This window comes from Lutjanus erythropterus, chromosome 18 (assembly GCF_056507025.1).
Source record: "Lutjanus erythropterus isolate fLutEry1 chromosome 18, fLutEry1.hap2, whole genome shotgun sequence".
NCBI lineage: Eukaryota > Metazoa > Chordata > Actinopteri > Lutjaniformes > Lutjanidae > Lutjanus > Lutjanus erythropterus.
Genome location: NC_139334.1, coordinates 9,022,919 through 9,537,249, shown reverse-complemented (window position 1 = coordinate 9,537,249; position 514,331 = coordinate 9,022,919). Strand labels below are relative to the sequence as shown.

The window sequence follows — 514,331 nt, the reverse complement described above, 5'->3', positions numbered from 1 at the left end:
TCAACACACTTATTAACACCATATGGGGGATGCACAGACTCTCAAAGATGCAGTGATTCAGATCCAAGCTGTCCACTCCCATGCACAGTACAGAGACCTGGAGCGTCTCTCTTCAAAGGACTCCAAAGGAGACTTTGTGGTGTGTATCAGGGCAGCACAGTCAGCTTCAGAAAACTGAGCGTCTCACATGAATAAACCCTCTCTTTGATTGCTGAAATACCAAGCAGACAACCTAAGGTTCCTAAATGTAACTCTGGCTCTGTGAATGGATGTATTTAATCCTGCAGTTTCCTCATTGCATTGGGCATGAAATAAAGTTGGCTGAGGATAAAGCTTGATTAACATTTTTACAGCTTCTTAATTTTCTCCAAGGCCAAATGGCTAGATTTGTCAATTCATATTTACCCCAAACTGTGATGGGTTTTGTGGGTCTGCCCCCATTCGTCCATTAAGCCATTAGTAACCAGAAGAGTCTTATTCGCATGAAGCGGTTGAGGAGCGAGTTTGTAACATTAGTGATTTTTTTTTTTTTTAAATTGGAAGTTATTTATTCTGTTTTGAAGAATGAGGTTCTACTGTGTTGAAATAAATTAACAAAATTTAAATTCTCCTTGCTGGTTGTTCAACACATACACACACACATACACATATATATGTATGCATGCATATACACGTGTAATATGTATATATTTAAAGAATTAAATTAATAGCCACATGACTTGTCAACTACTGCTTCAACTGCAGACTACTAGATGAAGACTATGAATTTTGTATCTAGCTTCTTTCTTTCTTTTCTCGTCCCTCATGTAAAATATCTGACCACAATACAATGCCCTGGCTGTAATCACTACCCCTGACTTAAGAAATAACTTCCTCACTCATTGGCATTCCTTCGACAGTACCAGGTTAGCAGGAGTGCCAGCGGCAGCCTGAGGCCCACACAAATAACATTCCAGCCACTGCGGGGGTCCTCCTGCAGGACTTGGATTGTCCCTCAACTTGTTATAGAATGGCATTTCATATCACATCACTCAAATCCCCACATCATTACACTCTTTAGCGTAGGAGGTGAATCTGTCCTCGCTGTCTGCCATTTCCTGGTGTGCACAGACTTAGCAATTTGTCATTTTGTTCTTCTTGTTTACCTCAGCAGAAACCCTCTTAATGAGGTAAAATGGTACATTGGTTTCTAAATCCAAGGTTTTCCTCCTTCTACCACTCAGAGAGGCATAATGGTCTTGCTAAGTCAAAGCCGTAGTACATTTTTAACCTCACTAGTGGTGTGGCTCTAGAAATGGTGATAATGGTTGTTCTGAGGGTCCACCACTTTGGTCTGGAATGAAATATCTCGACAACTACTGAATGGATTACAGTGAGGACAAATTATAATATATTGGTGATGCCATGACTGGGTCGTTGCCGAATACCTGCAAAATGAACGACACTCCTGTTAGCCTAAGCTGTACTTTGTGTTTAGTCCATTTCAACTAAGAAGTCATAATTTCTGAGTTCCCAGTTGTACATGTCAACTGGAACACCTCCTGATGTCAGATTTTGGAAAGCCAGAGAAACCTCACAAAACCATCTTGAAAATCCAAGATGGCTGATCCGCAGCATCACCAGTAGTGAAAGTTGTTTATTAGTACTCATGAATACATAAGTCAGTTGAACACACGGTACTGTCAAACTTCATGCCCAGAAACATTTTAGGTATTAATTTTTGTGTTTATTGCTAATTACAGCATACCAGAATGCCAAAGCATGATTGTGAACAAGGCAAACATTGTTCCTGTTAAACATAGGCAACTTAGCAGTAGCATAGTAACCATGTAACAATGTGACGTTAGCATGTACAGTCTGAACAGCCTCAACAGGCCACCATGTAGACTTTTATTTTTAGTGTCATTCCTATTTTGTAGTGTTCTATGATAATCTTAAACAGTCAGAAGACTTTAAAGCCAGTGTGCGGGGAATTCAACCTGAATAAACCAGCTGTTAAGTCTGAAGCATTTTTGTTTTTCGTTTTTTCAGAGCAAAAAGCGGATAGGTTGAACCATCAGTGATTACGTTCACAAAAGCATTTATTAATGATGACAGGTAAGGCATTGGAGAAATGAGAATATTCCTGACTCACTGATGACTGTTATGTGGCTAAGTTTAGGTCTATACACACACACACAAACACACACACACACACACACACACACACACACACACACACACACACACAAAGAATGGACTTGTTCTACCTCTTGACCTCAACCGGTGGAACAAGTGAAGCCTGCTAATAGCTTCTAAATCGAAGCAGGAAGCATTTTAATGGTACACTCAGAACTCAGAGTGTGGAGTAAACATGGACTCTGCATCACTATAAATAGTAGATACGGTCTGTTGTGGCCTGTTTTTGGACTTTTTATGGGTGCAGTTTGGTATGAAATGTGACGCACAGTGGGGAAGAGCTTTGTGATGCTGTCTGGTCAGAATAAAACGTATAGTCTTGAAAAAAAACAAAAAACAAAGATGCTGCAGCATTTCTGGTAGCATACTACCTGACTTGGATATACAGTATATGTATGAGAATAAAAGTATTATACCTGGAGGTCATTTCTATGAAACAGTGCCAAATAGTGGTGCAACGATGCCTTGCTCTCTCTTGCCAAGAAAACCGAAAACTTCCTCATTAGATATACATCCTAAGAGTATCCGACCGCCTGCTGAAATATCGTGTTCAGCTCAGTATGCATAAGTAATGGTCATTGATCCAGTATTTAACAGTGCCCCGTCTGTGAGTGAGGACAGACCAGGTAGCACAAATCCGTCCTGAGCCTCCATACTGAGTGCAGAGGCGGACATGTTGAAGGGTGGCTTCCTGCAGGTTCTCTGGCACCTGGCCATCAGTGCTCCTGTGCACTGGCTCCATACACTGGCACCCACCAGGCCTCCCAGTCATACATAACCTTTTTTCTACACTCTCCTTTGGTTGCAGAACAGCTGCTCTGTACAGCAGAAAAAGAAAACAGCGCGTGTGGTTGTGTTTGTGTTTGTGGCATTTGTGGAAGAAAGGGAAAGAAAATGAGAGAGAGACCAAAAGAAGACGAAGGCAAAACAGAGACGAGTCAAAGCAAAGGAGGCAAAGGACACCATGTGTGTCTGCGTGGTGAGTATGTATGATGTGCAAATCAGCCCAGAGCTTTTTGGCACAATGGATCGTGCATCCTGTAGTCAGCCCACTGACCCATGGTTAAGATTCCTGCATACGTGAGGACCTAAGAAATGCTTGAATCATTCTCTGTATCAGGCACTGAGAGAGAAAGAAAGAGGATTATAAATGTTCACATGTAACATCTGACTTCGTAACATGCAATCTGAAATATTTATCAGTGTGTCCATGTCAGAATACAACCCTATCCATCAAGCATTTGTTAGATGTACACATCACTTTATTATGCAGTATACTATAAAATATAACAAGGTGTACTTTTATTAAATTAGGCAAAAACTACAAATAATGTGTTCTTTGTCAGACATTATTAGACCTTGTACGAGACCCTTGTATACATTCTTGAAGTTTAATTAGGGACACATTACAACAGTGTATTGTAAAATAAAGTCTGACTTCATAAGGTATACTGCAGAGTAGACTTCCCTGCTTTTTGTTTATCCAGTGCCTAAAGCTTTTCTCCCCTGTGATTTTAAAACAAGTAGAAACTTGAATTACATCTCCTCTCCGATGAGAAATGATGAATAAGATCATTAGATGAATATTATGATCTGCTTATGGACACCCCAGTGGTTTTGGCAGCTGCTGAAGGGAATAAAACGATAACGCCGAATGCCTCTGGGCATTTTTTTTTTATGAGCGACAACAACATTTCATTAATGCCCCATCATTTGGATAATGATCTGGCTATAAACTGATTTTGCTCTTGTATGAAGAGTTTTCTGAGTATGGGTCTGTGTTTGTCATTGTTTGTGCCTCCAGGTCGTCGATGTTTTTCCCCAACTCATAACATGGCCAATTTTCTCTATGCTGATATTACATTTGTCTGCAAAGACAAAGGGAGTTAAACACATAAATTGCACCAAGAAAAATGAATGTGACCTGAGATTAGTTATAATCAAAGTGTAGCAAGTGAATACTGAATATTGCCTTATTTTCATAAATGTATATATATATTTTATAACTTAATATTCTATACTTTTATGTTTGTGTATTTCTATATTTGTGTATTGTGCTCTATTTATTTTACATATCTTCTCTTATACCTTTTCTAATCTCATCGAGTGTAATCCTAATGTTGTTGCACTGTTGTCTGCAGCAGAACGGTGACAATAAAGAATACTGAATCTAGCAGAAATTCAAAATTAAACAGAAATCTGAATTTAGTGATGTAAACTGAAATTAAATAGTCATCAGTATCAAGAGTAATCAATATGGAGAGGTTTGCTCACCCCAATCAAAATAAATAAATAAATGACAATTCAATTGCTGTTGAGACTAAGCAAGTAAAAGAGGAGGGAAGCTTGTTAACTTTCAGCTGCTCTGTAGCTAGTCAGCAAAAAAGTTGAACAAACAAACTAACAAGATTTATCGTGTGCCAGCTAGCTAGCAACAAAAAACATACTGTTTGTGAGCCAGCTAAAAAGTAAAAAAAAAAAAAAAGTTGTATTGTATGCTAGCGAGCTAAAAAGTTAACAAAACATTGCATTCTTTTTTTTTTCCTAGCGAGCTGGTTAATCCATTCATGACGGCGCAGCAGTTCAGTCCATCTGAAGTTGGATTGAAGTTGCCATTTTAAAAATTAAACCTCCTCAAGAGTAAGTTGAAGGTTGACACTGGAAATTAAATCTTGGTTCGGAATAACAACTAAAATGCGATTTATAGAAGGGTTTAAATTAAATCGTTCTCAATTTTAAGCTAAATGTTTTGTGCAACATAATTTAAAGTTAAACCATAATTTAATTTGGGTTAAAAATGAATCCTTGGTGGTGTAACCCAGCCATATGTCCCACTTAGGGAAGACGCTTAATATTGCGCAAAAACAAATAGACAGTAAAGCATATCTGTGTCTGAATCTCCCTCTCTAGCTACTATCTCATCTTGATAATATACTTAAATTTAGCTTGCTGGCATACTGGATATGAAATCAGAGCCAAATGAGAGCAGGTCTGATACCGTAGTGTATCTCTGCTGGACAACTCCCAAACCACCATTTACAATCCTAAAGAATAGCACTTAAAGTAAAAATTCTGCACAAAAACAATCAAGCCTGGTCTACAATCTGGTCACGATTTTTTCTTACCCACCATACCATTACTGTCTTATGGCAGCTACTTCGAAGAGCAGCACATTTCTACAATCGTTGAAACACCTCAAAAGATCTGTAGGGACTGGATGGATTCGTTAAAATCACGCTTCACTGCTTAATCCTTCCTTGTTTTGTCGTTTTCGCCTAATCAAAGAGAGGAGGGGAAAGGAGGTGAGACCTGTGTGGCTCAGCTTTTGAAGAAAAATATTGATTGTTCTGTTGAGTGAGGAATAAAAAAAATAGAAAACCCAACTCTAAGAATCATGCAGTTGAAATACGGATACAATTTTGAAATTCTGAGTATTATCAGATGTTTTAAAGGGTGTGCGATAAAACTGGATGTACTACTCACAGGCAAAGAGTGTCTATATAAATAAGTGGAAGATGGATGAAGGTTATGGAGTGTATAAAATATTTCACTGTGTAAAAGGCACAAGGAGATTTTAAAATGAACCTGATGTTTGATCAAATAAATACATCTCCAATCTCATGTGTGACATTTTCTATACACCAAGTCTTCCAGAAGAACAGATGCACACACATCTTTCCAGCAGCACATCCTCAGTTGCTTTCATTAAGGTAAAAGGCTACATTAAAAATACATGCTGAGACCTCTCAGACATGCACTTGTGCACACATGACGCTATTTCCCCCTAAATCCAGGTCATTCCTTTGTGCATTCATCAAAAAAGTGCACATTCAATCACTCATGATTCTCTAGAGACTGTGAAACAACAAGCCACTGATGTAAAGGAGAACACAAAGAGACCAAAGATACTCACAACTGAGTTTTCATTAGATGTCACAGTCCTGTGTTTAAGGGCAGACTGTGTCTCCTGCAGAGAGCAAAGTTCATAGTTAATCCCTTTGTTTTGCCTGGGAAGCTTTCGGGTCAAGTGCGGCACTGAGGAACAGGATCACAACACAGTTGGAGGGAGGACTGAGGTGGATGAGAAATCCTGCTGACTTGACCCTCGCATACCAGAGGGGAGCACAGAGGCAGAGGAGAAAGAGGACGAAGAGGAGGAGGAGACGTGGACACCAGAAGACTTCAGTCATCCCTGCTCAAGAGGCGCAGAGCACAGCATCACGATCCCCATCAGCCGTCCAACACAGCCAACACACAGTCCAACACAGTGTGTCAAGGAGAGAAAAGTATCCTCAAGTTGCAGATCATCCTTCCCTCAGTCATTCATAAATTAGTAGAATCTGAAAGAGACAGGAGAAGAGAGAACTTTTCCTCCCAGTGTGAGCACAGCTGCATGAAGTGTGCCGCCTCTCAGTCAAGTTGGAGCAGAATGTCACTGAGAGGCTGCCTGACGCCTGAGCCAAGTCACTGCTCCTGCCACACTGCTGCTGCCACACTGCTGCTGCTGCTGCCGTTGCATCCACTCTGGCTGACAGACACAGATGTAGCTGACGCTAGCTTGCTGGGAGGAGAAATTCCCATAGGGCTGAATGGTTCATCATGTTTCGGGACAGTGAGCATGCAGCTCAGACCACAGAGTGTGAGAGAGAGGGAGGAAGGAGAGGGGTGGAAAAGGAGGTGGCCGGGTGGCTTCATGGGGCTTGTTTTTTTGGAAGGTGTGGAGGTGGTAGGATGTGTGTAGTACTGATGAACATATGGAACATATTTCTTTTATCTGAATCTACTTCTCATTAATCAGGAAAAAAAAATTAAAATATGTAATGTAGTAATGTTCAGAGTACTACTTTTTACATCTATTTTATGCATTTTTACATGAATACTTATTTTTAAAGGTGCTGTATATGACATTTACATCCTCTAGAGGTCCCAGTAGACATCCGGCATCTCAGATGAAAACAAATGCACGCTTCCTTTCGTCTGAAAACACACTGTGTTACGGCTGACAAAGTGGAGGACCCAAACGCAGGCAATGCAGGAGGCAGAGGAGAGCAGTTCAAAAGGTATATTTAATCCACACAAGGGTCAACAAAACTTACATGAAACGAGGCAGGTGAATCCCAAAAAACAGGCTAGGAGAAAAAACCCAAAAAAACCATACACAAGACAACACTAGGGAACACTGGTAAGCACGGAGACAAGAACAAGCGAGCGAGTGAGAGAGACAATGAACCGACAAAGGAAGAGGACAAGACACAGGATTAAATACACTAGGAAGGGGAAGGAAAACAAGACACAGGTGAGGGCAATCAGGAACAGGTGAAAACAATCAGAGATCACAAAGGGAGGGAACACAGACAAAGACAGGAAGTAAAACCAAAACACATGAGGGAGGAACAGAAACTATCAAAATAAAACAGGAAACAACCAACCAGAATCCCAAACCATGACACACTGTTCACAAAACTCAGATCAAAATGTTAAACTAGCCACTGCTGATGAAATATGAATCAAGGTTATGTTACTACATTGCCTATTTCTAACATATTTTCTAAAATGTTTCTTTTTGAGAAGCATATTTTTTACATATACATATTTTTACACAGAGACTGGAACCAAGCGGCCACCATTTTGGCTCTGGTTTCCAACGGAGACTCCCAGGACTCAGTTCAAACTCAATGCTGATAAAATGTGCTGTTTAGCTGTAATATGAGAAATGTACTCATCAACATTCACCATGAAGACAGACGGCATGAACATGCACTCACACATGGACGGATGTGCATGCGCCACCTCCCAGATAAACAGAGAAACAACACACTCAGAGGGAGTGTGATGTCATTTTGTGTTTAGGATGCCAGGAACACTTTTTTGTGGCATTTTTTTTTTCATTTTATATTTCTAATTTAATGCTCTACACGAGTGACAGGTGCTGCTCTGTGATGCACTCAGCGGCAAAATACAAACCCACTGAGCCGGAGGACGGTGCACTGAGCCGGGAGGAACAAATGCGAGTAAAACAGCCTGTAGAGCCCATTTTCACATCTGACATGCTGAATTAAGGATTTATTTCAATGGAATCACATTTTGTCATTGTTTTAACAGTGGAAAGACCATGATAGCTGTTAAATGAAGTGTGTTTTAGAGTTAACAAGCAGATTAAAGCTCATTTTAGTTTGGTAAAAGAGGGAATTCAGAAGGTGTTAGGGTTGTATTTTTCTGTTTAGGAAATGTGTGTGAGAATATTTCCTTTCTTGACATTTTGTGGCTTCATTTGATTTATTTTGTTGCAGCTCGCACACAGCTCCCAGCTTTTGTCTTCACTTTTTGTGACTAGCAGTGACAGCTGGTATGTGATAAAACTTTAATTTTGAGGCATCCCTACTTCAATTCTGGTACACAACAACACAACAAGATGACATTTTCACTTGGTTATGTGGCCCACTACTCAGAGGTGATTCCTGGTTTTCCTCCAGTTTTTGCTTTGTTTTGCCTCCAGCTAACACTGTAACCTAATCATGATGTCGGCATTAAAAGTGTCTATACAGAGACTGAAAAAGATTATTTCGTTGGTTGAACAGATACAGATGCAGAAAATGACATCTCTGTGCATCTCCAGTGTGTAGGAGGCAGAGGGTGGTGTCCTGTTTTTGTGTGCTTGTATGTGTGTTTGTGTGTCACATAAACCATTAATTGCCTCCAATGGCACGTCTTTTGTCAGTGTTGAAAAGCGAGCAGAGACAGTGACTCTGGCTATCACCACTCTCTGTGTTTGAACTGCATTGAAGCTGAAGCAGTGCGGCTATCAGCAAACTCATCTGCAGAGCACAAAACACCGCTGCTGTCTTTGTCCACACATGGGCGAGCGCTGACATGGCTCAGCTAGATAAGCAGACTACTGGAGTGACAGATGTTTTTCACTGGGACCTTTGTGTGTGCGTTTTGTGTGTGCGTGCATGTGCATATATGGCATGCATGTCATTGTGCTGATTGGGGAATTATTCGCTGGGCATTAGGTGACTGCCCTGGACGGGTGTAAAGTCCTTATATGTTTTAATCCGGATGATGGGAGCTGATCTGTCCCATGAGCTTCCATCAAATCACCAGCGAGATAGACTAATAAATCCAGTTGCTGCCAATATATTAAACTGTATAATATACTGTAGGTATTTTCCCTCATTAAAGTTATAGCACTGGCTCATATTCACAAGGTCACAGGACAAAATTGGCTGTTGATGCGGTACTAATTCATTGTAGAGAATTATCAAATTACTCCCATTTTCTAAGCTCTGGATACACAGTGAGGCTGTTACAGTTTATAGTCTAATAAAGCTGTTCCCAGCCCAAGGGTCTGGACCCTGCCAAGGAATTGCAAGATAAATCTAATGGGTCATGAGATAATTAGCAAGCGGGGAAACAAGAACAAAAAATATTTCTGCTACATACAGTGTTTATTTTCCCTGACTTTTCTCTAATTTCTTGATTTTCTTTCATGTAAAATACTAGATAGTTTTACATTTTCAGGCCTCTAAACTCTATTTGACTGAAACAAATGAAAGGTCCAGTGTGTAAAAGTTAAGAAAACTCTGGAACACAATATTCATAAGTATGTTTTCGTTCCCCTGAAAATACGAATCATTGTGTTTTCATTACCTTAGAGTGAGTCATTTATATGTAGGGAGAGGGCTGCCATGTTGAACCTCCATGTTCCCACAGTAGCCCAGGGTGAGCTTTAATGTTTTGTGCAAGTTTTGTGGCCACTGTAGGTTCTCCTAAATGCTTGGACAAGGAAAGTGAGACGAGGTGTTTGCAATCTGCACATTTACTACTAGATCCACTAAATCCAACACACTGGTCCTTTAAATTGCATCAGTACAAGCTGAGACAGAGGTGTGGGATGTAAAAACTGCTTTACTTTGATGGGTCACAAGCCAAAAAGGAATACAATAAATGAGTAAAAGAATAAGTAAAATGTACTTGGCTGGCAGCTTTTTAGATCAGACATCACAAAGTGCTTCACAATAAAAGACAAAATAAGTACTGAGTAAATAAAATCCAATAATGGATATTGGACTTCCTTACGAACAGACACTAGACAGCTCAGATTGGCGGTCTCACCTCCTCCACTCTAGTGCTCGACACTGCAGCCACCCAGGGCTGTGTGCTCAGCCCCCTTCTGTTCCCACTGTACACCCATGGCCAAACCCCCCGACACTATTGTAAAGTTCACACATGATTTCAAACAACAATGAGGCTCCATATCAGGAGGAAATCGAAAGTCATGCAGAAGTGTGCGCAAAAAACAACCCACTGCACAACATCAGCGAAACCAAGGAACTGATTGTTGATTTTTGAGGAAGGACGCCGAGGCTGATTTTGGAGCTGAGGTGGAGGTGAAGGCAAAATTTCTGCGCCAATGTTAACTTCAACGGAGGAGCAAAAGAAAGCATCCTGACTAGAAACATCACAAACTGGAATTGGATGCGCACAGCCCCAGGACAGAAAGACTCTTCAGTGGGTCATTAAAATGACCCAGAACATCATTGGTGCCCATCTACCGAACATCAGTGATATCAAGGAGAGAGGATGCCTGTGCAGAGCCCAGAGGATACTAAAAGACAAACCCCACTGCAGCCACAGCCTATTCACTGCTGTACCACCAGGCTGAAGAGCAGCTTCTTCCCTCAGGCTGTGAGACTGCTTAATTCATCCTCACCACACCACCATGGAAAATCACTTTTATTTTTTAAAATAAAATTAAATAAATATTTTTTTTTTCATTTATTCAATCAGTCAACCAATCTTATGTGTATATACCTTGTACCTTGTAATAAAAAAAGTTATATATATATTAGAGAAAAAATAAAAAAAAATAGACAATGATAAGATGGAGTTACAGAGATAATAAGATCCAAGGTGTTGCAAAGACCACTGTGTCGATATTCTCAGAATAAAGAGCTGCACTTTGCTCCATGGAGCAGCAGAGGAGATGGTTAGTGGACAGTAAACAGACGACACTCCCTCCTATACTTCATATTGACATTTGTCATAATGCAGCTCTCACACCGAAATGATTTTGCGACTGGGTCAGAGCTATATGCCAATGACATGATTGATGCGTTTCATGAAAATCCCCCTAACGTCTCTTCCACGGAGCACCGTATAACTCCACCCACCCTCCCGCTAACACCTCCACCTTCCACCCCGCCTGATCTAATGCCAGTTCCGGGCAGCTGGCCAAAGGACACCTGGCTCATCATTTCCGTTAAATCGCTGACCAACACAAAGTTTAGAGCAGAGTCGTATTTTTTTATGTGATACATCTACACATTAACACAAAAGCGCTGGTGCACACCGATGTGCTATTGCTTTACAAGCTAGTTCATATTGATTATATTTGCAGGACATTATTGATTAAATCACAAAAGTCTATTAGAGATAATTTAAAGCTTATGCGCCATTAACTTTCTAATCAAATTTTCTGTTAAAATTGATAAAAGATCAGTAACTGAAATGAAGCGTGTGACCTTTAGCACTAAAGCCAAAAAATGATGGTTTTCCAGTATACCTCACTGAACCCAGAAGTTCCTTTTTTCCACATATCTTTTTGATTTTCATCATCCCTGCCTTAACCTCTCCTGAAAATCAGATCCACACTAATGATAGCAAAAGATGGCAGATGTCAGAGATCATTCAGGCATTCTCCTCTCTACTCATCTGCATCCTAAAGGCATGACATTTTTTTTTCCACAGGTCACTGTCTGATCACCGCACGCCTGTTGGAGAGACAGGATGGGGGGAGGACATCAACACAGCCAGAGATGGATTACATCTGTCCACGGTCCACAGGGGCTTGCTTATCTCCTGACCCAATTGTGCACCCATATGCTGGCAAAAAAGAGATCACTCTCTACATGGTGCAATTCCAATATCTTTTTCCTGTATTCTTTTTTCTTCCAGTCCACGCTCAGTCTGAAAGTATTTGTGCTTGGAGTTAAGGACTGTTCCTGGTTGGGCTGTCGTGATATCAGATTCTCATTAAAATATTATAGCAGATAAAATAATTCACAATAACAATATTATGGTGGTATCTATAGACATTTTGAAGTATAATAATGCTATCAGTGTAGGGAGAGGGAGAGAATTGCCATAACTATATAAAAGCGTACAAAATGTGCAATTGAACCTTTGCTTGGCTGCTCGCAGTTGCTTTAATACTCTTCTTACAAGCTAGTTCATAATCAAAGTCAGCCCACAGTGATTCATCTTTCTCTAATGATATTATTATATGTGCATTATTAACATGACATTAATATTTCATTTTTTTTAAATATTGTGGTTATCGTCAATACTGGTATGTTTTGACACCCTTTGTTCCTCCACACTTTGTTTGTTGTTTATATGCTTACTGCTTTCATACTTTGTTGATTTGTTATTAGCCAAAAAAGATCCCTAATCACTACAAATATCCAGCAGAATAATCTGTCTGACAGGATCAATAGCTCACTTTGGAGCCCCCTTTAATCTAGTTGATCCCTGATGTACATGTCTCTCCACACTGGCGGAAGGAATTGACTCTCCTGATGTCCGTCTCTCTTCAAGGCTTTGATGCTTCAACAAAATGTTTATCTGCAGCAGTGCCTGCCTATTCTTTTTTTTTTTTTTTTTTTTCTGTCTCCCTCCGGCCCTGAGCAACAACTCCTGTTTGACATAATGATTTGCCAATACCTTGTACTGTTTCAGTAGATTTACACATCCCCCCACTGTGGAGCTCCCTTTTATCCCTGTGTAGAAAAAGACTGGTTTGTTTTCAGCCTTTAGATGATAAAATACACAGGGGTTTCCTGTTTCAAGCAATTTGCTGCACAAATACCTCGTTTAAAACCTTTTGATGATGGCGTGATTTTTAAGAAACTTATCCAATAATTGATCAAAGCCTCTAAATGAAAGCTATGTTTAGGCTCATGAATGCATAAGTGCTTACTGGAATTAGAATACAGAGGCAGTATCCATGTCACTAACAAACAGTAAATGAGTGAACCGCCAGCATTGTACACCTAGTCTTGGTACCAATCAGTTGGGGCTCAGTGGCACATGAGCTCTCCCTCTCTACAATGCAACTTTAATGTTGCCTTGACAGAGGAGATTAGGTGGTAGACAGCTCTGATTGAGCTGCTGGTTTGCACTCCTTTAAGGACATCCAACACCGACTCCTCAGACACTCCTGCGTCAACAACAGTGACCTTGTCTGGCCGAGACCTGAGCTAACCTGTGCATGTGTGAGATACCTGTGTGACTGACTGTGTGTTGGGAATAAAGAATAGGCCTAGGCCTATTGGTAAAGCTTTAAATCACAGCACATGACAGTGTAATTACTTGGTACATAATGCATGTCCTGTCATATAGCCAGTTCATTACGGTTAAGTAGCTGAATACACTTTCACCACAAAACAAAATTAATTAATATTTATTTATTGAGCAGGATACATTATGTAATTGTGTTGTGAGCTTTTCATCACAGCAGTTTACATTTTAATAAGTTATGGGTTTGTTTGTTTGTTTGTTGTTTTTTTCCTTGTTTGTTTGTCAGTCATACATGAGTGATGCCTGCTTAGATGCACAACCATCAGGACAAACCATTAGAAATGTGGGTAAAAGCTCCTTTACAGGGTTTCAGTACATACAGGCTGTAAAATAAAGCAGTCAAGAACAATAAATGGCAAAGAATACAAATGAAACTTGAAGAAAATGCTTTTCACTAGGGTGGTGGTTCAACATTTTGGGAAACTAGTGCCAGTGCCCACGTGGCCGCTTGGGACACATGTCTGTTTGCAGCAGGCTGTTTGCGTGGCTACAAACAAGCACGTTCTGAACATGTGCATTTGGATTGCAGATTCAGAGAAGACTGGTTTTGTTTCTCGATAGCCGTTAATCTGATCGACAAGCTGATCGCATGGATGGTTTTCGAGAAATTCAGAGGACATACATACAGACAGACAGACTAACTGAGATTTCATCCTTTACAATTAGATGTGCTTACTTGTTTTCTTGCTGTGAATTAGAAGCAAAGATTGATACCACTTTCATGTCTGTTCAATATAAAGGTAATGCAAGAATATAATTAGCTTAGCTTAGCAGAAAGCATCAAAACAGCTAACCAGGCTCTAAATGAAGGCGCCAAAATTCCCATAGAATTCCCATACTATGTTTTGTTTAATCCATACAAAACTCTAGTGGTCTGTGCAAATAGAGAGAGAAAACTTGAGGGAAAAATCTATTGCAGGACTTTTGCTGAGTGTTGTTTGTGGATGGACAGGCACAGCGGAGGGACACAACCAACAGCTGGGTATTCACACTGGATTCAGCTCTGATGTGGACGTTTGCCGGGTGGGAATAGTTTGTTTCTACAAACTTTTGAGATTAAAAAGTGGATTTATCTTCACTGGCTTTTCTCAGAATGTTTGCAGCAGAGGGACACAGAGGAGTCACAGACTCGTTTACCGGCGGGAGGAAAGCTCAGTTTGCTTTTTAAACTTTTGTGATTAAAAAGTGGATTCATCTTCACTCTCACTTCTCAACCTGTCTGCAGCAGCGACCCACAGAGGAGCCAGCCTCGCTTGACTGTTCACTGTAAGCTAATTAGTCTCTCTGTCCATGTTGACTGCTGACTGGAGGAGAAATGTGATTTAACTTTACTTAATGAACATATAGAGAGCAGGGTGGAAGAAGAGACAGAAAGAACAGAAAGAACTGGAGTCTCTGGTGAGTCAGTTCAGTTAGAGGCTGAACTGAACACAAACACACAGCCTGTCAAGCCAGTGCTCACTAGCTGTCGGTATGTTGCATATTAGCTTATAGATGGCTGTTCGGAGTGAAAAAACACACTAGCACAAGTAATGTGTAACTAATGTCCACAAATATCCCTAAAATAATCAGTCAAACTCAAGGGAGTAATACAAAGCAAAAAGTTGCTTCGATTTTCATATAAACACAAGTATTAAACAATATTACATGAGAGGCTGCACTTTTACTTTCACTGAAGTGCTAATAAACCTCACTCTTGAGTATAATATTGTGATTATGCAACAGGTCACCAATAAAATGAAAGATAAAATCAACTTTATTCATGTTGTTGGGCAATTCACTCTCAAATATTTTTGGCTAGTGCCATTTCTAATAATTCATCTGTAAATATTAACTGAATTGAATCAGCAGCCAACTTGAGTGAACAATAACGCTTTCCAGAGATCGTAGGATTTCCCAAACTGAATAAACATCACACATATAAGATGTATGTGTGTTAAAGAGACAGTCTGCTGTAATCTGGCAGCACCATAAATTATATTCATTAAAGGAAGTTGATTTAATTATTCTAGAAATATTGTTTTTACAGCTGACAGAAATAGCCTAACAGTCTACAAAGGCCAGCTGTGGTTTGTGATTTCTTTTCATGAATTAAAACACCCCTCCTCTGGGCGGGTGTGTTGTCATGTTTGTTTGACCACAGTCTAAATATCTAGTTGACCAATCAAATTGCTTGGTTGGAACTACCTGTTGTGTAGTGTATAATTGGTTTTACATGGGGCTTATGTGCGTGAATTCTTGACCAGGTGCAGTGACTCCCTGTGACATCAGGTACTCATTTCATTGGTATGTACAATAACAATAAGGCCAAGTCTGTAATAGTTACTGCCATGTTTATCTCCAGCTGAAGAATTTAATTAAAGAACAAAAGAAGCAAATAGAGGGAATAAAGAAACACGGGTGAATGAACACCTTCACAATGGCATATCTGCATAAAGAAAATAACAAGTAAACACAATGGATTTAAGTTTTTCTTTCCAATTAATGCCGCTGAGTCATAGTTGTCCTTGTTTATGCAGGTGTGAGATATGTGGATGTGCTCATGTGCATACTGACGCAGATCCTGTTGTGGACACTGTGTTCAAGACACTATCAGTTTGTCCAGTGACCATCCATCTGAATTATTGGTTGCCTAAAAAGGGTGTCAAGGCTTCAAATGAGCTCGGCCAACGCCGCGGAGAATCTTATCAGCAGCAGCCAAATTTCCACTGTGTGAGGAGAGAAAAAAAAATGAAACACCTTTCAACAAAGCTTGCCCCGGCCTGACCTCTGAGAGAAAAAATGTGTGAGAGAAAAGAGACTGAAAATAATTGATAATGGGTGTTCAATATCTGATCTGTCACTCGCTGTGACTCTGCTCGTCTGTCTGGGCGCTGGCCCGCTCTCATGTTGGGCTGGCTTCGCAGGGCTGCCTGTGTCTTTTTAATTACTGTAATTCAGGACCACCCACTGGACTCCTCCATCTGCCTCTCTCGCAGGTGAGAAATGGGGGGAAAAAAATCCTCAAAAAGATGAGGTCCAACCTTCCAAACAGCGGTTAAATAGATCCATCATGCTAATAATCACTCTCTGTGGACAGGGAGAAGTCTAGGCCTATTAAAACCTCCTCATTTTTAAGCTGATAGTTAAAAACAGGATTCTGCTGTGTCTCTTTAAAGAGAACTTGAACTCACAGTTCATTCCAGTAACTCTTCTTTCACCCCTGATGAGATGAGTTCTTGTGTCCATCCGCAGGACATTGTTCTAATCTGCTTTATTCACACGCAATGTTAACCCCAATAGGAGGGCAGATATCTCACTGAATATCCCGAGGTATAGTATGTTTCAGCGAAACACACTATGGTGGATGAATCCACTGTTTCTCTAAGTGGAAAATCTGTTCCCACCAGCCACAGTTTCTACTAAAGCTGCTGATGAGAGTTGACAGTTTTCTCCACAAGGGGAAGTTTTGCAATCATGACTTCTGTCAGCTGTGAACGTAAGGATATGTAGATAATTATAATATTTTTATGAAATTGGATTGATTCATGTCTGTATTCATCCTATAATATTTACTGTCTGCTGCTGTCTACCACAACTGAGATTTTTTGTTAGTATAATCATAATATCTTTGCACTGATTTTATGTAATACAAACTTCAGTTATGCAGGGGAAATATATTTCAGAGTTCAGCTCCATCAGATGGAAAACAGGGTTCATGTCTTATGGACAAAATATAGTCATAGTACACTTTTAAATCATAATTATATTTGCTTTGATTTACAAAGGCTACAGAGCTGACTTGTTATGGTTGAGCAAAATTGATAGCAATATTATTTCATGAATTTGTCAAAAAATAGAAAGTCTCACCTTTTCTTAAAACCAGGAAGTGAGACAGGGGTATAGCTGATTCTGTTTGTGCCTGATTAAATCACATTTTTGTGAAAAATCTGACAGAGTTGACAGAAATCTGGGACACAACTTTAGGGGATAAATTTCCACCAGGAATTAGAGTATTGGTATTTGATTTGATTAGCATATTTAGAATTTTATTTAGAAATAGTCTTATAACTGGGTGCCCTTATGTTGTTAATTTTGTGATTCAAGTGCTGTGATAACACTGCAATTTCCCTTTTATTAATAAAGTATACTATCTGTCTTTCTCTGTCTATTAGTAGTTTGACATTTTGGTAAATATGCTTATTCATTTTATGCATTTATTTATTTATTTTATGACAGGGAGACGAGAAAATTGACACCACCCTTAATTATGCCCATTTGATATGAAGCCATATCCAGGGAAACAGCTGGCCTATTTCTCTCCAGAGGTACAAAAGTCTGCAAGACCAGCACCTCTAAAGGTCACTAATTAGGTTATTGCCTGGAAAACTTCATAGTGACAACAAAACTCAGTGGTCACCTAATTTGAGCAAGGAATAGTCTAACACATAACCCCTTGAAAAACACATTTTGTTGTGTTTGCAGTTTGTTTTTGTATGGATTAAACAAACAAGATTTAATGTGTTAAAAAATGCCCTTTAGAGGTGCTGATATGCTAAGCTAAGCATTAAAACTGTCTTTCGGCCCCAGCTTCATATTCAAAGGAAAGCTACTGGAGTGGTATGAATCGTCTTACTGAGAAGGTAAAACACAGCTACCCTGGAGCTAAAGGTGTGTTGACTGGACCATGGACTGTATAAGAAGTGAATGACGCCACCGTGACGTCACCCATTGGCTTGTAGACTAGTGGAGTTTTGGCCTGTCACCATCAATTTTCTTTTGGAGCCAGAGGTGACCATATTTGGACGAGAGGTCAGAGCTGTAGACGAGTAAGAAGCAAGGGTAAGGGATGCTAATTTTGGTTGGCCAAAAGAAGGCTTGAAACATAATGTACTTACTGGAGAATATGAATAGTCGACTCCTTGGAGTGTCTTTTCCACATCCAAAAATGAGATCACATCTATTTAAATGTCCGTGGATATGCACTGAGATGCGTAGCTCCTGTCAACTTTTTGCTCCTGTTTCAGAGATTTTAGCCTGTTTTATGTCTGTCTTTCAGAATTTCTACTCCACTACAATATAATCAGAACCTTGCGTGTCTACTTCAAAAAGAAAATGCACTCAAAATAAACACTAATGGCCGATGGCCACAAGTGTTTGTGGGTAAAATTATATCAAGTAATGCTTCAAAGATCACATCCAAGCTCTGAAGTAAGACAACACACAACACATCAAAGCCCTTCTGCATTTGTAACTTGTTACTGAATCAAAGCCTTCAGTTCAATTGATGTTGAACAGAGAGAATCAGTCACTTGTTTCTTGGAGTCGAAACTTTTCTAATTTGAACATTCACATGCAAAATTGTGTATGAAGCCCAAAAGACTGTTAGCTCCTGATACCAAAAACAGCCTGACCCAGTTTTTAAAATGTGGGTTTGAACAACCGACACAGAGTTTTCTGCCTCCAACAATGAGAGCGCCTGCTGACCCACAGGCCTAGTTCAGTATGAAGAGACTTAAAATTGCTCTGATGCTTTGAATCACGAGAAAAATCTGTTTATATAAGCCACTGGTACACGAGCTGTGAGGTGGACCTGTGAGGTGGACCTGTGAGGGTTTAGTGTCACCCAGTATTGGGTTTGTGCGAGAGTCAAAAAGACCCAGAGAAAATTAGATACTTCATTAACCTGTGATTATCTGTGTTTCGACACTGCAGCTCTGACATACAAGAATGATGTTCAGAGGGCCGTCATCTCTTACGCCTTCACCAGCGCTGCACCAGCTGCATTCACAATGATGAGTCAGATGAAGGGCAGGCAAGAAGTGCATGACAAACAGAAGTCTGATGACACATGAATGAGAATGTGTGAGTATGAATTAACAGTTGAAAGATAACTGGCAAGGATACACCAGAAAAGACTTAGGAATGTTTTTGCTTCATGACGAGATAACAAGGGATGCAATGGAGGCTGGATGCATGTCAATGCTGTCTACCCACATTTCATTTTTTGTTCTAGTCACATCCCTTCCAACCCACATTTGCTGAGATTTTTGAACGCTCCTAAACGCCTCATGCTATTCTCTAATTTGAATGAGGGATTGTCTTATAACACAATATAATAATAATTATATATAAATAATTTATAACACATCATTTCTGTTGTTCCCCTCATTTGAGTCCACCCACCGCCTACTGTTGCTTGCGCTGGGACTGTCTGCTTTACAAAAACAAACTGTCACGGACACAGTGCTGCACACCACTCACTGTCACACAAACTAGAAACAAGTGAACAGCCCCTTTTTATTCAGATAATGCAAACAATATGGTGTTAATCATCATATGTCCAATTTAAACCAGCATATAAATGAGCATTACGTTACATTCAATTCCTTGACAAACAAAATCTCTCTGCAAGTGTGGGATCTGTGCCAACATTCCCTCGCTGGTGTACTGGTCGAGATGTGTTTTATGTCAACCAAAGATGATTGGTTTGGCAGGGCTGAAGGGGGGAGTAACCGTTGCGATTGAGTAGGCAACAGAATGGCAAAGCCTGTAGCAGAAAACTGTAGGCACACATTATACTGTCAACACACTAATATAGTGTTTGTGTATTTACTTTCAAGAGGGGGAGGCAAAAGGTCCACGCTGCAGGTTTAAACAATTATTTTTGAACTGCAAAACAAGTTTTGCATGATTGAAGCCATTACTCCACTGAATTCAAGTGTTTATTAAATCTTATGAGTTGTAAGTGACATTAGCTAAACAAGGAAAATAGCTTGAGTATTGAAAGGAATAGTTTGACACTTTGGAAAATATTGTTCATTTTCTTGCCAAAACAGAAATCAATACCACTCTTATGTGTGTCTGTTAGATACAAAACTACTGTCAGCAGCCACTTAGCTTAGCATAGATGAGTCCTAAAACCCAGAAATGAGTTAGCATATTAGTACTTCTTGTTGACTCACCTGAAAGTCAATGGGAGTTTTTTTTTTTTTTTTTTTTGTCAGATGCTTGAAATGTTTGCTTGAGTGTATTTTCTGCACGAATCTAAACTCCAATGGAAAAATCCCATTGACTTTTTGTTGAGGGAACCAGTGTACTGATATGTGAGTGGTATCAATTTTGTCATGTAACCCTCAGACAGAAATTATAGAAATGATATGCTGATAACCAACAAATGTTTAATTAGTCAGTCTACATTTACACTTTGCAGTTACAATATATCACTTTACTTTAATAGTCATTAATAAAGACGACATCATAACAAATGCCTTGAAGCAGTTATTAGGTGTCTTTCAATTGGGAAGGAGTTAACAGAGTCTGATTTTATGTTTTTGTTTGTTTTTAAAGAACATCATAACACAATTAAAAGATAAGACAAAGATAAAAATCAATGCGTGTGATAGGAGGTGGTGAAAGTGGATAGCATATAAAGCATTTACTGCAACAAGTGCAGTGCTGCAATATTTATTTGGTGGAATTGCTTTTTCTCTCATACACTCTGAGCATATAATATATGCTGAGATGTCAACCCCCAAAAGGGCCATATAGAACAGATCCCAGCAGACACATATAACTGAGCTATAGCAAACACATCACACATAAAATGAGAAATGCCCTCACCAGGTATGGTGATAAGATGGAGTTTGGAGGGAGAAATAAATGACACCAGCCAGTGAAAGAAGAGTGTGGGAGGTAAAGCAACAAGCAGCAGAGAAATAAAGACCAGAGTGGCAGTGAGAGTTTGTAGAATTGCAGAAAACTTTCTCATTATCTTGATTTAATGTGATTGAGAAGTGTTTAAATGTGATTGGTAATCAAAGAGTCAGCTGAGACTGAAATGAACTGCAAGAGCTGATGAGATTCTTCATTTGTCATCTGTAATCAATGATAATGAATGATGTCTTAACGCAGCTCTGTGGTGGCAAGAGATCAACAGCTTCAGGAGACGAACTAAACTTCTGGCCTTTATCACAGGTCATAATTATTGCATAGATCCTTTGCAGTTGCCTCAGCGTTTCTTCAGACTTGCATGCTTCTATCTCAGCCATTAGCATTGTAGCTCACAGCAAACATCCCACAATGCTGTGCAAGACAGCAGCAGAGTGCAATCGGATGTTTGAAGCCATTTAAAATGAAATTCCTTTATCATAAATGCATCTTTGAAGTTCCATTTGGAATCACTGCAGTGGATTTGAGCCAGCATTGCTTTTTGCTGAGAGTGCAGCATTCAGGAATAAGGTCCAATTGTTTCAAATGGATTGCCAGATGATTTAAATAAGTGGCCATTTCACAGTAAAATATTTTTCACTTTAAAGCAAATGCATATCGATCACTCAAGAGAAATGTCCATTTCCTAAGCTCATTGTGTTGTTGCCATACACTGCCGCTGACTGTACTGGCTTTTTAAACGTTTAAATTGATATTTTGTGCTGGATCCAACAAGTTACTTTCAGAGAGAGCCTGCAGGTTCTTATTGGCTCTTCTTGTTATCTTTCTTGGTGTAATTCTTGTTGGGTTTTTTTTAATCCATCAAGCTATTCCAAAATACAACTTCAGCATCTTCTTCTGGTTGTGCAACCTCATAGGCTCTTGTTTGTCCTGCCTAATTTTCTCTTTCTGAATATTTTAAATTTACTGTTGTCAGTATGTGACATGTTCAAACCCAAGACACCATGTGTTTTTATGAGTGCACATCGGTGTAAATATTGTAGATGTGTAGTGTATCATTTAATATATTGTTCTCCAAAATTCAGTATGATGGGGCTTAATAACAAACTAAACTTGGCCTGTATGGTTTTTCAGACCAATGCCAGGCTGATAAAAGATGCCCCAAACCTAAAGCTGACGCAAACATGAGTGATACTAACTTCTATTTAACACTTTTTATACCTAGTGGAAATGCCTACAAAAAGTCATAAAGCATTTGTGAATGCTGTGCTTCTTTGTTAACAGTATTCTTTTTAATCAATAATTAATTAATAATTAACCATTAATAATTAATTTAATATTTCAACAGAACTAGTCTTTGTGGTGAAACTGGAAAATTATATGTAGAAAATCCTAACACACTATTTTGACTAGAAAGTTAAAGCTCAAACACACTGAAAGTGCCTGATGTGTATGTTTTGAAGTGCATCTGTTGTTTTAAATGGCCGAATGCAGACCAAAACCATTATGAGGCACATCAAACTGCCTTGACACTACAACTTCGACCATGTTTCCATTTTGAAGCGTCAAATGAGGACCTAAGCTTTTTTTCTGCTGCCACAATGCCTGTTTGGAGAGAGCTGAAAGGAATAAAAAAAAAGGCATGGATGCGAGAAGTGGGTGCTGATGGGGCTGCAGCACCACCTAAACCAGCTTTAAAAAAAAACAACAACAACAAGTGTGACAGGGACTGGCAGCAGAGAGAGAGAAGGAGGGAGAGAGAGGGAGGGAACATGCGTAAGCAGAAGTGCTGATATGACATGAAGATTTAATTTGATTCGACTGTACTGTTCTGTGGTGAGTGATTTTTTTTTTTACTCCAGTTAGAGAGAGAATATGGACAGACGTGTCGACATGATATAAAAAAATTTTTGATCTTGAATTCCGTTTCTGTGCAGTTCTGTGGTTTAAACCGCAGACTAGAATCTCTGTTAATAGTGACAGACAGTTATATGCGCTTTATATCTCCTTTATGTCTCCTTTATGAAACATCTGTCACCTCACTGCATTATTATAAACTGTGATGTCCAGATGCTCTCTCTCTCTCTCTCTCTCTCTCTCTCTCTCTCTCTCTCTCTCTCTCTCTCTCTCTCTCTCTCCATCTCCTTGGTGTGTGTTGGTGTTCAAATTTCCTATCTGCTGTAGTGTAAAACATTCTTAGCTTGTTGAAAGTAACTAAGATATCCTGGCTGCTTAATACAAAAAACATGAATATCACCATTTATCACAATTCAGTCATTATATGGACTGATCAATTATTAAAGACATAAATGCAAACCTGCACATACACTGTAAATTGCAATATTTTCCCGAGGTACTGCTGGTTGTGTGATACTGGCGTTTTGAATCTGATGCCTGCAGTGCACCGTAGTATCAATTGATCCACATCACATGAGGAGCATCAGTTATCGGTTTCGGTGTGTTTGGGCTTTTACTACGATCCTGAAACCCAAGTCGTTTCCTGAGTGTAGAAATGTTCAGTAACTTCAGCTACAATTGATGCCGCATGCCCAGCTGAGCACTGTGGGACTGGTGATGTTTTCTGTGTTTGTAAGCTTACAAAAAAAAAGTACTGTAAAAGAAAAGGCAATTTTCTGTATTTCAGTTGAAGCTCCTTTTGTTTGTAACAATGCCCAAACAGGATTTATTCAACTAAATATCAACAAAGAACAATGAAGAACAGCCGCTGAGCTCAGCGTGGAGCAGCTGGGGGAAATGGTGAGGTATGGACAACCATGACTGTTTACTATAAAGGCTGAAATCCACCTTCAGGCATTGCCTTTCCCCCACAGCTGAACATCATTATTCATAAGCAAACCTGTGGAGACAGAACATTAAGGGGAAAAAGAAAGGAGAGAAAGTACCATTTAAAAAAATGTGCAGCCCATAGACACTATAATATGTGTGTCTGAATCATATATTTTGCATATTTAGATATTTATTGTGTTTTGATCACATTCAATGGAAAAAACCTAAAGAGGTTTACTATTACAGACTGGATCTAACAGTGTAGTGCTAGGCCAGCTTGCTTGTTGTAATTTTGTAAAATAAATTATCTTGTTTTCCAAATTGAACTGCAGTTTTTTTAGGTTTAAAATATAATGAATAAATGTCCTTTATTCACCAATATGAACAGGTGTAGTGTTGTTATTAAGACAGTAATGGCCTGAGAGCACCAGAACGTGATGCCAAACCCTGTCAGAGAGGTGGATATTGAGCTACAGCAGCTGTCAATGGAACAGTCTTCCATGCTTGTGCCCAAATCACAGGCCATAAGGAGGCTTATAGCTATACGGCTGCACAGAGGGCTCTCGTCATGCTCTTTTGGGCTCACCAGACCAGACATTTTCTAAGAAGTTAAAGGACCAGTATGTAGGATTTAGTGGGATTTAGGAGTGAGCTTGCAGCTTGGTAACACCTTCTGCACATACATACCTGTAAATCTTAGAACTGGACTCTTAAAGTCTAGAATAATCATCACAAATTGAATGACATCTTCTCAAATGTGGCTTTTACAGGATATTTGACCCATTTTAAGGCAAACATCTTACGACATTATGACAAAAGGAAATGTCAAAAACAGCATTGTACATTAATCCGCCGTGACTCATCCACACAAGAACAAAAGAATATGTTTTGTGTTCTACGTGGTGACTCATTCACTTTTCCCGCCTCCTCTCCTTCGTTCTGTCACTTTCATTCTCCATCTCTCTCCCTCTCTCCATATCTCTATCCGCATTCCCTGGAAAGCATTTCATGCCTGAGCAAAGTGCATCTGCTTATCTCCATCCATACCCCACTGCCCTCCTTATGGCCTGAGGTCCACAAGCTTTGAGTTTTTCCGGTGACAGAGCCACTGAGGCTTACCTCAGTTCACGCTGATGCACCTGGGGAGCCATGTCTTAAAGCACCTACAGTGTGCAGAGACAGAGCAGAAGTACAGAGAGGCTACACAACATTTCCAGCTCCCTGAAGGCCTAAATAACCTGCTGGATATGCCAACATACCATCCATATAGTTAAACATATGCACATCTGTTGAAACCACAGACAGATGACAGACACATATAACCCATAAAACACAGCCCAGTCTTCTTGTCATCTTGTACATATGCTGTCTGGCTCCTGACATTTGTTGTCCAGCAGTGGTGGAGCGGAGCTGTCAGAGCGCATCTCATCTGCTTTCTGTCGCACTCACACAGCATCAATCCTCCTGCGACTGCACACAGCTCAATGGCAAAATGCCTGCAGAGGAAGGACACAAGGAGTAATTCTTTAATGGCTCAGTCGAAGGCAGCAAAAATCTTTGCTTCAGGTTTTAAATGAACAGCGTGGAATTCATGCACTGTAACCTGCTGTATTGATTGATTTTATTTTATTTTTATTTAAGGTAAGGGCAATGCAACGTCCGTAACCCCAAACCACCACATGCATGTCATACAAACTCTGAAAGACCCTGTAACTTTGCAATCACATTAATGGAGACATTTATGAAAGGCAACGTTGTGGCAGGTTTTGATTCAGAAGCTGTCTCCTGCTTGTCCACAGATATTATGAGGTTTGTTGTATTTCTATTGGTAGGAAATACCCTTCTGTAAATAATATGCAACATTTATGGACTCATGCAAGCATAATCTCTCCAAGTCATCACTTATGAGCCACTCGAAGTGTGTGGTGGTGTCTGTGTCTGCAGAGATCCTGCCCTCTACCTCATGTTTTCCTACACCTGGGACGTCTCTTGGCATCAGCCTGTTTGGCAGTGGTGTGTGGCCTCCAGCCAATAAATCACGCAGGTTTTGAGGTCGGAACTCTATAAAAGTGTAGTGACCAACGGTTAAACTGCATTCTCTGTCTCTTTCTCTGCTGAGAGCTGCAAAATGAGATTAACACACATGTACAAACACAGGCAGAGCAGATTGAGGATCGCTTCGTGTGGGCGTGTTTATTCAGACTTTAGAAAGTAATTGCCGTGAAACAATCAGAAAATAATGTTTTAATTCTCTGATTCACTGCTTCGCGCTCCTAATTCACACTCTGTCTCTCGCTCCCGCTCTTATTCATTGGTACATTTACAAACAATGTTGCAGATTCTACCTTTAATAACATCTTGACCAAAAAACGTCATTTATGCTCTTATATATCCATGTCCAAGAATTTGTGGCATAAACCTCTTGAACTTTAAAACTATTATTAGTCATCATAAATCTGCTGTCTGAGATATTTCATTGCATATAAACATAACTTACAACTAAACTGCACTGGAACAAGGGAGGTATAAACCCCACAAATGTAAATTCTGTGCCACTCTCTGGAGCTTTAATGAGAATTTTGAGCTTAGCCTTTGTCTGTTCTTTATTCATGGTTTTGCTTCAACAGATTATTTTAGGGGAGCAATTCAAGACCATGCTGATTATATGTGTAAGCAGGTAACCAGCTCAACTTTTGTTCTTTTCTGGAGGTAATGATGGGACTGAGCTAATTCACTGTTTGTACCTGTTGTGAGGTAGAAATGCTGAGAATTCTTCTTCTACTGAAGGAGGGCTGACACCCAAAATGTCTCTCTGTGTATTATTTCCTGGCTGCCCTAAAGAAGTAAACAAGACTCTCTGACCATGCTAAGTAATCTGTGAAGCTGTAATTAGGCCCAGTGGTTTCCATCCAAATGCAGCACAGATTCTAACTGAATTTCTAGAAAACTTGCAAAAGACAGTGTTTTGTCTTTCATGTAAATACATGTTTGTTTGATTTATTACTTCGAGGATTGTCTCTTCATCACTTCTCACAAGTCTGATGGTTCTTTTGAAACTATTAATCTGACAATAGTTCAAATAAATTTGGAATTTCTTTGAAAAGTCTGATCTGTCTAATCCCAGTCAAATGTAAATTCATTAATCATGAATTATTGGAAACTTTATTTTTCATTTGTTGAATTATATGCTTGTTGGTGGGCAATTTCACACTTTTACATATTTAGCTGCAGGGCAATGACTAGGAGACTCTCTTCGTTAGGCAAACAAATTTAAATGAACTAACTGGAAGAGTACTAAATGATGCTTGCTAATTTGGTATATAAATATATACACACACATACATACATACATATATATGTATATATATATATATATATATACAGTTTTGTAATCCATTCAGTAGTTGTTGAGATATTTCAGTGTGCACTAAAGGGATGCACTGACCGGAGACATCGTCTTAAAGCATTTTATACTGTAAGTGCAGATCTTTTCAGTCCTCTTTTTGAGGTTATGGTCTGTAAACTTGTGTTAACTGAATCTATTAAGAAAGTGTATCCCCATCCATGACATCTGGGATCTAAGCCTCCATTCCCCAGCAGGAATTTTATGATGTCTGTTCTGCCACCTCTACCACAGACCTAAAAAAAGGTTGTTTCTGTACTTGAAAAAAACGAAAGAATGATTAATTATGTCCAGAGGGAAACATACAGCTGCCTTTAGGTGCCAGACAACAGCAAAAGAGAGCATCTGAGCAGCGGCGGAGAGGTCTTTTGTGTGACTTTTATATTGGGGCATTAGTGCTGTGGTCAGAAGCATGTGTGCAGAAGCAAACTAAAGGCAGCATGGAGGCTTTTGATGTCAGGTTTCTTTTGTGTGCAAGCCTCATGGCTTTTAATGAGGCAACCTGCCTCATTATCAGAGCTCTGCGAGGCCCCGACACAGCCACATGGTGGGACCGCCTCTTCTCACTGTTCTGAAGCCACAAATTACAGCAGCTTAGCCCCTCACTGGGACTAGAGGCCAACCTAGTCAGCCTCTCTAATGGCACCCAGGGGACACAGAATTGTATACACATAAGTTTGTCCAAAACTAGCTTAATAGGCGATTCTTTTGTCAGTCCCATTAGAGTGAAACTTTGAGATGTGAGGCGTGAATTTGGGATGTTGCTGTCCCCATCGATTGAGTGGAAATATTCAGTAAGCACTGGCTCAAAAGGCAGCAGTCTCTTCTTTCAGCTCAGCCTATGTTGTGACTTCTCTCTCATTTTGTTTGGCAGGAATTTGCCGGCACAGTTAGCTGGAAATAAAGGTTTTTCACCAGTCATGCCAAGACCGCGGCCGAACTTTAATTTCACCTGGGGACAGTTTAAAAACAGCACAGCCCCAGCAGGGATGGAAATATCATCAGCAGAATCAAATTAATATGCTTCACAGTCTGTTCAATTCAGATTAACAGTATTTCATTACTACCCGTTCTGCAGCTTTCCTTCAATTGCTTTAATTGACCTTTTTAAATGGGGATGAACTTTAATATGTAAATATCAGTTTGTTCTTTAAACCAGATTATTTTCTCCAAGCTCTTTACACCAACACCTCAATTAACCTTCCTATTATTTTGTTAACAAAGGATGAATTCAGCTAGGATTCAGTTTTTGAATCATAAGCTCATAATGAAACAATTATGCATGTTTTTTCACAATCCAGTGCCCCTCTTTTATGTGTTCTTTTTCATTTTCTCTCCCTATTTCTTATGACTCAGACTTTTGCTTTATTTAACAGAATGAGAATAAGAGATTAATTTAATGAGGGGAAAAGGGATGAAATAATTTCCATGTTTGGGGAAGTCAGGCCAGGGAAAAGGGTATTTGTGATCAATATAAACAGGGCCAGGTTAGAGCAAATATTATGGGAGACGCTGCAGACAAGACAATGTACAATGGCTTCCAAAGACCTCAGATTCTGATTTTCAGAAAGTACCAACTGCTGAACAGTCAATATAACACGTTATATTGAGCCTTGACACATTTAGAGAGGTAATTCATCAGAGAGACACATACATCTGTTTTATTTTTGTGAAAGTTCTGTTATCATCACATTGCAATGCAGTGCAGCCAGGAAATAATAACCTAACCTAATAATAACCTAAATAATAAGTGGAGCCTTTACAGACACTCTATCACCAGGTTGCACATCCTGTGTAAGAAACCGACAGATTTCTTTGGCGTTTTCAAAAATTCATAGGTAGTCTTTTGGGTACCATTTTCTTTAAAGCTGTTGAGTCACACATTTTGGAAGCCTGAGCATCCTTGATCCCTTATGAGCAGATTCTGTGGCTACATGGTGTAAACACAGCGGTGACATATTATCATATCATATTATAACACTGATTTGGCTATCTTGTTAGCAAACAGTTGCTTATTTACACATTGAGGAAGATATGGAGGAACATAAGTATTGATTTTCAGACGTTTTTTGCCACTTGATGAATGTTTTGGTCTTAATAAGACCAGCTCCTCAGGGAAATATGTGACTGTTAGGCAATAAATCCTCCACTGTGTTCACCAGCTTGACACTAATTGTGTCCGTCTGCTGTTTGATGCAGGTAGTGTACAAAGGGTTTATGAGACTTTTTGTATTCAAACAGCTGCCTGCAATATTAAACGCACAGTATGTAATTTCTGCTGCTCCTAATCAACAACAACAAGAGATGGACTTTGATGACATCACGAAATGGAATCATGGGAGTTGTTGTCTTCATTGTTAAACAACCACCATCATACATTATCAAGTCTTGAAGGGATTCCTACGTTTGTGAATGATTTTTATGAGTTGTTTCTTCATTGTGCACATTGTACAGAAACTAATTATATTTTATAATGTGGCAAAGTTGAGGTTAAAATCTGTCAAAATGAAGGGACAAAATGACACTTGGTTAGGGTTAAGGATCATGGTTTATGTTAAAATGATCACTTCAACAAAATCTCATTGATCTGGGGTTTACTTCTAGACTAGACACAACCACCTGACATGACTCAGACAGAAATCATATTCATGGATGAGATGGTGGATCAAAGTTTATTCACATTAGGTTTAGTCATGTCCACAGTCTTTCTTCTTCACTCTTCTGACATATAATTTGGTGTTTCCTTGTTTTTTCAGAAGTTTTCAATCAAATTAAACTTACCTTTACCTTGTTATAAAATTGTGGATTTCTCTAGGTTAAGGTTGTAAGTACACAGGTCTAGTTGTTTTTAGACATTTTAATGTGGAAATGTTATATATTATACCTTTAATGGCAGAGGTGAGAGTGAACCAAAATAAAAAAACATTGCAGGCCCTAAAGCCAAAGCAATGGCATGATCTGAGCCATGTTAATGTAAAAATAATGATTAGCACAGATTTAAGTACACTGTTAAACAAGTCTTCCAGAACAGTCCCTTCTTACAACTGCATTATAATACAATGATACCACAACTTTATCAAAACAAATTTCGGACTCTGCCAGTTGATTCTCCTATCCATCATTGTATTTAATCCATCTTGATTGTTTTCATTGTCATCATCAGCTGTAATCAACTGACCCTTAACTAGACCACTTCTCCAAACAGCAACAGTCCAATCATAGAATAGCAACCGTAACTAGGCACCGCAGGCATGTTGAGATTTCCTTTGCTTTCTCTACATGTTGAAGTGGTGTGCATGGGGCTAAGAAGAGTGATAACCATTTCATGAATTTGTGGTGGTGTCTTTTTTGTAGTTTTTCAAAAATCTAATCTAATCGAACATGTGGAATGGATCAAACTTTGTCTTTTTCTGCTCTGATGATGGAAACTTTAGTACACCTGGCTAACTTGCTTAATATCTGTAGTAACAGCCAAACTTGTGTTAGTTACCACTTCATCTTACAAACACATGGCTTATTTCCACCAGGGGTTACTTTGGGATTGTCACGTAGGGGGTTTGACAAGGAGAATGAGGGCTGGTGCAGGCTCAAAGTGGGCCGACAGTGATGCATGCTAGTGTGAAAGTTGATTTTAAGATATGAATATATGTTGCTTTTACAGGTCCCCAGGTACATCAGATTAACCAGCTTCAAAATATGGTTTTCTTTTCAATGAAGATCAGCCCAATTTATAGCTTATGAGTAATTATGGCAGTAAGTACAGGAACAGGAACGGAGAAAGCTGACCAAGGTTCCAAGTTAGCTCAATTGTTATTGGAGCACAGTGTAAAAAGGGGCTGAACTTGTATCACAGAAGATGCCATTTTGTCTGTGTTTCTTATGCATATTCAGAATGTACACACTGTTAATGAGAGTCAATAAAATATCTTCAAACTGTGTGGCTGCATGTGTGTTTGTGTTTGTGTGTGTCTTTTTGGGGGACTTGCCTGAGCTTGCTTTCAATCTATACTTAGCACTGACAGAAGTCACCCTCTGCTTTCTTGACAAAAACTGCACTATATTAAAATAGTGTTTGTTGCCCAAAGCAGTTGGCAAGGTGCCGAATGCTAATTGGGTGAGATGTCTGTCAGGAGTGCCTGTGGGCTGTTTACCCAGCAACACCCCAACTCTCTGATAAGGTGTTTATTTTAGGCATACAGCCAGTGCCCATCATGTGGTCCTTCATCCTCCAAACAGACAATTTAGCATCCCGCCATACAACAGCAAATCACCTGCTCTCACGTACGCACCCTATCCCATGAATTTGGCATTAAATCACACAAGCCCTGCTGGCTTCCCCATCTGGGGATAAACCATGCTGTGTTTTGCCTAAAGCAAGTCTTTCTATATTGTTCCAGCTCTGTCTTATATGCAGATGCATGAGTCAGAAGCACTGTTGCTTGACTTTGTTGTGATGGGTATGTGTATTGGCATGCTAAATCAGTAATTACAGTATGTGAGGCTCCTTGTTGTTCATCAGGGAGATCAGCCCACTTCAATAAATGAATAATTAATTGATACATATAACGTAAAGTGTATCCTTGATGAAGAGAGAGATGAGAGAGGAGAGATGAGAGTGCCACTCCTAATGGAAAATAAACACAGATGGCCTCCCCGACTGCTGAGAACTCCTGATGCATTGGCTGTCAGAAGTATGGCCTCGCACAGCTGGGGCATTGAGTAAATATTAAAAGTGACATCTCTTCAAAAGTTTGGGGATGAACCGAGCCTAATTCATAAAGTGCACTTTGATGGTTTGAAGTGCCATACTTGTCTTTTCAGGAGTCTCAAGCATGAATCTTTAATTTCCATCCTAAATAATGTGCCATGGTTTATTGATGAGATTCACTTTCCTGTGGTGCTGTGTGCTAATTGGTCAAAGTTGCAGTAACCTCCTGAGTTAAGTAATAAAAGAATAAAGCCAAGATAGCTGCTTTGGATAACATACACATATTGTGCTTCTGAAGGTCTTGCATAGTGTTGCAAGTGTTGAAAGCTCTGACAGAAAAATGCACAGTACATGGACAAAAACAGTGAAATCCTGCCTTCCAAAATAAAAGAAAACAACTTATTTCTAAGAGCACAAGATTTGTCTGTGTTTTGTTTCATATTGTGTTTATTATTACAGAAATTATAAAGCCTTTTCATAGTTTTACTAAAGTTTGAAAGTACATGAACTAGTAAGCCAGTTAAATTATCCCAGTGCACCACAATTTTGTTGGGTGCCATGCAATTTTTCTGACAGCCCAATACTTCAAAATGCCAATAGTCCAAAAAATGTCCCGTCGGACCAAAAGCCAAATTTGTCCTGAAAACAAATGCTCACTGCTCCAAACGCTTGGGGGCAAACACCAGCTGAGGAGAAATTCTCATGATTTGTGCTGAGATTGGAAATTTTCGTGCAACTGTGAAATCACTTGAAATGTCGTTTGGTGTAAAGCCAAAAAGTTAATGACGACCCTGTATATTCAGCACCATGGACAGAGGCAGCAGAGACTCAAACAACCAAAGGGAGAGAGTGTTTTTTCGGAGCAATGGAACTTAGGAACCTTGGGTGTTCGTTTTTGGGACCAGTGGGACATTTTTTGGACTACTGGGGTTTTTGGAACGATAAACAGCCCCCATTTAGGCATTATTAGAAAAGCAATTAACTTTACATGGTTGGCTTTGTTAGTCTGAAACAATGCTGTACGATAACGGTGTGTATTGCTGTAATTGCAATATACAGTGCAGTATAAGGTAAAGGATGCTCGTGTTTAAGGTTTATCATGCACCAAAAAGTGACTCATTATTTGATTTAAAGTTACATATGATTAACGGTTGTTTAATAATACAATATCTTAACTTACTGTGTAATATTACTAGCTGCTAATAGCTACTTCAATGAATTTGTGCATCATAACAGGACATGAATATCTCAGGGAAGCTCTAATATTCTGCTTCGATCATTCTCTACTCGTGACTGCCGTTCCTGTGTGCTGGGACACCACTGTGTTAAATACAAGCATCCTGCTCAGTAAAGGTTTGCACGTCCCCAGGTTTGGAGATTGCCAGCTTGGGGCTGAGGTCGTTCCTGCCAAAATGTAGAAGTGTTTCAGGCAGCCAAGGATAGAGACTGCAACTCCTGCTTTGCTTTGCCCATGTTAGCTTGCTGTCTCAATTATTACTGCCTTGCTTTTATCTTTATTATGCTTTGTATACACCGTTGCTTTTTTCCATTTAATGTAATAATGTGTTTTAATTCTGGCTGACATTTCATTGCATTTTAGCCTGAACTGACCAGAATCAGAATTATATTTGGTTACTGACAATTTTTACTAACTTACAGACTGTGTTTGCTCAAACTCTAGTTGTATTCTTGAGCGGTCGCAGCTGTGTTAGCTGTGTAGAAAGTGTTCATACACCTGAAATGAGCTCATGGGCCTAACCCATCTGTTTTATTTATTGCAGTGTTCTTTCATGTGGAATCAGTGGACCATTTGCCTGGCAACCACCCCTTTTGCATTCAGCTGTAGCCCCGCACAAGTCAAGTATTAGTCTTTTCATTTATTAAGATAATAATATATCCATTCTATTGTGGTTATTTTTTGTTATTTTGTTTTAAGCTCATTGCATTTGTATTTAAAATGTATTTCAATATTGGTAAAGAAATGTGATTCTTCTTTCTAAACATTTTTACTGACTCAGAATAAATTGTCCTCTGACTGGTTATCAGCTCTTGTCTCAGTCTCTATTTTTGATTTGCCTGTTCTGATGGAAACCCTCTTGTTTTGATGCTGAGAAACTCAGTGTGAAACTGAGTTTACACTTTGGGTGAAAGTCCCACAGCGGTGTAACTGATAATTTGGCCTCTAATGAGACCTCTTCCTGGCTTGGTCGCACTTCTTGCGGTGTGTTCACAGACCGTTCATCCTACATTCTCACGCATATGTCATCTCTGATCCCAGATGCCAATAAACCAGGTTTATTGACATTTCAGGTGTGCCACAGGTTTGACACGTGTAGCACCTACAGCTGGACATGTGGGCATAAAATGGGTAACCTTACATGAGTAATGGAGGTCATAAATTGCCAGCTGTTTGTTTCCAGCCATTGTGGATGAAAAGGCAGCCCTCGTCTCCCCCACCAGTCGAAGAGAGGGGAGGTTCAAATCAAAAGTAGCAGCAGCGGACCCAGAATAGCAGTTATTACAAGCAAAATCACCGTGGGCCGTTCATCATCTGCAGAGATGTAGTGGCTCGCCATCACATCACATCTCAAACAATGATTGCAGCCTTGTGGTTGCCGTCATATTACAATCCCAGTGTTTCATCTGCAGTCAAAATAACAGAATTAAAAGATTCACAAGGTGGCTAATACAGCTGCGATTGTATCTTTAATCAATAACTTATTGTTCCATTTATCTCAGTGAAAGATAAGTGTGGCAACATAAAACCCATTTCAGATAACAACAAACTTTAATACTGGCTTTGTGCTCTGGTGACAACTGCCCGTGTTGTTTTTATGTGCACAATAACCTAAAGCTGTCTAAGCTAACAGCCAAGTCCTGGGGCACAAAATTTAATAAAGCAGAGTGAAAAACAACAGTAAATTGCCTTTATAAGCTTGTGTCGGGTTGAAATTACCTGTGGAACGCACTTGAGGCTTCCACACAGGATCAAATGACATTATTATATCTGTTTTCCCTTTTCAGTGCCATCTAGAGCAAAATGATATAATCGCACACCTCTGTATTAACTTCAGGGTAGCCAGGAGATATACTGTAGAGGACTATGAGTTTATCCACTCTGTGTTCAGGTTGCCAGCGACAACAGCCTCTCATCAGACATCACTCACTCGTTGTGCCTCGGGTAGCAAAAGCGACTACAAGCAACTGCGTTACAAAATCAATTTTGCTGATGTTCATGTTTGAAACCATAAAGGGATGAAAGTAACGCTGGTTTCAAACAGTGAGCAGTTGCTGCCTGCCAACATCAGTGTTCTGTCATCATGGCAGCAGGGCACAACTCCAGCTGAGTCTGAGTCCAGCCTGATGTACAGGCTGCTTCTATCTATTATCTACAGAGTCTGATCTCTTCATCCAGCTAAACAGAGCAGGTTGTTACTCAGAATAGCAGAGATGATCGATCAATAGGATTGAGACATGATGGGCATGTGACTTCATTGTAAATTATTTATTTATTACAATTTTATTTTATTTTATTTATTTATTTTCCCATTCTCTTAGGATACAAATTCCTTCTAGTCTACATACAGAATTTTATTTATTATGTTCTGTCATGTCTTGTCATGGGGATTGTCGCATTAATAATGTATGTAATATATTCATGAGTTGCGAGCCACTCTATGAACAGGTTGACCCCTCTCAGGTTATGGGTGTGTGTGGGGGTGTTTTGTTGTTGTTGTAGTAACAGTGTGTATTATGTATGGATGTGACTGATTTGAATAGTTAAAAAAAAAAGAAAACAAAAACTAAAAATCATTAAAAAAAAAAAAAGAATATCAGAAATGATCAGCAATATGACACAATTAAGATAAGTTCTGATAACCAATATCATAGATGTTGTTTATTGTCCAAGACTGGGTAAGACCCTTGTCATCGTCACATGATGACGTGATGACGAGCGAGCAGCCACAGTGAACACATGACTCGGACCACCATTATAAGAACAAGCAACCAAAGGGCAGACGTTTTTATCCACTGCTGTGCACAGGCCCACAACCTATGACAGACGGTCCACTGGGACTCCCATTTCACTTATTCAATATACCCACTACTCTGATACTCCAAATGACACACGCTGACTCTGGCTAACATCCAAGGAAGAGTAAATGGGCCATGAAGTGGAAATCCAAAACTGCTCTGAAGAATGGAGGGCGATCTTGAAGAGCTTTTGAGAGACTTACCTCTGCGTCCTGCTTTGACTCGCATTAGTCAGCATCAGTGTCAACCCCACTCATACTCTGCATTGATAATAACATGTATTATTCATAGATAGGAGGAGCAAGCCAGATTAAATTATACAGTCACAATCTTCATCATCATCATCGTCATCGTCGTCTGTGTATGCTTGTGCCAAGCACTGTTGCAAATTTTCTTTCTAGTTTCATGGCTACTCAGTAAATATGAATCAAACCCTAATTATTTTCATCTTCATAAAGAGCTTGCATCCTGCTTTGAAAAACTAAACTCAGGAAGCTTGAGGCGCTTTGAATGACAAACTGGTGATTGAAAACAAATGGCTCATTACTGTACACGATTATCTTGATTAGAGACATCCATTTGTCTGTGCCAGGAAGAGGATGTTATATTTCTGTTGGCTTAATGCATTAAGTGGGACTGAACTTTCAACTTTTTTGCATGATTTACTGTGTAGTTGAAATTGTTTTTTTTGGTGAAAAACAGCAGGAAGAGCTGGTGTGAAGTGATATTAAAGGTAAGATGGTGACACCCTTGACACATTTCAAGCGCTTTATCACTTTCTCTGCCTGACATACTTTTTTTTTCTCATATGTCTGTCTGATCCTCTGTGTAATGCTCTCATCTTACGCTCCTCTGCGCTCCAATTCATCTGCAGGCTTAAACCCACCTATCCTTGAATCTTATCTGAGAGTTCTTAGCCTGCAGAAAACTTAAAGGTCCAGTGTGTAAGATTTACAAGAATTTTTGGGGCAGAATATGACAGAAATGAAATACAGTATTCATAAGTACGTTTTCATTAGTGTAAAATCACTTGAAAATAGGAATTGATATTTTGTTGCTTTAGAATGAGCATGTTATATACACAGATGCTGCCACGTTGCACCGCCATGTTTCTATTGTAGCGTAGGATAGTAATGGCTTTAGATGCCAGTAGACACACTGGTCCCTCAAGCATGATCAGATCTGGGTTCTGGAGTATAAAAGTATCTTTTCAGTATAAGATAGAAGGACTAGTCTGATATTTTGGGGAAGAGACAAATTTACTCCCTGGTTGAGAGTCAGATTATAACATTGATACCACACTGAATACAGCCAGCAGCCAGTTAGCACTTACCCTGACCCTGGCACATGAACCAAACCAACACTAACTTAAGTTTTTGCACAGGTTAAACAAACCAGATAATTAGTGAGTGTTAGAGGTTCCAGGGGGATATGTTTACTTTTATGACAAAGCCACCTATCTAGTCATGCTAGCTAGCAGCTTATCACAAAGACTGGAAACAGTGGTTAACGGCTTGCCTGGCTCTTGCAATTTAATCCCTGTAAAACCACAACTTAACACTTTAACACTGCGCTTTTGTATGGCTTAGATAAACTAATTAATGAATGTAATGGCATGTTCAGACAGATGTTGGCTGTAAGATAGCAGGCAACAGATGCTCCAGACATGTTCCTCCTGTCTCTGTATATTAATAAAGCAGATTCATTAAAAGTTCATCCATTTATTTACTTTCACTTATCCAGGGTTGCATTTCAGTTGCATAAAGTTAAACGAGATAGTCCAGATGTCCTTGCAATGTTTTCCAGCTCCTCCTGGGGGATTCTGAGGCGTTCTCCGGACATAAAAAACATATACTATATATAAACATATACATACTGATCTTCTTATCTTACTCTCAACAAGAAAGGAAATAAATGTATTTCGGAAAATGAAAACCTCTTCATTCAAGAGCTTTGATACAGATCTTCCAATTCTAGAACAAACTACAATCAAAAGTTGATGTGTTCACATAATACACAGTACAAGCCTAGAAAGTCACATTTGCACACTCCTCTCTCGTCCTCTCCAGGTATGTTTGGCCCGGTGTCAGAGCTGGATGTGCACTTGACTTGTCCCCTGCCGTATCAGCGCAATAGAACACCCGTGGAGTACGAAGCAGCCTGTTCAGCTCGCTTCAACCCTCGCTCAGCACCGTTCACCTCACATCACTGTCCGTCTGCACTGCTGGCCCTGCAGCATTCGGTTACTCAACAGCCACGGGCTAAAGTGCCTCTGTCTGACCTTGGATGTGTAACATATCCCCCTGGACAAGAACCTAAGACCTGGTTCTCTGCAGAAATCCAAGGACAAGACTGTCCATTAAACCAGAGATGATGTTCAGGTACTTGTTACGTGTGGAAAATATAAATTGGTGGTTTAATCTGTGCGGATTAGTGCAACAAGACAGTTTGTGGTTTCATTTTCATGTAGAACATTGTTTTGGGAGTAGCGCACATATAAAGCGCGTTACTTCTTGTACGGAGTGTATCTGAATCTGTCTTCGGACGATGAATTGAATGGGAGTTGACAGAGGAAGCTCTTTTCTGTCTTAGACAACAGTGAGTGAAGGGTTTCCCACTCGTGTTTTCTAAACCAAAACGCTGTGAAAAGTGCTTCAGTCCAGCATGCATGTCCTAGAAAAACAACAGAAGTAACTTTACCAACTGTGCTGTGCACCCTCAGACTTTGTCAATTTCACCAACCCAGATCTATCAATCCAATTGTTTCACAGTGAGAGAAAAGCCTTAGATGTTGGAGATACGAAACACTGGGGTCATTTAAATGGCTATAAAGGGAACTGTGGTCCTCACACAGTAAAGGCCACATCAAACCTCGCCTCAAGCACCCCAATAAGGGTCAGTGACACCAATACATGTAACGATTTATCCCCAGTCCCACTGGTTTCTTATAAAAGCTTCCTTGAGTAGCAGGACTTGCAGTCCAGTTCAATTAGGTCTTACGGTTCACCGACAGATGTCTCAATTTACAGTGTTCAAGAATGAAAAAAGACATTTTGAAGTACAGACTTTAAAGGGTTTTATCTTTTATCTCTGTCTCACACCCACACAGACACACACACACACACACACACACACACACACACTTAGAAATCGCACATAGCTCAATTGATGTGAGGAGTGTGCTTCAGGGAGGAACACATCTGTCAAAGAAGTGGATGCCAGTACTGCAGTCAGTGTGTGAGCTGAGGACAGAGGGTTTTATGTTAGCATAGAGAGCGCTTACTGCATACCCACACACACACACACACACACACACACACACACACACACACACACACACACACACACACACACACACCACATCCACACTAATTTTAACCACTTTCAGGTAACAGTGCTCTCCTATTTAGTGTACACCTCTGTGTTGCTGGGTCCATCTGTTCACTTTATGCCCTGGACAGATTTAGCTCCCTGTGTTTACTGGCTCTCACCATCCTCACGATGCTGACTGAGTAAACACTTATTTGATACTATTTCCAGGTTGCTGTACCTTCCAAATACAAAGATTCTTAAAAGAGAATCTCCTAAATGCACAACATCTATTGTATAATTTCACCCTGGTGTCACATACCAACGATTTATCTCGTCTCTCTGCGACTTATCTCATACATACATGGTAGACGTTAGCTGAAAGTGACACAGAGGTTTTCAAGTGACTTCAATGTAAACCCTTTCGCAGCTGTATATGAAGCCTCAGGCTCTCGATATAGCATTAAGAGCAAGAAAATCTGCACATGGCAGAGGTGGGGTGGATGGATGGCTCAAACAAATACAGGACTTTCACCAAGGAGATCACAGTTCATGTCGCATGTGAAAGTTGAGTGACGTGACTCTTGTCATGCAACTTCTGTGTTGCCAGTCACTTCACTGAGATCATGTGATGTATGTACTGTTATTGTTATACCAAACATGGTCTTATCCAAAACCTACCCAAGTAGTTTTGTTGTGTAAATCTACTCAAGCTGCAACAATTTCATAGCATTAAACACATGGTAAAAGAGGCTTTCAGTAGAGCCACTAAAGTGTACCTTGTGCTTCAGTGACACACATGGAGGTGCGATAATAAAACATGAGTATGTGACTAGTTGGAATAAGAGCATGTTGGACTTCCTCACAAATAGACTCCAGACATTTTGGATTGACGGGCTCATCTCCTCCACTCTAGTGCTCAACACCGGAGTCCCCCAGGGCTGTGTTCTCAGTACCCTCCTTTTCCCACTGTACACCCATGACTGCACCCCATGACACGGAGAAAACTCTGTTGTGAAATTTGCAAGTGACACCACCATCATCAGCTGGATTTCAAACAACTATGAGATGTTATATTGGGAAGAAATCAGCAGTCTTGCAGTACGGTGCACAGAAAACAACCAACTGTCAGCAAAACCAAGGAGCTGATTGTTGATTTTCATAAAAAAAAGAAGACACACACCCGTCGACATCAGTGGATCCGAGGTGAACAGTTTTTTGTTCCTGAGAATCAACATCACAAAGAACTTGTCATGGACATCACAGGCTCAGAAAAGGCAGTATTTCTTAAGAAAACTTAACAAGGCAAAATTCCTGTGCCACGTTCTTGTTAACCACAACAGAGGAGCAACTGAAAACATCCTGACCGGAAATATCAAAAACTGGCATGGGATGTACACGGCCAATGACCGAAAAACTCAGTGTGTCATTAAAACTGCCCTGAACATCATCGGTGCCCATCAACCAAGCATCAGTGATGTCGTGGACGTGAGGTGTCTCCACAGGACTCTAAAAGACAATATCCACTCCAGCCACAGACTGTTCATCCTGCTGCCATCAGACAGAAGGTGCCGACTGCTCAATTCATTCTCACCCTATAAATCAGCTTGTTCTATATTTTTATTTATTCTTTGAACTAATTCCAATCAATCAAGGCCGTTTTCCTTAAATGATAAATGGCGTCTTTGTGTTTGAGTGTAAAACGGTTAAAATGATGAACAGTTCTGTTTTCATCATGACACTATTGTTTTAATCAAATCGGCTTTAAATTAATCAAATCACTTGACAATTATCACTCGATTTTTCATTCCACATCCATTTTTACCCCTTAGTTTTTCAAATCACCACCATTATTACTGTGTAATCTGTGTTACTTCCAGCCCAGCAGGCTGAACTCAGTGTCAGAAGTGTTTGTCTGATAATCAGTCTGATGATTTAATAACACTTCAACATCTAAACACTCATCAGTCTTGAAATTCAGGTCTGATTGCATCTCATCCAGTCTCGACTGCTTGTTTCTCTTCTGACAAAACAATCACAACTCGAGATCTGCTTTTTTTTTTTTTTCCAGAGCTTTCAACCACATCACATAGTCTTCATCAGTGGATGGAGCTGCTCAGTTGTCAACTGAGCCAAAATTATTAGTTGATTAATCTACAACTATTTTGGTAACCAAGTAATAGTTTAAGTCATTATTCATAAAAAGTACCAAACATTGATCCTGAGATTCTTCCTGTGGAGCAGTTGTTTTTTTTTTTTTGTCAGTCAGCGTGCATTAGCTTACATTTGCAGAGTGAAACAGATAGAAGGTTACAAAAATGCACAAGGAGAACACTTCAGTGAGGAGCAAGAAATAAGGGGAATCATGGTATGGTGAAATGAGGTTGGTAAACAAGGTTATGCTCATGGTTTTTAGCTGCGTCATTGCACACAGAGATATGCAACAGGCAGGTTATGAATTTTGATGACAATTACATCATCAGCTGAAGGTAAGCGGCATGCTGTTTGACAAATTTGTGAGACAAAGTGGAATTCAGTTATCCATTAATGGCACAATCAGATCTGATTAAGCTTGTTTAATGAAGAGGCAAATTACTCAAACTGGCCCTCTTCCCCCTCTCTCTGTGTACCTGGTGTAGCTGTTAAGGTGTTGTTTGTTGTGTGATGTTGCATGAAAGGCTCAAACGCTGACAGGATGCGTCACCGGGACCATATGCAGTGACTTGTCACCAGTTGGAGGTTTCTCTGCAGGTCGCCAGCTGCAGGTGACAGCGCGGATTGTGACTCAAGCTGCTCTCTTTTTTTTTTTTTTTTTCTCCAGACGCATCTGTCACTCCACAGCGGCATGCGCCATGCGGGGTCCTGGATGACAGGATGGATACGACTTTCAACTGCATTGCATCAGCAATACATTATTTGTGAGAATCACAGAGAGAGAACAGGGGGGTCAGGCATTAAAGCAAGCAAATCATTTAGCATTTGTTGGAAGATTTCAGCAAAATATACTGGATACTGCAACACAGATAGGGGAGCAATATCGCCAAATTAGCACTCATTCTAAACTACAGATGTTTATCTACACAAAAAAAAGGCAAAATGTATGATTGGAAAGTTTTGGAGTAATGTAAATCATAAAAAGCAGTCAAGTCTTCCACCTGCAGGCCATGTTTCCTGTTTTATGATTGCTGTGTGTTGGAGATCAAGTCTCTGGAGTCAAACAGGTTGCCTACTAAATGACCTCTTCTCCTTATCTTGTCCCATTTCTTTTTCAAACGGGTAACATGACGGAGTTAGTGTGTAAAGGGACTTAAATACATCACTTCTTCTCAGGGGAGTTTGTTGTCTGTACCCTGTTATTGCTTTTATTTGATAAATTACATTTAATACAAGAGAAAGGAAGATGGACAGTTAGGGAATAAGCATATTTACTCTCTTACCAAGTTAGATGGGAAACTCAGTCCCACCACCTTATCTATCAGTGCAGCTATCTATCTAGCTAACTCTATCTGAAACTAACGCAGAGCCATGAGAAAGACTGGCTCTATATGTTAGTCACTTCTAAACAAATCAGATATGATGTTCTTGGTGAGCTTTAGTTTGTGATTGGTAGATTTTTTAGTTAATAGCCTCTGGCTGCAGCGTTGTATTAAGTGGATAACTAGGGTGTCTATTAACTTATCTAAGTCTACTCAATGTCAAACTGTTCTTTTAAAATTAGAAAGACATGAGGATGCTGTAAATTTTCTTGTACTTACATAGAGCAGAATATATTTATAGCTTGAGTCATATTAACATCCAAATTTAACAATGAGGTGAGAAAAACTGTGGGCAAAACTTCATCAGACGAAATGTCAAGTGTCCAATCTGTGGCATAGATGCCTGATGCTATATCTTAAAATGAACGGACATTATGGGAAATATGCCTGTTTGCTTTTTCGTGAGATTTTAATGAGTAAATTGATACCCTAGCCCAGCCATTCCCAAACTTCAGAATGCCTCACCCAATTGCGTCATAACAATTGTAACAGTGCTTTAAGCTGAACTGTTAGACCAAGGAGTACCCAAGACTGATCATCGCATCAGATTGCAGATGTTGTGTTCATCATTTTGATAGATAGCATTCAAATCAGTCCTCGTCATTTAAGGAGAACATAGGCTGGCTGCAATTTCACAAGCGATTGGATTTCAGAGATCCTGGTGAGATTGTTAACTTCATTAGAAAAGTATTCGATTATCTCATTATTTGGAAAATTGACTTTTGAAAAAAATAATTATAAGCATTTTGGTTCTCTGCTTCCATGCATAAGCTAGTTTTGCATTTTATCAAAACATTTCAGGCTTGTTTAGTTGGTTGAAAATATAATTGATTGTTGTCCCGACACTTAAAAGCATGAGAAGTCCAGTATTTCTAGTATTTGCTGAAACACAACAAAGCATGTGCACAGATTCTGTCAGTGAGTCATTTGAGAGGGAAATAAAAGGCCTAACCTCATTTTACTTCCACCAGACTTAACAATGGGGAACTAGAATTTAATGGGTATAATATGTCTCCAGTTATTTGATGACTTAATTGTTGCAATTTCATGTTGAGAATTGCTCCCCACAGCTTTCATTATGTCAAATAATTGAGAATGATCATATCAGCGATTTCACACATTATTGTTTCCTCCCGTTGCTAAAATGACCATATTATATGCTAAATAATATTAGAGCTTCTTTGCTTGTTAGAGCGCAGAACATTATATCTGAAACTTTAAATTGAGTTTTCGCTGATATTGCCTTTGCTTTTCACAGTGCACTCAAAACAATACTAAGGATTTACTAAACTATGACAGCCATCGGTTTGTAAAACAATTAGTTGAATGTTTTTTTTTTTATCTTGAAGTTACAATTCATTGTTTGGAAGATTTATGTCATCACGCCACGTTTTAATCTTACAAATGAATTTTCCTCACAGTACTGGAACCCTAAAAAAACGTCAACAACATGGAGTTGTTGCAGGCGTGCGTTTAGGAGTTAAGGAGTTGAGGAGGCAGAGCGGCTCTCAGCGGCAGGCTGCAGCACTGTGTGGTGCCTGAGGTGTGGTGACATGATGTGAGCTGACAGGTGGCACCATGGGTAACAGGGCTAAAACTCCCATTATGCAGCCTGCTGAGGCCCCGTCCTACCTCTCCGACCAACCAGGAGTGCACATCCTCTCAGCCACACTGCCTCTTCTTACCACACTGCTGGACGGTCACAGCTATGATATAGCTCAGAGGTTTGGGATGAGTCAAATTAACTTAGAACTGAAGCCAAAGGCTGCTTGCACACAGGGGGTATCTTATTTTGAAAAGATCTGGATTAGCCGTGGAGACAGATGTTGCATCTTGTTGATTTTGGGACTTAAATGACTCACTGTCTCAGAGGTTTAGGATCTGAAATAACTTGCCCTTGTGTGACTTGTGTCATGATGCTGATGTGAACACGTTGAGGGACACTTTTAAAAGTTGAAATGCATTTTTTGTGGTTTTACACCGATAAATATACCACTACTTTAAAAAGTTATGAATTTTTGATAACATTTTATTTGAAGGGGGGGTGCATAAGGCTGTCATTACACTGTCATAACCATTTCATGACACTGGTCAAGAATATAATCTTTATGAGTGTTTATGAAAGTTGTCATTAAATGCCATTCTGTCAATTATGTCATTTTCTTGTTGGGGATGACTTTCCTATAACAAGTTAACATTTATTAGGCCAATAATGTCTTTGTTACGGCAGCTTGTCATTATCAAACTTAAGGAAAACTGTTTAACTTTATGTTTTAACATTAAATTAAATGATCATATGTGTTTGGTTTGACACTGGCCGTTGTGAGACCATTATAAGTGTGTCATGATTTCCTTGACAGTTGACAGGTAGCGTATTATGTTAATGATAGTATAATGATAGTTACCAATCTGGTAACACTATTATTAAATAGTGTTACCAGATTGTTTTGCATTATATTACCATGTAGAGCAAGCAAGACTACAAGTCTTACTTTGCAAGTCAACTTAATTCTTAAGAGTTTTAAATATCTATTTTTAGTTGAAACCTACTCGTTTTTTTAAATGCCACATTATTTACTTGAAGAATGATCTGCTTTGTTTTTCCCCAAATGCGCTGGTATCAAATGGGTATAATTCGTCATTTGCCGTTCTTGAGTCCAACTGGTCATTTGTGCAAAGTTTAAAGACATTCCCTCAAGGTGTTCTTGAGATAATGGGTTCATAAGAAGGGGACGACCCAAAAACATAATGCCTGTAGCCATGGCCGTCGCCAGCGTGGAGGCATAAAAGAAAAAGGGTTTTCAAGGATTTTTAAAAATTGTGACTCACAGAGGTCAGTGTATTTAGAATATCAAATATAAGTCCATAGATTCCAATGAATTACATAAAAATTAATACTTCTTGCATTGATTTCTTTATTTTTTCCCATCAAAAGAAATGCACAGATCAGCAAAGCTACTACATACAAATGGCCATACAATAGCAATTTAATTTTTGTTCTTGTTTGAAGTTGTTCGGTAAATTCTGATGTGTCGTTTTTACACTTTATACCTTGAACATTTGCAGTTATGCTGCATTCAGCAAAAAAATCAGTCAAATCAAACCAATGCTGTTCCTCCAGGTTCAAATGAAAAAGTTCAGCCACAATCTACATACTGTATCTGGACAGCTACTCCAGGAAAAATACTGTACTTACATACAATAAAGAAAAAACAAAAGTTTTGCATAGCTTCATTGTAATGTAGATACAGTACTGTAAGGCACTTCATGAAAAAATTTAGGCATTTTTTTATCCTATATAATAAACCTTTTTGCCACTTCATTCTAAAACTTCATCTCAATATGCAAGGTTACAACATCTGAAAGAAAAACTTTTCTTGTATCACATTTTTGCGCACTATGTAAATCTACCGTCCTTCCCCACTTTTCTTTTGGCATTAAGTCTCAAGTTCAACATTCTCAAAATATTGAAGTTGGGTTCTTGTGCATAATATGACTGACACATTGTCCCATAACCCCACACAACCCAGTGTTTCTCAAAAAGACAAAAAAAAATTGTGCAATGATTTGGGGTTATGTGGAGTAAAAGGCAACACGCTGTCAAGAACGAGTCCCAAAACTAAAGAAAACAAAATCTCCGGGCAAGTTACAGGTCATTTCTTGTTTCTTCACAGACTGGCACTGTACCGGCGGTGACAGGGGTACATCTGACATGGAGAGGAGACGTTTCTCTCTCTCCCTTTTTTTTTTTTAAGATAAAAAAAGTCGTTTTCTCTCCTCAGGCCAGTCTGAAACATTGGTGGGATGACTGTGTGTTGTTGTAGTCCAGTAGCTGTATGTAGGACTACATGTTCCAGCAGCCCACTTCATACGGACAGAGGTAAAGAGGACACGCTCTAACCAAGCTGGTCTTCATACTGTTTGCGGAAGCAGTCTCCAGCTGGGAAGAAATCCCAGCAGCGCTCCTGGTACATCTTCCACACATATGACTCCTGCAGTCAGACACAGAAACGGACACTGAGTTTTGCTCAAAATTATATTAATTAATATATATAATTAATATCTACAATATAATATATATTAATTTGCATCTTGGACATTAACCAGTATATACATGGATACTAATATAAGCTAAGACTAAGGCTGTACAACTAATGATTTTTACATCAAAATTGTGATTTTAAAAAGTGCAATTTTTGTGTCAAGCTGGACAAAGTGAAAGTTGATGACAACTGACTTTGCTGTCAAACTGCCATTATAGTTGTCATAGTAAAATTAGTTATTATCAGTCATTTTAGCCGTCGTTAGAGAAAAATGTATGTCACATCTATGTCAGATTTACTCAGCTGCAGTCTAATAACTAAAAGTAAGTGGCTGATGACTGGTTATTATGCTCAGTCTGTCTCTGTCTGTACAATTTGGAAAAAGTCACTTTTTAGAAGAAGAAACATCACTCTTTTGAGCATTTTATTACTGCCATCATCTTTTAAACATCTGCTGCTGCAAAGCATTTTTTAAATCACTGCGCTTCAACAAATCAACCTGGAGTTAATGATGAAAACATATGACAGATGGACTGACAACAAAGTCCAGGCCTTATTGAGCACTTACTGTAAGCAGAGAATGAACTTAAGTGAAACCAATGCATACTGATGTTGCAGTGTCGCACAAATAGTGATGTCTGTCCATTGCTTACTTTGTATAAACGCTGTTGTCTAGGCATAGTCCCAAAATCTTTTCATATGTCAGTGGACTAATTTGCCTAATCTTCATGGGCTGAAGGAACCTTTTAATGCCTTGAAAAGTAGTTCCTGGACCAAAAGTTGTGGGTATTTTGGTCAGAAATGTGGCTTTTTGTAATGATAAATAGATCACAAATGCAGCTCTGTAGTTTAATAAAGAGAAAACAATCATAATTTAAATTCAATAGCAATATTGGTCAGAAAAATTACAATTAGATATTTCTCTTAAATCATTCAGCTTCATCACAAACAGTATCTCAGACAGTGACAGGATCATAATGTGTCTTTGTTTTTGATTGGCTGAAGATCCTCAGAGAAACGTCATTGGTATAGAGTTATGCCGTACCTGGCCTGTGTGCTCTGTCTCGTCCTTGTTGATAAGGTACATCAGGAAAAACCTTTAGAAAAAGGCCAATGAGACGAAACAAAAATGTCAGACCAGAAAACTTTCGCATTCATTTACCCGAGCATCAGATGGCAGTTAAAACACAAAACAAAGAGTAGAAAAAAGGCAGGAAATGTCACATTCTGTGTTACGAGGGAGACAATTTCTGACGCAGGTGTCAGACAAAGTAACACCACCCTGTCAGCATCACAAATCACCTGTTGTTTCACAAATCAAGTGTAAATGGCAGCGGGCCGCTGTATCTCTGAGGGCATCACAGCTTGCCAAATCATGATGAATACTGTATGAGAGCACGCCATCACAAACCTATTTTCCAATAAAGTTCATGGCATTAAATAGTAATGAAGCAACATAATGAGGTCGCTCTCATATCCTCCGGCCAGCTGACTGTGCGTGCAAATGGACTGTGACTTTCTATTGTCACGGGCATTATACAGAAACACTGGATAAGCAGGGAGTGCTGGGGAAACACAGAGACAGATGGAAAGAATACCTGAAGGGATCTACCGTTCTGGATCATTGCAGCTATTAGTGCCTTTGGCCCTGAGGCTGCGCTAATGTGATAAAACCATCAATCTCGTGGTTAAATTACAGAGAAGAGGCAAAAGATGTTGGTGAAAGATGTCGATAATGATTAATATATATGTAGCAAAAGCTAATTTAAAGGGATATCTGAAGCGGAGTTGTATTAGGCTAACTGCCTCATCGTCAGTGTATTACCTACAGGAGATGGTGGTTGACATGCCCACAGTTTGGAAAAATAAAAAGGATTTCAACCACTTAAAGAAAGGTACACCTAAAAAAATTAATGTAGTTAAAGTGTACTCAATATTTAGAATATTTTCACCGCTTTACTTTGCCGTCAGACAGCCTTTTCTGATGAGAAACTGCTATTACATTAGCTAAATATTACTATTTCTCATTCAACCAGAAAACATTTTACCTCATTTTACCTCACAGATCATGGGAGTTACTGGTTTACCGTTGCCCTGATCTCTTAGTTAGTTTGTGTTATTGTGTAACTTTGAATCCAAATTACCTGTTTAAAATACCAAAGTCACACAATAACACAAACTAACAGATCAATGCACCAGTAGACCAGCAACTCTTGTGCTCTGCAACGTAAAATTACTGATTTTTCCAATGGAGTCTGGCTGGTTTGAACAGAGCTATGTTTGGCTTATATATAATGTAATTTTATTTAGGTTGTCCTTTTTTAAGGGGCTTAAAGTATGTTTTCCTGCTGACCCTGTCCAGAGCAGTACATCTACTGTAGCTACAATAGAGACGATGGATAAGAACCTCACACAGCTCCATTATCCCTTTAAAGGCTATATAAAATGCTGGAAGGTGAGATACTTACAGGTAGTTGGCCAAATTGTGCTCTTGTAAGGTGTGAGTCTCAAAGCCGTGAGGTGTTGTGTCAAAGTAGTCATTACCGATCCCACAAATGAAACATTTGGTCTGAGGACAGAAAAACAAATTTAATAATAATTGGGAGCACATGCTCTCTTTGGTATAGTAATCAAGATGACATTTACATTACCTTTAAAGGAGCATTCCACAGATTTTACACATAAATATCAATTTACATATCATGGTTAGTACTGCTCAGCCTCTGAACAGTTGTGTAACATCTTCTGAGCTTCCTTTCTTTCTGGAAGTGAGTGTGACAGCAGTACATTTACGACTTTACTGGGGTGTTTTTTCCCAAGATCTTCATGATTTTTTCGGCCCCCTCCTGGGGCCTCAGGGAGAATTTGTCAAGGGTTTCAGGAACATTATACTCAAATCACATAATAAACTAAATATTTATTTTCCCATCATTAAAATCTCATAAATACCAAAAAATGGCCAAAAGTGAGCTGTGACCCTCATCTGGTCTGAATGACTGCTGCTTGAAGGAATCTGAAGAGCGTCAACATAGTCAAAAAACACAGAAGTGGGTCACATGTCTCAACTCAAGATGTCCTGAAAAGAAAGGGATCGCCTTTTCTAACAGACATGTTAAAGTTAAGAGACTTCTTTCTAAATTATATCAGACCATGTATGATATTATGGCCATTTAAGAAGAAAGGGTGCATCCAGACAATTAAGTCCTCTTTTTTTCTTTGTTATAGATCAATATATAAACATGTAATTAAACAATTGGTTTAACTAAATTTTGCAGTAGCTTGCTAATAGTTCAACAACAATCATATTTACATAGTGATTCTAGTAGCTAAATGACTTTTTACTTAACTATTGAACTTTTTATTTCACCACTGCTTCTCTACTGAAATCGTATATAAAACCAAAGCTGACATTCCCTGCACTTTCCCATAAATAGTGGGGTATTTCATTTTTTTGGTTTATGGACCTGTGAACAGGTGGGCACTTTTACCAACATTTCGGTCTACACGACCTTCATCAGGTATACTGGCAGCATATGAACATTTCGTATTAATACTTAATACTTCCTCAAGTATTAAGTTATTAGTATCTTGCAAAGCTCTGCTTTTAAAGTAGCTTCTCCATCACTGTATATATACTGTATTCAGAGCACCTCATATAATATATGATAGTGATATGATTGTATTTCTAGCTAGTAATCTTATACATTAAGGTAAGAGATAAAGATGTAGCTTTTACCATCGTACATTAAATAAGGCCTCTAAGCCGTATTATGTTCCTTGTGAGGACAAAACCTCCCAACTTCAATCCATCCCTGCTTCTCTGACCTCCTTTAGTTCTCCATAGGTGAGAATTAAATTTACTCTCACCTCCATGTCCTCTTTGACTTGTTCCTGCTGGTCTCTCAGCTCTCCAAAGGCATCGATGATCAAACCTGAGACCACAAAGATATTGTTGAGTATATCACATATACTGTATCTGAGTAATCAATACAACCACAATCTTACACCCCTCACTTCACTTACTAAAAATACAGCATGGAGTATAATGTGAATATACTACAGTGATGAGAAGGATTTCAAAGTTTGTTAGGAGTATCAGTGTCTTTGCTTTCATGGTGATGTACTCAGATGACTTTAAACTTCTTTAGACACCACATTAATTAAAATACTTATACAGTAACTTTTACTGAAATAATCTTAGATGGAGATAAATGATCCTACCCTGGATGATGGCCAGGAGGATGACAATGACGAAGAAGAAGAAGGTGATGTCAAAAAGGATACGGTAGAGCTCATAGGGGTCACCAGCTGGGTCCTCGATCTCGTCCCCAATTCCCCCTCCTGCTCTCACCCCGACGTACATGTGGAACAGGTAACACTGTGCAAACAGAGGGAGGGTGACCGCAGACATCTGTAAGCCAGAGTACTGGTGTCTTGGTGGCTACAATTAAAAACAACGTGATTGATACTTACAGTCATCATGTCATCACACTTCATATCTGGCTCGTCCTCGTCTTCACTCTTGTTGTAGAACTTCCTGAAGAAGTTGAAGGCCACCACAGTGTAGAGATAGACCACGACTGCCAGCAGACCCACTGTCAGCACCAGCTTCAGAGGAACACAGGCAGTAAAATGTCATAATTACAAACTTCCTGTCTGTTTATAGATGTGAGGTGGAAACACGTTTGAGGCAGTGGAGTTAAAACCCCCAGCTCCCAACTGTTTTCTATAAAAAGCAGTTAAACCCTCATGAGGAGCATGATGGGATTGCCAGCAGTGAGAGAAGAGCAGGCAGCACAAAGGGAAAAGGATAAGAGAGTTCAGCGTAGTAACCAACCGACCAATACTAACGTAAAACGTATTCAGCCACAGTCCGATGCAGATCCTGAACTGATTTGCTTGTGAACCTAAACAGCAACAACAATAGAAGAAGGAATGAATTGCATTGACTATATTGAGCGGATTGACAGCATGATTGATCTGCCCACAGGCAGCTGCGTGTGGGCGGCTGTATTTCCACCCTCTGAGAATGAGGTGACATTAAATTGTGATTAGTGCCTCTGGTCAGTTGACATGAGAATCCCTGCAAGACCTGACAGTCAGAATCGGGACTGAAATGAAGGCAATTGAGCCATTTCAACTCAAATGTCAAAGGAGACTGAGTGCATCCAAATTCTGATTTCTGTATGCTCACTCCCTTCACTTGCATCTCCTCTTCATTTTGCCTTGAAGACATACTAAGTAGGATTTTCCTAAAAGAAAAAAGCAATTAATAGACTCATAGAAAAATAATCTCTCCCAATCATCCCACTAGAAGTGTGTGGTGGTGTCTGTATCTGTAGAGATCCTGCCCTCTGCATACATTTCCTTATTTTCTCATTACTTTTCTGCTCTCTGACCCTTCAGAGTGTCAGCCTTTGATCGGTAGTGTATAGCCCACAGCCAGTTACAGCACATAGGGTGTTAGGTCAGGACACTATAAAAATGCAGTGACCGGGTAAGGGCTGCAGGTCTGTGTGTCTATTTGACTGATGGTGGAGCTGAACTATACACACACACACACACACTCCCAAGCAGAGGAGACTGAGGACGCAGCAAACATGATGAAGCATTCGTTTCATATTCATTCACCTCACTGTAGGGTTGTGCGGAGGTGTGGGTGTATTTATTTGTGCTTAACATAACCACGAAGAAACTATCAGACAATAACATTTTCTTCCTCTGATTCACAGCTTTCTTCTTGTTATTATTCTTAATTATTCAGTCTAACTCACTCTGCTGGTCTATCTCTCTCGCTCACCAAGCTGGGGACAAGTGGCAAACTTTGACTAGTGTGTTTACAAACAGCAACTGACAAATCCTGCGTAGTATACCTTTATTCTCTCAATTATCTAATGAGAGAGCGGTGTGGATGTAAAGATAAAAAAAACTGACACAACACATTACACAGTATTAAATAGGTCACACATTCTTGCTCAACCAAACATTATTTTAACATCCATTATCTATCGCAACATGTTGTACAGAAGGTGACACAAGAGAGCCATGTGCAGAAAATGAAAAGAAACAGATAATTCTCACATGAGATGAAATCAGAGTTAAAAGGCAAGTAAGGTCAGTCAGGAGAACAGACACACAAATCAAATAAGCTGCCCATGTTGCTTTGTGTTTGGCAAATAGCGTACAATTTGCTGATATCTTAGCCAAAAACAACAGCACACCAAAGTTTTGCTGCCCAATTTTTGCTTTAAAGTCTTTGTACCTGATTGTCAAAAAAAGCCTCAACCTCATCCAACACCATAGAAAAATTCATGCTGTGATTTAATCAAAAACTGCAGTATGAATTGCATTTTTTGGTGAGCAGATGGTGAGCATTTCTGTTCTGGAAATTGCTGAGAAATCCCCTAACTGTCAGTATTCCTAGAAAAGTCATACATCCTCTGAATCCCCCAGGACTCTGGTCAAGTAAGGGACCCAAGTATGCTGGAATATTCACATAGACCATTTTTAGAGTAGGTGAAAATAACACATTTACATTGCAACCAAATGACTGTATGTTTTTTTGCCCAAAACTGCATGGCATTAGCATGAACCAATTTTGACTCAAATATCTTGAGGTTCAAGGTCAAAAGGGACCCTTTGAAAATAGGTTTTCACTAAGACACTTCTGCCCGCTGAGGACACAGCCAACCTAGTGGAGTTTTTAAGCAGATTTATACATGTGAAAAAATACACAAAAATCTGAAGCTCAGAGTTCTGTTCAAAGTTTTTGGTTCCTTTGATCTTATTAAATAGTAGATCACAGATAATGGACCATGATTATCTTTTGTGTTGCCATCTAAAGCAAATGAGACATAATTGGTAGTTTCTTCAGTATTTGGCAGAGCTCACAACAGCTGGAAACTTGTGTTACCCAAGATGCCATCAGTGGGGCAGCAGCATGGAAACTGTGATAAAACTGGCTTGTGGTTGCACATCAGGGAATAAACAGGCAGTGGTTAGAACCCATCCCCAACCATTAACTCTGCAGCGACCCCTGCTGCTTGGAAGAAGACCTGCATCCTCCTCATCCTCACCTGTTTGCCGTTATGTGTGACAGAAGACAGGATGGTGCGGAGCGTTTTGAAGCCCATGGCGATGTCCAGCAGGTGAGCAGCAAAGAAGAAGTTGTTGTAGTGGCCCAGGATGGACATGGTGGTGTACCACACCAGATACAGGAAGGACTGGGACAGAAGCAACATGAGAATCAGAATCCAGCTATCCAGTAAAAATGTCATCATTCAACCTGTTCATCCATCAAATCCTTCAATCAGCTGTCATAAAACCACAAGACAGAGCAATTAATCACCAAAAACTCACATTGTCTGTAAACACCACTCCCATTTTCCAGACGTGGTACTTTGTATCGATTGAGCTCAACCTGGAGGAAAAGACAGGATGATATGAGGGGCTCATATTTTTTATTTGACCTCTATTTCTTCAAGGGGTTCTGGCCTGTCTGCTTTTTATCCGTTTGATCTCTCACCATGACACTAGTGAAGCCTCCTTGGCGACAGTTTCCTCCGTAGGGTTGAAATCCAGGGCACTCTTATCCAGGCCCAGCAGCTCTGCTATCCTCTCTGCTCCATACAAGTCTCCGTACTTTTTAATCACCTGTAAACAGCAGAAAAACAGAAACAGAGGATGACAATGTAGCTGACATTTAATAAATATCACCAGATTGTGTGCATAACAGATTACACAAAAATGACAAAAGCCACTTACTTTGCGTTTGACGAATTTATCCCAGTAGTTGTTGGGGAAGGAGCTGGTAAAAACAGCAAAAAAAACCCCAACAGTATAAAACCTTTATTTATAAAAGATTAGGACTCAGAGTTTAATAACTGTATTCTAGCTGACTCACGGAGTATTGATGACCAGTCTGTCCCACTGCCCTTTGATGTCATCGTCCGACGGCTGCTCTGTGATGTAAAGGCCGGCAAATTCCAACTTCCTCGCTATCTCCTTCTCACGCTTGAACACGACCAGGGGCACCTTGGGACACAAAGGGAATTACGGTGAAATAGGGCTATTAACGGGTCAGTTTGGATTATTTGAAGTGGGGTTGTATGAGGTGCTTACACAGAGTCAGTGTATTACATACACACATGCAGAAGATCCAGCATGGATGCTAAGCAATTAATCGTTGTGGACAGGATCAGCGGCAAAACAGATTCTAGCCACCTGAAAAATGCCCACCTAAAAAAATCATCATCAGTTTAAGTGTACCCGATATTTAGAATATTTTCACTATTTCACTGTCATTTATGAAATATTGCTCTCTCCAAGCCAACCAGACTCCTTTGGAAATATCTGTAATTTTACCTTGCAGAATATGGGAGTTGCTGGCGAACAGCTGCTTCGACTGGCCAGTTTGTTTGTGTTATTATGTGACTTAGGTGAATCCAGACTAAACCTGCAAACACAGAAGTTACACAGTAACACAAACTAACAGATTGAGGCAGGGGTAGACCAGCAACTCCTGTGTTCTACCAAGTTAAAACGACTAATTTTGTCAATGGAGTCTGGTTGGTTTGGAGAGAGCAACATTTGACTTACATAAGGGTAGTGGCAGCATTTCCTGGCAGAAAATGCTGGCTGATGGTAAAACTGTAAAAATATTCAAAATACAGCCTTCACTTAAACTGGTATAGATATTTTTATATGGCTAAAATACATTTTCCTGCTGATCCCTTCCACAGCAGTAGAATGCTTAACTTCCATGCTGGTGCTCCTGCTGTTTGTCCAGACTGAAGGCATGTCACCTGCCATCTACTGTGGCTCACTGACTATGTAAGTACTTCATATGATTCCACTTCAAATAATTCAAACTATCCCTTTAAACAAGGTACAAACGTAAAAAAAAATGTATATATGTCAAAAATTTATTGATCCTATTTTTGCTCATGCTCAGAAATTATAAAGCAGTATATGCAAAGACAAAAATAACAGATCTAAAGCATGAAACAAAACAAAACTTAAGTCTTTTTTCTTGTCAGCTGGTGTCACTGCACCTTCAGGTAGTAGTATCCCACGACACAGAGGAAAGATATGATAGTGTGCAGTATAGCCAGACAGCGAAGTGTTGGGGCCATGTAGCCTGTGCTCTCTTGCAGGACGAAGTACTCAAGCGCTCCCTCATCTTCTTCCTCCTCCCCTGCCCTACCTCGACCGTTCCAGGGGTCTTCGTCATCTGAGTAATCACCGGTCACCTGAAAGACAATGAGACATTTGATGGCATTTACCAGAAACCACCACAACAACGATGTTCAGTCCTTATATTGTGTGGTACTTTCATTTCAAGCTTACTTTGTAGAAGAGCAGAATGAAGTTGATAGCAAAAGCAACAAAAAGTGCCAGGAAGCGGAGATTGTAGAAGTTTCTGGCCAGGTAATTCTGTGAAAACAATAATTTCTGTATAAGTTGTACATATGCATCAAGCTGATTTGTCCTAATGTAGATAAGCTCATAGTTTTAATCCAAGAAATATCTGACCAGCATCTTTGTCTGGTAGATTTCCAAGCCATCAAAGAAGCTGGCCATGAAGGCCTCTGGTGGGTCTTTCTTCTGTCCAAGCCTCTTCTTTGGCGCTTTCTTTTCCTCCATCAAAGACTCTGGAGGGGCTTCATCTTTGGCCTTATCATGGTCCTTCTTCTCACCATCTTCTGAACTGCAACGATAATTTTTTCATTAGTGACAGACAGATACATGCTGTCTACTCTACTCAATCAAACAAGTTGTTAGTGTTGGAGTTGGTGTAAAGAGAATTTACTTTCTTGACTTTTTATGAGTTTATTTTGTTTATTTATTGAACTAAAAAGCTAAGACAGCTTGTGGAACGTAGCCAGCTTGCCGCTTGCACACATCTTCCTGCTGAAACTGGTAGACCTCAGTTATACTAACGGACTATCATCTCTTGAGGCATGAAGTGGTTTTGTGAGACAGAATGGCTTATCTTCGTAGCATGCTAACATCTGTAAATATATCTGCAACACAATACATAGATGTCTTAGACAACGAAAGAATATCAAAACTGTTATTTCTTCACATTGTGTTGATAATTTTAGTTATTTTGGAGTGTTTTAAACAAAAATTCTTACATGCTACACCTTTAAAGCCACTTTTCAAAAAACATGAAATTGTTTGACCATCAAGCTGATATTCTCAATATGACAGAAAATGTTTAAAGATGCTAAAATCATCTAAAAATATAGCAAAAATAGAAATATAAATAAATAGCAATTCCTCTGAGGACAAAAGATGAACACTTACTCTCCTTTCTCTGAATCTGACTTGTAGTCTCCATTTGAAGCCCTCTTCTTTGCAGCCATCTGTAACAAACACATTGTTTTGACCATCAGTCACTTTAACAGTTTGTTGTTCAAGCAGTATGATAACAAATGTGTTTCTGTCAATACTAATGCTGCAGTGTCTCTGGAATTCAATTGGATTTAATACAATTACTGACCTGAGCCTTCTTTTGCTTGACAGCACTGGCGATGGACGGAGCATCTCCCACCACCACCTCCGACACATCCCCCAAACCTGGCTCAGTCCCGTGCTTCCCCTCTTTCTTGGGCTGTATGTTCAGCAGCTCAGCCATCAGGTCTGCCTCCCCTACATCGCCCTGAGCCATCTGACCCATCTCCGCCAACGCTGACGCTTCGCTCGCCTCCATCTTCTCCATCTCTAAGACGTCTCCATGGATCCCGAACTGCGTGGGGTCTGGCATGTTTCCCAAAATATCCGTCACCTTCATGTTCTTGGCCCCTTCAACGAGGCCGCCCCCAAACATGGTGGTCCACAGGATATGGAAGAAACCCCACACAAGGCTGTAGACGAAGTGGAAGAGGCCTGTGATGATCATCCAGAAGAAGGAGAAGAAGCCTCGCACCATTTCCCTAATGCTCATCTTCCTGAACTTCCTGTACTGCCGCCGCATGCTCTTGAGCGTGAGCAGCTGCCGGAAGTGGCAGAGGCTTTTTCTCATGGAGATGCAGGCGACCGTAAAGGCAGAGGAAGACTCCAACATCACGCTCTCCTCCTCTTCCTCTTCCTGGGTTTCTGCCACACTCTGGTTGTCGTCCTCGTCTTCCTCTGGGCGCTCCACCGGGTCCGGCTCTGAAATCTGAGAGGCTAGCTGCATCTCAAAGATGGTGTCCTCACAGAAGTTGACAAACAGTTCCATCTTCTCACTCTCGCCACCTTCGTTGACAACATCGAATATAAACTGCCGCTTTGATTCTTTCACCTGAGGCTTTTCCCACTGGGTCCGACTCGACTCACTGATCTCAAAGTAGACTCTCTCGATGCGCTTGGCGCCACCCATGATCTCAATACGACCTAAATAGGGCTCGAAATAGCTGAGGACGCTCTCAGCCAGGTCAAGGAACGTCGAGAGGCGAGTGTCATGAGGCATGTGCTCAGAAAGATTGGTCAGCAGCACGGCTACGTTAAAGCCGATGTCCTTGGCAGGTTCATGAAACCTCTCCACAAACTGCTCGTAGTTGAACATGTCGTTCTCGTCTGCCTCGGCACATGAGAGAAGAAACTCGATCTCAGACTGGGAGTACTGTTTCTGGTTCTCCATGGACTTCTGGAAGTCTTTCTTTGAGATGACCCCTTTGCTCTCGGGGTCGTACTCCTTAAAGGTGTCTGAGGTAGTCAGGTCTTTCAGCTTGAGGAACATGTCGAAGAATTTTAGGATCATCTCCACGTTGCTGGAAGATTCCACCAAGGTGTCCACCATCTGTTTGCCAATAGTACCATTGACAACATTACCTGTGAGGTAGTGGAGTCCAAAGCAAAGTTAATCAGTACACATTATTATTTTGTGTTTTTCCAAAGATTATCAATGATTTTTTACTAGTAATAAACAGACACTAACTCATTCAGTGATCATTAGGCATTGATTTTAACTCTAATTAACATAAAATGGGAAAACAATAACACTTATTCTGGCCTGGAACAGAAATTTCAAAGGAAGACATGCTAGCTGTAGCATTGTTGTCGAAGGGGTCGGTATTTGTCCTTTAAATAAAATGTTTTTTCACACCTAGTTTTAGACTTTCATTTAGTTTCAGTTAACAATAATACTGGTACACACAAGGACAAGCAAAACTCCATGCAGATTAATCCAATCGGCTTTGGGAAATATTTGATTATGTTCCCTCCAAACAAATCTGTTTAATGAACATTGTAAAAGAGATAATATCCTTGCAAGGTACTGTAATGCTGCTCGTGCAACTCATATGTTGTCAGTGAGTTATCAGATAGGAAACCTTCAACACTACTACCAGGTAGTAAAAAAAACAATAACCAGGAAACGGCTAAAGAAAGAGTCTCCTATAATAGTTGAGGAAAAATTGACTGTTTCTCTGCGACCTGCAACTAAATTGTAAAAAATACTGGGAAAACAAAGAGTTGAATCCAAAGTGATTTCTTAACTCATTTTCATTATTATTATCATCATTATACTTTCATATACTTTTTATAATATTCATATATTTTGTTATTGTATTCTGTACTGTTCCTCTGTACCAACAGAATGGACGTTAAGTTATGAATGAGGAGATCCTATCCTTGAAAATACCCTGGCTTTGTATGAATCAAAGTTATGGATCATAAATAAATGACCAAGAGATCTTGATACTACAACGCAACCCAGTTCAGTTTCACCTCATTTTTATTTTACATGATGTTAGGTATTTAACATTTACCTATGACAACCCTGTCTGTTGTTCCCTGGTGTGCCTGTTCTGTTTTTATCAAAAAACAGTTAAAATAAAGTTAAAGTAAAGAAGCAAACCTTCGAGAAGAGACAGCATCATGACGATCATGTCCTTCTGCAGGTCCAGCAGCTCCTTCAATAATTCAATCTGACTGGAGTCCTGTTGGCAGAAGACAAAAAAGCAAACCTTGTGACTCAGACTACAGTATATCACACAGACTACTGATGGCCTCCCTGTAAGAATGCAGCCTCCTGTCTAATATCCCGGAGAGATCAAGGTTGCCTCAGATTGTGGGGACCCACAATAGCCTTGCTGGGCCCCAGAAGGCCCTTCTGGGTAACATCCATCCATCAGCACCAGGGTTAATGTTATTTTACTGTCTCGGAGCAGATGGCTAGGTCAGCCTGACTCATTTAGGGTCTCTATGGAAACTGTATTCAGCATGCCATAAATCTGTGGGGCACTTTGATGCGCTAAAATCAAACCCGTCCACCTGTGCTCTCTTTCATCCTGGCTGCCTCTGTCAGACCAAGCCTATTCCTGCTGACCAGAAAATAAGGTTAGGAGGTTGGATTTCATCCCAATCCTAGGTTACTGGGCATAGAGGAAATATCATAGATGGAATCATACATCATACAGCTGAGTGGAGTGACATATGTAATTGTACTGCAGTAGCCTGAGGTAATCCATGAGCCTGGAGAGACCTCTAGTGGCTACAGATATTATAAAGGAGCCTCTGGCTCATGGATGAAGTATTAAGACTTTTCTTTTTATTTTAAGTACATTAAATGTAGCACTGATAATACTCAAAAGTACTTGATTACAAGTACATTTTTTTTAACTGACACTTACATTAGTTTTGTCAGGAAATATATACTTAGGTATTAAAGTTAAAGAATACTCATCATATAAGACAGCCTCTTTCAGTGTTAATTATATAACATGTTTTATGATTATTATCACTGGCATATTAATGTATTATCAGAAATTTAATCTTGGGGATGTCTGGAAGCCAAATACTTTAGATGCAAAACATAATACCCTGATATTAAATTTCATCTTATGCATTAAAGGAAACCCCGATTTGATTCCAACAGGCTTCCTCCACCTTCATACCTCCCTCTCTGCTCCTGTAATCCCTTTCTGTATCTACAGTATACTGTACAACTGTCAAATGAAGGCAAAAACTTAAAAGAAATTTAATCTTTTAAATTAAAATTGAGCTAGAGGAGCTAATTTTGACCACTTTGTATACTGATGGGCAATCTATAATACTGTACCATACTGCATGATATGATCATATGGAAAAATGTAAAAGCAGGTATACTTTAGCTGTCAAATACTTGAAATGAATTAAAAGGGACAATATACCCTCAGTAACGTAGTGGAGTAGTAGAAGTAGAAGTATAAATTAACACATAATGCAAATACTTAAGCACATCTTAAGTCAGCACTGGTGTTGAGAAGTAGTGAACTCCTTAGGATGGCTTTGCTGTAGTTCAACTTCTCCCAGTGTTAAGTTTTGTCATCTTGCAAAGCAACTTCCACAACACTGGTCAAAATTATACTTCAGTGCAGTACAAATACATATGACAAAAGTACACACCTGGGATAACTTCATCTGCATGTTGGCAAAAACGTGCAAGAAGCCCACCACTGCGTCCCACAGCCTGCTGTGAGCCAGGCTCTGCTGGTTTCCAATACATGGACCCTGGAGATAATCACAAAGCACTAAAATCAGTCTTTTTAAGCTCAGGATGTGAATTAGAACTTGTTGTGCAGTCTGTTGTAATACAATACCTGTATATACTCAGTTAAAGAATTGAAGACCTGTTTGGCCACTGCCAGTGCTCTGGAGAAGTTCCTCTGACCTGCCTCATCTATAACATCCTTACCAGAGTAGTACCAGTAGAAGTCACTGATGGATTCCTAAAGGAAGAATGATTTAGCACATAAAAGAAGGTAAACATAAGCAGATGAGATTAGCAACCAGGTGTCAGCAGCCAACAATAATATTTGCACCCAGGGTAGAATAGCCAACATTTCTATTTACAGTCACATGGCAGAAACAAACCATCATAATTTCCTAAACCTAACCAAGACAGTTTGGTGCCTAAACCATAAACAAGTAGTTTTAGTGCCCAAACGTAACCAAGAAGTTTTGGGTCCTACACGTAATCAAGAATGTTTGGTGCCGAACCTAATGATGTAGCTTTGTTGCCTAAACCTAATGAAGTACTTTTTGGTGCCTAAATCTAACTAAGTAGTTATGGTGCCTAAATCTATGCAAGTACTTTTGGTTTCATCCACCACAGCCTTCCTACTCCTTACATGGAATTTGTCACTCTTTGTAACTTAACTAGGGAGTAAATAGACGATTAGCTGCTGACTATTCTTACCTGAGTGGAAATAGACACTGTGTAGTATCATACCTGAAGTCTTAGTAGGTAGTCTACAGTACTAATGATGATGTTGACTGTTGTTGTATTTCCTGTCTGAGTCCTCAGGAAGTTCTGAAAATCTAAAACAAAATAAGGTAATTTTCAACAATAATTGCCTGTAGAGGAGTACATTCACACCACCCAGCCTACTCCAAAATTGTGCTGTTTAGAGACATGCATCTTCTTTACATCTTGTTTATGCAAATTTGTCCACCTACCATTGTTGTGGCCCTCACAGAGAAGCTGCAGAAACCTAAAGAGATCCTTAGTGAACTCATCATTCTGCAGTACCTTGGAACCTGAGGACAGGAAATGAGATTAACTGCCCCTTTCAGTGATAAGAAGGTCAAAGACCCATCATTTTAATGTCAGTACAGGCATCAGGGCTTGCATAGCTTTCACTTCCTCATAAAGCTGCTGTCTATTTGTCAAACGGCATTAAATTATGTGCACTATATGTGTGGTTCAGAACACACGGGCAGACAAGGTATAGTGCATCATTTCACAAATTAAAATAAGGTTTATAATAGGAATAAAACGGAGCTTTATTGCAAAAGCTTTGTTGTTTCTGACAATCAAAGCTTTGGGAGATTTATTTCTTATTATACGCTGGTTAGTATCGTGGAAATTAATAAATAAAACAAACAAACAAAAAAAAAGGTCCCACATAAATGACAAGCACTGACTTCTTATAAAAGAGGAAGTATAAGAAAAGTGGAGAGATTTGAGTCAGTTTGGGGCACCCGACCCTGGACTGAACAATCTATCCAGATGTCAGAGGGGCATGCATGCGTTCCTTCAGTCCGAGGTACAAAAGAAGGTGGTTGTATTGCATTCAGGGCAAGGGAGGAGGAGGAGGAATGGGAGAGAAAAAGATTGGACAGGGGATGAGGATAGGGAGGAAGGAATTGAACGAAGAGCAATCAAGATGTCAGCATTGCATAGAATGAGTAGAATCTAAACCATGTATTTACCCCGCTCACTCACGTTGACTGCGACCGATGAGATAAAAAACATGATCAGAGGAAAACAAACAAACAAACAAAACAAAAAGCAGACATAAGCAAAGGAGAAGACATTGAGATTCAATCAGAAGAAGTAGGAACAGGAGAGAATGATAGCGCTATAGATATATATTTACATACTGACATTGATTTGCAACATTGACATGCGACTACAATTAAACAAAGTCTTAGAGGACAGTCTGCGCACTAGGCAGGTGTTTAGACTACAGGTTAGACAGAGTACCAGACTAGACAGTTACCATCACTTATGCCTGAGCTTATGGGGTGAAAATGAGCTGAAATATGCATGAGGAAAATATATTTATATACTGTATGCTACCCATCAGATCAAATAAAGACCTCTGATTATTAATGTGGATGCAGTTGTGACTGTGAGTGCTTTTAAGTGGCAGACACGGCCGAGACAGGACTTAGGCATACAGTAGCACAGGTTTACCTGCATGATGATGACATACAACATGACACACAAGAAACACACATGACATGGAAATGAGCTTGTACAACAACAAACTAAAGAAGATGTTAATGCTGCATCATTTGTCGAGCAGCAGAATACAAACCTGACTAAAGAACAATGAAAGAAACGCCATGAGACACATCATGTCACAAAAAGATTTCAACATCGATATCACACATAGCTTACACTGTGGTTTGGGACACATGTGTAACACTGAGTGGCTGAAAACTGAAGAAGCAGGTCTGTCTCCTGCACAGAGGAGGCTATGAATTCCATAATCTCAGTTTTATTGCCTTTGTTTCCAAAAATACTTTCAGATCTGCAGAAGATCAGCATTTAGCAACAACAGATTGTAGCACATAAAATGCTGAACATTTCGTATCGAAGTTCTGCCCATACTGCATTTATTTTTCTATAATGATGCAAAGCACAAAATCAGTATCACTTTAAGCTCAAAAATATACCATGTATTGCTCTTTGCATCAGCGTTATTAAAAGTCTCCTGGTAGAGGGCAAATCAATCACTTGGATTGTTGATCTGTTTACCATGTTTATCATCCTCACTTACTTGATCCTTCTTCAGTTACCATCCCCAGACCTTCAGCTTTATTTTGCCTTTCAAAAGCATTCAAGTCCAGGACACTATAGGAGAGAAAAGACAAAGTCAGATCTGTTTCTTAGAAATATGTTTATAAATCAATAACTTTCTATGTCCTATATTTTAAAGGGAACTGTTATTACAATTTAGTATTTGGATTCTCATTAAATCAGGAAACTCACATGACACAGTTCCTAATATATTTATCAACAAATGGTCTATAATATCCTGAGTCAAGAAAGAGACAGTGCAGTGACAGAGTCTTGATTCATATTTGAACAGCAGTGTGATAAATGATTATAGCTTCATTACCTGCAAGACATCATCAGTCCAGACAAACTTTTGAAAAAGCCAACATCTCTTTTCTCCTTCAGGTAGTCCAGCATTTTCTGCATCAAAATAAAAGCACTGTTAATAGAGGGCTGATGCTGTATATTGTACAAATTCTGCATGCGGATTGATAAGTACCTGCTGGACCAGTATGTTTCCCCCATTGAGGATGGAGATGCCCAGTTTGAGGGTGAAAGTCACTATAGCACCAAGTCGACCTGATGACCACAAGTTATATATTATACAGACAATACAGGTGAGGTGGCAGCTGTAAGAAGGCAGACAGGTGAATATGTGTATTTCTACCTTTGCTGGCACTGATCATCTGAAGCACCATCTCTGCAGCTCCTCGATCATGTAGTCTGGCTTGCTGATACAGCATCTTTTGCTTCTCCATTTCCTTTTCCTGTATGAAATGATGATACAGTAAGCACTAGGAATGCCACGAGAACTGATGCTTTGGTACCAAGTTGACACTAAAATTCTGAAAATGTGACGGTACTCGCTTTCCTACAGTACCAAAGGTACTGGGGATGCAATTCTTCCGAAACAGGGGCAGCATATACGCCTAAAAGTATTCTGGACTGCCATCAAATGCCAAAGTAAGAAGAGGAATGCCTCTCAGCACGGAAGCATAACAACATGTTGAATATGGTGAACTGGGATAGACTCCAGCCTCCTGCGACCCTTCCAGAATAAGCGGTTATGTTCATGTTAATGCTGCAATTGTCACCATTAGTTTTGTTTGAGACAGCTGGTGTTACTGTGTAGCCAACTGTAATATAACCATAGCTCGTAGTAGCAGGCTACTGTCCAGACTCCTTACCTGGTAGTCTCTGTCATCTGTTATTAAAATGTGTCATTTGTGACAAAATGTGACATCCTTAGCAAGCGCCGCTTTCGAGTATGGATCAAAAACAATGTGAAATGCACAACAGTAGTCCTGAGAAATCAAGAGCACCTCAAAAGTTTTCTCTTTTCCTTCCTCATCTTCCTCTTCTTCTCCTTCAGCACAACTCTGAAAGAGAAAGCAGAATGTCAGACCTGCAAGATGTTGCTGAATGGCACATTTCAGTAAAAGCAATTTAGAGAATGACGTACCTTTGCCATCATATCTGCATATGCAATGTACAAGGGGTCCTCATCCAAAGAACTAACAAAAAAGGAAGAAAAATATCTGGTGGTTAAAGCACAGAGGCTCATTGTGGTGCTCAAAGAACCAAAAATACAACTGAACACAGGTCATTGTAGGAACTATTTTCTTTCTCAGTAGAAATTTGAGAGAATGCAGATGTCTCCACAGCCAATATCTTCAAAACACTGCAACTCACACCAAAACAATCTAGATGGATAAACAGCACTACAGGTAACATATTTTTGATGTTGGGGAGAACTGTCCTTAATAATAATAAGCAAGTTTCAGCAGTTATATTTACTGCCACTGCAATGTATGTACAGTAATCGGTAAGACTACAGGGAAATAATAAAAACCTGCATGTTTTTCCCTCCTTGTATAAAATATGTGGTGATAATTTTGCTTAATGCGGCTCTTTATTAGCTAAGAGGCAGGCCAGAACTATTATGTAGCACAGATGGAGCACAGTGTTTTGGTGCCAGGTGGCCAGGTGTGTGTGTGACACTGTGTGTGTGTATTTACCTGCACTCAGTCAGAGCGTTGTGGCTGAAATGCAGAATGAGCTGGTGAAGAGGGTCTGGCTGCTTTCTCTCCTCCTCCTCCTCCTCCTCTTCCACTTTGGACTGCGTTTTCTGGACAAACCCATACAAGTTAAACCATGGAATTCGGACGTGTGGGCTCAAGATCAACTAGACATCTGAACTGTAACACTCTGTATGCACAGTATTTACAGCTACTAAACACCACTTACCTTAATAGAATCAGCTAGTATCAGAATAAATACAGTGATGGGATAGCATGCAGGCCATAAACCACAAGCACGAGCAGAGACTGTAAACTCCAATTCAACCACTTAAAAGTTAAAAAACTTTTAATGTGAGCAGTAAATCATTTTGAACTGGTTCAACCTAAAAATGTAAAATCAATTAATTTAATAGTGTCCGTCATATATGTTTTCTTCAAACTATAAAAATACACACTTGTCTCTAAAAAAAACAACCTTGCTTTGACTCATTTTTACTTATTAATTTGCACAAGAAAATAATAAGTTGGTAAAATGCTACTAAACTTTTTTTGTGTTCAGCACAGCAGCTCTTGTAATAACATACTTTTGCTACACAAATTATTTAATTACCCAAGAAATTGACTACATATTATATGAACATAAAACATTTAGTACATATTTTTATCATAATTTTTAATTAATTCTGCACAAAATCGCTAAATGCAAAATGTATCTGTTGTCAAGTGGTGTAATTAGGATGTCTTGACTTTAGACATTTAAGTAAAATGAACTCAAAAATCAAAACTTGTTGACTCCAAAGTGAAGCTTTCCAAGCACCTTACAGCTGTGGTGAATGACAAATGAATATCAAAATGATGAGGCCCCATTTCATTTCTTCATCACATTAAATCAGATGTTACTTTGCATGCAAGTCTCACGTGGAGTCATCTTTATTTTGTGTGAAAGGCAAAAACAATTAGGCTCTGTCTGACAGAGAGCAATTTATTTTGAAAGTAACGCATTTACAATTTCAGGCAGTTTCAAGCACTTTCTCCAAAATCCAAGCCCTTTCAAACCTTGAAAATGCTACATTAAAACTCATTTTCAAGGACTTCCAGCACATGCAAGGACACTGGATTGAAGTTTTCATGTCATTTTGACAGTCCTGATCATTTGGATCATGAATGATTTGGGGTTTACAGTGTGGAGACAATGACCGGCACTTACACACATATGCAGCCAATGGTGTTCAGCATTGTTAAAAGGTGGTGATTGGAGTTAAGCATGAAACTCCATGAGCCCCGTGCACACTTTCTCGTAGACTTCCTGTGATAAACCACTCATGATATAACTGACACATTGGAACTATTTTTCTGTGGGGTTTACTAAAAGTCTGTGTGCTCAGCTGGCTGAATCATAAAGTTCTTCATCTGTCACACCCTTAACTTCTTCTGTGGTGCCCTGTGGCTTCAATTTCAAATAATGGGGAAAAGATATGACTATTAAAAGGGCCAGAGGAAGATTAGATTCTCAAAAGTTGTATTAATTCAAATTTTTATCCTCATTTCATTATTGGAAAAGAGTAAAAAAAAAAAAAAACACACCCATTGGCGGAGTAGGTTATGTCGAGTTCTAGTTTGCCTTCATGATAGTCTCCAGATAAGAAAACTGAATTTATTAAACTCTATTTCATGAATCCTTCAAGCACTTTTAATCAAGTGATGCATATTATGCTGTAGGTTATCACAGACTACTTTTGTGAAGTTGTAAAGAAAGCAGTTACGTGCTGTATTTCTTCTGCTTTCTCTACAACACAATGCATGATTGGGATGTTTCATGATTATTAAAATTTAAGAAAGACACCACAACTTTCAGAAATTTCATTGGTAAGTTGAAGCATCATGACAGGATGCCCTCTTACCGGATGTTTGATGGGACACAGTGGGCAAAATACATCAGCTGGCTCTGACATCAGTGGTGATGTCATGCTTGCCAAAGTTGAAAAACATTGTGAGGACGACTCAGTGGCACGTGATGAGACTGGGACGTTTCCAAGCACTTTGACCAATGACACAAGTAAAGGACGGTGGTGCTGTAGAGCCGATGCTCAGCTCCCTACAGCACGAGCACCAACAAGAGGGCACTGATGGACGACACAAGTACTTACTGCAAGATCCTGCACTAGTTTCTCCTCAAAAGAGTATTCCTCTGTTTCTATCCATATTCTCTGATAGGCCAGGAGGAAGAGGTTAATAGAGCGATGCCTAAGGAAGGGTGAGAGGAGATTAGCCTGGGTTAAATAGGAGCAAAGCAAAGGAGGGGAGAGGTCCTTTTCGGAGAGGTTAATACTGGTTAGTTCAGGGCACTGGTGCATCCAACTGGTCACCTGGGAGAAAACTTCCATGTTGCTTGTAAATACATGGTTGTGATGTACAAGCTCTCTGCCAGACCGTCAATCTAGTTTTTAAATCTGGTCCCAAACTCAACAGCTGTAAGAATTTTCCAGAATTCCAAACTAAATTAATGAGTTTGACAGTTAAGGAGACTTATTCGTCTTCTTGCCAAGGTAGGTTGAAAGATTTATACAATGATTTATACAACTCTCATATCATTATGCTATATCTAAACCTACAGCCAGTATACAACTAGTTTAGAGACTGGAGGCATATGAAAACAGCTGGCCTCGTTTTGTCCAGAAGTAACATCTCGTGAGCGTCACTTGAGCATCTCGCTAACATGACAACTGTATTGATGCCACACAGCATTTATCTATACTGGTTCCATCTTGTCTGCACTTTTAAAAGTGTCAGCAGAGCTGCAAAACTTTATTTTCAGTGTGCTGTTGTCCTTTCATGTGTGTGAGTATATCTATTTTTCCATCAACATGATGTATATGATGGTTGCATAAGCGTGTGTGTGCGCATGTATAGTCAGTGTGGTAGGGAAAAGAGACAAAGTGCTAGTGGCTGCACTTAGAGCAGAGGCACTAATGTACAGTAAAGGTTACAGATTTGCCCATGAATAAACACTGCAGAAGAAGTTAAACAATATTTCATGTCTCACTTCCCAGTTGCTGGGTAAAGTTAACAGAGAGTATGCAGGATTACAAACCGGAGCAGAGTGAACTGCTCTCTGTGCATACTCTGCTCTGTCTAGCTTGCAAATGTAAATAAATATATATACATTCAGTACCTTTTTTGGGGCATCAACCTCGTGTTTACACATGTATTTACAAAAAAATAAACTTGAAGCCTGAATAAATATGCAGCTGAGATGCGAGACACAGAGACCTTGTGCAGGCAGCTGCACGGACTGAAATGAGAATGTCTCTATCGCCTGAGATATGCAAGTGAAATTTGTGCCCGACTCACTGATGGTCAAGACGGTGTAAATTTGTCCTTAGTACAGATTAAACAAAACTTAGGTGCTGCTGGGTGGTTTTTTACCCTTCTGACAGAGCCTTTATGCTAAATTAAGCTAATTGCCTGTTGTCTCTGGGTTCATATTGGCATACAGACATGAGAGGGGTGTCTTCTCCTCTAACTCTTGGCAAGAAAGCAATTTAGAATAGTTGGCCTATACATTTAAAGCATTATAAACATGTTAAATTTGTAAATTCAGCTTGCTGTATTACTGTACAGAGATGGACCAGTGGAAAAACCAGTAGGAATATCTGAATGGAAGTTAACTCTGCAGCATCAACCGTGTCTGGAGATTGAGGGGTAGTTTAGAGAGGTATGCAAAGGACATACAGTAGCAACATTTGGACAGCACTACGTTACCGTCAGCATGGAGAGCAGACTGTCATAGTCTGTGTTCTCATGCATTATCTCCAGCCAAATATGTCGGTAGGCATTCAGGAAGTAATTATTATTTATGTGCCTGAGGGGATGAGGTACAATAGAGTGTGACATTGAGGAGACAAGAAAGGCTGAGTACAGAGACAAAAGAGAAAAAGATGACAACTGAATGTGTGAAACTCAGGCAGAGTCGACATTATCCAGAGCCTTCACATCCACCCCTCAAACACAAATCTATTACTCCAAACAAAAACAATCAATTCAGCTGCATCGTAAATACGGTCTAATAATTATTAACTATGCTGTGTCATATTTCACTGTCAACAACTCTGAATAAATGAGTCATGCTGTCAGCAAGGGGGGCGGCATCATCTGAGCACATATTGAAGATGGCCTCCCCCAGGTTGGGCCTCATAATTGTTTTCCTCCCAACTGTAGCTCTCTGCCTGACTTCCTGTGATTGAGTTACAGAGCAGCAGGGCATGAAATTGCTAGTGTCCCTTTTTTTCTGCTCCTTGATAACAGCTGCGGGCCAGACATTTGTCCTACAAATGCAGGGAGAGAGGCTGTGCATTAATACAGGGTCAGAACCCAGGACAGAAATGAGAGTTGTGAGAAGAAGAAGAAAGTGCGGTTGTATTTGGCCAGTAAACACATGATGTTACAACACTTGCATAGTTTCAGTTTCCCCATCTGCTAGTAGTACCACAGGGAGTCTCTCCGCTACTGTTGAATGTAGGGTGTCATCTTAGATTCATGATTATACAGCAGTTTAACATGTGTTTAGGCTAAAAACAGTGAAGTAGAGGGTGTAGGTGTAAGATATACAGCCATACCTCGGCAGATTATAAAGAGGAGCCATGCGGAAGCAGGCGACGACTGCTCGTTTCCTCTGCTTGGACAGCAACTTCTGCCACACACATTTCTTGGATCTCAGTGGCTGCTCCACCTGGTGGGAGTGTAAGAAGTCAGTGTTAAGACAATGTGATTAATCAACACATTCACTACCAGACCAAAAAAAATACCACCTGATAACTGAGAACTGGCATTTTTATGAGGTTTTTCTCCTCAGGTATTTTAGTGACTCATCATGAGCCTGACTGTGTACAAGTGAAAGGAGAAGTGCAGTAAAGTGGGAGTCAGAAATGGTCGAGCTGCCCAGTGAAACTTTGCTCTCAACAATCACTGCAATTTGTGTTTCATCACCCACATCAAACCAAGAAAAAAGCACATGGTGTAACACTGAGTTGAGTCTATGCTTTTTGAGGCAAAACCACTGACTGTATAAAGATGGACAACATGGCTGCTCCCCAAAGTGAGCCAAAACATCTTGATCTCCCCCTGGTGGCTGGCTGCAGTCATGAACCCAGTCTATAGATTGGCCATGGGCCAAACTAAAACATCAGTACATGTTCAATCTCCCCAAAGATGGTTGGATTCTGTAATTTTAGGAAATTCTTATCACATTGTTACTGAAGAACTTGTCTCATTTGAGACAATAGTTGTTCAGTCTGTGAGCGCTGAAAGTAGAATTTGAGACATTTGGTGGACAATAAGGGAAAAAGTTCATTTTGAGCTGTGATAGTGGCAGGAATTGGAGATGCCTACCTTTATACACAGTCTATGGTCCGAGCCAACTAAAGAACGGAGGAAAAAGATTGCTTTGTGATCTCACAATATACTCTACTGCTTTCATTCTGTGCTATAATGATGGTGAGGTGATTGTGGAGGTGACCACATCCTACACAGACATCCAGGGCTGACTTATGGATGCCCTTGTCTACATTGGGCAACAGTTCTCCAGGGATCCCATAATTACTGTAACATCATTAGCCTTTGGCAGCGTATTTGCCATTATAATTGCCATTAGCTGTTTGTTTGGTGACCCTGCACCTGCAGTGCAGGTGTTTAATGAAACAAACACCCTCAGTGTCATTTGCAGCTCATATTATGTTTAGGTTTGTATAAATGTTTTGAGTCTGACCTGCTCCAGATTGAAGACGGCAGCAGAGATCCTCTGGATACGGTCCACCACCCTCTCAGGGTCTGGAGGCCCCTCACTCCTCATTGCGATGTCCTTGTACAGGTTTAGTTGCCACCTCACTGCAGGGTCTTCTGACTGAGTATCACAAAGAAAAATAGGAAATAAAATAAAAATTTTGGAGGCCAGTAACCACTTATGGTCGTGACATTAATATCAACATGCTCACCTTTTCTCGAAGATGCAGATTCTGCCGAATGTGATCTTTGACCTCTTCATCTGTGTCTTTCTATTAAACAACAGCAGAAACAGAGAGGCTTATATGAAGCTTTATTACTGTGAAATGTTTCCAATAAGTGTTGGTGTTTGATTGTTGTAAGGATACTTCATAGTCACATAAGAGATATCTCACCAGCAGGTAACGAGTCTTGGCTAGAGAGATGAGCTCTTGGTCTCCCGGGGTGCACATGTTGAGGCCAATTGGCAGCATCTTCTTCAGAGCAGCCACAATCAGCGAGGTCTGGATAGAGTAGAACTCACCACGTCTTTTCTTGTGTCTCCTCTCCTGGTCTTGTCCTCCAGACTGAGAGAAGTCACAATATTAACCTCAGAAAACACAAACTGGTGAATTAAAAAAAGGTACAGCTGCTTAACAAGCTGGACTTTTAAAGTAAAACATACTATTTTCAGTAACACTTCATTTAAAGGGGTTATCGTTACAGTGTCATAACCACATCATAACACCTGTCATGAACATGAATGAGTCTTCACGAATGTTTATGACTGTTGCCAGTAAGCATCATTCGGCCACTTACGTCATTTTTAATGCAAATTTGACATTGTCTTACGTCTTTGAAACGACATTAATTGAACTTGACATTAATTCTTGCTGGGTTTGGCTCCTGGCAACACAGGTCTGAGACAGCTAATAAGCTGCCCAGCCAATAAAACTTAAAGACTTTGATGGGTTACGTTGTCTTTGTTAATATCAAGGAGTCATAACAAAGACATTTTTGTCGTGGTTAATGTCAAGTTGTAATAGACATCTCAAACAATATCAGCTTAACTGACCAAATGACACTTATTGACATAAACATTCATAAAGACCCCTTCATGTTCATGACAAGTGTCATGACATGGTTGCAACAGAGTAAGGACAGTCTTATGCACACACCTTCAAAAAAAAGTGTTTTCCTTTTTTCCTCTTTTTGTTGTATTTAATGCTGCACTAAAGCACTCCCTTTCAACATTTAAACTGATACTTTAACATTATTTTATTGGAGCTTACTTCACAGTGGGAGCAGCACTCACACTGTATTTGAACAAAAGCCAGAGGCAACTGAGGCATTTTTCAGCCCTGGCAAAATCCGTGACCAGCCTGAATCTGTGCCACTGAAGCATTAAGAAGTTTCACACCTCAGCTGAAAAGTAGAGCTAGCAGACTGCTGCCCGTGTTAGAACAGCGTGATGTTACCAGTGAGCAAACAACTCACACTTTTGAGCCAAATTGAAGCAGCTGGCTCAGTGAAAACACTAATTTCCATATTAATACACATACACTGACACACACATACACACTGATCACACACATCGACCACAACATATATAAAGAGCTAGAGGTAACTATTGGCCAAACACACTTGGGAACTACAATCCATCAACTGCAAACACACTAGTAACACGTGATCACATGATTTGCTACAAAAGGGCCGACCTTCATTACTCCAGATGAGGCGTGTTCTGCCCATAAGGGAATGAGGAATGACCAAAGTTACCATGTCACGCATGGTGATGAATGGAGGCCACAAATAATCAGGTGACATGATATATAACTACACTATAGATTCTATAGCACATCGCCACAAGCTATTGGCTTTTCTGCTTGGCGACTGGAGCACATAAGCCAATAAGCTGGCAGGTAAACAGCTCATGCACTGCATCACTCTACCTTCTCCTTAAAGGACTGTTTGAGACAGAGAGAGAGAAAGACAGAGAGAAAGAAAGACAGATGGAAGAAAATGATGAGAGGGCAGTTGTTAATGGAGGCAATGAAAAACATTTGTTTGCCTTTAAAACAGCTAAACCAGGCAGACAAGAAATCAAATGTTCTAACCCCCATAATGCTGAGAGGGGCTGAAGATATGGAAGAATATTCTTCTACTGAGGGATGAATGTTAGTCTCAGTCATCTATACCAATGAGCAAGCATGCATAAACTCACACACACAGTCATAAGTCAAAGTCAGTCATGGTCCTGCTTATTATATATATATATATATGTACATACGGGCATGCACACATATTTGACGGGTAAAGCTGCCATTAGACACGACTAAAGCCTGATTTCCATTGCATGGTAGAGCTCAATTCAAATTAACTCAACTTGCTTTTCCCAGAGATTGTGTTAGACTTTCTTGTTGCCTGTATTTCCACATTCATAATTTTTACCTGTCATTTTAATTTTATTTTTTTTAATGATAATGAGACACAGACTATTTAATAGCACTGACTAGCAGTCAGGTGAGGTGTGTGGGGCAAGCAGGTTCTCTCTCACTCTTTCTCTCCAATATTTCAATAGTGCATCTGATCTTCTCCCTCCCTTTGTGGATTTTTTATTAAAATAAACTTTGTCCTTTAAGTGAGTTTGTGCTTGTTTGACTAAAGATAACTCTATCTTTTATCTGTGCTTAAGGTGATGTTTCCCTCACTGCCACTGACACAACCACTCATTACGACAGATCACTCTTTGTGTTTAAATCTGTCACAATGATGGATGGCCTTCAGATTTTCTATAGTGATATGATTTCAGTGAATAATTTCCAGTGAGAAACATGCTGTCTTCACTTCGGCAGTATTTTTTGAGAGGAGTACAGAGGACTGATAGAGAGATGACCATAATCATGTTACAGCAAAGGTGATGAAAATCTATTCAGTTCATCTTTGAGTCCAAGTGGATGTTTGTGCCTAATGGAATTAAATTCCTTGCAGGAGTTCCAGAAAAATGTCAAAATGATGTATGGCCTTCAAGTTTTTCCTGACTTAAAAAAAAATTCAATCAATGATGGAAAATATTCACTTAACCCCTGAGTATTCTCTCAATGTAGGCGAGATTCTTAGCTGATCATCAAAGTGAAAGCATGTGAAAATGCCACATCATATTTAATGTGACACAAAGACGGGAACAATGGAGGATAAAAACTGAGGGCAGCAAGACAAAAGATTGCTGAAAGAAATGTGAGAAATTTGGGAAATCAGAGAGCAAACAAGAAAATGACTCTGTTGCTCAATTCTAGTGACGATTCTCTCTAACCAGTTGGTGGTCTGCAGTGTTTTCACTCCACCGTTTAATATCAGTTCAGCTCACGTGGAATTTTGACCGGGACGATACCAAAAAAATGCTCCAAGTACTATTTACAGCTTTTGTCAATGGAAAAACAACAGAAGAACAGTTCCAAGGGGGGCGAGCCGAGCTGATGTTCAAGCTCATACCATGCAGTGGAAATGCTGCACAAAAGGGTATATATCTGCTGCCAGAATAAAGATACAGAGTTGACAGTGTTGAGAGGTGAAGTTGTCTGCAAATACAAAACCTACCTTTGACATCTTGGTTTTGTTATCTCCAGTCAAGAAGGACAGGTTGTTGATTTCATTCTGGACCACAAAATTCTGCTCTTCTCTTTTGAAATTCTGGAGACAAATGCCGCAGAAAGATAGCTCTGTTTTATCAGTGTTCTAATCCATGAAGGCTGTCAGTTCTTCTGTAGCTAAAAAAGCACAGAGATAAGAGAACTTACATGCGATTTGCACCAGAGGATAAATATCTCAGCGACCATTCTGAAGAGCTCATTAGAGTCTGTGTCTGGTTCTTTCAGCCACCTGGACCTGCAGTAAAAGAGATGAATAAAGCAGCCCCATTACCTCCTAAATACTCTTTAAAAACAACTGCATCATCCACTGCTCTGCCAGCTGACCTGTTGTTGTCCACATAGCGGATAAGCATGGGGTAAAAGGCATACAGGTCCCTGCAGAGAACAGCAAACTCATCCAGGATGAGCAGCTCAGCCTCCTGAGTGTCTCCTTTACTGTCTGCCTTCAACAGCTCTTCCTCAGCCACCACCTTCACCGTCTTCTTCTTCAGCTTCTCCAGCGTAGGCAGGAAATGACTCTTTAAAAGGTCTGCACGGGCCTTGCTGATGATGGGTTGCACATACACTGAACAGTGAAATAGAGACAGAGTGTTACTTTATTGCTGTTGGTCATTTTTATGTACAGGTTTAACCGAGAATTGTCAGTACTTTAGTCAGATATTACAGCAGCAGAACATGGTTAGAGTTTGGCATCTAGGCTCTGACCTCATCACTCCCCACAGATCATGTTTACACAGAGATATTGAGGAGTGAAGAGCAAGTATCTTAAAGCCCCATTGGAGCCTGCAGGTAAATGCTGGGGTGGTGGTGGGGCTGAAAGAACAGGCAGCAATACTGATGTGGTGGCAATGACAGGCAGAGGGAAAAAAGGGAAATATTTGCAGTTTAAATAGACCGCCATGTTGGGAGTAGCAGTGCGGCTTAAGTTGACTGCCTGCTCCCTGCTCCAGTGTTGACTGTCAATGAAGTCGCCTAAACCACTTTTGAACCAGACGGTGGTACAACCTCTTCCACTGCCATCCACTGTGATTGACTCTTTGACTGACAGCACTGCAGCAGCCTGGAAGGAGAGACACTCTCTGGTGTGCTGGGATTTTTGTGAGAATTCTTTTCACATCACAGATGACATAGAAAGGCTTTAAAATGTGAGGTAGGCTAAAACATGAAACTCACTTAGGCTGAAATAGGAGTTTAGTGTGGCACTGAAGTGAACAAAAAACACAGAATAGCCAAATATTTGTGTTGAACAGCCAAATCCAATTAGACTGACAAAATTCTGAGTTGGGCACAGATCTACTAGATACAGTAAACCAAAGAAGCGAAAGTGTGGCAGTCTCCCTTAGCATCACGAGCTGTTATAGCAACCCATGCTCACCAGCAATCCTCTTCATCCAGGAGGCCTCGTCGATGCCCAGGTTGTTGTTGAGGATCTTGAGGATGTTGCCCAAGATGAGGCTAAGGTGCTCTGAGGTGACAGTGGTGCAGCAGACGCTGGCCCCACTGGCCGGCTGGTTCTCAGGCCCCCTCTCCCACCAGTAGGACAGGTAGTTACAGAGCATGGGCAGCACCACCTCGATGACATGAGGCATCTCTGCGTACCGCGCCCCAGACTCAGCCATGTCATTGATGTCCTTTATCAGACCGTCCAGCCGCGGCATCCCGGGACACATCTCCTCCACTGAGTCTTGTATGCCGAGGACTGAACACACAGCAGGTGATTCAACATTCAACATTCGCTGTACATTATCATATATATTTTTTATTATATATTTTATAAAAGGGAGATGTATCTATTGAAGAATAGTAAGCATGCTGACATTTGAGAAGATTTTACACAAGTACAGTGCAGATATACACAATGTACAAAATGTATGATTAAATGAAGAAAAGCTTGTTCTCATATTGCAGAACATCTAAAAATGATAAGATGGCTATAAAAGAGAGACATGTTCATTATCCAGAATAATGGCTGTTTGATTTGCCACTTTGGTCCACCCCTGGTAATGAACTCTTTTATTTTAGAATAATTACATATGACTCACTGGCTCGTTCTCTGGCGCTCTTGGTATTAAAGACAGAGCAGGGGTTGTACATGTTGAGCATGGGCTCCAGGAAGGCTACAGGCATGGCTCCAGCCAGGGTGGCCAAACACTGACCGAGAGCTGGGAGCTGTCTGAGAGACACACAGAGGAGGAGAGCCGGTGAAAAATGCACTGAATATCTGTGACTTTCTTCTCTGTGCTTTTAAACAGTTAAAATACAGTGTTCAAGCTGAGATACCTTTCTACATAGATGTTTTTCCCAGTTCCCAATGCATAAAGACTGGTCAGGATGCGATAGCAAGACACTTGGACATCATCCACTGAAAGAAATAAAGAAAATCAGAACAAGACTACATATAAAGGCCTCCAAGTGCCTCTGTGAGGCTATGATTAAGGACAGCGATGCTTTTAGCTGAATGATAACATCAGCACGCTACCATGCTCACATAGACATTGTTAACATGCTGATCTTAAGCAGATATTTACCATATTTACCAAGTTTACCATGTTCAGCATAATGTAGTGTATTAGCATATTATCTACTGTTCATTTTGCAGCTATTTTGTCATTAACTAAGGTAATGGGCAAAGTGAAACTTGACCCTGGTGGTGCTAAAAAAAAGTCAGAGGATCACCAACGTAATTGTCATACAACATCTTGTAACCATGAATGTACTATATCAGTCTATTCAAAACAGTATAAATGCAACACATTTTTCATGAGTTGAAGTGAAAGGTGTTTCTCTCATATTTTGTTCACAACACAAACTTAAAATCTGTGTTAGAGAGCACTTTCCCTTTGCCAAGATAATCCATCCACCTGACAGGTGTGGCATAGAGATGCTGATTAAACAGCAGGATTATTGCACAGATGTGTCTTGGACTGGTCACAACAAAAGGCCTCTCCAAAATGTGCAGTTTGATCTTGAAAAAGGACAATTATTAGGCACTGTGCTATAGCTATTACACATAGGGCTGCAGATAAAGATGACCTGCCCTCCTCTGCCTCTGTAAACTTGTTGCCTTCATTGGTTGGGATGGTTAGGTTTAGGCACGAATAGTGATTGGTTAGCGTTAGGGTAAGAATATCAGGGGATGCCAATCGGAGGCAGAGTAGGGCGGTTCATGACTTTGCTTGTATCTGTGGCCCTATGTGAAATAGCCATAGTTCAGTGCATAATAAATGTCTTTTCTCAAAATAAAACTGCACATTTTAGAGAAAGGGATTTCCATAAATTTGTTGGGTGAGTTGAGAGAAATAAGCCCCTTTTGTTTATTGATAAGGTCCTAGATTTTTTTACTTCAACTCATGAAAAACTGATGCACAAACAAAAAGGGTTGTTGCATGTATATTCTTGTTTAGTATATATATGTTAGAGGTCGAGATACTTCAGTGGATTAAAGTTAATAGGATTCATCTTCTGGAGATTGAGAATTCATGGCAATCTATCCATCAGTTGATATTTCAGTCTGGATGAAAGTTGTACACCGGCCAACCTGAAATGTTGACGTCCTACAATAGCCACCACACAGGCTCTATTATGATGGACTAAGTATTGTAAAGGATTGTGTTAAAGTCTTAGGTTAACTTTGCTGTACACTTGTGTAAGTAAGTGGTAGATATGTCCCTTGGTGTCAGGATGTAAGCAGTGGTATTACACACTGTATTACAATAAAACTTGACTCCAGTTTTTTTAGCAAACTCTCACACAACATGTTTGATCTCTCCTCTGCTGTCAGGACTCACAGAGCAGGTCGACTCCAAAGTGGTGCTGAGTGATGTGTTCAAACAGGGCGGTTAAAATGGGGAGCAGAGCCACGGTGGTGTAGTTGATATTCTGCGACACCCCTTTCATCTGCGAGCGAGAGTGAGTGAACTTCCCCAGCTTCAGGTTCTCAAATGTCTTCTCCAGATCCTCTGCGGCATTCTCGAAGAACGTCCTCAGCCCCACCCTCACCAGCTCGGAGCCGGACTTCATCACAGTCCTGTTGGGTGGAATGAAAGGGATTGTGATAAACGACTGAAACCAAATGAGGAGATACTATGCAAGGGCAGAGCTATAATAAACCACTGGATACCCTTTGGTATGCAAAGGACAACACTGTTTACCCCACAGTGGGACACACTCACTGTGAAATTACTTCAGTCTCACAGCCTGTGAAGGTTTTCATCATGAAATATGAGACATGAGTATCAACCTGACAGCCCTTACACTGAGACATAAATGATTTGTTTAATGAATTAGGTGGATATTTAAATCCAAGGTGAGTTTGCCAGTGTTGGAGCGTAGACACATCACATGACACTAAAATAGCACAATGCATTAACATGATTAGTCTGTCCATTTTCAGCATTTCACAGTTCATAACATTGCTAAATGAATTACCCATTGTTAAGCCTTGATGTGTCCCAGTAGGAAGGAGAAATGAAAGACAGAATCTGTGGGCATCAGCTGTAGCTCTTCAGCACAAACACGACACAATTATATATTGCTGATTTAGCCTCATTATGTGCGAGCTGCATTAACAAACAGTACATTGTGTCTAAAGAACACTACAAGCCTTGGGCAACATGTGGTGCATGAAATTTGTTTTGCTTATTTAAATGCCAGAGGATGCTCTTTGTTAATGCCAGCACCTCCCAAAAGACACCACAGTAATAACTGTTTAAAAAGAAAATGTTCATGACAAATACGCTCCTCTTGAGGGTTCACAGAGGTTAGATTCTGCGTCGTTGCTTTACACGGTAAAAAATGAAACTGGTTTCTCAAACAATTATTGTTTAAGCGCAGTCTTTATCAAGCCAAAGGCTTCTGTTAAAATTTAAAATTGTTCATTTTTTCAAGTTTTCCTTTCAAAGAGAAAACTTAACAGTAACAGGTTTCCTTGTGAGTTTTGAGTGCTGCCAGATTTGTTCTCACCTGGTGTCCAGCGTGTGTGCCAGGATGTGCAGACAGCTCACAATGGTAGTAGAGTCACTTCCTACAAGACAACACAAAAGCCATCAAGATGACGTGAACACACACGCTGTCAACCATGATTACAAGACTTTCTGGTCCTGAACTGGTAGCAATCAGGGCTGAATAATTGATTGAAATATTATCCAAATCGCAGTATGATCATATATCATTCAGACCTGAGTTTGTCTGTGTATATTATTATAGTTTTGTATTTTTAATTAGTTTTTATTTTTATTTTGTTTTAAATTTTTGTTTTTGATTCAGTTTAATTTAATTTAGTTTCCAGAGTAGGTGTGCTCAATTCAGTTTAGTTTTAACAGTTTAAAAGATTTAAGAAGAATACGTACCACAATACAAACACAACACTTTGTGAAGGCTGTTGACTCACAGTAATGTAGAAATCTCAATAAACATATTCACCACTGCCTCCTCATGCTTGTTGTGTCAGATTTGACAACACTGACAAAAACTAAAACTAAAGACATTTACCGTATACTTTTATTTTGTGTAAGTTAATTACACAACATCACTTCAGTTACTTTTTGTTTTTTCTAAGATCTATTTTTTTATTTTTATTTCAGTTCATTTTAATAACCTTGGTATGTACCATACCCAGCAGCCTCGAGACAAATAGATTTGCAGGTTACGGGATTAGTTAGATAAGGTTAGTGGATCAATAACTAGTTCACCACCTCAGCTGGATGTGGGATGTTCATTGTGGTTAACGGCATGATGGTTAATGTAATCAATTCAGTGGTTTAGGTGATTGAACTGAACTGTCACGGTCTCAAAATCTAAATAATCAATCATCATTTCTGTGGCAGGGGTTCAGGTTACTATTTAACGACACAGTGTGCAAGTTCTGCCACTAGGGGTCTCTCTCACATTAAGACAATCACAAAAGACATACAGTAATTTAATGACACTGTTAAGTAGTGTCGGACAATGGGACTTATTATTTTTACTGTCAAACAATAACTACTGCCCATGATAATCTGACATGACTCAAGCAGAGTTACTGTTCCTGGACCAGATAATGAAGTATTATTTAGAATGTTTGCCAACTTCCTTCCTCACTCTCTGATGTATCCGATGTACTCATGTTTTCCCAGAAGTTATAACAACTAGTGGCTTGCAGGAAAAAGCACCATTACCATGAGTAAATTACGTATTTCTCAGGGTTTTGAATAAATCATGTAAAATGTGTTTCTACATGTTTTAATGTGGAAATGTTGCATGTTATAGCTTCAAAGGAAGAGTTCATTATTTTGGTAAATATACATATTTTGTTTCTTAATGGGAATTACATGAGAAGATTGATACAACTCTCACATCTGCATGATAAAGCTACAGTCAACAGCAAGTTAGCTTAGCTTAATGCAGCATAAAGCCAGGAAAGAGGACAATAGCTAACCTGGCTCTGCTGTCCAAAGGTAACTAAAGCTCACTAAATTAACATGTTGTAGCTTTATGAAACTATATCATGACATGGACTTACTTTTACACACACACACACACACACACACACACACACACACACACACACACACACACACACACACACACAAACACACACACAGACACACAGACACACAGACACACAGACACACACACACACACACACTGCTGACCAGTCAGTTGTACTCAGCTTACCAAAGAGAGAAATCCTATGTCTGACAAGAGCTGCCAGTTTACAAAACAGGCTGGAGGTGTGATGGACAGACAAAGGGAGGAAATGAGACAAGTACAGTGAGTAAATACTTGGAGAGAAGATTAGTAATTAAGATTATAAGTTTAGGATTTTAAGTACGGAATGGTAAAGAGTTATTATCATGCTATATTGCTGGAGGTAAATGAAACTGTTCTCATCTTGTACCTGGTGACCATCTCCTTCTCCTTGTTGGATGCGTAACCGCTGCTGCTCAGGTTCTTGTTGGGGGAGGAGAGGAAGTAGAGAGAATGGTTCTTGAAGTACTGGTCGATGAGAGGAAGGAGAACCTGAAGGAGGATATTGATAACAACAGCATCAGATCAGGGTGATGGAAATTTCATTTAAAACAGTTAGATATATTTACAGCAGCTCTGTTTATGATCATATCCTTACTTTGGCAAAAAACTTGATTTCTTGTTCATGAGGGGACCGGTCTGTTTTGCCACTGGCAGCCATGGCCTCTGGATTGAATGTAAAAATACATATTTAATAGTAAGTAATGAGACTACTTTAACATACCATTTACACCTGATATTAAAATGCATTACCCAGATAAGAAAAAAAAAGTGCAACAAATTTTTCATTGGAAACAATACCTTCAGGAAACAACATCACAAGTCCACAAAAGTGGACAACACTTGTCAAGTTTCACAGTTAAAGAGGTCTGTGCTAATTTGCATTAATTTACCTTTTCTGTATTATTTTTACATTTGGGCCACCAAAAACATACTTTGGCCACCAGATTTGGTGATTTAGTAGCCTGTAGGGCCGGGGCATTAAAATTTTCTTGCTTATTCCTGAAATTAATGTATTACATTCACAAAGTTACAAGAGGAGACAAATAATTAAGAATATGTCATAGACAGTGTTTCACAAAGTTTATAAAGTTTCCCTGAAGTCATATTATTAAAATAAATATTATTAATAATAGAAATGCTGGGTGTACACGCAAAGGCAAGATTGGATCGTTTATTCTCTAAATAATGTGTACAAATCACATTTTATTACCAGGTGTAAACTAGGTGTAAGTCTCAGGTCAGATCCTATGTAACATTACCATACCCAAGTGAGCGATGAACTCCTGAGCTGAGTCGACATACTTTAGCAGCTTCTTCAGGAACTTGTAAGCAAACCTCTTCTCCATGGAAGAGGAATCCTGCTCCAAGTCCTTCAAACCTCTGCAACAGAATAAGATATTAGCTATAAATCAACACTTTAATACCACTATATTTTCTTTTTATAGTATTTGATAAAGGACTCCACTAAAAGTCAAATGGAAAAGTTATAGAGTAGTATAAAGTGTCTGCGAGACATCAGCATGATAATATATGACCCACATCATGAAATATTTGACCTTGTGATGCTGTAGCCGTTGATCTGCAGGAAGCGGAAAAGGTCCTGAGCCTTCTCTCGATCACGGGCCTTCTCTTTGGCTGTCAGCGTGTCGTAGGGCACCAGCAGAGGGTGTGTTCCCCCACCTGTAACCACAGACTAGGTTCAGCGTTCAGTAACACTTGATCAGCCACAGCTCTTTACTGTGTGTCTGTGTGAAGACAGATGGTGGCATGAATTGGATGTACCACTCAGCTGAACGTATTTAGTCAAGACCGACGAGGCAGACACGTGCATATGCTCACAGGCACATTTAAACACAGCGACAACCAGGAGGCACTTTACATCCACCCACATGCACATACTGTCTCTTCCTCTCTGTTTTGCAGGTATTTCTATGTAATATGTGTCGACTATAATTGAGTTTATTAGCAAATCACCTCTGCTTCCAAGGTCATTCTTCTTCTTCTTGGCCCAGATGTTATGGTAATTTTCAGCCACCACCTCCACCATCCCCTTGAACCAAAGACAAACAGAAGATCTCAGTGAGGGGCATGTTTCACCCACGCTACTCATTCACATTCAGGAAATATTGCCTTTCATCTCGTATTCAGACTGAGAGATCGTTTGATGTTAAAAGAAAAAAGTACAACAAAGCAAATGGGTAGTCACTCACCTGCAATTCTCTGGAAAGCACCACGTTGCTTGTATCTATTGGGCTTGGATTGAAGCCATTTGCCTGGAGATGTTCAAAAACATGCAGATTTACAGTGAGACTGTGTTATTAGTTATAAATCAACACTTTGATAACACAAGATTTTCACTTTAATAGCATTTGTTAGAGGATTAGTCTGTGTCTTTCGGCTTTCAGTCTATTATGCAAGGAGATTAGCAACAAAATCAGCTTTGTTTCCACAGTAAATAACTGTGTGATCTGATTGTTTACAACTGTACACAGTAATTGCTGACTGAGTGGGACTGTCCTAAAAATGAGAAAATGTGAACTGATAGCAGCTGCAAGCCTAGAGTACTGATTTCCAAAACTCAAATCTTAGTCTGAAGTAATGCTAATGGTTCAAATGTTCAAATATTAGACAGAAGTAACAATTGAAACAGTTAATGGTAGGTAAAAGTATAGTATCAGTATCAAATAGTTGACTAAAAGTAAGGAATAAACATTTAGAATAGCATAAAGTAATAAATAAACTGTTAAAAATGTTAGGACAACTAAAGTTAAAACACTAAGGGAAAAGCAAATTAATGTTATCTAAAAGTGTAGTAAATATTTAAAAGTAAATAAACAGTTTAAATTACACTAATTAGCTTAAGGTAGCAGTTGAAATAGCTAATGATAATAAGTATACTAATGAATAAACATTTGAAATAGTTGACAAGAAGTAATTGCAAAAATAAAAAAACTAACCTATAATAGTGAGTAAAAACTAATGAAAAACAATTAAATTAGCTAAATTCAGTAAAAAAGCATTAGCTAAAACACAGTATATAGTTGTGAGCTACTGGCTAATTGCTAAATGGCTGAAAGGTCCAGTGTACCGCTGATAGAAGTACGAATGCAAACTTTTCATGGCAGCCATATTGATATGAACTCATCTAAACACAGATGTTACCAATGATACTAATTAAGTTTGGCCTGAACAGACCCTTAATTAGTATCATTGGTAACACCTGTGCTTACTCTTTTACTATTATGTCAAAATGGCTGAATATGAAAAATATTCATGTTGTAGCAATATCCACTTTTATATAACAACTGAATTCTAGTCTATAATTAATGCCAGCTGAGATGATTTGATCAGTGGCATGTATAAACTTGATGGCCAAATAGGCAAAAAAAACATCAAAAGAAGGAAATATCTCATAGAGGAATAAATTTGACTTTATTTTCAGGTATCAGATTTGTCATATTCTTTGCACTGTACCTGTGAAGCCTGAGAGATTTTTCGCATTTTCTCACTCTCCCTCTGCTGAGACATACTTTCTCCATCCTTGGTCCTGTCGATACTCCAGCCCATTGCCAGCATACTCTTCAGGGACTCTCTAATTGGCCATCTGTAAATCTCTTTCTCCTGAAGCACAGAGACAAAAATAGGGGACAAGCACTAAGCCCAGAAGCCTCAATCTACCAGTTATCTCTTCAATGTTAATCTTTTTTCACAAATCTCACATCCAACAATCTGTACCTTTTCTGTCAGAGCTTTGTAGGTCCTGAGCTGAGGGTGAATCTTGGCCTTCTCATCCACACAGTCTCCATATTTCCATCCCAGCAGCACCTGAGGCATAAGCACAGAGGGATGTACAGGGGTGAAAGCAATCTTCATTGCCTTCAGAGTCCCTTAAGGACATGATTTATTATATGGAAGACTGGGTAAGAGATTAAGTACGCCTAACACATTAAGGAGCCATGGTACATTCGGTTCTTGCTATCCTCAGCTCTTGTTAAATTTTTTGACAGATGCAACAATGCAGGCTAAGCATTTGGCACAAAAGACAGCAAGGGCCTTCTATAGAAGACACTACCACAATTATTGTCAGCATGCCCAGAGTATCCCTTTCAATAATAACAAAAAGGAAGCATCACCAAAAGACACAATGCTGCGATATTAGAAAAAAAAAGAACAAGATCAAGATTTTGATCTGAACTGATTTTGTTCACTTTGAAATGTCTGAAATGCTTTCCTGATCATATTTTTGTGCAGTATTTCTTCAAGGAGAGACATTTTAAGTGTCCTCCTTACTCTTACAGTTGTGATTTTTTTCAAGTTGAACACTTTGTAATTTAATAGCCATTTTCCCAGGCAAAAGCTCTTATCTTTGGCCTTACCTTCTCTGCTGACCATTTCTCATGGGAGTGCTCGGCGTATTTGTTGGCAAAGTGCTCGAGCTTCTCTGGAAGAGCAATGCTGGAAAAAGAGTGTGACAATAATTCAGCTTGTGTATGCAAATGCATGTTACTGGAGTCATGTACAGTCATGTACTGAGCATGCAATGATATAGCAAGTCAAGCTGATACTGCATTTCTCAATGATGTCTGGCTTGAACATTGCTTACTTAGCAGTATTGATGGGTTTGGGGTCGAAGTTGCCCTGAGCGTCTATAGAAACAGGCTTTTCCACAGTTGTGCATATCGAGGCATCCACATAGTCCGGTGGCAAAGCTCCAGCTATGGCACTGAGGCAAGGCATGGCCATCTTGAAGAGCTCTGGGTCGTATTTCTGCATGGTGAGGGAGAGAAAGCTACAGAGTAAATGCAAAACTTAGTCTGCAAACACTTTATAATCACCATCATTAATAAATGGTTAATTGTTGCACCTATTATAACATTTTATATACAATATTAAGTATATGTTAATGATTACCAGATGATTTGTAAACCTTTAAGAAATCATTGCATAGAGAGATGGACCAGATATTTGTAATACTTTGTTAATGGTTAATAATTGTAACAAACATATTTATTTCTTGAACCTACCCAAGTAGTTTTAGCGCCTTTATTTTGAAAGTCTACACACATATTTGGCATATTTATTAATGCTAACGTGACTGCAGAGCCCTGCAAATTACAGGCGCCAGATGGTTACCTACAGCATCATAGTTAGAAGAGCAGGGCTGCCATATTTGATGAGGTAGGAGTGAGCTGTCTAATCAGAAGGGTTATTTTGAAGTTACAACTAATGTTTATAATACTTTATAAATAGTCAATAAACACTGTGTAATGAATCTATAAACGTTACTTGGATGGCCATTAATAAATGGTTTATTAAGCATGTATAAACATGATTTGAACACTTGTTAACTCTAAAATAACTATTTATTGAAGTCTAAATAATTTATTAACCATTTACTAATGACTGATATTTTAAACTGATACCCTTAGCTCTTAAAGGGTGACTTCCCGGTAGTGTTCACTGTACATTCAAATCAAAACATTCAAATTTTGTTAGATGTATTTACATTTTGGCCTCAAAACGCTATTTTCCGGACCTTTATAAACACTTTTTCCTGTGTGACATGGCATATTTTTCTGCATGATGAAATTTCTTCATAAATCCTCGAGGATGAAGCAGGAGTAGCATGTAAAATATGGCCACCTGTCAAATTTAACTGCAAACAAACAGGGGGCAGCGTATCACCAGAGTAACTCCTAACTGCTGCTCATTATACTCTATGTTGTAACCCTCTGTAACAGCAGCTAGGAGGCTAGCTGCCATTAGCCCAGTTAGCTGTGTAACTAAAGGCCCTAATATGACTTGAGTCTGTCTGGACCTGCAGTTTATAGCACCAGTGGAGTGTTTATGTTGACACCATGGGCAACTGAACTGCACTCAGCAGCCTCTGAGTGGATGTGGCCCACAAAAGAACGGGCCTTTAAAATCTTGTTTAAGTGTATTTGTGCAAATTGCATTCGTATTAAACAAATACAAGTAATTTGTTTTGTTGTTCATTTAAGGTGGGACTTAAATAAAGCTGTACAGCCTCTTCAGTCTAAGGGTATCAGTGCAGGGGCCAGCGGAAGAGACGTTAATGAAGAATTATTCTAAAAGCTGGAGAACCAGCATGCTAGAGACTTTGGATCAATGATGGCTGTCGAGATATTGATGTTTTCAGGCCAGCCCTTTGCACAGCCTCCTTTCATGAGTGTGCATTTAGAGAGATGTGTTGAGTCCGGCCATCTGCATCACAAACAGACCTCAAGATATTTGTGGCAAAAAATCCCTTTAGGTTATATTCCGTTGTTTATCACTTTTGTAGAGCATTTGTGCTATTGCACTCTCTCAGCCTTTTGCCAAACACATGTTAAAGAGATAGTTCGGATTATTTGTGGGGTTGTATATGGTAGTTAGTCTTTTAGCTTCAGTAGGTGGCGCTTGGCACACCCCCAGTTAGGGAGAAACTGAGTAGGGGACGAGCATGGACAATAAGTAATACTCCCGTGGACAGGAACAGCAACAAAAGGTATTTTAGCCACTTAAAAAAGGTCCACCTAAAAAAAAACCAAAAACAATATTTGTTGCGTAAGTGTACCCTATATTCAGAATGTTTTAACAGCTTTACTGTGCAGCGAGGCAGCCTCTTCTGGTGAGAACTGCCATTATGTAAACCGACCGTCGACCACTGCCTCGATCCCCTTGTTTGTCTGTGTTACAATGTGACTTTGGTGAAACCGAACTAACCCTTTCGTGGTGTTGAAAATATTCTAAGCATAGCATTCACATGCACTGATTTTTTTTGATGGATCTTTCTTAAGTGGCTAAAGTACATTTTGTTGCTGACCCTGTACACAGCAGTTTATTGCTCAGCTTCCTTGCTGGTACTCCTCTCTGCTTCTCCAAACTGGAGGTGGGCTGACCATCATCTACTGCAGCTAATACACTTAATATTGATAACTGCCTCTTACAACTCCACATCAAATAATCCAGATTATCACTTGTTACTGCTTAAGGAATGATGCAGTCACTATGAAACCGTAGGAAGGAAGTATCCTGATAAGAAAAAAGCGAGCGCTCACCCTCTGTGACAGAGAATCAAAAACTCCCCAGAAGATTTTCTTGGTGAGCAGTAGTTCATCCTCAGACGCTGTGCCGTAGCTGCCCCAGCCTGACGGGAGGCAGTAGTACTTCCAATTCTGCTCATAGTGGTTGGTTAGTAGCTGGAGGACAAACAGAGGGCAAAGGTCAAGACACACAGAGTGTAAAATATACAGAATTTAAGCAGGCAACAAGCACACAGTCTGTACACACACTCACAACACTGGGTGATGCATGTATAGCAAAGAGCTCAAATGAAATTAGCTCTCCCTCACTCAGCACAAATGAAATCCAAATGTGTTCATGAAACTATAGAACAAGTGTGTCCACCATTTCACAGATCAGTCACAATTTATTAGATTTGCAGTATTTCTCTCATGTGGCCAGACGGATGGAGCAGAGCAGTGGAGCAAACAAGCCTGTAATCACACAGTCCAATACTTCATCCCCTTGTTTTCCCTCCTGTAGCTGCCCACTTCTTCCACAACAGATGATTAACACCATGGGTGTGTTAGAAATGTGCCTTTTTGAATGTGCGTGTGCGTGTGTGAGAGAGAGAGAGAGTGAGAGAGAGAGAGAGGTGAACACTGGTGCATTAAAGGTACCCCTGCATTAGAGTTAGTGGAAACCCACAGAGCAGAGCTGACAGTCTAGTAAATTAAGTGTTGCCAAACAGAGACCAAAGTTTGGATTATGAAGGAAAGGCAAGGCAAAGCAAGGAAAGGAAAAGAAAGGAAAGAGTGATCACATGGATAAAACAAAGATTATATTATGTAGAAAAGAAAAGAAAAGAAAAAACAGATACAGAAGGAAACAACTAAAACTGAGGCATGCAAACAGAGGCAATAGGCAAAGTGAGGTAAAGGCAAGATAAAGGATGGCAAAGATATTTAAAAAGGGGTTGGAAAGTGAAGAAAATCATTGCCCACCCTGAGAGGCATTTTGCAGTAATCACTGAGCAAGGGCACATCAAAGACGAGGCGGCGCAGGAGCTGCTGCAGCATGGAGGGACGAAGGTGCCTGCAGAAAAAGGTGAGACAGAGATAAGAAACCTGCCCTGGGCTGTTTTAGCCAGAACATCTTCAGACTCTGACCAATTTTGTCTCCCTGATTTAGAGGGAAACCAGGCCCCGAGCTGGAATAGAGTTTTGTTAGAAAGCAGATAAAATGCACTGTTGATCTTTCTACTCCTGCCAGCTGAGATACCACAACCCTTTGGTGTATTATCACTGGTCAAAAGAAGCCCACAACCTAGAAAAACTTTTACCTCTACTACTACTAGGCTATTAATACAGAGTTTTTAATGCTCTCACTTGCAGACAGCCAACAGGCACTCCTCTATAGCATCTCTCTGAGCTTTGGTGAGCGAGCGGCCCTTGGAGAGGCGGTAGATGGTGTGCAGGGTGGAGTCGATGAGGGTGGCGTAGTGCTCGGTGCCGGCGAAGAGAGGGGCACAGCGGGTGAGGAGGGGTAGCAGGGCTGAACCTATGTAGCGGTTCATGGCCAGGGCAGTCTCTGTGGTGCACAGACCCTCCTGTAGAAAGATAGGGGCATAGACTTAGAAAAAAAAGGCTATTTGTAAAACAGCACAGAATATATAGACACATTAAAAGCACATCAGATAAATAAACAGTCTAAGATCATTTTTAGCAGCCATCATGAATGTCACCACAGGCCAGGCATGCATTAAAGTGCATATCAACAACTGTCATAAAAATAAACAGTCAGTGTGCTGCACATCTCCTATGTATCCACATATTTCACATTCTTTAGTGCATGTATTTCCCCAGAGTCCACATGGCTACTGAATCTTGTTAAACTGAGTTATTGACATGGGAATAAATTATTTATTTTTTTTTTTGTGCTCAGTTGGTTCTGATCTTGTGGTATCTATACTAGAGCCCAATTGATATCTTGGTCAAGATATCGATTATTGGGCCCTAGTAAAGAGTATTTTTTACTGAATAACTGACATTACCAAGTCAGGTAATGAACTAATGAACTAACGAACTTTATGACTCTTGGAGTATAGACCTTTTTCACAGCAGCCACATTGACATGAAATAGTAGGATAAACACAGGTGTTACAAATAATACTATATAAAGCTCCATTCCATTCAGGTCAAATTGAGTCAGGGTGCAACACTAGATGGAATTAGCATCTTTGCATTGCTATCAATACGGCTGCTGGGAAAAAGGCCTATAGTTACTTTTGGTCAGATGGCAGAAATTTCCATCTTCTTTCTTTGAAATGAAAATGATGAGCATTTTAGCAGAAAGAACAATATTAATGATCTTGTAAATGAACTTGCAAATCTTGCTAGGCTAAAAAAAGCATGGCACAACCACAAACAACACAAAAAATGTTCCCAGATATCAGGCTGCCACACATGCTGCACAGATTAAATTAGCATGTGCATCCATCAGCAGTGTATTTTGCCTGATGTCAGAGATGGTAACCAGGGGTTGAGTGATATTCTTAGTTTGTGACACATCACTGTTGACTGAGGCAAAGACCCCCAGAGCATCTCTCACACACACACACACACACACACACACACACACACACACACACACACACACACACACACACACACACACACACACACACACACACACACACACACACACACACACACACACACACAGCTGACTTCACTGCAGGCCAGGTGCTCAACATGACTCCCTTGTGTGCTGCTGTGCTTTTTAACCAATCATGTGATGACAGATTAATTTTCGCCAAAAGTCTGCGCCTTGTGGATCTGAGAGTTTAGTGTTGAGCAAGCCAGATTTTTGTTGCAAACGAAACTGACTGAAAACTCCATAAATGTTTACTTGACAAGTAAGAGTAAAGAGTGATAACATAAATCAACCTATGAGAAACTTGAACCAAGGTTTAATGAAGATTTTCTCATTAGTATAAAAGGTTGCCCGATATTATTGATCCTGAAATCCGTGATGAAGTTCACATAACAGTGACTGGCTATTCGTTACCTCTCTTCTATGCTGTTGTCTGCTTTACATACCGTATCCAGAGAGGTAGCAGCCCTCAGGTCAGGGAGGAAACCCACTTCAAGCAGGTGGAGCAGAAAGCTCTGGTCCTCGATGCCGTACACGCGGTCCAAAAACAGCACCATGGGGGCCTTGTGATCTGGACAGAAGCTGGCGGACATGTCAGGCTCAGTCACCGACCCATCTGAAAGAGAAAGTGTGCATTATTTATACCAGAAGTCACATAAAAGACTTGTATTTTCTAACCCAATATTCATTGACAGTGCAACTGTAGTGCCTTCAGAGCACTATGTTTAAAAGAGAGAGAGAGAAATCATAATTTCAAAGCCTGCCTTCACTACATTTTTAAGTTCTGTATCAAGTTCCAAATTAGACAAAGGTTTGCCAACCTATATTCTTCAATGTTTTGTTTAGATAAAAAGTTGTGAAAAAGTTTTAAAAAGTTTTACCAATTAATACTGCTTTGTTGATTTAATTTACTTTTCTTCAAATAAACTTCAAAAGTTTTAGAAACCTATTATTTGGATGCTTTGAATTGAAAATATTAAATTATTAACCTTTCTTCACTTTTACTTTTGAAAAGGTTCATAAAACTCAAAGATTCAAGTTTATCTAAAGAGTAAAGAAGAAAAGTAACTTATCTCAACAAACTATTAGTTGTTAAAACATTTTCAAAACTAAAAAAAATAGTTTTCTCAACTTTTCTGTGTTTACAGTAAAGTGCGCTGCCACTTTAAAGAAATTTGATTCAAGGAAAATGTAGGAGACAAAAAAATTGATAAAAAAAACTAAGTCAGTTTAAATGCACCTTAAACATTACCTTTTTGAAATTATTGTGTGTGTGTGTGTGTGTGTGTGTGTGTGTGTGTGTGTTTATATTACATGTAAATAAAATAATAATAATGAGCAACTTTGGGTTTAAAAAATATGTTATTTCTACTTTCCCAAATAATTTGTATTCAGGTGCATCCCTGGTAAACACAGCGCACAGGTGTGAAGCAGTGAAACACCCAGAGAACAGCCTACAGTACATAATGGCAAGTCTTTTCTGATTAGGGGAGTCATGTGTATTCATTAGGCTGCATGCAGCAGAATGTGAATGAGAGTTTTCTGGTGCTGCAGCCACGGCTCGCTGTCTTCGCTCCTGGCCTGCTGACAGAGCCCGAGCGGTGGTGCTCCGGGCAGCAAATTTAAGAGGTGAGTGTTGCCATGCTTATGCCGATCAATCAATAGAGCAAGACAGCTCGCTATAGAAATGATCTGGCTTACTCAGAGCGGTGGGAGTGTACAGTAAAGCGTTGTGCTCATTAAAAAGGCATGAGCGGTGAAATGAAATCAATAACCCTCTGCCCTGCACTGACTGTGCAGACTTTCGTAACCATTGTAACTTCATGTGAGCTGGTAGCATGCAAATGAACCAGATATGTCCTTTACAGAATCAAATTGTGCATATGTTTTAATTTCTAACCAAATATTCACTGCCAATGCAATTGTTTTAAGAACTAAGTTTTAAGAACTGTCTGATCCCCACCACCACTTCCCATTTAACTGTGGGATGTTGAAAAATCTGAAACTGAAAAAAAAAGCAGACTTTTTCTGATTAATGATGGGAGATATCTGAAGAAATATCTTTTTTCTTCGCTTTATTTGTGCTTTCCCCATTGTTGACCAGTACCTTTGTTAGTGATGGGCATTTTGAGCGGTATGCTGATAATTCCCACAAGGTCTTCAGTGGGCACCAGAGAGCGCAGGATGGCACGAATACGCAGAGCTTCACCTTTCCCCTTGTTGATAAGCTGAAGAAGAGAAAAAGGAAGTGAAAATACAGAAAATCTGTTGGGGAAAAAGGTAAACTGACAGTTTCTACCACCAAACATACATGCATCTCTGGGGCACAACGTCCTAGCAGGTCTATGAGCGCAGAGTAGAAGGACATGATAGCGTTGCCCATGTGTACCACCTCCTCTTCATCATCACCGTCGGCGGACCTAACAGTGAGAAAAGTGAAATGAGGAAACAGGAGAGAGGAGAAACATTTTTTTTAAAGGACATCAGAGCAATGACGCAGAGGCAAAGTGGGATAAGCAGCTAATCTTAAGGGTAAGTCCTCAGCATTGATTTGATAAGCTTTGCTTGATCTTTATGGCTTACACGTCAGAGCTGACACCGTGCACAGAGCCTGGCAGGTCCAAAGCTGGCGTCTCAGAGATCTTGATGGCTTCCTTCATGGCAGCCAGCAGGCCGTTCCCTCCCTCTCCTCTCAGAGCGGGACCAAAGCACTCTGGACGACGGATGAGCAGCTTGACCACGACACTGGAGTTCTCCTCCACACTCTCACCTGAAACACAAATATAATATAAAATCAGTACAAACAAAAAAAAAACAGAATTAATGTCACATATCAGGGTTAAGACTGCTTAAGAACATTTTAAGACCATTATGAACACAATTTAAGAAAGCAGAAAAGCATGTTAAAGTCTACTAATTAATCTCTTGTTAATTAATTAATCTCTTAATGAAATCTACCAAACTGTGCGACGTTCTTGTCCTTTCCACACTTGAAGATGGAGCATAAGCTAGGTGGGTGGCTCCAACAATTTTTGACTGGGCTGTAGTTGTTAAAATGTGATCAATGCAAATTCTTCCCAAAAACATATTTAGATGTGAGACTGAAGTTAATTCAACTTCATAAAAGTAATGTTAACTTCACAATCCAATCAATTCCTGTCAAAATTTTTAGACACTTACCGTTGACAAAAACAGCAAAACGCAAGAAGGAAAGGTAACGCTCCCCCTCAATGGGGTTCCAGCCGATGTCTGGGTAACCTTTAGCCAGGAGCATTGGACAACTCTGGAGACCGCAGCCTGCGAGGTAGGTGACCACCTACGGGTACATAACATCACACATAGATCAAAACTGGTGGTTCAACAAAAAAATCTTCACTTTTTTTACCATCTGTCCATTATGATTTTTTCTTACTTTTCAACATCTTTTTAAGAATAAATATCACTGTTGTGCCCTTGTCCTACACCCAGACCTCCAACATTCAACCATGAAAACTAAAGTTTAAAAATATATATTTTTTTAAAACTTATAATGTACCTGAGTAAAGTGATACTCAAAAAATAAAAAAAAAAAACATTGAAATACTCATTTTGAGACAATTGTTTACACTATTTTTTTTTACACAAAATATAGCTGTCATACAGTATCACCACATTTCCACCACAGCAATGTAATTTCCTGCTAAAACATCTGTACAAGATTGGTTGGGTGGTCGCTAAAGAAAAGGACTGTGCTTGGTAAAAAAAAAAAAAACAAGACAGAAAATATAATTTAAGCAGATGAAACATGTTGTATCTCCACAGAAGATCATTAAAGGATAGATTTTTTTGTTAAATAAGTGTATTGTGCATACATTGCATGCTAGCTAACAAGGTTAGCTTGCAGTTTTTGTCTAATGACATGGTATAAATACTAGCAGCAGTTTTTGTCTAATGACATGGTATAAATACTAGCAAAGTCCACATCAGGGGAAGGCTGTGGTGGAAACTTCTGCTAGTTACTACTAGTCACAATCCTCTCACATCAAGCAGATACACACAATGATTGCATTCAGCCTTACTTTGTCCAGATCAGGTTCTTCCAGCGCCAGAGCCAGGCCGTTATTGTCCATCACAGAGGAAGCAGCCACATCTAGAGGAGTGGAGCCCCTCATAGCTGGTGAGGCTACAATAAAAAGCAAACTCATTAAGTCAACCACATACCATTTACACCAAACAGCAGGGGGCAGTGTTTCCACTCCCTCCAAAATATGACTAGCAGCTAATCTGGTTAACGTTAGTGTGAAAGGAAAGTTTCCTCTACCAACGGAAAATAACACTCATATTATATTACACAGGGTTTATGTAGAAACTGTACACACGAACACAACATTTAGGATAGTGTGGTTACAGCTTGTATGTTTTTTGCAGAACTTAAGTAATGTATTGACTATATTCTTAGGTTTCATCTTTATTTTGCTTATACTGTCACATAAGTGAGCAATTTGTGAAGTGTGGGTGTGTGTGTAAGTGTTCATGACTGGCTGCATGTGTGTGTGCATCCAGGGGCGACACTCTTGGCGCAGCGGGGTGCTCGCTGAGACTGTGGCACCGCCATCTTCTAACAGAATGAGAGATGACTCGATAGATTCGCTCAGCACTCAGACTCACGATTACACACACACACACACACACACACACACACACTTCTTCTGAGGTGCCAGGCTAATATATGTGAGCTCAGAGGCGCAGAACGACTCCTATGGTGGCAAAAAGGTGATTGCAATGTGTCACCCATATTAATGAGAATGACTGCAGTTTTTAGAATTTATCTTTCATCCATCCTAGAGCTGGTTTTACGTGTATGTTTGGCCCTTACAGGTATATGACACTGCATCTTCCTCTAGCATGTCCTACAGTTTTGTTGATTCCTGCTCAAGTCAGGTGATCTTCATCCAGTAAAATAACGTCATAGCACAGCAGCTGCCCAGTGAGCACCAGCTAGGAAAACTGGGTGAACATGTTCGGTCTGAACATCTAAGACTTCTTTTCATCCTCTTTTCTACCAGCTAAAATGTGGTTACAACATCAACGTGTCACAAAACATAAATTTGTTTAATCATTTTCAGTTGTTAGTTGAAAGAGAGACAATATTGATTAGTGTGAAGACATTTCTCCAAAATCATATTTCACTAGTAGGTGAAATGTGGTCTGCATGACGGCATAATCATCTATATCAGTGCCTGTAGCCTAATGTACATGTGCAAGATGACAAATGTCACTATAACAAATCCTGGTGAAACATGGTCTAAATGCGAAGATTCAATCAAATAATCAGTGTAAAAAAAAAAAGCTCACAGGGTGAAGTCCTTTGGTAAATCTCAAGGCAGCATGGTGGATGAGTAGCAGCTAAACAGAGAAATAGAGAGGTGTACCCACCGAGCCCCACACTGCTATTCTCCAGCAAGTAGCTGAGGTGGTCGAACATGGCTTTCTGGTTTTGACGGCTGATCCGGCAGAAGTAGCACAGGAAGCGACAGCAGCTGGCTACCATCTTGGGGAAAGCAATTTCCTGTGGAATGGCACACAGAGACTAAGTCGTGTCAAATAATTTCTCTGGTTGGATTTTAATCACAGCAGCGTTTTTCATATTCTTCCACATAAAATAAGATCTGGTTCAGGTGATCACCTCATCAGTGTCTCATTAAGTAGAATGAGGAGGCTTGTGTTGGAATACAACAAACACTGGAATGGACTGGCTGCCACACATGTACAGATGCTGACTTAATAAACATTTGTGAGAGTGGTCTCTTAATTTTTTCCACAGCTGTAACAGTGGTTTGCCATCTGTATGACAGCAAAGTATAGTGGTGAAAATATTCTAATTATAGCGTATACTTAAACTGATTTTTTAAGTGGACCCTTTTTAAGTGGCTAAGATCCCTTTTATTTCTGACACCGTCAACAGCAGTTCATTGCTTAGCGACTGACATCTATTGTAGGTAAATCACTGACTGTCAAGAAGTATCTCATACAACCGCACTTAAAATAATCTGAACTATCCTTTTTATCCCAAATTGCAACACACAAGTAAACTTTGTGTTGATATTTGTCCAACATATTCATAAACACAAATATCAGACTATCTTCATGCTAACATATTGTCATCCCGCAAAGAAAACACTGATTTGACACCAAGGGGCTTTGAAGAGGTCACTGCCTCATTCTGGAGTACTGAGTTTATTGTAATGACTTTTTCCAAGCTTGTCACTTTAAAGTCCCCCCGAATGTCTTTGTTTCTAATTAACGTCTAAAAGGCCTGACACCTTCACAGAGCCTGCCAGCCACACTCTGCCCTCGCTGCCCTCTCTCCCAGACTCCGACGCTGTCAGCCTGAGGAGAGAGCCCACCTACTGGGACCACATCTTCATTAAAGCATGCTCACCCTGTGACCATACTTCACACACACAAATGACAACATGAAAAACAGGATATAAACACAAACTTTCTCAAGAGCAACATCATTTCTGGCGAGGTGGAGCAGTGGACTCTGTTCTATGCAGAGATAAATTAGAGGTAAAAGTTATTAAACCTGGGACTTGTCTCCTCCAAGCACATTGACCATGACTTCCATGACAGTCTCATGCATGCCCAGTATTCTCATTAGGTTGGGGTGCTGGTAGAACACTTTGTTGTTCATTATGTCCCTGGGGAGGAAAAAGATATAAAGGGTATGTTGGAAAATCTATGAATGAAGACAACTTTAATAACTTTAATTAGTACCTGACATAGTTTGCCTGACAACCTACCCAAGTCCATCGATCATGAGCTTCTCCTCCTCTTTCCCCATACGAACAGACAGCAGAGATCTGATCTGACCCAGAGAGGCCAGGAGGTTGATGGTGTCCTGGACCGAGGCGGCACTGATGGTGTAAGTCTTTCTCATGGCCCGAAGCAGCTCCCCAATGCTGTCATACTGCCTCCTCAGTAGGCTGAACATCTTGCGGACCAGCTCTGGGTCCTGGATGTGACACTCCTGGGCCCAGCTGACCATCGTCTGGGAGATCAGCTCCTTCAGGTTGGCTGGAATCAAAGTTGGATGAAGATGACGATAATATAATTTTATGACAGGAACAGCTGGAGGGAATCCTTGAATTACAAGTCTTAAACATAAACTGTTTATTACCACTTCAGTGAAAGTGTGAAGTAAATCAACTAAAAACAGACTAGGCTGGGATGAGGTGCAGTTTGCATCATTTGCACCACAAAACAGAACAGAAGAGTGATTTAGTTGCAGTCACAAAGTTGGTGGACTTGTAAGAGAGATTAAAAAACAGTGCTGCAGAGGTTGAGACATCCTTTTAGAACAATTTCTTTGTGTTCTTGTAAACAGTATATATTTTGTATTCTCCTGATTTTCTAATTTATTGATGATGTAAATATTTTCTTTTGACTCATGAATTGATGTTAAATTTATAGTAAATTTATATTCTTCAATTATTTTAGGATATTTTGATTAATGAAATGATGATCAGCTGTGACAGTGGGAAGGGGCGGGACTGAGACTCAGCATGCATGTAAGATCACATGTGTAGAATGGAGCATCAATCTTTGTTCTTTCAGTTTATTTTAAACTGTGCCACCCTAACAGGGCTCCGACTCTGTTGCCTTCATTTAGCGGATTTATTGTCACATTCACACTCAGAAATGTTTTCTTATTTATGTCCGAAGTGAGATAAATCAAGCAGCGGTGCCCTGTCACCGTGGCACAATTTAAAGCAAGTTCAAAGAACAGGCCATGACATGTCCTGATCATTGGTCCAAAAGTCCCAAAATACTGGATGCTGCACTCGTCACATGGAAAATAAGCAGAATAGCCCTTTATCCTTATATATTATGAAATACCAGTTAATTATTTACTATTTGTTTCATGGACTCCTCCTGCCAAGGGCCCAGTCACTTTACATGTGATGAAAATGACATCATTCAATGTAGTTAAAGCTGCGACACTAGTAATATTTGGTCGATGGCATGTAGTGGGTTTATCAGGACATTCTCACTGAAACAGCTTCCCTTCAGCCAGATTCAATCAAAACAAGAGTTGGGCTACAAAATCAAAACAATGTAATGAACGACACTCAGATGCTCAGCAGGGGAACTGCAGAGTTCGATAATAGTTCTCTCTGGGTCCATCAATACAAATGAGCGCCTTCACATTGCACAGAGTAATTTGATCAATTGTAAAATGAAAATATTGATTAGTGCAACTTAATGTTGCATCGTTAAGTATCCCCTGACAGTATGCTGCTTGCAGAAATCTTCCAAACTACATTATTGCCCTAAACTTATAAAGAAGATTGTAATGAAGAAAATAGAGCTGTGTCTGATTATACAGTTATTCATTAGGAAGGGGATATTAGTTAAAACAATATTATTGCATATCTTAGCATTAAAAGGAAAGTATACTATAACTTTCCTTAAGTGAGGTCACACCAGGACAAAGCAACCCTACTCACGCCACACATAAAGACACACATACACGCACTCAACACAAAGCTCTGATACAGCGATGTTAAGGGCCTCCACTTGACTGGCTGCTCCCATTCTTACAGAAGCCATAAGAAAGAGAGACGGAATTCAAAGTCCCATTACCAAACTGGCTCAGTGATGCAGATAAGACCTTGAGCAGAGAACAAGAAAAGACCGGCAGCCCCTTCAAAGTCTTTCGCGTGGCTTGAGTCAAGCTAACGGGACTGCACGCGTGTATCAGCCACTTCTACAAACCTGAGCTTCGAAAAGAGAGGTAATCAGCTGTGTTTTGACAATGTGAGAGTTGTTTTTCTCTACAAAAATATAGTTTGTGAACTCATTCATGAGAAGGCACATTTTCGGCAGAGCGGAACGGAAGCCCTGTTATGTAACAAATATGGGAGGGGAAGTGGACAAGGTATTAATAGCTCCGTACAGTATGATATTTGGCTTCTGTGGTTAAACGGAGACATTTGTTAGGACAGCACAGCTGTGGGTTACCCTTAAGGCTTCATTAAAACTGGATCAATAGGGTGTGTGGGTGGGTGAGGGTGTGCACATATATTTGTGAGTCTCTTCCTGGGGTATGAATAAACAAAGGAGGGAGCGACATCAATTAAGCAACTCGGAACCCTGAAAAATGGAGCCATTTATACGTGATTGATTTCCTTAAAAGTATTGCAATTAGGTGATTGTGTTTTTAAGACCCCCACGTCTGTGTGGTTGATTGGATCTGTTGGATTTCCAAAGACTATTTGACACCAGGCTGTCAATCAATGCGTGTGTGTGTGTGTGTATGTTTTGTGTGATGGGTGGGGAGCCAGCAGAATGTCACAGTCAGCGGTAACCGATGCTGCTGCCGAGAGTTGCGTGGGTGTCAGAGAAAGGGCAGAAGCAGCAGCTTGCTCCAAAATGAGAAGCGACATTTCTTCCTCTCAGCCAAGATGCTTCACAACACCTGACTCTCATTCTGTCACACCATCAAACACACGCGTTCGTTCGCTCTCCTTCTGTGTTGCTCTTGAATACACCCCCTCCTGCAATTTTTCCCTTCAGAACACCCCAACAAATAAATCTGACCAGTCTAGTGTTACACTGACAGGAGCCGGCGGTTTTTATGGTGTAACAGTTGACACACAATCCCCATGATCTCACACACACACATTTTTGCCGGGCAAGTCATCATGTCTGAGCATTAAATGCTCCTGGTGGATAAACCATTCATCAGGGGAGGAAAACGACTTCTCTATGCCGCCTTTTACTTCATTCCCATGAAATAATGGCAAGGATGACGGCGGTGCCTATTGTATCTGCAGGGCCTCAGTGAGCAAGATGATATGACAGGAGGAGGAGTTATAGCTGAAGTGTCAGTGCAGGATATATGATGTCATCTTCACTCCAACCATCCTCCTGCCAAAAACTCTTCTTATATAAGATTTGATTTGAGTTTTCAAAATATCTACCAAATATACACGCATACACTCCTCACATACAGCATTGTACCTACAAAGATATCAAATTTCAAACTATACACTGTATATACATATATAACAACATGACTAAACATACAATATACAGCATACTTAAAGCTAAGCCAGTTCCCAAAGTTTTTCCTTTAAGGACACCTTTTTCATCATGAGTAATCCAATAACCCTATATTTTATGGATATTTCATATTATATTCGATGCATAACAGTAACAGAACAAAACAAATAAACTGAACAATTAATCCAAATAATAAATGCAATAAATGCAAATGTTTGTGTAAAACAAGCGACTGGGATGAATCCGGAGCTGATTATTTCCTGTGGGTACTGCATCAGAGATGAATATTTCTGATATTTTTTAGTTCTGACCAATGATATGGCTTCTTTTTTTGAAAAATTCTGTTTCCTTCTCCCTTACACTTGCCAATTCTTCTACTAGCTCGTTGGTCGTTTTAACTGCATACTTACTCTAATGCAGATAGCACTGTTTAGTCATTTATATCTTAAATAATAATCCAAACTTTAAACTTTAATGATAACAATTTCATTTAGAAATAAAGGGAAATGTGGAAGGCTTACTGTATTTCTTCTTACACCCCTTAAAATCGAAAAGGTCTCGTAACCCCCATGAAGTTTTGGTAACTCCATGTGTGCATTGTCAACCTGAGCATGTTAGCATGCTGACTTTAGCATTTAGCTTTAAGTACAGCCTCATAGAGCAGCTGTGTTTGTCTGTAGCCTCTTAGTCTTGCCGTACATCTCGTTTTTGGAAGCTCTTGTAGAAGATTAATCATACAATATAACCAGACACTGCGTCTTTATTTACTATGCAAAAGCCACTAACAGAAAAACAGAAAAAATTACCACTAAGAAAAACAAACAAATATGGCTTTAACATTTACTACAAATATACAGTATACTGTATTTAATCACAAAATGATCCAAAGAAACACACTTTTAGCAGATAAAAGACTTTGCCTGGAGAGATTCTAAATTATTCCACTCCCCTCCCTCGCTTTCTGACACCTCCAGCTGTTACAGAAGTAGATGTGATGCTCCTGAACTGCAGCTGCCACCACAAACCAGCTTTCTAATCAATCATTCCTCACACAACACCCTGCAGAGACCACCACCGACACCCAAAGCACTCTTTTAAGGGAAAATACACAGTCCTCTATTTTCATCCTGCCTTGCTCCTCTGAGATCAATGTGGTGGTCTTATATGGTCTACTTCAGGGTCACACCGAATCCTAGTGGAGAGATTGCCTTTCAGCATCTGCAGTCAGCAACACATATTTCAGCCCAAATTTATCCATGTGCAATTTGGCCACTTCTTGTTGCCAGCATTGCTTTCAAGAATAGACGGGGACAGTATGGCGATGGCCAGAATCTCAGAGGGGTTTTCAGAAGTAATAAAATACCCTGCTTCATATTAGTTAGTCCCCATGTAGACAATTAAAGGCAGGCTCACATGTCTTGTTTTATTATCAGGACAGTGTAGTTCTAAGGAAAGGTCATGTATAAGAGAAAAATTGCTGCCATAAATGGAGACATTCGCTAATAAATAACACCCGAAATATAAAACAGTGTGCAGCAGTTTCAAATAACACACTGCTTTTCTCATTGAAGGCCAACAGAACAAAGTAGAATGCCTTTTTTTTTCAACCAGTTAGGTAATAATTTGCAATCAGCAACTTGATTGGTGGTCCCTTACACAGAGTGCTACTTGAGATAGAAAATTAGATACAACTTGTTCTGCATTTACACTGTTGTGGCACCAGTTACTGAGTGCTGTGATTGAAATGGTTTTTGTTCGTGTGTGTGTGTTGTGCCCGTGCATGTGCGTATGTGTCTATGGATTTAATCAGGCGAAGGATTTAGCTTTATCACCGATGTGTTTTCTCTCTCGTCTCCTCGAGCTAGCGGCTGACGGAAGATGCTCTTCACTCTGTAGCCTCTTCTCCACCCGGCTCCATATTACCATAATGAAATTGAAAAGAAATTGAAATGGAAATGACTGCCACCCGGTGACTCAGTCCACATGACACCGACAGACAAATAGAGGCAAGGCTGATGGTGCTAGAGCTGCAATACGGGAGCTCCTGCTTTTAGTTCTCCACTTGCTCTAAAGGAGGAACACGGACAGAGAGCTTGTACAAAAAGAGGTGAAAGACACTGTAAACAAGCAGAATGGAGAGGCGAGTAAATGGATAATGTGTGTGTGTGTGTGAGAGGATCTGCTTTTATGGGAAAGTAACAAATGTTGTAGAGGCGGGATAGAAACAGAATACAACAACTTTAGCTTCAGGACAAGTTTTGGACATTTGGACTTGAAATCTTAAAAAAAAAAAAAAAAAAAAAGTTACCAGTTTCCAAAGTTTTAACTGTTCAGTTAATGTTTCCATATGCATTGTAAGCCCTAATTCATTCACTAGTTTATTGTAAACAGCTTGCACACAAACTGTTAAATGTGCTCTGGAAGTAATTTTGAGCTGAATGTAATTTAACTGAACTTGGGTATGAATAATTAATGTTAGTAGTCTTATTTGAGTTTTGTAAAACTAACTGAGTTAAGTGAATTAAACTTGAGAAAATACGTTTAATGAGCTTCAGATATTAAGTTGAACCAACAAATGTTCAGCCACACTGATGAACATTACAACCAAATTTGATCCCATTTTACATTTTCTCAGTTTGAAGAGTCACTTCTTCATTTCACACAAAGAATTTACAGCTGCAGCTGCTCCTGTTAGAGATACTTTGTTCCAGCTTTGGCTCAAAGACACTTCTCCCAGTGAATTTATTTCATTTGAAGTGTAAGGTGGTAGGGACTTAATTTTAATTTTTGATAAGTCATGGTTCACGACCACAACTTAACAAGCTCCCGCGCTCTAAATATAAATGTTGCTTTGACAATTTTTTATTACACCGCGTGGACAAGACAATAATAATAAGATGGTAAAAGTCCACAATGTATATGTTGAAATAAACAAGCTAAAGTTTACTGAAATGTAAACTCAAAAATCAAAACTTGTTGACATAAAAATTATGTCAGTCTCACAAGGAATGAGTGTCTGCATCAAGTGAACATAAAGTCATTTTGACAGCCCTGAACATTTGTGTGGACTCTGCACTACATTTTGTGTCATGGATGAATTTGGGTTTACAGTATGTTGCTATAGTTACAAGGACATAATTGGATCAAGGCTTTTGAGAATATGGATTTAGATCTGAAATTAAATATGAGCCAAGAAAACCATGAAAGAGCTTTAAACCACATCCTCCAGCCATCAGAAAAACATTTATCACCCAGACGCAGGTATTACTGATACAGCAGCTGCACTACAGCATCGCTAACATTATTAAGTAATACGATAAAACAGTGACTTCCTCACATGGTGCGGCTTGCTCCTTCTCTGTGGGCTCCTCCGCTTTGTGAGACTGGCCTTTGATCTTGTTCACCAACGTTAGCAGGCGGCCTTTGATAGATGTATCTTGTTCGTCTTCGTCTTCCTCCATAGGGATTCCTGCACGACACAAACAGATAGACATACTATATACACAGAGAGGAAAGCATATTAAAGCAATACCTCTGCCGAGCGTGGCTTCCTGCGGGGTTAACACACATGTCATATGTATAAAGCATGGAATGGGATGTACAGAATCTCTTATTTCTTTGCAATTTCAAATCGTTTTTTTAATGCTCAGAGGTTGGTGCTCAGCTGAGACTGCCATTAGGTTGGTTGTACCACGGAGGGTTGGGTAATTCAATTATTTATTAAAACATCAAGATGTCAGAGCAATCTGAGAGGCACTGAACTGTAACTTGTCTACCGAGAGACAGAGATGCAGAGAGGGAAAAAGAAAGCATCTGAGAGAGGAAGTGCTAGAACAATTCAGCCGATCTTGACACAGTGACACAATGGTGGCTCAAACAACAGATGTAAAAGGCCTAATTACTGTAAATGTTTTCTACATTTTCTATTTGAAAAATATTGATGTTTCTTCTCTTTTCCAGTGTGGTGATTTACACCCAGGATGGCAGAGACAGGCACTCAGGTGTCTGTAGCCAACAATACTGTTTGCACCTGGGTTGCAAATAGCCCAGTGTTTCCTGAACTTTTTTCCTGAAGATCCACTTCTGTCACAGTTCTGCAGGCCCAGTTTCCCTCCTCTCGCTCTGCCTTGGTAAATTTCCACTCTCCCTGCTTCTGCTCCACTCTACCTGCCAGCCACTCCCACCTCATCAGCCCAACTCTACCCACCTGCAAGCTCAGCTGCAGCTCATCCCCAATCAGCCCAGTATTAAGCCTCTCCAGCACTCTCACTCCTTGCCAGACCTTTCTTCAGTATTTCTCTGCAAGACTCTCCAGCCCTTATTCCTGGATTGTTTTCCCTGTTGCCTACCCTGCCCGTCTCCGTTTCTCCTGTCTTGCCTGGTTTCCAGATTTTCACCACAGCCTTCTGTCCCTGGCCGTGAGATCATTCTCTACGTTCCTTGTTTTGCCTGCCTGTCCCTGTGGCTGCTTGGTGAGTCTGTCCATCTTCACTTCTCCACCTGGTCCCAACTTCCCGGTTGCTCGTCCCTTGTCGGCTGGTCTGCCTGTCCTGTCAGTTCTCTCAGCTCCGACTCCTCCACCTGGCCCTGACTTTCCTGCTGCCAGTCCCTGGTCTGCTCTCCTGCATCAGCGGCCTGCTCAGCTCAGTGACTGTGTGTGGGCTCTTAGCCCTAAGAACTAATACCTGTGTGTCTTCATCCGCCCACACTTGCCTGTGCTTCATTAAAGATCATTACCAACTGTCCCAGTTTTCCAGAGTTCTGCTTTTGGGTCCTAAGAACACCCATTACAACTTCGAAGAATGACAAACCATCACTACCCAGTCCACAACAAACCTTATTAATAAATCTTGGTATGACTTAATTTGTGCATAAATGAATGTTCCTCACCATTTTTATTTTCATTTCTGCATCACTTTATCTTGACTAGAACTTCAAAGATTAGTCGATTATTAAATTAAATGGCAGCTATTTTCACAATCAATTCATAAGTTTGAGTGAATTAAAAAAAAGTCCAAATTCTCTGATTTCAGCTTCTTAAATGTGAGTGTTTGAGTTGTGGACAAGACATTTGAGGATGTCATCTTAGACTTTGGGGAACACTGTTCAATATTTTCTGACATGTTATGGACCAAACAACTAATTGATTTAAAAAAGGACAGGATTACTTGATCAATTTTCAGTATTTTTTGACATTTTATGGACCAAAAGAATCAATTAGTGGAAAAATTATTGCCAGATCGATATTTAACTATTGTTCACCAACAACAGATCAATCATGAATATAATGGACAGATTGATTGCCAATAAATTATTTAACACCCTAATCTTGATGGATGTTATTGCAAACATATACATGTTTATAATATGAGAAATTATATTTTATAAATGAGAGAAATGCATTTAGGCTGAGTTAACAGGACATCTCATTGGTTTTATTTGCTCTCATCAAGAAAACGAAATGGAACATATGATACTACTAAATTTCTTCCATAGTCTTGGTTCATCTCACCACAGTGGAGCTGCAGCTGGTTGTGAAAATCATACAGTTCCTCCTGGATGTCTGGTGGACACGGACAATCTTCGCCCATACTGAAAGTCAGCAGCATGTTGATCTAAAAGATAGAAACATGAAAGCAGACACTTAAGCATAAACAACATCTGCTAATTCTCCCTTTCTTTAGCTTCAAATGCAATCTGAACAAGTTTTGATTTCATTGTTGGATTCACTAGAAAACAAACAGCTCAAGTGTCACATTCTCCCTCTGCACTCAGACCGAAGGACACCATGACAAGTCATTAAAGTAACTGTGAAGCACTGAACTCCATCTCCAGCTGTGACCCTAAAGGGAACTGTGTGTGTGTGTGTAGTCTCACTGGAGCAATGACACCGCAGACAAGAAGAATGAATTGGCCTTGAGGCTTTGCTCAGTACACACAGACACAGAAAGAGAGTGCTTTAGGAAACATTTGGAGCAAGGACCAGCTCTCACTCACTCTGGGACACTCTGGACCAAAACGGGCAAATTCAACAAAATAAAAACTAAAAAAAGGGAACCCGAGGGTGGGGAGAGAAATTAGCCATGTATGCGGGAAAATTACATAAGTTATGTAACATCTCTCCCTGAATTATCCAGTTACATGCATCATTTGAGGCAGTGAGCCTGCAGGCTTCCTGTGTGGTCAGATATTATAGATTCATGTGTACATTATTGTAACATTAATCAGCTCTAACTGATGCACAGCTCCAGGCATTTATCCTCTACAGCTGATTTGCACCTTTCTGTCAAATAAGCATCAATGCGGTCACGTGGCAGACATGTGGAAGCTGTCAGAATCACATGAACAGAAGTGTGAATTGGTGTGAAACTGCTGAGATGAAGATGTCACCGCTGCACTGTAAGTAGGCGAAAAGTGGTTTTACCTCACGTTGCCCCCTGTTTGGAGTGGCAGTCTGCAGCAGCTTTACCAAAGAATTAATCAGCAGAAGCCATTTTTTATAGCTGAAAATGATCAGCGGTTAACAAAATTTTGAAACCAGGGCATCCCTTCATTTTTTTTATGGCACCCCTACCTACAGTATGATATAAATGATGAAGTAATGTCTACATTAAGTGAAATAATACAGGCCTATTCATAATCAAAAATCAGCTGCTTTATGTTTCTGTGCAGATTTGCAGATAAATAATGAACTTAAAATTAACAATGAATAAAAACTTAAAGGCTCTGCACACCCATGCAGCTCCCACACAGGTGATCTCACTTGTTTTGGATGATTAGAGCTCTTGTCAGGAGTGTGTGGGAGTGTGTTCCTCTCTCTCCAGTTAGCGTTGTTGCTGGCAGGTGCGACACTTTTATGATTCTCCTTGGTGCATGAAGTCTGATCTGCCCACCTTCAACCTGAGCAGCAGTCTAGTCCAGTGTTTCCCAACCCTGGTCCTCAAGGCACACTGCCCTGCATGTTTTAGATGTTTCCCTGCTCCAACACACCTGATTCAAATCATCAGGTTGCTGTCAGGCTTCTGCAGAGGCTTGATGACAAGCTGATCATTTGAATCAGGTGTGTTGGAGCAGGGAGACATCTAAAACATGCAGGACAGTGTGCCCTGAGGACCAGGGTTGGGAAGCACTGGTCTAGTCAGCCAGGATGAGTGAGAACACCTGTGCAGGTGTGTGGGGCCTTTAATGGTGCTAACAGAATAAATGTAATCATTTTGCTATATTTAAAAAGTAAAATTAGCTGAAATTTTAAATATTGTTGAATTTAATGTTCTATTGTAACCATTTTTTTACACGACTCTACTTGTATAACCAGTGAGAGAATAAGCATCTTGAATCCTAAATCTTGACGTTAGCACCATTGTAAATGAGACTTCATGTGTCGTTAGAGGATTTAAATAAATAAAATCATTAATAATTTTTCATTTTGATACGAGTCACCCACTGGCGTAGATACATATAACTAGGTGGTAACCTGAAACTCGTCCTGAGCTAGTTTGGACAAATCAGTTACACTGGTGGTTTTCAAATTGGCCTCCAGGGAACAACAGGGGTCCTTGAGTGGTTTGTATGTAGTGCCCAGCAAAAGGAGGAACAGAATGTTTAAACGTTTACTACATCTTTTGGAAGTTTGAACAAAAAAGGGAAGAAACTGGCTGTTTTGATTGATTTATAGTGACCCTAGTTTGATCTCTGATTGACTATGAAGATGTTACTATCTTTAAATTAAAAGATACTCTCCAAATCATCTCAAATTCGGGGTCCGTGGTCCAGTGTGCATCCGCTGTTTCATGTCCTTAGCTCACCTGTTCTTGAGGGGGCGACCTGAACTCTTTGGTCTTCTTCGCGGTGACGGCAGCGGACATATTGAGGGCAAGCATCAGCTCATTGTAGCGGAACTTCTGGTTGAACTGCAGCTTGGAGACGAAGCTGTCGGAGAATGACACGATGGCCTCGATTCGGTGCTTCAGCTCGCAGTCGCAGAAATAGTGAAGCAGCTCGCACATCTGGGGAACAGACAAGGGGAGGAGACAAACAACAACAACAAAATGCAGTTGCATCACTGTTGCACACTCAGACGCAGCTGTTACGAGCAAGTCTGTTAGGAATACATACAAACAGCCTTATGGCTTCACATAATCCCACTTATTAAAGAGACATTTTTAGACCACGAGATCATTTGTTCAATACGAGACAGAGCCATTTCATGTCTGACTGACTTCTGAATGGGTCTATAACAGTGCAGCAGTTATGGAGCATGTGATTGAGAGCACAGCTGTGTTAGTCTTTATAAGTGAATTGGCACTTGTAGATGAAGATGTTCATTGATTTTACATGTTTTGGTGATTTACCCTCAGTGGTTCACACTCATATACGGCGATGCCACATCTGTTTATTTGTGCTCATTATTCACCTGACTCAAGGTGGGGGAGTAATCGAATACAAGTATTTAAAATATGTAGTTAAGTGTATTCTGTTTCAGTTTAAATTGTTGGTATTCTGAACATAAGAGGCACATATTTCACATAAACAGATTTGTGTGTGTAAAATGTTGTTCCACTTTGCAGTCTTTTTTTAATGCAAAGTTAAAAACGGGGACATTTCCAGGGACATCTTCAGCCAAGGACTGGATGTCTGGCGCATCAGCTCCTCCAATGTTTGTGGCCATTCTTATTTAATTAAAGGCATCTCTCCAGTGAGGTCAATCCCAAAAGCAAGTGTTAACTACATCCACAGTGACTTAGATAAATTAGCTCAACAAGATGATTTTGAAGTACCTTTGTATTCCAAAAGTAATCCAGAGTATTTAGAATACGTAGTAATCTAATAGAGTATATTATAAATTATATTTCATGGCATTTATTTATCATTCTTTAGGGGTATACATTTTAAACACTCACCTGTCGTTTGACAGGCTCTGGCAGCCTTTTCTCCAGCAGTCCTTTCAGTGGCTGCTTTGTCTCTTTGGCTGCCTCCTCCTCTCCAGCTTCCACCGCCTTCTCCTCGGCCCCTGTGAGTCCTTCTTTGTCTGTGGCCCCCGTGGCTCCATCCTCACGTGTCTCTCTGAAAACATTTGGGTCAATGAGCAGTAAGATCTGATGAACGTCCTCGCTGCCCAGCACACCCATTGTCAGCAAGGTGCTAATGAGTTTCAGGATTGGCACAAACTGGTACTCCACGCCTCCGCCTACGGGATCTCGGATGTGGTGCCCGCCACCCTGAACAGCCTCTGTCAACATTGAAATAGCTTTCTCCTTCAGCGCGTCCAGCGGGATCTGGGGACTATAGAGGTGTTGTTCCCGTTTGGTGCTGATGAAACAAGGCGGAGCAAAGTTGAGGCGGGGCTTGAGCGAGGTGCTGAGCCCCACGCCTGGCGGGAGGTGCTTTTTGGAAGCATCAGAGAAGAGGCGGATGGAACGCGTCTCTGCCGTGACGGGGATGATGAACTCGTCTTTCATCATGAGTCGTGCCTCTTTGGCTGTCTCCAGGTGGGTGCTGATCAGGATATTGTAGAAGCCCTCGCGCAACATGCCCGATAGATACTGATTGTCGATGGTGTATAAGAGCTGTGACTGATCCAGGTGGCTGCAGAGGGCGTGGGCCACACGAGTGTTTCCCAGAGCGCAGAGGGCGCAGTAGAGCTTCAGGGTGTGGTAGTGGAACATCCTCATGTCCTCCTGCTCCGACAGCTCCATAATGTCAACGCACCTTTGAAAATAAGTGAGAGAAGATTAGCAACATCATCTATTTAGAGGCCTGACAGGTGTTGTTTACTGCACAGGATAATAACAGAAGGGTCATTAAAGGTTTCCTGTGGAGTTTTTGACCTCTAATGTGCAACAGAGCTATTTTTCTCTGTAGGATTTACATACTTTTAAAAAAACAGGTATTTTATGAGGAAGGAAATGCATTTAGCACATTTTTTAGAGCTCAATGATACACACAGTGAGTTCTGGTGAGTAATACTAAATGTGTTTTTGATGGTTTACAAAAAAATCCTGAGTATGGATATATTGCTTAAAATTCAGTCAAAAATGTTGACTAAGCTCCTATGTATCAAACTACTGACTAATCTTTTTTATGCACTATGAACTAATATACAAAAACAAAACTTAAACTTTTGGGAAATATATACTTCTTTGCTTTCTTGTTGAGTTAGATGAGAATATTGATACTACTCTCACAAATAAACACTACATTTTAAGCTAGAGTCATAATACCACTTTAGCAAGCTCGGTACCTATTTTTCAAGATATTGCTGGGGACCTGTAAAAGTGACATACAGTCATTCTTTAAGTTAACTAATGTTAAGAAAACACAAGCTGACTCAAGGCCAGTCACCAGGCTGGTGTCCAGATCTATCAGACAGCCGATCATTAGCTAGGCAGTTAGTCAGTGTTTTGCTCGACTTTATAAAGGCTTGGAAGTTGTTCGAAGTTATCTAACTGTCAGCAAGAAAGCGGAAATGCAGACTTAAGTTATTCCTTTGAAATCAACTAAAACCCAGTGAACAGCAAACCCTCTACTGTACCTGTTCTCCTCGGGTATATGTACTGCCAACATCTGCAGGGGCTCCACGCACTGGACCACCCAGCCATGTCTCTCACTGACTCGGGCTGTCTCCACCTTGAGGAAGGTGTTAGGCATGCGACTCCACAGCACGGCATTGATGGTCTGCACATCTAGACGGGGTGGACACTGCGGCACTGGGTTCTTATGTTCACTCTTAAAGATGGCTGACGACAGGGGCATGGCATTCTGGAGAGAACAAACAGGAGTTATTAAAGGAATATTACCCTTTTTCAATGCCAAACACGTGGTTAAAAGGATTTGTACTTTGTGCTCTTACTCTTTAAAAAAACAAGTCACACTACATCCTCCTCTGGAGCAGAAACTCATTTTGAACTGCAGGAACAAATAATGCTGTCATTTTTCTAGGGAAGAAGACGGCCACAATCTGTCTTAGAGTTATTTGTCATGTTTATTGTGTCAGTGCTACCTTTCCTGCTTAGTCACACAATCTTCTCTTTTTGTCTCCTCAAAACAACTGACACAATGATCCATCTTGTCGCTGATGCTCTCACTACCTTTGGCGCAGACATTCGCACGCTAAAATATTAGCCTAGTGGACGAAGCTGGAGGGTGTGTAGCTGCATAATCCTGTGCGGGGGCTGCAGCTCTGAGCCTTCACTGGAAAAAAGGTCAAGAATACTCAGAATTTAAAGCAACTTCACTACTTTTCACTTAATAATTTGTTTTGAATCACTCAAAAACTCAAAACTCAAGCTCTTAAGTCTTAAAATAAGCTAAAACAACTAACCTATAATCTTTTCTTGAGGTAATTTACTTGTCTTCTTAACAACAACAGCAACAACCATCATCATCATAATTAATATTTGAGTTTAAAGAAATAAAAAAAAATATTTTTAGCATCATATTTCAAGCATCCAAAAGAAAACAAATTATGTTCATCGCTCATTGTGAACAATTTCTGAAATACAGAACTTTTGGGATTTCTGAACAGTAAATTATCTCAAGAGGAAAAGTTAATTTTCTCAGGGACTCTACCTTTATTTTAGCCAGCTCAAACTGAAAGAGGTTTGGGCTGGTGGGTCGCACAAAAACAGCAGGGAAAAGTTTGGTGTTTGGTTCCACCTGCAGCAGAGAAAACAGACACCATTTACTAACAAGTCAAAACAGGAAGTACACATCAGAAGATTGAGGAGCATCAAGAGAGCATGACTTGCGGAAAGCAGCTTAATGATGCATCACGAAACGCCGCTACTTAATGTGCATGTGTGTGTGTATGCATGATTGTTCAAGAGTGCCGGCTGGCGGGATGACTCAGCGGCCGGGTGAAGCCTCGCAGAGTTCCAGTGAAGGAGAACATAAGAAGATTAAACCCTTCAAAAGGTTCTTTAAGATTTAGCTCTCAGAGTACATCTGAACAGGCAAAGTCTAAATCTGAAATTCGACAATGCAGACGTCACTCTGCACTCTGTTTGGAAAATATGCAAAGACCGAAGTCGAGTTACTCTCAAGGTCAAGAGCATAAACGGCAGACTGATGGAAAGAAGAATGGATGGACAGTTGGACAGGTTAAAGCTTACAAGTGGATGGATCATTATGTATTATGTATTATGTATAAATGACAGAGGGCACAACAGAACATGTCTTCTTCATGTCTATGGAAATCATAATGTTTGTTCTCTGGACATTCTGCAATTTGTTGTTTCTAAACTCGAACTGAATTTGGAAAGATTTTACGTTAAAGACTAAAGGTTAAGACAAAAATAAAAATGTCAGAAATCATCTGATTCTGCCTAGTTCATTCCCTCAGGTTGTATAAAATATGTGACTACCTGGTAGGATGTAGATATCTCTTTGCCATTTACGGTGAATGTCACCAGGCCGGTGGCCAGGTCTATCAGACAGCCGATCTCCAGGTCCACGTTGCTGCGACTTGAGCCATGAGCAGCGTTTGTCACATCGCCTCCCCACATCATGTAGCAGTTACTTCTCCTCACGCTGTCAGAGTGAATATATCAGTCATTCATCTTGTCTTGACATACAGACATACTGATTCAAAAAAGCTAGCGCTTCACTCAGACCCTCCCCTTTAGTATTTAAAAGCAGTATAAACTCAATATCTGTTTATACAGCAACTCTGATGTATTGGTGCCCACAGGAAACGTTAGTAACACAAACAGACTGCTGCTAACTGCAGCCAATGTTAACTAGTTAGCTTTTTAGCTGAGGCAGCACAGAAACAATACTTTCATATTTAACTCAGAGAATTAAGGATTTATTATAACCAAACCAGCCTTGGTGATTGTCAAAACACTGGAAAGACAGTTTTATTTTGTTTCTCTGGAGTTTGAATGTGTGTTTTATGAGGAGTTATCAAGGCAATTAAGCTTGTATTAATTTAGTAAAAGAGAAAAACTTAAATTCAGAGGATGAACATTGAATTTTTCTCACTAAAGCAAAATAAAGGTGAAAATATTTCCTTTCTGTTTCTTTTGTGAGTTTATTTTTGGTTTTTAAAAGGTAATTAAGAGCTTGTGAAACATAGTAAACTAGAGGCTAGCTGGTAGCTAACTTCAGTGGATATTTCTGCAACACAATACATCTTTGATATAACATGAGCATGAACTGTTATTTCTTTACATTGTATTGATATTTTTTGTTTTTATGTGCACTTTCTTTAATGTTTTAAACTCTTATTTATCTGAGATACTATCTTATCTACATGTGTAGCCAATGTTTTCCAAATGCTTCCCTAACAACGGTCTCACCTCTCATGTACTCGTCCCCGCTCGTCACCCAGGGTTACAGTGACTGTTCGGATTTTACTGAGGTTGAAGTTGTTGCTATAGTAATGGTAGTCAGGGGTAACCCAGCCAACCCACACACCAGCAGGGTCCTGACCAGCGAACACCCTTACCGAATGGTAGTACTGAAATGATACATATTAAAGTTAGCTATTGGTGGTGCAACCAAATGGTCATCAAAAAGAAAAGGCGTTATTCAATACCGTAGTGATGCTGCTGTAGTCCACTCGTCGGCTTTCATCACTGTGCCTCACGGATCTCAACGGATATCTGTCAGAAACCACAAACAACAAGTGAACATCAAGTACAGACCAGCTGGCTGATAGATCTGATTGGCTGAATCACTATAAGATGTCTGATGAATGAAACATCTCAAACCACATCACCATTACGTCAAATCCTTTCATAATACCTGAAACTGAACATGAATAGATGTGGGATAAACCAACATTATTCAGGTTTTGAGAGCATTCTTTGGATACGTATACAACGTATTCAGGATATGCATCTTAACTGGGACTTCACTGCAGACTTCTTGCCCGTTTATGGTCAGCTCTGTGCTATGAAAACCAACAAAACAACTAGCCAACAGTTTGCAAGACTGGGGTAGAGATGCACACACAAAAACAAAAGCCCACATTTCTGGTTGAAAGGAGAAACACAACAACTTTAAAATATTGTAAAAAAAAAATCAGCAGGTGTTTGGATATGTGCAAATATCGCAACGCCAACCTTATTAAGAGGGTATTTGAATGGATGAAAGCAGGAGGCAGTGTTTGCATGGCATCCTATTTTAATGCAAAGAAGCAAAATGATTCAATCAGCTGTTCCACTTTTTTATAATCAGCATATTAATTTTCATTAGCCATGTAAACTGTTTAATAGTAATATTGGGTTATTCAAAATTAGGGCACAAACCAGAATATTTTGTGCATAAATTGTGTAAATGCAACTTCCTGATTTTGAGGAGCTGAGTACCTGTGTTTGACTTTGAGGGTGTCCTCTTCGTGGACTCCGTTCATGTCTACAACAGGACTGGATTTGAAGATGGAGTGGAACTCTACAGGCATGCTGAGACGACAGAACACCATGTCAGCGTTACTGTTCTGGGTGCCGAATGTCTTGTGGGTGACTTTCAGGCATGGGGGGCTGTCGATGGTGCCGTCAATCCTGGTTACCTGCAGGGAGGAGGATAGTCTTTGCATTCATCTTATCACCAATTCTGTGATTTTATACCTACAAATACATCATTGCTTTTATTCTTACTGCAATGTGGTTGTGGTCCTTCGGCACGTTGACAAAAGTAGGCAGCCGTTTGCTGAACCACATGGTGACCTCTCGATTCATGTTGACAGCAAAGGGTTCAAATCCTTCTTGAAGGCCGCACATGGTGTAGTACTTGAAGGTGCTCGCATCTTTCCCCAGATTCATGCGACCCACCTGAGCCAAGCCGAGACTACACACTGGAATAAACCCTGAAGGACAGACGGACAGCGAAGAGAAGGAGAGGGGGAGAGAATAAAAAGCCTCTAAGAACACACACAGCAGGAGGCGGAGGGAAAATCAATCCAGCTTTTTCAAAAAGGCAATTTACAAGTGCCACATTAAATAAGGGTGATTTCGTTACAGGGAGCCACTTATTCTTCACTTACATCCCCAGTGTGGTCATTCTAGGTTAATTTGTTCTGTATGCACAGGCTCTATTAAAAAAAATTACCAACAATTCTTTCTACAGTCACCTTATCAGTCTGACCTAAAGCTTCAACAACTGGCTCTGTTACCACTTATTTTCCTCACCATCCTCAGTTTCAAAGTCAGTGAAGCAGAGTTCGGAGCCCTTGGTGGTGATGAGGATCTCTCCATTAAGGGTGAAGATCATGGACTTGTCCTCCATGTTGATCATACAGCCCACAACGTCTCCAGCGTGCCAGCATCGCCCAAACAAACGGCTGCCCATGTTCAGACAGTGACCCTGTATGCAGTACATGTACAAGCATCAAATAAAACACTCAGATTATACCATATATACACAACAAAAAATGTCTATCCTAAGTCATTTATTCTCAGTTTTAGCCTTTACACTAATTAATTCTACCCAAATTAGTTACATTTTAATCCTTATCTGTTTATCAAAACATCAAGTATTTGAATAAAGGGTCATGTTAATACAATAACATAAAGAAAACAACCAGAGTTCAAAAAATGTTTGGTGTTAGGGTTATGAATCCTAATCAGGGCTGCCTGAAGACCAACAACACAAACAGCAGCCAACAATTTGGCCTTCTGACAGACCGCACTTTACATACCTAAATACAAAATTCACAGTTTGAGAATTCAGAGTTTGCTGAGATCATTAACTGCCACTGACTCAGTTTATCATACAATACTTCAGCCTCTTTATTAGTGATAATACATATAATAACTACCATTAATGTAATGTAACTTCCAGTTATGTTCATGTAATAATAATGTAATCAAATTTTGGAACCAATAATGTAACAACTTGTTGCACATAATGTATGTAAGTTATTACATTCTTGACATTTTATTACACTATGGCTGGGTTAAACTAAATCAATAAAAACATAATAATTTGGGCCAATGATGTAATAATATACTTACATCACTATGTTTCAGTTCAATTATCAAGTGTCAGACTTCCATGATACTTACTCTTACTTACCTGCTCAGAAACCTGACCAATCCTGACTCCTGAATCTTGGTCCTATCTCTGAGTAACTTGTCAATGTCAAAACTAACTCAGGTTTTCGAGCAGGTATTTGAAAGACGTAGCAATAAGGGTAGCTGTTATGGATGCGTAACACGATATAGCCAATAGATAAAACTTAAATAAAGTGATACCTTTTACCTTAACCATGTAGCATTGCATTTCAAGAGACAATGCTAGCAAAATAAAAGTTCAGTTAGCCAGCATTTACCCACTGTGTATTTCACATACAATTCCAACTCACTGTTTTGACCCTGGCTTTGTGCATGCGTGGGAACCTAGCTAACGATCTTTTTTCTGTGGAGTAATCAACATGAACTGCACCACACAAAATGAATGATTTTTTAGAGATCGATCTCGGTCCGGTGGACAGCTCACCCTGTATCCGTCAAAGACAAAAGCAAGCTCATCTGTGCCGAGCTCTACATCTGGCTTGCATCCAGGTCTGGCCCAGCCCACTCTCATGTCTCCTCCCGTCACAGCCTCAAACTCAAAGTACCACTTCCCGGTCTTCACTGCATATGTCCTCTCTACTCTGAAGAAGCGGACCTTGTCGATGCTGACCCGCTCAACCACTTGTCCTAGTGGGTGGAAGGGACAGTCACAGTGTGAGGTCGTAGAACCATCAGAACGTCTCCAACAAATATAGAAAGAGATAACAGAGCCATTAACTGCAGAACAGCAGGTTTAAGTCAATCATTTAGCACCATTATTCTTTCTCATTGTGAACTGAAATATGGAGAGAGGCAGAATCCTTAATCTGGACTGGAAAATTAAGTTACACTTATCAGGACGTAACATCGTAATAAGAATTTTATCACGTACTATATGATGTGAATGCCTGTGCATTTTGACAGACATATGTCCATGAGTCAAACTCACCGCCTTCCTGGTCTGAGGGCTCAATGTTGTATCCGTAGCCAATCAGAGTGCGGATAGCCTCCCGCAGGCTGTCCCTGTTGGACTTCTTGGTGCGCTCGTCCAGCAGAACATAGGGAACCAGACGAGGGTTACGCTTACTCTTCAGATCCTGCACGGAGAATCAAGCAGCTGTCAGAGAAAACTGTATGTACAGTGTAGGCCGGCGTATGGGAGCCAGCTGTTGTGATTGTTACAATTGTGCTGTCAGTCCCTGTAACTGAGACGTTAATTGGCCTTTTATTGCCATCGGGCAACTGCTGTCCATTACTTCCTCTATCTTCCCTGTGTTATTTCCCAGAGCAGCAGTCCCACTGGGGCACAGCCATGGATGTATCATATTAATAGTACTTAAGCAGATTTGTGGAGCTTAATTTGAAATCTTGTGCTGTTATGAAGATCGCAGGATTGTTTGTTTGGTCTCTCATAACAGCTTTCACTGAAATCACCAAAGGGCTTAAATGAAAACCTTCTGGTATTTTCCCAAGGTCAGTTACTTAGGCTCAAGTTATCAACTATGAACCTTGATCTACAAACTGCACAGAAAATGAGAAAAAAATTTTTCATCTAGGTAATTTACACTGCATTCCAATCACACATTTACTTATATATCTGCCAGTAAAAAGAAAAAATATGCAAGTTGGAAAGCAACATTAAAAGAGCTGTCAATGTGATGTATCTTCTGCAGCGCAGAGGATTGTGGGTCAGAATAGCCAGAACAGCTTGCTGGCTTGCATACTGCAAAATAACGTCTGCATGCAGTAGGACATCCTGGTATTGTTGGCCTATTGCATTTGACTTAATATGTATTGGGACATACGCTTTTCTGGTAAACTAAATGGTATGGTAGTATGAGTATTGGAAAACACCTGTAGTTCAGGTAAGGGTCAAATAGAAATTTCAGTATATTCTGTATACAGTTACTTCCAGATGATTTTTGTAAAAATATTATTTGGCATGTAAGTTTGACCTGGTTAACATGGTAGACATGGCAAGAACACAAAGTGTCTACTAAAACACAGCCTAGGGTCCAGGCCACCCTCAGGAGGACAGCAAAAATCACAGGAGGACATTTCTTCTGTGTCTGCATACAAAACCATTTAATAAGATAGATTTTTGGCCTCATTCATAAATAGTCAGCTAATTAGTAGGGCACACCTCTATGACCTCTAGCACTGTGATAATGAATCATTATTCTTTTGGTAAGGATGATAACCCTCCTCTGTCGAGTTTTTAAAAGAAAAATGTTAAGCTTATACTAGAAAAGAGACATTTACCAAAGTTAAAGGTTTGAAGAAAGTATAATTGATTTGGGAACCACTGTTCTAAATTGTATATCAATAGATGATTTCAGAAGTCTTCGCTCTGTCCAAAATCTTACATCCGATTTTCCACACTAATGAATGAGCCTTCACTCACTTCATGCAGGAAGAATGATTATACTTATAAATATAATATTTTGCAAAATGCATCAAATAATTTCTCATTGCACGTTTTGAATTAATGTTCCTAACTGAAAAGCAAACAAACCAAACAGACAGCCATGCTTCTTTTCACTTTGTGGAACAAACGCTCTGTGACCACATTCAACATCACACTGTGGGAGAAAATAGCAGTGGATAATTTCTGATTTCAGGGGAGAGTGTTTTATCCAATTTCATGGCAACAGTACCAAAATACACCTAAAGCCTGATTAACAAAAGCTACAGTAGCAGTCAGCGTGTGCAGTTTTAGCTCAACAGATGAGGAGGAGATGAAAGTGTTCTGTACAATATGTTCTGTGTCTTGTTGCCCTTTACTGCAGAACATCTTGCTGAATATTGAATAATGACATACAGCGAGGAAATGTCAGGCCAAACAAACCGTCTGATACGTGCGCTCGTATGGTATGGACAGTAAGAGAGGTGAATTAATGAACCATGAAGGAGAAACAGTGAACATGTAAAAAATACAACCGCAAAGCTGAAACAGAAGAAGAAAAACTCACCTCTCTCTTATACATGCTTTATGTATTCTATACAGTATACATAGGTTTATTAAGGTGAAAATTCTTTCCACCAAAGTTTAGATATTTATATATGCTTTTGAAGGTATATTTTTTCACCAAAATAAAAGTTCAAACATACGCTTTTTAAGGTGAGACACTTTTTTAACCAAAATGAAAGTTTTTATATATATGCTTGTTCAAGTGTACCTGCTGTATACCATAGGTCCATCCCTGTTTGATGCGGTCCTTGGCCCACACATTGTGTGCATTCTCTGCCAGTTTGTCCACTAGCAGCTCCTGGCCTGGACTCAGTTTGATGTCAGACAGGTCCAGAGGAGACGGCTTGTAACCATTGGACATCATGTAGCTACAGGAGGAAAGATGATGAAAAAGGGTTCAGTCAGACAGTTGTTTTCGTTTTATCATATACTGCATTAGGGCTGTACCAAATGTCATTTTTAAACATTCAAAGCTTCTATTGAGTTTTAGAATGAAGTTTGGCATCTTTGTCATCATAACAAAAAAAAAAAAAAAAAAAAAATCATCCTTGAAAAAAATCCTGAATTTGAATAAAGTGATTTATCAGATGAAATGAGTTGTTCTTTTTCTATCTGGGCTGAAATAAACTTTTTGTTATTGTTGTATAAATGCAATTTATGGTTCAGTTAGATTGCTGCTAGACCAGCCCCTTAATACAAGTGTGTATGTGCAGTAAGCAGGAGAGCAAATTTTTTTAACTGCAGTGAAAATGTTTTTGTTGTTGTTGCTGCTGTTTTTTAGAGGCTAAAATGCAAACAAACATGGACTGAAGCAGAATATTGTGTTAGATAAAAAATTTGCAAGTTATGGAAAAGACTGCTTCTCTCTTTTTCTTGTAATGGATTTTTTTTATCTATCATCTTTGCTCTTACTATAGAAAGACCTAAAGTATGATACTGCATGTTTCAGTTGATGGTGAAAATAAAAATCATCCTCCTTTTTAATCTCAGTGTCTCTTATTATTCTTATTACAATCAGTCTGAACCAAGCTACATTTACATAAGAATGAATATACTAAAGGAATTTATACAAAAAAACTAAACATGCAGACTTACTTCTTGGGGAGTTTTATCTTTTTGAGCGAGCCCTCTGCATTTGGGTTGACCTGAACGACACGGCAGCCCAACGCCAGCAGGGTCCTGTGGGGGAAAACAGCATCAAGTGAGTGAGCGAGTGAAGCTTGTCTGCAGATTGTGTTTAATCCACACCTTGACAGTACATGTAGATCCAGCAGGAGCCATAGAGGGGTTGGGAGAGTTCAAATGGAGCAGTGATGGGTTCAATTGAGCATGTCCTAATTTGACAGGAGGAGAAAGGCCAAAGAATACCCAGAGGAATGCACTGGGTGTGAAGAGCTTTTGACAAATTTTCTTCACACCTTGTGAGAGGACAAAGTGACAGGAAAAATGAGTTTGATGTCACTTGGGAACCCATCAGTGTCACCCAGATGTGCCTGCCACTGCAACAGATCAAGATTAATCACAGCAGACCTCAACGTTCTCATGTATCATTTAAAGAGCATTTATGTAAAGCACGTCTGATAATAAGTTTCACTGGGAGCTTTATGAGCAGAACCAAGGGTTGTACTGAGCGCTGACGAGTGAAAAAGGAAGAGGGAGGCTTGTTGGGTTGAGCAACACTGAAAATGGAAATATCCTACACCTGCAATGAGGGTCATATCTGCATTTATTGTTAAGTATTTCATTTTAATCCTTTCTAGTCTGTACACCTTCATTTAGATGATAGATGACAGCATATAATTTCTTTTGACGTGGACATAAATTGAAATGATCTAAATTAAAACTTGTTTAATCATTTCTCTTATTAATCTCCTTTGTGGTTAATGTTTTGATTAAAGCTAGGGTTGGTAACATAATGAAACCAGCAAATGTAAGATAAATTTTGAAAATATCCAACTGAAGAAATCCCACCCACTCACTACAGGACTTCCTCCAAAACACATGAAGCCACACTGCTTGACAGCAGCTGGGAAAAGGGGTTTGGGGGAGGAGCACAGCACATCGTTGTCATCACTACCTGTGTCCAACCAGCACATATCTTACTCAACATGGAAGAAAACACTGATCGTTATCATAATGAATGCAAACAATGAACAGGGCTTTTGTTAGTACTCACAGTTGTTGAGCTAGCATGTTAGTACTGGGAAATTTTGGTTGCACCTCCTCTGCCATTCTCGTGTGACGCTATAGCTTTAGCAATACATCTGCCAAGCCCTTTCAACGGGCAGAGTGGACATACTGTAAGTCGGCAAATTTGTCTGGAGACACAGGAAGACAAGTCTTCCAATCATTTCATGGGCTAAGATGGACTTCTACAAGCCTGCAACCCTTTTTCTCTTATTTAAAAAGCATTTGATACTTGATTCATGTCAGGATGTAAAGAACAATACAACAAAAATGCTTCTGAAATTGTATTCATTACCTACTTTTGCTTTATCTATGTGTCTTAGTATGTCTGGTAACTTACAGTGAAAACAACATTCAGTGCACAGCATTGTTTGTCCTACCACCAAATACAGTTATACAGAAATTAGTGCAAGACCAAGCAGGCATGGAAATGAAGTTACAAGCTATAATTTTGGTTATGTGCTTTTGCAATTTTGATTTCCTTTTTCTGTGATGCATTTTGCAACAAAAACATCCACAGCATGGTAATAATTAAATTATTCTGTCAGGCTGAAAATATTTCAGTATCGCTGTATCAACCTTCAAAACTAATCTTGTCTTTTTTGTTTGTATTTAATCTGTCTGTTTCTCTCTATGACTCTATCCCACACTTTCTTTCTTCTTCTCTTCAAAAGCCAAAATACAGTGGAGAAAATCAATCCATAATACTCAACGTACTTGAGAGTTTCTGTTGACATCTGCAGATTGTAGTTCTTTTCTGTCTCTGGCAGCTTGGAGAAATCCACCAGGCACGGATGCTGCCGCTTATTATCATCCCTTATCTATGAGAGAAAGAACAGCCACAGAGACAATATTTCAACTTCCCTCTGTTGTCTGCAACAGTAACTCTACACCATGTGGGGAAGTTTACTAAATATATGCATATGAAAGACACAGCCTTGTAAGTCAGTGTCATTGTGAACCAAGAAGGAGAGGGGAATGTGGTTTAAATACAGGCTGCTACTGGTTGCAGTGATAAGACAGTCTACTCTAGTGAACATGTTATGAAAGAGGAACAAGGGAGCATGTTTTCTTGGGGGAGATAGAAAGGTGTACGGCTGGAATACCAAGTGAGAGGTGGAAGGCCTCTCTTGAGGCTGCACCTTATGCCAAATAATCCCTTTGGCAATGCTGCTCAGAGGAGGCGGCATGGCAATGGCGGATGTTTACCAAGAAAACATGCAGGGCTGTGTGCAGATATGCAGCTGTGTGTGTGTGTGTGTGTGTGTGTGTGTGTGTGTGTGTGTGTGTGTGTGTGTGTGTGTGTGTGTGTGTGTGTGTGTGTCCAGTGAACACCAGCCAGCTCTTTTGTGAATAGTACAAGAACTCTATAGGAAATCTGTTCTCTGGCAGCTCTTCCTCACGCAGAATTACATTTGTGGAACGAACAATAAATTAAAAAGGTATTTTTATGCAAGCAGAGCTAAATAACAAACGGTACTTTGCTTATTCCCTCTGCTGTAGGGCATCCTCTGTGACTGCTGCTGTAATTAATCACAATGAAAGACAACTACAGAGCACAAAATGAGCTGCAGTGTAAACACGTCCAAAATACATCTAGTACTATGTGCACCTCAGCTGTCTCTCAACATGTGTTAAAGCCTATGACCCCCTGAGCCAAAGTAAAAAAAACCAAAAAAAAACAACAACAACAACAAAAAAACTAAACGACAAAAATTGAAGTTTAGACTTTGATATTTACTTACTAAATTAAAGATTCGATTGAGGAGTTGGGAAGGACAGGGGCCTGGATAAAAACTGACTGGTAACAGAGGGAGGACTCTGATAGGTACAGTATGTTTGTATTATAAACATAAGAGCTGTGTTCCATATTGTTGTTCGTGTTGTCTGTTCCTTTAAGGGCAAAACAGGTTACTTTGGCGCGATCCTTTAGCTAACGTACAATAAACCAGAATATTAGTCTTTTGCAGGCAAAAAAGACAAATTGCGAATATGTTTGCAATATAGATCTTATGGTATAGAACGATAATTGAAGAATTTGGTTGATAAATGCACAACAATCCTTTTAAATTCTTTTTTTTTACATAAGTGTATTCCTGCCACACCAGACAAAGTAATATGGATCAGTATCATGATAACATTAAAAGTTTATTGTTATAACAATATATTTTCATGTTATTACAACACACAAACTTATCATGTTTCATGCATATCTTGTTATAAAAGTTTCATGTTGTTATAACCCCAAACATTTCATGTTATACCATAATAACTTACTGTTAAAACATAAAACATTTCACATTATTACATTATTTATATTGTTATAATGTGACATTATGAAATTGGAAGTTACTATATTGTTATAACAAATAAAGTTTCTTGTTATAACATAAGTTTGTATGTTATAATAACATAAAAATATATTGTGATAATTTGAAAAACATGAAACTGATCCATTTTTCTCTTTCCTGCGTGGCAGCAGTACACTACCATAGTGTTTGACTGATAATATTGAGAACATATGCTAGGCTTTCTATTTCTCTGTTTACTAAAAATATGAAGAATGATGGAATATTTTTGGAAATACACTTGTTCACCTTCTTGTTGGGAGATCTGTACATTAACTATGAAGCTATAAGCAGAAGATGAGATAAATATGAAGCTGCTTAGCATAAATACTGGTAGAAGAGGGAAACATCTAACCTTACTTTCGCCAAGCAATTTTCCCCAGCATCAAGCACTTATCATAAGCTAAGCTAAGGTAAGAGAGTGGTATTGATCTTCTCATATGGTATAACTCAACAAACAAGCATTTTTCCCAAAATGTCAGACAACAATAAAAAAGCATGTGTTGGGTTTACATCTGGATGACGGATTATGTCTTTAAAGAATCAATAAAATGTCTTTTACAATAGGAGAAATTAAATGCAAACAACAATGCAAGAACAAGTACATGCTCACTTCTTGGTTTATTGCTGCGCTGAATTTGCCAAAACACCCTGTTCTGCCCTTTGGTGAAACAAGTCTTTGTAGTTTATGACTTATACTAAAACACAGACACAATGACTCTGCTACCTACAAACAAACTGGAATGAATCATCTGAATGAATGGTATGAAAAGCATCGAAAATGGTAAAATGTGTTCTTTCCACTTACCCTCTTTTTTGGTGTGAACCGCAAATTATAAAAGAGAAAGCAAGATGACGTACAGGCTTTTGATGATTCACTTCTAATACTGCTAACAACGAATGCACTTTAAGCTGGCATTTAACTAAAATCTGTCAAGATAATGTGTAAATGTTCTCCACAACATGGCAAAATGTATGGGTTATGCTTTTATTTTCGAAACCAGAGTGATGATTTTGCTGCAAAACTTTCATAGAAGAAAAATCTGCGTAGTTCTCACCTTGCCGTACGACCATCCCAGCTCAATTTTATTCATGCCCCACAGTTCATGGATGTTCTCAGCTAACTTGTCTCGAACCTTCTCTAAATGAAGCGGCATGACAATCTGGGGAAACAGGGATGTAAAAACTTAAATAGTGGGAGGGCACTGACATGTTTGTCGTAAGGATCTTCTCCTGTTAGTTTACCTGGCTAGTTTCAACAGGTGTGGGGATGAAGGAGGCCTGAGACAAGAACTGTGCGGTGCCCAGCAGATCTCGGACTCCATCCACATCCCTCTTGTACTCTTTCACCGGCTCCACCTTCATCTTCTCTTTCGGCAGCAGGGCTTCATAACATGGAGCGTAACTCGATGGAGGCAGGAACTTGAAGTCACCATGTCGACCGCCCAACAGGAAACGTACCCTAATGAAATACCATAATAACATTATAATCTGTTGGCTTATTCTAGTCTCTACTTGCACAATATAGTGCTACGCATATCCATGTTTACTTCCTGTCAACTTAACAGTAACATTATCGCTGCCTCCAACCTTGATTTTTCAGCTTTTAGATTGTGACTTCACTTTTCACTCTTAGCTTGGTACACATTGTTAAAAGTATTTACCGTTTGTCTTTTTTTGATTATCACCACAGAGTCTTAGATAGCCATTAAAAAAGAAACACCAAAAACATCCTGGCTCTTTTTCCCACTGCTTCAACATGAACTAACTCTGGTTTAGTTGAAACAAACTCTTAATTCACCAAGTGAGATGAGAAAATACGGGAGAGGAGAAAATTGGAGGTCGGTTATTAGAAAAGCAGCTTGGAGAAACAGCGTGTCGAGCCAGAATATTTTCACATCTAATGCAGTGAATTAAGGGTTTATTTTGACCAAGCAACATGAGGTGCTTATTGTTGGAACAGCTGAAAGATAAGCCAAGATGTTTTTTTGTTGATTTCTATTGTGTTTTGTTTTGAAGTTTGAATGAAGAAAAAGTTATCCAAGTTGTAAAAAGTTGTAGGCAAAGATAACATCACTGTAGCTTTAAAAGGCAGTAAGCAGAGGTGCAGCTTGTTAAACGGATATATGTTGCACTATATTGTGCAAGTAGAGAATCATTCTATACGTTAAACATGTAGGAGAAAAAAGTTGATGGGGGTTAAAGTGTGTGTAAATATAAACTGTATATTTAATCATAAGTCATAATCAGACAGCTATTAATGAACGAAGCAGCCAGTGAAAATAAAACCAACCATGCGGCTAAATGTAACTGCTTTTTCCTCTTCAATCCGCTCCAGTCTCTGCTCTAACAGGGACAAGTTTAGCTCTGAGACTGGAAAAAAAAAAAAAAAAAGGAAAAAGCGTCTCAGGCCATCACTGTGAAGAGGCTCTCCTGAGGCCACCCAAAAATAGCTACTCAAGTAGTAGTGGTGACGCAACCAAGCCCATTCTGACTGCAGCCCTCAATTATTGAGCAGTGAAAGATGTGAGGCTGTCATTTCCTGGCACGTTTAAATCCGTGGAGATGTTCACCCTGTTCACTGGGTCAGGTTCAAGTACAAGCTCGCGAGGTGTCATTATCCACACAAGAGTGGTTATAAGGTGGCACTTACCAAATAAAATGTAAACCATCAACAGTAAGAAAGAGATGAAATAGAAGCTGACAAATTTAGTTTTGGGGATTTTTAGATCATTTATTATAAAATTAATGTTATGTTGCATAAAATAATTGTAACAGCTTTTCGATTTTAATGCTCGAGTTGTAAAAAGAAACATCTGGCAGTATTATAGGATAAAGATGGCTGTCTACACACTCTCCAAGCAAACGGTGGGGTTGGCAGTGGCAATGTCTGCTGTACAGGGGAATTTCTTAAAGCAGATTGACACTTGCGTGCCAACTCCCACCCCTGGAACTGTGATTTCTGTTGTCTCCAAACTGAAAAACCTCTTGAAGCTGGGTATAGGGGGTATATTCATATCCCATCAGGATGAACTGTAATAAACTTTGGTGATTGCCTGACTTTTTATCTTGCGTCATCCTTAAATCATTTTAAAGCAACATTATGCAATGATTCAAAATCATTTTGATGCTACACTGACTTGTAATGTAACACTTCACAGCACTAAGTCATACACCACGAACTATGTCACTGGTCATATTTTATGGAAAAAATGTTTTCTGGTTTTCCCTCCGTTTTCCTCTGGCTGCCCTGCATCAACTCTCTGGAGCCTCTTGATGCTTAAGCTGCTAGTTAGCTAGATAGCCATGCAGGTTCCTGTTTACCACCTTGGAACTGCGATGAGGAGTTTTTCGTGGCCGCAGGAGGAGTCTATGCTGTGCAAAATTAGAAGGTAGCAAGACAGATGCCAAGCTGGCCTTGTTGCTGTTGGACTAGTTTGGTTGTGTTTGCAAAGTTGCCAACTCCCTAGTTTTTGCTCATAAGTAATGGAATCATAACAAACACAAGTGTACAGCTGTCCATATATACGAGTGAGAGTGGAATCGATCTTCTCATAGAACTCTCAAACAAACAAGTATTTTTACCAAGATGTCAGAGAATAACTGCATCAAAAAAAAAAGCATCCGCTGAGTTTACATTTGGATGTGGGACTATGTCTTTAAAGAATCAATAAAATTTCTTTTAAATGAGGAAAGCTGTACTCTGAATTCCAAAATCCAAATCTCAAAAAATACCAACTCTTGCATAATGGTACTTTAACATGTCCCACCTGCAAAACTAATGTCATTCCCATCAGCCTCAGCTGTACTTTGTGACAATGATCATTTTGAAATGTTCACATACTGACGTGCTAAATTAGGCTTAGATGAACAATGAAACATTATACCTGGTTATATATATGCATGATACCATACTCACATTAGCATTTAGCTCAAAGTACTGCTGTGTCAAAGTACAGCCTCACAGAGCCAATACAGACTCTCTGTTCGCAGATGAAACAAAGTCTAAATGGCCACAGGAGATTCCAGCATCTTTGACAGACAACGACATGTTGCTTTAACCATGATGCCTCTATGAGACAATTTTCTGAATCATGTCCAACTCTCAATTCCCTTTCCACTGCTCATACGCCATCAGATGCGATGTAATATATTCTGAGAATTAGTTTTCACCAGGCAATAAAGATTGAATTCACTTTCAAGTGGCTTACATGACCAAATAAAATCAGACTGGTGTCTCGGTGTCAGGTGTCTCTGTGCTTCAAGGAGTAAAAAGCTGCTAACGCCAAACACCGCTTTGCTCCACAAAGTCGGAGTCAATCAAGGAATTGTGGAAAAACCGCTGGAGCTTGAAATTCCATTTTAAAGTCTTGTCAATCACGCTATCTGTCGTCGTCATGGCAACAGAGCGGAGCATGAAGCCAGCCTATTTTACCTGTGTCCAATCTCAAGGGCTTGAGGATTAATGAATTTTGACCAGAATGAGTAGGTGGATTAGATGGATTTCATGCAGGCGGTGTTTGTGTGAGTGTAGGTGTTCGGTATACACAGGGCGCCGCTGCATATTTCTTTTGGCTTGAGCGTGTCTGTCTCGCCTGATCTGTGCTTCTGTTTAGCTCATTCATCATCCAGGAATTTCAGACAAACAAATAAACACTCACTTGACCCCTGCTGAGAAGCTGACGACAGGGAAGAAGAGTCCGTCTGTGTTGAAATTTTCGAACATGCCCTGAACAGGCTGTCCGTTGATCCTGAAAGAGATGCTGGGAGCTCCCAGGTCCAGACAACAGCTCACCACATCCTCTGAGGTCAGGATGTGCTGGTTCATGGACGCAACCGCCCGCGGGATACGACCTGGTTAGGATACACACACAAACACACACACACAGTTATGTGAAATATGACCCAGTGAGTGATGCTGGCACAGATCACATCCGTCTCTCACACACATACACACACACACACAAACAGGACTGAACACACAAAATGCACACAGATACACACACTCTGGGCAAGGAGATCGTCCCTGCAGGGTACTGGTTCTGTCTAGACACAACCTGGCTGTAGCCCAGGGTTAACACTCATCTTTAATACATCAGCTTATTATGATATGAGCCCAGTTACAGATTGGGGGAGAAAAAAGTTGCACACTTGTAGCCATGATGCAAAAATAATATTTTAACAATTTACCAATATTTTCACATGACAGTCTTCCTCGGGGTACTGAAGGACATGACAACTCAACTGACATTAAAAACAGGATGAGACACAGGTCAGTTACTGTCATAGGAGGAGTGAAGAAACCAGAAAAAAAAATATGCCTATTAGAGGGGGTAATTTTGATGTTCTTGTTTATAAGATGATTTTTTTGGGGGGGATATAAGCCCTAAACACCCTGGTCCCTAATTAGTATTTTGTATTAAAAATCATTGTTGGGCAAGTATATAGAGTTTATTGTTTAAAGTGCACAATCACTTAGATGTCTTCCCTCTAGTTCTGTCCTCAGCCATATTTTACTTCTGTTTTTCTACAAATCTTCATCTATGCAAAAATGTTTTTTCCTCACACAATGTGTAAATGTAATTAAGGACACTCCTTCCCCATCAGGGATCACACCTGTGTCTCGTGTCTCTACTGTCATGTCAAAACCTTGGTAAATTATTAAAATATTATTTTTGTATCATGGCTACAAGTCTGCCAGTATTTTCTCCCACAAACTGTACTTTTTCATGGTCAGAATCTCTCCAATACTGGTGTGCATCCCTCCTTCCCACTCATCATGAGCTGAGTTACACACACAGAGAAACACTGAATTTTCTTCCTCCCACTGACCTGACCAGAGGTGGAGTCCATCAAATCCAAACGAGTAGAGGTCATCTCCAACTCCGTTGCCTCCCCAGCCCTCTCCTCCTCCCGGGTAGGGAGCGTACCCTTTAGTGTTGGCCCAGCCCACCCTCAGGTGGGAGGGCTCACTGGTCACAAAGTGGTCCACCTGGTCAATCATCAGCTCATAGTACCACTTCTTATACTGAGCCGAGCCTTCGCTTACCCCTAAGAAGATGTTCGGCCTCATACTGGCAATGAAGTGAAAAATGAAATCATTAGTTATCCCTCAGAGGGAGTTAGATGTTCTCATATTCATTTGTGATATGTTTTCTTTTTTCTGAAAACTAATGAAAAAAATACGGCTTTAGGACAAGATAATTCAATTTGCCTCTAATATATTTGGTTCAGGAAGTTTCTAAAAACTGTCGATATCTTGAAACAAAGCAGAGCAAAGTAGATCATTTCTCTAAGGGCAAGAAAATGAGCCAAAGAGATTTGTGAGATAAAATTTGACTTAAAATGATCTCACCCTCACCAAAATACTTCTTTTTCATTGTAGAAAGTCTACAGTCAAAAGATAATGCAAAATAAAAGGAGATTTATATGCTAAGTACAAAATCAGTATACATACAGAGTTTCATAGGCCAAACCAACACATTGTGGCTGAGCGTATGTGGTCCACAAAGCAATTTAAAGACCTTGTTGTTAAGTGTACATGGCCTGTATTTGACATATAGTTTTAGGTGTTGACCATGTACACTCACTCACAATGGACTGGTTGTTGCTCTGGACGCAGTTACACCAGCTGTTCGTACAGTCAAACTGAGTCTTGTTATAACGTGAGTATTTAAAGAACACAATCTAAGGTAGTCTGCAAACACCTTGTCCATCCAAGTGTGTAGGACAACTTACTGTCACCACAAAACTTACACATTCAAAAACGAACAAACAAACAAACAAACAAAAAAACACCAGAGCCACTGTTTGGTTTGTCTGTTCCGGGCGACTGTAGAAACACGGTGCTGGAAATGGCAGACTCAACTCTGTTACTTTAGAATGAGCCATTTATGTCACAAAGAAACTACAACTCTTATTTTTTAGGTGACTATACACTAATTAAAATCTACTTTTAAATATTACATTCCATTTCTGCCATATTTTCCAGATAGATCCTTGTAATTCTCACACATTGGATGTTTAAAAGTAGAGGTTGCCACATCACTGCGTTAGAACAAGCTGCACCACACAAACTAGTTGCTAGACAGAAATAAAACATATTTAGACTCAGTTATTACAAGGTACAACAGTTGTGTAGCTAACTGTACCAACTGACAAAGTTAGCTTGCTAATATATAAAGATGTTTAGACTGAAGAGTAAAGGAGTTAATACGGACATCACGTGTATAATAATAATGTAGACTGGGAAGATTTCACAAAAACAGCACTTCATACCTCAACTTTGAAAATGTCACGTCAACAACTAATTGACCAAATAAAGTACTTTACACACAAATTAGTGAAAGATTCACGAGTAGCTGGTGCAACCTAGTCCTGTACACCAATCACAGACTAGTACTTTAATCACTTGGTAACAAATGAGATCGTGGTACCTCACTTTGGATCACTGCATTTTTACATGTAAGTTTAAAATGTGGATTAATCTAAAAAAGCATGAAAAGCGTGATGTTGAAAGGAGGCGTGGTACTTGGATGGCTTTCTAACCTCTGGACATCATTGACCAGCTGGGTTTGCAGCAGCAGATCTCTCTTGGGCAGCAAGTGATCACAGATTAGGTTCTGATTGGTTCGCACAGCTACGCCATTACACACACACAGTGAGCAGAGCACATCCAGAATCTAAAAAAGAAAGCGGAGGCACCAGGGGGGAAAAATGAGCAACAACATCGAGAGGAAGAAGCACAACAGTTCCCCTAAACTGATTACACATTGACCTCATTTGCCCTATTAAACCCTGGATATGAATCCATACCTCTCCTGAAATGACTTATTATCTCTGGCCCTAATCACTTTCCAGGTTGTTGCTCTAGGGAAAAACTCTTTCCACACAACCATTGCATGATTACTCAGAGATGCTTATTGGGGGCAAAAACATGTCCAATAATATCCCTTTGATGTTCGCTTAACAAAGTCACAGAATTAAATTGGCCGAGAAGCTCAGCCAAGGGTGACTGGCCAAAACACACTACGCTTTATCATCGGCCCTTTTCTCCCGCTTCCATTGCAAAATGATACATCCAGGCTGATTTATGACACGGGCCAGCTGACTGCTTGCTCCTGATCTCATTTCACTGTTAAACTGATTGATTCATGATGAGGACACAGGGCCACCAAACCCCCAGGAGCCTTCTGTCAAAGATGGAAGTTTGTATGCTGGTAGAAGGTAAGCACAATGAATTAGTAGCTAAAGAGAGGAAGAGGTGACAAAGAGGCCCAAAGGGAACTGTTATGGAAATGAATGTGCATCCAGTGAAGCATTTTGGCAAGCCTAATGAGGAAAGAACTGGAGATGACTGGATGCAAGATAAACAGGCACTTTTGGTGGTTGTTGTGTGCTTTCTTGCTTGACTAAAAGTTTCTGACAACATCCAAGTTACTGTTGTTATTTCAGTACACAGGTTCAAAGAATAGTTTGACATTTTGGAAAATACACTCATTTGCTTTCTTGCCAAGAGTTACATGAGAAGATATATACCCCTCTCATGTCTTTGGGTAAAAAGGAAGGTGGAGCTAAGCTAAACTGGTTGGCTTAGTTTAGCTTAGCTTAGGTTAGGATGAAGAACAGAAACAGAGGAAATGGCTAGCCTGAATCTCTCCAAATTATTTCACAAAATCTACAGATCAGCACCTCTAAAGGTCATCATATAATTAATGTTATAACATTATATCTACTTTCTTTAATCATACAAAATCCAAAATCTATAAATGATAGTTTGCTTACTCAAGGGAATTCTGTGGCAAACTACTGTTGTCTTCAAACGGGGCTGTGATAACTGCGTTCACGAGGGGAGTTCATTTGATTTCCATTTTAAGGCAGCATACTATTTGGTCAGGGGCAGTTGGCAGGCAAAAAAGGGAGATTTCAGGAAGTTACATATATTGGTCAAGATGTAGGTGCTGGCAGGCAGATTTAGTTACTTTTGTACGTAGCCAGGGCAGCTCTTTGCCCCTCTTTCCAGTCTTAAGGGCTAAGATAAGCTAAGCTAACTGACTCCTCTTATGTTCTGCTCTTTTTTTCTCTGTGCTCAAGTAACAGTTGACCAAGCTTAGTACCCAACAGAACCTTCGTCAACTTTCTCCTGTCCAGTTTTCTGTACTTAGATATGCTGTGTGTTTTGAAAAGACCCATAAAAGGGAAGTAAACACATGCAGTCATATCTTAATTTAGCTAATGTTAGCAAAACACTAGCTAGCTAGGTTACAATTGATGTGAGTTGTATCTGAAATCACTCACTCATTCACCACTTCCTACTCACTATCTAGGGATTTCCATGTAGAAGAAGAAACTCTTTTGGACACCACTCTCTGCGCCATTATTAACATCACTGTCGTCTTTTTTCTTTTAGTGCAATGCCTCATGGGATATAGTGCTTGGTTAGTGACCATCGGATGTGTGATACATTGAGCCCACTATATAGGGTAAAATAACTTTCAGTATACATTCAGACAGCACTATAAATGGCAAACCCACTATATAGTTTTAGTTATAGGTTTTGGCAAAGCATATTTCCCAAAATGTCTATTCCTTTATGAATATACTATATTTCATTGTTTTATTACTCTATTTCTTCTCTACTTTGCTTATTTGGCTATTTTATCTGTTGTACTACTTCTGTCTTTTTCTTAGACCCAAAACTTATGCTCACCCTTATGCTTACTTGGGTTCATTCAACATTCTCTCACCTCAACCACATTGTACATAAACATGTAAAGCTCAGATGTGTCATTATCTTACATCACAGCAGAGATAATGCCCCAGAGTAACACTCCACCGTAGCAGCACTCCTTGCCACTCACCTTGTGGTTGCGTCCGTGCTTGTAGAGCAGTGATATGATGGACTTGATGTGTCCTCTCTGGATGATGTTGAGGGCCTCAGGGCTCTCAATTAAAATGCAGTGCAGAACTTCCAGGATGCCTGCACAGCCGCAAATTCATCAATTAGTTAATACCCGCAGAAGAGAAAGAAACACCAGAGGACACTCATCAGAGACATCCAGTCCGCATAGATGAACAGGGAATGCGCAGCATTGCTGCTGCTGCTACATTCTTTATCATACATTTAAAAAGTAAAGGTATGTAAAGAATTTTTAAGCATGCAGCATCATCTTTTTATATCTTTTAAGACTCATGACTCCATGTTGAGGAGTGCTCAATTACCATTAAAGAAGCTGAATGCAAATTGTCTCACAATGCTGTTTCACTGGAGGCTCAGTACATGAACGAGAGAATGGTAATGAGCATACCTGACGATGACTCCAGTCTCTCCAGTTTGCTAACCAGCCAGTCCAGGTTGTTGGAAAACTGGGTGCAGTTATTTCTATTTCCTCTAATTAGCGCCGCTGCGGGGGAACAAAGAAAGTGTGCACGAGTCAAATTTTACAGGAAAGAAGACAGTTGTTATTCAAAGTTATTTAATGGATCCCCTTCAGCACAATGTCAAATCTCACTTATAATACAACAGCAAAAACAATGTCACCCAAAGGTGGACACCTTAAATGCACGCCGAAAGCCAAGGAACGAGAGAGGTTCCGCTTTGACACCCTTATGCATATTAATTTGGATGATGCTACATAGAGGGAGAGAATGATACAAGGAGAAGGAAGACATAAACACACAGGGACAAACACACCCACATACGTCCTAGCAAGAAAAAAAAAAGACAGGGTCACCCAACGGAGACAGACAGTGAAGAAAGGAGGGAGGCATCCCAAATCCACTTAGCGCTGCGCCAGAGCAGGTGTGTGGAGGAGGGAACGGGGGAAGAGCGAGACGTGGCTGGAACACTAATATGAGCCAGGAGGTGAAATCAGTGTAAATAAGAGTGTGAAGGACACACTTGGAGGGCAGAGGGGCTTCAGAGGGTGAAAGATACACACCACATACACACATCATAAATGGGCTATCCATATTCTTTTCTTGGGAATGTGACATGATGGTAAGAAATTATGTCACAATTTCCTGCTCGGAAATGCATCTCTTGTGTCACAACTGGTGAAGGAAATGTTGAGGCCAAACATCAGCTACAGACGAAGACAGCAGTGTTTTCGCACAGAAGAAATATCTATTTTTCCTGCCAGATCACTTTAGTGAGATGCGTCTCTATCTGACACAGCATATGTTCCCAGTGCAAGAGGTTAAAGTGATTTTGCAGACGCAGGCCTGATGACAGTGTGCTATAGGAACACAAAGAGCACAGCAAGAACAAGTAAACAAAACAGAAAACAGCACAATGATGAGAATTGACATTCAATGGATAAAAAGCCATCTGGCCAATAGGGGACACCAGACATTTTTGAGTGTGTATGTGTGTGTGTGGGGTGTGTGTGATGACTGATCTTGGAGGCACATCACATAAACTGGAAAGCTCTTTTGTATGCAGGGGGCTACATAACACTAAGTCTTTTCCCTACAATGTGAGTATGTTAGCGAGTGTTGGAGAAGGGGTATTCATGGTGTGTGCTGTCTGTGTGTGTATACAAAGGGAGTAACAAGCCATTGATCTGGATCAATACATCAGTTCAGTGGTTAACAATCCATTACGATCAATGCAAAGTGAAAACACTGATCTTTATCATCATATTCAAGACAGCCTTTATTTTTAAATTCCCCAGCTACATGTCTGTATCAGATTTTTTATGAAGATATAACAAAGTTTTGACAGTTTAACTGACTTGAATTTCATTGTGGAAACAACTTTGTCGCTGCAGTCTGTTTTTTTCCCCTGCATTTCCGACATGAGTATGTTGCTTAAGGAGTACCTGGTGCTACAAGTCGGCATTCCCAGCAACAAAAAAAATAGAGTTTTATACACAGTAATATCACTGTATTGTAGGCTTATTAGCTCCCAGTTTGTAAAGCCAGTTAAGAGTTATAAGCTACAACTTGTGGTATGGCTGTACTGCTGCTGGGACAGAATGAAAGTTAATTAGGCACAGCAACAAAAATCTGTTAAATTCTCACAGCAGGGATTACATGTCAGTCAGAAAAGCATAATAATTTTATTGTTTGCCTTGTGTGAAGGGAGGAAGCAAGAAAGTTAGAGATGATTTTGTGTTTCACATAGACAACCCTGTTGCACTGTTGGGAACTGATTGTCTGTATTAACTCTTCTCCCACCTCTCTGACTTTTGCCATCAAACCTGTTACTGACAGCTTGTATTTGTAACTGCCAAATGATATTGTCTCATATCGATTGCAGGCCCCTGAACTGAACTGGATGCTGCTCTGTTGTCAAAAGAACAGATATAGATTGTACTGTGACTGTGAAATCACAAGTGTGAATTACGCCACTAGTGTGTACATGCTCATATCTGATTTCTGGCACCCTCACAATTCAATCCTCCACTGTGAGGCGTCTGTAAATGTCTGGTTAAATACCAGGTCAGCACAGTTCCTCATCATCACTGAACCACCACACTCACAGCTACTTCATCTTCAAACAACATCTCTGGTTTCCGTGATTGATTACAGTCCCAACTCAGCAGGAACATTTGGGTTTGTTTGTTCGTGCGTGTGTGCAGTTGATCGGTGTCTTACCCAACAGCTCATACAGCAGGTTGAGAATGTCTTTCCAGGCTGCTCCGGCCTCTGACCCGGCACACTCCCCAAAGTGGGCGGCACTGTTGTAGACACTCAGACGGTCGATACAGTTCGACACCAGAGTCAGCATGCCCTGAAAAATGCACAGATGTAACACATGAACATACATATTAAGTACATGCATTTTACACCCTTTACACCAGTGGTGCCCAACCCTGGTCCTCAGGGCCCACTGTCCTGCATGTTTTAGATGTTTCCCTGCTCCAACACACCTGATTCAAATGATCAGGCTGTTGTCAGGCTTCTGCAGAGGCTTGATGATGAGCTGATCATTTGAATCAGGTGTGTTGGAGCAGGGAAACATCTAAAACATGCAGGACATGGGTCCCTGAGGACCAGGGTTGGGGAACACTGCTTTACACCTTTAAAAAAAAACAAGCTTGAATGCAGCCTGGTGGCTCTCTCCTGCCTCATTTGGTGGTTGTGTCACGGTGATTTATACTACAGAGACATATCTTTAGTGATCAGATATGCTAAATGGGGGGCGTAAGAAGACAAAATGGAAATTGGAGATGATTTATAATGCCAGGGAAAATCCTGAGTCAGCTTCCTACCATGACAAATTGACCTTCTAAATGTAATACATCAAGGGGTGGGACAGAGATGTGCTATTTTGGTATATTACCATATGAAGGCAGGTAAGTAAGATGAGAGAGAAACTGCTGAAATATGCACGAAAGGATGCACATTAATTCCATTTAGCTAATTCACACTCATGTCTGTAAGCTTGTCGCTGTAGCCTGTTAGAGTTGAGGGAGGTTTGGATAGTTGACATCTCAGGCCCACTCAGTAAGGCAGCTGACATTTCATAATTGATGAAAGCAATTTAGGTCCTAGAGGCTTAGCGGAAAGCTTCAGTGCACTCGGGCCAGCAGGCTCGGGAAAACTTATAACACCAAAAAGTGCTGATGCCTTCAAATGCAATGCCTCCAAATACATGATGGCATTCAAACACACCACAAAGAATCAATTGCTTTACTCTTTCACGCACTTTGTCTTGTGCGAGTTTGCTGCTGCTCTCTCATATATGCAGTCACTTACAAAAATTGTTTCAATCACCAAACTCTTTTCTCTAGGGGGTTTTTAATATTTTGCTGCACTGCAGAACAGCTCGTGGTGTTATTAATTGATATTTCATGGACTGTCAGATAGCTTGTGTTATTTTATGGCAGGGTTATAGCACTCAAGAACAGTCTTGGTTTCAAGACCATGTTCTGAAGGTCTTGGTCTCCGACTCATGATTTTTTCAAGCCCAGTCAAGACCGCAAACATCACTGCTGTGATTGGATGTAAAACTTCCTGCTTCAAATGCAGCCAAAAACTGTACGTTGAAGGGCACTAGCTGCTCAGTTGCTTGCCCCATATTTGCCAGCTAGGTGTGCAAGCTGCCTTATGCAGCTAACAAGCATTGAGGAATGTAGATAATGCAGCATCAACTTTGTGAGAGACTGAGGGGACTGAGCACATAGCGGCAAACTGTTGTAGGCTAGGTCAAACACTTCATGCTGCATGGTCAAAGAAGGTTTTTACGCCATATCACATCAACACCTCTGGCTATATTTGCATACTCTCTGTCTCTCTCTCTGTCTCTGTCTCTGCTGAGTCTGCATCACCCTTTTTTTAATCAGCTGACAACACAAATGTTGCTGAGTCTCTCAGGAATGAACCACACTCACATTCACATTTTTTAGTTGTAAAGCAATTGTTCAGTTCACTGTTTACCAAAAACATTTGCATGTTCAATGTACACATTGCATCTTGACTCAGTTTCCCCCTGCCCTAGGTCTTGGTCTTGATTTGGTATCAACCTCTCAAAGTCTTGGTCTTCTCTCATTCTCAATACTTTCTTGGTCATGACTTGGTGTCAGTTTAGGTGGTCTTGACTGCAACACTGCTTTACGGTGAAACTCACTTCCTGTTTAAATAAGTTCTGTCGGTTCTTGAGCGAGCGTAGCTTGATCTGCCTCTCCTCATGCTCCAGCTCGATGTCAGGGAGCTGGAAATAGGCGATGAGGTCATTGAGGGTTTGGAGCACCTCCTCAACAGGCAGCGAGACCAGCGCCCTATTCTTAACACCCAGACAGTCCAGGTCTCTGGGAGGGAGACACACAGAGAGGACATCAATGCTGACAACACAAAATTTCACTCAGACATGTTTGTGATCATGCACAGTTCTCCAAATAGTCCTATTCATCACAGATGTATTGCCCTCCTGGTAGATATGCTCTAACTGGGAGGCTGAGTAGACTGGAGGAGAGGGAGGCTGTGATGACTAACACGATGTTTAGCCCACAGGTTCATCCATGCTGAAATGCTGATTTCCGCTGGCTGGCTAAAAATAGCTCCTGTCGTAAGCGTGGGAGGGGTGCGGGGAGATGTATGTGTCACCACCGTGGGAGGGAAGCTGACAGACTCTCACATGTTACCGCCATGCGTGCCCCCGAGTCCGGCCCAGGGGACAGCGGGCTGTTTGATAACAAATAAGGGTGCTGGAAGCATCCACTTACGTGCTTCACGAATTCCTTTTTTCACAGCTGGCCGTGCGTAGCCGTGACGCTGCTGCAATGTTTGCCATTCGGAAACGCATGACTGGACCACTGAGTGAGCTGTCTGGGGCTTTGGCGCCGCACTCAGTCAAAACTCACAGGCCCAGAGCTTAACTCTCCACCGGGTGCATTCACAGTCTGGAGGGATGTTACATCATAATTTGTGAGGACTGTGTGAGAGTCTGCAGGGCTTTGAGGAGTCTGTTTTTAGATTTCATCTGTGATTTAGTGATGTTCGGAACTTTTTTTATCATCTCTATTAAAGGGATGGTTTGGATTATTATTGTGGGGTTGAATGAGGTACTTATCAATAGTAGTTTATCAGCTACAGTAGATACTGGTCAGCACGCCACAAGTTTGAAGAGGCAAAGGGGAGCACCAGCACAGAAACTAAGCAATGAACTGCTGCTGACAGACAATAGCAATAGCAGTTTCATTGTAAGCTAAATTTAGAATATTTTTACTGCTTTACTTTGCCATCAGACAACCTTTTCCAACAGGAAACTGTCATTATATAAGTCAAATATTGCTCTTTCAAAAGCTACCAAACTCCATAGGAGAAATCATTATTTTTACCTTGCAGAGCACAAGAATTGCTGTTCTGCCGCTGCCTCGGTCTGTTAGTTTGTTTGTGTTGTTGTGTGACTTTGGTGTTTCAAAAGGTTAGTTTGGATTCACCAAAGTCACACAAAGACGGAAACAAACTGATTATGATAGCAATAGAACAGCAACTCCTGTTTGACTTAAGTAAAATGACTGATTTCACCTTAAGAGTTTGGGTAGTTCAGAGAGAGCGATATTTGGCTTATGTAAGGGCAATTTCCTGTCAGAAATAGCTGTCCTCACTTTTTTTTTTAGGTGGACCTTATTTAAGTGGCTAAAATACCTTTTGTTGCTGACCTTGTCCACAGCAGTACATTGCTGAGCTTCCATGCTGGTACTCTCCTCTACCTCTTCTAACTTGGGGCACACTTCATACAATCCCACATTAAATAATTAGAACTATCCCTTTAATTATGCTCTATCATCATCAGAGTGGCACTTGCGCAACGTGTACCAGTGACAGGACATTTTGCAGATTAGCCTCACAGAGCTGTTCAAGACAAATGTGGGCTGTAATTTGCCTTAATTGAGCAATTTGTGCGATCACGTCACTGCGTGCATTAGTGAGGAATGAGCAGTGTTGTGTTACAATGTTTGGCATACCTGATGAATCGGTTAAAAAGCAATGTGGTGTTGCGGATGATTCGTGCGGCACGGGACTCTTCGTGTTGACAGCGCTGCAGGGTCAACCCGTCATCCATGTGACCTTCAGAATGTAGGCACGCCTTGAGAGGACAGGAGGAGGAAGAGTGGAAGACGCTGTTGTAAGACTATTTATGTGGAAAAGGGGAAAAAATTACCAAAAAAGGAAGAGAGAGCCTTTTCATCACCTTGTAATTAAAAGGTTCTATCAATCTAAATTGAGTTACTGACGGATATTATTCCGTGACAACTTATTAATATTATGTGGGGATTTTTAAGAAACCTGAAGATCAAGTTTTTTTGAAGGTCTTGTGAAGGACAGCTGTACAAATGACGTTTTTCCCCATTATTTTAGATCTTGCTGAGGAGTTTATTTGCATTGTTAGCTATCAGCCATGTTAGCCAACTAACTAGTTTGCAGCTAATGCCAAAATTAAGAGGCAAACGCTAAAAACAGGTTTTCCAGTGACTGGAATAGAGGTTACAGACTCCAGCCTTTATTTGGTGGTCATTTGCAAAAAAGACTGAACTTGAACAAGAGAATGTCTAAGTTAATAACGCAGCAACTTAACCGTTAATTTTTAAAGTTTTAAAATGTATAAAGCTTTGTGAAACACAAAAACATGTCTGTCCTTTTGCAGATCTTTAACAACTCTAAAACCGTCTTAATTTACAAATCTTAAGGCTTCAAGGTTATTTCATAGTCTATATAAGAACTGATGGGGTCTTTAATATGACATACTAATTTCATTCACCCAAAATTCCCCCAAAATAAGACATATTTTGGTCTATCAGAATAAACATCTCTAATACAAAACAAAATGTCACAAAAATATCATAGAAAGCATTCAATTTAAGTTTTTCAAACACATAGCATTAATTTCATGGTTTGAAACAAAGAAATAAACTGAAATGGTCTTCCTTGAAAATCATTGCTTCTTTTCATGTATTGCAAGACAGAACCTCAAAATTCTAAGCAGAATTCTTGGGATTCTTAGGATTTCTATCCACAGATCACCTTTGCTTTTAATATCTCAGAACGCACATATAATGCCAGGGTGCCATTCACTGGAGAGAAAGTGTCCAACTGTCTTCGGCCAGCGCTGAGCCACAATGTCTGGGACACAGGTGCTGACACTACAGGCTATCTGGCTGTGTTTACATGGAGGACACATTGTCATGCACATTATCGCGCGCACACTTCTATCACTTCTGCCACAGTAGCCAAGGGACAAGGTTTATATTTAGTCGAGGCAGAGATCCAGACTAACAGACAATCATCTTAACTCAATCAACTCATTATCCTCAAAATAATTATCCGCTCCGAGGAATCTCATTTATTTATTAATTTGGTTTGTTTTTGTGTGTGCTTTGCATCTGAGGACAGGACGGTGTGTGCTTGTGTTTTTGTCTCCGCTCACTCGTCTCTTGAGGGGACCCAGACGGGCAGATTTGACATCAGGTGCCTGGTAGGAGAGCCACAGTCCCGTGGCCACGTGCATGATGAAGCAGAGCGAGTCCCCATATTTAATCTCTGCCACCCCCATGCCCTCAATGTCCCGCTTGGGGCTCTGCTCCAGCTTCTCCTGCACAGAGGGGAGGGAGGAGAAAATGAACACGTCAAAGCTGTCAGATTGAAATGCCTGAGCACGCTAGTGTAATCACAAAATGTGCACATTCAGACATACTGCATGCAGATTTGTTCTTAATCAACCACCAACCAAATGTCAACTGCATCTGCTGTTTATGGCTCCATCCATCAACTTGAGATGATTGTATTTGTTTTGCTATTAGGATCAGATATAACTGCAACCCATAATCGACACGAGGACCTCAGTGATAAATGGCTTCACTTATATTCTATAATGTGTGCTTTAAATCCACATTGGAAGGGTCACTAATTGGCTCACAATCACCGCCCATATCTAAAAATTCCATTACACAGAGTAAGGCTAAATGGTCGGTTCAGTTAGAGTCTGCAAGTTCAGCTAAATTAACCTCTACGGCATAGCTTTCACTGGACCAATAATTCTTGCAATTTTCATTGTCCTTGAAAAAAACGGTGATTTTCCAGTCCAAGGGGAAGTGGGCAGTTCATTTGTAAAGGTTTAGAGGTGATCGTTTAAAACTCCTTCCCAGTGGTGTTTAAAGGCATAGTTCGGATTGTTTAATGCAGGGTTGTATTAGATACTTATTGATAATTAGTGTATTACCTGCAGTAGATGCTGGTTGGCATGCTTCAAGTTTGAAGAAGCAGATACAAGTACCAGCACAGAAGCTAAGCAATGAACTGCTGTGGACAGGGTAAGCAGCAAAACAAATTTTAGCCACTTAAAAAAGTCCATCGAAAACACAAAACATCACATTTAGTGTACGCTATATCTAGAACATTTCCATGGCTCCAGACCAACCCAACTCTATGGGTAATATCAGCAACTTCACCGCTCAAAACATAGGAATTGCTGGTCTACTCCTGCCTCTATCTGATCCTTCTAAAACACTAAGGTCACACAATAACACAAAGAAACTAATTGGCAGCAGTAAACCAGCAACTCCTGTTTTCTGCAAGGTAAAATTACTGATGTCATTCATGGTCAGTCACATTCAATATTCAAATAATAATGATAATAATAATGATAATAATGATGATGATAAATAATCTACTGTAGTTAATACAGTGACTATCAATAAGTACCTCATACAACCCCACATTAAATAATCTGAACTATCCCTTTAATGAGGAAGCGTGTGGTTGAGCCCATGTGATACAGGTCACCTTGAGAACCAGCAGGGATTTAAGTGCATGCATCTTGCGCCCTTGCATCTGTGTGTGTCCTCACCTTGGAGGCTCGGAAGCAGAAGGCGGTGGCGACAGTGTCGGACCTCTCCCGGTCCTGCAGCACCAACCCCCTGTCCTCCGTCAGGGCCAGGTAGTGACCAGTGGTCAGGTGCCGCAGTCGGAAGGGCTGACCCCAGCGGATGTGGCTTCCACTCCAGCTGTCAAGGTCACATTCACACGTGAAAATGAAGCACACTTGCAAACATACAAGGAGAAAAAGTTGCCTTTCAGGAGCCCTGGAAGACTAATATCCGCTAATTAGTTGATCTAAACATTGCTGCCAGCTGTTAATTATCTAGCGTGGCATGTGGTAGAATAATTATCAAATAGCTGAAAACATTTCTCTGATTATGCATTTTGTTTCTGTTCAGGAAATTCAAAACAAGCCCGGGTCAAAAAACACCGGCAGATGTGACAAATATCATGTTTGACACAGGAAGGGAAATGGAAAAACGGAGAAAGGCTGCATCCCTCTGAGGCTGTAAAACAGCCACGATCAAAGACTTGAAAAAGGAAGGGAGAGGAGGAAAGAGAGAGGGGGATGGAGGCCACAGTGCAGCATTAAATCATAGGTAGGGAGAGGGAGGAAAGGACAAAAGGGTGAGGAGAGGAAAAAAACAAAGAGGAAAAAGCAGATACAAAGAAACAGGTGGGATGAAAAAATAGGAGAACAACTGAAAATGAAAAACTAAAATTACCACTTTGCAGTCAAGTTGCAGTTTACATCCATGTCTGTGTTCAAACTCATATAGTATCTGTAGTGAAGACTTTGAAGAATATATATATATATATATATATGTATATGATTCAGGTGAATATACATTGTTGAGCTGATTAATGAAATATCATCATTGTATCAACAGGTACACATGAAGGTGATTATGATGTAAAGATGGATTCTTACAGCTACACAGAATGTGGTATTTTTGTTTTCTCCTGGAATTTAAGTGAAACTCAGTCCCCAACTCACTTACATGATCACTATTAACGGGGCGTACTCTGATTGTGATGCATCGTGATTGCGATGATGCTCAAAATTCAGATTGAGGCAGCGAGTGAAAGGGAGAATAGATGATATGAAGGAAAACCAACACTGTGCTAGTTACTGTTTACTCATTGTGTCTTATCGGTCCCCCTGTGTGACATCTGGAATCATCCAACTCATTCTTAAAGGGTTCAACTCAAAAAAACAAAAATATGTATTAGTCCTCTGCCGGTAGTGCTATTTATCCATCTTGTTTTGGTGTGAGTTGTCAAGTTGGCCGTGGAGATTTGAAGAATATATTTGAAACTTGGCAGCAATGTCTGTTTCCAGAAATCATGACCTGGTTACTCAAGATAATCCACAGACCTTGTGGTATGGCCAGTAACTCCAAAATTCAGCAACTCACACCAAAAGAATCTAGATGAATAAATATTTTATGTTTTATTTTTGATGTACTGCCAAAAACCTATTTTGAGGTCACAATGACATTCCAATCTTTAAGTCAAAAGTGTCACCTATCAGTGTCAGCCCCACAAAATACAGCAACAATGTCTCCTCAGTTCAGTTCATCATCAAGCATTTAACGTCTGAGTGAAGTTTTATCAAAATTACTGCATCAATTCTTGAGTTATGACCAAGAACGTGTTTGTCAAGGTCATTTTGAGGTCACAGTGTTACCGATTCACACCAGCCAGACTAAGTGTTAAATATGGTGATGGTAAAAAGAAATGTGTTTTGTGAGGTTATAGTGACCTTTGACAACCGAAATCTAATCAGTTCATCTTTGAATCCGAGTGGATGTTTGTGCCAAATTTAAAGAAATGCCATGAGGGCTTTCTTGTTCACAAGATTCAGATGGACATGAGGTCACAGTAACCTTGATCTTTGACAACCAAAATCTGATCATTCATCATAAATCCAAGAGGATATTTGTGCTAAGTTTGAATGAACTTGTTCTTCACTTTCATAACAATGGGAGGACATGAGATCACAGAGACCTTGATGTATGACCTCCCAAATCCAATCAGTTCATCTCTGAGTCGAAGTGGACATTTGTGCCAATTTTGAAGAAATGTGTTGCCAGTGTAGAGGTATAAAAAGAATAAAAGAGGTAAAAGAGGTAGTGAGCAATAGGGCGGAAAGGAATAGATGACAGATCAACCCACCTGATTCGGAGTGGCTCCAGCCTCCACAGCGACCTGGCCTTGGCTCCGGCTTTACCCGTCTCATAGTTGACTATCCTGGTGGATGCCAGAGAAGCATGAGTGGGTGGTCTGTCTGCAGGATGCTTTAAATGTCTAGCCACCACTGATTCTGTCAAGGTCATTCATCTTGGCTTAGAAGAACACCACCTCTTTGCTCTCATTTGTCACACTGATATTCACTGGGTGGATTCAACTCAGACACGTAAAAACACACACACACACACACACACACATACACTGAAGCATGGGCTGTATTTACTCTCCCGACTCCAGCATCACATCCTTCAAACAGAGACATGTGCGCCCTGATAACCCACAGCTACACTGTCTATCAGTGATATGGGTGACTGAGTCCAAAGATAAAAGAAATCGCTCATCACCCTCCCGTTGACAGCTTGGAGTGTGTTTGATCTGCTCCAGAAAAATGTAAGACCTCTGAAAAGATCACTCCGTCTGTTGGATTTCAAGGACAACAGTAGGAGAAAAGCCAAAGCTGGAAATTAATATCTAATCCCGCCTCCCATATTTGCCACGCTCTGTTCTAAAAATAGCCACCATGTGTGTATGTGTGTTTGTGCCTGGGAGGAAGACACATCTCCTGGCACCTGGCGGACTGTGAATGGGTCTTGCCCGCTGCTTTGACCCACTTCAAGCCCAGTGTGCCATTTTTCTGCAGCCTACCTTATCTGTGTTGGCACCAAGCTGCTACGCTGACGACAAAAATAACACAGCAGCCATTTTGGCTCCCTGGAGAGCCCAGTGTCACGCTGGTCAGAGGTATTTTTATGAAAAGAGCTGGGAGCTGAGGAACCATGGGTAACTCACAGGTCAGTTAGCTTCTTGTGTGCTACATAACTGCTAAAGTGTGACCCTCTAGTGCTGCTGCGGTGTAATCTAGTTTGTTCAATACATGCTGTGCTTCACACCTCTGCTGCTCTTCACTCTGGTCTGATCCAGGGATGGCCACCACCTCATCATGTCCGTGGAACAGCCGCATCACATGACCACCCAACAGGTAGCCTATAGGAGGAGGAGGGACAGAAGCGTTAAATTTTCAAACTGGCCCAGGGACCAACATGTGTCCTTGAATGGATTGTAGGGGGTCCCTGGTGAAAAGAGGACTCTTAATTTTTTTTGCATTCTAACTTTTTATCTTAACTTTTGAACTTTTAATACATTTTTTGTAAGTTAGAATAAAAAGGAAGGTAACAGGCTGTTTTGATTCATTATACCCTAGTTTGATTATTGATTAACCAAATCAAAAAGACGAAAAAAAGAGCAGAGCAGAGATTGCATTAGACAAAATCCTCTTAAATTGGGGGTCTCTGGTCTAATGTACATCTACTGTGCGGGGTTTTGGCATGAAAAAGTGATCACCGATCTTATAAATGGGTTATAAATCTATTTTTTCAATTTGTCTGAATTAAACAAAAACTGAAATCCAGGCAGATCAGATTATAGAAAACTTTGGCCACAAGGAGTTTTAGATTAGGAAATTAGGATTTAAATCGATTCTCTACATTTCAAAAAATGAGTGGCCTTTTATGAAACAAATGTAACAGCTACATACATTTAATCCTGAAAAAGTGTAGTGAAGTGTAGCAGTAGCTTTCCTTGGCTAATTAGAGGAAACTTGAGATATATTTGTTCTGTTTACTTCTGTTTTTTGTTAGTTTGTATGTTTTGAATTTGCAAACTTGAATAAATACAATAAAAAAATTACGAAATTTGGGGGAAAAACTGTGATCAAATCATGGAAGCTGGAGTTTTGTGTGTGGTCTCTACCTTCTTCTATGTTGCTACCAGAGCAGATAGGATGAACGTTCCACAGGGTTTGCATGAAAGAAGCATCCACCTGGATGTTACCATTGGAGATGGATAAATGCTGCAGGAAAGAAGGAAAGATTACATACAACATTTAATTATTTGTGCACATCCACACCATTGACAAACCTGGAAACATTTTTTTTCACCTACATTTCTGCTTTACAGAATGAAATGATTTAATACAATGAATAAGACTGCATAAAACATTTTTGTTTGTAAATATATTTCTGAAGAGGATGAACTGATAGCAAACAAATGTGTTTTTCTAGACAGATCGGCACTGGATTTCCAAAAATATTCCTTCGACAGCAAGTGTTGACTTTTCAGCTTGGGCTCAACTAGAATTTAAAACTCTCTGCAATCACTGATCCAGAAGATGACTTGAGCCTGAAAACTGACTGACAGATGCCATGAGAGTTTGGGGCTTTATACCATCTGGGGGGCTGTAATGTCGTGCATGTCTGTGTTTGTGTGACTGTGTTTGTATATGGGTGTCAGTTTCTGCGTGTCAGACTCCAAAAAGCAAATTCTGTGGCAGCTGTGTCCTGCTCATCGTCCCTCCCCAGAGTCCCTCTGCAGCCCTTAGGCACTGTCCCCACATACCACTGTGTGGGAAACAGCGGGGATGGACTATCAGATTGACATTGGTGACTGTAAGGCGATAGTGGTCATCTGGCCGTGCCCCTGCTGCCACTGGGGGGTAAACACCGCCTGGCTGCTGTCACCAACTTCATGGATCATAGGGGACATGTTTTCCAGGGTTAACATACCACAGTGCTATGATGCTAACCTCAGAGGGGATGAAGGTCTATGAGGAAAAGAAGCCAATTGCTGAAAAGGTCAGCAGCTCAGAAGAGCAATAAGAACAGAGTCATTATTAATGGCAGTTTGACAAGGGTGATAACAGTAGAGGCTCATCTGAAATTCAACTGGCAGCAGTCAGAATCCACTAAAGCAGACTTTTCCACCACAGCTCAAATGTTGCTTAATGTAAGTGTTAGCAGTCTCACAGTCTTCCAAGAGCAAAAAGTTGTCGCTTTTAATGTTAAGCCTTCTGCAGGAGAGAGGTCATGGCGAGAGTGCAGTACGTGGTAACTGGATTGGGATAATCTGGAATTTTGTCACATCAGGAGAAGCAGAGTTGATGTGCTCCGACTAAGACCTTTACATAATGCACATACACATACACGTAGACACACTCGAGCTACAGCTTCAGGGACAAAGGACTAACAATAAACTTACAAGGTATCGCTCTGAGGACAAGCTGACGAGGATGAGGTCATCACCAATCCGCACCTTCTCTCCTTCAGATCTCTGTTTGGAGGCAGGGTGGATCGTCCACCAACAGGCCTCACCTACAGTGATACACACACACAAACACACATATATACACTATGTATGCTGCCTCCATATTTTAAAATAAAGAGACAGTTCACCCCAAAATAAAAAAGAGCTAGATGGCGTTCGGCTTGGGGAAGGCACACATCTGTATGACCGATATCTCTAAAACTCACACTAAACAATCTAGATGGTTAAAAGCACTAAAGGTATGAGGAAAAATATATATTTTTGGTTTGGGGTGAACTGTGCCTTTAAACTGATATAGAGAACGGTTTTGAGAGCATGACATTGCCACTGTCACAATGTCATTTGTAATTACTACTAATGCAATAAGGCAGCCAGGCAGAAATGAGAATGCAGACACGTGGATGCACCATGGCAACAATCTCTTTAAGTCATATTGAGGTGACTGCTCATCTGCTGCATGGTATGAAATAAATAATAATGCAAATAGGAGGTCCAGATATCAGATACCACAACAAGACTATTGAATGTGCAGCAGAGATCTAATCAGCACCATGTCTACTGCTCTCCACAGGGAATATTACCCGAGATGCTGGAAAAAAACACACGCTCATGAACAAATAAGTTTCAGAGAGAGAGATAAAGCGAGAGGGGACAGAGATAGACTGAATGAAAGAATCAGAGACAGACAAAAGAGAGGCACAGCCTGAAAGAATGAAAGAGGGAAACAGGTGGATGAAAGCAAATCGTGCCAGAGGTGTCCTTTTACCTGTTGAATCCTCCTGCAGGCCGACATCAAAGGACAGCTTATCTGTCTGTGACCTTGATGTCTTCAAACAGGCCAGGTACTGTGGTCAACACACACGGAAAAGAGCGTCACACACACACCTCTACTGCAAAAGACCTTGCTCACATGCTGCTGTTCATGTGAACATTTAAATCCTGCTAATCAGGTCTGAATAATGTCGTTCTTATGATGGTGGCACTGATAGCAATTGACCCTTCCTAAATCCCCCAGAAACATCTTTTAACATCTTTAAAATTTGGTTTCCTAGCACAAAGTACCTAAATGCAGAACACATAAGGAGGTTCCAAAATGAACTGGACTTAGGAAGGGTCAACTGCTAAGATTCTCTTACCATAGAGCTGAACGAATGCCGCAGGAGGATGGCGTGTCCGTACAGAAGAGTCTTGTGTCCGCCACTTTGCGCTGCCTGCCAGAGATAATTCACACACACAAAAACACACACATGCACACAGATACAAAGTTACATGTCAAGCTCAAGCTCCTGACAGAACAGCCCCTGTGGTCTCCCTCCAACTGCTTCAATCTACATCCGACCTCTGGCGCCGAACGCTGACCTCAGCAACGACCTTCACGCCATCGATGATGACCTCAAGCTTAAAGCATACATCTCCTGGGGAGGTTTTTTGCCCCCCCATCTCGCCAATGAAGACATGCAATCTGACTTGCCACAGGAGATGGTGTTTTCTGGTTCCTGTATCCGTGAGCGAACAGGATACGGGGTCATCTTTCCAGCACTCCGACTACAGGAATGTGGGAAGGATGCACAACTACGGTCAGTCTCCGATGCAATGTCAACATTAGCAGGGAGTGACACTGCTTCTTATGGGGTTGGGTTAAGATGCAGGAGGGGAACAGATGGTATCTCTACTGTTAGAGATGCAAAGGGGATAAAGAGAAGTTTTTGTTGGTTTTCTTCGGCAAGCAACTCCCATGTTACTCACCTTCCTTATGAGCCTCTAGGAAGCATTAAGGTAAGAAAGAGTGTTGTTATTCAGAAATGACTATTCTTGTTCTCCTGAGCCTTTCTGTCTGCATCTGCCTTATTTTGGTAGAATTTATTAAGGGAATAGTTTGGATTATTGGGAGTGTTTAAAGAAGCAGATAGTGGCAGCAAGCAACAAGTGGTATATTAGCCACCTAAAGGTCCAGTGTGTAAGATATACAGGGGTTTGGCAGAATCTGGCAGTAATGGAATATAATATCCATAAATATGTTTATTTATTTACAATGGGTCCTCTTCCACAGAGACCACCATGTTATGCTGCCATATTTCCACAGTAGCCCAGAAGGGACAAAAGAAACACCAGGTCTAGATACTGTCTTGAGTGTTTTGTGCGAGTTTCAGGGCCACTCACTGCAGGTTCTCCGTAATAAGGGGGGGGGGGGTGGTGTCACTACATCAAATCATACACACTGGTCCTTTAAAAGGGTCAAAATAAAAAAAAGGTAATCAGTTTCAGTCTAAGCTCTATATAGAATATTTTCACTGTTTAATTTAGCTGGCAAAGAGCCTTTTCTGATGGGAAACCAGCGTTACATATGTTAAATATCGCTCTCTCCAAACCAACCAACCTCCACTGGCTTAATTGGCAGCTTTACCTTGCAGAACATGGAAGATACTGGTTCACTGATTCCTGAATCTGTTAATTTGTTTTTGTTATTGTGTGAATTTGGTGTTACAAACTGATAGGTTGGATTCACCAAAGTCACGCAATAACACAACAAAGCACACAACACGAGAACAGTTTGGAGGCACCGGTAGATCCGGTAGACCAGCAGCTCCTGTGTTCTGTGAGGTAAAACTACTGATTTCGCCTATGGAGTTTCGTTAGTTTGGAGAGAGCAATATTTGGCTCATATAATGATGTTTTCAAACCAGAAAAGGCTGTATGAAGCCAAAGTAAAACAGTGACAATATTCTAAATATGAGGACCTTTTTAAGTTGTTTAAAGGTGTTTGGCTGCTGATCCTGTCCAATGTACTCCTGCTGTTTCTCCAACCTGGGGGGTGTTGACTGCCATCTGCTGTAGGTTATACACTGATTATCAATAAGTACCTCATAAAACCCCATATCAAATAATCCGAGCTATCTCTTTAACATCTTGGGGCACATGTGATTGTCAAAAGGAAATTTTTTTGAGCGGGATTCAGGAAAAACATTCTTTGGAATTGGTAAAAAGCAATGCCACTGGCAAAAGATCCAGAAATGATTTCTGAAACAAAGCCAAACACCATAAAAATGCCACAATAAACTGAAAGTACAACCACTGCAGGACACTAATGATATGTACACAAGACTCAAAATCTACCAAAGCTGAGTAAGTCTTATATTTATCCGAGACATACATGAATCATGGCAGTGGGCTGTGAAAACATCCTACCATGCACACAGCCTCTCTTTGGTTCTGTTTCTTTGTCTCTATCTTTTTTCTTTCTCCCTCTATCCCCCTTGATTGGCTACAGGGACAATAGCCGGCCTGTGATTTGATGCAGTTGTGTCGTGCAGACTGCAGCACTGGCTTCCAGGCTTCTCCTGTGCTCCTGGCTACTGCTATATGCTGGCTGAGGTACTGAGCTTAATGCGGCGAGGCACATCCAGCTGCAATCACCACAACCAATAAACCCCAAGTCCTCCGCTCACTTCCTTATCCCACGGCTGGGCGCTGTGTGTTATACAGATAGAGCAGAGGGAGAGAAATTGTGGCTCATATCAGAGAGAAAAAGAATCCTCTGCATGTGGAAACACATTGCAGCAAAAATTCAATACACCTTGAGCAACTGAAATGAGTAAAACTGAATTACCCTCAGCTCACTGAACCATAACGGAAAAGACTATTGGATCAAAGAGGTTTAAGAGAAGAAACAAGCTATGCACTCTATCTCCTGTCCAGCTGTTGACCACATGCAACATCCTCATATCAATGTGAAGGTGTGACATTTAGCAGGATGCAGCCTCCTGGTGTGTGCGCCCTGCAGCAGATTACATGTGTGGTCACAGTGGTGTGGTTTCTCTCCATAAAAGGGGGTTGGAAACAGCCACAAGCGAACACCAAGCTAAAACAGAAAGAGCTGGCAGTAACAACAGAGGAAAAGAAACACAAGCATGGCAGATGTTGTCAGACTTTGACCGAAATGTACGCTTTTGACCAGCGACCCCCAGATCAAATGGGTCAGCGCCTTTTGGATGAGCAACAACAAATTCACACAGTGATCACTGGTGGATACTGAGCTAAATGGGGGTTTCACATTTACAGTGCACTGGCTGCAAGTGTTTTGTCTCTGCAGGTCCTCTTCCTCAGTGTCTTCTGGCTAAGACAGCCAGCACTACCGATTTGCTCCAGCCACCGGCTATTGATAAGGCCATCCGTTCAAAGACATATTGATTTCAGAGCCTCAGCCGAGACATATTCAACCTCCATTTCCCCTTTAATGGCGCTTCCTCCAGTGGCATTTCAGCGCAGGCGAAGAATGATGAATAGGTAGACAATATCGAAAACAGATAAATGTGAGCAGGGAGGAAACACTGAAGTAACAGTAGAAATGGCCAATCTAAGCCATCTAAAAGCCTCTGGGGGATTTGCCACAAAGGCACAGAAGGTGCAAAAGGTTAAGGATGAGAACTGTGAAATAAGCAAATCTTTCAACCAGTCTTATAATAAGTTTGAAACTCAAGAACATTAAAGTCCAACTGAAATCACATCTAGGGATTGTTAGTGCCAAAAATCATTTTTATAGTGGTGAATATGCTGGTGTTTTGGGGATCAGAAATGCTCCTTTTCCTCTCAGCTGTTGGAGGGGCGTGTCTTTGTCTGTGTTTGACTGACAGTAGCTTGCAGGCTGAGCCCCAGCAGGGGAACAGAGAAAAACACATCAACTTCTAAAAGGACCAAAGTGACATTTAAAGGTAAGTTTACTCTGTTTAACGTGCTGCAGCTGAGCAGTTAAGTAGCTAGTTAGCCCAGTGGTTTTCAAACTGGGGTTTGGGGACTAAAAGAGGTCCTTGAGCAGGTTGTGGGGCAGCCCCGGCAAAAGGAGAAAGAGAATATTGGAAGTTTGAACAACAAGAAATAGGGATGGAAATGAAGTGATCCTAGTTCAATAATTTGTTGACTATGAAGACTTAATTATGTTTAAACCTAAATGTTAAAAAAAATACTCAGAGGGGATTCTACAAGACAAAATTCTCTCAAACTAGGGTCTGTGTTCTAATGTGCATTTATTATGGGGTCTTTGATATGAAAAAGTTTGGGAACCTCTGATCTAGACCGCATAACTGATGTTAGTGATGCACTGTTTTCCTGTCTCGTTCAACAAGTTAAGGCTCAGGGGACGACCTGTGTTTATGTTTGAGTAACAACCCTTATTAGCTTTCCTGCTAAAGTCTCTCTATTATCTAACAAAATCTGTGGCTCTGTTGTGTAGCAGGCTGCAGTCTGTCTGTTAGGCAGAGTGAAAGCTGATGTTACTGCTTTATGCAAATATGGTTCAAAATGAGGCAATTTGTTTGGCTGTGTGGAAATAAGTTCTCTAACTATGTAGATAAATACCCAACAGGAACTGGATTTTGACAAATTAATTCAGAGGTAGGGGGTACCATCATAAAACCTAAAAACCTAAAATATAACTGCCTGCCTTTTGGTTTATGATATTCTCCCAGAAAATAATACAGCATGAGTGATTTACAGAATACATATGCTGTAGCACACAGAAAACATGCAATGTAATAAGCACTGTCCCTGAAAGTCGATCATCAGTCGGAGATCCCTCAGTCTCAAAGTTGTTTTTTTATGACAAAACTAACTGTGATGGACGCAATGTTTCCACATCGTAGATGACGAAGGAATGTATAAAATGTCAGGTAGGCCAAGCCACGAGACTCATGCAGGCTGATATAGGCGTTACGCGTGGCACTGAACCGAAAAAAACATACAAATTGTCAAATCTTTGTATTGATCAGTGCGATCCAATTCAACTGACAATATTCTACGTCAAGTAAAGCCCTAAATTTAATTTCAGTTGGATTTTAATGTTATGTTAAGGCCTTAAGAAGGTGCTGATGCAAGAGGAATGAGGCTGGACTAGCAGTTAAATATGTCCATTTGAGCTTTAATGTGGCGTTAAATATTTTGAGCACCATTTCTCTCTGCTGGTGCTCATAATTCCCTGCCAGCTAGCTCTTAGACTCCCCGCAGCGGCAGTGGAACCAATGATTTTGACTTCTGTTCTTCTGCTGCACAGACAGTGAGTCTACTGTGGCCACAAAGCTGTACTGCTGAAGCATCCATTTTATCTCAGAAGTCAAGTCAATGAATATGAGCCTTAGCAGCTGAGGATTTATGGAAATTCTTGACATCATTAGCCCTAGCCTTAGCTTTTTTGACTAAATCACTCATCATTTCCTGTCTTGTTGCAGAAATCTCAGCCTCAGCTGTTTGCATCATCTTATAGCATCTCATATCATACAGCCAAAGGGTGAGTGAGTAAAAGACGATACTGTGACGAATTAGACCTTATCCTGTGTGGTAGGGTTTACATAAAACAAATGATACTGCAATGAACATCCATCTGAATGCCCCGAGGACGAAACTAATGTTAATCTGACACTAATCCAGCATTGGTGCCGCTCTAGTTCTCAAGCAAAGGAGAGTGAGTTGTGTGAGAGCTGATGGTTGCAGGGAACCTTATTGGGAAGTCTAAAGAAACTCTATTTGTCCCTGTCAGCTCGGCAGGAGCTCAGACACAATCTTCTCACCAAAAATCCATACGATTATTAGTTACTTCAAAGCAAGGGCTCAGGTGTTTGCATAAACCATGATTTTTATTGATTTCTGATGTAGAGACAAATGTTCAGCGATGATGTGTTATAGTAGACATATATAGGACGCCAATGGGGGGAGAGTAAGAGAATAAATTGTGGATTGTGACTAATCTACTGCATCATGCATTAGAGATGAGAGGGGAATGGTATGAGTGGTGAACATACCCATCGATCCGGGCCACGTGTCTACCGTGCGGAAGATGGAGATTATACACAAAAAATAGAAGATAAAGATGGCAGAATTACACATCTGTCACAAAGTGAGGAAGAGAAGCAAAGACACTGCAAGAAGACGACTGAAACAGTGATTACATGTGCACATTCCCTCCAACAGACCCTCCTCTTTACTTATACTATATGGGACGTTATTGAAAAAGCCAAATATGCTGCTCCAATTTGTGAGAATTGGGACAAATCAAGTCCTGCCAAAAACCTTAAAAAAAATATTACTACTAACACTTTGCACACATTGCTGAAAAGACAATGCATAGTGAAAATGTAGAGGGATATCTGGCCATATTTCAAACTAAAACAACATATTTGATAACTCTACCACCTACCATAAGAAAACAGTTAACGTCAGCATTCATCTACTTCTTAGCTAACGTCACCAACATCGTTACTGCCATACACAGCTAAAGTGCTCGTAACACACTTTTTTTGCATGTAGTTTATATAAACAACACACTGATATATGTGTTCCTGTGAGCAAAAATGTTACATAATGTTACTGACTTAACCAGACCATTTCTGAGGTCAGGTGAAGAAACAAACAAGACAGTTAGCTAATGTTACATTACAGGCTGGAGTGCATCCAGTGGGTTTTACTTCCAGGCTGAATAAACGTATACAAGATGGGAGTTGATGTTTCAGAATTAATTCACACCTGATAACGTTAGCAAGAAGTGGCTGAATGCTAATGTTAGCTAAGGCAGCTAATGGGTTATAAAATACTAAACCATAATTTAATCAGGCATAAAAAGGTTTACTCTAAGGACCCCTGTGTCACTCACTGCTATTATTTTGAGTAAAAATATATCAAACTTTTTGATTACACAGCTAATTAAATATTTTATAATGCCACAAAATCATTAAACATTTCCTATATGTTTTATATTATAATACTATGACTTTTTGTTTGTCTGATGGAAGGTTTAATGGCCAAGAGATTGATCTTTTAGGATAATCAAAGAGTAAAAATCAAAAACCCCTAAAAACACAGTTTTGTCCCAGTTCTCAGAAATAAGTGACTGCCAGCTGCTCTCTTTGCTTGTAGGATGCTTATTTTACAAAGGAAAATATGTAGCTAAATTAAGCTGTTTTCCTTCAAGGCTTGGTGTTAATCAAATGGGCAAAAGTGCACACATCACTTGAGGAAACGCTGCAGTAAAGCCCGGACATCCTCATTAATATTCATAGGGGCCCAGACCTCACTGCAGTCGGGGTCCCCAGGCCACTGTAATGGGCCTATTTCACCCATTAATCTCTTTATAGTGACGGTACAAGTTAAGAGTGTTCAAGATAGCTGACTGCATTCATCACAATAAACTGTTTAACAACCTCTCTTCTGAATGTCTAACAGGATGGGACATACAGTACATGACTCAGAGATGGCGTATGAAGAGTTGAAGTATGGATTGTCAGGCTGCTTTGTATCTGTGTATGTGTGTGTGTGTGTATGTGTGTGTGTGTGTGTGTGTGCGCATCACTCACCCCTTCACTGTTCTGTCCGCTCTTAGCCAGCATCTCCTGCAGGGCCCGCACTGACAGAGACTGTTCCAGCACAAAGGTGCAGATGCACAGGTCTGGAGGAACATACTGTAACAACACAGAAATGGGTTAGAAAAAAAAGGCCACTTTTATTTACTTTACATACAGTATTCACAGTTGTGTGCTCACATGTGTTTTTATTGTAATAGTTTCAAGCTGTATGAAGTAGATTTTTAGAGTCTATAAAAACACAGTTCTCTTCTAAGGCTGTATAAAAAGTTGAGACCACAGAGGAAAAGAGCACCTCGGAAGACAAAGGGTTCATTGCTGAAGCTGGGTGTTGTCAATATTTCCTCTAATTTCCCCAAAAAGCTGGACTCACAAAGGACTTTTTTTTTTACACCATACCCACTCTCTCTAACCATCAAGATTAAAGAAAAAGGCTTTTAAGTCTAAGGAGTGTGCTGCTCATCTACTTCTGGGTAATGAAATCTTTAGCGCTATTAGCATGAGACTAGTATTAACCTGTGGACCTCTATTAATTGGCAATCATTGTGGAGGTCGTCTGTGATCTTAGTCCCATGCAAATTTGGCATGTCTGTAAATTGTAAAGAAAAAATTTCACCACAAATGACCATATTTCACCAAACACAGAAATCCTGTGATAATATTAGTCCTGTGTGAATCAGCATTTCTGTGATTTGGGGTAGTAATTTTTTAACATCTGTCAAATGTATATTTATGTTTGTAATACACATAGAAAGTGGGCAAAATAACTCCAAACTATATTTTTAATGTGGCTACTGATAAACAGATGCACCGTTTTGGTAATGTTGGTGTTATGCAGAGTTTGCTTATCCTGACTTAATGTGTCAGATGAAACAGAGATGTGGGGGTAATTTCTAAATCATATGAGGTGCCCTGGTAATAATAGTCCTGTGTGAATAGGGCTTTTGAAACAATTACCTTTTAATCTTCTTTGTACTCTTTTTTTTAATTTGGTATGGCAAAATTGTCTGCTAACAGTGGCTCATTTACATGTAAAGGAGCAACAGGAGATACAGACATTAGAGCTGCGTTTATGTCCACCAAGCAAATGTAAGTCCAATATTTATTTTCCTTTTAGCTCTGTTTTTGGTCTCCACCACCTACAGCTTGAAATTTCTGGCTTTTTAGCTGCTCCACTATGTTCACTAGCTAGTTATGTCTGCTGTTTGGAGCTGGTCAGGTAGTGTAAAGTACATTTATCAGAGCTGAAAATAGCTGACTGTTCCCCCCTGGAAACAATGCCAATGAGAGCAATGGCAGAGGAGGAGCCAGAAAACCAAAAGAAATAGCTAAAAGATGCAAAAATACTCCTTAGAACTGAGGGAAAGATAAGGTGATAACCACTACAGGGGCCCCCTTCATATTACACATAGTCATTTGATCCAATGTCAGTGAGAAATATTGATTATAGCCGCTTCAAATGGATGTCACTGTTAGAGCTGTCATAGTAGATTCACAACACACCATGTAGGCCCATCATGATGAGGTGCACAGTAAATGCATTATGTAATGCCTGTTATTTTCTTCTTGGTCATCATGAAATGAATACCACAGCCACCTGTCCAGTTTCCCATCAATACTGATTGTGATTTACAGCAGTATCCAAAGACCTTTATGCTGCATAAGCAAAACATCCACATATAGCCAGAAAAATGAAGGCTGCCCCCTGAGTCTTCAGGGATATTCTGATTAGATGCCCACTCATAAAGTCTATGCTGAGTGCTGCATTTTTACTGCTCTTGAACCAAGTTCGTCTTAATCAAGTGGGCGATATTCATTAAAAGGTACTTTAGAAACAGATTAAGTGCTCTCAGGTCAGTCTCTGCTCAGATAAGCCAGGTCTTGGAAAGAGGAGCGATATTAGACAAATGAAGAAGACGCCAAATTGCATCTCGAACCAGGGCAGCACTGGACGAAGACAGGAGAGGATAGAGGAAATTCACTGACAGAATGAGGAAAGCAGAGGTATGGCTACAAGATAAATTATAGCAACCTAAACACCCATCCTGGCCTCCTTACAGAGTATCTCAACTCCTCCCAAACTGGTTCATTCACACAGGTATATCTAACCTCATTTGCAAACTTTCATACAACCCAAATTCGGAGTGAAGTACTATGGATTTAGTGCACAAGCACAGCAATCTGATCATTAAAATCTGAGTCATTTTGAAGTATCACTGCTGCAGGCAAGACTGTGTGGACATGCTTCAGTGAAAACAAACAGAGATGACTTGATTCATGGCAATACATGCCAGTGTGTTGGAATCTAACAATAGTGTTTCCAGATTGTCTCATTGGCCGACTATAGACACGCTCCACAGTTGCTTAATTTAGACATCAACTTGAAATATTTGTTTTATTTTGAGAGATGGCATGAATTTGTTTTCATCCTAAATGCCTCATTTATGCTACTGCTGTCCAGACATGCAGAGAAACATTTGACACTCCCATAAATAAGTAGTTTCCTTCAGTAGTTTGAGGGAATATACCATTTCACTTTCTTCAGTTTAATGAGAAGATATTCCATGTCTCTCCCATTTCTGTTCATTAAAAAGCAGCTATAATCATTTTTTGAAAATACAAACAAAAGATCACTAATTGTATATGAAAGATATTGCTCAAAGTGATGAACCCACAGAAAATTATCACATGACTCTGCAGTTTTCCTCAGCTCTACAGAGTTACAGCATCTCTCAGCTCAATTTTTTGGTTTTCTGGCCCACAGACACACCATCTCTCAAACTAAAAAAAGTGATTCAAGTTGATGTCTAAATTAAATGACGGCTTTAGTGTGGTCTCAATGCTCTCATGCTGTTGTTTTTGGCCTCACCGAGAGGCTTTCATTAATGTAAATAAATAAAATAAAATATCTTAAGAACAGCTGTACACTAACTGAAGAAAACCAAATAGCAGACATAGTTAGCAAGGAATATTTAGCAGTTAAAAAACAGACCAAGAAGTGTAAATATTTTACTTCTATTTTACATAGCATCTGCTATATGTGCACATAGTTAGCAGGAACTGATTTCTAACTTGCATAATTAGCATAGAAGTTGACATCAGTGTATTGCTTGTTTCTGTTGTCACTGGGCTGATAAATAAAAAAAAACCCTGTTTTGCAGGTGCAATTATTAAGATACAGCCAGGAGATGGTTAGCTTAGCATAGTTTATCTTAGCATAAAGACTGGGATTAGGGGAAATAGCCTGACTCTGCCCAAAGGAAACAAAATAATAATTATTTGCCTACTAATGCATCTGAAGCTCATTTAAAAATGATATCGTTTTTGTGATATTCAAGAAACAGTCTGAAACATAACTGCTCATACAACCACAACTTGTATGTTACACTTATCGTGCAGATTACACAAACAATAAGAAGGCACTTTTTGTTAGGGCTACACAATTGCACAATAACAAGAAAATCACAATATGGCCAAGTGCAATATCCAAATTACAGAACCAAATCACAATTATATAATTATACTAGATACTGTAGTGTTGCATAGATGACCTGATGCACTAATCTTATCACATATTGTAAATTGCAATTTCAGTCAAAATAATCACAATATGGCTTTTTCTTTTTGGTTTTGGTTTTGAGGTTTCTTTTTGGTTTTGTTTTACTAGTTTTGCAACCTTTGGATAGTGTGACACTATTCACATTTAAATGTACAACACTTGCACATGTTTCTCCCACAGTCTGTATGCAATTTAACACATTTTCAGCATACTGTTTGGATCAGTGATGCCTCTGCACTAGTGAGCCTTCTCTCTACCAGTGTCACTGCAGTGAAATCATAATAAAGGGTCTGGTGGGAAGCAATCCATCCCCACCCTCAGCTCTCTGGGTGACTAACAGCTGACCTTTGCTCTCTCCAGGCGCAGGACTGTAACAGTTTGTGTGGAGGGGACTGTGAGCGAGCGAGCAAGGCAGTGAAATGAAGGTCTAGAAGAGCCGGCGGGGTGATGAGTAGCCAGCCCTGTCAGGATGTCCTCACGTAAGACAGAGCATGGGGACAGCTTTACAACGGCTCGGCCATGCCCTGACGTTTGGTTTATGACCAATAGTTTAATGAGGGAAAGAGCATAGCTAGATGGTGGGCAAAGATAGATCATGTCTTTATTTCTGTCTCCAGGGGAAGGGTCAAAAAGGGTTAAAGCTGATTTCCTTGAGGAGGTGACCTCAGACTCTGCCATTCCTTCTTAGCTTAATTGGAGGAGCTACTAAAACTGTTACGTGGCGGCGTAAAGAAAGAGCTAAAACAACCAATTTTGCAAATATCAACTGGCCACTGTTAGTTTCTTGATTCACAAAACAAAGGCACAGCATCACTGCCATTATGGTATGTGGTCATCTACCCTCCAGTGGTCGTAATATTGAGTCGCTGACAGGCAGGAACTGCTGGTCGTATATCACAATCAACCAGCTTCTCACAGTCTGATTGATGTTGCCATTTAAACTGTGCACACTTTAAATCAACCAGATCCTGTCGCACTGGTTCTGTGGCCCATTACTGGACTAGTTCACCAAAGAAAGGAGGCATCCCATTCAGTCGTCTGGGCCCACTTCTAAATTGCTGTCTTGGGTTTTTTCAACCTCTCCATCGCTGATCCCAAAGGTGGGGTGATGGCTTTTCATAAAAACGGCAGGCAATGAAGACAAAGTGCAAGATAGGGAGAACATCCATCACACCTGTCAGGTGTAATTACCATCCAATATTGGGTGAAAGCCTTGCCTCCTTCTGCGCACAATAACCCACCCCAACATACACACACACATTCTTTGTGAGAGGACAGAAGATACTAAATGCCAGGAGTACATGGACCTTTCATCCGTTCTTTCAGCCTCCTCATATTGTCCCTCTTGTGTCTCTTACACATGTGTATGCCTGGAGTACTGGTTTGAAATTAATCTTAGGCCACACTAATGGATTATGATTAAAAGACAATGGATGGGGAAAAAGGCCATTCACCATATTCACATGGCAGCCATTTTCCTGACATCACGCTCAGGGTGGGAAGCTTAAATGTTTTCCAGCCGCATTACCAGTCACAAGCGGTACAAACCTAGAGAAGTGTTATCATTTCATTGCTTCCTGATTGATCAGCAACTGAAAAGACAGTGGATAGTGAAAATCTGGAGTGACGTAAGGTCATAGCAAGCTAAAACTAACCCATTACCAACATATAAGTAAAATGCAGTGGATATAATCAAGCTTGTAATGTAGGCAAATGGTAAACTTAACTGTATTGCTGTCTCTGCACTCAACCTCAGCAATGTTCTAGTTAAGTCATTATGCAGCATTTTTTCTAACTGGAACACAAATATCTGTGTTGTGTTCATACAGATTACATCCAGCAAGTGTTATAAACAAAAATGTGAGAACAGACTGTTATTTTATTTTTTACCTAACAAACCACTAACCCAGTTTTAGCTGCATAGCTTACATACTTTACAAAAGAAACATGTCATCTGAAACATGATGATATGGACAGATATTTTCACTTTGAATCAGTCATACTGGATCGTTGAACGCTGAATCAATATATCAACCCAGGATACACCCCTACTTACCAACTCCCTCCCAACAGGAGCGTGACATCAGAGGAAAATGGCTGTTTGAATATGGAGAATTAGGCCTGCTGCCAGCAGACTTTGCTGGAGAAAAATATTCCAGATAAGCAGCAGAGCAACCATTGAAAGTGAGAGTATCTTGGGATTGTGACAGTTCTCTCCAACAGCCCATCAGCACTTGGATATTTCTACTGAAGAACTTATTGAGTAACACGTTGGAGAAGAAAATGTTGAGGATGGGCTTCATAATTCTCATAATTTGATAAAATGCATTTAAGTGGCAACCTGCTGATTACGAAGGCAAACAATTAAATTTAACACGACTGTCGTAATTAAAACTTTGCACTTAGTCGCACAAACCAGCAAATGCGTCAGCAGCTACAACTGTGCTGCAATAAAGCTGTAGGCAATTAAAGCCAATGACAGCACTGTTTATGAAACAATCCATCAAACACGTACAGGGGCGTAATTTCAGAGCATTATCATCTTACGACTGGCCCACAGAGATGCTACATCGTCCCTGAACACTCAGAAGGAAGAAAAGCTCATCATGGAGACTGCAGCGGATGTGAGCTGTTGTTCATGGTGCGCTGAGCTGCCTTTCTGTGCGTCTCTGCTTGGCTTCACTGAGTCTTTGCTGGACCTAAACACGGATGAGCTTAATGGATGTCTAGTTTCCATGGAGCTCTCGCCTGGGTGAACACATCCTTTCATCTCATTCACTTTCCTGAAAACGGCTTCATGTGACATTTGCTGAATATATTAGTGTCTGTACATGAACCTAAAGTTGATTATATAACTGCAGAGAAAACAAACAGATGACTTTTGATCAAGGAGCTGAGCAGAGACTCCCCATGCCAGTGACATGCGTCTCTGTGTTCCCCTGAATGTTTGTCAGATCAGAGAGGATCAAAGTGTGCGACGGTGGACTTATTGTTCCTACCTTTGCCTCAGATGTGGGCTCCAGGTAGCACAGCCGATTGCCCAGCCCCTCAGCAGCCAGGCAGAACTTGCGATTCTCCTTCTGGATGCAGGCCACGCACTGGAGCACCACTTCATCATCCTGTCAAGACAAAACGGACTTCAGTCTGTGTCCCTGCGAGTGTGTGCGTCATGTCCTGAGAGAACCCACATTCATCCATACGCATGCATGGCCATCCTAGTCCATTGATCTGGGGAGACTCTTCTGCCACTAAGGCCTTGAAAGTGTTTTCGTCTCTCATCATTCAGCACCATAGTGGGAGAGGAACAACAGAAGTCAGAAACAGACTGCAGGATGCAATAACAAGACTCTCAAAATATAATGACTATACTAGAACTGCTGTGTGGTAGGAGTGGTAATCTCGTGGCAATTTATGACTTGATTTACCGTCCTCCTCTACTAGATGGAGGACAGTGACAGGATGGTATTTTTTTTCTCCTGCGTTGGGTTGTTGGAACTGAAGTGAGCTGAGGTGAACTGCTGGGCTGATTTGGACTGAGCTGCTAAAGGTACATTCATAGCTGACTGTTAGGGAGGGGGTGGGGGTGGGGTTGTTCGTGGGTCAGTTCGTGGGGCTTATGCAGTGTCGGGGAACCATGGCTTTGCACATAACCGAGCCACAGGTCCACCCAAAAGATCCTAAACACAGAAATCATGGACAGTCTACCAGTTTAACTCAAGAATTCAGAACTACACAGTTGTCAGCCTTTTCAAATGTTTTCAGCAACTATGTTCTAACATGTATAATGTGTTCAGAAAAAACTCCCCTTTTTCCTTCTTTCCTTTGTAATGCACCATAATAAGTTTATCCTCACAAAACTGTTACAGGTGATCATGATGTCCAGAAGTGGGTTTAAAATTTCCAATAACTGACTTTTCGGCATCCATTCATAATCTTTAAAGAGAAAACCACAAAGCATCTAAGAATCGTTTTCATTATTACTGTTTGTGTTTGCTAGGAGCATCGTAAGCAACTGGACTTGGTTTCCTGAGTTAATCAGTTCAATCATTTAAGGACTGAAGAAGCCTCTTGGATGAGAGGTGAAACGTCTTCAAGAACCTCAGGACACTTTCAAACTAAGAGAAAAAACTGACTTGTAGGGCTGATCCAAATGCTTCGAAACTTGCCATGGGGAAAAGCTCACTGTCAAGTTGACTTTTCAGACTTTGGAGGCAAGAGCGGAAAAGTGGCTGATGTCTCCCCTTCTGTCCTTGTCTCTCATTAGACTGATAATTACAATCACAGCAAAGTATGTACGTAATTAATTACCACAAGGTTAAGGAAAGTATAATAGTTGTTTTGTGCCCCCTCACCCCCCTGTCAACACTTCAAATATTTACAAGTGATTCTCACTGAATCTTCAAAGCCCCAAAAATGGTAGTTTGGACAGCATAATTTACATAGTATTGCATTTTGTGTGGTTTGACATTGAGTTTGGCAAGTGTCTTCTCTGAGGCACTTTGGACTTTGCATGCACATACAATATTCAAGTAGCATATTGTACTAAAACTACAAGCCTAAACAGTCAAGGATCCATTCTAATAACTAAAATATTTCCCTCTTTTACAAGTTATCCTTTTTTCTCTGTCTCTGCCCTGCTAATTGGGGGGTTTTCCCCTCAAAACGCGACGATCAAACAGAGACCATCCACGGCTGCTCCCTCTGAGTCAACCCAATCTTCTTTAGGCTGTTTACAGTATTCAGTTTATGTGGTACAAATGAGGCAATTGATCAGAGCATTATATGATTAAACAGCAAGTAATAGTCTCAGTAAATTCATGCATTTATGTATGTAAGAGAGGCATTGCATGGCTTTGATGCTGTATAAGTAAGTACGTATGCATTTATGCATGCATATATATGAGCATGTATGCCTATACTTTACTTACTTACTTTTATTTATTGACATATTGAACTAAGAAATAACTTGTTCGACTTCTCACACTTCAATCCAGTAAACCTAAATACAGTGTTACAAATGTCATGTCATATGCTGATATTTTCAATGAAGAATTATAAGAGTGAACTGAGCAGAGTGCAGACCTCTGCCAGGCAATGGTGGCGAATGATGGTGAAGCACCTACTGCAATGTATCTACAGCAGCTAGATGCAACTAGTGGATATTTGCAGAGTTTTTAATAAAATTTATAATATAGCATAGTATAGTATAGTATAGTATAGCTGGATGATATAAATTGTTTTACAGCTGATTAGATCACCACCCGTAACTGAAATAAATTCCAACAAGAAACCAACAGCATGCTCAGTTTCTCACATCTATAGCAAATTTTTAATCAAGTTTGCACCTCCCATTTGTTCAGTAGCAGGTCTTGAATGCTCTAATATGATGACCGCATAAAGGCATAATGGAAATGGCGTTGAAGCTAGGTGAAGGTCCTTGAGTACACAGTCATAAATGTGCACAAAAAATATTAGGTGGATGGGTCCAATAGTCTTGCACTTGCTTGTAGTGAACAAGCTATTTAAATACAATATTAGCATCAGTTACAATCAGCACAAACAGCCACTGGCACATGAATTGAATTACCATTAAATGATCATTATATATTGTACATTATATAAACATTATCCATAACATTTAAACACTGTGTTTTATGTTAAAAAAGGCATAAAGAGGAGCCATAAATAAATAAATGATTTAAATCTTTAATGCAGATGAGCCATGTGGGCATTTAGCCCGTTTTCTGTCTTTGTGATGGTGTATCAATTGTAGCAATTATATACATCAGCCATGGCAGGTGTAGTAGAGAGTAATTCCCCCAATATGCATTCTTTTGGGAGAACAACAGCTGAAAACAAACATCTGATGCTGCTGCTGTGTAAAATGGGCTGATTGTGTTTATAGTGTTGGCCCCGTAAACGCTGAATTGGACATAGTTACTCTTCAGGATAGCAGGGAGCGAGCGGAAATCTGCTGATATGGGCTGCTACGGGATAGGGGGAGGGGAGGGCGGGCTTCTGCACAATGGCCAGCTGCATTATTTAATGTAAAGGGGATTGTGCAGAGAACAGAGTGCAGCAGTAGTAGTAGTAACAGTGACACTCTCCATTACAGTGCAGCATCATGCATGAGAGAGACAGAGAGTTAAAATGTCTAACATCTGCGTGTCTCTGAGTGTGTGCGTGTATGCATACAGTTTTTTTTAACATTTGAGTTGCACCGCATGAAAATCAATATGACGAGCCTCAGGGCCGTCAAAACGCATGCATGGCACTCGTTTTCCCCAGTTGATGCTCACGTGTGCCTCAGATGTGGTTCAGGGAAAGAATCTAATGCTAAGCACACTGTGAATCGCTTTCTATGAAGAAAAAAATATTGTGTGCAGTAGTGTGCTTCATGATAATACCACAGCTATTTGTTTTAACAGGCTTGTCATACGATATTAATAAGTGATTAGTAACATGTATTGACGTATTTAAGGGTTCAAAGATAAGATGACATTGGTGCATTGCTGCATAATAGTGTTGCCTGTACCACTGCCCTATACTGTTGGGATTAGAGGTCAGATTAGGTCATGATTGAGCTTTTGCAAGAAGAGGAGTGCAGTTGGAAAAGTTAGAAAAAGGATATCATACAGAATGGCCTAAATGTGTGTGATTTGATTACATAAATAGCTCAGAGATACAGTAGTTTGGGGGAATTTTACTGTTTTTTCCACTTTCCTGGAATCATAAAATAATAAATGTCTTTGGACAGACCTTTCTCATGCATTTTTTATAGTCTGAAGTTATGTAAAACAGCAATATTAGGCTATCTTGGCTACATCATTGAGTGTCTGTGTCCCATTAGCCTCGACAATGAAAAAGCCATCTCGAGGCGTCTCCAGGCATGTTTTAACAATATAAAATGCTGTGCAAGAAATAATAAATTATGTCTATTCTGTTTTTTCAAAGTAAGTTCAAATACCTTGTTAAAATGGCTTACATGTAGCTCCACACCTTGCCTTCATTTTGTATTGAAGGATTCATGAATATGCAAATAGCCCCCACCCTCTCGACACACCCCACACAATCTTATCTTAATCATCTTATTTTAGGCAGTATCACTCACTGTTTGTGTATATTCACACTGACATCTACAGTCCATCTATACAACATATACAGTATGAAATATATGCGTACTGTCTGTGTAGTAGGAAACAGATATAACTGATTTAATACTGACTGGTGGAATTGATTGTGCAATTCATGGGACTGTTATGGGAAAGACTTTGGATAATGCTAACAGTCTTGGATCAATATGAAAATGTTATTCAACTCAGATGCAGATTGAAATGAATAGCCCTCTATGGTACATCAACACTTGGCTGGACTGGAACATGCAATCAGTCTCCCTGTTGAGGGGGCAAGCACAGGGTTGATTTGGGCCCTATAAGGACAGTATCGATCCACGCATCGTATCCTGCCTGTCTGAGTGCCAAGATGCACACACACGCAGGTGGGCACACACACACACACACAAACCCTATCTTTCATCAGAGAGGCTAACTCTCATGCCTCTGCCTCCGTCTAGCCCACGACTGGACCTTTTCCCCCCCATTTCACCCCCACACTGATGTACAATTATGCATCTGACATTGTCCCTATGTCCCCTGTCGCACCTGACTGTTACAGAGGAGGACGAGGAGGAGGTGACCATAGGGGCGCTCACTCCTATCAATCATTCATAAAGTTGAGCACTAAGTGATGTCAGCCAGACTGGAAGGAGAGATGCTGCCCTCAACTTGGGACGGGTCAGTTTACCAAATCTGAAGAAAACATCAGACTTTAGGGGATTCTGATATTTTTGGCTGACTGTTAACAAAGATCTCTATAGAAACAAGTAGAAAGTCAAGTAAAATCAGAGTGCTGCAAAGAGAGCCAAAGTGTGAATGTAAGTGTAGGTAAGAAAATATCATTATTTTTAGTAATACAAATTAATTTAATGCAAATTAGTTCAGCATAACCTTGCTCAACATTAGTCTATTGTTTTTTTTGTTCGTTTTTTGTCTAAACAGGGATGGTAACATTAAAATAATGTTGTTTATTTAATATTTAAGTTTTAAGAACACCATTTTCCACAATTTCCAGTCTCTTTTATTTAATCACAGAGTTTCCTGATGGACAGATGGCTTTAGCTTTCTTGTTGCTAAAGTACCTAAGCATAACTGTTAGCTGCTGTTAGCAGGCACCAGAACTGGGCTCAGCAGCTGCCTAATCAAAATGACCAGTCACAGTCTGGACGAACACGGCCTTCAAGACCGAAGGGGAATACAGATGAGTTTCCTGATGGAAAGATAGCTTTACTTGTTGCTAATGTTGCCATTAGCTCGGTTAGCCATGACTCACCCCAGGGTGCTGGAAGTCAAACCCATCTCCGAAACCACCTCTGTACTGTAGCCTATTTCCAGATTAACATGGGTGATGCATTTTGGTCATTTTGCTTATAAGGGGGATTGCATCCCCCCTCAAATTACCTACTGGGATCATCCAAGTCATTATAATTCATCCTATGGACATCCAGTAGTTTCAGGCCGGCTATGATTTCCACAGTAAGATTGCATTTAAGTATAGAAGAAAGAAGAACAACTAACCACATTGTGACGTCAGGGCTTTAGCTCTCTGTAGATTAAAGAAAACAATATTTCATTCCTCTGTCCTTAATGTGAGAAGTGAGTTGAGTCTCCAAGGGCACCTCGAGATTGAATTTCATTCTATCATAATATTCCCTCTCTCTTATTCCTTTGTACTGTGTAAATCCATGCGTTTGTCATCTCCACTGTGAATATGTGTGTGTATATGTGTGTATATGTGAGCATGTGTATGCACAACAATGGCATAAAACTCCTATGAGACTTGTGTGAGTAACACTGAAGAATATCAATGAGCGAGCCATGATGACAACTCCACTTATTCTCCTGCTTTCAACCAATTAGGCTCTCCAGATACACAGGGGGAATAATGACATTGGTGGAGATTTCTGCATAGTGACACTGACAGCCAGGCGTACCAAAGGTCTCCTAACCACAGCTGCAGAGAGCCAATCACTAGTGTGAACTGTGTATGTATTCAGGTTGAGATGAAACACACTTTCTCCTGTGAAACACCAGTCCTGAGAGTGTAAACTGGCCAGCATTGCCCTACAGGCCTGACCTTGTAGTACTGTTGGCATGGACTGCACTTATTCACTGACAATACTGCTGCTAAATAAATTATTATTATTGATGATAGTAAGGAGTGATTACAGAGTTTAGAGGCAAGTAATGGGTTGTTATAGCTTGTGAAAACATAATCCTGGCATTAGAGCCCTTACAAGCGTGCAATTATTTAAAGAGGATCTCTTTTTCTCTTCTTCTCGTTTCTCTCCAGCTCAGTTTTTTCATGTACACTTCTGCATAGTTTTGGCTACCGTTCACATTTAAATTCAGTACCAGTACAAAATGGTACCTTTTTCCGATACATTACTCTTTAGGATAACAAAAATACAATGCCAACTGTATAAAATAAATCCAAACTTTTTCCAAACTATCCCTCCTTACTTCCCTCTGCCCCTTCTAAACTCTGCTGAGCGGGACTGACGCACCAAGTCAAACTGAGTCAAGCCACGTAGCATGTGTGTGAAAAAGGAGCAGAAGAGTTGCAGAAGTTACCGATGAGGTGACAGGCCTTCATTGCCTGCATGTCCACCTGGGCGTCATGTTTCCATCCCTGCCAACTGGAAGTCACTGGACCTGGGAGTGAATGTCGATTGTATCCATTCCAAGTGATGACAAAAGCCAGACATTAGTGGCTGTTAATGGGATTTTTGTCCAGTGAAAAGGGGGGCTTTATTTTTTCACCCACATATTTCTGTTAGTACCATTAAAAGTAAGTTTCGTACCCAACCCTGCTTCTCAATATATAGTTTTTATTTACAGCTCTCCAGACAACAAAGATGAAAAATCCAGGGTTTGTGGAGTGTAACATTTTCTGGTGAAAGCTTCCTCTTAAGTCTTTGAATAAGTACCTGAACCAAAATGCTCTCAGGAGGAGTCTGGAGTATCTAAGCCTTTGGTTTGAAGAGATGTCTGCAGCATTACAGCAGGTAGTGCAGTGCAGTGCATGCCATCAGCTTGTGGAAAGAGACTCTTACCACCTTATCATGCACTGCCCAGGGCTGCACTGCTTTGGCAATGTAGTTGTATTCTCAAGTACATCCTGGAGGTGCTACAATACCTACTGTAAAGCTGGAGTCACAAAATATCTTACAGGCACAAAAAAGCCAAAGCACGAGTGGAAAAGAGCAAAGTATCTCTCTGCAGGAAAGCAGAATATTTGCTGTGTTTGAGCACTATGACTCTGGGTGTAATGGCAACTGAATTGCTCCAGTATTTCATGTGTTGCTCCAATGCCTCCCATAAGGCTTTTGTTACCACAGCTTGCGCTATGTCAGTCCCAGCAGCAGTCTTTTCTCATGATATTACCATCATTCATCTTTGTTCAAGTGAGATACTCCACCTAAAGTTTAAATCATCAGTGCTGCAGAGAGAATAACAAACACTGCATAATAAGGACTATGGGAGTACAGTGTTACAACTCCCAAAGGACGGCAACAACATGACAAGGAGTGTCATCATTAATTTGCCTCCAGATTTTGGCTTCTCAGAAGCCTTGACACCTGACAGAGCCACGAGCTGTGCATCCATGACAACAGCATATCCTGTCACTTCCTTAAAATGTGGCATGTAAAGCTTGCACATGAAGCTGAATTGCAAAAATTGCATCAACCCAAACTGCCACTTGTCTGTGTGTACAAAAACGCAGTGATGCAAGAGGGTGTGTAAATATCTAAAGGAGTTCATAAAGAAAAGGCAATTACACCTCCCGTTAGGAAGAAATTACCATTGCCAAGTATACCCCATCAAAGTAAAGACTTGTGGCGATAAAATCCAGACTCCACTCCTGCAGCTGCAGCAGTGTTCAGCTCTCTCCCTCGCTCTTTGAGGTCAGATTTGCTCTGTCTTCTTCAGCTTGATCCTGTGCCAAAGAATCCGGCGAATCAACGGCAAACTGATCCGAGGGTGGCACCGAGCAGCCCACTGGGAGCAGGTTGAAAGGTATAGCACCACAGGCAAGAGGAAAGGAGAGAGGAAAGGATGTAGAAAGGCAATGGAAAAGATCTTGCAAGCCAAGTCAATGCACCACACACACAGCACACCATTACACTTGCCTCCACTTGCCTTTGTCCCCGTGTGACACCGCTCTACGGTGTACTGGGTAATAAGTCTCCATCATCACCAGGGGCCTGCTGCTGCCCGTCAACACTGTGCAGAGGCTGGCTCACACATGGAGACTTTGTTCTAGACAGATTGATACAGCTGGTCGGGCACTGCAGAACAAAATACAGCTGGGCAGTGGTTGCACCCCCTACAAGCTTTCTCTCCCGCCTTGCCTTTCTCACTCATACAGTGTCTGGATACAGAAAAAGAGCAGGTGTTTCCCAGGTCTATTAGAAGGCTGTCCACAGCAGTAACAGAGGACTGCAGTCTATAATGACGCATTATTAAAACATAGGGGAGTTATCAGCCTTTCCATCTGTTAATGCCTCCTGGTCATGTTAGGTGTAGATTAAACATGTTAAAAAGGATGTAACAACTCACAGCAGACTTTTATTTCCTTTAGGAGGGATGTCATTTACCTCTGAATCATCTGAATCCAAAATGATTTAGGACGTGGTCAAACTGTATTTGTCACTTTGGGTGAATTCAAAGTGACTTAATGTTGTTAAGTGCATGAGTAATTATATACAGTAAGTGTGCGGTGAATACCATATTCCTCTCTTGGCATCTTTGTCTACAGTACAATGATCCTATAAGATGAAGCACTGTTAGGCAATTAACTGAATTATCAAAACCCAAAAGGATGAATACCCTGGAGCTGGTTGCATTAGCGTTTTTAAAAGTTCAAACATAGACTCAGTATGTAGTCTCACATTGTTGCCAACTGAATCAACTAACAAAGATGCTCTCCCATTGTCCAAGGGCCCATTATTCCAAAACCCCAGTAGTCTGAAAATCCCATTTGTCTGAAAGCCTATAATCCTGAAAAACAAACACAGACTTGACTGACATGACTAACATACTAACAAACTACAATCTTTTCCTAAACCAAAGCAAGTATTTTGGTAGCTAAACCGAACCAAACTGCAAACATTTCACAATATTAACCACTGGCAGTCCCTTTGATGAAACCATTAGCTTGTACCAGTGGTTTTCAAACTTTTTGTCCCTGTGGTACACCAAAGGGCAAGCCAAAATCTCAAGGCACACCTCTATTCATATCCATGCAAAATAGCCTTTATAACCAACCTAACCAGTGAACGAGTAGCCTATTAGCCAATCAGAAGGTTAGGGTTAGTTCTTGGACTGTGAGCGGTAAAAAAATCAAGTCAGTCAATGACAGCCTTTGATGTGTCACAGTCTAACAAATCCCACCATCCAGCATCTGCATGAACTGCAAAAACTGAGATTCACTTTGACAGATTTTTTTTTATGGTATAGTCTTTGACTCTGCCTTGGGAAATTACTTCAGAGTACTGATACTGCACATTTAAAATTCATTCATAGCTTTCTGTGCAGTCATATATTGCAATAATAATGTATGGTTGTCACAAAATCCCAAGGCACACCTTGGCACACCACTTGGAGACCTGTGGCTTACACGACCCATCTGACGCCACACAAAATAAAAAGAAATTAAAAACAGACTTTAAATGACATTTCACAAAACTAACACAAGATATCTCAAGTAACAAACTGTTGTCAATAACATTTTACTAAATGGCCAAATAACATCTCTTAGCTTAGTGCGATTAGATATTTCCCGCTGTTGCTAAACTGTATGAATGCATGAAACACATATTTCTTCATACTAATTTACATATTGCTTAAGTCTTTACTAGCTGAGACATTTCATAAATTTTAAATGATACAACTGATTTGTAAAACCCCTTGTTTGGAAAGTTACTAATGAATGAACATCTATTCCGTCATACTGTATTTGTAAATGAGGATCAAAGTTTACTTTATTAGCATGACTGAACTGAAACGATCTACATGACAATAATTATAGGAAGGAAAGTATATTCCTCTATTTTCCTACAATGGTCCTCCAGTATTAACCGAAGCACTACCAGACAAGAAATGTTTGTTCCAGAATATTCTGGTGGAGATTACCCATGCTATCTATTTGCTGGTTCACTGTTAGAGTGATTCATAGACTTGAAGCTTCATGCTCTCTCTTATACTGTGGTGTGACACCAGCAGAGATAGAAAGAGAAAGAGAGAAACCGTTGGATGAGAGCAGCGAAGCTTTGTTCTCATGACTCAGTGTTTCTGTGTAAATGGGAGCGCTAATGCTCATCTTGAGGCACACTGCTGAACATGCTGCCCCCAGAGCACAGACAGAGAGACAGAAAGAAAGAAAGGCAAACAGAGCTATAGAGAGCACACATACACACACATCATTAAAATCCCCAGGCCAGAGTGACACGATAAATTAATCTCAACATCGGCTAAAATTTCAGCCTCCTTTAAAGGCTTTGCTAAGGGTGCTGAGGATGACAGCTTTACAGCTTGTTATTGAACAGTGTCAGTGGCCAGTCGCTGGCACAGAACGCATGCAGCTGCGTTATAGACTGTACTGGCATGGACATGGTATGCTGTTTGGAGAATCATTAAACACATTCACACACACTGTGCTCTAGATGTGAAGCTTGAATCTGCAATATCAGGTCAGGTAAGTCAAGTTTATTTATATATAGAGATGGGAGAAAAATCTGATTCTCTTAAGCATCATGATTTTTTTTTAAGCAATTCCTGGTTGATTTTATGAATGCTGAATTGATTTTTACACATAAATAACTAGCGTGTAGTCTGATAGCTCAATTGAAACACATAATGGGAATTCCCAATAATGCGCTAACAGAAATCAGTATCGCAATTGCAGTAATATTATATTAACAAATGGACTCATTTTACTTCACTTGCTTAACATGAAACAGCAGGCGTGGTCAGACTTCCAGCCATATATTTAATATGTTCTGCGGCAATAAACTAAGTAAATGCTTCAGTATGTTGATGTTGCTGCTGAAATAAAACTCAGACTGACCGACATGTAATGTGTATTATTTTCAGAAGCATGACTCATGATATACAGCCTCTAGATGTGTATGATTCAACTTTTTCCTGTGGTGTAGTGTTTAAAAAGCAAACAAAAATCTCAATATATTGTAATATTGAATCGCAGTACTTGGTGAATCGCGATACCACCACCAACATCAACACCAGTCCAATCTCTTTACACCAACGGCGACTCTTTGTATCAGCAGATTCTTGCAATCTGAAATATGACAAATGGGACGGAAAAAGTACTATTTTATCTTGGTCTGAGGTAGGTAATTGGCTGAAAAATCCATTGATGCACAGCTGACTTTCTAAGAATAAATAAAAGAGAAAATACCACCAAGGCACTGAAGATAATCTAATCTGTGGTGGTTCAATAGTCCCATCCATATTTGATCCTCTCAGGTTGTTTGTGTGTGTGTGTGCAACAGTCATCCAGAGCACACTGTGCTTCAGACATGGACTGTCTAATCACTGTAGGCAATCTAATTACCCAATCACCATAGACTCACACTATACAGCTGTGAACAGCAGCGACCATATGGACCAGGGCAATCCATCTCGAAGATTGGACAGGTATGGCGATCACTGCAAACCGAATGGCTTGGGGTGAAAAATGGCTGCATCTCAAATGACATAGAATGTTTATAACTGCTGTTAGCTTTGTAGAGTGTATTAGAGTGCAGATATTACAAAACAGTCAAAGTATTAGTCTATTAAAAATGAAGGCTGTTAGAGGTCATGTGCGGAGAAACAACAAAACCAAGTGTTACTAAGTGAGCCCTGCAGGCAGATCAAACCGCCCCCCAGCCCTACAGGTCTGGAATCTGTCTATGTGCTTCAGTACCAAGGGAGCAAAGGAGGGAGGCTGTAAAGAGTTTCATTGCACCTTGCAGCATTGCTTCTCCTCCCCGGCGGTGACTTTAATGTGAAAGGCTAAGTAAGCATTTTCATCACTTCCTTGCTTTAGGCTTCCACTGTCCATGCTACTGAACAAAAAAAGGAAAAACCTGGCTGTAATGGTTTAAGTGCTTCGCAAACTATATATATATAAAAAAAGAAAAGCTATCTGCATATGAGTGCAGAATCTGTAGGCAAGGGACAAGATTTTGTTATCAGAAGCATTCTGGTTTGTGTTTGTGGTCTATTCGAAGTCAGAATGGTATTGACCAGTCATGTTTGAGCGTGCTTTGGTTGCATGCAGGTAAACAGTCCGAGTGGAGAGTGAAGCATGCAGAACGCGCTGCTCTGAATGCAGTCTTGGATGGGGTTGGGTGCCAAAGCCCCCGTATGACCAGTGCTCACCAGACCAAATCATGACGCAGATTACATGCCTCATTTTGGTGCCATATGCCTGAGCTGTCAGTAGAGATACTTGCTCTCTGGTGCGGATGTCATAGATGCATCACCAAATGTGCCTAGTTGACATTACAGCCTCATGCACTCTACATGGCTGTGGCAACAGGTATATTGCTGTAACTTTTACTTAGTGTTAAATTTGTGTAGTTCAGTTACGTTTTATTTGTTATTTTAATTGTTATGTGTTTGACCTAAGTGTTTTCTATTTCTATATTAACATATTTAAGTATAATTGAAGTTTACAGTTAATATACCATATTTCAAGTATAGCCTTACAATGAAAAAAAACTGCTCTTTATTGTCATTGACCATCATTTTGTGCTTATTTATTTTTTTAATGTGTATTAATATTTAGACTGTACAACATTAAGATGCTTGTGCTTATCACATAATGTTCACTTACTTTAGTTAGTTTGTTTATTTGCTTTGTTGCATGTAGTTTAAAATTAGCAAAATTTACAACTTTTTTTCAGTGCAATGTTCAAAACAGGCAACACCAAACTGGCCATGTGGGTGGTAAGAAAGGGCATTATGGTCACACTGTGGGGCATCCATGGCACTGGCTATTTGGCTGTAGTATAATTTCTGCCCTGGAGTCAATGACTGTGGAAGAAAATAGGGGTGATATTGCATTTTTGCCCCGAATACACGGCGGCATTGTGGATACTCCAGGGCAATATGTAACAGCACTATAGCTGGGGCTTGCACCGGGGAACAAAAGGAACAAACCTCTCCATCTGCTTCCTCTCCAGAAAGTAGCCTCATGTACCAAGGGGATTGAGACTTTTTGTGGCAGAACACAGAAAAAGGAAAATAGGCTGCTTCTACTTTCTGACAAGCAATGTGTTGTATTTTTAGAGGAAGAGCCTTCTTGGAGGTCCGAAGGGAGTCCAGCACTAACAGGTGCTTTTGTAACCATCCTGCGTCCAGGAAGCGAAGCATGAATTTTGACTCTATTTCAATGGTGCGACGCTAAAGAAAGACCAAAGGGGTGTGGAGATTTTGGGTCAAGGAAGTGGGACTACTGTATATGTGACCTAGAATATTAAAGAGAGCACTGGCCGCAGGTACTTCAGCAATGTCACAGCCTGCATCTAATTCACAAGGAAAGGATGTCATCTGCTAGCTGTACTTCATACTAGAGAAGTTCAATGTCTACAATTTAGGGATGCATCGATACCGATACTGTCCTCATGTACTTGTACTCATAAAACTACTCCGATACCAAACACCCAATACCACGTCACGAAAAGTAGTTGCTCGACACAAAAAACATCTAAAGATCCAACAGGACGCAGAGTTCAAGGCGTTTGCCGATGCTTATGTGACCTCTGTGTGTGATGTCTTTTTAACAAATCTCTTGGAGCTGTTTCTTTGGTTCTAACAGTCAGATTTATTCCATTTATCTGCAGTTAAGACAAGGGATGATAGAGCATAATCATCACTGCTTGTGGACAACGGCGCATGCTCTCTCTCTCTCTCTCAGTGCAAATCATCCGTTACTTTTTGGATTATTGCTTAAAAACATACATACAATTTACAATAGATCTCATTACTGGACTGTTACTTTCTTTTCTTTTAAACACAAAATTAAATTCAACATTTTCTTAAAAAAAAAAAAAACATTACTAAATTTCCTGAAATATAATAACAACAATATAAAACAATTTGGGACACACGTACCTGCAGTTAAGACAAGGGATGATAGAGCATAATCATCACTGCTTGTGGACAACGGCGCATGCTCTCTCTCTCTCTGGAAAGACGGCATACGTTACTTTCAGCTAGCGGTATTATTACTCGAAATAAAACACATAAAAACCCGTAGCTGACTCAACAAAGATTTTACACAATTAAAATTAAACATCTAATATTAAACGGAACACAGTCAGCTTTAAGTTTGAAGTGCTTTTACAAGTTTTATGGCCGTTTTGTCCACAGACATTCACAGACACATTACCTCAGTGCAAATCATCCGTTACTTTGAGGATTACCCATAATCCTTTGCTACTATCATTAACTGCAGGTACGGATGAAAAACAGTAGATGGCACTGTGTTCCGTATTTAACTATGTTACACTTACCCTCTTTTTTTGGCCGCGTCTTCATCATCTCAACATCATCCACTAATGACCGAAGCGACTTTGGAAACTGTCCATTTAACTCCATGTAAGTCCATGTAAAACTGAAATTTATGCACCGAGTGCACCTGTAGACCGCAGCCAGCCACTGTCCATTAAGTCCTGGCGGGTGTAAACTAGTTGATACCTCGGCAAATTAATCCAAAGACAAATAAAAAAAACACCGCCGCCACCAGTCTGTAACCCGCTTTTCTTCATAATAAGCTGCTACAACTTCTCTTTGTGTACTTATTCTTCATCAAAACGGCCTGACAGCAGAAACTTCACTCTTTGAGGTTCACAGCGGGGTCAACAAAACTGTTGCACGTGGTACCACACTCATACCTGTCCCCCCTAAACAACGACAGGTAGGAACTAATTAGCTCTTAGATAAGAGAGACATGAAGAAGAAACTTAAATACTACACATGTAAATGTTAAATTAAAATACTAGGTAAAATGCTGTAAATGATAATGAAATAATTATCATATATAACAGCATTTATAATAGTAAACTTAATTCTGCAAGTTCATAATAATGTTGTGAAATTATTATACTGAAATATACACAGTAAACTGCACAGCTTAATAGGGGACACAAAACCAGTAAAGTAACTTACTACAAATAACCTAAAAATGTAATGTGTATTGTTAAATATGATTACCCTTGTAGCAATCAATCTTCAACTTTTAGCAGTGCAGAGTTAAAATTCACTAGTTAGTTACCTAGAAACAGTACAATGGTTTGAGTGTTCACCACTTCAAACCTTGCTCTATTTCCCCAAAATACCGTGGTTATAGCTAGAGTTTATTCATTTTGGGGAATGTGGTATGAGATCGCTCATTCAGCACTATAGCAAAGTATATATAGTTATAGCAAACTCTGTCCTTAGCTGCTTTCTGCTTCATCTGTACTTTAAATATTACACTGGGGTCAAGAGAGAGTTAGCTTTGGAGGGGTTAGTGAATGAAATTTTTTTTGTAACATTTGGTAAGAAAACTAAGTGTATTTCTCTAAAGTTCAGTATTTTTGTTTGTTTAATCCAAAAACGCAAAGTGTATGAAAAGTGAGATTTTAAGAATGACAGTTAATGAAATTAAACAGGGTTATGTGCTGGAACTATGCTTTGGTGAGTTCATGGAGCCTCAGGCCATGGTGGTTAGTAGAGATGTGATCCAATCATTATATATCCCACAATTCCAAAGCTCTAAAGGGAACATTGCCCTCAACACTTTTAGACACAGTTTTATAACTAGATTATTCGTTCAGGGCGGCACGGTGGCACAGTGGGTCCTGAGTTTGAATCCCCCAGCCGGCTGGGGCACTGGGAAGTTTCTGGCTGGGCAGGGCCTTTTTGTGTGGAGTCTGCATGTTCTCCTCATGTCTGTGTTGGTTCTCTCTGGGCACTCTGGCTTCCTCCTACAGTCCAAAAGCATGCAGCATAACAGGTTAATTGGTAATTCTAAATTGCCCGTAGGTGTGAATGTGAGCATGAATGGTTGTTTGTCTCGATGTGTCAGCCCTGCGATGAACTGGCGACTTGTCCAGGGTGAACCCCGCCTCTCGCCCAATGTCAGCTGGGATAGGCTCCAGCCCCCCGTGACCCTTCAAGGATAAGTGGTTAGGGACAATGAATGATGAATTAATGAATATTCATTCACCAATTTGAGAAATAAATGTTCTTTTAGTCTGTTGCAGAAACCTTATTCCTTATTACTTCTATATGCAACAACAGTGATCACGGTGTCAGCTTCTCCGGGATAAAAATATCCATTGTCCTTTAAGGCCTGACCTGACTAAAATTCTTCAGAGCGCTCATCCACATGCTTTCGAATGCAGCTTCATTGTGCCACTGGCACAGAAGGGAGCTGAGATTGAACTGCAGCTGAGACGCCGCTGTGTCAGACTCTATTTGTTCAAAGACCAGTGACGATGCCCAGGTGAAGGGTTCTGGTGTCAAAGCTAAAGCACAGCTGAGACTCACAGGAAAGTATTGCACAAGAGCAGAGAAGGCAGATGGAGGCAAACAGCGAGTGCTGGAATACTTGGTGACGACTGCCAAATTTAGGGACATATCACCCTGAGCAACATGTTGTGAAAAAGCAGGTGTTAAAAAGAAAAGCTGAAAAACAGACATCTCACCTCACCCAAGCTCAGAGTCAGAAGACAGCCTATTGTAGGGCAATTTTTACTGCATCAAATATCAACCTGCAGCACTCTGATTTGTCATACGCTTCAGGGAAGAGGCCATTAAGAGCTTGGTGAGGCACTTTTGAAGTGTCAGCTCGTCAGCTATACTGCCACAGAAACACTTCTGTAAGTTGGGAGGGAGTGCTACCACGGGCTGAAAAAAAAAAAAACAAAAAAACAAAAAACGGAGCAGTGCTGCAGAGACACTCAGCTCAGTGGAGGTATAAAAAATGCTCCACTATATCTATGCACTCCCTCACCTGCAGGGTTAGACATAGACCCAGCTATAAAACCTCTCCACAGAAGCACTGCAGAGCCCTTAAAGAAAGTAGATGCTACAAAAAAGCTACATTATAATACCATGTTAGCAGGACATGCTCTCGAAAAGTGGTAATATGTTGGCATCCATGAGTATCCTCACTTTATGTGCAACCCCCATGAAACTCTGACCCTCCTTGCTGGTGAGGCAGGATAGTGCATTTCTTTATAACACACATTGTTGACTCTGCAGCAACAAGGCCCAATAAAAAGGGTGATATCTCCTTGCCTGTGTTGGCGTGGTGCAACGCACAGGTTGTTAAAGAGGTATGAATCTTTTATGAGGTGGGAAACGCCACCGTTGTCAATATAAGATGAAAAGTCAAGACTCTGGCACCTGGCCGGGGGGGGGGGGGGGGGGGGGGGGGGGGCATCACTGGATTTTCTCAACACAGTAATTGTTGTAGCAGCGGATGCACCTATGTGTGAAGATCCTGCAAATTACTCAATTACACCCCCTCATTTGAGTCAATAGGATTCTTCCCTAACATGAACTGGTGGCATTGAGGGTACCTTGTCCACAGTGTAATGATCCAACATTAGATTTTCACAGGACTGCCAAGGTTTTGCTTAAAAACAAGACACTCAACTTTCTTCTCTAAAGCGAGGCTCAACAGAAGCAGATTGCAGCAGTAAACACTCCTCTAAATGGTCTATTAGGGGCACAGTAGGGAGACAGAACATTGGACATAATTACGGCAGACTACTTTATGTAGGAGGAGAATGATTCACAAGCACAACCAAAGTAGTGAGAGGTTTAATGATTTTTATCTATGATAAAATGTTAGAAACATTGACAATGTTTCTGTGGTAACAAGGCTGTCAGTTGGACAGGTAGGTAAATGCTAACATATTTCAGCTGCACAGTATTCACTGTCACTTTACAAAGGTATATGTTCTAAGGAAGTGAACAAATACATGTGGTACTTATTCTATGGTATGGTTAAAATACACCATCTTCCACATCTGCCCCACTACATGAGTCTGAAAGCTGTACACCCGAGGCTACAGAATCAGATTTGATCCGATTCATCCGGCAGAAACTTTTAAATGAGCCAAACTTTTTCTAACTGGATGGATGTGATGCCATCCCTGCAGCTAATTAGAATTTAGGAGGTGATTCTTTGGTTTGTTTTGGGTAAAATGGCAGCAAACAGTGACACCTTGGAGGGGAATATAATTGATGCAGAGCAGCATATTCCCCTTGTGTAGCAACTCATCATCAAATGATCGAGAAAACAAAGATAAAAGAGCCAGCTTGAGAACACCTGTAGAAATAAGCCTACTGAACTTACTTTCTGAAGATCCACTATAAGCAAAGCTACCCTAGAGTCTGTGTTTTTCTTCCTATTGTGCGTCTGCCACACCTACCACCAGGGGTGGGTGAGCTGGCTGAAAAGTAATATCACAATCTAGTTAATTGCAATTGCATTTACACCTGCCAGGGAGCTCGTCTTGTCCTCATAAATGTTCACCATTGTGCTAAATCTAAATCACCACAAGCATCGTTTTCTGCATTAAACGTTCTGAAAAAAAAGTTTTCATATTGATGCATATCGATAAACATATATGTCAACAACAATATATCCTCTATAGGCCCTTTTTAAGTACTCACAACATAATTGGATTGTTGTATGTACAGTAACATGTTGCCCAAGGAAGAGCCACATTCAGCATAGTCAGCAACCTCCCAGCATGGTCATGTAGTTGGTTACATCACTCTACTGATTTGTTGGTTTGTTCATGTAGCATGGATCTGCTGGTCAATGAGGTTTTGTTAAGTTTGGAAACAGAAGTACAAGGACACTAAATGCTGCGATCTCTATGGTTTGTCTGAGAAGTAGATTGTGGAAGCCTTATATCACAATCTCAACCAAAACTTACCTACCCACCCTACCAACCATATTTATGTTTCAAAATAAACTCTTCTGGCATTTTGGGAAATATGCTTATTCACTTTCTTGCATCTCGCCCAATGTCAGCTGGGATAGGCTCCAGCAGCCCGTGACCCTTACAGAATAAGTGGTTACAGAAAATGGATGGATGGATGGGTGTGGTGGTAGTTCATTTTATGTTATCTTTAAACCCGACCATGAGACAGCAGTGTTGTTGTCTATCTTCACTGTTTTTATTGACTCAAAAAGTTTTTTTTAAAATCTCAGATTTTATGCATATGGTGGTGTGTTCTTTACTCTATGACATATTACAACATATGACATTATTAAGTTAGAGTTAAAAAACAATATATCACCTTGCTTACAGTGTTGCAACATATATTGAATCGTAACCTTTATATCATAATACATATCATATTGCCAGATTTTTTCAATACACAGCCATAGTATTTAACAGACAGATACAAGAGAAAGTAAATAAGCAAGCAACTATCTGTTTACCAGGCATCTACACTAGCTGTCAAATGTCACTCAGGTAAACTATGCTGTATTTTTTAACTACAACTAAACCATCATCAAAGTCGGTGCTGGGTTTAATGAAAATACCAGCACTCAACTGCTCTGAGGCATAGCAATTTTGAAAAAAAGAAGACTTTACAGGGAATGCATGACTAAAAATTTGAGGAGGACACACAGATTTACTACAATCCATGATAAATGGAAAGCCACCACAGATTTGGAAATACAGCCTTGCATATGTGAGCCAACATTAACTGCCAAGAAGCGATGGCAAGGAGAAGCAGAGATGCAGAGATGGCCCTGCTAGCTACGGAGGAGGTAGAAGCTAACAACGGGCTAACAGTGGCTGCTGGAGGTGGAGCCTATGTGGCAAGTGTACACTTAGCCTTATGGTGTTTAAGTATTTTTTTGGGTTGAAATTAAACAAGATGGCAAGAGGTGAAAGGAAATGGAGAACGGCACCAAATCTCTGAACCACACAGCGCTAGGCTAATGTACTGCAAGATACAGAGAGCTTAATGGCTGAGTAAATATGTAGACACTGTGCTCAACATATGTTTCAAACATTAATGTGGGAAGTGTGCTGTTACACAGTGTGCCGATGGCATAGACAAACAACTTGCTAATATATCCTCCACTGCCAACAAGATAAGCAGTCCCGTTTGAGAGCATCAGAAGTGGTGTGCAACAATCTGATGGTTGCATGTTTCTGTATACTGTCAGTGGAGCTTGCAGGATTAATTGCACTGCATTGTTGTTGGTCCAAAGCAGCCAGGCAGGCATGGAAATCAGGAGGTGGCCGAAACACAAAAGAAGTTACAGAAAACGAAAAGGGCTGTGACTCATCGACATCAGAGCTATTTGTAAAGATAAGGAAGGATATTCATTTTGTTTCTGAATAAAGTGAACTGAAGCAGAGAAGGATTGGTCTGGGTACAATAGCTATTTTCACCCTGGACTGAATAGCAATGAATACATAAAGACAACAATGAAGGAATCAAATTATTTGATTATTTATTTGAACAGAATGAGAAATACACTATACATTTGAACAGGTATGTTAGTCCAATCAGTTGTCAGGGAACCTTTCTTTATGCAAATGCTAACATGATATTATTAAAGTTTCACAACTTTTGATGAAGTGTGAGAATAATTTTTTGCAAAGTAATGAAATTGCAATCAAATTTGTCAAATTTTTACCTCTGATTACAGGCAGACAAAAATGAAATGTTACTATAATTCACTTCAGCAAATCTGGTTACTGTCTTCATTCATGTTATAATTAGATATACACACTATGATGTCTTTCCAAGTCTTTCCCAAAGGTGTCTTGACACTAATCATCACTGACACTTTGCACTGTAGATGTGTAATATACTGTACATGCAGTGTATAGTGTATATAGATGTAGAGAGGATGCAGATGCTTCAATAGCCTTTAATGATTAAATAATTTAGATGCTGACTACATGAAAAAACTAAACGTACAAGTTCATCCAGCCCATATATGTTTTTGCACATTCATAAATCTTGTATATGAGAACACTTTGTATATGATGAAGTGTTCTCATATAAAAATGTAGCATTTTGAGTGTTCTACGTATTAAAAATTGGTTTACACGATGGCTCTCACAATATCATTTTCACTACACAAACATCGTGGCACAAAAGAATTCACAAAGATATGATCATGATATATAACAAATTTGAAAAAAAAATCTTAGTCAAATTAGTCTTGTTTGTTGTGTGTTTTGTCTCTTTTGAGAAAAGACATAAGAGCATACTTCATGTTTGTTTTTTGTGGACTGCACTGACTAATCATTGCACCTCAACCATGATATAAAAAAATGAAATATTAATATCATGTTAACAAAACACATAACAATGTGTAAGTAATCCATTGCCTCTCAATTGACAAAATTAGTTGCCAACGAACTTAATTGTCAACAATTTATTGGTTACGTCACTGCACATTTTTAACACTGCAGAGCTGAACTAAACATTGTTTTTCCGGAGCTGATGGAAGTGGCAAGTGAGCCTTGTTCCTGTTATTTCACGTCTCTACTGAGAAGTGTGCCTGTGCAATAGCAACCAGGAAGTGTTTGGTAAACAAACCAACCAAAATGGTTCAATTCTGGGAGCATTTCACCTCAATGCAGCAAAGAAAGGAATTACAACCAAGATTTGTCACGTGGGCCTTGCTTATCATGGGAGCACGTTGGTAATGCATGAACATTTGAAGCATGTGGAGGATGCGGACTCAGACTTGCCTCAGTAAAATGAGGATGGCTGAGTGTGAACAACTGCAGATACAATCCAACCAGCAACCCCTGGCTTAAGAGCTTAAAATTCTGATGTGTCAATAAACATTTTCTAATCAAATTGAAGCCCTCTGAATTGGAATCTAATTGAATTGTAAGGTCCCAAGAGATTCCCACCCCTAATGATGACACCTCTGAATTAATTTAGCTTTGTGCGTTTCTTGTTTTGTGTGTTCGTTCTAGATTTGCTGATCATTTACTTCTCTTGGGAAACTGCCTTGGGTCAAATAATGAAAATCTTTATTCAGAGATCATTTAGATAAATGGGTTAAAAGTTTACATGTTTTCAATTTAAAATACATTTCAGCTTCCCCTGTGTGAGGATTTGATGCTTTTGTTTCACAACATTGTAAACTGATTTCCTTCAGATACTGGGTTGCTGATTTGGTAAAGTAATTAATTTAAAGACAAGGCTTTGGGCTCTGGCAGCCAATTTTTGACATTTAACACACTAAGCAGTCAATCAATTGAAAAATAATAGTTATATCAATAATGAAAATACTAACTTGTTGCAGCATTAAACCTCTGCAATATGATATCCAACACCTTAAGTAGATCCTAGTGTATAAACCACAGCAGCACGTCAGTAATGAACACATAAGTCAGTACTGTCATATCAAGGCTTACCACCCTTTGAGCTGAAAGCATAAATGGAAGACATGTCAGAGGTCAAAGAGAAAATAACAACAGGGTTGTCTTTTGGAGGAAGGGTCCTGCGCTGCCTCATTAAATATTCATGCTCTGAAACAGCAGATCAATCAAGTCCGCTTACTGCATGCCACTGACATTACTGAGGAAATTTCTTCATTTGGTGGCACGATCAATAGCTCATTACAGCAGCTTTACACTGGGTTGTCTCTGGGCAGGCCTGCTGGCTTAATTCCCTCTACATCACAAGCCTATCTTAACTGTCCATCTTCATCACGCAACACAGAGAAACAGCAACACTTCCACTTTAAACCTTACACCAACGTACATTTCTGCAAGTTGAGTTTCTGAAAGTGTGATATAGAGAACAGTGAATAAGTCTCAGGTGGTGCTAATGGGACATATGAATGAATTCAGTACTGCAACAGCGATGTGTAGGTATGTATGTGTATGTATGTATACAGTGCAGAAAAAGATCATCTGTTTGAGAAATACAATGCCTCATACATGACACATTTTTGTATTTTGAGTGGTTGAAAAGCATCTCGTCCAGGAAAAGGCCGACAACAAATCAATTAAGATTTGCCCTTGACAGTATTTTATAAATAAAAAAAATATACAGAGATATGCTAAGTCAAGCATTCACACGCTGCATCAGTTTTCTGCGTCTCAGAAACAGCTGGTAAAAACATATGCCAGAAACACTAGACAAGGTGATGTTCCCCATGACAATTTGCATGAAAGGAAGATTTTTTTTCTTGGTTTCATGAAATCACTTCTTGGTCACAAAGCTGTTTCGGAGTAAATCTCTGCGCTCAAATCTGCACCATTATGCTGAAAATGCCTTTCGGTCGCTAATGAAACTGAGCTATTACTTTTTTAATTCAACCATGAAATGACAGCGGAGCAGACCTCATCATAATAACATTAAAGCTCCCCCTCCTTAGTGTCAAGTAGAATGCGATGATGTGCTGAACTGAATTCCCATCAGTGGGAATAATTTCATGGTAATCTCTAATAATTATATGCAGGGCAAGTGACAGAGGAACAGGAGGAGCCACGTCTGAGGCGAGTCAGGGATACTTGTGGCGCTGAAACGATGTACAAACAAGCATCAAGTCAGATATAGGACACACTGTAAAGACGGAGAGGTTATTTTTAGGCGTGTGATGAAAGGTCAGCAATAACCTGAAAAACTTGTTCTTCATGGTCTTGTGAACTAAAGATGCTTACAGTTTCCTACTAATAATAATACATCGGATCAAGGGCACCTTTGGTTGCCTCTGGGTCAGTGTGGATGTCCACCCTCACAGGATCTGTCACTGTTAGATGCCACAGTATTGCTTGTTTCCTCCTGAGCTCTGCTGTTCAGGTTCTGCTCTCTCACTCTTGCAGCAGCAGTGACTGATTGATGGCACATGTGATCGATCAGCAATCAGGCCTAAAGTTTAACAGTAGGGAGCGTGAAGCAAGACAGGGCTATCTACTATCAACCATATATTTCTGAAACAGACTCATTAGTTTAGCTTTAATGCATTTAAGAGAAATCACTGATAATTTTTCTTTCACATCACTGCACACTGCCTTCCCAACATCAGGACTCTTTTCAACCTAAATGGATGGGACAATAATACAGAAAAGACACAAGACAGACACACACAAAAAAAACTACATAAGAGATGTAACAAGATGAAACAGACAAGGGAGTCAGACTCAATTGCATAGAAAATGTCAAGTTCAGTTAGCTTTGCACAGAAACAGATGGTAGAAATGTCCTTCAGGGGGCAACTTTTTCCTTTTATACTTTGAGTACATTTCAGAGCCTGTACTTTTCCACTTTAACACGAGTAAAGAAGTTTAATCAGTACTTCTACTTTTACCAGTCTTTTTATACACTATGTGTACTTCTGCTTGAGTAAAGAATGTACTTTTCCTACTTCTACTGTCACATCACTATCTTAAACTGGAGGTAACATCCTCCAGCAAACATATAGTGCTGCAGCATACAGACACACACATGCCTGCTAGCACCTGTTAATGACATGCCAAGCCACAACACATCACGACGGAGAGGAGAGGAGCCAAAGGGAGATGAGAGATAAAAGAGGGAGATAAAAGTGAAAAGCAGGAAAAAGTGAAACGAAACATGACGAAAGGGAAAGAGGAGAGGAGCAATGCAGAGCGAAAAGGAGCAACAGCAACAAAGGAACAACCCAGCAGGGTGTTCACTGAGACATGAGTGGGTGAGGAGGCAGCAAGCTCCTGCGCTGCTGTCACGGGCATAGCCAAAATTAACGCTTTACTGCTCTATGCCCTCGTTTTTTCTCAGATTTGGTTAATTTTCTGACTGCTGGAGCTGGTTGGCTCGTTGCCTCAGAGACAGCCATCGCCTGGACGCAAAGTGAGACCGGTGCTTTCACATAAACAAGCCAAGCGCTGCCACAGTGCATTAGTCAAAGCCCCAGTCTGGCCTTTTCAAAGTCCTTACTCCCACTCAAACTGCTAATAGATCACCAGGTTTTGATATTCGCCTTGCAGGGGTCCTAGCTGTGCGTGTGTCTGCATGGATGGCTGCACTGCATGTTGTATCATGTTTTTACTAATAAGTGGTCCTCTGACAGGGTGGTTATATGAATTAAAACCAGAATGAGACAAGAACAAAAGTTTGTTACTCCTCTTCCTCCACTTTCATCTGCTCTAATGACACAACGCACAGTAGGCAAGCAATTCATTTAGAAAACTGCTCTTACATAATGAGCCGCCTGAGCTGTGTAACCATAAGCTGATATTTTATTCACTATACTGCTTATAATGAAGCTTGTGCCGCTTGAGCTGGTGCATCTGAGGACGTATCCAATTTCCAAACAGGACGAATAAAGTTCCTGTAGAATTATACAGCCTTATTAAACTCTCCGTGAAGCCCTCTTGTCCCCCTCTGACATGAAACAGCAGTTTGGGGGGAGCTTTTCTCTGAGTCTCCTGGCTCACAATCAGCACCGTTCTTCTTCCTGTAACATCAAATTACCCGTGGCTGAGATATCCACGCTCTTAGACCCTCTCTTCCCTTCCTCTCCTTCCTCCCACTGAGTTGGGTTTATAGGCAGCAGTCCGGCAGGGGTAATTTCTGCTACCACTCCAGGGAAATTACTTCGCGTTGTTAGAGAAAAGGCAGTTTGTGAACTGCTTTATCAAGCTCCCCGACTCCAATAACAAGCAACATTTGGATGCCAGCAAGAAATACAGCCTCTACACATATCCTCACTTACTTTTTACCATCTACAGTAGAGCCACACTCTGAGAAAGAAAGGGCTTAAGTGGGCCCTATGACTTGTCCTCAAAGGAGAACCCTTTTTGGTTCTTAGTAAAATGTTTTATAAAGGTTCCACTTGGAACCCTTTCAGAGGGTGCCACCTAGATCACAATACAATGGTTTATACCTAGAAGCATCTGTGAAAGGTTTCACCCAGAACCCTTTATGGGGGTTCTATCCAGAACCTTTATCCTTTCTGAGGTATTCCAAGGGTTTTATTTAGAACCTACCCATTGGCTTCTACTAGAACCCATTCTGGGTGTTCAACCAAGAACCCTTTTATAATCAAAGTGTTTTATTCATAATCCACCCAGGACCTTCTACTGAGAACCTTTCATATTCAAATGGTTTTATCTAGAAACAAAACAGGGCGCTCTACCAAGAACTCTTTTGTATATGGGTGGGGGGGGGGGGGGGGGGGGGTTTAACTAGAACCCACCCTGGGGTTTCTGATGAGAACCTTTTTATATTATGGTACAAAGAACTCTTGAGGTGTTTTTTTCAAGAAATTCGACAACCATCTGTGTGGTTCTGTCAAGAGTCTTTCTACAGTTGTTAACAAGAACCCACCTAGGAGGTTCTACCAAGCACCCGTTTCACATTCCATTGATTCTTCTTCCAAGGAGGATCTGCTTGGAACAGTTTTACACAAAGAACCCTTGATGAACTCAAAAAAAGGCTCTTCAGAGGCAAACGGTTTAGAACCATAACCCTCAGAGAACCTTTATTTCTAAGAGTATATATCTCTGTAAAAGCAAATTTAGAGCCAGTGTTTGTGTATGCATGCATGTGGTTGAATAGTCACATGTGAGCAATTGTTTCTGCAGGAGTGACTTAAGTCATGTACTGGATAAATGTACAGTATGTCTGTGCATATACAATACATGTGTGCATGTACTGTACATCCTCGTGTGTGTATCTGCTCTGTTCCCCTACACTGAGTAGCTCAGCTGTGCCTTGCTTGGACTGATGAATAATTTCTGCACTGTGCTCTGCTGTGGCACGTCTGGTGCAGCCTGACTGCACCACACAGCTACAGCTCTGCATTTGCATTCAAAACACACACACACACACACACACACACACACACACACACACACACACACACACACACACACACACACACACACACACACACACTTTTACACTCATGAACACCAAACCCGCTCACTCACTGCGCCCCCATCCCGACACCATCCAGCCTGTCAGCTGCTTCCCTGTGTGGAGGGATGCAACAAGCTGCTGCTAAGCCCTTTTTAAAGCAACAGCAGTTTCCTATTAGTCAATGTCATCTCACTTCTTCTCCCAGGGTTACATCTGGGGAAAAGTGTTCGCTGTGAATCCAACAAACGGGACAAAAACAGTCCAGCAAGCAAAAACGATTAAATCCACAACTCTCATGAAGGTTGTTTCTAAAAAATCCTGATTGGGGACCGGTGGCATTTAAGTTCAAGCTCAGAAAAGAGGAGAAACTGTGCGGAAATGTCAGCTCTTTTTTAGAGTGGCAGGCATGCTGATGTAGTGACCTCTAAGTGCTGTGGTTAAAAGGTTGAGGAGGCTGCAGGACAAAAGGGGAGAAGGTATCAGCTTTTTCTGAGTGAAGGAAGCAACATTTTAAAGATCACTGGGGAAAGGTGAGCTTTCCAGTGCAAAAAAATATTGACTTGGTCAAGAATCCATCACTTACTGTATGTTATTTATGCCTTTTTGATACCAGCAGGCAGGGTTATGAAGCTGCATTGTGTCTGCTTAGATCTTTGCTGACATTTTGGCTACGCCTAACGATTATTTGCACTGTTGATTAATCTGTCAAATATTATTAGCTAGCCTTTCGCCAAAATCACTTCATTTAAAATGTAACAATATGTCTCTTGCATAGGTCCCTGAGCAAAATCTTTTAACCATCTTCAAAATTTGGTCTTCTTTTCAACACAGACAAGCCTAGTACATATCATATTTAAGTACAGGACACAGGAAAGGAAAGTGTTAACAGAGGGTCCAAAAGAAAAAACTCCGCCATGAATCAAAGTTTACAACTGTGTTTTCAAGAGTCATTATTTATTCAAGGATTGAAAAGGGGTGGGGGGGACAAGGTATGTAGAGGACTCCATGCCTCTGTTTGCCTCAGGCCCAAAATGACTTAATCCACCCTTGGTTATTTGTTGGATAAATATAATGATTGATTCCTAAGAAACACAAGTGACAAATGTCTACTGAAGCGTGTCAATCGACCCTAAAAAAAATGGACACGAATGAGAAGCTTAAACAACAAATGACCATGTTATTACAATCTATATAAAAACAAGAATATCCCCGCTCCATTTACCTCAAAGTACAGCAGGTTGCGCATCTGTGAGCAGCTTAATAAAGGGAAACCACAAGCGGCAGTGCCAGTGATATGTGCAACCAAACACCTCCTACTGTCTCGGGGTCTATCTGGAAGACCTCCAGCACTCTGCTGCTCCTTCATCTATCCTAGACGAGTGTGTATTTTCAGACATGATGTGTCTCTCAATGCCTTTTTTACCATAGATGAGCAGATCGTGTCATTGTCTATCTTTGTGAACAGTGGAAAGTGTTCCCCTCTGTACAGACATTTCCAATTTCAAGCACTCATTTTCAGCTTAAGAAATGCATTTTTATTAAGTGACACATATTTCCATTACAGTGTAATGCTAGAGACTAAATCCTAAATTATAGCCTCTTTTTTTATGAGCGCACAACACAAACTGTCTGCATTGGCTTTATGTCCAACAAGTAAAACAGCATCAGTAACTGTGTTTATTACAAAATGTTGTCCTCAGTTCATTTGCATAGACCTTTGGTGCTGCACTGGAACCCTGGGGTGACTGTCTGGACAAGCTGCCTACACTGTCAGGCTACCACGTTTAAATACATTATACATCAGCATGCACACTGCTGGCTCACAACTCATTTTATCCCCAAAGACAGTTGACAAGAAACCTTTTGATTTTGTGCGTTATTTAAAGGCTAAATTAAATCACAACGTTAGTGCCGTCTCCTGAAGGTGCATGTTTAAGTTTGACATGGCATGGGAAATAGAGCTGTCAACTTCTTGAGACAGGGACTGCAGAAAAGACAATAGCTGTCAGTGAGCGATGCGCAAAACAATGGAGCACTATCACCGCCTGTAAGATCTGCAACAAGGCAGAGGGTTATCAAAGGCTACAGGATGAAATAACATCTGTGAGGCAAGACAAGTCACAATCCCACACACACCACAAGGTAGCATGAAAACGAGAGCTCCACATATTTCCACATATTTCCACAGAGCAGCGCGTCCAGTGCAGGAAAGCAGCGGTACTTACAGTCCTGAGGAACTGGATCTCATCCTCTCCTTCTCCACCTTCAGCCATGGCTGCAAAGGAGCCTGTTCAGACTCGGGAAGCCTCCGCTGGCTCCTCTCTCCTGTCGATATTAGCATATAGCTAATCCACGGCCATACAGCGGGGGAGACTACCGCAGCATGTGTGCTCACCGCCCGGAGGAGGAGTGTGTGTCAGCAGCATCGGTGGGCTGGAGCAACTGGGGACGGTGTGGCGGGGAGACTGGGAGAAGACGAGCGGTGTATCCGAGAGAGAGACGGCAGCAGCGGGGTCTTTATCTGCCACGTCACCGGCAGACCTCATTAATACAGACGAGAAAGCGCCAATATTCAAACATTAGAACAGTAAATACCGTCAAATAACCACCACCCGCCTTGTGTCATTAGTTTTTGTTTTCACTCCCTGTCTCCTATAGCTACCGACGCACAGGACGCACGCTAATGTGTGACGAGGAGCGTTATTGTACAGTATGCAGGATATTCATGGTGGCTGCTGATCAGCACCATGGTCAGCGCCACACAGCACCGACAGGCTGCTGTATGGACGACAGGCTATACACTGTAAACCATAGCTTAGTGTTACTGCCCGTGTATTCCTATGGAGATCAATATTAATGTCCCAATATTCGCCTAGCAAAGCCATATCAGTCTACATCTGTATCAGTGTATATGTTGTAAGACATTATTTTTCAGTATATAATGCGTTTTTTTTAGTTTTATAGGCAGCATTTGAACTTTCATGTTAATTCAAGTTGTTATATTTGTGTTATTTTATATATAGTTATAGCTAATTATTAAAAAATAACAGTAACGCTTCTCCATTTCAGTGTCTTGGTATCATTTCAGATTTTATAAATATAGAATAACAGGGTTAGGTAAGGTCACAATTCAACTGAGATTTTTTTTTCCATTTAAACATTGTATAAGCACTAATGGTTATGCTGGCTATGCCATTTGGTCTTGATTTGTTCAGTGGATCATTGGTTTTATACCCTGACAACTAGAGCCAGACTGATATATCGGCCAAACAACACTATCGATCAGATATTGGCCTATCGAAGCTATATCTGTTTGGTTTTGTTATATATATTATCTGATATACACCAACAAGAACCTTTTTCTCTTTACAGAACATGAAGCACGTTTTTTATGTATTTGTAATTAAGTATTTTTTATATTAAGTATTTGTATATGTATTTATCTCATGCTGGCATACTGTTTAATATCTATGAAGTTACATCTGTTAAGTTTTTTTATTCTGTTGTCAAACATTTGATATCTTTGTGTTATTTGCTGGCTTGAAACAATGAAGCTGACATTTCACAAACATGCAAAATCTTCAGGAAAAAATTAACTGGTATTTGCTATGATGTAGCTTTACTATTACATTATTTGAGAAAATCTATTTTTAAAAAAAGGTGATACCATGAACTCAGTTTGATTAATAGTGCCATCCCAGCCTGTAAAACTGACAATTGTACATGTGTTAAACCAGTGTTTCCCAACCCTGGTCCTCAGGGCCCACTGTCCTGCATGTTTTAGATGTTTCCCTGCTCCAACACACCTGATTCAAATGATCAGGCTGTTGTCAGGCTTCTGCAGAGGCTTGATGATGAGCTGATCATTTGAATCAGGTGTGTTGGAGCAGGGAAACATCTAAAACATGCAGGACATTGGTCCCTGAGGACCAGGGTTGGGCACCACTGTGTTAAACTATTTAAAACATTATGATTGGATGAATAGCCATTAAATTATTTAAATGGAATTAAATTAAACTCTATAAAAAATGAATAACTGCAATGTGAGTTCATTTCACATTTTCTGTGGACTGAATACTGTGACAACAATGATCTGTTCAACACACAGCTGAATCACAATTGATCCACAGCCTTGTTATAGCCTACTTATCGTTACAGCTAAATTAAATAAACACATATGCTCCTTTATCATGAAGTGATGCTGCCCTCTACTGTCTACTATCACAAATTATCCTCCTCCCTTCCTATTTTCATTGCCCCATTAACACCATGTTGAAACAAGAAGGCTGATGATGATATTCATATTTTAGTACCCTTTTGAATATTATCTTCCTGAGCTAACAAGTGTCTTATACTTAAAGCTGTACAGGCCTCTCTGGGTCTAGTTGTGAGCCATCTGTGGTAAAAGAAAGTGAGTAAGTTTTGTTATCGAGTTATAGTTTTGAAATTTTTATTTTTTTATTTTAATTCCATTTTGTTATTGTTGTTGTTTTTGTTTCAGAGTTGTTTTACTTAGTTTCCAGAGAGGGTTTCAGTTTAGCCTTTTGTTTTTTATTATAATGGGGTATTTGTCAGGGGCAAGATTTAAGAAGTTCTGAAAAGGTATTACAGAGACAAGACTTTGTGAAGGCAACTGACTTAGACACATCTCAGTCGCATCAATGCGTCCTCATGCTTGATGTCTTGACAGATTTGACCAAACTGATAAAGACTTGATTGAAGATCTTTTGTGTATATTTTTATTGGATTTTACTTTTCTAGTTTTCTAAGTACACAGTATTGTTTCAGTTGGTTATTTGTTTGTCCATTTTTTTTATTTTTATTTCAGCTAACTAAAATGGTACCTTTTCCTATTACATTTTTCACAGCAGCCAGTTTGAAATGAAATAACAGGGTAAACACAGGTGTTACCAATGACACTAATTAAGGTTACATTCAGGTCAAACAATCAGGGTGCTGCCATTGTACATGTGGGCACGCTGGAAAGGCTCTGATACACTAAATGGACCTTAATCAGTATCATTGGTAACACCTGTGTTTACTCTACTATTTCATATCAGTATGAGTTCTGTGAAAAAGATCTATTTTCACTCTGTAATCTAAGTTATTGTGGCTGATGTATGTGAATAAGGCCAAATTCAATAAAATATTGTTCACAAAAATATGAGCTATCCTGCTCCCTGAAATACAAACATAGCTTGGCTGGAAACATGATCTCCTTGGTACATAACATACATAATTCAAGAAAAACTCTGTTTTGACTTGACACTAGTAGTGTGATGCACATGTTGACCACTAGGTGTCTCTGTTTTGTAAGAAATGACGCCCCCTCGGCCCTTCAAGGAGCAGGTACTTTTACACACACTTACCTTTCTGATGCTATAATGCTATTATTAGCCCGGGAAATACTGAAAAATGCTGCAACAGATACATGAAATGAATGTCAGACACACTTTGCGCCATCTCTTCCCGCTGCACAGACTGAAACGATCACATGGCCTACCTGCAAGCCGCAGCTGCAACGACTCAAACTGTGGCGTGTGGGATTCATACTGAAGAACCAATCGGAGAGCAGTCAGCCGGCGCTGGGCTTGCCTATTGGTCCAAAGTCCTGTCAATCACGGCCAACGAGCCCAGTGAGGCAGCGGTGAGCACCGGCTGGCTGCAGCACAGAGATGTGAAGAAATATTTGCCATGCCACTGAATCCGGTAAGTAAGTGTTTATGTTTTACCAATTGCTGCTGTACTTTCACCTGCTGCAGGTGCAATTGACCAGAACTGACTTTCAGCTTCAAATTAAATATATAACATCAAACTGAAGCTGAAACGAGCCTAATGCGGAGCTGAATGCGGTATATTTTAATTTAGGTTAAATTAGGCTGAATATTTCTCGATTTGAGTTGTAGTGGGCAGCAGTAACCCGCAGGATAGTGTAATTATGTATGCTGCCATCTTGACACTCACTATAGCACCCGTGCTGTGCAAGGTGACAGTAACCCACGGGATTATGTTATGATGTAAACAGTTCAGAGAGGTTGCGAAATGTTCAGGGTATATTCAGTGAAGCACATTCACAGTAAAAATTTGTTCCTGTTTGGCTTGTAAACATGCCAAATGGCAGCCATAGCTTTGGCTTCTGCGTGTGTCGTCACCTTGTGTGACACTCTCAGCTTTTATGCGGCAAAGCTTCTGAAATGTTGATGAAATGCGGCTTAGAAATGTTTCATCCACTTATACAACAAGGCCCGGAGAGAAAAATGAAGATATGATAGGTTTAGGGACGTAAATATATTGTAGAGCCACTGTCCTGTTAATCACTGCAGTGTTGGATTTATTTATTTATTTATTTATTTTAGTTTTTAATTGAACGGGTTTGACAGTGAAATATAGGGTGCACGTGTTGGAAAAGGAGCAATTTGTACTTTTATACTTAAAAACTGCAGGGTCATTTAAATAATTTGAATGTGCGCCAGCAGTAAGTATGCATTTTATTTTGAACATTTTTAAGTAGCCCCCACTGTTTCTGGAGGGAGTTAAAAAGTGTTGCATTGCAATGCATTGTGACATAGTATGTATAGTATGTGTATATAGCGTAGCATGACAAAGACAAGCATCCAGATGTCCTAGCCAACAATGCTATTTGCACTCAAGGTGTAAACAGACATTATGGCTATTTTCACCAGCATGGCTGAGACAAACCATGATCTTTTAAGTCTAATCAACTAATTCAGTTTCCTAAACCAAACCAAGTAGTACTAACCAAACTATGACTGAAACTGAAAATGACAATATATTAAAAAAAAAAAAAATGTAATTATAAAGTCAACTAAATTTTAAAAAATGTGTCAACACTGACCGAAAAACCTCCTTTCGCAGAACACTCTTCCATGGGTTGGTGCTGTACTTACCCCACTCATCCACCATAACTTCTTATCAACTGAGAATTTGTTGCTTGTTATAGCTAAACTAAGGGGGCATGAATAGCTGCCGTATTGGCATATATGTTTTAGACAGAATAGAATAAACAGTATATGGAATAATAACATAAACACATTTTATGCAATGATGCTTTAGATGTGGATGTCACATCACTTGAGACAAAGATGTGTTATGGATGCAACAATTAACTTTATAGTCCAAATATAAGGGCACTGAAACATTAAACTTTCGCCTGTATTTTTAGTAAATTAAATTACTATACATGAAAAACAAATACAGTAAAAATGTACATATATATTAAACATACCAGTTTCTGTACCAGAACTGTGTGCAGGTTGTTAATACAAAAAAGAGAGAAATATTGTCCCATTTTGTGTGCCTATAACTTTTTTCTCTTTGCTGTGGTATCAAAAAAGGTATCAAGTATAATTTTTCTATATTAGTACTGTATCAGAGTTTAAAATTCTAGTATACTGACAGCCCTAGGAATGTATAAAAGTCACAAATAGGACTAACATGTTCTTGGACATACAGTATCTTGAGATTTATAGCTGTGTGCTGCTTTCTTTCTGACAGTATCTGGACAGGCCAGGTGATGAATAGCCAGGGATCCTGCTCTGCAGTTCAAGCCCAGTCACTCTGTCTGGGGCCTGACCACTTACTCAGAGTGCTTGAGTGATTAACATGGCACCCATCATGGAGGGCACACACACTGTGTTGCTCCTGTATGCACCCATCCGTGAGCTCAGCCACATCAGCTTGTATTTCCCCAAGAGGCGGGCCCCAAGCTTCAAGTACAAGAGCCGCGCCCCTCATTCAGAAAAGGCCGGTAATGACCATGACTTGGGCAAGGAGGATCTTGCAGTGTCCGAACAAAGAGGCCAGTCTTCCGACTCCTCAGGCAGTCTCCTCAACTCCCAGCAAGCAACAAAGGAAGCTGTTGCAGAGCTCTGCTGGCTGGCGGCTGAGCACCACCAGTTGCTTGCGGATCTCTTATCACTGTGTAGGGTCTGCGCCAACAAAGTCAGGATGGGTAACCAGGATGGGAAACTCCAGGATTACATGGAGGGTCAGGAGGTTCACATTGGGAGTCAGGTTCTCAGCAGCAGCAACAACGACTATTCTCCCACTGAGCCTCCAGAACAAAAGAAAGCTGCATCCAAGAGCAAAAAGCTGAAGAAGTTGGGGGGCAAGAAGCCTGACAGTGCTGAGGATTTCCTGCACAGTAAGATGAAGAAGAAGGTTACAAGTGGAACTTCATCTACTGAGCCTCCTGCTCATAATGGTATATCCAGTTCTTCAGTAGTGGAGCAGATCACAGGTATTCCACCTTCTGTCCTTGTCTCTGACAGCTCAGTCACTGGCTCTTTTGTCAGCGCGGTCAGTAATCCCATACTGCCTATGGAGGAACCCTTCCAGATTGTTCGTGAGGGTTGGGACTTCATGGAGGACAACCGGACATTTGACCCCGACATGGATTTCTGCAGCGACTTCTCTGAGTATGACAGTGAGCTGGGTTATGAGTCGTCAGTTTGCAACCTGATGGAGGGGGGCTTGACCCGACGGGAAAGTGGCAGCAATCTTCGACCACTTAAGAGGTTTGATTCTTTGGCAGAGACGTCATCTGAGAATGCATCAGCAGTCAAGTCCGCTCAGCAGCTGTATGGTGAAATCAACCAGAGCAACACGGGGGTCAGGGTAGTGGCCAGAGTGCAGGATGTGGAAGGGAGAGTGCAACATGTCAACCATACAAGCCCAACCAGAGAAGGGCCTGTCATGCTACATCCAGGGAGTAGCAGCTGCCAGCAGTGGAAAGGACCAAACAGAGAAAAGACGACTAACAAGCTTTCTGAGGGCCTGCGGTTGCCCCTATCCCAAACCAGTGAGCCTTACCCCCAAACCAAGTCCCACACAAAAAGCCCATCTTCTCCTTCTCTGGCTGGGGTCTTCAACAGCTCTTTCCCTGCCTCCAACAGCCTCCAGAGCATGTCCCCGGTCCTGTCCCCTCTGTCTTCCAAGCAGGCAAGTCCGCAACTCAACCACCGCATCGTACTCCTCTCAGATAAGGATGTGGACCCTGAACAAGACAGCTCCAGTAACACGGACGAGCCCAAAATCTTCACAGAGGTCATCGACAAGAACGGCAACAAACGAACCGTCACCCGTCTGGATCTGAACCTCAGCAGGCGGCCCAGCAACTGCAAGTGGAACTCCTCCAGCAACTCCACAACAACAGGTGAGTTACTAGAAGTCACGCTGCTCCCGCTTTGAACACACTGATTCATGTTCAGACTGCCTGCCTTGATGTAAATGTTGACACCAGTGCTTTTATCATCTCAGTTAGCATGAAACATTTGTCAGAATGCGCCCTTCATCTGGCATTGCTGGATTTCAAAGAACAGAACAAGAAAAAAAGAGGCTTCGTTGAGAGAGTTTCGAGTGTGTGTCAGACCTACTGCCTGAGGTTGTTGTTGTTGAAATGCTTCAGCAGTTTACTCTGCAGCATTGTAACTGACACATATTTTCCACAAACAGTTTTACCTGTCACTCCAGCTGCTGTGAAAGGCCATTTCTGCCAGTGTGATGTGAAAAACAATTAACCTTTAAGTTATTATAATGAGAAACCTTGAAATAATGTGTTAGTATCTCAAAATAATGAAAAATGTTCTTTAAATAATGACTTAGTATGACTCAGTATGTCATAGAAATCACTTACATCTTAAATAATTACTTAGTATCTCAGTAAAATTCAAAACAGTTACTCATTATAGCAACTTACAGGATCTTTATTTTTTTCTACAAGTTGTCAGAAAATATCTGTCCATAGTTATCTAATAAACTAATAAAAACAAATCAATAATTATTATTTAAAACATATCTCTATTAGTTCTGTTAGTCATTGACCACAGTGCTCGTCCTGGCTTAGGCGTGTGACCACAAATTAAAAAACTACCCAACAGATTTGTACGAGGGGCAAGCAGGGCCTGAGAATAGTTTCACTGATGATCCATTTTAACTCCCTCCGCGCCGTTAGGAAGGCAGAGATTAGTGGGAGTGTCCGAGATCAAAGGCTCAAAGTTGACACAGGGTTTGACCTGACCGGGATACTCGTGAGCGGAGTGTTAACTGAAGCATTGCCAATTTGGACTCTGTGGGATCTGTTGTCCCTCCCTTAAACCCACATCCTATCCAGTTCACGGGAACCTGACAAAGGATCAGGGACCTGGTGGGCACAAGGGTTACAGAAGGAAGGATTAGAGTTTCCTTATTTGCAGAACTCTTTTCCTCTTTTTTTAATAATCCCTTATCCTTACAATGACAGAGTAAATGGTTTAAAACATCTTTGCAAACCCATAATAATGTCACACTGTATATCATTGACCATTGGTGACTTAAGCTCTCTATTTTCCACTTTCCAGTCACTCATCTTGCCTGTCTCACTAGTTTGTATTTGGCTTAACTGTTCATGCCATTCTGTTGCTTTTTGCCCATTGAGGAGTAGAAGACGCTTCTGTGTTCATTCCAAGATCAAAATACAGATTTTCATCTTACATGTAGTGCTACTTATCCATCTAGTCTGTTTTGGTGCGAGTTGCCGAGTTTTGGAGCTATCAGCCGTAGAGATGTCTGCATTCTCTCCAGTATAATGGAACTAGATGGCAGTTGGCTTGTTGTGCCCAAAGCACTAATAAAACACATGAGCAATTCTTTCCAGACTCACTTACAGACAAGAACTATTTTCTTTCTACTATCTGCCAAACTTACCACCATGCAGAAGAAAGCATGCATCTACTCATGGACAAGAGGCTCATACCGGTGACATCTTCCCTACCCACATTGTGACCTCTCTGAAAACTTCCCTCTGCACAGTGATGCAGTTGGCGGGTGACTCCGGTGGAAAGAAAAGAGTTCCTACAAAAAAATCGAACACAACAAGGTCACGATCAAATGATTCTAATGTATTATTTTTGGCACTTTAAGAAACACAAGCTGAATGCCATTTAGTTCCATGATATCGGAAAGAAGGCAGAAATCTCTGCAGACAATATCACCAAAACTCTCACACCAAAACTGTCTAGATGAGTAAAAAGCACTACAGGTAAGAGGAAAAATGTATGTATGCATTTTTGGTTTTGGCTTGAACTTTCTCTTTAAAGTTTGTTTACTGTGACCACTAAATTCCAAGTTGGTGCTGTTGCTGTGGGCCTGATGCTTTTGAAGCATCACCATCATAATTACATTAGCTACTTCTGTAATGTAGTTAATCATCCCTTTCAGTAACTGTAATCTTTCCTTTAATCTGTTGCAGCAAACAAAAGACCTTCAATTGATTATGTAATTTCTTAACAGACCGTGGATAATGGTTGGAGCTTTTTTTAAAGTCAGTATAGACAGTTTTACCCCTAATTAGAGAACTATGCTGCATTTTTAAGGAAGCTTGAGAGCGTTTTAGTTGTTACATCATAGACCAGCACGAGCTGAACCAACACAGCCAGCAGTGCTCAGCTCAGCAGTAGCCGCAGGGAGGAGGAGAGCTAAGCTATCTGTCTGGTGCTGGCTTTACTCATGTGGAGATGATTTGGATCAATTCCCAGTGAAATGACACTGTCCCTATGTGTCCTCACCTAGGTGTTCACACACACAGATGCCACCATTAACATTTAAAACTATCAGACAAACATAATATACCTCTTTTTATCAATTCCAGTGTTTCTTTTTTAATTTCCTGAGCATGGTCCCAGATTAATATCATAAGTCCTCATCAAATATAACTGTGTGATATTAGAATCCATAAGCTCTGCGCATGATTCTGTGAAAGATACACTTTTAATGCTTCCTACATCATGCTAACCAAATGCTGCATGCCGCACATCACGGTGAAGGCTTAAACCTTTAATCTTAAAAGAAAAGTCCCTCTGTCGATTTTGCTGCATCTCAGCTGTTTACTAGGTTGCACTTGTGTCGCTTGATAATTGAATACACTTCAGATGTTAACACAGATAAATGAACATCACAGAGTACAGCCAAAAGGGCTAAGTGGGTCAGTGTGAAGCCCGGCCTTCCGTGGGTCAAACTAATTATGATCCGGGCTGTTTAATCTGCGCTGTCTTATTGAAGCTCAGTGGTTATTAATGAGTGTTATTATTATGCAGACAAAAATGGTAATTTTAAAGTAACAAAGTCTCTTGTCTGCTTCATGTGCTAATGCTCCGCCACTGCAGTGTGTGTGCGAGAATAGCTTATGTGTTTACTAACGGTGTATATGTGGTTGTTTTACAAGTGTTTACCCTGTGGTATTTAATGTAGTTACTTTCTCTTTATGTTATCATTTGTGTTGCTTCTTCTCTTATACTTACCACCTTGCTTTGAATAAATTGTGGATTTTTCTGTACCTGAACATTGTTGGAAACATTAAGTATACTGAAAGTACACAACTCAAAAAAAACTTGGGAACTTTGTTAGGAATAGGGTGCATTATTAGTCGAGTAAAGGATTAAACGATGGCCACCCTCCCTAGTTGGCACCAGAAATACTAGTCAGTTAAACGAATTACTAATATTTTGTTAATGTAAACAGGTTAACTGTTGCATCTAAATGCCACCAGGTGGGCGCTAATGTAATGTAAGCAGTGAGGTGGAAAGTAAAGATGATATCTCACAAAAAAACATTGTGGTCTGGCATTATGTTGATCTAGAAAATGAAAACAAGGTTGTATGTAGCCTGTGTCAGAATAAACTGGCAACCAGCATAACCACACAACCAGACCACTGAGTAACCACATTCAGCACAGTAATGTGGACATTTACTGCAAGAGGAGCAGGCTGCTGCTGCTAGCACTGCTAACATTAGCCACCCTTGGCAAATCAATACAACATAATTTACTTACAGTTGCCTATATTTACACATCTAGCTTATGTATAGCAACATTAGGATTCATTTTGAGTCATGTTTCTGGACACTTGGTAAATGTCTGTTTTTGCTTTTCACTAGCCCCCACAAGAAAACATCTCCCCTTTATCTGCTAAATTGTCCACACTGTTAACCATCTGTCTGTCTTATAAGTCCACTATCATTATGTAAATATACTGATTATAGCAGTTTTAAAAAAATCCCTCTCTCTGTCTCTCTGTTTATCCCCCACCCCCCCCCAGTTCCCTACTCATTTTATTGTCTGACATATGGCAGGCAATACCATAATCAGATTACCCAATACGCTCCAGCAAGGTCATATGAAACTGATCAGTGCAGAGCAGGAGTGTATCGCCCTGCTCTTTCTGCTCGCTGTCATTCAACACGAAGTGCCCTGCCATGCAACATTGTTCTATCCACTGAGGACAAGGCTCAGCTCTATTCACATAATGAAGTGGATTCTAGCAAAACAACTCAGTCCGTCTCATGCTGTTGCTCTGAGCTGCATACTTCATACAGACAAACAGGGCACAAAGGTCCTTCTCAGATTAAGTGTAACTTGTTTTCTTTAATAAATGATCGCTAAACCACCACCTTGGCAAATGTTAGCTATGTTCCATCTAATGCCTTTTAGCATGAGCAGCTTTAAATGTCTTCCCCTCCCACTGTTTTAAACATACATTCACCAGTGGACTGAAGCAAACTTAACCAAATTTCTTGTCTCCCAGTCAACGGCCTGCCAGCCCCAATGAAAGCTCTCCTCCCTCTTCCTCAGATCTGTATATACCCATCAGCCTCTAGAAATACATTTCAAATGACTAATGATGACTCTGTGAGCATCATGTCATGCTACATTACGGCTCTGGCCCTCAGAGCACCGCAGCACTCTTCTCCGAGTTCCCACATGTACTACCCCTTACACAAGCCTTAGCACTGACAGTCAAACCAGTCAGTCAGTCAGCCAGCCAGTCCGACAGCCCTGCACAGCCGACAAGCCTGCGCGGAGAGACGGCTGTGACAGGCGCAAAAGAAACGGGGTGATTTATAAAGCCTGCATTTTTCATGACTTGTATTAAAGTCTATGATCCTTCTTCCTGGCTAAAAGTGATGGAGGGGGGTGGAGGCTGCCAGATGCACTCACCAGGCCACATGGCCCAGTTCTTGTACTTTGAATGATGAGGTTATGGATTTTTGCTGGATGAAAGAGGGCACACTGAGCAGAGCTGTTGCATCTGTAATAAGAAAGAAACTGCAGAGTGGGAGGAGTGAGACTAGGGTTAATATGTGAAAGCTCTGTATTTATAGATATGCATATAGATAGAGCTGGGCAGTGGTGCAAAAACTATTGTCACAATAAAAAGTTCTTTCTTTGTACTTTAGTTCATTTTTATTTATTTTATTATTTTTGGCTTGCAACTAGGATGCACATGTAAATAAATCAATTAAGGCAAACTGTACTGACAGAAAAGGTGTAGGCTGAAGCCTTAGCTTATTATGTGTATCCTTTTTACTTTAATTAGTATGCACAGATCACGTTAGATTTATACACTGAACGAGATGACAAACACTTGCCAAAAAGCTGCCAACCAGTATGTCTTACTTTTATTCCTGCCGCATGATTGGCTGTTAGGGTTGGGACTGTTACTTTAAAAATGTGTCCTGATACAATTACTAATTACCTGTTAAAAAAAGTAGCCAGTAATCTAATCCAAGTGTAATTATATTAATGTAATCTAACTGGATTACTTTCTGTTACTTTTAGATTACCTCAATACCAAATATGGTGAGTTGGAGAGTTATGGTATAGTTTGGCCTAATATAATGTAATGCATGTTCGTTGAAGGTTCAGTAGTAGTTTGTCCAGCTATCCCCTCCTTTTTATGTGTGAAAATGCATTCAGATTAGTAGCAGTAATTATGCACATTTAAATTTACTTTGTATGCTAGCGAGTATACGAACATTTCACAATCAAAGTAAGTAAACTGACATAAGAAGAAGTAATATTGACAAGTTAGCAAACTGGATATGTGTGTTGCTAATGTCAGCAACTGATCTGTGTAGCACTTTAGCAGTTGTTCTGTGTAGGATGTTAGATGCTGTTCTGTGTAGCTTAGATGATTCTTATTCTTGGGTGATGATTATTTTCACATCTGAAGGTAGAACTGTCAGTGTACTGTGATGTTGTTCCTCTTTTTTGATTTAAAAACACAAACTATTGTTGAAATTTCCACCCAGTGAACCATTTTTCCCTAGAGGCCGTGGCATTGAATTGTTTTTTTTTTCTGTTGTTGTAATGGAATACAGGTACCTTTTTCGTATCCTCCAAATTACATAAACCTGTGACATGTAATCTGTTGGATGTCCTCTTTTTCTTCTTCTTTTGTTTAATGGTGGGCAGCAACCATTTAAGATGCACCTCTCCTGGTTTGTGGGTGGTTAAATCATATCAAACATCTAAAATATGTAATAGGCCTGTTGAGGAAAATCATATCACCATAATTACCATAATAGTGTTATTTTTCAACCCTACACATACTGTAGATATTTCTGTCTGTTCTGTTCTGCTGTAGTCCCTGATCAGATTAATTTATTTCTGCTTATAAACAAAATGACAGAGTCAGTGCCTTTAAGGGTATCAAGAATAATAGTGGGGTTTCATTTAAGTGCTTTGTTGTGTTCGACACAGCCTCCACAAAGCTTTCTCTGACCGCGGGATGAGTGAGGACCGGCCGTCAGAGTGACAGGTGGTTTGATTCATCACCGCTGACAACACCCACCTGTCAGGATCAGACATTAGATGGGCTGTGAGCTGCCCCCAAACACAGATACTTTATTGTTAAAATGATAATGCTTACAGCAACTGAGAAACACCCATGCTGTCATTTTGACAGCTGCTAACTCACACACTGTGATTTTCACTGTCAAATTGCTGCACTGTCATTCAACACCTGCAGGTTTGTTCTGAGGAAACACCTTCATGTACTGTAGATGTCTCTGAGTCTCTATTAAAGTACATCAACTTTGCTGAAGTGTATTATGTAGTATGGACTTTTACGGTTCCCACTCACCCTGGAAAACTGACAAAACATTTGACCAGTTTTCCATTCATGAAAACACATAAACAAGATAGAAAAACTTTAATGTTCCTTGAAAATCTTGTTTTTTCCTGGAAAAATTAGTTCGGCATTTTCCTTTTTTCCTTATCTATCTGTCAGAGCTCCCCAAACAGATAAGATTGCCATCTGAAAGGGCTAAGTTATGTTCAAGATCATATTAACGTTCAAAGGGTGGTGTATTGACAAGAGTATTTTGAATAGCCTGCTCTTGGTTATGCTGTGAACATCTCTCTGAAGTAACATCACATTTAGGATGATGTTGGATGATATTACAACTTCGCTGAAACATCAGAAGAATATAAGTTACATTATTCACGCGCTGGCTGGGAACTGTGGCAGTTTTTATTCGGTGTATAGATTAACCTTGCTTATTCTCCCAGCTCCTTTTAAATGGATGAATAATGTTAAATTTGTTAGCATGTCTGGTTCAGTTTCCTGCAAAGGTTTAAGGTTAGCTATTTAACACAGTTCAACTAGTACTGGTTTCAAATGTGTGTTAGACATTGTTGAGAGAGTTGGATAATGAATGAATGGGAGGCCAGGGTCATAACACGGAATTAGACAGTGACGTGGGACGGTGACATGGGACCGTGACCATGACAGAGAACCGTGACATGGGACTCCACCAATATTACGGGTAAAAGGGCTTAAGTATGGAGTGATAAACTTGTTAGAGTCGGTGGCAGTTAATGATCATAGCAAACTCAACTCTAACTTTGAATCGTTTAGGTACATTTGTGTATGTAAACGTCAGTCTACATTTGTCAGTTGGCAAAATTTGAGGGTGTTGTTTGTGTTATTGGTGTTCAGGCAGCACTGGTTACAAGAACTTATAGAGAATTCAGTTTATAAATGATGATACATGTTTTAATAGCACTTGCCAAGCATAGAGCACAAAGTCCTTTCCAAAAACAATAATACTACATAAAATAACAATATCAAAACAGAGGATTAAAACATCTCAGGAAATAAAAAAAACAACAATGGGAGGAGAGACAGGAGAAATCAGCATTATATGGTGTTTATTATTCTATAATCAGTTTGTCATCATTTCTAAGCATGTGAGAGTTGATCTCATCGATAAGTTACAGCCATAGACTTCACATCTTTTAAATCAGACTTCCACAGAGAGGAACGTATAAGGTCATGGTACGATCTCTGTCTGTCATACTGTCTAGATCACCACTGAAAGTGTTGTGGAAAAGTCCTGGGAAGTCGAGGACCCTGCTGCTGTTGTCATGGGTTGGGTTGATCCAGTTAGCATTGCATCACTTGCTGTCAGACCAAAAACACAGTCCCATCTGCACCCTGTGTCCCCTCAGTTATGGACACTGTGATTTGGTCTCAGCTTTTAGAGCAGCAGGGAGGGAGATTAAATGGCAATAAGCACGCAGTTTTCCCCAGGGTCAGTGAACTTAAGCTCACTGTGTGAGAGTGATGTAAGAGAGTGATACATCAAGTATCGAATAAGTAAATGCAGCGGTGCCTTCATTACCTAATGGGTCTAAAAGAGTTGCTTCTCCACATCTGTTTACTGTAACGACACTGCAGTGTTGTGCATTACTTAACAGTGTCTTATTTCTAGCATACAGCAGTGACATCAGAGCTTTACTGCAGTGTGTTTGACCACAGGCATACAGACATTCCTCTTCCTCACCCTGTCCAGATGGTGGCAGTGTGGGCCACTTTATGCATATTTAATTAAGTGACTAGTTTACTGTTTATTAGGCTAAGCATAGGCACACATGTACAAGCAAGCTCTTAAGACTGTTTAACTTCTTCATTTGAAAAAAGTCCACTTGACAATACTACTAAAACATTAGATGGAAAATAAAACTCACCAAAGAAAAATAAAAGTGAAGTTAAAAATAGAGTGTATATAATAAAATAAAAACAATGAAAATACAGCATTTCAAACGAAGTGTGGCAGTGTGTAAGTGCGAAGCAAAATGTAAAATAGAGTTTCAAAAACATAATTGCTTTTTCAATCCTTTTGGCATATAGAAGAATCCTAATGCATTTTAACTTACCTCACTGATCTAGGGTTCTCTCTAAAATTGGGGAAAAAATTTGCTTCATTGACGTCTTCAAATCAATCAAATCTGAGGTCCAAACTTAGAACATTTTGAAAAATGTAAGAATCTTTCTAGTCATTTTATGCACCTTTTTTTAAGCTTATTATTTGGTCATGTTATGTTAGATGTTGGGCTGGGCAGATATTATGTTTGTGTTTTTTCTTTACTTCCCTCATGCATTTCATTTATTTACTTTGTGTGTTCTCCTTGAGTTATTAATACTGTAAAGTAGGGATGTACAATATTGGATTTTTGTAGATATCCAATATGTTGATGTTTTCCTACTAATTTTGGCCAGTGACAGTATGTGCTCACATTATTTTCCACCTAACTGCATAGAACATTAGGTCTCTCTTGTAGTGGAGTTAACATATTATTATGCCTACTCTCATCATGGTAGTTAGGTGGTATACTTGAGTGGGAAAAAATGGAAAATTGCGTGCATAGTGTATGATTGTGTACTTTGTGATTCTTGCTATACATGCTATACCAGAAGCAGGAATTGTGCGGAGGGCTGTTTCTGGTCAGTAGTTTCTTTCTTTGGCCCTGACTGGGCTTCACTCTGCATTTGGAAGTGGACCAGCCTCCAGTCAGCAGTTCCTGCTGCGGGACCATGCAGCGCAGCATTATCATAATGAAAAGTTATTAATCTCATCCTCCTCTTTTTCCTGCAGTCCAAGTCCCAGATAACTGGACGGACTGCAGGCATTGCTGCTGTCTAATAATGACTGATTGTCGTAGAAAACTGAAGCTGAATTTCAATGCTTCCATTTTTAAATGAAGCCCCCCCACTTAGTTTTGTGTGTGTGTGGCCTCTCATAACTGAATTTAAAAGCATTTGGCTGAGACTCAGCCTCTGGGGAGCAACATAAGGGGACTTCCAAGTCTTTAGAAGTGGTTGCTGGACAGTAATACAGTAATACTGTATGTCCTCTACAGGGATACTCTTTAAAAAAAGGGGTGATGGGATATTTTAGCAGCGTATTGAACATGAATTGTATAGGAAGTGGTATAATTTTCTCTGTTGCCAGCTCATTTTTCTGCCTAGGTGGAGGTGTTGTCTTACAGCTGGAGGAAATTGAGGTCACCAGGCTTCAAGATCTCCACCCACCCACCCCCCCCCCCTCACTTGCACATCTCTCCTCTGTCTCTACCTCCTTTTCTTCCTGCTTATTCATTCAACTCACTGTTCCTGCCCCATATCCCTTAACTTGTATGACTTGCATGGCTGACTCTCTTGAGACAGTAAATGCATGCATCAAAACAGGCTATATATCATGTTGCTATGCACGTGAGAAGAATGCAAAATTGTGTTTCTGCTCTGCGCCTCAAGTGCCCCTCATGAGCTGGCACCAGCTTGGTTCCTGAAGTTAATGCCATGTGATTTGTTCAGGACACATAAGAAAGGTTCTGCAGGTTGAGGCTGTTTCTGCAGTGTGTCACCGAGTAGTAAATATTTAAGGCCAGGTGCTCTTAAATGCACAGAATGAATCCAGCCTCCGCAGCATATTGCAGCAAAAACAGCAAAGAGGTTTTTTTTTTTTTAAATATATACTCTGCAACACTTCTATTTTTGCTCCCACTGTTCATGTGTTGAAGTAAAAGATCTAAAGACTTCTTCTGTGCACATAAAAGGTTTATTTCTCTCAAATTTTGCTCACAAATTTGTTAAAATATGTTAGTGAACACTTCTACTTTGCCAAGATAATACATCCACCTGACAGATGTGGCATATAGAGATGCCTCAGCTCATTGCTGCAATCCGTCAACATTGCTGCCATATTGGTCCTGGAAAGACTAGCCTGTCAGCAAATAAGTATGATATTCATGAGTTATGTTATATTTCAGGTTTTTTTCTACATCATAGGTCTTAAACTGCCGGCCTAGGTGCCATGTCTAGGTGTTTTCTAAGGAGTTTTTATAATTACTGTTCACTCAGCTCTGTGTGACTGCCTGGTCAGGAGAGGGCAGTGTTTCTCAATCTAAATTAAGGTTAAGTCCTCCCTCAGGACCTCTGGATGAATAAACACAGGCTCACACATATCACATACGCCTATCTGCAGCTGACTTTATTGTAGTACAGTCACTGTGCTGAGCAGCGCCGTGTCCTGAATGCAAATCAGTATTAGACAGTGGTGTTTGAGGTGAATGTTCTGCAGCTGTTTTCCTTATTGGACGTGTGTGGTTTTCTGCTGGTGTTGACGACGGGAACAGGGCCGGCTAAGTGCAGATAAAAATAGCTGTGCCCTCGAGCCTGCATCAAACAGGGGTCTCTCTGGCTGCCTGTTTGATGCTAAAAGATTCTGATGTCCGCTTTCTACCTTGTTCCACTTTTATCACACATGCAGGTTATACAGGAAACCCACTTACCACAGTCAGCAACGCTTATTTAGCCCCGACACACATGATCACACCTGTTTTTGTTTTTCCATTCTATGATTACTTGCAACACATTGAGTGCTAATTAGACTGTTATTGTTTGTTTCGTTTGTGTGTTTCTATAGAGGATTCTCTCTTGCGTCAGGATGACATTTGGATGTTGGACGGCGATGACCCTCAGGAGCCCATTTCCCGCGCTCCACGCCCCGATCACCTGGACTTCCTGCGTATCACACCGCCGGAGGATGACATCATTGGGGACACACCCTACTGCCCTAAGCTGGAGTGCACGGTGAGGGTCCTCAAGCATCAGCAGCACAAACACTTAAAGGGATAGTTCAGATTATTTGATGTGGGGTTGTATGAGGTACTTATTGAAAGACAGTAGATGGTGGTCAGCATGCCCCCAGTTTGGAGAAACGGAGAGGAGTACCAGCATGGAAGTTAAGCAATGAACTAGAAGCTCCTGTGATTAATGGATTACTTAATTAGTTGTCCACTATTAAATTAAACACCAACCATTTAGGTAATCGAGTAATTTTCTAAGAAATGAATGTCCAAATTCTCTGATTTCACCATCTCAAATGTGAATATTTCTGGTTTATTTGGTCCTGTATGACAGAAAACTGAATCATTTTGGGTTGTGGACAAACAACATTTTAGGAGATCAAGCGGTAATGAAAATAATCATTACTTGCAGCCTTACAATGAATTGCTGATACTTTACTTTGCTGTCAGACAGCCTTTAGTGACCGCTGCTGTATAAGCCAGATATCATTCTTTCTAAACCAACAAAGTTCCATAGGCAAAATTGATCATTTACTTTGCAGAACACAGAAGTCCCTGGTCTAACCATGCCCTGATTGGGTAGCTTGATTGTTTGACTTTAGTGAATCCGAACTAACCTTTGAAACACCTTCACCTTCAACCACCTTCAAAAAAAACTATCCCTTTAAAATAGCTGTAATGCTAATTTTCACACACAGAGCAGTGTACCATATCACTTTTTTACCCTCGTGGTACTCATGGGGATTTCTCTCCACTCGGGCATTTAACCACCTGATCATGAATTCTTAGAAGTGGATTAACGGGTCCTTCTTAAGCCAAAACTGACTGAGATCATTCCACTCAAAACTCTTTTTCACTCAGAGCAAAGACAAGAAAATCTCTCTTTCTCCTGCAAGATTTTTTTAACTTTATTTTCAGCGATGTAAGCTGTTAGGAGTAATTAGTGTGATTTCTCGCTCCTGTTACTAAACAGAAGTTGCAACATGAGATATTTAGTTTGCCACAGAGCATGTGACTGATGTAATCCCACTGTTACAATATGTGTCTCTTCTAAAAATAAGCCTACAGCAAACAATGCCTTGTTTGTTTTCAGGTTTTTGTAGGGTTTAATTATGCTAAATAAGTAGCGCAATTAAGGAACTACCAGACTGCAGGTCTAAATTATCTGATAAACTGATACAAAAACTGTTTCCATCTATGAGTCTGTGTAGATTCCATCATGCTGTCTGCCAAAGGCGTTCATTCCTGTGGCAGATGAGGGAGATTACCTGGGTGTGGTTTAAGGCGGGTAGTGTATCAGTGCAAGCCACACATTGTTTTTCTCAAGACACAATTACTGCCCTGACAGTCAGCATAATGGGTTAACATACCAGCACAAAGGCCATGCTGGGCAGAATTAGACACTCTGTGTTGTTGTGAACGTGACAGTCATCTAACATTCTGGCTTCATTGTCCCTGGCATCCATTTTTATGTCATTAGAAAAACACACACCTCTGTTAAAGATGTTTTCTCAGTGTGTTCTAACAGCTGGATATCCAAAGGAAAGGTTGTGATTATGATTTAGTCCAAAGCTGTAGGCTAGATTTGCTATTTTATTTTTAAATCTGGAGTGTTTGCATGATCTGCAACTTTTAAATGAATGGTTTCACCTCTCTTTTTAGCTTATATGTGTCAGATCTGTGTTCATATCACAGTCCTGTCTATCAGTGGTGCTTCGTTCTAGTACAGCCCCTGGGGGGATTTACTGTGTGTGTTTGAAATACCACTGCTCTTACATAACTTAATTTCCTCAGTCACGGAAGCCCCCCATCTATGTGACTTTCCTCAGATGAAGGAAAAAATAATCACCAAACACAGGAAAATGAAATTACAAGTGGTATTTTTTTGTTGGTTTTTTTTTGTTGGTAAGTCAATAAAGCATTAAATTAAAACAGTGACAAATAATTGCTTTTTGGAGTTACGGTTTTACAACAGAATTTCCATCATTCAAGCAGTTATTTTGCTGGGTTCCATTTTCAACATCACCATTTTGAGTCTTTCCATCAGGATTTCTTAATGGAAAAGCAATTAATTACTAGTCATTGGTCCTGTACTGGAGGAGACCATTGTATTAAAAAATGTTGGTACCACTTCACAATAAGACTACCTTTTATAAATTATTTATAATGGTTTATAGTTAGTTACTAATACTTATAAACACTTAATAAATGATTAACAAACAAGTTATAACAGTTTTCATATATTGATGTAGCTTTACTATCCAAAAGATCCAATTATTGTTATTACTAATTAATTTTACAAATAAGTTTTTATAACTGACAAAAGCCTAGTGTATGAATCTGGTAATTTGATATGACAATTTGATTTGAAATGAAACTTTTCGACTATTAAAGACATCATATGTAACATTTCTGTATTAAAATGTCTAAAAGACGTATACATATGTTATATATTTTGCTGAGTTGTGTACTTAAATTATCCCAGATGTGTCCATCAATGTTCAAACTCAGGGAAATCAGTAATTTGTTCAAGGTAACGGTGCATTTCCTGATAGCTGTTGCAAGCTAGTTGCTAATTGCTCTAACTTAGAGGAAAACAAGATCTTCAGACAGTGAGGAAGGAAGTTGCCGCATGTGACTAAATGTAAGGTAAATAAATCTTTAATATGACATAGGCCATGAAGATTATTTCTGCCTGAGGCATATAAGATGGATTTTCATCAGCCATGGTGGTTGTTTAATAGTGAAGAAAACAGATCCCATGATCCCACACCACTTACTTCACAACATCATCAAACTATGTATTTTGTTATTGTATTAATGTGAGAGAGACATTAAGCAGCAGAATATACATGTTGTGCATGTAAGGTACGCTGATGGTGGCGAATTAACAAATATCTAATAATGCTTGTAGGTATAAACGCTGGCTGATGGAGAAGACAAACAAAAAACGTGGGCTCACTATTTGGCAAACAACAGGTCATTGTTGTCATTGTCTTTTTAGTTAATGTGTTGTAACAGTTTATTAATTATTTATGAAGTGTTTCCAACTAATTAATAACTTACTTATAAACTATTTATAAATCATAGTGGTCGTTGTGTTGGTAGTCTTATTGTAAAGTGGTATGATTAGTTTAAGGCAGTCATAAAATTGGATTAAAACTAAAGCACACTTTAAGCAGTCTTGTACAAGAGTGCCCTTTCCAGCTCAGACGGTGCTCAATCAGGCAGTTTGAAGGAATGTAGTCAAGGAGGGTGACCTTTAGTTGCTAAGGGCAACCACAGTTTTAAGAGTTTTGTGCTTTGCTAACAACTTTCTTGACATTTATACCCAAATCTATAAAAGGTTAGAACAGGTTAAATCAAGGCTAAGCTTAAAAAAAGGACAAGTTAAAACTCCACAGGGTTTTTTTTGTTTTGACTGTTTTCTCATAAAAACAATTTAGATACTCTTCTCTCTGAGAGAGATTGTATTCCCTTTTGTTAGCTTGTAAACTTATGTTAGCTTGCTAATGTTTTAAAGCTTTTGTCATATAAAGTGTCCTCAAAACTCACCTTCCAGTTAGTGAATAGAGACCTGGGGTAAGTAAATGAAATGCCATTTCTCTTACTGAATTCAGTTCTGCTCTGTCTGTTTGTTCATGAGCTCTTAATCACACATATTAGCTTCTTAGCATGTTAGCTAGAGCTGGCTATGGCCAGACTTACTAATCACCACATCTTAAGCCCTGTATTTCGCTAACCTCCAGTAATACTGGGTTAATGGAGCGCTGCAGCTCTCCACCTGACCACAGCCTGACTCCCCCTCTGTGTTTGCTCTGTTACCTCTGCAGCCATTTTACGGAAGTGAGCAGAGGTAATCAGACACCTGCGGTGCCGGGCTCTGCAGGTCCCCTCCCAGGAAGGGAGGAACCTGAAGGGAGGCGTCCCCAGACTGGGTAGACCAGTAAGACACATTTTTTTCCCAACCTGAGGTTTTTTTTCTCACACAACAGCACACAGGACTGTAAACTGAGAGACAAGTTAAAGAAGACAGACCCTAAGTAGAGGAGCAATTTGGTCATGGATTCCACACCGTATATCGGTACACAGAGGAGGATAACCCCGCGACTTTATGGATAATACCTCCGCTCAACTTGTCGGAACAGTTGGAAGTACTTTAGTGAAAGGCAGGTGAACTCTGCTCTGCTGTTCTCCCAGGGAGATTACAGCAAGACATGCTTCCAGCCACTGAACAGCTTGATTTCACTTGCAGCGTCATGGGAAACTTTCTCACACAGAGGAGACGGAACTGCACTACTGACAACATGCTATACAGTCAGTAGTACACTTTATGTCATATAATGAAAGTCTACTATGTACAACCTGTTTGTCTGCCACTAAACAGGAATACAGGATAGTGTTTTTGTAATTGGCACCCTTCTGGAGAAGGTAAGAGGAGCTGGGGCGATTTTATCCATACAAAGACCTTTTGTTCCCAGCTAACGGTAGAGGTGGAATAGGAGCAGCTTGGATAACTGGAGGTGGGGGAGATGAACCTTTTGTGACATTTTCAGTGGACACTCCGCTATAGAGCTGCTACATATTCTGGTTTGCCTCGCTTTGCTATCAGTCGATGTTAAACTTTGAACAAAAATGGACAGTGCAAGTAATAACTCAGATGGACCGGGGAAGCAGCCCACTAGTTCCCTCCTGAATGCATTCAGCGGTTTCTTCAGCCGGGACAGATCGGCCTCTGCAGACATGCAATCAGCCGTGCTGATGTCTTTCAAGGATCTGCCAGATGAGGAGAATCCAGTTCCTGAAGGTGATCAGACTTCTAACAGTGAGAACAAGCCCCAAGATATGCATCAGGATAATGTGACTGCCTCCAGCGACACAGGGCAGAGGGCTGAGTCATCGGAAACCTCCAAGGAGAATGGTAAACAGGTTAAAAGAGCAGCTGGACCCTCGGTCGACCCAGATTTGGTCCAGGTCACTAGGGTTGAAACGTATAGTGACACAGAGGATGAGGAGGCAGCCCACAGCAGCACTAATCTGTCAGAGAAGCTTGGGAGGATCAGGGAACCCTCCTTACCTGAGGAGGATAATACAAAAGTGGACCCTGGTGTTGGAGACGAGCTAAAAGATTGCAAGGAGGCAGAATACAAAGTGCCTGTGTTTAGAACACACCAACTTAAGAATAGATCACTCTTGGAATCTATTCTATATTCAGACAAGTTCGTAAACAGAACTAAATCAAGAGCGGTCCTGGTCTCCTCTGTTTCCAAACAGAGTCCCAAGGAGAGCACCACCACTATGTCCGTTGATATGAAAGCGTCAGATGCTGCGGAGAAAAGTAGCAACAATGTGGTAACAGATGGGAGCGACGAGTACACTGGCATAGATTGTTCTCTGCCTGTTCCTTCCATCGTCTCTGGAAATCTGGATTCAGAGGCAGGTCATAACGATGCCACATTAAAGCAGGTAGAGGACTTAGATAAGACACAAAAGGAGGAGACCCATGAGGAAAAGGCTAAGGCTGAGGAGCTGACCAGCCCAGTGTCCACCTCTGTTCCCTCCAGCCCCAAGACTCCTGAATTTTCAGCCAAATCATCGTCCAGTCCAAAGAAGGAATCCCACTCTGATGGTATCAAAAATCAAACCATGTCACTATCATCTACACCTGAACAGTCCTCAGGTGACATCGAGCTAAGTGCCAGTCCTGCCTCACAGCACACAACTGCTTTAAAAACACCAGAAACAAAAATACCACCCACAGCTTTGTCCTCCCCAGCCTCTTCCACCTCATCCCCATCCAGGGGCATGGCACCCTCTTCACCCCCTTCCTTCCAGATGCCAGCTCTCTTCAGTGGATTGCGAGTGCTGAAGAAAGGAGCAGTGGGGGAGGACAGGGAGACTATGTCAGAAATCAAGCAGAGGGAGAAGGATGCTGACCTGGCCCTGCTCAGCCTGAAGAAGTCAGTCAACAAAGCCAAGCTCTTCCCTGAGCAGAAGACGGTCACACCAACCAAAAAACATGCAGAGCCTAAACCTGTTACAGACACTAAAAGCATTGTAATGGGACAGCTCAGTCACCTGCTCAACCTAGAGGATCAAGACGGGACCAAAAAGTCAGATGACGGGCAAGACGCTGATCCAAACGGCAAAAAAGAGGCTGAGAATGGAAAAGAGGTTTTGGGTGAGAAGAGTCCAGGTCCAGAAACCCCCACAGCCACACCGGAAAGAAAGAAAACCTCATCAGACCTGGCCTATGAGACATTCAAGAACATCTTTGGCTCCAAAACTGCCAAAAAGGAAAAAATTGAAGATGTGGATCTGGAGGCAGTAAAAAGGAAGATCAAGAATGACAAGGAAAATCTGAGGTCTATTTTTGAGAGAACCTCCAAATCCCCTGTGAAGGAAGTCAACAAAAGTCCTCTAGAGGCTAATGTATGAAATCATTTTAAATCTCAACATCACAGAATTATTTCTCATCTTTATGTAGTCAGTTTAAGTTGCACACGATGTGCCTTAAGGGGAAAATTGACCCTTCCTAAGACTTTCTCCTTTCCTGTTAGCTGTACTTATATATGCTACATGCCAGGCTCATCTGTATTGAAAGAAATTTTGAAGGTTAATGATGGTTAAAATACATTACTTGGGGACCTGTAAAAGATGCATATATCAATTATATATGTCACATCTTAAGTTAGCTAATGTTGGCAAAAAAAATAGCAAGCTAATCTACAGCATTCATTAACTAGCTAAAGATAAACTTATCTCAGGTTATCTTAACGCTTTTACAGGTCCCCCAGCAACATATTTCAGTCATCTTCAATTTTTTCTTTTCAACAGAGACAAGCCTAGTACACAGCATGTTTAAGTACAGGAAAGGAGAAAGAGTACCAAGCTTGGTCAATTGTAAAGGGGCAAAAAAGGGGCAGGACTTATGAGCGATCAATTATGAGAAAAATTGGTGCTAATTTATTACATTGCCAGGATACTCACTGACATGTTGCATGTGTTTTTTCTCCCTACAGACAGAGGTCACTTCCCCTACAGACAGTGAGGACCGAACTCCAGGGCGTCTGCAGGCTGTGTGGCCTCCACCCAAACCAAAAGATGAGGAAGAGAAGGTGGGGCTCAAATACACCGAGGCAGGTAAGAGCCGCAAGCTTGTTGCTTTAGACACTGTTGTCTGTTTTTAAATCTAGCACCAGGAATGCTGACAGAGGATCACACCAGTCAAGCTTACACTGACACACCTCATACTGATTGGCTTTGTGGATAAGGGTCATTGCAGATATCGTAGTCAACGTCTTACCTGGGTTTACTGCTTTGGGGGGTACGGAGGGGACATTTGGACCAGAAAAAACAGTTAAAGGAGTCATATTTTGCAAGTTTTCCCATATGGAACACTTGTATTTTAAAGAAACAAAGTGTTCAATATTTCAAAGCCATCTTTCTCCACGTTGGCTTAGAACAGACTGCTTTGAAGAATTTTCCGGTTCTGTTTAAATGAAAGTAAAAGTGAAAAGGTCAGGTCCAAATGTTCAAAGAGGGGCATTTTGGCATCGGGAACACAAAACTGTGATAAACCCAGCAGCAGAGTTTCTGGCATCCTCGCCACTGTCGTCAGATTCAGATCAGCTACATTTAAAAAAAAGCTGATATTTTAGTTAGTTTAGTTTTGACATTTGCGGTCAGTGTCTGTCCATCCTTGGTTATAGACTAGTAATTAATATTTTTTCTGAAAAGAAGAGACATGTTTTATTCTGGGAACAGAGTCACATTATCCTGTGAATCCTGGAAAATGCACATGTTTGCAAGGTGTAAGTTGAACTACAGTCAAAACACATTAGTCATATTTCAAGCAACAGTAAATGCTTTATGGAGAGATGGGTTCCCAAACTGACTGCGTTAGTGTGTTGTTTTGTGCAGCGTTACAGTAAATGACAGCAAAACGCAGTAAGGAGTCTCACACTCAGCTGGAATTAAAATGAGCGCACATAAAATAGTTAACATAAAAGAAATGTTTTTTATTACTTTCAGATGTTGGGGGAGGAGGTGGGGAAGCACTGATAGTATTTTTGAATGGATCTCTTGTAAAAACTGAAGTAGAGTCGCCAATATAACACTCCTAAGCACTCACACTTCGCTCTAAAACAAATCATGCAGAGCCATTTAAGTATCAGCAGCAGGGTGTAAGACATCCTTTAAATCCATTTAAGAACACAGTGAGGCTGTGTCCGCACCTTAATGCTGCTGTTGGTGTGGCTGCTGTTTTGTAACACCACAGGATAGCATGTGTGTGTTTAATGGAATCAAGTACACTCTGGGCAGCACGCCATGTTTCGCCCACCTTGTACTCCAAAAGTGTAATGACACACAGATTGGTTTAAAGCACACACGACTGTCCACGGGCTGATTGTGTTACAAAGTAAAAAGGTCTCTGTTTTATGTTCTGGGTACAGTGAAATGCTGTTGACTTAAACTGTACTGTCAAATTTTCAAGCCAACTTGCTTAAGTAGATTTTGGAGTTTTAAGCCCAACTCAAGCTCTTAAGCTTTAAATATTTTTTCCGACTAATAATGTTTTATTGAGATAATTTACTTTTCTTCTTTAGATAAACTTGAATCTTTGAGTTTTAGAAACCCCAAAAAATTATATTTCAGAAATTATTGAGTGTGAAAGTGAATAATGGTTAATATATGTAGAAAAGTGTAGACTGTAAGCCATATAGAAAACCCAACACAAGCATGCATCCATGTCTCATACATTTGTTTCAAACACATGTATCACCCTTGGTTAGAATACTCATTAACTGGTATAAATAATGACTGTGTAATTTTTAAGACTGATTCTAATCATTGACTCAGATTAATCATTGCTACAGGACGATGTTACTCATTACATAATATGGCTCTGTACCGTAGATCGTCTATGCTACAGTAATGCATCGGTTCCAAACAGGATCATCTTCTTCATGTGATCTTGGTTTTAATCTTAACTGTAAATAGGAATAAAGACACAAATGCAAAAATGAGCCTCAAACCCATCAGTCTAGTCCTCAAATAAACTGAAATGAAGGCTTGGCAGCAGATGATGAGACACTGTGAAACTTTGTAGGGTGGGATACCAAGTTACACAACATAGGATAGGGTAGGATATTGCAGTTCATCACTTACTTTAAGGTAAAAATGAGCTATTCATGTTCCAAAATATATCTGTGCCATCATAGACATGAGGTGAATTATATATTGTGAGTCACTTTTTCACTTTTTCACCTCCCTTCATCTTAGAAGTAAAAGTAGATTGTAAGTTTTATTTTTGTCGTGACCTGAGAAAATGTCTCGTTCTGGCAAACATTTCAGCCGGCAGTATGATTTAAAACTGGTTGGTTGAGTTGTAAATATGACTCCTTACAATGAAAGTGACCCACCCTTCTGCAGAAGTTAACCACTAACAGAAGTACACCTTGATGGAATGTCTCCTGTCTTATTGATTGGCTTGATAATGATTTAAGAAGTTAATCTATTGGCTAGTAGCTCATGAAAATGTAATGCTAATCAAATAAATTCTCTTTTCATCTGCAGAGAAGCCAAAACTGAGAAGTGTAGCTGAAAGATGTATCTGTTTCATTTCAATGTAGAATTATTGATAATTTTTAATAACCAGTAACCAAACAGTTAAAACGGTTGATTTAACCACTTACTTATTTATCTAAATTATAACTTATTATTTATCAAGCCACACAGGTATGTTGCCATATTGTTGAGCTGATCTGTCGTTTTATATAATTTCCTTACTGTCTGCACTCATTTTTTCACTTGATGCTGTTTTTGTTGTTGTGTCACATGTTGATGGTACAACTGAGCAACAAACCTGTTATATGATTGGCTGTTTCAGTGTCATTCATGGCACACTCCACTATCAAGGGATATGATGGGCTGTTTATGACCTTGTGAGGGCGTATTGGTTATATGCTTTCATGGTGGTTTGCATTTAATGCATTTAAGTGAAACTCCTGATAGTTTCGTTCAACAGTTCTCATATTGCCATTGATGAAGTGTCTATTGCAGACACTTATCTCTTGTGTTTTATTGCACAAGCCTAAGAAAAACGACAGCACATGTGCTGTGATTATTAAACTGATAGCTGTCAGTCAATGTATATTCATAAAATCAAAACTGCCAGCAGAATGAATTTGTGTTGTCATACAAGTTTCCTTGTTCTGCCTCTTTTCAGAGCACCAGGCTGCCCTCTTGCAGCTGAAGAGAGAGTGCAAGGAAGAGCTGGAGAGGATGCATGTAAGTCACTGTATGACTTTAAGAGACGTGTTAAAATATTGACTGAAAATATATGATACACTGGTGAAAACTAGCCCAGGCTTCTCTGTGAGGGTAGAGTAGGCAAGGCAACAACAAGACAATTTAAAGTGCCAACTTAAATTGAAACCACTTAAGTAAAGACCTTATGGTTTACAGCAGTGTTCCCCAACCCTGGTCCTCAGGGCCCACTGTCCTGCATGTTTTGGATGTTTCCCTGCTCCAACACACCTGATTCAAATGATCAGGTTGTTATCAGGCGCCTGCAGAGGCTTGATGATGAGCTGATCATTTGAATCAGGTGTGTTGGAGCAGGGAAACATCTCAAACATGCAGGACAGTGTGCCTTGAGGACCAAGGTTGGGGAACACTGGTTTACAGTATTACACAGTTATTTTGGATTTTATCAGAAAGTTTAACAATACATTTGTGACAATAATTCATGTGTCTGAGATATGCATGAGTAACTGATTTGGTCACAATTTTAAGGCACTTGGAATATGTGGTTTGTCCTAGCAGTTGACTCTCCTGAACACAAGATGGCACTAAGTGAGCATGAAATGCTCAAGTGCAGCAGCTGAACTGGTGTAAAAACCCCACTGAGCATTTAGATAGAGCACTACAAGCTTTAAATGCCACAGGTTCTGAAATTGCCCAGTATTGTGTATAAACTGTCTTTTAAGTATAAATTGTTAGTCTCAAGTAAGTTTGTTTTTAAAGTTTTAAAGTTAATTTTGCACATTTACATTCTTAGAGAAACACTACAGAGCAGTTAAAATGAAAAAAAAAAAACTTAAATCAGAATAAAATTTAAAACTTCTGCCAATTTCATGAGAAAGGGAGGTTCTGTTAGTCATATAAGTATTTCATTAATTAATTAAGGAATTATATAATTAATAATTATTATTAATTAATTAACAGATTTGTATTAGTCTGAGATTTTTAATAATTCCTAATTCCATGATCTTTAGTCCCATGTACCATAAGTTCAGTATTCCATTGATATAAAATATATTAATTAAAGAGAGGTGTCAATTTAAAGGTCAGAATTTCATGTATTATGTCTAATAATGTTACTTTCAAGTGATCCATCCTTGCCACACAGAAAGTTCTACATTGAATGATAGACATGTCTTTTGTTTCTTGAAATTCATTTTAAAGGTTTCTGTTTCATTCATCAAAAGCAGAGGTTAGGGGCAGTGTTTCCCTTTCATTTTTCATCTGCCAACTTAATCAAGAGTCCAACTTAGTGTACACCCGTGGAAAACCAAAGGAACATAACCCTGACCATGTTACATAATTTCTACCACTGATAAATTGCTTTATGGGCAGTTTCCTTGAAAAGTCTGACCTCAGAACTGGTTTTTCAGCCTGTCTGCTTTAAGCCTTTAATTTGATGTTGACCTTTAGAGGACTGATGCTGACACTGAGAAACATGTACCGCAGTCAGCCCACAAGAAAGGGCAGGAACGTGCCTAATACTATTTCTAAACCAACACGAGTTAACAAGGAACATGTGTAAGGTTTGTTGCAAAACAATTTCCTTTCTGTATCAAATCAATACTCATACTCATAAATCAATGCTTTGCTTTGGCTAGATTATTCATTGTTTGAAATGTCAAATAAAAACTGGAGTCACTGGGTTTTCATTGTATGAGTCAGTCAGATATTAAACTCAGATTTGGGACAATTGAAAAGGGAATTAAAGTTAAAAACAACGCTGAAAAAGTTAATATGATTGGTTACCGAAAAATCACGTTCATGTAAGCCCCTTGGAAGAATAATTACACTTTACTCCAAGTTCATCCAAGGAAATGCATTGTCTACCACTGAATATGGTTTATTCTTTTATATGATGAAAAATGACTGAACGCTCTGTGCCCGTTTGCATAAACCACCTTAACTTCCAAACTTCCCTGAGCTAAGAGGTGCACGTAGGATTGTTGCATAAAGCCACTTAGGTTGTCATCTTGACTAGACAAAGGCTTTCACAGCAGTTACTGTCATAATACGGCACATGTGCACTTCAATTACCATGGTTACACGTCACTTATATTATTCTTGAATAATCCTAGATTGAATTTGTTTCTGCTGCACCAAAATTTTGAACTCGAACATCACTTTGAACATCATGAGTAGGCTAACTAAGGCTAACTTTTTAGCTTGCTACAAAGAATGTAATGTTTTGTGAACTTTTTAGCTAGTTAGCAAACAATGTAATATTTTGTTAACTGTTAAGATAGCTAGCAAATAATGTTAAAATGTTTAATTAAGGAACATAGAGCAGCTAAGTTAACAGTTTTACCTCCTCTTTTATACCTAGCTATTAGGTCCTGACAGGATGCAAATTTATTATTTATTTATTCATTTCAATTTGGTCAAGCAAGCATCTCCATATCAATTACATGGTATTTAATTTCAGTTTATGTAAATAAACTTGGATTTACTAAACAGAGATTAGCTTTAATTGTGCAGTAGAGCTCTGCATAATATTAAGTCATTAAATTTACTTATTTTCAGCCTAGCTTTGTTAAACTCTGATTCAAACTAATCTTTAAAATGAATCTAAATTAGACTTTGTTGGTGCAACCCAGTCTTTGAGATGAAAGGGTTTTCCCTTACTAGAGCTTAAGGAAAACTGTAGGAAAATTTCATGCAACTCCTTTTATTCTAAGATACCTTTAGATGCTAAGGAAAGGGAACTTTAGCCCAAGTTATGCGAACGGGCACTGATATTCTGGGTTTGTTTTTTTTCTCTCTCAAGGCTGACTTTGAGCTTAAGATCTTCCAGCTACGAGGTGAGAATGCCGTCTCACTGTCTCACCTGGAAGGAGTCATTTCCAGGATGCAAAGAGACAGGTCATACAGTACGGGCCAGGAGCGAGCTGAGGCCCGCGACGCTGCTGTGTCCACTGCAGATGACCCGATCATCAAGACCTGCCGCACAGTGGGAATCCAGACAGACAGGGAGACCTTCATCAAGAGCCCCGAGGGTGATGGCAGCGGGCTTGCTCAAAGCCCCGGCCAGAACGTGCCAAAAAAACTCAACTTGGACTCTATTGGACTAAATCTCAAAGCCGAAACGGCCGTAGGGCCTCCTGTACCACCGCCACCTCCTCCCCCTCCCCCTCCCCCACCAGGCCTCTCAGGTCCACCACCGCCACCACCCCCTCCTCCCCCTCCTCCACCGCCAGGCAACATGGGAGCACCCCCACCACCACCACCACCACCACCCCCTTTCCCTGGTGGTGGTCCGCCACCCCCACCACCTCCGCCTCCCCCTCCTGGTCTACCTGGAGCTGGTCCACCTCCTCCTCCCCCTCCCCCAGGCTGTGGCCCACCACCTCCTCCCCCTATGGGGGGCTTCGGTCTGGGCCCGAAGGTGGAGAAGGCCCCACGGAAACCTGCCATTGAGCCCGCCTGTCCCATGAAGCCTCTGTACTGGACCAGGATACAGGTACAGGACAACAAGTAAGTGGAACATTGCTTAAAATTCACTCACTTTGATCTTAAAGGATAATTGTGGTTGATACAAATGGGGTCTCATTTTCAGTGTTTTTCTGGGAGTAATAATGACCTTAGGCTTAGGTAGTTCCTATCAGGGATCTGGGATTACAGGAGTTTTGCTATAAATAAGTTCCACAGGGCAAGAAACATGGGCAGGGATAAAATGATTCCCCAAACTATCTGTTATAAACATTCATCACAGTTTACAAACTGACTTCATGGTTCAACTTTGACCTCCTGTACCTACCATAGTTTTTTTTAGTTGGATATTGACGGAGCCTGACACAAATCACTGTGAGGGGAGCATGTTGCCATTTCTGGAAAGTAATGCAAAAGTGATCTCTGTTCAGATATTAAGTGTGTTTTCATTTATCTCACTCATTCTCTCCCTCTTTTTCCCTTCATATTTTAATTGTTCATTTTAACGAAATCATAGTACACATCTGTAGGTCAGTATTGTATGTAAAAAGAACAGTCCACAGTTTCAAGATTTAACCTATTTTGTCGAGCTTTGAGCACCGATCAGCTGAGCTGACAAAGTGCACTCAGTGGTGCACACAGCAGCTGCTGTGTGTGTGTGTGTGTGTGTGTGTGTGTTTGACTGAGAGGGAGACAGGGAGAGGGAGAGGAAGGTAGAGGGAGGACTATTGCACACAGTGTTTCTGGTAGTCATTAATACTCCGACCGCTGCTTCGTCACTTGACCCACCCATCATAACCCATGGTATTTTCTAGAAAGTTGATCCAAACCCGTTGTCCCGTGGGTTCACTTGGTTGATCTGCTCATCACTACTTATTCTTCTGGACGAGTCGAAGTGGAGCTCTTGCTGAAGCTGCACATGTTGTTATGTCACATGTGTAGTTGTTGTTGTTGTTCACTTCACTTGTAAGTGATGGTGTCCCTGCCATGTCCAGAAGAATTGCATTTCTCGTACCTCTGGTACTATAAGAAAACAAGTACCGACATATTTTCAAAACTTTGGCATCGACTTGGGAATGAATTATTGGTTCTCGTAACTTGTCTACCCTGAACTAATTTAAACCCAAGGCTACACAAGGTCCAGGACCAATATAACCTCAGTTCACATTAATATTTTTTTATTACCATAACACTGAGTTAGGGAGTAGAGCTAGACTGACATGATGACTGATATTAGCTTATTGGTGTATCTGTGTATACCTCAGCTGATGAGTAACAAGAAATTGCAGGATACAAATACCTAACTAGGTTTTAGATAAATCAGAATCAGTAACATCAACACAGTTTTTCTAATAGAGGGCACTGACATTTTGATTTTTCAAAAGGTTAGAAAAAAATACTATCACCCAATAATGGTTAGTTGTTGGTTTTTTTTTGTTTTTTTTTCATTTTTAAAATCTGGGTAAACCAGGATAGACCTCCAACCAATCAGAGCAATGAAACAAGTGACGTAGCAGTGAGTGACACATGCAAGTTTGGTTGGTGCTTTGTCTATTTTCAAACAGGAGAAAATGGTGGACTGATGAAAAACTGGACTGGTGAGGCTCTTCTGTCAGTCATTGTATCAAATCTGACTCATAATTAAAATTAAATAAAATTAAATTGTTGTGATTGGCTAGCAGAGATCCAGGACAGGTGGAAATCTGTCTGAACAGAGCGTGGTCAGACATGTCTGCCAGAGCAAATGAAACATGAGCTTGTGGATTTGTCTGGTTCCAAAGCTACAAAATTCCAGTATTGCTCAGCCTGTATGAGGGATACATACTTGAAAACCTTAAACAATTGTTGAAGTCCTCAGAATGCACATGACATGTGCCTTGCTAACATTTGAGGTGACGATTATCATTTCCTTGCTTTTTTTTTTTTTTAAAGATTATCTTTTGGCCTTTTGCCTTTATTGTGATAAAACAGCTTGAACAGCAAATGGATTGCAGGTGAGAATCGAACTGGCAGCCTCAATACATGGTACAGATGCTCTACCAACTGAGCTATAGGGGCGCCCATCATTTCTTTGCATTTGATCATTAGTTTAGTTCATTCTGCAGAATGTCATGAAAGTGAGGTTTAGACAGCCCTGGCTGAGATTAAGATATCCAATACTTGAAGCTGCAGGAATGAAACTGTTTTCCCAGAGATGATGAAGGTCTAAGCTTCATTGGTCCTGGTGTGATGGGAGATTTCCCTGAGCACTGCTGTTCAGAGAGATATCATAGATATGGTTGCTGCACTAGATACTCTGTAATTGTAAGTGGATTATCCAGCCCATTTACAGTGGCTGTGGTTGTTGCCTCTGAGTGCCAGGCTTCCAGCTTTATGGCCTTGTATTTCCATGGCTGGATTAGTGGGGGGAAGCTGAGTTGTGGTTCACACACACTCTCTTTAGTCCTGGCCAGCGCTGGAGGACTGACTGACTACACTACAGCAGTTTCATGTCAGCTATAAATTTAACTGTAAAGGGCCAAGTTAAGGGGCATTAAATGGGTCAGATGTTTAACTATAGCTGGATCAGCTGTGTGATCTCTGTTAATGGTGTGAGGTTCTGAGTTATGAGGGGGAACAGTGTAAGGTTTGAAATGATGCCAGCTGTCTGAATGTAAGGCCAAATACAAAGTACAGTTGGCAGCACGCGGGACAAACTTTCTTGGGAAAGGCAACAGAGCTTTAAGGGATTCAAATTCAGTTATAGTCATAATCCGGTCAATTAGAAAGTTGTCTTGCATGGAAATATTTCTTGAGGTTTGGATGTAATTTTCTTTTCCGAGCTAAATTCCTGCACAGTTGGGTCCAGAGTCAGAGGCTGGTTATTGGACTTATTTTCCCAAGGAGTGCAAAATCAAAGGAAGATTTTGGGACAGTATCATTATGTCCTCAACAGAAAACCTTCTTGGCTTTCCCAGATAAATACTCTCACCACTGCAATAGGAAGCCAACTGCATGTAGAAACAATTGGACTCACTCAACCCGTATTGAGTCACTGGCAATTGTTCTGGTATTTAAGCCGTGATAAGCCTGCCAGTGCTTGTGTTAGTGTGTTGTGTCCAGGTTCTCTTTCTCGTTGTAAATGGGCCTTGACTCTGGGGAGTTTGACCTGCCAGTCTCATGAGCCACAGATGAGACATAATGTCAGTAAACTATGACCTACAATGTGTGAAAAGATACAGGAAACCAGTAATTACACTCTTGGAACTCTGCACTTAGAAATCAAGGTGCTAAGTAGAACCATAAAGAGTTCTCCAGCTTGTCCCTATAGGAGAACACTTTTTTGGTTCCTGGTGGAACCTTTTATAAAGATTCCACTTGGAACCCTTTCAGGCAGTTCTACCTCGACTCCAACATAAGGGCTTATATGTAGAACCATCTGTGAAATGTTTCACCCAGAACCCTTCTATGGTCCCAAGAACCTGTTTATATTACACGGGCTTCATCTAGCTGCATCTACAGAGAACCCTATATACTCCCTGAGTAGGTTCTAACAAGAGCCCTTTTATTTTCCAAATTTTCATCTTGAACCCACCCAGGAGGTTCTACCGAGAATCCTACTGTATTTCAAAAGGTATTCTACAACCCACTTAAGGGGTTCTACTTACAGCCCTTTTGTACTGCAAGGGTTTTATCTAGAACCAACCTGGGGGGTTCTACCAAGAACCCTTTTATATTCCAAGAGTTTTATCTAGAACCCATTCAGGAGCATCTACAAAGAACCTTTTTATATTGTGGTACAAAGAACCCTTGCTGGATCTAAGCAACCTCTTTTCTTCCAAGGAGGGTTCTTCACAAGCACATGGTTCTGAATAGAACCTCAGCCCTTCAGGAAGAACCCTTTTGGAACCCTTATTTCTAAGACTGTAGGCATGTGTAGTGTATTGTTGATTTTTATCATTCCAAAATCTTTCTTTAGAACAACTTTATTTCTTAGTGAACCTGTTGATTGTGCTGTTAATGTCCGTTTGATTATCAGACTAAAAGCAGAGACAGATGTGTTGAGTTTCAGTGAGCAGAAAAAATAGATTTGTTGGTAACATAGCAGAGTGCTTACATCCTGAACATCCTCTTGACTTCAGACACCTCTTGTTCTCATTTCGCCTCTGTTTGTTTTTTTCCATGTTACTCAGCAACTTCTGAAACACAACATTGCCTCCCGTGTTCTCGATCATTTGCTGGAAATGGCCCTTTATTACAGAAACAATCCTGTCTTAAACTTCTGTTATTTTTATCACCTAACTCATAAACAGTGCTTTTTAAAATTGAGATTGCAGCCATTCCTGCCAAGTTGTTGCCGGACAGTGAAATGGAAAAATTAAAAACAGTGGGCAGGTTGAATAAACATCAAACAAGCTTCCACAAATAGAGGACACTATTTGTTTAGCTCAAGGAAAGTATTTGGATGTTTCATGCCTGCTCTGTCATTGTGACTGTGATAAAAACTTTAGCACCCTGTAACCTCAGTTTTGATCCATAGATTTAAAGGGGCTTGTTTTGGTGTGAGTTGCAGTTTTGTAAATATCGGCCATAGAGATGTCTGTCCTCTCTCGATTATAATGAAACTAGATGGCACTCAGCTTGTGGTGCACAAAGTCCCAAAAACACATTTGAAAAACTCAACAGCAGGGTCTCTTTGCAGAAATCATGACCAGGTTACTCAAGATAATTCACAGACCTTGTTGTGAGTAGTTTCATGTAGGAACTACTTTCATTCAGAGAGAAGTAAGCATGCCTAAAAATGACTTCAATCATCTTTGGGAAAAGTTTGATTGACATGTACTTTGATGTTTTAGTACGATTCATGCCCCGTCTGTCAGCATTGGGGCGGGGTTCATGACCTATACTGTAACCAGCCACCAGGGGGCAATGGATATGTTTTGATTTCACTTTTGGGGAGCTGTCAGTTTTCCATCTTTATATATGTCAGTGTTTGAGCATCACAAGCCGAGTGCCTTCTAGTTCCACTATATTTGAGAGAAGCAGACGTCTCTATAACTGATGTCTCCAAAAGTCACAGCACTGCAGGTAGGAGGAAATACATGCACTTTTGGTTTTGAAGTGCACTGTCCCAACATGAAATGAATCAGAGATTAAAATCTGCACTTCCTTTTCCAGCAACAACACACTTTGGGGTTCTCTGGAGGAACCAAACATCATCAACACCAATGAGTTTGAGGATCTTTTCTCCAAGGCCACACTTCAGCCGAAGAAGAAGCCCCTGTCAGACACATATGAGAAGAAAGCCAAAACAAAGAAGGTAAATTCAGCTGCTCCACTCACTCCTCCTCCGTTTGGGTTATTATCTCTTTTCGTCTCAGATTTTCCTTGACGTTGGTTGTGTGCGAAGCGTAATTGATTGCTTGTTTTCTGTATTTGATCTCGCTGCAGCCACCTGAGGGCGTTGTTAGTTTTTTATCGAGCTTTGTTTAAAAAAAGTTTTTTTGTCTGCAGTCATGCTCAATCATAAATCAAAGAAAGAAATAACAAAAGGTGAAGCATTGAAATTGATTCCTCCAGATTGTTGCCTGCAGTTGCCAGGTCCTGCTTCAGGCCAACACAGGCTATCAGTTTATGAGCTCACTCCCTTGTTTTTTCTGGGCAAGCCAAGCAAACTGCAGAATTGTAATGTAGGTGGGGGTTCAGAATCATGTTGTTGTTTCCATTTGTGCAAGCTTCAATGTTTAAAAGGGATAGTTCAGATTATTTGATGTAAGGTTGCATGATGTACTTATCGATAGTGTATTATTTACAGTAGATGCCGGTCAGGTCGCCCCCAGTTTAGAGACACAGAGAGGGGCATCAGCAATGAAGGTAAGAAGTGAACTGTGGACAGGGTCAAAAACAAAATATATTTTAGCCACTTCAGAATGGCGCATCAAAAAAAAAATCAATATCAGCTTAAGTGCGTGGTGATTGAGGAAGTGCTAGACCTGCAACTACTGTGTCCTGTGCGATAAAATTACTGATTACTGATAAAATTACTGATTTTGCGTATTGAAAAGTATCTCATACAAAACCACGTCAGATTATCCAAACTGTCCCTTTAAAGATGAAAAGAGTTCAGCAAAGATCTGCTTTTGTACCAGATTGATTGACCGTCTCCCCCTACCCACCAAAGACACTTGTTGACATTTTGTCAAATGCTGCAACTCTGCACCTCTGTTGCAGCCAGCGCCACGTCAGCACCCTGGCTGCCTTGTGGTCCTCACTGTGGCGTCCAAGCAGTTAAAAATCGGCCACTGCCCCAGACTGTCCCCTCTAAATCCATACGCATCCCCTATTCTGATCAATTTGTTAAGGCTCCACTCCGCTCCAGAGGGCCACAGTGTGTGTATGTGTGTGTGTTCCTCTGTCCCCGATCTCCATCCTTAGATCTCTCCGTTCAGTCTGGTCACCCTAAAGCGGCAAACTGTCCAACATTTGATCCAACTCAGACAGCCACATCCAGACACAGATCCTGCCAACTGTCTCCTGTCTGGGCTTACATCAGCCTGGAGGAGGTTTGACCCCACTAATGGAAACACTGCTGAAACAAATTCATATCAATCAAAAAACTCCATGTCCAACATGTTTTTTATAGCATTTGAGCGGAGGACCTGTATGGTACACTGGCTGGGGTTCATATCTATGTTTAGACTTTTTGTCGCCAGCACTGTGATTACACAGGAGTCTTATATTTAATATAAAGGTCTGTGTTTAGAGCCAGTGAGAGCATTTGGAGTCCAAGTCTACGATTAAAGAGGGAAAGTGAATACGCGAAGGCATGGTTGTTTTCATCCTGCTCAGGAGTCCAACTTGCTGGAAAGGTCGTCAAAATAAAAGAAACTTGTTTACGTAATCATTTTTTATCCTTGAAAGTTTATACTCTGAGTTAAAGAGAGAGAAATCATTTGAGCAAGAAATCATCTGAATCACCAGCTGATGATGACTTCCAAGAAATTCAGCTGGTTTAACGGGTGGGAAAGTAAGGAAGCGAAGCAAAGAACACAGAAAAAGATTTTTGAGGAGGGTTGGGTGGAAGGGATGACAGCAGAGATGAAGACAAGGTGCTACTTAGTTGAGGAGGATCATAGAGGTGGGAAAAAGTGAACTAAGGACTAACTGGATGGTGAAAATGGCAGGCAGTGGTTAGCAAACTGCTAAAAATAAGTCCTTCATTTTTAATTTGATTCATGCACTTGTTTTTTCACTGAAAAATCCGGAGTTAAAAAATTAGCCAGGCCACAATTTTGGCCAATGTTCACGTATTCCAAATACATATCAGTAGCTGCATTTATGTTGGCCAAAAAGTACCAAGAAATGTCAGTGTACAAATACTGAAGAGATGTTTGCGGTAATGTAGAAACAGTTCCACTATTAAATGTCCGTGAGTGATTCTGGAGAAAGATATTTTTGATGCTCATTCCCAGTTCATCAGAGTTTTGAGTCTCATTTCCAGGCCGGTGAATACTTAACAAATAAGGCTCAACAATCAACTATCTTACCAACCTGTGTTTGGCCAAAGTCTCCTGTCATGTGCGAGACTTCCTAAAGCCTGAAAACAGAGCAAAGACGAGGAGCAGAAGTCTAGTTTTTGATCAGACCACCTTGTGCTTAAAGATTATTATAGAACTGTTCCCAGTGACACCAAAATAAATCTACATCCCCAAACCTCCCTACCCCAGTTTTAATTTGTTTATCCAGCAGAAAGCACTGACAAATCTGTTTTCAAGTTACAAAATGAACTGATAATAACAAAAAATAATGCAAATTTCAGGCATCCTTATTAAAAATGTTTCTTTGTTGTTAGTTTCATGTAAAAAAAAAAAAAAAGAAAGAAAGAAAGAAACAGATATATCAAAATTGATGTTTTCTGAACTCTCAAATTTCAGTTGTGGCATCTGCCCCAAAAACTATTGAAGCTATCCTGGCATGCTTTTAGGCAGAACTAAGGAATTAAGCTTGCGTTCATTCTGGCTTTTTCCATTCATCTTTTGTGACTGCACTTGTCATTGCACTGCTGTATTCTTTTTATTATATTATTCTAATAGGAGACTTTTCCAGACGCTCCAGTTTTGGGCTGCAACTGACAATTATTTTTATTATCGATTAATCTACATATTATTTTCTTAACACGAGTTATATTTATTAGCAAAACACTGTCCATCACAAGGTCACAGAGCCCATGGGGACATTTAAAAAAAAAGGTAATTCATTTTTTTTACACTAGAACCATTGAAAATGTTCAAATCTTGCAAAAAAAAAGTATGTCAGTAGTTGATTATTAGTATAGCTGCTGATTAATTTTCTGACAATCTTACTGATTATCCATAACAAAGTCAGTTGAGAACCTCTCATACAAGTGTAAGTAGTGAGTCTCTTGATAAATATGTCTTCTTTTTCACGTTTTAATGAAGGACTTTTCCTTATTTGGCCCTCTTTAGAAGTTTGCTAAGTTTGTGCCAGAGCAGAGGTTAAGGGCCTCAGCATGACTGTCTTACTCTGCAGAATCTGACCAGACATACTTCTGTCTCTCTGCGTGATGGCCAACACCAGTGGACACTCATGCAGACGACCTGCCTCCTGTCCTTGTCAGCACACTTTCCTGCACAGAATCCGCTTTTGTTTATTTGTTTCTGTGTGTTTGTGTATGGGTGGACATTTGTTTGTTTCTGTATGTGTGTGGATCTGTGTGCTTGATCGCACGTGTGTGATGACGGCACGTCCTCGCGAGTCATTATGCACTTGCTCAGAAAGTGTTGCCAGATCATGCTAACACCACAGCCTCGGGGGGCTTTGCGTGGCGAGAGGAGATGAGTGGGAGGGAATGGAATGTGTGTGTACATTATGCATATGAGCCACTTCCCCGCTTTCCAACAACTCCACACGCCAAAAGTTGAAACTTGGGGGATGCAGCCGATGCCTACATGAGTAAGTTAATCTTTATCATGTGTGCCATAGAAAAATCAAAGCTCTTGTTTACTCTGGAGCCCGTCTCTCTCTGCTGATTAGCATATCAAAGCGGAGGAGATGACATGGAAGAGTGCTCTCCCACCCGAGCAGACCAGAGCAGACCGGACCCGACTGGACCTGCGCTATAATTGCAGGCATGTGGCTCCACTCCACTGGCTGTAGAAGGCGATGGAAACGGGGCAACTATAGGAGTGGGGGGCAGAGAGGATGGGCATGTCGGTGCATTCCTGATTCAGGCATTAGGAGGGAGGGAGAGGTGGATGAAGATGAAGAAATCAATCAAGCTAAATGTGCTGTTGAGCGTTCATGTGTGCAAATATGTAAATGTTGAAACAGCAATTTCCTCTTCACCCTTTGAAATAAAGGTGGTAAATAGAACCATATAGGGCTCTTTGGCTTGTCCCCAAAGGGCAACCCTTTTAGGTTACTGGTAGAACCTTTTCTAAAGGTTCCCCCTGGAACCCTTATACAGGGTTCTACTTAGAAGCCAACATAGGGGGTAATACCTAGAACCCTGCAAAAACTAAACTTAGCAGTAAGTTGTTATCCTGGCAGTAAAATTACAGTTCAGGTTACAGTGTGTCAGTTAATAAATGCTGCAGCTTCTCAACACTAAAAGGTTTTGTCTTACGGTGACTGCAATGAGCTCAACCCTGCAGTAGGCATCACCTGACCGTGATATTGCAGTATTGTGGTAATGCAGTAATGCGGTTATTGTCACATCCCTAACCCACCCAGAGGATGAGAACCTTTGTACATCTGAATGGTTACACATCTAACAGTCTTGTCTTCTTATCGTTGTAGAAAGAACCATATTTAAGACATATTGTGGTCATCCATTATTTTGATAGTCTATGTTTAAACTGACCCATTTGAGTCATGGGTAAGGATTTGAGGTTGTTTGAGGTTGTGGATCACCCTTGCCTTCAACAATCCTTGAAGAACTCTTTACTTAAAATGGAATTCTTTGGATGAAAAGTGTTCTTATTGGAGCCTTTAATGTTACAAAGAACACTTGATGAAAAAAAGGGTTCTTCAGGAGCAAATGATTTTGACTAGAACCTTTATTTCTAAGAGCGAACCCACATACATCAAACACGTATCAAGTTTATACATAGTGGATCTCCTTAAACAAACAGCAGCTTTAACCAGTTTATAAGAATAACTTATGAGCAATCATCGAGCGTTTATTAAAGACATATTTGAAGCTCGGGCTATGACGTGGGAGAGTGGGTGTAAGACTAACACCGCTGGGTGAGACTGGGGTTGTTGAGTGTATCGTAGGTGGTTATTGATGGGAAGTCTTGATCCAGTTGTTATTGTAACATCTGCCTGGGTGATTCCAGACAGATAGTCAGACAGACAGTCACCGAGGAGCAGGCTGGCTGCTCAGCCGTGGCTGTGTAAACTATCCGCTCGGCTCTGAACCTGCATCATGAACCCTGCCCACCTCAGCCTAACATCAGCCACCTGCTTCAGCTCAAACTGCTGACACTCCGAGTGTCTCCTTCCATCATTTTGTTTATTTTCATAGGCTGCACGCTTTTTCTTTTTCTGCTTCTTTCCCTTGTTTTTTCTTTTCAACCCGTCTGTCTTATCCAGGTACTTTAAATGAAAGCCTTAGATTCCATTCGGATTTTTGTCCACAGGAGGGAGCCGTTCACTATTCAAGTCTACCTGTCTCAGCATCAGCATCACCCCTCCGCTTAAAGCCGAGCTGTTTGCGTGTCTGAAACCAAGCATCCAGCATCAGTTGTCTTTTCCCATTAACGTAACTGTTTAGGCTAATTGGCGTGTTCTGCAGCCACAGTGAGCGGGGAAGGGTTCCTGGGCTGCTTTTAGTGTGGCCCGTCCAAAGTGGTTAATTAGAGGTGTTGGGAAAGCCTGGTACTCAGCCGTCTCAAGTCCTTAGAGTGGGAGATCCCCAGTGATCCAGGTAATAGAGCTGGAAGCAGCATGGCACCCACTAACGCCCTGTAATGCAATACCCACTTCTAAGGCTTCTGCTCTCCAGCTCCCACTGGACAGCCCAGTAGCCGACAACGCCATAATACCTAATGAAGAAGCCTGACACATTAACTTTTAGAGCGGGGCTTTACCTTGCCAAAACTCTCTCTGGCTTTACGGCTAATTCAGTCATAAGTAATTGTGACCATGTGTAGGCACAAATAAAAATCCTGTGAATTTATAGTTTGTTATAAAAAGCCCTGCTTCTCTCTTTGCCTTGCTCTTCTAGACTGTCCTTTTATGGTGCCACTGTTGCCTTTGTACTTTCACTGCGACTTGATATTTTTTGATTATATCTCACACATGTTCTTCGGTAAACCGGAGGGAGGTGCTTTTCTGTTTAACTTTGCTCCCTTCGTTGATGTAACTTGACAAAGTGTGTCCCAGCGATGTGTGCGTGCCGAGCATTTCCCCACCGTGATGATGGGTTATGACAATGTGTGTTGATTAGTTGGTCATTCGGGTCAATCCAGATGATTCCCAGGCTACTTTAGACTAACTGGGGCTTCAGGCGTTCTGCCTCGCTCGTCATCCATCATCTGCTTCCACAGCTGGGGAAGTGACTAAGTGATTTTTACCCGGCCTCACAGAAAAGAAGTTTTTATTCACCATCTGTTCCTCAGTTTGTCTTAGGTCAGCGTTTAAACGATAGAATTGATGATGAATGTAGGTGTGAAATCTAAGCTATCATTTGGAGTTAAGCTGTGAGGCTGTGTTAGATTTAGGTTTGTAAAGTAATTAAAAAGGGATTACAAGTTGTTATTGCAGTGAAATTCTTAGTTCATTATGTCTCTCTACCTGGTGCCATCAATTATTCTATTTGCAAATATTAAAATATACTAGAAATTTAAGTTTAATGTTTATGGTTGTTTTATGTTTTTATCAGCATTGACGTTCGATATCTTTTTTACAGAACATAATGCAGATTGTTTCTAATGTTGAATGTATATTTCAATTTCAGTGTATATTTATACACACATACATATGCAAATAAAGAAGAAGAGTCCCATATTGTCGGCCTGATATTGGCCTATCGCAGTTATCAGCTTATATCAGTGTCAGCATATATGTTGTGAAACCTTTTTTAATATAATGGATAATATATATTTTTTCTTAATTCGGGTTCGATATAAACATATATTTTTCTCTATTTGTGTTTTTTTAAATTAATAAGTTATTTATAATGATTAAAAATATAATACATGTTCAAACCACTTTTGAGGAATAATAGAAAATGTATATTGATATGTCTCTGTATATTTTGTATATAGACTGTCACCTGGTATCAGTATCAGAATTTTCTTTCTTTCTTTCTTTCTTTCTTTCTTTCTTTCTTTCTTTCTTTCTTTTTTTCTTTCTTTCTTTCTTATATCAGCATCGGCCACAAAAATCCAGTATCCGTCGGGCCCTAATTAGGAATATCGGTCGATACATTGATGTTGTATTTTTTTTTTACTTTCCAATAATGGTACCGGGCCCAAAGAGTCCTCACATTGGACTCAGACCAAGATACCCAATATTGGTCGGTAGATTTTACACTAAATCCCATTAATCATACATCTTAACAACATTAACTCCTTTTTCTGTTTTTCCAGATTATCAAGCTGCTGGATGGGAAGCGCTCTCAGGCAGTCGGCATCCTCATATCGAGCCTGCATCTGGAGATGAAGGACATTCAGCAAGGTGAAAAATATTTTTTGTTGTCAGTCCATCATGCATGTCTAGAGGGTTGTGCAGATTGTGATTTCATTTAAATCTGATTCTACAAAAGGGGCTCTTGTTTGTATTCAGCAGTAACAAACTGAATTTACGGTCCCATTTAATGAAAAATTGAGGATGTCTCTTGATGAAAGGCAGATGGAGTTATTTTTAGAGATGAGATAGCGAGCCCTGCAGCGGAGAATAATTTCCTACCTCTTTCTTGACAGCTACTAATTTGTAACTAGAGACAACTTATTTGGGATTAATTTGTGTTTCAAGTGGAACGTGGGTGATTTTCCCACTTACCACGGTGGGAAAGAAAATGCCTCGATTTGTCAAAATGTGAAGACGGCAACACTGTAATGAAAGTGGCCTCTCAGTTTTTTCTGTCAGGCTGCTTGAAATCCCTCCTGCACTGGTTAAAATCAAATTGCCATCTCCCTCATTTAAAGAGCTGCGTGGATTGATTACAAGCTCGGTTGTGGAAAAATGCAAGCGTGTGTGTGTTTAAGTGGCTGTATGTGTGTGTAAACACACAATATGTGTGTTGGGGACAGCATAGATGGGCCAGGAATCGGTCCTGTCCTGGGACTGTGGCGGAGAGTGCCTGCCGCCTGCGAGTCTGAGCATGCGGCCAGCAGATCTGTTTATTGTAGCCAGTGACGGTTTCCACAAGCCTAATGGGACTGACACCCCACTAATGATCTAAGCATGTACAAAACCACCTTCCACAGTTAGCAGACACTGCGCTACCACATAAAACCACCTCAAACACAAGTCAAACAGCACACAGCACCAGGACGCCCATTTTGTTTAGATTTTTATGCCTCCACACCAGTGACAGTTGTGGCCAGAGGCATTAGGTTTCAGGTTATCTGTCTGTCTGTACATCCCATTCTTGTGAATGCAGTATCTCACCCTCAGACAGTTTCTTTGTATTTGGTACAAAAGTCCACTTGGACTCGAGGATAAATTGATCACTGTGACCTAAAAAAAAACATGTTTTTGGCCATAACTCAAGATTTCATGCTCTAATTGTGACAAGATTTATATATCTAATAGGATAAAATGATAACATGCTGACATTTTATATCCATCAAGTCAAAGGTCATCTTCACTGTGATGCCATAATGTTAAACGCTTGAAGATCTCTATCAGTCCCCTGTACTCCTCTGTAAGAATAATCTCATAGTGATAACTTCCTTTTTGCAAAAATAAAACAAAAAACTTTAATTTTATTAAATTCCTTTAAAGTCTTCAATACATACGGACTTAAACTGTAATTTGATTGTTTGAAGGAATACAACTGCACAGCAGTAATTCTATTCCTTTTCTTCCTTTTCTTTCAATCCCTTTCTCTCTCCTCCAGTGTCCATTTGTAGAGGTGGTTTGGTTAAAAAAAAAAAAAAAAAAGGCCGCTCACACCCAGCGTGAGGCTGCTTCCTTGTGCCTTAATGGGAGGTGTATGTGAAATTAACAATTTGAATCTGACAATGAAGGACAGCACCTTAATAAGCACTTCTAAGGGCTCTAGTCCCTGGCCTCGCCTGCTTGCCTCCCCTTTGTTGCCAAATTAAAAGGACATGGGACATGTAATGTAATTAGAGCTACTAGGGAGGGAGAGGAGGGGAGGAGAGAAGGCAGCACTCTGGTTAAGGGAGAGAGGGGGTCAACTGCACCCGCCGGAGTGACTGGGGGACCTCAAGGGCCACCATGGTTCAAGGGCAAAGCGAGGCTCTCCCCCACACACCACCACCTCACCACACACACACATATACACATGTTCACACACCACACATGCCCTTCCACACCAAAGCCGATGAGTGAAAAGTGGAAGGAGAGGGTGTGAGGCGGTTGGCAGGCAGGCTTTGATCTGCCGGTGTGGAGAGATATCCGGCTCCCCTCGGATCAGAGTGCTCCTGTGCACACTGGAGCAGGCCCCCCTTTGGTGTGTGATTGACGGCTGCATGGCTGAGGGACTGAATAATCCACTCTAATAAGATGTAGGAAATGGACCTCCAGCGCTCTCTCTGATCCAGACGTTGGGACCACATTGACAGCTTCTCTGCAACAGAAACAGCTGGGAACCAGAATGAAAAGTATTGCCTTGTTAGCTGGAAGCAGTGAGTGATTGAAAAGTCCTGGGCTGCGTGGTAAAAAATGTGTTACCTTTACCTGTGCCAGTGTAATTCATGACACATGATGGTTTCTACCCCTTTCCCCAAAACTTAAACGCTCTAGTGTTTATACATTATAAATAAATGCAGGACAAAATAAAAAAAAAATAGGATTTTAATCCTAATATAATTTAGCATGACAGGAGAAATATTAAAGCAAGGCTATAGTTTGAAAAAAGTAACAAATTCTTCCTCCTTCAAATTAAATGTTTAATTCCTGAGCAATAAAATACATCCTTTCTCAGTTCAACATACTCAGTGAGTTTTAGTGATGGATGGTCTGACTTGGTCTGGCGTGACCACTAAGGTGGTTAATGTTAGCAAACTTAGGTGCTGCTGTGAGTACCTGACATTGTGCTAACTTAAGATACATTTTACTGTTTTATAGTCATCATGTATTCGTCACTTGGGGCCACAGTGGCTTTTATCAAAAATTACCTAGTTAGCTTGAATGTTTATAATACATATAATACATATTATGTTAAGAAGCTAATCCATTATTAACTAATATTAGCAAACTTAAGCTAGATTTTGCGGTGTCTCTTAGCAATACTGAAGTCAGTTTGTGACTTTTCTCTACTTGTGCCGTTACACTGCATCATACTATTCACAGTCTTTTTTACAGTCTATTTACAGTGTGCTTGGTGACGGTGATTTTTTAGTTGCTTTGAGTGACTGATCCCTCCCATCGTGTCCTCCTCCCCTCCTCGCTCACTGAGCCATAAACCCGTGACACCTCTCAGACAGAGACAGAACAGGAGTCTCTCTCTTTTTGTGTCTTCCCCTGCACTTTAGTTTTTACTGAGTGAATCAAGCTAAACAAACATGCAGCCTGCAGTTGTATAAGGCTGAGAAATTACCTTCTTTTTCATAATGTTTCTCAGTCCCTTGGTGTCTAAAACATGATCTCTTACAGATTTTATGAACCCCTTTCTCTCTATTTTCTTTTTACCTCCTGCTGCATCCTGTTTCTTGCATGGTGCACATTCTCCTGCCTCTCTAAAATCATTACAGTCAGCTGTGGTGGTTCTCACTGTGGGCCCAGAGGTTAAGCAGTATCAGGCTTTCTGTTTTGAACTACAGTGAGGGGCTTCATCCCTCAGTCTGCTTTGACTGGAGGAGAGGAAATCTGTGGTCTTAGACCCAGTCTGCCCAAAGCCTGGCCACACTCCCAGTTTCACCACTTCAAGCTAATGTTTTAAATTAGGTGTATCATTAAACTACATGGTAATTGAATGAATTGAATTGAATGTTTTGGTTGTTTGTGCACTTTAGATGCAAGTAGACACAAATAACATCCTGGTTTTGGTCAAATATTGCAGTTTTTCCTGGTTTTATATTAGTTTTTTATTATACTACAACAAATAGTATGATTGCCACAACTATAATGTTCTTTTAACCAAAGTTTAACAAAATTACAGGGCTATCATGAGTTTATGTCCATAGTCACAAAAAGAAGTTTATTCTCCAAGCATTGGAAGGAGTTGAAGCAGCATGCTTTGTCCAAGATCGTATCCATTTATAAGACTGACTGCTTACACTGAGTATCTTTACTGTTCCAGCTGTTCTTACTGTGGACAACTCTGTGGTGGATTTGGAGACCATTGAAGCTTTATATGAAAATGTAAGTATGAAGGAGCAGTCTGTCTCAGGTTGTAAAACAAGGAGAAACATAAGGCAGTAAGATCATCTGACAGCTTTATAGAAAATAGAGAAACCATAGTAATTTATTTGTACAAAAAAGTTTTACTATACCATGTGACCTTTTAACAGTGCAAATATTTTTTTGGTGTTTTTGCAGCAGCTTGCACTGCAACAACTGCAGTACCTCTTTAGATTTCTTCTGCATGTCCTTCTTTTTACTGAACATGAGCTGTATTGATGTCCGTATTGATCTTGTTGTTTGTCTTTATAGAGGGCCACCAGTGATGAGATGGAGAAGATAATGAGACATTATGAGAAGTCTAAAGAAGATGAAGTCAAACTGCTGGACAAACCTGAACAGTAAGATCACTTCTTATGTCTTCTCAAGTTCCTAAATAGTTACAATACAAATATTTACACTGTTTTCTGAGATTTTAATTTCTTTATAGTTATTTTTAGGAAACCATGAGATCTCCATATTGATAACTGGATACTAAATGCTCTCAGTTCCCAGTTCACTGATGAGTGACGGTTAAAATCTGTAATTCCAGAAACATTATTGCAGAAGTGAGTCTTGGGATCAGGAAATGTTAATCAGCTTAAATTGGTTTTGGCACTATTATGCTGTTACACTGTCCTTGTGAATATGACACCTACAGTAACTGGTGGTAACATCAAATTAGTTTAATACTTCAGTTCACAGAATTCTGCCAGCAGGAAAAGGGGTTATTTTAATAAAGAAGTCAGACAATAACTGGCCCTTTTCCATCCTTCTGTGATCTGATTTTTTATGCACATTTCATGAATCTGCAAACAGCAAAAGTGAAAGGAGTTTGTTACCTCAAAGTTAGCAGCCTGTTTCCTGCTGCTCTTCATCTAACAGCCCACTGTGGCCGCTCCCGACTGTTCCATTGCTTCCTGCAATATGTCTTGTTACGTAGACTTACTGACAAACACGTGTCTTATGACTGCTTCATAATTAAAGTCAACTCATGTTTTGCCAGTTGCTTTTAATGATTTTAATGTGAGGCCGCAGCAGGAGGAAATTTTCAGTTTGCATTAGAAGTAAGTTAATACAGCATTTTTTCCATGAATTTTGCTGCAGACGCCCAGTTCGTAATACTGAAAATGTATAAATATTACCATAGCCTGATCCGTGGTCATTCTGCAGACCACATGCAAAGTCCTACATTTTTGACAACTTTGTGAGTGTTATTAATATGCATTAATGGATATTGCTTCAGTAGTTCAGTACTTCCTGTCAAGGTTAAGTAGTCCGGGCCAGTTAACGAGGCCTGGACCCAGCGGTGCCACTCAGCCCGCCCTTTCTATTTCCATGTTTGACCAGAGCTGTCACTACGGATACCCGAGTCATCCCAACTCAGTGTCTCCCTCCATCAGCAGGGCCTAATCACACAGGATGTTACTGCTCCGCTCCCCTCTGACACGGCACTGTTTACATAAGTCGTCCCGCATCAGGCCAGAGCTACCTTTGATCAATCCCTGTGTGCCGCTCACTGTTCTGCCTCCACCCGACCCCGCGGACCTTTCAAACCCAGCCGAGCAGCACTGCTCATGACTATCAGCTGCCTTTGAGCAGCAACATTGACTCAGTCGGCCTGCGTGGGGAAAGCACGGCCTGCCAAGGCCCCAAAATAGTTCTTCCTGTTAGACATTTTGTTTAATTCTGTCATAACACATCACACCCCATTCTCTCCCACCTCCTCTTCCTCCTCCCCCTCCTCCTCCGCCTCCTCCTCCCCTTTTGTTTTCCAGGTTTCTTTATGAGCTCTCCCAGATTCCAGACTTCGCAGGTCGAGCCCACTGCATCATCTTCCAGTCAGTATTCCTCGATACCATCTCGTCCATCCGTCGCAAGGTGGACGTCATCTCGAATGTCTGCAAAGTAAGAACATCACTTCAACAAACACTGCTTCAGAGAAGTGAGATGTTTTGAAGTGGGATTGTATGAAGTACTTATCCACACCAGTCGGCACGACCCCAGTTTGGAGAAGCAGCAGAGTAACCAGTGTAGGAAACAAAGCAATACACTGTTGTGGACAGGGCCAACAAAATGTATTTACCCACCCAAAAAATCAGTATCAATTTAGGTGTATGCCATTTATAAAATATGTTCAACACTTTACCTTGCTATCACACGGCTTTTTCTTTTTTGGCAGGAAACTGCCATTATATGAGCCAAATGTTGCTCTGTCTAAACCAACCAAACTCCATAAGTGAAATCATTTGAGTCATTTTACCCAGCAGAACACAGAAATTGCTGGTCTACCTCGATCTGTTATTTCGTTTGTGTTACTGCGCGACCTTTTAAAAGTTCTGATTAATTGTAGCGACAATAACACAAACTAACCAGACAGCACAGCAGTACACCAGCAACTAACATGTTCTGAGAGGTATAATTACTCATTTTGTGTATGGAATTTGGCTGATTTTGAGAGAATGATATTCTAGAATTTTATAATTAATTTTATAATTTTTGGAATATTATTTAAGCTTTGTGAAGGTTTACTAACCCAAAGGTTATGTGTGTGTGTATTTATGTATGTCAGGATCTGCTAGAGTGTAAACATTTGCGGGACATACTGGGTCTCGTTTTGGCCTTTGGGAACTACATGAACGGAGGGAACAGGACAAGAGGTCAGGCTGATGGCTTTGGACTGGAGATCCTCCCCAAACTAAAGGACGTCAAGAGCAGGGTAACGCACCACTTCTAATTTTACACTCCAAGTGCCATCATCCCCTGGAAAAAATATCAGGTAATTAATCATAATTTGTTTCCTCCTCAGGACAATCGTATGAACTTGGTGGATTATGTGGTTTTATACTACCTGCGTAATTTTGATAAGGTATGGTCCTGTCAGTCAAATGCGCAATATTTTACACTCTTAAAACATCTGTTACTCAACACTGAGATGCTTATATGCTCCACTGTTTTAGCATGCTGGCACAGAGAAGAGTGTGTTCCCTCTGCCAGAGCCTCAGGATTTCTTCCAGGCTGCTCAGGTGAAGTTTGATGACCTCACCAAGGACATCAGGAAGCTGAAGAAAGACCTGACTGGTGGGACATTTTCACTGTGCTTATCGAGGCTTAATCTGCACACCACATTGCATTCTGTTGCTCTGGCCATCTTTGTTTCATTGTAAATCACTCACAGTACTTGTGTACATCACTGTCTTTCAACAGAGCAGTTTAGATGTAAATGTACGTCTAGTGTACTTTTCCTGCCCTGTGTACAGAGGTTTGTGGGTGTATTCAAGACCTCGGATAGCCTCAGGCTGCTTTTCCCAGTTTCCAGACATTTCATCTTGTGTCATCATAACAGCATAACCTCTCCCATTTTGGGACCAATGATAGAACCACTTCTTCCTCCCAAAGAAGCATCTACATTTTTTTGCTCAAGAGCATTTAAGGAGGAAATTAACAAAAAAAAAGCTAATTCCAACTCATTGATGAAACTAAGGCTGGCTTTATTTTGCGTAACTTTTACACAACCAGTTGTAAGTTTCTAAATTTCCATGCAACTCATCAGTTACATGAAGCAGTTAAAAACTATCAAAGTCTCATGCAACACAATCTAATATTTAAATTCACTAAATGCTACATTATAACATAACATTTACATTTATAATAACAATAACTACATTTGCATCTTTGTATCTTACTTTGTATCAATTTCTCACCAAATAATATTAATTTGGATGTGCTGTGTGCTTTTTCTTCTGGCACTTGCACCCTGTTTTATTTAATAATGGCTATCCTTAAGAATAGGAAGACAGCTATCAGTGTGTTGATGCTAATTGATATGCTTGAGGAAAAAAAACACAACCTACTGGCTACTCTAAAGAGAGGCAAATGGATCATTTTAACTCTCTACTCAAGGAGCTTGATCCAAAGAGCCTCCAGTGAGTGCATCTGCCCTTTGATTCAAGGAAGATAAATATAGAAATATCTCTTTGTTGCCATCTTGTGACATTAGTATGAAAGTGTAGCTTGATATATGACTGTATTTTAGATAACAGTTCTTTGTATTGAAGCAGAGCTATAACTCAGCTTCCAGTGGCATCACCTGTTAACTGCGAAGTAAACAAACTTTGCCTCGCTCATGTTTGTTTGTTGTGTTGTTGTGGTTGAGTTTCAGACAAGTTTCAGGTGTGCAGCAGACGGTTTTAGACCATGCAACTTAATTGTAACTTAGGCTGGTGTTACACGGTGAAACTTTGACGCAACTTTAATTTGTTGAATCTCAGGTGAAACAAGGTTTTAGACTCTCCTTATTGCTAGCTTAAAATAAAAAAAAATTACAAAATAAACTATTGGATCATGGTGCATGATTCTACTTATTTTTGAATGGCTTCATGTAACTGTCAAGTTACTGGAAATTATTTTCATGCAATTTTCAACCTGCAACTAGTTTCACTGGTTTCGCTGTGTAATCCCAGCCTAATCAGAGGATAAATAAGTAAACACAATTTTGGTGTTCTGTGCTCAAAGTGTCGTGGGCGCCGCACCGCTCAGTAACCCAGCCAGCCAGCCAGTCAGTCTTGGCCAGGGCCATGTTGAGGTTAAAGGCGATGCCCCCCAGTGCCCTTGGTGTCTGTGGTTATTTAAATCAACCAATAATATGGCATATGAAAGCAATTAGATATGCTCGGCAGCTCTCCCCTTACGTTTTTTAGATTGCTGTTAAAGCCCTCTCCTCTCTGACCCGGGGGAAAAATACAAAGAGTCTACTAAAGTACCCAGACCCACCTCAAGCTGTCACTCATTTATTAGGAAAAATGGAAGACCTGAAGACAATAAATGCAACATAAGGGCCCTCGTATTTGATCTCTGCTGCAGCACAGTCTGGCACAGTAGTCCTCGGGGGTATTAGCATCACAGGGCGAGCGTTGGATTGTGGATGTTTGATGAGCTCCACCTCTGACTCCCACCTTTTTTATCCTCTCCAGTCGCCAGGAATAAATATTTATGCCTGGCTATTATAAACCAGCCTAAAGAAAGCAAGTGGTCTTAATTATGAAGCTAACACAGATCGCTTCCATCTACATTGTGAATTGTGTCTAACACTGAATCACACGTTGGATTATTCACTCTTGTTTGCCCACCCCTCACCTGATCTTGAGGTGCTGACTGCAGTGTCTTGCCCTCCGGGCTCGGGTCAAAGGTCAGGAGACTGGGTGTTAGCAGTCACTCCATATCTCCATGCTTAGCCTCCTCCTCAGTCATAATCTATCATACAAATCCCAGCAGACTGTATGCAGTGTGTTTGCGGATGTAATGACACTTTGTGCCTTTGCTATGTGTGTGTGCATAGTCAAGACATCAGTGATGCTCAGGAGCGCGTCGTCGCCTGGCTTTGTTGCCCTCTCCTTCACTGGCTTGTGCAGAAACATGATCCTCTTTTGATGGGGCTTCCTGTTTGGGGAGAGGGTGATGACCTCTCTCTGTGCTCCTCTCAGGGGGGAGAGGGATGAGTGGGAGGCCACGAGGACCTAAACTTACTGTAGGACTCCCATAAAGATGAATATCTTCTTTTCTGTTTAGGTCTCAAATCATTTATAGCGGTCCAATTAGCTCTGGAACCAAAGACCCAAACCAAAGATTATCTGTAAAACCCCAAACAACTTCAGCTCTACCACGAGGAGCTGCTGATCAAACCTGGAAGATTTCGGGCCGGTGAGTACCGACATAAAGATCTCTTTAATGGCCGTGTAATTGGACTGGACAGAGAGGCAGGGACGCTACCGAATGAAATAGGATCAAATAAAAAGAAACAGTCAGAGCTCATTTGCTGCTCAGGGGAGTTTAGTGTTTCACAGAAGGCCTGGTCCAGGTTAGGCATTCATCACTGTGGCAAATCAGACAGTGTCCTGATTTTAAATGGCCTTTAATGTCAGGTTCAGGCAGGGCCTTTAGCCTGAGCTCTGTTTTACGACAGAGGCTCCGCTCAGAACGGCATGTGTGAAGTCAGCACACTGGAGTACAGTCGTCTGACCGAACAAGACAAAAATAATGTTAGATGTGGAGGTATTTGTCGTTGATTGGTTGTAAATGGTGTTTCAAGAAAAGTGTGAAACTATTCTATCTTTTAGGGCTGTATTTATTGATTAATCTCGTAATTATTTTTATTTTAATCAGTGTAATGGTAAACACAATCTCCCAGAGCCCAAAGTCATGTCTTCAGTTTGTCCAACCAACAGTCCAAAATCCAAATTTACTATTATAAATCACAAAGAAAAGCAACAAATCCTCACATTTAAGATGGAACCAGCAAGTGTTTGACATATTGTTTGAAAAATTACTGAAATTATTAATTGTTTGGCAACTAATTTTCTTTAGATTCACTCATTGATTAGGGCTGCACTTAAGGATTTTTTTTCTCGATAATATAACAATTAATTTGTACAAAATAAATGTCAGAAACTTGTCTCATTAACATTTCAATATTTTATTCAATCATAATCATGAAAAGTAGACACATAATTGCAGACGAGGTGTATTCGCCGCAGCTTCTTCTCTGGGTAAATTCATGCTTTGGTTGGACGCAGCAGTTCACTGCAACACGCCAACGCACATCATACAAATCAACATGTTTTCATAAATCATACTTCCATTACGCTGATGAATCACCCCAGCCCTAACATCAATGAGGATGATAGATACATTTACCATTGTCTAATCATGGCATTATCCATTTTCTCATGTGGCAGCATCAAAGTGATTTTGATGCTCCCCTGCCCTCAGATTTTAACAAGGGTTAACACTCTACCTCAAAGCAAGTCCTGTCTGATGTTTCTACCTGTCAGCATGGTATTCTCCTGCAAAAATTTAAGAGAAAAGATATAATTTGTTGGATACAAGTTGATTTATGAGGAGTGGAGAGGGGAGAGAGTGTCTCACCTTTCCTTACAGAGGCAGCCTCCTGGCTGGCCTCGCCTAGGAGGGAAGCGTAGGCTTCATCCCATAGAAAGGGGAGCTGGAACTCTGACAGTCGACTGGGTTTGGAGATAATTGGAAATCAGTGAGAGAATTCACTTTTCCAGGTATAAATAACTGGAATATGCCAGAGCTGGAGCAGTGCACTGGTTTAACCTCTGATGAAAAGTAAAAAGTAAAATATCATCAAAACTACTAAAAATGTTTTACAACAGGGTTCAAGAGGTTCACCATCTGATTCTACATACAGGTATTATTTATAATGAATTATTGCCTGGGACTGTATTTCAGCTGGAAACCAACCTTTTTAACAACAATACAGAAAAGATAGAATCACAACAGTATTGTTCTGCAGTCTTCTCTTTATACTAGTTTACTCCCTCAGTGTTACAGTGATCTACAGCTACAGAAACAGGAGGTGGCAGGGCGTTAAGGACACATTTCTGAGACAGACACATTCATCAAACAACTAGTTGCCTCATCTTGTGGCTCCCCATCTACTGTTTAAGCATAGTCTCTAATCCACACACACAGTCATGCATTGTTATGGTGTGCTGTGATTTCCTGGTAGCTGCTGTGGGGGCTCTTGCTTACTGCGGTAAAATCAAAAGTACATATTGACATCAAAGTCACCCATTTCGCAAACCACACAGGGTAAATCCTGGAGCAGAAGTCTGGCTCCCTTGTTTGTTTTTCTTCCCATTTTCTCCACCGCAGCTTATTGTCATGTTACCTCATATTACACAATAGCAAGTCCACTCTCTCTCATTCAGATGTGATGGATTGAGTGAATCCACTGAAGATACTGATGCATGTTTGAAAGTGTTGAGTCTGTTTCTTCCCACTGTGTGTGGCTTGCTGCACCTGTGGCTCTGGTTGCACGTGTTTGCACATAGAAGCTGAAATCTGGCTCAGGAAAAGTTGGGTTTTGTTGGTTTAGCACAGTCCATAAAAACACTTGTTAATCAATCTGTTCATGTCCATCAGGGTGCTGGTTTTCTAGCCAGTCCTCTGTTTAGTGATTGGCTGGAGAATACATCAGCAGCCCAGTTCAAAAGCTGCCGAGTTTGCTGGCTGTAATCCCATCTGTTTTCCTCTTAGAGTGTCAGTGGAATGGCTTTAAAGATCGGTGCTGTGGCTCCCAGCATGATCCTGTCTGTCTGTGGTGGGAAACCCATCCTCTGTGGCTACATGACTGGACAGAGAGCATGATGGGACGAACTGTGCCACCAGCAGCTGAGGGTTGACACTGTAAAATAGTTGTTGATTATTATCAACGTAGATAGCCATTTCAGACATTACCTTATCCAAGGCAATCTATGATTTGCTTATGATAATATTATATATGCAGTGTGTCATTCTTGTGTGACTGGTGATTTTTAACCCCAAATTAGAACATTAAAAGATAAATTCTATATCTGCATATTTCAGCATTGATCAGCCATATGGAAGCCTTTTATCTCTTACCTTGACTATAATTGACTGTAAATTTTACATGAAATTTTACAATTTGTAATACCAAGTGTCAGTAATTGTATTGTGACTTTGTATATATTTACAATAGAACAGTTAATTCTTTTTTTTACATCAAAATTGTAATTATACTTTTACACATTAATTTTACACACTAGCTGGAAAGTAGTTTAAGGTATCTAAAAGTGTTTATGCTTGTTTGGATACAAAGGCCTTGTGAGGAATGTTATGCCATCTAGCCAACATTACATGTTTGGTCCGTATTTTAAGAAAAACAAAACATAAAAAGTACTTCAAACAAACTAGGGCTGCAACTAACAATTACCAATTAATCTGTCAGTTATTTTCACAGTTAATTGATTAGTCTATGAGGTGTTTAAAAAACTGTGTAAAAATGTGTATCAGTATTCCCCAGAGCCCAAAGTGACGTCTTTAAATCGCTTCCTCTGTCCAACCGACAGACCAAAACCCAAAGACTGTATTTACTGTCATTAATGGCTAAGAAAAGCAGCAAATCCTTAGAAGAAGGTAGAACCAGCAAATGTTTGACATTTTTTCTTGAAAAATGACTGAAGCAATTACTATTAGCCAGTAAGACAGGTGTATAAAGGACACATTTTCTTTCTCGTGACTTTATTTTCTCCATATTTATGCAGCCTATCAAAGCAGAAACTTTGTACAATTGAATACAAACTTTTTTTTTTGCTTTAAATTGCTTGTAAAAAAAATGTAAGACATAAAACAAACATATGAGACAGCAATGCCACAACTTTCTCTCTGGCTGAATATGATTTCTCTTGGTTTATCCCATCAAAGTTTGTGGGACTATTTGTGCACAAAAGTAAAACAATTACATTCACTGCTCCATTGACACACATTCTGGTTTTATTTGTGACTAATAAGTAATATTTGATATTTCAAGCAAAGGCCTTGAGGGTCCTTTGTCTAACCTGACACATGGCGTCAGTCATTGATTCCTTTTGAATGCACTCCAGTAAAAAATGTATTATCACTGCGAGACAATGTCTCAAACTGGAGCTTTAGTTTTTATTCTTTACAGCTGCTGTGTTTTTGTGGGTTTCCTCCTTGTGGCCTTTGCTGTCTGGACCACATTTGGAAGAGAGCCGCCTCTAAATTGTAGACTTGCTGTTTTGAACACTGTTTTAATGGGTCTTTTTGAGTTGGGGGATTTCTGGTAAGGAAACGCGGTTTGTCCAAACAGGATATTTTGGTTGTCATGTTTGTGTGGTTGCTGATTTCTGTTTTGTATTTTGATAACTGCCGGCTCTCACCATCCGAGAAATGTCCTGGAATCCAGACTGTGAGGCTGTACATAGTTACTCCTCAATTCTAATCCTCAGACGTTGTTTCCTGTCTGATTTATTAAGACAGCCAATAAATAAAAGATGTAATAGAATGAGTTTACGGAGCTGCAGGTGCAGCGGCTTCACATGCAAACACATGAGAGCCAAACTAAAAGTGGATCTAAAAGCAGCGACACAGTGAAGTGAGACAGCGGCGAGACCTGTTAATGCTCTTGTTGTGTTGCAGAACTACTTAGCTATGCAGTCATAAGCAAGTGAAGGTATTTATTGCAGCCATTAATGACTTACAGGTTGGAGGAATGTGTGGCGTCTGTGTGTGTATAGTAACCCAGGCTTACAGTGGAGAGGAAATTGGGAAGGTTCGGCTGGAACACGCTCAGTCACGGCTGTTTCCTCTGAGCTCGTGTGAGCTGGGTCATTTGGCGCCGCACGGAAAAACGCGTCGACAAACAGCAAACACATCTGCTGCCCTCACGTGTATGATATTAAGACATCACAGACAGCAACAGCATGTAAAACAACTTTCAAGTGTTACTGACTTGTAAACCATGGGATGCTCTAGAATCAGTTGATATGAGTAGATCAAGGGGGAAAAAAGGCTAAATAAATAAAATACAAATCAAGTTTAGTGTTCAAAATTTCAATTGAATGCACGCAAGAAATTTAATTACCTATTCTATTAAACCCATTTTTGTGTCATTCATTGCTGTTGTGGTGTGTGTCTGTGCTTTAAATTGTAGCATTATTACATTTATTTTTAGGGTTAAAAAAAAAATAAGACACAGAAAGAGAAGATAAGATAGTTAAGATAAGATAATAAAACAGAATATATAATACAAAATACTTCTGGAATAATATGCCTTTTTTACATTAATGAACATCTCTTATTTGACATGATTTTTTTGGAGATTATATTTTTGGGGCTTTTTGCCTTTATTGGATAGGGACAAGCGAAGAGCAGACAGGAAAGGGGGCAGAGAGGGGGGTGACAGCCACAACCAGTACATGGTGCACGTGCTCTACCCACTGAGCTACAGGAGCGCCCCTTACTTGACATGATTTTGTCTATCTTCTCACCACATTTTGATTAACCTAATTTCCCAGCATTTAGCTACACCATATTATTAATTCGTTTTTAATGACTTGTTCCTCCACTCCCATAATTAAGAGGCAGTTCGCCTGTTGTATCATTAATGGTTTCCCTCCGTTCTCTTTCCGTTCTCTCTGCCAGCTCGTGAGAAGGACGTGCAGAAGGTGTGCGCCAACTCGTCATCAGAAAACCTTCAGCCCTTCAAGGAGAAGATGGAGGGATTTATCTCTTCTGGTGAGTCGAGATAAGATTTTTATCTGTGGCAAACCTGTAGGCATATGTACTGTGTATCCCCTGTCACACATGCACTGCAACTCTGCAACTATCCAGACTCTAACCGGAGGAGCTGTACGCGTTTTTTAGCCCGAATTTGACCCTGCCAGCTCCCTAGTCCAAAATCTGGTTGAGCCTCATGTGTGAATGGAGCAGCTCAGTGTCCAGAGTGAGCAAATAGGCATGTTGATGATGTTACACAGTGTGCAGCTGCTTCATCTCCCCTCTGCTATCCTGTATATTACTTTCCACTCTCTCATTGATCGTTTGTTTTCCTTGCAGACTGTTGAACAGTGTCAGCCTATATGAGTCAGTCACGTTTAAATGGCTTTTTTCGTGATCTGTGGTGTGAAAATACCAAATTATTTTGAAACTCCCGTTGATATCAGCACAAGAACAGTCATCGTTATGGATGAGTCCTTCTCATGCACGCTCTGCAGCCGCCACCCCTCACCTAAAAAAAACTTAGCAATGACCCTTTAGCACTAAAATACAGGGAAAAAAATGGAAATCATTGATTACCACTTAAACAAGATGCATTCAATCATTTTTCCATATACTCTTTCCGTATGCAGCCCAGAAACGCACATATACATACACATATGCTGTATGTGTAACCTTTCACTGATTGTAATCACTAAATATTTTCCACCCCTGAGATAATTGGATTGAACTCCATCAAGAGAAGGCATAAGTCTCGCCCACTTCCCCCAAAGCATGTGCAATGACGCACGCAAGTTCTGGCCGATGTATGTTTGCCCTCTGTCCTGCTCATGAGCTGGCCTGACTCATGTAAAGTTGTGAAGAAAATCCTCTGCGTCTTCAAAGATGAAACATATTTGGTCAGAGGATTTACAGCTGAGGAGATGGTCATGAAAGCAAGCTTACAGAGCAAGAAAAACCCCATTTTCACCCAGACACACAGCATGGGACCTTTTTAAAAAAGGAAGGTATAATTATGTTTTTTGCCATGTCAGACAGTCAGCTGGGTGGTGGAGAATCTGCCTCTCAGTGTGTGTGTGTGTGTGTGTGTGTGTGTGTGTGTGTGTGTGTGTGTTTGTTCTTGCTGGGCGAGGGCGTCTCGGTGCGCTGTAAGACAGCATGAGGACAGGAGTCTACAGGCCTGTAGAACGGATCACATTGCCTCTAACATGGTTCTCATGTACTCTCGGCTGCCATAAAGCTGGCAGGACATCTCTGGCTGCGGCCTTGTAAAGACTGGCCGGCCTCAGCGGATCAGGCCTGGGGACCACCGGGACAGGGGCAGAGCTTCCCCGATGTACTCTGATGATCATCTTGCCGTCTGTCCCCTTTCTGACCCAGACACTTGTCCTGTCTTCTTCCTTCACACCCTTTAAGCTACCAAGAAAGAAGGGTTCCCAGAATCCCTCTGTATCTAAGTCACTTTCAACCTTCACTTTTCATCTGTAGGAAGCAAATAGTGGAGCGTAAGAATTTGTGAAGGTGACTGTGTACATGTTTCCCTGAGTTATGGAGCTTTTATCATTGAAGTGATGGTCCATGCTGGTTATTAGAGAGCCATCTGCTGCTCTACATTTGTTTCACAGAAGCTTTATTATACACAAACCTTCCTCTGCATCTGAGAAGATGCCATTAAGGCATCTTAGTTGGCCAGAGATGGCTCCATGTCTTTATCCCACTGTCACATTACTTGATTCACTTGTGCCTGGATAAACTTTTAATGTGGTCATTTGGCCACTTTAGAATCCACTTGCTTGCAGTTTCTGTCCTGGGTTTGCACTGATGCCTTTGGGCAAGAATCCTTTCACATTTTGTGCACAAACTGATGAAATCCAGTTAGCCTGCAGGCTCTGATTTTAAATCAGTATTTCAAGAGAATTGCCTTATTGTGCCAACTAGGCTGATATTTGATATGCTGATATTTTCCAACTTTTAGCCAACTGCAGATGTCTATATATGCACAAATTTTTCCCCATCTAATTGCAGAGAACATTAATAGGACGTTTTCCATTAGCGTGCCAAGCCAAAACTTGTCATGCAAATTTGCATTTCCATTACCAGCTTTAACGCACAGAGCTGTGTGTTCAGCTCTCAGTACTTTTGGTAGCTTCTAACTGAATCTCTGTTTTTTTGAAGTTAAGTTTTGCTCCTGTGTCACTGTTTGTACTTTCAGATATCTGAATTTATTACTGCTCAGGAAAACCCAACATTTCCTGATTTTGCGGCTTCATAATAAAAGCATTTAAAAAGGGGGACTTTTATTGTAAAGAATTTATAGGAAGTGTTCATTCACCATTTTACAGCCACTTGAGTTGAGCTAAGCTCATCATCAGTTAAAAGACATATCTTCAAGTGGGTAGCCCTGTTGTAATGGAGATCCAAATCCCTGCTGTGCTGGGCTGGCACACCGAGTCAAACCGAGTTAAGTCAAGCCAGTACATGTGTATGAAAAAGTGGTACAAGTCTCTCCTGTAGTGTAACATATTATTATGCCTATCATGGTAGCCCACTGGCAGACGCAAATAAAACGCTTTTCAGAATGTTCACACTGAAAACAGACTGAAACATCTTTTCCACCACTTAATGACAAAGGAAAGTCTCCCTCTCACATGTGGACTAGACCTCATTAAAGGACTATTTGCCTGCATTACTTCACAGAGTGGTGAAACAATAGACTCACTCCGTCATAAAGAGTTAGATCAGGTATCTCACAGGGAGACTGTAGCCATATGTTCACGGCGCAGAGTGAAAATTTGTGGTGAGACCATTTTTGCGTTACAATTCCTGAAAATATGTTTATTTAATACCAAGTCTGCATTCCTGAGAGAGAAATGTGCCATGACATTGTTCCAGCTAGTTTATCCACCTTAACGGCTCCTGAGTGCCAAAGCTTTCCTTGGGCTTTGCTCAGTGTCACAGAATATTTCAAAGGTTTTAAAACCACTGCAGTTGCCACTGGCTACAAAATGGCATCAGTTGGCGAAGGCACATCTTGAGTATAAACTTTCCAGTGGAATACTTGTAAACCTTTCTTTCATAAACAGAATTCCTCGAGCCGTGTTGTCCGTGTGTCGGGAGGAGCAGTGTGTAATCATCGTTTGTGATGATTCCATGACTTCAAAAGGCATAACAAAGCAACGGTGCTCACATCAAAGAGCATCTGAGGTTCTTAAACCTTGACTCATCAGTGAATGAGTGAATTTCTCACCCAGGTAAATTCTCAGGAGGCTGACCACAGATGCATGTGTTTGACACGTGATTTTCAGATATTGAAATTAACCGGCAAGTAACAGTGATGGGAAATGAATCATTAGAGGCCTCAGAAAACACATTGTGGAGTTTAACTTCTTACTCATACGAAAGGATCAAAGTCTACCGGTGAATTAACAGATAAAAACTTTCTGCTGAGAGTTTCTGAGTTGCACTGACCCGTAAGCCAGCCTGTGGAGGAGCTCACAGCAGGGCCTGCAGGTGAACCCAAACGCCCCACACTCTGCCTCTTAAACTTGCCTGCATGATCTCTCCCAGATCTAACGGGGGATACTGCTGAAACCCACTCATCTGTTCTCCTGTAAGGCTGTTCCTCTGCTTGTCCTGTCACTGGTTTTGCACCAAGTCTTTCCATCCCTCTGAAAAGTTTTCTTGTATTTTATTTGTTCTGTTGATTTGATCTCATTCACTAATTATCTGCCGCAGAAAATCTTTGCTACAATCTATTTCTCTCTTTGAAGACATGACCCTCTTATTCAGACCTATGCTTTAAGAAGGTGTTCACACCAACCTTGTTTAGTCCGGTTGAACCAGCCTCTGGAGCGTTTACCCCCTTGGTTTGTGTGCGTTTGGGGTTGCGTGAACTGCGAACTCAAGCTTTGGTCCAGACCAAACAACTGCTCTCTCATACACCTCGAAGGGGTGGTCTTGGACTGCTGTCACATTAATTCGGGAGCAGTTCATTTCTGGTGTGAGCACCGTTTAGTACAGTTTCTGTGATTGGTTCATTGTGTCATTTCACTGGTTAAAAAACATTTTTTTCTTCTGTTTTCATCAGTACTTTTGTAGCCAACTGAATCTGTGATTTGAAGTTTAGTTTCTCTCCTGCATCTTTGTTTATACTTTCTAGTATCTTCCCTATTTTACAGTTTCATGTTCTCTTTCAGCTGTATCAGATTTGTGTCAAGGGACTTTCAATGTTTAGAATTTAATTAGGAAATTAGACGTCCACAGGTTTAATGCCATTTAACTGAAGACAAGTGCGCAGTATATGAGTAGGTGTATAAGTTCACAATGTTTGAGTTTTAATTTTGTGAACACAAACTGGACCCGTTGGAAAATTGAACCAATGTATCATTTTCACATTGATTTGATTCAGAAACTGGACCCTTAGGTGTGAACCTGCCCTAAGAGTGTATTCACACCTGTAGTGTGGTTCATTTGGTCTGGACCAGGGGAAAAAAGTGATGCATTGTTGCATTTTAGTTCTAGTTGGTTCTAGTAGTTGGTTTCTGTTCTAGCTGACTTTGAACAAATGAACCAAGAGGAGTTAACATGATGTTTTACAGACTGACATTTAACTCTGTGACCCTGTGACCAACAGAAATTTATGCTTCAGTGCTAATATTTATGTTCAGCTCATGAAGAAATAACTGATTTTAAGTATTCTCATCATCATTATTATCATTATTATTATAATTCTGCAAATAGACTGCACATTGTGAATATTTACTGACAGAGAAAGGATAAAAAGAAGGTTTCTTGTACAGTCATCAGCATTTACAGATTTATTGCTGTGGAATCCCTGTCACACACTGTTTAATAGACTTATTGGCCTGACAAAGTCCAGTAGTAGGATACAAGCACAGCAGTTTGAACCTTTTGACCCATTAATCATGGAAAATCCCCATGCTGATGTGCATATGTGTAACCGAATGATTTTCCTGAATACATTCATGGCTTATACAGATCAATTGTTCATTTTTTTCATAAACAGTCCCCCAGTTAAATGTTGTTCGTATGCACAGGAATCCTTGTCTTTGTTACTTTGTGCACAACAAATTTCATGTGACAGATTCAATAAAAAGTTTATCACAGATTAAAAAAAACAGCCTCCCAGATCAGCCGACTGTGTTTGTTTCAACATCTAATCAGCCACCTTTTAGTTTCCCTTTTTAATAGGAGCTCTTTGAAACCTCTGGGGATACTCTGACAGGCATATTTTTCATCTTGAATACAAGCCATGACTAATTGAAAACAAATTCCTGCTTTTAATCTCAGCTTGTGCAAGCCTCACTCCACCAGCACTCTTAGGAAATACATGTGTAACATCACATCCTTGCACTTTCTTTGTTGTCAGTGAGTCAGACCCCAATAACCAGAATTCCACAAGTTCAGATGACCTTGAATTACGTATGCCAAGTACAATTTGCAGATTAATGACTGTCCAAACAGTCTGTTTTTGATGAGGTCTCTAAGATACACTGTGTATCAGTGAGGGATGCTTTGTGAAAATCCTCACAGCATCCCTCTTCCTCTGCTTTCCATCTCTTTGTTATCTAGTTGCTCAGTGTAGCAGTAGTTTGGAAAAGTGTGTCAGAGTTTTAAAGCCCTAATTTATTGTCCCTCTCAGCATGCACATCTCATAACTTTCTAGTTAGCGACTACTGGTTTCATGTTTACACGGCGAGCGGAGGAAGAGAAACTTCACACATCCTCTCTCTGGGCCGCTTTCTCCCCCAGCCTCTCGGCTCCAGTGCCACCTCTGCACAGTCGCACCAGAGGGGTACCTCAGGCGCCAGCCTGACCCCCACTGAGACTAACGCCATTGGTCACGGCCCCTCTACTCTCCCCCCCCTCCTCTCTCTATCCCAGACATGGCCACAACCTCCCTTCATTAGGTTTACCTCAGCCCCCTTGCCCACATACATGTAAAAGAAAAAAAGAGTAAAAGTAAAAGGGGTGGTTGGTCGGAGGCTTAAGCTCACCTTCTCCCAAAAGACCCCCAAACCTGCCTTTGAACAATTTTTTGGAGACTTCCCGCTCTTAAATCTTCAAGTAGGAAAGGTCCCCCATCATTGTAAAAAGGATGAATCTGGAAAAATGCAATAAATCTGAGATCACAGGCACTCTCTGGCCCTAGATAAATTCTTGCACCTCGGCCTGGCCCGCTGCACACATCTGCCTTGCATTTAGACACTTTTACATGGCAGGAGTCCACAGGAGCCTCCAGTTCCCAAGCCTCTCTGCTCAACCCTGCGCCCCTGCTTCAGCTCTGCTCACAACACGCACATGTATGTCAGCACTCACACACCTCTGCAAACAGACCACTGCTCCCCGCCCCACGCCCGACCGTCACAGGCTCACACTCTCATGCGTCAACGCACAGAAGCACGTCAAACTTTACAATGTGCTTAACTGTCACTTGGATAACATGCTTGCTGCACCAGTCACATCTCAACCCAGAGCCCTTCTTCTTCTTTTCTCCTCAACTGACAGGATGGCTAATGGCCACAGCGCCCCCCTCTGGACTCCTGTTAGCAGTTTGTAGTGGCTGTCAGTGAAATTAAATGTCACCAAAACCCCCATAGTCTGCCCCATGATCAGTCTTAATCCATTATTTTTTTCTTTTTTACAGCTCAGAAGGAGCACTCAGCTGAAGAGGACCGACTCAATGCAGCACAGAAAAGGTAGGAGACCTACTTGAAGGGATAGTCCTCATTATTTTATGTGGGGTTATATGAGGTGCTTATAGGTAGTCAGTGTGTTACCTACAGTAAATGCTAGATAGAACAGAACCCCAGTTTGCAGAAGCAGAGAGGGGCACCAGCAGTGGTCTCGCAGACCTTTCCCTACAGTGCTCAGCGCTAGAGAAGGGTCTGGCTCCATGCATACACATTCTGCTATAACAGAAAAAACATTGTGCCTTGTTTGCATTTCGGTGCTCATGCAAAGTAGTGTTGAGTAGGAAATTGTTTTGGTGGAACATCGGGAGACGAGCTCTGGCGTGAAATGACTACATCACTGCAAAAGAAAGGTAACAGCTGTTAGCTTATTTTCATTCGTACCACGAGCGTCCCAGGCACTAATTTGCTGTTTTCAGGGTGTAGGTGTTACAGCTAGCAGGTTGTTCTTGTTTCCAGGGACTTTCATATATCATGGACACTGCAATTCCACTTGATGCAAGCAACCAATGGCAGGACTTATACCTGCAGTGTGTATGTGGTATGGTATAAAAAAATCAGTATAAGTATACACTATATTTAGAATATTTTCACCACTGCTGTCAGACAGCCTTTTCTGACAGGAAGCCACTGTTATATAAGCCAAATATCGCTCTTTCTAAACCAACCAAACTCCACAGGCAAAATCAGTCATTTTACCTCTCAGATGACACGACTTGCTGCACTACTGCTGCCTCACTGTATTAGTTTTCTTGGGACATCGTGTGACTTCTTTGTTGTAAATGGTTAGCTTGGATTCTTGCTTGGATTAGCTTGCATTGAGTTCGCTCGTGGAGTTTTGTTGCTTTGGAGAGAGTATATGGCTTATGTAATGGTATTTCCCATCAGAATAGGCGGTCTAACAGGAAAGAAAAGTGGTGAAAATATTCTTAATAAAATATACACTTAAACTGTTTTTTTTTTTAGGTGAACCTTTTTTAAGTGGCTAAGATATGTTTTGTTGCTGACCCTGTTCACAGCAGTTCATTGCTTAGCATCCATCCAAATACTCCTACCTGCTTCTCCAAACAGGAGGGCATGTCGACTAACATCTGCGGTAGGCAATACACTGACCATAGATAAGTATCTTATACAACCCCACATTAAATAATCCGAACTATCCCTTTAAAAACCCATAGTTATGATGCATTGAAAAGTATGAGTGAATGATCATGTTTGGATAGAAAATGTTTATAATTTCCTTGATTTCATCTCTCAGTTAGGGAGTCCTGCCAAATGTTTAGGATTGCAAACATCACATGTTGAATTATTTAGCTTACTTCACACAGATAACATAGTTGGTGGTGTCTGATAGTACTAATGCTTCTTATTTGTGTAGTTGTATACAGTCGGCATCAGCTGATAAAGGTTTCTGCCATGTTGAGAAATTCTGAAATTGAAAACCAACTTTGAGAAGACAGGGTTGTTAGATGTTAATTATTTTACAGGATTTAGCTCAATTTTATTCATGCCTGCCTGTCAGGAAAATTTCAAATCAGTGTGCCAAAATTTTCATGTGAAGCAATGGACTGTCTTTAGTTAATGAAAGAAGCAGTGCATTATTGCATACCCAAGGTAGGTCATTCATGTATATCAAAAATAAGAGAGGTCCAAGAATTGAACCCTGAACTACCCCCACAAAGTAGCATAGGTCAATTGAAATTTGCCTGTTAATAGATACATACTATTGTCTTTTCTCCAAATAATCACCCCACCATTTTAGAGCAACATAATGAAAAGCAGATAAATCAAAAAATATCAAAAATCATGTTTGAATAAGAACATTTCGAATTTTCTACATTTCATCCCCCAACGAGGGAGTTCTGCCAAGTGTTGTGGACTGCAAACGTCACATGTTGACTTATTCAGCATGCTTCACATAGATAACATAGTTGGTGGAATCTGATAGCCCTAATGGTTCTTATTTGTATAGTTGTATCTAGTTATTAGAGCCAGCTGATAAGGTTTGGACATGCTGAGAAATTCTGAAACTGAAACCCAACTTTGACTTGACAGGGATTGCTGGATGTGATTTATTTGCAGGATTAAGCTTCATTTTATATATGTGATATTTTAAGTATTTATACACCTGTGTTCACTTGCAGGCCTTTTGTGATTTGTCTCAAAGACAGATAAACAAGACGAACTTGCCTTCCAGAAACCACAGTGAATTTCTACACACCCATAATGTGCAGCATACTGTATTTTAAGCCTGAACGCCCTGTGTTTCCTCCCCTACAGTTCCTATCATTCTTATCTGCCATGTTTTGTGCAGAAGACTCCCAAGAGTTTTCTGAGAGGCATCTGATTTATAGGCGTAAGACACACTGGCAGCCGCGGAGCTCGCCTGTCCGAGTGAAAATCATCTCTGGAACTTTTCATATTGGAAAAAGATGGTGGAGCAGACAAACAAAGCAAATAGATTATTTTTGCCTTGTTTGGATAGAGAGCAGAATTGTTTGCTTTATATCGTAACGCTCCCACTTCCAAAATAAATCATGAACGCACATAAAGGAGAAAGTGAAAGACGCCGGACGCAGGAAAATGGAAACTATAAACAATTAGGAAGTTGATTGCTTTGGACAAAACTATAACTCAGCAAATGGTTCCAAACTGTTCTGTTTCATGTTTCTGTTCCTAAGCCAAGAGAATCGCTCTCTGTTCTGGCCCTTCACCCCCGCCCTCGCCAAATAGTGATATCTCTATCCTCTGAACCGGACTGACACGTGCATGTGGACCCTCTTGTGCGCGGGTGACACCACTGTAATGAAGGCATTGAACTTGGAGGGGAATATTGATCAAAAGGGCCCCGCAGCTGACAGCACCTTTGCCTTTAATGAAGTTTTCCTTTAATTTCATCTAAAGAGGGGGCTGGCTGGCTGGTGCTAGGTAGAGCAGGAGGGAGGTGGAGGAGGAGGAGGAGGAGGGACACGGGGCGGGGGGCTCTTTCTCAGGTTCCCACAGAGCCACCTCGTAAAAGTGACACGCTGTTGATGAATATGGGCGTCAGCGGGCTCACCGGGCCCTGGGTGGGCTCTCACATCTGCACTGGATGAGGGATCCTCGTACAAATACACATGACAGCAGCAGCGGCCGCAACATCATGGCTCTGTGTTAATAAAGGAAATTGACAACACATCTGTAGTGTGACTGTAGCGTGACGTCCTCCGCCTCATGTGGAGTCTCAGTTTAGACGACTGAGAGTCAGAGTCAGTCAGTGAGTGGGGTTGGATGACGTGAAGCAGCACCTGGGTATATTGATAAGAGTTAAGGCTGGTTCCAGTGTCTGAAGCACTGAGTATTAAAAACTGTCAAATAGCCAATGTTTTTTTTCCATTATTTATTAATCTGACAACTACTTTCTTGATTTATTATTTGATCTTTAAAATGTGAGAAAATAAGGAAAAATACATGTGTCCATGGCAATTTCCAGAGACATTTTCCAGAGACGTTGGTTTCATCCAACAGTCCTTAACCTCAAATATATTACATACAAAATAATTTTAACATGAGAAATTACTTAAACAAATAATCAGTTAAAATAACTGCCAATTAACTGTCAATTGACCAATCAGTTCATTGGCTAATTGTTTCAGCTCTGTTGTAAATTACAGAAAATTGGAATTTAATGTCTGGTCAGATTCATTCTCTTTTAGTTTTTCATATTTGTGATTTTGGGCTGTTTAAATAACACTGAATATTTGATTGGACAGTTGAAATAAATTGGACTTTTGCCATTTTAAGACTATTTTATTCAGGCAAAGGTCATGTATGACTGCTTGTGCTTAGACATTTGAGAATTTGAATTTCTGTTTTTCAGTATATTTTTATATTCTTCAATGTAGGTTATTGAAAAACGTATGGATTTAGTATTAGTTTTAAAACTCAGGTACCAAATTGGCGCTACTATCGAACATTCGTATCCCTAATCATTTTTAGCCATGCTAGCAGAATGGTTCTGTCATTGTCAGTTTTTAATTATTTCAAAAGTGGAGTTTGCTTGTATTAAATATATAATTAAATATATATCAACATGATGTTTTTTAAAAGTTGGGGTGGATACATTCCTGATTTCTTTGTATTCTTAAATCAAAATCAAAATTTTGTCCCTGCAAAACACAATGTGTGTGTACATAGGTTTGAACTAATCCATTTCAACTTAAATATCATGACAGCACTTTATGTCAGGTTATGACACCCTGACTTTTCAACTTTCAAATCAAAGTCCTTTCAGTCTTTTGTCCTGCCTGTCCATCTTGTTTCACTCAGAAACATGTTACGATAGCTTGTTACTCTTTAATGCCATTTGATCTAGACTGTAGGAGATGTTAGCGCTGTGACCTTCTGCATTACATCAGACAAAACCTTTCACACGTGCTGTAAAGCAAAAACCTCAAAGGCTCATTTTGTTCATTTTTAATTACGGTTTGTTCATGTGGATAACTGAATGTGATTAGTGATAATATTCAGCTATTGCCCAGCTCCACTGTTGAGAGCCCTCTGTGCGACATGCTGTATGAGGTGACATTTTCATTGAGCCTAATTATAAAACACCAGTGTCATTCTAATGAAAATTTATGTTTGTTTTTAACTTTTTGCAACAGTTCTTTGGGCAGTCTGGCCCATCCATGGCGAGAGCTGTTGCCTTTTCCTCCACATGCAGTCCTAATTTGTCTGCTTCATGTTTGGGTTCCACTGAGGTTTTCTGGTTCTGTCCTCAGTTCCGTCTCATTAAGTTCCCTTCTCCCACATCATGCTCAATTTCATTTGGCCCAACTGCCTCGTCTACAGTCACCATGCAGTTATGGTTTCATAGATGCCAGTCGATGCATTATTCTCCTCGGGTATTGTATGACAACAATGGCGCAGAACGACTTAGTGCCTCTGCTGAATCAGCCACCAACATGGAGTTTACTTCTGTAATCTTTTGACTGGGGAAACAAAGGAATGCACAGTTGCCTGTCCAAATATTTCCCTGATTCTCACGGCTGCTCATGGTTTTGTAATGGGTCTTTTTTATAGCTGTCAGTGAGGAATGCCGGCTGTGGGTGCCTCAGTAAACCCTCTCACGGCAATGGCATCATAGCATCGATTACAGAAGTGTGTGTTTTTTAGTTTAATTGTTCTGCACTCGCAAGCGAACAAAGATCTGCTTGATTTTGTTTATGTCTCATAGGTATACTGGCTTGTGTGAGTGTGTTTGCATCTGTTTCGAGTGAAGCTTTGTATATCTGGTTGTTGCGCACGCTTGGGAGGGTGAATGGGGAAAGAGCAGCGTTGCTTGATTTGTGCATGCTCTGACATGATGACCCAGGGTCAGGATGAGGAGCTGATGGAGTTCATCATGCCAGACCAGGCCAGCTGCAACAAAGCTACCTGGGACGGAAGGTCTGTTTGGTGAATCTAAACATACCAGAGCCTCTGATTTTTTTTTTTTTTTTTTTTTGGAGCATACAGGATGATCTACAGCACTCATCCCAGCAAAATGACGCATCCCTGGGAAATGGGAAGCAGGCTCATGCAGCTCTTTCACAGGCCGTCTGGGCAGCATATTGCACCATTTCACTCCGCATGAACATGTCTTAGATTAGCGTCGCAAAAAGCCACCTAGCATCTGGAGGTCAGAGCCTATCTGGGTGTCAATGGGACAGGGAGCATCGCTTGAATCATAGCCCCCTTTTATCAACCCTCTGACAGGCAGGGCTAGAAAATGTCTTTCATGTTTGGGTTAGGGAGGGAATCTGAAGCAGCAGGCTGCTTTTCATGCCTTGTGTGTGCTGCTGAGAGCCTTGCAAAGAGTTCAGATTTGGTTACAATTGAATTAGGCTGAGGAGCTGGCCTACGACAGTGCTAAAATTTGTCCCAGTAAATAGAAAAATCCAGAATCAGTTTATTCACATACAAACCCCTATAGCAAAAGAGTTTGGAGACTGTGTAAAACATAAATAAAACAGAATGCCATGATTTTCAATTCCGTTTGACCTGTGTTCAATTGAATATAGTACAAAGACAAAATATTTAATGTTCAAACTGCTGAATGCTCAAAAAAACATATTTGGAACATTGAATGTCTGTGACCTTGTGTTAGTGGAATGATAAACAACTCAAGTCTTATATCAAGCAAGAACAGGAAAGAATTTCACTTTCAAAACTTCAATAGTTAGTATCCTCAGTTACCAAACGCTTACTGAGTCAGAATGAGTTTATATTTACAAAAATAAATTAAGTTTAACAGTTTAAACATCAAATATCTTTGTACTTTGTACTGCACTCATTTTAATATGGGTTATATGGATTTATTTACGTCTTCCACAGTGTTCCAATTTTTTTGGAAATAGGGTTTGTAGATCTGTTTTGTCCCTGTGTTCTCATGTGCACACGTTGCACATATAAAATATTATATATATTCACATCTTCGATTGTCTGCCAGTAAATATGTTCCTGGAGCTTTAGGAGTTTCACAATGGTGTGTGTGTGTGTTGCTGTGTCTGGAGGAGCAGCAGCCTGTGCTTGACTGTCTCCGTCTCCTCTTGCCGTCTTTCCCCTGCAGGCCGTGGAGGTCAATGTGATAATGGAGCCACCGCCACTGGCTCTCCCTCGTGGCCCAGCAGGGTGGACACTCTCCGTCTAGTTCTGTTTCTCACCTCTTGGCCTGACTTTACATCCATCATTTTCTACGTGCGCCTTCACTGTGTTAGACTGTTCCTTACTCTCGATTTGTCTGTGTTTCCTAGACGCACACACCTTTGCTTCCTTGTACTTTTTGACCTTGCTGTTTATAGCTCTGACTTGTAAATCTAGAGCGGCACACTGCAACACACCATTTATTTATGTCTGAGATAATTTATAAGTGTTTATGTGTGATAAGACAACACTATTTGTGCCTCTGTTCTGTTTTCCTCTACAGTTTCCAGGACACAGTGAGCTACTTTGGGGTGAAGCCAAAGGCCGGAGAGAAAGAAGTGTCCCCGAGTCACGTTTTTATGCTTTGGTACGAGTTTTGCAATGACTTCAAGAACGCCTGGATACGACAAAGCAAAAACATCTCCAAAGAGAGGTGAGTGGAGTTTGGTGGGATTGTTTCATTTCTTTATTCCTCTGTTGAAGACACATGGAGACTTGATGGGAGGAGTACTACTGTATAATGTCCCCTGTGGCTCTGACGAGAGCTCCCAAAAGTCTCTTTTTCAGATTCTTTTTAACGGAAACCTTGTGTTATCAATTTGAGATGTGGAGTTTGAAAACATAGGTATTTAAAAGGCAGAAGGGGCCCAACAAAATTTGCAGTGGAGTTGCATTATGCGAATCGTAGGCAGGGATCATAAATGCTAAATTAAACATTTATGCTTTCAAGGTACAGAATATGATTAAATAAGTTAAATAAAGCAGCATTATACACTGATTGCTGTGGATATAAAGGGATTCAAAATTGCATTTAGTGTAATAATTCCAATGTGATTATAAAGGTTGTAGCTACCCTCTGTCCGATTCAGTATTTTTTAAGCTTGACCCATTGTAGGAACTAAATGGCAGGATATCTCTGCGTCTGCTGCATAGAATTTGGCCATTCTTTTCTGAATCTGCCTCTTATTTGTCCCCAGCTTAATTAAACTGCAAAGCTGAATTGCTGCAGTGTCCTTTTAAGTGAATGTCATAGAAACCTGACTGATATCTGTGAAGCCAAACTGTCCAGGACCTTGTGTCTCAGTCAGTGGCACTTTGCAAAACACAAACTGAGGCTTAACCGTTCTATCCTCAGGTTAGACTTCTTGTCTCCGTCACCTTCGAATAGCCGCTTAACGACCTCTAAACATTGTGTCAAATTAGCACTAATTGTACAGGAGTGATGTGAAGACGCTCAGAGAGGGAGGCCATCAAAGAGGAGGCAAACGTGAATAGCTGAGGCCTCGGCCCTCCATCTGAGGGACTGGGGCCTGAATTTATGATGTTTCCTCTGACCCGAGGCGTCATGTTGGGGGGGCATTCCACTGAGGGGACGGCAGACCCTCCTGGCGGCCGCCTGGCTTTACTAGCGAGCGGACAGGGGCCTGTGGCCATTAAAGGCAGCGCGTTATGGGAGAACTGATAAACACTGTAATGATGCTGGACATGCAGCCCAAAGGGCAGGAACACTGCACGTGTGGAGACAACAACAGGACTGAGAGTTTGTTACTGTCCAGCCAAAAAGGGTGGTCAGTTTGAGTTACAGTTTTACACATCATGTGGTGCATTCATGGTTCTTCACACTCAGAAAGTCACATTTAGCGTCCTCCACATTTGAACTGCTGCTGAGTATTCTTCTCTCAGTGAGACGGAGGAGGATTTCAGAGCCCTGCCGTGTATCCATGTGCTCTCTCTTAATTGTTTACTAGGTAATCGTGTCCCACATTACTCACAGCTGATTGTGCTTATGTACAATTAACTTTATTTTAAATACTGTTTGCACACTCATAAAAGCCAAGTGCTTTTTAAAGGCTGCCTCATTATCTCATCAACCCACTGTCATTCTCTACTGCTTCTCACTTAGAGGCCTGTCACTGACCACAAACTCCTGAGAGGATCCGTGTGTGTGTGTGTGTGTGTGTGTGTGTGTGTGTGTGTGACTCTTCGTGGTACCATGACACAGGGTGCCCCAGGGAGATACTTAAACGTCTTGCTCTTACAAATAACTTCACAAGGTCACAGTGATGAGAGGCTTCTGACTTTATATTGTTTTCACGAGTACCGTTTTCATGATTTAGGTCCAAAGCTTCCAGGAGCTCCTCTCTGTCTGTTCCCTGTAATTATGAACAACACAACCACTGAAAGTGTACATGAGTACAAGTACCTATGGGCACTATTATTGATTGCAAACTGACATGAATTGCTAACACCAGTGCTCAGTTTGCAAAGGCTCAACAACGTCTCTGCTTTTTAAAGAAGCTCAAAAGTTTTAATGTGGACAGAAATACAGATATAGAAACTTAGACACCACTTTCATGATATGATGTGCATCTGTCCACCATATTGGGGAGTTCAAGATTTGCTAGTAATCAATAAATTTTGCATTGACAGATCCAGACTTCGCTACAAATTGACTGTAACTCACTTAATTCTGAATTGATTTTCCTAAAAGTTGGTTTATTAGAAACTTGAGAAAGCGAACACGATGGTGGTAACTTGTTGGAATTAAATGACAAAATATTACCCTTCTAAATCCTCCGATATATGAACAGGCAACATCAAGTGTAATTTTTTTAGAAATAAATAAGTAAACCCACCTTTTTTGATTTATATAGTTTATCTGAAAATAGATGAGTAAACTCTCAATCTCTTTTCAAGAGGTGGATAAACTGAGTTTACTTGGGTTCACCCCCCCACTATGCCCCTGGTCTCGGAGTATGTAGATAAACTGCACTGATCTTTTTCTCTTAACTGGAGTCTGGGGAGCAAAAATAGTCTTGTTTATTTTATTGATGAATTAATTTATTTATCAATACTACATTTTTTCAGTCATAAAAGCTAAAATTCAAAATATTTATACTTTTATATACTTATATACTTTTATACTTTTTTAGACTATTTATACTTGATGTTGCCTGGATGATCTTTAACAGTTGCGGCTGTTCAGAGGATTCATGTTTTGGCACGATCTGATTAGATCACCTCCAGTAACAAGTGACAACTATTGTGTTCAATTTCTCACATTTATAATGAACCAAAGTTCATGTCCTGACCTACAAATTTTGTTTTCTAGATGCAGGAAAAATGTCTGTTTGGTACAGACTCTAACAAAACTTATATCATCATGACTTTAATAGGTTTTTTACAGCAAAATTGTGATGCAAAAATGATTACTCCTACTAATCATGAATTACAATCAGTCAAAATAATTGCAATATGATTTTTTACAATATCTTGCAGCCCTACTTGTTTTATGTTATATTATATGCTGTTATGTGTGGTTATTGATGTCTTTTTATTCTTGCTGTGCATATCAAATTCCCAATAAGGGTTTCATGCATTCATTCACTCTAGTTTTAAATGATCTGCAATAATCAGGTCAATGTGGATTTTTTTTTTTTTTTTCTGTAGGCTGAAGGAAGCTCAAGAAAACATCAAGAAGATCACAGCGGAGAAGAGAGTCGAAACCAAGAAGATCAACGCCAACAGTCTGGTAAGAACTGATACAGCAGGAGAGAAATGGAATTTCCTGATGTTGTTTCAGGACAGAAATCAATCATCTTTTTGTGGTTCTCGCCAACAGAAAGAGAGGCTGCGGCAGAAGGAGGCCGGTGTGTCGTCCAGCTGAGTGAAATGACACAGCAGAACAAAAAAACAAGTGGTGGTGGAGATCAAAAAGTGTGCAGGCCTCATCTCTCAGCGAACCTCGCCGGACTCTTACTGCTACTCCCACTGCCATATCTCTGCCCTACTAACAGCTCTGGACACCCTCCACCAATCCCACCCCTGTTCTCCACCACCACCCTGATGGACGAGCTCTTTCTGCCTGCTGAACAGATAAGCAGCCGGGCCTGCAGCGAGGATGCATGGCTGAAGCTGCCGCAGTGATGAGAGTCTTAAAGGCCAAAGGTTGATCTCATTCATCCAGCGTGACGTGACCTCTGAGTGCCCAGCTTGTGAAAGGTCTCAAGGGTTCAGCGGGACTCACAACAGCTCCAGCTGACATGTCCACGAGGGAGAAACCATTTCTTTCTGAACTGTAGACAGCAGAATGATAACTCTCCAACATATTTAAAGTGTTAAGACGTTGTGGCTCTGATATGAACAGAGATGGCTGCCTGGGAGGACAAAACAAATCTCTCTTTTTGTAAATGATAGAAAAGCAGTTCCCAGCGTCCTTTAGCTGTAGCGAGTAGCTTTTCATTCACCACGGCTCATTAAGATTCTTGTAAATACGTCATGTTGTAGAATCGGCAGGGACCGTGCAGCAGTGCGATAAATGATCTGCGCTGAGGCCTCACGTGTAGATGAAGATGTGTTCTGTATAAATGTGCGTGTAGATTTGTATGTGGAGGTTTCACTTTATTGTGCAGCACTGCACCAGACTGACCCCTCCTGGGTGACAGCCAGAGAGGAGCAGAATTTGGCAGCGAGCCTCAGGCCCCTCACACACACAAATGTGTTCGCAAAAACAGAAGAAGAAGAACAAGTTTTAAACCCGAGATACTAAATATACGTTAAGCATTATATTGTGTCCAGTCACACTTTTAAGCACTTTACCGCCTGCAATAGCTGTATGTTGTAGCTCGCTATAGTTCTCACTCCCCTGTTATGCTAAATGTGTGCATTTTTTCAAATATCTTGCACTTTTTTGCACCTCTTTTCCTATGCAAGGGTATGGTATGAGATTTATTCATTGTATTGCTTCATGTAGAAATCCTGTGAGATTTTTTTGTACCTCTTTACAATAAGACTCCCCTTAAAAATGATTTATAAAAGGTTATTAATTAGGCTATAAATTAGGTTGTAGTTATTAATAAGCTGTTACAACACACCAGATAAAAAGGGCAACAGTATCCTGTTGCTTGCCAAATAGTGAGCCACACTTTTCAGGGTTGAACGCTGTTGCTGCTTTTTCAGAAATCTACTTGCCTGAAATTGATTTTAATTCGCCCCTGTAAAAATTGTTTTATTTGTTAGGAATTATCAAATAGCAAGAAAGACTAAAGTTTCTGTCATGTTCGATCTCGAGTTATAAGATGTCAGAAAATAGTGAAAAATTTCCCTCCCAGTTTTCATTCTTTAAATGTCTCGTTTTGTCAGTCAGAAGACAAAGATATTCTGTTTCTTATGATAATGAACAAACAGGGAATCTCCATATTTTGCAAGAAAAATCACTTTACAGATTAATTGATTATCAAATTAGTGTAATTCTTTTTTACGACCTGCCCAGCCGGGTGAGTGAGTTGCCAGATTTACTAGCCCAAAATGGTATTTTTACTTGTCCGGGGTAAGCGAGCCCACATTTGTCTAATGTTTTCATTGTTTCCCATTGTTTACTTTGTTTACTTTTTCTTCTCCGTAAGCAGCATTTATGCATGTCCACTTCATCAGATATTTGTTATTTACAGTAGTAAGTTACAAGAATTTAACCATCATCATTTAACCACCGTCATCATATCTTAGTAGTCAAAAAGTTTCATTTGGCACAATTTAACATATCAACAAGGCTCCCTTTTGTTCAGTTATAAATGTTAGTAGCTCATTAGTAAGATTAATTAGTATTAAGCAGTAACTGCCTCTTGACAGATCACAGCTCACATTGGCAAAAACTGTGTTATAACTTGTTTATAATTGTTTATAGCTTTTTATAAAGCTTTTACAGCCTAATTACCTAATTATAAATCATTTATAGATCAGTTGTAAAGGTAATCTTATTATAAAGTGGTACAGATTTTTTTTTTTTTCATTTCTAAGAAAGTGTATTAAGCTCGATGTTTATTTTTCACAAATGTAAGCTGTAAGCATGCTCCTGTAACATTGAAGAAAAGTATATTTATGTAAGGAAAGATTTATTTTATGCCAAAAAAAAATACATCTTTGTTCCCTTTGAGGTATTTTTATGAGTTGTGAGAAGCTGCCTGATAGGTCTACAGATGAAAGATATATTTTCACACCAATATTACTTGTATGTTGTTCCCCCTGATTTACAGAAACTGGAGTAATTTGCATAGAATGAAGAAAGTTGCCTTTTCTGTTCAGTTTTGGAGAGATGAGGGTTGTATTTTGAGAACATTTAAGCATATCACCTGAAGCCATGTGAGTTGTTATACCTCAGACTTACTTCCATTATCAGAGTACCCATCAAAATGCACCTTGAATTGCTTTTATACCCTCCAAAGTCGTCCATGTGTGCCATTTATTTTGTATTTAAAAAATCTAGATATTTCATACTTTAAATTGCATTGTTTTACTTAAGAGGAACAAAGGCAATGAGCTGATACTGACCAAGGACCTGCTGTAGCCTCAACTGTATGTACGTTGGTTCATGTAACCTTCAGTAGCTCTCATGTAGGTGCTCTGTAATTTTATGGAATTGTTTTAAATTTCAAGAATAAACTACTGGATGCAGAACAAAATTTTTGTCTGTCAACACTTCACTTTAGTGCGGCTTGTATAAGCCAGTGGTGAACCGAGCAAATGTGATATTTATTTAAGAAAGCTGACTCATCAGAGAGGATTTGATGATTCATAATTCAGCAAGGCTGCACAATAAACTATGAGGCAAAGTCAAGACAATAAAACTCATGTCACGAAGTTTGTTTTAAGAGATTTTAGGAATGTGAAATTTAAAGGCATACTATGCAGGATTCTCATTAATAAAGAAACAACGTATAGAGTCATATAAACATAATCTCTCTTAGTCATCACTTATGACCCACAGAAGTGTGTGATGGTGGTTGTATCTGCAGAGGCTCTGCCTGTACTTTTTAATTTTGTTCATTATTTCTCTGTGCTCGAAACACTTTACCAACCCAAAACATCAGTATTTGATGAGCTCGGAATGAAACTCAATGATCAACTATCTTCCTCAGAATACCACATCTTTAATTGGGGAACGGTTTCTTAAATCACCTCAAATATCTCAGTGGTATTCATATAATCCTCTATCTGAAATAAGCAAATATTGCCAACATAGTGACCTGTGCAATTTATTGGTCCACCTCCAGTGGAAGTAACCTGTTACAAGAAAGCAGCAGTTAGAACTGGTAAGCTAAATCTAGCCTTTCTGAGTATAACATCTTTCTGGTGCATTTACAAACAGTAACGGACAAATCCTGCGTATTCTACCTTTAATGACATACTCATTTCTGTTTGTAGCCTATTTCTTATTTTACTGAAATTCAATTCTTTGCTTTACACTGGAAATTTAGGACCTGGTTTTTCACATTTACAGTTGTTAAAAAACTAATTGAAACTGCATTACATGGTGCGTTTAAGGTCATCAAACAAGGATGAGTAAATCACCAATTCATTCAGATTTTTTTTTTTTTTTTTTTTTTTTTTTTGACTAGATTAAAAAAACTAAATTGAAGTTCAGCAAACAAGCATCAATAAATCACCAAATGACTGGTTAAAAAAACAGTTTTTAGGAGATTTAAACCTGTGGCCCCTTTAGTTCATCCAATTTTTTTATTCGAACACCAAAATAATCACACAGATTGAGGCTTAAACCATAAGTTATAAGGAGGATAGTTAGTATGGGCAACTGAAAAATAATGTTTTTACTAAATAAGAAAAAAAAAATCTCCCGACATTTGCGACTTATTTATTAAACGTTTAAGTTTAATAAATTTCGGTATTCATTTGCACATGAACACCGCTCTGACAGATTTCCGAGTCATGTAACAAAATAGTGAAGTTAAACGACACCATTTCAAAGGATAATTGGAGCAGATAACCGCTTGTTTGCTCGTAAAACTGACGACTTTTACGATGATATGTATGTTAGGATCTGAGTGTGAATGTCTCCGTGCAGGAGGAGAACAGCAGATGATTTAACATTTGGTTTAAAACACCTTTCTTTACATCAAGTGTAAAGTAAAAGATAGTATACACAGTATTGCTGTTTTCATGGATAATTTAATCAAAGGGATAAACAAACTGGTTACATCAAAGATGGCTTTATATTTTACAACTATTTAATCTTGACTGTACATTATCCATTTGACTAACTAAGAATTAAGACTATTGTTTCTACAAACTGAGTAGGAACCCAACTTATAAAAAACTGATGGACTTCGAAATTCACAGAAATCAATTAACCTTGGAAGATTCTTGAAATATCACATTTTTTCCATTTACAAATATCATCTACTCATTCATCAAATTCCACACAGTGGAAACCAACAGTTTAAACAAAGACACTATGCACACAAAAATACAAAATTTAGCAGGAGTGTTTCCTGTCACAATAAGAGTTTTGAACAGTGAATTATTGTTAAATAAACCGGGGTTAATGCAGTCTTCTCGAGGTGAGGAAGCCGTGCGTAAAACGTGCCCATTCCAAGTCAGCGTTCCCGTGCAGTGATGCTTGTTTTCAAACTTGGCAAACTGGTGAGGAGTAAAATGTTCAATGCAGTCCGTCGTCGGTTTATAAGCTGCATTTTTGTCCATATTTGTTCACACGTTGTGCAAGAAGAGGAATGGTACATCTAAGAAGCCTTTCCTCCTGGATGGAGACAGACACGTGTTCTCGGCTGTGTGACAGCCTCTCTTCTTTTTCTACCAACAATCCTGTCCGTGAACAATAACAGTAAGAAAAACACACAAACACACATTTCTGCGCGTGTTTAGTCTAGGTCGATGGATATGCAGCGGCACTGTTTGACGCGCTGGATGCGTTTCTTCTTGGTGGGCGGCTGCTGGTCCGGACAGTTCAAAGTAAACGTCATGGTGGTGAAGCGCTTGGGTTTGCAGAAGGAGCAGGACTGGAAGGCGCCCTCCTCCCTGCGGATGTGCCGGGGGATGTAGAAGGAGTTGCACTGTCCGTAGCAGAAGCGGTTGATGATGGTACGGCTGACGCAGCCCTCTTCGTGGATGGTCTGCTTGAGCGGCTGCGTCTTACACCAGTCCCGTTTTAAATACTGGCGCTCCGTCACATGCAGAGCCTCCTGGCTCGACTCCAGCACCTCGTCAGCCGGCGAGGATGCGCCCTGCCTCTGCCGGGACCCGGAGGAACCCGCCTGCGGAGGCTGCGGCTGCTGCTCCGATTCGTTTGGGTTGTTCTTGTCAGGATGAGGGATGGCGCCTTGTGAACCTCGGTTTCTTTTGGAATCCACAGGAAAGTAGAGCAACCCAATGATGAAAACCATACTGCAGAGGATACGCGTCGAGTTGGCCATCCTTGGGGAGAAGAAGAAAATAATTCATCACCCACACCGTTTTACGCACAGCGTTCAGAGCTTTTACGCTGCGTAAAAACGCACAGATATAGCTTATTTTTTGTAAAAACCACGTGCAAAACGAGACTGAAGAGCAAAAACAATACAAATGTATATTTAATAACGTCAATATTCATACTGTATCAGGATGTACAATAACCATTAACCATTATACAAAGTAATTCAAAGCTTTTACGCTGCGTAAAAACGCACAAACCGTCTTTCTTATTAAATAAAACCGCATGCAAAACGAAACTGCAGCGCAAAAACAATAAAAAATGTATATTTGAATAACTTTTGTTTTAATATCAGAGGGAGAAATAGAACTTCTCGTTTAATATGTGCCATACATTATTACTTTATTTAACCATTATTCAAAAGAGTGGATATCACGCATACAATTATGTAATTTCTATAAGCAAAAGAGCAAATCAAGTTCAGATGTAGACTTTTTCCTCAGAAAGTGTCAAAATCCACTCACTGTGCGCCTCCACTGCTCCAAATGCGCTGATCTGCTGCTGCCAGGTGTCTGAGGGCACCTACTGCTGTCTGTGTCTGTATCTGTGCGCTGGTGGGACTGTGGATGGGTGGGAGACTGAGCGCTCCATAGACAGGGGCCAAGGGGGTTTAATACAAATTGCTCCAGCGCCGGACTGTCTCCCTTTTAAATGTCTGCCAGCTGAGATGTGCACAACAGCTTCCCTCGACATTATTGGCTAAGCGCGATGTAGAGAAAATCAAAACTATCCGCCCCCTCAACACTTCCCTGAACCCACTTCAAGAAAACAGACAACGCGAGGAAGTGCAGAGGAGGAGAAGAAGGAGGAGGAGGAGGAGGAGGAGGAGGAGAGAGGAGCTGAGAACGGCCAGGCCGGAGGTTTGTGCGCACATGGAAAAAGTAAAGAAGTTGATATATTTTATCAAAAGAGACAGGATGATGAATCTGTGCGATTTATCAGAATTTTAAAACTGAAAGGAGGCGTTCACGGTCCTCAGGCAAACTATGGCCATGCAAATCTAAGAATGAACTCAATTAGAAAAGTTGACACATCACAGCACTCCTGTAACTCCTCAGTAGAAACAGTCGTTTTTATACAATGGCTTATTAATGGGTCCATTAAACAGTCATAGCCTTATAGATATTTACTGTGCGTGTCCCCAGTATAAGCATGTTTACACATGCCGAAATTAGTTGGCAACAAAATGAGCCACATGATAAAATTAATTAAAACAACGTTTCTATTTTCTAATAAAGCACGTTCTAAAAATGATTTCTAAATTGTGACAAATTTGATTTTTATTGGTTATTAAATCATTTAGTAATGCTTTATAAATCAGTTCAAGCCACTATTAAGGGCGACTTTCGCGTTGCCAGGTTGTGCAATATCCCTCTGGTTGATATTATATCCTCCAGTGATTATATATTTTCCATATTTGGTGAAATGCAGTTATAAATATTGCTAATCTATTATTGCACTCCAATAAACTGCAAGTTATAATTTGTTGATTTTAGTCCAGATACTCCTCAAGTTTTTCTAGAAGACTGTTGGTCCATTAGAGTGCGCATTTGATCTGCGTCCTGCTAGTGGTATGTTTCACAACCTGGCAACTCAAAATTAATGGATCCTAACTGATTTGTAAAGTAGTTATAAATCATATATTAAGGCATTAGTTACAACTTAAAATCCTGTTGTAAAGAGTGACTTATAATATATATGAAGCGCTTCCTTTTGACTTTCTTTTTTGAAAGTCACATTTTCAGCTGTGATGAAATTCTGGAAAATAAAACTTGGGATCTCAACTCAGGATCAGAATATCTGGGCCAAACACTCGACGTGCCGTATCTTTATTCGACTTAAATGCGAGCTGTCTGTTAATGAATTTTCCGAATGCATCTCTTCAATAAGTTGATTAGTTTCATGTTTCAGAAAGATGAAAATTTGGTGCCCTAAAATCGCACCGTCGTCTCTCGCCATGAATTCATCTGCTGAACACATGGCCTCGGCCCAAACGTCCACCGTCCAATATTTATGTATCATAACGTTGCGCCACAAGGTGGAGGATCAAAACAATATAAATAAATACACATTGCGCTACCGTCTCTGCAGACATGACAAGCTGCTGCAGTAAGAGAGGATTTTAACAACCTTTTTTGTCCAAATCCAATCTATCCAACTGCACATGAAAAGCGTGCGAGGCTCCTAACGGGCTGAGGAGAATAAATCTCCAGAAATGATTTTCACCTTCACCCTCTCACTGTCTACTCTTCAGATTCTTTACTAAAAGAAAAATGCCTGTGCCATTTACTAATACAATGACAACAGCAGAACTGAGCCAGATCCATACTGTCTTTCTTAATAGTATTTGGGTTCACTGAGCAGAAAGAAAAAAATGTTTATTATGAAGGAATCTCCACATTGTCTCTTTTCAAATTAAGAAATGCTGCAAGCAGTTAACAAGTTGATCTGGGTATAACTGCAACTTCTGTTTTTGAGTAAATCCCATTACAGCGTGTTTCACTTAACATGTCAGTCTAATGTGGTCTCAACAGTGGTTGTACGACTCCCCCTCCTGGCTCCAGTGAGTGATAACAATTTATCCAAACCAGAAGAATTCAACTGCAGAGAAACATCTATATTTCCTGTTTGACTTTATTTATCTGAAACAGTTGACATGGCAAAGCATTTTACTGCCTGTTTGAAATAAATGGACTGAGATAGACAGATGATCAATACTGATTGGCTTTTTTTTTTTCATAAAATCCAACAAAAGGTGCTTTTTTCTTCTTTCTATTCATCACAAAAGACCATGACAAAACATTCTGTAATAAAAGAAAAAGCTGCAACTTAAGCAAACATTTTTTAAAAAAAATATCTAACTAAGGATTAGATATAAAAATGCATAAATAAAAGCATGAGACTTGATCTAAACATTACCAGTCATACTGTCAATCACATTTTACATAATTTGGCCTGCACACTACACTCTAAACTCTACCCAGCATACAATCTTATAGGCATGATATGTGTCAATATTTGACATCTAAACTTGCTTTACTGAAGTAAAGCAAACATAAGGCATATGAACATCTCCCAATAAGGCCCTAACACAACACAAACAGCACCTATACGGTATACTACAGCTAAAAATAAATTAAGACCCCTGAAATTATGGATAACATAAGAGGGAATGTTCAATGTCAGGCAGTCCGACCACTAGGGCTGGGTATCAGTAATCAGTACCTTTATACCAAGTAGCATCTAAGCATTTTCCAGTCAACCGATATCAGCACTCAATCCTTTTTGTACCCAGATCTACAGAACGATTATTTGTATGGATTTGCTCACAGCCAATCACGACATTCTTCAATTTAATACAACATGTGATTGGCCCACTAACGCAGCTTCATACAGCAGCTTCATACAGCCAGTGGTGGTGAAGTCGAGCACAGTGCATTCAGCAGAACTGGCAGGTCAGCATGCCAAGATACCACCGAAATGAAAGAATGTATCAAATGAAGTACTGTGTTGGTATTGACATCACTTTTACAGTGCTGATATTGGTACTGGTATCTTTTTTTTATTTTTTTCTAAATGATACCCAGCCCTACTGACCATACAGAGACCTGCATAGTAAGGAGGAAAGTAGGCTTGGGCGGTTTAAAGGTATTAACATATATCTGGGTATCACAAAATCCCAACAGCAGGGATAGACTAATAGCTTTAAGCACTGGCCCCACAAGCTACCAAGCCCCAGAATTTGGTGGCTAAAGTGTAACCTCATGTTTAAACAACACAGAAAAGGCAATTTAACTCAACTTAACACAGTCTTCCTTAACCGTGACACTTGTGTTCTCCATTTTTCCCATGAATCATGGTGTGGTTTCCTGAAGATACTGTTTCAGATGAAAGTGAGCTCGACTTCTTAGCTGCTTGAGGAAACTGGTCCTTACATGTGTCATATTCTAGCCACTTAAACTGCTGTGTCCCTTCCGTCCTAAATATTCATTTCCATTTGGGTTTTTTTTCACAGTCTGCCCTTTGTGGTTCTGGTCCTTCTGTAAATATCATGTTAGCTGTTTGAGTAGCTGGCTGGTCGACAAGTTCACTGTTTTTGTAGAATGTTGAAACAGACAGCATGAGGGAATCAAGATGTTTCTGTTTGCAAATGCTCGTGGTTTGGGGATAAAATCTGGTGGTCACACAGGGCCACCTGCATGGAATATTTGGTGACCACAGAGCAATGTTGTGCAGCCACGGGCCATGGTCATGATAAAATACTGCATACCCCTGTAAAAAATCTGGCAAGTATGAATAAATAGATGCTGCCCAAGCCTAAAGGAAATGTAAAAGGCAAAAAAGTTGTTGAGCTATAAATCTACAGGCTTGGTGGCAGACAGCAGTCGTCCTTGGTTGAGAGGGTTTCTGGGTGACCCTCTGTAATGGCTCATGTCCTTCTCCACTACCTGCTGCACCAGAGGCTTCTGAGCTCCTGAGGCTTCAGGGACAGAACTGTCCATTTTCATCTTTGGTTGGACCTTGTTCGTGACATCGCCCAGAGCGCAGGCCTTGGGTTTACGGGCCAAGGTGCTTGGCTTTTTGGGTGGGACTGGAGGTGGTTTCTTTATGGGACAAACGCTGTTGGATCGTCTCACTTGTGCTTCTCCCTGGTGAGGCTGAAGCTGTGGGTGAGGAGAGAGGCCACTTTCCAGGCTTATCGCCTTCAATACTTGACCGCTCTGGCTATTGGCAAGTTTTGCATTTCTAGTCGGTCTCCTGTTGTCTCCCAGGAGGGAGTTAATCCTGCGGACGGTCTGACGGACAGGGGTCCGCTGGAATTTGAGCGGGGATCTGATTTGTGAGGCCTTGGAGCCTCTGGGAGAGTGAAGGGTGAGCTTGTTGAAGTGTTGGATGTGTTCTGCCACCCGACACCTTTCAGTTTCCAGGAGGCTGCGTGGCGAGAGGGCTTGTTGCTCTTGGACTTTGGTACCAACCTCTAGGGAAGATTCATTCTCTTCATGTACAACACTGACTGAAGTACCAATTTTAGGAGGTGTATCAAGCCCATCTCCAAGTTCAAGGTCCAGCTTATACGGAGTGGACTGCAGCTCGAGGCCCAGTTTGAAGTGAGCAGGACTCTGGATGTCCAGGGCATCAATCAACCTGCTGCAGTTCAGCTGCTGTACCTCTCTTTCAGTCTCTTCCACCATGGAGCTGGTGTGGCTACTGACAGGAGCAGCACAGAAAGAACCTTTATGGTCCTTCACTGATGGACTACAGTAAACAGCAGTCTCAAAAACTACACTGTCAATATGCAGAGGTGATAAAGCGGCGATTTCAATCTGGCCAAAAGTAATGTTCTGTTCATTAGCCAGAAGGCTCTGCTGAGCTGCAACCCTGGACTCCTGTAGGATTGTAGGAGTCTCTGGTGGAGGGACTAAGATCATGTCAGGTGGTTCTGTTGCGTTTGTTTCTGCAGAGTTGCAGGGCTCCTGTGTGACAGCTTGGAGCTCACTGCCTGACTCTGCCTTCTTTACTTTGAGAAGGGTGGGACCAGCTCGGCTCTGGGCTTCAGTGATGGGGCTCTCACTTTCCAGGCTCTCGGCACTAGAGGCACAGCACAACTTCATGGGAAGGCTGGCCACTGCTGGGGGCTTTGATACGACGATAGCTGGCTCAGACATGTAATTGCTCTTGAGGCACATGTTCATGGGGGTGTCTGAGAAAGATCCTCCGCCAAAAGCCTGCACACCTACAGGAGTCTCCCCGCTCCATGAGGTCTGGTGGGCACTTGATTCACACTGGGGGCTCAGGAGGTTGTCTTCAGACTTACTGATGTACTTGGAGCCTATAAAATAAAGGGTATATTAGCAGGTATTTCAACTAAAGGTTCACACTGGTGACAATACACTTAATAAAGAGGTTCTATTAGCATATACCTGATAAAAAAAAATCTTTTACTCACTTTTGGATTCAGCTTTTCTAGGCAGAACTGATGGACTGAACTCTGTCTCTTTGGTGAAACGAAAACTGGTGGTGCTCTCCTGAGTGGCAAGTCGCCAGCCAATGGACTCTTTCGGTATGATGGATCCCTTTATCACCAGCATGAAATGAGAAATGAAAGATGGAAGACAGTTCAAGGGAGATTAAGTTTTGGAGGATTATTTATTTGTTAAAAAGGATCCCACAGATGTTACCCAAATGTAACATTAATGGATTAATGCCAACTTTTGCTGTGGTTAGTTCTTCAGAGGATGACAAAAATCACTCAGAAGAAACAAGATATTGGATTTGTTGGTAAACAACTTTTTATTTATAGTACAGATTATACATATAACTAGAAAGCATTAGAAAGTTATGCACCTTAAACCTTTAACAGCTTATCCAAGGTACCCAAAAACAAGTCACAATATAGTTTATATATAATAACATTCTTTCACCTGAGTGCTTAACATAGTAAATCACTCAAAATTAGGCACAGGAAATATCCTACTCCTCCTTTTTTATTTAGTAATATTATAAATGTACAAGATACTGAAAAAACAATCCAGTTCTTTATAAAAGTGTGCATGCATTAGTTTAAATGTGAGAGTAAACTCAGAAATTACACAAAGTGCTAGTGTGCAACAAGTTATGTAAAAAAAAAAAAAAGAAAAAGAAAAAACACCTCGTGCAAACGTGTTACTTGATTTTAATACAGTTAATAGCAGTTGCAGCACATGCCTGAATGCACTTGATTGACGGCATTTTCACTGTTTATCTGTTAACCACATAAGTGCACTGAGAAGTCTGTCGGGCAACCACACTTACAGCATCTTTGCTGCTCTTCCCCAGGCTAAAACGCAAGCGCAGAGACTTGCGTGGTGCTTCTTTCTTGCTGACTTTAGGAGAAAAGCAACCGGCCTTTCCAGATTCAACCCTGAAAAGGATATACATTAAAACAATGACCAACATGTGATAAACTGAGAATGCCACATAGCTCTGATGTTAATGTTTTACAACCTCTTATCTTTCTGTACAGTATAGCACAGTGGTATATAGTAGTTATGTGGCACAATACATTTTATGGCATCACTTTCTAACTGTGATTTTTGAAGATAACTGGAGGGCAAAGAAAGTGTGTACCTGTTAACAGCATGTCTGTTGCTAAGTCGTCGGCTCTTCCTCCTCACAGAGCTGGCCGATTGCCTTCTAGACCTCCCTGCTGACGAAATGGTATTCTGGGAAGAGTCCAACACCCCTGAAGCGCTGTAAGCTACAATGGAAATAACATGCAGACTTAGCCACAAGCTACAGAGTGCCAAATAGTCAATGCCCATTTGATCAAACGATCATCAATACCTGATCCAGGAGTGGATGTCCCGCTGAACAAAGTATTGGGAAGTAATTCTATCCCAAGGTTCTTTTTGACAGATCTACGTTTCTTGTTTGAGAATCCAAAGGAGTGACCAGATTCCAAAGGAAGCTTTCGCTTTGAGGATGGCGTTGCAATCACAGGAGTTGCAGAGGAAAAGACTGGCAAAAATCACAAGAGAATTAGTGCCTTTGAATGTGCAAGATTTCAAGTTTTGTATTGAAAGATGATTCTGAGCCAAGGCACTGAGAGGAATTAGCATTAAACTGTGGAAGATGATTCATGCAAATGACAAGCAGAGAGGCAAAGAAAACAAAAGCCAATAAAGACAACTGAAACAAAGCAGAATTTCACATTAATTCAAATGATGCATTTCTCATTATCAAGGCAAATGTGAATCAGTTTTATTTGAAGGGCACCAGAGGACAGAAAGCTTGTTGTTTCATGTGCACAGCAGATGGATTACAACAGTATCATCATGCTATATGACAGGCAGTATTGTCTCATCTAAGCATTAGTACCTACCAAGACTGTCTGACTGGGAGGTACTTGTGGGTGTTCTATTAGTTTTTATCTTATTCAGAGCACCATTGACCATATCTGAAATATGAGACAAACTGAACCTTAAAAACAGTGTTTACTGAATCAAGCTGCTTCAAAATGAGAGCTACAAGGATAAGTTGATTAACTGATTTGTTGATCAAAGTAAAATTAATTGCCAGTTATTTAGATAATCGATTAATCGTTTCCATCTCTTTCAAACCAAACTGGCAAACATTTGCTGGTTCCAGCTTCTTATGTACGAAGCTTTGCTGTTTTTCTTTGTTACTTATCATAGTCCATAAAGAATTACTAGGTTTTAGATGGTTGGTTGGACAAAAGAAGCATTTTGAAGATGTCACTTTGGGCTCTGGGATATTCTGATGAGCATTTTTCACATTTATTTGACATTTTATAGACTAAACAATTAATCATGAAAATAATCAGCACATTAATTGATAATGAAAATAATCATTAGTTGCAGTCCTATTCAAAATAATATGACTTATTTCCAGTTACTGCTATACAGGTCTCTATTTTACTTGAACAAGTCTGTCTACTGTCACTTAATATTTCCAGTGTGGTTGCACCATGCCAAGCTGGAATTTATAAGACCAATTTGAGATTTAATATTGCAGTTTTTACCAAATAAATAAACCTCAGATGATATAGTCTTACCTCCGAAGCTGCGTCTGTGTTTCTTCTTCATCCCTGAGTTCAAGTCCAGCTCCTCAAGTTCATCGTGAGTCGGGGACAGAACCCCCGCCTCACAGCCCATCATGGCTGGAACCTTCTCTTGAAGAAACTGTGGTAACACACCTGTGACAAACAGACACAATCAGATATTAGTGCTAAAAAGCTACAGTGAAGACTGACAAACAGATGATGTGCAGGTAAGATGCCTTGAGTCATACCAAAGTTGTGAGCATTTTCTATGAAGCAGTGCACTATGGCTGCCTGCAGCTTGAGGCGTTTCTCAGTGTTGGAGTTCATCTTCTCTGTACCATCTCCAAAGTGAAGGAGGTTGGGAGCTAATATTACAGACAAGTTACTGCTATCCATCTTATTCTCTGCACTCCTGTGGTAAAGCAAAGAAAAAAAAAAAAAGAATGTTTACATGAAAATGATAAAAACTAACCTTGTCCTGGTACATGGATACTTTTTAAATAACGTGGAGGGAAAACAAAAAAGTAGCTAAAGCTAAATATAATTCTGGCACCTCATCGACACATCGTGAAGGAACTCAAAGAAATGACGGAGGATGGTGAGGTTTCTGTCTGGCAGCACACAGGACAACAGCATGGTGGCAGCGGTCCTGTCCTCCTCAGTGGGGAGCTGCTGGGCCTTGAGAAAGGCCTCCTGCAGTTCTGTAGGCAGCACAGGCTCTGGCAGCTCCCTGAAGAACTGTTTCACCAGGCCAGCCACATCACAGGGAAGTGCAGTGGACAGACACTCCTCACCTGCGTCCAATTTAGCCTGGACAAACAAAAAAACAAAAAACACAGTGCTGATTTGTTAAACCTTTCTTGAGGTCAAGAGCCCTCAGTGAATGCAAGGTCAACTGCAGCCATCACTCACCCTGAGAGCTTTCAGGCGAATGACAGAGCCAGATTTTCTGAAGAGGCCCTCTGTGTCGACATGTGCCAGCAGTTTCATACAAGCGTCGACCAGAAAGCTACGAGGGTAAGGAAATCACATTACTATAAAATACTTACAAGGTGGGACAAGACATAACTGGCCAACTGCAAGCTTAAATCAAACTAAATGAGCATGTCTACTTGCCTTGGCACACTTCCACATTCCATATTATAGTACGGCAAGCCCTCCAGGGACACCCCGAAAACCTTTGTCTGAGGAAGCAATCAAACAATAAAAAGTAAGACATTAACTCTGCTAAGTGTTAGATTTTAAACATGATACTACTATATTTATCAAAATGCTTAAGAGTTGTGACAAGGCAGGAATTTCCCTGTTAAAGAAGTTTCTGCTACTTCAGTCACGGTGATGGCTGGTTGTTCGGGATGGCTACTGAAAATCGATACTAATCTGGTACCAGGTCCTGACTCATAAGTACCAATATATCAATAAGCTCCTTGACAGACCTTGGTATTCATTACAGATGTAGTGATTAGTCGATTAATCAGTCGAAAGAATTAGTTGCCAGCTATTTTGATAATTGATCAATTGTTTCATTCATTTTCAAACAAAAACGACAAACATTTATGTGTCTAGCTTCTCGATAGTTTAAAAAAAGAGAGTTTATTAATGTAACATTACATAAACAGCTCACTTTACTAAATTAAAATAATATTGAATAGATGTTGAATTTTTTAATGTCTTTTTATGTCATGTCTTTATTTTTTGCACCAAACTATGGCAACCAGTATCGATAAGTATGGTACTGATATAATTATCCCAATGATATCAATCCCAGCTGGCTGCCCAATATTTCTGTTATTTAACATAACAATAACAAAAGCTACAAAAAACAGTTTATGTTGATTTTAAACTCAATGAACTCAATTTGTCCAGTGTTTTTCAACATGGAATAATTACTTCTTTTCTGTTCTGGTTTACTTCACATATCCTGAGCTCAAGTTTGTGGCATTTTAGGTCATTCCCTGCAAATGCAGAAGTTCAACCTTAATTTGAAAAGTCACAAGTCTCTTGCAACATACTCTCTTGTGACTCCTGATAGCCAATTACAAGAAAAGTACTCATGAAACAGGACCTTATGATATTATTTTGAAATGAAGTGCAATTAAAATTCAGTCTAGCATATAAGATAAATTAAACGTTTTTGTTGTCAAAGTGTCCAAAGAAAATCACAATTTGCCATAAAGATTTATGAGAAAACATTGCCTTTTTGTATCTTGTTAGACTTGGCTTTTTGTCGAAATTTATGGGGTGAATAATCACGAGAGCAGCCAAACAAAGCATCTGCAGTGACTGACATGGGTGACAACAGCCTGCGAACAAATGGGGTCTCATCAGTGGGGCCAAGCTTTCAGTAATATGCTAATTTGATTCAACAGACTAAACAATAGTATGTCCAAGGCTGATACTGTGAACTTGCTGATCTGTGGTCTGCCAGAACAGATTGTTGAGTCCAAAGTTTCAGAGTCACAGGTGAAACGCAAGTAAAGCATGCTGTACACTGGAAATGAGTTTTCTTTACTTACCGAGTTGCTGATTGTTGACTTACAGCTGGCCGATTTGTTTTTGTTCCAGTTCTTTGTCTTTATCCCGTACGCTGTGCGGAGGTGCTGCACAGCCACCAAACGCATCACATTCTTCTCCAGGACTTTCATCTTGCACCCTTGTCTTGTGTTTTCAAAATAACTCTGCCACAAGTTGTCCAGTCTCTTCTGTAGGACCAAAGTAAACTAGACATCCGCTGTTATAACAGCGACGCAGACCCTTTCTAACTCTAGCACTTCCACTTCCAGACTTCTGCTAACTCATTCTCACATGGATCTCAACTGCTTGATCCTCACAATTATCCACTCACTGTACACTCAGCAGTTAAGAGCAACAAAGTCACTCAGCCCCAAAGAGATTTTAACGACTTGCCTTACATTACAGTATCTGTCTGATAGCTAGATTCATGCTGCTGTTGCAATGCAGTTAGCTAGCTACCGTTAGCCAGCTAGCTTAGGTTAGCGAATCGCATTAGCTCACTAACAAAACTCCGAAGAAAACAAAATAACTTCCAGTGGCACACGACTCAAAATGACTGTTTACCTCTTCTCAGACGGTGAACTACATTAATTTCAGCGGTTCAACTCGGTGGCTAGCTAACTGCATTGTGCTGCGACTCGCCCGTCAGATCGGTTGTGGTGGCGAGGTTGTCTGTTTCCGCAGAGTATTCAAACAACGGCGCTCCCTACGTTCTGCACTGTGATTGGCTGGAGCCTGTTCGAATAACATCCTGTCGGGCGTTTGTTTTACTACACAAGGCAGACTCGCTGGGCGGGGCGGTTTCTGTAAAGCCAGCAGCGGACGCTTGTTTTCAACCGGTCGGCTCTGTAGTCGAAACTAGGCGCACCTTCAAAATGGAAAATGCACAAAAGTGTGCGTATAATGTTCATAGTGTACACATTGTACAGACAAACACTCACTGTGATTAAGTTTAAGATGCATTTAAGATTAAGTTTTAACTATTAGCTGGGAAATTTCTCCTCACCCTGTTTTGTACACTCGTGCACATGATAAACTATTTGATAGCCTGATGCTTTTGAAATGAAAACAAAATTCAACAGAATGTGCTTGAGCTTACAGTTTGCATCAGAAAGTAGACATTTAACAAGCAAGACCGATTTTTAAGGGTTTAAATAAATATTTTATGGCACAGAGCACCTGCGATGCACCAAATAGCATATTTTGCTCCACAATATATGACTAATGATCATTCATGAGGTATCATTTTTTCCACTTTATTTTCCCAGTCACTTAAGAGTTTTAGTTTGTTAATTTGTTGTTATTTGTTTTTGTTGTTGTTGTTGTTTGGTCCTTTTTGCCTTGGATTTTAATTGTGATGTCATGTTTACCAGTGTGGACCCCAGGAAGAGTAGTTGCTCCTCTGTTAGTGGCTCCAAATAAATATAGAAATAATGAGATCACATAAACCAGAACGAAAGAGCAGTAGTGGACTGAAAAATGTAACATTGCAACATCACAAGCTGTGAAGCAATACGTGAACAACAACAATATTGTGTTTTTCACCAGAAGTTCAACTCAAAACATATGTTGATTTCCATCCCAAAGTTCCCCCGCCCCAGCTTGAGGAATGTTTTATTAGATCAGTAAAAGTGAATATTCACTTCTGTCTTCAGCCACTAGGTGGAAGCATATTCATCCATGTTTCATTTAGACAAAATTCTACCTGAGAAAATGAACTTAAAAAACCGAAAACCACCTGACAATTGTCTTAAAACAAAGAAAAAGATTGTTTTGGGATCCCAGCATCTACTTCTCCATACAGTAGCTGTCTATTTGATTAAAGTAACACTGCTGAGACCATTTCTTGGTCAGTGTTTATCAGCTGCTCAAAGTATTGCCTGGTTTATGATGATGATCTGAAGTTAAATACATGCTAACATGTTTATGTTGATGCAACTTCTCTTTTCAGGGTATAGCTACAACAATGTCATTGTCTTGTACTGATGATTATTGTGACTTATTAAATCTTCTTGGAACAGGTTCTTGCATTCACCTGCTTATATCACACCTTTTCTGTCACAAAAGACAGTACAAGAGATACTCTCACAAGGGCTTAACTTTATTACATTAGAAGATACACATATATATACAGGAGACAACAACGTACAAATGCATGGACGAAAGGAGGTTGGTTGTGCGTTTAGAAGCACTTCCTGTGGACAATGGAGGGGCCGGCCTCATCGTACTCCTGCTTGCTGATCCACATCTGCTGGAAGGTGGACAGGGAAGCCAGGATGGAGCCGCCGATCCAGACGGAGTACTTCCTCTCAGGTGGAGCAATGATCTAGGTGAAGAATAAACACCATGTAAGTTTAGGTAATTGCCATGTCACTTTGTCTTGACTTGATGACCTAAAACCATTGCAGTCGTCTCACCTTGATCTTCATGGTGCTTGGGGCCAGAGCTGTGATCTCCTTCTGCATACGGTCAGCAATACCAGGGTACATGGTGGTACCACCAGACAGCACGTTGTTGGCGTACAGGTCCTTACGGATGTCAATGTCGCACTTCATGATGCTGTTGTAGGCGGTCTCATGGATACCAGCAGACTCCATACCTGGTAGAGGACAAACAAGAAAGATGAGTTTGGTCTGAGACAAAGTGCTGGATTTCTTGGATCTATCAAAAAAAAACAACAACAAAAAAAAAAACAACTGGTTACTCACCAATGAAAGAGGGCTGGAAGAGGGTCTCTGGGCAACGGAAACGCTCGTTACCAATGGTGATGACCTGACCGTCAGGCAGTTCATAGCTCTTCTCCAAGGAGGAGGAGGAGGCAGCGGTGGCCATCTCATTCTCAAAGTCCAGAGCCACGTAGCACAGCTTCTCCTTGATGTCACGCACGATCTCACGCTCGGCTGAGGAGCAAAGAGTTCACGTATTGAGAAACAACACTTGACAAACACATCTCTTATGTGCACATTAAACAAATGAACCTGGGTGGCATAGACCTACCAGTTGTGACGAAGGAGTAGCCACGCTCAGTCAGGATCTTCATCAGGTAGTCGGTCAGGTCACGACCAGCCAGATCCAGACGCATGATGGCATGGGGCAGAGCGTAACCCTCATAGATGGGGACATTGTGGGTCACACCATCACCAGAGTCCAGCACAATACCTTTAACAAGCAGACAGGGACCATAGTTAGTCAGCTATGCATGCCTGTGAAGGCGAGGATTGGCAGCTAAGTCTCTCTTGTTCAAGTATGTCTCACATCATAAACTATACAATGCTGCTGAAATCACTTGGCAACACTCTGCTGGAGAGAGATTAACACCTCACTGTGACAGTTAGACAGGAATCTATCCAGATGATAGACACCCTCAGAGTCTAACAGTTTAGCCTTGCAAGTACAGTTTCTTCTTACTTTAGCATAAATGACCACAGATTAGAATTAGTTATATATGAAAAAGCAGCAGTGTACTGACCGGTGGTACGACCAGAGGCGTACAGGGACAGCACAGCCTGGATGGCCACATACATGGCAGGGACGTTGAAGGTCTCAAACATGATCTGCAAGAAAAAGCAAGCATAAATTAAAAGGTTTGTCGTAAACCAAGAACAAATATGTGACAACAGAGCGGAGAGTACACTGTAAACACAAATTCATCCATGACACAAAACCAACACTAGCAGGAAACTCACTGTTACCTTGAAAAAATTATGAATTTCTCTCCATTTGAAAATTGGTGGAAACATTTGAAAATTGTACACAGCTCAACAAAATGTATAACATATATATAGCTTTTTTAGACATTTAATAGCTTTAAGTCAAAACTTTTTGATTTTTGAGTAAATCTTACTAAAATGTATAAAGCAAATATAACCTAATTACTTCAAGACAAATGAACAACTTACATTGTGCGCGTAGTTGAATTAACAACAAAAATGGTTTTAAAACTATTTTTTCAATTTTCTAGTCAATTTCTTTTTCAGTAGAACAAATAATTTTCATTCCCTTAACTTAACAAAAACACATTTTAAAACAACAGTTGCAGTAATTTTTCCAACTTATTATTATCTTGTACACACAATTTTGTAAGAATGAGTCAAAGAAATGTTTATTTTTATTGTGCAACATAACAGTTGTTGGTTCTGCCTAACTTAACTGAACATGTTTTCTCAAGTTCAGTCAACTTAACTTAGTTTTACAAAACTCGAATAAGACTTTTAACTAATAATTTTAACATTTTTAGGTTGAACCAGCTCAAAATGATTTACCATGCACATTATAAGTTTTATGTATATACAGTGACAGTGACTGTCAAGTACCTGAGTCATCTTCTCCCTGTTGGCCTTGGGGTTCAGGGGGGCCTCAGTGAGCAGGGTGGGGTGCTCCTCAGGGGCCACACGCAGCTCATTGTAGAAGGTGTGGTGCCAGATCTGACAGAGGAGGGGAAGAGGACAGCTGATGTCAGGGCTGAATAAACAACAAGGTCTTCTTCTGAATTAAGTGTGACTACAAGAAGCCTTCTTTACGATGGCAGCCAGGCTGTGAATTCTCAAGGATGTTGTAAGTGAGCCTCACTGTCAACACACACCTTCTCCATATCATCCCAGTTGGTGATGATGCCGTGCTCGATGGGGTACTTCAGGGTAAGGATACCCCTCTTGCTCTGGGCCTCATCACCGACGTAGCTGTCCTTCTGACCCATACCCACCATCACACCCTGAGGGAAGAAGCATGAGAGGAACATATTAAGCCATGGGAAGAAGCTGCTCTTACTTTTTATCATTCATGACACAAAATAAGATTTAGTGGGGGCACTGGGGTACCCACAGACACGAGAGCAGGAGTCTGCAATATTTTTCAGGCCATGGACCCCTTAGTTTATAGAGAGATGGAGCAGAGCCCCCCTGCTCCATTCTGCTACTCCATTCTGAATTTAATAATTTATCTACATGTTGTATTTTGTGTGTAGCACGAAGGAACTACCACTATAATTTCACTGTCTATCGTTACATGAATTGGCCAATCAATTTGCTCCTAATGACATATTATTTTCTGTGTTAATTAGTGCTTTTTAAAAATACCAGTGTGTTGGGGTCCTCGGGTACCCTGAGCGAAAAGTACCTGATTCCAACCATTTAGTTTTCATAGATGAAGCTATATGGGTCCTAAATTTAAAGTATTAGCCATTATAAGAGGGTAGCTGCAGGTAGGAAATCTGTCTCAGTTTATTATCATTAATTTAATAACTAATAATGTTACAAGAAAGAAGTAAGTCAACTTTTTGCAGTGGTGGTTATTTCTTATCGTAGTCTATTCTTAGGGTCCCTGGGGCCCTCAGTACTTCTTGTTTGTTAAATATGTTGGTAGGATGAGAGTTAAGTGTACCTGGTGGCGGGGCCTTCCAACAATGGAAGGGAAGACAGCACGGGGAGCGTCATCTCCGGCAAATCCAGCCTTGACCAAGCCAGAGCCGTTGTCGCACACAAGGGCGGTAGTCTCATCGTCGTCACACATGATTAGGCTTTAACTGGGGTGGTCTAAAATTTGAGGGATGGAGCAGAAACACAAGGAGAGGAGAGGGGTTTAGACTGGGTGTTAGGAAGCAGCAGCTGTCTAAACTGCCAGTCATAGAATACATAGCAGGAAAGCCTGTTGTAATTGAACAATCACAGACACTTTATCACTGAAGTGGCTGACGATGTGATGAAGTGACTAGACTTGCTATATCTGGAGAGGTCAGCAAGATAATGAGTAAATCACTCATGATTAATACATGTATTATGTATTTGAAGACCTGCCAACACTCTCATAACTGCTCTAAAGTTATTATCACTCTCCAGCATTAACACAACCCACCTCAAGGGGTGCTGCTATCTATAGCAAGCTAATTAAAACATGCCTTTGGATGCTATTTTGGTGCTAACCTTGTTGTACAAGCACTGATACCGTATCTCCACAGTCATGATTGTTCCTGGGACTTCTCAGAGCTGCTGAGGTAGCACCAAAAAGGGGCATAACAGAGAGACCTGGGATCTATTTTAGGCACAGCAGCACCCCTGCTGTGCTCAAGAGGGTGAAACAAGTGACACATGAATCTCTTCCTGCTATTTCAGGTCTGTGGGAGCTTGTCTGAGAGCCAGATTTGTCAGCACACTACACTGCATGGCTCCATGCCCCACCTGCCCCTTCTTAACTTCATTCATTGGAGCATAGGTGGATTTGGTCAACTTCTCCTAAGCTTTTGAGCACTGAACCAAGTAACACTCCCACATAATATGCTTGAGATGCTGTGTGTAGAGTTCTGCCTGTGCTTTCCATGCCACTGAGTGAATTTATCACAGAAAATCATTCATTCTATATCTAATAATGTTAAAGCTACTACAAGGAACATAAAATAAAATAATTAAAAATTATCTTTTTAACTGGCCAGCATACAGCTCAGTGTAACTTTTCCTGGGAAAACATGAACACAGGCCTCACAGTGAATCCTGCCCAGTGTGGCATTTAGAATAACTATAAGGAAAAAAACAGTCATCAGGTGAATGGTCTCATTTGCTAATGCAGGTCATTTAGAGGCATTCCTAATAAAATGAGGATGTTTCATGACCAGTTAAAAACTCCTCATAGTAGCTTTAACATCCCCTGTCAACCAGCATAACCAGTGACTCCAGTTTTGACTGTGCTCTGCCAGTTCAGTTAGCAATTACAACTTGTGAAAACCATTACTTAGCTGAAGTTGCATCGTCCATTCATCCATCATCAGCTCATAGTACAGCTAACGTACAATGACAGTCATCTCACAAATGACACAGATATCCACTAACAAGCTGTGAAATGTACTCACCAAGGTGCACTGGTATAGGCGGATGCTTCCACTGGGACAAAGGCTGAGGGTGTGAGGAGCCCCTTAAATAAGACCCAGACCGGGTCCAGGGACCAGGGGCGGGGCCGAAAGGTTCACACAAGTCCAAATAAGAGCTGCCAGCAAAAATCAACAGACCACAGTGACAGGAAAGTGTGTTTTACATACATGGAGGGGACTCCTCTGCAATGAATTCCACTTGACTGACATGGTTTTAATTAAAAGTTGGCAGAAAATGAAAAGTTAATGTGATGGAATAATATTGGTAGATCTCAAGAAAGAAAGGAAGTCGAAGGGGTGGGGGTCTTCACTGTAAAAGAAAGTGGATAAAACTCAAATTTTGAAGGAAGCTGCCTTCACTAGATTTTTGGGTTTTGAATCAAACCCCTAGTTTTCAAATAAACTTAACAGCAACCTATAATTATTTGTTGAGATAAGTAACTTTTCTTCTTTAGGAAAACTTGAATCTTTGAGTTTTTTTTAGAAGGACACTTCAAAAATTGTACACAGTGAGCTGTGAAGCTGATTTGTCCTTATTTGGGTGCTTGAAAATGGTAAATTATTAACCATTATTCACCTTCACTTCAATGAGTTTACTCATCAGCTTTTGAAATACAGTACAAAGATTCAAGTTTATCTAAGGATGAAAAGCAAATTATCTAAACAAAACATTATTAATTAGTAAAATCTTTTCAAAAATTAAGAGTTTGAGTTGGTCTCTACACTAAAAAATCTACTGAAGTAAGATACCTTGAAGTTTTAAGTTTTCTCAACTTTTTTTTTATTTTTACAGTGTACATGCGTTTCCATTTGGTTTATTTAACATAACACAAGATAATAAAATTCACATTAATGCAGTTTCATTTCTCAAAGGAAGTTGATCTGCAAAATGAAACTTTATTTCATGAACTAATTGTTAACTTCATGCATTTAAACAATACATATTTGTTTGTGTTGTAGAATATTGTCTTTATAGCCTTAAAATTTCAAATTAACAGCAGGAAATAGTGTGAATATCACTATCTTAGCTTAGCTTCTCATGTAATCTGGGGTTTAAAATCCTGTATTTTCTGTTATTCTGATGCCTCATGTCTTTCTAACATGCAGGAACTAATGTATAATATCTCTTAAGAGTTTTTTTCTGAACTCATAACCACCTAGAAGGCCCACTGTGATGACCCAGCCAGCCCAGCGACACCGGTGTCTTGTTAAGGAGATGAAAACATTACATATGTCTGTGAACCACGCTGCTGGTATGTGTGCTGAGCCTCCTCAACTCAACGTGTGGAACAGCTGATGGTAACGCCAGCCGGGCTCTGTGTCTCATCTGGCTGTCTGAGTGGCCTGCTGGTGTTGGAGCTGCGAGCTGATTGGCCCAGCCGTCTCCTTGTAGGGTTATGGTGAGCAGCAGAGTCATTAATGAGCAGCCACTGAGGCTCCCCCCGAGCCGTGAGTCTGCAGTTCCATATTCGTGCCACCCACTTTTCCATATATCTCCTGCATGTACATTGAGCCTTATGAGGTAATACTCTCATCTGTGCAGGAATGATATAAACATTTGACAGATTATTAACATCATTCCCAAAGAAAGTATTCTATACGTATATGGTCAGATCTCAGGGGAAACCATTCATCTATTTGTAATGATAAAATAAAAGTATTGATTCAGGCCTTCAGGTGAGGAAGAATGACTCAGATGTAGAAGAGCAGTATATTTAATGTGAATTTATTTCATGGGTGGAGGTATGCGAGAGCATTCTTCTGCTCCACGCAGGCTTCACCACCAGATACCAGAGCCTCCTATTTATAGCTGTTTCCTCTCTATCTCCACAGATAGGAGCTGGATGCAGCTGAAGCATCTCAGAGTTATTTACATGCCAAAGAGGACTTTCATAGATTGGATTAATATTGTTTTGATACACGAATAAAGGAGATGAGATTCACGATCAGGCTTTTCTACCAGGCAACAGTGAGAGGTGCTTACGTTCTGGAGCTTTGGTGATAAGAATTGAACATACAAAGAGTGCATTTTGTAAATTTACCATCCATAAAGAGTACTACTTCACCCTGTTGTTGCTGTCTTTTGTTGCTCTGGAGGAGTTTTATCAAGTCCAAGAAAACAAGCTCTGATGAGTTGTGTTAGCCTCAGCTTGTAAACTATAAATTCATAACAGAGAGACTGCTTTAAAAACTGGAGGTTTAAAATATGTGGCACTAGATTGGTAGGGTGTCACAAAAGTTGCCACTGGTTGTCAGAGATGGGAAGAAACTAAGTACAAATACTTCATACTATACTTAAGTAGATATTTCAGGTATCTTTACTTGAGTATTTCTTTTTACTTTAACTACCTACATTGTAACACAAACAGCTGCACTTTCTACTCCTTACATGTTCAAAACAAGCTACTTAGTGTAGTTTTATTGAATGGATGGGACAATAACAGAAAAGAGGATTCCTTGATGTATCCATCAGCCATCAGTGCATATCACAGATGATGGACGAAACAAGACAAAAATGTTGTTCAGTTCTGCTTGAGTCAAGAAGTTTAATCAGTGCCTCCAGTTTTACCAGTTTTTTTTTTTATATATATATATATACTTTTTCTTGAGAAAATAATGTATATACTTTTGCCACCTCTGCTGGTTGATCTGTGGAAAGTGCATTATCCAGTGTTTTTGGATACCAGGTGCTAAAGTTCGGCCACTGCTACATCAGTTTTGACCATTTTTTTTCAAAAGTCTTTCACTTGTGAGCTCTTCAACTTTATGGAAACATACTAAATCACGCAGTGATCCCATACAAATCTAATTTATATCTAATACATGTACATGATTGAATCTGTTTTAACATTGCAACATGTCTTACCACTTTTCATCCCTGGGATACACATTGTTCTTTCATGGTATATGTAATATTTGTTCCACAAAACCAGCACAAATCTGTATCCATCTTGACCTCTGACATTCCTGCTCTGCTAGACTCATCTTTTTTATCTTGTTTTTAGCGCTGGAAAGTGAATAGTATGCTACATTTACTCAAGTACTATAGGTTTAATCAATCATTACCAAAATTCATTAATTGACTGAGTTGTGATTTGAGTCTTTATCATTACATGAAACTTTATCATTACAACACCACCTTGAGGTCAATGAGTGTCATTTGTTTTATATGAGTAGTGTGTGGAATATGCAACCCATCTGCCAATGATGTTCAGGTAGCATCATACATTTTTTCTGCACAAATGCCTTTGGTGAAGAAAGAAAGAAAAGAAGAAAGAATATAACAGATGATTTTTAAATGATTGTATTTCTACTTTTACTATATGACTCCTTCCTCCACTGGTACATAGTCACTTCTCACCACTGTCTAATCATAGAACTCTCTCAGGGGCCATTTTTCAGAACTAAATACCTTTTGATACGTAACATATCCATTGTATAACTTTTTGTATTTAAGAATTCCTATATTTAAATATACCTATTTTTACTTGAGTAAAGGATCTGAGGAACTCAGACTGATTCTCAGAGATGACAACAAATACCAATCTCTCCAATTCATAATGGAAAAACATTCTTTTTTTTAGTGAATTTATTTATGAACCCCGGACTTAGACCCTCACACTTTTTATTATTATCTTTTTTTATTTAATTTTTGTTCTTTTTTTGTTGTTTTACGTTTTTTCTCTTTTATTTTGAAAAGACCGTGTCATTACGGATATTGATATACGAATATTTCTTCAATTAAAAAAAACAAACATTAAAAATAACTAAATAAATAAATGAATAAATAAATATATTTCCAGTATCAGTTTAGGGTAATCACTGCCATCTAGAGACCATTTTTGAGAACGCAGCGTGATGACGTATCACCTGCGACAGTGAAAGCAACAGCCATGCGTCAGTTGCAGCGTTGTTGTGGTCGCCTGTGTGATAAGTTAGATATTACCGAGTAGCTGGTGGCAGAGAGGCGTTTCCCTGCTAAAGTTTAGAGTTTATAAAGTGTCGAAGAAGCGGAGGAGTGTGCGGAGAGCAGCGGCGGAGCTGAGCGGAGCCTCTTCCTCCTCTTGTCTGACGGCTGAGTGTGACAGCAGGACAGGAGGAGGACTGCCATGTAGTGAGGCAGAAGAATGAGCAGTCAGCACACTCCAACAGATGGGACAGACGAGCACACAGTCCAGCAGGAAAATGAACTAGAAGCTCTCGCCTCTATCTATGGAGAGGATTTCCAGGATCTACGGATCAAGGATCCGTGGAAGGTAACTTAGCTAGTTGTGTTAGCCGAGTGCATTTCCTGTAGTGAGCCGATGATGGGTAAAAGTTGACTGCTAGAGCCTGTAGTGATCATCCCCACCAATGAGGAGTGTGTATTTCCAGGTTAAAAGGCCTCCAGAGGTGCACCTCTGCCTGCGGCCCAACGGGCTGAACACTGGTGAGGAATGCTACGTGACTGTGGACCTGCAGGTCAAATGCCCACCCACATACCCAGACGTGTGAGTACAGGCCCTGACCTATGACACGTTATTACCACTGTACTGCAAGGTGTCCAGACACATAGTGGCGAGATGCTCCATTCTGTACATTTATTGATTAGCTTATTTATTATTTTTCTAATGCTCTCTAAACCAGTGGTTCTCAATCTAGTCTGACCCCACAGAAAAAAATCACTTTGTTGTCCCTGACCCCACTCCCATCTACCAGAGGTTGTTCAGGAATAAGTCTAAAAACACATATTATTATATCAGTCCCTATTCTAAAATACATACGTCTTTTCCCTTCATGCTTACTGAGTAGTTTGTTAAGTTCAAACCAAAATGAGGGAAAGTCTGTGAGCTCCAGAAAAGTAATACACTAACATGATCTATTATCACTTTTTAAATTGGTCCATCTTTAACATCCCTGGTTTGTGTCTGTGAACATGGTGGTTCATGTCGGTAATTATTTTGTGCTGGTTTATAGTTTTGACTATGAGTAAGGTGGCACCTTTCCTGTATTTTCTTTTAAATTTTTAAAATTATTTTATTTTGTGTATTTTGTTTAGTGCTTATCTCTTATGCTGCATGTCATTAAGGAGCTAATGTCTATTAGAGCTTTATTTTATTTTACTCTCCACAACCATCTGGAGAGCCCCAGAAAATGATCTTGTGACCACCTGTGGCATCCCAACCACCAGTTTGAGAACAAAAGATCTAAACAGCTTCAGACTTAAATTAAGTGTGTAAGCCTTTATATTACCATTTCCAAATACTTTCTTGTTAAGATGAGATGCCTCTGTAAACAATGGCATGCAGTTATCTTACAGTATTAAATGTTCAGAAAACAAAAATCTTATGGAGGCATAATTTAATGGCCAAACATTGACTAATCTTTGGATTGTTGATTGCAATTAGCTGTCTGCAAATAAGATACTAGTCACTGATGGCAGTGGCTAATGTTGTGCTCCATCAAATTTGTGCTCACTAAATATTGGATATTTGCAGCCAGACAGCAGTAGATAGCACACACAGGTGCTGTTTCAGATAGAGATGCACCGATTTCAATTTTCTTGGCCGATTCCAATTTAATTTAATTTCTTTCTAAGAACTGTAATTGACAGCATTCACAAACATTTTTGCAACTTTTCTTGTAAAAATTAAATGGGATGTTCATAATAATTAAATTATTATTATTACTATTAAATATTCATGAAGTACTATTTCAATTTTCTCCAAAGTCCTCCAGGTTACAACCAGGCCTTATTATAGTTTTATATTAAAATTATGAATGATTTCGCGGGACGCAATTTCACGTGATCTCCCGTGGAAGCAGATGTAAACAAACCGGAGACAGACGCAGTGCAACAGTTTGCTGCAATAAAACTTTGCCATCATACAAACAGACGCAGAAGTTAAACGAGTCTGGAAGAGAAAATGTTTGAGGAGACACATCAGCACAGGTTGTTTATTCTTCAGCCAGAACAGGAGGTGAGATTTTAACTGTCCCTCTGTGAACAGCAGTCTGCTGCTGGCTAACATTAGCCTGAGGAGCTAGAGAGTTTACGGCTGTTTTGCGACATTGTCAGCTGCTCTGTCATATTATAGACTGTTTGTCTTCTCTTAATCCTGTTCTTGGAATTTGTTGATGACACCATCATTATGCTAGCATTTGTCAGAGTGTGTGTAGCTGTCATTAGTGCTGTGGTGATATCATGGTCAGTTTGTCTGCTGCGTGCATGACGTGACCATCATGCAGAACACGTGTGTGACAATGACGGGCACAGAATCGGATATGTGATGCTGACCGGCTGGACACCGGTCAGGGCCAGTCACGCTGAAAACCATCCGGTTCCGGTCTCTGGCCAGTCGATCAGTGCATCCCTAGTTTCAGAGAAGAAGCCATTGGCTGGACACAACTCTGGTAGGGTGTAAGAGGGCAACAGGTCCCAGGTCTTTTTTTTTTTTTTTTTAAATTATAAAAGGCACAAAAAGGGGAATAAATATCAATTTAAAAAAACACCACAGAAATCATTACCATTAGGTTTTGATTAAATCGTTATTTTAAACATTGGTATCAGCCCAGAATTTCACCCTTGGTGCATCAAAAAGCCATAAAGTGCAGATGTTGATCTGAACACTGCAGGGTTTTCAGTCAGAAAATACTTGTTTTTTCTACAATTCTTAATTAGTTGTATTTACTTGTTTGTTTTATTTTTTCCTTTGGAATATTACTAAAATTAAAATAAATTAAATAAATAATTGAATTAAATATTAAATAAGATTATTAGTTAAATACTGTTTTCTACATAATGCAGGAGGGAATACGATTATACTTGTATTTTTACTGACTGTTCTACTGTTTATTATTCTTTGTGCAATCAAGAAGATAAAAAGAGCAGCTCTGAAGCAGTAAAAGAGTGTAGCTGATGTTAGTCATGTTAATTTATTTTATTCATCCACAGTGATACACTAAAAATAGTTTCACACTCATGTGTTTCAGCACAACAAGTAAAGTACCACACTGCCTTACAGCCTATTTTTTTTCTTCTGAGTTGTCTTGTGACACAAGACAAACTTCTGAGGAGGTGTTATCTAATCTAAAACTCCAGCATAATGTAATAACTAACAAATCCGTGAAAACCATACAAAGAAAAAGTCGATAGTGGAAGAACAAAAACCAGTCATGTGTATAAGAGTGTAAGGTATTAAACCTTAAATACCTTTTTGTTACTGACAGAAGTGTGTCTGTACCACTAGTAATCAAATACCAAAAGTTGTCACTAAATGTTTGAAGAGTCATAATCTTGTTTACTTTTTCTTTGGTCAGATAACTCCAGTTTAAAATCACAATTTTGCTATTATTAGGCCACTTTCTTCTGGACAGTTCTTGTACAGCTGCTGGATCAACAGCCCCTTTCACTGTCCATTGCTGACATACATTTCCATATTATCTGTTTTTCCTGTGTGTGTCATATCATGCAAGTTAGAAATCAAATGTATAAAAACAGCTTTTCAGTTTTAGAGTTTGGGAGATTTTTTGGTATTGTTTCACAAATTTTGGAACTAATATTTGACAAAATAACTGAAAAGCATGTATGAACTCATTCTTACAGTAATAATTCTGCACAATATCAGGAAAATCTGTGATTTGCGGTAATATTGTACTCATTAGTATTGCTGTGATGATATAACTTATGATAACTATGTCCAAATAATTCCCAGTAGCAGAAGTGGTGTTTGTTTTCATCACAAAATGACACTGAAAATGCAATTTATCGGTCAGCACTATGTAATATAGCAAGACCCAAAAGCATTGCCACAATTAGCCAATATACTGAGATTTTGATATTGCAAACTACTTACAGCCTTAAAACAAGTAACTTCGATTTTATCCACATGAGCTCACATGATTGGAAACTAATTGAAGAGATGCTCCCTGTAACTCTCCAGGACAACTGCTGATGATAATCCAGACACAATCAGCACATAGATCCAGTGTATGCAGCTGTAAATGTCATCTCAGTGTTTACTAGTGATCATGATAACTTGAATCTTGTTGTACCAACAGGCCTCCAGAGCTGGAGCTGAAGAATGCCAAAGGCCTGTCAAACGAGAACCTCCAGACCCTCCAGAGTGAACTCACCAAGCTGGCAAGAGTGCGATGTGGAGAGGTAAGGACACGCACACAGACACACGCATGCATATTTTACTGAGTCTACCTTTAACCTACCTGCTTATGCACCCAGGTGATGATTTACGAGCTAGCAGACCATATCCAGGGCTTCCTGAGCAAACACAACAAGCCTCCGTCGCGCTCCTTCCACGAGGAGATGCTGAAGAACCAGCGAAGACAACAGGAGAAACGAGCCCAGGAGGAGCAGCAGAAGATGGACCAGCGACGCAAGCAGGAGGAGGAGATGGTGAGGAAGAGGGACTTTGTGGATTACTTTTATCTGAAGATGTTGTACTAATGTTATTTCTAAGACTAAGTAAATAGTTCAGAGCCTTCCATTGGATAATTACTGCAGTAATTAATATGTTTCAGCTGGCAACAAGTTATTTAATCCTAAATGATGCAGTGAGTAGGTTCTCATTTCTTAAACAACCATGTCAGAAGACATATCCTGTGGTCGTGGAAAAGATGTTACTCTGTTTCAGAAGAGTCAAATTATGCTGAAACTACTAAAATTAGGGTAAGAACTGTCCAATGCATTATTAACACCTGGAAGGATAGTGGTGAACCATCATCTTCAAGGAAGAAATGTGGTTGGAAAAAATCTTTAATGATGGTGATCAGAGATCAAACGTTTGGTGAAATCAAATTGTAAAAAAATCAACAGTAGAACTCCCGGCTGTGTTTAAAGCTGCAGTAGGAGTTCACCAAACCTCAATCCAATTGAACATTCATAGGATGTGCTTGAACAACAAGTGTCATCCTTGAAGGATCAGCTGTTAACGTCCTGGTGCCAGATACCACACGATACATTCAGAGGTCTTCTGGAGTCTATGTCTCAATGGGCCAGAACTTTATTGGTAGCAAGGCCACCAGAAACTGTACACTTTCATGTAACGTTCACACAAAAATGCAGATCAAGATACTTCTGCTTCACACTCAACAATAGCTTGTTACTGTCTAAACATTGGTGTCATCCCTGAGCTTTGGGATGACAGAGGATGGAATTTTTGTCTGACCTATAAGTATTAAGGATATAGCAAACTATGCACTCCATTGGTATTTCATCAAATAACTGAACCCCAAACAACTGACTGAAGCCCTAGTTGAATTGGATATTAACTGAGGTATTTTTCATTCTTGTAGGAAAAAGAGATCATGGCTGAAATCCAAAGAAGAGAGGAGGAGAAACGTGAGGAAAAGAGAAGGAAGGAGATAGCCAAACAGGTGTCTGTGCTGCACTGTTCCCTCTGATATCACAACAACAACAACTAAAATCACACACAGTTTATTATTAGAATTCCTACAGAAAGAACACAATATGGTGCTGATGACCGTTTGTGTGGTGTTTATATTTACAGGAGCGACTTGAAAGTATGGAGCAGTCAGTCCCTGCTAGGGATCCTACCCTGTTAGGGAAGAGTCCACCCAGCCCATGTAGATTTCCTCCTGAACAGGCTGAAGCCAAGAAAGCAGTTGGTAACCGCCGCCGGACTACCTCAAATTCACGTCACAGGTATGCAACAAACCAACATTTACAAGGACAGTAAAATGCATGTTGAAGAAATATTGTACAGCCCCGATTCCAAATAGTTGGGATGCTGTGTAAATGTAAACAAAAACAGAATGCAAATTCTTTTCAATCTGTATTCAGTTGGATACAGTACAATCGCAAGATATTAAATGTTTATACTGATAAACTTTTTTTGTAAATATTGACTAATTCTGAGTTTTCATGTCTGCATCATAGACGTCATGTGGTTTTGGATAAAGTGGAAAACAAACATCCAGATTCTTACAAGCACAAAGGTCAAAAGCCAGCATCTGTAATGGTATGGGGTTGTGTTAGTGCCCATGGCATCAGGGTTTGAAGCAACATATGCTGCCATCTAGACATGTGTCTCAGGGACATCTCTGCTTATTTCAGCAAGATTATGCCAAGACACATTCTGCACGTTACAACAGTGTGGCTTTGTAGTAAAGGAATGTGGGTATAAGACTGGCCTGCCTGCAGTCCAGACCTGCCTCCCATTGAAAATATGCATTGCATTATGAAACACAAAATACAACAACAGGGAGTCAGTACTGTTGAGCACCTGAAGTTGTAAATCAAGCAAGAATTAGAAACAGTTTCACTTTCAAAACTTCAAAATTAGTGTCTGCAGTTCTCAAACGCTAATTGAGTGTTGTTAAAAGAAAAAATGATGGAACACAGTAGAAGTCAAACATACATTCAGAATATATTTATATTGGCATTAAACAATTAAGGTTATCAGTTTGAAATCAGCATGAAATATCTTGTTTATGTACTGTAGTCAGTACAGTAGGTTGAACTCATTCATTCTGTTATTATTATTATTATTATTATTATTATTATTATTGTTATTATTCGTGTGACATAGTGTTCCAACTTATTTGGGTTGCAATATTGCTTAGAGTTGTGTCTGTTTTCCCAGACGTGACACAGTTAATGAAGACAACCATCGCTCGCAAGAGCTTCTTCACTTCAACAGCAGCACTTATGGAGAACTCGTCGTCCACAGAGGGAAAAGTTTAGGTGAGAGCTGTTGTGAGATAGTGCAGCTATTCTGGTGCAAAAGTACCTTCGTCTACCAAAGTAACCTGTTTGTGCGTTTGTGTCTGTGTTCGTGATTCCAACAGGTGTGAGCGAGAGGCTCGGACGGAACGTTTATTATGGATTTGAGGTGAACTCAGGAGACTTTGCTGTGATCTACGAGTGGTCGTTGCGCTGGAACAAGAAGATGGGCAAGTTCTTCACCACCCAGGAGAAAGGAAAGATTGAAAACTGCAAAAAGCAGGTAAGTAGAGACAGAAACTGTTATTATCAGTGACAATTTAGTGGTTAAATGCATAAAATAAAATAAACGTTCATGTAAAATACACCATTTGACTGTTTATAAGAGCAGGAAACTGAACAATACTTCTGAAAAACATACTTAATATATGTGCCTAAAACTGCATTCCTGTGTAGATCCAAGGGGCTGAAAATGAGTTCAACTCCCTCCTTCGCCTGGATCACCCAAACTTGGTGCACTATACGGCGCTGAGCTCCACTGAAAAGGAGGACTGTCTTGTGGTTAACCTGTTGGTGGAACATGTGGCCGGCATCAACTTGAACCAAAGCCTAACCACCCACAGCCCGGTCCCACTGGATAAACTGTGCCATTACACGGCTCAGCTGCTGGCTGCTCTCAACTACCTTCACTCCAACTCTGTGGTCCACAAACAGCTGGGGGCCTCCAGCGTGCTGGTGGACTCTGAGGGCAACGTTCGACTGACTGATTACAGCTTATCAAAGAGATTCGCTGATATCTGCAAAGAGGACATTTTTGAGCAGGCCCATGTGCGTTTCTCAGAGGAGACAGCAATGCCAACGAAAATGGGCAAAAAAGGAGACGTTTGGAATTTGGGGCTGACATTGTTGGCTCTGAGTCAGGGGAAGGAGGTGAAGGAGTATCCAGTGACAGTGCCAGCCAGCCTGCCTGCTGACTTCCAGGATTTCCTCCACAAGTATGTATGGATGGATATAAAGGAGTAAATCAGTGCCTTTACCGTAAATCATGTTCTGTATACTTTACATTAGTGCTGAGTGTTTTTTTTTTGTTAAACAAATCAGAATGAATTGAACTAATCAGAACATCCCTCAGTCCCTTGTGCCTGTGGCACATTGCTATTTAAATGGCAGATTTGGCAAGTTGGTTGAACACATAAATCAGTGCAACACAATACAGAAATCACATGGAAAGCTTGTGCTGCTCGACATAATTTAAAAGTTGATTTATTGATCAGAGATGCTGCTTTTAGTCATTTTAAATGTATCCATGTGCACAGTAATGCTCCAAATATTGTTAGTGTTTAAGCATCAAAACTAAAAACTGTAGTCATGAACTTGACATGACAGAGGACACTCTCCAGAGGAAACAGGAAATCATTTTTCAGACATCTCTGATGGAGGTCAGGTTTTATATGGCCGCTTTACTCCAGTAATTTCACTGTATGAACTGCGATTGTGTGAGTGTGAAACTTTTTGGATGTGTAAAGGAACACAGGACTGATCAAGACCAGCACACCCATGGCCACACAGATGGGCGCAAGTACTTATGCTACCTATGGAATGTGGATGCTGGGTGTAAAAATGACAACTATGTCAGTAAGAAAAAAGCAATGACATCTGTGCTGCGCTGTACACAAGCAGCTGCCATTTAACATGCAAAAACACGGATTTGTTCCTGTTGGTCAGGATGTTGTTTTAGACTGTAAACTTCCCTGTCCTGTTTTAAGGAGGAGTTGTTTCACGCTTACTGTCGTTTTCTGTGTAGAAGAGATTTTATCCTGACAAACTGACTTGGTGGGTTCATGAGCTCTTTTTCTTGTTTTTGATATGTCGCCTTTGTGTTGTCAACAGACCAGCAGCCCAGTGTGGATTAGTACAATAGATTGTTCCAGCTCGTTGCCCGTCCAGTTTACTCCACAGTCTATTATTCTCTCTGTGTCTTTGTCACAGGTGTCTGTGCCTAAATGATGCTGAACGCTGGACACCCCAGCAGCTTTTGGACCACTCCTTCCTCAAGCCCCCCTCACCTAAAACTCTGCCACAGTGCCAGGACACCAGCCCAGAAGGTGATACACACATCTATAAGCAATGTGTAAAGGAGGTGGACAAAATATTGGAAACAATATTCAATATTCAATATTCAACTTAAAATCGAGTCAACAAGCAAACATATAAATTAGAGGTTTCTGGTCAATAAGTAGGGGTGGCTGATATTTTTGGTGACCTAAAATGTATAGAATTGTATTTATTTTGTTTTTTATGGTGAGGGTAATATGTCACTGTATTAACAAAAATAAGGTATACTCCACCCAAAACATAACTCTCTTATCACTCTGTTAGCAATTTAATGGAACATATCTTTAAAAATGTGTTTATTGGCTCAAATAGGAATGAAAAGTAGGACGTACACATAAGAGTTTTCCAGTTGGTGTGGGGACACTTCCATCAAAAATTAAGTTCATCCACTGTGTCTTAACCTGTTCAGATGGTGGGAGTAACTTAAGATGAAAACTCCTGCGACTGACAACAGAGAAATTGTCGTGCTTTGCTCATTACTTTCCACTACTTCATGTTACGTAGACTACATGTACTGGAGTCTGCATTAGCAAGTAAATTAGTCACTACTGGATGTAATTCCAGTTCTATGATTATGTGCATAACCCTCTACCAAAATGTTATCAAAGCCACAGTAAAACACACTAGTTTTAACTGATGAAGCATTTATTACAGTAATGACAATGTTGCAAAATCCATGTCATGGATGAACGCAACACCAGTGATGGTGAAGTCGCCGTTATACTCCCACTCCCAGATTTGTGATGCCATACTGTTGTGCACATAAATGGTAAAATATTAATGAAAAGATAAATGAGAAACATCAACTTTGTTTTTTTTTTTTGTCCTGTCAGATCTCGCCGTAGACTTTGCATCATCAGTCATCCCACAGAGCCACATCATCAGTGCTCCTTTCATCTCCGGGGTGCAGAGGCAGCTTTCTCGCTACTTCAATGAGTTTGAGGAACTCCAGCTTCTTGGAAAAGGAGCCTTTGGTGCTGTAATTAAGGTAGGCTCTTTTTACACTCTGGCTTTATTGAGATTTGATGGGTTTTCAACATTTTTCAGAGCATGGACCCCTTAGCTGATAGGGAGATGGAGTAAGGATACCCTGCTACATATACTGCATGGAATATTTTTGTGTCCTTTCTTGTTTGTGTGTAGGTGTGTCTGCTAAGCACAAACAATTTTAGCAGGGCTAATGTAATGTTAACGTTGCGTTAGCCTCACCTTCTACACTTCTGCTGGTGGTTTCGGAGGTGGAAGGTATTCCACAGTCTGTTGCCCATGAAATTGCAACATGATCCTCTGTGGGTCACAAGAGTGTCTGTACACTTTAGATGACAATAATACAGCTAACTGGCCAATATGTTTCAATAACATGTAGGTAACTAGCTGTTATAGAGAGGTTGGCAAATAACCCGATTTGTATTGATAAGTTGTTCATTTGGGAAAAAAAACTTTCAAAACATTACCAAACAATAATTTGGAGGCCCTCCTGCAGTAACTCTCAGGACTCTCAGTAACTCTCAAGACTCCCTAGACGTTGTGGACCCCTTGTTGAAGACAACACTTTTTACAGTCCTGTACCCCTTCAGATGTTCACCATCCAGCTACGTATCCACGCACTCACCCACCCACTCTTATGTAATTTTTTTCATGTTTGTAAGCCCCGTCCACACATTCGTAGAGTCAGAGTCTTAAAAGATTTTCCACTCACACAGAACACTTAATGAAACTTTGTCTCTTCTATGTTCCCTCCAGGTTCAGAATAAACTTGATGGTTGCTACTACGCTGTGAAGCGCATCCAGGTCAACCCAGCCAGTAAGCAGTTCCGACGGATCAAAGGCGAGGTGACGCTGCTGTCACGCCTAAACCATGAGAACATCGTCCGCTATTACAATGCGTGGATCGAGCGGCACGAGACGCCCTCGGTGGGGGTGCTGAGCAACACTGACAGCTCTGAGCCTCAGAGCCCCGCTGACAAGCCTCCTCGGTGTAAAGAGCCTCGACAGCGCCTCAACGAGCTGGGCCTCCCCGACAACGTGGAGGAAATTGCACCTCCTCCGACCCTGTCAAGCTCAGTGGAGTGGTCCACCTCCATCGAGCGGTCCTCTAGTGCCAAATGTAGCGGACACCAATCAAGCGATGAAGAGGATGATGATGATGATGATGAGGAAGATGTGTTTGGTGCCTCTTTTTTGTGAGTGTTTTCTTTTTAGAAGCATTTAGTCCAGCAAGACTTTGTCCTGCACAAACTCTCGAAACATCACTTTTGCTGTTTTTTTGCTTTTAGGCCGTCAGATAGTGATTCAAGGAGTGACATCATTTTTGACAATGGCGATGAAAGCACAGATGAGATGTCGCAGGTTTGAATATTTACACCTTAACTGTTTATTCACTTGTATTTTTTGTCAGTGTTACAAGTGCAACAAACAGATTAAGTTATTAAGGTATTTACCGTTATGTAACACAGAGTTGCACAACAAAATAAAAGTTGCAGTCATACACACATTAGCTTATATACAAAGAAGTAAATTTAGAATAGGATTAAAAAAATCAAATAAAGTAAAACAATATGGAAGTATAATATGTTGTTACCTCTCGCAGGTTGAGCCAAGCAAGAGGCTGGTGTCCGAACCAACAGAGAGCACAGACTCAGATCGATCTCTCCACATAGCACATTATCTGTACATACAAGTAAGCTTCACTGTCATGTTCCATTCTTACCACTAGAGGTCGCTCTCTGACACATCTAACGCATGTTTTCTGTCCCCGACAGATGGAATACTGTGAAAAGAGCACTTTAAGAGACACGATAGATGACGGCCTGCACCAGGACCAGAACCGGTTGTGGAGACTCTTCAGGGAAATACTGGACGGCCTCGCTTACATCCACCAGCAGGTCTTTGTCTGTGTGTGTTTATGTGTTTGAGTTTCCACCCTCCTTTAAAGGGATAGTTCTGATTATTTGAAGTCTGGTGGAATGAGGTATTTATAGTCAGTGTGTTGCTTAAAGTATTTTGGATGAGCCAAGAGGAATACCAGCACGAAATTCTGCTGTTGCCAGAATCAGAACCAAACACTTGCTGACTAGAATCTATTGCAGGTAATACACCAACAATCGATAAGTACCTCATCCAATCCACTTCATATAATCTAAACTATCCCCCTTAAAGCTAAGACGCCTGTTTGCCACAGAAGTGTCCCATAGCAGCAAGGACATAGTGTAAGCCTAATACTTTAATAGCAATCATATAAATGCTAACAAGGAGGAAGTCATGTTTTCATTTACTTATGATCGAGCAGATCTCTTCATCCATCCTCCTCTCTTTTAGGGCATGATCCACAGAGACCTGAAGCCTGTCAACATCTTCCTTGACTCACAGGACCATGTGAAGATTGGAGACTTTGGCCTGGCTACAGACCATCCTGCTAATGTGGTATATAAGTTAACAGTTTCACCTTGTGTGAGGCTGCATTGTACAGCTATGTCTCACTGCTTAGCTTGGTATTTAACCGCATTGTTGCTTTTGGGCCTAATATAATGTGTATGTATGTATGTAACTCCAGTGATGAAGACATTATGAACATATGGACATACTGTTTTCTCTCTCAGGCTGCAGGTGTATTTGAAGTGGAGGAGAGCGGCTCAGCAGTGATGCCCAAATCAGACCCGACAGGTGCAGAGAGTTTAAAAACATTCACACAGTGTAACTGTCTAATATGAAAATTCTTCCTTGACACTTTGTGTTGCTTTTACATCACTATTCTGCAGGTAACATGACGGGTATGGTTGGCACTGCCCTCTACGTAAGTCCAGAAGTTCAGGGAAACACCAAAGCCACCTACAACCAAGTAAGATTGTAGAATTATAAATATATAAATATAATTTAAGCTTGTGCAGCTGCTTCCATATGACTTTTCTTTGTCCTTATTAGTCAAAATAATTGCAAACCCCAGGTTTTCTCCATTTCTGTTGTACAAGCGTTCAACCAGTGTCTGGTATTCATTCATTCTTTCCGTTCTCAGAAAGTGGACCTTTTCAGCTTGGGCATCATCCTGTTTGAAATGTCCTACCGGCCCATGACCACAGGATCAGAGCGCATATCTGTTTTGAGCCAGCTACGTGTGGTAGGTCCATGATCAGGTATGGGGGCGATATGTGTAGGTGCTTTGAAACTGACTTGTTACTGACCTCATCTCCTCTCTATGCTGCAGGAGCCCATCAACCTCCCTGAGGACTTTACTGCATATGGGCAAGGAACACAGGTGAAGACACTGCAGCACAGCAGTTGATATGAATCTGTTCCCTCTGTGTCTCCCGGAATAACAACAGAACTTCTCTCCGTGTCTCCTTTTTGTGTCTGTCAGAGGAAAGTTATCGAGTGGCTGTTGAAGCATGACCCAGCTCTGCGGCCCACCGCCCAGGAGCTGCTGAAGAGTGAGCTGCTGCCCCCACCACAGATGGAGGAGTCAGAGCTGCATGAGGTGCTGCAGCACACCATGGCCAATGTCAACGGCAAGGCCTACCGCACCATGGTGGGCCAGCTGTTTGCCCAGAACACCTCTCCGGTCATGGATTACACCTACGACATAGACCTGCACAAGGTATGGCTACTGCCAAGGTTTACTTTTCTTACATGTGGTTATACTGAACCAGTTCTGTGCTAGACTCTACATGGGACTGGAACTAGTGTTTACATTTATTTAAATAATGCATGTGTAATATATAAGCCACTGAAAACAAAATGGTTGAGAACTGTGACCTGTCGATAGTTGGTGCATAACTAAGCCAGGAGGATATTTTCTTCATAGGAAAAAAATATTAGATTTTTCTTGTTTTACAGACCAGGAGTGTCTCACATGTCAACATTTTGGGAATTTATTTTCATATTGCAAATTCTGTTCACCATTTCCATACTATTTCAACACTTTTTTGTTGTTTTGTTTTTTTTAAAAAAGGTATTAGAATTAGGTCAATATTGGTGTGTTCACATACAGTATTGTTGGTTTCACTGGTATGGTTTTTCATTTGGAACTTTTAAACGAGTATTGGCAGAGCAGGCCTCTAATACACAATATTAGCATTTGACCCAATAAATATAACCATAGATTAGCAATGTACCCTGATATGTATGAAACTGAAAATAAATATTTCAAATTCCATTGTAAACTTTCATTGTACTTTTTACAATCTATGGGTCTCTGATTTTGCAACAACATACTGTATATCCAAAGATTAAGTGTCCCCTTCTGTTTTTGATCTATTAGGTATCAAATCAGTATTGTTGAGCCTCAGATGTAGTTTGAATATCAATTATTGTGATATTAAACTTGGTATTTGTGTCAAAGTCAAAATTTTGGCATCATAACAACACTTATTTGTCTACTGTACAGTTGTCCTTGGAAACATGAAAGTAAAGACACAGACACAAAGGCAGTGCAAGCACTCTGCAAGTAGTTACCCTCTCTACCTGAAGGTGTCACTGCAGACACAGAAATGGCTGCATCAACCCTTTCTCTCATCTGGTCTGTATAAGGGACCAGCAGAAGGCCTGTTGGTGCTTAATCGATGTCTCCTGATCCCTAACAGAGACTATTTGTTTGGTCTCCCTCCAGGGCAGCTTCAGCTTCAACAATGCCAAATTGCAGCAGCATGTGCATGAAACAATCACCAGAGTCTTCAAGAAACACGGTGAGTACACAACGCCTGTTTGCTGCATGAGTGTGCACATGAGTCTTTGTTGAGTCTCTTCTGTAGAACCACTTGGACTCCTGACCTGCTGTAAGCCTGTTTTAGGGACCACAACATCTGTTCCAGTGAGTGGTTGCTAAACAATAAGCGCACTGTTGGGCAGCATAGATTCTGTGCAGGTGCTTGTGTTATTTTTGTGCACACTGCTGATGGTGTCCAGCTGTACTTATTTGTTTATGCTCAGTTGTATCTGCTCACATGCATCAGCTCCTCTCGGGTGAGGGTCATATTATCTTATGCAGATGTTGCGCTAATGCTTGCTGTTTGTTTTCAGGTGCGGTGCGTCTCCAGACACCACTGCTCCTCCCCAGGAACAGGAAGCTGTACGATGGCAGCGAGCTGGCCTGCTTCATGGACCACAGCGGAATGCTGGTTACACTGCCCTATGACCTTCGCGTGAGCCCAACACACGCACACACGGAGAACACGCGCACAGGCGCTTGCACACAACACTGATTAGCCGCCTATTTGCATCAGCACATGCAAACACACACAGAGTGTGAGGCTGCAATCAGCAGCTGCCTTCAGATCTGCTACCTCAGGAAACCCTGAGGACTAAATGGTTATTTCCACACTGTGATTGATTACAGCCTGGTATGCACTGACATCACTGTCATTATACCAGTGCACCCAATGTCTCACCTCTCTTTTTAGATGGCGTTTGCAAGATTCGTCGCTCGCAATAACATCACACATCTGAAGAGGTAAAGTTAATTGACTTCAAAATTTTTATGCCAATAATCCTTGTAAAAATAATAGCGCAACTAAATAATAATAGTCATTTGTTAGCTAAAAGCTATTTTTAAAACAGTCTTGCAAAGTTTTCTGCAAACAAGCTAGAAGCAAAAGTTAATTTACATGTTCCTAATTTATTGGTGACTTACAAATCACACTGGCTATTTCATATGCTATGCTTTATTTTTTATATATTACCTTTTGTAGTTACAATTAGAAGGATTGTGATGTTTGTGTAATAAGCATGATATACCCAATATTATTGAACAAAAATACAATTAAAAGTGTGCACACAGTAGAGTGCAGATCTCTGACAGGCAACCCAAAAAGAATATTTGGATGTAACCCTTTTAATCACCAACATTTTGATTAATAACTGCAGTTAATTTAGCCTACATATTTTTTCTCAGTAACTGTAAAACTATACTGTAATACTGTTACATTTCTTTTGTAATTTGAATTTTAATTGAGTTCACGTGAAAACTTGACATCCAAGTGTCTCTGTGGTTCTCGTCATCTTTCTCAAGGTATAGCATCGAACGTGTCTTCCGGCCCAGGAAGCTGGATCGTGCGCACCCAAGGGAGCTTCTGGAGTGTGCCTTTGACGTTATCACACCTGTCACCAACAGTCTGCTCCCTGATGCAGAGACCATTTACACCATCTCTGAAATAATCCAGGAATTCCCCGCACTTCAGGTTACATACATGAACCGCCTGTAGTTGAAAAGATCCATTGAGCTGACAGTTTGTGCTGCACTGCTTCGTCCTGATTTACACTCAGAAAGCAATTATGCGCATCGTTGTCCTTTATTTTCCTATGGATGCCATCATGGCAACCTGTCCTGTTGTTGTTTTTTCCCTTTTTACTTCCCACTCACATTCCTAACATATCAAAGTATGAGTAAGCCTGACAGATTTACACTGGATTTATTATTTACATAGTAAATCTGTTATGCGCAGCTCTGTCCACTTCCTTCCATGCCTCCCAGTACAATCCATTTCCTGTCCACATATCCCAGTGCTGCGTCAGTCTCCAGTTGCAGCCCTCCTTGGGCTTTTTTCATGAACCCAGTCAACCCGGGGTCTGGCCTCTGGTTCATCCCTCATAGATCCTGTTTCTGATCCTCTCCACCACCCTGCTCTTTGTGTGAAAGCTTTTAAGAATATATGAGTCAGAGAGAATGAGAGGGCAGCCGGACATAACAGTCATTATTCAGTGAGGCCAGGCGTTCATTGTACAGTAGTGCTCTTGCTTTTGGCTGTAATTGCAACTGAGAGGGTTAAAACTGTGTTTGCGTGTGTTTTGCGACTGCAGGAAAGGAACTATAACATTTACCTGAACCACACCAGCCTGTTGAAGGCCATCCTGCTCCACAGCGGAGTCCCTGAGGACAAACTGAGCCAGGCCTCCAACATACTGTGTGACGCCATGGTCAGTGCAGGTCACACGTGCACCACAGATGTTCTCCACATCGCATGTCTATTGCTGATATGAACATATATTCAAGTGTTCTTCCCAAATATTGCAGCGCTAACATTTGTGTATTTGCTCCAGAGTGAGAAGCTGACCAAACGTGAGGTGGAGGCAAAGTTCTGCAACTTTTCACTGTCAACCAACAGCGTAAGTGTCCCGCTGGGTGCACAAACCTTCTGTAAAAATAATCAGCCCTGCAGCGGCCAACTTGTTCTCACTCGTAAACATTGAGATCCCTCCTCTTCTGCATCCAGTTGCAGACGTTGTACAAGTACATAGAACAGAAGGGGGATCTGCAGGACCTGGCGCCACTGCTGACATCACTCACCAAACAGAAGACTGCCGTCACCCAGCTGGCCAAGCAGGGCCTCAAGGACCTGGACGAGCTCACAGTGCTGCTGCGCAGACTGGGAGTTAAACTGCAGGTGATTTGGATTTTTGAGTAAATGAATGTTTAAAGACGAGGCACTGTGTATGTTTTCTCCCTCTTTAATGCAAATGTATCTTCTCTACAGGTGGTGGTTAACTTAGGTTTAGTGTACAAGGTGCAGCGTCACTCTGGTGTCATCTTCCAGTTTGTGGCTTTTATAAGGAAACGCAAGCGAACTGTACCAGATATTGTGGCGGCTGGAGGACGGTATGACCATTTGGTAGGTTTTCATGCTAGTCATCAACATTCCACATATGACTTTTGTCAAGTCATGACAAAATCTGCAGCTATTATACAACCCCCGAGTCCAGATAAAGTTGGGACACTGTAAGGCGGAAATAAAAACAGAATGCAATGATTTGCGAAGATATATTCTACATGCGTTGCAGCAGTGTGGCTTCATAGTAAATGAGTTCAGGTACCAGACTGACTTGTCTTCAGTCCAGACCTGTCTGTCATTGAGAATGTGTAGTACATTATGAAATACAAAATACAAAATCAGAGAGAAGAGAAAGCATTTGCTTTCTAAACTTCAACGATTAGTGTCCTCAGTCCCCCAATGCATACTGAGCGATGAGAAAATGTGATATGTCACGGTGGTAAACGTGCCCCTATCCCAGCTTTTTTGGAACATGTTGTAGGCATCAAATTCAAAATGAATGTATATTATTTTTTATTCATTTACCTTCATTTAACCAGGAAGTCCCTTGAGATTGAAATCTCTTTTTTGAGGGAGACCTGGCCAAGACATCATACAGACAGAAAATACAAATGTCAAACAAAGTGTATTTACAAAAAAAACAATGAAGTTTATTAGTTTAACCCTTAAATATCTTGTGTTTGGTCCGCATTCAATTGAATATGGATCATAAAGGATTTGCAGGTCATTGCATTGTGTTTTTATTTATGTTGTACACAGTGTACCAATTTTCTTGGAATCGTGGTTGTATTAAAAAGTGGCCAAAAGTTTTCATTCCACATGTGCATATATGTGAACCATATTTTTCCCGTCTCAGATTCAGCTCTTCTGTCTGTATTTCATTATTTCCATATGACGGAGTCTACGTGGTATCTCTTTGTGGTTTCTTCTCTGTGCTGCCAGATCCTGGAGTTTCGAGGGCCAGCTTCCACAGTGCCCGTGCCCTCTGCAGTGGGGGCCAGCGTGGCCCTGGACAAAGTCTGTGCTGCAATGGTCAACATGGAGGAGCCAGTAAGTCACACACAAGTACACACACACACACACACACACACACACACAAGGATCTGACATTCCTAATTATTGTAATGAAGGAGCAGCAGACAGAGCTACATATTTAATGATGCCTTATTACAGCAGGCGGCCGCCACACAGCCACTTTTAGAAACCTGTTAATAACTATGATCAGTGTGACTCTTGACGCCGGCGAGTTATTTTTGGAGGTGCACCATTTCCTATATTTCAATTCACAATGTGAAATAATGTGCCCAGAAAACTGCATGCAAGAGGATTGAAATTGCTCATGTATTACAATAAGTTAGAAGTCACTGTATCTTTTAGTGTTTGACAGTTTTTTAACTTCTCTGTTTTTTCTCTGTTTCAGCCATCAGTGAGCTCCTGCGATGCGCTGGTGGTCCCAGTGGGGAATTCTTCAATGTCCAGAGCCATCAATGTTGTCCAGAAGCTGTGGAGCGCTGGTATCTCTGCAGATATCACTTACGATGTCTCACAGGTTAGCAGTGTAATTGTGACTTACGGAGTTAGTTCAGATTAACCAAAGTCGCACAATAATGAACAAACTAAGTTATTGAAGTGGCAATAGATGAGCAACTCCTGTTTTCTGTGCAGTAAAATTACTGTTTTTGCTAAGGGACTCTGGTTGCTTTGCAGAGAGCAATGTTTGGTTCATATAAGGTTGGTCTGCTGTTGTAAAATCCACTTTGCTGCGGTACATTGTTTAGCTTCTTACACCAGTACTCCTGCTGCCTCTCTGGGCAGGTGCCAATTGGCATCTAATGTAGGTAATAAACTGACTATGGATTAAGGCTGATTTATTTGGTTTGGACAGATGCTGTACTGATGCCATACCATGGCGTACCCTACAGCATGCCCTACACCATCGTCTGCTGTGTACCTCCTTAGAAATGTAACTATACGTTGCAGCGATGCAGACTGCAACAGCTGTGATTGGTCCACTTGGTCACTGTGCATTTCCTCCACATGACATTTACCCTTCTCGTGCATCTCAAAAATATTTAAGAAAGTGTTGGAATTGCTCTGCAGCAAAAATTTCAAAATATGAATGCACGCTTTGCCTATGTTCCTAAAAGTTTTTTTTACATATATGTTCATCATGAAAATTAATTCAAAAAGTTAATTATTTTTCTGATTTCCCAAAAATGGAGAAAGAGTAATTTTTAATGTTAAAAATGGCAGGTAATGGACACGTATATAAACAATAAGGAAACAAAAATGCATAAAAATGCCTTAAAAGCCAGCCAAGCCAGAGTCATTAATGCCTGAGTCTAAATATATCTCAGCTAAAGGAAGCCTCTCAGTAAGTCACTCCCTCACTGTTGCTTCCGGACCTGTGAAAGGAAGAACTCTGCAGAGAGAACAACCATTCAGCAGCACTGTACATTCAAACACAAAGATGTCATTCAGTTTATACTCGTACACTTAGAGTTATGTAACTGAGCCCTCATGTTCAGCATGTCTAAACCGCATTTCTGACTTTGCAGATCCCTGAATAATAAATATGAATTAACCATTGTTTAAAATGGGTGATCTCTTGAACTCCCCCACCCATCTGTCTTTTCCTGTAGTACCTTTGTCCTGCCTATAGAGGGCAACACCTGACTTCCGTTCTTGAGGAAAAAGCCCCTCATCTGTCAGCTGCAGACTTATCGTGACAACGTCAGAAATAGTAAACATCCCAGAGAATGAGCTGCTCTTTGTGGCTGCGTTTGAAAGAGGATTAGAAGACATACTGGGACAAGACAACATGGAGTCATTTCTGCAATAATTGAGTCAGTCATCTGTTAGACCATGTCCAAATTAAATTTTGTGATGTGAGTGAAACTCACATCAGTGTGTAGTGTGATTGAAGAATGGCCAGCTGAGATCAGTCCCCTTCAAAGTGAAGTTATTTATCCGCCGGTCCAAAACTCCTGATGCCATGCCTCCGTCACATTCTTCATGTTTATGTGACAAACTGATCTCAGCCATGTGTTTGTGTGTTGGTGTAAACGCCCTCCCTGGTACACTGCTGTGCCCACATTTAAATGTTTTTTCCTCCTTTACTCTTTATAACCCATTGTTTGAACTTTCCACTTCTGCGCTGGACAAGTGTTTGCTTTTAATGGGTTTCATTGTCTTCTGTACTGGCACAGGACATAAGTGACTGGCCACCTTCATTTCCCCCGAGTCCTTTAGATGTAATTAGGAAAGGTTGGGTTTGGCTGAAAACAAGCAACGCTATGTCCAAATCGTCATCAGTGTTTGTGTGCGTATTTGTTGATTATGTATGCAGGTGGTGCCTTGACCAGTGGCGAGATGGTGAGAACACCTTGTTCGGACCTACTCACCCATCCCTCCCCCTCCTCACTAGACTTTTGTTAACACCTTTCACATGCTGGCCTCTTAATGGGCTAAATGTGCAGCTTTAATTCATCCTTAGGAGACGGTTCCACTCTTTTAGCTTTTATTAGCCAAATATGGCAAACCCCTTCCACATGCGGTCAGCTTAAGGATCCATCCAGGCAACGGCTTACGTTTGACTTGATTTGTTCTGTCATTGAGAAAGTTGTAAGAAAAGAGGAAGTTTTAGTTCAGATATGATTATTTGTGCAGATACAGAATGGTTTGTTTTGCACCACTCATGGAGCAGAGCAGCTGGATGAAACTCTCTGGTTGAATTTGGTGAGAATAAATTGAGCTGACATAAACATATACAGACATTCACACAGTCAGGGTTGAATGCGTTACCTGAATACACATTGGTTTTGGTCGTGACGCTCGGTGCACATTCTTCATGTTCCAAACAAAAAGGATTGGCTGCTGCTGTAGGAGAATTTTTCAGGCCATAAATCTCCTTGTAAGATTCTTCTATGCTTTTTTCAGTGGTGTCTCCACCATTCCTCCATAAACCATGTTCACACAGAATGAGGCGTTTGTGCAGAGATTTTTATTTGTGCTTAGAACAGAACTGCTGTGAATCAGGAAATTCATTTTGTCTCTGTGATTCACCAGCTTTCTTGCAACCAGTGCTCCCTCACCTCACTCAGTCTCTAACTTGCATGACCACAGCTGTGTGCTCTCTCTTTCTCTCAAACACAAACCCTCTTGGTGTCGCTATTTTGCAGTATAAACTGCAAGCCAGCCTGAGACGTAAAACCTAAGTACACGAAATAAACAAAGTGAGACCACAACTGGTAGATTATCCTGATCTGGTTCATGAACTCTGCCTGGATAGCGGCAGGTTGTAGAGACATTTCAGACTGACTTTGGAGCAGTCTGATCTCTGGCTCGTTATATGCTGCTGTATGTTATGCGCTGTGTTTTTTTTTTTTTTTTTTTTTTTCTTTTTTTGGCATCCCCTGCGGCACCTACCACCACCGCGTTAGCCCACCACCAAACTAAATGAGATGTCTGGTGTTTTCACTGCAACCACAGTAGCCTCAGTGTGAAATGTGCTGCAATAATGTTTTAATTATAAAATTCCTGTGATGTTGTTAAACTTAACTCATGACTCTTTTAGTAATTAATGGTAAAACGCTCACACAAAAACTTGTACGAATGCAGCAAGCTTTGAGCAGACTGCAGGTTTCAGAAATCCAGCTCTTAGCTAGGTTCAGTAAACACCTCCCTCAAGCTCAACCCTTTTCATCCAGCCGGCTTCCTCAAACCCTGACAGTGAAACGTGAACACGGACAAAGGTCACCATCAAGCCATTAAAACATGAAATCTAGCAGTGAATGCTTTATGAATCCTTTATAACAAAAATCATAAGATATTATAAAGCATTGACTTATAAGGTCAAGTATCATAACACGTCATAACTGGAACACTGTTTGCTTTAAGTAAAGTGAAAAAAATAACAACATTCACTTACGGTGGCCTATAACCAGGATGTAATGTATTAACATCTGCCTATAGCTCAAGAATTTCATTACTTTACATAAAGCTGCCAATTACCTCTCATAATCACTTTATAATACTTTGTAACAGTGATTATACTGCATTAGACATTCGAGTCATACAAAGTGTTACCACTTTTTAAATGCACACGTAGTTCAGCTGAGTTGCAACCTTAAATCAGCCCTCACATTGTGTGTATGCTATTCAGTCTTGCATGCGTGTGTGTGTGTTTTCAGTCTCAGGAGACGTTGTTGGAACACTGCAGGATAACCGGCATCAACTGCATGGCTCTGGTCTCTGACAAGGAGGGAAACTATGTGAAGGTAAACACCTGATGTGTAATTTTCACATGCTATGGATTAAATCACAATGCATTTTAAAGGACCAGTGTGTAGGATTTAGTGGCATCTAGCATTGAGCTTGCAGATAACAAACACATCGTCTCACTCCCCCCTTACAGAGGCTGTGAAACACAAAAGGTCCTATTTAGTCTGTTTGTCTGTCCCAGGCTACTGAAAACAGAACGGTTCATATTTATTTTCAGGTCATTATACACAAATGAAAACATACTTATGACTATTATATTCCATTTTGGCCATATTCTGCCAATAAATGCCCGTAAATCTTACACTCTGGAGCTTTAGGAAAACAGCTTTTCTGTGAGTAGCATTGCAGATCACTGCTTTCCTAAGTGTTTTGATAAGAGTGAATTATGGAAAAGGTTGTTCAGAGCAGCACGTGTTAAAGCCATTTTCTGTCTTCAGGTCAAATCCTTTGAAAAGGACAGACAATCTGAAAAGCGTATTCCTGAGTCGGACTTGGTGGACCACATCATTCAGAAATGTCGGACCAAATTCTTTGAGGAGAGAAACATCAGGTAAAGAGATTTTGGTTTAATGTGCTGCTCAGATGCTTGACTGATGTAAGGGGGGTTGTTCTTATATAATGTTTGTCCTTGTGCCCCTGCAGAGAAATCTCTGAAAGCATGTCTCTTCAGAACCCTAAAGGATCACTGCTCAGCACCACAGGTACTGTGATTATTGCTCACTCATACAGTCAGCCTCTATACACAGCTTAAACTGTATATCTGTGACATGAAAATTTCATTGCAGCAAGAAACAGTCACACCTCTGTTTTCATATAGTTGTGCTTTGACTCCACCAAAGTGCTGTGTTCATAAATTAAATCATGAAACGGGATACTGTGATCAATGTGGGATCTGCAACACATGACTGATAGTAGTGTTGCATTGTCACTTCTGCCATTTAATTGCTTTGTTACCCAGAGAGACGTACAATTAGTGCAATAGAAGAATAAGTGTTACATTTCACACTAGTTGTTGCATGAACACAGGTAGCCAACAGTTAAACATCTCATTGGAGTGTGTAAATGTTAGATTAAAGGTGTGATTTACTCTTGATATTTGAAATATGAAAAGACTTGTGAATGGATAAAATATGGAAATGGTCTTTTTTTGTCTCCAGGCTCTTCAGAACAGCATGGGAGCAGCAGCACCATGAACATGAATGTGAACGTCATCAGCCCGGAAAAAGTTTCTGCCAGTGCCAGACGACGCTATGAGACTCAGGTTTGTGATGCAGACGCGCCATTTACTGTTCAACGTCCCGCCCACATTTCCACATTTTATGGTGATTGGCTTCAAGCAAAACTGTATCATTTTTGTCTAGTCCTGGGTACAAAGAGGATCAAAAGCAGAATATTGTTTAACTGGAGAAGATACTACTTTGTACTGAGTTATATTGGTCGATACCTTAGGTATGTTAGGTACCGATACACAACCCTAGTAATAACCCTGTGTTGAATGAAAATTGAATTTAAACTGAAGTAGGTAATTACTAAATTTGAATATGAAGTGAGGTCATCTCCTCATATTTGCAGTCTTGCTTACTGAAAAAAACAAAAGACAAGTATCCTATTCTGAAGCCAAACAAACCATTAACAAAGCCAGTGGAATGTCTGAAAAACAAATTGCCTCAAAGCTTAAAACACGGCTGTTTTCTTGGCTCTTTAATAGATGACACTCTGGAGTTACATGGTTTTCACAGGACAGCAGTGATATTCAGTATTTGCACAAGCTAAGAGTGCAACGTGCAGTGTTTTGTAGACAAATATAGACGTCAGATTAGTACTGAATATTTGCAGATAATAAATATTCTTGGACTTGTGTCATGATGGAGACACTCTGCATTCCAAAGCAAACCATGTTCACCTATTCATAAAAAAGCAGAGCTGTTTCATACACATGAAAACACCTTGTTTGGGAGCAGGTTGTTGCTGCCAGATCTGGACTTACATTGACCTACACCAACAGTAAACATCTCAAATCTGTCAGCATCTTCTCTTCTGTCTCTCTGCGTGCCTGCCTGACTTACACATTAAAATATGTAACTATACACCAAAGCAACTGTTTGCTTAGAAAATGATTGTATGCCAAGATTTTACCCTGCTGATTCACTTCGATCATGGGAACAGCTATTATTTTCTTCCACCCTTGTCCATTTCTGTCATTCTTACTTTGTTCCTCTCCAACTCTGTCTTTCAGATCCAAGCCAGATTACAGAATCTCGGTAGCAATTTGCAGAACAAGAGCAATGACATTGAGGTTCTGGCAGTAAGTCATTTGTTTGTTTACCCCTTCTTTATCCCTCCCAATCCAAGCTCCCCCTTTTCTGCTCTCCCACCTTATCTCTTGAATTCATGTGTGAAATCACAGAGCGAGGAAAAGCGCTTTTGATAGCTAGAACAGCAAACATCAGTCGGCGCAGCCCTTTTATAGTTATTTGCCCCGCGCTAAAATCCCCTGCTGGAGGTAAGAGATGGCTGTGAATCCATTCCAGTCGCTACAGAACAATGAACACTAAACAGAAGGCAGCAAGCAAGCGTGTCATTCTGGGGGATGTAAATGGCTGCCATATTGAGTTTATTTGTGGTTGCGTTGTAGATTTATGGCCAGATATTCTCAAAGTAAATCAGCCCTGCTTGTCTTATTTACCATGTCGCTGCATATTCCAAATACATTTGTCATCCCTGCTGGGGTCTGGACTGCATCAGTGACGCAACACAAGTTATTGAAACATAACGGGCATAATCACCTTGATTCCAGTAAGCAGTCGCACAGGCCTGTAAGTCTTTGTTGTTGAATGTCAGCATGCTGCTTGTCTGTCAGTCAGACTGGAACACAACACTATTCATTTTTCTAATGATAAACCCTGGAGTCCATTAGGTCCTTCCTGTAAAAGGGACACGGAGTGCTCTCAGGCCTGGACAGAACCTTGTGAAAGTGGAACTCTAAGTAATTTACTGATGTTAGAGTGGGCTGGATTATCTTGTGTTGAAAGAATTACACAACCTATTGGGCAGCGGGTGCAACAGTTGATATTTTTAGCTTGGTTATGAATACAGTATTTGGCAGCCCGAGTGGCCACCTCTATTGTTAAGATATCTGGAGTGGACTTTTACATGAAACCCCGATTCCAAAACAGTAGACAAAATATTTAAGGTTCAAACTGATTTAATTAATTTTGTAATTATACATTGATTGTGAATTTGATGCCTTTAAGCCCTAATTTGAATAGCACAGTACAATCTACCCACATCTCCCTTTGATTTGGACCCCCGCCCAACCATTCATCCATCCAACTGTTCCCAAGTGGCCACTTCTAATCAAAATGTGTACTCTTTTGTGTTCTGTACATTTGTTTAAGTGTTGTGACATGAGACAAAGCTCTATTGTGTTTTTGTGTAACGCTGCTTGTTTTGTGTCCCACAGGTGGACCTGCAGAAGGAAACACTGATCAACTTCCTGTCTTTGGAGGTTAGTTTCATTCTGGGTTCATCAAGACCTTTGCACGGTTAATAAAAAGCTACATCCTAATGAAGGGCGGGAGGCAGGGGGGAAGTGGAAAGAACCGCCAGTAGAGGTCAAGGTCCGAGACAGGAAGAGGGGATCCCGTCTCCTTCCTTACAGCCCTGGCTGATGAGGAGTGGAGTGAGGGAACACCCCTGCTTTTTCCTACAGCCAGGGAGACCTGCTAAACTTACTCACATATGGGACAGACACATACTACAGTTAACAAAATGCATATTTGAGAGGTGTTAATATTCACATTCCAAACTCCTGACCACGGCTGCACTCATAAAAAGCCTCGTTCCTAGCAGCAGAGGTTTAAAAAAAGACTAATTATATTGTGTGAAGAAACATGAAGAAAGCTGAAAAATGCTCTTAACACTGCTGTTATATAAGGAAAAGCCTCTGCTCCCTAAATGAATGGGCCACCTATACAGTCAGAAACTCACAGCAGCACATGTGTCAAAGAAAACACTTTCAGTATATAAAATGCTTGACAATACACAGTGTGTGAAGCCAGGCGTGCAGGAAAGGCCTGTTTTAAATATGGCAAATTACCCAAAGTCACACAAGAAACCAAAGAACTCTATAAACCCAGTGTAGGTTTGTACCCTCACTGCTCCGCTACTCTTGACATGCAAAAATATACTCCAAGGCTGCAGATGAAAAACCCTGTTTATTCCTCCAAAATGCTGTCCACCTTTCTGTTAACAAACATAAAGAAAATGATGATGTGTTGGTCGCAATTTCTGACAGTAAAACTAAACTGTACCAAGGCTTTCTTTGATGTCTCCCGTCTTGCGTGCAACACTGTGTCCCCTAGCCTTCCCTCTTTCCCATTTTGTGGCTTTAACCCCTGCTCTTTTTCTTTCTTTGCAGTTTGATTGTGAAGACCAGTTCAACAGCAGCGTGAAGACCCTGCTGTCTCGTCTCCCAAAGCAGCGCTACCTGAAGTCCATCTGTGATGAGATTCACCATTTCAAAATTATGAAAAAGTATGTTGAATGGCTTTCCACATTTGTATAACCTGGAAAAGAGAATACATGTTGTCACCTTTTAGTAGTAAAGCCATTTTAGTGCCTCTGAGAGGATATAGTGTAGTTCAGCGTCTGCTTTGAGCTAAATGTTAACATACATGTTTAAACATGTTTACCATGTTTACCATTAACAATTCACCTTCTGGGGGGCATTAATGTTTCAACCAAATTTGACTAGAATCCATTTGTTGAGACATTTCACCACAAATGTTGAGCCCCTGGTGGCACAAGCTCAAGTCAGGAGATCATTAAAGTTATTAGAAATTATCTTCTGGGGACTTTCAGGACAATTCTGTCCATTCAGTATTTGTTAAGACAAACACAAAAACCTGCTGGTCAAGGCAATCCATCCAATAGGTGTTGAGATATAAGCGGTGGACCAACTGACCAGTCTTCAGTCTGTACAACTGTGCTGCTAGAATGACTAAAATTCAGTTGCCAGATTACCTACATTTTGTGCTCTGGAAAGGAAGCTGTAAATAGTTTGTGTTTATTGTGGTGATACAGCAGTAAGGAAGCTACAGTGAGGAGATTTTCCCACTGGCTGTCCTCTAAATACTCCGATTTAATGAACAGAGGCAGTTATTTGTTGTTTATTATGTAAATCAATGTGAAAAAATCTGATAATTAGAGCACGCAGAAAAGATTTAAGTGAGAGAAAATCTTTACCATTTCTTTTGAAACTCCTTTTTCATCTGCACAGTCTTGTTTTTATCATCAAAATGTTTTTCTATTTAACTTTTTCTCACTCAAAATTAAAGAAACAGCTGGAACTTGAAACCGTCAAGACATTTTTCAAACAAACAGCTGAAGACATCTTGTCTCAGCAGGAGCCTTCATGGAAGACGAGCCTTAGACCCCATGTCCTCGCCACATGTTTTCAGCCGCTACTAACTTGCTATTTTTATTAAAATGAAACCTGGGGCAAACAGTGGAATACATTAAAGACCACTTAAAAAAGGCAGACTTCCTTTTACGGGCAGCTGCCACTCCAAAGCTCCGACCAAGCCCACGCACTCCAGGTGTAACAGTGACAGTCAGTCCTTCAAAGGGAACTGTTAGACGGATAACTACTGCCTTGAAGAACATCAAATCCTCAGCTGATCCCATTTCCTGAGGTGAAATCTGGAGAAGGATTAGCCTTGTTTGGTCTTCTGATGTCTGTCTCTTAACACCCAAGTTGATTGACACTGAGATCGCGGCACAGGGGGGCCGTGCTCCATCCATTACTGCGGTTTTGGATGGAGTGCTTTATTCCCAAGTTTCCCAGCAGAATGTTTTTTTTCAAAGCCCGGGCTAAATCCTCAGTGTTTGAGCTTCCAGTGTTGTGACGCTCGTGAATGCCCATAGAGAGCAACCTCTGAGGGATTCAGCGGATTTTCTCTTCCATGAATGAGATGGTAACAAAAAAAGAAATCAAAGCTTCTCTTTCTGGCTTTCTGTCCGCCTCTTCCAGAGCAGTTGGTTTTAATTTCCTGTCTCTGCTGTGTGTTTGATTTGCCATTTAGGGGGGGAAAAGTCTCTGCTGATAAATGAGCGTCACAGAGGCAACAATGGATATATTCAGCATGTGCTTTTATGTGTTTGTTTAGTTGCTTTCAGCAAATGCGGGGTAGAGGCAACTGAGGCCAGATGAGTGGGGTAAAGGGCTCATGCAATCACCTTGCTGCAGCAAGACCATAAACTAAACTTAGCAGTCACAGACACTGAGCTCTCCTTTCAGACAGAACTACTGTGGGCAAGGCCTGTATGTCCTATAGAGATTTTCAAATCCCATTTTTTTCTTCCCAGTGCTGATTCCAATACCTGAATACCTGCTGATCCGTTAGCAGTGCATTAAAAAATGCAGAAATTATTATTATTTTTGAACAGCTGTTTACTACTAAACGATATGTAGTCTTTCTATCAAAAAGTGTAATTTCCACATTAAAATCCTGAAAACGGGCTCCACTGCTTCTACCTTATTAGAAACTCCAGAATCTATAAATATGCAACATTGATCATATATTAAGTTTTCATGCTGGACACAAGATGTCTGTGAAATCCATTCTCAGTGTATGTACACTGGTGACGTTTGAGTTTTTCACGTCACACTTGTTAAGTTGAAAATTGGATCAGGAGTGACTTCCAAACTAGTTGTGATGTCACAAATCATTCTTGTAGGCCCGCCCTTTAAAATCAGATTCTCAGTGAGCACAGAGAAACTTTGCACTTTCAGCAGGCGAATATGAAAGCAGCCTTTTACTGTCAAACTCTGCATATACATCACTCTGAACAGTGAAGGTCAAACACCCAACTACAGGAACAAGAAGAAAATAAAAAGTCGAGTGGTGGGGGACTGTCCATTTCTTCTCTGAGGACTTTCTTATCCTGGACACGGACTCTTGCCAGGGTTGAGTCTTGTGTTATTTCAACAGGACCGACCTCTTAAGCCAGAGAGATCTAAGATCTTGGAAACCCTCCCGACTGAATTTCATTGTCCTGATTCTGTGATGTCCCATTTGGAAGTTCTCCATGATGTTTTTAATATTCTTCTGACTCTAACTGTAACTGACAGATTTTGTCCTCTTGCAGGGTGGCTGTGGTGGTCTTGTACAGTTACAAGGACGACTACTACAAGATTCTTCTCTGAAAACCAAAATGTCCCACTGGCCTGAGGGAACGTCCCGCTTGGCTTGAGGCTCAGTAGAGACAGTTTTCATTCCGGGACCTACAGTATTTGCCTGAAGATTGACAGATTCATACCTTTTTCATTTTGAAAACCAGAGCCCAAAAGACGTGTTTTTTTTTTTTCTTTTTATGTTAAATTGTTACTCCACCTCAAGTCCTGAACTTTCTCAAAATCCTTCAGTGTTTTGTGGTCTTTCTCAGACAAACGTGGACAAGAGGTTCACTGGACTTTACTGCCTTAATAGAACAATAGAAGTAGAAAGAAAGAGGGCTTTTTACTGAAGATAATGTGTCATTAAGTGCAACAGTTTTACATTTTTAAGTAGCAATGGGATATATAGTAGAAATAAATCGCTTTTTTCCCACATGAAGCTGTGATTTTGTACCTTTTTCAAGATGCAGATTCTGTAGTGTCCTGCTTATGTTACTGAGGCTACTTAGTTTGATTCTCTGAAGGCTTTTTGACACATCCAAGGCCTGGGAAACTTACCCTAATGTTTGCTTTATTGATCTTTCCGGAGAAGCTTCCTCACCTTGAAGTTTATGAGCAAGCTTTGACGAACAAGTCAAAACAACAGCCCAGCCGGCACTGAGGATTAGCCAGGTTTCCAGGTCTGGCCTGCACGTCTTTGTGTTTTCCAAAGAGTTTTATTAGCCCACTCGATAGAAGAGAGGTGTACTTGCTCTTTGGTAGCACTTAAATGTCAGATGACCCCCCTCAGAAACAACCCCTAAACACATCTGCAAGTGCTACTGAGATAAGAGAACAAGCTCAGTAAGCAAAGGGAAAACGATCAGATTTAAAGTAACTAAGAGGAGACAAATTCCCATTTGGAGCAGAACTCCAGGACCAGATGTGCATGAGCCGACAAACCACTAACGGATACCATCTTGGATGACATCACAGCACTTTAGGGAATTGTTCCTCCAACCCAGTTTAAGTATAACCAGTGCGTGCAACTTTGGTTCACACATTTATTTTTCAAAATAAGTGTAAATGTTACAGTTCATCATCTAGGAAACATATTTACAGGGTTTGCAACAGTGAAATAAATAAGGTTGTATAGAATATAGCAGATAGAAATGGTAAATAGTCTACAATGTACAGCAGCTTTGGCTACCAAAAGTTCATTTTTCAAAAAAAAAAAAAAAAAAAAAATCTCAAACTATAGTATTAATAAATAAAGCTATGTGAAAAAATAAATAAGGTACTCTTCTGTCCTACTAATTTAAACTACTTTTTTTTTTTACACAAAGAAGAACAAAGAATTGCGTAAGCTTTTACAGTCGCCTCTTCATTTTAAAGCACATGGTCATGATTCAAACAGACACAAACCTACTGAGTTACTAAAACACTTCAATATAAATTGGTCTCCAACCAATTTTGGCATCAGAATTGTGTACTCTTTGTATTGAGAAATTGGCACTGGATTGAGAACTCTGATCCAAAACCCTTTTTCTATGAAACCCTGGTTTGTTTTGTAATGCTTCTCAGATTCTGTCCTTCCCCTGTTCTGATCAGATTGGTGCGGAGCCTCTAGCTGCAACAGCATGTTCACTTGAGTGGTTTAACATCTCTGTGAGCTTAATATGCCTATCAAATCCCCTGATTAGGCCTTTATCCCTCCAAGAATCCCACAGTGAGCTTTCTAAAAAACACTGGCTCCAAAGAAAAGTGCTACGTCTCTTTAACATGCTCTCATTTTGTAATGTGTACCATAATGTACAGTTACCAGCAAGCTCCCCTTACAGTCTAACATCCCATAATTCACTTGAAGAGTTGATGAGAACCATCAGTGATGCTATTCAACGCAATCTGTTCCTCTGAAAGGGATAGTTTGGAATTTTTGAAGTGGCGTTGCATGAGATACTTATGCATCCACAGTATAAGCTACAGAGGATGGCAATAAGCACATCCCCAATTTGAAGAAGCAGCAGGAGTACTGCTGTAGGAAGCTATGCTACTGCTGTGGACAGGGTCAGCAACAAAACAACTTTTAGCTACTAAAAAAATCAACATCAGTTTATATTTGGAATATCTTGCTTTACTTCTTTAGTTTGCCATCAGACAGCCTTTTTCAACAGGAAATCGCTGTTTTATCGCTCTCTCTCCAAAGCCACCAAACTCCATAGCCAAAATGTCAGTTTTGTCTCACAAAACACAGGAGTTGTTCTACCGCTACCTTGATCAGTTAGGTTGTTATTGTGTGACACTGGTGAATCCAAATTATCCTCTCAAAACAAGCAAAAACACACAAAAACAGACAGTGACAGACTGAGGCAGTGGTAGACCAACAATATTTTGCTAATTAAGTCTGGTAGAGCGTGAGTGAGAGAGCGATATTTGGCTTATATAACATTGGTTTCCTGGTGAATATATTCTAAACATAGTGTACACTTGAACTTATATTGATTTTATTTATTTTTTTTTTTTTTTGTTAAATGGCTAAAATATGTTTTGCTTCTGACCCTTTCTATAGCAGTAAATTGCTTAGCCTCTAGCTAGCTAGCAAATACTCCTTTCCAAACTGGGAGTATGTCAACCGCCATCTACTGTAGGTAATACACCGACTATGGATAAGTATAACCCCACTTTGAAAAACTTGAACTACCCCTTTAACATATTCCTGCTTTTAGATTCCTTGATATAGCCAACACGGTCCTTAAATGAAAACAAGATCTCAACAAAGAAATGCATTAAGGCTGTAGAATTAAGGCTTTAAAATGAACCATTACTGACGATCGCTAACATTCGGTGTGAACAGTAACTTCACACACATACACACACACACACACACACACACATGCACAGCTGTGGATGAAGTTATGAAGTGAGTCAAGGTATCAAAGACATTCCTCATAGGTCCAGATGAAGCATCTGGCACCATTTTGTCTCCGCTGCAGCCTGGATGAACATCAGTCCACTTTAACTTCGACTCATTTTTGAGATGATGAAGTACGATTGGCTCCTTCTAGACGAGGCTGAGTGGACAGACGAAGACTCCTGGCTACCAACTGTGGACAAGTTCAGAGAGGGAATTCACACATTTCACTTTGTAGAATTGTGGTTTGTTGTCGGTAGTTTTCTGAATGGAATGGCTCGGGTCATGTGAAAGTAGAAACAAGCCTATTATTTGGGAAGCATGTCCTTCCTGAACTTGATCGGGAGGGGGGGAATGTTTGGACTGGCATTTTCAAAATGTTTCAATCTGGCCCCACGGAGACACCCATAATAAAAACGAGAGGTGGCCAAGAACAACACTACAACAAGTACAAATACTGTAGAAATATACAAAAACTAAGAGGAAAACCACACATTCTAAAGCAGGGGTTTGGATCTGGGGGGTCTTTATAAAGCCTGTTGACTTGTTCTGATTTGGCTGCTGAACCCAACGTGTTCCAACTGGATTATCAGTTCCTTTGGCCTCCCTGCTGATGAACATGATTCCATCCTTGAAGCACTGCTGAGCTCAGGGGGGCATCATCCTCTGCGCCCCCTTTAAACTACAGCCCAAACCCCTGTCCTAAAGCTTTTTATGCTCCTCTTATTGCCTCAAAGTTCCAGTTTCAAAGGAGGCAATAATAATAAGCAATAATATTACAATGTTCACAGTCAGTCTGATTCTGACAGAGGAGCCACTCTGGCTGCCTCCCTCTCTGTTTTAAAGCAGAGTCCTTTATGTGTCCCTGTGTCCATCCACCTCCCAGCATCTCACTCCACCCAAGGATCCAAACGCAGAAGAATATGGACATGTGGTAAAAAAAAAACAAAAAGAAAAAACAGAGGCTGCTTGTTTTGTCTCTTGCAGAGCATCCTCAGTTTTACTGTCACACAGAGAGAGAAGGGTGGGAACAAGGCGGCGCCCAAGGTGTGTGTGTATGCATTGTTGCACCGATCACCTTGGATACAGCAGTATAAGAGAGAGTGGGAGGTGTCGGACAGCTCTGATCTACATGGTCTGAGCGGTGTTGTTAGCGTGGCGTCCAGTCGTTGCCCAGGCTCAGCTTGGCCCGAGGGATGGTCATCTTGTCCACACACGGGGAGCTCATTTCTGGAGAGAAGTGGATGATGCCACAGTCGTTCTTCACATTCTGAAATTTGTTCTCCTTGGAGGGTTCCATGTAGACCACTGAGTTCTTGTTTACATGCTTCTTTAGGATCACCGTCTAAACAGGAACAGGAAAAAGAACAAAATCCCTCATTAGGTTGAAGCCACAACTGACCCTTCCGAAGTCCCGCCCCCTTTTGCTTTGTGCTCCAATAACAGTTGAGCGAGTTGAAAGAGTTGGCAACACTGTTCCTGTACTTAGATATGCTACATGCTAGGCTCACATATCTTGAAAAAAAGATGGTTAAAGGATGTTGCTGGGTGACCTGTAAAAGTGGCATTTATAGTTACATCTTAAGAAAGCGTATGTAAGCAAAACACTAGCTAACTAGTTAGCTAACTAGCTGGCTAACAATTGATGTAAATTAGCTAGCTGTCTCTCCCTCTCTTTCTCTTTCTGACACTATAATCTCATTTCATGCTAGACTTGGACAGTTTTCTGATTGACATTACCTTGTTCTGGTTGTAGCAGAAGCTGCACTGACCATTTTGAGTCAAAATAATGAACTGATTTATGTGATTTACAAAAGACTTCTCACCTTCTTTGGTGCACTGTAGCAGGACATCTGCACCCACTTTTTCTTCTTGTTGATGAGTAACGCCACGATGAGGAAAATGATGATGGCCAGCAGGAGACCTGCCAGGATCCAGGCTGCTGATTGGTAGATGAGGGCCATCTCTGTCTGGCTGGGGTAAGTCTCACCCAAACCTGGCTCATCTGTGGGACAGAGACATCGTCAATATTGGATATCCGTCTCACAGAAAGCTTTTTCATTACTGTGCCCGCAACATTTACCAAATTCAAATTGAAAACAGCTCATTTCTTTGCTTTTGGCAGAGATCCTGGGTTAAGACTGAAAAATGAACACTGGATGTCTCGAGAGGGATCATGTTTAACCAGTGCTCATTTATCATTATTGTTTTAATTCGGCATTAATTAGTTAATATACCTTTCAATCATTTTTCAAGGAATTCCAAACACCATCCATTAGTATAAACATTTACAGAGTTTGGCAGGGAGTACACACAGTGATGCCAGTAACTTGAATGGGGTTATTACTTCACAGTGTATGAACATAGAGTCAAACAAACACTCACACTCACACTTACAGGCAATGTAGCGTTATCAATTAACCTATTATGCTGCATGTCTGGCTGGGGGATTTGAACTCAGAAACATGCAGTGAGGCGACAGAGCTAACAACTGCACCACCGTGCCAGCTGAGTACAATTACATTTATTCTGTAATTTAATTACATGTAACTAGTTACTCGAGTTAGAGTCAGCAGTTGGTATAAGTTATATATAGATTTTATATAGGTTTTATATAAGTTTTTAAGGTTTTTCCAGAATTTTGAATCACCGCAACTGTGGGAGGTCCTGGAGCATACGGTCATAAATATCCACAACAAATTTTAAGCTGATGGGTCCAGTGGTATGTGAGATTAGCTGTGGACAAACTATAGCCCCATCGATCTAAGCCAGGAGGAGATGATAATATTGCCTACTGCAGCTTTAAAGGGAATATGAAGTGGGGATTTAATGAGCAGGTACCTGTATCAGCAATGATGGGCGGTACAGTGACAGTGGTGATCCACACTGCACTCTCCACTGTAGTAGTGACCGTTGTCTTGGGTGCGTTGGTTGACACCATCACCGGCACTGAGGTTGTAATTTCTGTTCAAACAGGAATACGATCCATTACTGGTGTAATATAAAGCATTCCAGACATAAACATCTCTGTGAGTCAGTGTACGAACTACCCGGTGTCTCACTTGATAAGCTGTGTTCAGAGGAAGTGTTCTCTTAAATTCCACTGTACTGCTTTGTAAAGGCATTACGTAAAAAGCTTTGTTTTCCACCGGGCAAATAACAAAAACAAAGGCCTGGTGAAACGGCTACATATCAGGGCGAACAATGGGAGCCTATGCTGAAGTTTTCCTCTATAGGAAAAGCTGACATGGAGCTTTGCCTTCCTGTGCTGCCACACAGAGAGTGTTTGCCGGCCGACTCAGCCGGGGACAGGAAACACGTGTGAATGTGCGGATGCTCGAGGAATGTTTTTGCTCTGAGTGTGTGAATGTCACATGGAATGTTGTTACGAATGTGTTTGCCAGTGTAGCGCCAGAGTGGCTAATGAGCAAACACATACACGCACATTCAGTGTGGAAACCCCTCAGTCACACCCTCTTTTTGACATGCAGCATTATGAATTATAACTTTCCCAACAACATGATGTGCCTTGTTCCATTGGTACCACTTACTAGAAAAAAAGATGACAACCTGACAGCTCTTGTTCTCACTTTGTGGAAGTGTTATATAAGCCAGATTTACGCATGCAATGTAAACCACATTTAGAATGCATAAACTCAAAGTTTTAGTCAAATCAAATCAAGTCAGATTTGATTTATATAGCCCAACATCACAAATCACAATTTTCCTCAGTAGGCTTTACAATCTGCACAGTGATCGACACAGGGAAAGGAAAAAACTCTGGTCCACTCAGGTAAGGAAAAAACTCCCTCCAAAAAACCTTTGACAGGAAAAACCTCAGTGCAATTTTAGCTTAATAAAAATACTCAAAAGCTGAGTCTAAAGGCACAAATACTTATAAAAGGCAGCTTTCTCTTGATTGAGACGTACCTAAATACTCACCGAGACAGTGTGGGCAGCACTGGCCCTTGCGTAAGACAGGCACCCTGCAGTTGGCAGCCGGACAGCGCTGAGAGAAACACTGAATGGTGCCGTTGTTGCAGGTGCAGCTGGTGCAGGCGTTTGCTTTCCAGGAGTCTCCCGCCAGCAGCACGTCTCCATCGTTGGTTATGCAGTACTCCTGCTGGCTCTTGTTCACTGGCAGCAAGGGGCTCTGTGTCTCATCTGTGGTTACACACAGATACAAGCAGGGTTAATAATGAAAATACTCAAATGTTAAAGTGATAGTTCAGATTATTTGATGTAAGGTATGAGGTACTTATCCACAGTCAGTGTATTGCCTACTTTAGATATATATAGATATATATATATATATAGCCAGCGAACCCCCAGTAAGGAGAAGCAGAGGGGCACCAGCACAAAAGCTAATCAATGAACTGCTGTGGACAGGGTCAGCAACAAAAGGTATTTTAGCTGCCTAAAAAATCTGTATGAGTTTAAGTGTACGCTACATTTATAATATCTTCACAGTCTTTTGTGATGGGAAACCTCTGTTAAATAAGGCCTCCAAACCAACCAAACTCCACAGGTGAAATCAGTCATTTTATTTCACAGAAGACTCTCTTTGAAGTAAAATTACTTCACCTTTGGTGTTTGTTTGGTTCTGACAGAGTGAAATTTGGCTTATAAAACACCAGCTTCTAAAGTACCTCTTTCTGCTAAACTGTCTGCTGCAGTACAATGCCGATTGTCCATGCTGGTACTCTTCTCTGCTTCTCCAAACTGGGGACACACTGACCGCCATCTACTGTAGATAATACACTGACTATGGATAAGTACCTCATACAACCCCACTTCAAATAATCTGAACTATCCCTTTAAGGTAAGACATGGAGCTGTGTCCAAGGTTATGTTTCAGCCTCTTTCCTCACTTAATAGGACTTGGCAATGTAAGGTCAGAGCCTAAGTTTAGCTTGTAGAGAATAGCCATTTTCAAATAAAAACCTTAATTTTGTCTGAGCTGTACGTAACTACATGGAGAGGTCTCCTTCCGTTTAACTCTTGCATTTATCCCTGCTGTAACATCTCAATCCGCAAAAGTTATAGGGCCTTTAGGGTTACTGTTTGAGATAAGATGCTTTACTGTATGTTAAAAACAAACACAAGTGACTCCATATGGCAGATGTCAGCTTCAAGGCCTTATCTCTGTCTCATCAGACCCCTGCAGGCCTGAGATCTATGGCCTTCTCAGGACCAAAGACTTCATTAGCATGTATACCCTACAGTAGTGTTCATACATCATAGGGCCTGTCAGTGAGATGTGTATTATTCCCACATTCCTGGTGACCAGGCCCATACATATATCAAAGGCCGGCCTCTGACAATCTGCTTTTGTGAGGGGAGATGCAGCGATAAGGCGGGCCGGCATTCTCAAGGAGCAGCTCTCAGGCGCAGTCATGCATTGCTGATTTGTGGGCCTCATGCTGGGGGAGTGCATGGGATATGTTGATTCTAAGTGTATGAGAGAGGCTTGAGTGTTTGGGTGCACTTGTAAATAAAATATGTGTGTGGTTTTGCGTTTGTGTCAGAGTTTATTCCCATAACCTGGGGAATAGCACAGATTTAGCAAAATCAGTTACATTCTTGCCCTTCCAGCTATGAGAGAGTTATGATGAACCTCCAGTGCAGGCCGCTGGGTGAAAGCAGTCCACATGTGCTACTGCTGCCTGCCCGGAGGATCACTATGTAAACCCAACCGGTCTTGGCTGGTTTCTTTATGAGTCTGTGTGCCTGACATAAAACTGCCTGACAGAGTGCAACATACAAGACCTTCCGAAACCACATGCTGATAGCACATCCAAAACAGCTATATACTGCTCTGCCCACTACCCCAACTGCTGACACCCCCCCCCAGGTATTTTTCTGTCATTGACCCTTCCTAAGTCCCACACTTTTTGCTATGTGCTCCAATACAACTGAGCAAGCTTGGTACCCAGCAGAACCTCAGTCAACTTTCTTCTCTTTTCTGTACTTAGATAAGCTATGGGCTAGACTCGTCTATGTCGAAAAGAAAACCAAATTTTGAAGATATTTATTAGATGTTGCTAGGGGACTAAACATAACATACAATAATCATTCAAATCACTCAATCTCAAATTAGCAAATGTTAAAAAAAAAAAAACACTACTAAAACACTACTATATATGTTGCTTTTATGGGTTGCCCAGCAGCATATTTTCAAAATGTGGTTTTCTTTTCAACAGAGACAAGCATAGCACATAGCATACTTACGTACAGAAAACATAAAAGGAGAAAGTTGACAGAACTTCCACTGGGTAACAAGCTTTGCAGGGATGACGTATTTTTGTAGGCGAACCCAGAACTTAGCATCGCTCTGGTTCCCTCCACAAAAAGCCAATGGGATTTTTCCACTGGATTTTGGACTAATGCAGAAATTAAGCTCTGTGGCAAACATAAGTTTATGAAGCTAAAACATTTTGTTAAGCAGGATAATCTTCATAAATAAACCCCTTTTTTTTGGAGCATAAATGCAATCATCAGAAGTAAAAAGCTAATGTAAGGCTATAAATGAACTACGCCATAACTAAATGACCAGTGTTCAGCATGATGATGTTTAAAGTCCCTGACAACCTTTAGCTCTTGTTAGCAATTGCCTTTTTAAACACACATAAAAGAGTGTATTTTGGAAAAAACGTGAAAACCTCTTAAGCTTGACCTTATTTCAGGCAAATAACAAAAGACAATTTAAAAATCCACTGACAAGCCAAGGGAACCCGAAGTGCTAATATGCCAATTCCCTTCAGTGTTTTGAGACTCATTCCTGAAGCACTCTATTGGAGCACAGATTAAAAAGGGGGACTTAGGAATGGTCAGTTGCCTCTGTCTCCCTGTACCCTGGCCATTTTCCTCTTACCTGGGCATACGTGGCAACAGGTGTCCTTGTTCCTGATTGGTGTCTGGCAAAGAGCAGGAGGACACACTTCAGTGTCACACAGGACACGTCCTTTTCTGCAGGTGCAGCGTGTGCACTCGTCCAGGTTCCAGGTCTCCCCCTCCACATAAAACTCCCCCCCAGGGGCTCTGCACACCACCATGTCCATCCCCTCTGGTTGACCGCTGCCTGACTCATCTACAGAAGAGGAGGAAAGGAAACAGTCACGTTTGTGTTCTGCTATCAAATTCACATTCTGCTCTGTGCCAAACAAACAGTCATTCAGCCCATAACAATAAGTGCAACACCATCTCGAGAGAGTAAACAGAGTCAGAGGTTACGAGAATAAGGATGCATGGGAGACCACAATATCCCTTAAAAAGAAGCCTCGGGCAGTGTGGGGTGGTGTCCAAGTTGTGTTTTGACACTAATTTAGTTGAAAACATCTTTCTGTCCAGCAGAGTAGCAGACATCTGCAAAGAGTTAGCCTGTTGTCCCCTGACTGCAACGTGTGTGTAGCTCCTGAAAGTTGTAGACATTCTTTCACTCCTAAATATTTGAACAGCCAACTGAGTCACTCCTCCATAAATATCCCGCATGAGTTGGAGGGTTGTGGATAAAAACGTGTGGGTGTGGATCAGTGTGCCTTCCATTTTTAGAGAAACAGACACAGACTCTTTGAGAGTTTAAGTGGCCAGCAAGTCCAAGGCCTAAAAGCTAGCTAATGATCCAAAGCTTTCGCTTGATTGGGCTGTGAGGATACTGTGTACTCTTGCCAGATGTGTGTGTGCGTGTAAGCAAGTATGCATATTAATTACAGCTCGTTTCTTACAAATAATTGAGTGCCAAAGTGAGTCTTAAAACTTTTGTTTTTTTTGTATGTTGAGACATGCAGAGTGGTGACCATGATTCGCTGTTTTGTAAGTTGCTTCATGAGACTTTTTGAGAAATGATACTACACAAGAAACAGCCAAAATGATTTCACACCAGTGGTAGTTGTGTTTTTAAAATGAGGATGAGAAGATTTTTAACTCTTTCCCTGCCATTGACAAAATATATCGTCATTTAAGCCACAATGCTTCCCTGTCATTGACGAAATATCTTGTCAGTTGCTGTCTTTACTACAGGGCGGTAGGGGACGCTGTGATGGATTATTTGACAAAAATTTGTCACTCGAAGAAGAAGAGAACCACGGAAATGAGCAGAAGAAGAAGATGATGCTATGTAGCCTGAAAACATCTGTTGCTCAGCGGCAGATCCATGGGGCAGAGAGCACCATGACCCGGGAACAGAGCGAGGCTGCTCGTGCTGCAGTCCCCAGACCTCCACAGCAGCCGGGACACAGCGAGGCTGTGTTCTCACTGTGAGTGAGAACAATGTCATTATTACCAATAGGAATAATGGCCAAAACTAAACAGTAGGGCTGACACCTTCTGGTCGGTTGCTTGATTGTCTTATTTTCTTATTTTTATCAGGAGAAAAGCACTTCTCATCCATTATTTTCCGGGACAGAAGGTACATTTGCATTTCTTAGTTTAAGTAATAGGCTCAACACTACTTACTACATTGCTTGGCTCCAAACTTATTGACACCATGTCAAAGTACCAGCACAAATCATCACATTGACCCCAAACTTCAGAGGACAGAGAGCTGCCTGGATAAAAAAAAAGTTTATTTCTGATAATGTGCGTGTGCATTTTACTTTGTTGGACTGTTTTTTTCAATGAGGACCAGTCGGTAACCTCACCAGTGGATCTATACCAGCTGTCTGTGAGCTGACTTCAAACTTCCAAGCTTTAACTTCTGGTATGTTTTATATTGTTTTAGGGTTTTTATTTTGTAGGTCATCTTGTTGAATTTGGTGTTAGCATGGTCCCACAGAGGATAGCCACATTAGCTGATGTTGGACAAATGTTGTAATATTGAGGGACAGTAAAAAGACTGTGTAAACGTTAAACATCATTTGAAGATAACTAAATAGTGACAGTAGTAGTTTTGATGCCGGCAAGTGTTTTTTCAAGTTGCTTTTTGAGTAACTTCCTACTGCAGCACTATGTTAGCTCAGCTAGCATTAGCTTTGCTGTTATATAGAAGCTGTCACTGCTCGGTGATCCTTGCTGTTATATTTGTGTGTTTTGGAGCGGCTGCTGAATGTAAATGTACTTGATAGACATGCCCTAAAGTTAAAGATACAGCTACATGTATCAGTATTAGTATTAGTAGCCCCAATAACATGGAATGATCCTTTAAAACTGGATATAAAATAAAGTCACGTCTAAATTCCAGAGACATACCCTCACACGTAGGGCAACACTGGTCAGGCCTCACAACTGGATGAGAACAGCTGGGCACGGGGCAGGATATGAGCACGCACATCTCCCGTCCGGAGTGGCAGTAGCAGTCACGACAGCCGTCATGCCAGCTGTCACCTTCCTCGTATCGGTGCCCGTTGGAGGTGAGGCAATAGCTGGGCATTGGTGCCGGGGCAGTGGTGCTTGGGACATGTCCACTCTCTAGAGACACAAACATGAAACACACAGACATTACTGAAGTGGCTGAGGACTTGTGCAAAAATTCAGAAAGCAACATAGCCTGCTCTGGGAAGGAACCTTGTAAATTCACTGTGGAAATTTCATTAAGTACATTTATGATTTACAGTAAAAAGGGCCAGTATTATTGTCTTAGGTCCAATTTCATTAGAGGCTAAAGTGAGATCTAAGTGGTTATGGTTCCATCTACTGGGAAACGTTTGATCCTCCTTTATTGAGTATTTGTGTCCCAATGGTCAATTCATAATCCAGCCACAAAAACAGCTTAATGAATTTCCCACAATTTTTGTCAACTGAAAAAAAAAAAACAACTAAAAGGCAGAGATTTACTTTATGAAGGATTCTAGCTGCCAGTAACAAGGCCCCAGCATGTGTTAAACTCAGCAGGGCTGTTAAAGATTGTGAGAATCCACTGGGATCTGGAAAAAAGCCGAAGTGAACAGTGGAACGCTGCAGAGTTCAGGCAGATGTTTTGATGTCTCTTCACTTTTATGCAAACCATAAAATAAAAACACACACACACACACACACACACACACACACACACACACACACACACACACACACACACACACACACACACACACACACACACACACACAAATAGTACTTCCAAAAAAAGTTCCCTATCCCTAAATATTTTCACAGTCCGGAGAGTTTCACAATCAGGTAAACAGCAGGTTATTTGCAGCAGGTACCACTGTGAGTGTGTCCCTCTCTTTGTGGAGATGCACTGATCATCTCACCATGCAGGAAAACCATAAGTATATTTGAGGCTGAAATATTTATAATACAGCTAAATGGGCAAAATAAACACATCACATAAAATGTGGCGGAGCATAAATATGGCATCTGCATTCTTGCTTTAAACTTTAAGGTTGAGGGAATCTAATTAGAGTTGCACACACAGCCTCTGCTGGATAAAGCTAAACACCAACAAGAACCAAAATAGGCATGCATGAAAGTCTCCACAGTAGAGCAGCAGAAGGTCACAGGAAATCAAAGCTGCAGCTCAGTGGCACAAACTCAACTCTGCTAACAGAACTCGCCTGTCTCCTTCCACCAGCTAACCTATATACTGCTTACAGCTAAGGCCGTATGGTGCTACTGTATTTATGTATCAGGCTGTAACTCTTGATGTATAACCCTTAAGAGATAACTATATCCATATGCCATATCGGGATAGGGGTTAAAATGTATCCATGAATACAAAGTGATGAGTAAATTTCAAGATAGACTCCTAATTTGATACTGAGATTCATTATAACCCCTTTCACATATGCAGTCTATCTCTGAAATGTTCAGGAACATTTCCTGAATGGGGTCACGTGTGAATAGGAGCAGGGATCAATATTCTTGGAAATCTGTACCTCCAATTTTCCACCTCAAAAACTGAGCAAAACTTTTGCACAGCTGCAGACTGACAGGTATCTAGAAGAACAGTGGTCGAAAATGCAGAACAAAAAACTCTGGCAATCTTCACTGGCAATCAGAGATGTATAATTAATAATAATGTACAACAACCTAAATCAGGTTATTTTGGAAAATAAATAAATTAAAATGACCAGATGAAGGTCATTGTACCAAAACATTTAACTAGAAGAGGTCACTCAGTAGAGTGAAGATGAAACCTGAAAAGAATATTTGAATGTAACCTCTTTGTAATTGGCAAACTTCTGATGAACTGTAATTTAATTACAGATTTTTTGCAATAACTGTAACAGATTATAATTATATTTATTGAGCAATATAATTACATGTAAGTAGTTACTCTCAAGCACTGCTAGTATCCTATCAGATATTTGTGTGAAATTTTGTCATAATTAGCACATGAATTCTTGATTTATGGTCAAAAACGTGTTTTGTGAGTTTAAAGTGACCTTTGGACATTTGTGCCAGGTTTGAAGAAGCAGTAAAGGTAACATTGCAGGGCCAAGCATGTTAGGATGACATCCATCTGGCAAAAGAAGCTTTCACATGGAGCGAGCAAACTAATCACCACCCTCCACTAGAGACGAAGACAGCTCCTCGCCCACCATATTCCTGGACGAACATCCGACCTTGCCCCATCTTCTTCTTTTTCTGTTGAGTTTGATGGCAGCTGCCGTTCCTAAGTGTTGCATTACTACCAACTGCTGGCGTGTCCCTTGCTCCCTCTGTTTCCACGGCATGAGTGAAAAGGTACATGATAGAAATGTTCCTGAATGTACCTGCATGGCTCAATAGGCAAAATCACTAGCAGTGTCTAAAGGGTTACCCCAGGAATATACCAAGAACTGTGTGTGAATAAGCCTTATGAGTGATTTTGGAATGAGATTGGTGGCCCACTTCATCCTCTTATGACCATGACTATCTACAATAAGGTCACGGGTTTCGGGACCATGCTCGTATAGCATTACATTTAATGGCCAGCAGTTGCTGAATCTTCAAAACACAGACCAGCCTCCTGACGAATGTATTGTAAGTGTCTTCCTGCCTTCAGAGATCAGTCTCTGACAACTTCAAAGTCAGCTTACTTTGTGTATTTTACAACTCAAGTAGCCTATTGAATGAATTCTTCTAGCTAAGTAAAGAACCTACACGGTAATCATCTTGTGAAAGCACCAGTAATCATCTCCAAACTTTTGTAACATTATTGTCATTGAGCTATTACTCAGTCAGAAATATTGCCTTGGATTTTGCAGCAGCTCAGTTACCTTTACACATGCAGATGGAGCAGCCTTTCCTGTTCTGCCGATAGCCGTCGCTGCAGTGCTTGTCACAGGTGAAGGGAGGACACTTGACACAGCGACACATCTCACAGCCATGCTTGTTCCTCCTGCAAAGCAACAAACATACATTTGATGAGGCACACATATATGAAACTTGACTACTTGAAGAGTGTGTCAGTGAGTAAACAATGCCATGCCTGTGCAGCTCAAATAGCTTCAACATTGTGTCACATTTAAGATATCTCCCAGATGAAAAGGAGTCTATGGAGCAGCGTGGTGTTGTGAGTGAAACCCAGATGCTCAAGTCTGGTATAATCAACATCTGGACCTGCTTTCTCCTCTCTACAGTATATTAGCTGCCCTTAAAGAAGGCCAAATAAAAAGCCAACACGTGAGCTCCCTGTGGTTTGCACGTCTTACCGGCCCAAAGACTCTGGATGGAGCTATCTAAAGCCAATTCAGATGCTTTCAATTCACCCTGCTGCCATCCTTATTACTCCAAAAGCCTTTGGCGGACATATAGGAGAACCAAAGAGCAGCGGCCAGACAGGAGCTAATGTAGGCATCAGGGCAGGAATTTCACGGCTGCTACAAAGTCCATGGCCACTGTAACCCTTCTGTTTGGCCTTGATGCCCTGCACGCACTGGCCCAGCTGAAGTTCTCTTCTGCTTCTTTCCTGTCACACCATTGTCTTTTGTTGAGATTCTGACTGAGTAACAGCAAGTGAAATGCTTTGCACACAACCAGTGGTGGGTTAGATTTTGAGTCTGGTATGAAATGCTCGAAGACCAGACTATTTAAGTATGATCCAGTCTTACAGCAGAGAAGGAGAAAGAGAGAGAGAAAGTGCCAGTGTGGATGAGTGTGAGAAAGTGAGTGTTCAAATGTGGACAGAAGTCTTGATGTGACAAAACTTTGTTTGATCATGAAGCTGGTGTTACTTTATGTGGTTCACACTGCAGACTGAAGACTCTGTTAACAGTGACAAACAGCTAGATATGTGTTGCATATGCTTGTCTCCTCTGTGGAACGTGTATTTTTATTGTGCTACTTTCCATGTGCTGTCTCTCCATCTAAAAGCCCATCTCTGCCAATGTGATGAAAAAAAATTCTGATAGTTTCTGTAGGTTACTTAGTAGGCTATCTGAAAATAATAACTTAGTATCTCAAAACAATGAGAACTTTTGTAAAATAAGGGCATGACACCATTTCATTATTTTAAATAGTAACTTCTTATTTCAATAAAGTTCCTCATAACTACTTACAGGATCTTTTTCCATATTGAAATCATTTTAGCCTAGCTGCCCTGCCATTTGGCCTTTGTGCCCTAAAAAATGCCTTCAAAGACCAAGTGGCCTTGTCCCTAAAATGACAAAATTCCAGGCCTGGAAGGCATGTTGACTGGGGAGCACAGAAAGAAAGAAAAAGAGATGATGCTGTTCACTGATTTGTAAATTAAGCACCAATTTAACTAAACTGACCATAAAGAAAACTTGAATCAAATGAATGAAGAGATATGCTCACATACAAAGAGAGAGGAGCAGTAGCTGCAGAGACTGGAAACAGTCTACTTGTATCTCATTATCTGTCTGTAAAAACATAGATGAGCTGCAGGTTGATAAATTGTAAAAACCTACTGTTCTACACTACCTACACTTGTTCTCAGCTCTCTTTCTACCCCCCGCCCCCCGTCTGCATTCACTTCTCTTTCAACCACCTAGCCTCCCTCTCCAGCTCTCTTTTTCAAGGTAAGTGATGATACCTATTTCATGAAGCAGTGGCCTCATTAGACCTGGATAATTACTCCATTAATCTTCATCTGCCATGGCAGCATAAATAAAAGAAGCACTCGAACCCATGGACGGGTGCTGTGTCCCATAAAGAGGACAGAGCATGTCAAGCTCAGCAAATAGAGCACCCTATCTATGCTGAAACAGCAATAACAGCCATTGAAACAACATTGTGAGCGTTTGGCCAGAGCCTCACTGTACAAATACAGAGACAGAGAGTGCTGCGACCTTAGAGCAAGGCTTTGTTTAAAGATGGTGTGTGGAATGCCAAGCAGCGCTTTGGGCTCCAGGGGGATAGAGGGGCTTGGGGAGGCACTGGGGGCCCCGGCCCTGGGACTGCTGGCTCGGCACAATTTCCAGTGTGCCGCAACTGTGATGGCCACAAAAATGCCATTCATGACCTGTGAGGTCAGAGTGATGATTTTGAGCTATGAAAAATGGAATACACATCTTCAGTTGTAAGAGCTACCCTGAGAATTCACTGTATTCACACAGAGGTCATTTTCCTCTGACGTCACACTCAGGGTGAGAAGCTAAAATGTTGTGCAGCTGCATTCCAGGTTGCAAGTCATACAAACATAGAGAATTAGGCCATATTTCAAGCTAAACTTCCATATTTGATAACTCACTGGCTAACGTTCACATTCAGACACTTCCTGGCTAGAAGTGTCATTTGACAGTGTGACATGATATGGATAGGAAGGGCGTAAATTACAGTAATTCTGAAATATCAACATACATTTTGGGTATATTTATTTAACACTATGCCTGGAAGTAAAACTCACTGGCTGTAATCAAGCTTGCATATGCAGGCTAACATTAACATTAATGTCTCGCTGTGTCTTCACCTGACCTCAGAAATGATCTGGTTAAGTCAGTAATGTCATGTGAAATTATGCTCACGGGAAGACTAAATTCTGTGTAATGTTCATTCAGATTACATCAAACACAAGTGGTTAAAGTATGATAAGGAAAATGTAAGCTAACAAACTGGCAGCCCTGTTATAGCTGCTTAGCTTACACACTTGGACAAGACATGATTGCATCTAGTGCCTCTCACTTCCAGGCTTAAATAGACATGTCCAAGATGTGTGTTGATATTTCAGAGTAAATTTAACCCTTTTTCTGTCATATTGTGTGACAATATCAAATGGTAATGTTAGTTATTATCTCACAGTAACTGGTGCGTTATCATATGTGTTAGTTTTAGCTTGAAACATGGCCAAATGTCACTGCAAGTTTTCACTGTTCACTGTCTTTTCAGTTGCTGATCAATCAGGAAGCAGTGAAATGATAATGATTTGTCAGATTCTCTACATGTCCATGACTTGTAACCTGGAACACAGCAGTACAACAGACATTTGAGCTTCCCACTTTGAGGGTGATGTCAGAAAAGAAACATTTTGACTGTTAACACAAGAGAATAGTGCTCAACATATGGCTACATAGAGTTTACAAGGTTTACATTCATGCTGTTTTTAAGTCCAGCACCTTCAGTTTTGAATATGTACATCATTGTATACACACAGGATGCCATCTATACATCCAGTACTGTATAAACACAGAGGTCCTTTGTGCCTTTTGTTTCTTTGTGGTGGCTGCATGCAGAGATCTTGTGTGAGAGGACAGATCTGCATTGTAAGGCTGGCAAGCTCTCACAGGATTTCAGACTTCTGAGGGTAGACCTAAACAGCTGCTTATGAAGGATAAAGCCAGGACTTCCTGCTCTTCTTTTCCCCACAGGGTCCTTGTCCTCTCCTCTCCTCTCCTCTCCTCTCCTCTCCTCTCCTCTCCTCTCCTCTCCTCTCCTCTGTGCACATATCGGTCCCATCTTGAGCCGTGGCTCCACGCAGCATGGTTGAGATACCAGAAGAATCCCAACTGTATACGTTTCATAAAGGCTGCTTTTGTCCTGATGTGTTTTTGATCGTTGTTTTGAGACGGAATGATGATTTATGAAATGAGAGTGGTGCCTGGGGACCAAGCGTCCCGGTAGAGAGCGCTTCCAGATGTTTGATTGGGTTAAATGGGATTAAGAGGGAAGGAGTTGCAGGGGGGCTGAGAGGCTTGTGAGGACCTCACAGTGAATTGCTCACACACAAACATGCACACACACTCAGATTCAAAGACCTGGGACTGGCCACCAAGGTAGGCCCTTTGATCTTCCATGCCACACTACTGTAGCAACAGCCAGATCTACTTCCTTTTGCCCAGGACCGAACAGACACTTGCATCACTTGAAAATATAAGCCTTGAACTACTTATCAAACCATTAACATCTGAAGGGATAGTTAAAATTATCTGATGTGGGGTCGACTCACAAGTCAGTCTCTGGTCTCATTGCTCTCTCCAAACCAACCACACTCCATGAAAGAAATCAGTTATTTAACCTCACAGAACAAATGAGTTGCTGCTCCATCACTTCCTCGACTGATTGTTTGTGTTATTTTGTGATTTTGTTGAATTCGAACAATCAATTTAAAACCCCAAACTCACACAATAACACAAAAAACTAATTAATCAAGTTAGCAGTAGACTAGCAGCTCCTGTGTTCTGCCAGCTAAAATGACTGATTTTGCTCATAGAGTTTGGTTGGTTTGGAGAGAGGGAAATTAAGCTTATGTAACGGCACTTTCCCATCAGAAACAGCTGTCTGAAGGCAAGGCAGAATGTCAAAAATATTCTTAAAAAAGCATACATTTAAACTGGCACTGATTTCTGTTGATGGACCTTTTGTAGGTGGTTAAAATGCAACCATGCAAACATTTTCTCAGGTGTAAAACTCTGGTATTGTTGGAGAAAAGCGCTCCACATGTACATTGTCCATGATGAAACTTCTGACGTAACAGAATTTCCAAAGATACTTATCATCTTAGATTTTTCAGTCGTATGCAAAGTGTATATATATACATATACACGTCATATATATTTGCATGTCACGTCACTGACAGCCACAGATGCCTTTAAAGCAGACTGAAAAAAAACAGATGACATATGAGTGTAGGTGGACCCGGGGGATGAGAAACCCAGGGGTTCATTGGGTGTACTTACACATATCCATAAGGGCAGGTCTTAGTGCAGGTCAGAGGTCGGCACTTGGGCATGGGGATGCTGCACTCGCACACCTCACAGCCAAAATCATCCCTCTCATATCCCATCGGGCATTGCAAGGAACAGTATTTTCCCAGGTCAGGGCAGGAGTCATCTGAAAGAGTTGAGGGAGAGGTCATCCAATCATTGGCACAACAATCCATCAAAAGGGAAAGGCATGAGTTGCTATGGAGCTGTCTCACAGGAATATTCTTGTGATGGAGAACCTTGTAAGACTGCAGCCACGGACACCATTAAGCTGTCATGAATATGAACATGTCAAAACCAAGTGGGTGCCAAATTTGTTTGACGTCAGCATGAGCAAACAGGTAAACACAGAGGAGAGCAAGTCAGAAGAAATGAATCATTATCATGCTCCTGCAAGTCAGTCCCTGAAACTTAAACCATTTAAAAGTGGATGGTTTGGATTATTTGATCTGGGGTAGTAAGAGGTACTTATGGATAGTGTATTACCTACACTAGATCGTGGTTTGCATGCCCTCAGTTTAGAGAAGCAGCAGGAGCTAAGCAACAGTGTCAGCAACAAAAGGCATTTTAGTGACTTAATAAAGGTCCACTAAACAAACAAACAATATGAGTTACAGTGTATGCTATATTTAGAATACTTTTACACTTTACTTTGCTGTTAGACTGCCTTTTCTGATGGGAAACCAGCGTTACAGAAGCCAAATGTCACCCTCTCCTGACAAACCAAACTCCATAGGTGAAATTGGTAATTCTATGCTGCAGAAGACAGGAGTTGCTGGTCTACCGCTGCCTCAATCAGTTAATTTATTTGTGTTATTGTGTGACTTCACTGAATCCAAACTATCATTTTAAAACACCAAAGTGACACCATAATATAAATAAAGTTACAGATCAAGGCAGCAGTAGTCCAACAACTTCCATGTTCTGTAAGGTAAAATTACAGATTTTCGCCTATGGATTTTGGTTGCTTTGGAGAAAGCTATATTTAGCTGTCTGACAGTACAGTAAACAGTGAAAATATTCTGACATACATACAACCCTACTTCAAAAAAAAATCTGAACTCTCCCATTAACCCTTTAGGTTCAACATACAGTGAGGAAAATGAACTTACTATTGAGACAGTGGCAAAGCAGACATCCATTTTTGTCTTGTTGGAAGCCGTAGGGGCAGTCGCTCCCTGACAGGGAGCAGTTTTCCAGAGGAGGACATAGCATGGGGCTAACTGTTTCATAAGAAGGCTCTGGAGAACAAAAGAGATGATGGATGGATGGGTAAGAACTTTGCATGAGAGCAACAGCATTTAAAGTGCACAACAAAGAACAGAACAATTTCTTTTATGAATTTCTTTCTTTTTTGTATATGTAAGTGTGCTAGGATCCCCTCAGGTGTAACACCTCATCTATGCTTTTTGTGCCAACTGTAATAGCTACCTATTTACACTGCTCTTATTTTGGAGTAAACAGTAATTACAGATAAATGTAGAGCAATTACACCAGGGTGGGTCGCACTGTGAGGGGGATTATACCTCTCCATCTTATTGTGTGGAACTGTCTCCCATTAATAAGTTGAATGCATCTAAAGAGCATGTTTTAGGTCTTGATAACAGTGTCCCCTGGACTGAAGTCAGTGTCTAGCACCGCTGAGACCCTCTTGAATCGGGGCCAGCTTTATTGTGGAGCCACAATAAAAGAGCATAGCCTGGAACAACACGTAGCTATTCCCATCTAACGTCTCTTGCCACGTTCGGTGGGAGGAGCAGCCCAACGAGCTGTAACTAATTACGCTCACAAAAAAGGATCCACTTCAATTATGCAGCCTCCTGCTTTAAAAGCACAGCACAGCCTCACACACACAGGTGGGTCTCATTTTGGCGGGCAACAGTAATAAAGGAACACAAAGAACCCTGCAGCTTGAAGAATGCTCCGTGGCCTCCCCTTTAATGAGCCCATGCCGATGTGGCCTCTGTGGCAAAGCTGCGGGGACACAGGAGCCTCCTACATGTGGTATGTGGGCTAATGCATGCCTATAGATATGATAAATATAAAAGACAAGTGCTATTTGGGCTCTGTACCTTCACAGAAGGGACAGCACTCTCCGGGGATCTTGACAGGGTTTTGGCAGCTCTGTTTGCAGGCCATGGCGGTGCAGTGAGGCTCTCCATCCACACACTGGCAGAAGGTGCAGTCGTCCTCTTTCCACTGCTCCTCATGGGCCCGCAGCTTATTATTCACCCAGCAACTGGCCTTAGTGCTGTCCATTGACAGTAACTCCACATCTGAGAGGAAAGAAAGATACATTATCATACACATTGTGGGTTGAAGGGATAGTTGATGCTGGCTGGAAACCCTTCAGTTTGGAAAATCAGAGAGGGACACTGAAACCAAACAATGTACTGCAGAAGACAGGGTCAGCAACAAAACGTTTTTAGTCACCCAAAAAGTCCCACCTAAAACAAGTTTGTGTAACTGCAAAACTATATTTGCAACATCTTCCCAACTTTACTTTGGCTTATATAATGCCAATTTCCCATCAGAACAGGCTGTGTGATGGCAAAGTAAAGAGGTAAAAATATTCTAAATACAGCATACACTTGAAATTATACAGATTTTTTTAGGTCGACCTTTTTTAAGTGACTAAAATACCTTTTTGTTGTTGACGCTGTTTACGGTAGTTCATTGCTTGGCTTTCATGTTGGTGCCCCTCTCTGCTTCTCCTAAGTAGTGGCATGACCACTGTCTTCTACTGTAGGTAATACACTGACTACTATCAATAAGTACCTCATACAACCCTGCATCAACTACTCTGAACTATCCCTTTAAGAAACAATGTAAGAGAAAAGGAAAATCTTTGATGTGATTCTTTGCAAAGCCACACGTATAGTTTGGTTTGGCTACCATGAGTGGAATTTAAACCCAAAGCTACAATCTAACGTATCTAATACTACATCCTCTGTAATTGAATTAACAGCAGACAGAGTGAGCACAGAGCTGAAAGACGCAAGATACTCCACGAGGGAGCTAACAAGATATGGAAACTGGCTCGTCACCAAGAGAACACTGTTGAATTTAGATGACTCAGCTACATTTATAAGTTGGGAGAGGCCCCCAGCTGTGAGACAACATACGTGGGGATTTAAGTTGAAATGATACAGATGAGTTCTGGTGTATCGCTGTGTCGTCCCAAGCGAGATTTGATCATTGAAAACACTGCAAAGGTTTTGACATTCATAACTGCTGGTCCCCACAGTATCCTTCCACCTTTTGGCTTAAAGTCTGAAGTCATCCATGTGAATTTCAGCTGTGACTTTCAATGTTCGGTCAGGTTGATACATAAACTTCACTCCCATGCAAAGAAAGACTTAAAAGCTGTTTTGATCTGTAGCCATTAATGTTGAGTATGACCCATAAAATTTGAGACAATTTAAATGCCAATTTGTAAAGTCACTCTGCTCAGCTTGAGGTGATGTATAATGCCTTTTTTCATTCACCATAAACAGTTTTAATTGTTTTTGTTACTCTGTTTATTGGTAGCAGAGGCAGGTTAGAAGGTGGTCTCAGCATTTCCTCTGTGTGTCAGTATGAAAGTATGAGGTGTGTTCATGTCTTTGTGTGTGTGTGTGTGTTGTGGCTTACTGAATATATGTCAGAGGGAGAGAGGGTGTGTACTGTACACTGTGCACAGGAGTTCTGTTTGACCTCTCAGATCCCAGCCGAGTTTTGGCTGCTGAGGTTCCATACATCTGGCTGTGATTAACCTGAGCAGGATCTATTTTTCTCTCTGGCTTTCACACTGTGTACACCTCACGTACGCAGCACCATGACCCTTATAATTAAACTTTAAAGGGTCACTCTGGGATTTTAGCATTTTGCTTTCATTAAGCTGAGGGACACGTAAGAGACAGGTAAAAAACAAGAGAGGTCGAAGGTGATGCAGCAGAGGCCCAGATGTCCTGATTTTTTGGTTCCCAGTACTGGTCAAGCTCCAAAAGTCATAAAGCCTACACTTGCAGTAGCCACCTAATGCATTGTGGCCATGTCTAAATGGTAACCATAGATCTGCAAAACTGTTGTGAGATTTGTTCATGTTGTTTATTCATATTTTGAAGCAGATCACACATGGGAGAAGTTGGCCTTCATGCCTTTCTGTCAGAAACCTCCTGTGTGAAATGCTAAAATGTCCACTTATCATTTTAACCCAAACCATTATCTTTTTACATCTTAATTGAACCTGCACACAATGAATTAAGGTCACTTAGCTCATCAACCAGCTGCTAACTTTGTCTGATGGGCAGGTAGCGCAGAGTGGGTTTCTCAAAGCCTCTGCTATAAATGGTGCTGTTAGAGTGGTAAGAATAAACCAAAAGGGAAAAGTTGTGGGTTGTAAAACCAAAACAATGAACTGAAAAACACTGAAGTGCTGTGTAGAGGTGAACTGCAGAGTCTGTTGATAATTCTCTGTTTATCGTTATGAGCAACCCCATTCCCTTTACACATAGTCATATAATATATTGTGGGGCTGAATGATATGCAAAAAAAAAAAAAATGTATATATATTGTGATTATTTTGACAGATATTGTGATATGCCGCCTAATATTTGTAGGGATGGCTATTTTTGCATTTAATTTTCACTGAAAAAATGACATTTCCTGGGGTCTGTATCAATCTTCCTTTATGCTATTACAAAATTGCAGCTCCTGTGATTTGGATATTGGAGTTGGCCATATTGTGATTTTGATAAGTAACTTATTCTTAAGAAATATAATTGATTGTTAAATTTAATTCCCGGGTTATCTAATTACTGATAATTTGGAGTGGTGGCTCGAAGATGGCTGATTGTTGAGTCCTGTTCCCATGTCATCAGATACTTGAACATGTACATGTTTTGGAAAAGAGACTCCACAATGTCCTATCTTCTATCTCTGTCCTGTGATTGGCCAAAGTCTCCCATCATGGGGTAGATTTTCTAATGCCTGAAAAGCTAGCCAAGAGGAAGAGCAGAAGTCTACTTTTCTCTCAGACCGCTTGAATTATGTTATGCTTAAAGGTTACGATGTAACTTTTTCCCAGTGACAGAGAAAATTAACTGCCTACCCCAGCTTTAATTGTTCAACCCTAAATCTATTGTTAATATAGACATATTGATTAGTATAGCTTAAATATAATCACAATCAGGTAACCTTTCATACATCTCTTAATCCATATTAAGCCAGTGTTCTCCGCAGTGAGCTGTGCAGTAAGTAAGACCAGATTCCCATAAGAAAAAGATGAAAGCATTCCATACCATCTGCATATTCCAGGTGTATTTCCAACACTGACCTAACATGATCCCCTATGCCGTCTTACTCTTTGTCTTCTTCACACTCTCTCATGCTGCCGATCAACTGTGGCCAAGCAGGCAGAGGCCAAACTGGCTACCGTCTCCATCTACTTTCTTCTAGCAGACTGTAATGTGGTTGCCATATGCGCTGCAACCCCAATTTTTTAACAGTCTCAAGTGCACATATCAGAGCTCCCTACCTGCCTTTGAGCACATATGTTTTTGCGTGTGGGTCCCCCCCATTAAGCCAGAGCCAGATATTACAAAGCAAAGCCGTGCCCCCTAAAAGAGGATTTTTACGTGCTTAAGTCCCCCCAGTGGAAAAGAATCCCTGGCTGGCAGGTATGTTAACAACTGCGGAAGCTTGTTATACAAGGAAGTCATCAAGGTGGGGTCACCAGAGGTAATCAGGCCAGGTGGATTTTGATATCACCTCAACCTCCCTGCCAGCTGGCCACACAGGCCCTCTCATGTATGCCACGTCATCAGTAGCTTAAAGGGATAATTCAGATTATGTGAAGTTGGATTGCATCAGATACATATTGGTAAACAGTGTGTTACCTACAGTAGATGCTGTAAATCTGAATCTCCCAATTCAAAAGTGTGATTTTCAGCAATATTAAGAATGAAGTTGCAATATCTTAGCAAAGTAAAGGCAAATGCGCATACTGTACCTATGCAGACGGGGCAACACTCGCCCTCAGGAATGTAGAAGTTTTCACAGTCCAGCTCAGCGCACTCTGCCTTGGAGCAGAAGGAGATTCCACCCCGGCACTGACACAGCCAGCAGGGGTCCATGCGGTACACCTCTCCCTCAGAAAACTCCTTCCCATTGTGGACACATTTGGGAGAGACTAAGGAGAAGAACAAGGAGAAGAAGAGTCAGATGGATGCTGTCAACTTTAAACTGAACAGGATGTGGGGATGATAATGCTTAACACACTCTGCGGTTGACGGAGAGGGCATTGGGCTCTGTCAGGTGTCCATCACATTTGGCAAAGATTAGCGCAAGAATATTCTCCTCATGACAAGAAGACAGAAAATGCAGGTCTTAATCACAAATGTCAAGCTTGATCAGTGGGAGACTTTCACAACTGTATACAATCAATTTCAAGTTCATAAACATTCATTGGCTTTCTGCTATTGACGGAAATGTTTATCTGAACCAAATGGTGCGGAGGTAGACGCTGATGGCTGAGGTTAAGCCTGCAGGGTGGAATGGCATTTATCAGACAATAGAGCCAAGTCCATGAGGAGGAATTTCACAGGGATCTATCAAGTCTTGAAAAGGCGTTGGACTCTTGCGCTGCAGAGTAAAAGAAAACAGTAGTGGGTCTGAAGCTTTGGCAGAATCTGGGCTCAGTGTGCTGGTGGCAGGTGGAGTGAATCAATGCTATGGCCAGCCTTTCCCCAAAAGCATCCAAGCACTTAGAATGTCTTTTAGCTGTGTTCCCTCTACTATGAAATAAAAAGAGCTTAGTTACGGATCTGTCTGAAAACCAAGGGCCGGTCTTATGTATAGACAATGAGCCCAGTAAAGCCAGAATACGTATGGCTTTAATGGATAGTGGGCTTGTATGAGGTACAAGCCCCCAGGTCTGGGGAAGCAGCATGACTCTAGTTATAGGAAGCTACACAATGCATGGCTGTGTATTGTTATATAAGCCAAATATTGCTCTCTCTAAAGCCACCAGACTCCAAAGGTGAAATCAGTAATTTTATCTCTCAGAGCACAGGAATTGCTGATCTGCTGCCTCTATCTGTTAGTTTGTTTGTGTTATTGTGTGACTTTGGTGAACCTGAACTATCCTTGTAAAACACAGATGTCACCCAATAGCACAAACAAACCAGCAGATTGAAGCAGCAGTAGACCAGCAACTCCTGTTTTCTGCAAGGTAAAATGACTGATTTTGCCAATGGAGTCTGGTGGCTTTGGAGAGAGCGATATTTGGCTTATATAATGGTGTTTCCTGTTGAAAAAGGCTGTCTGATGGCAAAATGAGTTGTGAAAGTCATCTAAATATAGCGCATACTTAAACTAATATTGATTTTTTAGATGGATTTATTAACTGGCTGAAATACACTAACTATTGATAAGTACCTCACTTCAGATACTCCAAACTATTCCTTTATGAATCCATGCATGAATATGTGTGTTTGTAAAACAAAAAAAAAAGCAAAATAACTAACTAAATAAATAAAAAGAACAATAATAACATCCTCCTTTGCAATCTCTACAAAATAAAACAAATACAATTAATCAGGGAAATTAATGCTGGCAGTTTTGTAGCCAAAAGAACAGGAAGATTACAACATGACATCTCAATGGTAATGCCAGATTACACATTCAAATGTACCACAGTGGTTTGGTTGAGTCGTCATTCTAAGATCTAACCGCACAGTAACTTTTCATCAAACACACTCCAACATGAGGGAAGTGAGGCAATGTGGTTATGTAAGAAAGTCTCCAGAATCACAGAGGAGAAGCTGCACTAGTTAGGCGAGTAAATGTACTGCACAGATGAAGGCAGATGTGGGGCCAGTGGTTTCTATAAATGAGAGTGGAGGTTATGGCTGCATCTGTACACCATACCTTTGAGTGCAGACTCAAAGTGTCTGCGCCGATGACCCCATACCTCCAGACAACCAGCGCTGCACTCTAATACAAAGCAGGTGGGCCAACTGAGTTGAAAGTAGAGCAAGGATTTGTTGATCTTTTATTCTGTTCCTTGCCATCTTTCTGTTCCATTCTCGCTGCACTTTTCCTCTCCCTCTCCCTCTTTCAGTATTCCTGTCGTCCCGCTTTGCGTGCAGCAAAACCAAGCAGAGAAAATGCAATAAGTACTTTAGCTGGACGGAATCAAAAGGCACGGCAACGTTTTTTAACGCTCGCAGAAGCAATAGGAAGTCACATGAGGGGATGCTCACATGTGATTTCCGCAGTGTTTGTTAATGGTAATCCCTAAAAAAACTTGCGACACAGAGTCTAAATTCCAGTCATGCTTTGTGATGTTCAGTCTTTTCTAAATTGAGGTGAGGATTGGATGCAGAGATGGAAAGGTCGTAAAAAACACTGATCCTAAGCCTGCCTAAATCATTCATAATGGACTGTCATACTGGTGCTTCTTGTGGCTTACAGGCCAATAAAGCAAAACCACATAGGCAAACATTTCTCAGAGGAGAACAATGATGGGATTAATTTGGATCAACTTTACAGTGATACTTTGGATCAGTGCAGACTAACAAATGACAGTGTAGAAATATAAGTTTGATTTATGTCATTAACATAACCACTTCATCTGAGAACATGGTTGTTGTGTGTTAACAGCAAACCCAATCTGTGCTCCCTGAGGGCCATCAGTGTGGTGCACTCAGCCTTACTACTCAGAGTTCCCATGAAGACAAAATTGATGTGTAAGTTTAATTTGATCGTATATGTATTGAACTATACATCATCTATACGCTATATGTATCTGGCGCCACAATGACAAAAGAAGTCATTTTGTAGGCATCATTGGGTATTAATTGTTTTTTCCTGGGCAATCATTAAAAACTAATTATTTATCCTGCACTCAAGAGAATAGATTAAATTTGTGTTCAATGAAACATTTTCTCGCTTTTGACACCAGCATGAAAGGAGAATACTTTCATTCACTGTAAGGTGACCAGACATCCCTGTTTTCCAGGGACAGTCCCCCAGTTTTAACTGGGTGTGAAAAAACAGATGGCAAAGTGAAATATTATTTTAAGTGTCAAAAAAGACCGAGCATCACAGCCTATAGGTTGAGGTCTCAATCACATTGTGCTTGTTTAGGCCAACAGAGGGGGCTGCTCGCTATATAGCAGCTTCATATCACTCTCTACAATTAACTACTTGCTTGCGCTAGTTTTAGAGAACTTCTGTAGCAAAACATTTACAGAGTTTTAGGGAACCGCATTGGAGTTTCCTGATGGAATGGCAGAATACACGCCAGCTAAAGTGTTGATAAACAGCAGAGCACAGCTAAACAGGATCAAACAGGATTATCTGTAACATCAGATGACATCAGGTCATAACGGTGCTGCCAGGTTTGATCTGCCACCCGGTTACAGCCGTTCTCCAGCCAGCAGTGGAAAGAGTCTATCATCGATGGACGCCAAAACACACAGGTGGGATTTATTGTCACTGCACACACTGACCCTGACTAAATATGAGCCCTCAGCCAAGTGGGCAATGGAAACAAGTTAATCAGTCCAAGCCTGACACTCAGAGACAATGGGGGGCCAGGCTAACATGTGTTCCATTAGAGAATAGGTAAGGTATTTGAAAGCAACTTAGACTTTATATGTACAAGATACAGTATTGTAGCCAGTGCTTTGGGGGCCTCTGAGGTGACTAGGGGCCCCAGTGTGTGTCCTTGTCCATGTCCCTGTCTGTGGATCTTTCTGAAACGACGCGCAATCATGCAGGCCTAACGGACGGTAGGGGCAGCACAAAAGGCATCAAGCCCCAGGCCCCAAGAGCAGCAGACACTTGTTATCAAAACACTGATCCCATGGCCCCCACGGCTGCCATTCAGCCCCCGCCGGCCTGCCGGACTCGATTACCCTCCCCACTGGCAGACTGGAGCACATAAAAAGCATTCCCATCAATGAACTGTTGAACCTTTTCCCTTTGGACGTGTGACCAGACAGGAACCCTTTGACACTGCACTTCTGTTGAGCAAATTCGTAGCCTAAGCACTTTTCTGGTCACTGGGCTCGTTAAGTCCATTAATTCCGGGACACGGCACTCATTTATGCATGTGGAGGGGCCAGAATGGGAATTTGTTCTGTTGGTAAAACAGCGAATATTTGTTGGGAGCACAGAGTAAACAGACCAGTACCACAGGTCCCCTCCCTGCCTTCCTGACTCTCCTGGCTCCACGTCAGAGAGCTCTGAGGTCTTTCTAACTGCTCACTATTGCTTCTTTTTCCTTGCATGTTTTCTGTTTTTTTTCTCAACAGGTGAGAAAATGGTGCATGAGCCTACTTCAGATCCATTATATTTAATATCCCTGCAGGCAATTGAAATATTTGTGGAAACACCCCTGAAAAATGCCTTTGAACCGTGGTCTTAACCCTGGGAGGCTTCGGTCAAGCCTGATAAACAGCCCAACAGTAATTATCCAATCAGCAGCTTTCCTTTTCATCTGTGGACATTTAGTCAGCAGGGAGGAAGGCCTTAGTCAGAGGAAAATAATTGCTTCCTCAGAGGCGATGAATCTCACACCAACTGTGCCACCGCTACCCCCGGTGGGAGACCAATTGAGACAGATTGTGCGGTGTGTGCGGTTCGGTGCAATCACCTTTCTGGCACTCGAAGACGTCACAGCAGTCTCCTGGCTGACCGCTGGCCTGGCTGAGCGGCACGGCGCGCTGTCCACTCGGGCACTGGGGCTTGTGGCAGGCACGGAGGTTGCAAGTGCATCGGGGCGGTATGGACGGGCAGCACCCAGCAGGGGGCGTGTAGCTCTTGGTCAGGACTGAACCCTTGGGGCAGGAGGGCACCTGCAGATTGGGACACGTCACCCCGGCACACCTCAGCTCCTCTGAAACACACAGAGATGGATCCACATTCATGTTATGGTACAGGTGTGAATTCAGGGTACAGTATAGAGTATGCAAACAGATATGGCTGTGGCATTTTTTTAAAGGTCCAGTGTGTTTTGAGATTTACATTTATTGGTAGAATATGGCAGAAATGGAATAGGAGGAGAAATACGTAATACATTTACTATAATAAATCATAAAATTACCATAATATGTCATTAGAAATTAAGGAGACATGCTAAGCTGAAATACTTACTACTCTGACAACAACGCTACAGTTGCGGTGTCCTTTGAAATTTCCATTCAGGGATGAAAGAGAAATTTCAACTATAATGTCAACCACAGATCATAATTAAAATAGGATTTCAACCTATTTAACTTATTTAATATACCGTCTATCGCTCAGACTCGCTATATGGACTTCAGTATTCATTTTTGGACATACAACTGTTGCACATTGCTCCTTTAAGAATCATTGTCGACGCAGTAAAATAGGATTGGGCAACTCTACCAACCCAACCCAATCCAATCTTAGAAGCCACATATATCTATAGACGGGTGCATGTCCTCTTCCATGGAGGCCACTATAGATATGGCATTTCGCATTTTGCATGAATTTCATGGCCACCATTCTTTTTCCTACATGCTTGGAAGGGGAAAGTCACCAAATCCTACACACTGGTCCTTTAATTTTTCATCGTAAGCCATTCTGTAACACCACCATAAACAGCTCTGGGCTCTGACAGTACCCACACTGTTCTCCTAGAGGAAGCACGTGTTTGCATGTGTGTGTGTGTGTGTGTGTGTGTGTGTGTGTGTGTGTGTGTGTGTGTGTGTGTGTGTGTGTGTGTGTGTGTGTGTGTGTGCGTGTGTGTGTGCGTGAGGGCTGCCTCCTCGTAGTGTCAGTTAAGCCACTTCAGAACAGTGCTACTCGTGTTACGGTCTAAAAGCTGAGTTCACACAGTCACCCAACACAAACCCTGTGCACAGTCATCAGATCTCTCCACTTCAGCCTGTGACAGCTTCACAGCATCCTGTCAGAGAAGTGAGAGCGGCGCTCCAGACACGACAAGGCTCTCTGCATATCCTGTCTACAGGCCTCTGATCCCACCCGCCCGGCTGTGCTCGACTGGCTCACAATCCAAACAGCCCCTCACACTGTAAAACCAGTCATTAATACCAGCCAACCTTCAACAGAGCTTTTCTTCTTGCCAGTTCAGAATCTCCCCTTCACTTAGCATACCACGATGTGTTTGTCTATTCATTTGGCAGAGCCGACATAATAGCTCTGATACCCCTTGTTAGGAGGGGAAAGGGGTGAAAGGGGTACTGGAAACCTGGGCTATAGGGGCTCAGGGGTGTATTTTGGAGCCTGTTCAGGAAAAGAAAAGTGGAGCGCCCCTCTGTGCAGACATTGTATGAGAACAGTAGCTTCCTTACAAAGATTGGATTACCCAAACCAAAGGGACGTGTTTATTTTGGTTCTCAGTGTCACTGTAATGTATACAGTGCAGGCAGAAGAGAAGGATTGAGGAGAGCAGACTCTGGTCGTGTCCTGTCCCATAATTGTCAATCACTGAGTAATTTCCCAGATCCCCTACTGAAACACAGTAAATACACACTCTGACAGCTGAGAGGAAGAGTGGAAAGGCAGCGTTAAGAAGCCCAGAGATTATGAGTGAGAATGAGGAAAATCTGGTAATTATCTGGTTTAAATCATTGTTGACATTCAGAGGAGGACGTGTTTCAACAAATGACTGCCTTATAAGAAAGTAAAATTATGATTTAGTTAGTTGGAATACTTGACAATCTTTGCATACATATGGTTTTTGAGGAGAGGGAATAAGATTGCGTAACAGCACTTGGGGTTTTGGTAGTGTTTCCAGAAGCTGAGTTTTGTTGATGGTCTTCCCAGACTGGTGCTGGCTCCACAATGCAACACGAGTCTCTCAGAGGATGTGCCTCATCCCTGACATTTGAAGACCTGTAAGCGGATCCCTCTGGGTTTTGCCACAAGATGGGGAAACTGAACTGGTGAGCAGTTTGGGGTCCAGACTTCTGATCCCCTGATAATGGTTCTGCTCTGCTAGTCCTCAACCCTGCAGCCGGACCTCTGAATCGCACTGTATATTCTCTGCCATTACAGCTCTTTAAAGCAATATTGTAGATTATATGAAGTGGGGTAGTAGGGGGTACTTATCAATGGTCGGTGTATTAGCTACAGTAAAGAGCGGTCAGCAGGCAGAGAGGAGTATGCATGGAAGCTCAGCAATGAACTGATGCGGATGGGGCAACAAATAGTATTTCAATAAAGTACCACCTAAAAAATCAATATCAGTAAGGAGGTCATTGCTTAGTTTCCGTGCTGCTGACCCTCTCTGCTTGTCCTAGCTGGTGGTGTGCTGACCTCCATCTACTGTAAGTAATATACTGACTATTGATAAATACTTCATACAACCCCACTTCAAATAATCTGAACTGTCCCTTCAAGATGAACCTTTTGGTCTGACCTAATGCTCTGCTGGCAGTGCCATTTAGTAGCTGTTTGATGTCTCAGAATAAACCTGGAGGAGAGGGGCTGGTAAGACTGTGACTGCTGTATTTTGGTGGGTGGGGATCACATTTCTGACAGATTAAATTGAGGATAAGGGGAAACGTTGAATTTTTCTGGCTCCAGATAAATAGAGTGGGAGTGTGAGGTATCTGTACTGTACTGTTTACTCAAGCAACCTGGGAACAGTGAGGAGCGCCACAAAGCTCTCATTGATAAACCTCGTAGCTGAATAGTGTCATAGAAAATGAGGGGAAAGCCCATGAATTAAGGGAGGCTGCAACCCTTTTAACGGTTTTTGGCCTAATTCCTATGCTGGAGTTAAATAAACTTCAGTTGGAAGCACTGATTGGCCGATGTTTTACTTCCAATAAAGTCTAACACAGTCTGCCGCTGCTCAGTTGAAGACTGGTTTTGCATATGAAAACCTCACACTGTTTAAAGCCATAGAAAATACCCTGGGACGATCTTGCACAACGTTCTGCACTGAAAAACACTTTCTGTGTATTGTATGTGTCCCAGAGAAGGCTGATTACTCTTTCAGTTGTGATAATGGCTGGGGTTAGAGTGCGCTGGGAAAAGCAGCTGGCAGACATACCATTGTCATTCAAATGAATAGAATTGTAACCATCCGTGGAAATGGTCCAACCCTTGCAGGTCCAATTAATATAATTTTCTTGCTGGCACATTTATAAACACAATAGGCAGACAGAGAGGATGGAAAAAGTCAGCAGCAAATGGATTTTATCCTCTGCTGTTTGTGTTCTATCTCTGAGCATAAATGGCTGTAATTAGTGAGTCAGCAACCACTGAACCAATCTTCGTATCACAATGGTGGCCATACTCCAGCTTGCACAAACACAAAAAGCCTGATTTGGTATGCTTGATAAATTCTCTCTGCAGATTAGGCAACATGTGCTCTTGTACAACTGTAAGATAACAAAGAATGGAAAACCTTTGACCTAGCACACACACACACACACACGCATGCAAACACACACACACACACACACACACACACACACACACACACACACACACACACACCTGACACTGGTCTGGAAGAGGTAGGATACGGAAATTGCTTCATTACCACAGACTAGTCGCTTTTTTTAACAATGCATATTTCTGGCATCTCAGCAGCTCATTGAAGAAAGAAAAACACCTCTTCCTATCTAAATGGGGTTTTTTCTTCCCTTCCAGTGTGGATACAAGGAGTGCAGTCTTTCCCCGAACTAGAGCGGCTCGGCCAGGCAGAGGAGGCTGTGTTGACAGCCTGAGTTTACTCATGGAAAAAGCGCACAATGTGAGTTCTGTTCAGTGACTGACTTTGGAAGCAAGTCAGCGGAGAACAAAGCTGTCTCAGTCCAGCTGCCCTCCGTGGGTTTCTGGTCTGTCCTCAGGTTTTATAAAGTTGCTCCGCAAAGGGACACATCAGGGCCGTCTCTCACGTAAAGCTGTGGGGGCCTGGCCCGGTGCCACCAGCAGTTACAGCTGAGAAAGTCAGCATTGTTCCCTCAGCGTGTGTGAGTATATGTGTGAGGAGCAGCGGAGCAGGTCTGGGAGGGGGTCCAGGCCAAAAGGCACAGACAGGGTCACCGGGAAGAAACACTTTGTGGGAACTTCACACCATGGTCAGAAGCTTGAGGTAGCCGGGCGTGGGCATGCAGCAGCCGGCAGGCCTGCGTCTGCTGCATGCACGCCTTGCTCCCCTCGCTCTTTGGCTAAATATTTGTGTTTGAAAAACGTGATCTCAGTGTCCTGAGTAACACCGCTGCAGCTGTGAATGAGCATGTTTGGGGTGAGGTAATGAGAATGTCCACATGTAGGTGCACATTTGCACAAAGATTTCTCATGTTTATGTGTGTGCATAGCAAGTGTACATAGCATGTGTGCATTCCTTTGAAACACACTCTTTCCTTGCCGTCAGATGGCCAGTAAGATTAGGCCAATGATGAAGAGCGAGAAGGACCTCTATCTGGCTAAAAGGCCTGTCCCTCAGACAGAGATGGGGTAGCATTAAGAAAATCAAAAGAAAAGAAAAACTAAATTTGAAAATGGTTAAAAGATGGTCCTGGGGGACCTGTACAAGTGGTATATATATATATATGTAGCCACATCTTAAGTAAGCTAATGTTAACAAAACATCTGATAAAAACATCTAGACAAAACATCTGATAGCTAATGTTATCAAAACGATAGCTAACTAGCTAGCTGAGCTACATCAATTAATTTGTAGCTAATTTCTTCTGATAGCTAATAGCAAACTTATTAATTAACTCGCTAATCTACATCACACATGAGCTAGCAAGTTAGCAAGCTGGTTAGCGAGTGGTTTGCTATCATTAACTAACTTAAGATGAGACAATATATGTCTTTTGCTTTCATAGGTCCCAAAGCGAAATGAACCATTTTCAAAATTTGATTTTCTTTTCAACAAAGACAGACCTTGCACATATTGAAGTACAGGAAGCAGGAAAGGAGAAAGGTGACCGAGGTTCTGCTGTGTACCAAGCTCCTTCAAACATCACTACTTTTCTGAGTTTGGGTGAGGTCATGAGAATATATACATGCGCATAGATTTTTTTTTTGTGTGTGTGTGTATGTGTGCAAGTGTACATAGATCTGTGCATTCCACTGAAACACACCCTTTCCTTGCCGTCAGATGCCAATAAGATTAGGCCAATGATGAAGGGCCTGTTCCTCAGACAGAAATGGTCTATCGTTACATCTACCACAATATGCATATGAAAAGGGTGAGCATACTGCTCTCCAGGGTGCTGTAAATAAAGCACTGGAAACATAGCTGAACATGTGTCACGTGTACTGCCACTCAGAGGACACAATCTTTAAGAAAATAACTTGTCTACAGGGGGCCTGTGGTGCAGACAGATGTTGAATAAATTGTGGAAGAGCCAGCTGAGTTATGTATGGATTCTGGCCATATGAATCTGTTCCCTTTCAGGGAAAGGAGGAAAGGAATGGCTGATGATAGGAGAAATGTGCCTGAGAACAATGGGACTTGGCTTAGGCTGCAGTTGGGGTGTCTTTGATTTGTTAATGGTTATGGTTGGGTCAATGAGCTGAGGCTTTGAGTCTAGATTTAGTGAATGGAGTGATGGTTGGAGCTGGACATGCAGGAATGGTCTCAGACTTCATATGAGTGTGTGTCTTGGCTTTTCCCACTGGCCTAATGCTGGCTGGTTTGGTTAGCGGCTGACCACGAGTAGTGAGTGGGTTGACAGCAATCCCGACGTGCCTTTAAGGGAAGTTCTTTGTCTCAATCACCACACAAGAGTTTTGTTTCCTCTTTGAAATCACTACCCACACACATACAAACATTCACACACTGGGAAACGAGCAGCTAGCAGGGTGCAACAGGGGCCATAGCTTCCGCAGACAGCACACACAAACACACAGTGCTGCCTGAGACGTCTCACGCCCCTGCCAGCCAGTGGCGGTCTGGCTCGGCCAGTAATAGCTCTGCCACAAAGAGGCTGCAGCCAAGCAGAACTAACAGTCCTTTCACAAGGGCAGAGAGAGGCAAGACAGAGGTGGCATAGGTGGGCAAGTAAATTTGTGGGAGCAAGGTCAGTTTGTGCCATTGCACCACAGTGGGCACTGATTCCCTGTCTGATGAACTGTTCGTGAACTTCCCCATGCCGGCGAGGGACAGATTTTACTCTGTTGGAGACCCAAAAGACAAATTTGATGTCTCACCAGGATCCATAACATCTACATCCATAAACTCATAAAGAACATAACAAGTCGTACATAAAATATTTCTAATATAATATTTCATTATAAAAGTACGTCACAGTAATAATCAAAAAGTGTTGAGTTTGTATCAACTCATATAACTGACATATATTACATATTATACATATATTGTAGACACTGCATTTGGATCGTACATATGGCGGCAAATTTGACGTATCGCAGTAACAGGCCAAAGCAGTCAATGCGGTGTCTATGTATATAGGTCTGTGGTATTAGCAGTCTAATGTAGTAACTTCAAAAAGGCAAACAGGAGCAAATCGAAACAAAGCTTTGTACTAAACCACTCTAGTGACAGCAAACAGTTCACATCATGCCTGGACTAAGTAGTTGCCAAGTTTCCAATTTTTGCAGTTTTGCAAATGTGACTTTTTGTTAGTTATGTTGGTAGTCCTGGTTCATAGTTTTAAACCATTGGTGAAGTGGCTCTTATATTTCTTAACCCCAGCTGTATTTTGCCTCTGCGTTGAATGTCATGGTGTCTCTCTTTATGCGCTGCCTACTACTACTTGTGGAAATGTGGTATGCATATTTCTCTGCTAACTGGCAACCCCACAGAAATGGTCCACAACCCATTTCGGGTCCTGACCAGGTGTGAACCAACATTAGTTTGTGGACTGCTGTTTTTGAAGGCTTGAGTAAGAAGGTAGACAACTTGACTGCTTCAGCTTAGCTTGGATTTTCTACTGTCACTAGCAAATGTTAGTATTAAGTGATGCCAGTTGTATGAATCACCTAAACACTGTTGACTGCTGTTGCTTGTTCCTGTCAGTGAGCACCAGCAGGGGAATTCCTCGAAAATAGCAGTTAGGGGCCTTATCATGAATGAAATATGTAAACCATCCTAGAGTGTAAAATTACCAAACACCACCCTCCAAAGACCCTGGGGCATGACACAAATATCTCAACCAAAGTGGCTTGTTGTGATTTCCTATGTTCCTGCATCTGCCTTCCCCCCTCCCTCTCCTACACTTATCACATCCTCTTTTCCCTGACATGTGGCTAATACGTCTGGCGCACCATGTCGCTTCCGACCGAGCATTTGCCGCCAAATTACATCAGTGTCTTGAGAACAGGATCCCGGTAAAACTAAAAGAGGCAGCATTAGGTGACTGAACACCAACTGTGGTAGTGAGGCAGAAAAGATGTTGAGTTTTAACAGATCACAGTGAGTCACAGCGGAGGGATGAGCTGACAAGACCGCTGAGTGCGTCAGACAGAAAGTGAGAGGCTAAACCATTACCATGTGTGAGCTCTCAGATCTCAGGAAGAGAACCTATGTTTCGACTGATGTCTGTGCTGAGGAACAAAGTCTGATTTAATGCATAGCATTTTTATATTTTCAGTCTCATGTTCTGTACGATTTATCACATTCAAGCCAGTAAGAATGTTTTTCATTAACCATGGATATATTTGTCATCTGATGTATGGTCTGATGTTTTACTTTGAATTGACTGTTGAGATATCCTGTATTAAATTCAAAATTGAATTTTGGTTTTTATTTGCCATGCTTACTCATCTTACTACTTTCCAAAGGTATCCTGTTCATGGGGTGCACCTATTGTAAGGATTATGTTTGTTAATGATTCATCCACTGATCATTTTCTTGTTTAATCATTTAATCTCTGAACACTCCAGTTATGTCTGAGGGTATTCAGTTAACTTTCATCCAAGACTAAGCAATTGAGCAGTTATACACATTTTGGAAACTTAAAATATTTAATTTATTTTCTCAAAAAATGTATTTAATGATTGATGAATTACTAAAATGGTTTATAGGTAAATTTATATAGATGTATCATTCAGCTGATGGTTTAAGTTTTCTTTCTCATGTTGTTCGGGAAGAAGAAGAAGAAGAAGAAGCTGTGCATGTTCATGTGAAGACAAGTGAGGCTTCATGCCTGGGTGCAGGTTTACAGGATACATTTGCTAGCAGGGCATGCTAACACAGATCTTAATAACTACTTCTGTCGGGACAACGAGGGGTTGACGGACGCAAGAGTCCAACATGACTGAGCGAATAAGATCCTAACCACAGAGTCCCGGTCTGGACGCAGAGGAAGCTCTTTCTGATGACAGACAAAGAAAAATCTCTGCCGAGACATCTACACAAACAAGATAATTATCACACACAGACACGTGTGTGCATCTTTCTGCATGCACTTGCATACTTACAGACATAACAGACACACACACACACACATCCTGGTCTCTTACTTAATGAGGGGCCATCAGAAGGGTGTGTGTGTGTGTTGCAGTGAGAACTCATAAGCTGCTGAAAAATGTTGTTTACAGTTTTCACTGGTGTGAGTTTAAACTGTCATCCGTTAGGCTCAGGCTTTGAGATGAGGGAGTCAGAAAACATAGAGGAGCAGATCTTTCATTGTAACACTAGACTTCAAACAATAGAATATTTGATGAACACACTTCCTGTGGGATTTACTGAGTAAATGGCTCATGTTCTGTAATAACCTCTGGGTTATTTGCAGACTTAATAACCTCAAATATGTTTCCATGGCACATTCGTAAAGTGCTGTTGTTGCAAGGGAGGCAGAACCTTGAGTATCAAAGGAGAACAACATGTGGATAAAAACGTGAGCAGTCATAGTCACATGCTTCAGACTTAAAGGGTAACTTCAGTATTTTTGAACCTGGACCCAATTTGACAGTGGAAAGATGAGTCAAGACATTTATGGTAAGATATATATTGTTTCTGTCGAGTTTGAATGAAGATGACAATGTTAAAATTATAGTTTTGCAAAGGGAGTCTGGTTAGTTTGACGAGAGCAATAAAACAGCTGTTTCTGGTTAAACAAAACATACCTTACTCTTGACTCATTTCAAAAATTGTGGTCCCCATTAGAGACTTAGGCAGAAAAACTTGAGAAAATAGAATCCAGGTTGGAAAAAAAATGAAACTACCCTTTAATCTGTTCACTACAACACCAAACCAGTTTTCTTCAGGTTTACAGTACAGTGCTCCAGTTTTCTGGCTGGGAAAAGCTTGCTCAGTAAGATGAGGTTTACCAAACACACACAGAGGTTCAGTGAGTTCACTCAGTGGCAATCCTGTCCAATTTTGCAAATGTCAATCTGGAGGCAGTCACCACTTAGCGCCTGTCTATCTACCAGACAGCTCACAATCTAAATGAGGAAGCTAAACTGTCTGTGCCAATAACATTTTTCACACAGAAGTGCCAATCAGAGAGGCTGCTCAGAGCAGAGGTAAACACACATTCCTGAATTTCTATATCCAGTGATTCTCTTTTTTACCTCCCACACAGAGCGAGCATTCATCTCACACTCTGTGCATCTCCACCTGAAGGACCGTGTCCTGCACCTGAGGATCTCCAACACTCCATATTTCCATCATCGGTCTTAAGAACTCCTTCTCTTCTGTTTTTATTCCTGTGTCAGTCACATTCACACCTTCTTTCTTTCACTCTCATCTTTCTTTCTTGTTTTCTTTTCATGACATCAGTCTTGCTCTCTTTCTTTCCCTCCGCCTCCTCCTCCTTTACCTTTCCCACTCTTTGAATATAACATGAGAAGTTTTGTGGATTTTTCATGACCTACCCGGAGTAAGTTAGAAAAAAAATTAATTTTGGGATGCCTGCATTATTGGCATCCTCACTGGCTGAACTGTTACACTAACACCACTGAGATAGCTAGCCATGTGATACAGTTGGTGGGTGTATTTAGTTATCTAAATGTATAAATAGCATGACAGGCCAGAGGAAAAATATGTATTTTTGATTGTCCCTTTAAAAGGTCACTTTGCTTAAATTTAGTGGTGACCAAATTTAGAGCCACAGGGCTTTCTCATTGGTCGGCGCCAATATGCTTCCTTTCACACATAATGAGCTGGGACATAAGAATTTCAGTGCTTCACTCGGAGGTGGTTTGTATAACAAGGCAAGAACTTAAGCAGTCAAAGCTGCAGACCACTTTATAACAAAGTCTGAGCTATTATGTAAAAGAAACTTCGCAGCTGCAGAATCTATTTCAGACTCAGGTACAAATCCCCACATCTTAACACTAAATAACTTGAGCTGAGTAAAGCTACTGGTCGCTCGACTGCTGTGTGGTTGTCAGTTCCAGTTGCAGGTCATTTGGAGGTTACCTGCAGCTTCCTGGCACTGGCTGCGGTTGATGTAGGCGAAGTGGTGGTGGCAGCTCTGAGACTCACACACACAGCCCTCAGCGGTCAGGTTACACCCAGAGAACATGCAGGCCGGGTTGGATGGTCCCACATACTTCTCTCTGTGTCTTTCCCGGTGATCATGCCTGCGACCCTCTGAAACACACACGCACGCACACACACACACACACACACAAAAACCACAGTCATCAGTGAGTCACAGACAATGGCACCACTCAGGGTGAGAGGGTAACCACTAGACAAAGCCTTAGCATATGTGTCATCACTATGATATGTAAGTAGCATTAGTCACCTCAGAGCCACATCTGTTATGGATTAGCTCCTCTCAATGGACAGCATTATTCCCTCCAGCTCTGATTTTGTTCTTCTGTGTGTGTATGTGTCCATATATGTGTACGTGATGGAAGGAAAGGACTCACCTGACTTGCTGGCCTTCATGCAGGTTTCTTGGTCTGGGTAGGTGAAAGAACCCAGGCAAGAGTGACGGGCATCACACACACACTGGCCTCCAGCTCTGTCACAGCCTGTCATCAGGGGGCAGCGCTCGTCCTCCAGGCCTGCCTCTGGATGGTCAGGGAGGACTGTGGAAGACAGCAGAGGGGGCAGCGCACATTAGGGAAAGAACATGAACTTCTCACTTGGACCAGTTTGTCTGTTTTACCCATTTTGAGTGGGAACTAGAAGTATATTAGATTGCAGATCTCTGCCAGGAAACAGATGCTGTGCACCTACTGCAATGCCACCACATCTCAAGTTGGATGTGCATGCCAGGAAATTTACAATTAGCAAATGGAAATGCACCAATATATCCATATAAGGGCAGCAGACGTAAGTGCCATGTGCAAACCACAAAGCAACAACCCACTGACATATGACAGGTGATTCAGTATAAAGACAAAAAAACAAGCGCATTGGAGCATCATAGCAGGTACTTGTATAGCATTATCTTCTGTTTTTCATTAGGCGAATAGCTCTTTCTTCATCATCATTAATGTTTCATAGCAAGTTGGATTTTGTGCATACTGGCTTACGTATGGTCGAGGGCACTCATATATTGATCTTTCTTAAGAACAAATGGAAAGTATGAACATCTGGATCAATGCCACAAAAGTTTTTAAATAGTGTGCATGCACAATTTAAGCTCAAATCTGTTTGTACAAACAATTCATGCATGAGGCTCATTGTATTTGTACTACTGATACTAGCAGGTCTTCAACACCCCAATATCGCGACCACGAAGACACACAGCAGCGACATACAACAGCGGCCATCATATCATATCATATCATATCATATCATATCAGGTATAGAATCAATGTGCAGATGCTCTGTCTTAAAATAAAGCAAAACTTTTCTATGGATGTGAGTTTATGAGCTGCAACAAGGTCCAAAATGTAGCTCGCGACTGACTAGTAGGTAAGCCTTGTTTTTAGACAAGGCTAGCAGTTGTTGATCACTTGCAGCCCCTATCAGCCAGTTAAAAGGAGTGAGGCATCAGCAGTGGGTATAAAACAGAGCAGTTGATAAAATAAATTTTTCAAGATTCTTTTCCAAGAATTGTGAATCACTACCACCAGAAAAGGTCCTTGAGCATACAGTCATAAATGTGCATAAAAAGGCTAGTATTAGACCGACGGGTTTAGTAATAAGTGAAATTAGCTGCAGACAGAACAGAACATTGCTCTCACACATGATCAATCACATTATGAAAAGAGACATTGGAGTGTGTAAGCATAATCACAAGGCAATATATGCCAGAAAGTGAGATCTGTTTCCCAAAAGTGCTGAAGGGTTAGCCAGCTTACAGCCTGTGTCGCAACATATTGCCCTGGCACCACCGTTACTGAAGTGACCAGTGTATTTTGGGGCTGCTATCCATCCTCCCTCCTCATCGTGCCACACTACTTTCGCCATTGAACCCATTTGTTTGCTTTTGTTCCACAGCATGGGGCCCTCCCAGGGTTTCCATCTCTGCCCGCTGCTGGAACGCCTCTTCTGTACCAAGGCCACTTGCACCATACCCACATATTGTTCCATCGCCCAGTGAGCCTTACCCCCTGAGAACGTACCCTGAGGCTAAGCCAAACTTGGACGAAACTTAACCATAGGAAGGAATGTATTAGGGAGTGATGTATGCCATTAAAGAAAGAGCCCTAACATACACAACACCCATAGTGCTCCCTTCACATGCATGCATGAATACACGCACACATATACCCCCAAATTACCCTCCTTCACAGTTGTCCAAGCATGCCAAGAGTGGCAGCACAGTAAACAGGATGAGACAAACTGTAACACTCAGTAACTCCTTCCCAAGCCTTTAGCTCTCAGGCCTCAACCAACAGTGTAGAAGCGTGATTGGAGCTTATCATAATACTCTGGCTTTCTTCTCCAAACAGCTACACACCAGAACAATGCACCAGAGGTAAAGGTGAAAAGGTTTAACCATCCGAAATAAACACAAGTGCCTCATGGTATATTTACTGGACTACTGTAGTGATACAACCTGAAATAAAGCCCCTTAAAATTAAAATCCATTCTCAGTTAGAGGTCAGAGAAACAATAATGGGAAGACTCAAAGTGAGTGAAAAGAAACAGAATTCCACAGCTTTGCCTTTAGATGCTGTAAATCATAATAAAACACGTGTTGATCCATATTAATTTAAAACAGATATTCCGCTGTGGGGGTAAAGCCAGCCTCTTACTGTAATAAATTTTACTGTTGAAGTAAATCAATAGCTGTGTTTCTACCCAAAGTACCCAGAATCTTTAGTTCCAGGAACTAAGCTCATCAAAAGTATTGAAGTATTTTTTCAATACTATGTGTTTAAAACAATACAATATTATTTAATTATAGTATCAAAAGTACTGAAGCTAGAAACCAAATAGAAGTGTTCAGTGCAAGCCCTACCCCAGTAGTTTCTGTACTTTTGGAAAGTACAACTCCCTCATGCAGAGACTTTTTGGAGGTAAAATAATGTCCCCAGAAGGTAATTTAGACCCTGGTCCCTCCGTTGGAAATGCTCCAGGGGTTTCGAGTCCCAAAGTTCCTGTAGTGGAAATGTAGCTAATGTGACTGCAGAAGAAAGTATCTTTGCAACCACTTTCCTCACATTAAGGTTGGTTGTGTGGATGACTTCTTGGTAATGGACAATGCTCACAAGAAGCACTACAGTAAACACTGGCCAATGAAAGAGGTGAAGGTAATACTACCTTTAACCTGAGCCAGCCAACGCTGTTAATAGCTCTCCCAGACAGCCAGCGAGACTGGCGAAGCACAAGCAGCCTTTTCAATAAACCACACCGAAACTTTCCCTGTGATTTCCTTTCACCTTAAAATGATCCTGAGCTCCACATTTTTTCCATCTCGAGGCTTTCCTGTGCCTGGGAGGGTATTTTCTTTTGAGGTGGTGGTGGCAGGGGTGCCTGTCTGTGTGGGGTGCTAAATCTGGCATGTAGAAAAAGAAGTGGAAGTCAAAACAATTAATGAAAGGCTGGATACTAAAGACTCATTAACTTGTTTTTTGCTTGATCCCAGTCAGCCCAGTTTTTTCTGTGCTGGTCTGCCTCAGTTTAGCCTCATTTAGCATGACTGTGGTCTGGTCTGGCCTTGGTATATCTATTATCTGGTCTGGCATGACTCTAGCCAAAGTCTATGGCTTCATCCCAGGGGGATTCCTCTCTCAGCCAGCCATTGAGACTGCTTGTCTTGGCATCCAGGGCCAGGATGGGAAAGCTGACCTCTAGAGGCCCTCTGGCTGATAGCGAGCTAAAAAGGAAGTCTTTGAAACATTAGATAATACGAGAGGAAGGGAGAAGGAGAAGGCATGTGAAGGAGTGCAGTGGACATAGCGTCCCTGTTAGACAGACATTCTGTTACGTGGTATGTTAAGTGCCTCTGGAGCTTTGGGGAAGCGTGGCGTGGGAGGACAGACAGGAATACAATGAGAACATCAAAACAAATCATTTAGCCACAAAGGCTTCACCTGATTGACGGTCTGATCACTGAAGCAAATATGATTCAGTTAAAGGCCCAGATGACTTCTTCCAAGAGTAGGTGCCTGTGCACTCATAAGACCCCCGACAGACTGCATTATTTGATGATTTTAGATATATTTTCAGCGTCTGTGTTTAAATACTAAAGTCCTTGATGAGAATAACTGATCTTAACATCACAGGTATTGTTTTTGGAAAGCTACAACCATTTTTTACATGCATGCAAGCCAGATCTAACAGCAACAAAGCCTGGATTTAAACACTTCAACTAAGTCTAGGAATGTCCCAATCAGGTGCTCCCATCTGATTAAAAAATCAGCATGTGATAATGACACCAACCTTAGCTGAGAACTGGCTCAAGTCTTTCACATCATCATCAGTTTCTGGACTCTAACAATAATCCCAAACTCTCAGTCGCATATTTTTTTTTATGATCTTCAGCCTATAATGCTCAGCTTCCAATTTGCCTGGGTATACTTTGCAAAGGCAATTAATAGAACAGCTAGAATAGCTGGTAAGTTCAGAAAAATACATCACTTGGGATGGGATGCCATCGTTCATTGCTGATTGCTGACAGTCATTGACCACTGAGCCCTCTTACTATCATAACATTGTGACTGCTGGTCATTGCACTAACGTTATGTATCTATTTCTCCTTACCAAGTCACAAGAATGATATCATCGTCCATCCTAGTGTTTTACTGTGGACATTCATAGTCACATGCCAGTTCAGTAGGCACTACCCAACCCTTTATCACTTTACGCAGCCAAATCAAGACAAAACACCACTTATGTCATATTGATATCCAGATTTTAAAACAATATCTAGTCTCATATCAGAGTATTGATATATTGCCCAGACCCAGCTTCAACAACAACAAATTAAGAGCGGTGATGATGCATTACCAAGGTACCTGTCAAATAATATCCAACATATCACCTGTGTTGTCAGTTGTTGTGCCCACACTAACAGATTATGGCCACCCAGAAAATCAAAACTGTGAGCAGAGAAGCAGGGGATCAGAAAGCGGAAACATTTGGCCCCTACTCCTGATTGCGAGTCTAATCACTTTAAGACTCTTGCAGCTCCAGGAGGGAAATCTGGGATCAGCCTCCAGCAGCCTGCCTACTGTGGCCCCTGAAAACACACTGGGAGGTGTTGATTTACCCCCACCAAGACCCTCAGGGATATTGAGATTGCGTGTGTACGTGTGTCTGATTTAGGGGTCAGCAGCACACTCCGAGGCCCCTGGAGCCACAGGACCAGAGGCACGACTCAATCAGAGGAGCCATTAGGTCTCCCTCTCCTTCCAAAGCTGTTAATTTGCAAGAAGAGATGTCCTCCAGACGCCAGCCTAACCTGTACATGAGGCACAATCAGCAGCACCGTCTCCTGGGATGGCCTGGGGAGCTTAAAACCCCTGGAAAACCGTTGCAGGGACTTGGACCACCCCACAGAGGGATGATGGGAGGGCAGGGTCAGAGGATCCAGACACCCACTGAGGGCTGCTTACTCTCTCCTACAGTCCTGTCAGTCCCTTTCAATCATTCCCAAACAGGCTGTACACAGTGCAGGTGAGGGGGCTGGGGGGTCCTCAGGGGAAGGCCATTGCTACTTACTGCATTCACTGTGAGGAACCTGACACCCAAGAGGTGTCTTTGAAGTTCAGAAAGTTGCTTAAATTGTGCGTTAAATGAGCACATCCATCCATCCAACAGCCTAGTTTAACAGTGTGGACTGGCAAGACTGCGAACGAAACTCTGCTGGGGACTTTTGCAATCGTGCTGTCAAACCATTACATCTCTGAGGCACACACTGGTGTAAACAATACAGACAAGAATAAGGCAGCTTATTTATTAAATTACAGCGTATTCCAAGCAAAAGCACAGTCATTATTGTTGGGTAATCCACAATTCTGCCCTCACGCAGATTCAAACTGTCATTATTGTCTTATCTCGCCTCATTCAGTGCCTTTTTAATGTCTCTTTTAGTTGTAAAGCAAAGAGAACAGAGTCTAGTGAAGCTGAAGTGTAACCTGGTGCCAAATCACTGCTGCCAATCTTATTGTCATGCCTCAGAGCGGAGAGTGAATGAAGCTTTGAGGAGTAGAAAGAGCAGCTGAACATGACTCCTCTCCTGGCAGTCAAGAGCCCCTCAGACCTGGGGAGCCGCTCCAAGGCAGAGAGACAAGGTAAACACTGACAGTCACTGCAGTCAAGATTTGACTGACATTTGAATGGAGATGTCCTCAAGACACTTCAAGGAAGGGCATGGTTGCCTACAAAAAAAATCTGATACCGGTCACATGCTCTAATAAGGCATTACAAGTTTTATTTTATATTACACTAGACAAAAATTAGAAATAATCTGTTGTTTTCTATTCCACACTTTATTGGACTTAATTAGAGGGCAACTGGGGACACACTACAACAGAATTGTACTGAAAACTAAAGTGAAATCACATATCTGTTGCTTGAGACACACCTTCTTTGGCTGGTCCCACACAACTGACAGAAGACTGATGCCTGCTTCTTTGATCAAATCACATAATCTGTCAACAGACGATACAATGAGTCTGTGCAGTCACTCATAGACAAAACATCCCCCTGCCTCTATCATTTTGGCTTTTACTTGGTAGATCTGCTTCACATATTGTTTTTAAATTGGGAAATAGCAGAGAAGTTAACAGTACAGTTGTGTTGTAATGTGTCTCTAATTCATCCTCTAATAAAGTCAAAAGACAGTCCAACAGTGGGAAAAATACACTTTACTTTACAGTACAGTTCTGTTGCAATGTGTCCCTAATTACCCCCTGAGAAGGTCTACTAAGGGCTAAACAGTGGGAAATAGTGGACTTTAGTTTGCAGTACAGTTCTTTTGCTAATTACCCTCTGATATAATATATATTTGTAGTTTTTGTCTAATTCAATACAAATACGGCCTGAACAATAAAATAAAGTGGGACCCCTACACTTACAGCATTTAATCGCTCAAGGGCACTACAACTTCTACGCTTTAATAAAAATGACAGGACAGCCTGTTACCCACCTTTACACACTCCAATTTCAGGGATTGTGGCTGGTCCTGTTGTGTTGAAAGACGCGCAGGTCAGTCCCAGGGCGCAGTAGCCGTGCGCCCAGTCCTGCCCGCCGCAGGGCTCCCACTCTAGCCGGGTACACTGGTCACAGCATCCGCACGGATCCCTGGCCACGGTCCGGCCACTCTCGCAGCTGTGCGGGGCTTTGACGGGACAAGTCCGCAGGTTACACGGCGTGCACTCATGAGCTGAGAGCGCCCGCACCAGAAAGAGGACGTGCAATAACACCACGGAGCACTTGCTGAACATGTTTTCCAAAAGCCTTCTGTCTGTAAGTTTCCCCCAAAAGAAATGCTCCGCTTCAGTCAGATGATAAACCACATGAACTCGATGTACACTGCTGGATGTAACTCCAAAGTTAAAGAGTCTTCTGTAAAGTTTTGTGATGAGTCTTCCCTCGGGCGCGCTGTTTATTGCACAGCAGCTCACTTCAGAAGCAGTAACACCACCAGATTCAAGTGTGCGTTTTAAGTGGCGGCCGTATCCAAAGGCGAAGGGTTCAATGTGAGCAGGTAGGCGCACGTCTCCAGCGTCTCCTCTGGATAAGTACGTGTAGAAATCCCAGTCTGACGCTGCGGACGTCCTCTGAGGCTCGCTGCTGCTACTGACACTTACACACGACAACGCAATCTGACTCTTAAATTGACATACAGGCATATAGAAATTAGCGGTGCACCCCTCCCCCTGACTGACACAGGCACCGACCAGTCACAGAGAGCCAAAGGAGGGAGGATTTGAACTGATTTATCCCTGCTCGGCAACCCGTCTCTGTGTTGCGCAATGATGCAACTTTGAGTGCCTTGAGTGTAAGTTGCGTTTTATTGTTTCATATTTTGTAAACCACTGCAAATGTGTGTCTTGAACAGCTATTTGCCAATTTTGAAAGCGGATACAGTGGTTAAAAACTCATCTATAGGCTATTTTACTGTGAGAAAAGCATCTTCAATCCTTGGTTTTGGTCATACTATTATACAGTGTAAAATCAAAACATTTATAAATTGCCAATAAAGGTGATAAGACCATAATTTACCTAAGTGACAGTTCAACACACAATATGTACATTCTGCTGCTATGGGTCTCTATTTTATTAATTGTTAAACAACCGCCACAGCTGATGAGAAACTATCTGATGTGATTTATGCATAAATCATATTTCTGGATGAGGTAACACGCATGTTATATTTAGTCAAGTCCTGACTTTTTCTCTAACGCGTCCAACATATTTGGACATGTCCAGTGTTTTCATGGAAGTTAAAACAACTAGCAACTAGCTAGCAATGGCCAATTGAATAAAATACAGATTTCTCTGGGTTTGAACAATCTTTGAAGCATTTGGGATGATGTAAGTACACAACAAAGTGTGTAACATATCTCTAGTGTGTTGTAACATTTAAATGTGGGAATGTTGTATATTATAGCTTTAAGTTTTATTCACATTACATTTCAGTCGCATTTGTGGACTTTCTCACTCTCTGACATATCTGACATATGCCATGTTTTCTTAGAAGTTACCACTGAGATGAATGAATTTTGTATTTCTTTGGGTTTGACCATTTTTGGAAACAGTTGGGATAATGTAAGTACATAACTCAAGAAAATATATGTAACATATATTTCAAGTTTTTGGACATTTAACCCCAAATAGTTTTTTCCTCTGAAGGCTCATTTATGCTCCCTTTGCTTACAAAAATAGATGCATCAATTTCAAAGGATGTAAGTGCTTCATGTTGGCATGGATGTTAAGCAATACATCCACTAGAGGGAGATGCTCTGAGGGGAAATTACCCCAAAGTCAGAAGTTCCTGACAACAACAAACATAGCGACACTGGAAGAAGTTGTAATACTGTACATTAGATTATTAGATAGCATTTTTTGTTTTGTTGTTAATATTTTTGCTTTCTAGAAGCTTACAGATGCAGACGAAATACCCCTTTGCTGAACTGTAGCATTAGCACCGGTAAGCTAGGTAGCATGATGATACAGTTGGTGGGCATAATTTGGTAGAAAGAAAATAGTTGCTACGTGAAACTGATGAGACATTTTTTTTTTTTTTGCGCTTTTTGCACCAAAACCTGAATGCCATTTAGTTCCATTATATTAAAGAAATGCAGACATCACTATGGCTGATATCTCCAAAACTTAGAAACTCCCTGTCCCATTAAAGTATAAAACTATGGCAAAAAAATAAGATAAATATATACAGCAGAAAAATATATAGTCTAGACACTCCCTCCTCATGAAGATCGTGTTTTATGTCACATGTTATGAGCCTGATTGTTCTTTATCTCTGTTCAACAATGCAGCTGTAAAGTCTGTCAAAGCCCTGTATGTGTAATCAAACATATCAGGCATTATCAGGGCCATATATCATTTACCACCTTTTGTGTGTGGATGAGTGTGTGCTCCCTTGTGTTTGTAGGTGTCCGATTGTGTGTGTACAGGCGGCTTTGGAGAGGTAAAAGGTCATCTGATGTTTGTTGATGCAGTGTTTGTGTGCTTACATCGGCAGATGGATGGTGTGTGTGCATGTGTGTGGGCAGTGGGCACAGCTGGAGGCTGATTGTGTCAATGCCACAGGCACTGAGGACCTAGAAAAAGCAAATCTGTTAAACAAAAAATACCTTTAAAAGCACCGTTTGTGCATTTTTCAGCTGCAAAAGTGAGCAAGAGCAAAGTAGACAGATTCCTACCCCATGATGACAGATAATTTAGTCTTCAGAACTAGTCAAGTGTGATATGCAAAGCTAGCTGACAGCTCTGAGGAACTAGTAAGAATTACTGAAAAGTAATGAATACAGTAACAGATATCACATATCAAAAGTGTGACGATAGTTCAATATTGGCGATTTCACTGTCATTGGAAACATTTCCACTTCAAACACCAATCAGATGTCATCTGGGATGATTTTCCGCACAATGTCAACACACAACAGCACCTCCTTCATTTGCAACATCTGCCTGGAGCCACCCGCTCCAAAACAAACACCATCCAGGAAACCAACCCCGCGGCACGCATAATCAGTCGTTGCAACACAACTCGGCTCTTGTCCTCCAGCTCTCCCTCCGCCCTCCCTCGCTCCGTCCCCTCCTTAAAGCTCTTGTCAAATGGGCCGACCTGCTGACCGCTGACCGGACACCCACTGCTGGTTGACGACAGATCAGACCAGGACCTTGGAGAGCCTCGGTTTCCATGCACTTACAGAGATTCTGGCCCTGTTGCCCTGACCTATTTGCCTGGCCGAGCGATGGGCTTTCAAACAGGTCCAGCTGGCTACTCTCAGAGGCCTCTCATCCGGCTATCATGGACCAGAGGTTTGTTTTTGGCCAACTGAAAGGTCACCACAGCACCTTCTAGTTCTGTTTCTATCTATCTGTACCAGTAATTGGATGTATAAATAGGGCATTTTCCTCTCAGAGGGGCAGCACAGGCAGCAATCAACAACACAATGACTGGGACCAAACTAGAATACACCCTCATTAGACTCACTGTGAGCATATGCCTTGTGTCAAATGTTGCTTGAATTTGGCATTTGGAAAACTTCCCTTGTGTTAAGTCTGGCATCAGACACCACAGTGAAACTATCCATCATTTTTACCCTGTTTGAAATTTCAAATAAGTGCCAAATTAGTTAATTAGATTTGTTGAGAGCCATGTTCACTAAAACTGGAGCGCAGTCTGCTGTACCATGTGCCTGCCTGTGTTGGTAACTTTGAGTCTTTGAATGGAGCAAACAGGGGGAAAAGGTGAGGCAGTAAAGGGTGTTTTGCAGAACTTGAATAACAGTAGTGTGTGTGTGCTAATGATGTTCTGAGTCACAGATCTCTGGGAAAATACAGCAAAAGGGGCGCCAGCTTCTCTGTTTCTTACACTGAAGTCCCTGGTGTGATGATTGTGATCCAGGCTTGTGGAACTAACTGATGGATGTATGTATGATTGTGACCAAAATATCAGCAACCAAATCCCATGAATTCACCTAAAAAAATCAGCATTTTCCTGTTTCCACCTCAAAAATTGCTCCCTATCCTCTCCTTAGTAGCCAGTATCTTAGGGCCTCCATATTCCTACTCAGCATTGCCAGCTGATGTGAAAAATGAAGCAAAGCTATCCCAGTGGTGTTGAAAAAAGGAGAAAGCAGTAGGACACTAAAAGACAATGCCCACCATAGCCTCAACCTGTTCATCCTGCTGCCGTCTGGCAAGAGATATAGAAGTATCTGCTGCTGTGCCAACAGACTTCACAACAGCTTTTTACCTGAACCTATGAGACTCCTCAATGCATCCTCCTTATTCAACCATAAATGAAAGTTTACATTTATGACTTATTATTTATTCAAATATTGAAAAAGGGAAAGAACAAGGAATGTGGAGGCAACAATACTTGTGATTGCCCTAGGCCCCAAAATGACTAAATCTGCCTCTGTTAGCTAGTAGTTTGGTAAACTACAGTAGTTTCCCCAACATTGTGTGTGGATATGTGTGACAGTGTATACTACAGAACAAGCTTCAGGTGGGCCTAATTATCATCACTGGCCCCATTAGATGGAGTGGCTGCAGTGTGGCATCTGTTCCAGACTGGATGACCTTGCTATGTCATCCACCCCTGTTGCTTCTCGTCTGTCTGCTGCACGGGCAGCTGATTCACACCCGACTGCTGTGGAGGCGTCAGGCTGGTAGTGAGGAGGTGTTTCTAGGATGTAGAGGGGTGTGAATGATTGTTTGGAGGTGAACTAACTGGCAGCGGCAACACAGATGGGGGTGGCACGAGTGTGATATGGAGCGTTGAGTGCATGTTGAGTGGACAGCGTGCGACTCACCTGATTACAAGTCCCCAGGATGTGCTCCAGGATTTTTTCCCCAACGATCAGTGTACAGTGCTGGTTATCACCCTTGCTTAGCTTATCTGTGGGCGCATGGTGCCGGACTGAGCCATACTTTGCAGATCCAGGCCAAGGGGTGGGGGTTGGGGTAAGGAGGTGGGGAGTTAGGGGATATAATGGCAATGGATACTGACAGCTGAAAGAGTTTCAAAGCCATTCAGACATCTACTAAATAGCAGAAATATGGAGCATTTAGTGTGGAGGCTAAGTAACACATAAACTAATGAATGGCCTGTTTCAAACTCAGAACAGATGAGATCATTTGTTTTCTTTTATACAAGCAGCCAAAATAAGAAAAAAGACATGACTTACACAGCAAAGAGGTGTGAACAAAGTAAAACTTTTCAGAAAACAATCCAAAAAGATTATATTGAGGTAATAATTGACAGAGGTGATTACTTCTCTTTTCCGTGACTGCCATCCTGAGGGACTAACAAGCAGTTTTGTTTCTCACTTTGCACTCTTCACTTGTTTGGCCCTCTGTAGAATGAGTTTGGAAACACGAAGAGAGGTCCAACAGAAAGAGTAACTCATCTTGCAGGAGATCGGAGCTGATTCCCAAGTCTAGTTCACAAAAACACAGAACATCACATCTTTATCCATGTGGTCCCTCTCTAAGTCTATGGCCTCTCTTCTCCTTTGTCCTTGTCTCTTTATCTTTTGCCTCTGTGTGTTATTTTTCTTTCTCTCTGTGAGGTCTGGTCCAGTTGCTGTTTTCCATGCGGGGACTATAATAATGTGTTTTGACACCGTCAGGTCTCCTGCAGTCTTCTTCTCTCTGTCTCACAGAACCCCCAGAGTCCTCACAGCAGCAGACTAACAACACAATGATACAAAACTAAAAGTCCCCGCCTTCTTATTCTGGCTCTAAGCAGTCCTGCATGAACGTTTTAGGGTTCAGTCAGTTCAACCAGCCCAATACTTTGTAGTCTGTGAGTTGGCTGTTTTCTGTGAGGTAATGGGGACAAGATGTAAATCTGAGCAGATGGCCACTTATGTAGAAAATGGTGCATCATAAATATTGACACTGTCGTGTGAGGTGACATGAATGTTGTTTTCACGAGGAGGACACAGCAAATGTGATTTGACTGGACAATTTTTGGAGGATGAGCCCTTTGCCTGTCACTGATTTAACTGACATGCCATATGATTTATTACACAGAACCATTTGGCAGGTCATCCTTGAAAACTGTTTGGAAAAGCACTTTAAAAAACTGCCAGGCAGGTGACTGGATGAACCCTCTGTTTTTCACCATCTATTACATCGTAGTGTAATTTCAACCAATTAGTCAACCATTAAATGTAACCAGCAGAGCCAGTACAACAAACTCTTGCCGAAGTCATTTAGGAGAAAAGCTAAAACATCTTTTCCATCGAGAAACGCCTTCTGTGCCATTCTTTGCTCTTCTTGCAGTAGGGGTGTAGCAGATCGTTGTTGGTCCATGATCTGTACGGATCACCTGCTGTGGTTCAGCCTGCATGTGATCCACAAACTAAATTCTAAATGCATTTTATTTCAGCCAATAAAAACTCCAGTTGCTAAGCCTTTTTTTGTTGTTGTTCGCAGTGCTCTGACAATTCAACATAGAGTTACAGAGGAAAGCATATGACAGATAGGTAGACAACAAAGTCCAGGTTCTATTGAGTATTCATGCTGAATAAAAAATCCTGCAGGAATTGGAAACAGCCTACTGTTGATGCAGTATTACACAAATAACGATGCCTGTCCATCATTTTATATGGTGTTGTTGTTGTATAGTCGTGTACAAAAATTCTGTGTAAAAACAACCATCTCTTCTTTCATATGATACAATCATCAAGTCAAAATTTCAATTTGTCTAACAGCTTGGTTTTTAATCAAATGATTGCTGGTAAACATCAACATTTTAGCACTGCCATTGTGAGCCTGTTATCTTACTGACATTAGCATTCAGTTCAAAAGACCACTGTGCTCAAGTTCAGCCTCAGAGAACTGCTTGCATGCTGACTCTTGGTCTTGTCTAGTGAGATCTTAGGAGCACAGATCAGCCACAAATAAAGTACCAGAGTCTAAGCCAGCTCTTTCGTGCTAATAGAATAACTCTAAACTCTACACTGCACACAGTGTTGACTTACAACATTTACTGTTACCGACTACATCAACACTTTCTAAAAGTGTAATGACACATAAGGTTTCTGGGTTCGATTGGCATTGAGCGTCATTATGACTCAGCCCCAGACCCTTCCTACAGTCATGGCTCAGATCCTCTGGCTGCAGATTATGCCCGACTCTGGGCCTCTCACTCTCCCTCCATCCCTTTCTGCCATGAGATCCTGTGACCCTGCAGAGTGAACGGCCACCAGCTTGTTTGACAATTATAAGTGGCATACTTGCTCACCCCTGTCGTGCTCCAGTGGAACGTTAAGTGGACCCCTCAGAAGTTTTAATCTGCAAATCTAAGTGATGATGGTGAATTCCTCAGTGGATTGAAGCCTAAAAGAACCCTTGTGTCCCATTCCCACAACACCTGGCCAGTGTAATCTGCCCTTTCATACATGGGATCATTGAGACTATTGAACAAGTGAGCGTCGGAAAGTCTACAGTTACAGCAAATGAGTAGATGGCGAGGCTGCAACCCAGATTTTGTACCTGGTCATAAACGGCTTTGAGTGGGTGTAGCTGGAGATTATTTGTCATGCAGATGAACTGAAACTTGTATTTATGTGTGTGAGGCTCTTGAACACAAGTTCCAATGGGCCAGAAATACAGTTTTTGCTAGTATTTGGTTGACGTTAACAGGCAGAGTATTTGGTAGTTCAGTAAGGATAATCGTGTCAGTCATGAACACTTCATCTTATTGCTTATTATATTACATCACTGATTTTATATCATAAGACCACAATCTTATTAAAACAGATTTTGAATTTCTAGTGTTTTACAGGCATTATATGGCATGATGTCATTTTACCACACAAATGAAATCTGTGAAAGGTGCCAATCGCCTTTTGTGCTGCAAACTGTACACAAAACTGACACATCATCTTATCAAGTTGTTGTTGTTGGCAAATGTGCTGCTTTGCTACACATCCAGTAGACAGGAAGGATTAATATTCATTCTCATTACAAATTAAGTCCAAAATTAATATAAATTTTATCTTTCTTTTGAGGTCTACCAACTCCTGAGCAGCCAAATGCTGCGCTCATTGACTGTATATAAAGATAAACAACATGACGGCTCCTCAAAAGTGAAGCCAAAACATCTTGATCGCCCTTTAGTGGCTGGCTGCACTATAGATCATAAATCCCACCCCCTCTATGTTAGTAAACTGGGTACAAGCCAAACTAAGAGGTTTTTTCCCAGAGATGATTTCTATCATTTTAGATGTTTCTTAGAATCCTGATGTATGTTCAAGTGTTGATTTTTCTGATCAATTTGTTTTTAGTTCATTATTTGATGCTATAAAAAAGGGGGTTTCACATCATGATTGACTGCTGAGCTCTGCACACAATTGGAATCAAGTCACTAGTGCGCTGGGGCAGCACCCGCTGCATTTTTGTACAATGGGAAGGAGTGCAGATGTGTTGTCCATCTTTATACAGTCAGTGGCTCCTCTGTATATTGATTAGTACAGTTTTGGAGTGCATTACATTTAGGACATTTTTCAGTTTTTTCTATTTAATAGGGATCAGTCTCTAATATGTTCTATATACACTGGGCTATATAGTGTCCAATCAATCAACAAGGTCCACTTGTGTCGTCATATGTCATCTGATGTTTTACAACCATCTAAACCTTTTGGATTTACTGTCTTTCTTGGATTTACTTTCTTCCTCTCTTCTTCTCTGGACTTTATCCAGGTTTACTGATGGTTTAAATCAATTATAAGGAGGAAGAAGGTCAAATTGAAAGTACTGTGACTCTTTTTTCCTGAAACTTTTTCATTATTTATTTTGCGCTCAACCACTCTATTCAGAAATACACAACAATGATTCTGTCTCTGACATACCATGTTTTACCCTGAGCAACAACATGCTGTATGTCAAATTTTACTTGACAAATAACACAAAATCACCTTTCAAATGCTTTATATGCCTTATACGCTAAAACTGACATTTTATATTTTACCCAGTGAGAAGTCAGAACAAGTGAATTAGAAACTCTTCTACCTTGTCAATAACAAATAAATGAGCAAACAAAAGTAGGTCATCTGATTACAACTTGGCTCATCAAATGTCAACTCTTTATGTTAAATAATCTGCAGCGTTCATTTAGTTGAGATTAATCAAGCTAATGAGGCTTCTTACTGTATAAATTAAGAGAATATAATTAACTCTACCTTCATCCTCTTGATTAAACCAAGTCACATCCTGCTCTCACTCTGCACGTACACACATACACCTGTGACTACACACAGACAGACAGTTCTAGTGGTTTCTGTGTGCTTAGAGGGGAGGATCCTCAGGTAAAGGTGCCAGATTTACAGGCAGACCTCCAGCTGGCAGAGGAATGTCACAACCTGTGTTTCAGCTGTAAATTCTGACATAATTACAGTGCCACTAACTCAAACATTGAGGTGAAACAACCACCTTGCATGGGGAAAATGATCACTGCTTAATGTTATGTCTGGGACACAGATTTACTCCCGTCTTTGTGGGGGTAAGGACAGACAGCAGGAGCAAGAATGTGAGAAATGTGTGAGTTCTCTGACCTTTATGAAGGTGAAGCAACGAGTTGACATCATTACCATAGCAGGCATGTGCGTGCTTGTAGTCACATGGGCCAAAGGAAAGTAGATACAGGTCAAAAAATGAGGGGGAGAATGTAAGGTATGTGCTGTATAAATACTTCTGTGAATCCATAAACTTTATGTTTACCTGACATATAAAGAACACCTCAGAGATTCACGTCACAGATGCAAACTGTCACTTCCTGGCAAGGGTGAGAGGGGAAAGGACGATTAAGTCTTTTTTTTTTCGTTTTGCTTAAAAATTCTGAACTCGGAGTGCCCTGGTACCCCGGATGATTTAAGAAAATAGTTAAACACTTTTCGAGATACAGTTATTTGCTTTCTTCATGAGAATTACATGAGAAAATCAATTGAGGCTGCTGGGTCCAGTTCTGTTTCCAGCTTGCCCAGCTCCGATTCTGGTGTCCATTCTGGCAGCACACACTGCCAGCATTCCTCGCTGGATCCTCCTCACCTCTGGCCTGAAACCCCCTTCTCCCGCCACCCAAAGCTCCTGTGCTAGAGGTATAATCACAATCATTCCCCTGGTGCTCTGGACTGCTACCTGACCGGCTAACTGAGCTAACTAGCTAACAGCAGCTACAGTCTGCAGTTACTCTGGTGATAAACCAATGGCCAAGGAATTGCAAGGTCCAGTTTGAGCCTGATATCCAAAAGTTATTTTAGTTATTATCATTTTACTTCTTTTAGAATCTTCACATTGAAAGCATATTTTGACAATGCTGTGCTAAATTATACAAACCTATAAAGCAAATTTTAAATATTAGAGACAAATAGGCTATGAGTTGGAGTGCCACAGAGAAAGAGAAAACTATAGTGACCTTTTTTCTCTTTATGTGATGCTGCCACCATGTGGTGGCATGCAGTCAATGCAGTGTGACAAAAGCTGCTCCTCATCCCATAGTGTTCAGGATCCTTTTTTCAGACATACAGTAACATCAACTTGATGATAATCCTGCCTGCCTGCAAGCCAGCTCATGTGTGAGACGGACATCTAAAAGCAGGAAGTCTTTATTCCTCTCAGGCTCAGGTTCTTTACCGGCTTAGTCACACACTCTTCCTGTTTTTCTCCCACCACTAACCACCAACAAACAATAGTAGGAAGGGGTCTGCGCTTTGTCTAGACGGTGGTCTGTCAGCTGTGTCTGATCTGATTCAGTGTGTGCCTCAACAACAGCCATGACAACTGACCTGTCTGGCTGAGGTCGAAACAAGGCTCAGTGTAGGTGAATTCCTATGCAACCTGCTCTTTGTATACTGCAAACAATAAAACTAGATCATGTAGATTTGTGTGTTTAATTCATGTAAAAAGTGATCCATGTAATGCTTTCAGTGAGAGAAATTATATGGTTAAACACATTACTTAAATTGCCAAACATTTTTAAATGAGCACACACAAAGAAAATAATCATTTTGGACTGAACTTATCTTGCAATTGCATAATTTTATCAATAGAGGGCAGAATGATACAACGGTCCAGTACTCAGGGTTTCTTTAAGGTCACTGTTGTTAACTACAAAGAGGAAAGTAAGAATTTAATTTCATGGCACAGAATCATTTGTTAGAGAAACTTTCATCACTATCCTGCAGTGATCCCATGGGGCAACAGAACAATGATTTTCTACTGGTGTGAAGGCTCAGAGGTGTGTGTAAAAATCAACTGTGATGTACCTCATTATTTTTAGAAAATCAATGAAATCACACCACAAACTTTCCTAACCAACTCCTATCATCCTCCCAGCTATCATCTACTAACTACCTCCAGTGTCAGTGTTGTCAGAGGCAGGAACAGCTGGTGTTAGTTGTTGAGTAAAAGACTCTGTGATGCTTTTGGCCAATTTAGTGCACCTTAACCTTTGTGCCGCCTCAGAACAGAAAAGAAGACACACTGAGCTGGAGTCTACTGTAAATGTCAGTGCTGAGGCCTTGGGGTTTGCAAAACAATGACTAACTTCTTGTAGTTGTGTGGCTCGACAGATATTAGCAACAACTTACTCTTTGAACCTCCTTTGAAGACTCCTTTGACTAATTTCTTAGTTGGCATTTGACATGACAGCTCCACCGTGAATGCAGGCTGCAAATGACTGTGAGTGTGTGTGCGTGAGTGTGAAAAAGAAAGCACAGGAGAGCCTGTGTCACAGTACTGTAGGTATAGGGGCAGACTTTCTGGAGCCAGTTCCCACATGCCCTCTGACTACCTGTCACTGGCCAGACTAGCCTCGTCTCTCTGAGCAGATGATGTGATAAGAGGGGCAGGAGAGACAGAGCCAAGGGAGAGGGACATGGGTGAAAAAAAGCAAGACCTGACAATAAAAAGATGAGAGCTGTGACAGGCAGGAGGGTGCAAAAGTGTGAGTAAGAGGAGAAGAGTGAAAGACAAAGGAGTGAGAGATCAGCAGAAGGGAGAGATGGCAGAGAGAGGGAGAAGAGAGAGAGAGAGAGAGAGAGAGAGAGAGAGAGCAGAAAGTCTTGCCCTGAGGCGTCGTTTCTCTGTCTGCGCTCGGTGCAGCGAGGCCAACAACAGTGTCATACACAGCTGAAGACATTCACTGGCAGCCAAGAAGCACATCTGGATTTCTCATAATGAAATGCAGTAGGCTGCAAAGTTTTCCTGTGCAAATATACAGTAGAGAGAGAGCAGTCAGTGTGAATGTCAGTTGTTAGGTTTGTTTTTGCACCAGAGCTTTAACTTTCACACTTATTTACACTTTTGCATTGTTGTAGTGTCACTATTAGTCAGAGATGGGAAAAGGACATTCACATTCTGTAGTCAGATAGAAAAGAAGAGATATGTGAGTGAAAAAGACTAGAGACTAAAAGTGAAAGTACTGGTTCAACTTCTTTACTTACATAAAAGGTAAAGATGAAGGCTATGAAATGTACTGAAAATACACTCTTAGAAATAAAGGTGCTAACTAGAACCATAAATGGAACCATTTTTGGTTCTTGTTAGAAACTTTTGTTATGGTTCCACTTGAAACCTTTTCACCTAGAAAACAACATAAAATGTTATACCTTGAACTATCTGTGAAAGGTTTCACCCAGAACCCTCTATGAGAGGTTCTACAAAGAACCCTTCTATGGTGTAATTTGGAGGTTTTATTCAGAACCTGTCCTAATTCTAAGGGTGCTTACAACAACCCACCCAGGAGTGTCTATGATGGACCTTTTATTATTCCTGTTCTAACCAGTAAATTCCACCAGACATGGCACGGTGTGCCACAGATCTGATCTGTCCTCCACTCGGCTGCAGAACCCACCAGCAGCGTTTCAGAAATGTTTCAGCAGTGGAGCGTTCTGCCAGCCTGATTATGTTTACTTGCTCAGATTTTGTCGATTAGGTCCTCTTTCCTTGCTCTTTGTGCCTCTACCACGGAAATGCAGGCTACATGGTTAAACAGTTTCTTTTTTGTCTGTCTTTATGATCATGAGTCTGCATGGGGTCTTTTATTTTGAAAATTAACCGGATTTTCCCTGCCTCTTCTGTATCTGATTTCCTGCTCACTCACTTTCCTCTGAGTTAATTGAAACAGCATCCATCAAAAATTGCCAAGCCACTTCTGGGATGTGTCTGAAACGCACCTTGGCGCTTCTGGTGGAATCACAAATATTGTCGAAAATGGCTGCGGACCGCTCCGGCTGCCATGGTGCGGGCATGACGTGGTGCAGCCATGCCTGGTGGAAACCATGGGTAAGGGTTTCATCTATAACCCACCCAGTGGATTCTGCTGAGAATGTTATGGTATGAAGACCCCTTGACAAACTATTGATGAAACAGTTCTTCAAGGAATTCTTCTTGAAGAACTCTTTTTTTTTCCCAAAAAATGGTACAAGCCCTTTCTTCAAAAAAAAAAAAAAAGTTTATTCAAAAGCAAATGGTTCAGGATAAAACCACAACCCTTGGAAGAGCACTTTTGGAACCCTTATTTCTAACAGTGTAGAAGTACAGATACTTGTGGGAAAAAAAACTCTGATAAAAGTAGACGCACTGATCAAAAAGTAAAAGTGAAAAGGTACAGGTCCTATAATGAACTCAAAGTAAAAGTGAAAGCAAAGGAATCGACTTTTCTGTGCGTAATTGTCCCATCCATTTAGGTTGGAATCTTGATTTTGTGAAGGCTGCATGCAATGATGCAAAATAAAAATAAAACAAATAGCAAATAAGCACACAGCAGCTATTTAGCTATTCACACCATTAACTTTAAAGAGTGGACAAATTCACCATTTTTAAGAAGTTGTGGTGGATGAATGGGTTAAGCATAAGGCTTTTCTCAGTGAGAGTGGGGTTTGAGTCTTGCCCTGGGAAACTAAGATTTGACAGTCATGTGAAATTCCATGTCAGTGGTTTCTATTATTTTCAAGTTTGGTAAGGTTTAAGCAACAATACTACTTGGTTAGGTTTAGGCAACAAAACTATTTGGTTTGGTTTGAGGAAAGATAATGGTTTGTCTTTGCAATGTGGGTGCAAATAGTTACAGACACCTGGGTGGTTGCCTCTGTCATGCTAGGCTATATACACATGGGTATAAATAGCCACACTGGCTAGTTCATCCCATGGTGCAAATAGTGTTACTGGCTATGGACATATGGGGGCTTGTCTCTAGGCTAGATAAAATCAAGTGTAATTAGCCACACTGACATGGTAATTTCACCGTGCTAACAAATAGTCATATTGGTAGTTCCAACCAGGGTGCAAATAGCATCTGGAAAATAAAAATCTCCCCAAAATCCCCTTAAACACATTTAAATTTAAGTAACAAGCCTGTTTTGAAAATGCGACAAGTATAAAGTACTGATATTTGTGTTAAAATGTAGCGAGTAAAAGTAAAAAGTTGCCAGAAAAATACACACTCAAGTACATGAACCCGAAAACTCTACTTAAGTACAGTAAAAAAAGTATTTGTACTCAGTTACTTCCCACCTCTGCTATTAGTAGACACTGGCAGATGGATGCATTACCATTTAACTGTCAGCAAGTGAAAGCAGTGTGTCTAATCCTGTGACTGAGTCCGCCACCGCCAGCCATAGGGTAAGGAATCTATCATTTCACGGTCTTATTATGTATTTACTGCTTCCAAAATACACCAGATACACACAAGCACACACACACATCTACACACACACTTACTGCCGAGCTGTCCAATCGTCTGCATGTGCAACATATCCTCCACTTTTCCCCTCCTCTTTTCAACATCCTTGCACAATACAGAAGAGTTGCACTCGGGTTACACGTTCAGGTTGGACCTCTCATTGCTCCCCAGGGCTGTTGGGAAGAGAAGAGGTGGAGTGAAAAAAAAGCAAAAAGAAAAAAAAGAGAGGAGATGATGGAAAGAAGGCCCACAATAACAGTCTGTTTCCTCGCATGTTGGGGCCTGCAGCCTAACCTACTGCACCTGTTGTGGAGGCTCACACTAGCTGGAGAGCGATACGCAGGAGGGGAAGGGGGTGGTGTGGCGTAAAGTGTAGAGAGTCTGGGTGGTGATCTAGTGTGGCACCTGTATTGTAGCCCAAAGCCAGCTGGGAAGAGGCCAAGCCTGGACACAACTCAATGCACTTTGTCAATATCAACTCACACTCTCTGCGCACTTGACGACCCCTGCAGCCTCCCGCTAACCCCTGCACGCACATATATGTGTGTATGTGTGTGCCCCTTCCCCCCCACCTGCCCAGTCTCACTAGGTAATTGGGTAAGTGTGTAATAAGGTTGGTCATGGGTATCTGCGACCAGGCTGGGGTAAATGTGACCCAGGCGGCAGCACCATTTGTGGAATAACTGAGGATCTGTTTATGATTTGAGGAGTGCTGTGGGGGGAGGGAGGGCGGGAGGAGCTGGAGCTGCGGTAGCAAACACATTCAAGTTTGGTTCAAGCTGCAGGATTTTAATATGAATCACTCACATCCCCCGTTTTATTGCTTTCTCTGTAATCACACTTTGTTGAAGTATGTTTTACTTTACAGCCAGCAGTATTTTGCATGTTATAGCTTGTTGTAATTATTCTCCGAGGTGGGAAATAACGAAGTACAAATACTGCATAACAAGTGGTGCAGGGTACTTGTATCCCGTACATTTTAACAAAAATATCTGAACTATAACAACAGGTTTAATTAGAAATAGGATGATCCCATTCAGTATTGGTATAAGGGCCTGATATTAACGGAAGACATTCATCAGGTATCGGACTCACATCACCGATCTGTATTCCGACCTGGAAGTATCACCACGTTTCTGATGTCTTATCTATTTGTAAACACTATGTTAAGCTGTGCGAAGTGAGAGCTGAATACCGCTTTTTACTTCTACTCTTCATATGCATGTAAAATGTGAGAAGCAGTCCAAATTACTGTGCTACGATACAGCTGGGGTGAAGAAATGTACGACCCAGCAAAAAGAAAAACTCACAATTACCAGCATAAATCACCATGTTCTGGACAAATGCATGATAAAAAGTTACATTTGCATGTTGGAACATAATAAACTCTCAGAAATGCGTCATGGGAAATTATGCAAATGAGGGCCGTCTTTCAGATGGGATCGTGTGACTTTATGGCACACAAGGTTTGATGACTTACAGTGTACACTCCTACCCATCCTTCTTCATAGATCATCACAATTGTCTGACGGCATCGTGGAGCCCCTTTGGCCAGAAATATGATCTTTTCAAGTTTCCGTTGAGGACAACCCGTCTTGCCAATATTCCTCAGGGGACTGCCGCTTTTATATCTGACTGCCTGTCTGTGCCACACTACACCACACCAGAGGAGTGGTTCACTCTAGCCGTCACTTTCAGACAAGAAGATGAGCGATCTCCTCTCGGCTGGATCACATTTTGTGGTCTTGATGACATGTTTTCAACAAAGTCTTTCTAGTTTTCACCGGAGGAACACTCTGCATCCGTCACATCCATCACACAAGAGGGGGATTCAGTGAGACAGCTCTGTGTCTTGCCCTCACTCTCTAACTCTTCTCTGATTGCCGTATTAGTGAGGTTGTGTGACCACATCATCAAGAGCAGTAAGCGTAGCGTACAGCTTATTATCCCTCATTGCCTCCGCCAGGATCAGGAAATGAACTAAGCAAGGCTAGGGGCTGTTCCAGGCCATGAATTCTCAGAGGGGTTCGCACTAGAGTGATTACGCGACTTTTTATACCAACTAACCAAAACACAATTACCCAATTCCCTAAACGACATATCACATTTGTATAATAGGTTGCAGTTGGTTTTGATATGCTGAGGTAAGTTTGTGGGGCACATTTAAAGGAGAGTCTGTTTGGAGTCTTTTAAGTTGCTTATGTTCTAGGGGCTATGGAAGGCCTGAGAAGCAAGTTAAGGAAAAAAAAACAATTCTGGTGATCTAAACTTCTTTCCTGTATTTATGACCTAAAAGCAGGTGAAAAATAGTTTTCCCAGGACACTTTTTAGTTACTTTGGTTTTCATCTGTGATTATTTTTAAAGTTCCCATTAAGTCAAAATTTATGTTTAAATGTTTGGTTTTTTTTATCACGTATGTATTGCACTACATGTTACCTATACGTAGTATCAGGCCCAACAATGACAAAAAGTCATTTTGTAGATATTCTTTGTTATTTTAAATGGTTTTTCGTTCTGGAAAACTATTAAAAACTGTTGATGACTCATGCTGCACAAGGGAGCGTTACTAAATTTTGGTCCATTAAAACACATTTAATTGCTTGTGACTTGTTGCTAAAGTGGTTGACCGTAACAATTAGCTTCTGTTAGCAACAGAACCAGGCTCAGCAGCTCCTCGGTGAATATGACCAGTCACTGGTGAACTGGTCATTTACTGATTTGCCTGTTAGAAAGAAAGATAGCTTAACTTCTTGCCAAAGTAAGTTAGTTAACCGCTAACTGCCATTAGCTGTGTTAGCCGTGACTCAGCCCCAGGGTGCTGGGAGCCAAACCCAGGAAGAAAAGCACCTTCGTACTGTAGCCTAGTCCCTGTCATCAAACTGTCCACCACTGGTCTCTGGGGCTGTTCACTAGGAGCTCAACATGAATACTTTAGAACATGGAGTAGAGGTGCACTTAAGCCTCTTGCGGCTGGAATGAGTGTTACAAAAACTAATACATAAAAATGATCCTGACAAAAAAGTTTTTTCACCTGCGTAAAAACCTTCCAACCATTTTCACAGATGGAAAAAGTAAACCTGCCTAAAGACTGTTTCTTCGCAAGATGATTTTTTTTAAGGAAAAATTTTTTCTCACTGGGCTTCAGTAAGATCTGGTCTTATTTTTCAAATATATTTCAGGGAACATGAACCATTTCTACCTGGGCTGTCAGCTGTCAGACAGACATCTGAGGTGATTGACAGCCTCTGACAGTAAGTAGGTGAAGTGCTGGGCGAAAAATGCAGCACAAGATGCCTGGCAAGCCTGCCTGCCACAACTCTACATATAAACATGCTGTTTCCTCAGTCTGACGGGGCTGTCACGGGGCATTACTCCTCTTGCTTTCCTTTTTCGCCATTTCTTCCATTCTGTGTTCTAAGTAACCGCCCCTGGCTTTCAAGTCCCTCCATCCAGCGTGTCGCTCCTTATTAAATGCCCCCTCGTTCAGTCCATCCATTTACTTTATAGTACACGTCTCTACCTCTCAGTGTCCCTTTCAACTCTTTTTCTACTCAATCCCCTTTTCCCTCCTCCTTCCTCTGTTTGACCAAGTCTGTAGTTGTTGTCAGACAAGGCGGTCTCTGTCTGAGCACTGCTCTTGTGTGAATAAGCGCATCTGTGTGCACGTCTATGTGTGTGCTTGCAACTGTTGATATCTGCGTGCGTGATCATGCTCTGTGTGTATGTGTGTGTGTTTAAGCACGCCTGAGCCATGGGGGCAGTCCTCCTTTGTCCTCCCAACCATCTCCCAGAGATGGATGTGTCTCCAGGGAATTGGCCTCAGAAGAAAAGCACCTCCAGCTCGCTCATATTAAATTCTGCTGAGCAAATACAATCTACCAGCATGTTTTTTTTTCCTCCTCGCTCTTTCTTTTTTGAAAGGAGCTAATTTAATGTGTCTGCATGTGTGTGTATTGAGTGTAGGAAAGAGAGGCAAGAGAAAGAGCAGTTCAAGAGAGTCAATAGTAGAAATAAAAAGAATATTCACACGTCGTATTTCATAACGTGCTTGTTTTTATGCTGAGAGTCATTCCCGCTTCTCTCACACACATTTTGGACAAGCTCACGGAAAGCATTTATCATGCAGCGGGCGAGCATATGTCACGGCTCGGATATCTTTAGAAAAATGCTTCAGTTCCTTCTGTTGACACATTCGGATGTCACGCTATTCCCTCATAGCCTTTTCTGTCAGAGGCCTTGGCGTGCTGCTGGCCTCCTTGTCCTGTTTTAGGCCATTTGCTGTTATGGAGTCGTAAAAATGTGCGCTGGCCCTCATTTGCCCATCCTTACAGAGGAATAACAGACCAAGGGAGAGGGTTCTGCCTCCCTCTCCCCTCTTTTCCAAATGCATCCACTTGCCTCTCCCTGATTTTTTCTTTCTTCCACTCTTCCCCCAGGCTTAAGGCTCGGCACCTGTGGGCCCCTCCCCCACCTAAACTTTTTCACTCCCCCTCCCTTTGGCAGGACGCCCATTGCACTGACACAATCACAGCTCTTTGCGTGAGAGGGACTGCCTTTTTTTCCACTTCATGCCTCGCAGATTCGTGTGTGAGGAGATACACATGCATTTGTGTATGAAATTGAAGGCGCACATTTAATTACACCCATCCTTGTACAGCAAGAAGTCAGACAAAGAGTCAAACTTTTAGCTGAACAACACATAAGTTTGTGAACTTGAGGTGATTCAACTCTTGCAGTAGCCTCTAACCTTCAGAGATTACTCCTCCATGCTTCTCCTTGCTTCATCTGCTACTGCCTTGCTTCAACTCCTTATTTGTCGTCACATGCTGCCTGTGCAATTCATTCTGATGTGATTTTACTAGTAAAGGGAGATTTGGATAGCCTTGCACCTGCTCACTAGTAAATGGTACTATAAAACAGCTGGGGATGTTAAACTTTATTTCCACATCCCCATGACCAAAGCTTGCCAGGCCGTCCTCCTCCCTCCATGCATCTCTGCTCCTCGAGCCGTAATTCTTTGTCACTTCTCTCCTTGACTGAAACCCCAAGCCAGCACACAGGCTTGCAAAATCACCCTGCCATCTCTCCTTCCTGGCACCCGCGGCTGCATGGCACTGCCCCAAACACATGGTTTTAATAGCCCGTCCTCGCTCGCTCTTTTTTTGATTCACTTGTTTTGCATTTCTTTTTCAGCTCACATGTGTGCATTCACACGCATTTGCCCCATATCAAGACATTTCTTAACAGAAACATAACTTGAAGACTGTCTTGTCACGGAGATGTGATGGATTCCCGCTCTGCATGCGTTCGCTCCTCACGGCATGTGGCATTGATTGCACCGTTCTGATCCCACTGTCAGCCAAGCAGTCCCTCAAGGTTAGGCAGTAATGTATCACTCATGGCCTCAGGCTCATCTACTGTTTCCACTGCACATCTTCCCTCTGGCCAGAGGAATTGTGTATGGTTTTCATTAGCAAAAGTACTGCCAAGGAGCAATCATTCTCCTCCTCCTATTGACCAGTGTACTGTATGGACTAACTGCATCTGTTTCCCTGAAGGATCTTATCTTACATACAGAGCAGTAGAGTTACACCAGATAAACTTGGATCCAGAGAAGCAATTCAAAGTTCAGAGGAGTCAGTAACATTATGCATTATGCATTAACATTATGCATAATCAGTTCCCTTATCTGTGCGACTGACCCTTCCGAAGTTCCCCTTTTTGCTCTGTGCTCCAGTAACAGTTGAGCAAACTTTGTACCTGGCAGAACCTCGGTAAACTTTTTCCTTTCCTGTGCTTTGATATGCTATGTGCTACGTTGAAGATACAACATTTTTTTTTAAAGATGGTTAAAATATATTGCTGGGGAAACTGAAAAAGCTACATATATGTATCGTTACATTGTATGTTAGCTAATGATTGATATTGATTAGCTAATTAACTAGCATTTCACTAACATTAGCCAACAGATGTATCTAGCTACTAGCTAGCTAGGGATTGATGTAGATTAGCTAGCCATGTTGTGCCAGCATTGGCTATCAGATGATTTGTTCTGATGGTTTTATCAGAAGTTTTGCTTATATTAGCTAATTTAAGATGCAACATATGTTGCTTTTACAGGCCTTCCAGCAATATCTTTTAACTATGTTCAAAATTTTGTTTTCTTTTCAACATAAACAGACCTAGCACACAAGTACAGGAAACAGGAAAGTAGAAAGTTGACTGAGGTTCTTCTGGGTGCCAAGCTTGCTCGACTGCTATTGGAGCAGAGAGGGAACTAGGGCAGGACTCAAGCTTGGCAGTATTCACTAAATTGAAACACTGGGTATTCAGTTACACAGAGAAGTAAACAAAAGCAGGCTTCTTATTTCTAGCTGACAACTGTGAACTTTATTGGCTTAAATGATGATTCTTGCCAGCAGATATAATTATAGCTAGCTAATGTAAGCTAATGCGAAGGCTCAAACTCCTTGAGTTAGCTGAGAAGTCTGTCTCCAGCTAGCATTTTAATATTTCAGTCTGACTCATGTGAAAACAAGAACCATAAATATGTAAAGCTATTTAATGACTGCGCACATAATAAAAGACTGAGGCTAAAGCTACGCTCCAGCAACCAGTTGTCAGACAGTGAAATACAACACATATACTGTATGTATACTACAGATAACAGAAATACACAAACGCCAGAGAAGAAGTGCAAGGATAAATTAAGTGCAGCATACCTTGAGATGGTCACCCAAGCAGACCAGCCAGGGCACGCTAACCAAGCTTAGCGCTAAGACAGTGAGCCAAAAAGAGATTGGCACACTTTGATTCTGCAACAGCCCATGTCCTTCTCAAACCCCCAACAGAACAAATCCAAATTTAACCCCTGGGAATCAGCAATGAGTTTGGCAAATGAAGTTGTATTTAACAAAAGTTTGGCTGAAGGTAATGTCACTGCAGTAGTAAGGTAGTTAGCCAGACATGTTAACATTTGCAGTTTACGTTAGAGCAGATAAAGAAGAAGAAGTTTAATCATTTCCTCCCATGTGTGCTCTTGTGTTTTACGTTTTTGAAAGACTACAATAAAGATGCCACCTTCCAAACTCATGAGACACCAAGCATCGCTCTTCTTAGAGCCCTATGCAGTGCTTAGTTGCAGCTGCTACTTCATGATTGGACAGTTGCTGTTTGGAGGAGGGTCTTTGCTTTATCCTTGCTACACTGATTTACCAGTCTGGGATTCATTAATATGCACTTTAATAAATGGCACAAAGATAAGATTTAAAAAAAAAAAAAAAAAAAAATCTGATCTCTTGTGTTACATCAGGCAGTATAATGTGTTGATGAGATGAAACTGACGAGGGAAAGTGTTTTGTTAGCTGGTGTGTCTGTGTGATCAGTGCTTCAGAAGCTGTGTGATCTTCAAACAACCAACCGTGACCACGAGTAGCAGCTAATCCCCATCATGTGACCGTGGAGTAATTTAAGTGAAACATGAATGAATGAGGACCAGTAATTAAAGCGGCGGATCTCCTCCATCAAAAGGAGCCGGGATGAGATGGCTGCTCTTGAGTCATGCTGCCTGCTTTAATCTAACTCTCTAATTAGACACCAGAAGAGCAAACGAAGGGAAAAAACACACCCCCAAAATGCTTTTGTTTTGCGAAATGACTCAAACACGGAGATCCATCTTCATCTGGCTGCAATAAGTGTACGTTGTAGTAGATTGTGTCTGACACGAACAACAATTACACAGTGTGTTTGGTTCTCTGGCTGAAGAAAGTTTTCACACAAAGACTCAACAGGCGCTGCCAAATGGCTGGTTTCCAATGAGAAACTCTATGAGCCAGACACACACACACATACGCAGCAAACAGCATCCACTGCCCTCCTATAATGTATCACCTGGATGCTGGGCAGTGGCCAGAAAAAGCACCCCACTGGGACAAGGGATTAAGGTTTTTAAAACAACCCCCCATTGCCAAAAGCCTCCTAATGGGACAGTGATTACTGACTGGTACAATGGGCCCTCAACTGTTTGTATGTAAGGAGGTTCTGGTGTGCACATGTTAATATGAGTGAATTCTTATGTGTGCATATGTGCATTATTATCTAACCCACACCTAAAATCATATTTTGACTGTTCCCATATTCCCTGTTTCAAGCTTCTGCACCCTCCACTAGAATGCTCTAACAATTAAAATGGCAACAGACAAAAAGAAATGAAGTAAGTGTGAACAAAGAAAAATGATCATAAAAGTAACATAAAGGTCTGTTAGGTAGTAACAGTGATGAAATACAATGATACATCAGGTTTATTAAAAAGTCAGACATGAGAAATCTAGATACTATCTTATACTTTATGTGACACCCTTTTGATTATGTCATCTTGTTGGACCCTCTTCTTAATATTCCATAGCAGTAGTTAAGGACCTGCATTTTCTTTTTCTTTGGAAGCTCATTATAATTATTAACAATATTTGGATGATATCATATCATTATTATATCATTACTCAGTGATAATTTTATCATTATATATTTTTGGCCACAAGGGGGCAGATATATGAAAAAAAAGCTAACAAATACACAGCCCCCCACATATATCACTGGTTTATACCAGTTAAGGAAGAGGGCAAACCTCTGTGCTATTGTAAAGAGACACCAAACACAATCACACACTCACACACACACACACACACACACACACACACACACACACAGAGAGTGAGGCCAATAGTTCACTCTTCTATGATATACAGTTTGGCAAGTGCTACCTTCATTGTTAATTTTTTTCATAAGTGAGAAGTCCAGACATTTCCTTAATATCGCTGGTGGAATTTGCAGACAATTCACATTTGGATGTGAGTAACAGTTGATATTAGATGTTATAATAGTTGCATGAAGTGTGTATTCACATTTCCATAGCCACACTGTAGTTTGATGTTACGAATGATGAATTCTTCCATAAAACCACTGAGTGCTCCAAAATGACTGATACCCATTAATGTGGACTGTGGTATCAAGTCATCGTGTTGCTACAGTCGGGTGTTTGTCACTATTAAACTTTACCACCATCTTCTGGATTTTAAAGGTGGAGTCAGTAAGATTTGTAAATTCAGCTGGATGTCAGATACGGCCAGTAGTAAAAATGCTCACAGATTAGCTTCCTAGTGGCATTGTTAGCTTGGCTGCAGTAGACTTTGCCAGTCGTAGAGGTCTGTTGAGTCTCCCTTATAAAGTTGCTTTGGTTAACATGTTAGCCAAAGTGTAATTTGATGTTCAAATGTCAGGTGACCTCCATCAAGAGACTTTCGTTACATATGTAATGTTATGTAGTTATGTCAGTTAAGTTATGTGTGTAAATTTGGAGCAATGGGCATTCGGAGCCATGCTATTTGTTTTGGGGAAAACGTTTCTCGCACTACTGGGTTTCAACAGAACAATGGGATGGTAAAGTTAGCTTAAAGTATCTTAAGAGGTTTTTTGCTGGAAAATTCTTCCTGTGCAACTAATGACAGCAGCTTGTAGACAGCAGTATGAGCACTTAAACAAACTAACCACAACTTAAAATCAGGTCTACAGTTATTAGCTGTACAATTGTGGGTTCATCTTCCTCTGTGTGTTGAAGCACTAAACCTCATAAAACATGAACTCTGTCACACGATGACAGGATGAAGCTTCTCCATGAGGCCTGGTGAAAATCTTGCCCACTGTCATTATTCCCTGCCCGACTTTCTAATCTCTGGCAGTGTGTGTGTGTGTGTGTGTGTGTGTGTGTGTGTGTGAGTGTGTGTGTGTGTGTGTGTGCAGCAGAGGTCTGACCGCTGGTGCCAGCTGTGAACAGTAGTCCCTCATTAGCACTATTTTCATGTGACCAAGCTGCACTGCAAAGGACACACACACACACACACACACTTTCATACAGTTGCATACAAAATCACACGTGCACACACACAGACACACAAACACCACATGACCAGATGAAGAGGAACCATTGTTTGGCATCACAGGACCTCTCAACACAGACACACACAATTCTCCTTTTGCGTTGCTGTTCGTGTGACCACCACAGTCGCCCTGGTTTTAATATTCTGTGGGTTATATGCTTCCACATGGCTTCCACTGCCCGTAAACACACAATCCCTCAGTGTTCAGGTCTGTAACTATAGCTTCTGTGTTCATGTGTGTTTCTAACAGAAATCAGTGTTGTCACACTGATGCATATAGAGATCTGAAACACACAGACGAAGCCCTCTGCCTGCCCCTTAGCCCAGCTCTCAAGTTTGCTCAGTGTGATGGGGACTCATAGAGCTGTCAGACTGTGGCAGGCAGTGACAGTGGCAGGCCATTAGACCGCTGAGCTAAAGCGGGTCAGGTCAAACTCCTGACCTCCAAGTCTGAAGTCTGACGGGGACTCAGGGATCAGGGGTCAAGAGGTCACAGGGGTGGAGACGTCTGACCAGCTCTAACCTCTGTTCTCCTTTCAGTGGAGACCAGTCACAAGACAAACATGTTCAGCTATGATTTATGAGCTAATGGACTTTTGACTTTTTGGTTTTTTACACATTCTCTGACTTTTGTTCTTGGGCAGCTTTTTATCTGGCTTGTCATTTGTGACTTGAACTTTACAACATATAAATTAAAATCAGTAACTGTGCCAAACTACATCAAGGATAACAAAGACTTTCAAAGAGATATAATTTTCCCTTATGGTTAATTTAAACAACTGTTTGAGGCTTAAAAGTACAATTATACAATATTTTAACAACAAAATAAGATTTGAGATAAGTCAAAAAATGTTTACAGACTTGTAAACATTTTAGCCCAGAGATTTTAGCCTAAATGTCCACTTTAGCCTCTCAGGCCTGATCCGCATGCATATGCCTGAAGCGGGTACAAAAGCTCTCGCTCTCGCTTTGTTTTAAGTTTGCAAGGTCAACTGTGCACGTAACAAGTCACTATTTCTGAGCAGATCTCTCTCCGTTGTCTGAGACGCTTCCAGGTAGCATGTAAACACAGATGTGAAGGTATCAGGTATTTTGGGTCAAATTTTAATGTCGCGGCTTACAGACACTTGGATTACACCACACGAGCTTTACGGAGAAATTTTTGTGTTCTTCTTTTACATTTAAAAAATGGTTCATGGTTCACTTCAATTGTACTGGATTTGGCTGCAACGCTGTTTTCTGCTGAAGCTCCGGGAGTGTTTTGTGAACTGGAGATCTTCACCCATCCTCACATCAGCACAGGGGTGAGTAGATATTGAGTGAAATTTCATTTTTGGGTGAACTCTCGCTTTAAGTAAATTTAGCTGATAATACTTCTGTTCTTATTTAAGTAGATTTTGATTTCAGGACTTTTACTTGAAATTGAGTACATTCACACTCTTGTGTTAGGACTTTTAATTGCTAAAAAAAAGTACTTCTTTTAACCCTGACCCAGACAAGTGCAAGTTCTCATTAGTTGAGTATAAAGAGTATCTCCAAGCATTGTAAGTCAGCAGTTTTCAGTGTTGCCCCAGCATCAGGGAGAAGTGAATAATCATAAAACATTCTCAAAGCTCAAGGCCATGTAACAGTTTACCACAAGACCTCTTTGCAAAAGTCAGTCCTGCACATATTCTAGAAATCAGTTTGGTCACTATCATCGCACTCTTCTTTCTGAAACTGCGGCAGCTGTCATGTCTTTGTTTCAGAGTGAATGCAAACACACACAGCTGTGTGACTCGTGTGTAAAACCACAGATACTCGAGGGAAATGCACCTGTGACAGAGTAAGATTATCACCCCCCGCCGTCTAAGCCTGACCTTAGAACCACATCCCTTCACCAGGCACATACACCCCAAACCAGCATATGACATTGTATCTGCCCCATTCCTGCTCTCTTCATTGTTGTAGAGGCGTCTCATGCACTTTGTAAAGTTATAAAAGGAAAAGTGACACAGAGGTGAGTACAAACCGAATGAGACATTTAATGAAAAAGCAGCCAAGTTTAACAAATTTGCAGCAGAAAATAATACCACCTATTGCAGCTGACGGTCTTTGAGGACGTCATTACTGTTCCTGTTTTTGCTGAGGTGCACAGTCGTATGTCACAATATCGCCTCATTCCCTATGAAAACAAGCAAGTGCCACACTGTCACTTCCCCTCTTGCACCATGACCCCCACTGGCATCCTGTGTCAGAGTGATAAGCAATCCCCTGATACCTCCCGGCCCCTCTCAGAACAAAAGAACCACAGGAAGAGGTCAGGCACTTGCCACATAAGCCTGCCAAGAAATTATAGTGCTCCATATGTTTCAGGTTGAGGCTAACTCAAAACAAATCCCCTGACTGCACAGTCCAATCGTCTACAATTAGGAGAAGTACAACTCACTTATAGATGGACTGGTGTTATGTGCTGTAGGTAATGATGATTTACCTGCTTGCTGTCAAATATTGTCAGTCTGATCATCATTCATCAGTACTCTCACTGACCTACTAATTACATTGTTTGTTGTGACTTTGCACACAAGAATGGTTGCTCAAGCTTTGCACTTTTGAATGCATTTGACGCCAAAGGCGGCTGTCTCATTTCTGAGAAAACAATTCTCCATCACTGCTATTAGTCTGATATATTCTGCTTTACGGGTTGTTAAGTTACAAAGAGGCAATTTAACATAGAGTCAGAGGGGACAGGTTTAATGCTCAGCAGGGTCATCCAGAGCCAGGCTGTTACTCACTTAACTCTTGAGGAGTCCAGGCTGAGGTCCAGTTGTAAAAATGTCCAGTGGTAAAATAAAAAATGTCCAGTTGAATAAACCACTAAGCTTCAAACTTTAAGTTTGTCTCTGAAACAAATTATTTTCTTTAGGGTCATTTGGGAGTGTTGTATAAGGCCTCTTGGCTTGTCTTCTTGTCTCAGCATTTAAACTAAAGTGTTTAAACAATGGAATTTCACCAGTTTTTAATTTTTCAGACCAAGGCCGAATCTTCTGAAGTTTCACTTGCAACATGTACACATCTGAGAGGAAGTCATTAAGAAATATGAAAATATTACTGTAACAGCAAGAAAGGAGATGGACAAACAAAAAGTGTCAACAAAACGGGGTGAGCACTGATAACAGCTACACACTCTGACACGTCTGCTTGAAGATAGTGTCAGAGACAGATTCAAAGAACAGGATAAAGAGAAGACAGACAGTCTACAACGAGACAGAGCAGCTGACAATGACGCAGAACAGCCGTAAACTCTCTCGCACTTCAGGCTAATGCTAGCAAGCTAGCAGCAGACTGCTGTTCACAGAGGGACAGTTAAAATCTCACCTCCTGTTCTGGCTGAAGAATAAACAACCTGTGTTGATGTGTCTCCTCAAACATTTTCTCATCCAGACACCTTTTAACTTCTGTGTTTTACTTCAAACTGTTGCACCGCGTTAGTCTCCGGTTTGTTTACATCCGCTTCCACAAAAGACCACGTGAAATCGCGTCCCACGAAATCCCGCGAGATGATCTCGCGAGATCACGTTCACCCAATTCATAATCTTAATATAAATGGTACAAAATGGTTGTAATCTGGATGATTTTGGAGAAAGTATTAAATTAATATTTAATAGTCAGTGTCTTATTATGAACATATTTACAAGAAAAGTTGCAAAAATGTTTGTGAATGCTGTCAATTACAGTTCTTAGAAAGACTGAAAATCGGAACCGGCCAAAATCGGAATCGGTAGGTCAGACCCCTCAAAAATCGGAAATCAGAATCGGCTAAGAAAGTTGAAATTGGTGCAAGTCTAATAAAAACACACATATTAGAAACACTTAAACATCGATTCAGACTTTCAGCAACTCTAAGCCAACAACAAACAAAGGAAATCCTTATGGTGACTTTATGCTACTTATGTTTCCTATGGCATCCTTAGATGAAAATTTAAAGGACCAATAAGTAACAATGCACGTCCAGAAATGAGTATAGCAGTCTAAATGACGAGTTGGAGCCATAAATGATATATTAAATAAGTTAAAAAGTTAAATAAGTAAAATCCTATTTAATATACAATCCATAGTTGTGGAGCACAAACAAGTGCAACTTTGTGATGTGATAATAACAAGTGAAATGGAAATTTTAAAGGAGGAGGGGCTACTTCAACTTATCTGTTTCCTTAATTGATGACATATCATGGTTATTTCTCCTTTAGGGGACACCTGGCTTAGTTTATGCAACTGGGCACAGCTGGCTCTCAGAATAAAACATTGTCAGCAGTAGTGGTGACACTGTGGTCGTGTCATGAAAGGTCTCTTTTTACTCCCAAAACAATCAAATGATCCACTGTGGTCACATTTATTTATTTTGCTTCGCTGGTTAAAGGGATGTCACCCAGTCACATCAGAAGAAAGAAACCAAACAGAAAAGAAGTTTAAATGTTGGTTTTATCACCTGGCACTCCCACTCAACACTAGCTACAGAGAAGTGGGCAGAGGGATGTGATACAGAGTGGAGGTGGGGTGGTGCCACATTTGAAATGCAATCTTCCCTTCAGTCAAACAAGAGCCTGCTGAACATTAGTCCAACTCAGTGCAAAGGCAAACACCACCAGCTGGGTCTGCAGTCTACATGTTCGGTCCAATGCAAGGCTGTTACTGTATCGTAGATCACCAGGCTGAACCAAGAGCTGATTAATAAAACTCAGAGCAAATGCAGGGCAACACAAAACAGCTGTTTGTGCCTGCATGAACCCATCAGTGATGGCTTATGAATCCTGAGAAGCCAGTTTCTTTTTTTGGCTGGGTATAAAATCTGAAACTGAATCTGATCCAGAGTCAAGCAGTGCCAAGCTCTCTCCACAATAGAAAGAAGACAGATGTTGGATCCTGAGTTTGTACACTGGCAGATCTGCTGAGTTATGGTCCAAACAGAGGCTCGGAGGAAAAAAGAGCTGCACTTGTCAAAAGGGTGGAAGGGAAAGGGAGTGTTGCATTTTTAACTGCCTCGAGGTCAGTATGGTCAGTTAATAATATTGAAAGCGGAACAGCTACAGCCATACAATACAGAGCTTAAAAAGTTACACAATAAACCTACAGTGACTCTTATAAAATAATAGTAACATTGTAAAGCTGCAAAGTTCATGCACGTGACAAAACTTTGCCCATTGAATTGAATAACTTTTCAGCAGCTTTCAATCAAATCACGTGATCTTCATCAATAGATGACTTTTGCTCTGAATTGTAGATGTTCAGATTTCCCATTTGGGGGCATCACAACAAACTGGAAGCACAATACTGACATATTATCACCTTCTAAAGTTGATAAACACGCTAACATGTCAAACATGCTAGCAAGCAGTTGCCTATTTACACACCCAGCAGGCAGAGAAATATTAGCATTCATTTGGAGTTATGTGTCAGGCTGAATGATGAATGCAAGTCAAATAGTCACTCTCCTTGTAGGTCTGGTCTCACATCAACAAACCTCTAAGGAAAATATCTGGTTCTTCAGTGGCTAAATAATCTCTATAATCAGATATCTGAATATGAATGCAGAATCTCTGGGCAAGGAACAAGATTTTGGTAACTGAAGTATTCAGGTTTCCTTTTGTAGTCTGAGTAGTATTGACCTATCATGTTTGAGCGGGCTTTGGTTGCATGCAGGTAAACAGTCCAAAGGTATAGCAAAAGCGTGTTGGCCAAAATGCAATCTCGGAACCCATCAACTATTGTCTGACAAAGATTTAGCATTTTTAAAATGTATCTTCATTGTGCACGTACAATCCAATCGTAGACATCACCTCTCAACTCTAACTCAATTTTCGCGCCTCAATTTGCTAATCAGACTGTAAACAATGCCTGGCGCGCAGAAGAGGAAGTCTTGGTCTGGATATCCTTTATCCGGATACCTGCTCGCTACACCGGAAGCCATGAAACATTGGCCATTTCCCCCAGAGGCTAAATCAATGTCAAATGATCGCCGATGTGTTCCAAGATTGGTGGGTAAATGCCATTCCAGCTAGTCACTAACTTTGTCAACCATTTGGTGCAGCAGAGTCAGGTGATACTTAATGAGTTTGTCATTAGAAGTCACTCTTTTCATAATACAGATAGTCCTTTGATACATAAAATATTGATTACAGCAGCTGTCAGAATTGGCCACCTGTCAAATTGTACTCCTTATCATATCACCAGAAAGTTGGAGTATCCACGTCCATTGTAAGAAATAAGGAACTGCACAAACAACTAACTTAGCAAACATATTAACACTGTTAGTAAAAAAATAGTTCACAATCAGCTACCTTTATAAGCTATACCTCATAAGCCAACGTTAGCAGTAACGGTTGCTTACTGACAGAAAAAACGTTGCAAATTTAGATGATTTGCTTCTATTTCTATCACTTCCTTGTTTGCCACGTGGTTTCTTGCGCTCTGGGCAGCACTACTACTTCATCCTTTCAGGTTGGACTGAGGACTGACTGAACGCCAGAGTGACTCACTTTTATCTCTGTAACATAAAAAATAGAAGCCTTTGACTTGACATCAAAACCGTAACTTCTTCAAATTTGTTTGTAATTTTAGTTGATATTTCAGTGTTTTTAAACCAAAATTCTTACATATTGCACCTTTAAAGTGTCCTGAGAAAATCAAAGTGTGAGAAACTGCCATATGACTGATTGTTTTGTAGTACCATAATTAATTTAATGTGGAATAATTACACAAGTAACCATCAGTGATGTCTGATTACATGATGTATGTGTATGTAGGCTATACATACTCCATATCCTTCTGTTTATTGTTGCATTTCTCTCTTTTGTCCTGGAAGGTGTTTATTTTACGATGCAGAATAATATTACTTCTGACTTGTGAAAATGTCGTTGCCAGAGTCTGGATGAATCACAGACAAAAGAGAAGGGAAGAGATGAAAGGCTAAATTGCATTGGAGATCCCTCTTTAGAACATCAAACAGAGAGCGTTTCTCCCAGCAGTCAGCGGGGCTCCAGGGGGACGGAGTTGTAATTTCCTGGCAGAGAGGGGCTGGACATGTGGGCACTACTCGGTCGACATCAAAGACACCAGACCTCGAGAACGCTGACTGTACACACACTCTTTCTGTCTCAGTCTGTGACATCTCTTTCTTGTTCTATGTCTCTTTCTCTTCTACACCATCTCCCCTTGTAGCTCTTTCACACACAATAGTACCTAAATTACAAGACTTGGTATTTGATTTATGAGATCTACAGCCACATTTTGAAAGAAACTAAAAGTTTTGAAAGTGAAACGAGTTTCAGAATATTAGAGATGCTTTAAAAGAAAAAAAAAGAGTTTTCAGTTTTCGTTTCTTCTTTCAACTCAAGATGTCTTTCACTAATATGTCTCCTTCATGTCCCTTCTGATTTATTTAGGCGATGTATGTTGGATTTTTATAGTTTTTTTTTTATAGTATTCACACTGAATGTGTAGTTATTTAATTATATCTTCTTGTTTGTGGTGTCTTCAAGGCCACTTAATCAATCAAGATAGCTTAACGTGTCACTAGGAACAACAGCAACCAGTCGATACTGTTTTTTAAATTCAAAATGTGTTATCAGTTAGTTCATCTGTTCACCTAACTTTACAGTTACTAAGTGCAAAGCTAACCAAATATCACTTCAACTCAAAATGTGATCATCAGTTTACACTATAATGTGTAGCTTTAGCTAATTGAAGTATTGAAGTAGCTAGCGTTGTGCAATAGATGTTATATCTATCTTTACCAACGAGAAAAACATAATTTCTTTGTAAACTATTCCCCTGTTAGCCTGGATATACTGTGTATGACTTATACTTATGACTTATGTGTATGATTTTCTAAAATGCAAGTGTGTAACTATGGTTTTGTGTTAAGCTTGAAGTTTCTTTAGCTGTTTTATCTGGTACCAATATTAATACCCAGGTCTAATTTCTTTTACATGCAGATGCAATGGTGAGGATATATGATTTAGATCAATAGGGGATAACTCCAGACTTTAAGTTTGCTGTTAATGGATTGAGGGCATAGTAAAGTTGTCAACTTTCACAGTCATTTGGGTATAAGAAAACAACCTGCAGAAGTGATAACACCCCAACAAGTTACTTAGAAATAACCTAACATAACACCTACACTGGTGGTAACAAGGGAAACTGTTGCAGAGGGGATAAATTACACGACAGAAATAGAAACATTTCGGTGTAGCGGTTTCCATTTCAGTTTCCTAATTGATCATGATGGCTTTAATTACATGCCAATAATCAGTGCACAGTAAGAAATTCTGGACCAGATAACAGCCTCCTGCAAGAAAAGCTTTGAAGTTATCATCATGTGCTCCCCAGGCAGTGCAGCATTAACTATTGAACAAAGTGTACAGTGGATGTGCTGAGGTGTGGTGATCTGTGATCTCTGTAATTTACCTGACAACCATGGTAAAGTTTCATGCCGCTGCAAAATATTTCTCTGTTGAAATGGAAGGGATGGATGGAATGTAAATGTGAACCTAACGATAAGAAATGCATGGCATGCAATAACATTGTGTTAAATGAAACACAGAAAATGGCTCCTTAGCTTATTGATTGTGACAAGACTTGACACTACGATATAACAAGTGTGACAGCCTAATGATAGGCTTCTTACCAACTAGAAATAACCATGTCAGGCTAAGCTGTCTAACAATAAGTGCTGCCTCAGAAATGATCTGCCTCTACATATTCACTGGAGAATACGATAAAAAGAAACTAATATTTGAAGAGTACGATAAAGTTTTTAAAACACTGTTGCAAAAAAATGCTTCCACATTTATTTTCTCCCATATTTATTTTTTTGTACAAATGTGAGATTTAACCTCTAATTACACGCCACTGTAACAGACAATGTCTGATAAATGTCTTAATGCCTCACCCATTTCAATCAATGGTTAACCGAACAACTTAAATAAAACTCATCTAAGAACAAGTTATTTGTGTAAAAAAAGAATTAGTCCTCAGCATCCCCCTATGAGGATTTGAAGGACCAGCACATTCACTGTTCATAATTTTACACTGACATCTTCTGATCTACAGTTAATTTGTTTTCACATATCTGGCAGCAAAAGCCATTATGGAAAAATGGTTTAAAATGCTGAGGTCGATTTTAAGTATATGAATGGGAGCAGTGACATCTTCTTGTGTTTTGGCTTCGCCAGAGCATTAATTAAAGGGCAGATATATTTCAGAGCAGTTTATATGGTGGTTAGCAAAAACACACAAGTGTGAAATTAGATTTCAGTCCAGTTGAATTAAATTTATGAGGCATTTAATAAACTCAGAGGAAAGAATCCTATGCTAAAAAAGGTTTGGGCAACAAACAGAATTTCACTGATGTTTATGTAAAGTTCTGGGTTACATTCAGTGACACAGAGGTCGTCACAGGTCCACCCAAACCCTAGGACCTGAGAACCACCCTTGGATCTGTACATGTTTGGAGCCAGGCTTTATACTGTCAGTTGGGTCCGGGGGCAGGTCCTGTTTTATCCCCACAAATCCAGGGTCTGTTTAACATTATACGTAATACCCAAGTGAATCTGAGAAGATCCGGCCATGATCAGATAATGCTGATCATGATAAAAGTTCTCTGTGTGTGGAATAATGGGAAAACCTGGACGTCTTTTACCAACTTTTCTGACGGATGGATTATATGTGTCACAGCCACACACAGGGGCCAAGCTACTCATGTTATATAAGGCAAGATCCAAAGTTTTCTTTTGACAACTTGTAAATTGATGTTAACTTATTGATAGCAATCACCTGGGACATTTGTGCCAATTGGGGTCTGTGTCCTGGCTAGTTTTTGGTCCAATGTTTCTCACTTCTGAATGGGTCCAGGTCCAAGTTTTCAAATAATAGATGGGTAAGTTTCCGGGACAGGGCTATGTCCAACATTTCTCAGTTCTGAATGGGTCCGTAGTCCAAGTTTTTTAATAAAATGTGGATCTGATTTGGTTCTGGTTAGTACATTTCTGGGCCTTTGAAGACAAAATCTTGGACCCATTAAGACAGACACGTGAGCAATATTATTTATTTATTTATAAGACTTATTTGCACTAAAAGTTTCATTTTGGAGGACATTTTAATCTGTGATAGATGTGAAACTGATGAGAAAAGTAAAGTGAACATGAAACTCAAAACACATATCTTGGCCTGTGTGCTCCTCAGGTATCCTGTGGATGGAGAAATCCTATAGTTTTACTATACAATAAAGATAAGGCAAATGCTATTTGCATCTGGGTTGGAATAGCCAATGTGGCTATTAGTACCCAGGTGTATATAGCCTAGCATGGCAGAGAGAAGCACCCAGGTGCCAGCAGGCCATAATGCTATCTTTACCCAGGGTGTAAATAATCAATGTGGCTCTTTACACCTGCATGGCAGAGACAAACATGATCTTTCCCTTAGCCTAACCAAGTAGTTTTGTTGCCTAAATTTAACCAAACCACAACTGAAAACTGAAATTATTTTTTAATTAAATAACCAATTAATTTGTGATTGCAAAATAGACACTAAAAATACATTTCCTTCATATCTTAATGTATATGTTATATATACTGCACATCACACATGTACTGTAGCATGAGTCTGAAGTGTGCTGGTTGTGGGAATGCCTAAGGCTTCTTCCTCGTGAAATATACAGTGCAACAGCACATTTACTGCTAGCAGCCATATTACAGGATAATTACAGCACACAGTTTTGTCTCGAGGGGAGATCGTCCAAGGCCACTGGAGCTGCTGATGTGGAACACTCTGTTCAGAGATAAGTGGACCAAGCAGGGCCCCTGCTCTCTCTCTCTGTTTTTCAGTGTGTTGGTGCCTGTACTTGTGTTTATGTGTAAAGCAACGAGTTAGCCACTACATTTCTACACACACATGGCCTCAGGCACTGCGAACCGAGCAAGACTATAATTTAGGAGAGCTGAGCTGGGAGGGAGGCGGCCTCTTGGCCTGACTCGCCTCAGGTAACAGCTAAGCCCATAGATCTGAGTCAGGCAGCTCTGACTGGAGCGGACGGCCAATTTGCTCTGAGCGGAGGCTCTCTGGAAAGGCTTGAGCTGTGGGAGCAGCTGGGCTTGTCAACAGATTAATGCATCAACCTGAGTGACAGGTCAGGACCCACCTCCTGTCAGCTCACTTCACCACTCACTGCACTCTGTGCTTGAGGAAAAAGACTCGTATCTTCCTCTCTAGCTCCTATTAAACTTTCCTTACGATTCCTCTGGGACAGCTCCTCCACCGCAGCCCCCGGTCCAACCGCCCCGCTGAGCCAGGTGGCAGTATTGTTGTGGAGCTTGGGGTTTTAGGTTGAGGGTAGAATTTTCCACTGGCACACTTAGCATGTCTCCATGCTGCTTCTCGCCTATCAGAGCCATGCGTGTCAGCGGTCCTGCTAATGCCGCCCAGATGAGGCGAAGAGAGAAGGATGAGGAGAGGAAGGGGGGCAGAGGAGGTGAGAATAGGGCTACAAGTCTAAAAGAGACAGGAGGACAGGAACCTGGGGAGTGTGGCGGAAATTGCACCACTGCAGGTGTGTGGGAAGAGCGAAAAAATATACTCCCCTGCCCCCCTCTACTCCTCACTCTCCTCACCCCCTTTTACCCCCAGGCTGTGGTGAGACAGGTGACCTGCAGAGTCATAGCTCGGAGCGGAGTAGCTTGTTTAAAGAAACTAGGTTCCAGTCATAGTGGTCAGACCAGGTCACTCCTGCCAACGGATGTCTTTGATGTGTCCATCTTCAAGGGGATTTAAAAACCAGAGTGTGTTGGCTAGGGGTACAGAGTGTGTGTGTTGGGTGGAGGGAGGGAGAACAGAGGTCAACTACTCCCTTTGAAGACTGGTTTGTGTCCAAGCCAAGGACAATATAAAAGACAAATTGGATTGAATAAGCATGGTCTGCAGTTTAGTTAGGTGTCGTTAAAATCATCTGAGTCAGTTTTGCTTTCAAGCTTTGCCATAGTCACTTTTGGGTCCTCCAGCTGTCCATAGTTTGACTGTGTAATTTATAGTCAGTACAATGTACAAACAGTCTACATGGCCTGCAGAGAAACAAAAGGTAATTTCATTATGCACATTGTGCAGACAGTACACAGTCTTGTCATTCCTCTAGACACACTGTTTTCTTCTCTGGTGTTCCTTTGCATAAATGAACTTAAGTTTCAAACTTAAGTTTGAAATATTTCCCTAAGCTGAGGGGATCACTCAGCAGCATTGCATAAAGCCTCTTAGGTTGTCTCCTCCTAAGTGTTTAGACTAATGGTTTGTTCACATAACGGGCAACAAAACATCAGGCTACAAGTCATCTTCAATGGGAGTTGGCAACGTGAATCCAGAAACTTATGCCCAACACTTGTCGCTGTGTGTGGGTCATGAGGTCGTTGTGACAACGTAGCTTCTATGTTTAGCTGTTGTGTAGCTGTGTCGCGGGTAGTATTAACATACGGTAAGGCTTTCACAGCAGTTGCTGTCATAATACGGCACATATGCACATCAGTTACCATGGTTATTTTTCACTCACATCATTCTTTTTCCCTTACAACATCCTAATGATATCCACAGGGTAATTGTATGCAACCATTTTTTATGAGGCATCCTTAGATGAAAATTTAAGGGAAACCTTGGCATAGGTGGTTTCATGCAACTTGACACAGAGACTCAGATCATCCAGATTTAAAGTCTTCATGCTATGACATGTTTAGTCTAAGTCTAATAACGGATACAATATATCAGGGTTGCACCTCTGTGCAGGTTTGTTTACTCTAAGCTGTAATATTATGCATCATTACCCTACCACAAGCATTGAGTCCATGCCAAATGGATAAGCCCCATGTTTGGTGCAGTCTCTGACTGACACACTGTGTGTAATGGCATTTGAACACTAACGCAGCAATCCAAATCAATGTCAGTCAAGTTAGAAACCAAACAAGGATGAACAGTAACCTTATGAAACAATATCTCCATGCATTCATGCAGTATGCCCTCCCCACTATCTTCCACACACACTCACAAACACACACACACACACACATACACACACTACAGCCTGTTTCCAGCGGCTGCCGTGTGGATGGTGTGCTTTGTTCTGAGCGCTCTGACAGTGAGTGGAGGTCTCAGGAGGCGCATGTTGAAGTTGAAAGCTCAACAAGCCCTCTGAAGTGGCTGGCTTTTATGTTGCACATTGTGCTGGAGCTGGAGGAGAGGGCAACACAAGTGCAAAAGACAAACTTCTTTCAAAAGCAGCGTATGTCAGTCATACAATGCAGCCCTCTCAAAGAGTGGTGTCTGTGTGCAACTTCATTAAAGGTAGATGCCTTTGAAAACTGAGTTTGTTTGTTCTTTTTAACTGATTTACTTTTTCTAAACTCACACATATTATTGCTAGGAGCAGCAGATTGTAGCCAATGCAGCATGTCAGAGTAACGACTTATTAAAGTGTGGATTCACGCCTCAGGCTGCTTCCCTATCAGCTGAGGTCAGGGTACATGTCAGGACATGAATCTAGCAGTACGACTGCACACTGTACTGGGCTGGGCAATTTAATTACTGCTGTGCATGTATGTGTGTGTGTGTGTGTGTGTGTGTGTGTGTGTGTGTTCTGTGTGCTGAGTCACATTGTGGTTACCACCTCTGCCATTTAATAGCCCCCCTTGTAATGACTCTCAATATTAGATGCTTATTATGTTAATTGTGCTCAGACGGTGACAGGCTGTTTTAAGCTCAGCTTATTGAGCTAATAAAAGAGCACAGCTGCAGGATATGGACTAGAAAAAAATATGAGAAAGTAGTTTTGAGTCCGCTATACATAAATAAAACAATAAAGTCATCCTCTTAAGTCAATTACAACTCGTTTCATTCTAAATACAAAGACTACACAGCTATTCATAAGAACAGTAAATGTTCATACACTATAAAAAAAAAAAAAAAGAAAAAAAAAAAGAAAGTTAAGCAACCAGCTGCAAGCCTATTTGAGTTTGCTGAGTTAATTTGTTGTGTCACCTTAGTTTAAGAAGTTTACTCAAAGCGCATCTTAAATTTGTCAAACTTAATAAAAAAGTAGTTTTCTTCACTTTTTAACAACACCATAGCTGATGAAAATCTCTCTGACATGACTCAGGTAGAAATGTCCATGGAAGAAGTTATGTTCAAGTTTTATTCATTTACATTTACGTTTAGTAAATACAGCATACAGCAACTTCCTTTCTAGCTCTTTGACATACCTGACGTATCCTGTGTTTGCCCGAAAATTATAGCAGCTAGCTAGCACCAGCTAGCAGGAAACACACTGTTACCTTGAATGAATTATGTATATCTCTGCTTTTGAATATTGTTGGAAACTTAACAAAAAAATATAGCATATGTCTAGTGTATGTCTAGTGACATTTTAATGCAGAAATATTATATATTATATGCTCAAGTGATAAATGTTTTTCCTTTAACTGGAAACCGTGTTTTCTTATAGTTTGAAAACATACATCAAGAGCAGTACGTTAAAAAAAATCCATATTTTGGGATATTTGTGACCTAAAAATAACAAAACACTGTGGCATTGATTCCACACACACACACACTTGTATATGTGACTTACAAGTTTTGGATATGTCATCAAATGCAGTAATGTAAGTTTTCCTGACTTAACTATATAGGTAGGTCTGAATAGTGATGCTAAGTTTTGTACGAACTTAAGATAGCACTTTAACTGAACTTCTTAACCTAAGCTGACACAAGAAATTAGCCCTCAGTTGAGTAAACTCAAACAGGCTTTGCAGCTAGTTGCTTTAATTTTTTTTTTTTTTTTTTTTTTTTTTTAAGAAACATTTCCTCCCCCTCCCTCCCTCCCTCTCTCTCTTTTTACAGTGTAAGGGTTTAGTTAAACATTGTCTCAGTCTACCTTTGCAGTTCAGTGCATTGAGACACCTAATGCCCCTTTGTACTATAATGTCACAATGGGTCTGTGTTATTGTCATGGGCATGTTTATAATCTTGGATCAGATTTCTCTAGTCTGTTCCAAAAGTAGTGACCCTTTCCCACCAAACTACCCTCATATCCCTTCTTTACTTCACCCTTCACCCGTCTGTTCCCCAGAAGCTCATTGGTATTGCTACAGAGGGTATATCATGGCAGAAGTTCAAGGGAAACCATTGAAGTAAAAAACAGGTTTCCAGTGGGAAGGAGCATTAACTTTATAAGAATCTATTAATATTTCCTCAATATTGTTTAGTGGAATTGATTTTGGCTCTGTGTGGTTGCAGGAATGTGGGAAGGAAAGACAGGAACTGCCGCTTTTATAAGCCACTCATTAGGATCCAAAACAATCAGGCAGCCTCCACTGAGATTCATCTTCTGCGACTATTCAGATGGCTTCAGGCACTGGATAGATGCCAGGAGGAAGAAAGGCAGACTAGACAGAAGAGAATTATGTATTGTGTATGAGGCAGTGGTGGCCTGGAGGCTAGAAAAACAAGTCTGAGACCACAAGGTCAAGTCTCAGTCCCTCAACTCCATAACTACTTCTATGAAAGACACATCTGCCCAAAACCCACCAGTAGAGGAACTCAGTGGTCCGCACAACAGAGGCTGCACTGAGCTCTGATCTAAGTGTATGCCTGGCTATCTGGATACCCCTCTCCTTAAACCTACTATGACTGATTTTTTGGGCACTTTGGGGCAGTGGAAACGGTGAAATATACTTATGTTGATTTGTAAATATATGTGTTGGCCAAAAGTTGCCTATTTGAATGCCAGGCAGAGGCTGGCCAGGTAATGTAAAGTCAGTTTGTTTAACCTTTTAGCTGGAAACAACAGCTGAAAATTACAGTCTACAAGCAATGAAAGTCAGGTAGGTAATCATTTTTGTGGGGTTTTCACTACAAGCCGCCCCTTTCATTACATTGTAGTTATTTGAAGACACTGTTACTGGAAAAGGAAAGACATTACATTCAGTTTAAAGTTGAAACAGTTAAGACTTCATTCGTGGTTGATTTGGTGACCTGTGGTTACTGGTGGTAACTGCAAGTGTGTTTTCATAATAACAGGTCTCAGAGTTACTTTAAAATGACACATCAGTAGTTAATGAGGAAGATCAACTGGTGTATTTGTTTACAGCACACCCTGAAAAACTATGGGTTTAGAGGTAAGTTTAATATTTAGGAGGATCTATTGGCAGAAATTGTGTATAATATTCATAGCTATGTTTTCATTAGTGTATAATCACTTGAAAACAAGACACATTATGCTTTTGTTATCTTAGAATGAGCCATTTTTATCTATATAGACTGTGGGTCTTCATCCAGCCCTGTTGCACCACCATGTTTCTACAGAGATATATTATAAGGAACTGTTGTGACAAAAAGTCTCAGAAGATAGGCCAGTGAGGTCTGGGCTTATTGCCACACCTTAACAGTCTTATCAAAAAAACACAGTTATTACTCTTTTGTCAAAGTTCAGACCATCATTAAAGGTAAATCAGGAAGAGTTTGGAAGAATCCATGGAGGAGCAACAAGTTCTGCCATACAACATTTATTGTTCTCTCTGGTATAGAAAAATAAACAAGCATGAGCCAAATCCAGGGTTAGACTGAAGAAAGGGGCTCAAACCACACTATTATATATCAGTTTGGAGGCTCTAAGAGCCTCCTCCCACTTTTAACATTTCGATTTACGTTCAAACATATTTGTGTATCAAATATTCTCTTATTTGGCCTTAGCATAATTCATATTCTAGCAAATTGCTACTTCCCTTAGGTTTGTGTGATTTAATCAGATATTTTTTTTTAAAAAAAAGGAAAAGGACAGCTGGCCTGACAACTGGCTTCTGGTGGGAAACAGGTCCTGGGAAAGCACCAATAAGTATCAAGGTGAGGATGATAATATTGCTGTCAAGCACAGTACTACAAGTGCTCTGGGAAAGTACCAAACAATACAATGTAGCAATACTGGATGAGCCTCATATGCTAGATGAAAGTCATGATAAAAAAAATATGCCACTACAGAACTAGGTAGTGTATGCAATGAGTTTTCATGCCTTTTTTGGCTTAAGGAAAGTTTTACAAATATAAAAACTCCATGAATCAAAAGTTCATCATAGAAAGAGTCATAACTGACCTTGTTCAGTGTACGAGGTGTCTTGTCAACAGTTTTATAGATATCTGTTTTATAATGGTGGCCTATGGAGTAAAATGCATTGCTGGCTGGTGGGGATTTTTTCAGTTTTGCAGCCACCATAGTTTCTCCTTCTTGTTTCAGACGAGTTGGATGAAATCTCCTATTTCACTGCTAGATGCCACTAAATTCTACACACTGGTCCTTTAAAGGATCAAAGTGTGAAATGCAATCCTTTACCAAATATAAATACATTGAATAAATATAAGTGGTATCAAATGACACAGGGTTTGATATCATGAAAATTTAGTAGTATCTTTAAACAACTTTAATTTATCTCTGTAGATCTCTGTCAGTGAAGCTGCTTCACTCTCCTGCCCTTTCCAATACATCTGCAGTAAGCCTCTTCTAATCAAAAAGTAATGGGAATCTCATGATGAGATGGTCAGCAGTGTTGTGTGGCTTCACAGACTGTGGCGCCAGTGTTAGATAATGACTCCTTATCTGATTCACAGAGATCTGTGTAATAGTAATATTACACTTAAATCGCAGCTCCTTAAATCACTCTGTGTGACTGATTGAATTTGGAAAGGGCAGCGGAGGTTAATTTGACTGATGAGCTTCATTCTGCATATTAAAGCCTGAGATAATTCTGGTGATCAAAGCTGAGAAGGACAGTTGTGTGTAAAACAACTGATTCATCGTGTGTAATTTCATTTGGAGGTTTGAGAGTTTGGCTGAACCAAACAAATAAGAGAGGGATTAAGATGGCAAAACCCTCAGTGACTCACTCTTTTGATCCAGACTTGTTATCTAAAATAAGGCTGGGATTTAGAATACAGTCAAAGAGTCTCTGTGGTGTTTTATTAGCAGCACAATGTAAAGGGGGCCCCGGCCAGATAAGAGCTTCTTTATGGATGGTGTTTCCCCAGGACTGGAGACCTCAGGGCCAGCCAGGAGATATTAGATGACGAGGCTCTGGAGCCTGGAGTCTTCAGCCCAGCTGTTCACACAAAACCTCCACACACAACACACTCAGCCAGAGAGGGCACACAGGGGCAATAAAGTTGGGTCAGGTGCAGGCAATATGCCAGCACCGTGACTTCACTGTGTGTCTGTGTGAGTGTGCACAGTGCATGAATGTAAAGGGCGTTTTGTATGGGATGTTTACATTGACCTAACCAGGCCGATCTTCTCTTCGTGCACTCAGTCATTCTGTTAAGTTCCTGTGCAGACTGACTGTACCTCTTGTGGCTTATTGCAGAATCTGCTGGGTTAATATCTGCTATGAATCACCATGACAGTGTGTGTATCTGCTTTATTTTTTCTAACTGTGAGCTGACCACAGACACAAACTGCAGCATGCAAAATCCACAAATGTTCAGGCTCACAAAAACACTCACAAACTTGCATGTTTGTGTTGCATTTGCTATTGAGACATATTAAAGTGTTGTAATACAGTCACGACATGGACATTAACCTGTTACTGTGCAGGCTGCTATCTGTTTCACTTCACAGATGTGAATACAGACAGGGCAGTGTTAAACCTTTTTAAAGTTCCCCTCCAGACACATTTTAATGTATGTAAAATACTCTATACACTTTTAGCAAAGTTTTCCCACATAAAAAGTCAAAAAAACTCTGAAAAGGGGCTGGAGGCACATCTACTCTTTCTCCCACAATGAGAAACTTTGGATCTGGCCTTTTTTTTTTTCACATTTTAAGTTTTCAGTTATCATAGTTGTAAGCCTAAAATCATTATTACTTTCTTCAACGGTAAAAATGTGTAATGCAGGTAATGTATTACTGCATTAAAGATGCCTGACCCAACTTTTTTGAAGTGTTTTGCAGGTATCAAATTCAGAATGAGACAATATTTACAAAAACAGTAAAGTTAATCAGTTTGAACATTAAATATCTTCTCTTTGTACTTTTCTTTGTCTTTGTATTCAGTTGACTATAGGTTGAAAAGTTTGTGCAAATCATTTCATTCTGTTTTTATTTATGTTTAACTCTGCATACTAACTGTTTTGGACTTGGTGTTGTAAATGTTTACTAAACTGTAGCTCTGGTGTGTAAAACAAAAGGCCAATAAATCTGATGAATGTGGTGTATATGTCATGGATGGAAGAGAAGTTATCAGTGGCAATAAGAGGACAAGTTATGAGTAGGTTTCATAATCCTGTCTGTTCCTCCTCCACAGAGAGCTCATTCAGACACGGGGGGCATGGCAGGATATCCTGGCCAGGCACGGCATCCAGCCATCCGCTGTCACTTGTTGTGTTTTTGCCTCGAGATCCAGCTTGCTTACGTAACACGTACTACACAACTAACTGATGGTAAGACTGGTAAGTGCACAGGATCAACCATGTGATACAGAAATAAAAAGCAGAAGCACATGCGGTGAGAAAACAGAGATCCAAGTGTGCCAAAAACAGCCGCTAGTCGAATCTTTGAACGGCCCCTTTAAGAAATGGAGTGGATGAGCTCCCCTCGGGGCCGGAGGGGGGGGCCGAGGCTGGGGCTTTGTTTAAAAACTACACGCTCCAATCTGCTGTAAGACGCTGACATCAGCAGAAACTGCGCTGGGGGTCAGGTGGGGTCGAGGCTGCCACTCACCCACTGCGAAATCAAAACAGCCTGGGCAGACCCTGCAGGCTCCGGAGGAGAGGAAGACAGAGAGGAGAGAAGGAGAGAGGAAAACAACCTGCAACAGATGCACACTTTGTTCAATTTATGGTGTTTTTTTTTAAATCTAGCTTTTTAATTCTGCCCCCAGAACTGAAGTGGTGACGGTACTAAGAAACATAAGAGAAAATTGGCAATTTTTTATTTTTTGTTTTCTTTTTGTCACCTCATTCCAATACATGAACCAAATAAGTGCTCCTATTAGGACCTTGTCGTATTGATTGTGGTGTTCCTGGACAATTGATCGTATCTGATTGGCTCGTACTTCGTGTTTTTGTCATATGGGCTGGGTAGATTTATGCATGAGGAGTGTGACTGAGTAGAGTTAGGGTTAGCATAAGGGTTAAGGATAGCATGAGGTTAAAATCAACTTTCTCTTCTCCTGATTTCTGTACTAAGATATGCTAAGTGATAAGCATGTCTATCTTGAAAAGAAAACTAATTGTTGAAGATGATTAAAAGATGTTGCTGGGGGAATCAAAGCAACATACATGATCATATCTCAAGTTATCTAATGTTTGCAAAATGCTAGTAGGTAGCCAGTTACATCTGACAGCTAATGTTAGCAAATTAGCTAGCTACATAGCTAGCTAATCTATATCAATCATTAGGAAGCTAGTTAGCTAATTAGTTAGTTAGTTTTGCTGACATGAGCTAACTTACAGTGTGACATTAATATATACATCTCGCTTTTACAGAAAGCAACTACAGCAAACATGAATAAGTTGGCCAAGCTACCTCAACTGTTAGATGTTAACTGTTAGGAAGGGTATTTAAAGTTACGTCAAACCAATTGTGTCTCAGTTATGTACCGAAAATATATAAACTATTAGATTATAATTTATTTTATATTAAACCAATTAAACCTGACAGACTGGACTTCATTGACGGACACAGTAACAGTAAACTACTACACTTCTCCTCTGAGGCCTCAGTCAGCAGGATGTGTCCCTGCTGTGGTGACAAATCCTCTTAGCAGTCATGGACCTGAACTGGAACACTGTGACCTGACACTCATAAAATAACCAGAAACAGACCGCAGGTGTTGTACAGGAAAGGTTCAAATCTGACAGACCCACAAATGCCTTTACAACTTCTGGTTTTTACAAAAAAGCTGGACTCCTGCTCTGCCTGATTAAGCTCTGAGCCTTTTGCAGTAGCACTGAATACACTCTCACAACATATTGCATTTGACAGTGTCTCTGTGGTTAAGTCTGGGAGGTGTGACTTCTGAATCATGATAAACTAATTAAAGCTGCAAGTGTGTCCCTGACACCAAGATCTGCAGAGCAAAGTGTCATGATAACAGAGTTATCCTCCCCGTCAAGATTGTAGCTTATATGTCAACTTCAGGTCAGTGGATGAGTGCCGTAAAAGGCTGTGATGCGATGAAAGGCGGGAATAACCGCAGACTTTACTGTCGTCACAAACCCTGCAGATGCTCACAGGAGATAAGAGCGCAAGTGTCTGCTGCTGGAGGATGCAAGTTCACAATGCCGTTGCAAACAGGGCAAGCTCATGCTGGCACGTACACACACACAGGGTTGACCACAGAGGTTTTTCACAGCACCACCCTGCTAAACCTCTATCTGTCTGGCTGCTGAACTTTTAAACCTTGACATTCACACAGTTAGCCAACACCTCAGAATAATTCTCTCTCCTCTCAACAGGAGGAGTGTCAGGATTTCTTTACTCAAACACCCTCAAGAAGAAAGCTATTAGAGGTTGTATTTTACAGGGATTTGAGGACAACCAAGTGCCATTAGGCAACACAAAGTGGAGTAAAATCCACTGTTAGCTGTTCTTAAGTCTGTAATTCACAGGGGAGAGAGATTTATTGCTTTAAGAGAGCAGTCCTCAGGCTGTTTTTATCAACAACGATGAATGTAAATATTCATTGCATTAGATGTTTATTTAAAAAGACTACAGTAAATCTCCCAAGGGGTTTCAACAGGGGAAAGTGTGACTTAATTGCATATACAGCACTGGCAAGGATGGTGAGTTTTCTTTGTGTTCAAGAAGTACTAACATCTCTCTGTAAGAATAGTACTAATAATACTATTACAAGTAAAGCCCTGCAATAAAAATTATGCTCAGGTAAAAGTACATAAGTATAAGCAGAAAAATATACTTAAAATATAAAAAGTAAAAGTACTCAGTGCAGAAAAAAAGTTGATTATTTGTACTCACGTATTAAATGACCAGTGTGCAGGAGTAAGTGGCATCTAGCTGTGAGCTTGGATGCAAACACCTTGTCTCTCACTCCTGTTTTAAGTGTGTAGAGGAAACTACAATGGCTGCAAAATCCCCCCCCCACCCAACTCCAAACATCAGCAAGATAAAGTTAGTGACTAGCTGGTGAAGTGCAGCGTTTGGCAGCTAGGAGGAGAAGATGGTGGGGACCCAAACAGAGCTAAAAGCAGAGCGAATACAGGACCTTTGATCAGAAACATCAGCAATAACTGCAATTAAAGGCCCAGTGTGCAGGATTAAGTGGCACCTAGTAGTGCGCTCAGAGACTGAAACATGCCTCATTCTTCCCTTCCAATCGTGTACAAGAACCTACACTGCCTGCAAAATGTGCAAAAAATGCTAAATGCTGTATCTAGTGCCAGTTTGGTTTGTCTGTTCTGGGCTACTGTAGAAACATGGTGGTGCAACATGGTGACCTGGAAGAAGCCCCGTGACCCCGTGAAATGACTCATTCTAAGGTAATGAAAACACAACGGCTCTTACTTTCAGGTGATTACACACTCATGAAAATTTATAACTATTATATTCTACTTCTGCCATATTCTGCCAATAAATCTCCCTTTTCAGTAGGTCCGTATTATGAACTACACTGGGAAGGTAAAGTTAGGTGTGTGTGTGTGTTACAGGTTGTTTGTTGTTGTTAGTAGGCTACATTTCTAAGCTAGTGTTAGCTGTTGCACACTGCACTATTGGGAAGTTGAAGAGAGGCAGGACACTTGGGTGCATGCATAAATGTCACAACCTTTGGATTTTCCTGGAAAAAAAATTAAGAAAGGAAAGGTGTCATTGTTTCAAAAACATTAATCTGTTTATACATTTGCAATACAAACCAATGACTACATGCAAATTGCTGCACATGGGCCCAGTACTTAAAAAATACATAGAAAATCTCAAAATAATTCACAGGAAAGTCAGTAAATGTTCACATTTGATAAGGTGCAATCATGACATTTTTTTGCATTTTCTCTATGAAAATCAAAATAGTTGTAGATTAATTTTCTATTAATCGACTGATCAATTAATTGCCCAAATGTTTCTGCTGCACATGTAGGTACTGTTGGGTAATTTAATTTATAAAAACACATCGTATTTTGTAAGCACATCCTATGTTTTTTATGCAAAAATCTTAATTTTGTAAAGAAGCCTAACTGAAACTGAAATAAATAAATCAAGTATAAAGTACAATATGTCCCTGAGAAATGTAGTGGAGCAAAACATAAAGCTACAAGTACCCCAGATTTGTACTTAAGTACAACACTTGAGTAAATGTACTTTGTTACATTCCACCACTCACAAGTAACGATTTGAAATGTCTGCACAAAAAGCAAAAAAGAAAAACAGAACAGCACTTCATCCAGAGAACACTGGACTCAGATGTGATGATGCTACGTCTAACCCCATCAGCTGCTAACAGACAGACACAACAACAAGGACTGTTGACTTTGCTGATTTCTGGGTAATCAAAGCCTTTTTAAAAATACACACTGGTGTCTTTTTTTGTAAACATTTGGACAAAAGCACCACATACCACATACACCATGCAGCATTTGTGGTGCCAAAGTGCTTTAAATTTTCTTCCAGGTTTGAACAGTAGCTGACACACTGTCTGTTTAAATGACACATAAGCACCGGTGTGGGTGGCTGTTATGTGGTCACAGGTGTGCATTAATGGGGTGTTTTACAGCAGCTTTGACTGGCGTAAATGACATTAGCTGGGTCTTTTCAGCAGGGAGCCCATGGGTATGGGTGGTGTTTTGGGCAGAGGATGGTTGTCAGGCAGAAAATAATGATAAGAGAGAGGGAAAATCTGGGGAATAGGGATAAGATGGACAGCAAAGCAAGTGGGCAGGCACAAACAAAGTCCGATACATATAAACAAGCAAGATCTAACACACACACACACACACACACACACACACACACACACATAGACACACACACATACACACGCCCACGCTGTGATTCATGCAGACAGAGTCAGTCTCCAGCAGGGATCTGTCCTCACCAGAAGGCCTCAAGGGAAACCAGACAGAATATTTAAGACAGGCCTCCCTAATCCCTTTAGTTAGACTGAACACACACACACACACACACACACACACACACACACACACACACACACACACACACACACACACACAAACTATATTTAGAGGAAGAGATGCGAAAGAAAACAGGATATCACTAAATTTGTTTGCTTGCGTACATCTGTGTTTGTTTTTCTGCGCGTGCATTGTTATCCTGTCTTGATATTTCCACTTTAGAATTTCCAAAACAGTTTTACATTTGAGAAACAAGTGGTTTTGGTGGAGAAACATCCAGTCTCTACAGCCATTAAGCAAATCTAAATGGGCACTCATAGCTTCTCATAGTCCGCATGATGGGTTGGCCTCTTTATCCAGTTTTTAATACAAAATGTACAATATGTAAGTTCTGCTGCACAAGGTCAGTCTAAAGCAACAACAAAAACTTTAATTTGATGACATTGTGCAGTGTTGGATCATGGGAGTTGTAGTCTTCACTTGTAAACAACCATCATAACTGATGAAAATCTGACATCACTCATGCAGAAACCATGTTCATTGATGAGGTAATATTAAAGTTTATTCATGTTCATGTTTTAGCCATGTTTGCCGACTTACTTTCCAATGTGTTCATATGCAAACTGATCACATACTGATGATTTGTTACCATCCCACAGCATACTGAAGCACATGGTACCCTTAAGTGGCTGTAGTTGATGTGGCCAGAGAGCCTTTTTAACAGGTTACTAACAGGATGAAACAGCCTTTTAAAACATGATTAATGCTGTGAAGCAGTCACAGTTTCGTTAGGTTTACTTAGTTAGCCTATACCTAACCTACTTAGTTAGGTATAGGCACAAAAAGTACATGATTAGGTGCGGGCACAAAACTACTTAGGTTAGGGTTAGGAGAGGACCACATTTCGGGTTACAATAACTAAGTTATGTCACTGAAGTGATTCGTAAAACAAAAGTCACATGATGAAAGTCGTGTGACTAACATAACATTATGCGCCTTATAAGTCAACATGGCTCACAACCTCTATCTCCCAGGTGAAAGCTTTTATACCACATCAGCAGACCAGCGTGTCTAATACAACCACAGAGAGGTTTAAACTGAAGCAACTTTAAAAGGCTAACGTCCCGGTTTCAGCAGCAAATGCATACTCTTTGAGTTGCTGAGAGACATTGACAGATTGTCAATATAAGCCACGTTGGTAATGAGATTGGGCTGTCCTTCTTCACTCTCTGACATATCCAACGTATCCCATCGTTTCCTGGAAGTTATAGCAACTGGCTGCTAGGTAGCAACGGCTAGCAGGAAAAACAGTGTTACCTTGAATAAATAATGGATTTCTTTGCATTTGAACACTGATGGAAAAATTTAGAATAATGTAAGTACACAATCAACAAAATAGCCAACATATGTCTAGCAGTTTTATAAATGTTACATATTATAGATTTCAAAAAACACTATAAAAGAAGGACATGCACACGTCCGAGGCCCAATGGGTTGGGTGCTGGATCAAAAATATCAAATGCATAAAAAGAGAAAAAAAAGCAGGATCCGCACAACAAAAGAGCTCCTGTATGAAAATTTATTAGTGTAATGTTTTGAGCTGGACGCTCTTCCTCAGACTGCTACTCATTTATACGGAGTCGCCATCTTAAATACCCACAATGCAGTAGATTACACCACATGAAACAAAGAAAGTCCAGCAGGAATAATTATGCAAACAAATCTAATCTGCCAATTAACACTTCAAAAATAGATATAAAATGCTTACAATCAGAGTGAGGTATGCAGTCATGTACAATAATATATATAAGTAGTGTACGGACAAATTAGCTTTTCGTCGTTCGGTGCCTACAGTTCACTATTCTGAAGAGACGAAGCTACGTCCTTGATCAGACATGTTGTTTTTACATGGATATGGTTGTGTATGTGTGTGTGTGTGGTGGAGGATGGTGGCAGTGGCAGTGAGAGGTACCTCCTGTTGCTTCTTTCACTGTTTGACAGTTTGTGTGTGTGTGTTTGTGCATGTGACAGAACAAAAGGTCATGAGGCTGACTTTTGTGGTCACACGAGTCCCTCCGACGTTCGATCCCACAAGTGAAACATCGCCGAAAAAACGTTCATATCCACCTACACAACACAACAAGAGATAAACACTTTTTACTCCCCCTCACTGCTCTCTTTTGCTCTCGCTGCCTCGGTTGATGAGAGAGTTGTTATTATTGGCGGAGGGCCTGCTCCTAACTCCCAGTAGAAGCCAGATGATTGTTTTTGCTGCCTGGGGTCCAGACCCTACCTCTCCAGATCCTGTTACTGGAATTGTGGACCTTTCCACAGGGTTCCCGCCGAGAGTTGGACATAAAGAATGAACAAGAGATGAAACTGCATCCCAAACACCAGGACTTTACATCATTTTAAATAAATTGTCTTTTTATTTGCTTATAGTAACAGCAGTGTGGACGTGGATGAAAATAGCAGCAGTGGAAGTACATTTACTCAAGTATAGTACTCGACTACACTTCTGAGGGAAATATTGTACTTTAGTCCACTGCATTCAGTGTGATTGCTCCAGTTATTAGCTATTTATCAGTATTCAGTATTTAGCAGTATATTGTTTATATTTAGTGTTACTCATCAAAAAGCATTGTGTGTATTCTTGATGTCTAACAAAACATGTTGAATGCAAATCCTTTCTCATAAAACATTTACAAAGCTGATTCTTCTCAAACATTTGAAATTTGCATTGTTTATATATGTTGACTTGCGAGCAGTGTAGCATCTTACTAGCACCGTCACTACACTGTGTTACCACATGTTAGTCAGTGAAATAGTGTGATTCAAGGCCCTTCATCGTACATTTCCATATTTAGTTGTGGGATTGACTGATGTACAAAGGAGTCCAGAAATTACTCACCAGGAGCTGCCTCTCCCGCCAATGTTAATTCTTGATTTGTTTTTATTTCCAGCACTTGTGTCCTTGCCACCAACGGGATTTCTTGCCCTCAGGGCACCACTACTTCTTCATCCTCTCACATTGGATTGAGGAAAGCCCCCAGGAAGAGTGCTAGGGTTTGAGGACAATTTGACATAGTGGTTAAACCGTGTAATTACAATATCATATGATGAACTGTGGCCCAAAAAGACTTTCCTGTCGATATTGTGAAAGAAGTGACTACACACACCCCACGAAATGGCTTGTTCATTATCAGGACTGATCCATTCAGACCAATGACATTTGAAAAGTCTAGAAAAGATGCATGATTAAAACATTTTATATCCATTCAAGTTAGCAGAGGGCTACACTCGAAGTTAGCTGCTTGGCTGAAGGAAGTCTCTCCTGCCCTTACTCTGTGGGCTGCACAACACAGGAGCATATCATCGCTGTCGGGCAGAAACCTCAAATGTCCAAAACTGTTACTTTTCAGAAAATGAAAAAAAAAAACCTGTTTTTAAATGAATTGAACGCTGTTTAGTCAAAAGTTAGAAGCTCTTTTTCATAGTTTTTAGTGGTTAAATATCTGTAAAACCTGCAGACAGAGGTAAAGGGTGACTAATTGAATTTATTTATGAAAAAAAAAATCAAAATATAGAGTTACAAGGTCTGTGCCCAACATCAACAATATGTGGATGATCATGTGCAGGAGTTGGCTTCATTTGCCACTGAGCAGCTAATATAGGAATGACCAGAAATCTGCCTCCAGTGTTGCATCAAGCTCTCCTTACATCCTGACTGAGTGAAGACTGTACACTACAGTGACTTATCGCCTCTTGAGGTGCAAAGTGGTATTACGAGACAGGACAGGCGGGGCTAGTTGGCTAGCATGCTAACTTCAGTAGTTGTCTCTGCAGCACAATAAATAGATGACTTTGACAGAATGTAAAAACGGTTATTTCTTCACATTCTATACACAATTTTAATTAATTTTTGAACGTGTCAAACTAAAATTCTTGCATATAGGTCCTTCAAATAGCTCCACATTCACCAGATAACATTCATATGCAACATTTTCTCCATAATGAGTACTTTTAATTTGAATACTATGCTTTTACTCAAATGCATAATATGTAGGTTTTGCCATTAAGGGTCGCTCTCACATAAAAAAATAACAAAATATGTAGTTTAATGACTTTGTGAAGTAGTGTTGGGAGTTGTTTTCTTGATCGTTAAACAACCACTATTTCTGATTAAAATATATCTGACATGAAGGCAAAAGTCATGTGTGAGGTATTATATTACAGTTTTATTTACGTAACATTTACTCATGACTATCTTCCTCACCGTCTGACATATCTCATATTTTCTCTGGGTTTGACGAATTTGTTGGAAACATTTGGATAAGTACACAACTCAACAAAAAAAAGCGTGTTATATCTATCGTAGACATTTTAATATGAAAATGTTACATATTATAGCTTTAAATAAGGTTTTGAATGCAGGACGTTTATGTGGAGTATTTTTACATTGGGGGGTGTTGCTACTTTTACTTCAATAAAGGATCATTGTAAAACAGTGCCTCCTCCTCTTTCACACAATCTTTCATTCTACCTCTGTGGTGCTAATTCAGTACATTTTCTCAGGTATTTAATGTATTCTATCTTTTCATCTATGAAGTCAAGCTTGCACCACACTGTAGTTTACAACAGACACATGCACTCGCATGCACACCTGTCACACATGTGTGTGTATTTTTAGCGGCCGGGCCGAGCAGCTGTTTGCCATTACTCATATCAGTGTGTGCTCCGTCTCTCCCTCTCTGACCCAGTGTTATTCTTTCTAAGCCACCGTAGCTACAGTCACTGTATGACTGTGTTGGCCTAACCCTGGCAGGCTGTTTTTCCTGCTGCAGTGGTTGGAGCAACTAATCTGAAATGCTTGTCTAGCTTAATCATTTCCCACTATCATTGTGCGCCGAATTATTTATCATACAACTGTGCAGAAAGTTACAGAGGACTGTTGATGAATTATTCATTGTTCACCACTTTGTTGTTTACAGATATGTTGCCACAGTGAAATGAGCATATCAAGAGAAGAGTGTGTGTAAGAGTTTTTGTGTGTGAGTAGGTGGCTGAGAGGAGTTTATGGCTTGGCACAGGAAAGATTAACCAGCGTAACAGACAATCATATACATATATATATATATATATGCCAGAAAAGAACATATGCTTACACACATGGAGTAGACAAAAGCCATCGTTTTATTTCCTCCATATGAAGGATCAAGACACAGAGGTGAGGGTGAAACCTTAGGCTGTGTGTAGCTGTAAAGTTAAACGATAGAGTCTCTGAATTGACCCATCCAGTGTGTCAGAGATCAAGTCAAGGTCGCTCCATCCCAAAAGGCAGAATAGAGCTTTATTACCCTTAATTAAGATGGCATTAATGACTTCCCTCTGGGCCTGGACATAAACATCCAGTTAGTGTTTTACAGAGTGCAATTACCCTGGTGGTGTGATTACCTCAGACCGGAGCCTGTACTGGCTTCCTCCAGCAGTAATAGCTGGCCAGGAAGACTTCAGCTTGTTTAGTTTAACTCCACGGATCAGGGTCGGACGCACCAGAGGATAACAATGGAGAAAAGAGAGGGAGAGAGAGGCAGACAGAGTAAGAGACATAATGTGTTTTACAGTAATTTTCCTGCTCTGATTAAATATAGAGGCAATGAAGAAAAGGCTTTAGGCAAAAGGTCAGTGCACATGGTTAAGTCAGTAATAGCCATGAAAAACCCGTCAATTCTAATGTGGAGAAGTGAATCTAATCTGCTGATCTTTTATTTGTGCAAACAGATGAGCATCGGGCATGGCTCCAGTATAAACGGTCAGGACGCTTCAGAGATCCAGTGGGCCGCGCTCCAAACCAACAGCATTGTGTATCAATAATCCACCTCTGGCTCAAGTTCATCAGTGATCACCTCAAAGGGAAAACAAACCCTGAAGCAGAAGAATAAGTTTTTTTTTTTGCTCATTGATCACAATTGATTTTAGAATCAATAATTGGCATGTTCCACTCTCTCCTAAAGATTATCAGACAAACTTCCAGTAATTGTGATAAATGGGAGATGTGCTTTCTGAAGTGGTCTTCAGTATCATCCTGTCAGTGCAATCACAACCTCAGTATCTCAGACTCTGACTGTTACACTTGCTTTTAACTATGCATTTGAGTGTGCATGTCTCAACTACCCTGCATCCATTTAAAGTGTTGTCCAGTAGTTTAGCAAGTTGGTGTTACGTCAGTAAACTTTCTCTTTTTCTGTACTAAAATATGCCATGTGCTTGGAGCATCCATGTTGAAAAGAAAACTATAGTTTGAAGATCGTTAAAAGATGTTGCTGGAAGACCTGTAAAAGTGACATACATAGTCACATGATAAGTCAACTAAAGTTAGCAAAATTCTAGTTAACTGGCGAGCTAATCTAAATCAGTCATTAGTCACCCAGTTAGCCAGTGTTTTGCTTGCTGGCTAGCTGACTAGCTTACTGATCTACATCAGTTGTTAGCTGGATAGTTACATCTGATAGCTAATGTTAGCAAAACTCCAATTAAGTAGCTCACTAATCTACATCAGCCTAGCATTTTTTTTTAAAGATGTAACTATATTTATGTTGCTTTACAGGTCCCCAACCACCATCTTTTAACTAGGACACTCTGCTGGGTACCATGCTTGCTCAATGTTTATTTGAGTGAAAAGGGATGGGACTTAGTCAGGTCAATTACCCTTCAATTTCTTGCATTGGTAGAAGAAGAGTAACATACTCACTATTGTCATACAGTGCTTGATTTTGGGGTCTTACATACCATCAACAATGGCATTGCTGTCGCTTTTACATCCGTGATCTCAGTCTTCCCAACTGAAGTGTCTGTTTGCACCTGGGTACGAATAAACACGCAGCAGCTTTTTGGCTATTCACACCCAACCCCCTTATTTTAGCTATAAAAAGCATGCTTGTCTCTGCTCTGCTATGTTATATACATTTGGGTGTCCTGGGTCCAACCCAGGTGCAAATAACATCTGCCACTAACTAAATCGTAACCTCCTCAAGTGTTGATATGTGTATTGTTTGCATCAAGAAAATGCCCTCTGGTGGAATCCTCCAGTAAATCGCAAACTACGTAAGGAAGTAGGTGAACAATGTAGTTCACGATGCAGCCAGTTGTCTCAGCAAACGCATGGTTAAAAAGCAGGTATATCTCCTAAGTAGAGTTTATCCAGGAGGTCTTGAGTCTTGGGGTCCATTTCACCAAATTGCTGACATGTCACCTGCAATTTGTAACATGAGATGATTTCCTTTAACAACAGATACGCAACTTATGGATGAGAATGCAGATTTTCTTGTTTGGAGAAAGATGTTCACAAAGATGAATAAATTCCTCCTGGTAATGAACATAACACACAGTAGGTGTTGTATGATGGCTTCTTGCTTTGGTAAGTAACCCGTCATCATTAGCTTAAGCTTGTGACTGAACTCTGGCTGAACTCTGGTTGACACATCCTCACAGGCCCTTAGGCATTGAGGGATTGAGGTCGCATTATGGATCAACCAGTATCAAGTATAAAGGTGTTTGCAGCACCACAGCTGATAAAGGGGCTGACCGAGGGGTGTTGGAGATATGTTAGCTGGAGGTTGCCTGAAAGTTAATGAGGAAGGGGGATGAACCTAATCTGCGTAGATGAAGTGCCACTCTTTGAGGGGGATTTCAAAACATGATTTACCCAGTGAGTCGCCAAAGGTCAAGTCATTAACCCTTCATTGATAATTCCTAGAAGTTCAGCCTACAGGCATCACAACAGTCATACACTACCAATAAACAGGCTTACCACTGAGGGTAAAGCCATCCATATGTTACTTGTAAACAAATAAACAAATCAGGGTGTTTATGAACTATATGTCAAAAGCTTAAGTGCATTATAGCAAATTATGCATTTGAAGTCATATGTGTGTGTGTGTGTGTGTGTGTGTGTGTGTGTGTGTGTGTGTGTGTGTGTGTGTGTGTGTGTAATGAATAAAAAGATAAATACAGTGCCCCCATTTATTTTTCATGAATTGAAGTAAAGGATTTCAGACTTCATCTGTGCACACAAAAGGTTTATTCCTCTAAAATTCTGTTCACAAATTTGTTAAACTCTATGTTAGTGAACATTTTGCCAAGATAATCCATCCACCTGACAGGTGTGGCACAGAGATGCTGATTAAACAGCAGGATTATTGCGCAGGTGTGCCTTGGACTGGTCACAATAAAGGCCATTCTAAAATGTGCAGTTGTATCTTCAGAAAAAGACATTTATCAGTCACTGAACTGTGGCTTTTTCACATGCAGCAAAAGATAACAATTACTCCTCTGCCTGCCTCTGATTGGCTTCAACTTGTCCTTGTTGATTGGACTGGTTAAGTTTAGGCGTGAAGAGTGATTGGGTACGGTAAGGGTAAGAATCTCAGGGTAAACAAATCAGAGGCAGAGTAGGATGGATCATGACTTTGCCCTCCTGGGGAAAAATTATTCTCTGGACTGGTCACAATAAAGGCCACTCTAAACAATGCATTTTGATCTTGGGAAAAGACTTTTATTAGGCACTGAACTGTGGCTATTTCACATAGGGGTACAGATACCATTGTTTTTTTATCCAGAAGGGAAAAATCATGACCTGCCCTACTCTGCCTCTGACTTACCCTGATATTCTTACTCTAACCCCAACCGATCACTCACTCAGTCACTTAGTTAGTTTAGCCAATCAGAGGAAGACAGAAGCATATGGGATGTCATGATTTTGCCCTCCTGGCCTGTGTGAAATAGCCATAGTTCAATGCCTAATCAATGTCTTTTTCAGACCCACCTGCACATGTTAGAATGACCTTTCATTGTAACCAGTTTGAGACACACCTGTGTCATAATCAAACTGTTTAATCAGCATCTCTTTATACCACACCTGTCAGGTGGATGGATTATCTTGGCAAAGAAGAAGTGACCACTAACATGGATTTTAAAACATTTATGAGCAAATTTAGGAGCAATAAACATTTTCTTTGCATAAAACAAGTCCTTGTTTGCTTACTTCAACTAATGAAAAATGTGAGCAAAAACAAGTGTTTATAGCGTTATATTTTTGTTGAGTGTACATCGTCTTGATTGTAAACATTGCAAGGTCACAGGGTGCATAGTGTACAACATAAAAATGATGGTATGGTAATGTGTATTCTCTGTGCTGATTATCACATTAATTCAAACACAAACCTCCTTGTCCCACACAGCAACATGAGCATGACTTGGCTCTGCGGACTCCAGGGAATTGGTGCGAGCCATTGTAACGTACTCAAACCTCATGGGCGTGATTGAAAGCGTGAGGTTCTGGGGTGTGAGAACCACGTGAGAGAAGTTGTTGAGAGGACAAAAAACAGAAAGAGAGAGCTGGAGAAAAAGGGAGACAAGGTCTCTTGTCTCTTTCTCTCAGAGGCCCAGCTGCTGCTGCTTTCATTATTCAAATGCTGCAGCATGACACTGAATTAAGACAGCCATTGGTAAACACTGCCACATGAGGGCCTGTGCCGCAAACATCAACTGAGACTGTGCTGCCAAGGCAAATAAGCGAGTTAAACGATCTGCTGTGAGAGGAATAGGGAAGAGAGATTGGAGGAAGAGATAATATGATGACATTTGATAAGGCTCTCTAGCACATTAAATACACTATCAGCAATTACAACATGGTTACTTGTTTACACAGAGACTCAGCAAGGTTCACCCACTAGAAATCAACAATGTATTGTCATGTTGAGCTCTTGAGTGAATATCTTTCACTTCTGCTTATTGTATGAGGTTGTGTTTTTAAAGAAAGCCAGTGTGGTTTCTCAAAAGATGAATAATTGTTCAATGTCAGCTTGAACTTTCTCTATGCTTGCAGTGTTCCCTGATAACTTAATTTCCTTTCTGATTTATAGCTACATTTTCCTTGTCCATATTCTTCTGCCCAAACACTGTAAAAAAAAAAAAAAACAATAAAAGGAAAGAAAACTGAACTGCCTTCAGTAGATTTTTGAGTTTTGACCAAACTCTTAACTTTTGAAATAAACTTAACAAAGTTTTGCTGACCTATAATCTCTTTTTGAGATCATTTACTTTTACTCTTTAGATAAACTTGAATCATTTAAGTTTTAAAACCACCCCCCAAAAAACTGTATTTCAAAAGCTGTTCAAAGTGAATTGTGAACTTGGTCTGTCATTGTTTGGGGCTTTAAAATTAGATGTTTGGGTTGGGATCAAAACTAAAAAAAAATCTATTAAGTAAGTTGCCTTGAAATTTTGAGTTTTCTCAATTTTTTTTTGTTTTTACAGTGAACGGTTCTCACCGCCTCCAAATGTAAACAACTCCACTGACACGCCAAGAGTGGAGTTGTGGCTTTCAGCAGAGGTCACTACCAAGCAGATGACCCTGGGGTCGCAGAGGGTGGAGGAGGGGCTGCAGGCACTGAGGGTATTTCTGTCTAGTGATTTCTAATGTTCTAATCTAGAGGGTGCGTGAGAGCAGGGGATTGCCAGCTTCCCTTCCCCCCACCTCCCTGCACTCCCTCTGGGGAAAACTTGGGAGCTACGCTGGGCTGGAGTGGGTAAGACGATGTCCAGACTCTCACCGCTCAAACTCATAAAAACAACCATCATGAGAGGCGATTGTTTGTAATGAAACATCACACACTGAAAAAAGAGAGTATGTTTTCTAAAAACAAGTTAAGAAGTTAAGTTATATGAACTGAAAATAAAAAGATAAATTTTAAGTTGAATTCACCTGAGACTAAGATAACATATTTGATTCTACTAAATTCCTGTATGATGTTTTACAGTGTAGACACACAGGTTCCTGGAGTTTTTTTCATTTGTATCTGGCTGCATGAGGAAATCCATTGCCAAGTTTAATTGCCATGAGGCTGAAAGACAAAAAGAGTGATAGAGAGAAAGAGAGACAGATTTAAAGAGACGGAGTGAGACTGATTGCCCGCTCTCTCGCTGTATATTTGCGATAAGTTCAAGAGTTCAAGATCGTATCTGGATAGTTTGTCTTGTGTTGCTAACCACTCGACGCCACTCTGCCAACCAGCGCTGGTTTGGGGTGACTGACCATGATACGTAGATCATAAAACCTCGGCAGTGCGGGGCGGTTCAGCCTGAGTTCATGGAGGTAGTCAGAGAGCAGAAGGGAGGGGAGAGAAGAAATGAAGCCAGAACTCTGCAGACGCCTGTTCAACTCCACTTTGACACACTGATCTGTTTTTAGAAATTGAGATAACAAGCCCAAAACTGTACAGTAATACTTCACATGACCTTCATCATGAAACCAGATCATTGCCCATCGATGAATCAGCACATCTACCGGTCCACAATATATTTGTTGTCTGCACCTCCTCATCTAAACATCCTAAAGCAAAGAAAACAAAGGTTCCCATTGGACCAATAATGAATAAATAGCTCCCATGTGACCACAGGCCAAGTCCCATTTCGCTCCATCCTCTGTTTGTTTTCCCCACCATTGTAATTACCCCTCCCCCTTTAAAAAGCCCAAACTACCCAGCGGTAAAAGAAACCCAACAAACCCCGGGACCCTGACTCAGACCCATAAAAACACAAGAGAATGGGGTGGGGGGGTTGTAGCTTATAGGGGCAAACGTGGCATGACAGCAGGAGGCTCTGGGCATTCAGTGCATATGTGTGTGAGTGTTTGTGTATGTGTGTGTGCAAGGGAGCTGTGCCTTTACCCCCTTCCTCTAGCTCTGACCCTGGCCCCCTGCCAGCAACAGTCACAGTCTAATTACTGAAATCTGTGTGCCAGCTAAAGGCATTGTAGGAGTCAGCATTGTCTGGGGGCCCGTGAGAGCAGTCACCATTCATCCCTGGGTGCCCTCTATTTACTGAGGTGGAACGGCCTTTACAAGAAATCTGTTTTCCAGGGAGCAACATGTTTGAATGAGTCGTCTGAGACCGGCCTGCTAAATGATACAGTGTGACAGTGTGTCGCTGTATTGAATTAGGGAACCAGCCTAAATGAGACCAACTGTGGCTCCACATTGTCAAAGATGGACACAGCTACACACTTACCAGAGGTAAGAGATTTGATGACTTCAGACTTGACAAAACAAAAAAAGACTTGTAATTCTACTTGGACTTGGGCACCAACGCCTTGTGACTTCACATGGGCTTGAAAATACATGACACCTTCCCTCGAGCCTCAAGATTAAAAAGTATGTTAAAAAGTGTGCCACAAATCAATAACTTCCCTTCATTTCCTGAATCAGCAAACAGTAATGCTAGTCATTCTCAGCAAGCCAACACTACATTTCCCAGATCCACTTTGTTTGAACTAATTCAGAAGCATCCAATCAAGTTGCAGGAGACAACCATGGAAGACTAACCATACAAACGTGCACATATAAAATGACAGATGGAGACACAACAACTACCAACTTCCTTCAACACTGGAAGTTCCAGAGTGAACAATAAGACAAGGCTAATATTAACATAGTTAGCTAACAAAGTTTATGAATGTCGACTTGACTTTGGATTTGTTAGTCTTGACTTGAGACTTGACTTGTGACATGCCAGTTTGAACTGTTCCTTGACTTTTTTTATTTATTGTTGTATTATTTGTTGTTTATTTTTGCAGGGACAGTGCACTCTGTCGTGGGACTTGTCAGTCTTGATTTGAGACTTTACGGGGGACGTGTCTGTCCTTACTTGAGTTAAGACATGTAAGTCTTGAATTTGGGTCTGACATGGAACTTGCCTGTCTTCACTGGGGACTTCAGTGCAAATACTTGAGGCTTACTTGCAACTTGAAACACAATGACTTGGTCCCGCCTCTGACAGTTAACTGCTATAAGTTAGTCACTGAAACTCAGAGATCAGCATTGACACTGCCATTTTAATTAATTGCTTATTGTATTTTATTAGTTCTATGTAGATCTGTGAATTTCCACTGTGCCATCTTTGCATTTCATTGCAAATGCTCTTATGCTTCATTTAAATATTCACCATAATTGCATCTGTTTTTCACCTTCACCAGTGGAGTGTAGAAGCTGATGTCACTTTTCCCGGTGTGAAATCCCTCTGCTGGTATCCAGATTAGAGCAGCGCTCCTATGTTTGAGCCCAGCAGGGAGGGACTGGCTGCGGCTTAGATTCCCCAGCCTCGTCTTTATCACGCCCATGACTGGATTTATTAAGCCTAATGCCATTAATCTGCTTGATTTTCAGTGTAAACCCATTAGGGGACATGCTGGAGGCAAGATAACGACAGAGAGGAGATGATAGAGAACTCTCTCTGTTTTCAAGTATGAGCCAACTTCTGTGCATTTATCACACAAACTGTGATCTTGTCAAATGCAGACAACTGTCCTAGGTCAGGGTGTGCCAAAACAATGGTGTTAGACCTCTTGTTATCAATGAGGCTGGGGATGAGGAGTTATTTACATCAGTGTTATCTGCTTTGGGCCAGATCATGCTTGCTTGCTGTTTTCCCCAGGAAACCTTGAAAACAGTATCAAGAGGCATTCTCATCTGCAAAACAACCTGGGTTTATATAAACATTACCCAGCGAGATAGGAGGGGACTGGTGGTTTGCAATCATCGCTACACTGCAATTGTGACAAGCTGGCAGCTCCATGCATGTCAAACCCAAATGATCAGCCATGTTATAATGCTCAATAAGATGTAATAACACAGTATGCTGGTGGCTTTCAGAGTGGTCAGGCTACAGTTGAGGGCCCCTGCCTGCTCTTGCCCGGTGTGGTGAATTTCAGCGGCTGCATTCCGTCTGCTGCAACCACAAGGCTCACCGCCGTCTCTCTCCGGCGTCACAGCCGTTTGGTAGGCAGGGCCCATCCTCACCACACCTCACCACACCACAACACAGCACACAGTCACATGAAACCCTCACACCCCTCACAAGTCTGCAGAGCTGCTTGTTCTGTCTACACGCCACAAAAGTACACCACGGTGACACTTTCATATTCTCATCACAGGAGTTTCACTTCAGCCTCTGTGCATGATGGTGCAGTTGTTGAAGACCTTTAGCATATACGTGATGTCAGGTTCAGGTAAAGCAAGCAGATTTTCTCAAATTAAAACCAGGGACATTTCCAGTTCTGGTGTCAATATACCATTAAAATATCCACTTTTATTGTCTATGAAATAAAAAAAAACAAGTACAATGGCAGACGCTATAATCATACCTTTACCTTTCCTGTTCTATCTTCTTCTTATCTGTTCTTTAACACACAGTAAAAAACAGGGACGTGTCTGTGGACAGCTCCAGGCCACCAAAAATGTGGACTGTCCTGAAGAAACGGGGGCATCTGGTCACCCTACGGTTCGGGGAGAAGATTAAAGGGTAATTTTCATCCTGAACCATATTTCCCCATGTTTTTGTATCAAAGTGACTAATAGGGACAACAATTTTTGAAATTGGTCCAGTGTTGAGTGAGAGCCATGGATGTATTATAGGGGACTAGATATTGTGTGCAAAGATGAGAACAATGACACTTACTCACCTGGCCCATAAACCAAAAAAGTCTAGCTTCCATGTTTGCTTCCTGGTTATGCCCAATGCTACGACCCATTGCCCCCTGAATGTGTACAGTAGTGTTTCCCTCATCTGCTTGGCTCAGTAAGCCCACAGACTTTAGACTGCAATAATGTCACAGATTTTTAAATGACTTTTTTTTGCTCTAGTTAAGTTTTACAAACATAAAACCTCCATAGATAAAATAATTCATCATAGAAAGTGTAATAAATGACATTGCTTGCAGTTCAAGGTGTCTGTTCAACTTTTTAACATACATCTCTTTTATACTGGTGGCTTATGGGGGAAAACGCTTTTTAGGCCGTTGGAGAAGTTGAAGAAGTGGTCACTTGAAAAACTTGGCAGCAAGAATGCAGTGTCCTGTCTAGCTCATATTATACATATATGGGGAGAGCACTGCAGCCATCAGAAATGAAACTAAGCTACACTGTAATCTCTGCAGGCAACTGCACACCACTGAACTAAGTGCTTGTTTTTGGCACTGACACAAACAGATTATCTTAAAAGTGTCAGACAACATTATGGAAAGGACTGCTACAGAGATAGATCTTTTTGTAAGGAGTAAAGTGCATTTAGTTTAATCTGAAACAGTGATTTTATTGATTTTGTCAAACTAACCAGACTCCCTTTACAAAACTATAAATATACCCTTGTAATCATCACTGTCATTCAAACTCAACAGAAACAAATTAAACTCACCAAAAATATCTTTCCACTGCTCCAACAATTGTCAACTTTGGTGTTTGGTCAAAACCCTTAATTCACTGTGACAAGTGTGAAAATATTCTGGCTGTGCCTACTGTTTCTCCTGGCTGCTTCTTTGATGTCTGTCCTCTCTCTCGCTCCTCTCCCAGTATTTTCACATCTAACGCAGCCAATAAAGGATTTATTTCAACCAAACCAGAGTTAATCATTGTTCTGGTGACTTTCATATTGTTTCTGTTGTGTTTAAATCAACATAGACAGACAATGAAGATGTTATTACCATTACCAGATTACTATTCTGTAAAGGGAGTCTGGTTAGTTTGGCGAGAGCAACAAAACAGCGATTTCTGCTTAATCTGTCTCTGTAGCGATTCTTTCTGTAATTAAAGAATAATCTGAGCCTGTCAGTGGCAAGCACTTCCTTGGACTTACCTTTACTAGACTTACTTAGTTGCCCAGAGTGATTACATTATAGCTTAGTTTCACTTCTGCTGGCTGCAGAGCTATCCCTCAATACCAGATTAATGTCAAAATCTGTTGTTCCCATTAGTCACTAAGACACAAAAACATAGGAAAACAGGCTCCTGGATGTAAAATACTGAAGTTACCCTTAAAGACCAAACACTATTTTCTCTGAACAACATGGTCACTGCTGGAAAGCTCAATTATCTGTAATAGGAGTAGACATAAACGTCACAGGGTCAACTCGACCACATCGCCCATAGTTAGCATGCAGCGGTTCACAGCTCCACATGGAGCATAAAGTGAAATACCAAGGAATTAAGGTCAACCCTGGAGGCCATAATAGCATTTGTAAGTGAACTATTGAACAACAAAGAGCATTAGTATGGAAGCGGTGAGCTATTTTTATCATCAGCGCTGGAATTGAAATCAGTTTAACTGTTGGGCTGGACCTGTCAAAGACAAATGTTGCACACGACTGCACATTATAACATTACTTTGTTTTCCAGCCCACCCTCATCTCTGTCTGCATTTGAAATTCATTCAGCTGTCTTGGAAGAGAATTATTTATGAGCAAATCTGTTCATTGGAATGGCTTGTCTTGTTTTTGCTTTGCCACGCTCCCCTGATGCAGTTCTGCTGGGACCGCCTGTCAGACTTATCGTCTTTTTTTAATGGAGCCATTGTGCCAAAAACACCAGAAACAAAAAGTTAGCTGTTTTTGAAAACAGGAATATAATTACAGCTACATTACAGATATTATAATAATCCATGCACAAAATATCCCCTGTCCCATTTCCCCAAAGTTATTAGTGAGACTCTGTTTATCTGTTGTTTTGTTTGTCTTGTACAGGGTTTTCATGTCCTCCCCTGGTAGGATGGAAGTGACCACAGGTTAATGATGAGCAGCCAGAGACGAGACGACTGGAGTGTGTTTCGTTCGCTGAGCTTCAGTCCCAGGTGGCTCCCTCTTTGAGAAGTATGGGTTCAAGAGTTTACCTACAGTCCCCTGGGCATTCACATTGGCCAATCAGTGTGCAGGGATGGCTGGAGGTGGCCAGTGCTGAGACGGCTGTGTGAAGGGATGAGGTTGACTGGTTGGTCAATGTCTGGACTGTCCTCTCCGAGTGACAATTAAAGAGGGAGGAAAATAGAGAGAAAAAGATATAAATAGACAAAGAAGGTAATCTGACACCAACAATAAAGAAAGTCTTGGTTTTGCTTACAACTGTTGGTTATTTGGATAAATAATGTGCAGCTACAAAGCTGAGCTGATACCGTCTCTGAAATGTTGTAATTAAATTCCAACTGTGATGTAAAGCCAAGGCTCATGATTTGTGCTCTCACACTGTGCAGTCCGATTGTCAAGCCACGACCTGAGTGCTCATTCTCTATGGGGAAAATCTAAAATAAAATGGCCTGTTGGCCCCCGCAGACTGTTCTGGCTACTGATAATTGTGCTGCACTCTGTGCTCCAATAACAGCTGGGCAAGCTCTGTATCTACACCTTTCCCCTTTCCTGATTCCTGCACTGCAACATAGATATGCTATGTGCCACTTTGTTTGTTGAAAAGAAAAGCAGATTTTGAAGACTGTTAAAAGATATTGCTGTGGGGACCTGTAAAAGATGTAACTGTTGTCGCATTTATAGGAAAGGAGAAAGTTGACTAAGGTGCCAAATTTGCTGGAGCACACAGCTAGAAGGGATGGGATTTATGAAGGGCCAATTGTGAATAAAGATTAGTTTGAACAGTACAAAGTGGGTACAAGTTTGGTTGCTGGCAGTAGTATCACCTGTTCCAACCAGTGTGACGAAACTTCAAAAAAAAAAAAAAAAAAGCTCTTATAAAGATCAATTCAATTATGTTGTAATCATAGTTTAACAGAACCAGGTTTATAATGAGTAAATCCAGATTTGAAAATAAGCAGAGCTCGGTTGCACAATTAAAAAATAATCTATTTAGTATATCCAAATCTAAGTTTAGTGATGTAAACCAAAATCACTTGTTATCCAATTAAAATAAATGAATAAATTTGAGTACTGCTGGGACCTAGTAAATAGGGGGTAAAACTGTTAACTTTTGTCTGTTCTATATTCCTTAACAGAACGTTGCATTGTTTGCTAACTAGCTAAAAAGTAACAAGACAAAACTTTTTTTGCCAGCTAGTTAAAAAGTTAACACAAAGTTACAGTGTTTGCTAGTAAGCTAAAAAGATTACAAAATGTCATAGTGTTTGCTAGCTAGTTAAAAAGTAAAAAAAAAAAAAGATGATAAATTGTTTGTTAGGTAGCGTTTATTTTAACAAGACATCATTGTTTACCAGCAAGCTATAAAGTTTTATTAAGTGTATTGTCTGCTAGCCAGCTAATGAGTTGGTTAGCCTAGTTAGCCTTCTTATGATGACTCAGCAGAGAATTATTTTGCACAGTCCAACTCGAAAAGGCCGCAAATTTTAAAAGTTAAACCTCCTCAAGTGTCAGTTCAGAGATAATACTGGGTCACAGTTTAAAAAAAGAGTTTAAAGTATTGGTTTAACAGAATTATTTTTTCTTAATTTTAAGCTATTTTAAAAGTTTGGTGCAACATAACAGCTAAGATTTAGGTTGATGGTTCAGGTTTTAAAAAGTAAGCCTTGTTGGTGCAACCAGGCATTTAAGGAGAGGAGAGGAGAGGAGAGGAGAGGAGAGGAGAGGAGAGGAGAGGAGAGGAGAGGAGAGGAGCCAATCTATGACTTTGTTTATTGCCATCCAAACTTGGCTCCACCAGCCGGCCCTGTAGCTCATGCAATTGTTTGCGATGAGCTGGCAGCTGGCCAAACCTGGAGTAAATCAGCACTGTCAGTCAGCAACAACAGAGAGGGGGAGGAAGAGGGCAAGGAGAGAATATGTAAGGATGGTGGTGGGGGCGGGGGGGTTAAGAAGTTTTGTGCTCATGTGTATGTGATAGACATACAGATAGTGAAGGAGTGCAGAAAAACAAGGCCAATAAGTGAGAGAGAAAAAAATGAAGCAAAGGAGAAGCAGGGAAGTGGGGGGATGGGAGGCCAGAGAAGAAAAAAAAAAGTCAGAAAGAGAAAGAAAAGGAGAAAGAGAAGGAGGGAGTGCTCTGTTGTGAAACATGAGCTCGGAAAAACTGCTCGGAGTTTAACACTCTGCCCAATGTTTTTGCAGTTGTTACTGTTTGGAGGAGGTCCATTGCGTGAGTCGACACACGCACTGAAACCTACACACACACACACACACACACACACACACAATTGTCCCAGGGCCCCACCCCTGGTGCGCTGGTTGTTTTTCTTCCCTGGCCTCATCCCTCTCGCTACACTCCTGTTATCAAGGTGAGGTGTGCTAACAAGACAGGCTGCCTGCCTGACATCTCTGGCGCCATGCCAACCTGCGGGGTGAAAAAAAAACAAAAAACGCACCCACTGACTGAACTGGCCCGGTTCTGTAGCTCGGAGGCGTTATCCAGCCCTTTATGCCTACTTGCGAAGACAGTGCGTCTGGAAACTGGGCATCAGGCAAGCTCTTCTCTCATTACTGCACACCACAGGCCGTGCCAGCGCAGAGGGCTCCTCGTGTGTCCTCAGGAAACCACAGTGACTGCTTATTTTTATCTAGCTACAGGAACCTTTTTCCTGCCAATTAGTTCCCAACAATGACCCCGCTTGTTTATGTACTGTCTATTGAGTGACACCCCCCATCATAATTAGGCAGGGCTTGTGTCTTTTGCAGCTACACGCCAAGTGCATGGATTTTCACACATGGGGAGAAGACAGCTGCCTGCTGCGTGCAGGTTTACGGGGTGTATCTTTTAATTGGGTCCAAATGGAGGCGGAAAAGTATGAAGATTTTGAAAAAGTGATAAAGTTGGGAACCGTAGAAGGGGGGAGAACAATAGCCAACAGGAGACGGACAGGACAAGTTCAGCAGGTTCATGTGCTGTGCTCGGAGGATTTAAATCCCTCCCCTTGACCACAGGATACTGCTAGTGTTTGTGAGTCAGAGATTTCAGTTCTGTGTATGTGTGTGTGCTGGTGTGTGTGTGTGTGTGTGTGTCACAGCTGTGAGGCTGGGAGTGACTGCTGCTCAACAAAGCTCTGCGCTCTGCTGGGTTGCTCTTGGTAAACAAAGGGAACTCACAGTGCTGTGTAGTGATTGCCCAACCTCTCCTTCAACAGAGAGAGTAAAGAAAAGAGCCGGTCCAGCTCAACAGATTAGAAGAAAAGTTACAAATGGAGGACAAGCAAGGAGTTTTAAAAGTGAGAGGATGACCCCTTTGCAACAGTAGAAAACAGAACTGTTTATTTGATTATCAGCTACCAAGTGTTAACAGATCAATTTCTGCACCCTCTCCTCCCAGCTGTGATAGGGTGGCCGAGCAGACCAGAGCGGAACCGGCTGGAGGTGGAGGTGGGGTGGGGTGGGGTGGGGTTGGGGGTCTTTGCCAGAGGAGGTCAGCTGTGTTCAGTCACGGCAGAGAGGGGGATGGGGAGAGGGGGGAGTTGGGGATGGTTGCTGAGTTGCTGCGCCCACGGCATGCCCAGCTGAACCCCGATCAACTGGTTTCCCCCTGCACAGCGACATGCAACACTGTTGGCTTAGCTGCTTATTCCCATGACAACTGCCCGCCTGAGCACCAGATGTGTGCAAAGACAGGAAAAAGAAGAGTGGAAAGTGCTCAAACATTTCTCTGGCTGAAGAGGTGACGTTAGTTCGCCTTGACTAAGACTAGTAGGACTTAAGTGTGGTGTCAAATGTTTTCTACTTAAGTATTAACAGATTTATAAAAACTTTGAAATTGCACAGTTAAGTCACTGAAGACAGCAGAAATGCAGTTTTTCTTTTGACATGAAGTGCACAGTTGGAAGTGCAAAACTGTATTTGCAAAGTAATTTTCAACAAAGTACAAAAATTATGCATTTTAGCACAACTACTTTCCATTCCATTCCATTCAGAGTACAGTTGTCTGCTTGTGGTGTTTGAGTGCTATCTGTACTGAAAGAGGGGGTTCTGGTGATGACTGGAGTGGGGACAGTGTGACAGAGTAGTGTGGTGTTGGTGGCTCAAAACATTGCAGATATTATCTTCATTGTTTTCCTTGCAGCTCAGACATTTGTGCCAAGATGATAACCATCATCCAACCAACAAGATTAAAGTGTGTACAGCCATGCCAGCAGCTCTGTGAAGCTGTATGTGGACATAGCTTGGAGCTAATGCTAAATAGTAATGTGAGTGTGACAGCATGCTTACAGTGACATTGCTAACATGGTGATGATTAGCAGGGTTAATGTTTACTGTGTTCAGTGACTTAGTTTAGCATGTTTTAGCGTGCTAATACTTGCTAATTAGCGCTAAACACAAAGTAGCATACAGCTGAGGTTGATGGGAATGACCTGATGATGGCGTTAGAACAAAGTCACCTAAAGGGTCGGCAAGAATTCATCCTGAGGGAGGCATGCATGTCTCTATCATATTTCAGGCAACCCATCCAATAGTTATGGGGATATTTCACTAAAAAACATTTGCTTGTGGTGAGTAGTAGTCATAAGGCAGAGGGACCTATGCTGCCATGCCATTGTTCCAACGACCCATTATTCTGAAATCCCAAGAGTCCGAAAAAATGTCCTATTTGACTGAAAGCCCATCATCTCAAAAACAAACAGCCATTGCCCCAAACTTAGTTACATAACTTAACTGATATAACTAACATAGTAATTTAAACCTACACCATGACCTTTTACCACACCTAATTAAATATTTTCATGCCTAAACTTAACCAAACTGCAACTGTTTGACAACATTAAGTACATGTTTATTATTGATACCATGATACCAAAGGTCACTACAATTAAGTCCAAGGTCACCTGACATTTGCATGTCGTAATACATAAGATATTAAAGGCAATAGTGGTCTGTAGTGGTCTGTAGTACTGGTTTTCTGTTGGAGCTGAACCCTGAGATGTGGTAGACAAGCTTCTTCACTGATATAACAGAAGCGAAAAACAATTCACTTAGTTGTAACTTTTTCTGTACAGCCCTTTCTCTTTTGCAGTTAGCAAAGTAAGTAAAAGAATCATAAACTCATTAATGTAAATTCAGGCTCATTAAAATGAACTATTGTTTCTTTCCTCAAATCACAACTACATTAAATTATAACTAAATGGAAAGGGTGAGCTCACAGGTGATAATTTAGTAATTGCCTGTGTGAGCTGCATTAAGGAACCACTTGAAGAGCTCTCAGGGCTGGGGGGGATCTGTGGCTGGTGGCGCGGAGCAGGTGCTGAGGTGCTTGTCAGCGCTAATTTGCTAATATTCTCTCTCACGCAGCTACTTTATTCACTTTATTTATTAACACAACATGCCACTTTAACTCAGAGAAGAGGAGTAGAAGCTGCGGCTGAATTTGTTGCACTCTGTGACTTCAGCTCGAGCAAAAACTCCTCTTCAGCCTGCCAGAGAGCCAGGCATGTAGGAGTTAAAGACGTAGGCTGCAGTGTTTTGATTGGCTTTGCAGACATAAACAAGAGCCGTACTTGTGCGTGACCCCTGGGCCTGACCCTAGAGATAGACGCTTCTCTAATGGGTGTCTCTTTCAGCTGGCGGCCAGGGCAGGGGAACAGAGGAGCCATTGTTTGGGCCCGGGAAAGCCAATGCTCTCCCCATTAAAGTGCTGAGCCTGGAGGAGATGACTGTAGGAGCCATGAAGCCGAGGTAAACAGCAGAGGAGGCAGGGGATATCCTTGGCACACTACTGCCTTAAGATTCAAATTTAGGATAATATCCCAGAAAAAGCAGGTGATTATCTCTGCAGATTTGACTAGGCCTCTAGTTCTCTGGTCACATGATCTCTTTATGTTTTGACATTTGTATACAAAGCACTCTTAATTAGCTCCTAATAAGGCTTGAAATTGCAAAACATCTAAGACCAGAGGTAGCGAAAGCACACACGATTAGATTTTCTTTATTTCTCAAATAAAAGTGAAAATATACAGGCACTAACCTGTACTCAAAGTGTGAAAGTAAAAAGTCGCCCTCTGAAGGACATTTCTACTGGTTGTTTCCGTGCAAAGCTAACCCCACCGTTTCTCTGCAGTCAAGTCTCCCTCTCTTTATGTCGTTATGTCTTGTTATGTCTTTGAGGTTGTTTTTGTCGTGTTACATCTTTTATTTTATTTTCCTTTGTTTATTATGTCTTTTCCATAATTTTCTTGTTGCGTCTTTTATGTTGTTTTCATCATGTTACATTTTACGTCATTTTCTTCATGCTACTTCTTGTACATATTTTTTGTCTCATTACATCTTTTTACATAGTATTTGACAGAACTGAACTGTACTGAAAACCCGATGAAGTATTTGTTACTTTCCACCTCTGCCTGAGACACAGGATTAGGAGTGGAGTTGCGTGCAACTGGTGTGTAGTGGAACAGAGGGTGTTGTTCTGTTTCAACCACATCCTCTGACATACATCATTTTGTTCGTGTGTTGACGTCGGGGGGCCACAGACAAGGGAGTTTTCTTGCTGAAAGTGGCCAAGCAGGTGAGTCAGGTGTTCTGAAGCGTGAAACTGCACTTGGCATGTGTGACAATAGACGAGCCACGCGTCAGCCCTGAGGGAGATGACTGTAAGTTGTTTGGTCTGTTGAATAAAAGAGCAACACGATCCTGGGTGTGATTATTGTGAGCACAGTGTAAGAAAAGTACATCAACATTTATACTGAACAGATATTACAAAACATCTTCAATACAAATAAGGGTAAAACTTTTTAAACAGAGCGAAGAATGCACTTTTGCACTCCACACACTAACCTTTTGTGTTTGTATGTGTCAAGACTGATCAATCACGCCGATGTCTCGAGGGCATCCATGCTGCATGTGTAACTAATCTGCAGACTGAGCAACACTGGCCTTAACCTTTCAGAATGTGACAGTTATGCAGTGTGAGGTAACTCCTCTCATTTTCTATATACACAGGCTCATTCAGGTGTCATGCAACACTTGCTTGTGTGTGTGTGTGTGTGTGTGTGCGTAGAGTGCAGACAACAGTTATTAGAGAGGGCTGCAGGACCCGTTGCTCTCACTAAATTAATGACCTAACAGCAGGAGGGATGTGATGGGCACAGTCTCTGCCAAACGCCTGGCCAGCTTCAAATGCCTGGCTAGCCTCAAACACTTGGCTAATCCATCAGTGGCTTACTTAACAAGAGAACCCCTTAAAATAAAAGCTTTGGCTTGAAGGAGTGGGAACAAAGCAGAGGAGGGGATTCATTCCTCTGTAGCTTTTTTGTTCAGTCACAGGTGTGAAAATCTAGATTTACTAACACAGAATTTTATTTCTGTTACTTTTATTCCTCATCTGATGCTCCTATTGCACTTAAGTTAACAGTGAAATGGTATTTCTCTGAATTCTCACATGGTTTCTCCTGATTTTCCTACACATTAAGAAGAGGAATTATCAGAGAAGCCTTGTTATTAAAGACACCACTAGGCGTTAAGTGACCTGCTGTCAGTATCCTGTCACTCGCACACATGCTTGCTTTCTGTAGGTGCAAGCAAGCATCCTGGACATCATCCAAAACAGGGACATGATTTACATGAGACTGAACACGATTGACTGGCATCGTGTTGTTAGATAATTGACCAAAACGTTAACTAGTTTTGCATACTGTTGGCACTGTAGGGAAGTGGTGGAGGTTTTTCCAGTAAAACCATCCCGAGTCCTAAAAATCAGTCCACACTGTTCCCATGAAACGGCTAGTGGAGTGCTTGTTGTAGAGCTTATTGTAGTAGAGTAGCTTATTGGAGTGCTACAGTCCAGAGTTGGTTTTCTTTCTGGGTTTAGCTTAGGTGTTTAGTACTTGAGCAACAAGTGAAGCCATCTTCCCATCAGGAAACTCCATAAGCAATCTCAATACTGTATTCCCTGTCAGTCATGGAGGCTGTGTTCGTCCCGCTCACCAGCCGTGTTCACTGGGAGACTGCTGAGGCTGGTTCCACTGCCCGGTAATGTCACACATTATTTTAGCCACAAGTAAGCTAAAAGCTGTACCTGTCCATCTAAGGAACTCTGCAGTTAAACCACTATGAGTAAAATCTGAGAAGCCAGAGGACAACAGAGGGCAAACCAGAAAGTATTTTCTCCACAAAATATGATCTAGTTTCACCAGAATCAGTGAATAAAGTTATAAAGTTGTGTTTTTGCACAGTCAGGCCCAGCTCCCAGAAAGACTGCAGTCCACTTCAGTGAATGGATGCGCCAACAGTTTAACAGCCAGGAAATCTTTCATTGGATGCTAATTTAGTAACGTATGCAAGTGCAGGAATGCGCTGCATATAAGAAAACAGATGCAAAAGGAAAACGCTGCATATCCAGTCATACAACAGAAGCACTCCAGAAGAACACGTACCTTCTTTTTTTTTCTTTTAACGTACCTCCCGATTCCAATCTTCCTCCAACCGCAACTTTCTTCTTCGCACTCACTCCCTCATCTGATCCATACCATACATCCGTTGTCTGTCTCTCGGGTGGAAGCTCAGCACTGCCTCTAGAGGCCTGGAGCACTTCCGTTGTATGACTGGATATGCAGCATTTCCTTTTTGCATTTGTTTTCTTATTTGCAGGGCGTTCCTGTATTTGCAGCATTTTCCTTTTGCATGTGTTTTCCTATATGCAGCACCTTTCTGTGTATGTCACACGTTTGCCCTTGTTGGCCACCATACCCCTGTGGTCCATAGCATACCATAATAACCACAAAATATTTAAAGACAAATCTCCTACTGCTTCTTTTTATCTGGCTAACATACTATCCACTATGATTTTCTGTGGGAAAATGTGAACACAGACTTATTTTATCTGATTTCACAGTGAATCTGACCAGGTGGCAGGCATTAAGAATAACTATTTAGAAATAGCCGGTCTTCTTGCGTAGTCTTGTTTGCTTATATAGGTCATATAGAGGCGTCAGTAATAAATTGAAACAGTTTCATAACCACTCAAAGCGTGATAGTGTGTATTACTGTAAATCAGACTGGGATATAACATTGTCATTCAAACATAAACTTGACTCAACTTGACACCTTCCAATAAAATTTTATTGAAAAAAGTACCAATAAACAACAAGAAATCCAGAAAAAAAGATTTGTAGAGCAAAGCTCCATATGTACAGCATATTGCACTACATAACAAATTGTCTTTACTTCCATATTATATCAACAACCAAAAAATATATATAAACACAAAAATGAGTGCACAGTAGAGTCTCGAAAACACACAGTCAATGTTTACAAAAATGCTACATTTTCGCTGGGTCTCATTTCTTGGTATAACAGAGAGTGTGTGATAATCAAGACTTCGTTGAAACTGAGCAGTTAAAGGCATATTCCAGGGTTTTACAAATACATGTACACTTTATCTGTTCTGTAAAGAAGGGCAAATATTTCATACTGCAGCAATAAGCTCATACGCCAAATTAACCACAACCATGAATTATTTTGGTTTGCTGGGTTTTGTTTATACACCACGATGAGATGTGCAAGGAATGTTACAAGTTCATTTTTGTATTAAAAATGCCCTTGATCTCATGGACTTCAAAAGGATCCTACTCACATTAAAAATTATTTTACAAGCATGAACTGTCCTTAAAAAAGCAGACCCCTTTTCTTAAGAAAATACATTTTAAAAAGTTAAGAAAGACCATGAAGAAGAAATGTTATCGTTAAAAAAAAAAAAAATCAAAATCAAAACCTTCCTCGAAAAACTTCAAATTTATATAAAGTGGACTACAAAATTCAAGACACTGATGGTTTCCATAAAATACATCTCCCACTCTAGGGATTCTGCACACTCACTTATAACGTGATGAGTGCAGTTTGGGAACCTCATTCTAGCAAAATTATACAGGGCACCATGGTGGCTTGTTTCCCTTTCCAATAAATCAAACAGGCCACTTGGTCAATGCACAGATATACATCTGACACATGGCAAGATGAGCCCCAGACAACAATCCAGAGTATATACTATACATTAACACACAACAGATAAGGGACCCATGGGATCTACAGAAACAAAGTACTTTCCAGTGCATATTGATTACAACACAATGATCAAGATTAAAGAATTGAACACATGAACGCCCTGTGACTTCAGAAGAATAAGAAGGCAACCGTTTGCTGTGTCTGTCTTTTGAAGTATTTCTAATGGTGTATGTATCTTTAGTAACGGGGGGTGGGGGGGTGGGTGATGACTCATTAATTATAAAGTAAAGGTCATATCCTGTTTAAAGGTTACATTGCAGCGAAGTTGCTGCTTTTCAAAGCCACAATTTGTGAATCTACCCATGATGACTAGTGAAAGATAATGAAAAAGGTCTGAACTGGTCGGGGCCCATCCCTGGAAAATCACAACCTTTTACAGTGAAATACTCCACCCAAAATCTATTTTTTGAGTATCAAACACATGAAGGCTTGAAAGGTGAGCTTTGTAGTTCTCTTCATGAAGAGCAGCAGCTGTGGTCATCATCAATTCATGCTGGTTGTAATGTATTCAGTAACACCATACAGTATTATGACCATATCTATAATGCATAAGACTATTATAGATATGATCCCCCTAAAAAGTCTTTATTCATTTCAGTAGGTTTTCAAATTGATCAAAGAATATCCTCTATTGACTCCTAAAGTGTAATCCATTTCTCCACTCTCTACCTGTATGCTCAATAACATTTTGATTATATGTCTCAATACACCACTTTCTTTTCACAACATTATCCTCCTCAAAGCTGTGAAGCTTTGACAGATGCAGTGAATTCTGGCGAAACAATGACCATGTGGAACGTGTAATTGCAGTGTGCAAACATGCCACCATTGAAATCCATTGTAACCAACATGAATTCAAACTGACCATAGCTGTTGTTCCTCCTGAAGGGCCAAACCACAAATTTCTTACAGCCTACAGCAGATGAGTGATGCTAAAAAAAGGAGAACTGGGTTGAGTCTCACATGAAGCAAACCAACCTGCTCAAACAACAGAAGAATATACAAGTCCAAGACCAAAAAAAAAAAAAAGAAAATAAAAAGTAATTGCACACACAAGTGTATACAGTAGAAATGGGCAAAATGTACAAAAATAAATAAGAAGGTAAAAAATAAATTACAAAGAAAAATGAACCGATGAACAAACCCATGTAATAAAGGAGCAGCACAAAGAGGATGCCAAGAGCCAATGGTGAGACGGGGCGCTACGGGGACTGGCTCAGCGTTCAGGATCCGCAGGAAACTATAACCACAACCACATTCAGTGCACCTCACACGCCTACTACTACATGCTCAGTAGCCCCCGTCACCACCACAGTCATCAAGTCAGCCTCAGACTCCTCAGTCAAACTGTACCTTAATGTGTGCGCAGACAAATTGGCCGAAAGGATTTTTTTTTTTTTTTTCTCAACTGAAATGAAACTAAGAGACTTGACACCACTTCAGGTCATAAATAAATGGGTGAAAAAAACACTGCTCTCCTTCTAACCGTGTAACAGATTCTCAAGGTTACCAGTAGCCCACACAGTCCATCCCTGAGACATCTTTAAGAAAATGAGAGGAAACCCTAATTATGCAGTGATAAACTTGACACATTGTAAGGAGCGAGTAATTACAGACCCTGATATGTACTGCTCCTTGGGTCCAAAAGTTGGCCTGGGTTCAGCAATGGAGAATATAACAAACAGCATCTTCAACAGTGTTTTTAAACATATTCATATTTCAACAATAATTACAGTCATTTTCACTTTTGTCTTTTTGTTTTCTGAGTCAGTGGTGATTATATGTACTAAAAATGTCCCAAATCTGCACCAAAGACCACCCAACAGAATATAAAATGATGCAAAACCCCATAAAAGTAGCCTGAGAACATCTGTTTCACAGATTGATTATGCAGGATCATTTGGTGTTCAGAACACACACGGGCTGTGAAAAACAAACCAGGACAGATACTTTTTAGATGGAGGCACGTGGCTCTAATGTAACTCTACTCTAACCTGAAAACACTGGTACATGAAATTTACAGAACCCACATCCAATCCAGATTCCAGACTGCATTCAGTCAGGTCGCAACGCTGATTATTTGTCTTGGACATCAAGAGTGAAATGTTGCGGCAAGAAAACGAGTCATAACCGAAAACCTTCATACAAGACAGAGGTTAGCGTGGTAACAATCTGAACTCTTGAAGGGTGTACATCTAGTGCAAAAACAGTGGATCCACAGTTCCACTTTAAGGGCATGGAGGTCTGAAAACAATCACATGACACGAACACATCTAAAACACAGGGAGAGCATGAATTTGCAGGTGAATTTGGGAACTGAAGGGAGAGAATCTGGTGTTCTCACTATAAGTACTTATTAATAATTAAAACCATTACAATAGACTTGGCCGAATAGTTGTGTTAGGTAAAGAATGATTTGCTTTGTTCTGAATAACAAATAATGTGCTTTACTCTAATGTCAGAATTCAGTGCACAGGTACTAGACCTCCAAAATGTATGCAAAACTCAGCACAACATAACTTTAATCTAAATATCTTTACGTCTCTCTCAGCCTTTCTTTAATGTGCTACACTCAACAACAACATCCAGCCACCTAGTCGCTGAGTTCAGTAAGTAACAGGCATTAGATCAATCAACATGAATTCAAACCTTTGGCTGCTGCACAATAACATGCACTCTAATGAAGGGAGTTGCACAATCAGTCACGTGAAGTCAAAGTCAAAAATGAGACATCAATAAAAATGATCTCCTCAAACATTTGGGTGTAGCCTAAAATACAACAGTGTGTTGATCTTAAAATATTGATTCAGATGACTCATTCCACTATTGATTATGCCTTTGCTGTTGGGTTGTTTGTTAAAGGGATAGTTCAGATTATTTGAAGTGGGGTTGTTGATGTATCCTGCAGTAGATGGCTCGCCTCCAGTTTGGAGAAGCAGAGAGGAGTACCAGACCAGAAGCTAAGCAATGGTCAGCAGCAAAAGGTCTCTAAAAGCCACTTAAAAATTAATCCACCTAAAAAGTCATTATCAGTATATGTGTACACTAAATTTGGAATATGTGTACCACAGTGCTTTGCCATCAGATGGCTTTTTTCAGTGGTAAACAATCCAAATATTGCTGTCTCCAAACTCCATGCAAGAAATCAGTCATTTCACCCTGCAGAACAAGTTGCCAGTCCACCACTGCCTCAATCTGTTTGTTTGTACTGTTGTGTGATTTTGGTGTTTTAAAAGGATAGTTCGTATTCACCGAGGTTTCACAATAACACAAAGAAACTAAGAGGCTGAGGAAGCTGCGATGTGAAATGACTGATATCACCAGGGCAGTTTCCCAGCAGAAAAGGCTGTCTGATAGCAAAGTAAAATTTAGTAAACACATATTTTAAGTCACTCATATACATTTTGCTGCTGACCCTTGTATCTACTGTAGGTAACACACTGACTATCAACAAGTACTTCATACAACCCCACATTAAATAATCCAAACTATCCCTTTAATACTCTGTGGTTTTGTCAGTTAAGATAATACCTTTAAATTACTGCTAACTGCTTTTTTGAAATTTGTTTTCAGTGCCTATTATCCCAATTCTTAATAGTGCTTTGAGCATCAGTCAGTGCTTGTTTGCAATCAGACTGAATGCTGTTGCTCACAGGTTTGCTGGCAGTAACCAGGCTTGTTTGACCAGTCACTGATGTTCAGCACTGCAAACTCCGCCCCGATACCACCTGATCAATCAAAATGTTCTATGTCGTCTGACATGTAGCACATGACTGAAGAAAGGCTTTGGTACGAATTGAAAAAAAGATATTTAGATTACAAGTCAACCTGTGCAGAAACTTTGCTTTGTTCCCAATATATTGAATGATACTGAGGGATTATGTTCAAACTTAAAACCACACCACAGAAAATGGAAGAGTAAGAAAACAAAAATAAACAAAGCAAAATAAAGAAAATAAGAAAAGATAAATGTTCCATTGAGGTGAGGTGCAAAATGCTTTGTTCTGAGAAGTTGCCTCTTTGGAAGTTAGTAAATTAACTCGTCTGTTCACCTGGGGAAACTTCAGAAAAGAAAACCTTACACCGCATTTCCTTTCATTTCCTAACCATCTCGTCTTGCCTGTCAAATTTGCTCAATACTCATTCTGGCAGAAAACATTGAATAAGGCATTCCCAGGGTCTATGGAGGTCATTAAAGATGGATACATGTCGAAGTGCAAAAAATTTAACAAGAACAATGTACTGTACAAAATTACTACACCACATGTATACCAAAATATGAACGTTGTCCTGTAGAGGAATCTCGGAGCATCATGGCATCTTCTTGGAAAGAAAAAAAACTCACGCGACCTTCTATAAAAGTTGGTTGTCTCCGTCCCGCGGTGACTTTTAGTCTCCTTTCTTTTTCCCCCCCAGAAAACAGACCCGTGTTAGATTTGACAGTGCCATTAGGAGTCCCGTTCCTCAGAGAGATGAAGAAAAGGGATATGAGAGGGGAAGACCCCCTCACCTCCGTCCCGCTCCACCTCCTCCAGCAATGAACCCCCTGTCAAACAGAAGGCTGAGCAGAGCTGCGCCCAGGCGCCACCACAGCGGCCCCTGGTTCCTTTGGTTTCGATGATACTGAAACAACAAACAAGGTCGAAAGTTAGCGCACTATTCTGAGGCTAGTGAAACAGACACTCGTTAAAGCCTCTGGAAATGTGGCTTAAGTAGTAAAATGCATATATGAAAGCTTAATTTCTTATTAAAGCTACAACAAAGAGGTTTTACCTGGCTATGAAACACTCTCAATTTATTACTGATGCCTCTATATGATCTACATAAATTCACAAGACCATTAGAGCTATTTCTATGTAGCTGTTCTTAATGCCCGCCAGTTGGCTGGATTTTCCATGAAATCAGATGAAAAGAGCCTGTGTTTACATTTTCACAGTCAAAGTCACAGTGAGTAGTATGTTAGCCTGTTAAAAAGAAACACGAGGAGATTTTATTTACACTTTGTGGTTATTATGGTGTAAACACCTTAACCTTAAACACCTTAAATAAAAGGACCACCTAAAAAGATCAATATTGTGATATAAAGTGCACGCTATATTTAAAACAGTTTCACTGCTTTACTTTGCAACAGACAGCCGTTTCCACTTCTTAAAAGACAACATTTTGAATTTGGTTTCAATTTTCTAGTATGTACATAAGACCCAAGAATTATAAAGGCTATTCTGGATTTGAGTTTCCAGTGACTTTAAGTTTGTGTCGGGCTATGATGTATGCTGATTGACAGTGAACACAGTGAAAAGGGTCAAGTGAGAAGAGGGTAAGACAAAACCAGACACCGGAACAATGCTGATATTTTCACAACAGTCTGCTCCTGTCCCCAACAATACTTATTAGAGAGGCCTCCCTTTGTGTGCTGGATCTCAACACAGTCCGGCCTTCCTAACACACATTCCAAACCATACACACATTCATCATACGATCACACTTTCTTCAAATCTTTCTGGCAGTGGTTCAGGAGGAGACTCGGTCAGGTTTGTGAGCCAATTGGATTGTGTGCGATTAGAGGGGATAATGCTATCTCTGTCATTGAGAAGCTGAGATAAGATAATTGCACCAAATGGGATTAGGGAGTGCTTGATGAGAGGCAGGGAGCCTCTGGAAAACACGTATCTGCACAAGAAAGGTACAGTAGTGCAACAGCTCATCTGCAGACGAAAGGCAGACTCCACCATGACTGATAACGCTGCGGCTATTTTCAGCCCATGCAGGTTGTAAACTGAGGCTTTGAGATTATTTTCATGATAATGCACCAAAATGTGGTACATTTTCTTGGCCATTGTTTACAAAAAGCTGAAATGCAGAGATTAGATATGCCATTTTTACATACGTGCGGAAAAGTGGTGTCCAAACACTGACCCAGTTACAGGCCAAGAACCGCCATTATGATAAGCTGCTAGGTTTCTATACTCCTTATCAGTTTGTGGTGAACATTGCAGGGTGTTGCATAAGCTTTGCCAGGTTCAAACCAGTGTGTGTTTGTGTATCTTTTTTTTTCCAAAAGAAAATTCGAGAGGTAAAGAAAAAAAAAAATCATCAAATCAAAGACCCCTGGGAATCTTGATAAAACCAGTTCTCTGGTGTAAAACATATTTGTGTCTTGCTGGGGGATATTTTGATAAGGACATAATAATAGCATAATGTCTGCTTCATATAAACATAGACAATATTTAAGTGCAGCACAGAGTGGATGAGCTGGCAGCCTGCAAGGCTTGACTTGGTAAACACTGACATGCCTTGAGTCTAGAGCCACACATCCGTCCTTTGGCCTATCACAGCTATATTGGTATATGTTGTCCGATATGTGCCGAGTGAAAACTTTTTTGTCAGAACATAACGTTTTTACTTTTTATTTAGTTTTAGAGGCAGCATTTTATGGATATTAATGGAGTAATATGTAAAATCCTAGTGTTCGAAAATGGGTTTGGCAGACCAAACAGTGAGTCAGAGCCTTAGATGGTATTAAAGAGGTCGAAGCTCTATTTATTATTGGTCTATGGTTGAAGCAAGTGATTTTAGCCCACCCCCTCCTCCTGGACTCAAAGCTCAGGCAGGTTGCCTGCAGATTGCACTGAGGCTTAACAAGCTTAAGTCAAGCAAAAATACTGCATTTTGTCAATGACAAACGACAACAAGTCCTCTACTGTAAACTGATCAGCTGTTTATAACCGTCAATTGTCTGATGATGTAAAGCTAAACCTGTCATCCTAAAAATAAAAGCCTACTGCTGCAAAAATACACAAAAACAGACGTTCCAGACCATAATGGAAATTTCAAAGGAGAACATGCTGGCTATGACACTGTTTTTGGGGAAGCAGTATTTCCATCTCTGATGACATATTGTGGTCATTTTTTGAGTACAGTAAATATATCACAGATTTCTACTTTGATTCCCGTTTACATTATGAGAGAGTGCAGTCAGTTATAGCTCGTGGATCAAAGATGAGGAAGGCAGAATGACTGCACGTCTGATTATATGTGTCAATATGTGTACTACTTAATGGTGAGTAGAGTTTCAGTATTTGACAGTAAGAGCTGCAGAGTGAAATGAGTCAACAGGGGGCTTTATCACGCTACAAAGCTTGCGTGTTAACTACAAGCTACATGAGAGGCAATTAATCTTTATAAACAGAAACAGAATGTTCCTGTGATGGTGACCTTTTGCCCTCTAGAGACACAGAGATAAACAGAGAGTGAGAGGGAGCAGGAATAAGAAAACGAGGTGTGCACAGGCCTGTCGCAACTTAGTCATGACTCATGCCGCCAACTGTCAAACCGAGGCTCTAAATTTAGCCAGTGATAGAGCAGCAGAGTCTAGCCAGATGCTCAGTGTCTTCACTCTGACACCAGCCTGATGTGCTTTATCAGTGTCTCATGTGGCCTGTCTGTCCATCCAGCTGCTGCACAGCTCTGCCTTATCTTTTGAGCAAACAGGCCGGCCTCAAGAGCAAGACCCTCTGGATTAGTCACATCAGGGAGGAGACACGGAAAAATACAAACAGATAACAGACACTAGGGCTGGGAAATATATTGATATTATATTAATATCGTGTTATGAGATTAGATATAGTCTTAGATTTTGAATATTGTTATATCATGATATGGCATAAGTGTTGTTTTGGTTTCCTGGGTTAAAGACTGCATTACAGTAAAATGATCTAATTTTCTGAACTCATCACTGTTCTAGCCGTTCTATTATTTGCCTTTACTTAGTCATTCCATCCGCATTACTGATGATTATTTATCACAAATTTTAATGTTTTAATACTACAATATTGTCTCAATATTGATCAATCAGTTTGTCGTTGCTGCTCTGAATGTGATAGTTGATTTTGTCCGAATTTCCCAGCCCTATTATATAATTCTGAGATAGTTTAATCTATAGCAATTCATCATATTCCAAAATATTGTTAGTTTGCAGGATTTCTTTTTATAATTTACAGTACGCAATTTTAAAGAAAATGTGTGTTTTGAGATATATATTGCATACCAAGCATTGTCTAAAAGATATAAGATCAACATATTATATATTATTTAAGCCATATCACAGCACAAGTGGACAACGCTGTGACCAACAATCATCACAATGAATGAAAAGTAAATATTCAAAGTTTGCTTCATGCGTTTTTATTTCTAGTACAACTCAACTCCTCCCCTCTCCACAAGTGCTGAAAGGAGAGAGTGCCGTGCCCTCACTGCAACAGCAGAGAGATAAAGTCACAAACACTGTGTGCGTGCAGACACACACACTGACACACACAGGCGATATTCAACCCTGCTTTCAACACCTCCTATCGAAAGCACCAGGAGTCGTCTCTCTTAAAAAAACATGGGGATGAAACCTAACTCTGCTCCTTGCCCTGTGTGGGCCGAGCTGTCTTCCTGCCATTGTGACCGTCATTATTGCTGCTGGGTCTCAAATGGCGGGCTGGGCTAATGTCAGCCGTCCTCTGGGGACCCCAGCATCCCCTCCAGCCCTCTCTGACTGAGGAGCAATTTATCTGTCAGCATCCACCAGCGCTCCATCGCTACCTAATCCCTGCTTTCGCCAGGGGCCACAGGGCTCCCATGGAGAACACTCACAGCCACATACGCTCCCAAATCCATCAAGACGGCGGCAGTCACAGGCACTTGGATTGCTCAGGGACAAGTGTCTGCACTGAATGACTGCAATCACCTCCTGACAGGAGCAGACTGGAATGAGACCTGACAGACAGGTTCACTATTATGGAGTGAGAGTTTCTGTACTGACTGTCAGACTGTGTGATAGTGAGAGGCAGAAAAACAAGTTACGGCTGTTTTCATGCACATGCACGCACAATACAATTAATTGCACAACCAGAGAAATAGCAATTAGACAGGCTTCAAGCAGCCAAAACCACACATCAGTGTTTGGGTTTTAAAAACATCCCTCCAGCCACACACACACATGCAGAAACTTGGTCACGCTCCACTTGCATGACAAGTGTCAACATTGGTCATACTGGTCTCCAGTGTTGGGCAAGGTAGTTTCAAAATGTAAGACATTCCACATTACTTTATAATATTACTGTCTGTGTAGAGTAAAGTATTAAACCACTTTTACGTTACTTACACAAAAATTACAACTACTCAAAATACTGTAATTAAGTCATTTTTGGGGGGTACTTTTATGAGTATTTTTTCAAGTCTGTAATTTTAGTCATACTTAAAAATGCATTTAATAATAATATCTAAAACTTTGATCTGCATTTTTCTGGCCCACAAAGCTCTCTGATCACAAATGGTCCAATGAAAACCGTGACATATACACAGAACCCCCGACCACCACCACCACATGACCCAAAACACTGCAGCAGGCACAGATTTGGAGAAGTGACTGTGACCACTAAGCAAAACAGTGCAGGAGTTGGGAATAAGCAGACAGAATGTCTGCTATTGATAATGCATTAAACATCAACGGTTAAAAAATAACTATTTTTTAAAAGAATACTATGTACTTTTACTTCAGTATTCCTTTAAGAGCCATGCTTTACTTGTAGTTGTGTAATATTTCAGGCATGTAACAGTATGTTCAGACTTGAAGCGTTTTACGCTGTTAGTATAAAATTGTGGTATATTCTATGTTCTGTTCATAACTGGTGGCCTTTGTAACACGTTATGAAATGTAGTGAATGTAATATTATGGAAATCCTGCTACTAATCCATTATATGACTTAACTATGGATAAAGGTAATGTATTACTTCAATACACTATTTTTGTAACATGTTACACTTAACATCACTGGTCTCTATGCAAGTTTAGCTTTAAAAGTTCCCTTCCTCTTCATGATGCAGCAAAAGTGTTATTCTCTCTGTTGCTCTTTCACATGAGTGTATCTGTGTCCTGTCACTTGTGGCTTCAGGATATGACTTCATGGGGTTGTTCTCAGTCTGACTGTCCTTTCTGCTGTTTACTCAACCGGCAAAAAGAAGCACAAGCCACTTCCTCATCCTCTGACCCAGGCCCGCCTCGGTTGTGCGTCAGTAGATCCCAGCCAGCCACACACATCACAGCAGCTCTCCTGTCTGAGTGTCTGTGTTGCGTTTGCCAGTGTCACAATACATGAGTCATGCTGGGCTGCAGCAGGGGTATAAATATCTTGATAAGTGCATGAGAAAATCAGAAACTGTCTTGCACCTAAGACTATGAAGTTAAAAAAAGAATTATATTATGCCGAGGGCAGGGCAGGGTCCCATTTCCCAAAAGGGAGGTTTTCAGACAGCTGAAGATGGTTGTTACTTGATCATTTGCGGTTCATTTCCAAACCTCCTTCCCTCATATACAACCTCATACCATCATTATGGAACCCACCCCCCCTCTCTCTATGGCTGCGTAGACCTCTTGTTTGGTTGTCTCCTGTGGCTAAAGAAAGGGGCTGACTGGAGACTGCAGAACCACAGCTGTCCCCCTCAGGGCTCACGCGCCGAGCTTCGAGTTACAACATGTTTACCTTCTCCCACCACTTCTGCTTTTTCCTGGACGTATCAGTATTGTGTTTAAATGTGAATAAATATGTGTGTTAGACTGTTAAACACGTGTGCAACAGGAGACTCTTGCACTCCCCTGAGGGATTATGTACAACCTCAATATCAAAAAAGTTAGGATGCTGTGTAAAAACAAATAAAAGCAGAATACAATGATTTGCAAAAACTTTTTGACATATATTCAGTTGAATACAGTACAAAGTCAAGATTAAATGTTCAATCTGTTTTATCTTTTTTTGTAAATATACTGTCAGCGGTTTTCCAAAGTGTTCATGAGCCCATGTAGTATCCTTTCTACAATTATGTGGGTTTTTAATGCAGTTTTTAACACAGTGCTACCTGAGGGGTCAAAAATCATGGGCATTCAGTGTTAGTTTTCAGCCTTGCTCCTTACATGCAGAGATCTCTCTGGATTCTCTGAAACATTTAATGATATAATGGATTGTAGATGGTGAAATCCCTAAAGTCCTGTAGTTTTGTGTTCAGAAATGTTGTTCTTGAACTGTTGGACTATTCGCTCACACAGTTTTTCACAAAGTGGTGGACCTCACCCCATCTATGCTTGTAAACGACTGAGCCTTTCGGGGATGCACCTTTAATACGCAGTCATGATATTGTTACCAGTTACTAGTAAACCTATTTCCCTGGAATGCTCCTGACAGGTGTTTTTTTACTTTTACTACTTTCACAGTCTTTTGTTGCCCCCGTTTCAACTTTTTTGAAACACTTTGCAGGCGTCAAATTCATAAAGAGTGTATATTGAACAAAGAACAGTAAAGTTCAGTTTGAACATTAAATATCTCGTACTGTATTCATTGAATATAAGATGAAAAGTATTTACAAATCATTGCATTCTGTTTTTCTTTATGTTTTACATAATGTCAAAAAAAATTTTGGAATTCGGGTTGTATATTTTTGATGTTGCAGCCGATGAAGCAACCCTGTCACGTGGTTGTACAACACAACCAACATTGCGCAGCACACTCAGACTCAGTGGACAGTGTCACCCTGACCACAGTGTATTGTTTGAGACCGGGCATCCTCCATGCCACTTGCCTCCACAGCACACTGAGGAAACAAGAGAAAAGAGAGGGAGAGAGAGAAATAAACAGGAAGAGGAGGCAGGGGGAGGGCCTGGGGCTGGCGAGGAGGGGGAAGGGCTGTCCTGGTTCAGCAGTGTCTTTGGCTTCAGGGTAGAGAGGGTTGGGGGGGGGTGAAACCCTGGGCTCTGTAAGTTCTGCATGTGCACAGCCTCTCCAAAACAAACATGGAACAAACATAATAAAAGAGAGCAAACTTTTTCCCCTCCATAAATCTTTATCAGATCAACACAGGAGCCAAATATCAATAAAAATATGATGTGGATGGTGTTGTTAAATTGCGGGCCACACTTTTTTATATGAGTTACTTATCCAGCAGCAGGAGAATTGAAGCAAAGCTGTGGAGAGGGTCAGCAGCAAATGTGTTTTAGCCACCTGAACTATCAGTATCAGTTTGAGGGTACGATAAAATCTTGTCAATGTAGCATACCCTTAAACGGATCCTGATTTTCTTTAAGATGGGCCCTTTCAGGTTGCTAAAATACCCTTATTGCTGATCCTGTCCACAGCAGTACATCGCTTCCATGCTAGTACTCATTCCCTTACTATAGGTCTATAAGTACCTCATACAACCCCACTGCAAAATTTCTGAACCATACTTTTAGGACACACACAAACACAATAACATCTACTTTGATGGCAGTAGAGTTGTACTTAATCTGCAGCATATCATGAAGCCAATGGCAATTGACAGAAAACAGTATGGCTGTTTAAAAATTAAAGCTGTGTGTCTTGTCCATGTAAGACCCATATACGCTACTAATATAATGAGCCACTATCAGAACTAAATATAAGCATACAACTACCGGTAATCCAAGGAGGGACACTCAGTCCAAAATCACTGTGAAAATAAGGAAAATGAATAAAGTCCAGTATTTTGTTTCTAAAGGGGTGTATTTAACAAATTAAATTTCCTCCTGCGTGACAAATAATGAGGTGAGAAATTCTTCACTATTTTTTTTTAAGTTACTGTCAGGTTATAAAGGCGACAAACCAAGAAGTGTTTGTGGTGTTTGTTCTCACATGGTTGTGAGTATAATATAAAAATAACTCATCTGCATAAAAGTGTACCATCTCAGCTTTACCACATTTTATTTTCCCAGCTTAGCTTGACTTTTCTATCTAGAGGCTATTCAAATAATGGGAAAATTACCTCTGTTCCTCTGAAACTTTGCTCATTTAAATCAGGGGTGAAAACATATAAAGTAGATACATATACACAACTTCTTGTTAAATTAATCTATAAATATACATTTGTTTGGTTTTGCTTTTTGTTTTTGCTGTTTTTTTAAATGCTATTTCTTCATCTCTAACTATTTAAAAGCTTGTTATTGCTTTTTGTTTGATGTATTTTAAATGTAATTTGAATGTTTTTTAATGTCTTATATTTAATGTATTTCTATGCCCCTGTAAAGCACTTGCCTTGTCTGAATTGTGCTATAAATAAACTTGTCTTGTTTGCCTGGCGTTTGTCACACTTAGAAATCTATTAGAAAATTTTCAAAAAACTGTCAGAGGATTATGTCTAACATTTCTACATCAGGATTATCCACATGCATCCCTTCATGAAACAGACTAAGAGAAGATTCTGTTATTGCATGGGGTATTATTGGCCAGTTGCACTTGTTTACTGCCATGAAACTAGAAGAAAAAGTGTCTGTCTTGAGTCTGTACAGTCAGCAGGACGCATATTTCCTCCTCACCAGTTGTAGGTGTTCCCGGTGAAACTGGTCTCCTATGAGTTGGAGTTTCTGGCCAATGCAGGCTTCGACACTGCGGGCCGCAGGCTGCTGCCGGGGTATCTGCTCCATCCCGTTTCGCTCTCCTTCTCGTTCTCGTCGCCCCGCTTCTTGATCCCCGACGAGCTCAAAGTGTGCCGGGAAGTGCAATCGAAAACCCGCGTTGCCTGTTGAGTATCAAGGCTGAGACTTATTTTCGACACCACAAGTCTTCAATATAAAAAAAGTAAGTACCTAGTGAGCATGAAAGGGGATTTCCAAATCACTAGTTGAAACTGGTTAATATTTGGTCTGAAAGTCTAAGACCTCTATTGACCTTATTTCATTGGGCTACTGAAAGTGACAACATCAACATGTCCCAAAACAAATATGTTCAATCATTTTGATCATTTGATCAATTTTATGTTGAAAGAGATATGATATCGATTAGCGTGAGGCCATTTCCTCAAAGTCATATTTCACTGGTAGGTGAAATCAGGTCTAAACAAAGAAGTAATTTCAAAGCATTTAATGTTTCATACTGTGCTATAGCCTAACATGCATACGGAAGCATTAAAGTGTATAAGTTACAGCTCTGATTATTCCAAACGTATAAACACCAGGACCTATTATAAAAAGTCAGTCCCTGCAGGCAGTTGTGAGTAGCAGGGTAGAGCAGTGTACGCAAATTCAACCAACCAAATCCGTCAATTCTGCACAACCTTGCAATTTTGTCCAAGCACCACGAATCTGATCAATCATTGTAGCTTCCCACAAGTTTCACCAATCACAGCTGTCCCACACTCAAATGTCATACATATGTCTCAGTGTCATTTACTATTTTTAGGGATTTATTTTGTCAAGGGCACTGACAAGAACACAAATTTTGTCATTGTTATTGACATTTATCAGTGCTCTGTGCACTTTTGTTTTTTTAATTTTTGCATGCTGTTTTGACTGAGTTTGATTCTAGAACAGAGTGTGGTTTTATTCTCCCTGGAACATGACTGCAGTTTTCACTTGCTCCCACAGTTTCATAGCAAAAAACATCTAAAAACGTGCGTCACAATTTCTCATAAAAGCTGCAGTGAAATCAGGCAGTTTAGGCTGCAACAATCAAAACAAAGCCTGCAAAATCCTGAAGGGACTGATGAGTGACAAGGACACTTAAATGGACAAGAGGATGTAGCGGATGAGTGGGTTAAATACAGGACTGCAGGAGCATACTGGGGCTAAAGTCCTATGTGTGGCAATTTCTTTCTGGCTTTCAACTGAGACATTTGAATGTAGTGTCTCAGTGAGTGTCTAAAGCAACGATATTTATACTTTCTAGAGGTTGAAAAATGTCACTGTTATAAATCCAAGTGAAATATCTGAACATTCAATCTTCTTCAAATAGTCGGTGAAAAAACTTTCAGTTGTGAACATATTCTGAACATATTTTCACCAGTGAGCATATGTGTTTTTTGATCATCTTTTCAGTGGAAAATGCTCACTGGGTACAGCAGTAACACCTGACAGAGTGTTTTCTTTTATTCTGACTATGTCCAACTGATGTTGCAACAGGTGCAAAGAGCAGCCAAGTAATGCTGACTGTGCCTTCGACCAATCGGAATGCTTTCCTTTAACCACATTTTTCCCAGTTATTATGTTTCTTTTTATTCAAACATTGTGAGTCATTATAGAGTTTCATAAGTCTCTCACTCACAACAAACTCGTATGACACAGATTTGAGGTCAATCAGTTGCTATGGAGCTACTTAGGAATGATTTCTTGTATATGACGCCAATGTAACTTTACAGTCACTGATAATCTGCACAGTTGCTGCTTACATAGGTAAGCACTTCTGTCACGTCCTTTCAGTCACAATGCCAGTCTGGCGCCTTTTGAATAGCAAAGCAGCTGGGTACACTCCATACAGACCATAAACGCCACTGTGATCACGACTATCAGGCGCCAGGGATGAGATCAGAGCAGCAACACTGTTACCCATTTCTCACAGAGAGTCTCACGTTATAGTTTTGTGCTTCAGTTTTATAACACTGGTTATCACGCATGAGACAGTGTTCCTTTTTTCTCTTTTGAAATATGTCATCAGGCTCACCGTAGAAGAGTGGTCTGGGCTCCTCTGCGACTCCACAGGGCAGCATGCCGTTGTACGGTGCCAGGGCAGGGCCAGGTGTCTGTGTGCCCCGGTCTTCACACTTTATCTCCCGGAATGTGGTGCGCCAGCAGTGGGGGTCTGGCTCAAACACATCATCCTCCTCATCGTCCATACGGGGGCACTAGAAGATGAGCAGCCTTAAAAGAGACAGCACAGAGAAAGAAAGGTTACTACACCTGTAGGTGACAGCACCAATGTTTGCGGAGGCCTCTCCTAAAACCAGTCTGGGAAGAGGTACAAGAGCGTTTGTGCCAAATCCAGCGGAATACTTTACAGCTTTTACAAGCTGTCGGGACCATCGATAAACTGTGCCCCTCCAAGACTGAAATATGCACTTGTTAATGTGAAACACAGACTTTTTAATCTGGAACATTCAAGGCTCAACAACAAGGATTGTCTGCTTGCCTGGGGCAAGTAAAATGCCACTCTGGGCGAGTAAATCTACCAAGTCACTTGTTTATCTTTTTTTTTCTGTAGCTGATGAAATAGCTAAGGAGTGAGCCTTCTGGTCCTTCTCATCTCAGTTAAGAGTTGTGCATGCACAGTGCCAATTGGGCCCAAATCATCCTGGAAAGAGGAGTTTACTTGGGTGGTGTTAGAGGACGTGGGTAAAACTATGTGTTGCATAGTTTGCTGCAAGTTTGGGAGCAAGGTGGAAAAAACGGGGTCAAAGGGCACATCAAGTTTACAAAAAACATTGCGGAAGTGTCATAAGAGCAGACAACATCTCGCTTGAAAAGCAGCTAAGAGGTTTGCTGGCAACCCCTCCTCTTGTGCCTCCCTGATGCTTGTACGAAGAACACCTGCCCAACTGGGCAAGTGGGTAAGAAATGTCTTCCACTGAGAATATATGTCTTGTCTTCCTGTGAAAATGTGAATCAAAGGCATCCTCCATTTTTACTCTAATGACTGTAACCTTGGACAAGTCTGCATTAGGCCTGATGAGATGATCTCAGACACATTCATTATTCCTCCGAAGCATTCATTATCATTATAGACAACCTGTCTGGTTTCTAAAGAGGGCCCTCAAATCGATAAAACCACACTGGACAAGTTGGGGAAGAGAAAATGAGCAAACAGTCTGCCTCCATTTGTGGCAAAGAGCTCAGCGCTTATTTAGACAAATGGCTCTGTTCATCTCAGTGATGAAACCACACAATTCACTGCGGTTGGGGGTTGAGATAAATTTACATAAATGGAAGTTTGGCTGACTAGAATCTTTCTTGTCTGTGTTAAGCAGCCCTGTGGACAGGAGATGGACTTAAATCAGTGGTTTTCAAACTCGGGTCCGGGACCAACAGGGGTCCACGATTGGGTTTAAAGGGGTCCCCAGCAGAAGGAGGAATATTAAATGTAACTTTTTTTTAAAAAAAGTTGGATAACCAGTGAAGAAATAAGGTTGGCCATTTCGATTGACTATAATTTATGGTGACCCTAGTTTGATCATTGATTGGAATATACAGATTTAATTTTCTTCAAACCTAAATATAAAAAAATAATAACTCATTAAGACAAAATAAAGACAAAATTCTCTTAAATTGGGGGTCTGTGGTCTAATGTGCATCTATTGTTGGGGTCTTTGATGTGAAAAAGTTTGGGAACGCCTGTCTTCAATAACTGTCACAAGATTAGGGCTACAAAACAACAATTATTTTGATTTTTGATTAATCTAATTTTCTCCATTAATCAATGTTTATTGGGTGAAAAATTGTGAAAAATGTCAACTGGTGTTTCCCAGAGGACTAAAGAAACCAGAAAAATATTCACACTTAAGAACCTGGAATAAGAGAAATCTGACTGTCGTCTTAAAAAAAAATACTACTAATACTAATATTAAGCAATTAATAAGTTATCAAAATAGTTTACATTTAGTTTAATACAACAAGAAATAACTGATTAACTGATTAGTCTTTACACCTCTACTCATGATTCATGTTTATAAAACTACTAACAGGCACATTTACTGCAAACAATTGCAGGTATGAGTGCATAAATATTTTACTTTTACACATTATGTAGATTTGATAACAGGAACAAGAAAAATGCTTGATTATGAATCATTAAAGCAGTGTGGCAAGACTCTTGAGCAGCACTTGGGAATCTCTCCAGTGTCAGTGTTTGCACTCCACTCAACCCTGAATCATACCGTGGGTCAAAGAGTTATCAAAATATGGGTGAAATTCAAGTTGCCTCACCAGCTCACCCCGAAGTCACCATAGAGTTGTAATACAGGGTTAGACTACTACCACACTTCCAAATTAGGGTCCACAGCAAACGGGTAATGACAGTCTTTGAGGAAAATCCTAAACCACTCTCTCTACCCTGGTCTGTCAGCATGCCAGCTCGCTGAGAAGGAGTTTTCATTTCTTCACCCTACATAAGCAGATTGGCCTGTCTCTAGCATGCCCAGACCTCACAATATACTGCGTGCGCTCACAATAAACCCTGTGTGTAAAACCACTTAATGCTTTGTTTTGACAAACAAAGGGTAAGAACATGGAAGGCTTAGAAAAAAAAGGAAAGAAAATAGGCTCAACTTGCAGATACCCAGGGGTTACTCTCTGCGCTGGTAGTGAGCTGCCTGTTTGTGTCAGACAGTAGCTCCCCCTGCTGCAAACTAAATAACCCTAACAAAAGGGAAGGAGGTGGAGATGGGGGGGGGGGGGTGAAGCAGTTCTGTTATTGACACAGTTTAAATCCAATGCTATCAAGAGCCTCATATCATAACATTTGAACTTCATAGACTATAACAATTTGCACATGTAGACCTAAAATGATTCATGACCTCCTCAACCTCAGACTCTTGCAACATTTTTTTCCCCAAAAACCAAGCTAATTACCCACAGACCAAGTACGTACGCGCACGCACACGCGCACACGCACATACACATTTGTCCTAAAACAGGGTGTCCCAACGTTTTCATGTTAAGGACACCAACAATAGATGCACATTTAATTTAAAGGTTTGAAGGCAGATAGAAGAAATCTCCATAGTCAATCAATAATCAAACTAGGATCACTATCACTAACTATCATTCTAAACAACCATCAGTACGTCTTTGCAAAAATGATCACAGTCCTCCTTTTGCTGGGGGACATCTACAACCCACTGAAGGACCCCCACTGATCTTCGGACCCCGGTTTGAAAACCATGGATGTAACATTATGCACATCAAGACCTACAATAGCACAAGACCTCTTCACGCTCAGACTCCCGCGATATTTTTTCATCTAAAAATCTAGTCAATTATCCACAGAATGTGTATGTATAGGAAAAGCATGTTCAGTGACGCAAAATACACATTTTAGAAAAGAATTACCTATAAAAGTCTAAAATTATGTAATTACATGTTTACACGCTTAAATGAATTGAATGTATGTAGAAAACAGCTGTCACGACATATACACGAGGAGCGAAACACAACAGAGACAAACATGCAGCAACAACAGCCGTGCAGTCTGGAGTCCATTCACTGACTGAGCACCACAAACCGGGAAAGCCGGTATAATTCAAACCTCTGCTGTATGAATGACAGGCTCACTTACACTAAATACTTAATATACTCGGACTGCTTTGACTTTTTTGGAACATAAATAGCCAATACATGTGAAATGTCGAAATAAATGAGCTGCAGCTGTTCCAACTACAATAGCGGCACGTTGTTTGTTGCTCCTTCTTGGCGTGCGGATGTCATTTGATGTTAAAGCCGGTGTGCACCGAACAGCCTGAGTAAAGGACATTTAAAAGTGTTTTAAGGAACTTACCACAGAGCTGGGCCTCGTTGTAGCGGTTGTCTTATATTCAGGGGGGGAAAAAGAGGGCAAGGAGTCCAATATCCTGCCAGGTCACACGAGTTTAGTCCGTATCACCTCCGCGACTGTTACCATTCTGCGAGGAAAACTGCAACAAGCCGATTTCATTTCGCCGACGTCAGCTCCAAATTGACTCCGCCTGTCCGGGCGTGGTGCTCAAAGTTAGTAAATAAACGCTCCTTAAAGGAGCCGGTGCTTCTGTCGGGTAACTGTGTGAAATCTTAGAACAGGCAGTGTCTGTCCCTTTAAGACTCCATTACTTCCGGATGCTGCAGCCAATCACCGAGTTTGTTTTGATTCCGCCTTCCTCATCGCGTATTCAGACACGTGGCCGGGAAATTCCCCATAGCACGAGACCGCGTTCTCACTACTGCTGTGATCATCTGGCCAGAAAGCTGTGAACCGCTGCTGCTGCTGTCACCAGGAAGATCTCTGTACTGTGAACAGTGACATTAAAGACACCGAGAGAAAAAAATAGGAACACACAAGGTTACAGCGTGATCATGAGATCTGATAATTACCCTCCATTTTATCCGCCATTAAAGAGTTTACAGAATTAATATTTATTCTGCAAACTAGATATAAGATCCAATACGTTTATTGTCACACCAGTAATAAAAGTACAATCGTGTGGAAAAACTTTGGCTGGAATGCCCCCTCTACAAAATAATAAATTAAATAATTAAAGACAGAGGAATACCAATACAAATAGGAATATACAATAATAGAATAAAATGTGCATTCATAAAATTAAATATACTATAATAAAAAAATTATATAAACTAAAAACTAAACTAAAAAACAACTTGAAAAAATGTCCTTAGATGATAATAGTAAAATAATACAATAAAATGCTAATGATAAAATCTGATGTGAGTTTTGTTTGTATAAAATTTAAGTGCTTGTTTGTTTGTATAAACCTTAAGTGCTTCTATTCTTTACTAAAATAAAAGTAGCCAATCATGACTGAAGCATGTGTGAAAAATTGGCATGAACTAACTTAGGCATTTATTACTTGAAATCCTTATGTAGTCGAAGTACAATTACAAAACAAAACCAATGTAGCAGTGAGTAGCAGTCCTTTTGGATGATAGATGAAAAATAATAAAGTGAATAATGGTAGATATCATCACAGTCCAGTATGGTACTGAGACATTTTTCAATTGCGATATTTTATATATTGTTACATCCATAATATGTAGTGTATGATCATATTTGAGTTAGAGAAGCTGTAGATTTTCCCATTTTATTACTGCCCTAGTTCACATTTCATTCAGATTTTAAACATTTTGAAAACCTACATATGTTCTGCGTAAATCAACAAACTGTTCACCGAGAAACGGCTGTAACTTTTTGTTGATTATAAGTGGAAACGACCCAGTTCCAACTGAAAGTGGCCTAGATCTCAATCAGTTTAATTAGGCACCTGTAGCAGAGAATGTGTGTGTGTGTGTGTGTGTGTGTGTGTGTGTAGGATGGCTGTGTCACAAAAAAATAAGCAGGTTTTTAACATAGAGCAGATATGACACCATATCATCACATGAGGCTTTATGTTGACATGGTTCAGGGTAGCACAATATCATCAGCAAACTTGTTCAAATTTTCTCTACATCATAAACTATAATAATTCATTCCTCTTCATTTGTTCCACTGAATGTCAGATTCTAACATCACAAATACCCAATATGTTTTTTACTACAAGAATGATCAAGATCTAGGCATAAGTAGAACTACAGCAGGTAATCCCCAGTAGAAATAGTTTTCAGGTCAGATATAGTGTGATATTCATTGTAGTGTTTTGTGTTGAGCGCATGAGTATGTTGTTGGTTGGTAGAAAGATCCATTCATATCGTACTGTGTGTCATTTCAATGTAAAAAAAAAAAGAGATAAAACAGTTTTCAGTGTACTTTTTGCTTTTCCAAGACGTGTGCTTTTTTGTGTTTATTGTTTTGTGTTTAGAGTTTTGAAAAAACAAGCAAAATATTCAGAAAACGTGTAAACAATCAGGAAAAAAAAATGTACTTTCTAGGTAATTTACAGTCATCCAATAGCTTGACAGTTAACCATGTCCACCCTGAGCGGGTTCTAGTAGGCCTCTTGTTTTGGATGGCAGAGTAGTGCTGGTGATTTGCTCCCTCCCCCTAAGGGCTATCGCCGATCAATAAATCCCTGGCAGCTGTAGCTGAGGCTGGCCCTCTGCATTCTTTCACAGTGCGTCACCCTGCCCCCAACTCTCTCTCTGTCCCTCAACTGGGATCATGTCCCACCACCACTGAGCTGTGTGAGAAGTCACGGGTCCTTGCTTCCTCTGTCCTGCCTGAATTGGACCGACGTTTAGGTTTGGCACACCTGTGGCCTCTCCAAAGAGGTGGGGGTGATCTGTGGAGGAGGGGATTGGTTTCCTTGCTTACTGTGATATTGGAAACTTGATCACTTCTTGCATGAGTGAGCACTGTAAACAACAAAAGGCGCAAAGACATGAGAGCATTAGTTGCAGCTTCCTTTTGTGCTCCAGACAAACAAAGGAGATCCCCCCTACTTAAGAGACCATTAAGAAAACACCTGTAATTACTTAAGGGAAGAGTACTTTTAAGGACAGGTCAGTGTCATAGAAATAGTGTGCGAGTTTAAGTGTCAGTGCAGAGTAACACACAAACAAAGTCCTAAAAAGTTGGAACACTTTGTGAAATACACATAAAATCAGAATGCAATGATTTTTAAATCCTGTTTCAACAAATATTCAATTGAATAAAGCACAAAGATACAATACATACTGTTCAAACAGTTACATTTCATTGTTTTTTGAAATTCTGAACTTGACACCTGCAACATGTTTCCAAAAAAGTTGGGACAGTGGCAATGTGAGACTGGGAAAGTTGAGGAATGCTCTGAAAACACCCATTTGGAACATTCCATACGTAAACAGGTTCATTGATAACAGGTGATAGTATCATAATTGGGTATTAAAAGTGGCATCCTCAAACGGCAAAGTTGTTCACAAGCAGGGATGCTAAGGGGTTCACCACTTTGTGAAAAAGTGTGTGGGCAAATAGTCCAAGCAGTACAATGTTTCTCAACACACAATTGTAAAGAATTCTCATCATCTGCAATCTATGTCATTAAAAAAATTAGAGAATTCAGAGAAATCTGGAAATTCAACACCTGCAAATGTGGAAATTCGACAATGCCCATTACCTTTGACCCCTAGCATGAAACAGCAATAAAAACTGATTGGATTATATAAAGACATTTCTGCATGTGCTTGGCAGCACTTTGGAAAACTGTTGTAGGTAACTGCAGTTTGTGCAGTTCACTACATCTACAAATGGAAGTTAGGACTAAATATTGTTAAAGAGAAGTGAGAGGTGATGCATCACAGTGGCAAACATGCTCACATCCCAACTTTTTTTGAATGTGTTGCAAAAAATATTATAATATTTACAAAAAACAAGTTTATCAGTTTGAGCACTAAATATATTGTCTGTATTCAATTGAATATATGTCGAAAATGATTCACAAATCATTGCATTATGTTTATATTTACATTGTACACAGCATCTCAAATATTTTGGAAACTGTTGTAAGTCAGGTCACATAACATGTTTGTGGTAATGTGTTTCTAAGTGTTTGACTGGTTTATTATTACTCGAAAGCACTGAAATGAAATATTAATGAAAAAGCTATATATACTGTATATACAGTATTGATGACAGCACATATATCTTAACAAACCTAAGTTATTCATTAGCATGCATTTGTGTGTGATGTATTAGTGTTTGAGAGTAGCTGCAGAAATCTTTGAGGCTATAAGGCAGCTCTCAGTGGAACACGTAGACAGGCCTCTATAACATAAATAATGAATATGTATAAATCTACTGCAGCTCTCACCACTAGCTAAGAACATAAATTATAAATTCAACATGTTGTTGATTTAACTAATTGAGCCATTTCTATCAGTCTGTGGATTGTGGCTTTGTGCTGATGAAAGACATGTCTCTTTAAGTCTTTGAAGTGCACACCCACAAATTCCATTTGTACACCTTCTCCAGACAGAGCTCTCACAGAAAAGGAGAATACATTAACAGAATATGATGCCTGGCAAATATCTGCTAATGTCTCTCTCTCCCTCTTCAAAGCTAAACAATATTGTCACTGACTTGTTGTTGCATTGTGGAAAGCAACTGTTCATAAATAAGTTCCCATGGACGCCTGAGAACCCTGAGAGAGAGAGAGAAGGCAGGCATCAGTTACATCAGAAAGCTGTTTCTGAAGAGTGATGCATGCACACCCACACACACTTTCAGAAGAAGCATGCATGCACACACACGTGCACGCACAGACACACATGGCTGCACAATCACATGCCCTACTTCCTCTGCAACCTCAAAAGCCCATTCTCCCATTCTTGATATCTCATTCTCTATATGCATGTGCACACACACACACACACGCACACACATGCTCCTGGTCTCTCACCAAAACATTCTCAGCTTGTGAATCCTGCCTGGAAACTAGAAAGGAGGGATTTCATTTGCTCCAACTGGACATGTTCCATGGCAACCACATCCTGACTGTGAGCCAGTTAGAGGAGACATGTGCGGCACACTGACCCAATGGCAGAGATCATACTGGAGCAGTGACCTGATAACAAAAGGGGGGATTGCTTCACTGCCCTCTTTGGCACTCCTCATGTCAACTTCAGCTAAGGAAAACCCTAAAGACATTGAATAATCTTGTATTTTCTGTCCTTCACGGCACTGTTATTCAGTCCTATTTTGAGTTTTCCCTTAAATTTTAATTGGACCTGATCAGGATCAGCAACGTCTGATCAGGACCAAATGATCTGACAGCATCAGAGACTGTAAGGTTAGGTATGCACACACACAAATATACATCCATGTAGGCATCTGTGTGAACCTCCTGTGGGAACAGCCGGAGGTTCATTATCATCATTTGTTGTTTTGTCAAAGTCAAGTGACCCAGAGAAGTGAATGCCATATCAGCCTTGGCTCTTTCAAATAAGAATTTGAATATTATGCATGCTAGTGCTACATTTCCCTGGTTTGTTTACTTATCCATTGTTATGTTTTCTATAATGCAGCAGGTTCCTGATGGGCAGAGTAATCACTCTAGATGGAAGAACCTGGGCCTGTTGCTCTGTTGCTATATAACCCCACCTTAGGGTAAATTTTATTGTCCTTGAGGGGAAATCTGTCTTGGGCACAGTGCTTTAGCTGTACCTTCACATAAAAACATCACAAAGACATAAAAAGCATGCAACAAAATGGTAAGACAGTCAAATCTTGCCAAAGCATCATAAACATATGAGACATTAGATTATATATTTGACACTGACCACACAGCAGTTTAAGAAGAAATTGTAGGAATTAACATATTCTACCTGAAAGTCTCTCTTCCCTTCTCTTGCATTTTTTTTGTTTGCAACCATCCATCATCTTTTCATCACATTACACTTAACATTCATGCGTACATGGTGCATGGTCTCTTTGCTTAAAAAAAATACTTATTTGCCTTCTGCCAGCCTCTTCTTCTCTTTTGTCATGACTGCAGAGCCAGATCGTGACAAACTGGGGGCTCGTCCATGTTTTTTGCAAGTAGTATTATAACTGAGTAATTATAACATATAATAATAAGTAACACAACAGTCAAAAGACTAATGGTGAAAGTGTGTTCGTTTTTCTGCCGGTCTGCAACCCCTAACAGGTCCTCTCGGATAACTGAACCGTCGTGGAGAGCTGGAGTCGGGTAATTTTGTGCTTGAATCCAGCCTCTTTTAGAAGTTGTGAAGGTGAGGTTGGTTATCAAACACTGACATCATCTTATCCTTAGTTTATTCTTTGTTCACTTTCACAGTCTTTTTGTTTAAGTAAATTACTTATTCTTTGTCTTCAGCCTGTGTCTCCCTCACTCTGGCCATGACTGCAGAGCCAGGTCATCACAAACTGGGGGCTCATCCAGCAGCCAGGTCATGACAACCCATCTACTAGTTACTTTATCAGTTGTATTAGAACTGATAAGTTATAATACATATTTTGCTAGATAACACAACAGTCAGAAGACAAATGGTGAAAGTGGGTTCATTTCTCCGGCGGTCTACAACCCCTAACAGGTCCTCTCAGGTGAAGCCTGATTGAATAATGTAGCAGGCATGGAGAGGTGGAGTGGGGTAATTTTGTGCTTGAACCTGGCCTCTTTTAGAAATTGTGAAGGTGAGGTTGGTTATGAAGCAATGACACCTGATCTGACTGGTGTAACTGAGAGCACAGACACAAATGGCCACCTTTGTAAAGGCTGTCTGGTAATCATACATCCCTGTCTGGCTGTAGACTACCAGCCAAACCTCACACTCTCAAAGTGGCTCAGTTACAAAGGTCTTTGTTACTGTGATGGATCATCCTACACTTACTATAAAAAAAACTCATTCTCAAGACAAAGATAGACATATATAGAAGGACACAAATGTGTTTGATGTAAAAATACCCAAATGCTGTGTTTTATAATCCCTCAGTGAATGAGGTCATCACATCAGCGTTACTTACTGTAAAGAACATCCCACTTCTTGTGTTTCCAGTAGTCTGGATGATGACTGATGACACCATCATTCTGGTGGTATTCTATATTTTTCTTTTTGTCAACAAATCATATGACAACACCAAAACCAACAATGAATTGTGACTAAAGCCTGTTATATCTTATCCCTCTGTGCCACAGACCTCCATTGTTGTCCAACAGCTATCAAAAGCACATCAGTGTGACACACTGTTACTGTAACACTGGGTGACGTCTTAAACATTAACATGGATATTGTAGTTTATTTTGAGTTAAGGCTACAAATAGGCCTAATCAAATGTGCCATTTACTCCTGTTTGAGTAATGTTTGCCAAAACTACAGCGCCAAGCTGTTTCAGAGAATTAACCTCTTTTATTAGAAAATAAAGTATATATTGTGACCGGGTTTTAAAGATTTATATCTTCTTCAGTAAATGGACTTGGGAGCTTGGTGCAACAAACAAGGTAGGGAGGCTGTAAAGTATTTCAAGAATTACTAACACATATGTCTGTGTTCTTTTCATGAAATTTGTTTTCACAACAAGAAAAATATATGAGAATATTGCCAGCTTATCCCTTAATGCAGCCTTTTGTTCAAAATAAATTGTGTAATAGTTTGTTTTTTGGCATATGTGTACAGCAGAGTATTGCAGCCAGGTATAATGGGAAAAAATCAGAGGTAAGAATTTTTTTAAATTTTCAGTTTTTGAGAATAAAGTCAAAATGTCTGAAATAATGTTGAAATGTCAAGAATGGTGTTGAAAAGTTGGAAAGAACTTCAGGTATTAGTGCCAGGTATTTGAGGATAAAGTGGAAATATGGACAATACAGTTGAAATATTACTTCAAGTATAAAGCCAAAATATTGACAATAAAGAGATAGACGATAAAATTGTAATGTTGAGAATCAAGTCAAAATGTTGAGAATTAAGTTAAACTTTTAGTATTTAATGCCAGGCATAAAAAAAAAATAAATTAAAAAAAATCCCATACAGATAAGACGAAGAAAAAAAAAAAATTTGCATTTGAGAATAAATTCAAAATGTTGAAAATAAAAGTGACATATTTTTTCAAGAAAAAAGTCAAAATGGTGTTTCATCTCTCAACATTTGGACTTTATTCTCAAAAAATCTTCCTTCTCTCATGTGGGCATGACTAACATAAAGACTTTTGTTGTACAGAATTCATTTATTAAACATCGTAAATTGTTGTCGGATTGACTGTTTAACCTTTGAGACCATGTCAGCCGACCCTTGAGTTGACTGTATGATGCTAACCACAGAACCACGGTCACCACGTCAGTGCACAGTCTGCAGCACAGACATGTTTATTTCCTCCATTAATCTGAGCACATGGCGGTTCTCTGTGGGAAAAGAGAAAAACTGAGACTCAAAACCATTGTGGCATGTGTAACTGCTCTACATACACTGACCCTTTGTTGAACCAACCACCACTTGATCTTCACTGCAGGCAGTGCAGCACAGCCCCACATGATGCACTGGAGTTTGTAGCCGAGACCAACTGAAGTCCAGGAATTCACAGACTGCAGGTGATGCTTTCATGTCAAGTGAGAAGAATCAATTAAAGTGAGAAGCTTGTCTTCCAGTTTCTTCAATATTTTGCCTGTCGGCTACTCGTGGGTAGGAGTCGTCTGAAAAACTCTGGGCTTCACTTAATGAGACTGACCGGTGTGTCAAGCTGTTCTGCTCACTCTTTGGAGGATATGAGTGTGTATGTGTGGCAACAGCAGTCACACACACACCCGATAAAATTGGATAACTGTGTGGGAGAGCTGACCAGTTATCCAGCCCTCACAAAGGCACCCTGTTTAATCTGCTCCACACATTAAAGCCACGGCACCTCAAAGCAGGCATGTTCTAACAGCTGTGGACATGTCTCCGTCTCTCTCTCTGAAGTGATGCGGCACAGCGGTGTCCACAGCCATGCAGCACAGAAGACTTGGAGGCTGCTCACCATGAATGAGTCAATCTCACACCGGGGTTATGACAATCCAAAGAGCCCTCAAAACCCAACACAGCCCTTCAAGCGTGCACAAAGGGCTTTTCTCCACCATTAAAGGCGTCACACTGGTCCTTCAACGCTTTGAAATGCTGATATTGTTTTCTACAGGATTTTCATCATGCTTTCAACATGAAATCCCCAGAGGTTATAATAAAAAAGACATCAAATAAATGAAACAAATGGCTTAATATTTAATCACTGTTGATCATTAAACAATTTTTTAAAAAGCTGATTACAATCAGAGCTCTGGCTTTTAAAACAGATATATCAGGATTTATTTATTTGCGACTTAATTAACTGTGGATGGCTCAGAGGCGGTCTGCTGCCGCTGCATGGAGGTCCAGCTTAGAGGCCTGCGAGCAGCGTGTGGAAAAGCACCAATAATGGCATCTATCATCAGCTACTAATTATGCTGCCTGTGGGCCCGACTGGATCCGGTTTCAGCTTTTGGGCTGCAGCCACCAAACACTTAGCATTCATATTTAATCACACCTCATTATCCAGCAACAATGTAGGAAGGAGACAGAGACCTTACCTGATATGCCAGACAGACATGGTTGACATAAATGTCATTTAAAGTACAGTAATAAGACAAGTCGCAAATAAGACAAAACCTATAAATGATGTCATCTTTATTAGACAGTATTACACCTTTTATTAGATCCTTCTTATACTTTATTAGAGGGTAATTAGGGACACGTTGCAATAGAATTGTATTATTCCCCAATTTTAAACACTTAGTAGAATTACCCATAAAAGTGTCAGAGTAGCCCAGAGTGCTCGAATAAGTCTACAGACACACAAAATATTCTTCTACCAATATAGAAGTTATTATTTCTAGTTTTTGTCTAATTTCATATAAAGTAGGGTTTGTTATATCTTATTGGCGTACTATTGGCGTACTTACTATATTCAGGCACAACCAAAAACAGATCTCACACCTGTAAACTGTCATCTGCAAAGACAAACAGCAGCAACACATCCCCAGAGAAAAGAGGTCTCTGCTGCTGAAGTGACTCAACCTCTTTGAAAAGCATTAGCGCCCCCAATTCTGTGCTTTCTCAGCAAGTCGCTCCTTTCATGTGAGATCCTTTTCTTTTCGGTGTTTTCTGGTTCAAAGAGCAGCAAAAGCAAACGGCGGCTAATCCTTTATCCTCACAACAACCGCTGGCTTGTTGCCGGGTTATCAGCTTAGAGTCATCATGATGTCACACTCTTCAGGTGTAAGCAGTCTGATGTTGGACATCAAATATGACTTTGGTCTGCTCAGGCCACCTGCCCTTGTTATTGTCGTGCAGGTGAAACAGAATCCACTGAGTCATGCTCTTCACTTCTCGCGCAACAGAGACAGTTTCATGATAAGCAATCAGTGTCAAGTGCTTCTTTTGATTTGGCTGCATGTTTATGTGTGTGTGGCCATTTGTCTTTCATGAGTTCTTTATTTGCTTGTATTTACACAAGTAAAAGGCTGCCAGCGCGAGTTAGCAGCCAACTGGTGAGTTACTGTATCTGATGTGCTTCAGCAAGTCCTTTCAAGAGCCGGTCTGTCGGTGCAATTTGTACTTAACACTGGTGCGGATAATTATCCGCCACTTGTTCGTCCAGTTCTAGGACTGTAGCCAGCTGAAACTAGAGATGCTCCTGAAAGATGCAGGAGCTATTAAACAAAAAACACAGCAATATCCCCTTTCTTCAAGCTGTGAATCAACACATAAATCCAGTCCCTCATGACTGCTTTCTCCCTCATGAGTCTGGAGTGAAAATTAAGCCAGCTAATTATCGTAAACCCAGACAAACAGCGGCCATAGTTGGCTCAGCACTGAAACCACAGTGTGTATATAAACTATGAAGTTTTAACCGCAATATAATTAGTCATTGGAGTTATTTTACACTGTAAAAATAAAGTATTTGTTTTAACTTTAAAAGGTTAGTGTCCTGGCTGCCTTACAATTTTTACTTGACTGAATTTTCTTAGATAAATTAGGGTGTTTTGTAATGATTCAAAATAAATCAACTCTTCTTGTGAAATAAACATTAATTCGGTTGAACATGAAAAACAGGCTCAAGATATTAAGTTGAACCAAGAAGTCTTCACTCACACCAGCAAACATTTCTAACATTTTACATTTAATATAATTTATTAACTTTTACTTAACTAATTCAGTACTAACCCTCATCACGGCAACCATGACTTATATGGTTTCTTCAAACAATAAAAAGAAGGGTAGAGTTTTAACTCTACAATGCATGCTAGGAAGTCTGCTAATATGGTTATCATGTTTTTTAGAAACTTAATTTAATAAGTTAATTGAACTCAGTACATTCACTGAACTATTTGTTTTTTTGTTCCCTGAAGCTTATGATATTAAGTTGAAACAACAACTCTTCACTTTGCTGATATACTGATCACGTTTCAGAAACTTGCTTATTGAGTTGATTAAACTCTTTACAATACATTCATTCAACTCACCAAACATCCAAACATCTCATGTTTATAAGTTCTGAAGTGTTCTGAAAATAACTTTAATAAATAAAACCTGTTTATTTACGTTAATTAGAAATTATTTGTAGATTGCCCTTAATTCCTGTATGTTTTTATTTTACGGTAGGTACTTTCGTAATTATTTAGTTTTTTTTAAAATAAGACAAATATCATAATTTTCTGCAACATTTTGTTTGTCAGTTACATGTCCATGGAGTCATTTCTTGTTTTCTCTCCTTGTGACATTGTGTGAGACACTGACCATGAGTTCGCAGGAAACGTGGACTCCCCACATTTTAATTGCAATCTTTAGGCTTCACTATACTTGGTTCAGAGCCTAGTCGAGGTTGTAGAAGTGTAAACAAAACATTTACGAGTCATTTGACCCCATGTGGGGACAAGTAATCAGTGTGTGACCTCAGACACTGTCGTCTCTTATTTCTCATCACAGACAGAGGCCAAGAGAGAAAGTCATCAACAGGCACGTACACAAACCCCTCAAACTCCCCAAAGAATGCTCAAACAAACATATATTTGTGTACACAAATCCTCAAATGCACAAGTACAGACAAAAAATACATAAAGTATGTCTATAGACAGAAATGTCTTTCACCAGGTCTGAGCCTTTTTTTTGTTACTAATTTCTGCCATTTTGTAAAAACATTTTCAAACATCAGACTAAACCCATGATGAAAAACATGTAAGGGAATATGCTGAAGGTGTCACAAGCTATGACCCTGAATTATTCATTCAAGAAAAGCAGCCTGATAGAAAATCAATCATTCAATCCTGATCTGATAGCCTACACAGTCTGCTGAAATATTAGCTGTGGGGAAACATCATGTATCAGCCTGTGAATGCTCCTTAATGTATATTCCATTAAAAATTTACACTCTGGTCTGAGAGTGCGTCAAGTATATGCATGTATACGTGTGTGTCGGTGTGTGCATATGTTGTGGTGTGTATACCTGTGTGTGCTTGAGAGGGGGGGCGGTCACCACCTCCACTGTCTAGCCTCAGTCTGGAGGGTGGACGGCCCCGTCACAGGGGCAGCCAGTAGACGGGATGGGGTCACGTGGGTGTAGTGACCTCCAGGCAGCGTTACGTGAACCCCCTCATGGACCGTGATGAAGTCAGATTGCCTAATCCGCGGAAAACAAAAGTGCTGTCAGTCAGTCTGGACAAGTCATCAACAACAGCAGCACCAAGCAGCCTGGGAGATTTTTCACCAGGCCGAGCCCTCTGCACTCACGCAGTGGTCCACTTATGGGATATTGATGATGGAAAGACGCCTGGCTCTTACACTATACTACTGCTAATGGTCTCTAAGTGTTCACCAGTGAAAATGTCTTCTCTGTTTGGTTAAATAGGATATGCTCATTATGACTGCGCTCTGTGTTTTATTGTAAGTGCTTTCGATGATTGGTCTCCGAGTGTCGAATAACAATCGATGCCCGGCCTGCAAAGCAGCGACTACATATGGGACTTAAATGTATGAAATGTATCTAGATGGCAGAGTGTCTTATAGAACCAACAAAGGAGTTCAATGTTTGTCGATATGAATGGATTATATAAATCTCCTGAAATTATAATCCGCCTCACGTGCAGCGGGATGGTGTTTATCAATCTCACACCACTCTTAAGCACTTTTCCCACCGCTCACGTGTGACTGACAGGCTTTGTTGTTTGGTTATTGTTTGGGGAGGTTGTTGTGGTATGATAACAAGCAGTGCATCGTAATCCAAATTTTTTTTGGTCATTATTTTCATTTTAAAGGGACAGTGCACCCCAAAATTACATTCTTTTTTTTCATACCTGGAGCGCTGTTTACGCACCTGGATTGTTTTGGTGCAAGTTGCCGAGTTATGGAGATATCAGCCATAGAGATGTCTGCCCTGTCTGCATCTATGAACACAGGCACCACAGGTCATCCACGAATTGGGCAGACCAGGTCATAATAATTCACATTCTGTTTATAGAGGAATGGTGGGAAAAAAGGGTGAAGCATCTCCCCATTAAGAATCTGAATGCATTGTGTGCACATTTACACACATGGTGCAGCAGCATATCTTCAACACTTAAGTGTTAAAGAAAACACTCATACATTAATAAACAGATTGGAAAGCTCATGCTGCTGGGCATAATTTAAAACATAACATTGCCTACAGTGACAGGTGAAGGTACTGGGGCGGGTCTCTTAATCTGATGATTTATGTGTACGTTAGGATTCAGATGAACTTGGAGCACATCTGTGCAACACTACTGCCTTCTCTCAAATATAATGGAACTAGATGGCACTCGGCATACGGTGCTCAAAGCACCAATAAAATACATTTACAAATCAACAGAAATGCCTCTTTCCAGCAATCATGACCTGGTTACTCAAGATAATCCACAGTACTGGTTGTGAGTAGATTACCATATTACTACTAACGCAGTAAGTAGGATGCCATGTTATAAGCATGAGCTTCTTGTTCATGAGTAGATGCATGTTTCCCTCAGTGTGGTCATAGGTGCATTCCTACTCTGTAGAAAGTAGAAATGCACCTGAATCTGAATTTGTCATTCAGGAAAGCAAAAAAAATGCGACACAAAATAGATTTTTCTTCTATACAGTTTTGCTTGTTATTATTCAGTAATGTTCAGAGTACTACTTTTTACTTTTGCTTAAGTACATTTTTACACAACAATTTAATTTGAATATTATATTAATGTAATATATAATATAAATATATGTGTAAAATATTACAATACGTTTTTTGTTGTTGTTGTTGTTGTTGTTGTGCTAAAAACAATCTGAATTGTTTTGTTGAAAAATATACATTTTTCATTTTGGGTTGAACTGTCCCTTTAACAAGAGAAACACCATATTTGTCCAGTGCACTACAACCTTGCTTTAGTTTATGGTGTTTACATACTCTCTGCAATTGTTTGTTACTCAGCTGACGATAAGCATCTCCAGTGAAGCATAATGAGCTTTATGAATGAGATCATCATCCACTGCAATGTTCAGCCAGAACACGAGACCTAACAGGTTCTATTGGTGGAACCCCCCTTTGGCAACATGCCCTCCATCTTACTGAACACACCCTCTCCTTCCACTTCAGATGATGTCATTCCAACAGCTTTGTTTATTCTTTGTGAATATTTAACCCAGATAAGCGGCGCAGCTCAGTCAGGATGAGCCAAATAATGAGAAATAGAGGGATGTGACTGCAGCGAGAGCGAGCTGGACCGCTGCTTGACCACGTTCCAGGAGTATGAGGTGACCGGGTGTTGACTGCCCCGCGAGGAATCCCTTTGATAGTGCTCCTATCTGCCCGGCGATCAATACGTAGCACTGTGCTGATAAAAGAACACGGTTCACATCAAAGCCTGCTGCGATGAGGGGGATAAGTAATAAGATGTCAATTATTAATGGAGGGGAAGGGTCCCCTTTCAAGTGGGAGGGAATTTAGATAATGAAAATCAAACAAAATCCATCTTTCACAAATAACATCCTCAAGGTATTCGTATTCTTTTCAAAATTCTTCTTTTTTTTTTACCTCTTCTAATGTAAAACAGTAGTTTTTGTTGCATGTAGTCAATGCTGCTTACACAGATGTAACCTTCCTGCAACCTTCAGACAACATCAGCCACAGCTGAGATCGAACCAACATTCACCTCCACATAACCCCAACATCTGTCCAACTGTGGATGAACAGATCCATACTCACCTGAACTCTCCACACCTTTCTGTGGCTCTCGATCAATACCCCCCACCCCCTACAGTTGCTTTGTTCTTTCATGTCTTGAGTCAGGTGGCCAACAAAGTTTTTTGGTTCAGTTTCAGACGAGCCGACTCTGAAATTCATGTCTTTTGATTCAGCTTGTCAGGAGCTATGATTTATTGATTGCAATGCCTGTGATAATCGAGGAAAAAGAAAGACTGGCACTGCACTTAGGACCTCTCCACTGTTATTAGGCAACGTAAAGCCTTGTGTTATATCCCTCAATGTGGCTGGAATGTTAAATATTCATGGAAAAAGACTCAACATATGGATTAACATGCATATTTTATGTTGCCAGTCCCATATGGCATAGAGCTGCACAGTATAGTGCCAACAGGCTTTGCAATAAAAACAATCTCTGTCTTTTTGCCCTTCTCACTTTGCCCATAGGCAACTTCTTTCACTCTCCTCCCTGCTGCTGTAAAAAAAAAAGCAAGCATAATCACTAATGAACCTCTGTGAGTGTTTCTAGGTCGTTCTTTCCCATGAAGTTCACATGAAAGCAGTTTTATTGATTTCTCAGACCAGACAAATGTGCTGTGAAGTTTTCTCTTTACTCCCACCTCAGTCCTTGAACCCCCTACCTCTGCCGGCACAGTCTGAGCTCGATGGAGGGTCAAATTAGTCTCTAAATACACCACTGCTTTGTTTGCCTCATTACTTCGCTGAAGGTTGCTCGCTGAACCCCCTCGTCTTTTCTTTTGAATATTAATTTGAATTTCCCAAGGAGATTAACTCTACAGCGTACATAACGCAGAGCTACTGTTAATATAGGTCTGAGAATGCATTAATTTAACAATCTTATGGTGCCAGACCATGTAAGTCACAAGAAGAAAAGTCAGTCCCAGGGGCCTAAAAACCTTAAACTATACATGTTTACATTAATCCCATGGGATTCATGCAGTGTAATGTATTTAAGTTTACATTAGTTGGTAAAACAGTCATAAATGTTCACGGATGTGAATCAGGGGGGCAGTAACTCAGCAGGGGTTTATGGGTTTCCAGCCCTCCTGGCTGAGTTATCTGCTCCTTTTGACAGGCTAATGTGCTGACTCTGGGATTCTCCAGTGCTCAGCAGGGAGCTCCTGGACACCTGCAGCTGAGGACAGCCCAGGAATGATCACATCACCCTAAACAAAGGGACCTCTTTTAGGTCAAGCTGGGATTCCTATTTATGTCACACACATCAGCGCAGCAGCCAGGATGAGCCTCTTTACAGTGATCCCCAGGGGGAGGTCGAGGATTCTTTTCCATCATCACCTCCATTCAGTTTAGATAGTAGAAACACTGGAACATTTTGTCAAGATTTCAAAATAGAGTGCTGCAGGCATGATGTGTTTTTGTAGGCCTTCTATGTCCCCGACAACCTCTGTAGTCTCAATAACTACTTGTTAGCAACTGACTTTTTTTAATGACACATAAAATCTTCTAAATTCATAAGTGGGGTATTTAATTGTGTATTTTACGTTGCAGAACATCTCTTAAGCTTGTGTTAGCCACAGACCTTTGCTTCATAATTATGTCACACAGGCTCGGACGGCTCTGCAGTGCCTGTTTCTACCCACTCAACTTAGACAGGAGGTGTTGAGTGCACAGAATCTGTCAGCTACTTTTTCACCGCAGCAATGTTGTTGCTTTTCTTCGACTTCGTGTCACCACTAAGTTATAGCAATTACGATACCTCTTCATTTTACAGTGCAAATTTAAATACTCCAAGTATATGTTGCAATGCTGCAGTCAGTCCATGTTACCACTATTAACAGAACTTTCTGAAAAAATTGAGCTATTTGAAAGTACTCGTAATCTAGGATTTATCAGGAAGCATCACGCCCTGAGGAATCATTTCAGTCATACTGCCCTGTCTGTACATATGTAACTCTATCACTGTGTTATGAAATCATCAATTCATAATGAAAGTGGATCTGTAGACGTCTCCTGCAGTGAGATCATTCTTTATTTGCCACTCTGACTTACCTAGGGGGGTATTTCACAGACAGGGATGAAGGGATGTGGTCACGGGTGCTTGAGCAAATTAATAACTGGAGACTAGAACAGATTAGTGTTCACATTGTGTGTTCTTTTGATGTCTTTCTGTCATAACTCTTAAACTTAAATAGACATTTATAGAAAACGGTGAAACGGTGTAACAAAAAGTTCACCTCATGACCCTTAAACATCTAAATAAACTGTTTTTCAGTCAAGATGTTAGTCTTTCTCACCTCCCCACCACGCTCAGCAGACCACCCAATGACCCATCATCCTCTGCGCTTCCTTTTATTCCACTCTTCTTCACACTCCTCTGAGACTCATCTCCTAGTTCACACCTCTATTGTGACACTAGTCAAAGCTTTGTAATCTTGTCTCTCTGGCTCCCTCCCAGGCCCTTCACACCTCCGTGTGACCTCCACACCCCGCACCTGAGAGGAGATTAGCTAACCACCGCCTCCCCTCCTCTCGCTCTTCACCTCGCTCCAGTGTCGCCACATCTCCTCGATGCTCCGCCTTACCCCCCTCTGAGGTCCAGGATAAGGTTACTGTACTGGGGTCACTGACCGGCATGAAGAGTGAAGTTATTGGGTCTTGGGAAGCAGAGAGACACCCCCCGTCTGGGTGCAGACACTGATGTCATGGTGAGACACCTCAGGGAAAAACTGCAGACCGGTGATGTCATAGTATGTTTAAAAATCTGGTGAGTGGGTGATGGAGGAGATGATGGTATGAATGTGTTCAGAATTAGGCAGATGATGGCAAGGTCAGTGTGAAAAGACAGTGTCGCCTACTGTTCCTGCAAATGACACAATCATGGAGTCATTGACGACGGACACTGATTATCAGAATTGATTTGCATTTATCTTTTCTCTGATTTTTCTATAATCATAACTGGCACTGAAGACAAAAGCTGTACGGATATTAAAGGACCAGTGTGTAAGATTTATGGAGATCTACTGGTAGAATATGGCAGAATGGAATATAATATTCAGAAGTCTGTTTTCATTTATGTATACTTACCTGAAAATTAGAAAAAGAGAAATTGAAAATAAATTGAGAAAACTTTTTATTAATTTTAAGGCAACTGTCTTCACTATATTCTCTTAAGTTTTTGAATTAACTAAAAATCTTTTTTGAGATGATTTTCTCTCAAATAAAATTTGAATCTTTGAGTTTTAGAAACTAAATATAGAGTATAATTTATTAATGGATATTGAAGAATAATTTTACATGTTCAATTGCAACCATTTAGTTTTCAGGCACCCAAATAATAATCAGGTTCAGAGCTCACTGTGAACAATTTTTGAAATTCAGATTTTTTTGAGTTTGCAAATCTCAACAAAAAAGTATAAGTAAAAGTAAAACTATAAGATTTTTCTTAATTTTTTAATTTAATTTAATTTTTTTAAACAACCAATCTACTGTGCATGTGTGGGACACATCCTCGAAGCGTACAAAAAATTTAAGAGGGAAATTAAATTTGAAATAATGTTTTCACACCAATCTTAAAAGCATGCGCGTATCAATTTGTGGGGTGATTTTGTGGAATGCACTGCACAGCAAAGAAATCAAACAAAGCGAAAATAGCAGACAGTTTAAAAAGATGTACAAAGAATTTTGCGAGGTAAAGAAATGGAGCGAGTGTACTGTAAATCTAGGATGGTGATGACTGCATTTCATCAACCAGAACGATGTTCCACTTCAGACACTTACATTGTCTCTTTGTCTGCGTATGTTTTTGTTTGGTTGTTTGTTTGATTGGTCGGGTGGTGGAGGTCTGGGGAGGCACAACACGGGTCAGTATAGGGTGCCACCGGTGACCTTGTAAAAGAGAAGTGATGAAAAATTAATGCGAGAAATCCGATCACTTGTTTTCCTTTTCTTTTGCTATTCAGAATCTCCACAGATCATCAGTTATGTCAAATATTTTGTTTTCACACTGACAGAAAACAACTGAATGGAGACCCGAGGCGGGGTGTGTGGTTATAGTTAGGTAACAAAAGAGCGAACTGAGCTGCATTAAACTGATTTATATCTGAAATATTTTAGCCACATGCCGATTGGGTTCTATAGTGAGGTTGTAAAGCAATCAGCAAGCTCAACCCTCCACCACATCAGTCATGACTGTGCAGGGTGACAGATAGAGTCTGTGAGGTGAACAGAGTCACTGTACTGTACAGTTAAAGATACCACAGAAAGCTCTGATGTGTGGCTGCTGTACAGGCCTGTGAGTGTGTGTTTGTATTACTACCAGAGGAGAAAGTGTACTTTTGACCCCTCTGTCCCTGTGACTGACTGAGCAGATCAGAAATAGCTGTGTAATGTGACGGGCAGCTGTGATTGTGTGAGTGTGTGTGTGTTTACAGGCTCGAACATGCAAAGACAGCATAAACAGGTGCCTTTAACACACACACACACACACACACACACAGTCACAACCTCTGATATCCCACATTCCAGCACAAGGCCAAGCCCGCTCCTCCTTTTTCTCACACCCTTCATCTGAAACTCATAAGACTCCCAAACACTTTGATTGCGAGATCCATTTACACTAACCGGCCGACACTGAAGCATTAGTGGAAGGCAGCTCTCTGTCTGTCAGATAGTTATGGATTGTGCCATATAGAGGATGAGGTCACCGAGCAAATGCATAGCTGCTCTGCCTCACTGTCACTTTTCTAATTGGAACGACAGACTGCGTCATATCGCTCCCAAGTTAAGATCTTAATCTCCTCAACAGGATTGATGCAGACAGTTTTTTTATACCCAGTGGACATAAATATTGACACACGGATTCAGATGTATATGGGACTATGTGTAACATGAAGCTGTCCGTCTGTCATAGAGGGCAGGTGATCTGCTGACCTTGGTGATGACAAGTTCATGCACAGGGCGCAACGACGAGATACACAGCTGCTGCCAGGCGCTCAAGAGATGTTGTCAGTCTATGTCACAGCTTATTGTAATCCGTTTGTTAATGATATGTATTTGGGAAAAATAAATTAATAAAATAAAAGAGGGTTTAGTTTAGTTTGTTGCTTTTCAGGTTTTATTTATTTATTTATTTTTGTTTTGTTTTTGTTTTTGTTTTGCTGTTTGTTTTCATATATTTGCAGTGCAGTGCTAGTTTTCTCATGAATGCCACCAGTAAGGGTTGTGTCTTAATACATTTACATTTATGGATTAAGAATTTACCCAAAATGAATAAGATATTAAGTAGAAATTCAGATTTCTTATCCTCAACTATAATTTTAATATCATACTCTGGTGGGAGAGAGAAGAGATTTTTGCTTCTATCTCATACATCACATCACATCAGAAAGTGTCATGACAAAAAGTCTCAGAAGATGGGCCAGTGAGGTCTGGGCTTAATGCCACAGCACCTTATCAACCTTATTAAAAAACCACAGTTATCACCCTTATTTCAAAGTTCAGACCATCATCAGAGGAAAAATCACTGGAGGAGCAACAAGTTCTGCCATAAGAAGTTTGTTGATCTCTCCGGTGTAGAAAAATCAACAAGCATGAGTCAAACCAGGGGTTAGACTGAAGAAAGGGACTCAAAACACTCTATTTCATGTTGTCTGGAGGCTCCTGGGAGCGTCCTCCCTCCTTTAACATTTCAACTCACATTCAAACATACCCGTGTATCACTTGTCCTTGCTTTTTGGCCTTGGCCTAGGTCATAACACGGCAAACATCTACTTCCCTTAAGTTCGGGTGGTTGAGTCACGTTTTTTAAAAAAATAATACCAGTTATTCATTCTCCCTAACAATGTGCTACAAGTTGAATCGGTCAAGGTAAAATCCCCCCAGTTATCTACCCCTAGCAGTTGCACCTGGTCAGGCATGTGCTACAAGTTGATCCTCAGAAAAAAACAAAGTGAGGAGGATGCCAAATACAGCACTACATAGAGAGCATCATGATGAAAAACATGCCGCTACAAAAGTACTGCTATAAGAATATGAGAAAAACAAATGATTTGTAGTTTCTATCACAAAATAAACAGCTTTTGAAAACAAAGTTGAACGTTTGTCTAAGGAGTTATCTGGGGATAAAAATGTGTTTGAGATAAAATGTCATTTGATGGAATGTCACAAACTGGATCTGGTCAACCTCTTAAGAAGAGCACATTATAGTATAAAACATGTCATTTCCTGTTGCCATTAGATTGTGCAATGACTATGACTACAAATTGTCATTTAGGGACTCTTATCAAACATGTCAAGTTTGAGGCAGATTCACTGAAGTTACAGCAACTTCCTGCTTCATGGTGCAACACTGATGCCACGCTGAATCTTTTAATAACTCTTGATTGCAAAGCAGTCTTGAACACATGTAGATCTGATTAATTCTGCAGGAGGAGTTCATTGACTCCAATGGCTGAAAACTGCCAAAAATGACCACCAAATTCAATATGGCTGACTTTCTGCCAAAATCTGTATCAGATGAAAATTTTCACCACAACTGACAGATGTGGCAAGTTTGGTGAGTTGTTGAGCACATTTAGCCCCTCAAAAATACAGTTAGTATGGCAGATAAGAAGAAAAATAATTCTTGAATTACAATAGGGTCCTTGTACTGAACTCAGTGCTCTGGCTGTAATTATTTCAACAAAAGATTAAAGGTCGCAAAACTTTGTTTAGATTGTTTCAAAACTTAGGAGAATGAATTTGATTCAAAACTCAAAGGATTTTGAGTTTTATTTTTACAGTGTAATAAAAAAAATGGGGGGGGGGAAGGATATACAGCTACATGTGATGATTGGGTGTACAGGGCTGCGGATTTGGGGCATTGTGTTATACCACAACATCACCACCGGTTGTCTGCCTGGTAAGTTAGCGCCCAGCCAGTGTGATGAAATCACAGGCAGCTGTTGTGTGACACAGCCAGACAGGCAACCAAATTCACCAGGGAAGCACCAAAATGGATGTCGACCACATAGCTTCACCACAGTCCTCTGCTGGGCATAGAGGGAAACAACGTAGCATGCGGGTGAAGACTCCATTAAAGGCCATCAAATATTCATCTGCCATACGGCACCGAGCCCTTGGCTCTATCCCCACAGCATCGTGCAACAAACCACCAAGAAACCTGCTCCTGAAAACAACAACAACAACACAGTGAAGAAGAGGAGCTTGCAGACACAGAAGTAACTGCTTTGATTATCTTTGACCTCACACCAGGTTAACTGATTTATTTATTGATGAGTACTGGCCGAACCAACAGCAATTTACAAATCACTTGATACACTGACTTCAAGCATCACTAACTTAAAGGTATAGTTGGGACTATTTAATGTGAGGTTGTATGAGGTGCTTATCCATAGTCAGTCTGTTACATACAGAGGATAGCGGTTGTCATGCCTCTAGTTTGTAAAGGCAGAGCAGAGTGACAGCGTGGAAGCTAAGAAATTAACAGGTGGAGTCAGCAAAAACATGTATTTTAACCACTTAAAAAAAGGTCCATCCGTGCTACATTTACCACTTTACCTTTGTGTCAGACAGCCTTTTCACAAGCCAAATACAGCTCTCTCCAAACCAACCAAACTCCACTGGCAAAATCAGTCATTTTACCTTGCAAAGCACAGGAGTTGCTGGTCTACCACTGCCTTGGTCTGTTGTTGTGTTGATGTGTTATTGTGTAACTTAAATGTTTTAATGGAGTAGTTTGGACAGAAGCAATACAATGACACAAACAAACTAACTGATCAAGGCAGTGGAATCAGCATCTGCTGTGTTCTGCAATATAAAATGACTAATTTCACCAGTGGGGTTTGGTTGCTTTGGAGAAAACGCTATTTGTCTCTTACAATGTTGGTTTCCTGACAGAAAAGGCTGTCTAATGGCAAAGTACAGCAGAGAAAATACTCTAAATATAATGTTAACCAATATTGTCTTTTTTAGGTGGACTTATTTTTAAATGGCTAAAATACCTGGACCCTGTCCACAGCAGTTCATTGCTTAGTTTTGGTGCAGATGGACCTCTCTGCTTCTGCAAACTGGGGCTGTTTTGACTGGCATCTACTGTAGGTAATGCACTGACTTTGGATAAGCACCTCATACAACTGCACATTAAATAATCCGAACCATCCCTTTAATGGCAGTTCAGTACTTTTGCATGACAAGCAAATAACAGTTTAATGGAGGAGGAAGGTTGCCTTCTCACCTGCCCTCATTATGCAGTGCTAATGGCTACACGGACATTAATGAGGATAACAATGACATCATCAGACTGACCACATGGTTCAATACGCTGAGTTAACTCCAAACTGTCAATAAAAACTCCATCAATGAACCCAAACAGGCCTATCCAGACTGCCTTCAGGTCTTAAATGTGTTTAGTGCTGCTGGTGGGCCAGTAATTGCCTTAGCAGGCTAGCAGGCTGGCTGTAATGACATTATCAACCTGTTAACAACCACAGAGGAGGTCGAGTTGTTCCTCTAAAGGCTCTGTCATCTGTCAATTTATAGGCAGTTGCAGTGTTGTTTATCTACAGTGCTGTTTGTTCATGTTTCAGGGTTACATTTGTCTTTATAGTCGGATGTTGGCATCATAAGAGAAGATATCACAAAAATGTGTTAAAGGCCAAAATGTCACAGAGAGATAATCAAAAAAAAAAAAAAAGTTAAATGATGTCAAGAAACATACTGGGAGTATTAACAGTCAAGTTTTCACCAGGGGGCAGCATCAACACATTTTTCAGATATCAAATTCATATTCAGTCCACTTCACTCCTCCTAAGTCACTCCTCTGAGGTTATGTACCAGATAATTTAAGAACACAAACACCTTTCTTTTCATGCAAATAGTTTGGGTCAGCAGCATACTGTACACATTCCTTGTGCTGCATGCTGTAACAGTCATTTGTATATCTCATTTGCATCACACAACAAAACATACAAATGAATCATTTTACTGCATGGACAGATTTGCATTAATTATTAAGGAAGAACATATTTTGTGGTACTGTGTTGACTACAGCACGCAAAGAATAAAGATAAAGTAAGTATCAGTAGACTGTAGGATTAACTTGAATTCAGAAAATGCAACAGTGTTTTAATGAAACTTGTACTCAGTGTACAGTATATTAATTTAATACTCAAACTCAAGACATAATCTTGCATCCCTGGTTGTGCCTGATCAGTTATAGGAGTCTTCATAAACATTTCCATGTTAATCAGGGTGTAGGTTTGAACAGGTTTTGTGCAGGTTTCTGCTTTACATGAATTTGAAACAATAGATAAACAAGATATAAAGTCATAATTAGTGATCATTTTCTTGACATGCATATTTTATTGCCTTTGGACAGAGCCAGGCTTGCTGTTTGAGAGTGGTATAGTTTCCCTCATCTGACTCTCAGCAACAAAGTGAGTAAGTGTACTTCCTAAAATGTGGAACTGTTCCTTTGATGTTTTCTCAGCTTTTATTATCCTGAGTTCAGACAATTCTGTTTTTGTCCACTCTATCTCAGACTACAGTTAGTGTCAGCTCCTTTTGTGAATCTGAAAAGGAATAAACAGGAACAAAACAAGGGCCCTTTCTCATCTACCTCGTTTGGTTGGAATTTAGGACTTCTCAGTTTGTTATGAAAATCAAAATTACAGGTGTGAAACCTGTCCCAGACAAAGCAGCTGGACCTTGATCTGACCGACAGAAGTGGTCCCAGTCTGGATAATGGTTCAGTTAGTTTCTGGTGTGAAAGCAAGTTTTTGGGTGGTTCAGACTTTGGGATCAATTATAGGCAGTTCTTGCAGGCTATGATCAGAACTGAAAAAAGGAAAAACAATGAAACAAAACAAAATGAGCAGGAGAGGAGAAGTCCAGATGCTTGGTCTGACGACTTTATAAAGTTCAATAGATTCAAACTCACAAAAATTCCTACACTTTTGCTTTCCAAAAGAAAGAAAGAGAGGAATTAAATTGAATTGACAACAGATGCATTCCTGTCTACAGACCAATCAATTTCATGTATAGCTCAGTGTCACATATAGCTCTTTAGTGCAGTCATAAAATTGCAATGTGAAAACAAAACTAATCAGATCAGATGTGAAAAGACTAGCCATGTTGCTAGAAAGACATAGCCATATTGCACTGTGTTTTGAGATAAACACTAATGCCAGCATGCTAACATGCACACAATGACAAAATACCAACATGCTCGTACAATGTTTATACTATATTCACCATAGTTCAGTATGCTAGCATGCTAACCTTTGCTAATTAGCAGAAAAACACATTCCCACACATAAAGACATTCCCTGTGGAGTTGAGGCTGATGGGAATGTCATTAGTTTTTATGGTATTTGGTCATAAACCAAAGAGTTGAAGAAGCTGAAATGTTGGTCTGATGATGGTGTTGGGTGAAAAATCAGGGGATCCACACATTTATTACAATTTATCCTGAAGGGGGACTAGAATGTGTTTAACAAATTTTATGGCAATCCATCCAATAATGGCTGAAACAATTCACTCACAACTATGAGAGCTAAAGTCAGGGGATCACCAGAGTCATTAACCCATAGCAAAATTAGTCTGGTCCATTGATGGTCTGCACAGCCCCTTTACATTTGGCCCAAATACAGGAAAGAATTAGGGGAAACAGGTGGTGATCCTTTCTTTCTCCCCTCCTCTGTCAGAACTGCATGTATAGTAATGTATAAACCACAGCTTAAAAAAGGAAACTCATTCAGTAAACACTGAACTTGTGTAAATGTTGTAATTGTAAATAAATGAATAAAATAAAATAAAAAATAAACCATTGCCAAACAGAGAAAACATCTAAAACTCCTCCAGCATAGGGTCAGCTTCAATCACACAGCTGCCTGAGACATGGCGATGTCATGGGCCACATGTGGCTACCAAATCTGGACCACCTGTGGCCTGTAATTCTTAACTGCATGTGAGTGTAAGTGGGCTGAGTGGATCGTCACTGTGCCAGACTTATTCATCCTTCGGGGACCATGAATGTCTGTACAAAAGTTGACAGCAGTCCATCCAATAGCTGTTGAGATATTTCAGTCTGGACAAACTGTCCAAAAGACAGACATTGCCATTCATAGAACCACACTGCTATCATAGCTGAAGATGAATCGATAAACAAATTAATGAACTGTTTACATGAAGACTTCTTAATTTGAATGTCAGATGTGGCAACATCAGACTGTACCCACAGAACTCAGGAACATTAATTGTGCTTATGTGCTGTTGTCTTTGATTATGTGCCTTGCTATGTACTTTTGTCTGTGCTTATGTGCTTTCTATAAAGGGCTATGTGCCCTTGTACGGACATGTCATCAATCTGCTTTTATCTGTGGATATGTGGGTGTTTTAATGTCTTTTTCTTATATAAACTGAGTTTAGTTTTTCTGCCTGTGCCTGAAAAATATCTAAATGCGGATGATGGTTGCAGCACCATCTGTGTTCAGGTACGCTGGTCCATACTTAAATGTGGCAGTCTGCCAACTGTTTTCTAGCAAAGCAGACGTGACATGCTATAAGAGTTTGACGCGCTTTATTTGCAAGGTAAATGAGAGAGCAATAACAACAGAGGTACGTCTTTTAGTAAAATGACAACACGGAACATCACATCACTCTGGTAATGGAAACTGCTGGACGTAAAGGTGGCACTTAGATAATAGGTATATCTTTAGGTTATGGTCAGAAAAAATAATCTTCACTGCTGAGGATGTTACCACTGGATGGACAGAATCGCTGGATTGTTTTAGTGGAGACTGCAATCCTGCTGTCTGGGATATTCTTTGAGAATGGCATATGTCAGACATTAGGTGAGTAACACTAAACACTAACTTACCACAGACAGTATTTCATTTTATGTTTGTCATTTTGTAATTATTTTTACAGGCACAAATGAGACCTGCCAGCTAAAAAATATACTGTTCATCAGCGTGAGAAAGCCATATCCAAGTCAATTTCCATCAAGTAAGCCTGAGATTACTGTAGAAAGATAATTGCCTGCAACTGAAAAATAATAATTAAAAAAAAAAACAGTAATAAAAACAGTAAAACAGCATTCAACCATATTTCACATCATATTTCAGAGGCTGTCTATCACAATGATGTCAATGGAACTAAACTCTGTTTTGATATCTCAGGAAACAATGAACATTCAGGTAAAATAATCTAATCATACATAATGATTTGAGCCCACTGGAAAAAAGACATACTATTCAATTTGTTCTCGTGGTACTTTAATGACTGAATGTATTATGGTTTGTGTTTTTAGGCTGTTGTCACAGCGGAGATTTCGACTGTACCTATCAAATACAGAAACACAGAGAGAACGAACACACCCTAATTCTGAATGACACCACTCTGTCCAAGCAAGATATCGTGCTGATAAAAGTACCAGATCACGACTATAACTGTATGCCATCAAACTTCACCGGATCAGGTAATGCTGACAACCCCCTTGCAATGTGAAGTAAAAATTTAAGAACAACTAGATTTGGACCGGACTTAATCCAGTCATTTTATTGAACTTGTGTTTGCATGCTCAAGTTGAGAGATAATCATGCAAAATAAAATGTAATTGCAAGTAAGGCTGCACACAGAGTGCCAGTGGCCTGATTAAAGAGTGCTTATTTGCACACAAGAGCAGTGAGATGTTGCCCCCTATTGGTCAAAAAGTGTTTTACTGAAACAAAACAGTAATGCTCCAAAAGTCCCACACAACAGTGGTTTTCAAACTGGGGTCCATGGACCAGCATGGGCCCTTGAGTGGGTTATAGGGAGTCCCCAGCGAAAGGAGGAACAGAATATTTTAACTTTTATCCCATTCAATGAAAGATGGAGCAACAAGAGAGGAAATAGGGTTGGTCATTTTGATTGACTATTAAAACTTTTTAGTTTAAGTTTTGATAAATAAATAAATAAATAAATAAATAAATAAACTGAAAATTTAAAAAAATAATAATTCAATTTATTTTTTAGTCCACAATACACTGCTGGAGTTTTACAAGAAGTCAAGAATCTCCAGTGTAAGTGATTGGTGACCAGTTTTCAAATGGAAAAAAACAACCAAAAAGAAAGAAAGAAAGAAAGAAAGAAAGAAAGAAAGAAAGAAAGAAAGAAAGAAAGAAAGAACATAAAATGCCTCCATACTGCTCATCTGATGTAATCCAAGTCTCCAAAAGCTCCGACGTGCTGTACATTTGCATGCACACCGTCACACTACACACAAACAGTTCAGACAGTGTGCATGTGCACGTGAACATCTCTCCAAGCTAAGAATCTGCTGTGAAGATTTAGGCTTATAAACATGGTGTAAATAGATGTCATTCAAGTCAGCTTGGTATGTTGAGGCTTTAGGAGGCATGGAGGCATTTTATGTTTTTTATGTTTAAAAAATGGTCAGTATTCACTGTTTGGGACGTACTGCATCATTCCTGTTTTCCTGTGAAACCCCAGCAGTGTTTTGCGGACTGAAAAACTAAATCTGACCTTCATTCATCATGAGGGTGAATAACTAATGTTTCATTTTTGGGTGAATTATCCCTTTAAGACAAAATCCTCTCAGATTGGTGGGCTGTAGTCTGATGTTCTATTGTGTGGGTCTTTGGCATGAAAAAGTTTGGTACACATACAGTAAATGTTTCCTCCATTAATCAGTCATCTTAAACGCCTTTCACTCTGTTGCAGATTTCCTTTTCAACATTCACAAGTGCTTGAATACAGGTAAAATCACAAATCCACCACAGCTCTCACTACTTTCTATATCCACAAACATTTATTAACAGTGCTAGCACTTTTAACATGTGTAATAATATAATGTTTTAATGTGTTTAAGGTAATAGGAATATTAGATTGAGCCAAAACCACACCTGTGGAAGGAGCATTCATGAAGAAAATTGCACAGGTATTTACATTTGTTTATTATAGTTTCAAGTAGTTTCAAGGAGAAATCTGTAATATATGTGTGTAATGACATTGTATGTTGAAATACTTGCTTCTCTGATCCGGCCTGTAATTTGTATTGATATGTGTTCAAATCAATGCTGAATGTTCGCTCAGTGAGTACGTATCTGTTTATGAGTCTCAACAAGTCAATAATCGTATAAGGCGTATATGTTTACAATAGTTAAACTGAGCAATATATTAATGTGAGTCTGGCAGGCAGTAACTTAATTCAGACTTCAGACTGTTTATTTTCAGAGCAGTGGGCCTTTGTTTTCATGATAATGGGCTTAACTTTACATCGACAGGCAACTGACAGCCAAACAGCTGATCAACTTACAGTGTAGGACTTGTCCTCATTTGTTATTGTCATATTACAATGTTGCGCTCATCTTACAATCCTGCAGTGTTCCTGCAGGCTGCCTGAGCTTCCTCAAGTCTGGGAACAGTCAACCATAGACTGTATGTTAAATAGGATGCAGTCTGTGGCTCCAATTGCCCCTTTAAAGTGTATCTTGGTGACCATTTTGATAGAGTATGGTGATGAAAATCAAATGTTTCTTTAATGTCTGTGTGTTTTGATATGCAGGTTTAACAGGAATAAGGTACAAAATCACTGAAAAAGAAATATTTTGTGTGTCATGTAAGCCACGACGAAATATTTCTCTGATTCCACCTAACTTTTACAATGGCAGCAGCCTAGACAACGCAGTGTAAGTATCACACTTGGCAACATGGCATTTCAACTGTAGTGTGCTCTAAAATAATAAATTATTAAAACTAAGAGGAAATTATTTGTGTTTCCATTGCAGAAATATCATGAATAATCTCTCCCCCCTGCTGGAAAAGCTTGGAAACGACAAAGAAGCACACATCACAATAGGCGATATAAAAGGAGTGATCACTAAACTCTTTCACACAGATCAGACTGACATCAATGTTGGCATAACAACCAGTGGAGATGTCTCTGTACGCATTTTATCACGATATAAGACTAAAACACAATATTAACGGTCTAGTGTGTAAGATTTAGGATGTTTTATTCACAGAATGTGGCAGAAATGGAATATTATATTCATTAGTGTATAATCACACAAAAATAAGAATCACTGGGCCTCGTGCAAGAATCACTCATATGAACAGATTTATTCGTCAGTGGTTTGTACGAGTGATTTAGGAGAACTTCCCACATTCACCAGTTTTGTCATATTTTTAATTTTCTTACAGATACAAACACAATTTATGAGGTCCAGGCCTATGACAGGAGTCATGTGCAATTAGTCTACTACTGAAGTCGCTTCGTCCAGGGGAACATCCTCTGTTGCAATGCTTGACAATGCAACATCATCTATAATTATTATGACATGTCTTTTTCGTCCATTTCTGTGTATAAGACTTGCAGTCATCACTCAGCTTATTGTGGCGAGATTTTCGTATTGAACCATCTTTCATTTATTTCAGTAACACAGTCTATTATATTATAAAAAGTAAGACACTTTTAAAATACGAATATGAAAATGTTCTTGCAAGAGGCCCGGTGTATTTTCATGACATTTGAATAAGCCATTTATATCTACAGAACACCGGTCTGTCACAGAGGCCACTATTCATGAGAGCAGCCATACGTCATACCCCTGTCTGGAGAACAAGCACGCCTGTCTTTGGGTGAAAACAACAACTGGACAAGTGTTGGCATTGATGGGTAAAAACTAGTGGCACTGTGCCTGAAAGCTGCTGTGTTGCACTTTGCACATCAAACAATAAAATAAATTGCAGTCTATGTTTATCTTTATAACCCCGAAGAGGGAAGGACAGTAAAAGAAGAGATATGTGACTTGTGGGACACAGCCAGTAAATACACAAACAGTGTTGCTACATAAGATAGATAAGATAATGATGTCACAGAGTAAATGCCATGTGTGCCAACTGTGCATAGTTTACCTGTTTTCTACTTCTCCCAGTCGCTGTACTAAGCACAAGCTTCAATTAAAATAGAGACAGTGGTTCCCCTTCGCCACACATATATAATACAGTGACAGAAGTAAAACATACTGTACTTGAAAATTCAAGAGGGTCAAGTTGGATATATCCAGTTCATCTGCTTTGATGAAGGCAAACTGAAAGGACACTCATCAATTTTTTTTCCCCATATGTCATGTAGTTGCATGACATATGGGGTACAGTATTCTTAATCTATGTCGTTAAATAGGTGAAGATCTCTGACTTTGCATTCACTCCCGGTCAAATTAGAGGGGCTGTTTTCACCCAAAAAAGGCTGGGGACATGACGCGAGGGTAAAGTACCCAGATGTGCTGCTCTCATCCATGTTGAACCTCTATGTTTCTACAGTAACCCTGAATGGACAGACCAGTCATGGGCTGTATAGAGGGCCTTATGTGATTTTTGCGAGTTTCCCAGCAATGCTCCTACACGCTTGAAAGAGGAGGATGAGGCGACTGGCATTCAGTTATTTGCGATCTACAACCTTACTGATGATGCCACTAAATTCTACACACTGGTCCTTTAAGTAGAGTTAAATCACACCGCTTTTCTGATAATCTTCTTTAATTTTTTGTAGTTTCTTTCTGGTAATAATTTGGGGACTGGCCTCTCTAGACTGGTACACATCCCCACTGAGGCGACCACCACAGCATTAGAAAGAAATGGTTCATTTGCTGGAGTTCTATTTTTCCCAAACATGCATCAGGTAAAGGTAAAGTTGACGCTGTAACACATTCTTTTTTTGATAACTAAATACAAGGATTACATTATTACATTCACTACATTCTGTGCCTATCATAACTTTAAACAGTTTTCTCTCTTAACAGAGTGATTCTACCAGTACTTTGCTCAACAATGAGGTGATGGGAATTGAAATGGGAACACAAATATCCAATCTGTCAAATACCATAGACATTCATTACAAAAATGTGAACAAGGTAAAAGACATGACAACTCAAAAATATTGTAACGGGTTAATAATAGTTGGTTATGGAAAGAGTATACTGATTTTTCCTTTTTTATTCTGATACAGGATGGAAAAATTGCTTCTTGCAAGTCATGGGATGGCAAAGGTACTGTAAAATATTCTTTAAAGCTGCCTTTAACAAATGGAGTCCATTGTGTGACATGACTTGCTCTGTCACACCTCCGTCAGCCATTAATGTGAAAAAGACGTCCTGTTTAAAAGGACACTTCATTCCAAAATCAAAAATAGTAAAATATTTTTGGTTGTGGGGTGAACTATCCCTTTAAGTACAGTAGCATCTCCTACCTTTGTAGGAAAGGAAGCGACCTGGATCACGGACGGCTGTCTGACAAATGAGACCAATGACGACATCATATGCCACTGCTCTCATCTAACGTTTTTTGCAGTATTGATGGTAAGATAATGACATTATGACTTGTAATTCTAGTTTCAACGTTCCACACATAATCTAACACGTCCTTCTCTATCACCAGTCGCCTCCAACTCAGAACATAAGCGCGTCAGATTTTACAGCTCTGACCTACATCACATCCATCGGCTGTGGCATATCAATATTCTTCTTGAAAGTTGGTCTTTGCATGCATTGTTTTATCAGGCAAGGAATCCCGTTTTTAAGATTTTAATTCTAACTTACCATATTAGAGGCCTTTGCTGACCCAAAACTAACTCACTCCACAGAAAAGGGAAAGCAAGCCAAGCAACTAAGATCCTGATGAACCTCTTTGGTGCCATGTTGATGCTGAACTTGTGCTTCCTGATAAATGAGGTGATTGCCAACCTTGACAACTTCGGTGCATGTGTGGCGATAGCGGCAGCTATGCACTACACCATGTTGGCCACTTTTAGCTGGTTTTTCATAGAAGCTCTACACCTGTACTTCAGTCTGTGGAAGATCCCTACTGAAATCAAACATTACATGATGAAGATTTACATCACAGGATGGGGTGAGAGAACTGACCATAACAACATAATCCTGCTTAAATTCATATAGTATAGTATAGTATAGTATAGTATATAGTATAGTATAGTATATAGTATTCATATATAGTAAAACCACGTACATTTGTCTTTCTCTTCAGTCTCACCAGCTATAGTGGTGGTTGCGCTTGCGGCCTCACAAAAATATAATTACCTGGTCATTTACACCGATGATGGGAATTCAGCAAAAATGTAAGTGACTCTTACTGACTGCAAGTCTGATGATAACACATTTCTTATTCACAAAAATAGCTTCATGTTAATAACTGACTTTATACCTGACTTTCAGGTGCTGGATCCCAGATGCTATCATCCACCAGGGGGTGAACATTGGTTATTATGCCATAGTTTTCATCTTCACCTTTGTCATATTCATCATCACTGTGCGTCAGATTGTTATGTTAAAGCCCACAGAAGAGAAAGCTAAGGACGTTAGCACCATCAAGACAAACTCCTTCTCCATCCTCGGCCTGTTCCTCCTGCTCGGCCTCACCTGGGCTTTTGCCTTCTTCAGCCATGGACCTCTGCGCATACCCTCCTACTATATCTTCACAGTCCTCAACTCCTTTCAAGGTACACTCTAAATTCACACACAGCACTTTGAAGTGCACTTAAAGACCGGGTTGCACAAACAAAGATCAATTAAATCTAAGATTAGTTTAATTGGAGTTAAGCAAACCTAGGTTTAAAATGAGTAAATCCAGATTTAAAATTAAGAAGAGCTCCGTTTCACCATTTAAAACTAATTTCAGTTTACCAACCAAATAAGTTTTTTTGAAAATAAAAAGGTGACATACAAGAAATTCTGAAAATAAGAATAAAAGTAGGAATAATAGAAGTTAGTCATAACTATGCTGCACTCTGTGATGCATTATGTTTGGTAGTGTAAAATGTTATGCAGGTAGGAATAAGTGACTGTTTGATAGTTAAAAATTGAACAAAATGTCCAAATATACTGACGTAAATCAATATTAATTACAGTTTAATCAGTATGGAGGTGCTTGCTTTCCCAAATTAGAAAAATGAAAAAAACATTTTTAAAAAAGTGCTGTCGGGATCCAAGTAATAAAAAGGGAAGTAACTTTTAACTTTCGGCTGCTCTGTATTCCTTAACAAAGAAATTATATTATTTGCTAGCTATTTAAAAGGTTAACAAAACTTGACATTGTTTGTTACCTACAGTGGCTAAAACGTCAATTAATGGACCATTCTGGCCAAATAATAGAGGATTAAAAAACGGACATGAAAGGACCGAAACAACTAAGAAACGCAACATAAAATTCAATTTGGTTGTCTGTCCCTTATGAGGAACTTAATTTTTCTCAATCCATCTCACAAACACTGCCATTTTAAAAGTTAATGCTCCTCGAGTTTAAAGTTAACACTCGTTCACATTTTAAATTGGAGTTTAAACTGCTGGTGCAACAGAATTAAATTTGTTCTCTGTTTAGAATAAAAACTGAACTGATGTTTAAAGAGAGGTTTGACTAAAATCTTTCCCAGTTTTAAACTAGTTTAAAGGTTTGGCGCAACAAAATTTCAAGTTAGTGCAGCAAAAAACTTTGATTTTCTTTTCACAAAGCATACATTTCTTTAAAAACTAATAGATTATAACCCATCTACCCAATTTTTGCAGGTTTCCTCCTGTTCATCTACTATTACAATTCCAGCAAAGTTGTCGGAGACGAAAAAACATCCAGCAGCAGCAGCAGCAGTTCAGCCACCTCCAACACAGTTCTCACATCTCCATATAATTGAAGTGTTTGTACTGTACATGTGTTTCAGACGAGTATAGAAAGAGTTGTGAGATTATTTTGACACAAGAGGGCAGCATTTCATTTCTCGTCGTCAAGTCGACAACAATGAGCTGCTGCTGACTGAATGACTACCCTGACCTGAAATGTCTAATCTGGATTAACTTCATTGAGAAAATTATTCAAATGAGTGGAGCACTGACAGAGTTTTCTTCTGGAACTCATTTGAACTCATTGTGCTGATGACTCTGTGTTTCAACAGAGACCGTCTCTGACTCATTGTGAAACTTTTCAGAGAGGGTTGTGATTCATTCAGAATATATCACATAGCTCCTGAATCAAAGCTGCTGTCATACACTGACTGAAATACAGAGTGTAAATGTTTAAGAAGAAAGATATGACCTTTTATGACTGATGTTGCTGTCATATGGAATGAAGAAGGTGGGAAAAAAAATCAAGGCTTGTCTCTCACATATGTACAGTGTTGGGGGGTTAGGGGCGTGGGGGTTGGGGGGGGGGAGCTAGCCAGCTAGCGCTTTGCGTGCCTGCAGATAATTACCTTGTGCCTACAGAGAGCAGTATCCACTGTGCGGGGAGCCTAAACTGGCTAACAAGAAATGAGCTCATGGCTACCCGAGTGATAAGAGGCATGAAGGCATGCCATTATGTTGAAACTATTCTCTGAAATAGAAATATATAAACTATTTATTAACTTCATTGTATCACTGCAAACTGCATTATATTAATTATGAGGAGTCATTGGGATTTGGGTATTTTTGCGTTGTTTAATTTGTATTATTTGTGTTGCGTTGTTTAATTTGTATATTTAGTGCTTGCTCTTGGTGGGAATTGTTGGGTCTCTGTAAATAATATTATAAATAACACAGTCTAGGCCTGTTCTGTATGAAAAGTGTCCTGAGATAACTTCTGTTATGATCTGACTGTATATAAACAAATTGACTTGATAATACCTGATACAGGGTTTCTGCAGGATCCATCAAATTAAATTTAAGACTTTTTAAGACCGTTTTAAAACCATTATGAGCTCCATTTCAGATTTATTTCATGTCCTTATGGGCACAGAATTACTTGTAAAGTAAATTCATTTATTCACATTCACCATGAACATTTAATTCAATGGCACAGGGTTATTGTGCGATGCAATTATTAAATAGAAATGTTAAAAAATAATCTCTGTTCAGTAAATTTGATTTAGGTTAAGCTGAAATTTCCAACTGAGAACTCAGAAATTCCGACCTCCCAGTTGAAATGGAATATACCATAAGTATAAAAGACTCAACTTTCCACTGCTCTGTACTCCTTTAAAAAAGTGACACTGGTTGCTGGATAGCAAAATGGCAAACAAAACTTTTCATTGTTTACTAGCAGTCTTAAAAGTTAGTTAATACCGGCCTATTCATGATGGCTCAGCAGAGAAGCAACTTATCCTCATTTAAGAAACACTTGTTGGCTTTATTAATGGAGCATTATCGCTAAATAATAATAATTTAAAAAAAAAAACAGACATCAGCACGGTAGGGAGAAAAAAAATCAGCAAAACTCAGTAGGGTTGTTGCATAGAAATGTTGGAACAGATGCAAACTGTCAGTGCAACTTTGCCAAAGTAATTTTAATTTCATATTCCAATCAAGTTTCATTGTAAGTGAATGGTGATCAGTTCTCAAACTGAAAAAAAAAACAACAACAAAAAACTTAAAGTACCTCCATACTGTTTATCTAGTGTAATCCAAGTCCCCTAAAGGCCCAACATGGGATTCGGACACGTCACACCCAGTTCAGATAGTGTGCACTAAGAAGTGGACTGGGCCCAAGCTAAGGATCTATAGTGAGTATTTATACATTACAAAACTGGTCACCATTCATTTTCCATTGTTTTCCTCTGAAACTCCAGCAGTGCTGATCTTCATTTGGCATGAGGGTGAGTAGATAATGACTGATTTTTTTATTTTTGGGTGAACTTTCCCTTTAATAGCTTTCAAAATTGTATTTAAGACATAAGATGGTTTGAGGCCTAAAATTTCAGATTATTGGATTTTAGACTTTTTAGGACTTTTTAAGGACTTGCAGAAACCCAGTGACTAAGACCTGATGTATTCATTCTTCTTTTTATTTTTCATTTTCATTTTTACACATTTAATCTTTTTTTTTTTTACATTTTATTTTACTATCCTTAAAAAGAATGTAGTTAAATTTTTGGGATCTTATTGCATATTATTTTTGATTAAATGTGGTAAGTCTTGTTCCTTGATTCAGTATCTCATCAAACTGCTAACACTGTGCGAAGAGATAGAGTATAATAAAGTTTATGGTATCTTAAGCAGACACTGGAGTCTTTCCTTATGCAGCACTGTGGGCGTGTAGGGTTGGGGAGTGACATTCAGAGAGCAAACCCTGTTTATTTATCTATGACTGATTAATCTTCTAAATGACCACAGCGTGCCAGCCCAAAACTAGGGTAATTACTGCCATACACATCTGATTTGTGTTGCCCCCAAAAGGCCTTTCATGCAGAGCACAGCGGGCTTCTCTGATGTACCTGTGTGTGTCCATACGTTAGAGCTCTCCGGGTAAGCCAGAGCAGAGCCTTCAGCGAGGAACTAACATTGATATACAAGCTGTGATTACAAATCACAGCACTGTGGTGAATGATGGTGAAACACACTGTAAAAAAAATATGTCAATTTCAAGAACTAGAGATTTCACAGCTCAGCATATGGACAAAATATGACAAAAACCAGCAACGATGCTTGTAATTCATTCATGCACAAAATCAAAAGTCAGTAAAAGTTTCCCACATGGAGATCATGATTTGTGGTGTGCTAGACTGAAAAACATTAAGACGAGACGTCACTAAGAAATATGTGAATAGAAGCCTTCGTGCTGCTGGCTTCTGGGAACATCTTAATAACGGCGTCAATCTAAATTATTTCAAAATGAGACGGGTGAAAAATGTTAATTTTTCATGTTATCCCATAAAACTGTCCAGAGAAAAATTTAACATATGTAGAAAAACTGAGAAAATACTTAATTGCTCTCAGTCTTAAACCACATGGACAGTAGTGGCTTGGAGAAGCACCAACACGCTGGCATGCATCTTTAGACTTTGTAAGATTCACAACAAAACCGTCAAAATTGTAATACTGAAATAAAAGTGAAGGAAAGTGGATTTCACTGCTGCATGCTTCTTGGAAAGATACAGATTAGTCACTATTTTACAGAGCACTAATTAGAAGTGACAAACTGTACTTTGATTTAAATTAAACAAAAAGTAGAAATATTATGTTATTTATTTGACAGTTGTTACACCCTTATTGGACTTTCCTAGAGAGCAAATTACAACAGAACTGTACTTTAAACCAAAGTGTATTATTTCACACTGTTAGGGTTAGGGACACATTACAACACAGCTGTACTGTAAACTAAAGTGAGATCACACATGTGTCACTTCTCCATTTAGAAAAACAATACGTGAACCAGGTCTAAAGTAAAATTATGTTATATATATGCACGTTTGTATAAAAGAGGGAAATAATCCACTTTAATGTACGGTACACTCCTGTTATAATGTGTCCCAAATTACCCTCTACGAATGTCTGCTAAGGATCTAACAGTAGGTAACAACACACTTTGGTTTACAGTACAGTTCTCTTGTAACATGTCTCTAATTACTCTCTAATAAAGGTCTGACAGGGGGAAATGATACAGTAACCCAAATTACCCTCTGAGAAAGTCTAATAAGGGTCTAACGCTGTTAATAATGTATGGCTTGTTACGTCTTATAACTGTACTCTAAAATAAAGTGCGGCAAAGACACATTCTCATAAAAGAAGTTATATTCAGCCTAAGGGAGTCATTCTTGGGAAAAGTGCTAAATTACCATAATGTAGTCCTTCTCACCTCGGTCTCCTTTTGATGGGAGATCATTAGTCTTTAGCAGAACAGGAATAATAATAACAACGCTGTTCCTAATCACAGCCGGTGTGTGAAGAGGTTTGGTTTTATGATTGGCGTATTTCAGGTGCAGGAATGGAGACATCGGCTTTGCATGTGTTTTATTAAATAGAGTCTGGACTGAATCCTGCTCTGTAAAAGCCAAATTGCTGATCTCAAATGACCTATAAAGCCTGAGGTCTTGTTCCTGGAACCTTGCGTGTCTGGAGGAAATATGATTAGTCAAATATAGCTACTCATGCACCTTGATGTAACTTACTCTTTCTAACTTCTGGCTTTTATCAGCTTGGAGTTACCATGCAGATCTAAATTTGCATTCTCAAGGTATGCCAGCGCTAACTGGACTTTATTTTATGCTCCCCTGTCTTGCCGTTTTCTTTGGGTCAAGGCAGCACATTTCCTAACATCCCCCCTTCTCCCTTCTCGTTTTTCATAAATCCCAAAATGATTTATTTCCTAGTAACTTTGCTCGTGAAAATTGATGTGGACCCGGGACCTTTGTAGCGTCTGGTTTCCCTGCTGACTGCAGTAAAATCAGGCTGAGGTCCAGGCGCGGGGCAGCGCTTGCGTGACTGAACACCCCCCGTCTCCTCGCATGTCATGATGTGGCCCCCAGACTCAAAGCACTCAGGCTGATAGATTTGAGGGCCCATAGTTAAGTGTGCAGATTTATGATGGGCGGTTGTAGCTTGTCAGAGGAACTGTGTTACTTTTGCAGGAAGCACAAAATGAGGCCTCATCCTACAGGAAATCAGGGAGAGAAAAAAATCCAAGGTGCTTTCAGGTTACTGGCTGTGCCGGCTTGGGAAACAACACACCACCTTGTAATTCAGGAGGGGTGGCCAGATGGAGATGTAGTGTCTTGTATGGGAAGTCAGCTGTACATTTTTAAGACACAAATTTGCTAACTAGAACCATAAAGTGTTCTTTGATTTGTTCCCATACAAAACCCTTTTTTAGTTCCCAGTCAAACCCTTTCTAAAGGCTCCACTTTCAGAGCCATCTGCCAAAGTTATCACCCAGAACCCCCTATGAGGGGTTCTACAGAGAACGCTTCTCTTGTGATTTCATTTCAGAACCCCTTTTAGGCCAGCTCTGGTCCTTGAACCGGTTCGTTCAAAAACCTATAGAATATGACACACCCACTTTGGTTCCCAAGGAAATCTGCTATTTCGGAATTCCAGCTAAGAACCAACTTTTCAGGTTATAAACCACTGCCTTTTTGGTGGAAATGCTCATAACGTGGTTCCATGTTCGTGAAAAAAGACTATTCGAGGGTTCAATACAGAACCTTTCCACCTCCTCAGGAACACATCCAGTGAGATCTCCAAAGAACGTTTTTATACTCCAGGGATTTACTCCAGAACCTACCAGGAGAACCTACCCAAGAACCCTTTTATATCCCATGGTTTTTAACTAGAACCCCCCCAGTCCTCTTGCATTGCAAGGGTTTTGTGTTGGACAGGGGTTCTCAGCCTTTTGTAAGGCCCACGATTATATTAACTGGTAATTAGGGATTTTTATTTCTGTGAATTCTTGAACACATCTGTATATAAAAAATAACTAGTTTTGTAAATTGCTAATTTTTTTTTTTTTTTTTAACCAGGCCATTTGGCAGTAGCACTGCCTCTGGGTCCCACTAGATGGGGCTCTGAGGCCCACCAGTGGGCCACAACCCAGTGGTTGAGAATGGCTGATCTAGAATCTACCCAAAGCCCTTCTCTACCAAATTAGCTCTGGTTCTTGAATCAGTCCTGTTCAAGATTCTTGGAACTTTATACACATCCACTTTGGTTCCCAAGGAAAACCTGCTATTTATTGTTTCCAGGTTTTAAAGTTCCAAACAAGATAATTTATAATGGAAATGCAGTAAGGGTTCAAAATTAGATAAGGAACCAAAATGGGATCAGTTCTGTGCTGGTGGAAAAGGACTGTCAGGGAGTTCTACTGAGAACCCTTTTATAGTATGGTACAAAGTACGCTTCACTAACCGCTGACCATTGTTCTTCAAGGATTGTTGAAATCTTTCTTCAAATAAGGGTTTTATTAACAACCCTTGACAAAGCCTTTCTACAATAAAGGGGTCATCACAAGCAAATGGTTCTGAGAAGAAGAGCTGTTTTGCAACCCTTATTTTCTCAGGGTGTAGCTAAGTCTTTGCTGTTCATCCACATCTTTCATCAGGTGGGAAGATGATGCGGTGAGAACAGAAGGTCACGAAAGGGGAGAAGAGGGAAGGGAGTGGGAGGTGACTGAGGGTGCGACCTGTTGAAACATTCAGAATGAAAACTTGACCTCTGGATTTCAAGCTTCTCCTCCCTACAGTTGCCTGTCTCCCCTTCTCACGTCATGTGCAACAGCAGGAAGGATCATTCCCCTTCGTGTCACGTAAACGGGCTTCTCTTTGTCCCCCCTTGACCTTAGCAGCTCCTCATCACTCACTCACTGCCGTGTGGCGCATGGGGCCTGAAAAAAGTGGGAAAGCTCTCACATATTCAGATCTGTCCATCAAATGTCACCAGATTTATCACAATCACTCCATCATGCAGCTGACACTTATAAATCTGGGGGTTTTGTTGCACGTTTTCGCATGCAACAGAGCAAAGAATGTTGTGGTAAATCTTGTTCAACCATCAGAACGGGCAAATAATAACAGAAACAAGATGAGAATTTATGATGTTTGTTACTATACAATGAATAAAACCACTAGCAAAGTAACCTTCAGTGGCAGCAAGAAAAGTTGTATTTCACGTTTGCTGCAGAGCTTTAAGAAAAGACAGAATAAATTAAAACAGTTGTCAACATCTAGTATTGATAGCACATGTGATTAAAATTTCCACAGTAATTTATACATAAGACTCCATATACACACGTCATTGTATCATCCTTTGTTCTCATAACACACTACTGCCAGTATTTCACTCCAAAGTATTTCCTCATTCAGGCAGGATTTAAACAGACCTCATAACTACCGGTTTGGTCCCACACTTCAGAGACATTAAAGCTTATGGTTAAGAAACTAAAGCCGTCTGGATTCACTCATACCGCGCCCAGTTTGCTTGCTATTGACTTGGCTGTCGTTTGGCCTTTAAAATTCACACTTGGTGAAGTTGTGGTATTTGCCTCACACAAATGGTGCAGGCTTTCCCCACAACGCTGAAGAGTTTACCACAGGGACTGATTCACCCGCTGGTTTAATGCTGCAGAATTGCAATTATTCTTCACAGGTAGAAAACGAGCACTTGGTTTTCTGCTAAACAGCATCTGCAGTACAGTACACAGTTTTCTACAGTAGCTGCAGGTGAGTCATTATCTACTCACCCTTCTGAGAGTTGAGGGGTGGGTTTAGTTTTTTTAGTCCACAAAAAGTTTCACACTGTTTTCCTGTAAAGCTGGAGTAAACTAAACCCTAGCTTCAATCTGCATGAGGGTGAGTAGATCATGACTGAATTTTTATTTTTGGATGAAATATCCCTTTAAAGTTGTATGCCGTACTGGGTCCCAATACTTGAACATCTAAAAAAAAAAAAAAAGCCAACAACAACAAAATTATTGTGTTGATTTCATGATTTCACTCCCGTTTTACAAGTTATATAAACAAAATGTTTTCCATGTGGACCACGAGGAAAAATCTGTAATATATTTACTGTACCAAATCACAAAATGACCATGATATGTCATCAGAGATTAAGGAAATATGCTAGGTTGAAATACTGACTTCTCTGCTGCTTCTGCTTTTGTTTAGGCCACGCTGCCAGTTTGACATTTATTCACTTCACATGGAGCTAATATTAACATGTCAAATGTTCACTGAGTGTCTCAGTCCTCAGAAATAATTAATAATCTTTTAGAAGGAGTAGATGTTTATAATGCTTAATTTGAGAAATAGTGGGTTTAGACTTTTTGTTTCTACCCTGTACACTACCTGACCAAAACAGACGACAGACAAAATTACTGACAGGTGAACACAGAGCACATTTAGCAGCTACATAACAAACTAACAAACTATCACCAGGAGTTGGTGATGACCAAATCAGAGCTAAAAGTATGTAATTGTTGTACTAACATTTATCAGGTGGCCATATGAATGCTACTGTCACTCCATGTCTGTTAAATGTGTAAATAAGCAATAATCATTTGCTAAAAGGTAAAAACTAGGCTAAAACTTTTTAAGATGAAAATATGTTAATTTTAGGTTTACAGCTTGTTTCCGCTGAACTCCAAGTGGCCAAGAAACTAATTATTCATGGCCTAGTTAGTTATAAAGGTTTTCTTTCTTGTGCCAAATCCCAAAGGAGAAGATCGTGTATGAGTGT

The 514,331-nt window shown here is 40.5% G+C and overlaps 9 protein-coding genes and 1 long non-coding RNA gene across 20 annotated transcripts; 3 read left to right on the top strand and 7 right to left on the bottom strand.

Moving 5' to 3' along the window:
- Nucleotides 1–45,862: 45,862 nt before the first annotated feature.
- On the bottom strand, nucleotides 45,863–194,550 carry LOC146310615 (ryanodine receptor 3). 8 transcript variants are annotated; one of them, XM_084741868.1, is made up of 104 exons: nucleotides 194,148–194,550; nucleotides 164,938–165,057; nucleotides 158,374–158,478; nucleotides 151,174–151,248; nucleotides 150,804–150,882; nucleotides 149,972–150,084; nucleotides 148,688–148,787; nucleotides 147,829–147,922; nucleotides 146,864–146,938; nucleotides 144,714–144,870; nucleotides 143,295–143,459; nucleotides 141,835–141,956; nucleotides 139,995–140,175; nucleotides 138,020–138,155; nucleotides 135,727–135,822; nucleotides 135,280–135,398; nucleotides 132,968–133,101; nucleotides 131,252–131,493; nucleotides 130,081–130,273; nucleotides 126,665–126,881; nucleotides 126,478–126,582; nucleotides 123,789–123,892; nucleotides 121,980–122,063; nucleotides 121,093–121,252; nucleotides 118,863–119,010; nucleotides 118,359–118,561; nucleotides 117,050–117,224; nucleotides 116,519–116,727; nucleotides 116,231–116,430; nucleotides 115,456–115,522; nucleotides 115,217–115,377; nucleotides 114,281–114,446; nucleotides 113,487–113,573; nucleotides 112,450–112,676; nucleotides 110,819–111,626; nucleotides 109,724–109,924; nucleotides 107,431–107,533; nucleotides 105,256–105,387; nucleotides 98,654–98,927; nucleotides 98,437–98,551; nucleotides 97,284–97,416; nucleotides 95,927–96,030; nucleotides 95,049–95,184; nucleotides 94,452–94,638; nucleotides 94,180–94,288; nucleotides 93,976–94,096; nucleotides 92,315–92,484; nucleotides 90,602–90,822; nucleotides 90,218–90,308; nucleotides 89,270–89,410; nucleotides 86,812–86,975; nucleotides 86,585–86,663; nucleotides 85,944–86,033; nucleotides 85,683–85,829; nucleotides 84,419–84,481; nucleotides 84,183–84,258; nucleotides 83,765–83,888; nucleotides 83,473–83,588; nucleotides 82,804–82,871; nucleotides 82,576–82,697; nucleotides 82,353–82,402; nucleotides 80,661–80,721; nucleotides 79,487–79,725; nucleotides 77,979–78,060; nucleotides 77,741–77,871; nucleotides 77,074–77,397; nucleotides 76,023–76,263; nucleotides 75,846–75,933; nucleotides 75,646–75,738; nucleotides 74,001–74,015; nucleotides 72,465–72,635; nucleotides 72,282–72,341; nucleotides 72,056–72,190; nucleotides 70,908–71,020; nucleotides 70,054–70,153; nucleotides 66,289–66,398; nucleotides 65,733–65,784; nucleotides 65,593–65,649; nucleotides 64,938–65,037; nucleotides 64,770–64,849; nucleotides 64,614–64,690; nucleotides 64,272–64,345; nucleotides 63,196–63,213; nucleotides 62,440–62,520; nucleotides 62,213–62,301; nucleotides 61,581–61,709; nucleotides 61,387–61,491; nucleotides 59,858–59,939; nucleotides 57,518–58,830; nucleotides 57,322–57,380; nucleotides 56,545–56,719; nucleotides 56,359–56,445; nucleotides 56,064–56,261; nucleotides 54,914–55,044; nucleotides 54,775–54,817; nucleotides 54,536–54,663; nucleotides 54,370–54,430; nucleotides 54,087–54,233; nucleotides 51,484–51,618; nucleotides 51,232–51,388; nucleotides 50,878–50,942; nucleotides 49,479–49,579; nucleotides 48,056–48,107; nucleotides 45,863–46,959 (listed from the first exon to the last, which is right to left on the bottom strand). In XM_084741868.1, the coding sequence occupies exons 1-104, from the start codon at nucleotides 194,193–194,195 to the stop codon at nucleotides 46,864–46,866; spliced, it is 14,667 nt and encodes a 4,888-aa protein (XP_084597994.1). In that variant the 5' UTR covers nucleotides 194,196–194,550; the 3' UTR covers nucleotides 45,863–46,863. The 8 variants fall into 8 exon arrangements, with proteins under 8 accessions (XP_084597994.1, XP_084597995.1, XP_084597998.1 ...); XM_084741869.1 differs by lacking the exon at nucleotides 70,054–70,153 and adding an exon at nucleotides 68,439–68,535 and having other exon boundaries at nucleotides 194,148–194,549; XM_084741872.1 differs by lacking the exon at nucleotides 63,196–63,213 and having other exon boundaries at nucleotides 194,148–194,549.
- Nucleotides 179,110–179,559, bottom strand: LOC146310616 (uncharacterized). Its single transcript, XR_014772308.1, has 2 exons — nucleotides 179,459–179,559; nucleotides 179,110–179,250 (listed from the first exon to the last, which is right to left on the bottom strand). It is a non-coding gene; the product is annotated as an uncharacterized LOC146310616 (long non-coding RNA).
- A 3,006-nt stretch (nucleotides 194,551–197,556) lies between the features above and the next one.
- Nucleotides 197,557–271,890, top strand: LOC146310614 (formin). Of its 2 annotated transcripts, XM_084742001.1 has the most exons (19): nucleotides 197,557–197,631; nucleotides 199,438–201,097; nucleotides 212,467–212,633; nucleotides 219,652–219,772; nucleotides 222,861–222,922; nucleotides 225,705–226,411; nucleotides 231,524–231,665; nucleotides 238,963–239,050; nucleotides 242,808–242,869; nucleotides 243,161–243,249; nucleotides 244,666–244,795; nucleotides 245,460–245,606; nucleotides 245,697–245,756; nucleotides 245,848–245,968; nucleotides 253,877–253,969; nucleotides 260,619–260,670; nucleotides 267,611–267,760; nucleotides 270,778–270,859; nucleotides 270,950–271,890. In XM_084742001.1, the coding sequence occupies exons 2-19, from the start codon at nucleotides 199,546–199,548 to the stop codon at nucleotides 270,992–270,994; spliced, it is 3,870 nt and encodes a 1,289-aa protein (XP_084598127.1). In that variant the 5' UTR covers nucleotides 197,557–197,631; nucleotides 199,438–199,545; the 3' UTR covers nucleotides 270,995–271,890. The 2 variants fall into 2 exon arrangements, with proteins under 2 accessions (XP_084598127.1, XP_084598126.1); XM_084742000.1 differs by lacking the exons at nucleotides 197,557–197,631; nucleotides 199,438–201,097; nucleotides 212,467–212,633 and adding an exon at nucleotides 216,611–219,061.
- A 3,379-nt stretch (nucleotides 271,891–275,269) lies between these two features.
- grem1b (gremlin 1b) lies at nucleotides 275,270–276,716 on the bottom strand. Its single transcript, XM_084741999.1, has one exon. The coding sequence runs from the start codon at nucleotides 276,549–276,551 to the stop codon at nucleotides 276,000–276,002; it is 552 nt and encodes a 183-aa protein (XP_084598125.1). The 5' UTR covers nucleotides 276,552–276,716; the 3' UTR covers nucleotides 275,270–275,999.
- Nucleotides 276,717–279,223: 2,507 nt separating this feature from the next.
- On the bottom strand, nucleotides 279,224–288,347 carry arhgap11a (Rho GTPase activating protein 11A). 3 transcript variants are annotated; one of them, XM_084742479.1, is made up of 12 exons: nucleotides 287,666–288,347; nucleotides 286,266–286,333; nucleotides 286,062–286,158; nucleotides 285,703–285,959; nucleotides 285,398–285,561; nucleotides 285,162–285,302; nucleotides 284,469–284,543; nucleotides 283,931–284,104; nucleotides 283,715–283,844; nucleotides 283,400–283,508; nucleotides 282,555–282,681; nucleotides 279,224–282,437 (listed from the first exon to the last, which is right to left on the bottom strand). In XM_084742479.1, the coding sequence occupies exons 1-12, from the start codon at nucleotides 287,792–287,794 to the stop codon at nucleotides 280,960–280,962; spliced, it is 2,949 nt and encodes a 982-aa protein (XP_084598605.1). In that variant the 5' UTR covers nucleotides 287,795–288,347; the 3' UTR covers nucleotides 279,224–280,959. The 3 variants fall into 3 exon arrangements, with proteins under 3 accessions (XP_084598605.1, XP_084598606.1, XP_084598604.1); XM_084742480.1 differs by lacking the exon at nucleotides 284,469–284,543 and having other exon boundaries at nucleotides 287,666–288,345; XM_084742478.1 differs by lacking the exons at nucleotides 284,469–284,543; nucleotides 286,266–286,333; nucleotides 287,666–288,347 and having other exon boundaries at nucleotides 286,062–286,210.
- A 1,396-nt stretch (nucleotides 288,348–289,743) lies between these two features.
- actc1b (actin alpha cardiac muscle 1b) lies at nucleotides 289,744–294,642 on the bottom strand. The gene is made up of 9 exons (XM_084742950.1): nucleotides 294,502–294,642; nucleotides 293,043–293,194; nucleotides 292,246–292,374; nucleotides 291,977–292,087; nucleotides 291,133–291,217; nucleotides 290,661–290,822; nucleotides 290,372–290,563; nucleotides 290,081–290,262; nucleotides 289,744–289,989 (listed from the first exon to the last, which is right to left on the bottom strand). The coding sequence occupies exons 2-9, from the start codon at nucleotides 293,169–293,171 to the stop codon at nucleotides 289,846–289,848; spliced, it is 1,134 nt and encodes a 377-aa protein (XP_084599076.1). The 5' UTR covers nucleotides 293,172–293,194; nucleotides 294,502–294,642; the 3' UTR covers nucleotides 289,744–289,845.
- Nucleotides 294,643–298,382: 3,740 nt separating this feature from the next.
- On the top strand, nucleotides 298,383–328,467 carry eif2ak4 (eukaryotic translation initiation factor 2 alpha kinase 4). Its single transcript, XM_084741937.1, has 39 exons — nucleotides 298,383–298,775; nucleotides 298,894–299,009; nucleotides 302,560–302,662; nucleotides 302,738–302,911; nucleotides 303,811–303,891; nucleotides 304,026–304,180; nucleotides 305,121–305,221; nucleotides 305,326–305,483; nucleotides 305,657–306,195; nucleotides 307,190–307,305; nucleotides 308,149–308,303; nucleotides 309,059–309,498; nucleotides 309,592–309,664; nucleotides 309,906–309,995; nucleotides 310,078–310,200; nucleotides 310,634–310,738; nucleotides 310,915–310,978; nucleotides 311,074–311,153; nucleotides 311,328–311,429; nucleotides 311,517–311,567; nucleotides 311,670–311,906; nucleotides 312,918–312,993; nucleotides 313,328–313,449; nucleotides 313,708–313,757; nucleotides 314,316–314,484; nucleotides 315,104–315,220; nucleotides 315,344–315,409; nucleotides 315,517–315,687; nucleotides 315,778–315,912; nucleotides 316,795–316,902; nucleotides 317,273–317,401; nucleotides 321,045–321,131; nucleotides 321,573–321,685; nucleotides 321,778–321,836; nucleotides 322,293–322,396; nucleotides 323,372–323,440; nucleotides 324,599–324,643; nucleotides 325,556–325,671; nucleotides 328,288–328,467. Exons 1-39 carry the CDS (start codon nucleotides 298,647–298,649, stop codon nucleotides 328,343–328,345), a joined length of 4,986 nt encoding a protein of 1,661 aa, XP_084598063.1. The 5' UTR covers nucleotides 298,383–298,646; the 3' UTR covers nucleotides 328,346–328,467.
- A 3,247-nt stretch (nucleotides 328,468–331,714) lies between these two features.
- Nucleotides 331,715–377,090, bottom strand: LOC146310609 (cysteine-rich motor neuron 1 protein). The gene is made up of 15 exons (XM_084742883.1): nucleotides 376,651–377,090; nucleotides 370,025–370,186; nucleotides 369,567–369,740; nucleotides 358,872–359,114; nucleotides 354,219–354,398; nucleotides 350,299–350,502; nucleotides 349,339–349,467; nucleotides 348,200–348,353; nucleotides 343,343–343,464; nucleotides 340,392–340,610; nucleotides 338,080–338,295; nucleotides 335,148–335,369; nucleotides 334,047–334,169; nucleotides 333,032–333,210; nucleotides 331,715–332,550 (listed from the first exon to the last, which is right to left on the bottom strand). Exons 1-15 carry the CDS (start codon nucleotides 376,946–376,948, stop codon nucleotides 332,356–332,358), a joined length of 2,820 nt encoding a protein of 939 aa, XP_084599009.1. The 5' UTR covers nucleotides 376,949–377,090; the 3' UTR covers nucleotides 331,715–332,355.
- A 78,453-nt stretch (nucleotides 377,091–455,543) lies between these two features.
- On the bottom strand, nucleotides 455,544–471,720 carry bmf1 (BCL2 modifying factor 1). The gene is made up of 4 exons (XM_084742704.1): nucleotides 471,526–471,720; nucleotides 467,701–467,897; nucleotides 465,582–465,784; nucleotides 455,544–456,838 (listed from the first exon to the last, which is right to left on the bottom strand). The coding sequence occupies exons 2-4, from the start codon at nucleotides 467,870–467,872 to the stop codon at nucleotides 456,722–456,724; spliced, it is 492 nt and encodes a 163-aa protein (XP_084598830.1). The 5' UTR covers nucleotides 467,873–467,897; nucleotides 471,526–471,720; the 3' UTR covers nucleotides 455,544–456,721.
- A 26,254-nt stretch (nucleotides 471,721–497,974) lies between these two features.
- LOC146310607 (adhesion G-protein coupled receptor G5-like) lies at nucleotides 497,975–506,528 on the top strand. The gene is made up of 16 exons (XM_084742959.1): nucleotides 497,975–498,194; nucleotides 498,271–498,365; nucleotides 498,628–498,820; nucleotides 500,068–500,103; nucleotides 500,216–500,296; nucleotides 500,912–500,927; nucleotides 501,135–501,291; nucleotides 502,901–503,029; nucleotides 503,151–503,261; nucleotides 503,357–503,396; nucleotides 503,605–503,705; nucleotides 503,785–503,906; nucleotides 503,990–504,255; nucleotides 504,391–504,481; nucleotides 504,579–504,862; nucleotides 505,926–506,528. Exons 1-16 carry the CDS (start codon nucleotides 498,095–498,097, stop codon nucleotides 506,045–506,047), a joined length of 1,944 nt encoding a protein of 647 aa, XP_084599085.1. The 5' UTR covers nucleotides 497,975–498,094; the 3' UTR covers nucleotides 506,048–506,528.
- Nucleotides 506,529–514,331: the final 7,803 nt, after the last annotated feature.

Excerpts from the sequence above, each read along its gene's own strand:
- LOC146310615 (XM_084741868.1), bottom strand. The coding sequence starts at position 194,195 with ATGGCTGAAGGTGGAGAAGGAGAGGATGAGATCCAGTTCCTCAGGACT. Across the intron at positions 135,399-135,726 it reads GAGACTGGAGTCATCGTCAG|GCATCCTGGAAGTTCTGCAC; the intron begins GTATGCTCATTA and ends GCGGCTGTGCAG. Across the intron at positions 49,580-50,877 it reads AAGTCAAAGAGGACATGGAG|ACCAAATGTTTCATTTGTGG; the intron begins GTGAGAGTAAAT and ends TTCTGTCCTCAG.
- LOC146310614 (XM_084742000.1), top strand. The coding sequence starts at position 217,265 with ATGGACAGTGCAAGTAATAACTCAGATGGACCGGGGAAGCAGCCCACT. Across the intron at positions 226,412-231,523 it reads ATACAGGTACAGGACAACAA|CAACAACACACTTTGGGGTT; the intron begins GTAAGTGGAACA and ends TTCCTTTTCCAG. Across the intron at positions 253,970-260,618 it reads GGAGGGATTTATCTCTTCTG|CTCAGAAGGAGCACTCAGCT; the intron begins GTGAGTCGAGAT and ends TCTTTTTTACAG.
- grem1b (XM_084741999.1), bottom strand. The coding sequence starts at position 276,551 with ATGGCCAACTCGACGCGTATCCTCTGCAGTATGGTTTTCATCATTGGG.
- arhgap11a (XM_084742479.1), bottom strand. The coding sequence starts at position 287,794 with ATGAAAGTCCTGGAGAAGAATGTGATGCGTTTGGTGGCTGTGCAGCAC. Across the intron at positions 284,105-284,468 it reads CTCCCAGTCAGACAGTCTTG|TCTTTTCCTCTGCAACTCCT; the intron begins GTAGGTACTAAT and ends GATTTTTGCCAG. Across the intron at positions 282,438-282,554 it reads TAGAAAAGCTGAATCCAAAA|GCTCCAAGTACATCAGTAAG; the intron begins GTGAGTAAAAGA and ends TTTATTTTATAG.
- actc1b (XM_084742950.1), bottom strand. The coding sequence starts at position 293,171 with ATGTGTGACGACGATGAGACTACCGCCCTTGTGTGCGACAACGGCTCT. Across the intron at positions 292,088-292,245 it reads ACTGGGATGATATGGAGAAG|ATCTGGCACCACACCTTCTA; the intron begins GTGTGTGTTGAC and ends CTCCTCTGTCAG. Across the intron at positions 290,263-290,371 it reads CTTCCAGCCCTCTTTCATTG|GTATGGAGTCTGCTGGTATC; the intron begins GTGAGTAACCAG and ends GTCCTCTACCAG.
- eif2ak4 (XM_084741937.1), top strand. The coding sequence starts at position 298,647 with ATGAGCAGTCAGCACACTCCAACAGATGGGACAGACGAGCACACAGTC. Across the intron at positions 303,892-304,025 it reads GGAAGGAGATAGCCAAACAG|GAGCGACTTGAAAGTATGGA; the intron begins GTGTCTGTGCTG and ends TTATATTTACAG. Across the intron at positions 314,485-315,103 it reads AGGAATTCCCCGCACTTCAG|GAAAGGAACTATAACATTTA; the intron begins GTTACATACATG and ends TTGCGACTGCAG.
- LOC146310609 (XM_084742883.1), bottom strand. The coding sequence starts at position 376,948 with ATGTTCAGCAAGTGCTCCGTGGTGTTATTGCACGTCCTCTTTCTGGTG. Across the intron at positions 348,354-349,338 it reads GCTTTGCCACTGTCTCAATA|ATGACTCCTGCCCTGACCTG; the intron begins GTAAGTTCATTT and ends CAACTCTTTCAG. Across the intron at positions 335,370-338,079 it reads CTGTTGCCACGTATGCCCAG|ATGAGACACAGAGCCCCTTG; the intron begins GTAAGAGGAAAA and ends GTGTAACCACAG.
- bmf1 (XM_084742704.1), bottom strand. The coding sequence starts at position 467,872 with ATGGACGATGAGGAGGATGATGTGTTTGAGCCAGACCCCCACTGCTGG. Across the intron at positions 465,785-467,700 it reads GCCCAGACCACTCTTCTACG|GCAACGCGGGTTTTCGATTG; the intron begins GTGAGCCTGATG and ends GATACTCAACAG. Across the intron at positions 456,839-465,581 it reads ACCGGGAACACCTACAACTG|TATCATCGAAACCAAAGGAA; the intron begins GTGAGGAGGAAA and ends TTGTTGTTTCAG.
- LOC146310607 (XM_084742959.1), top strand. The coding sequence starts at position 498,095 with ATGTTACCACTGGATGGACAGAATCGCTGGATTGTTTTAGTGGAGACT. Across the intron at positions 500,104-500,215 it reads TCACAAGTGCTTGAATACAG|GTAATAGGAATATTAGATTG; the intron begins GTAAAATCACAA and ends AATGTGTTTAAG. Across the intron at positions 504,256-504,390 it reads GATTTACATCACAGGATGGG|TCTCACCAGCTATAGTGGTG; the intron begins GTGAGAGAACTG and ends CTTTCTCTTCAG.